General features: G+C 48.0%; 9 protein-coding genes across 73 annotated transcripts; 6 read left to right on the top strand and 3 right to left on the bottom strand.

Moving 5' to 3' along the window:
- Window positions 1–43,946: 43,946 nt before the first annotated feature.
- Window positions 43,947–477,600, bottom strand: XKR6 (XK related 6). 7 transcript variants are annotated; one of them, XR_008208848.1, is made up of 4 exons: window positions 218,524–218,919; window positions 176,247–177,143; window positions 148,861–149,161; window positions 145,462–147,386 (listed from the first exon to the last, which is right to left on the bottom strand). XR_008208848.1 is itself a non-coding variant. In XM_052692311.1 (3 exons), the coding sequence occupies exons 1-3, from the start codon at window positions 195,456–195,458 to the stop codon at window positions 46,229–46,231; spliced, it is 1,878 nt and encodes a 625-aa protein (XP_052548271.1). In that variant the 5' UTR covers window positions 195,459–195,499; the 3' UTR covers window positions 43,947–46,228. The 7 variants fall into 7 exon arrangements, 1 of the variants encoding a protein (XP_052548271.1); XM_052692311.1 differs by lacking the exons at window positions 145,462–147,386; window positions 148,861–149,161; window positions 176,247–177,143; window positions 218,524–218,919 and adding exons at window positions 43,947–47,193; window positions 64,170–64,366; window positions 194,743–195,499; XR_008208846.1 differs by lacking the exons at window positions 176,247–177,143; window positions 218,524–218,919 and adding an exon at window positions 314,708–314,751 and having other exon boundaries at window positions 148,861–149,320.
- MTMR9 (myotubularin related protein 9) lies at window positions 245,426–272,742 on the top strand. Of its 50 annotated transcripts, XM_052692042.1 has the most exons (14): window positions 245,429–245,730; window positions 248,860–248,968; window positions 249,337–249,462; window positions 258,019–258,192; window positions 260,157–260,374; window positions 261,923–262,084; window positions 263,946–264,087; window positions 266,384–266,604; window positions 268,002–268,153; window positions 268,745–268,962; window positions 269,116–269,133; window positions 269,242–269,277; window positions 269,314–269,331; window positions 269,377–272,742. In XM_052692042.1, the coding sequence occupies exons 1-14, from the start codon at window positions 245,546–245,548 to the stop codon at window positions 269,392–269,394; spliced, it is 1,797 nt and encodes a 598-aa protein (XP_052548002.1). In that variant the 5' UTR covers window positions 245,429–245,545; the 3' UTR covers window positions 269,395–272,742. The 50 variants fall into 50 exon arrangements, with proteins under 50 accessions (XP_052547584.1, XP_052547579.1, XP_052547572.1 ...); XM_052691825.1 differs by lacking the exon at window positions 269,116–269,133 and adding exons at window positions 268,990–269,007; window positions 269,071–269,097 and having other exon boundaries at window positions 245,427–245,730; window positions 268,745–268,944; window positions 269,143–272,742; XM_052692005.1 differs by lacking the exon at window positions 269,116–269,133 and adding exons at window positions 268,981–269,007; window positions 269,071–269,097 and having other exon boundaries at window positions 245,428–245,730; window positions 268,745–268,908; window positions 269,224–272,742.
- On the top strand, window positions 290,583–301,825 carry LOC128085594 (L-threonine 3-dehydrogenase, mitochondrial). The gene is made up of 10 exons (XM_052693241.1): window positions 290,583–290,599; window positions 290,965–291,076; window positions 292,422–292,623; window positions 293,416–293,458; window positions 294,787–294,857; window positions 295,588–295,737; window positions 295,837–296,009; window positions 296,928–297,018; window positions 297,882–298,151; window positions 299,064–301,825. Exons 3-10 carry the CDS (start codon window positions 292,440–292,442, stop codon window positions 299,201–299,203), a joined length of 1,122 nt encoding a protein of 373 aa, XP_052549201.1. The 5' UTR covers window positions 290,583–290,599; window positions 290,965–291,076; window positions 292,422–292,439; the 3' UTR covers window positions 299,204–301,825.
- FAM167A (family with sequence similarity 167 member A) lies at window positions 322,636–342,149 on the bottom strand. Its single transcript, XM_052693679.1, has 3 exons — window positions 341,574–342,149; window positions 334,230–334,725; window positions 322,636–325,245 (listed from the first exon to the last, which is right to left on the bottom strand). Exons 2-3 carry the CDS (start codon window positions 334,599–334,601, stop codon window positions 324,982–324,984), a joined length of 636 nt encoding a protein of 211 aa, XP_052549639.1. The 5' UTR covers window positions 334,602–334,725; window positions 341,574–342,149; the 3' UTR covers window positions 322,636–324,981.
- On the top strand, window positions 347,730–383,865 carry BLK (BLK proto-oncogene, Src family tyrosine kinase). 3 transcript variants are annotated; one of them, XM_052692506.1, is made up of 14 exons: window positions 347,730–348,194; window positions 362,351–362,453; window positions 363,911–363,959; window positions 370,052–370,145; window positions 371,063–371,161; window positions 371,866–371,969; window positions 375,486–375,635; window positions 376,104–376,256; window positions 376,673–376,852; window positions 377,395–377,471; window positions 380,746–380,896; window positions 381,677–381,808; window positions 382,233–382,485; window positions 383,602–383,865. In XM_052692506.1, exons 2-13 carry the CDS (start codon window positions 362,352–362,354, stop codon window positions 382,439–382,441), a joined length of 1,500 nt encoding a protein of 499 aa, XP_052548466.1. In that variant the 5' UTR covers window positions 347,730–348,194; window position 362,351; the 3' UTR covers window positions 382,442–382,485; window positions 383,602–383,865. The 3 variants fall into 3 exon arrangements, with proteins under 3 accessions (XP_052548466.1, XP_052548465.1, XP_052548475.1); XM_052692505.1 differs by lacking the exon at window positions 383,602–383,865 and having other exon boundaries at window positions 347,731–348,194; window positions 382,233–382,781; XM_052692515.1 differs by lacking the exons at window positions 347,730–348,194; window positions 383,602–383,865 and adding an exon at window positions 355,877–356,007 and having other exon boundaries at window positions 382,233–382,781.
- Window positions 437,510–464,712, top strand: GATA4 (GATA binding protein 4). 5 transcript variants are annotated; one of them, XM_052693043.1, is made up of 7 exons: window positions 437,510–437,703; window positions 439,610–439,851; window positions 456,757–456,926; window positions 457,868–457,993; window positions 458,802–458,889; window positions 459,146–459,288; window positions 460,349–464,712. In XM_052693043.1, the coding sequence occupies exons 2-7, from the start codon at window positions 439,755–439,757 to the stop codon at window positions 460,529–460,531; spliced, it is 807 nt and encodes a 268-aa protein (XP_052549003.1). In that variant the 5' UTR covers window positions 437,510–437,703; window positions 439,610–439,754; the 3' UTR covers window positions 460,532–464,712. The 5 variants fall into 5 exon arrangements, with proteins under 5 accessions (XP_052549003.1, XP_052549009.1, XP_052548995.1 ...); XM_052693049.1 differs by lacking the exon at window positions 437,510–437,703 and adding an exon at window positions 438,244–438,363; XM_052693035.1 differs by lacking the exon at window positions 437,510–437,703 and adding an exon at window positions 438,993–439,116.
- NEIL2 (nei like DNA glycosylase 2) lies at window positions 465,058–469,017 on the top strand. 4 transcript variants are annotated; one of them, XM_052693290.1, is made up of 5 exons: window positions 465,058–465,117; window positions 466,175–466,352; window positions 466,839–467,170; window positions 467,930–468,126; window positions 468,567–469,017. In XM_052693290.1, exons 1-5 carry the CDS (start codon window positions 465,113–465,115, stop codon window positions 468,881–468,883), a joined length of 1,029 nt encoding a protein of 342 aa, XP_052549250.1. In that variant the 5' UTR covers window positions 465,058–465,112; the 3' UTR covers window positions 468,884–469,017. The 4 variants fall into 4 exon arrangements, with proteins under 4 accessions (XP_052549250.1, XP_052549270.1, XP_052549259.1 ...); XM_052693310.1 differs by having other exon boundaries at window positions 465,066–465,194; XM_052693299.1 differs by having other exon boundaries at window positions 465,066–465,234.
- Window positions 469,754–480,936, top strand: FDFT1 (farnesyl-diphosphate farnesyltransferase 1). Its single transcript, XM_052692973.1, has 8 exons — window positions 469,754–469,933; window positions 470,920–471,017; window positions 474,773–474,956; window positions 475,750–475,878; window positions 476,483–476,674; window positions 477,607–477,783; window positions 478,210–478,362; window positions 479,438–480,936. Exons 1-8 carry the CDS (start codon window positions 469,832–469,834, stop codon window positions 479,657–479,659), a joined length of 1,257 nt encoding a protein of 418 aa, XP_052548933.1. The 5' UTR covers window positions 469,754–469,831; the 3' UTR covers window positions 479,660–480,936.
- A 365-nt stretch (window positions 480,937–481,301) lies between these two features.
- Window positions 481,302–491,592, bottom strand: CTSB (cathepsin B). Its single transcript, XM_052693001.1, has 10 exons — window positions 491,475–491,592; window positions 487,339–487,490; window positions 487,140–487,225; window positions 485,949–486,063; window positions 485,587–485,705; window positions 484,742–484,827; window positions 484,065–484,211; window positions 483,336–483,452; window positions 482,798–482,926; window positions 481,302–482,709 (listed from the first exon to the last, which is right to left on the bottom strand). The coding sequence occupies exons 2-10, from the start codon at window positions 487,462–487,464 to the stop codon at window positions 482,612–482,614; spliced, it is 1,023 nt and encodes a 340-aa protein (XP_052548961.1). The 5' UTR covers window positions 487,465–487,490; window positions 491,475–491,592; the 3' UTR covers window positions 481,302–482,611.
- Between the last annotated feature and the right edge of the window lie 23,233 nt (window positions 491,593–514,825).

Below are 514,825 nucleotides of genomic sequence, written 5' to 3'. Positions count from 1 at the left end.
GGCTGCTCACTGGAGATGCCTAAATCCAGACCCCTGCCAACCTACTGGCTTTTCTGTTTGCACTTCTGTCCCTGGAGCCTCCTGTGTGGCACCAGTTCCTCGTATCACAGCTGCTGTGTGGTGGTACTCAGCGCTGTGGAAGGATGCAGGCACTGAAGGGTACGTTGTAGAAGAGCAGGTCCACCATATGCCAGTACACATAAGTGCTGCTTTCATATCAGGAAGCCTTTAAAGTTACAATTATAGCAGAGAGATATGCAAAGTGGAAAGATCATTCTAGAGTTACTCTGTGTCTCATGCTTTTTCCTGCACTTCAACTGTTGGCCGCTGTCTCAGGTAATGTGCTGTGCTAGGGGGACCTTTGATTTGATTTAAAGCAGACCTCCTTTTCACTTGTTACCAAGTGCAGCTCCATGGTACTTCTAGTGGAGCCCAAAGACAACAAACCAGCTAGTTTTTGAATACCACTAACTTTTTACTTTCCACATGCACCTTGCAAAATAGGAGCTGCGCTGGCACTTTCATTTGTTTGGTCATCGTAGAGTTGATAAGCCTGGAAGAGTATCATGGCATGCATATATCACAGACAAATTCAAATCCACAACTAATGCGAATGGCAGCATGAACAGTGCTTGTAAATATCATTGCTTACTTAGCATTCGTGGAAGCACTCGGGCAAGTGCTGCGCTTGAAAAGAAAACCTCCGCTTTAACGCAGCGCTCAGGCCTGAGTTAGGTCAGGGCAGTCCCAGGTATGTGTACAGACTGGGAGAACTCCTTGAGAGTAGACCTGTGGAGAAGGACTTGAGAGTCCTGATGGATGAATAGCTGGGCATGAGCCAGTAGTGTGTAATTGCAGCCTGGAAGGCCAACAGCATCCTGGGCTGCATCAACAGAGGGGTGGCAGCAGGGCAGGGAGGGGTTGTCCCACTCTGCTTTGCTCTTGTGAGGCCCTATCTGGAGTACTGCATTCAGGTTTGGGGCCACAGTACAGGAAGGTTGAGGGAGGGCCATGAGGGTGAGCGAAGGGCTGAAGAAAGGTTCATGGAGCTGGGCTTGTTTAGCTTGGAAAAGAGGAGGCTGTGGGGAGACCTCATTGTGGTCTTCTGGTGCTTGAAGGGAGCTTACAAGCAGGAGGGGACTGACTTCTTAACAAATCTGGCAGTGACAGGACAAGAGGGAATGGCTTTAAGCTAAAATGGGGTAGATTTAGGTAAGATGATAGGAAGAAATTCTTTACTCAAGAGTATGCTGAGGCCTTTGGACAAACTGCTGGAGAGATTGTGGGTGCCTCATCTCTGGAGGTGCTCATGGCCAGGTTGGATGGGGCTCTGGGCAGCTTGATCTGGTGGGAGACAACCATCTCATGGCACGGGGTCCCGTCCAAAATTAGCCATTCTATGGATCTGTGACATCTAAACCCTTCTCTGCCTTTGGTTATGAATGCTCAGCTCCCATCCAGCTCACCTACCCAGCGCTGACAGATCCTACCGAGAGAATTTCCCCTGTAGCCTCACCTTATTCTACTTTGCAGCCTGAATCTCAATTGTTCCTTTTTCTTTGTTTTTCCTTACATGTTTTTTTTCCTGGACTCTTTATCTTCCCACAGCAATATCTCTACACCATTGTTATGCCGGGTACCTTATAAACATGATGATCTTCAATTCAACATTGTTATGATGGCCTGGCAGTCTTTGCTATGAAGATGTAGATGCTGGCATCTGATTTCATGGTTTCAAACAAGATCAACTTGGTTTCCAGACATGATTTCAGCCCAAACAATGTTCTCAATTCCTCTGAAAGAAGCTATTTCAGTCTGATTAGGTCTCTAGAAACCATTAAAACTTGGTATAGGCAGGGACAGCTGCTACCTACCTTGTGCTATATGTGTTGGGAGAAGTTCTGCAGGCAGATGTGGCACAGCACAAACATACTCATGTGAGAGACTGAGATGAAGTTCTCCTCTCCAGAAGTTGTTGGTCAGTAGCAAGCCAGAGAAAAATACTGAGGAAAGTTAAAATTTGGCATATTGATGAAAGGTAACAGGGAGACTATTTTGTTAGAAGGATGTCCTGGGGTGGGTATTAGGAAGAAAGACAGACAGGTAAAGCACTTTCTTTATTGTACCTCCACTCTGTTAGGCAAACACATTTATTTCTCCTTCCTTTCCCTCTCCCTTCCCACCCACAGTGGTGTCCTGGCTGTTTCATTTCAGCTCCTCTGATTGCTGTTTGTTGGCTCTCAACCCACACTGTGGCCCATGTCGTAGCACGTGGGCCACTGTCTCTCTGGTCCTAAGGTCAGCAGTGTTAATTTGGTTATAGCAGGAGGTAAGAAGAGAACCAGCGATCTCCCTCCTGCTAGAAGTGTTCTCAACAGGTGAGGCCACAGCGAGTGAGATTCTGTGCAGGGAAATAAGATCCCCATTCCCAAAATCTTATAGTCAAAATAGATTAGAATAGGGACAAGAAAGATATCTCCATCTTAGAAAAGCAGGGAGGCTGTGATTTTCTTGTTCCTGTTAGGGACATTTGCAGAGCTGGAGCCAAGTTTCCTGAGTGACACCTTGACTCTCATTACAAAGAAATCATTTCAGTGAGATTGACATTAGGTAGGACCAGCACCAGGGCATGGTGCATCAGAAAGGCATGGTGTGGGCATTTGGCACAGGGTGCTGGAGCAGGAGCTGCAAGCACGGTACGCGGCTGTTCTCATCCGGGGCCATAAGGGCACAGCTCTCTATGAATACCAACACGATGGTCACCCAGCATGGCAGATAGGCTGAAGCAGAAGCACACATGGGAAGCCACAATCTTTCTGGGCTGATGCGTGCACCCAGATGGACCTCCTGAGGATTGAGAGAGCTGCCCAGACCTTCAGGCGGCTCTGGAATGTGAAGGGACCGAGGTAGGGAGGGGAGTCATGGATGCAGGTGTGTCCAACTTGATCTTTTTCAGCAGATGACCAAGGCTGCAAGGCCAGGTCGCCATACAGAGATGTATCCAGCAGTCGGAGAGAGAAATTGATGCCTGGTATCATGTGGTGGCACAGGCAGACAGACATCCTTGACTTGGGTCCCAGCCAGGGGAGGAAGTTTTTCCCACGTGGAAGAAAGTAAACACATGCAGGGTGAAGGTGACTGAACCTTTGTCTGTGCTTGGAGCAAAAAGAGATGACTCCCCCTTGTTCCTGAAATCTCACTAGCCAATATATTTCAAGTTCTGGTGTGGAAGAGAGAATTGTAGAATCATAGAATCCTTAAGGTTGGAGAAGACCTCTAAGATCATCTAGTCCAAACGTCCATTTACCATCAATATTTCCGCACTAAGCCACATCCTTTAGTACAACATCTAAACATTTACTGAACACCTCCAGTGACGGTAACTTCACCACTTGCCTAGGCAGCCCATTCCAGCATCCAAGCACTCTTTCAGAGAAGAAATATTTCCTAATATCCAACCTGAACCTCCCCTGACTTAGCTTGAGGACATTCCCTCTCTTCCTATCACTAGTTACGCAGGAGTCCAGGCTGACCCCTACCTCACCCCAACCTTCTCTCAGGGAATTGTAGAGAGCTGTAATGTCTCCCCTGAAGGTATGGATGACTGGCTCTGTGGGTGGTGTCATGCTGAAGGCTTTGACTTGCACGATCTAGGACACATCTTCGACAGACCAGGAAGGCTGATGTTGAATGGGACACAACTGACCAGGATGGGCAAGAATATACTGGGCAGCATGCTGGTGGGGCTCATCAACAGGGCTTTAAAACTAGAGCTGCTGGGGGATGGGGGTGTACTGCTGAGTGACAGAGAGCTCTACGTCCAGGAGGAGCTTGGAGACGAGTGATGTCCCTCAGGGGTTGGTCTTGGGACTGGTACTCTTTAACATCTTTATCAGTGACATCGATGATGGGATCAAGTGCACCCTCGGCAAGTTTGCTGACCACAGAATCGTAGAATCACTCAGGTTGGAAAAACCTTAAAGATCATCGAGCCCAATGACACCAAGCTGAGCAATGCCACTGATACAGAAGGAAGGGATGCCATGCAGAGGGATCTTGATAAACTTGAAAGGAGGGCCCATGTAAACATAATGAGGTTCAACAAAGTGCAAGATTTTGTACTTGGGTTGGGGCAGTCCCATTTATGTATACAGACTGGGACAAGAACTCTTGAATAGCCCTGCTGAGATGGACTTAGGGATACTGGTTAGATTTAGGATTAACATGAGCCAGAAGTGTGTGCTTGCAGCCCTGAAGGCCAATGCTATCATGGGCTCCATCACAAGAGGGCTGGCTGGCTGAGCAAGGGAAGGGATTGTCCCTCTCTGCTCTGCCCTTTTGAAGCCCCATCTGGAGTACATCCAGGTCTGGGGGACCCAAGGCAGGAAAGACTTTGAGCTTTTGAAGAGGTTCCAGAGGAGGGCCGTGAAGATTATCAGAGGGCTGGAGAACTTGCCTTATGAAGACAGGCTGAAAAGCTGGGCTTCTTCAGTCTGGAGAAGAGAAGGCTGTGGGGAGACCTCATTACAGCCTTCCAGTATTTAAAGGGACATTATAAACAGGAGGGAAATTAAATTTTTACACAGCTAGACAGTGATAGTACAAGAGGGAATGGTTTTAAACTAAAGGAGGGAAGATTTAGATTTAGATGTCAGAGAGAAGTTTTTCAGTGAGAGGGTGGTGAGGTACTGAAACAGTTTGCCCGGAGAGGTTGTGGATGCTCCATCCCTGGGCCAGGTTCAAGTCCAGGCCGGATGTGACCCTGGGCAGCTTGATCTAGTGCTTCATCTAGCAGTTGGCAAACCTGGCTGCAGCAGGGAGGTTAGAACTTGTTGATCTTTGAGGTTCCTTCCAACCTAAGCCATTCCATAATTCAGTGATTCTATGATTTTCTCAGATGGCAATTGCCTGTACTTTGAGGAGGAGCAGAAGCAGTGCATAAATAGCCTGTCCTCAGCTAGTTTTCAGAGAAGCATGAATTGCTTAGTTCAGAGAGGGTCAATTGGGTAAGAATAAAGGAAGCTCTTTGCAGAGAGTGCCCATGCTCTCCCAATTTTCTTCCAGCTGCCTTTCAATAACCCATGGGCTCTCTTCTCTCACATCCATTATATTTAATATGGAGGTTACCCAAGTCCCCACTCTCTTCTACTTCATCCTCCATTCAGCATCTCACAGATCTTCCCTCCAAGCAAAGTCCTATCTATCCCACTATGACAGATGTAGCAGAATGAGTTATTTTTTGTATCATAAGGAGTTTCTTAAAAGGAAGGTGGTACCTTCTGGAGAAGGTCACTGAGATTTTCGGATATCCCTGGGCGAGAAATTTACTTTCCCTGTCACCTTGTGCTTGGCAGCAGGCCTTGCAGCACAGAGCGTTTTTATTTTTAATGTTTGACGAGGAACCTTCTACAATCTGTCTGTACAGAGCAGTCATTCTGCTTTGAAATACAGGGTGGAGAAATTGCAGGTTCATACCGTTCCTTTACAAACCATTGAGTCAAGGGATCAGATATCCTGAGGTGCGCTAAATGAATGCTTGGGCTCACAAAGGGGTTGGGAGAGGGACTCAACAAAAGGCACAGAGTAAAGCCAAAAAGTGGGAAAGGAGAAGGCACATCCTACTAGCAGCAATACAGAGATGTCCTACCACTGTGCAGTGGGTCTGTGTGCCTTTCAGGCCAGGCAGGAGGAGCATGAGGTGAGGAGAAGAGGAGATGAATGAAGAAAATCAGGAACTGGAGATAGTCAGTCCTCATTTAGGGATTGAGTGAGTGGGGGTGAGCAAGGAGAGGGGCCAGCCCCTCAGCTCCTGAGTCAACAGGTTCACATGGAACGGTCAACGTGGAGACATACCAGTGCCAGAGGATGCAACCTGCTTCCCCAGTGGCTTTGCATACAGGGGACACGGTGTGGTTGGGCCTTCCCCTGTCTGGAGGCCACATGGAGATATCACAGAACCTACAGTCAGTAGCAAATAATCAGATTTGCTCCTGCATTGTAGTTTGGTTTAAGCCCGGACCCCCTTACCCACCAGATATCCTCTCAGACTGTCTCCTCTCAACATCTGACCCTGTCCCATTCAATTTTTTCCTGTGCGCTCTGCTGACGACAAATTCTTGCTCTGGTTTAAAAGAGCAAGGATTCCCAGGACCCGAGATGTTGCAGATCTGCTTTTGGTTTAAATAGGCTCTGTGTCCAGAAGGTTTTCCAGGGTGGAGTAGAAAGGAAAGAATAAAAAGACACAGCACAATGCAAACGTTATTAAAATGAACTGTTTATATTATCTCAGTTGAGTCAATACATTATAATGTATTAAAATGGAAAGGTACAAAATTGAAATAAATACTTTCTGATTCATGTATAAATCTTCTGTCAAGATGACATTTTGTTTTTTGTTTTTTTTTGTTTTTTGTTTTTTCATCAGTACATGTTTCAATAAAACATTTAAAATGACATTTAAAGTATCATTTAAAATATGGTTCATGGAAGAAAAGGTTGAAATCAAACAACTTTTGGCTTGTTTTGGCATGAGATCTTGACACAATCTGGGTTCCCCAAAACCACGTAAATGGTGGTAAAATATAAATGCTCAAACTTATTTAAAAAAATAAACAGGCTTTACAAAACCCTCTGATCCTTGACTTAGCCACTTTTCTGTATAGTCTGCACTTACGATATATACATTCATTATTGTCCAAGGGAAGACAGCCACTGACTTTCATTTAAAGAGCTTGGTGGAGAGGCCTAACAAACATTATGCAGCTGACTACAATTAACACGGTTTAAAAAATTCCTGACAGTGCAAAAAACAGCTCGAAAACCAAAGTGTACAAATGGGACGGGGAAGAGGCAAGTGCACGAGTCCAGATCTGAAGCAAAGCATTTTGGGTGTGTTGGCCAGCTCTACCAAAGGGCATTTGTGGGCATAATCCACCTCGTCAGCTACCCCAGCAAAGGTCTGCACCTAACACAGAACTCCTGGACCTGTTTGCTGGCATAAATTATTATTTCAGGCTCCCCTTTTGTATCCTAGGGATTTTTGTAGGAAAGTCGCGTCTTGAAACTCGGGGGCCTTCTGCAGAGATGTCGTCATTTGCGGTGAATGCAAGAGCTGCACAGAGCGAAACTCCGTGGCGAGAGCCTGGCCTGGGAGTAGGGGATGATGTCTCAATGTGAAACTGCAGAGCAGAAAGGGAGGAGGGATGTGAATGTGGGCTTGGGACCTCTGAGAAGAGGCCACGGGGAATTTACTCCCGGGCAGCGGATTTTATCAGGATCATGGAGCAGGCATGTTCGTGTGCTTTAGATTCAACAGTGTGCTTATTTCTTCTTTGTTGCCATAGCCGTGGGCTGTTATGGTCCCTCTAACCTCTCCTGTGTGCTTATTATCCTGGGGCAATGGACAGGCTGCTGTGTGGGGCAGGACGTGGGAGCATGGATGATAGCTTTTCCCAAAACTCAGTATTCCAGGAACGATTCAAGTTTCATCAAAAAGGGCAAAAAAAAAAAAAAGAAAAAAAATGCAGTTACATGAACAACAAAATGAACAAGAGACTTCCTGCCAATCTCTAGATAAAACTCAATGCTTGGAGCAGCTCCTGTGGGTGTACTGCTGCCAACAAGTTGAACTGCACAATCAGAAGAGTGGCTCCTCTTTGTTTGATGGTTTGAAAGGCTGTAGAAGACTCTGTCACCTCAGAAAGGAAGAACAGCTCAATGGAATGGCAGGTGGGATCCAAGACAGGACAGCTTTCCTTGATGCACTGTAGGCTCACTGGGATCAAGTTGTGTTGCATTCCTGGTCATTCCCATCTAAGTGGAATGACTTGTGATGCTCCATACAGAGCTGCAGGAACAGGGCTCCTACACTGAAGTCAATCCCACTTCCAAGAGGGAAAAAGTTGTAAAGTTTGTGCCATGTAGGATAAAGGGTCAGGGAGATGTGATTTGTTTTGAAAGCTTGTTTTCATCCTCCTCAAGACGTCAGCATGTCACAGTTAAAACATTGTGGAAAGTGCAAGTTTCAAGATGTTTCTTCTTGAAAAATACCACAGCCATGGAGAAATGAAGGGTATGACTTGAAGCTCTTTGATGTCTTCAACACCTTCATTCAAGCTTTTTCACCTATCACTTCAAAATGCGGGGTAATCCATTAAAAAAAAAAAAAAAAAGTAGGATAAAAACTGTTCTAATTGGCATATGCACTGTTTTACCTTTTTTTTTGTTTTCTGTTTGCTGATAGCCTTTATGTTTCCATGTTAAATTCATCAAAATTCTTAAGGGATGGACTCACTCTTTCCTATTCAGCTCCATCAGTGCTGAAAACACGATTCATCTCAGCTAAATCTTTCCTTGTCCATATTACAGGGTTTACAGCATGGTTTTCAAAGGCAAAGGCTGCAGAAATCCTCTGAGTGCTGCTTTCTAGTGAGGGAGACCCCTTCCAACTTGCTCCAACAAGGTCCCTGTACCTGTGTGGTTGAAAGGAGGCAATTCATCCTGCTGCTGCACATGGTACACAAGAAGGGTTCCTGTGAGCTCCTTTTCCTTCTCTGGGAGGATTATGCATCCATTTATCTTTTTTGTTTTGTTTTTTCTTTACCTTTTTGTAACTCAATCCAATCTTCTGTCAGCGTCCAAAAGGTCGTCTCAATGATTCCTTTCTTGAAGGAAGCATCAGAAATTCCTGTACTTGGGAAGAATGGTTTTCATTCTGTTTGTCATTCACTGTTGTTAAGACAAAGCTGGGGATGGAACAGCATCTGCTGACTGTGGGGTAGGGTAGGAAGGTGACATTTGTCTCTCTTCCTCTGCCAGTTGCTGGGATTAATGCCATGAATCATTCATGCTAGAACCTGAATTATTTGACTGAAATATGTATGGTCAAGCAGAACTGTCTCTGTGCATCAAGGTGCTAAACTCCTAGCAGAGCAAAGAAATTATTTACAAAGTTTCCTATGCTCACCCTTACAAATATCAACCACCTGGGCACTGCCATTGAGCTGTAGGACAGCCTGAACTGTGTCACAAAAAGTACTGGCAATGTCACATACAGCCCAAATGTGCACTTGCATGACTTTCAGTGTCTCTAGTGAGATTCTACAGTCCAGAAAACATTTGTAGCAGCAAAGAGATTAATTACAGTGTTGGAAGGTTAGGACAGCAGGGCAATAAACCTTCCATGCGTGTGACTTTCAGACAATGGAGGAACAAGAAGAACAAGAGCAGAACTTCTATCATGCTGATCTCCTCCGTGTGCCTTTGTGGAACTTTTGCAAATGGTCCAAACCTCGACAACAGATAAAAGCAAGGAATAAAACTTGTGTCATGGTTTTGGCAACACTGATGGTTTAGGAAAATATCTGATCATGGAATGCCAATGAGATACTGAATGAACGGGATAATTTCCCCTCCACCTTCCAGACAAGGATCTCAAGAACAGAGCCTCACAACACCCCTGTGAGGTAGATATTATTATACCTGGGTGGGTAAACTGAGGCACACATAGAAGAAGTAGAGAGCAAGCAAAAGGAAAAGCTAAGAGGAGGATCCTGGGATCCTCAACGCCAGTCTCTTGCTCTGAGTAGCATTTCCTCTGTGAAAAAGAAGACACATGACTGTCTGCTGGAAGGTGAGAAAGAACGACTGCTGAGTTCATGAGACAGCAGAAAGAATGAACACCCATTTTCCTAGTTTAAGTTTGGCTTGTTAAAGGTCAAAGGAAGACACTGAGCACGACAGCAAGGAAAGAGATTACCCAGAAGATGTCAGAAATGTCAGAAACCAAGTCAAAGAACATGAACAAAAGCACAACAGAAAGAGCTCCAAATGGGTATCCTTGGGGCGTCCCTCAAATCAGCGTGGAAATACTGATGGAGAGACCAGTTGGATTTGCCTTTGCAGATCTAAGGCTACTCCTTAGCTCACAAGAAAGAAGGAAAGGAGAGTAAAAGAGAAAAAAAGAGAGATGGGAGAGAGAGAGAGGAAGGGGAAGGGGCAGAGAAAAAGAGGAAAGAGGTGGGGAGAAGGAATGGAGGAAGGAAGGAAGGGCAGAAAGAAAAAAAAAGAAAAAAGAGAGAGAGAAACAAAAAGGAAAAAAGACACGTAAAGCCATACACTTTTCCCTGTTTGTAACATGCGCCTTTGCTTGTAAAGAGGCAAAAAGGGGATTTTCCCTTCCAAAATTCTGCAAAGTGTCCCCAGGCAGAGAGAATACAGGGCAGACTGTCTGATGCAGAAGGTTGTGGGAGATAGCACCTGGCACAAGGTTTGCTACAATAAGTTGGTTGTTCTTTATTGCGTTGGATATAAAACAGTCTTGTAAAGTCCTGCATAAAACCATAGCTCTGGCCTGCAAAGTCTCAGCCTCACCTGGGCTTTGCGGAATAATTTCGGGGCATAAGATTTGGGTTTTGCTTTGTTGTTTTGTTTCTTTTTATTTTTTTAACTTCACTTGGTTTCAAGGATGGAAATTAAAGCTGTTTATGGACCTTCTCAGAGAAGGAGAAAGTCTGTCTACAGAGAGAGGTGTATCCAATGGATTGCTGATGAGGCCAGAGGATGAGCAAAGCATGTTACTCAGGTTGTAAACCACTGCAATGTTTCTGAAGAGAGTTTTTGCCTGACCCCAGCACATGCTCCCGTTGAGCAGAGCAAGGCTTGGTGGCGATGAGGAGATGCAGATCTCTCTGACAGCTGGTGGAGAGCCGTGCCATGCCTTTGGCTGGTGTGTGTCAAAATGGCTCCAGTTATTTCAGTAGCACTCTGATAATCTACACCAGCTGTATGGTTAATTGCTCAAATTAAAACATTTGCATGCTTTGAGACAGGGAAGAGAAATTGACCATTGGAGGCAGTCTGTGGAAGGCTGCTCAAAAAGCTAGCCTTCCCCAGTGCAAGTAGAGTCAAGAAGAGGCAAACAGATGTGAGGTGAGGTGACACCGTATGAGCATTCTTCCAAAAGACATAAGCAGACTTGCAACAACTAAAGTCTTTCCTACAGGGAACAGAGCCTTTTTCCAGTGATGTTGAAGACAGAGAAGGTCAGCTTTACAGAAGCAAAATCTTAATGACTAGAAAAGACCCTTTCAAGGAACTGACTACTGATGTCCTCTATCAGAGGATGCTCCACATACATCCTCAAGGGATCTGAAGTAAGAGAGCTTGCAGCCTTAGAAAGCAAAACTTGATTTCAGCAGGAACTTTTCTATGTAAAGACATAGGACTCCAGATTGATTGGATCCCTGATGAGAAAAAAATCCATTAAGCACCATGACATGAAACATTCACAAGATGATTTCCTCCTTGCCAGAGAACTGCGTTTGGGCACTGGTTTTTCTGCAGAAACCCTGGGTATGCAGCAAAGTAAGAAGAGAAGCAGACCACTTCTGCTTGCTGAGCTGGGGAGATGCCCACCACAGGCAGCTTTGCATGGATGGAGCTGATCCTGCAACAAATCTCAGGACCTGTCATCAGTGTTGAGGTCACATCCATCATGCTGTATGCTGCGGCTGCAGGACAGGGCATGTAACTGCATGCCAGGCAAGGATTCCTGACAGTGCCGAAGTCGGGATGGTTGCTTATTTCCAGATGAAAAGCAGTTAAACCATCAAGCAACAAAATCAGAGTGCAACCATGGTTTAAAGGAGGTGGTGGAGATTAGAGAAGATCGAGAGAAAATAATTCGACCCATAGCTTTGCATAAAGGAGGAAAGAGAAGGCTGGAGTTGTCCCATTTCTGGAGCAGAGAAGTGGATTCTCATTCCCTATTCTCCTGTGAAAAAGGACTATTTTATAAGCTTTTAGGAAAGAAAAGGCTGGTGAAAGCAAATTGCAGCTGTTTAAGTTACCTGGACATCTCACTGCCCAGCCCTGTGAGGATGGACAAAATGAAAGGAACTGCTCAGAAAGGGAAATAGCAATGAGTCAGACTGCTCTTGATGTGCATTTGGCTGGGATTTGGACATGTTATACCTTGCTAGGTTCCCCCAAGGCGCAACCCACACTTCTTGCACCCGACGGTCGCATTCTGATGATGCCACAAGCAGACAGATACGGAGCAAGGTGACCCCAGAGGGGGCTGTGATAACAGTGCTCTGCCATGGACAGGCTGCGTGAGTCACATCGTGTCCTGCTGGAAAAGCCCTTTGAGATTCTCTGTGTTGAAAAGCACTAAGAAAACTGGTAGTATCTACATCAAGCTCTGCGTTACCTTGGGGGAAGGCCACTGGAGGTTTGTCAGGTATTGGAAACACAAACGTCTCCTCATCAACCTGTGCAGGGAGTTCAGTGCCAGGAGCTGTTCATGGGCACTGCAGCTTTGATGGTGTCAGTGGTGTCACTTGGAAATGTTCCCGTTCTGGCAGTTTGGCAGAAGCAAAGCCTGGAGCAAACCAACGAGGAGTCTGATGAAAGGGAACCGCGTCCTTTGCCTGTATGCTTCCCACACCTGCAGGGCTGGGCTCCGAATGAGCTCCTCTGGAACACGGTGGGTTTGTGCTTCTGGAAGTAGGGAGCTTATTGCTGAACAGCTTCATTATGTTCCTCATGGGCTGATCGTCCCCACTTCACTGCTGTTGTTTCAGCGATGCTGCTAAAAGCCATAATCATCCAATGGAGAGCTGGGAGAAACCCCGGGGAGCCTGCTGTGATCCTGATAAAACGTGTGCTGCCGAGAGGAAAAACCCAACTTTCTCTTGCTACGGAGGGACCAAATCCTGCCCTTTGTACCCCACCATAATTCGAGACTACCAGGCCTGATGTTGATGTCCTGATGTAGGACAGGAGCCGGCCCCTCGCCTCAGCCTTGTCCCAGGGTCCTCAGCCCGGCTGTGAGCATCTCCCCACTGGCAAGAAAGATCCCAATGGAAAGTCAAACCTGGACTTCAGAGCAAAGTAAATGGAATGCAACTGAATCACAACCGTGATGCAAAACATCATTTTGCCTGACGAAACGCAGTTTCCACAACCTGGTTTTAAGGAACAGTATTACATATAGATAGATACACTATGCTAGATTTTGAGAAAAAAATAAATAAATATGCTAAATAAACTAAGACATACAGTATAGGGGATATTCTGATCAACAAACCAATCACCATTAGAATCAAAAAGTAAACCAGCCTTTCACTTAGGACCCTAACAACATTTCTCAATGCACTAAGTACATTTTAAACCATGCAAGTTTACACAAACATCTTAACTAGGTTTTTTTTTTTTTTTTTTTACTTTTTAAAACACCAACATTATGCATTTCTTTGTTAATTATATTGGTTAAAGTTGCAGCCGTTCGCTGCCAAATATCAGATACATCATATACATATTTTTATACAGAATCTGGACAACACAACATTACACAGCCTAAAGAGAGAAAAAAAGATTATTTGTTCCTTTGTTTGTTTGTTTTCTTTTTTCTTTTGTAAAAAATATGAAGTGATGATAGGAAGGAGGGAGAAGGCGTGGGAAATCTACCAAATTAAAGGATTATATCAAAATAATTCCCAAATCACAGTACAACAAGGAAAAAAAATGGTTCAAACTCAGCTCCACATGTAAGGTTCTCTTAGCTAGGAAACAAGACTTTTACACACAGAATGCATCAGTATTTAAAAATAGAAAGGATTGCAACACCATGCTGTCTGATTCCAAATACATCTCATTTGAAAAAATTAAAACCAAAACCCAATCAATCAACGAACGCAGCGATTGCAAAGTTATCTCGTTGGTTGGGATTTCCTACCTACTGGCAACGCATTGCTGTGTGATGGAGCTGGACAGCCAAGGCAGCCAGAGCAACGCCGGCATAAAGGAGCGGCTCGGACGTGGCTCCCTGGTTCTGTTGGTCGGACACTCGGAGCAGCTGGGACTGCTGAGGGGATCTGACATCATCAGAAGGGCTTGGGGTCTTGGCTTTTCCTCCCACTCGGCTTGTTTGGGTGCATCTTTCTGACAAGAGCTCGGGGTGACCTACGCAGCTCCCACGGCCGTCCCCTGCCCGTCCACATCCTGTAGCAATGCGTGTGTTTTGTGAGACAGAAAGGAAACAGAACCTGGGAACTAACTGTGGAGGATGCTGTTGTGGACATGGTAAGTATACAAAAATGCTAAAATTTCAGATATAATCAAAGATACAAAATCATTCTGACAAGTTTTTTTTTTGTTTTTTTTTAGCTTTTTTTTTTTTTTTTTTTTTTTTGATCGTTTGTTTTTAATAGCAACCATTACAGTGCAAGGTTTTAAAAGTTATTATTACAGTAAAAGGTGTGTATCTGGTTTTACAGTAACTGAATCACTGATTTTTGTTATGTATAGTAGGTCCCTGATGTAAAGTGTATGCACCAGTTTGAGAGAAAACCCCGCACAATAACGGCTCTTTAGCTTTAAATACATTTTTTTTTTTAAACAGATACAAAAGAACACATCAATTTCACAATTTCACAAGCACGTACTTTTGCCTTAATAAAAGCATGAAACGTTTGTTGAAATCCCGACGATTCAAACATAAAAACCATTGGATGAGGGACATGACTGTGTGTTTGAGTCACGGCATTCTGCGACCCCACTGAGCTCCGGGGGCTCACAGGGCTTGGGCTCTCACCCTGCTGCCTCTGCCTAGGCAGACCGCTGTTCCACCTCCCACAGCTGGGATCTGAGGTTGTGCACTTAAAGGTGACGTTAGAATTGATCTACGTTTTGTTTGGACAGGTTTCCTGCAGCAGGATCATCCGTGCTGGCCCCGTGATTCCAAGCCACAGATATATTTGGAAGGGGCTTTTTCCTTCGAGTAATTTTAAGGTGAGATGCAAATGACTGCAGCCCTGGCGATATTCCACTATGAGGGACTAGCTCAAGGAAGATGCTCCACTCACACCCCTTCTACCACTAAGGACTCAGGACATCACAGGGGCAAAACCAAGCTCAACACGTTAATTCAGTGGTGATAACTCAGAGTTACACCAGACTGCCCTGTCTTCATGGGTTGGATGCACGCAACTGAGGTCCCACAGATGCCACTCTGAAAAGAGAACAAAATGTTCCAGCACTCGGAGAGGAGCCATCGCTGTAGTGCACAGTCTGTGTAAATCTTCCCTGTCCACGCACATTCGTTTCTGTACACATGCCCTAGACACACACACATGACTTAATGGATATGGCAGAAGACCCCAAAGCTCCTATTAAAAGGATAGATAATTCTCTTGGCTTCCTCTGGAAATAAGTCCCTAACAAGTTTTCTTTCTCTTCAGTATTTAAGCAGCGTTCTCTACTTTGTTTGCACAAAAGCTGAAGGATAAGCCCTCGGGGAAGCATTTGGTGGATGCACCACCTGGCATGGACCACTGGCAGAGGCCACGAAGCCCCACCAGACATGGTAGGGCAGGGTGAAACAACATAATGCAAGATATCTGATGATTAGAGACAGCCATCCTGCCACCTCGCTGCTGGGCAGATATTTACCATCACCAACCTGATGTTGGAGTCTGCCTGTTTCGTAATCAACAGACAGAAACGGCCTCTTCTAAAATGTGATTCCTCTTCCTATCACGAAGGTGACCAAATGTGATGCCTCACAGTCTGACAGTGCTGCAGCAGGAGTATAGACAACAAGTTCAGGTGAAGAAACCACTTCCATTGATTTAAGATTAGGTGAGATAAGTCCCTCCATCCCTGGCTGTCAGAAGGGTAAGACAAAGTGTGTTGCCTATTAAACCAAACCAAACCAGCAAAAAAACAAAGCTCAGGGTGAAATCTGGACTAGATCAAAGTGCCAAGATGTTCACTCCAGCCAGTAGTCACTTACATGTATCAGGTATGGTTAAAGTTGGAAGAATCATTTAAAGGGTGAGCAGGTAGCACAGCTGAAAAATTCCACACCATAGATAATAAAGTCTTACTATTTTCACTGCACAGATATTTAGCCAGCCAGAAGTTAAATGTGTACGGGGTTGCCACGGATCCCTCCTTCCATCCTAGGACAGATAGAAGATGGATCACTTCCCAGGAGGACCAGCCATTTCTTGTGGACTGCAATGTGGATCTTGACAGCTGCACTGCACTACAGCATCCAGCTGCTTACGTTGCTTATGACAAAGAGAACCAGGTTCGATCTTCAACTGACATCTACTGAAACCAAAATTCACGAGAGGTTACACACAGCTTCCTGAGAGATTTTTCTCCCATTCTAAACCATTGTCCCTGCACCGCTTGCTGAACGAAGATGTCCAGTGTTGCACACTGTTGGTTTGTGCACACACTCCTGGGGCTGGAATTATCTGTAGTTGGCACTGAAAGGAGAACAAGTGATTTACAAGAAAAAGAAATGGAACTGGAGCATGTTCTAGCCGTATCTTTATAGTTGTTTTCTATTACAACTCAATATTTTTTATTCTGCCTGTGTTTAGCAGCGTTCAGCAGCTTCGGCATTTCTGAGCTAAATAAGCTTCAAAATAGTAGAAACGTACTAGTAGCATAACAGAAACAGTAAAGACTTCCTGCTTTAATCAAGCATGTTGATCTTAATTTAAAACCAGCTAGATTTATCTAAATAAGAAAACATAGAAATCAGAAGATGGTCAGAAAGTTCTAAGGCTGCGGGTGAAATCACAGCTCCAAGAAAAGGTGTCCGGTGATTCTGTAACCAATTAAAATGCTAGCTTGGAGCAGAAACATCCCTGTCCCTTGAACTGCATCTGAAGAATTGATTTAGTGCTTGATTCTGTGATTTCCATTTCACATTGGCCTTGCTCACAAATACAATGAATTCCATCTCACGTCAAGTTAGATGTGAGAAAGTTCAACCCAAAGAAGTGGTGTGAGATATGTGGGTTGAATTCCTTTTCAAGCGTGCCTGTCTGCTTCTGTTGATGGAAGAAGAAGATCTAAAGAGGCTAGGCAAGGCACTTTTAGGGAGTGAAAGTTGAGTACAATTAATCCTTCTTTCAAGTTTTCTCCCTGCTCCTAATGGTGAGGTTAGTTACAGTATTGTCAGGTGGGAAAGGCTGCAGAATTACTGAGAAGGTACATTTTATATTAAAAGGAAAAAAAAACACCACTCATATTTTGAAAATTACATCTGCACTCCTCAGCTAAATGAAGTCCCAGCCGGAGGCTAAAGAACATCATGAGCTCAGCTGGAGATAAAGACAAATAATTTCTCAAAGGTCTTCCATCCCTTTCTCTCTCTCCTGGCACTTCAGACTATTCCTAACCCTTCTGAGGAGGTCATGCACATGTTGGTTACCTTCTTTTTGGAAAGCTACTTTCTTCTTGAGAAGAGTTTGCCACTGTTGATGAAATCTACCAAGCGCTGGGAGAGCTTGTATCGATCCGGCTCTTAGAAAAATAAGAAACTTGACAAAATCCCTAGTCAGGAACAATGCCTATAAAGAAGGAAGGTTCAAGGATGAGACACATCCCCATCACAGAGCTCTTTAATTAAATGAGGCATTCCTCTCGATGCGTGATCAACCACTAGAAAAACTGCCGGTACGAAGGCATGTGCTGGGCGTGCTGCTCAGTCTTCACTGCAAGAGGCATTTATTCAGCCTTGATCATTACTCTAAAGGAGAAATAAATTTAAAACAGGAAGTACCCAGGTACTTAAAAGCATGGGTTCCCAAAAGAAGTGGCCAAAATCTGATCAGGCTAATCACTTAAAATGGGGCTACGTAAAGCCTTGGGACGCGAGACTGTGATGATGGTTGAGTAGGAGAGGCTTCGTCATTCCAGGCAATGCTGAAGACCTCTGCCCCGTATGGTGATTTTGCCCCTTGGATGTTAATGTGTGAACTTCTCTGATGAATGATGAAGATGGATAGCAGGAACGTTGCCCCATTCCTACAGAGAAGAATTTTCTTCATGATTAGTGAAAATGGCCTCTAATATCCACATCGCATTGGAAAAATTGCCCTTGGCTCCTTTTGTAGTCAGTGGAAAGAAAAGTGTATTTCCAGAGAGCAGTACATCTCTTGTTAGGTATCATTGCTAAGAGTATTCTCCAAAAAATGATAAGAAAGTTGAGCTTAAATTTGTAGAGTTAACTTTTTAGTTATCTTAGTCAGATAAAGGGAATCTTACCAGCTCTTAAAAAGTTGTTACGTTTTGGATTTTCCAAAGTACAGACACAGTTCAGTGCCATCCTATCCCACCTTGAGGTTATCAGTCCATCTTGCAGTAAAAGCTCTCTTCTTTGTTCCTTCATTTCATGCCAAAAAACTCATAGTTTCTTTTCCAAGGCAGCTCTCAGAACAGTTTCTCACATAAAAATACCTGTAGACTGTTTTCCAAGGTTGGTCACCTGTGTGCAACCTTTGATTTTCATCTTAGGCAATGGATCTGTGAAATGAATATATCTTGTCCACCGGGTCGTGCAAGGACACTGCCTGCTGAAGCAGCTCACAGCATCCTGGCTCCAGCAAGACATCCGCAAAGACATCTGCAAGATCTGTGCTTTATGGAACACAGGGAACGTCTCAGCACTGGGTATTTGATGTTATTCCACTAAAACCTCTTTTGAAGATGAGGACAAATGATCGCAAAAGGATGTCTGTTTCATGTAAAAGAGGTGGAAGATTTCCTCTTGAATTGTAAGGTAGCAGACATCACAGTCCAAACCTTTGAATTGTTTTTATGCGTTGCAGTAAGTGCTGAAGAACCTTACACAGCCCCATAGACAAGTTGGTCTTGGTTCTTTAAAGCTGTTCTACCACCTATGGAAAGTTATTTAGATTCACAAGTATAATCAAGTCCAGATAGAGGATCAGGACTGAAAGTGATTCCTTGAGATTCACTAAATGACACTTCTCCACTGAAACTGGACTGACATCTGGACTGGGGCAGAAGATGAAAACTAGATTGTCTGAAAGCTCTAATGTGCAAATAAGAGTGCAAACTGATCCATTTTTTGCATCTTTTTCCTCCCAAAGCAGAAAGGCCACTATGGAACAGAAGGAAAGTTAAAGGACCAAGAATCACTTCCACGGAGGAGCTGCTGTTTCTAATGGAGACTCAGTGAAAACCTGTAAACTCCATAGATTCCCATTGAAGCTTTCTGGGAGATATCTCAGTCCTTGCTAAAGAGAAAGGGGAAAAAAATTAAATTACTGTGGGAGAACGACTGAATACCAACATCTTGCCTCACATATTCAAGGTACAGAGAGCTGAATAACTGTTGTGGAGATCGAGACCAGATGTACCTTAATAAAGAACAGCCAATATGTTATGTGCTAACAGTTTGCATTATTGCTGCTAAGACAAATTATCAAAGAACTAAAATGGCCAGGAATTCTCACAGTGTCTTCCACAGTGCCTACAAAACCTGCCTGAGATCCTGCCATGATAACACAGCCAGAACACAGCTGGGAAGAGAACTTCTGGCTGCACTTTTGGCTGCCAAAGTTCCTAGATTTGACATGTCTTCTCCTGCCACTCCTCAAGCAGCTAAATACATTACAGGAGTAGCCATTCAACACAGAAATCATCAGACATTAAATCCTGCTTTTCAGATGACATCAAATGAGAAGTAAGCAGTGCCTCTTCGAAGACACGGTCATATTTTAAAGGGAATCAAGTGTATCTCAGAGGAAGCAGGATGAAAAAGGCAGTGCAACCAGATGGAAGGAACAGCAGAGCAGAAGAACAAAAGATATGCCTTGGCCACAGTCTTCTTCTTGCTTTTCTGATGCAAGTGTACCAAGAAAACCATCTTCTCCACAACTCAGGAGCTGTGAGAAAAGACTATTTTATTTTTCTCATCTGTACTAGGAAAAAAAAAAGGATTTTGGTGAGAACTTGGTAAGACATGAGAGGGTCTATGAAATAACCTACAAAGAGCTTCATCATATGTCAAAAAGAATCTCCCACCAGGAAGGCTGAAAGCACAGTGGGCTCTAAGCAACACGTCCATTGGTGATTTCAGCTGAACAGTCTGATGAAGGGTATGTCATAACTGACTGGATTAATTTCAGCTGACTTTATCTTCATGCAAATCAGGCAATTCTTGTCCTGAGTAAGAACTGTACTGCTCCAATGTAGTGCTAGGGATGTCTGCTGCTGGAACTACCTAGAACTGACTGGCAGTCCCTATTTGAAATGAGTCTGGTTTATACCAAAGCTGATTTTGCCATGGAATAAGAAGAGACAGATGCACCTTTTTTTCCTCCAGTAAAAAGAAAGTTTTCAATTTACAGAAAACAGTAATTCAAAAGCACCCAGTGCACCAAATGCAGGGTGGGATGGAGCGAACAAATACAAGTGATCCAAAGATCTGGGCAGCCATTTGTTTCACCGAATCTGAGAACTCCTAACCCAAGCTGATGTGACAAAGCTTGCCCAGGGCTCACAGTGCAGAACAACTCCAACTTCACCTCTTCCCTGGGAGGATTAAGGGGAGAAGAGTCTCTGATCCACTACTAGTCCTCAATCTGTGAAAGTCTCTCTAGAAACTGCAGAGGAAGGTGTCATGAAGAGATGAAGTTCACAGGACCTTTGTAGATCTGAGGTTTCTCTGCCCTGGATTCCACCTTGCAGCGTTAGTTTGAGCACATTTCTACATTTACCCACTCTGCCTGCACAGCTGTAACTCTTGACATTGCTCTGAAAACCAAGCCCAGCAAAATGGTCCTAAAAAAGTCCGTCCTGAAACTTCCAACTGCTTCAGAACATTAGAAAGGGGATCTTCAAGATGCTGATGTTCCACCTCCCCATCCGAAAAGGGCAAGTTTTTAAGTCAAGACATACTACAGGCTAACAGAGATGAGAACTCCACTGCTTACATAAATTCTGCCACAGGCAAAATCTCTTCCTGGTATCTTACATGATCCAACATTGAGGGAAAGGGGCCAGTCGATGCAAATTCTTTCAGCACTCTGGCACTGAGTTTTGAGCAAGCCCAGGGCTGAGTTGCCAGTAAGCGTCAGAGCAGAGGGAATTATTTTAGGAGGGAATGATATTTTGAATCAGCCTGGAAATGGGGAAAAGTGAAATTGGGGAAGGTTTCCTCAAGCCTGGAAAATAAGGAATTATTGCAGGAACATGCAGCCAGCCATGAAACTGATGAGTTCTGCATTCTGAATTTTTGTCTGAGGGAAATAAGACTTAAACACGGCTCATTTTACACTATTAAAACTCATGTGGTACACTGGTGTCTTATTTTTTTATATATATTTTTTTTATTCTTTTAGGAAAAAGCAAGTATAGCAAGGCCATATGCTGCCCTTGAGGCTCTGTTGGCAGGACAACAAAAGAAAGGCATGGAGCAAAAAAATTCCAGACTCTTCCTGGAACATACTGATCCCCTCAGCTCACAGAAAGCAGGGATGGTATTTTTGGACATAATAAGCAACCTTTGGCACCTTGCAAAGTTGAAGTCTCTTGCTTTGGTATGTACTCAGGGATATGAAAAGGGTGCACGACTTAAAGGGCCACAGAAGTTTGTTACCACTGGAATGACAGTATTGAGACAAAATCAATTGGAAAACATTTCTAAAGATGTCCTAGATGTGTTATGGCAGCTGGCACAGCTTAAGGTAATACAAGAGGCATGGTTTAAAGGGGGAGGTGTTTTAATAATAAAAATATATATTTCTAGTAAAAGATAGGATCTCTCCCTCAAACCTTGTCTCTCTCATTAAGCACAGACTTGGCTGTAGGTCTAGTCTGCTCTAGTCTGCTCTATTACCTCCACTTGACTATGCTTCACCATTTAACCAGCATCTGGCAAAGGCTATGCTGACTGTATCTACAAAAACAAAATGGTACCAGGCCCCAATCCTTTTCCCAATCCCTTAAGCTCCAAAACCAGCTGCCCAGAACCATAATGCCTGTTCTTTCCAGCTCCCCCTGCTAACTCCTCAGGTAGAGGACAGCTTTGGACAAAGCTGGCTGTCCCCAACTAAAGCTATGCCAGTCGTGCAGCACTGTGGGCTGGATGCTATAACTTTGTGTTTCCAGACCCAAACAGAATTAGTCTAAGATGATTTTTCTAAAAAATCACCATTCTGACAAGCAGTAAGCGAAGCTTCACTATCCCCTAATTCACATCCCTGCCTTCCTTTGTGTACCTCAGAGAAGGATTTCAGTGGGCATTTTTTTTCTGCGTATTTAAGCTCCTGCATCTTTTGTGGGATAATTCTGATGGCACACTGCTCTTTCCTTCGCCTCATGAATCTGGCCATGGCCTAATGCCCAGCCACAGAGCCACTGAGAAACCCAGTGCCACTCAGAACACAGTTTCACCATTTGACATCACACCGGGACACAAATCTGCTTCTAAATAGCATGGGGGCATCCCTTCCCTGCTGCCATCCATCCTGACTTGACCTGAGCCTCCAATGGCTCTGTGCCTCCAAGTCCCAGCAGATCACAGAGAGAAAACAATGGAATCCAAGCCACTGCCATCGCTCTGTTGCCTAAAGGGTCTCAACCCTTGATCTCAGGTCAGTTTAAATCCTGGCTACCTTCAGAGCAGCCTGGACCTCTTATTCTTCAAAGAAGCCGCTCTTATTTCTTCGCCATATTGGGAACTAAAAACCTTCTGCAGCTCTCAGCACGGAAACAAGGCTCAAATCTTCCTGGCTCTGTGCTCTTAGACCCCACTGAAGGTCTGAACCTCTTCCTCCGGTGGGTGAGGACTTATACCAGGCTTCTGGTGCTTTCACACGCACACAGCCTTCTGTGCACTTCTGTGTGAGACACAGCCTCTTTCAGGGGCACCAATTGACTCAGTGCTATCTGACTTCTCAAACCCATGGTATGAAAGCTGCTTTAAAAGAATTAAGTCCATTGAGTCCATTGCTGGGTAGCACTCATGATCAGGCCTTTTTTGCTTAGGCCTCATAACTGCCTTTTCTGCCAATTTCAGGGTGAGGGTTCAATGCTAACTATCCCACAGAGAACAGCATGCTTCAAAAACACTACCGGCGCTCTCAGAAATCCCCCAGTGGCCCAGGAATAAAAGTGAAGTCACTTGGCTTCATTTGCAGCCTCAAAAGACAACAGATGCGTCTTCTGTTGGAGACAGAAACAACCGGTCACCCAGAGATGCCTCCACAAGAGCAGGGTCACCACGCAGTAATGTGACCTGCCGAACCTCCCCTATCCTCTGGTGATACACTGCTGCCTGCCATGAGTCTGCTGCACAACATGAGATTACCCTCTGTCGCCTCTATTCCAGACGCGACCCGTGCAAGCATCAATTTGTCCAATCTCACCTGCCTTCTGGAATATGCTGATGGTTCCAGATGAAAACCCAAATCCAGTGAGACGTGGCGTAAGGGCTCCATCCCCAGAACCTACTCAGCCTTTGCTCAGATCCAATTTTTTGCAGAAGACATTCCCAATGCTCTTACATCTACACATTATAAGTCATCTGTCATGCAACAGTCAACAGAGAAGAGACTCCTGTTCAAAGCACACCCTTCCCACCAACGCATGCTGCTCCTCTATCCCAGGATAAATGTTGAGTCAGCTTCACCAAAGCTGGACATTGCTCACCATACAGCCACCAAAATAAACAGTAACGAAAGATCTTACAACCTGGAAAAGAGGAGAGCTATTGTATATGATGGAAGGGACACAGAGCTTCTCAGTAAAGCACAGTCAACGCCACAGGTGAACATAAAAGCTCAAATTCAACGTTAGCAAATCATGTTGATATAACCACACTAACAACACAACAAGTAGACTTAACAAGGAAATGCTTCTATGACCAAAAACAAAGCCATCCCATGAGCATCAGTGGAAATCTCGGTGAGAATAAGGGAAGCAAATGTCGGCTCTATTCAGACAAAGCAATGAATGACTTCTCCAGCCAACCAACTCTGAACATCTGAGGACCAAATCACCACTTCTCAGCCATACCTGCATTAATTCAGCACCTCCCCCTACAGCTGAAGAGTGCACCACAGATAAGCTTGCCCTCTCCGTTCTATTTATCAGAGTGACCAAATCAGATCTACAAACGCTTTGCATGACCCAGTCCTTTGCAGTTCACTGCAGCTGTTGAAAAATCAAGGCTGTCTCTTGCGTATACCGCATAGATTCTTTGCCCCTCAGTTAAAGGAAGACCTTGTTGTCTTTACGGTAAGCATCAAAGAGAATAACCACAACCTAAAAATTCAACCCTATTCTTAAAGCAAATAAAAAACAAATGAGGCCAGGAATTCTACGTGGTTTCAGAGCAGAAATGAAACAGCTGCATCTCTCCCTTTTGCCTAATGGAAAATGACTAATGAGCAGGTACAAAGGATTAGATATTTCATGACAAAATTTGGGGATTATAGAGTCCAGATAGGCAAAGAGTGAAATAACATAATAAAAATGATAATGTTTTAACTATAATTGTGCTTTTTTTTTGGTATTCAAAACACCACAACCGTCATAAAGTCTCATTATTTCAAAATAAGCCTTTCAAAAAGCTCAGTAAAATGACAAAATGCTCAAATTCAAACACACACTTTGGAAGCATACTTTTCATACAGATATTTCTCTTCACATTGTTAGTTTGTTTTTCTTTTCCAAATCAATTCCAACCTGTAATTCCATCTGCTATACAATTTCATGAACACATCTGTATTTCATTCCATACAGACAAAATACTACACCGCAAAAATAGAAATAGCTGGGAACAGGCAACAACAATAAGAAAAACAAACCAAAAACCCAAGCCAGATTTGTACAGACACCAGATCAGAATGAGGAAAAAAAATTGCTGTTAGTACTGAACAATTGTGCAAATTTTAGAGATAAGACAACACAGAAGAGGGCTTGTGAAACCCACCCTAAGTGATGCATTTTGCAGTCCTGTCACGTGCTTTAGGTGAAACCCAATAACATTTCCTCCTTTTTGATTTGCTCACATTTGGGTTTCATTTCTTGCATCTTTCTTTTCTTTTCTTTTTATTTTTATTCTTTTTCCCCCTATGGAATAACTAGATTTAGGTTCAGTAGTGTTTTTGCTCCTTACTTTTAAAGCTCGTGTCATATTCCATTTGCATCTGATTCTTTCTGGTCATTACTTTTTTTTTTTGTCTTTTTTTTTCTTTTTGACAAAGCAGTGAAGGAAAATGTTCATTTCCTTACAGTCTGGTGGAAGGGAAATGGAGAGGATTCACCTCATTCTGCTCCCAGTGAAGGCAATGCGTGAGATCCATGGAAATATTCTCTACTCAAGTGAAGAGCGCCAGCATTTGGGCCCAATGTATTTTTTCCCCTAATTCCAGTCTATGGGAGCAGTGTCCTTCTCAGCAGTCCCCCCGACACTCACCACCCTTCTGTAGGACTCGGCATTTCTGTGCCACATGTTGATCACTTTTGGTACTTCAGGATAGTCCCTGTGTCTAAGGATGTCATCCACCACACGAGCATAGCACCAATAGGTAAAGTACTATTTTCCCACTTTGCCAAGAGGGCAGGAGCTCCCACCTTCCTCACCCCTTCCACTGACAGAGCACAAGGCATCATCTGGTTCAGAACAATGCACATGACCAAAACACTGAGACGGTTTTCAATAGCCAGGATGACCTTTGTGCACTTGCAATGGGAGTCCTTGAACTTCATTTTAGCCCAGAGGTCTGAGGTATCTAATGTGAACTCATCTTCTCTGCTCTATCCACAGAGAAAGGGAGATCCTGCCATCTTGAAGGAGCTGTATCCCACATATCTTAGACAAATGTCTCAGGTGTGAAGAGCCCTAGGGAACTTTTTAACTCTCTCCATTCCATTAGAAAAGATCTGGATGTGTGCCTCTGGTCCAGGGACCATGAGGCAGCAGCTAACTTTTCACTGCCTGGAATTAAGCTCAATGACTGTGGTCTCCATCATCAGAGATGTGCCACAATTATTTCAAAGAACGAATCCTCTCTTCAGCCAAATTGTGATTAATATCTTTACTTCATTCCTTCCTATGATCACTCTAATAGTGCCTCTGTTTTTACTTCCACTCCCTGCCAAATCCAGTGATATGATCAGACTAGCCAAAATTGAAAGATCAGGACTGCAAATCATTTTCTTTCAATGTCACTGTTTGACTCCAGTTACAAGCAGGTTATATACGGGGAAAAAGCACACAAACCAATTCATGTTTTGACAATTCTGGTGTCTATCTCACATCTCAAAAATATCGCCTAAGTGTAAAAGTAACAGAAATAATAATCATTCACCCGTGAACACAATATTGATCCTAGTGTACAGGAAAATAGGATCCAGACAGGATTTTACAACTAAAATGGGAACATCACAATAAAGATTATGACATTTTATGAATATTCAGTGTTATAGCTTTGAGCTTTATTGCAAAGCAAAAAATATATATTTTTATATATATATATATATTTTTATCTACATATCACCTCTGACATTGTATACAACACTAAATCACAAGAAATCAAAGAAATCATAGTGAGGTAGATACAAAACAAAGGGATGTTGAAGAATCCAGCTGCTAAATTTGGCTTAACGCAACTGTCGCTAACATATGTATATCCAACACAGCAGTGAGCTTTGATTACTTGATCAATGGTCCTACTAACATTGATACCAGCATTACAGTCCACTTAGAAACAATGCCATTGGAAAGCCAGGGGAAAGGCAGAAGTAAATCAGAAGCATTTTCTACAAACTAGTCATCTTCAAGGGAAAATTTTCATGATGTTCAGCATTGGTAAAGAGGCTCTGAGAAATAGCCTGTGTTCTAGGGGTACTCATAGTGCATGAACACAACGAGGGAGAGCACTACGGGAATCTACTGGCACTAAGTGAAAGAAAGATAAGCCATTTCCCCTCTCTTTTGGTGGCTGAGGGGAAGCAGCACACCCTGGGAATGCTTGAGGCTACATTCACCAACACATGCTTGTGAATATTAGCTCAGACTTGTTGACAGTGGCCAACAAAAGAAGGCTTCAGCAGAAGGGCAGCCCCTTAATGGATTCTGTTCAGGCAATAGCAGCTATGTGGCAAGAAGGACAGAACTACTGAAGTGACGAGGCTATGGGGTGACCAGTGTGGGTAGCTGGTGGGATCTGGCTGCATGGTCAGCACTCCTACAAGGAGACCTGCTAAGGCACCTGGATGACTGGGGCTCTTAACTCTGATCACAAAGCTCAGGGGAGGCATTTGGAATAGGGTTAGGCTTACTGGCTTCTATATTTAATCTATCAATCCAGAATGGTGCGTAGGTGGCACTTCTGTAGCAGAAAGGATACAAAGATGAGAAGCAGCTGGTTTAATTCCAGCCGTGGGAAGCGGATCAGATACTGGTAAACATTCCCAACAAGAGTGGTTGAGCATGGGACAGTTGGTGAAGGCTCTTCTTCAGGCCACTGGACCAGTCTCCTCCAAGTGGTTTTTCCTTTTTGCTTTTCATCTAGACAAAGAATGACCTTATCCTGTAGGAAAACAGATGGAAGGTTATTCCTTGTGTATTAATTTTCAAGGTCTTTTGTGAACCCTTACAGTGATCAGTGGACTGTCACAGAAAGTGACACTTTCTCCCAGTTCTTCGGTGGGTCCAACTCTGAACTGCAGCCTGCTTTTCTTCAGTCTGACTGCCTGGTGTGGATTCATCCCTTTGGTACGGGACGTTGAGGAAGCATGGAGCTCTGCAGAAGAAGATAACTTTGAATGCTTGTTGGCTGAGCAAACAGAGAAGCAGTCTGATGGTAAGACGTGGTTGGAAACGGTTTGGAAGTGTGGAGAATCCTGTCTACTTCAGGTGGGATTCAATTGACCAGCTAAAGGGCACACAACTGATCTAAATTGGAAACCAAGTGGGAGAAATCCCTATCTGGAGATGATCTCTCTCCTGAATATGGAAGGCATCATGATAACTCAATGAATACCCAGCTTTTCTTGCTAAATTAGAGAAGATCCGCCCCATGCTCACAGAGCCAGAAGGCAAAGAACCTTGAACAAGCATCTCCAATCAAGGGGACAAGAGATATGCTCCCTCATAGGGTATGAAAGCTGCAAGTAGCTTTATACTTGTCCACAAGGCAAACCTCTCCTGCTCTTTGCCAGCACTTTTTTTTTTTCCTTCTCATTTCATAAAAAGCCATTTTGAGTGGAAAGACAGGTTGCTTTTATTTTAGCTCCAATGGGTTCATTGCATTGTTTGGAAGGCTCCAAATAACCTGGAAAGGAAGAATATATCACCACATATCTTCCAGGTATTTATTTCTCTTGCAGAGATTTTCTGGATGAGCCATGGAAGGGAGAAGCCTTTTCAACTTACTGCCTTAGGAAACTGGAATGTGTGAACATGAAAGACTTTGTCTGCACGGTTATGGATTGAGTCAAACTTGACCTCTAGGCTCCTCCATTTGTTGAATCTAGCAATTAGAAAGCTATCTTTTTTTTTTTTCCCTTTTCTTAAGGCTTTAGTACAAACCGTTAACTGGGGCAGAAAATGATTCCTCTTGGCCTCGTTTTTAGATGGACACCTCTCAGCATTGTATTTTCAGAGAAGGAAATTAAGTGTTCTGCCTTCAAGTCACTCAGGGGGAACAAGACTGTCTTCGATTTGTGAGAGGGATTAATGACTCACACAGATCCCAGCACCCTAATGGCAAGTCCAAGGGACAGCTATATCTCCGTGCAAACATTAGCCATAACCTAAAACTTGCCATTAGGTAGAAGAGGCTGAAAAAGTGGAGAAGTAGACACTTGAGACAGTACAGCTGTACTACATACTGCACTGTTATGTAGACGATGTGTAACATCGAAGGCTGGGTGTCCTATGGTAAATTATTCTAAGTATGAATGCTGTTTTCTGTTACAAGAAGCAATCACAGTAGGTTTCCAAACCCACCTGGCTCTACAGCTTAACTGAGAAGGGCTGCTAGCCATGACCTTGTGCAAGACAGGAAGACTGTCCCCAGCTTTTGCGTGGCAACAACTGTGAGTTTAACTACAAAGGATGACAGGATGTTCTTGTTTAGGACTCGAACATGAAAGATGACCTGAAAGGACATCCATGCTGCTACAGACTGGTGTGGACACTTGTATTCTCACTGACAAATGGAAGAGATGCCACAAACCCATTCCCTTGTACTTCCCACTTTTGCTGGTTTCCAATAAGGGCCCTTATATATCTAGAGCCGAATATAATACCAGCCTAGCTGTCTCTTGGTCACGTGGAAGAGCTTTACTAAATCAGGGGTCCAATGGGCAGTGAAATCAGAAATGGGGCTTTATGTGCCCTACCCCAAGAAAGAGGAAGCCCATGTGTAAGATGAGGGGCAAAAGTGGGCTTGGAATTAGTTCAGCACGATGGGACATGGCCGTCAAGGGCGGGGAAACCTTAAGTGGAAAGAAGGAGAAACACACAGGTGCTCATTTAAAACCTAGTGCTAAGATGATGAAGGTCAACGCGTGCACCAGCAAGGCAGGGGTGGGCTTCATGAACAGAAGAGAGCTAGAGGACAAGGGTAAGACGTGAAGATCTCACTGTAAACTGGCCCAAATCACCTCCCACCGGTGTTGAGGGGAACCCTGTGGTATTGGCAGAGAAGGACCATGAGTGCAAAGTGCTTAAAGGCTTGGAAAGAATCAGCAACCCCAATCTGACAGGCACAGAGAAGTGGGAGAGATGTTGCTCTAGGCGGCATGGTGAATTGGTGGCAGGGGACATGGCAGCCCCATCTGGTGGTCATGGTTTCCTGAGCTCATTACTGGCTGGATGACCTGTTTTCTCTTCCTCTACACCCACTGGTAAACCAAGGTGGGAAAAGAAAGGCTGTAAAGGCAAACTCCCCCTATATCTATGCACACATTTTCCCATGACAAGGGGACAGTGTACTGGGGACAGCAAAGGAGGATAATTTTCTACCTTTCATCAAAGGATAAGGAAGAAGTTGACCGAATAGAGCCAGGCTATTTATCGTAGCTTGAAAACCTCAGGGGAATGCAAAACCTCTACTTTTATGGTATAGGTGGGCATGATCACGTGTTTGGATGTGCGTATCTATCACACACACCCTAACATGGACATACGCTATTATATATTTCTGTCATATATAATATAGTATATAATACACACACACATGAGATACTCAAATATCCGAACTCCTCTTAATCAAAACTCTCTTCTTGGAAGGTCAGATAACTCACTACTTTTCCTATATAGACAACTTTGTACATACATGTCGTAAAGTGCGTCAAAAAGCGTGTAAAATTTTCTATGTAGAAAACTATATACATATAGCACACACATGTACTAAAACACTTGAAGTTAAGCCAAATTTCACCTTCATCTTCACATCCCCAATACCTACAATACAAAACCAGATGCAAAAAAAAAAAAAAAAAAAAAAAAGAGAGAGAAAATAAATACAGAAGGAAATAAATCAGTAAATAAATCCTAAAACCCAAGAGAAAGAACATCATGAATCAAGAAACGAAACCAAACCCAAAAAAACAGAAGCCTGGCACATGTAGAAAACATCAATTCATTTAGAAAACATTAAAAGGGTCATGTCTGAACCTCCTTTTTTCTTAAAAACCAAACCAAACCCCTTGTGTTTGTCTGTTTGTTAGCTCTTATCGCTTGAGAAAAGTCACAGTAGCACTCTCACCTTGAACCAGAGTTTGGAACTTTTTGTGTTTCTTTGTACGAAAGAAAAAACGGTTTAGGTTATGGAAAATAGTTGGGAAATTTGAGGTTGGAGAGAAGAGATAGAGAGAGAAACTGGAAGATTGCATAGTTGTGAACAGTGGCTTCTCATCAAGGTGAAAAAGTGCATCATCTGATAAAATAGCATTTGATTATTATTTTTTGTTCGGTTCCATATGTTTTTTTTTTCCTCAGTCAACTGTACATGTCACACATGAAAAGGTATATACAGCACACACACATGCTAACATTAAACGTCTGACATCGAAACAGCCATTCTTTAAATGCTCCATCAGAGTTTTTTTCCATGCAAATTTATATTTTTAGATACTTTTTTTTTTTTTTTTTTTTTTTTTTTTTTGCTACAGCCTAAGACCACGAACCTGTCCTAGCCCATCTCGTGTAATTGTGATCATTAGCAACATAAAAAGGGGAAAAGCACCAGAATGGCTCGGTTTGATCACCAAACCTCTGCTTTGACTTCTTCCTTTTTTATTTCTCATTACTTCGTTCGCTGCTGGTCGTTCATGATTTCATTTGCACTGTTGTCATTGATGTCAATATTTTTTGTTTGAATTTTCCAGACACGGGAAAAGAAGAAACAATTGACTTTCTTTTTGTTTTGTAAGCATTCTTGAGGTAAGAGTTACACTGAGCACCTGGGGCAGGCAGCAAAGCTCTAAAAAGCGTTTGAGAAATGGAGTCCAAACACAGTCATAAACTGACCAGGAAAAAAGGGAAAAAAAGTGATGAATATTCCAGGCTTGCCTGCTAGCTAAACCTCCCGCCTCCTTCCCATTCCTCTTTCCTTCTCCCAAAAAAATCATCTACAGGATTAAAAGGAAACACAAGTGCCTCTGCACATTCCCTCTTGCACCAGCCAAATGAAAGAAGACAGCTGTTGTGCATAAAAAAGGGGGCCACAAAAGCTTTCCATGCTTGCCACTTGCCTCAAGTGCATTTTAATATATGTCTGATCATTTACATTTATATAGGAAACTCTTATGTGTTGCACTTCATACAGGATCGCTTCATTTTTGTCCTTTTCTAACCTTTTCACTTTTTTGTTTGTTTGTTTGTTTTTGGATTAGAGAGTTGGTTATAACAATCTACAGTAAGGCTGCACAGGAAGAATTCCGTGTATATTATTTTTCTCTAAGAACCAAAGTATATAAAATGAGGTTTGATTCTAGCACCTTTTACAGTATTATTGGTGTTGTTCCCTTTAGTAGAAAATACCTTCACTCAACATCTGTCCTATCTGAAATGGGCCCATAGGTTCAGCAATATGATAACGACTGACCAAACCCAGCAGTCCATTGACAGAAAAACTGCCCCCTGAAGTCAGGCAGAACTACTGGCACGAGCAAAGCAAACCACGTTTGCCAGCTTCCCTCCTCCCCAGCATGGGAAACCGAGCATCCCAATGGGAAAAAAAATGAAGCGAGCGCATTGGAAAGATGCTTGGGAAGATGAGATAGGAACGCTTGCTGGGGGGCAGGGTGGTTGGCTAGCAGGGAAAAACACTTGCAAGCTGTTGGGTTGCATCCCCTTGGTGCAGAGGAAAAGGTAAAGCCACATGCTGGGGATGCCATCCCATTGGTCCCATCGTGCTCCCTCCATGGCAAGGCAACATCCACCCGTCCACGGCAGGAGGACGACGCTGCCGCATGGCATCATCTGCCCCAGAATTTGCAGAAGTGATTTGGAAATTGTTCTTGTTGTGTGGAGGGGAAATGAGAGACGTGAGAACGAACGCATGGGAGAGAAGCTCCTTGCCAAGGCTGCAAGCCTTCATGAGATATTGAGCTGTTGGTTTCACCCAGTGTAATCCTGCGGAGGAACGGTTCGCTCCCCGCACAGCGGCATCAGAACCTCAATTATATATATATAATTATAACTATAGTAATATTTCTATCTATCTATCTATATTTATATATGTATACATTATACTGTTACTGCAGTGGCACATAATCCGGAGGAGAAGTACTGGCATTGCTGTTTGATGTGAGTGGTTGCCTTGACTGGAGTCCTGCAAAGGGTAAGCACCACAAGAAAAGGCACCACAAGGTCTGGAGAATTGAAACGTTGCTGCCCTAACAACACTGGCATCAACAAATAAAGGGCTTTTGGAGTTAATGAGGGAAGGTGGGGCCGGGCCAACATCCGGTCTTGCTGATGGCAAAAAAAAAAAAAAGAGGCTGTTTCATTAAAAAATTCATACAGGCTTCATACAGTGAAATGGGGACCAGAATTTGGTCTTTTTAAGGAGCACGTTGGTTTTGCGAGCTCTTTTCTTGCACTTTGAACACTTCTAAAACAGCCTTCCTAAATTAAAAAGACCACATCTTGCCAAGTTCAAGATGCTTGTGCCGGCGTAAGGGAAGCAGGATTTAGTGCTCAAAGCTTAATCAAAGATGATCAGGGCACAGCCTGACGTGGGCTGCCTCCTGGGACGTGCTGGATGTGCTCAGAGAGTCTGATCTCATCCCTCCACACAACCCTGCCCTGAATATCTCAATCTGTCACTCCCCAGGAGCCCGGAGACAAAACTGTCCCGGACATAAGCAATAGTCTCAACAGATTTGCAGAAGTGCTGTCAGATGGAGACGGAGATCAAAATGTGCGTGTCTGGTTTTCTCAGGCTTTACCCCGCACTTCTCATTCACTCAGTCCAATCCTCTCCCGCAGTGCACTTGCTGGTTGGCCCTCACCTTGTTACTTTTGACACTCAAGCACCCGCACGTGCACACCTTGCCCTCTAAAATGCAGAAATTGGAGGAGGAGTTGAGGAATAAGATAGAATACCTCAGAACCCTCCCGTGAAATGAGAAGTCACAGCAGACGGTACATAAACCTTGTGCATAAACTAATTACTTGGTGATCAAGAAAAGAAGACACTCACAGGCACTCTATGCCAAGTTAATAGCACCAGGTTTGCATCACGATGACGCCTGCCTGACTCTGCTCTCAGTGGCACAACACCAAACCAAGGGGACAGCCATGGAGCTCGGTGGCAATGCAAGACCTGCCCTCGTCTGCTTGTTTTAGCCAGCTCAGAACAGGGTCTTCATGGGGGTCTTCATGCCTCCCAAATGCATCCTGCTGGCAGAAGATAGGGATGGTGCTAAGATGACACCATGGCAGGACTTGAAGTAATTTTCCTTGGTCTTTCAGATCTTTTCGTGGGGTCTGCTTTGGAGCCCAGTCTGTCTAGACCCCAATAAGGACAAGAGGGTGGCTCACGTGCAGAAGTGACCGCGGAAGGAGCCAACCTTTCCTGATCTCAGCAGTAGATCCTCGATCCTAACATGATGACAGACTGCAAGCCCCACAGGATCAGAGTGGCGGTGGAAGGATGACTTCAGATGATCTGGGTCCAGAATACGTTGAGTTTGGTTAATAAGGCAAGATTCAAGGCATGGGCATGACTGAGTTTCAAGCTTAGTTTGCAAAAATATATACTTCTTACTAGGAAATCTTAGGCCATAATTTCTGTTTAACGTGCCTGATCACGGGGGTCTGGGGTAAGCAAGGCCCTATTCCCATGGAATATTTCCATGCAGACCGGATTCAGGGGGGGAGCATAAGATACAGGATGCCAGCAGCACAGGCATTCTTGGCAATGCACCTGACGACCCATGTGCTCTTTCCACCTCTGCTTTCTCTAACTCCATACACAAAGATGACTGCAGGAAATCCCTGGCTCCTCAACTGACTTCCATGATTGTTTTCCTACGGCAGAACAAAGCATTCTGAAGGATGAAGGAAAGTGTTGACTCTAAGCTTAGCATGGCATCTTGTCTGGCTTTTGCTAGTCCTTCTTGAAACAGCCAAATCAGAGCAGTGTCTATCAGGCTGCATGAAGACACGGAGCAGGAGACATGCTACACTGCTTTCACCTGCTTCGCCCACGAATGCTGCAGTTCTATGGTACTTCTGATGTTAAAGCACTTTGCTGTCATTGACAAACTCCTCACAGCATCCTTGCGAGGTAAGCTTCATAACACCCATTGACTTGTCCAAGGTCACAAAAACAACTACAGTCAAACTAAAAGCTCTTCTGGGGCAAGTCCCTCTGTGTTTTGGTAAAGTGCTCAGCACAAAGGGGTACTGAGCTTGGCTGGGGTCCCAGTGCATGTACTGCAAGGTGGATGGGCAGTATTCAGCGGATAAAGTTCAGCACGTTGCAGATACATTAAAAGAACCATTCTGGAGCAGTCTGGGAATTCGTGCTCACTGAATGAGGTTTATCTGAGGAACCCAGTGCAAGAATGTTTTCTGGGTTTTCAATGTTAACAAAGAGTTCCAGCAATGATTAGTCAAATTTCAATGTTTATGGGAAAAGTGGCACTTCTGAAATATTAGTGTTTAATTGTGCTATTCTCTATGGCTGTGCCAACCTTCCAGTGCTATCAAAATTCACTAATCAAAAGTGCTTCTAGGATGAAAGCTGATTTCAGAAGATGCCATCAACTTACAGAATTCCATTCAGTCAGAAGGTGATCAAGAGCTTTGCAGGAAGTATTTCACTAGCCTGTCTTCCCAACACTTCTGAAGGGCATGAAGGAATCCTTAAAGTCACGCTACAGTGCCTTGGGGAAGAATGGCAGAGATGTAGGGCTGGAGATGGGGTTGGTGATGGGTGTCAGACAACAGCCTGACCATTCCCTCATTACCTTCTCGGGAGCACAAGCCAGTGGTACCAGGGAGTTTGGGCAGGGAAGGTTGCATTTGCTAGCAGAGACATTCCTAACATCTTGGTTTGCCTATCAGCCCACAGCAGAGATGGAAAGAGAACATACATCTTCAGGAACTGCGATTTTACCTTCTGTATAGAACAGTCCACCCAAAAATAATACATGCTAAAGAGATGATATTTCCTTGCAATCCAAAACAAAACCAAAAACATTTATCTAGCCTTTCTGTGAAACTTTTGTTGTTAGAGAAACAGCTCCTGGGGTTGGGACATGGTGGAGATCCTTCTGCACGATGGACATGGTATGCCAGGTCTCCAAGTGCATCACCAGTGGGAATACATTGCACGTATTGGGTCACCACTGGGATACCACACAGGGGCCCCACCTCAACTGTTGTCTCACTCTGGTTTCACACCATGGGAAATCACGTTACTGGAATGGTTTGAACTTGGCCCAGTGACACAAATGGAAGCCACCAGACCTAGATTTGAAATAGTCCTTCCCTGAGTATTTAAACGCTTTTGAAACTACTTCCCATTCCCACTGAAACAAAAGGCTGGAATGGTAAAAGAGTTTGCAGAGTGGAACCACCTGACAAAACCATTGCTGTTTTTTTTTCTGATAGAGGGCACATTTTGTAGCTAATGGCAAACTTTGACATTTGATGTAAAATCTCTTTCTCCTCACTCTCCCTATGGAGAGAAGACCGAGGGATTTGGCTGTGATACCTTTTTAGATAAGAAAACACACATCACAGCTCTCCTCCAAATGGCAGCAATTACATCCAATTTAAGGCTTGTTTAATTGCTGGAGTAGTGCTAAGAGGTCTGTGGGTAAGTGAGAACCAGCACACTTCTCCTACTACTTATCTATCATAAATTTACTGTCTGCTAACCAGTTTTCAGTATTTGTTGAAAAAACAAACACGAAAACAAAAACAAATTACAGGGGAACAGCATGAAACTGCAGTAATTTGGGGGGAATCTGGGGAACTCTTGGTGCGTGGTTTCTCTTTTAGCAGTGTCAGCTCAGAGCCCATTGAATTCAAGTGGCTTCAACTTCAGGTTGCTGCAGTTTCTGTAGGCATGTGTCTCTGTGTGTACTCATATGCCCTCTGAAACTAAAATAAAATCCTAAGGCAAACAGATTGCAGGTGTAATCATCTGGCATTTGTCCTGGACCTTTGCTACTTGGGAAAGAATAGCATTTGTTTTTAAGGTGGAAGAAAGGGGAGGCATGCAGGTGGTGGTAGCTGGGTTTGAGGGAAGGGACTCTGGCCCCAGCAGCAGGTTTTGTTGGCAAAAACAGGAAAATATGAGCTCCTTGTTCTTGTGATTGATGGATGGGAATGAGAGAGAAAACAATTCTCATTCCCTTTGGGTACCAGTCGGCATTTAGATCCAAAGGGCCTGAAATCAGATTTGGGGTCCAGTCCCCACAAAGAAGGACGCACTGTGCTGTCCCTATGAGCAGGGCTGTTCCCACTGGTATGGATGGCACAGAAAGCCCTTGTGTGGGTCAGGGCTTTGCAAATTCACCTGGCTCTGCTTGGTTTTGTCCAAGATTTTGTTTGAGTTTAGTCAACAACAGAAGGTCTCATGTCACCCAGTGGGGCCGTAATGCCCAGTTTAGATTCCCCTGGCACCAGATTGTTTTTGAGATGCCGAATGTGAGGACATCCGTGGAGCTGTACTGATTTATGCTGACACTGCGTGTGGCCCCAGTTTTCGGTCTGATTTTGGCTTCCATCTTTCTTAAAGAAAGGAAAACCAGGTGGTACAGCATTTCTCCAAAAGGACCTTAAGCTTCTGATGATTGTTTATCCCTGTTTTGACTTTAAAAAATAACATACTAGGAATACTTATTACAGCCCTACCTTCAATCCCCAAATTCTTTGCAGCTCGCACCAGAAACTACCTTCCTCATCTTGAAAAGCCCTTAGGAATTCACAATGTATTCATATATATATTAAAACATATATACTGTTGCAGTAACATGGCATGTATGCTCGTCTATATCTCCACTGTGTATATAGATGCAGGCATACACGTTGACTAGTCCCTTTAATCCCCAAAACTCTGAGCCATTCACTTCATATCAGACCTAACACCTGCTTGTTGACCTCTGCAGTTGGAACAGCCATTGCTGCCGGAGTGGCTCAAAGCAAAACAGCTGTCTGCAAACACAGGCAGATGTGTTTACTGTTGAATAGTGCACTTTCAGGAAAATTAAAGGGTGATTTATTGATAAAGGCGAATTTTTCATCATTTCTTATATATGTATATATATATATATATATATAATGCCCTCAATACCTTATAGGCTATATCCTACTTAGTTCCACAAGTTGTTTGACAATTAGCTATGAAAGCAGTCTGCATTTATATCTTTTTTTTTCCTTTTTTCTTTTTTTTTTCTTTCTACTAGATACGCATAAGACTTCCATCGCTTTCCAAACAGCACTCGCCCTCTCTCATCCCCCTCAGTTCATGCCTGTTCAAGACACAGATGTGTGGTGCTTCTTAGGACAAAGAGGGATGATCTGTACGTTGGCCAGCACTTGGTTGGGTAGAACAAAGCAGTCAGCATAGCACCGAAGGAGTTACATTGCTGTGTTGGTTTTTTTTCCAGCTTCAATCTTTTTTTTTCCTTTTCTTTTCTTTTTTTCTTTTTTTTTTTTTTGGAAGGAAAGCAGTAAAAAGAAAAACCAGAAGCACTGAGCTGAGTGCTTCAAACAGGGAAAATAAATGGTGGAGGAGACGAAGGGGGAAGGAGCAGCCCCAGAGCTGATGCTCATGGGGAGAGGCTTGTCTGCAAGAAGAGAGCTTCTGAACGTGCTCTACCCAAAGGGGAAGATCTGCAGCTACATGGCTGGTGATGTGGAAGAGACTAGGCCATGCAGCCAGAAGATCTGACCGACCTCTCTACAGTGGCACACAGGGGCAGGGATGGGACGCGAGGGACGCGGCAGACTAAGGCGGAGGTGGAAGAGGGTTTCCCAGCTTTGTTCTGGCTTCATGCAAGGCAAATCTTGGGTTAGTGAAGATGACGGCTTGCTGAAACGCTGCCCAGATTGCAGTCCTAACTCAGGAAGAAAGCGAGACCCCACGGAGAAACCCAGGAGCTCTGCTTGGGTAAGGACTGCGTGAGCAGGCTTCACAAAGCGCTGCTGGAAGGGAGCAGGCAGTTTTGCCTCACATTACATTTCCAAAGGAAAAAAAAAAAAAAAGACATTACAGGATGGTCAGGACACTCAAACAATTAAAAAATAGTAAAACAACAGAAAAGGCTTCGATAACATGCTTTTTCCCCTTCTGAATTATCAGATAGTTGGAGCAATGAACTAGACCCCTCCCCTAGTCTAGAGCGGGTTTCAGTGAGCATTCAGGGGTTAAACCAGGGATGAATCCACCTTGAAGGACACATCATCTGCAGCCAAAACTCCCACTGGTGGTGACGGGGGCTTTGGTTGAATATGGGCGTGAAGGCAGCCCCGGTCTGGTCTCTCTGGATGTGTTTTTGGCAGGGAAGCAGGTACTTGGAGAGGAGCTGCACGTGAGCAGCACTGCCTCTTGTTTCCCTTTGCACAACCTGCCTTCACCCTTTGCAGAAGGAAACAGTTTGAAAAAAGCTACTGTACAACCAAATGAACTGCAGTTATCGTGTTGTCCCTGGGCAGCCAAGAAACCCAAAGGCAAAACCAAAAAGAATAACAGATTGTTCACGTTTTTCAGTTGAGACTCCAGTTTCCCATGCCTACAAGACTCAAACAGAATACCAGCCTCCCAACCAAGGTCCAGGCTATTCCAAAACAGCGTGAGCAAATTTTTCACTGTATTCAGATGGATGCTGATGACTGAAAGATTAGTGCACATTAACCGTGGCTGATGAGAGCATCTTTTAAAGAAATTCAAGTATTCATCAGTAATCTGTTCGGTTCAGAAATACTTTCGTGATCTTTAGTTTCAAGTTTCCAGAAACAGAAAGGAAAAGGGAAAGGTCACCTGCTGCGTTCAGAAAACAATATTGCAAACAGCGCTGTTATCTTTGTCTGGGAAAGCAAGGCTACTGAGTTGGCACACAACCGTTTTTTTCCATTTCTTGCTTTTGGGGAGAGAAAAGACTTAAGATCAATTTCTTGACACGCACATGGACCGGCAGGATCTCCTTCCACGTGGTGTAACCAACCCCTTCACTGCTCCTTCCTGATAACAGCACAGACCCAGGAGAACGACAACGTTACGGCGCGATTCCAGCACCTCCCGCACGCATTTGCTTAAGCCTCACAACACCCCTGTGAGGTAGGTAAATATTATTATACCCATGTATACAGATGGGTAAACTGTAGGCACAGAAAGGTTAAATCACTTGCCCAAGGTTACACAGCGACGTCGTGGCAGACCTGGGGCTGAAACCCAGGAGTCCCATCACCCTGAAACCTGCAGTGAGCTTTCCACCATGGCCCCTTGCTACACTTGCTGGAAAAACCATCTGACCAACACAGCTGTTCACAAATCCAAATACGAGCAACTCCGCACGTAACAGATTTCCCAAGAGTTCCCTTGCTGCACATGTCCCAAAGAGGGAGAGAGGGAAGTCCGTGCACTCGAATTATTTCTGTCTGCTTGCAATGCTTTCTTGTTGTCGTGGCTTGGGGATTTTTGTTTGTTTCTTTTAAAATATACAACAGGAAAGAACAGACCGCATTATTTTATCAACATCGCTCATTCCAATTGGGTAGCGTGTGCATCCAAATTTATACTGAAGTCCAGATTGTTTTCACGGGACCACAGAACAGCTTGGGTTGGAGGGGACCATAAGAAGATCACCGAGTTCCAACCCCACGGCCGTGGGCAGGGCCGCCAACAACTACACTGGCAAGTTCAGATTTTGCAGATTCAGTTGTCACTGACTGCCTCCCTCCTTGGTAGTGAAGAGCCAGTGGGACATATGCAGCTATCTTTCACCACACTTCTTCATCTTTCTCATTATCCTACAGCCTGAGCTTCAAGTAAGGAACAAGGGTTGAACACAGGCAATCTCCAGCTCAGAAAGAAGGGTCCTCCCTTTTCCCACATCACACCACAGCAGAAAAGAGCCACCACACTGCTATTTCCAGGTTCAAACACAATGAAGCGATTCTGAACACGCTCATGGAGAAATAAGCGGTACCCAAAGGTCTGGAAATGCACTCTGCACACAGTGAAAGGTTTGCCCACGTCTATTTGGGATAGCCTCCAATCTTCCCATTCAAACCAGGCTGAGATTCTCTGCACCAGAATACACCTGAGCTCCAAGGAAAAATGAAAACAGCAATCACAGCCCTGGGCATCGACCATCCCCAAAGCCCAGGGCTGCAGAGAACTGCCAAAATAACAGCACGCAAGCTGCAGCAAGCAAAGGGTGAGCAACTGAGTTCACGTCGTTCCTACCAGCTAGCCTTGGCTTCTGTGGGGATTGGCATAGACCTTATTTTGTGTGGGTTTTGTTGTTTGTTTTACTTTGCACGACCACATTGGAGCTGAACAGAATCCAGAGGAAAGCTAACCCAGTAACAGAAGATCCTAGAAAAGCCTGTCCCTACAATTTTTTACTGACTCCGGCAGCTTCCAAATGGTCTCATGCCCAAGCTGCCCAGCAAGCAGGCACTAAAAGGTTTTGCAAAAGCACAGTAGTAAGTTTTCCTTTTCAAAGCACCTCTGAGCTTCAATGAAATCATGCTGGGTGGACCTCAGACCACATTTTCTTCAGGCGGTTTGGTGATGTTGGGGTGGTGTGGGTGACTCAGTTCATGCAATTCTGTGCAGGGATGAGGAGCAGGGATACATTGTGAAGTGAATCTTGCGTATGGGAAAATACATCTGAAGAGCAAGGGACTGCTGCTCTCTGAAAGTCAACAGCAACACTTTCCTATCAGCACCACCAGATGGGTTTTAGCAGAACACGTACTAAAGCTTGAGATTCATTCTGTCCCATTGAATCTAGTCAGCTCTAAATGAAAATACAGGCAAATGGCTACTGAGTTTTTGGCAGGTGCAGAGATGGACAGGATGAAGTGGACAATCAGCTCCTATCCAACACTCTGCAAAATACACATTTACTCTTGAAATCTGTGGCTCGCTTGCACTTTCCACTTGGCAATTACAGAACACCGGTTCCTCTTCTGCAGTCCAGATCAGATGCAGTTTGGGCAAGAAACACCTTGTGTAGGTGGCACAGCATCACGAGGGCATGGTCTCTTCATCTTGTAACTCCTGTATGCCCATTGCTGACTTGGTCTGGTCTGAATCACTCAAGTCTCCAAATCAACTGCCTGCAGATGTGTGACACTGCCACACCGAGCATGCCAGACATCTGACATGGATGAGGAGGTGGATGCACTGACATCAGCTCAATGTAAGTGACACTGCTTGCAAAGTAAGCTCAGCAAAAAGAAGCAACCAAGAAATATTTTGTCCGTCGAACTGGGCAGACAACAGAAGTACGCCAGGCCGGAGCTGATGCACTCCACAAAATCCCAAGTCCTGCTGTGCAGCATACAGATACAACTTTATTAGCAGAATAAGCACTGCCAGGATCCGTTCTGGTCTCAAAGCCAACCGTGCTGGCCACATCCATACTACTAAACTCTTTCATCTCAGTACAGCATAGCCACATCCACACTGCCAACTGGGGATGGTCTTTGGCCAGTATCAATGCCTGTGCAAGCTGCGCCCAAGTCTAGGCTTGCTGGAGTGAATGAAAACCATGCCAAAGAGGGGCTGAACAATTCAACAGTGGGGATGGTGAAGCCCTGGCTTTGTCCTGGCATGGTGTGGAAGGCTCATTTCTATGGTCCCAGGATGAATTCAGCAGCACAGACGTGGCAGAGAAGTTGTCCGTGCATCTTGTGGTGTGAATAATTACAGGCTCAGACTTCTCCAGTTCAAAAAACTCCTCAAGCAGTATCTTCTGGCAAGAAGCTGGGACATGGCATAACTGACCTACCGGGGAGTTAAAAAACAAATGAAACCAAAGCATCCTGTCAGGGTGCACTCCAAAAACCAAAGGGATCTGGGGGGGAAAAAAAAAAGAAAAGAAAAAAGGTGAGGACAAGATTCTCAGTTTTGGGATTACGATGAACAAAAAGATGGGGGCAGTTTTGCTCTCCATGCTTGGCAAAAGGTGCTGTTTGGCAACATGATTACAGACAGCCCCTAGAGGAGATGGTCACCACCCCAAACTGTCCATTGGGTGCAGTGGGAGAGCACTTTAAGGCTGCAATGAAGTCTTTCAAAGAGAAATAGTTCTTCAGGTTGGGGATGGGCTCTCACTGGAAATCTTTTGCTAAATCAAAATGCCAGTGGATATCACTCAAAGCAAGGACTCAAAGCAGAGGCAGAAAGTTTATGTGTCTAAGGATAATGTAACAGTCTTAACACGCAGCGGAAGCACCTGCTTTTGTTGTTATCCATACGACGAGACCCGAAGAAGGAGGACTTTGGAGCAGGAATGAGTCAAGCCCTTAAGTCAAGCTGGTTTGGTTGTGAGAAGTTAGCACTGTATTGAGAAGTAAGGTCACTTCTGGAGTGGTTTGCCCCTCCGCTCTTGCAGTGAGACAGAGAGGACGGCTGTCGGTGTGGTGGTCTGGAGTGAGGGTCTCGTTCCTGAGGGAAGGCAGGCTGCAGGTGCTCCCGAGGTCAGGCAGCACCAAAGGGTCTCCTCTTTGACTCCCAGTGAGCGTACCGTGGCACACTGGCTCATCTCACTGTCTTGGTGCGAGGTGGCAGGGTCCAGCTGTTCCGTCAGATGTGTTCACCTCTCCAAATCAGACCTGAAGTTTGACATGCTTGAAGGGCGACCTTCTCTTGGTGCTTTTGGAAACGAGGGTGCTGTCTCCTGGAGGACGTGTCCATGAGGAAGAGTGGAGGTGTTTGCCCATCCATTCCTTTCTCATGCTTGTGCCGATGAAAAGTTGGATGTGTAGATGAGAGCTCTTTGTGGAAGGACTAAAGAGAGTCTTTAAGCAGGGTGTGAGGCTTGGAGAAGCAGATTAGAGAGTATCTACACTGGTATTAAGGGCGAGTCCTTGCAGGAAAAGAAGTGAAGTCTCGGGAGGGGAAACTCAAGGTCATTGTCAGGGGTTTAGCACTTGTGTCTTTTAATGACAGCAGTGCAAAATTGCTCAGAGGACGGCAGGTTCACTTCACAAATTACCTCTTTTGATGGAGACAACAAACAGATTAGGGAAGGAACAGGGTGATGCGTTAGTAGGGTGCTCGAGCGGGGACTGACTATAGGATATGGGCAATGGAGAAAGCAAATGGAAGCTTTCCACAAATGTATGTAAGGGTAGATAGACATGTGCATGAGCACGATAAACAAGGGATCAGGAATTTGGGCAGTGGATGACAAGACAAAACACCTCCCTCTGCATGAAAATGTGGCCATCGCGTCAGTTCTAATCAGAGCCCAGAAACGTTTGCCTGAAATGGGAGTTTGACTGGGAGTTACAGTACCAGTGACAATTTGGCTTTGTACAAACTTTGCCGTGTGTCTCTAGTTTGGCGCAAATGAGTCCTGCCCTCCTTAAGAGGGGCGGACACGAGTTAAAAGTTTCTTTACAAAAGAAAATGGCACAACTGAAAAAAAAGAAAAACGTGTCCTTTTTTTTTCTTCTCAGAATACTGCAAAGGATCACTGATTGAAAAAAATGTTTCTCGTCAGGTATATTCAGGCGAAGAAAGCATTCAGCTTCTTTAAACTGTTATATAAAATTTGTACTAGTTTCTTCAAATGCTATCATAATTAAAAAAAACAAAACAAAACAAAACAAAACTGATTCTTCAAATAAAAGAAAATAATAATAATCATAATTGTAATTAAAAAATATCCCCCCGTGCTGATTTTCTCTACAGAAGAGGCCAGCATGGGAGTTTTGCACCCTAGACAGTTACAGTATTTCTGGAATAAAAAACTGCAAACGCACACAGAGAAAACACTACAGTGTTCACGTAAAAATACCGTTTTTGTCGTTGTTGCTTCTCCCCTCCCAAGCAGAGGGGTGGTGGGATTGAAAAGATGCCCTGAAACGGGAATACTCCTTTAAAAGAGTAACACCCCCCAAAAGGAAAAGGGCGGCGGGTGGACGCGACCCTGTGATTGAACTCGAAACAGAGATTCCAGCACGGAAACAGAAGGCGAGAGATGCGAATGGTCTGAGAGCGGGCGGGTTAGCGGGAAATGTCAGGACAACCACGCGACCCTTGGCCGTGATCGGAGGCGGCAGAATCTCCTTGCGGTGGGAAGGCTAAGCTACACCACGATGCTCCCTCTACGCTTCCTGCGGTGTTGTTTCTTGCCACGTACTTACAGTCGAGGGTGACACGAGACAGTTTTATCAGCAGTTCCCCACATGTACCGAGTCGAAGAAATCTCAGCTAAATCACAACAACATCAACAAAAATACAAAGCACCAAAATCATCTCAAGAGACGTTGAGTCAGTTTACAGGTTATTACCGTTTGAAGAAGTTTGTTGTCTTTTTTGTTTGTTTTGTTTTCCTGTCGTTGTTTGTTTGTGTTGTTGTTGTTTGTTCGTTCCTTTGCTTATCCCGATTTTCAGATTTTTGTTTTCCTTAAAAATAAAACAAAAACACACACACACACAAAAACAAAAAGCAGAAGGAAAAAAAAAATCAAAACCCCCAAAAGCCCCAAATGAAACAAAGGATGCTTTACAATCACTTTAAGGCTCGCACTGAATGAGACGTGACAGGTCTTAACACGAGATTACAAATAATACACGTATGCCTTTCACAGCCTTAAAATGATACAGTAGGTCAAATTATTTTGCCAGTCACTGATCAAGTATTGTGCCTTTAAATTGACTCGCTTTTTGCTACTATGCTGAGTTTTATTATTACTGAAATTATTAGAGATGCGTAGGTATACTTTAGTAGAGCGTTTTTTGGTATAAAATTTCACAATTGGAGATCTCTTGTTTTATTTTCCAGAGATCAACATGGCCGGCCTCATTCTGGGCTCAGGTGGTGGTTATTGATTCCACTGAAGCCAGTGGGCATCAGCACGTGCAGCTGCTCAAGACAAGATCAGCTGTGCGTTGCCACGTTCCCCCTGCAAACTGACCACGGTGCATTGGGCCACCTGCAGGAGGAACGTGGCTCCCCAGCAGGGCCACATTTACAACACGGCTCGGGCAAGGTGAGCGGGCTTGGCCAAACAGCGTCACAAATGTGCCGCCAACCGGAGCTGCAGACCTGATGTTGTCTTTCAGCCTTTAGGAAAAAAACAGTCTCCATCGGGGTGTCTTGGCCTTGCTTTCTTTCTTTTGTTTTGTTTTCTTAAGTTAAATCCAATGAGAGCAATGAGATATTTTCGGACATTTCTCTCAGTCTCTTTGTTAATTTTTTTCTTTTTCTTTCCTCTTTTTTTTTTCCTTATTAATTTTAAGGTTTGTATTTCAATCATGTATTCTTTTATCATTATTATTATTATTTTCCTGGCATATAATCATCAAAGAGTTTTGCATGAGAAAGGTGACAGTACTTAATGAAACTCAGCACCTAAGGGCATAAGGCAGTTGTAGGTTTGTTTGTTTGTTTTTTTATTTTTCAATCAGCACCAATCCCATAAGTAATGTTCTACACTTGGTGTACGGTATAAAACTGATGTGGAGATGCCTCCTTCTCCACCTGTGAATCCTAGGTGTGGAAGTTGAAATACTGTTTCTTGTGTGTAAAAAACAAAAGAAAAGTTTTTCTTTTTGTTTTTACTTACAAAACATAGAGAATATCTTTTTCTTTTTTTTTTTTTTATACATACAGCAACCAGAAAGAAAGCTTATCTGAAGGTTTGTGTTTGTTTCATGATCTGTGTTTACCGTAAACAAAAATAAGGTCCCCTCTTTTACTTTTGCTTTAAGGAGCTTTAAAGTGAAGATTCATATTGTAGCAACTCATATAAGAGAGGTCCATCTCTATACCTAATACCTACAGCTGTGGGGGTGACATACTGGAGGATGTTGATAGTTCTTCTTAACCTCCTGTCTACAAAATGAGCATCCCATGCAGGATATCTCTTTCTTGGGATGTCAATCTTAATGAGAGGCCCCTCGGGGGGGTAGGGTCGCCCAGATGGAGTAGATGGTACCATTGCTCTCACCTGGAAAACGGGCAAGCAAGTGTCAGCTGTGAGTTCCTCCTGTTGCTCCGTGACCGCTCTGGTGGGCGTAGCCTGGGCCCCCCGGTACCCAGGGGTTTGGGGTGCCATGGGCTCAACATCGGGGGGCAAAGGAATGCCCCAGAGCAGCTCGGCGCAACAGGAGCTGGCAAAGATCTTAGCTCTTGGCCCCATGGGATGCAGCACACCATAATATAACAGCATCAAAGCTATCCCAGCAGCAAAGCTAAGAAAGACACAACACAGTGCTGGCACGGCATATGAGTCAGTGGTGTCAGGATCTCTGTAAAAATACCAAAGGAGCGTCAAGGCAGCGTTCTCCGTCAGGACTACCGTGTAATACGCAAACATTCTGTATCGAGTCCGCCCTTCCTTGACATTAAACCAGCAGAAAATGTACACAATCCCTACCACCATGTTGAAGAGGATCTCCTCCCACTTAGACATGCAGAAATCTGTCCCACCATGGATGATCCAGAAAGCCATGGCACACCAATGGACCACTACAAAGATCCCAAAGTAGAGCTGGAAGATGGAAGCAAAGAGAGCAAAAGAAATAACTCGGGATGAGATGGTGAAGAGGCGCCAGAAGAGATGGATGAGGGCCCCTCTGTAGCTCATACTCTTCTTGTCGTCCCTAGAGTCCCGAAGAAGCTTGTGATAGGAGGCTAGCACCCAAGCCAGGGACATCAGGGAGGCCACAGAGGACACACCTGCCGGAAGACACACAGATCCACTGAGTTAGACAGGAGGATTGGTTGAAAACATCATCTGCTCACTAAATTATTGCATCTGGGGCAGGCTCAGTAGCCCAAAGGTTCAACTCACGCCAGGGTGTCCTTACAGTCTGGAGGAGAGAAATACAGAAATATCAGTGTGGGAATTGCAATCGATGCTACATTCATGTGTTTTCCGATGCCTGTATTCACAAGCAGTGGGCTCTGCCACCCCACCCCAGCTCTGCCCTTCCTACCAAAAACAGCCTCTGTCCTCATCACGATTACATCCACATCTGAGAATCTGAAACTCAGATCCCATCCCTTGGGTTGCAGCCCAAGGATGAAGTTTACTTTCTGCAAAAAGAGATCCATCTTGGAGCACATCCTTGGAAGAGCAGAACAACTATGATTCTTTCACATCCTTTTTAATCTAAAATACTTTCCTACAAGCTGCATTCACGTTAACTTGTAAGTGATCCTGCCCTGATCGGGAACCTCTGTTTGCATCCACCAATGGGAGAAATAGGCAGGTGATCAGTTTTATCACTGGTGGTCACATGCAGATGATTATACAGATGCCATCAGTACCCATCAGATGGTCCTAAAACACAGAACCTGACTGCTCCAGCAATCCTGGAGTCCTGGAAATCCTATTTCCAGGACAGACTGAAGACCTGCACTGAAGGTAGCACGCCTCCATCACCGACTCCAGAACAGACGCGGGACCAACCCTACAGTCATGCCTCCAGCCCTGTTTCCTTTTTTGTCTTGGTGAGGCCCACTTGAAGCACCTTGGATCTCTTTCATCTCCTTGCTCTATCTGGGACATCTAGTGAACCATTCAGCTCTGTCTAGTGCTCTTGGACCCTACTGGACCACTCCCACCAGTGAGGTCATTGCCTGCACTGGGGTCAACCTCAGCTACCAGCTTGTGCCCCTTGCACTTTGGCATGGGGCAGGCATCCCACAGTATTCCAAAGAGTCTCGGTCTTCTTCCTCATTACAGCCAACACTTAAACATATTCATTTGCTTCAATGGATAAGATAGCACTCCATCACACTCCGGGACTGTGATAATCTTTTGAGAATACAATATCATTGATCATCACAACAGTAAATTGAACAAATCACTGAGCAAGTCAGCGTCATAAAAATTAAGAGACAGATTCCTGAAAACAAATAAAGGCCACTGGCATATCACTCCTTTGCCTCTGTTGCAGATCTCTGGACTTCAACAGCCCTGCAGGTGAGGCAACTGGTGATAGACTAAGATACATGATCGAGAAGCCAAATAACTGGGTAGCAATTGTTTGACCGAGGCTCTGCCAAAAATTCCTCTGGAAGCATCATCTATACCTTCAAATCCTCCTTCTGTCTCCCTTCTCTCTCTGCCTGCAAGTCTCCCATAGGGACAGTAGAAAGACCTGTGCTTTTTCAGACATCATTCCAGAGTGACCTCAACAAGGTTTGTATACAGGACTTGGGAAAGTATGGAAACTTCTGAAAGTGAACAGCCTAAGCCCCAAATAGTTGTACATCAGATTTATTTTCAGCCTGCATGATTTTTCTAAGGTGCATTATATTTTTGATGGACATGATAAACAGTTTTGGAAGCCTGGGAAATGTCACAGAATTTTTAGGTGATTGCCACGCTGTGTATAAGTATCACTTGCTGCAATCTCTTCTAGCCATTCAGTTTAAAAACTTTCCATGATTAATAGAAATAAAAGTCAGGCGTTGGCTTATGTGAGTGCTGCAATACTAGAAACATGTACAGCATTAGGTGTACCTGAACAATGAAACTCAAGCAGTGCCAGCCCACAAGAGGCAGATGTGTCACGCTGGCTTAAAAACGTTTCAGTTGAGATCATTTATTCTAGTAGGGAGAGAGGAATAAAATGCATCAGAAACAAAAACCCAGCATACACATAAAAGCTTTTCCCACTGTAAAGTTTTCTGTGCATAAACCTACACTAATCACAGCCTTTCCTGTAAATTGCATAGAGCTGGCTGTGAGTATGGGTGTTGAGTCACTCGCATTGCATGGTACCAGGCCTGCTGACAGTCATCTGAACGTCTCCTTAAGAGGCAGACACCCCCAGAAAGTGATTCACCCTGTCCTAAGATCCACGTGTGGGACAGGGGGGGTTGACTCATGCTCCCAAAGTGTCTGTCTCCATCCTTGACAGGGGAGTGAGTGGACTTGTAAACACTGGCGGACAGGCAAGATGAGTCCTACCCTTACCAAAATACGTGCTGCATCCTCATTTGTGCTCTGATCCGAGGAGGGGAGTGAAGTTTCTCTAGACAGTTTGACAGACTCTTGCCACTGTTTAAAAAATTCACAGCTCTGTGCTGAATGCAGCTTTGAGCTGGGTGTCATTGGGATGCAATCAGTAGGCAGACATCAAACAGAACCATGGAGCAATATGAAGGTTTCTCCAGCACTGGGGTGCCACAGAAATCATTCCCTGGCTATTTTATCCAAGCCTAAATGACAAAGCATGCTTTGATTTTTGCCATCTTGGCCATGAGTTTCTCATTCCCATATTTCCCTGTTAATTCCAGCCTGTGACCTCTTCATACGATAGGATATTCTGGGATGCAAACTCTGGGATGACCTTTTCTTTTCTATTTCACTTCTCCCAGGCCTTATTTCTGAACAGACTTCTGGAGAAGTCTCCACTTAACAAAAAGTTCTGGCAAGATGGATCACATGGGAAGTATTTTCTTATTTTTACTTCAATTTTTGCACATGGTGACTGACGCACCTTCATGAGGTGCATGAGTGGGTTTCAACTCCCTTCCAAGGTTTGTCTATCAAATCCAGGCTGGGGTTGGTTTGTAACTGAAGTCACTTCAAAAAACCCACTCCCACTCCTCCCTCTCTATGCTTAGTCTTGGGAGTAGAAAATACCTGCCCTGCTTTGCTGAGCCTATGTGGGCCCTCTTAAGCCAGCAGGACATCACCTATCATGGGACTGGAAGCCTCACAGACCTATGAGGTCTGTGCCACCTGCCTATAACAGACCAGGGTGACATAGGCTGGTGTCATCTCAAACCTCTCTGTACCAGGCTATACAACAGCCCTTGAACTCCTGCTATCACCCACTAGGCAGCAGTGGGTGACTCACAGGCTACAGTCTGCTGAGGAGTCAAGCCCATGTGCCTTGAATGACACATCACAAGAATTAGTCCCCCAGATGCCTTTAGTAATGTGCCCCAAAGTCCCTACAGTGAGACATCTACCTTATGATCAGCACAGTGAGGTAAAGCTTACAGTGTCCTCATTTGACAGATGAAATACCAAGATCTTGGTAGAGGTACCACCTTGGTAGAGACCACCTTGAGGCATCTGTGGCTGAGGAATGCCTCTTACTGTACTCAATGGAGAATGAGGGCTAAGTGCAAACATTTGAGATATGATTCATATACCATTTGAGATACTCTAGGCTATTCAAGACCTCCCAATGGAGCTAGAAGGTAGGAGAAGCTTGCATACAGAAGATAACATTTTAGAGCTGGAAGCTGGACTGATGCAGGGTACTCAGGGCTTCTCAAATAATCACAGGCTTACCTTAAGTACTGCATCTCACCTTGAGTACTGCATACAGTTTTGGGTGCCAGAACAGAATAAAGGTGTAAAACTATTAAAGAGCATCCAAAAGAAGGCTCCAAAGATGTGGAAGGGTCTAAAGGGCAAGATGTAGGAAGACAGGAGAAAAAGACCCCTCTAAAAGAAGGGTCCTGGAGCCTGATGGAAGCTCATGGGAGCAGGCTGAATTTTAGGCTGTTTCTCTGTTTCCTGCTGATTGCCCAGAGAAAGAAAAGGTCACCTCAGAAATGTAATGAAGTTCTCTGAAAAATGCCCATTGACAAGTGAGACTCAAACAAAAGGCTCCTCTTTAAATGGCCATTGCTGTTCTTAAAGCCCTCCAATATTTAGGAACAAAAGCAGGGCGTGGAAAGACATCTCAGGCTATCTGGTTTGTTAGTGCTATACAATTGCACATGGCCTTACAGCTTGTCTAATAACAGCTGCAGACAAATCACACACAAAAAATGATATTTAAAATGAACGTGTTACACTTGCTCATACTGCTACTATTAGATGTTGCACTGGGGGATATGGTGGAGTGGGAAATCTTGGCGGTAGGTGGATGGTTGGAGTGGATGAACTTGGAGATCTTCTCCAGCCTTGGTGATTCTATGACTCTATGATTCTGTTATACAGAAGAGAGAGTTTTTTCACAAAAAGCATCCTCTGCTGCGGGTTATCTGCTGTGGGAGATCTGAATGCAGTTTGTACAGCATACTGCCTACTTGCTTACTGTGGCGCCTGTCCCTTTAAAGCTGAAAATGATGCCTAAATGGTTCTCTATTTCCTCTTTGACATTAATTCTCCTGCAGATTCTCTTACAAAACCAGGAAGATACCAACGTTTCTCTCTGGTGGGCTGGACAGCAAGTGCTCAGCATGACACAAACCCTTCCATCAAGCTCTGCATGGAGGCAGCACCTGCTTAACACAGCGTGCTACATCTCGGGTCCTCCCCATCACTCCCTGGCTGCTCATGCTCTGTGCAGTGAACCCTCTTATTGTGTTTTCCCCTTTGGGTGGCACGTTCCTAACTGAAGCTCAGCATGAATCTAGGAACAGCCTTCATTCTGATGCACACAGAGGGCGAACGCATTCCTATACAAAAGAGATGGAGCCAGATCCTGCTTGTGTAACAACACTGCCTGAGAGTTCTTCTCCCCTTCTTTTTAACCCATTATTGTTATTTATTTGCATCAGGGCAAAAGGGATCAGAATCAGACTCCGGATCTAATTTCCATCTGTTCCTGTAGAGTCTGATGCTTGATCTTTCTTCTTTTAATTTCCTTTTAGAGGAAGGAATAACTTTAATCTTCTTTCTTTCATTCTTCCCCTTTGTTTTTCACTTTCAAAATGGAAAAATATGAATCTTTACCACTAAAGAAATTAATCAGGGGCTGCATAGACTGTTTTGCCATTCATTTTCTCCATAGAATTTCATTTCACCTCCTTTCCCCATTGTGTCCCCAGTCCATTCCAGTAGATGAACACTAGCATCATTCATGAGTCTGACCCAGGAATGAAATACTCACTCTGTGTGCCACCTATTTCTATAGCCCTTGAATACTCTGAAAATAACTCTGCAGTTGAAACCAAGTCCAAAAGTTGAGCTGCACGTAACTTCAGTGGCAGAAACTTCTCCATTCCTCTGTCTGCTTTAAATGGAAAGGATGATTTTGGCTCAAAACCAGACCTCCCATCAGGTTGACTCACTTCACCCATCTCAGACATGGGAAAATATGTGAGCCCACCAATCTGGGGGGTCTTCCTCTATCCGGTAACTAAAAAGGGTGTCAACTGCATTTGGACAGTTTAAAATGAAGGTTAAGCTGTCTAAGACGAATTCTTGCATAGCAAGGGGGAATGGATCCCATTCCAAAAGAGCTGAGGGATCCGTTCAGAGGACGTTTGGGTAAAAGGGATTTACTGAAACATTTCCTAGGATGGAGACTGGTGCCTATCTGTCATGGCAATCTGACTCTGACTCTATACTGGGTTCTGCCTTTGCACACTGGATTGCCAGCTTACGTCTGTACTCCACTCAGAGCTGGAGTGACCAGCGATGCAAAACCAGAGCCTGACATTAAGAAGATATGTGACTTGATCACTGAGTTTTTCACTGGCTGCTCTATTATCCTGTCCTTTGCCAGGTTCTCACGACACACATTTTGGTTTCATTGCAGTTTGGGCAAGAGTTGAGTTTCAAATCCTCAGCATCTGCTCTCTTGCTAGAGACCTCTTATGAGACCTTCCCCCAAGGAATGCTCACAGACCTGTTCTAACTCCCACGGGAGAGATGTACCAATCCATAAGAAAAATGCTGGAGACTGCGAAAGGTAGGGAGTAAAGACAAGTAACTCAGTTCCAGAACCAAGCTTCAAGTAGATCTGGACAACATCTGGTCTTCTACCACTGAATCCCACTGGGACTTTCTGATACAATGAAGCTTTGAACTTCTACTCAGGACCATCCGTGACCAAGATAGCACAAGGAAGCTCTTCCATATTAGACCAAATAAACATCCACATTCCTCAGCCTTGTATTGAGATAGGGAGAGGGGGAGCAGGTTGCCATACTAAGGCAACCTCAGAATAGCTTGCACACACAGAGAGCTGCCCTCCAACCCCAAGCAGTTAAAAGCTGGCTCATGGCCTGAAATGTGAACGCTTCCTAAAGCCTGCTCCTTCCACATAATTAGGATGTCTGTAGATGTCCTCACTGACCCCAGAAATGTTGGATCCTTTTTAGCTTCCCCCCAAGTCTTTGGCTTTACACTGCCTTGAGTAACAGAGCTCCCCAGGTTCACTGTGGATTGTGTTTCGGAAAGGTTTGCTTTTCTCCCCTTTCATCCTGCTGCCTTTCAGCTCTCCCAAATGCCCCTTTTTTTCTGTACTGCCAGAAGAGGTGACCAGCCACATTCGTCTGATCTGCGCTCTCGTTATCTCGGCTGCCTCTGTCACGTCTCCTCCTATTCATATCCTCTGTGAACACAGGAACTGCCAAACTGGCTCAGGCCCTGAGGCCATCCAGTCTTGTATCTTCTCATGGATGCAAGCCAGACACTGATCCTTCTGCAGGAGGCACAAGCACCCTAGGCCAAGCAGAAATGGGATAATCTGCTCTCTGCTTCGGAATATCCTTGAATACCCTCAGCCAAGTGACAAATCTCCTGTTGGAAATGTTGGCTATCAATCACCTTTCATGTAAGGACTGGCAAGCCTTCCGCCACTTTTACAACATTCTTAATGAAGATCTTCCTTGCATCATGTGCCTCAGTGCTTATCTCACCCTAGGAGAGCTGTCAAAGGCAAGGGATGAGATGCCCTCTGGAAATGCCTCTCTGACGTTCCAATGACTGTGCCTGGAGTGTGGATGATCAAACTGAAATGACAAAGCAAGTAGAAGGGAGAGAGACAAAAAGCACCCTGATAGCAGTGGTTTGGCATCTACCAAATCCCCACCAGAGCTCAGAGGAGAGCCCTGAGCTCCAGAAGGGTGAGGAGAGTAGAAAGGAGGATTGGGGAAACCTGTTCCTCGCTCCAGGTTGGGCAGCACAGCTGCTGGCTTCCACAGAGCAGAAGTTGTCAGAACCAACAGAATGTGGGGAAATGCAGGTGATGCAACATTAAGATTCTCTACCACTGAAGGACAAGCAGGGAAACAATGCTCCAACACACTGCTGATGAGCAAAGATACCTCCAGAGATGTAGGGAATCATGGAGCGAAGGAGAGAGGAGGACATACAACAAGACCAATCTGTCCTTTGAGGTCTCTTTTGATGAGTTTTTATTTAGTATAACACTATTTATAGCAAGAAGCTACTTAATTGGAAATGCATCTTCCATTTAAGTGTTAAGTGGAACGTTCCATCCAAATGTTAAACAAATATAAAGAAAAAAATTCACTGTGCCTCTCAAACGAAAAGCAAACAGTCCCTCTTTAGTGAATGCAATTTTCAGGCTGTTAACACAACACAAGCCTTTCCTTTGTGATGTTTGGCCAATAAACCAGGAACTTCAATAAGCTCATTTTGATGTTGCTGTTAGGATCTCACTAGCTTTGAGTTGTTTCCAACAGGGATGGCTGCTGTTATCCCTCAAGCTGGGGCTCACATAGCCTGGAAATCCATCCCTTAGCACTGGAGACTCAGGCTCTCCTACCCAAATGCCAGTACCTCTCCAGTATCTCACTGTAAGGGCATTCTCCCTTTGAAGGGCATGCTGAATCTCACATGGGCAGGTCTGCTTCAAGGTTCACAGAAACTCTCAGAACCATTAGCTACATGCATCTCTTGCTTCCAGTGTCACCCATATAGGAATAAATAAATACCCAGTCTAAGCCTGGTCTACGTTTATGCAGGTATGAATTACTTGGGCTAATTCTGCAGTGGTAATGAGCTTAGTGAGCAGGAGACAGGATTTCCTAGGCACAGTTAAGGCAGTTTGTAAAAAGAGCACAGGAACTCCAACATACTTCTGTTTTTCTCAAAGACTGTATGAAATGCCACTTTTCTCTTACCCTCCATCCAGTCATCCCTGTCATTATGAAGACTCCAGTTAAATTCCTGTTAATTTGAATGTCTTAACTGCTATCTTAGGATAACACTAAAACAAACCACACACACACACAGAGTAATCACCAAATCAACAAATACCTGAATCCCCAAACTGAACAACTGCAGACAAGAGGATTCAGGGCATCTTAAGAGACCCCAAGGGATTTCAGTTGAAATGTTCCATCACAATGCCTTGGAAACACCTCAGCAAGGACCGTATCTACATCTATGCATGCATATTAAAATCCATCTCTGTAGGGTCTATAATGGGTCTATAACATAAACCCGGCTCAACCTGAAAGGAGCAAGGCCAGCAGAGAAGTGCAGAAGTCATCTCTACAGACTATCATTGCTTTTTCTCAGTATGGCCACCAGCCAAGCAATGCTGAGGCCCCGAGGCCTCCAGATCTTAATGGGCACCTGAAATGGGAGAAAAGCCACCTAATTTTCATTTATAGTAAATGTAAAGAGCCAAGCAGGTGCTTGGTAGATTAACATAGATCTACATCAGCCTCTGATGCTGATTGCCTGAAGATGCCCCGGTATGACAGAGCTGCTCCTGTAGCCTCTTGGTTATATGCTCAGTGTTGAGTGACCATTGCTTGATGAGATCTAGATTTTTTCTCTCTGATGTTGAGACTAGTCTTTCCTAGAGCAACAGGAGGAAAAAAGAACCACCTTTTTGGTGATTATTTTAACTGAGAGAATAAGATTTGCTGACATTCTTGAGTGTTCAAATATCTTCACAGATTCCAGCAGTCACTTCTGATTTACGCCCTGCACAGATCCAAACAAACTTCCTTTACTGAGATGTTTTTTAAGACACAACAACATTTGAACCCTGCTAATAGGAACATCTGGTATAGAAAACACTTTACAACACTACTAGAACGCGCTGAGATGGGAAAAACTTCACTAGAGAAAAAAACATATGGTCTGATTTAAAACAAAATATTTCCCACCCATTTCTGTGTTCTGAATAGGGATAGCTGGCATGAAACAACACAGCTCTTACCACAAATACATACAGCATTCTAGGATTTTCACACTGTGCATTTGGTATTTACTACAGCATTTTTTTCCTGATATTCTTTTTCAATTTGGATGAGAACCACCGTCAAGGAGAAGAATTTAAATCTGCCTTGGGACAAACTGAAAGGACACTGAAATCTTGCAGGTGGGACTGGAATACTATGAAAAACAGGGGAGCACATCAGCCCTGTGAAGGAAAGCTTCTGTCCACTGCCAAATGTAAATTCAAGAATCTCTTTTCCTAGCACAGATCTCAAACCTGGGGCTCTGTGCCTGGAGATCAGTGACTGAGCAAAGCCTCCTTCTGTTAACTGCTACATCCAGATCATGGTTCTGTCTCAGCCTCTGAAACAGGGTGGCCCAATCCAGGCTGCTCACTGCGAATGGTCCTTGACCCATGCTAATGTCTGCTACAAGCAGGGAATTGTTGGGGTTGGTGCTAAAAATGTGCCAGGGACTGTGCTGCTCATTGAACCATGTGGACGACCAACATCTAGTGGCTGTGCTCATGTTCTGATGTGTTTGGGGCTAGGAACATGATGAAACCCAACAGATTCATCACCAGACTGGGGAAGCAAGATCATCCGATCTTCTGTTCCTCTAGAAAATGAACTTCCTGCTATAAATACAGCCCCCACAGCCAGCTCCTTGGGGGTGAGGCAATGGCAAGGCAAGCCTTCCAAGCAGTGCGACAGTATAAAACATGGATCCTGCACAGCAGCTCTGGTTCATGGTTAGACCTAAGCACAGGTGATTGGCAGGCCACTGAAGGAACAGATTCATCTCAGTCCTGGAAATGCTTCTGACTCATGTGAGGGGCAAGAAGGGAATCCAGTCTGGTTCACGTTTACTAGCCAAAGGAAGAGACTTTCAGTCATTGAGAAGAGTCAGTAGTGCACACCTTGCTCACCTTATGGTTTATGGACATTTGCTATTGTGTAGGATGGAATTATCTCGCTGTCACTGCAGGGAAAGGACTGGTTTCCTGAAAAGAGGGAGGATCTCAGCCCTGGGGCTGAATAGCAGGGCTGGCATAGGGAAAGTGAGTCTGGCAGAGTGTTTCTGTGAGGGGGAGTGACAAAGTGACAAAAACGGATGTGGTGCAGCTGCTATCATCTTGCAGTGAGGTAGTTGCAGGCACCAGGGAAATGGATTCCAAAGAATGACAGCAGGAATCTGTTTCTTCCTGTGCTTCCCAAGCTCTGCACACTCTGAAAATGTCATGGCATGCCAGTGTCAACCAGTTCAGTCATCCTCAGGTTGGTTTGTCTCTCCTGGGACTTTCTGTCTTCTCAGAAGTTCATGTATTTACAGGATGGAGTTTGAGACTGCCTCTCAAAGAGGATAAAGAACATCACCGTCCCCAAAGACAGGCTGAGGTCAAACCATGCACCTGCCCCCTCACTGAAAATGTCTGTTTGCACCTTTGGGTGTTTTAGGAGTGGCTCTGCCTGCTGGACTCCCTCTGTTAGCAAGCAATGAGGTCACTCAAATGCCACTTAGGACAAAAGTCATTTCAGGAGGAGATTTCCACTGATTCAGTAAATCTGTTGCACTCCCAGATTCAGGACTGTCACCCTGAGCTGGTCGTATAAAAACAGTGATAGCTTCTGAAGCAAAGACATTCTTTCCTTTAGTGCTCAGCAATTTTGAGCCAACTGTCAACTAAGCCAACCTGAACTGCTCCATCTATGTCAGGGACAGAAACACGGACAAGTCCCTGCCTACTGCTTGCCTTGCATCTTCCCTAGGTTTCCTTTGCACATCTCAGTGGATATCTGCTCCCTGCTCATCCAGAGTTATCATGGTTTCCTGGATGCCTGAGATGAACCCCAGAGCACAGTAGAGCAACCTGAAGACAAAGGGTTGCATTTCTGTATAATTTACCAGCCAATTGCACTGCAGTGCGCAGTCTCCTACGCTCTAACCAGGACTTTGCAGCTATGTGTCCAAGAAAGTCTGCAACACAAAATTACCTGAAAAGGCCTTAATTTCCAGCCCGGGACCTGTTTGGCATGACCTTGCTCTCCAGGACCCTGTAGCATAAAGATCCCCAAAAGACTTCAGGCTAATCAAACCTTTCACTCTGTGCCTCGGTTTCCCAGCTTGCAGCTGCTAGGAGAAGCATGAGCTCATGCTTGTGTAGTGCTCTGAGGATGCCATACCTCCCTGGTGACTGCCACCATCTACAAAACCTAAAACCGGCAGCGCTGGCTGCCTGCCAGTGCTGTCCTGTGAATGGTGACTCATCTCTACTGGCTGTGCCATGTCCTGTGCGTGATGGTGGCACGTGATGTGGAACAGAAGGGTTTTTTTTTATCAGCGCTCCAAAATAACAGAGCAAGAGCTATGGCAAGGCAGCGGACGGAGAAGCTGAAGATGGGGGTAGGAGAAGGGAGAAGGATGACGTCTCTTGCTGGGCTTCCTCCAAAATCCCATTGGAAAAAATAAGCTGCTCCTGTCTTCAAAGACTCCTGGACCCAATCCTTCCCTGTGCCGGTACAATACGGCTGATGACAGGGCAAGCTTTCCCCACAGCCTTGGGCCTTGGGTTGGCCTGCTTTCAGCACGCCAGAGCAAGACGTTTCTGTGCCCACTGCCAACTGTGGAGATGGCTTTTTTGATGCTGCTGGGAACTGGCTGAGGACCAGTGACTCGTTTCAAGCAGGGCACCAAATTGCTATCTGTCATCCGGCATTGGTGAGAGGGAGGAGAAGGCAGGAACAGAGCCATATGCCCCTGTCTGGCAAAGCACATGGATCATATGAGCGGCCTCCTGAGTGAGCTGCTCGTGTGTTTGGAGCCTCCGTGGTTTGTCAACAAACATTTAAAGGGAAACTGTGGTTCAACCAGGGCAAGCTTTCAGTGAAAATAACCCAACTCCTCTTTGCCAAGCTCTTTCAGTGAGCAGACACCCAGTGAAGTCCTTTCCTCCTTGCCCACATGGCTTCAAGCAATTGCTTTTTTGCTCACCTCTCACTGACGCAGGGAACTGGGGCTGTAGGACAGATATCTCCCATTTCCAGCAGTCCAACTCTCCAACATCTCCAACTCCACAGGGAAAAGTTTAACTGTTGTGGTTTTTTGCCCTATGAACTGTCACACAGCACAAGTCCAAGCCTAGAGCCTGACCCTGCTGGAGGACTCAACGAGGCAAAGATTTTCTTAGACAAACATTTCTATTATCACAGAATCACAGAATGGCCTGGGTTGCAAAGGCCCACAATGCTCATCCAGTGCCAACCCCCTCCTGTGTGCAGGTCGCCAACCAGCAGCCCAGGCTGCCCAGAGCCACATCCAGCCTGGCCTTGAATGCCTGCAGGGATGGGGCATCCACAGCCTCCTTGGGCAGGAGAAGTTGAAGCTCCCTTCCTAACTCGCCCCAGCTAAGGAGGTTACATTGATTTTTGGAGCATGAGTTGTAAGTAAGTGGCTATGAAGTAATCCATTAACTTGTTGTCCTTTACATATCACCTTGTTTTTACATCTCAAACCATTCCGTAAGACGCATTTCTTATCTAGCAGGATATTCCAGACAGTATATAGTTCCCAGCAAAGCCATTATTCACAGCATATTATTGGTTAACTATCAGCCTGTCATCAGGGAAAATTAATTGGGAAGTCTATCTTCACATTCGACCTCACTCATTATCGCTCACACAGGAAGCCTCTCACTCAGGTGCAGGGGTGTTGAGTCAACTGGAGGTTGACTCATCCCAAACCCACTCAGCATGGCTGGAAATGCCTTTTCCAGGCAGCAAGGACAACTGATAGCTCACTGAATTTCCTCCAGTACCCTTCCCTCCAATTCCCCACAAGAACTGCTCCAGTTTTCTGAACAGAGCTGCAGGGAAAAAAGTATCCTGAAATGTCTCTGCAAAAAAGGACGAGCCCTAATCCTAAACAGTCAACACTTTGCTTTGGTAGGAGCAAAGAGATTTGGGTATGACTTTTGCAAACTCTACCACAGCCCTGCAACCAACACACATCCGTAGTTATGATGTCACATAGCCTAAACAAGTGACACCTCAGGCAGGCTGAAGCTAATGTTGCTGTTCCTTAAATATACAAGCAGATTCAGACTGCAGGCTGCAGAGAGTGCAGACACCTTACAGAATCCTGGAGGTTACAACAGAGCTGTGAATAGTGGAGGCTTATGTTGAAAATCTCCTTCAGATCAGCAGCAGGGCTACACAGCAGACGGCACAGCGTCAGTGGATGGACAATATTTATGGTGGGGAAAAGCCCTGCACTGAACACTGCAGCCTCACACAGGCAAGCTCCCATCAAAAGCATTGAAAAAAACTCTTGTATCATGACAGGGAGGAACACTTGACATTCTGCTAAATCTCATTAAATTTTTAAGTAGCCACATGAAAAAAAATTAAGTGAAAGGAAACCTCTTTAAGAGATTTATGCTGAAAAAACTGACGTCTCTCTTCCCTCACCAACTGCCTAGAAGCTGGTTGTACATGCCCCATGCCATTCAGCACAGGGGAACAGGCATCTCTGAAGGATGATGTGGGCTTACAGCAGCTTACTCTGCAAGAAGGGAGGTGGATTATCCATAAGGAGCAGTTATGGAATGAAAATCTGTGTTTCTGGGCAATTTTTTTTGGTTGCTGTTAATATTATGTTTCCTTCCTTAAATACACCGTGTAATTGATATTCAAGGCAATTGGTGAATTCCTCTGTGCACTGCTGCCCAGGAATCTGAGGGTATGGGCCACCCTTCCATCCTGTCCTCTCCAAAAGCCTGGGGACAATTGCAGTGAGTGAGGGACAGGGCTGCCCCTTCTTCTGAGTCCCATCATCTTTTACCTAACGATAAAGGGTTGATCTCAACTCAGCTCCCTCTACATTCCCTGGAAAAGCACCATCGCAGAATCATAGAATGGTTTGGATTGGAAAGGACTTTTAAGATCACCTATTTCCAGTCCCCTGCTATAGGCAGGGACACCTCCCTCTACACCAGGTTGCTCACAGCCCCATCCTTTGGCCCTTTTGGATAGGGGCTGAACACATTTTGGAGGTATCCTCCCTACTTCACCCTCCGCTGGCGCCACGACAAGGCTTAGTGATGACACCCTGTAGGTGAGGTTGACGGTTGGACTTGATGATCTTGAAGGTCTTTTCCAACCTAAATGGAAATGATGCTATGACTGTTCTGAACTGACTGCCAGTTTTGCAGACAGCTGTGCTTGTAGCAGATGAATTGCTCGCAATGGGCCTGCATACCAATACCAGCTCCTTCCACATACATATTCAGGAACTGATGTAGACCCACTTGTCCCAGCAGCCACAGCACGAGGTTCTCCTGCTCAGGCTCTCAGCATGCATCTTCCAGGTCAGATCTGCTGACCTGATGGAGTACACTGCGTTCTCGCTTCTTTTCTCTCCGTGCTATTTTCTGCTCTTCCCAAGTCATCAGGCAACAGCAGCTAAGCTGAGATCTGGTCTGCCTTGTGCCAAGGATATGATGAAGGAACGGGTCTGACCTTCATGAAATCTCAGCAGATGATGTCCTGAGCTGTACAGAGTCTGGGACTTTACCTCAAGTTCCAACTCCAGCACTTATGTGGCTGGTGGTGTCAGAGCATGCAGGAGATGCTAATTCTTGGGCGATCTGGGTTAGTGAAACAGGTAAATACATTTCCCCCAGCCCTTTCAAAGAGATGCTTCTCAGACTAAAATGATTCTTGCAAAGCATGGTAAGGATTTTCATTCTTCTGCCCATCCACAGAATAGAAACACAGAATCATGGGATCCTTTGAGTTGGAAGGGACATGTAAAGGCCTCCTGGTCCAACTGCCCTGCAATGAACAGGGAGACCTATAGTTCCTTCAGGTGCTCAAACCCCCATCCATCCAGTACGAATGGAACCCAGGAAATAAAGTATAAATCTGATCTCATCCCCATCTGCTCCCTGCTAACTGCAACCACAGCTGTTAAGATCAGCCCTTGCTGTCCCTGTGTTCCTAAACATTTCTGAAGGAGATGCTGTGGGTCTAAGTAAGTACTCCCAATGGATCCAATCCTCTCATCTCAACAGCTATCTTAACATGGGAACCAAAAGGAAAAGGCAAAAAGTCCCAATAGTCATCGCACTGACGCCATATCTACTGCATAGGAGATGGAAATGTGAGCTGACATTTGCTCCTCAAGACTGCCTTGGCTTCCAGCACTGGGTTTGGCATTGTAGTCTTAAGATTAGGGAACACGGAAGCTTCAAAGTGGGATGTATGCTGTGGGAAATGGTAAACAGACCATCTTCTAGCACTGACCGAATCCATGAGAGACTGTGGGAGTCATATAGGAACAACTGGAGTGTGGATATATAAGCATGGGCCATTCCTGGGTTTACAAGTCCTGATGTGGGTTGCTTTGCCCGCGTGCATCCCCCAGTGATGCAGCTGATGTTCTCCTTGTTTAGAAGCAGAACTGGCCTCTCCTGTCCCATGACACACGACACCATGAGTCAGAAGAAGCTGGATTTTTAAACACATTGACTTCCTAACAATACTCCATTTCCTTTCATTTCTGCCTGCTTTTAGGGAAATCTCTGATGCTCCTGTTCCTAACTGATCCTCTCAGTAATTTCTCTATGCAGAATTATGTGCTGACTAGGAGGAGCTCCAGGAAACCTTGCATCTGGGCCAGGAGTGCTGAGCAAGTTGTGCTGCCTGCATCCCTGGGCATCATCTGCTGTGCTGTGCTCTCAGAGAGAGGATGTGTGCTGCCTCAGAAGAGAGAGCAGGCTGCTCACTTTGATGGAGGAATGGAAGAACTGCATGGCTGGAGGAAGGGAGAAGGAAAAAAATGATGCAGCCTGTCCAGTGGATTAGGCAGCCACACCTGCAAGTGGCAAACTGAAACAGCCACAGGTCTTCTTACTGATACCACTGATGGTTCTCAGAAGGGACAATTCTCTCTCAAGCTTGAGACCAGTTGGTGACCAGCTTGCCCACAGGCAAGGAATGGGGAGATGCTCATCCAAGGGCTGAGACAGGAGCTGATGCTTCTTGGCTGGGATGGAATCCCCATGCTACAAAACCTTGCTGCAGCAAAAGATAGTAGAATTGGCCAACTCTGCTCTGTGTCTGCTTCTAAGATTCTGTTCATCTGTCTATATGTCTCCAGAGATACCTACTCTACAACATCTTTGTGTCCACACACTCCTTTCCACTGACTTCACCCCTCTATTTTCTTGGGTTTGCTGAGAATAATGGTACCATGGTCACCCCTTCATCCTCTTATGGGCAGGATATGACAATTAATTACTGGCTTCCCTTCACAAAAGATCCTCCAACCCAAAACAGAAGCTCTTATCCGACATCTTATATACTGACTATCCTTAACACCATCAGAGCATTGCATAGACATTGAGCTGTTTGTCCTCACAACATAATGCCAAATCTGGCCAGCTTTATCATCTCACAGATGTTAGAAGGAAAACCAAGGCACAGAAGGATTGTGTTCACCCAGTGCCAGGTGACAAATGAGTGGTGGCACTTTCAACTGCAACAGAGATTGCCTGCCTCCTCCTGATAACGCAACGGACTGTACAGGGTTTGGAAGAGCTGAACCTCATCTTTTGACCAATACTGGTTTTTTTCTCAGTGGAACAAGCACAGATTTTACCCAGCAAACGCAGAGTGGAGCTGGAATGAGATTTGTCCAAAGTGGCAGCCCCGTAACACCATTAGGTTGCGTCCATCGGCAGCTGAGCAAGGGATGATGGGGAAGGCTGGGAGGATGGGGAGGGGAGGACGAGGGGCCCACTTACATGGTAATGTTTCTGCACGGTTCTTTTGGATCATTATGCAGAGCTGTAGCACCAGTTGAGGAGCGCTCTCCAGGAAAGTTTCCAGGAGGCGCAACATATTTACGTCTGCATATTCGTACATCATAGCCCAGTAGAAACGCCGCTGGTGTTCCTTCCGCCTCTGGCTCTGGATCCCCAGGTACATAGTTCGGATATACCTGCAGGAAACGAGAGGAAAAGCAAAGCGTGAGACTTTGGCATCCAACAGAATCCAATGGGAACGGGGCTGCGGGTCAGTAGTTGGGGGAAGGGAAGTTGTTGGGGGAAGAGGGAGACTGGGATGGACACAGGTGTCTCTGCAGCTCTAACAGCAACAGCAACTCCTGTAGGATTGGAGGGTCTGAGAAACCTACAGCATCCTCACTGTGCAATGCAGAAGTGGGACATCTTTGACACCACCCAAATATGACGTGTGAGGGGTAGGAAATGCTCACGGGACATTTGCACAAGGAAATAACTCCTCTACTTTGTTTTCTTGAGGAAAGGAGAAGCTACATAGCAAAGGCTGTTACTGACTCTTGGTGGTGGTCCGACCGATGGCCTGAGACCCTTCAACACTCCACAGAGGCCCCTCCCTCATGAACCCCAGAGATATGACTGCATATCATCACTGGCGGAGCAACAGGATGGCATTTTCACCTTCAGCACACATGAATGCAAAAGGCCACACAGCTTGCCACTGGTCAACAATTGAGGTTTTTGGCCCTACTGGACTGTCTGGAGGTGTCCTACTGACTGGAGGTGCTGTCTCTGTTACCATAGCAGGTGTGCAAGGAGACCTGCAAACCTCACCCTACGAATACAACCTCCCTTGAGAGAACCTTCAGCCAGCCTTTGTCAACAGAGTTGATTAAATCAGGGTGGCACAAGCTGCCCAGATCTAACGAGACTCATAGCATTTTAAGAAAATAAGTATCTCCTAACAGGTTCCCTGCTAATTCTTGCTGATATTAATGACCTAGTAGAAGTTCTCTTTAACTCTGAGCAGTAGCTGTAACCTTATGCTCTGAGATGTAGTATAGGAATTGCTGTACTTAATGCTGACCCCAAAGCTGGTCATTTGAGAGAATAAATGGAAAGCAACAACCTCTCTGCCCCATCTCAGATGCCTGCATGGGGGTGGGATGTGGCGTTGGGATGGGCTCCCAGCTTCACAAACCAAGGCTCCAGCAAACTGCTGAAATCATTCCTAGCCACCCAGGACTGCATGGCAAGGAAGGGGGTTGAAACAAGATGATCTTTGAGGTCTTTTTCAACCCAGGCCATTCTGTGAAGAGTGTGAGGAAAGGATGCAAATCTTGGTTGCTCTACACAACGACAGGGAGAGGGGAGAGAAGCTCTACAAGCCCTGCCCTTGCCCAAGCACCTCGTCTTTCCCGTTTGCTCTTCACAACCACAGAAAATTAAAGACCCCGAAGGAAGACTCAGAGGAAACCAAATGACTGACGCAGGAAAGCCACCAGGTGGGGCTCGACACTAGAGAAAAATGCTACACAGATGACAGGTGACACTGGTGGGACAGCCCCAGCGGAACCCCAGTGCGGTGGAAGCACCCGTGGACTCGCTGAGTCACTCAAGAAGAGCAAGAAGCAGCTCCCCTTCTGCATCTGCACAAAATGCACTGGATAATGCATGGCCTGATCCTGACTCCATCAGGAGCTGGAACAATGGCAATGACAGCATCACACCTAACTGTTGAACTTTTTGCACAGGTTGGCTGCACCACGCTCCTTCCGTAGTTGGGGAAACTGAGTCATGATGTCCAAATGGCTCTCCTGAGTCCTCCAGACAGGCGGTGAGCAAGAGCCCAGATGTCTCATCAGCAGTAAACTGGTGGGAGATGTTGACTCCTTCAGAAGCACAGAAGCCTTGCAGAGAGATTTGGACCAACTGGAAGGCTGAGCCATCACCAACTGCACGCTGTTAAACAAGTGCAAATGCTGGATTCTGCACCTGGGATGGAGCAAGCAAGGCTATACATACAGACTGGAAGACTGCTGGGCACCAGTCCTGTGGAATGGGATCTGAGGGTTCTGGCACGTTGAACATGAACCAACAGTGTTGCCCTGGCAGCCAAAAGGGCCAACTGTACCCAGGTGGTGCTGTGTGGAGCCAGGAGCTGGACTCGGTGGTCCTTCCTACTGGGGATGTTCTATGCTTCTACGACTCTCCCCACCTTCCAACCTCAACCCTCTGCACATCACCCCTTGTGGTTCCACTGAGAAAAAAGACCCCTTCAGACTTTTGAGCTTCCCAAGGCGGCGAATCCTGCCTCACCACCAGAAGATGACACACCGCTCTGTTTCTTGGTCCAGGCAAAAATACTTTGCCAGTAGCAAACAGGGTTCTATAATTAGACTTTCAAATCCATATTGAGGCCTGATCCTCAAGCTTCAGCAACACGATGCTTCCCCTTATGTCAGTGAAAGCCATTCACCGCTCTGTGCTTTTGAAAATCAGGCTAATTTATTTATTTAAGAGCTTAATTTTGGATACAGGAGCCTAACTTCAGGCTTTCTATTTTCTTAAATGCTGGCTATTTTTATCTGCTGTTGTGTGTATTTGCGTGCACGTGTGTATTTTTAGTTCTGAGTTCTACCCCGGCTTCAAGAGACAGAACTAATTTGGGGCTGGGGTGTTTTTCTTTACATGCACAGAGGGTTGGCTGTCCCCTCTGCTCTGGCAGGGCTCCCAGAATTCCTGTTGGTATAATTACTCTCATGCTTATTTACTACGGATGCTGCAGCAGCACACAAACCACGCAGGGCAAAGGCGATGCCGTCCTGCAACAAAGCACATTTCGGAGGAGCGAAAGCCATCAGCTACAAAAATGTGGTCAAATAACTTTTGGACGGGACCCCGTGGATGATAAAAACTGCTTAGCAGAAATGCCTGGAGATGGGATTGTGGAATCAGAGGCTGTGTCTGTACCATTAAACAAAAGAGACCAAAGCATTTGGCCAGCTGGCATGACTCGACTCCACGTGTCTACATCTGTGTTGGCTGGCCTTGGCCAAAGTTGTCGGAGCCTGCATGGATGATATAACAGCATGGACTGTTCCAGGACACTGTCTGTTCCTTGGCTCTGTTCTCTTGACAGAGGTGTCTGAGTACCACCAGCAGAAAGTGTAGGAGCATGCCCCAGGCACTGAGGGAAAAGACAAGGACAATGGTATGTGCAAGGGCCACAGGTAAGGAATAGCAGCCTAGCCCCTGGGCTGTGTTTTCAGGGAAGAAGTGCCCTAATGGCCTGTCCCACACAGTCACAGGCTGACCAAGGTCAAGAATCTCACACTGCATCTACAACAGTCAACAAAGCATGTGAGCCTGACTGCCATACCGCAGGTCAATTGGCCCAAGATGACCCTAGAAATGAGCTCTGTCATGACCCCAAGCCAGCTGGCTGCCTTCAGATCAGTACTAGGAGTGATTTCTGGCCCCTGCTCGGTCCTGAACCCTGTTGAGGTTATTATTTGCAAGAGCACTACTATGCCTTGATCAATCTAGTAGTGATGCTAACAGTTTAGCAGCCTGATGAAGTTACAGTGACCATTAGCAGGTCTTGAAATTGCCCATTTTACCATGGGTATATGGAAAGATGGAAGGTAATAGGATTTGGGCTACTCAGTCCACTCCCAACAACTCCAGGTTAGGAAACTCATCTTCACCAAGCACAACCAAGCCTACTACTGCTTTCTGAGAAGCAAATCCTGAATGGAAAAAAATGAGAGTATTCTGACTTCAAGGATCACTTTTGACAGTTTTAACCCCTCTAGGCTCATTTTTGACCCTAGAAGATCACAGATAGCAGAGGCACACGAACGGACTCCTGACTGCTCCCTACAGACCAGAAGCAGAGCATAAGAAATAAGAAGGAGCTCAAAAAATTAACTCTGCTTGCAGGACTTTACAATGCCCTTTTGGCTTCATTGGGGTTCATCGGGACCACGAAGGCAGCAGGTACAACTTCCTTCGTTTCTCTCCTCTCCCACAGTACTACAGATGCATGGTGATGACCTGAACAACATGGTAGCAATGCACACGGTGTGAACAGGCACCATCTCCCTTGCCAGCCTGTGGCATCAACCATTTCCCTGGTGCTCAGCCCTGGGAGAAGAAGGAGGGTTTGGGGTGAGTTACCCAGCTGCTGTCTCACCCTCCTACCACCTCCTCCTCCACAGGCACTCCTGCTAGCTCTTGCAGAGGGCCATTATCTTTATGCACCAGAGGGTGTTTGCAGATTAAAAGCCCACTCCTTGGAAGGAAGGAAATCAGGACATGTGGAACCGCTCAGCTGGAAGGCTTGAAAGGGAGGCTGGCTAAATGCAGCCTTAAAATGAGGTTATGTAAGGCCAGATCTCAGCTGGAGCAAGTTGGCATCCATAGGGCTCTAGCAATTTACACCAGCTGAGGCTTTGGCCCGCTTTTTTAATTTTAATGAATTATTTTCATTCTAACAAACATAAGAAGGAATATAAGATGCAACGCTCAAGCAACAGGAGAATATGAAAGTAAAATGCAATCTATTAAAAAAAAAAAAAATCAAACATAGAGTTACCAGTGCAATTGACATGCTCAGTATCAACATTTGTTGGGGGTTTTTGCTTTGTGATAGTGTTGCAAGTTAGCAATAAGGATTCACAGACAATTAGTGTTCCTAGATGGAGTACCAAGGTTGTAACTCTGGGCCCCATCCAAGTGCTGACGCAGCACTGCTTCCTCTGGCTGCATCCAAACCATGTTGGGGAGCAGTTCCTGGTCCTGGGATGATTCCCAAAGGGTATTTCAGGGCTTTTCTACACCACTGCTGGCTGTCCCACCATGCTGGGGACCATTGCTAAATTGGGAAATATCACTTGCCACTTCAGAAGCAAGCAAGGATGCCTGAAATCTTCCTCATATACCATGCAACCACACACGACTGTATCTTTCTGGATTTGGGGGGCATTCGTCAGGCCTTCGTTTTTCAGAGCTCTCTGATATCTCAGAATCACAGAACCATAGAATCACCAAGGTTGGAAAAGACTTCCAAGATCATCCAGTCCAGCCATCCACCTATCACCAATATTTCCCACATCTTGCTGCTGTTGGCATTTTTTTTTATGGGGTTTGTACCCCAGAGTGAATAAAATGCAGCAAAAGGTGTGTTCATCAAGTATTTCAGCCCTTCTGCCTTGCAGTTTCTGCCCTCTCTTTCCCAGTAAACATGCCATAGTGTACAACTAACCTTTATTTAGGTGACTGCTTCAAACCATGCCTAATAATAATCTCCAAGCCTTGCCTTGCTCGTCTGAGGAGAATGTTGCTAAACACAAAACAAGCTCGTTCTAAACTTCAGAGATGCTTACATGAAGGGCATGACAGCATTTGTGACTTCTGTAAACCAGCAGAGGAGGACAGCATCTTTGCTGGGGCACAGAGTTTACACCGTTATCTTAGCACCGAACCTGGAATGCCAAAATTATTTCATTATCTTAGCTTGAAAGCTTCTCTGTGAGCTAGATTCTCAAGAGCATTAGTCAGGACCTGTTTTCTTTAAAGACAGTCAAGTCAAGTCAACCCAGGCTGGATGGGGCTGTGAGCAACCCTTGTCTACAGGTAAATGTCCCTGCCTCTAGCAGGGGGTTGGAAATGGATGATCTTAGAGGTCCCTTCCAACACAAACCATTCTGTGATCCTGTGATTCTAAGTCCAACTTTCACAATAACCGCCTCTTCAGAGAAAACACTTGCCTTCATGTGATTCAAAACCTCACTCTATAAATGCATGTATTTGAGAGGGGATGATATTTGAATGGCCATTTATATTATAAGGTCATTTTGAGACAATCTGTTTGCAACTGTAGCATCTGCTAGAAAAAAATGATAGTGCCACTCTTCTGCTGTGTAGGAGAAACTGCAATCATTTCGTATTTTAAGCTGGTTTAAAGCTGTTTTAAAACACAGATGGCTTTACTGTACACCAACCACAGAAGAGGCATATGATTTATTTCACAAAATGTACATTAGGGAGGATCATATCACAGAGTGATAGTGTAATTTGGTTTGGAAGGGAGTCCTAGATGTCTGTGGACCAAGTCTCATCTCAAAAAGGGGATAACTTCTGACTGGTCATGGCTTTGTGCAGCCATTAATCCCCAAGGACAGGGACCCCACATATCCTTCCCATATTTACCAGGGGATGATAAACAGTGGAGGAATCAACCTTTTACTCAGGTAGACAGTGACAGGACAAGTGGAAATGGTTTTAAGCTCAAGGAGGGAAGATTTAGGTTGGATGTCAGGGGGAAGTTCTTTGCTATGAGAGTGGTGAGGTGCTGGAACAGCTGCCCAGAGAGGCTGTGGATGCCCCGTCCATCCCTGGAGGTGTTCAAGGCCAGGTTGGATGGGGCCCTGGGCAGCCTGGGCTGCTGTGAAATGTGGAGGTTGGTGGCCCTGCGTGTGGCAGGGGTTGGAGCTTCGTGATCCTTGAGGTCCCTTCCAACCCAACCATTCTATGATTCTGTAATTTCAGAGCAATGTTCCCAGCTCCTGAGCAATGGAGCTGCTTCGGTTGCACTGCCAGTAGAGCACAGCACGTACTATATTGCCTCCTCCAGGATGCTGCCCACGGCCTGTGTTCAATGCCCTTTTTACTGGCAGTTTAAGCAGAGATTTAGGACCATTTCTCTGTGACCTCATAGCAGAGCTGCAGGTGTGCTTTTATCCTGCTGACAGTGCTGGGGTCATAACCTCCAGCAGACACACGGGGCAGAGAACTGGGGCAGAGACATCACTGCAGCTAAACATGTCAGAGGCTGAAGACACGTGTGCTGTCTGTCCCCATGCTGCTCAGTCTGGGGCTGTTCCTGGCACTCATCTGTGTGACTTTCTCCTTCCGTAGCTGCAGATATTTGTCTCTGACTCACAGACTGAGATCACAACCAGGAGAAGAGAAACAAACCATAATTACTAGCTCCACTTTCCACTACTACTTCATCAAACTTCTCCAAATCTGGGCTGTTACTGCAAGAAAGCCTGGCATGCAGCCCTTTGTTTGCACGGATAGTCATGGCTGCGTCATAGAATCATATAATAGAGTCACAGAATGGCCTGGGTTGCAAAGGACCACAACGCTCATCCAGTGCCAACCCCCTGCTGTGTGCAGGTCACCAACCAGCAGCCCAGGCTGCCCAGAGCCACATCCAGCCTGGCCTTGAATGCCTGCAGGGATGGGGCATCCACAGCCTCCTTGGGCAACCTGTTCCAATGTGTCCACCCTGTGTCATTGGCATCATCAGCAGTTCTGCAAGCTGCTTCCCAGCCCCTCACTCCTCACCCGCATTCCCATGGCCCATGGGGCTCCTGGGGACAGACAGAATCCCCACCTGCAGATCTTCACTCAATACAGCAGTATTGAGTATTGATATAGTACTGATACAGTAAATCAATACAGCATCAGAGATCAGCTTTGTAGCGGGAGTTACTACAGTGCTGAGATGGTCTTGTAGAAAAACCATGTTTATGTTTTGACTTGTCAGTTATTTTGCAAAGCATACAGCCCGAAACAGGAAAAGAAAACAAGGACCTCTTCATCACCATGGCACGAAAATCCTTTTTTTCTTAATTTTAATGTGGGATGCATCTTGTGTGCAGTGCAAAAGAGCAGGCGGGGTAGCAGGGGCTGCTGGAGAGGACATCGCAGTGCTGGGTGCTGCAGAGATGTCACAGCATCTGTCACACGTGGGATGGTCTCGGATCCCAGCACTGAGCCAAATGCCCTCTTCTGTCACAGGTTCCCCCCAAATCCTTTACGATTCTGCAGTCCCAATGCCTTTCCTATGTTACACACCCTTATTTACTTAAAGTATATTCCGATACCTACTGCTATCGCCCCTGGCAAAGCCTTCTGTTTTAAATCAAAGCTGTTAAATAGCTTTATGTCAGAAAGAAAGAAGTTTGAACTCAGACTGAATTTTCATTTCAAGACTGTGTGAGTGAATGGAGTTTAATGTCAGGGCTCTTCTTTTGGAAATAGAAGTGGTCCCAGTCCACTAAGCATTACAAAACGGATGCGGTCTTGAAAGTAAATGGAAGTCTTTTGAATGACCTGTCTGGTCTTGGTAAGTTTCAGGGCAAACCCAAAGAAACGCCTGAGGGCTCCAAAAATGTAAGTATTCAAGGGCACGATACTACAGGGACACATGGAAACAGTCACCTTGCCCTTTCTATAGGACGAGCAGCTTTATAGTACTTAACCCAGAAGGTCTCCAGAGATAACTTGGCAGCATGTGGACTCCCCAGAGCCACCAGATATCTCAGGGGAGGATGAGTTTGCATTGGCTTGGGAGCTGAAGACAGGACATGTCCTCACAGCTCTCTGCAAGCTCCTAGGATCCCTTGGTGGAGGATGAGAGCAGAAGAGAGGAAAGTATTGGCTGCAGTGTGGGTCCCTGGAGATGTAGGCATACGGTGGAGGTTTCTTCTTCTCAGGGTCTCCCACTTCCCAGATGATTTAACAGACCATTTTTGGCAGAGCAGGTCCAAAGATCTGTACAGAGACAGCAGGCAGCCTGGGGTTTAAACCCTCCAAAACCGATGCGGGCCCCAGAAGCAAAAAGAACCACGATGGGGGGCTGATCCATTTGGTCAGGTGGAATCATTTCCTGTTACCAGGCTCTAGATGCTGGAGAAGGGGAGTCACATCTCTAGCTATGACATCAGACACCTGATAGAATTGGTAGTAGAATTTACTGAACTTACAGTATTTACTCTCTCTCCCCTTGGCCATCAAGGTCACTGATGCCAAAGTAGGACCCGAAGTCATTGGGCAGCACTCCCATGCAGAACTGCGGCTCTGTGGAGCTGAGGAGGAGGTGAAGGCCCCCTCAGGGCCACCAAAACCCTCCTGTGGGGACACTGGGGTACAGCCCAACCTCGTAAGGGACCACCACATCCCTGGAATACAGCATTCAGCAGCACATCCCCAGCTGGTCTGTGCTGCTGGGTCACAGCATCCCCAGAGCAGGGCTTCTGACACGGAGACGCTGCACAAGAGCCGAGCCTGTCGCCTTCGCTTTGCTGTCTGCTGGAGAAAAAAGGAGCTAAGAATTGGGTGAGCGCCTGTGAAATCCTGGAAGAGCGGCCTCAGATCTCGGCTATTTTTAGTTTCACAGAAGCTGTGCATACATTACCAGGGGCCTGCCTTCGTCTCTGGGCTCTCAGAAATCACACGGCGTCCTCCCAGCCTGCCAGGAAAGAGTTTAACCCTTGTTTGTCTGATAGCTGTCGGCCCATCTGTGTCAGTCACAGCTTCGTACGGATCCCGATGGGGACCAGAGAAGGGTCTGGAAAAGTCATCACGCCCATTTTGGCTGTAGTCAAGTGGAGGAGGATTTGGGGTGTTTGCTTTTTAGTCTCTTACATCATTCAAGACCTTCGGGCAGACTGTTCTAGCGGAAGACATCCCCACCCACAGCAGGGCATTGGACCTGCATGGCCCTTAGGGTCTCCTTCAACCCAAACCATTCTGTGATGGTATGATTACATAGAACTTCAACATTATCCAGCTCTTCAATATTTATTACCTCTGCTGCTTTGTATTACTCATCAGCTATTCCTGGCCAGAGGAAATGCACTGGCACGTTGCATAGCATGTTTGTAATCTGTTCTTTAAGGGGGCTGTGAGTACAACTGCAGGCTTGCAAACATGCACACACACACAGACACTGCACTGCATTTGGGTGTCATGGTATCCTGGGGCTTTTGAGGCATTGGTATCAGAGAATCAAACAAAACTTCATCCCCACAGAGTGGCTTTTCCAAGGTTGCAAGATGTGGATAGCCACCAGGAGAGGAGACATGGTGCTTTCAGAAGGCACGGGAGCCTTTAACTCCCTGTGCTGATTTATTTGTGCTGATCCCTGCAGAAACACCCCTTTCCCCTTGGTATGGTTTGGAAGTTCAGAGCAGCATCGCTCCTTAGGCCACATCTGCAGTACTGCATCCAGGCTTGGGGCCCCCAGTACAAGAAAAACTCAGAGCTCTTGGAATGAGTCCAGAGGAGGGCCACTAAGATGATCTGAGGGCTGGAGCATCTCTCCTGTGAGGAAAGGCTGAGGGAACTGGGCTTGTTTAGCTTGGAGAAGAGAAGGATCCACGGAGACCTCATTGTGGCCTTCCAGTACTTGAAGGGAGTGTATAAACAGGAGGGGGAACGGCTGTTTGTGAGGGTGGATGGTGATGGGACAAGGGGGAATGGTTCAAACTGAGATGGGAGGTTTAAGTTGGATCTTAGGAGGAAGTTTTTCCCCCAGAGGATGGTGAGGCACTGGAACAGGTTGCCCAAGGAGGCTGTGGATGCCCCATCCCTGCAGGCATTCAAGGCCAGGCTGGATGTGGCTCTGGGCAGCCTGGGCTGCTGGTTGGTGACCTGCACACAGCAGGGGGTTGGCACTGGATGAGCGTTGTGGGCCTTTGCAACCCAGGCCATTGTGTGATTCTACGATTCTATGATTCCTTGCATTACCTGCAGTGATGTTACGGGTCTCCTCCCATCCTGATGATTAACAACAAGCAACCCAGCAGCCTGCCTACTCGCAGCACTTATTCCAGCTGCTGGGGGCTCAGGGTATGGATGTACCACTACAGATAAGCAAGCTGCACACATGAGCCTATGGGTACCTGCAATTGCAGCTGTTTCATTAAATAGGCTCCTCATTAAGACTGACTGGAAATAATGAAGCAAAGAGAGATGCTTTCTAGCGGTCACCATCAGGAAAAAAGCAGCCCAGGTGTGGTATTGCACGGCATTATAGTAATCATTCTTTTTCCTTTCCTCCTATCAGTTCAAAAGGAGCTTTCTGCTCAGAGCTTAATGGCAGCGGAGCCACCTGAGCACATCTCCTTCCCCCCCCCCTGCTTGCTGCAGAGCACACGTGCTGGTGGGCAGTTTGTCCAAGTGACACCAATGCAGCTGCAGGAGCTTTGTACCAGCAAACAGCATCTGCAAGGCACAGCATCCAGCAACGAGGGGGCTGATGTTCATGCAGTTCAGCATAGAAATGGAGGCACAGAGGTCAAGTGACGTCCCTCACTCCAGTGGGGAAATGGTGTGCTAGGGGGAGGTTTGCAATTCAGAAGACCCTTGTCTCCCTGCCCCTCCTGGATTCAGCTTCTTGTCTCCTTTCAAATGTGCAAGGTGAGTGCCTGACACAAATGGAAATAAAGCCCTTCCTTCTCACACGCGTCCTTTCGACCTCCCGCTGCTCACAATGCTTCCCCAGCCCAAACGAATGCTTCCTGCATGCCTGATGCAGCCAAGGCAGCTGCCCTGCGCTGCGCGGGTGGTGTTTGCATTAACATTGACTATCGTAACTGCTCAGACGAGATACATCCCAGAAGCATCAATAAATTGCTGAACTCATTGATCTAGACATGACTCAGGAGTCACCACTGAATAATCTCTCATAGGCACCTTCCTCTGGCTGAGCCCGAGCACAGTTTCTGCTCTCATCAGCAAAGCAGGAGAGGTCTTTTCCATCTTGCACTTCTCTAGGGGAAGGCCAGCTTAAATGACACGTGGGGGTTATTGATTCCAGTAATGTATGAATGGATTTTCCTCCCCCTCTGCTCCCCCTGCCCTGCGAAATCATTCAGCCCCTCTGTCATTCACTGCCCAAGTGCCTCTCCAAAGTGCAAAGACGCAATCCTTCCCTGCTGGCATTGCATGCTGTCTCCAAAGCCCCGATCTTGGCTGCCCTGTTTTCTCCTGCCTCCTCTGATCCTGCAGAGTACTGTCTCCTGGAGGCAGGATTTAACCTTGTGCAGTGATACAAGGATCCAGCAATGGAGAACATGAAAGGTCTCTACATAAGAAGGAAGGCGTGTGGCCAAAGCAGCTGGGGAAGCTCAGGCTGCAGAATGGATGGGAAAGGTGGTACAGTTGCCTGCTGGGATGGGCCTGGAAGACTTTGCAGCACCCCATGAATCCATTCCATCTACTCCTAGAATCACAGAATCACAGAACTGTTTGAGTAGGAAGGGATCCCTACAGGCCATCTGTCCCACTCCCTGCACTGAACACAGATACCCACAGCTCATCAGAGCTCAGAGCCCATCCAGCCTGATCTTGGCTGTCTGAAAGGATGGGGCACCACCTCATCTCTGGGTAACCTGTGCCAGTGCCTCACCATCATTACTGTAAAGAACTTTTTCCTTCTGCAGCCAGGTTCTGGTATCCGGCCTCCTGCTTCTGGGACTCTGCTCTTCTTCATCACCCCACATTCAAGTGTCCCCACCATCCCATAACTCTCTGCCCAGCTGCCACTGATCACAGCTTACAGTTATGGCTCTGCAGTTGAAAGATGTCACTCTGTGCACATGTTCAAATGAGACCATTTGGGGGCACAATCCCCACACGCAGCATCACTGATATTGCTCCCATACCTACGTACCTTAGAATCATAGAATAACCTGGGATAGAACGGACCTTAAACTTCATCTAGTTCCAACCCCTTGCCTTGGGCAGGCACAGTTTCCACTAGAACAGGAGTGAGGACCTCAGACATGATGGGACTTAGCATCCATCACCTACATGTGTAGACATCTGAGACACCTGCCATTAGCAAGCAGCTTGAACAGGCTCTGAGAAATGCCCTGTCTATAAAATGGAGCTGGGATTTGTTATAACCCCTCCACTACAGACTCAGTTTGTCCCCTCCCTCCAAAGCTGAGCCTCGACTGGTTAAAAAGATGCAGATTCTTTACCTTTGAGGATTCCTAACTTCCTCTTCCACTGTCCCATGTCTTCAACGCACCAACCCATATATTGGCCTAGAGCTCAGCACCCAACTAGGAACGGTCCCCACACTCCTATCAGCCCAGAGAGTATCCTGGTGGGTACAAACCCCTTCATGTGGGTCCATATCCCATTTCTGCTAGGCGTGAAGGACAGCTTTGACCTTGGCCATAAAACATCACAGGTGAACCCATTAACCACCCTGAGCCAAGCAAGGAGAAGAGGCTCTCAGATTCCCGTGTTGGGGCTGCGGTGCAGGATATCCAACACTTAGGCATCTCCTGAGACATGGCAGCATGTCAGAAAGGCTCTCATCAGCCAGCTCAAAGGATGGCCCAGAGAGGATAGCATGGAGGTTCGATTCCCCACAGCCGGAAATGCTTCCTCAGTAGCACAGAGTGGCCAGGTGCCAGCAAGGAGGAGAATCAATATGGTCTTCTGTGGATGCTCTGTTGGAAAGAGGGGGCAAATCAATTCCCTTTCCCCTTCCTTTCAACACATCATCTTTTTCCTTCAGCTGTGTGGAACATCTGGATCTCCACAAGTCTATCAGATAGTCCTAGATGTGATAGGAGTTTTATATCAAAAGCTATGTAAGTAAAAATCTTTTCTGGAGCCACAGGAATAGGACCCAAATCTCCTTGAATGGGATTTGCTTTCTCACTTCAGCTGTCTAAAAGTGGGAAAACTAATTTAAGCCCATTCTCTTAAAGTCCCATCTTTCATCAGTTATTTCCAGAAGGCCATTCATCCCATCCTAAGATAAATGTCTGTAACACCTCCTACAGATTTCCCATCTCCTTACTCTGACTACAGGCAGGGTCCCCAAACCCAGCTCAGATTGATGGCTGATACCAGATGCCTCCCATGTCCTTGGCATGGTGTTGTTATCAGATGTCTCTCACCTCACTGCCATGAATTTGATGTGCCATTTTGAGGACTCACTTGCACTGGATACACATACTTCATTCCCCAAGGAAAAGACGTGGGGAATATGGGAACTGGGCCACTGTCAGGAACCATGCTAACACATTGGAAAGGATATTTCCCTGGGAAGCAAAGTTGACTCTAATATGGAGTGCATTTCCCTCTGATAGCTATGCTGGAGCTCTGAGGACTGCCTGGGAGGTTTACTGGTCCATCAAACACTTAACGTAGCTTTCTTTTCCTCTGTGGAGCAAACACACAGCATTGAGAAGGTGACACTTTGACACACTCCATGGATATCTCTTGTCCAGAACATCTCCTGTACCATGGCTTCTGGGTCCCTCATGCCTATCCCCACCAGAGGTGCATTCTTGACCTTCAATGAAGGCTCCCATGGAGAACCTGATCTCCCACTGGCTTCTCCAAGGCACCTCTGAAGAAGTGGAAGATGAAAGGCAAAACTAATAGGCACTGAAGGCTGTTTCAGACAGTAGTAAAAAAACATGCCAGCTGCTGAGCCCTACTGGCCCTGCAGTACGGGATGCGCTGCCATTCTCACAGCCTTGAATGGTGTTGGATGCCAAGGTGTGGGCAAGTGAACAGAGCTCCCAGAATTCATCCCAAAGAAGGAATCTCTACCACAACAGGCTACTCAGCCAAGAAGATCAATCCTGCTCTGCCACAGAGAAGGAAGCAGGCACTCCTGCTCCCTGTGCTACTTGTTTCCCTGTCCATCCCTTCCCACTGGGGACTCAGCTTTTTCACCTCAAGCCTGGAGGTCCTGTCCCCCTCAGCTCCTGCTGTCCACTGCAATCACCAGCTGGAAGAAAGCCTTGCCATGAGACTGACAGCAGAGCCTGCACGTCCCTGCAAGCCACAGCTAGCCATCCCCTCTGTCCTGGCATCCTCCAGGGCTGCTAGTTCTCCTGTCACCAGCAGTGCCCTTTGACAACGATGTCAGTGCTCAGAGCTCAGCAAAGAGAAGCAACACATAAAGCTGGAGATCGTGGCTCTGACCTGGGTAGGTTTGTAGGCAGCACAGAGCAGGACACGGGCAGAATACACCCCTCTGAACAGCTTTGTTTCTTAAGGCAGCAGGCGGAGAAGGATGGGAAATGTGGAGGAGCAGGACAGCAGCCACACAGTGAAGCTGTTTCTCAGTACTGGATCATTTCTAAGGGTAAACAAAACCCCTCTTGTTCATTTTCTTAGGGCTAGTAATCAACTCTGTAGGAAACTCAAGCACATTCAGATTAATTACTCACGACTAGTTATCCAACTCCTACCCCATCAATCTACAAGAAAGTTACTTGTGATCAGATCCTCTGTTCCTCTCCCATTCAGCCAGTCCTTCCAACCACTGTTCTATAGGTGTTTCACTTTAGAGAAGGTTGAAGCAGCTGGTCTCTGGTGCACTGCAGTGCTGAGAGACCTGGGCACAGAACCTAGCAGTCCTGGCTCCTAGGTATCACTGTTATTTATATTACAGCAATGCTAAAAGGCTTCTGCTGAGATCAGAGTTTGATTGTAGGGAGTCCGGTTCATACAAATAGTAAGAGACAGTTCTTGCCCTTAAGGATTTACAATCTAAACTGACAAGGACAGAGACACAGCAAAGGAAGAGATGTGTTATTAACAGCAGGGGACCAAGGCACAGAGAGATGCAATAAATTGCCTGCGGTCACACAGGGAGCTTGTGGAAGAGCCGAAGCCTGACCCTTGGTTTCCCACTGATGCTGCCCTGTCTCAGCCTGTGGTGCTTGCTTCTTGAGGGCTGCACTACTGGTCCAGGACCCCTGCCAAAATCCCATCGTGTTCAGGAAGGAGAAAAGCCTCACTCTGCTGCCTGTCCCCATGTTACCATCCCATGTCAGATGGCTTTGTTTCGTACAGCCAGGTCCTCCAGGCCCCATTAGAGGTGAAGGCTGAGACTGGGGTGACATCAATGCTGCTGCTCATGGAGCATCCTATACAGAGCTCAAAGGCTTTGATGGGGCTCATCGTCATTTGTTCCCATTGCTGTGGGTTGTCTTCTCCACCAGGAGGAAAAAAAAAGCTCTGCAGTGGCTGGAAGCTGCTTATGCCATTTAGCACAGTAGATGCTATAGGAAAACAAAGTATTGCTAGAGCATCTGGCTGCAGTAAAGCTGATAAATGAATCCACACACTCCAAATTTTCATTCCTTTTCCAAGGCAGTTTTCTAGGCTCAAGAAAGGAAGACTGTGAGGTTCAGTCAGGCCTTGACGTGACCTAAGCTCTGGATGGGTCTGGCAGCCCACCCAGCCCAGTCATTCTGCATCCTCACCATGGCAGGCTGCACATACTGCAGATCCTGCACAGGCACCTGACTGAGAAACTGCCATCAAGAACTGGATGCTCAGACTCAAGACAGCTAGTCCTTCCCCAGAGATCTCCTGGATGAAGCTTGGGAAATGGACCAGGGAATCAAGCAATGCATCTTTAGCCACCCTGCTCCAAGGGGTGAGAGATGATAGGGGTGGATGTATCCAGCCTATGCCAAGGGGCTCCAGGGACAGAGAATGGGTGCTGGTACCCTTTTGTTTATGAGTAGGGAACGCAGCCTTTTGGCTTCAAGAAAACCTGAAAGCTCAGTTTTTCAGCCTCCTGCTATTCCAATTGCACTGGACTCTGCTACTTTGTTTTCCCCTCCCCATTTTTCATCAAAATGATGGAACATGGTTGATTGCTCACGGTGGGAGACCACCTGCTCTTCCATGGAAACTGTGCTGTGATCAGTGAATTGACTCAAGACTAAATACAGCTGTGGTTGGAAAGACCACCTCAGTCGCTCCTTCCCCCCTAAATCCATTCACTACAAGGTGAACTACCCTTCCATTTCACACACCTACCACTACAAAGACATTTCTCCCAAGTCCTATTCCTCTGTTAAGACCCACAGTCACAACTCACTCTTGTAAATGGAGAAAAGCAAATGCAGCCCTTAGAAGGCAGTCCAAGAACTTCTATGTGCTGATAAGGAAGATGAAGCTGAAATCACTTTTACTTAGGGGAAACCTACCTGAAAAAGCAGGTTTTAAGGAACATCTCTTTGAAAGAGTAGCCCTCATCAAGTTTGCTAAGTTGGGCACAACACCAAGCCAAGGCTGATAAGACTTCTTGGCCACTTCTGAGTCGTGCCAGGACATCTCAAAGCACAGAGATGATCCCAGCTTCCCTCTGCACCTGTCTGTGCACACATACTCTACAGCACTCCGTGTGTGTGTGGGAGGATAAGCACACATAGACAAATAAATTATCTCTATTTACTTAATAGAGTCTGGTATTAGTTTTGAGATTTGGCTTCCAACGTCAATTTCTTCTGCATTAGCTTACCAAAGCTTACTTTAACTGTCAGGGATGGATTCAAACCTTAGCAGAGATGCAAAGGAGATTTATAATAGAATCATAGAATGGGAATGGTTGGAAAAGACTTCTAAGATCATCCAGTCCAACCGTCCACCTACCACCACCATTTCCCACTAAAACAAGTCCCTTGGTACAACATCTAAACGTTTCTTGAACAGGGACACTTCATGGTCCTTCTCTGGCCCCAAGGCCAACAGGCAGAGTCTGGCCATGTCCCTGCTATTGGAGTTTCCTGGTGGAATGCCCAGTGCCTATAGGAGTGGGAGCAGCTCAGGGCTGCAGAGATCAGGGGGGCGCGATGTGGCTGCAGCCATGCAGTGTACTCTCATCAACAGGGACAGACAGGATTTAATAATGCCTTATGTCAATTTATTGTAAATGTTTAACATTGTCAGTCTTCTCCCCCAGGAAAGCATCTGTAACTCTGGGAACCAAAAGCAGCCTGATACAGCTGCTGCCTCTGCAAAGCCTTAATCTCACAAGGGTCCTGTCCCAGGACACTGATTGCCTCATTCCTGTAGAAGGTTAAAGCCTTTGGGATGAGAACCCATAATTGATTATCACGACCTTCGGTGGGTCCTCAGGTCCAATTTTCTCCACAACACAGACTTATTTGCTGAAAGAAAGTTGTGCATCATACTCCTCATGCATCCCAGCATCAAAAAAAATACCCCCTGGCTCAAGTAGACTTGGTGTCTGAGCAAGAGCTCTTGGGCTCTGCAGTCTGCACCTTCCCTCTATGAATCACAGAACAATTAATTGGAACAGACCACTAAGATCATCTAGTCCAACCATCAACTCATCACCATCATGCCAACTAAACACTTTCCTGGCTTCAGCCACCCATGGTGAAAGTTGACTTGGGATGCCAATCTTCAAGTGAAAAATGATGTTAGTTTGGGGAGCACCAGATGGAGGGCACCTGTCCACGCACAGAGGTGGTCAAAAGGAAGGGGTAAGCCTTGCTTTTAGAGATGTCAATATATCTGCAAAACTAAGCATTAAAAGTCCTGAAGTTCCACTGACCACAGGTCTTCTTGGTGATCGCCATCGCAAAAGAGTCTATGATTCTAACAGTATTTTCCTCCAACAGCTGTAAAAACTGCAGTGCCTTCACCCATTCTGCTGAATAATGGGAGTGTTTCTGCAAGCTTACCATGATAATTTAAAATCAATTTTGCTTTTGTATCCCATTATAAGTTTTGCTATAGGAAATTAGCGCTTTAGTAAATCATATCATGTTTGGAAAAACACCACCACACATTACATTGTAGTACTGGAAAGTTTGGTTGATTTTCAATTAAAAAAAAGAGCAAGGCCAAATGTCATTTACAACAAAACACAAAGTGTTGCCATGTTGTTTTGGAGGCCAAGAGACTTGAGTGTTGTGAATGTGGTCAGACCATGAAAGCTGGTCTCAAGGTCAGCGATAGCGACTCCTTCTTTAGTTCAAATGCAGCCATGACTTCTGGACTTTGAGTCCCATGGCTCACCTGTCTTTCACACCAAAAACAGCAAAGAGAGCTGCTTTTTAAAAGGTGTGATGTTTATTATATGGAAACTTCATGGCTGGCTCCAATAAAGCTTTCTCCAACAAACTGAAGAAACCAACTGGGAGATGGAAGCACAGAAGGAGCTGCAAGAGAAGAGATGCTGGAGGCAACCAGTGGGAGCAGATCTCTGTGGGGAAGCCTGTGTTGTGTGAGGGCTGCAGTTCATGTCCCTGCTCAGAAATCAGACTGACATGGTTCCAATGGGAGCACAGGTGGGATCCAAAGTTGTCCATAAATGAGAGGCTGCCCAGCTCGCACATGTGGATTCATCAATGGGGGTGGAGGATGACAACATCACTGTACTCTTTGGAGGAGCCAAAATTGCCAAAGCACAGAGGGAGAGCTAATGGATGGAGGTGATAAATAAAACTCCTTTAAGACAGTCCCTCTGCATATTGTTTTGGAAGGGATCTGAACTGGATCCTCTGCTGGCCATCAATAGGCCTCATCAATAGTGTACAGTAGAAGAACGTTTTCATCCTCATGCATTCTGGGAATGGTGATCAAACCTGCTGGCAATGCTGGTGTGAAAACCAAAGTTATCTCTTCCATAGCAAGTGAACTGGTCTCACCAGGATGATTTTCTGTCCATTTTCCCACTGGTGAACAGAAATTGCAAAATATATTGGTTACCTCCGGCCCCTTCCACAACCATTGCTTCAATAAGAAGGCTTGCTAAAAAAAATACACACTGAGAAGAAAAAAAATTGCCTGTTTCTGAGTTCCTCCATTTAAATTGCTGCAGCCGTTCAAAAACGAGCTGTTTCACGCTGTCCAGACCTCCGGATTACCCAACCCATCTCTTTAAATGCACAGCACCAAAAAAAAAGGCATTAGGCTGGGCCTTCATCTCCTCTCTCAACGATGCCTGCTTTCAGCCCTGGCTGTCAGCAGTCCCCTCCTATCATCAGAGGAATCAAAGGCGAAACCAGCTCCGACATGACAAATAATAAAAGCACTGGCTCCTCGCTCCTGAGCCGCCAGTCATTAGGAAGTTCCTGCCTCTCTTCCAGTTGCACGTTAATGAGCAGAGGGGGTGGTTTAGCTCTGTGTTTGAGAGGCAGCTCAGGGGAGAGATGAAACCTGCCGCTCAGTGGCTTTTACAGGAAAGCTGCTCTGCTCCCAGGCTCTGAAAACCTGCATGAAATCCAGCCTGGGTGGCCTGAGCCAAAGGATGGAGAGCGATGATGATGGCTGGCTCCTGTAGGGATGCAGGAAGCCCTTCTGATCAGATCCCATTGCCCCCTTGCTTCCCTCCATGGTGCTTCCCATCCTGCTGGGGTGTTAATTTAGAGTGCAAGATGAATTAGGGATTAACTCAAGGACACACAGTGCAACCTGCTAATGGACAAGGCAGAGTAGACCTAGGTCAGAATTTGGGATTAATCTAAGGATGCACAGCAGAAACTGCTAATGGACAAGGTAGGGTGGACGACCTACACAAGAGTTTGAGATGATTAACCCAATGATGCACAGCACAAACTGCTAATGGGCAAAGTATTGTGGACCTAGACCAGATACTCAACCTCCTCAACTGAATGGAGATATCAGATTCTCCAGGGGTGGGAGATCTGATTTGCCTTCCTCACAGTGCTGTTGCTTGTAAAACAGAGGCATGAAGGTGAAATTGTGACAGATGGGACAAAAGGCCATGCCTACGCTGCAAAACTGCATTCTATTTGTTGCCCCTTCTTCCCCATGCGTGCCAAGATACAGGAGATGTACTTCATCCTGTATGAACAAACTCCTCTTACCAGCTGCTTCTGGAGACGGAACCAGAAGACCACCTTGGACACAAACACAGCCCTTCCCACTAAAGCTTTTCCAAAATAAGGGCTGCCACCTAAAACATTGGCTTTTGGCAAACGGACAAATTCCCTCAAGGAAAGGTAAGCAGCTTCTCTCTCAAATGTCTTCTGCCCATATGAGTATTCTGCCACACAGGGACCCCCACAACCCTGCCACATCAGCTGGTGACAATTCAAACATATGCTAGGAGATCGGAGCTCTGAGATGCCTTCAGGGGGCTGATAGGGTGCCTTGTAGGCTTCCCAGTGTACAGTAAGCCCTGAGGCATTACTTGTGCCACGTCGCACCACCTCAAAGTTGCATGGAGAAGGAAACACAGTAAAAAAATAAAAATGTGCTTGCCCCATCCTCTATCATCCCCAGTCAGCGAGACGCTGCCTGCGCCTGGGGCACAACGTCCAAGCCAATCATGGTTGACAGCGCCTTCAAGGGACGCTGTCAAAGAGGTTCAGGCTCACCATTCAGTGGGGAAAAGACTTCATGACCGACTTTGTGGGAAGCAGCACCTCTGCAGACATGCCAGGAGTGCTACCTGCAGCCGGTGCAGCTTAACCCCTGGTTCCCTCTGCTCAGTATTGCTGCAGGATGATATTACCAGCCTGGAAACCAGAGTTGGGTCCAAAGGGCTGTAAGAGAGGTTGGCTGAGAGGCTGGAATGAGGGAAGCTCTAATTCAGGTCACGGTGGAGATGCCGTGGCATAGCCAGCCCTATGGGACAGGCAGATGTCCTTCACTTGTCCTTTTGGTCCACGTTTCCAGTGGTTTGGATGCTGCATCTTGACACGCGATGTTGAAACTTAGGGGTGTGGTGAGCAGAGATTCTCAGAGCGTCAGGTGATGCTGTGTCCCCAAATCACACATCCGATGGCAGCAAGGGGCAAGGCAGAGCATGACTCACCTCAGGAACCCGGCTCTGCACTGAGTCATCCTCCAGAAGAACCTCTCCCAGATGGGCAGCAGGAGGACGAGGTGGGCACAGCAGTGGCTGTCAGGGCTTCGTACAGCTGCAAGGGCTGAGGCTCCTTCCAGGAGCACCCGTCACCCACACGGTAATGTGCAGTGCCCTTTATATTCATCAGGAAGCAAAGTTGTGTTTTTTTCTGTCGTGATGCATTTCAGAGATCTGCTTTAGGCTGAGATGAATTATGAGTTTAATTATAAATTATATAGCTCATTTCAAAGCATCTCCATTGCCAAGATACCAAGTCAGGTGCGGTAAATCTCTTCCTTCTGGTCCAACCATTCTCCTATTTAGAAATTCTCTACATATTCACTGGTTTCCATTTTCTGACACTAGACTGCTGCCCCATTTTTGTCTTTCCTGGGATTTTGCTTACAAGCCTCTTTATGCAATGGCTCTGGAATTAATTTTTAAGCAGTTTTGCTGTTGTTTTTTTTTTTTAATTTATAAGCACCACGGAGGACTGTGTATCCCAAGGAAATTACTGCAAGGAACAGCATACACAGAATAAGTAAGTCACATTACATCTACATGCCCTTACACATAGGTACAGGTTCATCTATAGGTACAAACCTATACATTTACAAGGCTTATTTATTAATTACCCATATATAGACATGTATATGTCTGTATTTATGCATACAGTGTATATTTATAAATATGTGCACATTTAAACACCAGTTTATACATCTTCTTACATATTCTTTTATAAGAAGATGTCATCTATTTGATGGCATGATATATTTGGGACATGGTCACTGGGCATGTAGGTTGATGGTTGGACCAAATGATCCCAGTGGTCTTTTCTAACTGAAATGATTCTGTAACTCTATGATTCTATTATTTAGTCTTTCATGAATCTACAAAAACAATCTCCTGCTGGCGGAGCAGGTAAAAATGGAAATTACTGCTTGATGTAAATATGGCAAACCAACATAGAGGTCAAGTTGGACCAAATAAATGACCATTTTGAAAATTTTGTATAAAATATCCTTGGAACCACCTGGGACAAGGTCTTTTCAGAATCCTACGAAATGTTATGGTCTAGCACAATTGTTCTTCCTGCTTGTATTTCACTTTTTAAACTTCACAGTAAGTGTACACCAGTGCTGGGTGAATTATCATGACAGAATGCTATTACAGAATCTTAGAAACATGACATCATTAAGGTTGGAAAGACCAATAAGGTCATTAAGTCCAATTATCAAGCCATGCCGGTGACGCTCTAGACCATATCCCTCAGTGCCACATCCATCCTTTTCTTGAACCTTCCAGGCACGGTGACCCCACCACCTCCCTGGGCAGCTGTGCCACTGCATCACCACTCTTTCTGAGAAGATTTTTCTTAATATCCATCCTGACCCTCTCCTGGCACAACGTAAGGCCGTCAGCTCTCATCCTACTGCTGTCACTTGAGAGAAGAGGCTGACCCTCACCTCCCCACAACCTCCTTCAGGTAACCGTAGGGAGTGATGAGGTCTCTATGCCATCCTTGCAGCATCTCCTTAGCGGCAAAGCCCAGCTCCCAGTTTTTGTTCTGGGGCATCTGGCTTCATGTTTGATCTACAAATGAGCATGGAAATGACTCATCTCATTCTATGTATACACACACACACCCTAGCCCGATGTATAGAAGGGAATCTCTTTCCTGCTGATTCGTGGATTAAATCTAAATTCATGCACCTGGCAGCACAGATGCAAACTTAGAGGTCTTAGAGATGTCCCCATCCAGCTGCCCCTCCCTTGTTCAGCTATCCATAATCTGCAGGGAAGTTCCTCAGAGGGGAATTATTAATGATTCATTGAGGTAACCTTCATGACTGGAGAGGGAGAAAAGCACAGTGCTGGACAATGCACCAACCAAGGCAAAGAGGAATACCCTCCACCTGGTGTAGGATGGGTATTCCACCTGGATGCTGCAGTGAGGATTGAACAGGAACAGCATTTGGCTTTCCTGGAATATCACCAAGGCAAGCAATAGTAATTGGTGAGCTACTTGTAAGCTGGGCATCTTCTCCCCTGCTAAAAGCTTTGCCTGTAGTGCTGGAGGAGTGGCTTGTGATAAAAATATATATATATAAAATCGGCTCTGACAAGCGTGAAGCTGGAGAGTGGAGAGGGAGAGGGGGAGGTAAGGCGGGTAGGAATCACACATCAAAATGTTTTGCTGCTCCTAATTAAATCCACCAACCTGTTTGTAACACAACCGTGCTAGGTCAACAGGAAGAGATGTTGATGGGAAGCTGCCACCGCCTGTTGGCCATGATAGCCAACTGCTTCCACTGTGAGTATGGTGGCGGTGCCTTCAGACTTTGCTTTCTGCTTCAGCAAATCTCCAATCATCTGTGCCAGCACAAGTGGGAGAAGGGAGAGAACTGCAGCTAGGAAAGTGTTGTAGGCTGCAGGGAGCGCTGGAAACCTTCTCATGCATCACAACTTCTTCCAGACGTCGGCAATGTGCTGCTGCCTGCACAGCAGCCACCAGCCCAGGAGTAGGTCAGATTGGTAAAATCAGATCATAGAATCATAGAATCATTAAGGCTGAAAAAGATCTCTAAGATCATCCAGTCCAACCGTCCACCAACATCAACCACCAAACCATGTCCCATAGTACAACATCTAAATGTTTCCTGAACACCTCTGGGGACGGTGACTCCATCAGCTCCCTGAGCAGCCCATTCCAGTGTATTACCACTCTTTCAGAGAAGAAATGTTTCCTAATGTCCAATCTGAATCTCCCTGGTGCAACTTGAGGCCATTCCCATTCGTACTATCGCTCGTTACCAAGATACAAAGGAGGAGTCAAGGAAGAAGAAAGCAAACCAGAAATTATGCTTCTGCTCCCTTGTCCAGGTTGCTGGATGCAACCCAAGTCATCTCTAGAAGGACACAGCAGAACTAGAAAAGGCTCGGAGAAGAATGATGCAGGACATTGCAGGGATGGAGCAGCTTCTATACAAAAAGACACCACAAAGGCCAAGACTCTTCAATACAGAAAGAAACAACTGGTGTGATGTAAGATAAACAGCTTTAAATCATGAGTGGCCCACAATGAACAATTCTCCTAGCAAGAGCTGGGAGCATAATATGAAATGATTTGGTGACAGTTCAAAGCTAGCAAAGGGAAGAACTTTCTTTTTTTTTTTTCCAGCTGGACATCACCTTCTGATGGCCTATTCTGACTGCCAAGCATCTAAAATAACAACAGATATATTAAAACACGGAGGAAAATACTTAAATGATTACTAAACTGATAGCACTGCACCCAGGAAGGGCCCTCAACAGCACCAAAGCAGCAAAGTGTGCTTGTTCCCATGGCATCCTGGGTCTTTTTGTTGCTTCTTTCTTCACAGAAAGACAAATGAGGAGGTGGTGTTAACAGGGCAGTAATGAGCTTCTGGAGTGACTTAATGTGTGGGGTTGAGTTCCTTGCTCCAGAACTTCAACGGAGCCCTGTCTCGTGTTATGGCTTCCAGAATGCAACCCAGCCTTGGTGTATCCATGCAAATAACGGAAAAAAATCATAGTCCCTGCTGATGTTTGTTCCCATTTCCAGCAACCCACACTGCCGAAAGATGCAAACTTTATTTCAAGTGGGAATTTGCGTGACGGTGCTCGCCAAACTCAGGATCTCAGTGGGCGATTTTATCTCATACAGCAGTTCCTGCCTTCCTGTGAGTGAGCAACCAGTGGTGCCCATTCAAGAACTGGCTGTGCCTTTAGAAATCAGAAGTTCACCCACTGGGGCTGTTCCGACTTGGGAGACAGGAGCCATGGGAACCATTGTTAGCGTTTCGCAGTAGAGTGCGTTCGTATTTTTTTAATCAACATTTGCACACTTTACATTCATTTCTGTTTTATTTTTATCCATCTCCTTTCTTCTCTTTCTTTCTTGAGGACAAAATGAAGGCAAAAGAGAAATTTTAAATTAAACTTGAGAAGAAAGATGCAGTGCTAAAGCTGTTCTTTATATTGCAGGAAATAAATCACTGCGAACTTTTTGGAGAGCCCTCCCCATTCTGGTGCTTTGGGTGCACTGTGTCATTGCAGACCCATCTCAGAAGTGACCTCAGGTCCCAGCCTGCCTCCAGTTTGAACTTAACTCTCAGTCTCTGCTTCACAGACAGAGGAACCAGCCAAGGCAATGCAATGCCAGACCCATTTGAGCCATCCCTGGCAAGAGATGAGCATGCCACAACCATCCAGGTTGGTGTGCAAAATACCCTGCACTTGGGCAAAGATCTTCTGGACAGAGAGATTACACCAGTGTTAATAAATCACAGAATCAAGACTGATGCTTTCCCATCTGAACTTGGTAAACTCCTCAGCTACTAAAACTACTGAAGATTTTATGACTGATCCACATAAAACTCCACCAGATTTGATATAGAAATGTCATGGCTATTTTCCTAGGAGCAATGATTCAGATGCTCCGTATTTTCAGTCTTAATAGGATAAGATTTCTTGGAAAACTTCAATTTCCAGGATGTGCCAGCCTTCCACCCTTGGTATGTGACATCTCAGAGATAAAATCTAGAGTGCTTCCATTAAAAATCCATGGATGCATCCACCATGCACTTCTGCTCCTGGGCCATCCAGGCATTGTTTCTGTTCTTGTGGCTCTGGAAGAACTGCCAGGTTGGCCATTTTGTAGCCTACTTAAACCACTGTAAGTAAAATACCGGTCTTGACATGGCTTTGGGTGCAAGTCAGAAACCCTACCCAACATACAGTCACACTACAAGTTCATTACTGCCCTGTTATCACCACTTCCTCATCCGTGAATCTGCGAAGAATGCAATCTGTCCCTAAGCACAATGCTCCTACAGGTTCTCTATCCAGGATGCCATCCATTCATAAGTAAAGCTGAGGTTTGAGACCATCTAAAGAATCTGAAGTTGCACGAATCCCTGGGCCCTGACGAGATCCATCCATAGGTTCTGAGGAAACTGGCAGATGAAGCTGCCAAGCTGCTACCCATCGCATTTGAAAGGTCATGGCAGTCTGGTGAAGTTCCTGCTGATTGGAAAAGAGGAAAAAACAACCCCCATTCTCAAGCAGGGGAAAAAAAAAGAAGATCCAGGAAACTACAGGCCAGTCTCACCTCTGCACCTGGCAAAATTGTGGAGCAGATCTTTCTGAAGGCCCTATTAAGGCACATGGAAAATAAAGATGAGGCGATTGCTGGTAACCAACGTGGGTTCACCAAAGGAAGTCAAGTCTGACAAACTAGTTGACCCTTTATGATGGAGTTACAGTGGGTAATGGAAGAGCAACTGGATCATCTACCTGGACTTGTACAAAGAGTCTGACATTGTCCTTCATGACATCCTGGTTGCCAAAATGGAGAAAACAGATCTGATGGATGGACCACTTGCTGCATAAGGGAATGGCTGGGTGGTTGCACTCCTGGAGTTGAGATCAGCGGCTCAATGTCCAAGTGTAGATTGGTGATGAGTGGCATTCCTCAAGCACTGGTGCTGGGAATGGTGCTGTTTAACATATTTGCAGGAGACATGGACTGTGGGATCAAGTGCACCCTCAGCAAGTCTGCAGATGACAGTAAGCTGAATGGTGCAGTTGACACATTAGAGGGAAGGGATGCCATCCAGAGGGACCTGGGCAGGCCACCTGAGAGGTGGCCCCATGCAAAACTCATGGTGTTCCACAAGGTCCAAGTGCAAGGACCTGTGCCTGGGTTAGAGCAATCCCAAGCACAGATACAGGTTGGGTGGAGAACTGATTGAGAGCAGCCCTGGGCAGAAGGATTTAGAGGTGCCAGTTGATGAAAGACTCAATATGAGCCAGCAATGTGTGCTTGCAGACCAGAAGGCCAACCGTATCCTGGGTTGCATCAAAAGAAATGTGACCAGAAGGTTGAGGGAGGTGATTCTGTCCAGAGGAAGGCCACAAAGATGATCAAAGGGTTGAAGCACTTCTGTAAGGACAGACTGAGAGAGCTGGAAAAGTCTCCAGGAGGACTTTATAGGGGTTTTCCAGTAACTCAAGGAGGACTAAAGGAAAGCTGGGGAGGGACTTCTTATAAGGGCATGTAGAGACAGGATGAGGAGCAATGGTTTTAAACTGAAAGAAGGCAGATTTAGACTAGATATTAGGAAGAAATTATTTACTGTGAGGGTGGTGAGACAGCAGAACAGGTTGCCCAGTGAGGCTGTGGATGCCCGTTCCATGGAAGCATTCCAGGCCAGGCTGGATGGGACTGTGAGCAAGCTGGTCTAGAAGGAGGCGTCCCTGCCTACAGCAGGGGGCTGGAACTGGATGATCTTAAAGGTCCCTTCCAACCCAAACCACTCTGTGATTTCATGATCCCCAAGTTGTTGTCTCTGGGTACCTCAAAAGATGCTAGTCAAAGGTCTTTAGACAAAATACTGAAGCTGAATAAGCAGTAAGCAATGAATTATGCATAAGTTGAACTGAATCTTAGGTGTCTAAAATGCAAGTGTCTACTCTTGAGTTTGTTGCCCCAGGTTCTCTCTGTAATCAACTGCGAAAAATGCATTTGTGCTATTTTAGCTACATGTTTCTCTCCATTAACTAAAAGAGGTCTAGGTAACAGTTCAGAAATAAGTGTCTACATGGCAGAGGTTTTCTTCTGGCCAGATGACTCTCACTGTTTATATCTTCTTGTTTTTCCCAAAGGTAGATGATCTTCTGCTCTGTTCGTGATGTTTATCCGAGCATTCCAGCTACTGTATGTTGCAGCCATCACTGCCTATTTATCAAAAATATGAATGTCCTCAGTTGTTCTTGTTTTTAAGAAAGGCCCCAGAAAAACAAAGCCTTACTCGTGTCCGTAGTGGAAGGGATGGGTTAGCACACAAGACAACAAAGCATCAGCTATTATTAATACCTCATCTGTATCACACCTCTCACTGTAGACGGCCGTTATCACTCCTCCTCCTACCAACTGTCCAACTCTGTAGAGGTTAAAATAACACTTCTCTGCAACAGGGATGCAGAGCTAGCAGACATCAGACAGGGATTATATTTCAGGGGTTTTCAGGAGAAAACAAACCAAAAAAGCCCTCTGCTATAGTCCAGTGGTAGACTAGAGATAAAGGCTTCCTCAAGCCCTCCTCAGCTGGCTCGTTAAACATCACTAAGTTAAACATCACTATGATCTGACAACACACTCACCAGTACCAATGAGGGTCTCGTCATGCTTCCATGGGCCTTGGAGCAGCAGTTTGGTCACCAGACCCAAAGCTCCCAAGCAGTTTGGCAGCCATCATACAGACAGCGTTCAGTCTGCTAATGGGCAAGACATGTTTCCCTCCGCACCTTGGCAAGGAAGTTCCTTGGATGCAATGGTTCATATCCTGGCTTGCTCCCCTTTACGCAGGAGCATTTGCCTGTCAGATTAATAATGCAGTCGATGCAGCCTGTCACCATGCATAAGGTGAGCTGTGATAAGCCCAGCATCCGATAAAGCTGTCTTCAATACTGACAGCTAGTGCAATTTCCCAGACTGTCGTCAGGGAAAGAATAAAAAGAAATGTAATGGGACTTTTCCAAAGTATTTCTTGGGCTTGCTGATCAGTGCCATCAGCAGGGAAAGCCTGCAGGTGAAGACCAAGATCAGTAACTGGATGCAGTGTGCAATGGCAGCCTGAAATCCCCACAACAAAGTCTTCCCATCCTCTCTGCTCTGATACTGGGTTTAGTTGATAAGGGTAACTGCAAAGGACTTCTGTCAAGTGCTTGGCTTTGTGTCCCGCAACAATGATATGTAAAATCAACACAACTCTGTGCCAATGAAGCTCATGCTAACTGGCTGGTTAACCGATCTCCTGTCTGGTTGAGGCTGCAGAAAATCCCACAAATACTGGTTGGAAGAGAAATACGGAGGTCTCTGACCTTCTGCTTGGAGCAGGACTACGTGCAGCCATGGAGAAAGCTCACCGGGTCCTGACAGCCTCCAACAGCAGCGATTCTCCATTCCCTGAGTACCTCTTCCACTGCTGCATGACTCAGGGTAGATATCAGAAAACACTTCTTCTCTGGAAGTGTGGTGATGAGCGGCACAGATGCCCAGGGAGGTGGTGGGGTCACCGTCCTTGGAGATGTGGCATTGAGGGACGTGATCAGTGGGCATGGTGGGGTGAGCTGGAGCTGGAGTTTAAGATCTTAGAGGTCTTTTCAAACTGGAATGATTCTGTTAGTCTGTGATTCCATGGCCTCTTATGGAAAAAAGCTTTCCTGATGTCCTGCCTGAGCCTCACAATGTCTTGGAGAGACACTGCTTCAACTAAACAACGGCTGGAGTGAAGGGAAGTGATGTATGGATTTGAGTAACAGCTTTGTATTAAAAGTAGAAAAGCATCGAAGAAAGAAGAGAAAAGTGTAAGAATTCTAGACTGGGATTTTAAAAAACAAATGCTTCAATATCCCCTGTCAGTGGTTAGCTTAAAACTAAAAGGAAAATCACCCTGAAACAATGGTACTTCCTTTTTTTTTAATACCCAAAAGCAGTGCAAGCTGCATTGGGGAGGATCTGTCCTTTAAACGTGCAGATGTGCTCAGAATCAGGCAGTAAAATCAGGGCTGGACCCCCCTGCACCCAGTTTTCCTCCTGGATTCCCACCCCGCCCTGCAGCCTGCCAGGCTCCCTATCTGGGATGCTGCATCCGCAGCCCCCTCCTCTGCAACCCATGAGTTAGAGACCACACCACGCATGATGTCATCCTGCAAGGAGGAGCTGGGCAATTCCAGAACCACTTCTTTCCTAACCCTTTCATTCAATCCCTTCTTCTAACAGCACCGCAGCGGAGAACAACTGGACAAAAGGAGCCTACCCACAGGGAGATGGGGAGCCCACACCGGCATCTCCAGATCAGCATCCCTTCTGCTGATGGGGACCAGCTGACTGCCTCCCTGCCGCCCATCACCTGCTGTGTGTCACAGCCAGCTCGCTTGCAAGAAAACCCGTGTGCTGCAAAAGGTGATGTCATCCTTTCCCCACTCCTGAAATCCAGCTCCTCGCTGAACGGGGCTGCTGTTATTCACAGTCCCTTCTGGTCCCTTCTGACACATCCCGTGCTCCCATGATTTCTTTCTTTTTTTTTTTCTCCTTTTTTTTTTTTTCCCTTTTCACTCCTCTTTTTTTTTCTTTTTTCTTTTTCTTTGCTCTTGCTGCACACTGACCAGGCTCCTGAGAATCAGGTTGATTAAATTTCTACGCCTAGCAGCTTCCCCTGGAGTCCACGTAATTTATGTAAATACGAGAGATAAGAAACGAGGGGGAATCACAAGAAAAATGGAGCATTAAGCCGCCAAGATCCATTAAATTCTCCATCACCCTTCTCAGAATCTCAATGTTCAGCCGCACCGCCCCCATGTTTTCCCCCTGCCAGAGCACCATGGATCAAATTAACACTCATTGGGCTGAGGAAATCCACAGGATCAGCCCTGCCTCCTGCCTAACATTTGGATTTAGCCCTGCCTGCAATGAATCAGCACACAAAATGAGCCCTGTCTGAAAAAAAAACCCAAAGCAACCTAAACAGGTGGTGCAGCTTGTTGCAGCCTTCTTGCCTCACTGCGTGGCAATGCAACACAGAGCTGCCTGAGGTCCCTCTAGGCAGGAATGATGCAGTGCACATCCCAGTGTCTGGAGGTGTTTGTGGGTAAAGACAAGCAGGGTTTCTCCCTTTGGGGTTATGGGGGAGACCACCAGAGTGTACCCAAGGTGCTCTTGGAGGACACAAAGACCAAAATGATGCCTGAGGTTGGTTTGGGAGGTGACCTCAGTCAGGGCAGGACTCAGTCCGTAGGTTGGGCTGAAACTACGAGTTCTTTCCTATGAGAGTGGTGAGGAGCTGGAACAGCTGCCCAGAGAGGCTGTGATGCCCCGTCCATCCCTGGGAGGAGTTCAAGGCCAGGTTGGATGGGGCCCTGGGCAGCCTGGGCTGCTGTGAAATGTGGAGGTTGGTGGCCCTGCATTGGCAGGGCGTTGGAGCTTCATGATCCTTGAGGTCCCTTCCAACCCAACCACTCTGTGATTCTGTGATTCTGTGAAATGAGCTGCTGGAGATCAAGGAGCACACGGGCAATGCTCTCAGACACAGGATTTAGATTTCAGGTGGTCCCACTGGCAGCCACAAGTTGGACCCAATGGTCCCTGTGGGTCCTTTCCCTTTCATATTCCACGACTTACTTACTCTGTGACCAAAGGACAACAGGGACATCCCATAGGTAGGCCAGGACGTGCCACGTGGCCTCCGGACCATAAAACACACCTGGAAATCTGCTTCTAAGCTGCAGGAGCACTGGGCACACAGCACCCTGAGCTCCATCTGCAGGTCAGAGTCACCATGGCCATGACTTCCCCAGGCAGCAGTGGGCCTCAAAGCATTCTGGTGTGCACCCACAGCAGCTGAGAGCACTTCTGACAGCATGGGCAGCCTCAGGGCAGGCTGCACTGCTTGAATATCACTCCAACCCAGAAACCTCCTCCAACACACGGCCGCCTGCCTCCCTCCAATTTCCCTCCTGCACAGAAAATAAAGTTAACCTCAGCTCTTCAGGAATAGCTTTTCCTCACCAGAAGCATTGCTCATAATACCACTGAGTTTTTATTTAAGTTCTGAGCTCACGGGCAGCACTTGAACTGCTCTTCTTAACAAGTGCTACGGATAGAAGCATCTCCTTAGTGGAAGCAAAGACTCTCCAACAAAATTGTGATTTTAGGAGAGGAGAACACTGCAATTCCTGAGTGGTATAGAAGTTCCAAGAGCAGAAGTCACAGAATGACAGAACGGCTTAGTCTAGAAGGGACCTCAAAGCCCACTCAGCCCCAACCCCTGCCATGGGCTGAGTGCCCACACCAGTTCAGGCTTCCCAGTGCCCATCGATGGCCTTGGGCACCTCCAGAGATGGGGCACCTACAGTTCTCACTGAGCCCTGTCCCAAACCTGCAGCATTACCCTGGGTGCTGCTGCTAACACTGCCTAACGCTGTGCTCAGGGCACAATAAATCGGTCCAATAATCAAATGTCAGCTTATAGATCTTTCAGTAGCCATCACAGATCGTGATCTAATGAAGACTACAAGGGAGCTAATCACATCTGATGAAGTCTTTAAGAAAACTACACCCCAGACTTCCATTCTTCCCCCCGAGATGCAGATACTTTTGATAAACCCCCAAAGAAGAGACTGAAATAACAGAGCCCAGATGGAGAGATGGGCACGAGCAACAATACTACACAGGTTTCATAAAGAACTCAACCCATAATCTCCAGCTTGGAGTACTGAATTATTTGAGACAAATTTGATTTGACAGGCTCCTTTGAAATATCTAATAATTCCACAAATCACTTTTCCCAGCACACACTGGCCAGCAATTGAAAGAGACCTATTGAGTCTCTCCCCTGGCCTCAACAAAAAGTGTAGGCTTCAGCTGTGGGTAAATGAAACATGCTACCAGAGCCGCCCTTGATCACAGCCAAAAAAGGCCAAGGAGAACTGGCAAACTGTTTGCACTTCCAAATCAACAACGGCAACAGCACAGCCCAGAGTGCCCTGTGAATAGTAAGCGTGTCTGACATTTAACTGGGCTCAAAAGATCTGTTCCCTGGTTTTGTCCTGTCCCACCAATGCATCATTTGCTGTCCCATCATGCTAAAAATGACTGAGGTCATTAGGAGCAATTTATACTTAGGAAAATAATGATGGTCATTAAAGGGGCTGCAAGGAGACAGCATTAGGAAGCAGGAGCGGAGTTGTGACAGTCATCCACGCGTGCAATGTGATTGACATGCATGGCCATTACCGTGTTCACATGATCAGGCATCCCACCCAAGTCATGTTAAGGCTCAGAATGGAGCCTGTAAGTGATATGTCCAAGGGATGCTGGAGGAAGGCCGGGGGGTTGCACCAGGAAAAGCCACAGCAGTGCTTTGGAGAGCATGGGTGGGAGTCACCAAGAGTCACCACTGACCATGACAATCTACAAAGTCTGTCTGCATCTTAAATCTATTGCTAACACTGGCTGTCAGGGCCTTATAATAAGGTCATGCCCAGCTGTTAGAGCATAGCTTCACAAAAATACCATGCTTAGGCCAGTGGGTGAATTTTGGGCCAGCTGTTGGCATTTTGGGACCACTCGGTGTAACGCAGGACTGAGCATGGGTAGCTGCATGGAGGGCTTATCCTCTGGTGTAGCTCTCCCAGAGGAAACCAACAGTGAAAGGAAATCTTTAAGCATCCAATCGCACCATGTTTCACGCTGGAACATGTGAAACAGGTGGGCCAAGAAATTTGATGAGAATTGAAAGTCTTGTCTGGGTTTCCTTAGGCTCCCTCTTCCCATGAAAAGCCTGGGATTATTGGCAGTTAGTTAATAAAGCTCGTTTGGGCTGTCTGGACGGTCTCCTGGAGATTTAATATATTACTTAACAAAAGAGTGAATTTGGAAAGGATAACACTTAGTAAAATTGGCCAATGACTGATTGATATCTACACCAGTGATACAAATACATGCTGTTTTCATTGAGACCAATTAGGAAGGGAAGTTCGTCTCAGCTGTTCACATCTAAGGCAAATCTCTCCCCTCCCAAATGCAGGAGCACGAAGTCATCCTCACTGCACAATGCACACAACACATACATGTAGGTAGGAGCATGGCATCCTGGCCATGTGGATGAGATTCAGAAGATGGATGACCATATATTTTGCATCGTAGAGGACAACAGTGATGACCCACAGGTAATCACAGAATCATAGAATGGCCTGGGTTGCAAAGGCCCACAGTGCTCATCCAGTCTCAACCCCCTGCTGTGTGCAGGGCATCAACCAGCAGCCCAGGCTGCCCAGAGCCACATCCAGCCTGGCCTTGAATGCCTGCAGGGATGGGGCATCCACAGCCTCCTTGGGCAACCTGTTCCAGTGCCTCACCACCCTCTGGGGGAAAAACTTCCTCATAAAATCAGACAGATAGAAACTGATCACGCAGACCATGATGTGTAGCCCCAGAGCCATCTTCTGCAGTAGAGGATATTGTGTCCATGGACCGCAGCCAAACCCACGTTATCCAAAACTGAAGGGGAACACGGACTCTAAGGGTCACTTGGGAAGGCAGCCTTGTTCAGATAGACAGCCAAAAGTCTGACAAGAAAGGCAAAATGCAGAGAAGGGAACTTCTACCTGCCTTCCCCAAAACTGATTTCCCTAATGAATGAGCCAGCAGCTCAGCATGAAAGCAGATCAAGAAGTAAGACTCTCCTCCCCATCACGGGTGGTTCCTTGCGGTGGATCCACAGGGAGGAGAAAGCAGCAGCAGGATTGCTCCCAAGCCCTGGATTTGCCTTGGGAGTAGGAGATGTGGTGAGGAAGTGTCCCTCAGTGCAGTCCTCCCCATTAGCTGCCTGTGGACAGAGGGCTGGATGCCCCGTGTGCTCACAGGCATAAATTAATCCACGGGTACGATGAGCACTCCTCCGCATTCAGGGCAGGATTACTGAAATCATCCTCTGCCCTTTCCCTGCAAAGAATGGGGGGAGCTGAGCTTTTGAGTGCGGGGCTCTTTTCCTGGTGGGGGCATTTGCCTGCTTAACCCCCTACAGAAAGGATGAGCTTTACAAAAGCACTTGAATCAGCCCCAATCTGTTCCATCATTGATTTCGGAGGCATAACCCCTGTTGACTTCAACGTGAGCTGAGATAGCCCAGCGCTGAGCTGCTCTGGAAAATCCAGCCCTCAAAGCATAAATTCTATTAATCTTTTTTTTTTTTTAAAGGTTTTTTTTTTAATATAAACTCTTGCCGTGCACATTATCACAGGCTTTTGGTGCAGCTCCCACAAAGCCAAAGGCATTTTCACTGCGTCTTGTGAGGCAGTCATAAAGAACCCACTGTCCGTGTTATTGAGCTCTTGTAGATATTTCTTTGTCCTTTACTCGTGGCTGTAGCCTAACAGTTGTGACAGATTTCATTTAAAGTCCTTTATTTACAGCTGTGATGTGCTCTCACTTAATCAGCCCTGTCCACCCCGCTCCGCCCGTTATATGTGGCCTGTGGGTTTGCTGCTATGAAGAGAAACCTAGCAGTTATTTAGACACTTCCAATGATAATGCCCCTCTGCCATAGGTGAACCGTGGGTGCCATGTTGTCTTCTCCACTGTTGAGGTTTCCTGAGATATGTGGGTAGAAATTTCTGAGCAAGCTGCAAGGGTGGGTGGACCACGCTGGGGAATAAGACGGAGTCTGAGTCGTAGAATCACCATAGAATTACAGGACGGTTTGGGTTGGAAGGGATCTTAAAGTCCATCCAGACCCAGACCCATGGGCAGGGACACCTCCCACAACCCCATCCATGGCCTTGACCACTGCAGGAATGGGGCACCCACAGCTCCCTGGGCAGAACTGCCACTGCCTTACTTCTTCCGAGTCCTATAGCTGAGCATGTTTCTTCTGTCCTTGGCCCTCTTCTGTCCTTGGCCCTCTTCTGTCCTTGGCCCCAAGAGCCTTGGCCCTGGCTCTTCTCCTGTCTTTCTTCACCCCATCCAGGTGGTCAGAGGTGTTGGGAAGCTGCAAAATTACCTGCACTGGGCATCTCCCTCAATAGGCAAGCAATCCTCTCTCCATCATCCAGAATGTGAGCTGTGATCATCATTTTCTGAAGATGAAATACCAGGCCCTGAAGCTAGACCAGGTCCTGGAACATGGGACTATTCCTTATGGAAGCCATGAGGTTCTGGATGGTGAGAAGCACAAGCACCTAATCCCCTGGTGCTCTCCTGAATCTGGTGGCCAAATAGAGCAGGATGACACCATTGACTGCAGCTTAGAAAAAAAACCCAGACACATACTGAACCAAAGGGGTTCAAGTAGCAGGACAAGGGGAAATGAAGGGAAGATTGAGGTTGGATGTCAGGGGGAAGTTCTTTCCTATGAGAGTGGTAAGATGCTTGAACAGCTGCCCAGAGAGGCTGTGATGCCCCGTCCATCCCTGGAGGTGTTCAAGGCCAGGTTGGATGGGGCCATGGCAGCCTGGGCTGCTGTGAAATGTGGAGGTTGGTGGCCCTGCATGACACAGGGGCGTTGGAGATTTGTGATCGTTGAATTTCCTTCCAACCCAATCCATTCTATAATTCTATGGTTCTATGATTCTGTGAAGTGTTTGATCCTGAGCCTTTGGTTAAACTGTTCTTGCAGTGTGGCAGACTCAAGCGATTGCTGCTTGATGTTCAACATGACTGCCAGCTCTGGAGGCTGCCCTGATGAAGGTGGGATCGAGAGGCCATTTCAGGTTTTATCTGCTTTTTGTCCACTAAGACAAAGTCTTGGCAAGCCATTTGTGTTCACCCTTTGGGACAAATGGTAACAGATAAGCGATAGCACTGGACTTTCATCGGTTCCAACACACCTTCCCCACTTCAACGTTTCGCCAGCCCCAAGACCTGGGATAGCAGATAAGATATGATCTGGGCTGTACAGGTGTGAGGAACAGGACCTCAGTGCCAAGGGACTACCAGGAGAGGGACCACCGCATGCACATCACCCTGGGACAGCTCACATAGAATCATAGAATCACCAAGGTTGGAAAAGACCTAAAAGCTCATCCAGTCCAACTGTTCACCTATTCCCAATGGCTCCCACTAAACCATGTCCCTCAACACAACATCCAGCCTTTCCTTGAACACCCCCAGGGTCGGTGGCTCCAAACCTCCCTGGGCACATGAAGAGGTACTAAAATGAACAGTCCTCTCTGAGGCTTGATTCAAAGCCACAAGGCCAGTTCATCACCTCCATGGCTTAACTTCCCTCTTTCCAATGCACAGCTCAAAATTCCAAATCATCAGAGCAAGCAAATGAAGCTACAGTGGGAAACACAAGAAAAATCCTTGTGTGGCATCACATAGCTTGAACATCCTTTCTTTCCACAAGTACTGTGAAATGCCCAGAGATCTCCAAGGAAGAGCATATATGAGAGATGGGTTCCCATTGCAGCATGGCTCCTGGGAGAAGAGCTGTGTCCTCCCCACCGCCTTTACACCCTCTGTTCTCAAACCACAACTCATCTCCTTGCTGCAGATCTGGCTGGGAAAGCCGTGCCAGCATCTTTGCATTAACATCCCCATAATTGTTCCCCCAGGGAGCACATCAAAAGGAAGCTAATGTGAAAGGATGGACCTCGCCATCATCTGTTCCTGAAGTGACAAAGATCTCTGATCATCTTAATCTCCGGAGGATTGAATCCTGTAGCTGAAGGGCAGCTCTGCAGAAAGCCCAACCTCCATGCAATGGAGAAGTTTCCCTGAAGGTTTGGTAGCGTGACGTCCCTGCGGAGCCCAGCTGTCTCACATGGTCATATCATGGGGACAGAAGACATGATTCTTACAGAGTTCCCCTGCCCTGACTTCCTTTATTTTGTATCTCACCCATCCTGGTGCCTTTGTGCTTCCCTTCTGCACCACAACTCCTGCTGTTTGGCCACAGCAAGACCTGGATGAGGTTTCAAGCCATGAATAAGAACCTTCCTCTTCACGATGAAGGGCCATCCAAGGGCTATCCCTGCCCTAATCTAACTCCAAAAGAGCACCCAGGAGCCACCTGGGCTCTTAGCCCCAGATCACGTCTTGGCACTGCTTAGGTTGTCTTCTCCAAGCCTGGCTGCCATCATGACAACTTAAAATATTACCTAACATCAGCTGAGACTCAGCCATTGCTGAGACGTGTGGTTGTCACTCAGAGGCAGGTATTGCCAGGTGAGTTTATCCTCCTCTCTGAGATGGGGTATTAAGCTGAATTGCTTTGCATTTTCTACGGGATCGCCTGCCTGTTCGGTTGGTTAGCAAAGCTCAGCTGATTTGTGCTAATTTCTTAACCTGGTTTTGTGGTGGGGCCCCAGGTGTATTGATCTAATTTGGAACAAGGCGTGTCTGAGTCTAGAATAAGAGCATCAACACAGGGAATTAATTATGAACTGCTAATGTCAAGTGCACAGTCCAGAATAAGTCCTTGGATAGATGAGGCTTAAGGCTGGCTCTGGCTTCTCTCAAAAGCAGGTATTTTTTTTCCTGGGTCCATCTCTCAATCTATTAATCAGGAAATATGACATCATTTTGCCTTTGTCTCATTTCAGCCCCCACCTTTCAAAATCAGCTTTGTGAATGGGATGATCAAAGCCCTCTTCGCAGTTAGGCCTTGATCTCACCGTTGAAGCCATGATGCTTATTTTGTCTAGAAGAAATTACTGAGATCAGGATCCTACGTCACCAGAGTTCCACCCAGTCCAACCAGTTCAAATACAGATTTCCTAAAGGCTGTATGGGAGCACCCTGAAAAACAAATCAAACCCATAGAAAGTATCATTTTCCAAGCACGTGAATCTCTCTGCATTCAACTCCCATGCACACAACCTCTCTATCATTTTTGAGTATGAAATGGGACATTTATTCAGACTATGTACACAAGGAGTTTTAAGCCAAGTTTTAGAAGATAATCAGACTTTCAGCAGCGTTGCCACTTAAATACAACCTTTTAAGCCCCCACTATAGTCAAGCTGGCTTTAATTACCCCGGTGTAATTTAGATGATACAGTTCCCTATGATTACTCTTTGAACCGGATAATGCCAATGTAGGAAGCCTTCTGCTTCAGCCCCACTGGCCCCATAGAACCCACCTGGAGAGATGGGGCTGCCACCTCCCTGCCCCACCTGGGAGGCCCCAGGTGACCAGAACATCGGGAGAACATCTGGAGAACACCAGTGACCTGACTTTTAACCACAGCTTATCTCTGAGATTGCTCTGCTCCTCACCCACCCTCCAAACCTGGCTGATGCTCCCTTTGTTATCTATGAACCCATTAGGTTGTGGGTGCGAATGCTGCCACCTCTTGTGCAGGCTCCAGAGAAGAATTTTAGCCTTGTAGAAGTGTAAGCTGGTGCCTTTTAGACCTGAGAAGCTTTCTTGGCCTGAGGACACTGCATTACAGGAATGCTGGCATACAGATACTGCTCTCATCCAGGGAAGTTTCATCAGCACTGTTAGATAACACGATACAGACATGGCAATTCTGTTCACTTTGTCACTTATTTGCTCAAATTGTTTTCAGTTAGAGATGAAGTGCACGGGTAGTTCCTAACAGCAATATAACCATGACAAAGTGAGGATAAACGCTAAAATTAGTTTAACTGGAGTGATCTGTAGAGCCATCAAGAATGACGCCGGAACGTATGAATATCGTAAAGACATCCTCAGAGCTCTGCCAGCAAGGAAAGCACTCCTGGTCCTCATGCAGGTCTAGAAAGAGGATTTTCCCTGTTGTTTTTTTTTTTCCAGTGCAAACACCACTCATTACCCTGCGTTCATCAGAAATCAAGCCATTTTCACACATGCAGCCATGATTCTTCTGTTTTCTATCTGCTCCTATACACACACCCCCTGGGTGCAAACCTTGCATGCTGTAGATGTTCGTGGGAATTGCCCACTCGGCTTCTGACCCCACCAGCTCTGCCAGATGGAGAGTCCCAAGGGAGAGCCTATGGCCCTCCACATATCAAATGTAACTACATACATTACACAGGTGCCCACGTGCGTGGGTACAGACACAGGGTAAGGAGGTGGGAAGGGACCTCCAGGTTCCCCCTGAACCCTCACTATCATCCAAGCTAGGGATAGCTTGAAAGCTAGATGAAGTTAGATGAGAATTTCTAGTGGCAAGTTTGTGCCCCCTGCTTTCCATCCTTGCTTTGGGCATCTTGGAGAAAGGGTCCTCTCCATCTCCTCTGCTCATGACAAAAAGACAGCAAGTGAATCTTTCTCCATGAGCCTTCCTCAGATCCTCATAGGGCAGACATGAGATGACAGAGGGCACTTCTCTGCAGCACAGAGGGCACATCTCTGCAGCACACCTCTTGCTCACTTCACTCTGACTCAATTTCCCAATGTTTTCTCTTGCAATCTCCTCAACATCCACACAGAGCAGATGTGGTCACCCATGAATGCAGCCTACAGTCCCCACGACAAACCTCACCCTCTGAGATCACTGCCTTGCATCCAAGGACTCGCTTTTCTCCAGCATGTCATGGAACCTTCAACACAACCCAGTGGCCCTCAATGGCCAGAGGACAACGACTGCAACCCCAACCAACATCATCAGGCTCCACTTCAATACAAAACCAAAGGCACAAGTAATGAGGAATAAGCATCCAATCAAGTCTCAGATGAAAATTCCTGCAAGCAGAGAAATCTGGCTGCAAATTCTTCCACCGTAAGAACTCTGCAACCTTTGTTTCCAGCCTCCTTCCCATTAACTCTCCCCCATCTTTTTTATGAACAGAATCAATGATGGAGCTTAAAAAGATGAATTACCTGATCTGCATACTCAATGAAATTCAAATACTTCATAAACGCGACATGAGTTTTAACAGTATTTAATGGTATGCATTAATTAATAATTCTTTAAAGACGTCAAACATTTGTAGATTTAAAAACTTTATAACTTTCAATAAATTCAGCGGGGCTTAATGAATTCATTCAGATTTATACAGCTTCTGAAACATGCACCATCTCAAACAAATTCAATCATGTGTGCATGTTAAAAGGCAGGAAGAAAGAGAAGGACGGAGGAAGAAAGAAAAAGGGTGAGAAAAAGAAGACAGTGTATTAAGTCTTGATTTAATGGGAAAGAGATGTATTAAATCTCTTTGGCATTCTGTTGATTGATTTTTCAAGCAGTTCTGCCGAAGAGCTCTTGATGCGATGAGGGGCTGAGCGAGGCATGGGCTGGGTGAACACCACCCACAACAAATGGGAGGTCATGCTTTTTAATGTGGGTTGGGTGAAATCATCCCCAAGAGACGGACAGAGACCTGAAATGGTCAGACTGCACCATGGATAGGGATTAACACTGAGCTGGGATGTTTTCCTTCAGGAATAGTCCTGAATGGACAGACTAGAAAGAATAGAAAGTCCTGGAATGGACTGCCAAGGGAGGTGGTGGAGTCATCGACCCTGGGGATGTTCAAGGAAAGGCTGGATGTTGTGTTGAGGGACATGGTTTAGTGGGAGCTATCGGGAATAGGTGAACGGTTGGACTGGATGATCTTTAGGTCTTTTCCAACCTTGGTGATTCTATGATTCTATGATTCTATGAATACCCTCATACCCAATAATATCAGCAAAATGAAGATTCCCCATTAATATCTGTGTGTATCTACTGATATAGATATATGTCTCTCTACATATCTGTATCTGCACTTGTATTTATACTCATATTCACTCACAGAGTTGTGCAGCTATAGATACGTAGCATATATAGAATCCTATAGATGCATTTTATTAATATTATTTCTGAAATAAAGTATTCCAGACATTGAATCCCACAAACACACCCTAAAGCTTCTTGTTTCCACCTGGTGAGAACCCAAATTCGGGATACACCATCTTCCCTCCTCCTCTGGTAACTGCAAGATTTGGGGAAACTCTGCAGAGAGAAAAGCTCGGGTGAGACACTGGAAACAGAACACAACTCATCCTCACGGGCGGCCGTGTGTACAAACAGGCTGGGTTTTATCTTAAAACAACTTCTCAACGCTGGATGAAAGAAAAGAAGGCCCATAAAACCAATGAGTTTACAAAAAGAGCCTTTGCTCCAGCTTGTTCAGGGAGCTATCGATCCCCTGATGCACCTCACAAGCCTTCTAGCAGAGATCAATCACCCCACTCCTACAACGTACTGGGTACATAAATCTCTGGGGACAACGGCTGAAGGGCTGCCCCTGCCCTCAGGAAGGATCAGTGGGTCACAGCAGAGGACTCGGAGCATGGGGATGGAGAAGGAAATGCCCACACTCTCCAGAGGCTTGTAAGCATTTTCTTAGCCTTAATCACATTGTGGCCACACGAAAACGGCACAGAGATCATAGAACCATTCAGATTGGAAAAGACCTCTCACCCAGTCCAACCCCAACCCAACCCCACCGTGCCCACTGACTCTTAGTGCCAATCTCTATGGTTCTGGAACACCTCCAGGGATGGCGACCCCACCACCTCCCTGGGCAGCTGTGCCACTGCATCCCTGATCTCTTGAAGAAGGAATTATTCCTCACATTCAATCTGAACTTCCCCTGGAGCAACTTGAGGCCACCACCTCTCATCCTATCGCTGTTACTTGGGAGAAGAAACCCACATCACCACAACCTCCTCTCAGGAGTTGTGCAGAGCAATGAGGTTTCCCCTGAGCTCCTCTTCCCCAGACTGACCCATCCCAGCTCCCTCAGCCACTCAAAAAATCAGATATCCTACAAACAAAGACAATGCTGCTGATATCAGTGAGGACTTCCCCACCAACACAACAATGGGGACATGGCCATGGTCCCTCAAGGTCTTCCCAGCGAGTCCACATGCCCAGGAAGGCATGAAGGAGAATAAGCAGGATGTTACCCAGAAAACAGAAGCTCACATGAAGGCTGGGTATTCATGTCGTTTATGTGCACCTTCTTGCTCCCACTGTTTGACACCTCTCTCTTCTTTGAGCCTCTCCTGCAGTGATCCCAAAACCAGAGGTGAGTCCTATTCCCAAATTAGCCACTGACCTGTGAAGGGGATCACAGTGTGTGTTTCTGCCTCTAAAAACAGCCAAGCAAGGCTGCAGCCTCTGCAAGCTCCTGTCACGCAAACCAGATCCTCGCAGGCGCCTCTCAATTCTACCAGAATAATTTTTCTTATCCTACAGGATGATGTTTTGATTTTTGGCAGTCAGAAGGCTGCAATAATATCAGCAACATGAGGGCTCTCAATTAATTCACGTGTGATAATATGTGCCCACACTTTACTACAGGGGCTGTCCGATGGAATGGGATCATAGAATCATAGAATGGCCTGGGTTGAAAAGGACTACAATGATCATCTAGTTTCAACTCCCTGCTATGTGCAGTGTCACCTACCACCAGACCAAGCTGCCCAGAGCCACATCCAGCCTGGGATGCCACTATTCCCCATGGCTTTGGCACCTCTCCTTGTCCCTGCAGTGGGGGCACAACCCCACAAAGGGACTTGCTGGGATCCATCCATGTGGATTTCCTACTGATGTCAGTTAGGTCCAGGAAACCCATCCGTGTGCTTGGCTCACTCCTGCAGCTCTTCTGCAGCATCCTGGAAATGTCCTGGGCATCAGCTCTGCTGGGCAGGCTGGGTTTAGGAGACAGAGGAAGTAAGGCTGAATTGCAACAGAGGGGAAAGCTGCAGGGAGGTTGTGTCTGGATGGCACGCAGGAGCTAGAAAAGCAAGCAACAGCTTGGGTAAAAGGTTTGAAGAGTGGCAAGCAGGGCTTGAGCTGCTTCACCAGATTAGTTGCAGCCATGGGCACTGGAGGAGGAGGAGGAGGATGTTCTTTCCAGATAGGGCTTGTGAGATGCAGCTCTGCTGTGCTGCACAGGACCAGCTCCAGCCCACCTGAAGGGGCTGAAGGTGCAGCCACCACCAGCACCAGCCCTCCTGCAAGGTGTGTATGGCATGTTTAGAGAACAGGTTGCCCAAGGAGGTTGTGAATGCCCCTGGCATTCAAGGCCAGGCTGGATGTGGCTCTGGGCAGCCTGGTCTGCTGGTTGGCGACCCTGCATATAGCAGGGGGTTGGAATTAGATGATCATTGTGATCATTCAACCCAGGCCATTCTATGATTCTACGATTCCCCCTGCTAATAAATGAGAATCTTTCCTCACTCACTGTCCAACATCAACCCAACCATGTCCATGCAGTTCCAGACTTCCTGCTCCCAACATGGGACATGCCAACCCATGCAGTCACATCAGCTGGGAACTGGCAGTGGTCGAATGGCCAGAGCTGGAGGAGGAGCCCTGAAAGATATATTTATTTAAACTGATGCAAACAGCTGCATGGATGTGCTCGTGTTGGTTTCAGCTGGCCTTTGTTCTGCTTAATTAATGACGACGACTCAAGGCAGCGTGCTTGGCATTCACTTTTAGAAGTGTCATAAAGGATCTGGGTTTTTTTCTTCTTCTTTCTTCTTAATAGGACTAGTAAACCAATTTTGAGCAAGCCTAAGTCAAACACAGAGGAAGCATTTGGGCAATACGTCAGTAATGATCTAACAGCAGTATTTAATCTGATGTTTTGGTAGGGACAGGCATTGGGGAAGGGAAAGGTAAGGGAAGGAGCAAAGGGCAGAGGAGGAGTCTTGGGGATGGGACAGTTTGGTGGTTGAGGCCACCTCAACCTGCTCTCCCTAAGAGAAATTCTGCAGTCATTCTGGTCATCTGGGGATTATTACTGTTATTTTTGTAAGGACTGTCTGTTGAGGGATTAGCTCTCAGGAGAGCGAGGACTGGAAATACTTCTCAAGCTATTTATGAGTCAGCAGCTGGGAAGCGCTAATTACTGGCAGCAGCTGACATCCGAAAAGTGTCTAGGTCTTTATTCTGGTATCCCAAAAGGCCGCGGACTTTTTCATCACTCCTGCTTCAGAATGAGTGCCCAAGCCTTCAGGCAGGGCTGAGAATACAGGCAGAAGAAGACACTGTACCACAGAATCACAGAATGGCCTGGGTTGCAAAGGCCCACAGTGCTCATCCAGTCCCAACCTCCTGCTGTGTGCAGGTCACCAACCAGCAGCCCAGGCTGCCCAGAGCCACATCCAGCCTGGCCTTGAATGCCTGCAGGGATGGGGCATCCACAGCCTCCTTGGGCAACCTGTGCCAGTGCCTCACCACCCTCTGGGGGAAAAACTTCCTCCTCAGATCCAACCTAAACCTGCCCTGTCTCAGTTTAAAATCATTCCCCCTTGTCCTGTCACTGTCATACCCAAGGGAAGGTATTGGCATTCTCATACCTGGCATTCTCAGTCATAAAACCAAAATGCTGGGGCACAGCAAGGCTGTGAGCATCCAGGGCAGCACCAATGGATAAGGGGGAGCAGTCTTGACCTCAGCTTTTTTCTCTCGGCACCTTCCCAGTTCCACAAGTCCTATTCCACATGCAAGGACCCCACACTTTAAGCAAACCCAGGACAAGGATAGCCAAGAGACATCCACACCGAGCCAGCCTTAGTGAGAGCAGAAACCACCACAACTCAGCAGAGCATATTTTTAATGTGAATGAGAACAAGAGGATGACGGCCTGCCCTACAAAACCCTGCTGCAGGGCATCCAGCCCAGCGTGGCAACACTCCCGAGTGGCTGCTGGGGCTCTCAGCACTAAGTTTAGCCCTACGATGAGCTCAGACCCCTCGCTGAGGTCTCTGAGTCACCACCTCCCCCTCCAACCTCCGGCACTGTCCGTGCTGATGGATCCTTTGCCACCAGTGCTGGAGCAGGAGATGTGAATGCATCCATGGGACGGGATGGCATGAAGCTGTGCTTGTCCCGAAAGCTTTGGCTCTGAGGGATGGGCGACTGCCCTGCATTGCTCCCTGTGCTGGTTTTGGCTTTTTTCTTTCTTCTATTCTTTTTCTTTTTCTTTTTTTTTTTTCTCCTGGCTGCCTGTTGCATGGAGAACAAAAAACAAAAAGCAGCACCAGCTCCTGCTCACCCTTCCCCTTCTGATTGTCAGAGCTGAGCTCTGCCCTCTGCGTGAGCTAAGATCTGAGCAGGAGGCCTTCAAGGACATCTTGACAAAGCACGAGACATAATAAGGGAATAAATATGAGATAAATCAGGGGGGGACCCCAGGAATATCACCGCCATCCCCAGGACTGCACAGAGACGAAAGGAAAGGAGGGGCAGCCAGCAGGCGGCTCGCTATTTTAAGGACAAGCTCCAATAGTAAAGCAATCATCTCCCCAGCAATGCTATTTTCTGGATCCCTGCCCTCGAGGCAGCACGAAGCCACCGCGTTTTCTATTCCAGTCACACCCAGGGCTTCTCACCGATCCATCCATCTTAAACCCGGCCCTGCCAGGGTTGGGGGGCTGCCTGGGGACAGGGAAGGGGGGGCGAGAAGGGATGCCACCAACGTGGGGATGGGGACATGAGACTCAGCCCTGGGTTGGGATCGGCTGCAGGCACAGTGGGTGCATGGATAAAGGCATTGATGCTGCACCAGCACTAAGGGCTCTTCTGCTCCTTTCATCTGCATTCTCACTGCTGCTGGACAAAATGCCTCCCACGTAAGCGGTTCCCAGCCTCCCTCCTCCCCGCATCCCCTCCTGCATCGCATCACGGCTGTGGATAACAGCACCGGTCCTGCGGCTACGGGGTCATTTCGGGACCCTGCTTTGTGCTCGCAGGCATAAGATGCTCATCTCCGTGGCAATCCCAAGGGATGGGATCAGCCGGAGCCACGGAGATGCTGGGATGCTCTGCATAAGCTATGCCTGCACCTGCAGCACATCCCAGTGCCACCTGCTGTTTGCACCCCTTGCCCCATGGGGACAAGCAGCCTATACACAACCCCACAGCACCTTCACCCTTCCCACAAGCACTAGGACCCCCCTCGCTCAGTGCACACAGCCCAAACCCCACCAGAGCTCTGCTTAAATCTCTTCTTGCTCATCCATGGATCGTCAGCCAGGAGCTGCATTTCGTGCTGCAAGGATTTCCCTGCAAACCTCACCTTCAAAAGCCCCAGTCCCCAAAGCCCCGAGGCACAGTGCTTCCTTCTGCTCAGTGCAAGTAAGTGGTCTGGAGCTTTGGTATTTTATTTGTTTCCTAAATATGCTTTTTGTTGTGGGCTATTGTTGTGTTTCTTTAATTTATTTTTTTTCTCCAGGAGCCTAAGAGATGAAAAGCCCAATTGTGAAAAAGATGTTCACAGGGAGCACAAAAGGATCTGGATGTTAAACAAGAACAAGCACACACACCAATGCAACATGCTGCACTGTGGGACCCTCCTGGGCACAAATTAACTTCCAGTGATGCTCTGGGAGGAAACCTTCCAGGGGCTGTGTGCTGTAGCAAGACCCGAATGCCAGTCATTGCATAAACCTGAGCCATTCAAGGCAATTATGGTCATCTGAACACTTGAGTTTGAATGTTATTTTTCCATCAAACTGACTCAGAAACCCTGAGCTGAGATGTGCCTCCCTCTTCACCTCAGTTTCCCCAATTGCACCAGCAGCTGAGGCAGAGCAGAGCCACAAGTTTGCTCCAATACTTCTTCCTGCTGAAAGAAACCCTCTGCAAATGGAGAATCCCACAAAAAAGAGACAGGATGGCTCGAATAGGAGCAGGGTTTAACCCTCCCTTGTCCAAACCCCAGGATAGCTAAAGCTTTATTGATACACTCAGCTCAAGCAGGGGCTCTTCCCATGCTCCTCTGCCCCTATCAGGCTATGCCCCTATCCTGACTTCTCATCACCCATCTCCTGTCAAATTGCCCTGGCCACGTCCTCACTCATCAATAAGCATTCAGAAGCCCTAATGGAAAATAAATAAATCCTCATAAATACTCCCTGACCTGGAAATTCTTAGGGTTTTTTCCCCTCTAAAAAAGAGGAGGGGGGAAAAAAAAAAGCAAGGCAGGATGATCCCAAAACTCCTAACAGGCAAAATCAGATCGTGCTACGGAGTCATTCCAGGTCCCCAGGACTAAACTGGAGCAGGTCCCTAGGAGTCACTCGAGCAGCAGAGAAGAGTCAGAGTGCTGCAGGAGGCAGCTCTACACCCTGCAGCCAGCAAAATAATAATAACAGTAATAATAATAATAAGCCATGTCCAATCAGTCCTAATATCCATCACTGCCATCAGGTTCGGCGCAGGATTAAGAACGGGAAGCGAAGAAATACGACTGTAATTTCCACTGCATTCAGAGAGTGATTGGGAATCCCAGCAGAGATGCATTTCCAGCCACGGACTGGAAGAGCTTTGCAGAAGCACTGCAGAGCTTTGGTGGGCTCTCAAGCCACATTTCATCCCACTCCTCTTCCTCACCTCTCACTTATGGCTTCAGCCATAGCTGGGATCATGCAGGGCTGTGAATCAAGCTAAAGAAGCCAAACCAACTCTGTTTCTGCCATAGGTATAGGAAACATATTTGGAGAGCGAGTTGCAGCACTGGATGAAGTCTATCACCTTCCAGAAGCAGTTCCTCCCACTACAGAGGCAGCTCTGGGCTCAGGCTACTATCTAATATTTATCAGGATAAATCATGGCTTGCCATTGCCACTGCTGCTGGTGAAATATTCATCCCAAGCACAGATGGGGATTTACGCTTAAATTTGGCCAAAATTTCATGCTGAGCCCACAGGCAAACCTGCTATGCTGATCTTTGTCCCTCTGCAAACACCTCCTGCAGGCTGGGGACACATGCAAGTCCCACTCAGCTCCGTTTTGGCCACCAACACTTCCCTTTTAGCAACGTGGCATTCACAGGTGGAACCATTCACTTGGGATGCTCGTTGCAATGTTGAAGGCACCAAAAAACTATTTACTGTCCAATCAGAGAAATGCTTGATCACAGAATCATAGAATCATAGAATGGCTTGGATTGAAAAGGCCCACAGTGCTCATCCAGTCTCAACCCCCTGCTGTGTGCAGGGCATCAACCAGCAGCCCAGGCTGCCCACAGCCACATCCAGCCTGGCCTTGAATGCCTGCAGGGATGGGGCATCCACAGCCTCCTTGGGCAACCTGTGCCAGTGCCTCACCACCCTCTGGGGGAAAAACTTCCTCCTCAGATCCAACTTAAACCTCCCCTGTCTCAGTTTAAAATCATTCCCCCTTGTCCTATCAGGAGAGCTGGTGCTGGGACTCCTCTACATGCTTCAGGGTTTGCTTAATGCTACATGTAGCCTGGTGCAAACAACTGTGCACCTGCAGAAGACAGGAAAGCAATTTGCACACATCAGTGCCACTCTGCAATGCTCACCTGTGCATGGTGAGCGGGGAAACCTGGGGACAAGCTTCAGTCATCAGCACGATCCCTTAGCAAGGAGCAGACATTAGTGTGGGCCAGGGACAAAACCCAAAATGGATGGGGCCACCCAATGCTGGAAATGTAAAACAATCTATTTTTGAGCATGTGCTATTGAGATACACCAGACCATACCAATGGGATAAGAAAGGTGCTTTATTCAAGATTTACTCATGGGCATGTAGCTAAAAGCAACAGATCTGCATCCAACATTGTGGTGAGGCACTGGAACAGGTTGCCCAAGGAGGCTGTGGATGCCCCATCCCTGCAGGCATTCAAGGCCAGGCTGGATGTGGCTCTGGGCAGCCTGGGCTGCTGGTTGGTGACCTGCACACAGCAGGGGGTTGGAACTGGATGAGCACTGTGGGCCTTTGCAACCCAGGCCATTCTGTGATTCTATGATGCTATGATTTTAATGTTTTATCAAGATATTGGAGACAGTGGTAGAGGAAACTGGGAGGTGTGAGGGTGCAGCAGGGGCTACAAACTCTCTCACTGCACCATACCCAGCATCACACACCTCGTCTATATGGCTGCAGTGCAGGAACCACGGGGACAACAGCACTCAGTATTATTTCTCCACACATCTCCGGATCCTCATCACGAACCGGCTCATTTTCTTCCTTCTTTCTCTCTTTCCCTTCAGTGCCACGGGGAGGAACGGGTTGACTTGGAGAGGGAGCAGCGCAGACAGATCCATCAACTTCAGCCCTGCCGGTCGGGAGGAGCCGACCCAGTGAGCTGCTGAGCTGCAGCATGCAAAGCAGCAGTGAGATGCCTCCACCTGGGGGGGAGCTCTGCATTGAGGGATGACGGAGAGCCCCCCAGCCTCCCTGCCTCCCCGAATCCTCCGCCTCTGCACCGAATCCCTCGTTTCCGTGACGACGGCCAGCTCGCATCAGTCTCTCTATGATACTGCACTCACTCGGTGCAAGGGACAGCTCTCGTGGCTCATCCATCCTGCGTGGGGCTCTGTGGGGCCGCCAGCCAGAACCCTGCTGGTTGGGGATCACCCCTTCGATCCCACTGCTGGGAAAAGCTACTAGAGGTGATGCTGAGAGCACCTGGGGTGGAGGAATGGCAAAGCGACAAATCCCAGCAGAGCTTCGTGCTGAGGATGCACCTCTGCCAAGGAATAAACTCAGAATGGAACCTGGTCTCCAAGAATAGCCATGTCCACACTATCAGTCACAGAATCACAGAATAGCCAGCATTGGAAGGGACCTCAAGGATCATGAAGCTCCAACCCCCCTGCCACAGGCAGGGCCACCAACCTCCACATTTCATACTAGAAGGGTTATCAGTCTCTCTCATCCTAAGCCGCCTAAACCATCCCCATCTCACCTGGGGATGGTCCCCAGCCTATGCCAACACCAGAACTGTGCTAGAGATGGTTTGAGTAACCCTGGTTTGGCCAGGTCTGAAATGGCTCTAAGGAAGGTACTGGCAACGCAAGGGTAGAGACGGTTCAACCCTGAACTTCTGTTTCATCAACAGATCAGATCATCAGATCATCACTCAGTCACACAGCCACAGTAAGGCCAAGGCCTTGGGAGCTGTTGGAGAGGGCCCAGAGGAGCCACAAAGATGATCAGGGGGCTGGAGCATCTTCCCTATGAAGACAGGCTGAAGGAGCTGGGCTTGTTCAGCCTGGAGAAAAGAAGGCTGTGGGGTGACCTCATTGCAGCCTTCAGTACCTAAAGGGAGCCTACAAACAGGAGGGGAATCAACTCTCTGAAAGGGTTGATATGTGTAGGACGAGGGGAAATGGTTTTAAGATGAGGGAGGGAAGATTTAGGTTGGACATCAGGGGGAAATTCTTTACCCAGAGAGTGGAGAGGTGCTGGAACAGCTGCCCAGAGAGGCTGTGATGCCCCGTCCATCCCTGGAGGTGTTCAGGACCAGGTTGGATGGGGCCTTGGGCAGCCTGGGCTGCTATGAAATGTGGAGGTTGGTGGCCCTGAATGTGGCAGAGGAGTTGGAGCTTCATGATCCTTGAAGTCTCTTCCAACCCAACCATTCTGTGATTCTGTGACTCAGGGCAAACCTGAGCCCATCTCATGGCTGCTGTCATTGCTAATTTTAATTTAGGATATGAAGACATCTCTATGGACACTGGTAGGGGTGACAGCAAAGAGCTGTGCCTAGAAAATGGCCAGATGATTGGAAAAAATAGCAGGAAGGATATGGGTTAGTGCAGGTGTAAAAGTGACCCTTCCCCAGGAAAGGAATGTCCCGTGATCTTGCTATTGCTGAAGACATCAGCATGTCCCAGTGGGGTGCACAGCCCTCACCAAGGCTCAGTCAAAACTTGCACCTGCTGACTAAAGCATTGCAGCCAGTCAGGGAAACCAGGTTGTGTTTGCTTTGCTCAGCCCAAAATCTCTACGACAACTCTGCATTCAGCTCTAGCACACACAGGAGTGGGAAAGGGATAAGAGCAGAGCGTGCTGGAAGGGAGGTGAGAACTGCAATCAGCATGAGGCTGTGGGTAAGGGAGAGGTAAGAGGACTCACATCTCACTCCCATTGCTCTGGGAAAACCCAATCTAGAGGGAAAAGCCCTCTGGTTTCCAGTGAGGGCTCAGGGTTGGAGGCCAGCAGCATGGGATTTACATACACTGCTCCTGCCCTAGCCCATGAAAATAAATCAATGGAGGGGAAAACACAGCTCAGTGTGAACCCTGGACCACTGGAGAGGGAGTTAATTAGCCCCCCTGCAGCTTATTACTGCCACGAGATCAAGTGTTTCGTGCTCTTTGGAGAACGCCAACCATTCAAGGAAAAGACAAAGGAGGAAAAATCACAGAAGGAAAAAAAACAACAACAAAAAGGCATCTCACTGTCGCTGTTGGAATTTGTTTGCAAGACTGCTTTCTCAGCATCAGGAGAACGGCCGGCTGTTTGCAACTGCAGGGGTCCACAACTCAATATGAGGAGCTTGGTGGGAGCTCAGAGCCCACTGCTGCCTGCTGTGTACCCTCAGGTGATGGAGATGCTCTTATGGGCAGCCAAATCCCTGTGGTGTGCAGGAAAGGATTGGTGTGGGCAGATCTGCCGTGTTATGTGAAATCACCCCTTACTGTGAGTGAGAAGCAATGTCTTCTTCAATATCCAGAGCCTTGGCTTCAGTGGGAACACAGACACTTGAAAATATGGGGTCGACCTCATTGGTGTTGGGCAAACAACTTGGATTCATCAGGTCCCCAGAACACCCAGAGGGTGGTGAGGCACTGGCACAGGTTGCCAAGGAGGCTGTGGATGCCCCATCCCTGCAGGCATTCAAGGCCAGGCTGGATGTGGCTCTGGGCAGCCTGGGCTGCTGGTTGGTGACCTGCACACAGCAGGGGGTTGGAAGTGGATGAGCACTGTGGGCCTTTGCAACCCAGGCCATTCTATGACTCTACAATTCTATGAACACTGAGCACTTGTACTTAGCAGCATGAAGATAGAGCTATATGTTATGTACACACACACACACACACACACACACACACACAGAGCTGTTCCTGGCATTAAAATTTCATTACAAGGAGTGCACCAGGAATAACTATTATCTATTATATATTACACGCTGCTTTAGTTTAAAAGAAATCTAATGGCTAAGGGGCTCTGCTGCAAGAAGGAGCCTCTCTGGACTGCAGCTGGTTGTGCTGAGCAACCTTCTGCTTCATGACATCTCCCCACCATCATATCCCTGCCCCATACTGGCACTGTGGGGAAATCCAGCCCAGGAGATGCCTTGCAGATTGTTTCCCTGGCTTGGTGCAGGCATTGCTGGATTCGGGGTCCTTTTGTGGGATGCCCAGGGCAGGGAAGGGACAGAGGGGAGGATCTTGTGGCTTTCATAGGAGTTGTTCTGCAAAGCCCTCTCTTCTCTACCTGGATAAGGCCATGGTGTCACAGTGCTCCAACCCAAATGCTCCCTCTTCTTGGCTGTTTCACACCCTGCCCTTTCCAGACAGCCTTGCTCCCAGTTCATCAACGCACTGGTACCAGATTTACAAAGTCCAGGAATTGCTTGTAAGTCCTCACCAGGATCCTGTAATGCTTCTTTCCTGCCATGCATCCTCCTTTCTACTCACTCAGACAAGACTTGGTCATTTCTCACGATCCCAGCATGATCCTCCTGGCAGCTCAGGGCCAGGAAAAGATGCTCATCAAGAGACCTTTGAATGCTCTCCAAGCTCCTGCCTCCACCAGCTCTCAGGCAGCATGGAAGATCACAGTCCCCAATCAGTCTCCAACTTCCCTGGTAAGGAGCAGCTGCTCATCAGCTCTACAGAACCCAATTGCCTGTAGGTTGAACACCTACAACATCCATGCAGGCAGAGGACCAAGGTTTAAATGCTGAACATGCATATTTGACATGTCTGACCCCAGACTCTCCTGCCCACCTTGAACACACTGCTGCATGGCCATCATAACAAGAAATAAACATCTGCAATGTACAAAGGCTTTCCAGTTATGTGATGTGCAGATCCTGCTTGCTGGATGGCAGACAGCAAACAATCCCAGCATCCTGATAGATGCCACCTAATAGAAGATATTAACAGGGACACTGAAGCTGTAATGGGGTGGAGAGAGGGGCTGCCGGGCTAAAATCTTAATGCTGCCATGCTGAGCTTTTAGTTCAATCAGTGCTTTGGTGTATATAGAGGTGGTGGGTCCCTTGGAAACCTTCAAGCAAAGGCAGTCAGGTGGGGAGTGGCCACGACTCTGCAGGACTTTGACCATCCCTCTGCTGTGCTTCAGGGATGCTGGGGAGGAAAAAGAAGGGAATGAAACTATAAAGCCAGCTTGACCTTGTCCAGTGGATCACACGGAAAAAAAGTTTGCTGGTTTCTTGTTAAAAAAGTTTGGGGGTCGGTTGTAGGGTCACTGGGATGGCAGAGCAGGGTGGGTGAGCAAACCCAAGCCCAGCTCAGGCAACAGTGGAGAGTGCTGCCAAGAAGCAGAGTGGATGTGACACCCTTAATGGCTGAGAGACAGCAGCAACAGGAAAGGGGCATTAGTTGTGCAGGCATTGGTTGTTCTAATGCTGAAGCAGGTGCCACCTTTATTTGCTGCCAACGAGCCCATCTCTGCATTTTGAAAGCCCTTTTTCCCTTTCCCATTCAGTACACAATGCCTGAGAAAGTGATTTCTCAGGATGCAGATGAAAGCAGAAGAGCAGAGAGCCCTCAGCGCAATTATGAAAAGGAAGTCATAAAAAACAGTAATTAAAAGTCGTATTTCTGCTGGGTAAATGCCTGGACAGGGCCAGGAGTTGTTAAGAGAGAAAGATGTCTGAAAGATGGGATGTGGAGGAGGGAGGGAGGAGACAGGAAAGCTGTGTGTGCACCAGGGAATGAAGCAGGGACAAGGGCAGGGATGGGTGCAGATGCCCGCTGCCATTGGGGCATGCAATGCTGGGTCTTCCCAAGCCCTTTACATACCTGGCATGGAGATCTCCCAGCAGAGGGGTTTGTAGGTGATTGCAGCTTGAAGGTGCTGCTCTTGGAAACTTGAACCAAGCTTTTGCTGTGGGCATAAAGGCAGAGGAAGCTGCCAGGGGAATGATTACAGTACCCTCCCAGGAGAGGGTTCACACATCATCCATCATTGCAGCTGCAGTGACACTGCGCCAGCCCCAAAGGTAACAGATGTGGCCCTGACTGCGATGAACCTTTTGGGACATCTTTTGGGGGGAAAAAAAACCACACACACACATACAATAAAAAACCAACCAGGAGCCAACAGCCTCCAATTCCAGCGGGACCCCACGCCTTCCTGCCACAGGCCGGAATCACCGGCGATGCGGGCAGCGTGTCTCAAAGAGAAGAAGGAAGAGTGGAGCAACAGTAAATGGAAATTGTAAACACAAGACAGATTAAAAACTTAATGGGTCTAAGTAGGCACCAGGGGAGAGCAGGAGTGGGAAGGGGTGGGGTTGGTCTCGTATGATGGCAGAAAGGGCTGCGGGAAGATCAAGTAGATCCCACTGCACTCAGGGGAGGGAAGAGAGAGCGAGAGCTGGGATGCACTGAAGATGATGCTGATTTCAGCACAGGTTGCACAGAGAGGCGGTGGTGCCCCATCCCTGCAGACAGCCAAGGTCAGGCTGGATGGGCTCTGAGCACTGATGGAGCTGTGGGTGTCCCTATTCAGTGCAGGGAGTGGGATGGATGGCCTTCAAGGGTCCCTTCCAACTCAAGCCATTCTATGATTCCATGCGCTCCTGAGCATTTCCCTTCAGAGAGGACACTAACTGCTTCCTCCTTTCTATCCAAGGGCCTGGACATGTGAAACTTGTTTTTATCCTCTGCCAAATTAGTATTAAAAGTTAGGATGAGTTCTTCTGCCACTGACAGCCCCCCTGTGCTGCCACGTAGGTCTGGTTTCCTTAGAGAAGCAAAGTCAATCTGTGACAGTCACTCTGCTGAAAGGCACTGCACAAAATCAAACATGAAACCTCTGGAAACAGTTTTTAGCACCTCTCACACAAAATCAGGCATTTTAAACGTCTCCAAGGTGAGAATATTTGACTTGAAAGTTTTCCTTGGGCCTCTGACACCTAAAGGAGAATAATTAAAGAAATGGATGCTTATTTTTTTCCCTACTTGGTTTTATTTCATTTCTGAGGAGCTGAAATACATCCCAAAGGCCTGAGACTGGCAAAGACACAGGAGAAGCCACTGAATTCCAAAATCTAGGGGCTGGTTGACCACACCAGCAGAGTGGCAGGGACTCTGGAGGTGTTCAAGACCTGCCTGGATGCCCACCTGTGCAACCTGCTGTAGGGAACCTGCTTTGGCAGGGGGGTTGGACACGATGATCTCTGGAGGTCCCTTCCAACCCCTACAATTCTGTGATTCTGTGATTCTACCTGGCTCTCATCTCCAGTAGTAGTGACCTTGTCCTGCTCTGCTGTGCTTGTGACCCCAAGAACAATATGGAAAAGCCAACAAAGGCTACAGCGTTGTGAATGTCTACTTTTTGGACCATCTCCTTCAAAAAGAGACTAAAGTCCTGCATGGCTCCCCTTGGGAAGAGGAGACACACAGGGTATCACCTTATCCATGTGTGTTCAAGCATGCACCTGTGTTGGTGTGTGTGCTCACATGCTTGTGCTCACGGTAAGCTTGAGCATGCAAGTGTATGTATGCATGTACCTTAGTGTGCATGACTACACGTCTGGGTACATGCAAGCTTTTTTTTTGCAAGTGTGTGCACCGTGTGCTCATGCAGTGGTGTGAGCACACACATGGCCAGGTTGGTGCTCAAGTGTGAACAGTCTGTTTGCACGCCTGAGTGCAAGAGGCTGGAAGGCTGTGTGTACACACATGCATACAACCAAAGGGGCAGTGCATGGGGCTCCATGCAAACCCAAAAGCCCTTCCATGCCAGGAAAATCACAGCCAGGTGGGCTGACCTGCACCACGAGGTATTAAACAGCAACGGGATCTCGCTATGACTCATCAACAAGGCGCTGAAAAAACTGTTGATCCCATTGATAAAAGCCCAGAGGGTTCGGGCACACAGCCAAATCCCTTCACTTCATTCATGGAAAGGAGGGCCGGGGAGGGAAATCGGCTGGGCTCGGGGCCAGGGAACAGAAGCACAAGCTCTGGCTATTGCACAGGGCCCTCTGATAGCCGTGGATGGAGGCCAGAGGCACAGGCAGGCAGCATGAGCCACGGCCACCCTTACGCAACAAGGCTTTGGCCAGCAAACAAGAGTTACATGGCATGTAAAAGGAACCACAATTAACGCTGCAATCATCCTTCGTATCTCCAGATTTTACATCGATTCCTGGACGTAGAACACTTGGCACCGATGGTATCACACCTCATGAGTATCAACAAAACCGTGTCCTACGCTCACTCCCAAAAACTGTGAGTGAAACAAGGCCAAGTGATGGACAGGAGCCACGCGCTGTGTTCAGGGGGCTCCAACACCTCACCATGCTCAGCCTTGGATCTCTGTGTTATGGGATATGTAGATATCAGCGTGTGACCCGTGCTCTTCTTACCCCACTGGCAGCCACAGAATCATAGAATCACCAAGGTTGGAAAAGACCTCTAAGATCACCTGGACCGACCATTCATGTACAGCCAATACTGCCAACTAAACCACATCCCTCAGTGCCACATCTACAGGTTTTTTTGTCCCCCACCAGGGACAGTGACTCCACCTCTTCCCTGCTCATCCTTTCCAGACAGCCCTAATCCAATAGCTCCATTTCGGTCACCTTCTGCTTTCTAGCACAAGACAGACAGACAACAGCAAAAGAGAAACACCCACCAAAAGCCCGGCTCCATTGGACCAACCCCTCTGGAGGGTGATCCACATCATTCCCTCACCTCATTTCCATGCCTGGATGCAGAAATCAGGGAAGCACCTGCCTAAATACCGGTGACTAACGACATCAAGCAGAGAGGAAAATGAATGCTTTCGATGCGTATTGTAGCATTAGTCACGAACTGCTGTGCGTGAGAAGCGCCGGTCCCTGCGTTGTGCTCTACCCACACAAGCAGCCCCATTGAGATCCAGAGGTTACTCAAGCGGGGAAAGTCAAGCAAAGAAGCGAGGCTGTGTGGGTTGCTCTCACGGTGCTTTTAAGGTAACGTTTGAGGTTGCCATCCAATAATTTTTTTTCCCTCTTGAAATTCACTGAGCAATTTTCCCCTCTCTTGTATTTGCTTTTTTCCTTTTTTTTTTCTTGCTTTTTTTTTTTTTTTCCCCAAATAAACGCACGTTACGGAGAAAACCGGTAAGAAACTGTAATTGTAGAGGAGGGGAGTTGAATGCAGAGGAGGGAGACAAGGCAGATGTATTGACCATCTGCTATACTGCTAAAAACACCCACTTAAGTGTCTGTTTACAAATCAAGTTGCCTGTGTTAGTAGAAACAGAGGCGCTTGCTTCTGGAGTATCAGAGGATTGGCAGCAGCGTGCTGAGTTTATTAGGTAGTGGGCTGGCACTTTGTGCAAGGCGTGGTAGGAGGAATAAACCCAAATGCTGTTCTAACAAGGAGATACTGGGATAGAAAAAGCAGTGGCCACGAGGAGCTGCCAAGAGTGCCCAGCCCGGAGCCAGCTGCTATGGCTGGAGGAATAATGATGAATAAACACTCAGCTCCAGCTCTACCAAAGACCATGCGTAGGAATGCTCTGCTGTCACAGAGACGCTTGTGGCTGGGTTATGAGATTGCATTATTTCTTCAAAAATACAAAGTTCTTGCTTGCTTACATATTACTTTACAACTCTGAGAACTCAGAATCCCTCAGGAGCGGGATCTGTATCGTCCAAGTGTTTTATCTTGGAGACAGAAACCCAAGCAGCTCATATGAACTATTATTAAATTAATATCTTCGTGATGTTTTGTGATCGCTGCCACAAGATACGGGCTGATGCCTGATGCTATCAGCCTGGCAGCCTTGATTGAATTCCAAGCAAGTGCAAGAAAGACTTCTGAAGCCCAGAGCCTGAGAGTGCTCAGCATTGCTCTCTATAACTTCCTGAAGGGAGGCTGTAGTGAGCTGGGGGTCGGCCTCTTCTCTCGTGTCATTAGTGATAGGACCAGGGGGAATGGCTTCAAGCTACGGCAGGGGAGATTCAGGCTGGACATGAGGAAGTATTACTTCTCAGAAAGGGTGGTCAGGCACTGGAATGGATGCCCAGGGAGGTGGTGGAGTCACCGACCCTGGGGGTGTTCAAGGAAAGGCTGGATGTTGTATTGAGAGACATGGTTTAGTAGGAGCTATTGGGAATAGGTGAACGGTTGGACTGGATGATCTTTTAGGTCTTTTCCAACCTTGGTGATTCTATGATTCTATGATTCTATGATTAGGAGCCCAACAAATCAGGTCCTGTTCTCCTCTGCTTATATGCCTGGAGAAGATCTGATGGTTCTGTATAACACTGTATAACTGCTGGTGGCTTCAGGGCTGGGCTGTCTGATGGCTGCTCAGCCCCATGCTGGGTCTCACATGGTTGCAGGCAGGGGCACATCATGCAGAAAATCCAGCCTCGTTGCAGGATCCCTTCCCAAGCATTGCCAAAGAAATGCACATTGCTTACTCTGCAGAGTTCCCATTAGAAGTTTGCTTTCTTGTCAGCAGCTGTCTCTGGATGCAGGAGATGTTCTGGAGGATTCCTGATGCTCACATGTGCTATAACCTTCTGAAGCAACACCTTGAGGCCAGGTGAGAACCCCGGGCCATCTCAAACTGCACTGCATCCTTTCCGGTGAACTGAATCAGTCCCCAGAGTCAGGGGTTGGGTGTGGATCCAGAAATCTACATTCATGTTGCAGTTATCTCTATGTTATTTGTGTGCCCAAGCCCTCACCATAGTGAAGGAAGAGGGTTGGTAACCCAGGTTGCCCTGCCTGGCCTCTAGCTGCTGCTCCAGCCTGCACAGCAGCCCCTGCCAGGATGTTCAGGTACTATGAATGACACTAGCAGCCTACATGTGGACAAATACTGCAACACTGTGCACAAGCACTGGCACAGGTTGCACAGAGATCAGGTGGATGTCCCATCCCTGCAGACAGCCAAGGTCAGGCTGGATGGGGCTGTGAGCACTGATGGAGCTGTGGGTGTCCCTCTTCAGTGCAGGGAGTGGGACGGATGGCCTCGAAGGGTCCATTCCCAATCAAACCATTCTATGATTCCATAATTCATGTTTTGCTTCGTTGCCCCAGAGGTGCAGCAGAGCCAAATGCAGCCCTCAGTGGAAGGGCCAGAGGAGCCTGAATGTCAGATGGCATTGTCTGGAATCTCATATCCATTTTTACATCAAAACATGAAACAGAAAGTCCCCAACAACCTTCCCGAGGTGTTTTTGATCACAGCAGGGATAACGAAGCATCCTGACCCCTAAACAGTCAGGTCATCACTCATAAATGCCCAATGGTGCCAACAGACTTTTAAAGACTGATCCTTACTTCCATCTGCATCACCACGTGGCAAACAGGTGCAGGAGGATGTAGCTGCACCTGGGGAAACCACGGTTTGCACACACAGCTGAGGGCTGCCTCTGCTTTGAAAAGAAGGGGCTGTGCACCTCTGGCAAAGCCGTGTCTCAGATTGTGCCCGTCAGCAATCAAAGTTAGGTCTCCAGCAACCGCCTCATGAAGCAAGAAGCCATGTGTTTGCTGTGTTGGAAATGCTTCTGACACAGGGAAAAGATGTTTTTGGTGTCAGCTATCAGTGAATGGGCCTTTAAAAGGGAGTGAGAAGAGCAGACGCTGCCGATCAGCTGCTGATGCTCACTCCAAAGAGAAAACATGAAATCAGATCTTAGGGGATAGGACTTTTTTTTTTTTTTTCTCTTTTTCTCTCTCTTTTATTCCTTTCCCTTTTAATTCGCTCCTTTATCTCTCAGGCCTTGATGGTGTCAAGCACTGACTGATGAATGCAGTGGTAACTTGCCTCTGGTTAAATCAAACACAGCTTCGAGCAATGAGTGTCTGGCTAGGAGCAGTTTAGAATTGATGGGGAGATAGGGAATAGGCAATGCTCCTTCGATGAGTGGACAGAGGAAGAAAATGTCCCCTGCATCAGTGATCCCCATAATCTGGCACATGGAGCTGCCCACAGGGGGTGGGCAAGAGGTGAGGCCCGTGAGGCTGATGCTAATGGGCCTGAAGCTTGGAGAATCAGCAGCATCTTCCACTCCATCACAGTGCCCAAACTGAACGCACTGCCAACACCGATACCAAACACCAGTGCAGTCATTGCGAGTTGCTCACAGATACACGTATTTGAGCTGAGTTTTCTTCAAGGTCAGTTCCTGCCTCTGCTCCCACCAGGTGAAGCTTCTCTGCAAAGACGGTGCTCTCTTCCCACTCCACTTTATGCCATTTTGCATTAGCATCAATGCCACTTGGAGCTGCAAAGCTCTGCTCTTTATTAATTCAGCAGGGCTGTTCATCTACCTTATGCAAATGAACACCAAGCACGTTCAGAAGGGCCCCCTGTGACCAGCACTGGGGAACAGTCCCCCATTTAAATGAGCAATTTTGGTTGACAAATAAAGCTGGAAAGGCTGGAAGATGGGGTCATTTAGGAGCTGTGGGGTCTGCAACACACCAGGTGTGAGCCTGGCTACCTGCAGCATTCGTATGGCCATGTCACCTTGGTGGGAATGTGGAATTCCCACTCTGACTCTGAAGTCATGCAGCAATCACAATGCTGAATATTGGGGGAATGGTTTTAAACTGAGACAGGGGAGGTTTAGGTTGGATCTTAGGAGGAAGTTTTTCACTCAGAGGATGGTGAGGCACTGGAACAGGTTGCCCAAGGAGGCTGTGGATGCCCCATCCCTGCAGGCATTCAAGGCAAAGTTGGAAACGTGGCAAAGAGCAGCTTAGCTTTCACAGCCTGATGATGCAATGCACCTGCAGGACATGCAGCCCACGTCCATGCTGGGAAATCAAATGGGTCACTGCCAGTTCTCTGAGGGCAAGCAGCACGGCACAGCTCACATCCGTATGGCAAACCTTGCCCATCCTCCCAAGCAGGGTGGCTCTGTGCCCACCTCAAGGCATCCACGCTAAACCCTGAAGCATGCCCACATACTGTCTGAGAGAAATGGAGTTGGCCTGGGCCAAAACCGTGCGTTGGGCTGTGATGATGGAATAGTGGTGTGCTGTGGGCCAGCATGGAGCATCGTGCTCCTGCCCTGTTTGGTTTGTTAGCGAGAAGACACAGGCATAGGGCTCTCAACCACAGGGTTTGGCTCTGTGCAGTGCATGAGCACCATGGCTCTTGCCAACCCCCAGGGTGTGACTGGAACAGTCAGGGTTAGTGCCCATTGCCCTAGGCCAGTGTTATCTGCCTAGAGCTCACTGCCCTCCCTTCTTCTGAATAACTGCACACACGTGTGCGCAGGCATGCGCAAGGCCAGAAGCAGAACAGCTCCTGGAAATAAAGGAAATAAAGGAAATAAAGCATTATTCGGCACGCTTCATCATGCAACTCGTTATTCACATCCTCTGGTTCTGCAGTGAGAGCTTTAGCTGTGTGCACGCTACAGCTTTAGTTCTGTGGTCTTCTGCCTTGGCTCTGCAACACATCTGAAAGGCTTCGAATCAATCCTGAGGGGACATTTATTATTACAGCTTTCACGTTTGTATTTTTAACCTCCTTGAAGAGTTCCCAAGGATAGCCAGAGGAGGCAAACTATTTTAAGTGCACGGAGCAGAGGAAAAAAAAATAAAATACAAAATTAGCACTTAGTGCATTTAGCAGAATGGAAAGCAGAGTGTTTGATCTGATCCTCAGGTTGGAAAGGGTTGGATTTCCTTGCACAGCATCCTCCTCCCAAATCAAATTGCAGCCACCAGTACCAGCACCTCGCTGGCTGTGGTTTCAAAGGATGCTTAACAGAGCTGGGAACACATGTATTGCAATATTACCATTGCAGCATTGCTTTAGCTTAATTACGAGCAGCAACGCTGAAAATCTCCAGTGCATGCAGGCATAGCCAAATCAAGTGCTGGACCTCTCTCAATGCAGACCTGGTGCACACGTTGAGAGCAGAACATCTCAGGACAGCCTATCTCCACTTTCACACACCGACCCTGCATGAGCTTTGTTCTGCCAAACCCCACAGTTTGAGGCTGTTCCCATGTTCTTCTTGCAAGCAATAAGCTAGAAAAGATGCAAAATGATTCCTCTGTTGGGCTGCAGTATTCCTTCAGAGCAGCAACTGCCTTGTAAGGATGGGCAGCACCTTCAATACCAGGATAAAGGTATTTGGGACTATTGTAACCCCACTCCATGTGAAGGGGAGCATCAAGATGACGTGTGGGACAGCTCTTTCCTTCTGTTTACTCTTTGGTCATTGTCACTCCAAGTGTGATTAATTCTGCAAACCTTTGGGGATGCTAGCAGATTTATTAGCGTGCTGCTAATAAGGCAGGTTAATTAGTCCCTCCCCTCTCAGCTGCTTGGAGGTGGTAGCTGTGCCAGTGTGGTTTCAGCCAGGTTGGTGTCTGTGCAGTGTAGGATCTCAGCCACTCCCAGGTCTCCTTACAGTGTCCAAGAAAAGGGAGAGACCCCAGCCACCAGGCTTAGAGCACTCCTTACTGGTGCTCCAAACCCATAGGGAGATGGGGTGCTTCCAGCTGGTTCCTTACAACCCTCCCACTATTTCTCTCCCTGACAAATTTAGGGTGATACAGACAACCCCCCTCACCCTGTCCTGTCTTCTGCTATCACAGGATCAGCGTTCAAGGCCAGGCTGGATGTGGCTCTGGGCAGCCTGGTCTGCTGGTTGGCGACCTGCACAAAGCAGGGGGTTGGAACCAGATGATCTTTGTGGTCCTTTTCAACCCAGGCCATTCTCTGAGCCTATGATTCACTTCCACATCGTGGCAGTGCTGAAGCCAGATCTGGAGGCCAATATTCTGTTTGCAGGGCTAACAGAAATCACTTTGTCCATCTGAATGTGTGACAGATCAAACCTTTGTGCTTGGATCCCCCTCTCTAGCCAGCACATCCTTTTCAGCTTGTAAGACGAGTGCATTTTGCAGCACGTCATGGTGGCAGTGCCAACACATGCAAGAGGATGCCAAAGAGCATCAGCAGGCTCTGTGGGCAGTGCCTGGCCTCAAGAGGTCTCCTGGGATGGGGAACATTCAGGTACCACAGAGGAGTAGAGTTGGAGCTCTTTGTTTTGGGGGGCACTGAACTTGTGCAAAGCCTCTATGTTTCCACTTCTCTCCATTCTCCTGATGAAGCAGTTGCGTTCACTCTTAGCTCCTCAAGATCATGAAATTTCTCAGAAAAATATATATATTTTTGAGCAAGGATCTTTAGGAAAATGAGATATTTGATGAAAAGCTATCCCCTTACCTTCCCTCCCAATTATTTTTGTAAGCACTATAGGCATGAAATAAAATATTTTCATTAAAATGTCAGCAAGCAAACAAAAAAATGTGAGCAGATCTTCCACAGCAAAGCCAAAATCAACTCTGAAAAATGACTGAGGCAGGAGAGCTAACCCCTAGACTGTAATTTCCTTCCTAAGGAGGGAGCAAAGCCTACAGAGCTCTCTGTGCAGAAGGGACTACGGCAAAGCCTGGCATTATTTGATTTTATTGTTTTCACTTCAGAGTAATAACAGTCCTCCTCTAAGACTGGAGACTGGATTTGTCCTTACAATATGACCTTTTTGTAACCTATGAGTGCTGGGAAAAGGACAAACTCTGGCAGTAAACGGACAAGATCTCCGGCTTTCTGCTGGTGGAAAGCCGGCTTTTATCCAATCTCAGTTCCAGCTGCACTGCAAAAACAAAAGCAAAACAATAACAGATGTAAAACAGCCTCTCACCACTCGGGTGGCTTCACATCTGAGTCCTGCGAGTAGGGAAGGATCTCACCTCAAGCCTTCTGAGATCCCTGCCATGATCTCAACCATCGCCCATAACCACCTCTCAATCCTGCATGCTGACAGAGCTTGAATTCACACTGCACCCCATCCCAGAAGGACCCCAGCCTGGCACTTCTCCTCACCAGCACGGCGCCATGAAGGAGCACGGAGATGGCAGGGAATCACATGGCCAACGAGCGGTGCTGGATGGCCGATCACTGCCCTAGTTTTACTGCCTCCCCTCCCAGATGTTTGCTGACAGAGGTGATGATCCCACTCATGCCTTAGGCAGGATTCAGTGGCCAGGTTCCCGCTGAGTTCTGGTTTTTCTCGTGGTGGTTGAGCAAACCCTCCTCACTCTCCAGGAGCAGAAGGAGCCCTTTCCACCTTGCTAGGTTTTCTGCACTTAGAATCATAGAATCATAGAATCACCAAGGTTGGGAAAGACCTAAAAGCTCATCCAGTCCAACCGTTCACCTATTCCCAATAGCTCCCACTAAACCATGTCCCTCAACACAACATCCAGCCTTTCCTTGAACACCCCCAGGGTCAGTGACTCCACCACCTCCCTGGCCAGTCCATTCCAATCCCCACTTCTGAGGGTCTCTTCCTTTCCCTCACAGGGGAGACCCCAAGGCTGCAGTCCATTTATATCCCTCTCCTGGACTCACTCACACAGCTCAGAAACACGATGTTTTCTCACCCAAAGAACCACAATATGCTAGAATACATAACTGTTCCTGCACAGGTTGATCCACCTAAAGTCTCTCATCTTCTGTAAAACTCCAAGAATGGCAGGGGGCCTTCTTGCCTCTCTTGTGGTCAACTGTCCCATTCTGTCCACAAAGAAAAACCCAAGGAACTGCTCTCAGTCCATTTCAAAAGTCCAAGAATCACAGGAAAATGGCCACGTACTGAAAATGGATGGATAAATTGCTTTCTTGGGTGAATCAGAGAGGATCAGTGCAGCTTGTCCAACTCCAAACCCATCCTTTCCTACAGTGCTAAAGTAAGGAACTGAAGTGGGGTGCTGCTGGAGGTGGCACTGCCTTGTGCCTTAATGTCACATAGTGAGAGAAAGCTCACATTTGGTTTTCAAGAACAACCAATAGCAGGAATAAGATGCCTTTCAACCAGAGGAGAGGGAACGGCACAGAAATACAATCTCATTTTTGTGCATGGGAAGCATGAAGACCTTCCCAACCAACTCAGTTGGGTCTGAAATGTCAGGCAAATCCTTCCTCAAGGAGCGCATCAGTAGGTACATCAATCAGACAAGCCTTTCTTCCAGCATGCACATGAATGAACGAATACCTCAATTATGGCTGCGTGTTTCATTGCGCTTGACCTTAACAGCCCAATGCTTTCTACGGAGAGGTTTGATTCAATTAGCACACCCATGGGGTTTTCAGCCAGGCTACTGACTGACCAGATGATGCAGGGCATTTAAAGGCAGCACACGGACACAGCAGTTCAAATGTACCATCTCATCTTCCCCTTTGCCACCATGCAACCCCAAAAAGGACACCAACATTCTGGCTGTCGTTGCAAAAACAGCATGTTCGGTTTTGTGGGCTTAAAGCAGAGTGATATTGGCCACTATTCTTCAGTCTTTCAAGGTATTCAAACACAGATGCGTAGCAAAGCACTCATGAAACCAGGATGAAGTTAAACCTATCAACTACTCAATGGAAGGGTCTTATGCTGGGAACAAAAGGCATCAAGAGGTGAGATGGTGCTTCTTTGGAACAATCTGCTTTGCAGGTTGTAGCAGACTTGTTGTCCCATGGGTCAAACAAGGGTTTTCGTTTTGCTATGAAGAAGGAGGGTTTTGTGCTGGACAAATATCAAGTGATGAAGAAGGCAGTGTTCAGAGGAAGGCTCATCACCTCTTCCATATCAAATGACCAGTTTGTTTTGAGTTTTTTTCTGGAGCTACAACAGGATGCCTCAAATCAATGCTACAAGAACACCCTGACTTGAGCCACTAAAGAGCACAGGTTGACACATCTACTCCCTGATCACAAATGACCTAGAGGTGTCCAAGGCCAGGCTAGATGGGGCTCTGGGAAACCTGGTCTAATGGTTGGCAACCCTGTTTGTGGAACTAGATGATCTTACAGGTCCCTTTCAACCCAAGCCATTCTATGATTCTTTGATTCTATGATCCTATGATAGATGCAGCAGGGACACATTGGGCAAATCATGGCCAGCATGCCAACGTGCCACTCAGCCACCATCTATCCCAAGTTCCTCTTGACCACATAAGCACCCCTACTGCAAACTAAACATGAGCCAAGGTACAAGCTTCACTTTTGGGAAACCAGTGATCCACATCACCAAGAGTTACTGAAGTTTGTGGCATGGTTTTGTTTGAAACTCCCATTGAATTCTCCCAGAGAATTCCTAGGCAGTGACCATCCCCAGTACACAGCACAGAGAAACTGTAGCAGGTTGCCTCCACCCATCCAGCAAAGCCTTGCTCAACCATCCTGCCTGCTTTTAAGTACCCTTGGAGATGCAGCATTTCATAGAATCATGAAGTTATAGAATATCTTGAGCTACGAGACATGGTTTAGTAGCTTGGTGGGTAGTAACGGTGATAGGAGGTTGGCTGGACTAAATGACCTTGTTGGTCCTTTCCAACCTTGTGATTCTATGATTCTATGAGCTGGAAGGAGCCTCTAAGAGTCGCTGAGTTCAACTCCTTCAGAGCCCAACAACAGCAGAAGAGAAAGCATCTCTCTCCCTACCACCCTTCAGAGTATGACTTGAGGGGGCAATTCAGGAACATCCAATTCCACCTAATTTAAAACACAGCTTTTTAGAAGTCTGCATGCAGGCTGTTGTTCACTCAAGATGCGCAAGGAAGGTCAAACTGAATGGTCAAAAACTTGTGAAACACCAGTGCTGCTATAAAGCCCATGAAACCAGAGTGCACCTCACTTCTGCCCAATGCATGATGTGTGCTGTGCTGCATGCCTTGGCCAGAATTTGCCAGGCTGGGTGTATAGGGGGGTTCTTTATGGTGTGAGCAGCCGGCAGAGCCTGTTGCACCTTTGCACAGCATCCCACTGGCAGCAGCGAGAGGCGGCATGGAACGGACAGGAGACTTCAGGAAGCACCGAGGAGATGCAGGGAGTGGTGGGAATTGCTGAGCGGACGTGAGCCGAATACCGAGCAGAACGGGCAGATGGGGAAAAGCAGCGAGGCTGCAAAAACTGGAGGTCAGTTCCCAGTGCGTTTGCTCCGAGGATGGCAGGGAAGCAGCGAGGGAGCGTGGCTGGCGAGGCAGGGGGAGGCAGGGGCACCCGCGGCACTCATGGCTCTCCTGGGTATCTGGGAGCTGCAGGGAAAAAAAAAAGGAGAAAAGCCATCCAGCGACCTCGCTGAAATTAGAAACTTAACAATGAACACGCTCCACATACAAGGAGCCCGGCTTTGTCACCATGGAGACGACTACAAATCTGTGTCAGCTGCAATCCACTCTCCAGTTCCTAAAATTTTAAACGAAAAAGGAGGAAGGGAGGGCGGGGAGGAGGGAGAGGGAAGGGGGAATTCCTCCACGCTGTTTGGCTTTGATGTGCATCACGTTTAAAGGCACAGGGGATTAGCCCAGCCTGATGTCGGATCAAGCATGGCTGCGGAACAGCTGATGCGTGCCGGCCACGCTCCCCTCCAGCACTGCATCTCTCAGGACTCTTTGAGGCCATGTCAATGCAATCTCAGTGCTGGGGATGGACCCAGTGCCACAGTGCTCCCAGGAGGCTGGGAAGCCTTCAGCATCTCTGCTGGGCAGCCTGGTCTGGTGGTTGGCGATCCTGCACGTAGCAGGGGGTTGAAACTAGATGATCATTGTGGTCCTTTTCAACCCGGGCCATTCTACCATTCTGTGATCTCCTCCTGGAGGCTAATGGCATCTTGGAGGGGGACAGCAGGGACCAGGAAAGGAGTATCGCGAGGCTCAGCGCAGGAAACACTCAGCAAAGGGCTGTGGTCCCTACACAGCAAAATGGGCAGAGCTGGAGAGGAATTCCTGCTGCCAGGATGAAAGGGAAAGAAGGCGGTTGGTCTAAATGATCTTAATGGTCTTTCCAACCTTAATGGTTCTATGATTGATTCCAAGATGAAGCAGGAGGAAGAATGGGTCCAGGGATTTGTTTCTGCTTGGCTCAGAGGTCACAGCTGGGACGTGGGGCATGAACAGCACACCCAGGTTAGGCAGCCTGGTGGCTCCTCTCTTGGCAAAGCAGCAGATGTAGACATGCCCACCTACATCTTTGTGGAAGGCACGTGGATGCATAAGCAGGTTCATGAGTGAGTAGGACCAGCAGTTTATTGAACCTACGGCTATGCAGAAACATCAGGGAAAGTGAGTATGTCGAGTGTGAAATGCTTGCAGGGGAAACTGGTAGAGCCTTTCAGCTAGGCAAAAGCAAAGCCATGGGATATGAGATAACCAACAGTCTGCATGGAGAAATGCTTCCCTATCTTGGCAAAATACACCCAACCATGAGCAAATATCCCTTCAAAACACTTAATCCTCACCCCTGATAGTTACTGGGATTTAGGTCATCCTTTTTTCTCCTCTCACTGGGACTACTCTTGTTTTGGATCATTTCTTCTACTGTGCATCTCCCCCTACTCCTGCTGTTACATACGATTTTAAGGCAGCAGAGAAACCACATCACAAAAACACAGAATTACAGAATATCCTGAGATGGAAGGGACTTACAAGGATCACTGAGTGCAATGCTAAAGAAGTGAAGGAAATACAAGGGGAGACTGAGGACTTTGAAACTCTTCCTGCAATTAAGTAATATTGAAGGTGACACTGTCAATGCTAATTTGTACATTGCTGACTTCAACCCATCCTGGAGTGATTATGGACAACATATGGAGATACAAAGCTAGGAGGAGCTCTGGGCAAAGCTAGGGAGAGCTCAGCCCTACATCTCCAAGGAGTCCGTGAGGAGATGCTGTAAAGCTCCCCACCAAAGCCACTAGGGAAAGCAAGAAATGTCCATTCAGAGAGGCAAAATTACGGCCTGGTAATCTCTATTTGTCTTCGCAAAATCATCCTCTGGTGACCAGTGCAGAAACAGGTTGCAAACTGAAGCCCACTATGGCAATAAAAGGAAGCACAGCTCCCATTATTTCTTGTATGATGGAAGAATGTTCCTAGCCATAAGTTCAGCCTAACCCAATGGAAGCAAAATAATTATCCCATGCATTCATTCCCTGCTCTACCATGGTCTCACCAATATTGGAGGAAGACTTTGGATGGGTACGGTAGGCAAGAACAAGTTACCCAACAAAGGAAGACACTCAGAAGACTGGAGCTCATAGAATCAATCACTGAATCAATCATAGAATGGGACCTTAACGCCCATCCAGACCCAACTCCTGCTATGGGCTGGGTGCCCCCACCAGCTCAGGCTGCCCAGGGCCCATCCATGGCCTTGGGCACTTCAGAGATGGGGCACCCACAGCTCTGGCAGCAGTGCCAGGGCATCACCACTCTTTCCAGTGCCTCACACCCTGTGCTTCTGCCTTCCAGCAAGACACATCTGCAAAAGAGAAACACACCTCATAGCAACCGTGATAACTGAACAATCTGCAACTCCTAATTCAATAACCAGTGCTATGGAATAAGTCACTTCCAACAGAGTGAAATTACCTAGCTCACTGCAATGCACTGTCAAACAGGTTACCACTTGATTAAGGTCTAAAATGTGCACGGAGGATTTTTCGGAATGGTCTCATTTGCTGCAATGCAATTAATTAGAGATACATTCCCAGTCAGGTATATTCTTAATGCTGTCTCATCACTCTTCAAAAAAGAGAAAGAGAAAGAAAAAAGGACAAGTTAACTCATTTTAAATCAGGAAATTCCATGCATCAGCGTATCTGCACTTTCTAGAGCACAGAGGTTCTGCTTTTCCTCTCTAAGAAAAATGCTTCACAACAGAGTTTTGCTGAATCCTGGGTTTCCCCCAGCAGCGAAGTGCATCTGAAAGCAGCAATCAGGCTTGAAGGAAGAAAGCAAACACAAACACTGGGACAGACCTCTCAACAGTCACACGAACACCCAACCCTGACTTATCAGCAGGGCTCTACTCGTTCCGTGCACTGCAGTAACTTTGCAATTAATTCATTCACATTTGCAAAGCCATTGAAAGAGATAAAGCATTAAATATAGATGCTAACTAAAGAGGAATAAACAGCAACCAACACTTAGCTCTCCAGGTTTTCGGGCCCCGTCAGCAGGGACGTTCAGTCACTGCCCACAGCAGACTCCTTAACTAAAACCTGTAAGTGCAGTATTAATTTCTCAGCAGCATCTCCCAGACCTAATGAAGACTCAGTTATGATGAGGAGTCAGCCCAGAAGAGCCTTAAAATCTCCTGTCTGATGGCTGGTCATGGCCAATGCTGAACTTCTACAGGATAATCTGGGCACAGATCAATTCGCTGCCCATTTTCACGTTCCCAAACTGTGGCTGCCCCTGCCAGGACATGGTAGGGGCATGATATAACACAAGACAAATTAGGCAGCCACCACCAATCCTGCCTCTCCCAATCTGGATTCTTCTCTGCATGTACTTTGTTTTTCTACTTTTTGATGCTTCCTGCTGTCCATGAGTAAAGATGGTTGCAGCACCAGGAGCAAACTACAGGCAAAGACCTTGCTACAGCCTCTGATGCATGTCTGTGCAATTCAACGACCTTGGCATCCACAATAGAGAAAGTAACATGCACACGAGGCTGGGGGTCCATGTCCCATATGAAACACGGTGCTGTGCCAAGGATAACAGTGCTAGTATAGATGTAGCCAGTAAGGAGATAATATACTGTCTGCTGGATCCTGCAATGGATTCCAACACATCCTGGATGGTGTCCAAAGACCTCGGTGGAAGCCAGGCTCTGCTGAGCAGCAGGATCCTGCAGCACTCCTCTTCCTTGATGAAGGCTCTTTGCAGGCACCTGTTTCTATATCACAAAGCCCTTGCTCTCCTTTCTCATCCCACTGACATTTACGAAGAAGAAAACTACTCCTGCCATCACGGTGAAAGGCTCAAACACAGGATTTGGGGCTGTCCCAGTAGCTTTTAGCAGCCCACTGTGCTGCCAGGATGCTGCTGATGTCCTCCTTCAGACCAGGGTGGAGGAGCACCTCTGAGTTGTACACCTTTCTGCAGAAACTGTGCTGCCTTCCTCTGTGAAACAAAGAGGGAATTCCAGATCCCACACAAGGGACTGCATGTCTGCATATATAGTGAGAAGGCACCAGCAGAGAGTTTAAGATGCCTTACGTTAGGCAGAAAGCTGACCTCCTTCCTTTGAGAACTGTTGTCTAAAAGGTTGCTGACCCTCAGAGTGCTTCTTAGAACCATTAGGACTTCCTCAGAGTGCCTCTCATGAAAGGCAACAAGTTTCTGCCCCTTCCAGCCCTTGCTCACATCACCTTCTGTTATTTCATCGTGCATGATGATTAGGGGGGTCAGCATTCGAAAAACACCCTCTTTGCGTGTCACCCCGTGAGCAATATGGTTTGACAAGACAGGTTTATCATCTGCATATGCTCCCTTGCTTTGGGATTACGCTAATTATCCCTATTTTTAAGCTTGTGGGTAAAGCCCCCTAGCCCACAGCAGAGGCAAACAACTCCCAAAGAAAAGGTATTAACGTATCTTGGTATTCCAGCCTTTGTTAAGCTGCATCAGGGTTCCATCCAGAACCAGAAGCCTACTGATTTCCAAAGCCTGAAGCATTTCCAGGATTCAGTTCTGCCCCAATCCCACTGCCTTTTCTCCCCCTTCACCCTCTTCTTTCTCTTTCCTTGCTCTCTGCTATGAGATGCTCTCTGCTTCTGGAGATGTTCAAGATCTGCCTGGATGCCGACCTGTGCGACCTGCTGTAGGGAACCTGCTTTGGTAGGGGGTTGGACTCGATGATCTCTGGAGGTCCCTTCCAACCCCTACAATTCTGTGACTCTGTGATTGATTCTATCCATGGGAGTTGCCTCACCGTATCTCCTTGCATTTCGTTCTGCTTGTGCCACTATTATCCTCATAGCCAAAACTCTTCTTCAGGAGGTTTAAAATGTGTGATGCATCTCTTCACTTGAGGCTGCATCCCCATTGCTATCAGCAGCCACAAAATGCAACGTCTTCTTAAATTTTTCTCTCTGGTTAAGCTAATGAGATAATCCATTCCTCAATGACCTGTCCTCAGGATTTGCCCTAAAACTTCTAGTGTCAATCTCCTTATTTTTCAAGTCACTGCAATTCATCCGGACAGCAAGTAGAACCATAGAACAGAATCACCAAGGTTGGAGAAGACCTCCAAGATCATCCAGTCCAACCATCCCCCTGTCAGCAACATTTCCCACTAAACCACGTCCCTCAGTACAACATCTAAATGTTTCCTGAACATCTCCTGCAGTACACCAACAGAAAACACCGTGACAGCTAGAAAATTTCTGAACAATGCTCTGGAATGGCAGGTCCTTGCTAGGATACAGCGATACAGGAGGTAGGATTTGGGAGCATGGCAAGGTGAGTTATGCAATTAATTTCTTAAATTCATGTGCCAATGCCACAAGGAGCTTTCTCACGCCTTCACTTCTCCTTCCAAGGGCAAAAGAAACAAACAAAAGAGGCTTTTGAGCCACTCTACCATCTGGCTGTCCTTGCTTTTCTTCCCAAGCCTGTGTGATGCGAAGGCTCACCGAAGAAACACAGCAGTCTGAACAAAATTAGCACTTCAAGAGCTTTTGGAAATCTACTTTCAAATGCCATGTAGGTCAGGGGACAACCACAGGCCATTGGAGCCTGGGGACATTGCCATTTGCAGTTTGAGACAAACGTGAAGGAGGACAGGAGAGCAGGAGAGATGGTGGCTTGAAATGCCCTCGAGATGGGCTGAGCAGCTCTCTGGAAGCTGCCCTCCCTCTGATAAACATGTGCACAGGCGTGCTCACCAGCAGAGGCAACACCTTCCAAAACTGCACTTGATGGAATTCAAGATTGCAGGTTTTTTAAGTATTGCAGGATTACAAGTTCCCTTAGGCTGCAAGGAACCTTCCAGAGAAGCTGTGGGTGTCCCATCTCTGGAGGTATTCAAGGCCATAGATGGGCCCAGGGCAGCCTGATCTTGTGGGGGGCACCCAGCCCACAGCAGGGGGCTGGAATTAGATGATCTTTGAGGTCCTTTCCAACCCAAGACATTCTGTGATTCTACAGTTCTGTGAAGCTGTTGCCCGATCTCTGTCCCACGCTTGGTGACTACACAGCCTCTGTGAATGGAAATGGAGAATGGCTGCAGGGAACCAGAGGCCCAAAACACAGCCAGGATCAGCAAATGGGAGGTTTTCACAAACACTTGTGAGAACACAAGGAAGTAACAGTGAGGAGTACAAGCTCCAGAGAGTGCATCTATTCCAAATACAGTACCAAAGAAAAGGATAATGCATCCTACAATGGGAAGTGGCTTATTTTAAGTGAGGATGAAGGTTTAAGACCAACGCAATGAGTACTGAGCAAGGATGGAATATGGAAGCAAAAGACTTCAATGAGTAGGGGTAGGGAAAAGTACATGGAGGTAGCTCTGCTGATGTTGGGGATGCCATCAACGTACAGGCCAACAGCCAAAACACATTGTACAAGGTGCTCTCTGTGCTTTATCCATCACCTACTTGATGTGAATTTCAGCTCGGGTCCTCAAAGCTATTCAGACATCCACGTTTGAAGACAGCTGGCTGCCTAAATGGTGACATTCATGCTCAGGTGCCCAGATCACAGCAGTGTGCTCCCACATCTTCCAAGAGGACCTTCTTCTAGGAGATGCTGGAACCAGTCAGCCTTACCAAGAAGCTCATGAGGTAAAGCTTTACACCACTATATGTCCCATAAGGAAGGCTTGTCCTTGCTTTTCCTGCTCTTAAGTAGGATGCATCTAGCTAGACACGAATACTTCCAGCACTGAAAAGGTCTGTGGACACCTGCCCCAAACCCAGGCCAGAAAGAGGCAGCACTGAAGGGGGATGAAGCTGCTTGGGAAGCATATGACATCCCATCTTATGTGACCCTGCATCTACAAACTGGAAATGGGACTTAGTAATCCAGTCCACCACACTATGCCAGAGCACAAATATCTACAGCAACAGACCTTGCTCCCAAAACCACAGCAATTCACTGGGCATATCAACTTAAAATCATGGAATATCTCAAGTTGGAAGGGACTCATAAGGATCACTGAGGCCTATTCCAGTTAGATCTCAGGCTCCAGTGAAGTATTTATCCAAATTGCAGTATTTATCCTCCAGCGTAGGAAAGCACAGTGCCTGGCCTGGCTTTCTGCACGCAGATGTCAATAATCATACACCGTACCCAGGCTTCATAACACTGTTAAAGAGAGAATTAATATTAAAAAAAAATCGTTTAAAAAGATGCAAACCAGCCCATTTTTAGTGGAAACAATTCCTGGTGCAGAATGAAAGCGGAGGCCGTGCTGTCACTCAGCGTTCTATGTGCTCACAGTGCTTTCTGAATGCAGAATTGGTAGAAAAACAAACTCCCACTCAGGGCTTGCTTGCTTCCCATCTCACCCTCACTGTGAGTGTGCTCCATGCATGGATAAATGTTGTGTGTAGCTCTTATGGGGTAACCCTTATTTTGTATCAAATCCCATGAAGGAGCGTGCCGGACCTTGGCAGTGGGAGCAGCTGCCAGATCATTTGTTTTATGGGGGTTTTGCCTCAAGGAAGGAGGGAAATGGGTGAAATCCCTTCTGGTCAGAGCTGCTTCGAGGGTGAAATCATTGCAAGAGAGGGGATGTGAGAGGTGCTGGCACTGAGTACCACCTCACAGCACAAACACCCGCATCAGATTCATCCTCTCTGCACACTGCCCCAAAAGAAAAGACAGAGGAGCTGCTTAAATTCTATATGGGAGATGCTTTGTGGACAAGGCTTCCCCACTGCAAGTGGATGCAATGCCCACGAAGGGGCTGATGCTCATCTAATCCCAGATGCCCACTTCTGAGTCTCCTCTGCAGGCTGATAGAGACACCTGAATGCAGCCAGGGAGTCCCTTCCCTGGAGCAGAATCCTATGTGTAGGTGTTGGTGCAAAGGAACATAGCCCCAGCGTGGCTGGAGGAGATCTTCAATCCCCCTTCTATCTTTATTTGACCCCTAAATTTACTTACAGCCCCCTCTGTCCAATCTACAGCGTGATGAAGCACTGGCACAGGTTGCCCAAGGAGGCTGTGGATGCCCCATCCCTGCAGGCATTCAAGGCCAGGCTGGATGTGGCTCTGGGCAGCCTGGGCTGCTGGTTGGTGACCTGCACACAGCAGGGGGTTGGAACTGGATGAGCACTGTGGGCCTTTGCAACCCAGGCCATTCTGTGATTCTATACAGGTTTCCCCAGTTGATCCATCCATCTGCCCACCCTCTGCCACAGAAGCACCTCACTTGGGATTGCGGCAGGGCACACACGATGCCCTGCTCACAAAGGTGCTGCTGATGGTGTTTTCTTGATGAAAACTGACATTTTGACCTAAGAAGAAAATGGGAACAAACAATCGAGCACAGCTGTTGTTCGTGCAACCAAAGCAAACAGGCTCAGCAAAGGTGGGAACGAAAACACACTATGGAGTGTGTGTTCTCTTGGGCAATGCTGACGAAAATCTCTCAGCCAATATGCACCAGGCTGCTGAAGTCTGAAGTCACCTCATTCCCATTCCACTGCAAGCTCTCATAGGGGCGCAGTCTTGTAAATTCAGCTGGAGACTGCCAGGACTTGACATAACCCAACATCCAATGAAGGAATCTGAGTTTCCCCAAGCAAGCCATGCTTAAAGGGAAGCCAAGCAGCTCCCAAACTGCCTTACACCCTTTGTGGCTCTTGGGCACACCCAACACTATGAACGTGGCACGTTTGGGATCCCTGGACACCAAGACCCCAGCCACCACCACAACTAAGGAAGCAACATGAAGCAAGTAGATACTTCACTGTCAAACAGGGTCACAGCACTGCTGACTTCACAGCACCTCCCCAGCTCTGGAGGCATCTCAGTTCTGAAATCTCTCCAGGTTTCTCAGTTCTGAAGGCACCCCAGGTGGGAAGGTTCCCCAAGTCTGAAGTCTACCTTGAAGCCCAGAGGGACTCTACAGAGAAGGGCTTGCTTGTTTTTGAGGGGAAAGAAATCTTCCTGCCCACACACCAAGAAAAAGTGCTGCAGAAACACTTTGAAGCTGTTAAACTTCCCTCCTGGGAATTTCTCCCCAGGTTTGAGTTTTTCCTCTTAAAAAGAAAACGCGTATTTTTGTGGCCGTGGTATCACACGGTGGGACTGCTCACACATCAAAAGGATTCACAACTCACTTTGAAAGAGGTTCACAGAATAACCATAATGCTTCCTTGCTGTTCCAGCCACGAAACCTACTTGTCTCTGGAAAGCAATTGCTCCACACCACTAAGGATTAGGCAGGAGTAGACTCGTCTGGCTGCAAAAGGCACACCGCCATCCTTCTGAAGTGTAAGTTTGTGTTGTAAACTTACCTCGAGCTCTTGGTGCTGTTAACTCAAGTGCTTATTCATACAAAGAATCTCTTTAGTCCAATGCAAAGGTGTTTTCAACCTGCTTTTGCTGGCAGGGCTGATGTATGCAGAGGATGTTGGGGAAAGCAGCCCATCAGTGCCACTTTGGGGTTTCAACAAGGGAAAATTCACCTCCATAAAACCATGAGGAAGTATTACTTTTCAGAAAGGGTGGTCAGGCACTGGAATGGATGCCCAGGGAGGTGGTGGAGTCACCGAGCCTGGGGGTGTTCAAGGAAAGGCTGGATGTTGTGTTGAGGGACATGGTTTAGTGGGAGCTATTGGGAATAGGTGAACGGTTGGACTGGGTGAGCTTTAAGGTCTTTTCCAACCTTGGTGATTCTATGATTCTATGATTCTATGATTCTATGATTCTATGATTTTGCAATGCCTCCCAAAAGCATCTGCACTCTGCCTCAGCTGCCAGCAGTGTTCAAGCCCACAGGATCTGCCTCCAGGTTCCACAACACACAAACCCTCAGGTTACCCTGGTTAACCCAAGAGGACTGGGATCGTGGGCTCATCCTGACCTGTCACAGCCAGCAATAGGGACAGGCACAGATCCAGCAGCAGGGACCTGCACACCGTCCTGATGAGTGCTCTAAGGCAGCTGTGCAGTGACCATCACCTCCCGAGCTCAGTCAGATGGAGACAGCACCACAGGAGTGTTTGGTCAGTAAAGGAAGGAGCTGCTTTATTGCAGTTTGGATTTTCATTCCCCTTGAGCCCAGCTCAAGAGAATAGAAGGAAAATAAATGTCTTACAGCAGAATCAATGGGGGAGCAGCCTCAACCTCAGCATCCTTGTCCTGCTCTTTGTTTCCCCATTTTACACAGAGTGAATCCCAAAACCCACGTGAGCTGCTATAAAGGCAGTGTTTCTCTAACAGTGCCCGCCCCATAGACTGCTGGAGAAATCAGGCTAGGCAGTCCGAAATGACACTGGAGATTGTGAACAACTGCACCTTAAAAGCATGCAGCTCACCCTGAGAGCCATTCAGTTCAGAGCAGAGATCAGCAGATTCTCTAAATACTGCAGAAGAGGCCGGTATTTCAGTTGCGGATGGAGAAAAATTATGTCAAGAGCATGGTTCAAATCTCTGCTGTTTAAACAACCTCCTCCAAGCAGCTTTGGTAAATACAGTGCCATGAAAGAGCCCTTCTACGACAGCAATCTGCCATCCGGATTCCCCCACGTGTGCTCCTTAACCACCCTGCTTCTCCTGGAGAGGAGGTGCTCACAAGGAACAAAGCCTCTGCAGCCTGGAAACAATGCTGGAAAGCACAGATAGGATTCCCTGCTGGCTTAGCAACATCATAAATCACGGGTTGGGCCTGACACAAAACACACAAGAACCTTTAAGTGATGCTTAGCCCCTTCGCTCCGACCGCTCCATTCCTCTTCCCAGTCCTGTCCTATTGGATGTCAGCAGAAGGAGGCACATCCTTGACCAGAAGCTCTGCAAGCAGACCTGGATGCATGCCCTGATCCCCACAAAGCCCAACCTTGGTCATGTTTGCTCCAGCATATTGTTCCTGTTTTAACTGGCCATACTTGCATGCCTGGAGTACCATGATGTGATTACACTTGCTCCCCTGGTGCCAGCCTGGTTTAACAGGTACAGTGCTGATTTACAAGCCACCCTCAGCACCACACAGCCTTTTTCATTAAGTCTCACCCATATGAAGATATTTCCTGCTGCTACAAAACTTCCCATGCTCTGTCTCAGCCCTGAAGTGATGCTGGAGGAGGGAGAAGAGGGAAATCTTCAGTCTTTAAGCCTTAAACACAAGAAGGTTGAAACATCCCTGCAGGCATTCAAGGCCAGACTGGATGTGGCTCTGGGCAGCCTGGGCTGCTGGTTGTGACCCTGCACATAGCAGGGGGTTGGAACTGGATGATTATTGTGGTCCTTTTCGACCCAGCCCATTCTGATTCTATGATTCTATGATTCTAATTCAACTTCCAGTGCATGAGAATAATCCCAAGTTTCCAAACCCATACTCAGGGATGGAGATAACAGCATCCCAACTTTCCAAAGCACTGCAGCCTCTCTGGCATCCATAGCTGAAGAAAACAACATGGATGGTGTCTATTTTAGAACCTGTAATTTAGTTTTAATACTTTCCAAGACTGTTTGTTGTTTTTTTTTCCTTTTCATTTGCAACTCCACCTTTGGGATTAGTGATTTTATTTTATGGAGGGATATTAATAGTAGGCAGCCAGCCTTGTTTATTGTTGCTTTTTTTTTCTTCCAAACCAGCATTCAGAAGGAATAGATTAAATCATTAAATACACACAAGCACAGGAAACACTGGAAACTCTTAGCCATTATCCTATGAAGGGAATGCCAATGCAAACACTGTAATAAAATATTCTTCACTGAAATCAACACTAATTTTCTGAGGCAATCAAATTCATCCCCTTGATCCCTCCTCCTAGGGAAACCAGCCAGCACAGCTAAATTCAGATCTATGTGGTTCCATGCTTAAATTTGGTTTGGGCATGCTGCAAATCAATGGTTTCAGAGAGAAGAGAGTACCCAGAGAGCTTAGCCATGAGGATGATGATGCTCTGAGCTGACATTCCACCAGCAGCTCAGAACCAGCACCCAGCCTTTCACAATGCCTGCCCTTGTGCAATGACCAGCATTTATTCTCTCATCATAGAATGGTTTGAGTTGGGAGGGAGCCTTGAAGGCCATCTGTCCCACTGCCTGCACTGGACAGGGACACCCACAGCTCCATCAGTGCTCAGATCCCCATCCAGCCTGACCTTGGCTGTCTGCAAGAACGGGGCATCACTGCCCATCTGTGCAGCCTGTGCTGAAGTGCCTCTGACATCACACAATCATACACAGTTGAGGTTGAGCACAGACCTCACATCCTTGGCACAGGAGGACTAATAGTTAAACTGCTCACAGGGAGTGCTGGTGCACCCTGCTCTGTATATGATGAGAGACTCTGTCATAGAAAACGAGGAAAGAAATCGAGCACGTTCATGAAATCATGGAATGGCCTGGGTTGAAAAGGGCCACATCTAGTTTCAAGCCCCTGCTATGTGCAGGGTTGCCAAGCACCAGACCAGGCTGCCCACATCCAGCCTGGATGTTCAGCATGTTATGGATGAATCCTGGGCCTCGAATCAGGATAACTACGGCCAGGAGGAATAAAAGTAACACAGATAGCCCAGCCACTTACCGGGCTGTGCTCACAGTGTCCTGCTAAACAGCATCTGCCACTGTCCTCCAGAAACCTCATTTCCAAGGGGGAAGAGAGAATTCATTGACAGCCCCACAACTTCCCAGCACTGATTTCCTTGAGAACATCTTAGCTTGTTTTCTAGAACGTGTCCCCATGGTGGCAGGAGCCGTGTGGCGAGATGGGGACAGAAGAGGAGACTTTCAACCCCACTTCTTTTGTACGGGTGATGCAAATTCTCTAAATCATAGAATCCTAGAAAGTATGCTGGTTCTCATGATTAACAGAATCAATCAGGTCAGAAAAGACCTCTAAGATCACTCAGTCCAACCCCAGCCACCCCACCATGTGCCTCAGTGCCACATCCCCACGGTTCTGGAACACCTCCGGGTGACCCCATCACCTCCCCGGGCAGCTGTGCCACTGCAGCACTGTTCTTTCACCAAATCAATATTACTTAACGTCCAGCCTGAACCTCCCCTCTGCAAGGAACAACTCAGGAGAGGATGGCTCATAAAATGCCATCGCTGTGGATTTGGGTTCTTCCCCACAACTATTGCCCATGAAGAAAACGGCAGGAGCATGGGGTGCCCAAGCAGCTCTGCTGGAAAAGCAGAAATATCCTCTGCTGCCCAGGTTGCAGCAATACACCCTTAACACTGCTAAAAATTGCTCAGATTGCACATAGTTTTCAAGTGCACACTGGAAGATGAAAAAAGCCATCTCCATGCACAGCATTATGATCAGCCACTGTGTTCATCTTTTGCCATCTTCTGCTTGCTCTTCCTTCTAGAAATGCTGCAGGTCTTGTTTTTTTCACATTTCTGTTTGTTTGGTTTTATCTTTCATTGCCATCTGCACTGAGAAGAATGAAATAATACTGCAGGGTGTGAATCGAGACTGAAGGCACAGGGCAGGATCAGGCCCAATTCTGGGATCTCTCCAGCTCACCACTGCGCTATGGATACTTGCAGAAACTTGGAATTTAAACTTTCAAGCTATAAAATGCACTTTGGGGTGTTAGGCTTGCATTCCTGTCTTACCCAACACTTTCTAGTCCTAGAAACAGCTCCTGAAATGTGCTTGGGATGGAGCTGGGTGCTGATCTAGCATGGCTCTAAACAAGTTTTGGCCAGTCAAGTAAAACATGCTGTCTTCTTTTAAATGCACTGCCTGCATACTTGAGATAGACCACGTGCTTCAATGCTCTGCTGCTCTGCTACTGCCCCGTGTGTGCAAGGAACAATGCTTGCAGAAAGGCACTTCAAAGATCACAGACAAGTTGTTTTTCAGCCTGGAAATACACATTTATTAGAAAAGAACAATTATGGTTTTACAAACTCATACCACGCTGCATGGAAAACTCCCAGACTGACCATTTAAGCCTTGCACCTTGCTGGAAAGCAGCAGCATTTGCTCCTTTTTGCCTTGACTAGCAATACTGCTGCACACTTGGCTCATCTCACCTTGTTTCATGCCACTTGTGTCGATGCACTACGATCCACACTGACTGCCCCAGCCCCTCTTGTACACAAATATGCTCAACAGCCCTAAACACAAGTTATGTGTAAGAATGGGGTTCAGATCACCCAGCTATGTGTGCAGTAAGCACATAAAGCAGCACAAGCACAGTAACGATCCATATGTCTTCAAAAGCCATACCCTACAAAGCAGAGACATTAAGTATACGGCACAGGATGAAATGGGATGCAGTAATGGAAATGCAAATTGAATCTCAAGTACCTCTAAAGCAGAGGCTCCACCACGCAACTGCTCTGCAGAAGCCGTAAGGAGCACAGTCCCCTGGGATGTGTAAAACTGGATTAGACATAAACTTCAAAACCGGTGTGCTGCAGGATAATCCTATGCTGGCAGAAAGGGATCAGGGCTAATTTCTCTCTCTAACTTGCTTAATCTTCTGCGGAGATTTCTGAACTCCAGATATCCTGCTGGAAGCTCACACACTCTCTTTTTCAAGGTTCAGCACGGCTAGCTGAAAACACAGCAAGTTCAGCATCCCAGAGAGCAAAGTGATTTTTAATGGGCCTTTATGAGGGCAATCTGTGTCTGGGGACAGCAGGTCAAAGCAAAAACATCATGATGCAGGTACGCCTACTTGGTCACTGTCAGGATGTCATCATCCAAATCACAGTGCACCTCAATCCACGAGTCCCAGGATGGTTTCATGCAGACATGACGTGCACATGTGTAATTTAAAACCATCCAATAACAGAATGGTTTGGGTTGGAAGGGATCTCAAAGATCTTCTGGTCCCAACCCTTGCTGTGGGCTGGCTGACCTCCCCAGCTCTGATAACAAGAGACAGATTTCCCTCTGTTTTACTCACACCAGAGCACAAACCTTGCTAAACCTCACACCAGTGTGAGCATAAGCTGGCACAGCTCTGCACATGAAGCCTATCTCCTGCATTCCTGTTTCTGCCCGTGCAGAAAGAAGAGGCATTTGGACCACGTGGGCATCACCGTTCTGGTATCAGTGATGGCTGAACAGCTTGGCATCTCCTCGGGGACCTCCTCTGCCCTGGGATGGTTCCATTTGCTCCATGCACACGCAGTGCTGTACCTGTTTGTGTATATAAGTCCACTTCCCCTGGGGCTGCCACGCTGGCTTACAATTAAGTTGACATAACACAAGCAAAGAAACAAAAAAAACCCAACAGACTCCTTCCCGACAGGAAACAAAAAGCATTGATCCAGGCACTGGAACATCTCACAACCCATAAAAACCTTTCAGACCTAAAAAAAAAACACAAAAAAGAAAGAAAGGAAAAAATAAATAACAACGCTCAAGTGTGAACTAATCCACCATCAAAAGATTCAATCTTACACAGTGAAATTAGAATTAAAATAATGTTTTAAACCCACACCAGGAATTTTCCCCACTGGGTGTATTCCCATGTTCCCAGCTATTAAGAGGGAAGAGTTTTATTTATTATATTATATATAATAATATATTATATTTATATTTTATTTATGTTCTGATGAAGTAAACCAGGGGAATTCTCAGCATCCTAACAGTGGTTGCTAAAGGTTTGAATTCATGTGCAGATGCACTGTTTTTGAATGGACCAGGACCAAGAAGAGATGAGTTTGTGTGGAAACAAGTTGCCCATGATGTCTGCTTAGTGGCACTTTGGGTATACACACCCACATGAGCAGGATCCCAAGATACAAGGCATGCATCAAAGGGGAATGGTTTTAAACTGAGACAGGGGAGGTTCAGGTTGGATATGAGGAGGAAGTTTTTCAGCCAGAGGGTGGTGAGGCACTGGAACAGGTTGCCCAAGGAGGCTGTGGATGCCCCATTCCTGCAGGCATTCAAGGCCAGGCTGGATGTGGCTCTGGGCAGCCTGGGCTGCTGGTTGGTGACCTGCACACAGCAGGGGGTTGGAACTGGATGAGCACTGTGGGCCTTTGCAACCCAGGCCATTCTGTGATTCTGTCATTCTATAATGTGTGCCTATGGATATGTATGGCTATATGGGGTCCTTCCACAGTTTAAATGCACTGTGCTGTGCAGGTAAAATGCTATTGCTAACTACTAAAAGGAGAAGTATTCAGAAGAAATTGTCTACTTTCAAGTGTAAATCAACTCTTACCCACTCATCTACAAACATCCTGTTGGACAAAAGGAACAAAAACTTGTGCACACAGGCTAGATCGCATCAAATAACGGTTAGATATAAGCGGATGCATATCACAGGCATCTGCTCTGTTAATTATTAATTTAAATGGACACATCTAAAGATATATATACTCATTATATGGGTAAGCATTTGTTGTTAGAAGAGGGCAACTGCCGTTAGTGAGACTGGAAGGAAGAGCTACGGAGAGCAGAGCAAGGCATTTCATGCAAGAGAAAGGCTAAGAATGAGAACACCTGCTATCAGAATCTGACACACACGGACAAGGCCAATACAATCCTCACATGCATGTCTTCATATGCATTCAGTGCAGCTCCTAGAAGTCAATTCCTTTGTACAGGATCTTATTAAAACCCGAGTTAGTTCTGGGAGGAGCGCGGGGTTTCGCTCCAGCTCAAACCAGACATTTTTTCCAGGGGAATTCCTGCATGCTCCACGTTTGGAATACAGCAGATTAAAGCCAACAGAGAAGGAAAGAGGAGATCTGTCAAGAAGCAGGGGTGGTATCTGAAGACAAAGAAACAAAAGAGCAGCAGCACAGCAGCAGCCTTTCTTTTTCTCATTACCATTTTGTTGAAGTCTTTCAGGGCGATGATCTACAGCACCTTCTGTGATGAAATCAGCTGATGTCAAATAAAGCCCAACTCAGCCTTACTGCTGCTTAAGCTAAAAACAAAGATACACACGGATGGTTATGAAACGGCAATGAGGAATGGAAGATAATGCTTTGTTTCACCATTCTGGATTAATGAGAACTGTGAAATAAACAAAGACGCTGTATTCTAAAGAACAGATGTGATATACGTACATTATAATAAATATAGAGGGATGACCACAGAATCACAGAACGGTTGGGTTGGAAGGGACCTCAAGGATCACGAAGCTCCAACCCCCCACCACACGCAGGGCCACCAACCTCCACATTTCATAGCAGCCCAGGCTGCCCAGGGCCCCATCCAACCTGGCCTTGAACACCTCCAGGGATGGACGGGGCATCACAGCCTCTCTGGGCAGCTGTTCCAGCACCTCACTGCTCTCATGGTAAAGAGCTTCCCCCTGACATCCAACCTCAATCTTCCCTCCTTAAAGCCTTTCTCCTCGTCTTGCTATTATTTACCCTTTCAAACAGCTGAATAATAAATGGGTCATCAAAAAGAAGCAACAAAAATAATGGGTAAAAATGTCTATTATGCTTCTCATCGATGACAGCAATGATTGGAAATCCGCTTAGGATGGGGATGGAGAACAGGTCTGACCAGCACACTCACAATTTGTGATAAAGGCATTTCACCAGTTACACAGCTGCAATTAAGATCATCTCAGTGGCAAACAACAGCATTGGGAGAATTATTAGTGGCTTATTTGTCATACTGAATTACCTGCCGCATGTGTGTGCAGAACTACGGGCTTAACCATTCAAACGAATTGCCTCCAAGAAAAGTCATCTTTGTTTTCATTGTCCTCAATTTCACACCCAGGCCAGCAACACAGAACGTATGCATGTCAGCACCAAGCCTGCAGTTTGAGGAATCCACACTGACACGACAAGAACTAATCCTATTATTTCCTTAACAGCATCTGAATAGGCATTTTCCAAGTACTGCTTCTTATTGTAAATTTAACCCGTGTGTTAATTCTCTTACTGAGATCTCAAGCTGCTTTCTCCAGAATCGGGGATTTAGGGGAATAAAATCTCTTCTATTCAGTTTTGTACTTAAGAGAGACGAACCTTTCAAAATTAAGTGGGGGTTTGCTGACTGCATGCCTTAAAAACATTTCTTCTCTTTCCAGGGCATTTGGAAATGCCTCTAAAGGCAATTTTAGCACACAGAAAACAACTTTTTAGCATATTTCAAGTACACACCTCCGTAAGATAGACAGCAGTTTGGATAGCTGTCTTTAAACAAGAATCAGGAGAGCAGAAATACGTGATGGGAAAGACTTTCAGCATGACTTTCACGACAACTTGAGTGAACAAACAAGCGGAGCTCCATTAGACTGAGTTACTTCCCACAGATTCAATACCTCTCCAATAAACCCCAACATCCAACAGTGCTCAGGTGGGGGAAGACTTGGGGGAAACAGGTTCCTCGCCCTGACCTCCTGCAGATGGAGAAACTTTCATCACCTCGTGCTCAGGGCAGGTTTCCTTTCTGTAATGAAACACTGAAGTAAGCAGCTGGTGTAGTGATTGGCGACCCTTGGCAACCCTGCCTATGGCAAGGGGGTTGAAACTAGATGATCTTTGAGGTCCTTTTCACCCCAGGCCATTCTAGGACTCTATGAAAGCTAACACTCGACACACACACGCTTCCCATGCCCTCCTGCAAAGCCTCACTGCTTGCTTTGCTGTGTGTACACAGGAACTTCTAGGTGGCGTATCAAATATTGATTAAAAATAAATCCAAATAATTAGGCTTAAATTTTAATATCCACGTACATTTCTCTGTAATGCATCACGAAGGGAATTTCACAAGGTTCCATGCGAGGCTCCGGGTTTAATTTTAATTATGCATTTCTTACATAATTCACCAAATTCAGTAATGGGCGATGAGTCTCCCAGCCATTCAAGTGAGTAACGAGATTTATCAGCCCAGTTTGTCACACGACAAATAGGATTCAGAGCTGCTATAAAGGCGCGTGATGAGAGATACATGGAGGGAGGGAAGAACCAGCAGCACTTTTATTTCCATGTAATAACGCTAATAATATGCAAATGAGTCCCCATCTTAATGAATCCTTCAGATGACTGCCACTTTCCAAACGCTGAAAGAATGAACGCAGCAGCTCAGCTGCTGGGTTTTCAGTGCTCTTCTGAAGCCACGAGGTTACGAGTGCCTGTACCCATCCACTTCCATCTGCCCAAGACGACACTCTTGCATCATGAAAGTTATCCCCACCTCCTGCTTTTAAGAAATAGTGATCACATCAAAGGCAGCTTCAAACTGTGCATGACTGTTGAATGCGCGGAGCCCCGCAGGGCGTAAATGTGGAGCACGACTCTCAGGGTGCCTCAGAGACGATGCCAAATGCTCAACCCACCTTTGGACTGAGACTTGCTCTCCTACAACTCCTCAAACTTGATTTTAAGTTTCTTCAAAATCTCTACAAGGATTGGAAAAGCAACCTTTGCTGTCCTTCAACCAGTTGCCCTCAGGCTTCTGACATCAGCTCCCCTGCAGCAGCTCCCCCAGCAGAACAGATTCATGCTCACAAGCAGGAGACGTCAGCTATTACAATGGCCTCGAAGGGTGCTCTCCTCACCAGTTATTTTATCTTCAAACACATTACAGGAACTCAAACATTTCAGATTTCTGCATCTCTTGCAACTTGCAAAGCAACTCCACCTTGATTGTAGCATCCTTTCCCACATGAAAGGGAGCTCATAAGCAGGAGGGAGACCAACTTCTTACACAGTCTGATAGCAAAAGGAGAAGGGGTTTAGTTTTAAACTGAAAGAGGGGAGATTTAGTTGAGATGTCAGGAAGAAATCCTTTGCTCAGAGGGCGGTGATGCCCTGGCACTGCTGCCCAGAGCTGTGGGTGCCCCATCCCTGGAGGTGCCCAAGGCCATGGATGGGCCCTGGGCAGCCTGAGCTGGAGGCACCCAGCCCACGGCAGGGGTTGGGACTTGTTGGGCTTTTAAGTTCTCCTCCCAACCAACTATTCTGTGATTCTACAATTCTCAATTGAAAACCATCTTTTTCATTCCTGCTCTGACACCCATTTTACTCAATCTTCTCACACCTACACGTATCCACTCTGAGTTCCAGTTTGTCTTCCATTTCCACAGACCTTTAGGACAAGTGTCAACCAACAGGGTGTCTCGCCCCTCTGCTCTCCAACCAACTCTCCAACCTGACTTCTAAGGCTGTGATGCAGTATTCCTTTTTGAAAAAATCATTTACATATATATTTACCTATACAGCCATTTGTAATTTATCCACAAATCAATCTCATTCAATATCTATTCGCATTAAGTTCAACCCAAAATCGCAGCTCTAGTTTTAATGGCATTACGTCAGCTATCCTTTTTCCCCTAATAACTCCATTTGGCACAGTTTTGCTTGGAGCAGCTGTTCAGCAAAAGAACAAGCCAGTGTGTGTCAGCTTAGGTCATAACACATGTAGTTTTAAACTTTTAGGTTGCTTATCTGACCATATGGTACGTATGCCCATACCAAGGATATCCCGATTTGGAAAGGACCCATAAAGATCATTATGCTCCACACAGGACCTCCCCAAAACCATACTGTCTTAAAGACAAGTTATGTTCTAGAGGTTTTATAAAGATATCAAGAGAAAAGAGACCCTGAGTTCCCATAGAAAACAGAATCACAGAGTCACAGAATCACAGAATTGTAGGGGTTGGAAGGGATCTCCAGGGATCATCATGTCCAACCCCCTGCCAAAGCAGGTTCCCTACAGCAGGTCACACAGGTCGGCATCCAGGCAGGTCTTGAACATCTGCAGAGAAGGAGACTCCACCACCTCCCTGGGCAGCCTGTTCCAGTGCTCCGTCACCTCACTGTACAGAGGAACTTCCTATGCTGCAGCTTGTCTCCGTTTCCCCTTGTCCTGTCTCTACACACTGCTGACAAGAGTCCGGCCTCGCCATTCTGCCCCCCACACCTTAGATATTTATAGACCTGGATCAGGTCCCCTCTCAGTCTTCTCTTCTCAAGGCTGAACAGACCCAGTTCACTCAGCCTTTCTCCATAGCAGAGATGCTCCAGGCCCTTCACCATCTTTGTTACTCTCTGCTGGACTCTTTCCAAGAGATCCCTGTCTGTTTTGTACTGGGGAGCCCAGAACTGGACGCAGTGCTCCAGATGAGGCCTTACCAGAGCAGAGCAGAGGGGGAGGATCACTTCCCTCGACCTGCTGGCCACGCTCTTCTTAATGCACCCCAGGATGCCATTGGCCCTCTTGGCCACAAGGGCACACTGCTGGCTCATGGCCGACCTGTCGTCCACCAGGACACCCAGGTCCCTCTCGGCAGAGCTCCCCTCCAGCAGCTCATCCCCCAGCCTGCACTGGTGCATGCAATTATTCCTCCCCAGATGCAAGACTCTACACTTGCTTCTGTTAAACCTGTAAAACCAGTTTGAGCACACAAAAGATGACTGGTGAGGCACTGGCACAGGTTGCCCAAGGAGGCTGTGGATGCCCCATCCCTGCAGGCATTCAAGGCCAGGCTGGATGTGGCTCTGGGCAGCCTGGGCTGCTGGTTGGTGACCCTGCACACAGCAGAGGGTTGGGATGGATGAGCATTGTGGGCCTTTTCAATCCAGGCCATTTATGATTCTATGATTCTAATGCCAAAGAAGGTTCTGAGCCCCGCTTTGCTCACATCCTCAGGGAAAACCACAGCATGAACCTTTCCCTTCTCAGTCATCAAAGAACCTGCACAGAAGAAAACCGTATAAATGACAGAAAAACCTTGCACCAGCCTGCAGTACCCTCCTGGGGGCCAGAGCAGCCAGCCATAAGACAGCAGCCCCCGGGACGCCAGGCTTCGTTAGGCCTGGCACTCACAGCATGGCCTGTGAGACGTGTCAGCTGGAAGACAACAAAGCAGGCCCTTGCCAATGTTTCCCTTCCCAAAGCAACATACTGTATGACTTCACTGGGAAACTGCTGCCTCTTCACTAACTTTGCTCATTTTGACCTCAAATTGAGCTGTTTCTGCTGTGAGGTGGGACCTGCAGAGATGGGATTTCAACACCTGATCCAGCAGCAGAAAAGCTCTCAGCTCACTGAATGCAAAACACACCTCACCATTCCTCTTCCTGGTGTGTTATGGGTGGCCCAGAGGTGATGAAGTGGTAGGAGCTTCAGTTGGAAGCCAAAAACAATCAGCTGCATCTGAAACAGCCTGAGAAAACACAGCACTGCCAGTTAGGGCATCACGACACCCTTCAAAGGAAGCGACCCACAGGTTTCTGATAAGCCATGAAGTCCTTTCTTCCTCTCTAAATTACAGCTAAGTAGGCAGATGAAAAGAAGCAGCAAGTCTTGCAGCAAGTCCCACAGCACCCAAATAAAAGAGAGGAATGATGATGGACAAATAAGCTACCAGGCTGGGGAACATCACTTAATAGAGCAGTTTTGTGGGCAGCACCAAGCTGGAAATCTTTATTCCGGCCTTTACAATCACCACTTGAAACGCCCTGTTGACACAACAGAACATGGCTCAATTTCAAGCACCGTTGAGGTTGAGTAATTTCAAACATCTTTTAATGTTTGTAGATGGTCCAGAGGGAAGCTGGCTGAAAAGATCTCCAGGGCAGCCACGTGGAAATCCATACAAACCCTTCAGATCATTACAGCGCCGGGCAGGTGGGAGGAGTGGATAATGAAGGGAGAAAGGTGAAGGCTCAGACTTCCAGATAAGTTGCTTGAAGCATTTATTTATGCCCAGTGCCTCCGTTACAAGGTCAGAGTGTGCCTTGGGGACCTGTAACAGAGGGATTCCTTTAACGCAGATTGCTACTTCAAAAGTGAGATTTTAAGCATAATCCATACTCCGCTTTCTTCTCATGGTGTGAGTGGAGGGAGGTTACACGCTCCTGCTTTCTACTGGGTAGCACAAACCGTCGCATGAGCAATCAGATAAGATGTTAATGCAGCTGGACTTAACCAGAATATCACAAGTCCAGGCACTGCCGCTCTTAATGAAAGTCTGGAAAAGACTGCTGATAAATCTGGGTTAGAAACAAAGCATGTCAGAGAAAATGGGCAAAGTGATTCATCTGCAGAGCATCCCCTAAACTGGCGAGGTCAAGGGAGAGCCCTCTGAAAGTCTTGATTAAATTTACAAAGCATAAAATTAGCTGTTTGATGCTATTGCTAATATTGCAGTGATTCAGCAGCAGGATGAGCTGGTGTTAGACTATTAAACCAAGGTATGAGATGGAAAGGGCTCCAATGTCCCAGCACCTTCACAGGACGACAGAAGGGCTGGGGTAGGAAGGGAGGTCAAGCTGGTGCAACCCCCTACCAGCTGGATCTTCTAAATCCAGTCCATCCCTCAGGTCTGGTTCTTCAGATACACAAAAATAACCTGAAAGGAGCAACAACACAATTTTGGATATTGCTGGTTGCTGAACCAGGGCTAAAAGCTGCTCAAATCCTGCTGACACTTCTCATTTCTCCTTTTCCTTGTGACTCAGTGCATGAGCTGGGTTACCTACTGCTTCCTGAAGCTTTCTATTAGTACTTAGCAGTGGTAACGGTCTTAGAAATTAAAACAAAGGTAAACGTTAATGAGCCAATGCTCACACCACTTCTGTATGGAGCTGGCTCTGCTCTTATGGAAGAAAATAAAAAGCAGCAGGGCTGCACAGGTTGCTCTAAAGCCAGCATTGGGGACGTCTGACAGCTCCAGCCTGCAGGACTGCCTCCTCTGGGCATCCCTCACTGCATCGACCCTTTTGGAGCTCCACTGGCAGCATCACTTGTACAGCTTCAAAGAAAAACAAAGTTAAATCCTTCCTACCTGTCTGCAGCAATATCACCACCACGCTTGCATCTGGAGATGATCCATCCCATTGTATGGATCCACACTGAACAGGATCAGGATGGATTCTCTTCTTCTTTAAGTTAAAGCTGCACTCAGCACTCTATGGCAATAAGTCTATTGGCATCCTAAGAATCACAGAACTATGAGTTGGAAAGGACCTTCAAAGGTCATCTAATTGAACTCTCCAGTAATGATCAGGGATGCCTACAGCTAGATCCAGTTGTTGATCCAGTGGGTGAAGAATGAGAAAGGGTGTGCATGAATACCCAGATCCCAATCCACATCACCTAACAGAGCACAGCCTGAAGCTGTCTCTGCTGCCAGCTGAACATCCAACCACAAAAGCCTTTCCTAAAGGAAGGTTTTGGTGGACAGACAGACAAAGCAATGCCCTGCTGGGACACAGCCCTTCAGGGCACCAGCACACAGAGAGCCATGCAACCCAGCATTTCTGTATGACCCCTGCCAGTAATCAGCTGCTTCACAGGTGGGGCTCCTTCATCTCCTCTCATCTCCCATGTCAATTTGGATGCTTATCATAAGCAAACTCATCGGTGCCCATCTAACTTCATCCATCTGGCCCAGACACCACATTTGTTCACACCAGACTGTGACATATGGATTTTTCCTTCAAAAAAAACCAGGAGTGTTGGCACTGTGTGCAGACAACTGCTATGACAGCCGAGACGGCGTCTTTTAAGCATCTAACATTTCCTCCTGCGTTCCGGTTGGTGCCTTTCCTTGAAAGAAGCTCTTTGTCTTTCACTTGAGACGGCAGAACTCCTCTCCCTTGCCCTGCAGAGAACAGCAAAACCTTTCAGTGTGTGCCTGAGCTGCTTGTTGTTGGCCTGCTCAGGACTGAGATGCCTGTGGTGATTTGATGAGTGCACACCAGGCCACACAGAGCTGAAATCCCTGGAGGTGTTCAAGGCCAGGTTGGATGGGGTCTGGGCAGCCTGGGCTGCTATGAAATGTGCAGGTTGGTGGCCCTGCCTGTGGCAGGGAGGTTGGAGCTTCATGATCCTTGAGGTCCCTTCCAACCCAACCATTCTGTGATTCTACAGTGATTCTATGAAGTCCCATCACAGAATCACTCAGGTTGGAAAAGACCTCCAAGATCACCCAGTCCAACCCCAGCCCACCCCACCATGCCCACATCCCTCAGTGCCACATCCCCACGATTCTGGAACACCCCCAGGGACGGTGATCCCACCACCTCCCTGGGCAGCTGTGCCACTGCATCACTGCTCTTGATGAGAAGAAATGCTTCCTAATATCCACCTTTCTCCTGCAGCACGGTGTTGTGGATACACGTGATAATGATTAACTCTCCCCTTCCAGAAGCCAAGGCAAATGTCATGAGAACTTTGCCAAGTGAAGACACTGCTGAAATGGCCTTACAAGTTCAGGTAGCACTGGGTCCTTCAGCAGCTCTGATTTCCTGAACGTGAAGCGGCCTCAGCTGAATTTCACTAATTCCTTCAAAGGCTCTCTTACACTCGTCTCCACAGATTATACAGTAAATACGCTTTAATGAAGCACTTTCTAACCTCAACACAGCTTTTAAAAAAAATCAGCTTTAACCAATGGACCTCCGGTCATTTTCAGCATTTCACTGCTGCTCCTTTTCACCCACTCATCCTCAACAGGAAATTACAAAGTTATTCAGTGCTTTAAATGAGTTGCTTACATGAATGCATCCAGCTAGAAAGTTCAGCAAGGGCCAGGAACACCCAATTCCTCCTGAAAGTCACCACATCCAAGGTCAGTGACATTTAAGCACTATTTCTGTAATCAATCAGCACCAACCCATCAGGATCCAGCCTGCTGCATGCATGTCTAACACAAGCCCAGATGGGATAAACCCAAATTTATCAGCTCCCATGTGATGACTTTACAAGAAACCTTTCAAATAACACTGCATTTTGGAGTGACAATGTTTACAACGCTTGGGAGCTGTGAATAAAACTGGAATAGCTCAGTGACAGCTTTCTCTAAACACAGCAGCCTGCGAAATACGTGAAATGATGCACATGCTGATTAGTGAGTGACTTGCTAGCTCCATAAGGTAACAGTGCTGGTGTTGTCCTACAGATCCTTTGTGCTTGACACCTTCGTACATCATGAACATTGCAGGAAAATTGGTATTGTAAACTCAAAGGGCAGCTCAAACCCTGGGTCATGGCAGCTCCCCCTCAATGCAAGCTGGTGGATGAAAGGACGGAGCTCTGCCAAAAAAGACATGGGGCTGTAAAAAAGGGACAGACTCTTTAGCAGGGTCTGTTGTGACAGGACAAGGGGAAAGGGTTTCAAACAAAAACAGTGGAGATTCACATTGGAAGGTTTTTAACAATAAGAGTGGTGAGGGACTGGTACAGGTTGACAGAGAGGAGGTGGTGCCCCGTCCCTGCAGACAGCCAAGGTCAGGCTGGATGAGCACTGATGGAGCTGTGGGTGTCCCTGCTCAGTGCAGGGAGTGGGACAGATGGCCTTGAAGGGTCCCTAACAACTCAAACCATTCTATTATACTGGGGTAACACAAATTTCTCCCTTTTGCCTCATTCAGTCACAGTCAGGAGCTCATCCTGTCACCAAACAAATAAGAGGAGCTGATGGTAACAATTTCCAGGGGTCCCTGGGGGGATGACAAGCTTATTTGCAAGCTTTTTGTTCGCTGGGTGCACACAGCCAATGCACTGCAGGCATTCTCACATTCCCACCACCACCCCCCAACAGTAGCTTTTCCAGCTCACCTCAGTCTCACCCTTCCTGGCCTCAGATGCATGCCAGATAACATCTAATCATATCATAGAATGATAGAATGGCCTGGGTTGCAAAGGCCCACAGTGCTCATCCAGTTCCAACCCCCTGCTGTGTGCAGGTCACCAACCAGCAGCCCAGGCTGCCCAGAGCCACATCCAGCCTGGCCTTGAATGCCTGCAGGGATGGGGCATCCACAGCCTCCTTGGGCAACCTGTGCCAGTGCCTCACCACCCTCTGGGGGAAAAACTTCCTCCTCATATCCAACCTAACCCTCCCCTGTCTCAGTTTAAAACCATTCCTCCTTTCCTATCACTATCCACCCTTGTAAACAGCCGTTCCCGGAATATGACAAGTGTAAGCAGCTTTTGCATCTGAAGGCCCTCAACTGAGCACAGAATTACACATTTGGTCTCTTTAGGACAAAAACTTTCTCACTGTGCTTTTGAACAGCACCCAGAGAGATTCTCAGCCTAGTGCATTGAAAGCAGTTTCAATTACAAAAGGAGGGAAAAACTCAGGTACACATTCTAAAGAAAAGAGAACGGGAAGCAAGGCCCTTCACATGGATGGCTGCAGCTCTGCTAGAACCAGAAACCACAGAACACAGCTTTGGGAAGCGTAAGATGTGCAAGAGGCTGATAATGGCTTCAATTAGCATCAGCCTGCAAAGCCAGCCCTGCAAAGAGTTGGAGCAGAGTGGTGCTGCGATAGTTTGCTGCTTTCCAGGAGAGGTGAGCTGCAGGGACTCCTCACACATCCATTATCCGTGAGGAGCAAGCTCTTGCCTGTGGAAATGAATCTTGGCTCAGGAGCGAGACAGCGCTGTTAGAGTGAAAGAAGCGCCTACATCCAATTACACTGCCTTAATGAGTCTAAGAATAGATGAATATTTTATCAATTTTCACCCTGAATACTTGGAGGGTTTTTCATTTCAGGAGAAAGAGAAGATGCAGATTCGTGGCACAGACAGTTTAAAATGAAGCAGACTTGGTCTTGCTCTGGTGAAGCCTGGTGACACGGCTGGACCGCAGACCCAACAAACCGTTTGGTGTCACTCCTCAGCCATCCTCTGCCACCAGTGTAAGGCCAGATATCTCCTTCTGCAGGGTTGGGAATAGAGGGGGGTTGGGTGATGCTACAGCTAACTGCTGGATTTATGCATCAAAACACTCTGCTATGATTTGTCCTCCTGCAAAGAACATACATGGTTGGATACTAGGCAGAATTTCTTCTCAGGGAGTGGTGATGCAGTGGCACAGCTGCACAGGGAGAAAGCCTTCATCTCTGGAACTGTGGGGATGTGGCACTGAGGGACACGGGCACTGGGCATGGTGGGGTGGGCTGGCGTTAAGCTTGGGGATCCTAGGGGTCTTTCCCAACTGTAATGATTTTGTGATTCTATATAGAAGAGCAGCCACTATTTTCTGCAGGAGGCTGCAACAGCAACAGCTCAAAACACTCCTTGGTGACGCATCTACAGGCAGTTCTCTGTTCAGGGTGGCAGGGCATATCCTGATCTAAGGCCAGTGCGATGCAACTGATTTAGAGACAGGCGTGTCTGATCTCCTGGGCAGGATATTCTCCCTCCATCTTGAATTAAAACTCAGCATGAAGCAAAACTGGGTACTGTTGAGTTGTGATACATGAAAGAGTTGGTAAAACATTTTAGGATCCTTCAGGAAAAATGCTAAATATCTCTTCTATAATTCAATGTATGTTAAATACACTCACAGCACATCTTGACTCTTCAGTCACAGAGGAAAATACAAGAAAATCGGTGCTTGCTTTGTGATGCTAAGGTATGGAAATGGTCCACAATCTTGGAATATTCAGTGCTGAATGGGATAAAGTTTTGTGCAAGGAGGCTGTGGATGCCCCATCCCTGCAGGCATTCAAGACCAGGCTGGATGTGGCTCTGGGCAGCCTGGGCTGCTGGTTGGTGACCTGCACACAGCAGGGGTTGGAACTGGATGAGCACTGTGGGCCTTTTCAACCCAGGCCATTCCATGATTCTATCATTCTATGATAAGTTAAGAGACACTGCTACAATGGATTACGGTGGTGATGGGCTGACAGCTGGACTGGGTGATCTTAGAGGTCTCTTACAATCTTGATGATTTTATGGCTGTAAGAAGGAGTCCTCCTCTCAAAAGCTGTTCCTGTAGTGGGGCTCCATCCCTAGGCTGCTTTTGCCTGAGATGACCTCACAGAGACAGAGCTGAGACCACAAGGCAAAGGCACTTGTCCTCTTTTTCCACACCTGCACACCATTAATTGCTGCTGGCAAATTAATTGCAATGGAAAAATATTTTTGCACACTGCTTGGAGCAGCTTCGAGCATTTAACTGTGCTCCACTGTTGATGTGAACACGGGGGACCTACTGACCATAAGCATCACCATACACTTCACCAACTTGGAACACATTCCTTCTTAGGTGCTAAATAAGGAGATTGTTTGACACCTAGATTGAGCAACAAGGAAAAAACAACAGTGCTGCAGCACACCGCACGTGGCAATGCTCTCATCTAGGATTCAATTAATCTTCCCAAGTCCCTCCCAAAAGCTCTGCCAACTGTTTTCTCCCCTAGGATCTCTGCTTTCTGGACCCCAGCCCATGTCTCAAACCGCCCTGTCTTACTCGCATCCAGGCTGGGAGCTCTGAGTGCCTCGGCAGTAGGGGAGGGAGAGGCACTTTACAAGCAGAAGTATTATTCTCTTGCAGTGAAGCACCCTCTTCTCCTGCCTGGAGCAACAGCAAACCTTCCTTTTCTTTGGTTTCTAACAATATCTTCTTCCTGCTGCAGAGTTACAAAAGGCCCGACCTGAAAATCAGCTCTTAAAACAACTGTCAGCAGTTTTTAAAGCCTGTTAAGTACTAGCCTGGAAGGAGAAGGGGAACCAACATGCCTGGGAGGCAAACTACTGTTCAGCTTCACTTCACCGGAGAAACCAAAGAAAAAATAAATACAGGCGTATGTTGGTAAACCTGAGCACTACCATGTTATGGGAGAGCCCCAAAACACCAAGCTGTGCTCACAGCTCAGCCGTGCCCAGAGAGAAACCCTACAGACCCTCACCTGCAGGTGTCAGGGATCCGGATGCAGCTGTTAGATGCCTTTGAAGACAACTGGAGCAATGCGAGGTGGCAACAGTGCGACGGGTCTGCAAAAGCACTGCCAAGGGTCTGCAAAAGCACTGCCTTCCTTCAGCTCTGAAGCAGGGAGAGTTCTGTGCTCTGTGCTGCCCACCCTGCATCAAGGATTTGTTTAAATCTCAGTACGTTCCCTGGCGGGGAGCCAGCCATATTTGCGTGACCTTCATCTTCTCATTGCCCAAGTGTGTATTTCATAGACCAACATATTATATACCTCCAGGTAATGAAAGCGCATTCATAATCTGATAAACCACTCTCCTCAGCCAGGCTCAGACGAACCATTTAACTCTACTGTTACATTTTTTTTTTTCTTTTTTAATGGAAGATTAAACCAAGAAATCATTGTCTATTCCTTTTTCTTAAGCACTGGTGCATGCTGTGCAGCATCTGACAAGTAAAGAGCCAAGAGTTCAAAAACCCAAATTCCTAACAAAGCTGAGAAACCTGTTTAAGAAATAAGACAGGGTCACAACATTTTAGCACCTGGTAACTTCTTGATGCTGCTTTCAGCAAAATAGTTTGTAAAGCGGTCATACAGGATTCCATCTTTATTACCTCAGCGCTACCAAGATTTTGACTCTTGATATATGCAGAGTAATCATAAAATGGCTGAGTTGAAAGGGACCTTAAAGCTTACAGAATCACAGAACGGCCTGGTTTGGAAGGGACCTCAAGGATCACGGATCTCCAACCCCCCCCCCACATCCAGGGCCACCAACCTCCCCATTTCATAGCAGCCCAGGCTGCCCAGAGCCCCATCCAACCTGGCCTTGAACACCTCCAGGGATGGACAGGGCATCCACAGCCTCTCTGGGCAGCCTGTCATGGGCTGGGAGACCCCAGCAGCTCAGCCTCGCCTTGGGCACATCCAGGGATGGGACACCCACAGCCTCTCAGGGCAGCAATGCCAGGGACTCACCGCCTTCTGAGTAGAGGATTTCCTCCTAAATTCTAAACTAAATCTGCCCTCTTTTAGTTTAAAGCCATTGCCCCTCATCCTATCACTATCAGACCATGTGAAAAGTCAGTTCCCCTCTTTCTTACCACTTCCTTCAAGAACTAGAGGGTCACTCTCAGGTTTGCCCAGAGCTCCATCTTCTCCAACCTAAACAAGCCCAACTGTCTCAACTTTTCTTTGTGTCAGAAGTGCTCCAGCCCTCTGATCATCTTCGTGGCCCTCCTCTAAACCCACTCCAACTGTTCTACTGTTCTGTTGTGCTGACGTCCACATGCCATCCCTGCCTACCTTGTGAAAGTCACCAAGGCCAAGAGCCAAGCTGGGGCAATCCCAAGCACAGATACAGGCTGGGCAGGGAATGACTTGAGAGCAGCCTAAAGGAGAAGGGTTTGGGGGTGCTGGCTGATGAAAGACTCAACATGAGCCAGCAATGTGCACTGCAGCCTTCAAGGCCAACCGTACCCTGGATTGCATCAAGAGAAATGTGACCAGCAGGGCGAGGGAGGTGATTCTGCCCCTCTGCTTTGCTCTGTGAGACCCCACCTGGAGCACTGCGTCCAGTTGTGGGGCCCACAACACCAGAAGGACATGGAGCTGTTGGAGCAGGTTCAGAGGAGGGCCACAGAGATGATCAGAGGGCTGGAGCACCTCTCCTAAGGAACAGGATGAGAGAGCTGGGATCTTCAGCCTGGAGAAGAGAAGGCTCTGGGGTGACCTTACAGCAACCTCCCAGGACCTGAAAGTGGCCTACAGAAAAGCTGGGGAGGGACTTCTTATAAGGGCATGTAGATAAAGAATGAGGAGAAATGGCTTTAAACTGGAAGAGGGTAGATTTAGACCGCTCAAATTACTGAGTAGAATCACTCGTATCGTCACAGGAAAGTAATTCCGTGTGCAAGACACGAGCAGCAGCACTTTGGTGCTAAGGCCAGAGAGGTGTCGGAAGGAGCAAGGAGACGTCAGCTCCATTTGCACACAGCCGGTGCAGCCGTAGCTCTGGAGCTGTTAGCGATGTCTCTGCAGTGTTCTCTAGGGACCAACTCAGTATCACTATCACATACTTCTCCGCAGCGATGCAAGCACATTACAGGCTGATAAAAGGCAATCTGTGGTGTTTCTTACAGGCCTCCGAAGGCGAACAATTTATTAAAAAGAGCTTTTCAGGAAAGCGGCGAAAACAAAACGTTCTTCATCAACACCTCGCTCCAAATCCATCTTCCCTTCACCGATTACAGGAGTCGGTGCTACAAAGCCGCCCTGCCCTAATTGCCACTCTTTTGCTTTTGCAGATTACAAGCGGTGATGCCTCCTCACTCGTCAGCAAAGGTCTGTGCTGAAAGGTCACAACGACATCCAAGAGCTCAGTTGTCATGCTCCCAATGAGAGCTCCGGTAGGGACAGGAATCCCTCCTCTCGGACCAGGAGGTCCCACTGATAACTACAGAGAAAGCCAAGCTGACAATGCATAGCAAAACAGCATACACTATTAATATCTAAACTGTAATTATCAAAGTAAAGAACAAAGCGGCTCAGAGATGGTAATGAGCCTTGCTTTTCTCATCCTCTGTTCAGTCACTTGCAACAGGTCTCCCAGGCACTACAGTGAATGAGTGTAACGAAGGGATGCTCCAGGGCTTGGTTAGAGGCTACTGCATCCAGCTGCGCATCCTTCATTAGAACAAAAGGAAACTGGGAGGAAACAGAGGGCCTGATTCTCATTTACCACTTTAAGCCACTCTGGAAGTGTATATGCGAGCATAAACTACACCCACACCTCCTCTAACAGCAGTGCAAATGAGCTGTAATGGGAATGACGATCCAGCTGAAGATTTCAAGTTAAGAACTAAAGGAAACACTCAGGAAAGCTGTTTTGCTGTCTCGTGCTCTGTGCAAACAGTGTTTCTGTGTCAGGTGGCATTGCTTACCTCTCCCTGAACAGCACACGGGGATTGCAGTGCCGAGTGAAAACACAAGGCATGGGAATGCCCAACAAATGAAGCAGCCAAAACCTCCTTCCGCTGTGACTGCACCTCCACTGATACAAAAATCTCCCCTCGGCCCGTCTGTGTGCAATCAGCTCAATCAGCCAAGTCAAGTGAAATAAGTAGGGCTCTAACAGCACCAGGAGCCCCGCTCCTTCCCAGCACACCTTTATCCATCACAGGTCACACCGCTGGATTTCTGGCATATTGTTCCTCTGTTTCTGTGCAGCTCCAACCTGACAGCAGCGCAGCACGTTCACGTCACCCTGTGATTTATTCACTCCAGGACGTCTCCCTTCTGTCTGGGTCAGGACATCCTATCTCTGCTCCGGAAACGATACTCAACACTGCTTTATAACTCAGTCCCACGGGATGGAAAGCTTTTTTCTGCTCTTCCTCCAAAAATTTTAAGGGATTCCAGTTCATCGCTAAGATTAGAATACATCATCTCTATAACACGTTATAGAGACAGAACAGAAAAATGTCAAAAAACATGTTCCAGAATGACATTATCAAATTGGATTGGGGAGGGGAGAGATGTCAAAATATTTTGGTAGAGGAAGAATTTGGAAGCTCATCTTTGAAATCACACTGCGGTGCGCAAAGCGGGTGGCGCTCAGCAATCAGCCAAAGCCCAATTCATTTTTGCTCTGACTCAGAGTAAGCCGACAACACGTAAACCCCAAATCCCGTCAGCACAGACCCCCTAAACACTCTCCATCACTCTCCTTATCCATGCCACGGAGGGCTGGCCCATGCTTCCAAAGCCCATGTGGAAGCAGATGGCAGTCACCTCATTGGGATTCAATGCAATCTGCTGCTGGTGGGAGAAGAGCCTTGACTGTCTCTCCCACAAATGAAAAACCTGGGAAGTTCAGCCCACTTCTCAATGTTTTCTAACAGTTTTGCCAACAAAGCCAGCTATGCTCAGGAGGAACACATGTTTCTTGTTCACGGGTTTGACTCCACAGTGAAAAAGCTTGCAGATAATTCTGGAAGTGGTTTGTTGTCTTCTTAGCACGGCTTTGAAATCCACACACACACCACTCATGACAACATAATACAGACTATAGGTTTCCTAGCCCATTTTCTACCAAAGCACTCAGGATCTTAAAGAAAATATATAGATGCAAGTTTGCATCTACCCTTGCCAACTCCTCCAGCCCCGTCTAGGACACTCTCAGCAAAACCCTGCCCTCCCAGGTATGAAACCTGTGTCATTTCCAACCACGATGAGCATTTTCCATTGGGTTGGCAGAGATGCTGGCAGGACAGATCCTCAGGCACAGACCTTGTGGTGCCAGATCACACAATCAAGTTTCTACCCATTTACTTGTCCATTAACATCCCAGCTTGGAAACCAGGATGTTCTGGGCATCAGTGCTGAAAGCTAACTTTGAGGTCAATGGCACTCATTGCTCTTCCCTCACCCACAAATCTGATCTTTTTAACTTAGAAAGCAAGCAAGTTGTCCAGGCATGATTTAGCCCCGATAAATCCATGCTGAATGTTCCCCAGCACCTCCTTTTCCTGCAAGTGCCCACAGATGTGTTCCAAGAGGATTCACTCTACGATTTCCCCAGGGATCGAAGTGGGGCTGACCAGCCTGCAGCTCTTTGCATCATCCTTGTGACCTTTGAGGAAGATGGGTGAGATATTTGCCTTTCATTCATCACTGAGGACTTCCCTTGATCCCCGTGATTTTTCAGAGCGGCCTTGCTTTCAGCACCCATCGACAGAGCCCATTTTAGGATTGTCAAGTAATACCTGATTCTACTCTTATTCTGCTCTGTTTCTCTGCATCCCGAGCCCCTTTGCTAATTGCAGAGGCCTGGGAAACCTCACTGAAGACCAAAGCAAAGAAAGCACTGAGGACCTCAGACCTCAGCTTTATCTGGGTCTTGTGTCCCTAAACCACCTCACCTGCCCCATCCAGCAAGAGGCCACGTTGCTAAAGCAGCATCTCATCATGCTGCCTCTAAACATCCCCTTGCAAGTATCAACTTGATAGGAGTTTTGACTTTCTTACCACCATCACTGTATGCCTGGATGATATTCCCAACCTCCATCCTTGAAGCCAGACTCTGCTTCTGCCTCCTGCGTGCTGCTTTTCTGCATAGTGAAGGCACCAAGAACCTCAAACAGAGCTCACAACGCGATGCCTCCAAAGAAAAACATATTTGACCCCATTCAAATCTCAAGGTCTAATCACAGAATCACGAAGGTTGGAAAAGGCCCCTAAGACACCCAACCCCAGCCCACCCCACCATGCCCACTGCCCATGTCCCTCAGTGCCACATCACCACGGTTATGAAACCCCTCCAGGGATGGTGACCCCACCACCTCCCTGGGCAGCTGTGCCACTGCATCACCACTTTTCCTGAGAGTATTTTTTTTCTCTAAAATCCAACCTGAGAGTTCCCCAGGAGATGAAAAACTGCCTGGAGCTGTCAGTGATTAGTTAACTCCCTTCACAGCAGCCTGTAAATAACCCTGGCTTGACATAAATGCCAGTGGTCACAAAGCTTCAAAGTTCTTCACAACACGGCAATGTTATTTGACTGAGTATCTCCATGCAGGAATGAATTCTGGAAGTTGATTCTATGTGATGCAATCAGGATATTTTAGTTCCTGGAGATAAGACAGCACTTTTTCTCCCACCCACAGCTATAAACTTCAGAAACGTGACAGATTTCTTACAAACCTACAAATGTTTGCTTCACTGTTTCAACAGTTTGAAAGTGCATTAACTGTATTAAAAGGCTATAACCTGTAGTTACAACATTTCTGTCATGCCCAGTGTTTTATACACATTAAATGCAGCTTTCAACGAGCACATTTGATTCTCCCTAGCATAGAACTGCTTTGTTGTGATTTCTCTCTTGGGGAGAAATGCACCACCGAAACCCATCTTGCTGACCCCAAGAGTACAGGTAGAAAGCGGACGATCAACTTCTGAATTGGGTTGAGCTGGAAACTCAAATGCGCTACGATGAGACCAAAAAGCTCCACTATCTACACCTTTTCTTCACAAAACTTATTTATATTCCTGTAACACTATTCCTGGGGCCCATTCCAAACAAACCACGTTACTCAACGCTTTGGCTTATGACCTCCTCCTGTTATGGACACCTTCACCATGCCCTCATCTAAATGAGATGGAAGACGAAGCAATGCGGGAAGACTTAGGTCATAAGCCATCAATATTCACATTGAAGGTTTTAAAAGAACTAAAGAAGGAAAATTACAGTTTAGAGAGCCTGCATTTGTTCTTGGAGAGCTCTCTGCATGTCAAACGTTTCCAATCCTAACAATAATTTGGATCTTGCATCAAAGCCTTTTTACACCTCCCTAGCAAGAGCCACAGTACACTCACAGCATGCAATTTGCTCAAATTCAAGCAAACCAGACCAGTGCCACCCTTGGGTGATGCCCTCCTTTCATGATGGACCAAAATTCTTCAGGACATGGGAAAGCCCACATTATCCCCTCTTCTCTGCCAAGAAACAATCCCTTGAAACTACCTGCTGCCTGGAAGAGGAGCTTGAGGAATTTGTTATTGATTGGCTCCCCAGCCAAAAGCAAAGCATAAAGCTTTTTTAACCTACTTTAACCCCATCAGCTCATGTAAAAAAGTCATTAAAATTGCTTCATAATATAGAGCAACAATCACCTTTCACAAACAATGCAAGGCTTTGCAGTTTCTCCCTGTTGTGCCATGGAGAACCTTCTGTGGCTGAACATCACCTGCACGTGCTGCTGCTGACAAAGCAGCAGTGCTGTTCCACAGCCCCATCCCCTGCACTACGTCCTCAGTTATGAGCCTTGGGGGCAGGATCCACGGCAGCACTCAGTGCAGATGGGTCATGCCAACTTTTAATTGAGGAAAGGTGCCATCAGGTGATGCTGCACCGGTGCCAAACCTTGCTCTGCCAGAACTGTTCTGGAGACCATCTGCAACATTAACAGCAGGGAAAGAGCTGAAGAAGGGTCTGTTTGCTTCTCTGGAGAAGGTCTAGCTGTTTCCCTTGGTTCACACATCATATGTCTTCGCTTTGAGGACTGCCTCTGAACACAGGGCTGATACCAACCCTCAGGCTCCATCCAAGCACACTGGTTCAGTCCTTGGCACGCTGTATTCAACCTAGCGCAGTGCAGACACTGCACACACTGCGGGCTTCAAATGATGTGCCAGCTCTTGACCCACCAGGTCAGCTCTTAGACACTATCAAGATCACAGGCTGAGTTTTAATGCCCTGGAGCCAAGAGAGAGACTTACCCTAACAGTAATTTTACAGAATACACCTCTCCAGAAGCACTCGTGCTCACTTTAAAGGTTAGGCACTGTTTCAGAAGATTTATTTTCATTAAATGAGATTTTATCTTCCTTTCTATAAATCATTTGATGTCACATTATACTTGGGCTATAATACCAGCTGGACAACTTCACACCTTCCCAGGCAGAAATGTTAAACAGGGAATGAATGCTCAGGAAGTGGAGAACAACATACTGGTTAGTATGTGGGATGCAAAGCAATGCTAGACTTAAGAGCATCAAACCAACTTGTTTAGGGCAAGAGAAAGACATGAAGTGTTGGGTAAGACAAATACACCAATTAAGAAGAGACTGGTTTTGGAAAGTGACTGATAAAGTATATAAAACCTTCTAACCAAGAAGAAGAATCTCCTCCTACCCTAAAGTTCAGTCCAGATGGACACTACTTGGGCATGGTTCCTTCTTGAGGGCAGCCTGAGTTTTCAAGCATTACAAAGCAAAGTGGAGATCTCCAGGTTTACCCCATTTCCAGTACTTCAAGTACACGAAACTCTAGGGCCATCATTATTACGTGTTTTGGAGGCAGACATTTTGTTGTAAGTTGGATGGAAATCACTTATCAGAGAGCAATAGGTGGGATATTATTGTACTCCTGACTAGTTGGCCTGAATAGCAATAAGTCTGTGCAGCTATAGCAAAAGGGGAAAAACCACAGTCATCTAATAAGAATGCAATTCACTGCCTCAGAACACAGTTTTGGTCAGATCTTAATGCTGCGTAAATTACATTTGCTTCAGCAATCAAATCTCCCTCTCATTACCTTACTGCTACCAGGACCTCTGAAATAATTGACATGATCACTTGTAATGGTTAGGAAAGTTTTGATTTTAGGGCAGCCAATCTTGCCCTCTTTTTCTGTAGTACTTAGACTCATCCGTTCATATAATCAATTTTTCCATTTAAATGCTCCTTTTGACAGGAAAATGAATTCAAAATTGTTCAGCATTCCCAGTGATTAAGAAGAGAAATGGAATGAAAGTTGTAAAAAGAGTTTCTAAAAGACGACACTGTGCTTTCTCATCCTGTGAGGGGTTCAGGTGCCACAGCTGTGGTGGTGGGGGGCTGCAGGGGCCTTATCATTCTCTGCCAGAGACCAAGACCCACTTTTCTACATGCCCAATAGCAAATCCTCAGCTCCGTTGTCTGCCAGGTCCTCTCTGCACAGAAATAGTCCTTCACTTGAGCAGGGAGTCTTCTGCTCCTAAAGGCATCCTTGCACTCACCTGTGCTTACAAGCTTACACCTACCCTGCTCAAAACCAGGCTGGCTGAAGAGACAGTAAAAGAATTAGAAACCAAAAAGCCCTAAAACTTACACATCTGGTATTTCCTCTTAACACCTCTTCAGCATTCACTGTTCACCGAGCCTTTCATTTCCTTCTCAAATAACCTCCTACTGAGTTAAACCAACGCAATCGAAGAAAATCTCAGTAACCAGGCCAACAAACAGAGCTTGCATCTGTCTACAAAGCACGTCTGGATGTGTCACACACCCTGCAAGGCCTTGGGTGCCGTATGGCTGAGCTGGGAATGACATCAGGAGGACAGCCAGAATCCCAACCTTGGGTGACAGCATCACTCCTGCCAAACACATACTTGTGGAAGAGGAATGTTTCTCTAAGATGAATGGGTCTATGAGCAAAGGAAGTGATGAAGCTCCTGCAGGACTCACCCACAGACCCTTTGACACAGAGCATGGCAGCTTTTCCTCGTAGGGACTGCAACAGGTTCTTTTTCTCCTCTGCTTCTGTGGACTCTGACAAAACTGGACATCTTCAAAATGTACACTGAAAAATTTAGTTGAAATTAATCAAATTCCAAAGTGAGCAGCCGGGTGGATGAGGGAAAGGCTGCTGATGGGATCCACCTAGACATTAGCAAAGCCTTTGACACTGTCTCCCACAGTATTTTCCTGCAGCCCGTGGCTTGGACAGGTACACTGTTCACTGAATAAAAACTGGCTGGAGGGCCAGGCCCAGAGAGCGATGGTGAATGGAGTCGCATCCAGCTGGCGGCCGGTCCGAGTGGTGTTCCCCAGTTCTCCGAGTGGTGCTCCCCAGGGGTTGGTACTGGGACTTACCCTGTTCAGTATCTTTACAGATGACCTGGACGAGGGCACTGAGTTCCCATCAGCTTTTGCCAGCTCCCAGCTCCAGTTTTGGCATCAAACTGGGTATCCTTACGATCTGAAAATGCAGCACAAAAGATCTCACCTGTCCTGGCCACAATCCTTCTCCTGCACACTAGCTTTCTTAAAAGCTCACATGGTCAAAGAAGACACTTACCAAGCAGAAAATGCAAAATCTGGAGAAACCTGGCTGTGCCCAAGGAGCAGAGAAACCTTGCTTGGGAAGGGATGTGCTATCAGTCTGATTCCTGCTCCAAGGGGAAACATGCAAAGTTCATATGGCATGGGCAAATACTTCCCAAATAAGCCTAAGTCAATCGACACCATCCTCCAGCATACAACAAGCAGAGTGTTCTCTGCTGGCATATCAAAACCACATCCAAGACCAGGTACAACCCCAAAACACCACTGCAGCTTTTCTGCTTTCCTCTTGCCCCACATAGAATCATAGAATCACAAGTTTGGAAACGACCTATAAGCTCATCCAGTCCAACTGTCTCCTCATCACCATTGCCACCACCAGCACTAAACCATATCACGCAGCATGTCATCCACACGCCTCTCGAACGCTACCAGGGACGGCAACTAATAATATCCTAATATCCTCTCCAGAAGATTGTAAGTAAACAAATGTTAATTCCAAGCTCAACCAATTCCAACGAGACACGCTATGCCGGCTCCCGTTCTACTGAGAGAACAATTTCATACTCTGGCTGCGAGATAGAGAAGTTTGCGGACTCAGAACTCTGCCAAGGCAACACATGGATATCACAGGGACCCTAACAAAAGCTGACAGCAGACGCTCTCCTTATATTCTCTGCCAGGTCTCCTCTGTGCCAGAACATTCAACTGTCTCCAGCCCCCTTCCCGACAAAATGCCCCAAAGCTCTGCCTTACCCTAATTGACGGGCGAAGCCAATTTGCACAACACCGATGGACAGAAAGCAGCAGCCCAGGTTACGCCAGCCGGCGCAGGTGCTGATTATTTTCAGCATTTAGGAGCTCTGAAGTCATATCTAATGGCTGCTGAACAAAACCTGCAGAGTCTGGCATTACGAGCTGCGTTCCTGCTTTCTCAGAAAGCCAGCAGTTAATGGCATTCAGGCTGAATCTAGAATCATGAGAATATCTTTATTAAGCATGTCAGAAAACGTAGCAAAATGCTGTGTCGAACAATTGGCCGTAGCAATGCTACTCAGTTCTGCAAAGTGAGTCTGTATCACATCTGATGTGTTACATAAAATATATGTCAGCATTTTCCTGGCAATAACAGTACAGCAGTTTCTGAAAACCTCAACACGCAGCAAATAAAATATTTGCAATGCACTTGGAATTGTGGTCACTGCGCAGCTTAACACACTCAGCTCCATACTCAGTGCCTCAACGGCCTTAGAAGAGCACTGAACAAACGTAGCCTGTAAAGGCATAGAAGTACTGGGTGTTAGGTCTCCAGGTATATATTTCAGGTTGAAAAGAAGCTATCTGCTTTTATTTAGCTCCGTTTATGCATTCCTGCATACAGGTAAGTTCCCCTCGAAAAAACAAGAGATGAAAGCAGGGAAGGAGGACTGGCAAAAGAAAGGAGGCCAAGCTTGGGGCTTGAAAATTGCTGTGATTACTCAAGCTAAGAAAGGAATCAGAAAGATGAAGAAAAAGATGGATGGTTCATATAAGGACAGGAGGGAAAACACTACAGCAAGCGGATGGAGAAAGGAAAAAAAAAAACAACCAACAAGCAAAGGAGTGACTTTTAAATGAGCTGGAGTATTGCCTAGGGTCAGAGACGAGCACCAGGAGCCAGGAACGAACCCTCCGAGTTCACTGAGCATGTGATTTCTGCCTGAAAACCTGCTCAGCTGCAGCCCTCGCTGCTGCACGTGATGAGGCTTTGCAGCCATTGCTGCTGGCTGCTGGGTGCCAGCATCCATCGGCAGCCCTGCACCGCACTTCCACCAACTCACACACTGCATGCAGAGCTTAAATGGGAGGAGGGAACCTTGAAGCAAACCCAAGCATGGACCAACAGAGGTGGCTTCCAGCGACTTCACACCATCCAACCCCTCCAAATTCTCTTCCCAAATTCCCCACCCAGAGGCTCCAGATGAGCCCAGATTTCTACTCAAGGGTCTGAGGAGCACCAGCTCCTCCCAAATCCCATTTGTGAGCTCCTCCCCCAACCACACAGCTAACCTCAGCTGGGAGAAGAGAAGGCTCCAGGGACAGATGAGAACAGCCTACCTAAAGGGGGGGTTGGAAGGAAGAAGGGGACAGACTCTTTAGAAGGTGAAGAAAAAGGGGTTCATCATCACGTTTATGAGCCAGCCTGGGTGTAAGGAAGAAGTTATTCTCAGTAAGGGCAAGTGAAGCACTGGCACAGGTTGCCCAGAGAGAGGTGGGTGCCCCATCCCTGCAGACAGCCAAGGTCAGGCTGGATGGGCTGTGAGCACTGATGGAGCTGTGGGTATCCCTGCTCAGTGCAGGGAGTGGGACAGATGGCCTTCAAGGGTCCCTCCCAACTCAAATGGATTCTGTGATTCTATGATTCATCCCCCTCACGTCCCAAAACGTGCTGCCCATCAGCCATGCTGCTGCACTGTCCATAAAAATCCCTCTGAAAAAGGAAAAACAAAAAATCAACCTCAAAAGGAACACAGAGGAACACTGCAGTGATCCAGTGCCACTACAGACTGAAGTCAGTCTGATTCAAGTGAGGTACTGCAAAACTTGCAGCTTTTCACACAATATACAAAGGAGTATGCAGGGCTGGGCTGGAGCAAGTGGAAAAGGAATAGCAGCTGTGTTGTGGGTCCATTCAGCCCTGACATGCTCAGCAAGAACAGGACCAAGTCTGTTTCAGCTATCTTTGTTTCTGCTGGTGTCCTTCTCTTCAAAGTGCTTCCATTTCTGTGAATGCAGTTATCCCAGGAGAGCAATCCTGAAAGGTTTAGGAAGTCTTTTGTTTAGAGAAGAAATCGGAAATCCTAGCTGCAGATCCTAGCACATAATAGGCAAAAAACACCAAACCTACTCAGTTTTTTCATTTCTCCCAGAAAACGAGCTCCAGAGCAAACCAGATTAAGCAGAAGGAAGACGACGAAGTGCTGCCAATGGGGCTCACTGTGACCTCCACAGCCATTCCCTGCTTTAGGTAATTCTACCTTTGTCTCAGCCAGCCATAGAGAAAGCACTGGTGCTGATTTTGATGCTTCTTGACACCTATCAAAACTCCAGATCTTTCAAGTACGGTGAGGTGTCTCTCCTACCCTTTCCAGCTCTCCTTCTTCCTTGAAGAAAGACATTAGGTGAGGACACAGCCCTAAGCTTGACAGCATAAATTCAGGCTGTTCTCCCAAAGAAGGAAGGTATCCACACACATTTGGCAGAGGAGGGGCTGAGCATCTGTGATGCTCCTTTACCATTGCTATGAAAAGTAAAACAATTAACCAGCTAGCAGAGCTCCAGTTTAGATCAGTCCTTCTTCCCCAGGTCTGCAGTACCACAAGGCCCCTGCAGCACGGAGATGCTGTCATGTTAACACCGCATCTCCTGCAAAGCAAAGAGCAGCTTCCAGGCCTGGCTGCAGCATCCTGGTGACCCAGCTCACCCTGGGGCCCAGTGATGGGCTGTGAACAGCAACAGGCTCCGCAGGCAGAGGACAAATGCTAGAGGAGAGGTTTATGGGAGCAAGAGAGTGACGAAGGCTGGCAGGCACATAGGATGCCAGATTTCCTTAGAAATTTTTAGGGTCTCCCCTAAATCTTCCTTGGTCCTGCCTTGACTAAGGCTGGCCCTGCCAGAGACACTAATTTTCCCTACCCCATCTGTTTGGATTTGCTTACTTACTAATTTATAAAACGTCTATCTCCATGGTGGCTAAGCATTTTAATCACAGTGATTAACACACTGAGCAAGAACAAAACAAAAATGGTTAATCAAAGGCTATTAGCAGTGTTTGAATGTCTAGACGCCACTTTTTGCACATGAAGGCTGGTAAACGATCATCTCCCCATAACCCTCACATGGCCCCTGATTTATTCCTTCTCCTTCCAGCTCCGCTGTTTGCCACACCACATTGGGAGTTTGACCCATTGGGCACCAAGAGGACATAACAGGCTCCTGCAGGAAGCACTTGGGCTTCTCAGCCCAGCTGAAGTTCTCAATACCATGGCCAAAAGCAAGAGGAAAACCTCACAAGAACAAGCAGATGTGACTTGTGCTCCCCAGGCCTTTAATTTAAGAGGATCCTTCTGAAATAGCAGAGGGGCAGATCAGACCGACAACAAGAAACACAAAGCACGGTTGTTATTAGATATACAATGTCCTAACTAGGATTTGCTACAAGGGAGTATTACATACTTTGCATTATACACAGGTAAGAGTTTACTCTCACAATCACGTAGCACCAGCTGACAGCTCACCTCCTGGGTACAGTGCTCACCACCCCAGAACTGCAGTCAGCATCCAAGCACTGGAGGAAGTTTTTCCCCCAGAGGGTGGTGAGGCACTGGCACAGGTTGCCCAAGGAGGCTGTGGATGCCCCATCCCTGCAGGCATTCAAGGCCAGGCTGGATGTGGCTCTGGGCAGCCTGGGCTGCTGGCTGGTGACCTGCACACAGCAGGGGGTTGGAACTGGATGAGTACTTTGGGCCTTTGCAACCCAGGCCATTCTATGATTCTATGATTCACAGAACAGGCTCTGATACAAGAACCACCCACAGATGCAGAGCACAGGTACACAAGGAAGCCCAGGGGTGCCCTAACACCTGGACAAAGCACTCATGTGGAAAGCCTGAGGCCCTAAGAATGAGTTCCCTGGACACAGAAAGCAAGTCTTATCGGTGTTTGTAAAGCCCTGTGTAAATTAACAGCCTTACACAGACAAGATTTAAAACAAAAATACAAGTGCAGCTACGTGGCTTATTGCTCTAAATACATCTCCATGGGTTTCCACCGCCAACAGAGCTGAATGGCTTCATTTACAAGTCATGGCTGCTTAAGGTAAAGCGTGAACACTACAGAGTTCGGCCACTTTCTCAGGATTTCAGTTCAGCTGCTGTCAGCTAGTCATAGAATCATAGATTCATAGAACGGTTGGGTTGGAATGGACCTCAAGGATCACGAAGCTCCAACCCCCCGCCACATGCAGGGCCACCAACCTCCACATTTCACAGCAGCCCAGGCTGCCCAGGGCCCCATCCAACCTGGCCTTGAACACCTCCAGGGATGGACGGGGCATCACAGCCTCTCCAGGCAGCCTGTTCTCTGTCTCTCACCTCCTCCTGAGGTTATTTTGACCAAATGGTGAGATTTTGTTATGCAACAGGGCACCACCACTGCAGCACTGGGCCTTGGGTTGGGTCTAGTTTCACATACCTCCATCTCTGGAGCTTTTGTAGGGAAAAACTAGATGTGGCACTGAGGGACACAGCCAGTGGGCCCAGTGAGGGCAGGCTGGGGTTGGACTTAGGTGATCTTAGTGGTCCTTTCCAATCTCAGGGTTCTATGATAACTTTAGGTTGGGTAAATGTCCATGAGAGCCAGAAAACCCAGAAAAGGAAGCAGCCTTGTGACTGCTCACAGTCATCCAACTCTTGCAATAAAGAAAGGTTTATTTGGAGGCAAACTAGAAGGAAATTAAATAAGGAGCTAAAGGAAATACCCATCATAAAACCTGTTCTGCTTTGTATGTCCTCCTCTGTTTCCAACAGATCACCACTCCAAAGACATTAATCATTTCAACCGTAGATTTATTTTATTCAAAGTTCATGTTCACAGCAAAATAGCATCTTTATCTCTGGGTGAAATCCTGAGATTTCTATCCACAGTCATGGGACTGTAGACAGAGCTAGGTAGACAGATATCTAGCTCAGCTCAATCATAAAATCATAGCATCACAGAATGGTTGGCTGGGAGGAGAACTTAAAAGCCCATCCAGCCCCAACCCTGCCATGGGCTGGGTGCCTCCAGCTCAGGCTGCCCAGGGCCCATCCATGGCCTTGGGCACCTCCAGGGATGAGGCACCCACAGCTCTGGGCAGCAGTGCCAGGGCATCACTGCCCTCTGAGCAAAGGATTTCTTCCTAACATCTCACCTAAATCTCTCCTCTTTCAGTTTAAATCTATCCCCCCCTTCTCCTATTACTAATAGTAATAGCAGTGTAAATTGTCAGTCCTCCTCCTGCTTATAAGCTCCCTTCTTTCTTCTTGCAGAGAAGCAAAGAAATAGCAGCCACAGCACTTCCACCCCAAGACGCAACTGAACCCGAGCAGTGGCTGTAAGCTGTGCTCCCTGGCAGGGACTGAACCTTTCAAACCGAACAATGCTGGCACTGCCTTGTACCATTCCCTCCAGCACTGCCTGGGAGCAGGTTGGGTTTATCTGCCCTGGGGAGCAGGACTTACAGGAGCATTTGCTCCAAGTCTATTCATTCTGAGGGCATCACTGCCCTCTGAGTAAAAAATTGCTTCCTGACACCTAACCTAAGTCTCTCCTCTTTTAGTTTAAAACCATTCCCCCTTGTCCTATCACTGTCTGCCCACATAGAGAGTCAGACTCTCTCCTCTTTATAAGACTCCTTTAACAACTGGAGGGCCACACTGAGGTCTCCCCAGAGCCCCCTCCTCAAGGAGAGAAGCCCAGTTCCCTCCACCTTTCTTTGCAGGAGTGGTGCTCCATCCTCTGACTAATTCACATACATCTCCAGCCATTTTGGACCCTTATAACAGTATTACCAGCTACCGAAAGCAATAACCACACTGAATGTGCACATTATTAATTTAAAAAGGCTGTCTGCGTGATTCTTACATTGACTGTCCCAGCTTTCTACCAGTCCCACTCGATCTTCAATCGTTTATTTATTATTTACTATCTAGGTGTCTCTGGGACAACTTAATACATTAAGCTGGTCTCTCATCTCATCCCTGCTAATGAATGTAATAAATAACTACAGTAAGCATTATAATCAATACTACACTCTGCTCATATCCCGGAGAACACGAGGTCTGTGGCCTGAGGCCCCGCTGGGGATACAGAGCCTCTGTGGGCTTAAATCCTGCTCAGTGCTCAGCCAGAGGTGAATTAGCAGCAATGTGCTGGGTACCAGGGCCAGGCGTGCTCCTCAAAGCTGGAAGGTTGTGCTCACTCCAAACGTGTATCCAAAGCAGCAATAGTACAGCAAGTGCTGGAGAAAGATGCTTAGACGTGTAAAATATAATGCAAAAAAAAACAAAACAAAAAAAACAAGAAGAGTGAACATGAGAAGAAACATCAGAAGTTTACATACTGTGTAAATCTCAGCAAAAAGCCCTACAGATCAGTCTCTGTTCAGAGATAAGATAGCATTGCTGAAGGAAAGCAATACTGCCTGCAGAGCATGAACAGGACGGTGCTACGTGGAGCTTTCCTTTCTGCAATGCAGGATCACGGAAAGCTCACCAGAAGCTCAGTTCAACTGCTTTTTCCCTTTGGTTGCTCTCTCATGAATTAAGAACCCTGCCCAGGATTTAATTCTGCCACTGGTTGATGCAATACTATTCCTCAGTTCATTCACATACCTTTCAGCTTCATCTGGCCCCAACCTGCACTAACAGCTCCAAGGCACGAGCCAAACCACAGCATCCAGAAGCTGAAATCAGAAATGTGCTTTTCTTCTTAACACTGCTATCACCTCCAAGATTAGCTGTTACATGACTTGGTAGGCTCCCAGAATGTCTATAGCCAACATCTATCTTCTTGCAACACCCACACTCTCCTCTCACTGCTTGCCCTCTTCCTGAATTCTTCTTCAAATTAAGCTGTACCTCTTGCAGCCAGGATCACAGCCTGCTGCAGCAAAACCAGTGGGGACCCAATTCTCACTAGACTCCATGGCAAATACTGTGAAAAAAAATAAAAGAAAAGCAGAAAAGCTAGAGAAACCACAGCTGAATGACTTGGCTGAGAATGCCTCTGCAGCTGAAGGCATTCCTTTTATGCCAATAAATTTGTGCATCAAATCACCCCAGATCCCATTCATCAGCATAGGTGTCCCAGGTGGGAGATGATTCCTGGTCCTGAGGGGTGCTGCAGGCTTCCAACTCCTGCAAGAGTCTGCAAGTCCTTTCAGTGCACAGCAAATTCTCAGCTGACATTATTCTGTAGATTTACTGGAGTTGCCGTCAAGCTGGAACTTGATCATCCATGTGTACACTGCAGAGAAGCTGCAAAACTCAGCTTCTGATATTCGGTATCTTGCTCCACTGAAAATTAGAAGTCTCCACAACTAGTCTGGGAAACAGCATTTCTTGTATAGCTATCTATAGTTACCCCCATTCTCAGTTTCTGCAGAAAAACAGCTTTGAGCCCATAAAAATGATGCTGTTACGTAGGAATGTCCCTTGTCAAAATCTCCAAGTGAAGCAAAATTTCCTGAACACTGCTGAAGAAATTTCTGCCAAACTCCAAAAACCCTCAGAGAACTGAAGAATTCATCACTGAGGTCCTTTTCAACCCAGGCCATTTTATGATTCTGTGATCATGGGCTGCCCAGTGAATTGCACCTCCTGCCTAGCAGCTATCTAAGCCAGAAATGCCAGAGGACAGCGTGGTATTCTGGTGGAAAACCCTGCATGTGTGCCCGCATGCATTGCATTTTCCTAAGCACCCTGTGCTCCTGAACAATCAGACACTCAATGAAGAGGTGCAGGGTGATTTGGCCTGATAACTCTTAAGACATAAATCACAGAATCACAGAATGGCCTGGGTTGCAAAGGCCCACAGTGCTCATCCAGTTCCAACCCCCTGCTGTGTGCAGGTCACCAACCAGCAGCCCAGGCTGCCCAGAGCCACATCCAGCCTGGCCTTGAATGCCTGCAGGGATGGGGCATCCACAGCCTCCTTGGGCAACCTGTGCCAGTGCCTCACCGCCCTCTGGGGGAAAAACTTCCTCCTCAGATCCAACCTAAACCTCCTATCTCAGTTTAAAACCATTCCCCTTGTCCTATCACTATCCACTTTCATAAACAGTCCTTCCTGCTTATGTGCTCCCTTCAAGTACTGGAAACCACAAATGCTGTGGTTACCCTTTCTACACTCCCAGCAAGGCTCTTTCAAGCACTGTGAACTGTTTGCAACAACCAGTAGGGCTTAAGAAAATTAAAAAGGTGTTTTATGCTCAAATGAGAACTCCACTAAAAGCACCAGACATTGGTGCTTCTTTGCTGTTCTGCCTTTAACTCGGGCACTCACTATAGATCAGAGGCAGCTCCGCACAATAGCTAGTTATGCCTGTCACCCACAGCTCTGACCCATTCAGGACACAGAATTATTTCTCCAATTCACAAAAGCAAATTGAACAGATGCAGGACACCCCAGGAACAGCCCCCATCAAAGTCACCGTGGTGCAAGAAAACCCCACTCCAAGTCAGGAAGGCTCGGTCAGCAAACGGCTTCATTGAGGCCACCTGACCCAAAGCAATGCAATCTCACCAGATAACAGAACTCCTGTGGGAACAAAAGCACAAGATCATAAACTGACACAGGCTGACATTACTGACTGCATGCAGAGGTTTGGGATCTCATTTAATGTGCTCCACGTGGCTGCTGGGTGGTAAACTGCGTACCAAGGAAAATAACAGTTACTCTACAGAGCTGGGTAAGCAGCCTAATTTAGAGCAGAGATGTCTGTTTCTAATTCTACTCGTATGATTAGGAAGAGCAATGCATATCTTTTAAACGGGCAAATAAAGTAATTTCTGCATTATCATTAAAATCCTTGAGCGAAAGATGCATGAGGAAATTTTATGATTGGGATGGCAAATTCTCGTGGTCATTCCCAGCTCCTAAAATGTACTTCCTTGAGGTCTAATATACCGTATAACAGTGCTTCCAGTAAAACCAGTCTTAATTTGTCAGGCTTTTAAGTTGCATTTCTACTATGAACCTTTTCTTTTGTTGCTCTGTTCTCAGTTGTTTTTTACCATTGGAAGGAAAACGACCCCAACCAACCTCTCTTGCAGCGAATGCCTTTCTTTAAATCACCAAGTTGGCTTCTCCACCTCTTTTATTTTTCAAAATCTAGCAGCTGTAGAATCACCCTTACAGTAATGATGGTGAGGCACTGGCACAGGTTGCACAGAGAGGCAGTGGTGCCCCATCCCTGCAGACAGCCAAGGTCAGGCTGGATGGGCTCTGAGCACTGATGGAGCTCAGATGGCAACCTGTTCCAGAGCCTCACCACTCTCTGGGGGAAAAACTTCCTCCTCATATCCAACCTAAACTTCCCTGTCTCCGTTTAAACCATTCCACCTTGTCCTATTGCTATCCACCCTCATAAACAGAAAATGTCTAACCTGAACACATGCATCTTAATTCTTTACTAAAGACCAGCAAGTATGCAAGTAGAGGGCTCTGGTCCCTTATGAGCAGTAAATTTAAGGCAGAACCCAAGAGTTTAGCACCAGATTCCAATTAGAAGCACTGACCCTGGATACCTTGAGGAGACTTGCACTGCCTTCCAAATAGACCCAACCTCTGGTGTGGAACAAGGCACCTCCAATTGGTACACTGCTATTCAGCAGTTTCTAGGCAAAACAATCCAGCAGCTCCCCTACAAAACAGAAGTCTGATTTCCCCATATTTCAGAGAATCATTAAGGTTGAAAGAGACCACTGAGATCACCTAGTCCAACTGCCAGCCCACTAACCCATATCCCTCAGTGCCTGTGTAAAGGACCCCTTCCATTTGCCCAAAACCTCACCCACAGTGCCTTGACAACTAGAAAAGCTTCAGAAACCAAACACAACAGCTTCTGCAGATCCACTTTAGCACATTCTTTACCTTCAGCACCTTGCAATCCTTTCATAGAGTGATGTGACCTTCCCAGCTTTTTAGGTACCTGTGTTAGGAGCGCCGGTTACAAATCCTCTAATCCCCTGTAAGAGCAGGGGAAATAATCCAGCTGCAGGCAGAGAACTCAGCAAAGTAGCAGAAATCAAACTTACACCCCAGATCCAAGCTCCCTGCGCTCTGGTTACACGGCTCCTAGCAGTTCTAGCAGGGCTTTTCTCTCCGAGCACACAACGCCAACAAGAGAAACAGAAGGGTCAGAAATAATTCGCCATTACTGCTAAAAAAACTCAGTGATTTTCGAGTTCCCAGTGAGAGGAGCAGGAGGGAATTACAGGAGATCTGCATGTTTAAACAGTAAATTCAGTGGCTCGTTGCAGGCAGAGCTTGATCACAATGAGGAAAAATAATGAGAGCTTATAACGAAGCTCCAGTTGTGCAACAAGCCATGCCACAAAACCTGCTTTTATAAATGGAATTATTAAATTTCTGAGTGGTAAAACAAAAACACTCCTTGCATAAACAGTAATAAAGCAACAATTTAGGTGATGTTTAGAAGCGCACCGATTGAGGTATTACCCAGGTAAACACTGGGTTACCCAGGCATGGTCTCTATCTATTAAAAAAGCAATGCTTAACGTGATCCTGAACACCTCTGTGGGCTCTCCTGCCCGTTCTGGGATATGGGGCATCAGCAGAAAGGGCTGAGCAGTAAGACATGACTGATAGGCTTCATTTGTGCTGACAGCAAAGAAGATTTCTGGTGCTTGCATCCCAACCAGAAAAGCCACAATGATTTCAAAGCAGCTGAAGGAACTCTCCAGGACATCTGAACTCACGGACTCCAAGGTTTTTACACCATAAAACTCCAAATAGCTCGTCCATAACTTCTGCAAAACTGCAAATAACATCTGAAGTCCTGGCTGTATTCAGCTACCAAAAGATGATTAAGTTGAGTATCTACAATTACTTTTAATCCTAAATAACAGATAAATGTTAAACTCTCACCATGCAGCATCTAAGGTGTGATATTAGCGGGAGCCTGTAGAAACCAATCAATAACCATTAAAGCTGGATCCTATCAGCTACCACCAGGTATTAGCCACTTTCTCAATATTTCAAGCATTCTATTATTCTTAGATGCAGTTAAAGTAGTAAAATGAAGTGGTCTCATACTGACACTGTGATAAATACCAGATTAAATATAGAACAAATTTATTACTTCCCGAAGTCCTACTGAGCGTCCTGATTTTTTTTCTGTACCCACAACAATATAGTTTGCTTTGATGCTTTATTATTCCAGTTCTAAAGCACACAGCCAAAAAGCAAAGAGCACGCTGGTTCACAAATTCAGCCACATCTGGGTGAAGGTAGATGACCCCGTAAGCATGGATTTCTGGCTTTCCTGGACATCTGGCAGGGACAGGACACTGGCACTATGCTGACCGGGTGGCTCAGCTGTCAGAGCAGCCCTCATCCCCAAAACTCACAGAATCATACGAATTACAGAGTTGTTGCAGTTGGAAGAGACCCTTGAAGTCATCACAGAATCACAGAATGGCCTGGGCTGCAAAGGACCACAATGCTCATCCAGTTCCAACCCCCTGCTGTGTGCAGGTCGCCAACCAGCAGCCCAGGCTGCCCAGAGCCACATCCAGCCTGGCCTTGAATGCCTGCAGGGATGGGGCAAAATCACCCAGCTCAACTCCTCGGCACTGCTCAGGATTTGATCCATCTTTCACAAAAGAAAGGTGTGAAAGCCTACCACGCCAACTTTTGAGACAGGCACATGCCAGTGCTTAGCCTCAACCTGCAGCTCCTGCTCCAATGCCTGCACTGGTATGCACCACATTCTCTACTGCACCTCAGTGAACCCATTTTCTCCCCAGCCCAAGCCTGACAAGGAATGGGAAACCAGCACTAAAGCAGTCTCACGCTCAAAAGCTGAGACAACACATCAGTGTGACACACTGTACGTGGTGACCTCACACCCCAGAGCAGCCTGCATCTTCCCCAAAAGAGGGCTCATGCCCACAAGGGAGGAACAGAGGCATTTCTACAGTCAGCGCCTCAAGACTTGGCGGTGCACGCTGTTCCAAATTGCTTCCATTCCCAATTAACATTCATAAACGAAGCACAACACCACCCTTTCCATCAGCCATCACACACCACCCACGCTAGATGAAAGGACAACTACACGAGATAAGCAGTTTATTGGATCAAAAGTCCCCTTTAGATGAGGAGACAGCTATTGCAAAGGCATAAACCTGATAGCATCCCATCCTGGGTGTACGTATGGAGGGAGTATCCGTACATCTCTCTTTAAACCAGAGATTCAGCACTGAGAACACACAATGTAATTATTATGTTAATTTAGCTGAATTTTTCTGCCCGCTTGAGGTTTGAGCTGGAGGTAGGAACTTAGGTTTGAAAAGCTGATGTTGAAAACCCGCTTTGAAAACAGAAGTGACACCTAATTGTTTCATCAGCAATAGTTGAGTTTAAATCCCTGTTTCTCTTGTCCCCACCCCTGCCACACCAGTCTCAAAGGGATTTTAGGGGTAGACCTTGCCCCAAAGTTTTTAATTTCTATAGCCATCACAACAGCTTTCAACCTGGGTGCTCAACAAGCACGGTCAGAAATATGTTCCTAATTCCTACCCCACCTCACCTTCCCCCAGCAATGCTCAAGCAACATCCAGAAAGTGCTTTTCCTCCTCCTCCTCCCCAAACTCATCTTCAGCGGCAGAAATCAATGTTCTCATCCTCCCAAAGACCAGCAGCAGCTGTTGGGTGTAAGCCCTGTGCAGACAATAAATGCATCAAAAAGATACCTGAGAAAACTCACCTCGAGCCCAGTACAGTGACTGACAGCATGCAAGCCACACCACCACACTGCTCTCTGCACCAGCCAACAAACTAGGGCTTCCTAGAAGTAACATCAAGATGCTACGAGGTTGATGTCTCCAGCCCACCTCTCTCTAAAGCCATTCAGCTCTGTAGCCACGAGGGACAGAAATGGGAGGCCCAAGAGGTGTATTTACAGCCCTCGCCAGAAAGGGAAAGTATAAATATTGTCAAAGCTTCCTGAAGGCTAGTACTTACAGTCATGCTTTGAAAGGGAAAGAATAAAGCAAAATATTCAATTAGAAAAAATTACTGTAATTGCAGGTTCTATTTTATCACTCCATTAATGCAATAAAGTGCCTTGAAATATTGCTGAGCTGGGATACAGAGCTTAGTGCTACTTAACATTTTAATGTCCATCCAGGGGGCTAATTTAATTTAGATGTGCATGAGGGTCTCCTCTCCATCCTCGTCCCTACTGTCTTCCCCAACACTCCTCAAAATATGGCAAGGAATAAATGCTTCCCCACCACAAAGAGGGATGGATAAGCAGAGCTGAGGCCAGACATAATCCCTGACACATGCAGCCGAAGAAAGAGCATCAAGAACACGAACGTATGGATCCACAAAGATGCATAGTTAAAAGTGTGCTTGCAAGCACCTGAAATCCCTGACATCTTGAATTGTTGTTTCTAGCAGTAGAAAGTGTCCAGCTGTTGCTGCTGCCCAAACACCAAATGCAATCCCAACAGAAGACACAGAATCACAGAATGGCCTGGATTGCAAAGGCCCACAGTGCTCACCCAGTTCCAACCCCCTGCTGTGTGCAGGTCACCAACCAGCAGCCCAGGCTGCCCAGAGCCACATCCAGCCTGGCCTTGAATGCCTGCAGGGATGGGGCATCCACAGCCTCCTTGGGCAACCTGTGCCAGTGCCTCACCACCCTCTGGGGGAAAAACTTCCTCCTCATATCCAACCTAAACCTCTCCTGTCTTAGTTTCAAACCATTCCCCCTTGCAATGTAACACCGTACCATTTTGTTCCTACGATGCTGCACACTGCAGTTTGCTGAATCCAATCCCGGTCCTCCCTATGACAGAAGATAACTGAATCCTATTTTCAGGAGCCCTTCATCCCTTTAATTAAACAAATTAATATCACTTCTTCGTATCGCATAGCCTCTATTATCTTTTGTGAACTCCTCCAATTCCGTTGTAAAGATACATTGAAGAAGTACTAATTGAGATTATCTTTGGAATTCGAGAGTTGGTGTATTTTTAGGCATGTTTTAAAAACTATTTTCCCTTTGTTTCTGGAATGCCTCCCATCCTTCCTCCTATGCCAGACTGTTTACATTATCTAAATGCCTTCTGCTTATACCACTCTTTGCAATTTTCACTTCAACAACGTCGGCCTCCGTTGCTCTTTTTTCCTTCGCTTAGACATAACTGGGATGAATTCCAATCCCATACTCAAAACCACTCCCTGTGCTGCACTGCTGCTTTCTGTGTTAGCTACATCCGGCAGTGCGTTTCTATGGCAAAGGTTCAGCAGAGGGAACCAAGTACAAAGGGTTAAACCACTGAGTTGGAAGGGACCTTTAAAGGTCAGGGTCCAACTCCAATGATTCTATGAAACCGCTCTTCTTTTGCAATAGAAACTGTGGCAATGGCCATTTTCACAGACAGCGGAGCTTGGTGCAAACTCACCCGTAACTCCTCACCCCCTGCTTTGGGAAATAAGCCCTCCCTGTGATGGTGACCTTGTAAGGGATACAGTCGAAAGAACAAAGTCAGCAGCATGAAGTTCAGCACAGAAACACAAACCCAAAACCTTCCTCCATCCCCAAATCTAAGGGGTCACCTCCTTTCCATCCCAAGCAACAAGTGCATCTCACAGGCTCGGGGCTCACAGACAGGGCTCAACAGTTCACCTCCAGCCCTTCCAGCTGCGAGGAGAGAAACTTCCATGTCCTGACTCAATGAAGATAGGAAAATCCAGCACTCCTTTACTCTGCAGAGGAAACGAGGTCCTGGTGACAAAGGTGCTGGGCTTCAATACAGTTCTGGATGCAGCATCAACTCTGCAAGAGACCTTCCGTGCCACTGAAGTCACATAAGGACACACTGTGAATATTTCATAGGCGAACCTGAGCCCTCACTGATTTAGCAGGAAGGAGATGTGAGGAGAAGCACGCACTCCAGATCCCAGGATGCTTTTGGGGACAGATTTAAGATCGTTTCTTCCTTCTTTTTCCTCTTGGGCGAGATTCGGTTTTGCCGCAGTGGGACTGCCCGTTCAGCTGAGGCTCCTAGGAGGCTTCAAGGAATTACACAGCCACTTACACCAAGATAGGGAAAGCACAGACACAGCTCTGCCAGCCCACGAAACGCAGACATCAGATGGAGCACTCAGCACATGGGCTAAACCTACCCAAGGGCAGACAGAGAGCAATTCCTGAGACCCCTCAACAGTCTCCTGAAGGTTCCCCTCCCCAGGAAAGCCCTTCCCCGTTTCCTTGGGATCTGCAATGGAAAAGCATCTCCGTGCCCTAAAGCAGAGCACTGTGAATGCCAGCATATCAGAAGGAGGTGCATCAATGAAATTACAGCATTTGTCACATCTTCTCTTAACATGTTCAATTACAATTTAATTTCACCTCTAGCTGTAAGAAAGCATTACTCTGATTCATAGTCCCCTCTGTATAAAAGCTTTCAGGTGTGAGGGCATGGCCTTACACTACCACTGGTTTTCAAGACAGTGAGGTGCTAAAAATCAAGTCAGAATTCAAGGGAAATAAAGCAGAATGGAAAAGTTCTGTGGAACCTTCTCCACAGGCTCACCTTCATTCCCCATGGAAAATTATACATTTGCCATCCAATTTCTTTTCCTTGCAGTCTCAAGGCAGTGAAACAGCTCTCCTCCACAGAGATGCTTTATCACCATCAGTTCTTCCTACATCCTTTTCATTAAAGGAAATGCTCCCTGAATAACCTACATTTGTACTGAGAGGAGAACCACTGCAAGGAATAAAACCAGCTCAATTCAGCTAAAAGCAAAATGGAAGTCTCTAGAAGGGTAGAAAATACAGAGCTTATCATTTTAACATACCAAAAAAGGGCAAGCTGGCTTTCCCTATCCCTTTGCACCCTGCTTCCTCTCCATCAGGAAGAGTGTTTTCAGATTGCCATTGGTGTTAGAAACAAAACCAGAGAGCACCAGGAAAAAAATGGCACTCTCAGCCCTAGAGCTCAGCACAAAGCCTGAGCAAGTGGAAAAGGGACGTCCTGGTCCAAGTCTTTGGGAAACCAGGCTGTCACCCAACTCCTGCTTCCTCTCTTCCTGGACTGTTTTCTGACTCCTGAAGATGGTCTCTGCCAAACACCCAACGCTGGTATCCTCACCCTGAAAGCCAAGGAGGCTCCATCCCTGGAGGTGCTGCCTCATTGCTGGAGGTGCTCAAGGCCAGGTTGGAGGGGGCTGTAGGCAGCCTGATCTGGCGCCTCTTTTAGTGGTTGGCAGTCCTACCCATGGCAGGGGGTTGGAACTTGATGTTCTCTGAGGCGCCTTCCAACCCAAGCCATCCCATGACTATGAAACGTTATGCTGGTTGTGGGAGGAGGAGAGACAGGGCACTAAAACATCTTTGTGTCCCCATATAACCCCGCAGAGAAGTGCCAAGTGCTCATCACTGCACGACCTCCTTATCTGCAGAGCACCTTGTTTCCCCTTGGCTCTTCCTCAGCAGCATCCCTATGCCCAACAGGGAGCTTCCTCCTCCCAACCATGCCCATCCACTGCCCCAAATCACACTCTCAGCACTGAGCTGCCTGGAATGAGAGCTCCCAGGAGGTCAGGGAAGCACATTTTCCTCCATAGGAGAGGGGGAGGTCTTGAGGAATCTGCCCTCCCAGGGCTGGGAAGCAGATCTGCTTCAACATCTGTGGTTTGACCCCCTCTAGTGGGTAGCACTCAACAAGACATGGAGCCCTGCCAACCAATGGAGACCCCACTCAAGTGAGAAAGCCTCTTCTTAGTGATGATGATGGTTATTACCCACTCCCACAGCTTACCTGCCCTGTACTTCAGATTCAGTACCTTTGGCACGTTCTAACAAACTGGACCTCCACACCCAGTATTTATGGAGATCCTGTAGAAAACTCTTAGAACTGGGGACAGAACAAGTAAAGGTTTTGGAAGGGAGAACCGCTTCACTGGGGAAAAAAAAGTTATACCCCAGACTGGTTCTGTAAGAGAACACATTTATCATCTGTTCCAGAACGTCTTCCCTCTGCCAACTTGTCAAAAGCTGACAAAACTCCATACTATAAAGGCAAGCTGTTAAAACTTGGCTAAAGGGAAAAACTTAGCTGCCAGACAAGCTAACCAGAAAAAAGCTGAAAAAAACATTTGAGTGTGCCAGGGCAGACAGTAAATTTACAGAAAGGCTCCATGGAATTAAACACCCCAAACCAAGACAAGGAGATGGTGTTCGGACAGCAGCTGCTTCACCAGTCATCTGACAAGGCGATGCCTCCCACTTCAAGAGACTTGGGCAGACATCTTTAGATATCTTAGCTGCTTGCATTTCCAAACTACCTAAAGTAGCTTACATCCAACTCACAGTTCACCCCAGAGCAAAGTATTTTAGTAAAGCCGAAACCTACTCATCGCACACTCATTAAATATCACATATTCCTTTTAAACCCATTGATTCATCCTTCCACCTCCGGGCACACCAAGTGATGAACAACTCATAGATTTGGTCTTTCCACTAATAAACAAGATGTCAGGTCTTTGCCTAAACTTTAGGAGTTTTTCCCTTAAACACGCACACACACATGGTGTTTTAATGTCAAAATACAGCGTGGGTTTTTTTTCTTCTTCTTAGCAAAATGTTTCTCTTCTAAATATGTATTCCAATCAATTTTTAAAAACAAAACCCAAATATACTGCACCGCAGTCACGCATCTTACCATTGCTGACAGTCACCAGACAGTGAGATTTTCAGCTGATCAGTGTTCATTTTAGCATCAACTCCACGTTCTGACAATCCAATGGAATTCAATACTGTTTTCTTTAATAGCACTTTGCACTGCAAAAGGTCAGACTTTAAGCCTTGTACTCCAGGACAGCAACCATGACCCACTGACCCATTTATTACAGGGGTACAGAAAAGTACAACATGCATACAAGATGCAGCTTACACTCCCAGTCGTCACAAATACACCTTCTACAACTACTCAAGACATGAAAACTCCAAGTCAAAATTATTTTTCCTGAATTTACAGAGATGAATGGTTTCAGTGAAAGCAAGAGCCCTGGTAAGCTGAAAGGACTCACCAACCTTCAGCCTACCAGCAAAAAACCACAGCACTGCACTGCTGCTCCTCAAGAAGCCTCCCTTCTGCAGCTCACAGGGCTGGAGTGCAACAGCCAGTGTTGTGTGCCCAGCTGGCATCCTTCACTTCTGTAGCAGTCTGCTGAACTGTTCTAGTCTATGAGATAGTCTAAGGGATTGAGATGAAAGGTGAAAATTGCGGATGTATGAAGGTAAAACCCTCCAGTACCCAAGCTTTATCGGTGGAATGCAATTTAAGATCACAGCGCTTCAAGCATCCATTCAAAATCTCCATATGAAGATGTTTGTATGTACACTTTCACTATGCACTTTCTTTCCAGCAGTCAGCGTAGGAAGGCAGTATGAATACAGCCCCAATTCTCAGCTGAGCAAAAGACAAACGCAACAAACTCCAAACATCACTCAATCCCCCTCAGTAACCCCCTGGTTACCTTTCACACTTGTAATAGGGGACCCAGGACACAAGCAGAAGACAAAGCCCCCGCCCTCCCTTATTACACAGACGCAATTAACTACATTACATCCACCACCACGAAAGACTGACAAACAACCTTGCTAAAAAAAGAGCCTGACGTACGCTTGAGTCCCTGCCATAAGAATGTGCTTTATCCATCTCACTGGTGAGCGTTTCCAACATCCAGGAAAACTCCCTGCAGGAACCGTGTTATCCCCGCAAGTAAAACCCAGATTACCTAATGTCTACCAAGAAGCAAGCCCTCGGCAATTCAGGAACAGGATTGCTGTACAACTCCAACCTGCCCCCTCTGTTCTCTGCGATTTCACTTCCAGCTGCTGAGCAACAGCCACGACAGCCTCTCCATAACGTACAGCCCTGATTACGCTCCATGCAGTCGCAGCGCATATCCATTATCATGCAGGAAACCAGGCTGGATGCATTATGCACTGAACTTACATTGTTCTAGGTCTTCCTCCTCCGTCCCCACGTATCAACTTCTTACCAGCACGGAGCGATTTAGCTGCAGGCAAACACTGCTAAAACAGCGCCTTCCACTATTAGTCCCATCACCACATTCAAGATTAATTTTAACGGCGTTTGCAATCGCTACAGTGGGAATGGAAAAAGATGCCTTGGTGGAGGCTAGCCTACAGACAGCATGAAGTTATTCTTGCTCTGGTCAGATACTGGGAGGCAGCTTTACGCCGCCGGTGTGCCCTACAAAGCAGGAGTCGCGTGCTGGCGAGATGGGTGATCAACAGGAGAGCACGCTCCCTCATTGTGCCTAATGCCATTTGGGCTGCAGAGCTCCTTCCCAGTCCCTCTCAGCAGCCCCAGCTCTGCACTGTCTCACAAGCCAAGATTTTTTTCTCTGCAGTAACAAAGCGGAGGAAATTCTGGGTTACTTGAGCCTCAGTTCTTCACGTGACAAAATAAATCACCCCTCCATACATATCACCCTCCACAGGCATCACCTCCACAAGGCTCCAGCATCCCCCTCCCCACTGCTCACCAGAGTGTGCCGGGGCTGTCTGTGCCCATGCAGGCTTGCACCACGCTAACAGCCATTTATTTCTCCTGGCTCTGAGAGAGGAGAAACCCAACTTGCAAGAGAAGCATCTGCATCAAGAAACGCTTTTGCTGATGGGATCAGCATCAGGAAAAGCAGAGAAAGGGTCGCATCCCGATTTATTTCCCTCGTAGGCATCACAGCTCACCCACCCCTTCAGCATCCCCAGGTCCACATGTCGGCCACAAGGAAACAAAATCCACCCCCAACAGGAGCTGAGCACCAGAGCGCTCAGAACATTACACAAATGACATTGAAGGTGCAGAGGAAATATATGTACGTGCTGTTGCGCTGCGCGGTGCCACGGGCTCCTTTCCCAGGTATACATTTCAAGCAACCTTCCCACGCAGCTCCCTGCCCCTCCACCCCCCCCCCCGGAAAGAAATAATACAAAATCTTTGATGTGTATATTCATTTTTATCTCCAGAGCGGTGTCCTCAGAAGAGGTGTCAAGGCCCTCCCCTGCCTCCACCCACACAGCCCTCCCCCAGGCTCCCGTACGCTGTCTCCATCTTAACTCCAGCCACTTCTCCATCGATTTCATTAGGCAGCAGGGTTAACCCCTTCTGCTATCCAGATGGCCAAAAAAAAAAAAAAAAAAGCACCAATTAAAATAAATAAAAAAAGAATTGCTTCCTCATCAGTCATCACCTTCTTCCTTTCCTTCTCATCCGTACCCCAGTGAAAAAAAACCTTCCATCCATCCATCCATCAGGTTATTTTGGCCCCATGGATTCACATCGGAAATGCCGATGCAGGGATGTGCACCCTCCCAGCTTCACCATTTGGTGCTGTTTTCCCCTCCCTCAAAAATCCAGCACCTTCTGCCTACCGATAATTTTAAGAGCGCTCAAGCCCAACCAGCCCCGTTGAGACCCTCTTCCCATATATATAGAGGGGGGGCGTGCATGCAGGACCCAATGCCACTACTCGGAGCCTTCACTCCAGCCTCCATCACCCACACCTCCTTCTCCTTCCATCTTGTTAACCCATACCCCCTCCAGAGCGATCTTAGAGGACGCAGGGCCACGCCGGGTCTTTACAGTTGTCCTTACAACACCTCTTTCCGTAAAAATGCTGTCTCTCTGGAAGCGTTTGTATCTTACAGGCTTTCATCCTAGAGAATCCCTCCCTGCCTCCCTCTTCCATCTCATTTGGGGGATGACAGCTCCTCGCTCACTCTTTTATTCCCATTGAATCCAGGGACATTCCCCATCCCCTGATCGCTCCAGGGCCTGTCCTCAAGAGCTGCTCCACGGCATCGGTTCCCGACTCTGACCTTCAGTCTCACACTAACAACCCGAAATACATCCCTGTTTCCCCACTGCTTCCTTCCCCACCACCACGGGGACAGATGCAACCCTCTCTCCCTCCCTCATCTACAGCAGGTTGACGCCAATCCCTTTGGAAACAGCAGACCCCACAGCCGGAGGCCTGCCCCCCATCTCCTCCCTGCCTCTCTGGAACAGCTCCCTCTTTCCATGGGGCTGCTTCCTTGCTGTCCCCCATCTCTTGGGGCCAGCCTTCCCCATGGCTGCAGGGCCTCACTCTGTAGTGATGCCAGCACGGGGGTCACCCCCAGCCCTGGGCCTACATCCACACTGTCACCTCTGGGGGGTGGTTAGCATCACCTCTCAGAGCACCTGCAGGGATGAGCAGCCCCAAACCCACACCCTGGTCCTGCCCCAACCCTGTGGGGCAGGAAGAGCCCATTCTTAAGGCATCCCTTCAACCCCCTATGCTTGTGGGGGGCAGCACAAAGTCACGTTCCCCCAGGCAGCAGCCCCTCCACATCCTCCCTCCCCATAGCTCCCCACACACTGACTTTTGGGGAAATTTCTCTCCCCTCGGTACCGTGGGCCCCTCATCTCCCCCTGCTTTTACATGGGGAGAGTGCTGGCCCTGCCCAGTGAGGACCAAGAGGTGACAATGACCCCCATGGCCTCCTCAGTCCCACACACTTACCTGGGGGAACCCCTTCTCAGCCTAGCAGGGATGACCCCAAATCTCTCCTGCTTCTATACGTGGAGGGCAATGACTCAGACGATGAATGGACAACAAACTTCAGTCCCCCACCTCAGCCCCATGGGCATATTTTGTGGGAATTTCTCTCCTTTTGGGCAGCACGAGGAGAGCCTCCACATCTCCTCCAACTTAGGGAGCACTGACTCACATCCACCAACCTGCGTGCCCACGGGCCAAAAAGTGGCAGTGACCTCCATTTCCCTCACCTCAGCCTCACAGACCACTCTAGGGGCATCTCTCCTCCCTTTGAGGCTCTCTTCAAGCTAAGGGGAACGAACCCCAAATTTCCTCTCTTTTTCTACGTGGGGTGCCACTGACCACTTCCACCTCAGACCATGAGGTGACAGTGACCCACGTCAACCTCGGACCATCAGGAGACCCCTTCAACCCGACCTCAACCAGAGGACCTTGACCCATCTCAAACCACGAGGTGACAGCAACCCTCATGCACCCTATTACAGCCAATGGACATTGGGTGTCCCCATGCTGAGAGGACCCATCATGGGCAACGTGTGGGCAGCGACCCTCATTCCAGCCGAGGGACAGCAACCCACTTCCAAGCTGGACCACGAGGTGACAGCCATCCTCATTCTTTCACCTCGGCAAAGTGACAGTGACCAACGTTCATGCTGGAGTAAACTCATTACTCCTCCGGACACGAGGTGACACCAAACCTCATTCCCCCACGTCCATGCGGGACCACGAGGAGGCAGTCAACTCACTACCCCACATTCCCAATGGACGTAAGGCGATGCCGAACCCCACACCTCGGACCACGAGGCGGTGGCGACCCCAGCTCCGCCACCAGCCACTGCTCCACGTCCCCACCGCACCGCGAGGCGGCAGCGACTCCCAGCAAAGACACACCGACCCGCGTCCGCTCCGGCCCACGAGCTGACAGCCAAGCCGTCAGCTCACGTCCTCGCTGAACGCCGAGCCCCGTTCCTCCACATCCAAGCCGGGCCACGAGGTGACAGCGATCCCCCCGTTCCCACCGCACCCCGGACCCCCGCCCTTACCTCCACACCTGTCCCATCTGCAGCAGGTGGATGACGGACTGCCAGACCCAGACGGAGATCCTGCAGAGGCGCTGCGCCCCGGGGGTGGCGGTGCCGGCGGCTCCTCCTACCCCGCCGGGTCCCCCCCGGCGCCCGGCGGCCCCCATCATGGGCGGCCCGCGGCTGCTGAGGCCCTGCACGGCGCCCAGCCCTCCGCCCGTGTAGTCCTGCACGAACCAGCGGAAGCTGAGGATCTGCACCAGCACCGAGGGCAGCAGCACGAAGGCCAGCGTCAGGCCGCACCAGACGTAGTCCCGCCGCCCGTAGTGGTGCAGCGCCAGCCACAGGTCCGTGCCCACGTCCCCCAGCAGCACCAGCAGCGCCAGCACGATCCACAGGCAGTCCAGCCACGGCCGCTCGCCCGCCCCTCCGACCTCCGGCGCCCGCGGCGCTCCCTCGTCGGCGGGGCGCGGGGCCAGCGGCTCGGCGGCGGCGGCGGCGGCCGCCCGCCCGAAGAGGTTCCGCAGGCAGGCGCTCCGGCAGCCCCAGTAGCACGACGACGTGTTGCAGCAGTGGCAGATGTGCAAGGAGCTGCTGCCGCCCGGCTCCTCCGCGCCTTCCGCCGCCGCTGCCCCGACGCCGCCGCAGACGCCCGCCGCCGCCGCCGCCGCCTCGTCCAGGTTGTGCAGCTGGGCGAAGCCCACGCCGCCGCCGCCGCCATCCGACTTGGCCGCCATCTTGCCGCCGCCGCCGCCGCGTCTCCGGCCCCTTCGCCGGGCGCGCTCGCTCGCTCTGCCCCCCCCGTCCCCGCTCCCGGCGTCCCCCCACCCGCCGCCCGCCCGCCTGCTGCCTGCCCGCCCGCCGCCCGCCCGCCGCTTCCGGGGGCGGCGCTTCCCAGGCCGCGCAGCGCGGGCCGGGCCGCCTAGCGACCGAGCGGGGCAGCGCCGGGCCGGGCCGGCGGGAGGTGGAGGGGGAACGGTGTGGGGCCTGCGGCCGGGCCCTGCGCCGGGTTCGGCTGTGCCTTGGTCGGGCTGACGTCGCCCGGCCCCGGTGTTCGCCCGGAGCTCCCGGTGCATTGTCACAGAGTCGCAGAATCGCGGAGTGGTTGGGTTGGAAGGGACCTTAAAGTCCATCCAGCTCCAACCCCTGCCGTCGGCTGGGTGCCTCCGCTGGCTCCGGTTGCTCAATGCCCATCCATGGCCTTGGGCACCTCCAGGGATGGGGCACCCACAGCTCTGGGCCTCACTGCCCTCTGGGTACAGATTTTCATCCTAACATCTAACCCAGATCTCTGCTCTTTTAGTTTAAAGTCATTCTTCCTTCTCCTATCACCGGTCTGTGCAAAAATCCCCTCCAGCTCATAAGCTCCCTTCAAATACTGGAAGCCGCAGTCAGGTCTCCCTGGAGCCTGGCTCCCTCAGTCTTTCTTCATCCTCTGAGCATCCCTGGGCAGTCCCAGGCCTGGTCACAGTACTGCAGATGGGGCTCACGAGGGCAGAGCAGAGTGGGACGATCCCCTCCCTGCCCCTCTGCCACCCCTCTGCTGATGCTGCCTAGGATGCTGTTGGCTGCCTGGGATGCAAGCACACACTTACAGTCCAATTTCTTGTCCACCAGGACCCCCAAGTCCTTCTCTGCATCATCCTCCTGATTCTCCTCAATAAACACATGGGCCCTTCCATCTTCTTTTCTCCCATTTGCTAGCTCCCTCTTTGGGGACGCTTAACTAGCCCACCCCATTCTTACAGGGCCAGGTAGACTGGCCAGATCTTCTTGGTGGCCCCACAAAGGATTTGGTGTTTGTCTGGACCTGAGCTGCTCCCCAGGCCCAAGCTTTGGACAGGGACCTGCTGAGGAGGCCAACTCCCTGTCCTTCCTCCAATGGTTTCCTTTCTACCCATTTACATTTGCTCACTGATCTCATCCACATTCTTTGCTGTCTTGTGCTGTCCTCTGTAGGTTATCATCTCTTCTGTTTTATTTTTCCCATTCAATAAGCATTCTCCTGCTCCAGCCCTGCTGCTCTCCTGTGGGCTCTCGCTTCCCCCTCTCTTTGTTTGATTTCTTTTTTATTATTGTGGCAAAATATCAGGGCAGCTGGATTCAGGGCTCGAGAACTGGCAAAATAAAACAGTGAGAAGGTGGAAAGCTGCACTAGTGTGAATAAAAATACTTTTTCCAGCAATGAAAAAAGTAATAATTGGAGGAAGAGTGTTTGCATGTACTAAATAAGCTGTGTGAAAAGGGTGCATTTGGCCTTTCCAAGTGATTTTCCAGGGGATGGTAAGTATATATTACCTAAAATCACTCTTCTATTTGACGCTGCACTGAGAAATAAGGAGACTCTGCCCTGTGTTCCTGAGTGATGAACGCATGTGTTTTGCTTAAACTTTTGGTTTGCAGTGCAGTGAGATATAAATGGGAGCATTCCTCATCTCTGCGAACTTTTCCATCCAGCAAATTTGCTACACACGATTTCAAAACAAAACAAAGACAGCACAAAAGTAATTAAACTATTTAGCCTTATTTAAGTACAAGTGTAGGTGCACGTTGCACTTTGTGAACCAATAAGGCGACGGAAGACTCATCTGTTTTGATACAAAAGCAGCCCAAAATTGTGCGATGAGACATACGGGTGGGAGAAGGCAGCAGTTGGGGATTATAGCATTGGCATGCTAAATGAGAAAAGCAATTGCTTGGGTGATATGTGACATGAGATAATATTCTGTTGAGACTGCCTCTGCATTTCTCAGTGCATTTTGTGGCCAGCTGTGTCCAAGAAGGGTGAAGTCAGGCTGGATACGGGTAGGGAGGAGCCAGGTGCTGATCAGAGATCTGTGCTTTCTTTCTCCTGCTGGCTGAAAGAATTTGGTTTGTTTGCTTCAGCAAAAGTGAGAATGGAGGGGGAGTGTGTTTTCTGTATGTATGATGTATGTAAGTACATCCCGGAAAGCAGATGGGAAGGGTCTGACACTGAGGGGCAGCAGTAGAAGAGCAAAGGAGTAGGAACCGGTCATGAGTATATCTAGTCTAGAAAGCATAAGATCCTTCCAGTCAGAGAGAAAAAATAAGTAGTTGACATTAACACATTGCTTTGCAGTTTTACAGAGGAAATGACATACCAGTGTGAGAAAATAAACAGTTGGGATGAGAGACCTTGAAAGGTTTTCCTGCCCGGATCATCTGTCCTTGGAAAGATCTTGTCCATTCTGATGCGTGGTACGCTGCGCTCCTTCCTGCATCAGGCGATGAGTCATGGCTACATGACTCTGTGGGTGGCCAGAAGTGATATCTCCACCGCTTACATCTTAATTCCTGATCATCCCATGATGTTCTCCAGCTCCAGCTCACCCACTTATCCCACAGCAGAAGCACGGCTGTGCTCAGAGCACCCCAAGCACCCCCCTCGCAGCCTCTGCTGGATCACAGCTTCAGCTGAGGTTATGGAGAGGGTGCCCTGCCCCTTCCATCAGGCTGCAGCACTGTGTGATTACAGCACTGGCCCTTACAGAGAGCCAAAGAATCATTTGAGTTGGAAGGGACCAACTAAGCAGTGACCCTCCATCACACTGGAGGCGCCTGTGGCCAGAGGTCTGAGTAAACTCTGGATGGCCCTTAGATCTGCAAGTATTTATAAAACATGTTTAGCAAGGAGTTTTCTCTTGCAGCAGTCAAAGCTGATCTGTCTGATCCTTGCATTTCATGTTGAATTCTGCTTTTCAGAAGCAGCAGTGAGCCACCAGAAAGAAGAGGCACGCTTGGTGCTCCGGCAGCGCCCAGCAAAGCACGGCGTGGAATGGTGCCCTTCTCTTGCTGGTTGGTTAAAGGCTTTTTTTGTCTCAATCAATACACTAATTGAGTTGTGTGGTCTTCCATCTTCCAGGCATTTATTCAGATCAGGGGAACAAACACTATATATAGAGAGGTATGTAAGCCAGAATCAGAGTTGTGTAAATCTGGAACTACTTCATTTAAATAACTGGGGGATCCAGCTGAGTATCTGGTGGATGTGGAGTACTCTGCTACCAGCCCAGATAATCACAATTAACAGGGATTTACTTTAAGCAAAGTAGGTCAGAAAAATGACATTTTATTGTGTCATTAGCTTCCATCAATTACTTCCAAGTTGTTTGCTCAGTTCCCAGCTCAAACGAGTGTGGGCTAACTGACAGCCTTGCAAGCTCAACTTGGTATTGTCTCTAAAAATCAAACTGCATTATTTCTGCCTCATGCATCATCACTAACAATAAAGCATCCACTGTTGGAATATAGCAGGTGGCTTTGTTATTCATGCATGAGGCAAAGAAGACTGGCTTCTTTTGTCACGATGCTAAGGTCTCTGCAGTACTGAAAGTTGGTAAACTTAATAGCTAATGTGTGAGCCTGACAAGAGGACGCACTTGGGTCAATCCTTCTGCCTGTACTTTCTGTTAGACTTAATGAATGCTTCATGGATATGCTGGGGGAGGATTAACACGGTGCTGTTTTAACTGGTGTCTCCCTGTAGTGGCACTTTGTGATATTAGCTTCTCTAGGAAAGGTACAGAAGTTGCCAAAAGTTATATATTAAAAAGCTAGCTCACAGTTATCCAAAGAACTGCCTGTTTGGTGAAGCTTTCGGGTTCCAACACTTTGGTTTGATTTGGGGGCTTAGGTTTAGAGCTTTCAGTTAAAAAATCCAATCAGCTGATCCAATCCAATCAAATGTTATTAGTGGCTATCTATAATGATGTGTTAATGATCATCCGAATGTGGTGTGTCCTCATATCGAGTGCTTGATTTCTGTAATTCCGTATGCAAAAGAGTAGTTTTGAATCACGCAATCATAGAGTCATTCATGTTGGAAAAGACCTCTGAGATCTTCCAGTCCAACCCCAGCCCACCCCCACCATGCCCACTGACCACATCCCTCAGTGCCTCTTCTCCAGATTGAACATCTCCAGAGACAGTGACTCCCCTACCTCCCTGGACAGCTGGGTCACTGCATCACCACTCTTTAGGAGAAGAAATTGTTCCTAATATCCAACCTGAACCTCTCCTGGCACAATGTTTTACCTCTCCCTGGAAGAATATGTTTGTGCTCCAGTGGTCCAGCCAGGGGTGGGTCCTTCTGCAAAGTAAATATCCTCATGAGCAGAGGTTTTAGCAGGATGGAGGCAATCACAGAGGAACAGCAACTTAAGCAAGAGGTTGTTCCTTAAAAATGCAACCCTCTTTATGGCTGTGTTTTTGTCAAGATGGAATGCTGTACCCTAAATACACTGCTGTACCCTAGAGATGTTGTGAAGTTCGAATTATGTCCCTAAAATGTGTTCAGGTTCTCAGCTATTACATGATAAAAGACAGATAATATTTCTCTACTAAATATGTAATTACAGGAATCCCATGTTTTCTTCTATTGGACAGTAATATTTTATTCAAACCTCTTTACACCTCCTGACAAATTTAATAATTGGTATGGTCCTGGGAAAGTTAGAAAACTTCACAGCTCCCATTATCTAGATCTTACCTGCGGTGACATGGTTTATTCAGCTCTTCTCAGGCTTCCTTTAATCTCCTGAGAGCTGCAACTGTGTTCATTTATTACAGCGCATCAAAAGGATCCTGTCTCTCCGCTCTCAGAAAAGTGCCTTTACTGGGACACCTTTTAGATGCAATCAGCTAACCTGGTGACATCGGATGTGTGATCGTAGGGCCTCCTGGGGACTGGTCTGTGCAGAAGAAGGTGACTGCAAGAAGCCTTCTGACCTGCCTGCCTTTTCTTTCCATAGTCTTGTTAAACCAAGCACAGGCTAATCCCTCAGCTGTGCTCTTAGAGGTACTGGCTACCCGGCAGAAGAGGTGATGAGTGATGCAGGGAAGTGTGTTTCTTCCCTCAGAAGAGCATTAACAGCTAAGACCTCCAGTCTGATGGACTTGCTTGGTACTCTTCCAAGCTGAGATTTAGGAAAAAGCTACTACACAGCATTTCCTACTTCCCCCCATGGGACCCAGTGATTTAATTGGCTATGAAGGGCAGGGATGTATCTCATACAGTAGCTGGCTGCTGTTGTCAGCGTGCCACACTGCTACTCGAAGCTCAGTGAAAAGAGAAGTTATCAAGCAGTTCTTCCCCTTCTGAACTGAGCACATGGGAAGACAGGTCACTCTGCCCACAGGAATTGCACGTAGCAGGTAGCTTTTTTGTTCTTCTTGGTTATTGGGAAAGCTATTGCATCGCCTTTGGTCATGAGAGCAAGTGGAGCTGGAATTCACACCTTAACTAAGGTGAAGTATATTCCTTGTGACACAGATCCCTTTCCACATAAACACACTGGTGTTACAATACGTGAAAGCTCTGTAACCTCATCCAAACCCATGCATGTAAAAGGGTAACATATTTTCTATAATTAATGCTTGCCACCACAGATTGCTTAATTCAATTCATGACCTCTTCTATCAAGCCAAATAAAGACAGAATATTGCATTAATCCCAACCTGCCTGGGTTTCCTTTGGAAAATAAGAAAATGGTTGCTGGCTGTAGCAGCTCTGGTAACTTCAATCTCCCATCTCCTTTTTCCTGAAATGTCATCCCACTCATTGCTCCTCGGTGGCGTGGGCTTCTCAGTCCTTCCTTCAGTCAAGGCATTGCTGAGAAATCATCTTCCCCACTCATTTCCCACTGATCTTATAAGATGTCGCAGCAGTTAAGGCTGGTTGTATCTTTGCAGCCCTTGTCTTTCGTGATGAACCTTGCAGGATATCTCAGTTACATGTCCTGAGGTCCTACATGACCTCAGTTACAAGTCCTTGCCCTGCAACCACCATTTCTACCACTTTGGTCCTGAACAAAATGCCTCCATCTGGTAGTGCTCGTGTTCTGTGTCAGTGGGTGCTGGATTTAGCTCTAAACCAAGACATCTAATTGTACATGTCCATGGCTGAGTTATATATCTGAGTTCTGTAGTCAAGAAGGAGCTTACCAATGGCTCTGGGCAGTTGACCACGTGTGGACATCTGGTGCCATTTGTAAGGTTCTAGGACATCTCACCAGGCCTCCAGCTGATGCTCCAAACGGGCTTCGATCTTTCGTACCTCCAGTATCATACCTGTCAGTTGGATCAACATGTCCAAGCCACCTTTGGGCACCTTAAATAGCATTAAAGATTGGTAAATTGCATCAGAGTATTTTGCATTAGGAGCAGGTTTTTTCCTATTCTTTATGTTGGTTCTAGGGATGGGTAAGATCAGCTTCTTCTCAACAGCAGCAGAAGTAACAAGATGGCATCACCATTTCCCTTTCTATGATTTTAGTGCTTTAAATTAATTTGACTGTGTGCAGGTCATTTAATATCTCAGGGGACAGATGAGATTTGCCCAGGTTTCAAATGGATGCTTAAGGTCTCACTTTTATAACAAAAATGATCATGTGGCTATTCCACACAGTGTCTAACAATTAAGTAGTGCTATTCTGAAGTCTCAGTTCAGGCACACACTGTGCTTTCTAACATGGGCACATCACCAACGTCTCTAACTTTGGCAAATGCTCCTATCATTTCTTCCATCTGCCAGCAGAAACAATATTTCCGAATCTGTTAATTAAGGAACTGAAGTTTTGCCCTAAGATACTGGAGTAACTTGGTCTGTTTTCTACAGCAAAACTAATGCTTGCCTTGTCCATAATTATCTAAATTGCTGAGACAAAAAATTATTCAGCTTTCATGTTGATTCACTTTTGTAATTTCATTGCCAAGTGTGGCACCATATAAATTATCCCCTACTCTCATTTTACTCAAGACATGCTATTTGCTAACAAAGATTCGATAAGGAAAAATGGGAAGGTGACAACTACCTCCTTCATCAATGCAGATGACAATAATCTCCTCTCCTTCGCCATGTGAAAATAAACATTGAATCATCCCAGATGGAAATGCCCTTCTGCATTTCGAGGTATGGATATGGGAAGGGAACACCTGCTCTCATCTGTGCAGTCGTAACATTCAAGTTTAGCTAGCGATTCCATGGAAAATACTTCAGTGGTATGAGCCCAGTCAAAATTGTCACCACCGTTTTTCTCAAGAGCCTGCACATTCTTCATTATTTTGTGCCATTTGCTTTTGTAAGTGGAAGATTAATTTCTGTTCTTGTTAAATAATCGACATGGTGTTCAGTGATCAACTCTGTGGTTTGGGATGGAAGAACCATGCGCAACTGCATGGGATCTTCATACAGAACATAGAATGGCCTGGGTTGAAAAGCAGCACAGTGCTCATCCAGTTCCAGTCCCTGCTGTGTGCAGGTCACCAACCAGCAGCCCAGGCTGCCCAGAGCCACATCCAGCCTGGCCTTGAATGCCTGCAGGGATGGGGCATCCACAGCCTCCTTGGGCAACCTGTGCCAGTGCCTCACCACCCTCTGGGGGAAAATCTTCCTCCTAAGATCCAACATAAACCTCTCCTGTCTTAGTTTCAAACCATTCCCCCTTATCCTATCGTTATCCACCCTTGTAAACAGCCGTTCCCCCTCCTATTTCTACGCTCCTGAACTCTTTACACCAGTACAAGACTGCAGCCTTACCTGGGATAGCAACAGAGCGCGTGTCAGGGAGCAGGATGCATCAGCAGAGGTTCATATGTGATGGTGTGGTCATGAAGTTTGTGAAGAACTCAGAACTCTACATGACAAAACACTGTGAGGTTAGTAGGTTTATCGTAAGGTATGTAGCTCCAGTTATTAAATGAACATTTCTTTCATAGTCTGGCTCACAGTTTTTCTCAGCCCCTCCAGGCTTTTACAAGTGTCGGCATGAGTGGGCGCCTTTGTGGGACCCAGATCTGAAAGGTATTTGGGGAAGTGTGAGAGTCCAGCTGCAGTGCTCAACTTCAGTGGAGAGCTGAGTGTTTTTGCAAACTTGATCAGAATCTGCATTAGAGAACCATTCAGGTTGGGAAAGACCTCTGCGGTGCCCCAGCCCAACCCCAGCCCACCCCACCATGCCCACTGCCCGCGTCCCTCAGTGCCACATCTGAACACCTCTATGGATGGTGACCCTACCACCTCCCTGGGCAGCTGTGCCACTGCATCACCACTTTTTCTGGGGAGAAATGTTTCCTAATATCCAACCTGACTTTTTACAAGAGTGTTTTCAGACTGCAGAGTATCTGATTTTGTGGACTGGTTCATAAAAGCCAATGAGGCCAGAGGAAGGTCCTGGTACTGTTGGGTGTGCAGAAGAGCTGTTCTGTGGTCCTGTTCTCAACAGGGACAGAACTAGCACCTCCTTCTGCACTTTTCCCATTCCTACTGGTTTCCACCAATTGCAACTTGCTAGGTGGATAAGCACAAGTAAAGCATGCCCACACCTGAATGGACCTTGCATGGAAAGCGAGAGCAAACCACCCCAAAGGTGACTTTTCTCACTCTTCTGACTTCTCCTCCATTCACTTCTTTCCGTTCCTCTCGTGGTTTGAGCCGTTCTTCTCCAAGTGAGGATGTTTAGATGCTCTCTTTCTAATCAGCTGCAATTACAGTCTTTCCCGGTGTCTTCTGCTGCCAAATTGAAGGGAGGAAAAGAGAAAGGATTTTAAAAAGGAGAGGGAGGCTAATGCTTGAAAAGACATATGTGTTTAGTGTTGTTGGCAGATTCGTAAACTTATTAGTGCCTCCACACACCATGTAATTAAGATCTACTGGTAATTAGTCAACAGTTAAAAACGGGGGTTGGTATTGTGCTGCTGAAAACGCCTACAAAATAATAAGTTCTTTGCACTCAAAATGCAGTCAGTGTCTTTAAAAAATGCTAATTTAAAAAGTATACATTTGTTTCAGAGCCAGATTTTTAGCAAAGTCGAGTTCAGCGTGTTTGTGTGTCTGCATGCGTGTGTTGGACCTATTTATCTTTGTGCATTTATGCGTGTTTTTGTGATGTCCAAAGAGACTGACTGCATATTTTGTCTTTTATACAAATGTTGAGCCGTAAAACTGCAGACTCGACACAACCGTGGAGGCAACGGGAGCTTTTCTCATTTGTAGATTTCCATCAAAATAAACCTGCTCATTAAAGGAAATTGTTCAGAAATCCATGGGAATGGCAGATGTGCAGCACATGGGGCAGATGTCTGATGTTTGGAGAGTCGTGCATGTATTTTCTAAATATTCAGGGATTACCCCAGTCTATAGATATAATCCCTTAGTAACCTGAAATGTTAAAGGCAATGGAAAAGCTCTAATGCCTTGTAGCAAATGTTTGGCCAAGCTGCCCCATAGGAGCAGGCGTTGCCATGCATGTTTGAAGCCATTTGTCCTCACTCTATGAAACAAGACCCCAAATAGTTGGTGTGGTTTTCAGCTTTCCCAACTCCAGCTTTATCTCGTGGTCCAGAGCTGTGCGAATGGCTGGGTGATGCTCTGAAAGGACGTCTCATTTGACTGTCATGAGCAATCTGTGGTGATTTGTTGTGCAGACAGACATTTGTCTCAAGTAATCCACGGGGTTTATTTTGATTGCTTGAGAGATCCAAGGAACACACAGTCGACTCAAGGGGGGATTCATTTATTATGCTCCCAAACCATTCCTGAATCTTATGTCACGTCAGTGGGTTTGGCAGGCCACCCTCACCCAGCACTGATGCACTGATGGAGGGAATTTACCCTTGCCAAGCAGAGTTAGTTGCTCTGTTTATAGACCTGTTCCTGAAGTACCAGCGGTGAGTGAGATCCTGTGGCAGGAAATAAACAGGACTTTGTTTCGTAGCCATGAGAGAAGCATATTCTCTTGATCTTGGGAAAGAAACCAACCTTGCTCCTATTTCATAATGAAGCAGAAAAGACCAAGCCTGGAGATTCCTACCAAGGGCCAGCAAACTCATCTCACAGGTTGTTTGTGATACAAGCACCCATTAGTGACTGTGAAGCCCTCTGAGGATGTATGGTGCATACATGTGCTGTTGTATGTTTTTAAACAAAAAATTCACTTTAAGAGAGAATTAGGTAATGTTATACTATTATGTATTACATTCTGGTATGGATTATTTTTTGGTTTGCTTTGTTTATTAATTGAAGAGCATGTAACCAATGACTCTTTATGTGGCAGATTCTTTTTTCTGTGATCACCCCTCCATTGGAAAACACTGCCTAGTAGTAAAAGAGCAGCATGGCAGAGGGGCAGTGCAGCAGGCAAGCTCATACACAGAATTGGCCGTATTGTGTAGTGGCCACACAGAGCAACCAGCAGGGACCCTTCAGATTGCCTCTCATCTGCAGCCTTTACAAGGAGAAGACATTAATAGGACATCTAGGTCAAGCAGAAATTGGCCCAGAGATGAAGGATTCACTGGGAGTGAGAGAGAAGATAAGGACACAGAAAACCAGCAGTGCAGCACAGACTGCAAAGTCCTGGAGGACCTGAGAAGGGTGAGTAGAAGCCAATTTCACCACCTCTTTCAGAATGAGATCTAGCAAGAAGAGCCTATTACAAGCAAAGGGCAACAGATTCAAGGAATTCACTGGCTTGAACAAGGCCAGAAAGTGAGAAATTAGCAGGGATAAGGATCATATGAGAAAATATTATGTGAATTCTTGGTTTGAACAAGTTCACCTGCTCTCAGTGTGCAATTATCCCAGTAGGATGCATGCTACAGGTTCTTCACTTTGACTTGCTGTGAGATGAGGTTGGAGCAGACCCCACGTCTCTGCAATATACAGTCCACTGGTGTTTGCTTCACACTGACATCTTTTCTTCTTAGTTAGAAGTTCTGTTTTGAAAGGCAGTTCTGATGACTGTGATTTACAATGACAGCAGCTTCAGTGGCATTTAAAGAGACTGGAAGGAAGAAATAAATAAGCGTGAAGATTCCTTAATAAAGCAATGGGAAAAGCATGAAGGCTCTCGTATCATTCATTCTTCCCACATAGCTCCTAAATACTAAGCTGGGCATGGGATTCTGCTTCACCTTGTTTTAGCTATCTGAGAGCTAGATGATGCGTTTAAGCTGGTCCTTCAGAATCCTTCCATAGGACTTATGGAGGATGCCAGCACATCTAGAAAGCAGTTCTTCTCCCAGGTGTAGACATACACCTTGCGAGGAGAAAAACTGATTCTGGAGGTGTCTGTCCTCTTTCTGCTGACTGTGGTGAGTGCAGAGCAATGCACAAGAAGTCTGCTCTATGGCTGAAGCTAGGCAAGAAGAATGCAGACTAGCAAAGCTGTGCTCAGAGGTAGAACTGGCCCCCAGCATCACTGAATGCTTTGGTTGGGTGACACTTTGGGTCTTGTTTCTTGGGTTGCCTGAGTGTGAGAGCCACAAAGGTTGTGCTTGGTCTTTGGACAATGTGAGCGACTCCCATGAAGTGCTTCTTGCTTCATCCTCTTTGGAAAACCAGCCTCCTGCTCTGCTCAGTGCAATACAGAAGGAAAGCTGAGGATGTCAAGCAAAGCAGGAGGAGAGAAAGGACCCATCAAAGAGAAGAGTGAGGAATTCAGTTGTCTGCTTGCTAGGCGGATAGAAAGGGGCACGGGGGATTCTGCAGCACAAATGCTCAGGTTGAATCTCTAAGAGGATAACAAGCTCTGGCATTTTTAGGGCAGAATGAAAAAAAAAAAAAAAAAAAAAAAAAGAAGCTGAAACAGCAGCAAACAATAACTCTTGATCTAAATCTTACAGATCACTGTGCTTGCAATAAATCCAATGGCGCAACCATCCAGGAATGGACAGCCAAACAGGGCCTGTTGAGTGAGACCTACCTTGACCCAAAAAGTTCTTTATTTCCTTGTTAGTCCAGCAGCACAGCCTTGCCTAGACACTTCTCAGCCCCTTGGGTATTTCCCTTAAAGAGAAGCAAGAATTCCTATTCCTCTTAGATATAAAGAGAGACTTAAATCATAGATCCGAACAGTAAGAGTTGTGCTGCTTGAGATGGGTCAGAACATCCCAACAAGAAAGCTCTGTTAGAGTAAGTGCTTCCTTTGTGATGAAGGGCATCACAATATAAATAATCACCCCCCACTGCTTTGCAAGGTACTGGAAAGATCGGCGTGCCTTTTATGCTAGCTACTCATTAATTAATATTCCAAAGAGAAGCCACAGGTTCTACTCGCACGAGCAAACTCCTGTGCTGCCAGGTCTTGGTGCAATACGGCAGCTGGGCTGTGGCAAAGCAAAATCTTGCTGCTTGGGAACTGTGGTGGTGTCATGGCACATCTGGGACTCGCACACACAGCAGATTCCATCCATTGCCCCGTGTTTCTCTTGGGGAATGTGAGTAACACTTCAGGAGAGATCTCAGTGCATTCAATCCCAGGGTGCCCACAATCCATCCTTGTTCAGGCTGTGCGTTGGCCTCTGGGCTTCCACCCTCTGGATTTGTATTGATGGAGGATAGAGGCTGCATTGCCTCTGGTTTTTCCATTCAGAACATGTGAACTAGAGCTTGGATCTCAGAAGCAGAGTGTGAAAACTCTGTCACACGCTCCCCTTGGGGCATCAACACTGGGAAATGGAGGTCGCATGCTCTCCTACCCAGCTCATTCCTGGTGTCTGCCGTGGACCAACCTCTCAAATCGTAGAAGGGACCTCAGAGGTCATCCAGTTCCAACCCCATGATGTGGACGCAGTTGCCAGCCACTAAATCACCAGATCAGGCTGCCCAGAGAAGAGTGCAAGGTCTTGAGACTTGATGTTCTCAAGATCTTCCCTTCTCTCCCACTGGAATAAGATGGATCTTTCTAAAGCCTCCTTTATCAAGTTCACTCTCATAATCATCATTCAGAAGTCATTATTGAATAATCTGTGGTTTCCCAACCATTTTCCAGGACCCATCCCTTTTTCTTTCAGTGGGGCTTTGATATGTCAGCAAATAAACCAGCACTAAGGGTAGGTTATTGGGCTGAATAGGCTGTATGGGCCCTAGGACCACAAAACATTGGTGAATATCAAAGTTGCCTGCCAGCACTGCATGCTTAAAACTTATTTTCTCTACAGCCATGTATACATTAACCCAGTGCTTTGCAAAATGTGAATCTGAGAGCATTCAGCAGTGTGAAGGCAATGTAACAGTCTGGCAGTTGGTCTCCCAATGGAAATCCCATGCTTGGATCCTGTTGACCCCGCTACATCAGGGAGCTGCAATCATGACCGGAGGTGATACCTCCATTTTCAGGTGCAACTGCTCTTTCAGCTATTTGCCTTCCAAAATCACTCGTTACTGCTATGTGTGAAAACCTTCGCCACTGTGCAAAATTACTGTGTATCAGATGGGAGCAGTTTCCTGGCCGTGGTTTTCAGTAGAATATTTCACAGCTGTCGGTTTGCTGGGAAACATCCATTTCTGCTCCAGTGTCTCCTGACCCACAGGAGTTATAGGCTTCAGCAGCCTCCTGATACTGAGCTTTGATCCTGCAATCTCCGACTTTTAGGTTCGAAGAGCACTAATTGAGCATCCCCTGAACCTGACACAGTGGGTGTTTTGGTCTGGATGTCCTTCACATGGCTGAATAATGTCATTTTCTCCGAGATGCTCCTTGCCTATGCCGTCTTCTTATCTCCAAACTTCCCAGCTCTGCAGTGCCTTGTTGACACTGAGATGCCAAGGAGTTTTCCTATTGCTGCGTCACTTTATTTTCCTTTTCCCTCACATACAGTGGAAATGTTAGAGGATTTTAGTTGCGATAGGTCTTCAAAGCTATAAGAGTGAGCTCCAGAAATACACTTTTTGGCTCCCTGGTTTTTGACTCCCAGCATGACTCCCACCATGGTGTTGTGCTTCTTCATTCACGTGAATCCCAATGGCTTGTCCTAGGAGGGAGTTTCAGTGATACAGCTTTTCACTGAGGAGCTCATCCAACCACCATCCTCATTCTTGAACTGGGCCAAGTGCCACCTGCAGTCTCTAAGGATATTTCAGACTCCATTGCATATGTGCCCTCTGGTCCTTTCTTGATGCTTCAGACTACCTTTTGATGTTCAGGCTATCTCCTGAACTGCGTGTATCTCCAAATGTGGCAGCAAAATGGCTCACTGTAGCACACTAATCGCACACTTCGCCTTTCGTGATCTCCCCGGGTCTTGCACAGGAATTGCCATAGCCAGTTAGATCACTGGCTCATCAAATCCTGCTTCCTGCCTCCGGCGATGGCCAAAACCTGAGGCTTCAGAGGTTACCTCCACAGCACTCCAAGCTAATGGCTCAGTTCTGGGTGCATGGCTGGAAAACTTCTTTCCTAGCTGCTGCAGAAGATCCACTTATGCTCTGAAGCATGAGATTTGATTACCTTTATTACAAGATCTTTCTATGCAGAGCTAGAAATGTTCATGGTCATGCAATTATCCAGGTGACTCAGTAACCTTTTTGTCAGTGAAGTCCATAAATTGGCCATAGACAGCCGTGGGACTTCTAATTTCCTATACCTCTGCTGAACTTTGTCTTCACCGATTGCCAAGTGATACTCAGGGCTTACATCTCACATAGCATGCTAGAATTGAAATATTAGTTATTTTTCCATTAGTAAGTAGAATCATAGAATCATTTGAGTTGCAAGAGACCCTTAAAGGCCATCTATCCCACTCCCTGCACTGAACAGGGAAACCCACAGCTCCATCAGTGCTCAGAGCTCGTCTGAGACCTTGCCTGCCTGCAGGGATGGAGCCCCACCACCTCTCTCAGTGCCTCACTACCATTATTAAGTCCTCAAAATCTAGATCTGTCTTCATTAAAAGTGTATTTGTGCTGTTCTTCAGGCTTTTCCAGTGCCCTGGATTGGAGGTGGATGTCCTCTATGATATACTCAATACATGCTGGATGAAGATCTCAGGTATGTCTGGGAAAAGAGCACAACTATTACTCATATACAAGAAGAAAGTTCTTCGCAAGAGCCAACAACACCTGAGACCTGAATATGGAAGATGAGGAGTGCACCCAGCTAATCTTTCAAGGAAAATGTATGGACAAGAAGAAATTCAATGATCCAGAGCATCATTTGGCCTGCAATTTCATTTCACAGTGAAAGTAGCAGAAGCAACAGGAGGAACCATTATTCAAGGGGAAGTTAAAAATGTTGGTTATAAGCACAATGTCTCACAAAGAAAAGCATTTAGCTTCTCTTCACACCCATGCTGCAGCGGCCTTGAGTGCAAGGAGCCGTAAAAGTGAGTAAAGCAAGAGCCCCTAGAGTGTATTGCTCAAGTGTAAGGAAGCTGGAATGAAATGCCAGCCATCTCCATCAGCCCCTCACTCAGCGCTGCTCAGAAGTGCCTGATGCTTTCTGACTGGGTAGTCAGGGCTGGAGTAATTACTCCATTGCAGATTTTTCACTTTTACAGCAGGAAGGAGGTTTCTTTTCTTTGCTGGAGTTACAGTTTTACCTCGTGTTTTATGAGCTGACGTGGACAACACAAGCCTTTGCTATACGGTCCTTCTGACCATATATTTGGCCCTTCAGGACCTCCTGTCCTGGTCATAACGCCTCATAGCCGCTGTTCTGCTTGACTGTACTTGAAGCTAAATTCCCTCGAGCTGCCATCAATAGCTAGAAATTAAACAGTTCTGGACACAGACAGTCATTCACAGTGCTAAAAAGCCAGTTTCAGCCACGGCCAGAAAGCAGTGACCCAGACCACTCTGGGAAGCTGAGAAGCTAGCATAAATCAGGAACCATTCCCCATAGAGCATCTGCAAGGACCGCCCTGTTTTGCAGGCTGAGAATTTAAAAGCATGCATGGGACCAGGAACGTGCTCCAAATGATCTCAGGGTTAGCAGCATGGCCGTGTTTTTTGGGTTTGCTTTGTTTTTAGCAGGCTGGATGTAGCCCTCCAAAAGGAGATCTGTCTCCAGTATACGGCCAGGAGGCCTGAAAGCCCCCTCCAAGCAGGACATGGAGGCTGAGCTGTGAACCCAATGGCAGCCAGTCCGAGTCATGCTCATCCGTCCTCCCATTTTTCTCCATCTCAAGCATCTACCTGAACCTTCTGTGTGCAAAGTCCTAAGACGTTTATGAAGACATCACATATCCTTGATTACCCAGACCTCCCCTTTTCTGGTCTTTGGTCTCATTTTTCACCTCCAATGCATCTGTAAATGCACCTCCAATGCATTAGTAAAGAGTTATGTTTCCCTTGCTCTCTTCTGCCTTGCTCTTATTTCCCACATCAGGTCTAAGTCTTAAGTCTAAAGTTCCAGATCCAGCTTAGCTTGTATTAATGTTCTAACTTTCTCTCCTTATTCTTGTATTTCACCACCCAGTGCTATTGCCTCCAGCCTTTCCCTTACTCTTGTTTCCCTACCTGCTGCCAAGTGATGGCCCCTGGAATCCCTTCCACTGTATCCTCCTGTGTTTGCTGGCCATCCTTGCCTTCTTAACCTCTTCTTTAGGTGACTGTGCTTTGTCCTCCAGCCTTACCTGCTCTTGCCCAGCCCTTGCAGTGCGATGAGTGATGGAAGCCGAGGGGCTGAGCCCCACCACTACTATTTGGTAGAGTGCAACCCCCTGGAACTCCCTGCAGAAGAGGGGGGAGCCTCACATCCTAGCTGAAAAGCAGAATACATTTCCTGCCAATAGCATCACCTTGCTATAACCCTCATTTTCACCTTTCTGTGCCGCTCATGGTTGCTTCCTTCCTACCAGGCCTCGCTCTCCCAAAGGCGATCACAGCCACCAGCCCCCATGATACTCTAAAACCCAACAATCCTAAGCTATTCCCTGTTCCTCCATTCCAACCCCTTCCCCCCTAGCACACACTCTCCTTTTCTAATCCTCAAGGAGCCACGGCTTAGGAGCCATAGCTTAGCATCACATGATGTGCACGTCCCGTTGTTCTGCACTAATAGCATAAGCCCTGCATGAATCTCCTTGATTTTAGAGCATGGATTGTTACTTGAATTCCTTGCTTTGTTTTCAGCGCTCTCGGTTCTGCACTGGATCTTTTCCATTATTAATTTGCTGGATAGTCAGAGCATGGTGAGATGTATCATTGTTTAGATCTTAGGGGCAGCATTTGGCTTCACTGTAGCTAAAAAAGCAGGGATGCACAAGAGGGGGAGTGGTCTATGTCATGCAAATGGGGACAATGTTTGGGAAACAGGTTAAAGTCATCAAGCTAACAAGTTTAGTAAAAAATCCCAACACTTACTGGCTTGGCCAGACATTCCTAGCATCTGTCAGCTTGATTCTGCCAAACTAACTGCTTTAAGGATTTGGGATGGGGGCACTCTCATTTTATTTGCATTTGATGCTGTTGAGAGGCTGGGCTGAAGATCTTGGCATGGTCTGAGATGGCAGGAGAGGTCAAGCAATGGAGATGTAGAGCTGCCAAACTTGTGGAGGTGTAAAATCTTGGAAGGAATGGATATTTTGTCAGATACGTTGTGTGATTTGTCAGATATTTCTTTGCCCAAGAATCTAAGCAAAAAAATTATGAAGTATACTCATGCACTGACAGGGCAAAACATTTGGGTGTTAGTTTACTAGATGAAGGCAATGTGGGATCCGAAAAAGATGCTTACATTGAGATATACTCTTCAACTCTTTGAAATAATAGATAACAGCAGGACAAGGGGAAATGGCTTTAAGTTGAAGGAAGAATATTTAGGTTGGTTATCACGGGGAAGTTCTTTGCTATGAGAGCGGTGAGGTGCTGGAACAGCTGCCCAGAGAGGCTGTGATGCCCCGTCCATCCCTGGAGGTGTTCAAGGCCAGCTTGGATGGGGCCCTGGGCAGCCTGGGCTGCTGTGAAATGTGCAGGTTGGTGGCCCTGCATGTGGTGGGGGGTTGGAGCTTCATGATCCTTGAGGTCCCTTCCAACCCAAACCATTCTATGATTCTATGACTCTATGATTCTATAATTCTATGATACTGTGATTCTATGATATGATATATAGAAGAGACAGGGAAAGATGGGAAAGGGATGTCTGGCCATATGGGCATGACACCTTGCAGGTCATCTCCCTTGTCCACGATGCAGCAAATCCTTCCCTCCTTCCTGCCCATGGAAAACAGATAAGCAGACTGGATGTACAAAATGGAGAGAAAACATGACACAATCCCTAAGAAACACATCAGCGTGGGGGCATGGCAGTGGTCCCAGCAGGGATCCATTCGTTCTGGGAGAGTTCATAAGGGGCTTTGCCCAAGACATATTTAAGCAGCTTATGGCCATTAGACAAATGTTTAATCTGCAGGAAAGTGGGCCGCCAGGAGGGCAGGTGCTCTGACGCATTTGAGGCCATGGAGCAGCTGGGACTTTGTAAGGCTTTTTGATGAGAGAGAGTGATGGAAAGGACCCAGGGGGCAACTTATCAGAGGAGTGTAGAACCAAGGTGACTGGTGTCACAGCTTCCATACCAGGGGCTGAGAGACCGTGCAGCAATTGCAGCCTGCTGGAAGATTTTGGTGGAAGAGTGAAGGGAGGCAGTGAGACCACCTAGCTGCAAGCATAGGGAGCCCCGTATCTTTTTCTAGTCGTATCCTATTTGCCCTAAAATAAAGCTCTGGATCAGTCTGTGGGAGGCAAGAGAAGAGCAAGAGCATCTTCAATCGCCCACATCAGTACTTCCAAAAAGAAGGCTGGGGCATCAACTCGGGATCGTGAGCTGCGTTTCCTGAGCAGGCTCCGTTATTTTGCAGTCATCCAAAAGATGGCAGCCTTCCCCAAATCTTCCTCCTCGCCAGCTGGCTGGACTCCGAGCTTTAGGTACGTGTCCTACCTTGACTCTGACACTGCAGCTGCCACAGCCCATGGGACACAGAGCCCAAAAGCTGCAGAGGGCTGTTAAATCCACGTCTCTGGCCCTGCTCTTGGTGTTTTGCTAGTCTTGGAATCTGCTTGTGAGGAATTATCACTCCTGCCTCCTCCTGGGAGAAGAGTTGGGGTTTGGCTCCTGGTTGTGTGTGATCCAAGTTCCTCTTAGCTTGCAGACCCAGCATCTAAGGTTGCTGCTGCAACATTTCATAGAATCATAGGACATCCACAGTTGGAAGGGACCCACATGGATCATGGAGGCAACCCCTGTCCCCATACAGCACCACCCAAACCCAAACCCTATGGCTCAGAGCAGCATCCCAATGCTCCCTGAGCTCTGGCACCTGAGGCCCTGGGAGCCCTGGGAGCCCTGTGCCATGCCCACCACCCTCTGATGATGAAGATAACATTTGCAGCCTATGGAAATCTACTGAATGACCCAAATAGAAAGTAAATACAAAATCTTCCGCCGAATTTCCCCAACTCCATTTCTGTGAGTTTACCAGTCTTAGAGAAACAAGGCAGCTCAGCTCTTGTGGCCTCTTTCCCATTCTACATCCCAAATCCTAGAATAGTTAGGTTGGAAAGGATCTCTGAAATCACCAAGTCCAACCATCCACCTACCACCCATATTTCCCACTGATGTCCCTCAGTGCCACATCCCCAAGGTTTTTTTAACACCTCCAGGAACATGAGTCCACCACCTCCCTGATCAGCCTGTGTCAGTGCTTTCAGACAAGAAGTTGTTCCTAATATCCAACCTGAACCAAATAACTTCTTGCAAGAGATTGTTCCTAAGTTCTCCCAGGCAAATAGATGCTATAGCCTCAGCAATGATCAACATGAAAGCCTGAGGAGCAAGCAGTGGCTGTGGTTGGCCTCACACATGGCCTGCTGGTGGTCAGGACGTGATGAAGGCTGCTGGGATGCTTTGCACCAACACTGGCCAAGCTGGAAATTGCTTGCAAATTGCCTTTGTAAGCATCTTTGGGTATTTCTGACTTCATGCATCTCAGACAAGGAGGAAGAGCATTGCTAACACCTGCACCCAAGTTAGATCTACAATAGGCTTTGTTGATCCAGGATGTCTCCATGGTTGCTAAAAGATTATCATTGTCTGCTGTACATTTTGGCATGCTGGAAGCAAGCACCAGCAAGCTGGGTGCATGCAGCAGGCCTGATTCCCACTCCCAGCATCCTGAGCGATGTTCCTCCCTTCCTCAAAGTGATCACCACTGCCACAGGAATGCAGACTAAGAAGAAATGAAGGCAAAAAAGAAATGATGATATGCTAGCATTGTTACTGCCTTGGCCAAGGATGAGCAGCTGGCAAGAAAGTTCCCCACACTGTCTTCTTGGGAAGAGTTTCCTTCTGATTCAGCAGGAATGCCATGAGCTGTTTCCTCCTTCATGCAAAGAGGGACACCCTAATCTGGAGAACGCAGGGGCTAATGACACAAGACTGCTGATGAGAGAAAGTGAAGTCCATTCAGGGACAACACTTCATTGAGGTGGCAGTGTGTAGATACAGGAGGTGAAGCACCGTTTTCACACTTCCCCATCCCTGACTGGGTTCAGTCTGCTGTCTGAGATGTGGCAGATTGTATCTCTCTTCTCTTGCTCAATTCCCCAGCACAGCACAGGGCATTTCACAATGTGGTAGCAGCTATTCCATACCCTCATTCCAGTCCTGTTCTTGTACCATTTAATGGGTGAGAGCTTTGCTCATCTGTACAGAGAGTACAGGATCAAGGCTCTACTGCAGTCCAGAACAAAGGCTTTAACAGGAATTTGCTGCTGTACTGGAACAGCAGTTTGTTCAGTAGTTAATAGCCCTTCATAAGACTCTTGTTATCTCTATCGACAAACAGTGGAGGAAGAATGGGAGGAAGCATCATGGGATACAGATCTTTTGCAGAGTTGGTTTCCAATGTATTGGCCATGCAAAGGTGTGAGAGTTGGAGCTACAAAATCTCAGAAGCCCATAAACTTTCTTATATATTGAAGACATTTTCTGAAGAAATTGGAAAGGTCTTTGGGAACAGAAACTGTCACCTTCATAGGATCGTGTCTCAGCTGTTGATTCAGATTGTCTAGGCCAGAAGAAGAGAAACTTATGTAGCAGTCTTTGGTCCTACAAGCCAAAGATGGCTTATGGGCCACCTACAAGCCTGGACACCAGAGCTTTCAGCACAACCTCACATGAACAGACTGCTGAGGAGCTCAAGTATGACTCCTGTCGTGATGGGGCTGATATGGGAAAATGCAGTTCCTGTGTTTGACCATATCTCCACTTACAAACATGGATTTATCTGATAGGACTTACCCCATCTATCCTGATGCCCTGCACACGAGTTTTTGGAAGACAATAAACAGCATAACATGCTTCAGAGTAAGAGCTGCTCTTTTTAATGAGAGGACCAATCTTCATTGCCACGAAACGGGAAGGAATTACTGCAAACATCACCGTTTCCCTCTTTGTCCCATCACCAAAAGTCTCTGCTCTACTTCTTTTTCCTGTGTGTCAGGCAGCAATAAGGGCTCCTACAGTCTTCAGTATGCTCCTCCTTCTCTCTTTTAGTGCACATCCTGGAACAACACCTACCGCAGCACTTTTTTGACTGGCTTTTTCCTGTAGAAAAGAAAGGAAGAGGGTTAAGTCTGCATCTGTTGTCTTATCGTGGTCTCTTGGAACAGAAACTCCACCTCCGCACAGAAAACAATCTCCATAAACATCCACCTCCAAATTGATATTTAGGAATGGACCCTGGTCAAGAAAATCTCTACAGAATATCCCTACCCACGCCTGCTTTCCTGGAAAAGTCTGGGGGTTTGGGGTGTTTTTTTTTGCCTTTATTCCTCTGTGGTTTATTCATTTATATTTATATTGTCGCCTTACCTGGGGTGGCCATCAGGGCCATTAGAAAAACAACAAACACAACGTAGATGATCTTCATGACTGGACAGCCACCAGGACCACAGCAGGACTGGGATGCAGCCTTGCAGGGAGAGCCTGAATCCGTTTCTAGAAATAAGGCTGGAAATGCTGATATTTATACACATTCCTTGACAGAAAGGATAGTGTTAAGGAGGAGCGTGACTCTGCTGTTGTCCAAGGACATATTGTTTGCTACACAGTGGGATATTATGTCACTCCAACCCAGTGGCCATCTGACAATGAGGCACCCACTCTGCACCCATTTGTCAGTGGTTCTGTGAGGTGGGGCTGTGCAGACTCCTTCAGAGCAGTGCTGGCACAGTCAGCCCCTGGCTGTGGGGCCGTGGCTTGGCTGTGATGGAGAGTGTCAGAATGACAAGGATGAGTGCCCTTCTGGAGGAGGACTGGTAGTCCATGGGCCAGTGCCACCATATGCATTCTCAACAGTATGTCAGGACATAAATCCTCTACTTGGATGCAGAGTAGCGTGGCAGTGGATAAGAAAGGTGTTATAAAGCTGAAATAACTTTCCTGCAGAAGATCTTTGTGTATCTCTAATTTAGCTAACACTCCAACCACTCCCACTTCTTTACTGTCAGTGCTTGGCTCTCATATACTGAGTCCCTGCCCACGGCACAGAGTTGCAACTGCATGATCTGTACGTTTCCTTCCAACCCAAGCCACTCTATGATTCTATCTGAAAGCAAGATCACTAGTTGAAGCTAATCAGCTGTGGCTTAATTCACTTGCCTGAATGCAGATAGCCAGCACCATTCCCCAGGTGTCTCCTACTCATCAATATGTCCAAGGGATATGGAAGCCACACTCTGCAGATAAATTAATCAGCAAGTCAGTCCTAGTTTCTTATTCTCCTAAACCCTCTGAATGTTGGGTTTTAAACATAAGTGAGTAGAATATAGCAAAGAAATAAGTGCAGAGATGATCAAAAGCATTGCTTCTATTGCTTACTTAGAATCTCTATCACTATAAAGTGAAAAGAAATCCTAGCATTTACATCTACATCAGCTTGTGATTTACATGTCACTTCATAGGATGGCTTGGGTTGGAAGGGACCTTAAAGCCCATCCAGCCCCAACCCCTGCCGTGGGCTGGGTGCCTCCAGCTCAGGCTGCCCAGGGCCCATCCATGGCACCTCCAGGGATGGGGCACCCACAGCTCTGGGCAGCAGTGCCAGGGCATCACCGCCCTCTGAGCAAAGGATTTCTTCCTAACATCTCACCTAAATCTCTCCTCTTTCAGTTTAAATCTATCCCCCCCTTCTCCTATTACTAATAGTAATAGCAGTGTAAATTGTCAGTCCTCCTCCTGCTTATAAGCTCCCTTCTTTCTTCTTGCAGAGAAGCAAAGAAATAGCAGCCACAGCACCTCCACCCTGAGGAGCAACTGAACCCGAGCAGTGGCTGTAAGCTGTGCTCCCTGGCAGGGACTGAACCTTTCAAACCGAACAATGCTGGCACTGCCTTGTACCATTCCCTCCAGCACTGCCTGGGAGCAGGTTGGGTTTATCTGCCCTGGGGAGCAGGACTTACAGGAGCATTTGCTATTCATTCAGAGTAGGATTGATTTTGAAATGAGTACACTTGAATCTTGATGCTCTGGGTGTCTACAGTCCTTTGACAGATGACAGACATCTGTTCAACGCAGTCTGTGGAACTGGGAGAGTCATTCATCTCATAGACCAGAAGATTTTCATTTAGGGAGAGTTAAACCACACACACTGAGGTCTCTCCAAACCATTGGCTGACCATTCCCAGTGGCTGTGGCTGTCATCATTTGGGTTGAGTTTGGAATACCCTTCTAACGCTCTGCGTGGAATCACAGGGACACAAGCAACCACAGCACACACACAGGAATCTTTTTGTTCTCTTTATTGAGCAGAGGGGATGACACGCGGCTCAGAGCATGGAGAAGCTGCTCCCAAAGCCACCGCAGCGCCTCCTCTCCCCCAGGGGCTCCTCCTCAGCCCCTATTTCCACTTCTGGCTGGCAGGCAGGCAGCAGTGCACCTTGCAGTCGGAGGAGCGGGCCCAGACCTCTGCCTTGGAGCACTTGCTGGAGCAGTAGCCGATCTTCGGGCAGTACTTCAGGACCTGCCCATAGCCTGCGAGGGGAAGCACAGGGTGTTTGGGGCTCAAGGTGCTGCCTCCAGTCCCACCTCCAGGCACAGGCGCTGCTCAGAGGGATGACTGCCCAAGCAGAGAAGTTGGAAGGAAACTTGAAGAACACAGGCTTAAGAAACGAACTGCAGCTCCCTCTCCCTGCCGCTGGTGACTACAGGGCCAGCTGATGGTGCAGATGTGGATGAGGAGTGAAATCTGAATGGGGCTCCTAAGGCCTCGGGGAATCTTAGCCCAAAGTCACCTTTTGCCTTCTGTAGAAGGACCAAAGTCACAGAAAGAATCATTAACAACTACAGCTGTGCCACATCAGTAAATCAGATACGCCCAGGACTGCTCCTTGATACAGAAATCAATTTGAATGAGTATTCTCTGGTACCATGAACCTCTCGTAGCTCCCAACAGGTTTATCCACATTTGTACACTTACTGAGAAATGGTCTGTCCTGGGCTCACTCCCAGACTGAATACAGAAGTTATTCTCACTCAAATCTGCCTGAGCTAGTCCTTATTTCACAGCCCTATTGCTGATGTACCTGACCCGGTGATAGCAATCACCTCCCATGGTGATATGTATATTTTTGAGAGTTTAAATCACTTCAAATGAACAAATCTCAGTTTGTATCAGCTCATCTTGCCCCATTTGCCCTCTTACCTGGGGTGGCCAGGGAGATCAGCAGGAAGACGGAGAAGATGAGGTAGAGGAACCTCATGGCTGGAGGTGAGCTGGGGTCTGAGCGAGGCTGAAGAGAGAGGAGCTGCAGAGGTCTCAACAGGAAGAGGTGGTATGGAGTGAAGCTGTGGCTGCCAGTATTTATAGAGCGTTCCCCTGCCGAGCGGAGGATGCTAGGGAGGCATGGGAATCCATCCAAGATTGTGCTGTTTGTGGCCGGGCGCACAGCTGTGGAACGAGCACCAGAACTTCCCGCATGCATCCAGGTGTGCTGGCAGCCTCCTCCTTCCCCGGGTCCAGTTGCTCAATATCAGGGCACCATTTCAACACGCTGCCTCCGAAGAGAGCATGAGGAAATAGGGACTGTCAGCAGCAGGACTGGGGGGATCGACGCGTCACAGAATCGTAGAATCACAGAATGGCCTGGGTTGAAAAGGACCATGATCCTAGGTTTCAACCCCCTGCTATTGCAGGGTCGCCCAGGCTGCCCAGAGCCACATCCAGCCTGGCCTTGAATGCCTCCAGGGATGGGTCAGAGGGACCTGATGGACATCTGTGGGAAGAATGAGATTGATATCACAGGGCTTGGGCCTTTCTCAGCCTCTGGCAGAGATGCAGCAGAGCTGAGCCACGGCCACGATGTGCTGATAACTCTCCCTATTGTTTGGACGCATCTCCATGAGAGGCTGGCTGCAGTGAGAGAGGACTTGCTGTGAGCAACCTTGGCTTGGGAAGGACCTGGGGCCTGTGTGTCCATCCCCAGTGTCACAGGAACCAACACAGCTCTACTTTAGCAAACCTCCTATTCCATGTGACCCCTTCTGCTGCTCCTCACCCCACTGATGAGCATTGGGGCTAACTCCTTTACCCAGCGCATGGGTGAGCTTGCTATTTGCAGACATTTTATTCATTATCCCTGCCCCACAAACCAACCAGTTCTCCAGTATTTTATGACTCAAAAGCTGGGTAGGATGTAATGGTAAAGCATGCATTTATTAGGAAATTACCTCAAAAAAGCCCTCTTTCACACCGAGCATATGAAACAATTAAAGAACTCACAAAGTTAAATGCATACTCAAAAGTTAGATACCAATCCTTCTTGAAGAAGTCCCCAGATTTCATGTTACTGCAGGCTGGAGAGTTTTATTGATTGAAAACAAACGTCCCTGCCCTCTTTCCCATGCACTTGTCATAGAACTGTAGAGTTGAGGAATTGTGTGAGTTGGAAGAGACCCTTTAAGGCCATCTCTCCCACTCCCTGCACTGAACAGGGATACCCACAGCTCCATGAGTGCTCAGAGCCCTGTCCAGCCTGGCCTTCACCTTTCTATTGGCTTCAGTCTTCTCTTACAGGCCCTATCTACTCAACCTCCTGCCATTTTCTCAACAACCTTCAGCTCTTATCCTGCTGAAATGAACTATGGCACGTGGACTGGCTGGATGCCTTTTACAAACCCAGCTCCTGTTGTTTATCCATGTGGGACAGTTGGTTCTGTCCTCCCAGCACGATGACATTGCTCCTTTGTTTTGTTTCTGCCTATGACCCATTGGAATCTGATATATATATATTTTTTGTAGGTTCCTTGTTTTGCATTCTCCAGCTAATTGCTCTTGTTTGAACAGAGAAGGTAGCTTTCCCTGTATTTGTTTTATTATTTCTTAGGCACAAAAAGATCCATGGGATTGCTAATTCTGTCCTTCAATGCTTTGAAGTCCCTTTCAACTTCTTATCTATGAATATATTCAATAGATTCTACAGATGACCACAACAATCCTTAGGCAGTATAGTGCTGGACTCACAACAGATTTCTGACCAGATACAGTGTGTGATTCCATTTTCTTAGCTTCATTTAGATACCTGCTTATCTCATTTAATCAGCCTTTTGGGAGACATTCAGACAAAACCATCTAAACATCTCTCAGGCTATTGCTGTGGAGCACTAGGTTGGGAAAGACCCCCGAGGAACCTCCTTGCCAGAGCAGGGATGAATGCAACCTGAAAACAATTCTCCGTGATGGATGTGATCATAGCATCACAGAATCATTACAGCTGGAAAAGGTGCAACCCCAGCCCACCCCCACCGTGCCCACTGACCACATCCCTCAGTGCCACAGCCCCACATCGAACCCCACCAGGGACGGTGACCCCACCACCTCCCCGGGCAGCTGTGCCAATGCATCACCGCTCTGTAGGAGAAGAAATGTTTCCTAATATCCACAGATCAGATGCCCCAGCCTTACAGAGCAGGGCGCTGGGTGCCCACGGGTGCATCTGGAGGAGGGGCATCACACCCACATGTCCAGGCTGGGGCTGGGAGGTGAAGCCCACTGGAGCATGGCCCCAGGCGCCAGGCACCTTTGGCAGTGGGTGCAGCAGGTCGGGGTGACATTGCACACACCAGAAAGCAAACACTGCCTCTTTGGAGATGGCTTTGGTGGCGTTCCTCCTCCTGCCATGCCGCTCATATCAGGAATCCCTCTATAAAACCCAGGGTCTCCAGAGCTGCCCACTGTAGCCGTGCCAGACCTGCTTTGCTCTGAGTGTGCTGAGATCTCCGCTCTCCTCCAGACATGAAGCTGCTCTGCGTGCTCTTTGCTGTGCTCCTTCTCTTTTCCTTGGCCACCCCAGGTAAGCCAGCAACACCGTCCCCAGGCTCTGAGGGTGCGGGTGGGTGCACAGCCTCTAGCAGAACCACCCCCAAATGCTTCCCTTGGGTCCCTGAGTTTTAGTGGCACGTAGTCACGAGGGATGTAGTGGAAGCACCTCCTGATCTTCTCCTTTCCGTGCTATAGCCTCAGCCCTTCCTTTCCTTTCCTTTCCCTTCCATCCTCTGACCACAGCACCCTGTGCCTCCTCTCTTTCCCCTCCAGCAGTTGGGCAGAAGGTGATGGTGCTGGCACTGCAGCTCACCTCCTTTCTACCCTCTGCTCCCTTCTGCTTCAGACCAGCGTAGAGCTGAGTGCCCAGTGTCCAGGAGGGTCAACGGGGAAAGAAAGCACTCATCCTACCCTACATGAGCACAGTGTTATGAGCCAGCAAGGAGATGATAACTCCTGACTTTTGGGCTCTGCTCTCCTGCATGTTATCTCCTGTCTCCATCTCTCCCACCACAGGCTATGGGCAGCACAAGGGCACCTGCAAAGGGTACTGCGCCTCCGCATGCAACAAAAAGGATGAGTGGACGTTCCACCAGTCCTGCAAGAAGATGTACTGCTGCCTTCCCCCTCCCAAAAAGGGAAAATGATGGCCAGCAGATCCAGCAGTGGAGCAGGAGAGGCTCTGGCAGAGGAGCTCCCAGCGCTGTGTTCGTTGAGTGACAGATGGTGTTTTTTTGCTTTGAAATAAATACGAGTTGATGTGATTTCTGTGTGCTGTGTGGTTCATGCACCTCTGGGTAGGTGCACCAGGAGGGGCTCTGCAGCATCCCTGCATAACACACCTCAGGTAGCTAAGGTGGGACTGCAAAATGACACACTGGGTGGGAAGAAGTTTTGGGAGCCCTGCTTTGAAGCAGAGCGTGGAGTAGTTGAATGGATTGCCTGCTATTACATTTTCCTCCATCACAATTTAGTTAGAGAAGACACAACAGCTCCCAGGGCCCCTTCAGTCCCACTCAGCCCTTGGCCCAAGGATCTTGGTCCCACCAAAGAGGCAGAGGCTGGGGTGAACAGCCGTCTCTGCACCCCCAAAATCCCACTGCTGGGCTGCCTCTAGAGCATCCTCACCCAGTGCAGGCACCAAGGTTTCACATCCTGCAGCTGCCTCTGGCACAGGACAAAGCAGGGGACTCATCAATGCAATCCATGACCAAGTGCCCACGGGCCACAGCTGCATGTCCATATCCATCACCAGAGGCCAAGTATCCTGTGGCCCCTCGGGGATCACCAATAACAGGAGAAAAGCTGCACAGCTCTTCAGTGCCCCCATCCCCACCCCTCTATCTCACAATAAACCTGCTGCATGTTCTGCATCCAGAGGGGCCTAAGGAGCAGTATCAGAGGGTGAGATGCTTTGTGCCAAAAAGGATCAACTCCTGATTGCCCCGTGGGACAGACAACAGTGCTGTCCAATCCTCCAGAAAGTAGAACAAGTTATCAGCAATGGGGCCCCTCATACACAGCAAAAGGCTCCAGCACTGGTGCACGGTGTGCCGTTGTGAGCTGCTCCCATCCTGCTCACCTGGCAGCCAGTAAGGAGCAGTGGTTTGCCGAGCTTCCCTTGGCCCCAGACAACAGGTTCTGAAAACAAAGGGAAAAGCCCGAAAGAACCGTGTGCTGACATTGAGGTGACACAGCCATACAGGGCTGAAATGACCAAACACGCAAGAGGAAACCCCAAACCACAACAGCAATGAACCCTTCTCTGTTTCTTTGCCATTATTCCCCGAGAAAAATATAATAACATGAAGAAAGCAAAAAGCCCTGTGAAAGTGAATGAGCTGCAAAATGGGTTTTTGAAGAAGTGTCTCTAGCTCTGCTGCATCTCCAGCCTTCAAAATGCACTCTGCAGCCAAAGAAAGTTTCTGATACCAATAGCTGATTCCAAATTTCCACTGTTAGGAGAAGGAGAGCTCTCCACATTATTACTGCCCTGCAGATGTTACTGATGTGTCCTCAGGAGAAAAAAGCAAGGAGCAGAGACCAAGGGACACTGGATGGTAATTGCAACATTTTGGCCACCAAAGTGCTGTCTCTGTGGTCTTCCCAAAAGGGCAACAAAATGCCCCTCTGCAAATAGCTTCCAGGAGGCTCTCAATGGATCCCTCTGAGGGCAAGCCAAGAGCTGATGGGAACAAAAGATCAACCAGTCTCTTGAAAGGAAGGCCATTAATAAACATCTGAAATAGTAACCCACGTTAGCATCACACATTGTACAGCGTCGTCTTGATGGTGCATTACCTGTTGTGTGCTTTGGGTGTGATGGTGTGCAGTGGGAGACCTGACTCGTTCTTGCTGGGGTTGGGATCTGACACAGAGATTTCAGAAACTGTGCTCAGACCATGACTGGGAGTCCATTACGCCCAGAGGTGAATTAGTGTTGGCATGGATGAAAGGCATGGCAGCCCAAATCGACACTGTGACTGCAATGCAATTGTGGGACCACGGATGTTGAAGTAGGAAAACCCCATTAAAATATCATAGAATAGAACCACAGAATTACCAAGTTTGGGACAGACCTCCAAGATCATCCATTCCAACCATCCACCTACCACCAGTATTTCCCCACCAAACCACGTCCCTCAATACAACATCTGCACAATTCTTGAGCACCTCCAGGGATGACGATCCATCACTGCCCTGTGCAGCCATTCCAACACCTGTCCATTCCTTCAGAGGGGGTTGCAAAGGCCCACAATGCTCATCCAGTTCCAACCCCCTGCTGTGTGCAGGTCACCAACCAGCAGCTCAGGCTGCCCAGAGCCACATCCAGCCTGGCCTTGAATGCCTGCAGGGATGGGGCATCCACAGCCTCCTTGGGCATCACACATAGGTCAGAGAAAGTTTCAACAGATGGTGTAGTGCACAGATCATCCACCTATTGGCCAGGATAAAGGAGGAAAAGGTCTTGCTCATGCAGAATAAAGAATGTCTGGGGCTTAGAGAATTTACCATAGATAAGGCTGCATCACTGCAAAGATACTGTGCTAACAAGTTAAATGGTACTCAGAAAGTCCAGTGTGACCCCTGCCAAAAACTAGCATGTTGCTAAACCTCATGAGGCAGCATTTTTACCAGACACAACCTGATATTTAAGGGGTTCAGAGCAAGCAATCTCACCAACCTTTCGTTTTCGTTGTTTCCCAGGAAAGTCCCAAATTGTGAAGCATAGGCGTGCTCAAAGAGTGTAATAAGGAAGTGTTCATTGAATTCAAAAGAGCAAGGAAATTGATGAAGGATTTGCCATACACAGTCCAAAAAGAGAAGAAATACTGGGGCCTCCAATTTCTGCTTGCTATTTGAGTAGGCTGATTGGGCGCAGCGCTGCTGAAAAGGGTGACCAGCCTATAAAGAAAAATCAGAGCATCACAAAGAGCAACAGAATGCGAGTACCACAGAATCATAGAATGGCTTGGGCTGAATAGGCTCATAATGCTCATCCAGTTCCAACCCCCTGAGTGTGCAGGTCACCAACCAGCAGCCCAGGCTGCCCACAGCCACATCCAGCCTGGCCTTGAATGCCTGCAGGGATGGGGCATCCACAGCCTCCTTGGGCAACCTGTTCCAGTGATATGTCCTCTTTGTTTAAAATTTCAGCCATTATTAGATGAATATTTATGCCTTAGAAAGTCAGCACTGATAAATTACTGCTGCACAGTCTTTCTGTGTTTGCAGGGAGGAAAGAGCAGTTATGGGCTCAAGCCACACGGAAAGGCCACTATTTCTGTGCTTAATTGTGATAAGAGAGCTAGATAAAAAAGGGGGGGAGGTTGAAAAGAGGACAAAAGGGACAGCTAAAGGAGTTAAACCTTTGCAAATAGATTATTTGCAAGCACTGCGGGAACAATTTAAGGCCACTGTGTTGGAGATTCAGAGAGAATGTATGACACCTATTAAAATAAAAACCCTGAGAAAGAGCAGAAAGAAAAGGTCACAGTAAAACAGTGGGATGAGGAAGGTTGTTAAAAGGAAGAAGTTGAAACTGTGTCCAAATGCAGAAAACAGAAAAGGTAATAAATTGTGCCTGACAAAAGCAAAGAAGGCTCCCCAAATAAGCATTTTATTTCAAACATGTCAGAGCAGGAAGCTTAGTGAAGAGACGAAGGGCAGGATATGGCCAGAAAAAGAAAAGCCACTCCATGGATATTAAATGAGAAATTATAGAGGCATAGGATGGTCTGAGTTAGAAGGGACCCTTGAAGGCCATCTGTCCCATTCCCTGCACTGAGCAGGGACACCCACAGCTCCATCAGCGCTCACAGCCCATCCAGCCTGACCTTGGCTGTCTGCAGGGATGGGGCACCACCGCCTCTCTGTCAACCTGTGCCGGTGCCTCATCGCCCTTATGGAAAATAACTTCTTCCTTATACCCAGGCTGGCTCATAAACCTGCTGATGAACCCCAGCAGAGATGGATGAGAAGTGATGCACATCAAACTCATTTTTAATGGCAGCTGATCTCCACGTGCAAGAAGAAGGAAGTGTCTGAGGCACTGAGACTTCTATGTGCCACTAAAGAGAGAAACGGGAGATCTGGGAGCCTTCAATCTCCTCCTTGTTGGGAGGTGAGAACTGGAAGAAGCCCTGAGGGGTCATTGCTTTGCTATGAGTACAGACTGCACTCAGCCTGACAGCTCCATGTCCCCGTGCTTTGGACTGAGATGCAATCCGTTCTTCTCCTGCTGCTCCCAGGGAGGAAAACTCCATGCATTCAGCCCTTTTGTTATCAATTGTGTGCAAAACCACCGCTGAGAAAGGATGCTAACAAGAAAGGATGCTAACGGGTCTTTGGGGTGTGCTCAGGGAACCACACTAATACTCTGCCTGGGGTCAACAACAAGCAACCACAGCACACACACAGGAATCTTTTTGTTCTCTTTCTCTTTATTGAGCAGAGGGGATGACACGCGGCTCAGGGCATGGAGAAGCTGCTCCCAAAGCCACCGCAGCGCCTCCTCTCCCCCAGGGGCTCCTCCTCAGCCCCTATTTCCACTTCTGGCTGGCAGGCAGGCAGCAGTGCACCTTGCAGTCGGAGGAGCGGGCCCAGACCTCTGCCTTGGAGCACTTGCTGGAGCAGTAGCCGATCTTCGGGCAGTACTTCAGGACCTGCCCATAGCCTGCGAGGGGAAGCACAGGGTGTTTGGGGCTCAAGGTGCTGCCTGCGTGTCCCACTGTCCTGTGCCCTAAGGAAAATGGAGCCCCAGCAGCCCCAACCCTCATCCCTCCGCTCTCCCGTTGCCCTCTGGATTCTCTCCTAATGCAGTGCCCTCTTACCTGGGGCGGCCAGGGAGACCAGCAGGAGGACAGCGAAGACGAGGCAGAGGAACCTCATGGCTGGAGGCGAGCTGGGGTGTGAGCGAGGCTGGAGAGAGCTGGAGGAGAGGAGCTGGGTGCTGCTGAGGGCAGCGCTGGCATCCTGCTACTTATAGGGAGTGTGAGCAGAGAGGAGGGCTGTGGGGAGGGCCTGCTGCTCACCACACCTCTCTTGGCTCCCCAATGGCAATGCAATGGCACTGAGCCTGCCTGAGCTGAGGGAGCATTTGGACAGTGCTCTCAAACAAAGGGTTTGCACTGTGAGAGGCCCTGCGTGGAGCTGGGAGTTGGATCTGATGATCCTGCCGAGTCCCTTCCCACCTGCGATAATCTGTAGTTCTTCCTTCCTTCTCTCCTCTCCTCTGCTGCCTTTTCTCCAGCTCTTGTTTCTCCATGGGATGGAGCACCTCAACATCCCCCAGCACTGCTTCCCTTTATCTCTTTGCAGACTCATCTGGACTCAACCTTTCTAATCCTTGTACCTTAACTCAGGGAAGGAAATTATAGCTGCTCCTTTTGCATCCAGAAGAGGTGGATCCACACAAACACTGTGGCTCTGCATGCTGAGCCAACGTTAGCCATGAGCAGTGGTGTTCATTGCCATTCAAATATGAATAAGGGGTTCTCCTAATTCAAGAATTTATAGGAACTTATACATTCCATATCTGTAAGGTAAACAATTGCTTCACAAGAAAAAATAAAGAGGATGCTCTCAGTTTAATTCAAAGAAATAGCATTATTCATTTAAGAAACTTACAAATGTCCAATTGCAGAAATGAGCAGTTATTTCCCTACAGTGCTTGTGGGAAACTGGAATAGGACAGAGAGAGGCAAAGGGGAGAAGCAAAAGGATGAACAAGAGAGCTGGGATGGCATGGGCATGTGGTGACAGACAGTTGGGATTAAAACAGAAGAAAAGTGGGCAAAGGAGAAAGAGAGGAGAGAATGAGGTTTTTCTCCAGTTTATTCTTCAGAAAAGTTCACATACATGATTTATGGCTTTTGGAGTCCTTACTGCACTCCAGTACAGCTTGCCTAGACCAGAGCACTGTGAGGGTGGTAGTCTGGAATCGTCAGCTTCCAGCTCTCCCTGCTCCATCTCGCTTCCCAGCTGCAGTGTTACCCAGCTGTGCGTGGAGAAACACCAGAGAAAAGCAAAGCAGTGAAGAAAATGTTCGTGCCAGGGGACCAGATGAGATCTCGGCACGCCAGGAACACACAGAACAATCCTCACCAGAAACAGAGACAGAGACGTTAACTGGAGGTGTATTCCTGACATGAGTGGCATGGCAGGAGGAGGAACGCCACCAAAGCCATCTCCAAAGAGGCAGTGTTTGCTTTCTGGTGTGTGCAATGTCACCCCGACCTGCTGCACCCACTGCCAAAGGTGCCTGGCGCCTGGGGCCATGCTCCAGTGGGCTTCACCTCCCAGCCCCAGCCTGGACATGTGGGTGTGATGCCCCTCCTCCAGATGCACCCGTGGGCACCCAGCGCCCTGCTCCCTGCAGTGGGCTCTCTCCATACATTTGACCTGAGGACTATTTGGGTATTTTTTCTCAATTTTTGCCCTCAGTATCAATCGTGACTTTGTCTTAAAGGAAATGAAAACAAAACGGACCGTGACCATCAGTTACTACATGTCTAGTTACCATGGCAATGGTAGAAGGACATCTCAGAAGGCTGTTCTGAGTCCCGATCTAACCAGGGTCTTCATTATCAAATTGCATAATGGAATAAAGACAGTGCTTACTGAATTTGCAGACAGCAGGATGAAGAACGCTGGCAATCAGCACCGTTTGCAGAAGATTGATGGAGAAGTTGGAACAGGCAGTAACTGACAGTGCAGCAGTTCTGCAGGAGAGGTGTGGAGCTGCAGTGGGCAGCAAGGACACAACTAACAGTACACCATCCAGTCACGGAGATGGAAAAGCAGGATTATAGCTGGGCAAGCACTTATGGAATCACAGAATCATGGAATGGTTTGTGTTGCTTTCTGAACACCCAAATTCTTCTCCCACAACGAGCCATGGCAATGAGTTGCACCACCCTGGTGTGTTCAGTGTGAGAAAAGACTTTCTTTGTTCAGTGCATCATCCTTTCGTATGTTGTCTTCTGCTTCTTTTGTTATGAGAAATGAAAAATCAACACTCTTTTTCTGTTGCAACACTCAGAGTTTTGCAACGTTGTCACCGTGTCCAGGATCCTGGGAGAAGACTCGGTGTTCCTCCCCAGTAGTGAGAGAGCACCACAAAACAGCATTGAACACGATGACAGTTAAATTTACAACAGAATCACAGAATCAAAGAATGGTTGGGTTGGAAGGGACCTCAAGGATCATGAAGCTCCAACCCCCCACCACATGCAGGGCCACCAACCTCCACATTTCACAGCAGCCCAGGCTGCCCAGGGCCCCATCCAACCTGGCCTTGAACACCTCCAGGGATGGACGGGGCATCACAGCCTCTCTGGGCAGCTGTTCCAGCACCTCACCACTCTCTCTGTAAACAACTTCCCCCTGACATCCAACCTCAATCTTCCCTCACTCAACTTATAACCATTTCCCCTTGTCCTGCTGTTATCTACCCTTGCAAAGAGTTGATTCCCCTCTTGTTTGTAGGCTCCCTTTAGGTACTGAAGGCTGCCATGAGGTCACCCTGCAGCCTTCTTTTCTCCAGGCTGAACAAGCCCAGCTCCCTCAGCCTGTCTTCACTGGGGAGGTGCTGCAGCCCCCTGATCATCTTTGTGGCTCCTCTGCACCCTCTCCAACAGCTCCCTGCCTTTCTTGTACTGGGGGCTCCAGACCTGGACACAGCACTCGAGATGGGGCCTCACAAGAGCAGAGTAGAGGGGGACAATCACCTCCCTGTCCCTGCTGGCCACCCCTCTGCTGATGGAGCCCAGGACACCATTGGCTTTCCAGCTGCAATGCACACTGCTGGCTCATGTTAAGCTTTTCATCCATCAGGACCCCCAGGTCCTTCTCCACAGGGCTGCTCTCAAGGACCGCTCCTTCCAGTCTGTACGGATGCCTGGGATTCCTCCAGCCCAAGTGCCAAACTCTGCACTTTGCTGTGTTGGACCTCATCAGGTTCACCCAGGCCCACCTTTCAAGTCTGTTGAATTCCCTCTGCATGGCATCCCTTCCTTCCACCACGTCAACTGCACCACTCAGCCTGGTGCTGTCAGCAAACTTTCTGAGGATGCACTTGTTTCTGCCATCGCTGTCATTGATAAAGATGTTACAGAGCACTGGTTCCAAGACAGACCCAAGGACTTTGTTCTTGTGCTTCCTGAGATGGTGAGGAAGGGGACACAGATCCCAGGTTTGCCCCAAACCAAGGCTGCTCACACCAGGTTCCCTCTCATGTCCGGATCCATGGGTCTAGACCGCAATGACAGAGTTATTGCTGCATCATAGCCACTGCTCAGTCCTATTGCATGGATTTACATCTCTGCCAAATATTGAGAAACACCTGAATCCCTGTGATAGTGATCTTGATTTCCATCAGGTTCCTCTGCCCCAGCAGATCCATTCTACCCATTCTCTGGCCTTTTATCAAAGTCAATGGTTTTCTTTTGAATTTGGTATTGATAGCAGGGCTGTGGGGGCAGTGCTACCAGCAGACCCAAACGTTGGGTGGAGGAACCAGCAGACGTGCAGTGCAGTGAGCCAAGAGAGGTGTGGTGAGCAGCAGGCCCTCCCCACAGCCCTCCTCTCTGCTCACACTCCCTATAAGTAGCAGGATGCCAGCGCTGCCCTCAGCAGCACCCAGCTCCTCTCCTCCAGCTCTCTCCAGCCTCGCTCACACCCCAGCTCGCCTCCAGCCATGAGGTTCCTCTGCCTCGTCTTCGCTGTCCTCCTGCTGGTCTCCCTGGCCGCCCCAGGTAAGAGGGCACTGCATTAGGAGAGAATCCAGAGGGCAACGGGAGAGCGGAGGGATGAGGGTTGGGGCTGCTGGGGCTCCATTTTCCTTATGGCACAGGACAGTGGGACTGGAGGCAGCATCTTGAGCCCAAAACACCCTGTGCTTCCCCTCGCAGGCTATGGGCAGGTCCTGAAGTACTGCCCGAAGATCGGCTACTGCTCCAGCAAGTGCTCCAAGGCAGAGGTCTGGGCCCGCTCCTCCGACTGCAAGGTGCACTGCTGCCTGCCTGCCAGCCAGAAGTGGAAATAGGGGCTGAGGAGGAGCCCCTGGGGGAGAGGAGGCGCTGCGGTGGCTTTGGGAGCAGCTTCTCCATGCTCTGAGCCACGTGTCATCCCCTCTGCTCAATAAAGAGAAAGAGAACAAAAAGATTCCTGTGTGTGTGCTGTGGTTGCTTGCGTCCCCGTGATTCCATACAGAGCATTAGGGGGGTTCCAGGTAGAAAACTGATACATTGCCTTGGAAGGGATGCCATGCAGAGGGACCTCAGCAGGCTGGAAAGGTGGGCCTGGGTGAACCTGATGAGGTTCAACACAGCAAAGTGCAGAGTTTGGCACTTGGGCTGGAGGAATCCCAGGCATCCGTACAGACTGGAAGGAGCGGGGCTTGAGAGCAGCCCTGTGGGGAAGGACCTGGGGGTCCTGATGGATGAAAAGCTGAACATGAGCCAGCAGTGTGCTCTTGCTGCTCGGAAAGCCAATGGTGTCCTGGGCTCCATCAGCAGAGGGGTGGCCAGCAGGGACAGGGAGGTGATTGTCCCTCTCTACTCTGCTCTTGTGAGGCTCCATCTGGAGCACTGTGTCCAGGTCTGGAGCCCCCAGTACAAGAAAGACAGGGAGCTGTTGGAGAGGGTGCAGAGGAGCCACAAAGATGATCAGGGGGCTGGAGCACCTCCCCAGTGAAGACAGGCTGAGGGAGCTGGGCTTGTTCAGCCTGGAGAAAAGAAGGCTGCGGGGTGACCTCATGGCAGCCTTCAGTACCTAAAGGGAGCCTACAAACAGGAGGGGAATCAACTCTTTATAAGGGTAGATAACAGCAGGACAAGGGGAAATGGCTTTAAGTTGAGTGAGGGAAGATTGAGGTTGGATGTCAGGGGGAAGTTCTTTGCTATGAGAGTGGTGAGGTGCTGGAACAGCTGCCCAGAGAGGCTGTGATGCCCCGTCCATCCCTGGAGGTGTTCAAGGCCAGGTTGGATGGGGCCCTGGGCAGCCTGGGCTGCTATGAAATGTGGAGGTTGATGGCCCTGCATGTGGTGGGGGGTTGGAGCTTCACGATCCTTGAGGTCCCTTCCAACCCAACCATTCTGTGATTCTGTGATTCTGTGATTCATTGCCCAGTGTCCTTCCTATGCTTATATGAATGCAGGTATTTCACAGTTTTACTGGAATCTTATACTCCTGGATTGTGTGGGGCATCTGCAATCACTGTGAGGCCGCCTGCAGCAGCCAGCCGTTCCAGCTGTTACTTACATGCACAGTGCACCAATTGGCCTGTGGCAAACTTTTCTTTCCTTTTCTTTCAGTAAATGGAGGGGACAGCTTGAGTAAAGCAAACACCATTTCCCATGACCTCTTTAGATGCCATATTGGGAATGGATAAATAGAGTGCTGAAGAGAAAACCATAACCAGAGCCTGTGCAGCAGATTTCAGACTTGGAAAGGAGTTGCAAACCGCCTCTTGTCCCATGTTGCATGCTCACAGAATCCCAGAGTGTCCCAAGTTGGAAAGGAGCCACAGAGAGCACTGAGCCCAACCCCATCTCCATCCAGCACTGCCTAAACACTATGGCTGAGAGCACCCACTGCTCCCTCATGTCCAGCAGCTCAGGGCTGTGCCCGCTGCACTGGGAGCTGTGCAATGCCCACTGGCCTCCAAGGCAGATGTGTTTCCTCACCCCCACCATAGGTCTAACTATAGCCTGCTTCAAAGCAGTTGGTTTTGAGGTCTTCTGCCATGCAGCAGTGACAATAATCAGATTAATTAGAGTCATATGTAGCTGTTAATTATTTGCTTCAGGAAAGGCAGATGCAATGGTTGCAGTTTCAGAAAATAATAGCCTTTTAAATTATTCAGGAAGTGAAATTATGTTGGTCTTCGTTGTTTTTGAGCACTTGTTTTTCACCTGCAATAAACAACGTTGGTCTCATTTCTGAGGAGGAAGGAGGACAGTAAGAAAAATATCCTCTCCTCTCCTCTCCTCTCCTCTCCTCTCCTCTCCTCTCCTCTCCTCTCCTCTCCTCTCCTCTCCTCTCCTCTCCTCTCCTCTCCTCTCCTCTCCTCTCCTCTCCTCTCCTCTCCTCTCCTCTCCTCTCCTCTCTCACCCCACTCTACCCTATCCCATCCCTTCCCGTCCTACCAAGGGTGTTGGAGACCTCCAAGATACCAAGCCTTTTAGTCATAACTGTTCACACAAGCAGATACAAATACTCATAGCTAGTTCTTCCAATAGCCTGTGATTTATGTTTTTTTAAGCTGGTGGTACCCAGAGGACCTCCCTTTTCCACTGCTTTTGGCTTACTTAATCTAGCAAATGAAGACACATCCACTTCTGTTACTGATTACTCTGACTCTTAAGAACTAAGCTTTCTGTCTATGCACAGCCTATCTAAGAAGAAGCATCAGGAGGTTCTGTCTTTAATTAAGGAGCTCCCTTTGATTTTTGGCATTTTCTCCCTGTGAAGACACTTACACCCTGCGCTGGACGACTCCTGCACACAGATCTTTGATAAACCTCACTGATTTCAGCTCCTTATCTTTCCTCAGGGTAACCTTTCCTCCATCTTACTGCATAAATCCACACCCTTTTTCCAAAGCATATCCTTTCCTGTAGCATCATTAGCCACAAGCATTCAAATATCTTTGCATCTGTGAAGGCAAACTGGACTGTATCAGTAAAAGCATGGCCAGCACGACAAGGGAAGGGATTATTTCTATCTGCTCGGCACTTGTGGGACTGCATCTGGAGTCCTGTGTCAGTTTGGTCTCCTCATGCAAGGAAGATCTCAATAAAGGCACAAGTGCTGCTCTGTTTCTCTCTGGAGTTTGAACTCTCTGCTGCATTTGCCTTCCTAAGATCTGGTGCCTTCTTTCTGTTAAAAAGCTATTTCATCAGGTTGGTCTGCTGAAATCTATTCAACTGAGAACCCTTGATGCGTTTTATTTTGTATTCTTGCTTGTCTGTTTGTTCCCAAAGCCTTGCACAACATTGAGATCAGATCATATTCACCTGGATGGTTTTATTCTTCTCAATCAGAACTGTAATAGTGTTTGCTGTTCTTAAACTTGTTTAATCACACTCTTATCAGATCCCTGACAAATTCATAGGCTCATGCGACCATAGAATACTTGGAGTCAAAAGGGACCTTTAAAGGTCATCTACTCCAACTCCTCTGCAATGAACAAGGATTCCTGTTGTTTCACTGTGGTATTACAAGCCCCTCTTCTGAATTTGGGGAAGGATAATATTAAATGATCTTGACGGGACCCTTCTATCCTATCCTATCCTATCCTATCCTATCCTATCCTATCCTATCCTATCCTATCCTATCCTATCCTATCCTATCCTATCCTATCCTATCCTATCCTATCCTACCCTATCCTATCCTATCCTATCCTAACCTATCCTAACCTATCCTATCCTATCCTATCCTATCCTATCCTAACCTACCCTATCCTATCCTATCCTATCCTATCCTATCCTATCCTATCCTATCCTATCCTACCCTACCCTACCCTACCCTACCCTACCCTACCCTACCCTACCCTACCCTATCCTATCCTATCCTATCCTATCCTATCCTATCCTATCCTATCCTATCCTATCCTACCCTACCCTACCCTACCCTACCCTACCCTACCCTACCCTACCCTACCCTATCCTATCCTATCCTATCCTATCCTATCCTATCCTATCCTATCCCATCCCATCCCATCCCACCCTACCCTACCCTACCCTACCCTACCCTATCCTATCCTATCCTATCCTATCCTATCCTATCCTATCCTATCCTATCCTATCCTATCCTATCCTATCCTACCCTATCCTACCCTATCCTATCCTATCCTATCCTATCCTATCCTATCCTATCCTATCCTATCCTACCCTATCCTATCCTATCCTATCCTAACCTATCCTAACCTATCCTATCCTATCCTATCCTATCCTATCCTATCCTATCCTACCCTATCCTATCCTATCCTATCCTATCCTATCCTATCCTAACCTATCCTAACCTATCCTATCCTATCCTATCCTATCCTATCCTATCCTATCCTATCCTACCCTATCCTATCCTATCCTATCCTATCCTATCCTAACCTACCCTATCCTATCCTATCCTATCCTATCCTATCCTATCCTACCCTACCCTACCCTACCCTACCCTACCCTACCCTACCCTACCCTATCCTATCCTATCCTATCCTATCCTATCCTATCCTATCCTATCCTATCCTATCCTACCCTACCCTACCCTACCCTACCCTACCCTACCCTACCCTACCCTACCCTATCCTATCCTATCCTATCCTATCCTATCCTATCCCATCCCATCCCACCCTACCCTACCCTACCCTACCCTACCCTACCCTATCCTATCCTATCCTATCCTATCCTATCCTATCCTATCCTACCCTATCCTATCCCATCCCATCCCATCCCACCCTACCCTACCCTACCCTACCCTACCCTATCCTATCCTATCCTATCCTATCCTATCCTATCCTATCCTATCCTATCCTATCCTATCCCATCCCATCCCATCCCACCCTACCCTACCCTACCCTACCCTACCCTATCCTATCCTATCCTATCCTATCCTATCCTATCCTATCCTATCCTATCCTATCCTACCCTATCCTATCCCATCCCATCCCATCCCACCCTACCCTACCCTACCCTACCCTACCCTACCCTACCCCTACCCTACCCCTACCCTACCCTACCCTACCCTACCCTATCCCATCCCATCCCATCCCATCCCATCCCATCCCATCCCATCCCATCCCATCTTCTAAATAAGACTGTCCCATTCTCTGAGACTGACTTCCAGCAAGGCCACTTCCAATTTTCTTCAGTTTTCTGAACTTACTTCTTCCTGGACACTAAGACAAAACCAGTCAGCTGTGCTTGCACAGTTTGCAAAGCCGTCCCACTACAATAGCAGCTCTGCTTTGTCTCTGATCTTACAGCTCCAGAGACTTGCTGGTGAGCTATAGCACAGCTTGACTTTTGCTAGTGCTCACTTTATGTCCTTTTTGATTTTCACAATGACAACTCATTGCTCTGAATTTATCCCACTCACTATGACAGGGAGTGGAACAAAAGGCATTTCAGCACATAGGAGCATGGTTGACCCTGCTGGGCTACCCTATTGCTTATCTTTTTGTCACATACAAGCGTGGGCACTCTGTCCATTTGTTCTTTATTAACTGGAACTGTTAATTGGGTTCCGAATGAAAAGATTTTCAGTTCAGAACATGCAACAGAGAGAACATTTACTCCCAAGCTGAGCACCTTTTCTTCTTGTCAGACATAACCTCAAGCTGCTGTACTCAGCCTAGCAAACCCTAATGCAGTCTATTCAGATTCAATCTGAAGTATTCACCACAATCCAAAATCACTGCTGAATGAATGGCCACACGCAGCTCTACTCCCTGACTTCTAATGCTACATGCCAATTCCCATGGTTCTGTAGTTCCTAGGACCTGTAGACACAGAGTGAAATGTGCAGCTGCATGCTTCCCATTACCCAATGTGCACAAACCCAGGGCATTTATTGGAAAATGCAACTGTGGGAAGCATGGCTGCTGTGTAGAGATGCTGACCTGGTGGCCAAGGAGGGCTTGTAGAGGAAGACGGTCAGCTGCAGCTGTTTCTTCTCTCCTCTTCTACAACATATGGGTGTCTCATCACTGGAGGTGCTCAAGGCCATGTTGGATGGGGCCGTGGGCAGCCTTATCTGGTGCCTGACTCAGTGGTTGGCAATCTTGCCCGTGTCAGGGGGTTGGAAATAGGTTTTCTTTGAGGTCCCTTCCAACCCAAGCCGTTCTATAGTTCTATGAATCTATGGAAATGCGTTGTTCTCTGCTCATTCTAAATTAAATGTGAGCTGGTTTCACTGTTTCTATCTCCTCTTGGGGAATTCAAGCTCACCAACTCACTCGAGCAAAGCTTACTAGAAACAGACTAAACACAGCTTCAGACGTTGGTGTGTCTGAAGATCAGAAAGACACCCTGGAGGTGACTAAATGGTTCCTGGGGTCCTACTGGAGTATCTGTTCAGCTCACCATAAACGGTGACATTCAGAAGATAGAATCATAGAATAGAATCATAGAATCACCAAGGTTGGAAAAAAAAGCTCATCCAGTCCAACCGTTCACCCATTCCCAACAGCTCCCACTAAACCATGTCCCTCAACACAACGTCCAGCCTTTCCTTGAACACCCCCAGGCTCGGTGACTCCACCACCTCCCTGGGCATCCATTCCAGTGCCTGACCACCCTTTCTGAACAGCAATACTTCCTCATGTCCAGCCTGAATCTCCCCTGCCGTAGCTTGAAGCCATTCCCCCTGGTCCTATCACTGATGACATGAGAGAAGAGGCCGACCCCCAGCTCACTACAGCCTCCCTTCAGGAAGTTATAGAGAGCAATGAGGTCTCCCCTGAGCCTCCTCTTCTCCAGGCTGAACATTCCCAGCTCCTTCAGCCTCTCCTCATCAGCCCTGTGTTCCAGACCCCTCACCAGCTTTGTTGCCCTCCTTTGAACACGTTCCAGGGCCTCAATGTCTTTCTTGTAGTGAGGGGCCCATACTCTCCTCCAGTTAGTCAGGGCCCCAAAGAAAACCACAGCTATAACCTGAAAGCATATAAGATGTGTAGAGAATATAAAGGGGAACATGGGGGTGTGTAGAGAAGAAATGAACTCTTTAGCCCCTTACCAGAACCACGGCGATCCTTTTCACTTTGTAGTGATGAAACAGTAGTTAAACAGGCTGCAATCTGCTGTGAGGCAGCTTGCCAGGTTTCACTAGTTCTTATCTTCCAGCATAAAATCCCTTTATTCCTTTTCCTTTTTTTTTTTTTTTCTTCTTTTTAAGCAGAAGACCTCACTAAATCTCCATCAAGCCCAGGAGGGTTTGGTTTTGAAGATAGATTAATTTATACTTTTCTAGAGGCAATTCATGATGCAGCTTCCTCGGGAATGATTTGGTAATTTCCTAAATTGGGTCAGACTCCAAGAGCCCTGCTTTGAAGACAGGAGGAATTACCCTGGTGTATGCACCTCCTGGGACTCAGAGCTCCATATCCTATGGAAAAGCATGCAGAATTATGCTTTGAAAGCACCACAGCTTTTATATACTAACAATTTAAAAAAAAAAAAATCAGAAGTAGATTGCTTTATCAGCTTATATTATCCTCATTTGCTCTTTCAAGAGCAGGTGGAAGAAGAGCCCTGCTCACTTCAATGATGTAATGCTTTCTCCTGTACTCCAGAGAAATCACTCGTCTCTGTTACAGACTGCAGTCACTGCATAAGTATCTGTTTAATTACCTTTCCACTTAAAGCCATGTGCAGGCTGAGATCATTTCATTAATTTCTCTCCTCTCCTCTCCTCTCCTCTCCTCTCCTCTCCTCTCCTCTCCTCTTCTCTCCTCTCCTCTCCTCTCCTCTCCTCTCCACTCTCACACTTCTGTCTGATGTAAAACCTTTATAACCTCAGGGATTTTTTCCTCTGTGCCATTTTCTTCCTTCTGTGTCTCTCCCTCCACCCTGAGCTCCTTGTCCTTCTCAGAAGGCAAACACAGAGCTTGAGAAGGAACCATAAGACCCCACTGTGTTGCCTCTTCTTGCTTGAATGAACTCCAAGTTAAATCATGGGCACACCTAAGCCCTCAGAACATTCATGCTTCTGCCTAATAAATCAGCTCAGACCCCTGTTAGGTGGCCTAAACTGATGTTATAAACAACTCCATTCTCTATAGAGTTTGAGTTTTCTTTTTCTCCTTCACAGCATGCAGAAAAGCCAACTGCAGGTATCAGAAAAGCTTTCCACATGGGTGGTAGGGAGTGCTGGGGAAAGTTCTGGGGACAGTTTGTATCAGAGCAATTGTTCTCACTCAGTCAGAATAATTGCATACAATTTTGGCATCAGGCTGTCCGTGCGTTTTGGATGGCCTGCCCTGAGGATACCCTGAGAGCACAGAACTGCAGGTTTTTCTTTGAATCATAGAGTCATAGAATGGCCTGGGTTGCAAAGGCCCACAGTGCTCATCCAGTTCCAACCCCCTGCTGTGTGCAGGTCACCAGCCAGCAGCCCAGACTGCCCAGAGCCACATCCAGCCTGGCCTTGAATGCCTGCAGGGATGGGGCATCCACAGCCTCCTTGGGCAACCTGTTCCAGCGTATTAGTCCAGCCAGTTCCACTACAAGAGCACAGAGACTGATACTCCAAAAGCCAATCCCTCTTTGGGAAGCCAGGACACCTTCATGCCCAGTATGTGGTAGGAGCATGCAGGCTTCGTGGCTGCCTTGGCACTCTGGGTTTCCCACCACAGGTGTATTCTCTGCAGTCTCTGGTGGGTTTCAGCCACAAACATCCTTTGTTTCATGCTCCTCCACTCTTCGTTAGGAAGATGTCAGAGAGGGAATGGTTTGGTGTTGGGATAGTCAAATCACAATCTGTTTCAGGAATGAAAACATAGAAACAGCAGAGCCCTACAAAAGTACTAGTGCTTCTCCAAGAGCCAACTGGTCGTGAAACTGTGGCAGATGGAGGGTGATCCTCTGGTATTCTGCAGCCAGTTATGCTTTGGATATGACAAGCAAAACCAAGCTGATAGGAGCAGAAGAGGGGAGAAGAACTCATTCACTGAGAAGCCCAATATCATGCTAATTGCCTCCCATGTGGGAGATGTGTTGCCTTTGGTAGGGGGGAGAGGAACCTCCACCAGTCCAACCTGAGAAGCGTGGCCAGAGACCCAGACAGTTCACCAGCCAGGAAATGGGAACGTGGGAAGTGCCCTCCTACCCTCATGGCCAGATGAGTCTCCTTGCAAGCCCCTGCAGGATGTGTGAGAGATGGCCAGGAAGCAGATGGCTGGGCATTTAGGGACCTGGAAGGAGGACTGTTGGGCATATAGCACAGAGTGCTGCCTCAGCTGCGTCTCCTCCTGCCTGGACATCTTCTCAATGTATAGGCTACCGCTGCTTGAGAGGATTGCTGTTTCTTAGGAGGTTCTACAGGAGCAATTAACAACTGCGTGGAGTTTTAACAAGTGGTGGATTCTGAAATGGGGATGGGGCAGCACTGGCTATGTGAACAGACCGAGAGGAAAGAGGCTGGGGAGCAGCCCCACAGAAAGAGATCTGGGGGTCCTGTGTGGAGCCAGGAGTTGGGCTCAGTGGTCCTTGTGAGTCCTTTCCTACTGGGGATATTCTACGATTCTTTGGAGCTGCCAGCCTTCATGAACTGGAGAACTCTGATTAACCCATTACCTGCTTTTTTGCACCAGAGATATGTTGTACTCTTCATCATGTCCTGCATATTCTCTGCTCTTTAGAAGATCGTAGTGACACTTAACGACTGCAATACCAGGCATGGTTGCAGTACTCCAGGAGGAGTCTGCTCCAAACTTTCCTGCTCTTTATTTCACAGGAGGGACAACAAGCCTTGGAGAATGGTCAGGCTCAGAGTGGGGAGAGAACTGAGCCAATTTATTTTTTGACCTGGCCTTGAGCATCTCTAAGGATGGGGCATAAGGAAGAAGGGGCTGTATGGAGATGACTCTCCTGTAGCTGAAGGTATCACCACAGCACTAGCCCTCCTGAAATGGCTTTTTTTTACCTTGTTTTTACCTTGGTGGCTTCAGATCTACAAGATGGGTGGAAGTCAGACAGGAGCTGAGCAGCACAGCGAATGTGTAGGGCTGTCACCCTCTCTGCTCCCTGTGGTCTGGTCTTGGAAACGATGGCAGATGGAACTAGAAATGAGGGCAGGTAAAATGAATACTGGTTCCCAAGAGCATATGCTTTTCATTTTCTTTTCCAGGTTTGTTTAGTCAGTTAAGCCAAGGATTTCTGTTGGACAGCTGTACCCACACCATGCACTTGCATGGAAACCTCCACTGTGAATCATAGAATCATAGAATCACATAATGCCTTGAGTTGGAAGGGACCTCAAGAATCATCAAACTCCAACCCCCCACCACAGGCAGGGCCACCAACTTCCACATCCTCCACATTTAATACCAGACCAGGCTGCCCAGGGCCCCATCCAACCTGGCCTTGAACACCTCCAGAGATGCGCCTGTCATTGAAGCAGCTCTTTGTTGTGAGCCAGGACAAGCTGTGTAGGCAAGCAGCACTTTAATGCTACCCCTCATGACCTAAAGGTGAGAGAATTTGTTTTAGGTCTGGATTCCCACCAAGGCTTCCCAAGCTATCATGCAAAATGCAGAAAGAAATGGTACAGTGCTGCTTTGAGGCCATCCCAGTACTGCTCTAAAAAAGAGCAGACACATTTTTAAGTTACACACTGGACTGCCATGCTCTAGTAGCTCCAGAACTGGGACAGAACTCTCTTTTCTCTTAGAGTAGCTGATGATGTGGGGCAGTGCCAACACTAGAAGAAGAGTATTAAACTCTCTTATTGTGACCCTTTGCCTGTATCTGTGAGAAGAAAATGCCATTAATTAGACTTTCAAATTATGCTCAGATATAGAAATCATCTAAATTGCCAGCATTAATAAGACACGCAAAGAAGAGCTTGGGCAAACTGAGAGTGAACTCACCAACAGAGGGGATTATACAAATTCAGGTCACTGTACCTAAATAGCCCTGCAATCTCTCTCCTGTGCCATTGTCTAGAACTGGCTGTTATCAAAAGCTGTCTGTTTGCATCTGCACTGATAGTTCCACGCTGTTTCCATCATGTGGGGACTAAACAGCCTTGAACTTGCCCCACCAAGGTAATCGTAGATAGGATGGTATGAAGCAACTATTCTTCTTTGACAAAGAGAGCTGTGTCTGACAACACGATCTTCATGCTTTATTATTCTCCAGAGATAAGCAGATTGAGGAACTGGAGCTTCTTGTGCTGAGCAAGACCTGTAGTTCTACACCAGTGCCCACACCTTGTGTGGCCAGTGTGCTGCAAAGCAGGCAGAGCTCCTCTTCTGCGGTCAGCTGGTAGCTGCCTTTGTCCTGTGCCACTGCTGAGAAGCTCCCTTCTGTCTGGGAGCCCTTCTCAGCATATATGCCAAATTTCAGTACTATCCAACTCAAAACTCTAACTTTACTGAAATAACCCAGCAGAGGGGTGGCCAGCAGGAACAGGGAGGTGATTGTCCCCCTCTACTCTGCTCTTGTGAGGCCCCATCTGGAGCACTGTGTCCAGGTCTGGAGCCCCCAGAACAAAAAAGACAGGGAGCTGTTGGAGAGGGTCCAAAGGAGCACAAAGATGATCAGGGGGCTGCAACACCTCCCCAGTGAAGACAAGCTGAAGGAGCTGGGCTTGTTCAGCCTGGAGAAAAGAAGGCTGCAGTGTGACCTGATTGCAGCCTTCAGTACCTAAAGGGAGCCTACAAACAGGAGGGGAATCAACTCTTTGAAAGGGTAGATAACAGCAGGACAAGGCAAAATTATTTTAAGTTGATGGAGGGAAGATTGAGGTTGGATGTCAGGGGGAAATTCTTTGCTATGAGAGTGGTGAGGTGCTGGAATGAGATCAGGAATTGTGGGGATGTGGCACAAAGGAGTGTGGGCAATGGGTATGGTGGGGGTGGGCTAGGGTTAGGCTTGGGGATCTCAGAGGTCTTTTCCAATCTTAATGGTTCTCTAACCATTAAGGCATCTCATGCCATGGAGTATCAGCTACAGTCAGTTCTTCTGACACTGAGAAAGTTTCAGGATGACGCACAGGATGATGCTACCACATTGCTGCCCCATGGAAGGAGCACAGGGAAAAGCATACAGTCACACACACTGAAAGCCCACACAGTTCTAAACCTTGCCCTGGGCTGGGTGCCCCCCAGCAGCTCAGACTGCCTAAGGCCCATCCATGGCCTTGAGCAGGGATGGGTCAGCCACTGCTCTGGCCAGCAGTGCTGGGGCATCACTGTCCCCTGAAAACTCAGATTATGGCACAAGCTGGGACTTAGGTTTGAAAGATAAAGTGGATTTATACCAGAATTTTCAAAGAGCTTTTTGGAGATGAAAGGCTGAGTAACCTGGGTCTGTTCAGCCTGAGGAAAAGAAGATTGAGGGGGGATCTGATCAGTGTTTATAAATATCTGAAGGACGGTGGAAGGCAAATGGATGAGATCAGGATCTTCTTGGTGGCATGTAGAAATAGGACATGGAGCAATGGCCTAAAACTTGAACACTGGAAGTTTTGTACAGACATGCAGAACTTTGCAGTAAGGGTGACAGAGCACTGGCACAGGCTGCCGAGAGAGGTGGTGGAGTCTCCTTCTGTGGAGATATTCAAGACCTGTCTAGATACCAACATATGTGACCTACTGTAGGGAACTGCTTTAGCAGGGGGTTGGATTCTATGATCCCTTGAGGTCCCTTCCAACCCCAGCAGTGCTGGGATTCTGATGATAGAGAAGAAAGCCAGAAGCAGGCTGTGTTTTCCCCAGGCAAAGAGCGGCAGGCAGTGCTTGGCACGCACCTCGAGGGCTGTGTTCAGATTTGGGCACCTCACTATAGAAAGACATCGAGGCCTGTAGCGTGTGCAGAGCAGGGCAATGGAGCTGTGAGGGGTCTGGAGCACAAGTGTTACGAGGAGTGCTTGAGGGAGCTGGGATGCGTCAGTCTGGAGCTGAAAAGCTCAGGGAGACCTCAGTGCTCCTGAAAGGAGGTGTGGTGAGGTGGGGTGGCGACAGGACGAGAAACATTCATCCTCATAAAGAGCGGTGATGCAGGGGCACAGCTGCAGGGAGGTGGTGGGCTCACCGTCCAAGGAGGTGCTCAGAACCGTGGGGATGTGGCACTGCGGGACACAGTGGGCATGGTGGGGTGGGCTGGGGTTGGACTCGGGGATCTTAGCGGTCTTTCTCAACGTGAATGATTCCGTTCTTCTACAAGCACGGGGCGGGCGATGGGCGACCTGCGCACAGCCCATGCATTCCCCCAGCGCACTCCTCCACGCCCTCCTCAGCCCCGCCCACCGCGCCTCCATGCCCACCCTGTGCCGCGGAACGCGCGGCCGCAGGGCGCGTTGTGCGCCGGACCGATGAGGAGAGGCACTTCCGGTAGAGGCGGGGTTCCTCCCCCCCCAACACGCCCACTCGGACCGCTATTGGTTAGCGGTGCGTCACATGATCGCCGCCTCGTCCCGTTAGCGGCGGACGATCCGCCCGTTCCACTTCCGCTCCGCTCGGCGCCTCCCGCCGGCCCGGGGGTGCTGGCGGCGGCCTGGCCCCCCTCGGCCCCGGGACTCTCGGTTTCCTTCATTCCCTGCCAGCATGGAGTTCGCCGAGCTGATCAAGACTCCCCGGGCGGACAACGCCGTCCTGCACCGGCCCTTCCACCCTACCGTGGAGGGAACGCTGTGCCTCACCGGGCACCACCTCATCTTCTCCTCTCGGCGCCAGGATAACGAGGAGGAGCTGTGGCTGCTGCACTCCAATATCGACTGCATTGAGAAAAGGTGCGGGCCTTCCCGCCTGCCTCCCTGCCCTCCTGCGCGGTTGTCTCGGGGTTCGGCGGGCTCCGTTCTGGTTTCTCCAGGCTTGTTCAGCCTGAAGAAAAGAAGGCTGCGGGGTGACCTCATGGCAGCCTTCAGTACCTAAAGGGAGCCTACAAACAGGAGGGGAATCAACTCTTTACAAGGGTAGATAACAGCAGGACAAGGGGAAATGGCTTTAAGTTGAGTGAGGGAAGATTGAGGTTGGATGTCAGGGGGAAGTTCTTTACAGAGAGAGTGGTGAGGTGCTGGAACAGCTGCCCAGAGAGGCTGTGATGCCCCGTCCATCCCTGGAGGTGTTCAAGGCCAGGTTGGATGGGGCCCTGGGCAGCCTGGGCTGCTATGAAATGTGGAGGTTGGCAGGCCTGCCTGTGGCAGGGGGTTGGAGCTTCATGATCCTTGAGGTCCATTCCAACCCAAGCTATTCTGTGATTCTCCCCCCTGCTGTTGCAGGAATTATTAGCACTTAGCATTGTGATGCTTCTTGCTGGGATGGTATGGTGAAGCTGTGTTGTAGCTCTGCAGTGGCACTTTACCCTCACCCATCTCCTTTTGTCACGGGAACTTTGGAGATGAATCTTCTCCACATTGTTTCTGTTCTGTGATGTTTCTTCACTGTGCTTCCCTTGTTCTGTTGAGTGACAGACCACTTTCTGGCCATAACCCTGTGCTGCTTCACTGCTGTCCTTTTCTCAGTTTGGTAATACAATATAGATCTCCCCTATTTTCCTCTTCTAAAGCAATCTGGAGAAATAGGTTTCCCCTCTGACAAAAGCAGGAAAGATCCAGTAGCAGTGGCTATAAAAATCAGGCTTTCTCACAGTGGCTAAAGGACTTGGCACTGGTTAACTTTGTTCCTTTGGCTCTGATTTCTCTCAGTGTTTCTGAGAAATGCTGTTTCCTGGCCTGAGGGTGGAGAGGAACAGAGTGAAACCTAAGGAAATCTGCTCCTATCTGGCACTGCTCAGTCATCAGGGAGGTTTGGCCTTGTCCTCATGGCTGCTGCTACTAAGCCAGCTATAGCTCTGTCTCATAAAATGATTATGAAGAAGCTTCTGTTTCTTTTTCATAGAATCATAGAATGACCTGGGTTGCAAAGGCCCACAGTGCTCATCCAGCTCCAACCCCCTGCTGCGTGCAGGTCACCAACCAGCAGCCCAGGCTGCCCAGAGCCACATCCAGCCTGGCCTTGAATGCCTGCAGGGATGGGGCATCCACAGCCTCCTTGGGCAACCTGTGCCAGTGCCTCACCACCCTCTGGGGAGAAACTTCCTCCTAAAATCCAACCTAAACCTCCTCTGTTTCACTTTAAAACCATTCCCCCTTATCCCATCCCTTGTAAACAGCTGGTCCCCTCCTGTTTATACTCCCTTCAACTACTGGAAGGCCACAGTGAGATCTTTATGGAGCCTTCTCTTCTCTAAAGGGTTTCTGAGCTTCACCCAAAAAGTGCATTGTTAATACCAAAGCAACAAGGAGTTTCAAAAGGTCTCTGGAGTGGATATTTTCCTCCCTGAGAATGGCTTTGTGTGAGTAATTGTCCATGTACAAAAGGATGGGAGAGCATGTTCTTCTCAGTGCTTGAGGGAATGCAATAAGAAGGCTCTTCAAGCCAATAAGGATTGTAGGAATCTCCTCTTTGGCACAGCCTCAGGTTATTAGTGACTACAGCCGTGATACCGTGTCAGGTTTGTTGTCTCCTCCCACTTTCATGGTTTGTATTGTGTCTGAAAGTGTTTTCATTACTTACCAGCCCTCAGGATGCTCTTCAACTTCTGGTGGTTTTTCCTGCAACTTAATATGACCTTACAGGTCCTTTTTATGGAGTTACTGAGAAGAGAAGCAGTCTCAAGTGATCTCACATGGAGCTTTTCCTTAAAGTAACAGGGAAAGGGAGTGGTGCTGTGCTGGTTCTGCACATTGGGAGTCTGAAATTGCATGTGCTTTTTGCAGTGCTGTGCACAGAGCAGCTATGTTGGAGATGCAGAAGTACCTCAAAATGCCTCTAGTTCTTCCTTCAGCAGTACTAAAATCATAATAGGTTCTGCATGCTGACCTTGGCACTGAAGAAATAGATTATCTCCTTTCAGCTGCAGTAATTTCTAAATTACAGGCATTTCTCACAACCCTGGTGAGGCAACCACAGCTTAGCAACAGTCTCCCTTTAGGGCAGTACAGCTCTGACCCTGTATGTGTGCTCTGACTGAAACCTGGCCCTTCAGTTTTCATCTGCTTCTGTTTCTTGCATCACCCCTGGCTGCTGGAAGTGCTCTTGTGGTGAATGAGGAAACTTTGCTGCTCTTCCTTAGCCTTCTGTTTTGCAAACTGATATCTATGCTGTTTCTGTGAATGCTGCTGACAACTTTAAGTGGGGGAAAAACCATTCCTTTTCTGCTCAGGCATCACCCAGCTTTCAGATACACAAGGAAGACTGGAGAGGGCGTCTGTGTGCTGTATTTACTTTGCAGCATAGAGCTTTTCTGGTTTGCTTTGTAAATGCTTGTGATAAGAGCTTAGCTTCTGAGGTTTGCAGAACAGATACCTGCAGTGCTGTGGAGCTCTCTGAAACCAAACCTGTTTGTTAAAGGGTTGTAATATAGCCAGCCTGAAATGTTTTAAATATGAAATTCTGCTCACTTGTTTCCAGCTGTCCTTAAAGTTTCAGCATATCACTTTAAGGAGGCTGAGAACTTCATGGAATCATAGAAATGGTTTGGGTTGGAAGGAACCTTTAAGATCACCCAGTTCCAACCCCCTGCTATAGGCAGGGATACCTCCCTCTAGACTAGGGTTGCTCACAGCCCCATCCAACCTGGCCCTGAATGCTTCCAGTCTTATCAGACCAGAAGGTGCCCCTTCTTTTGTATTTTAAAGCAAAGTTGGGATGAAAGTCTTCTCCATCCTGTAATGCCACACCACACAGATGAAATAAAGCAGAGTCCATCTTGAAAACTACCAAATGTATATACATTTTGGAAAGATGATGGTGCATGTGTTGTACAGGAATTACTGCTAATGGCATTTTGTCTTGTGGGAGAAGCTGTAATACTTCCTCACGTTCTGAAAAGGCTCTTTCTTCATGTCTTGCTCTAGGTTTCTGGGCTCATTGGGGACCATCATTATCAAATGCAAAGATCTGCGAATTATTCAGCTGGATATTCCTGGAATGGAGGAGTGTCTGAACATTGCTAGCTCTATTGAGGTAAGAATTTATAATGGTAAGCATGGATTCTCAGACCTCTGCTTTAGCTCTTCTCAAGTAAGGGGGTAAATGTCACGTAGGACATGTCCTGTTCTTTATTGTGCTGTTAAATATCATGGCTTGCACAAGGTTACTATGCAGGCAAATCCTCTATTATGGTTAGATGATTATCAGCTTTCTTGTGATACGTGGCTATATGACTGCTAAACTACCCTTCAGGTGACTGTATTTCAAGCATGGCAGCTTTTGGACCACTTAAGTTTATTAAGCTTTCATCACCAGTATTAGAGAAAAAACATACAGAAAGTGGTGTTTTAGAGGAAAATGTTTGAATCTCAGCCACGTGTTTATTCCTCTCACCCACACAGGCACTTTCTACGTTGGATTCTGTCACTCTTATGTACCCGTTCTTCTACCGGCCCATGTTTGAAATTGTTGAAGATGGATGGAGTGCTTTTCTGCCTGAGAAAGAGTTTGAAGTCCTCATGTCAGTGGTAAGTTGAATTTAAAGGCTTGCACAGGCACTCAGGTATACTTGTACAAGTAGTTCTTGAATACAACTTGGAGAAGAGAAGGCTCTGGGGGGACCTCATTGTGACCTTCCAGTACTTGAAGGGAGCTTATAAACAGGAGGGGGAACGACTGTTTGTGAGGGTGGATGGTGATGGGACAAGGGGGAATGGTTTTAAAGTGAGACAGGGGAGGTTTAGGTTGGATATGAGGAGGAAGGTTTCCCCCAGAGGGTGGTGAGGCACTGGCACAGGTTGCCCAAGGAGGCTGTGGATGCCCCATCCCTGCAGGCATTCAAGGCCAGGCTGGATGTGGCTCTGGGCAGCCTGGGCTGCTGGTTGGTGACCTGCACACAGCAGGGGTTGGAACTGGGTGAGCACTGTGGGCCTTTGCAACCCAGGCCATTCTGTGATTCTATGAAGAGTTTTCCTCCTATAGTGTCTGGTCTGAAAATCTGATTCTAATAGCTGTCCAGTGCCTGGATAGGAAAGGAGTGTTGTTCCAGTATTCTCTCTGAATATCAGGCATTTCTGTTTCTGCTAAATGTTACTATCTGCTGTACAGATTTCATTGTACAAATGGAGTTCTGAGGCTCATGTAAATGGTGACTGGGAAGACAGACATCTTCTGTCCTTTGGAGATGGCTGCTTCGTTGTAAGAATTAATTCAGGATCTCTGGCATGGTTTTGCTTGAGTTAATTTTTCATCTGGAGAAGGATGAATCTTTGTCAACCTCTTACCTGAAACAAGACATCTTTAAACAAATCTACAAAAAAATCTTTATTTCTACAAATTTCTTAGCTTTGAGGTTGATATATCGATGCTCAATTCCAAATACTCTTTGCTCTAGCTTATGCTGGGGAAATACTGGGAGGGTTCAGAGGAGAGGATTTCTAGTTGCGTTCCTCCAGGTGCTATGAACACATGTTGATGTTATTTTGGTACCTGAGGGGTAGCAACAGTTCACAGATTCTCTGAATATCCCAGATTGGAAGGGGCCTCAAGGATCATGAAGCTCCAACCCCCTGCCACATGCAGGGCCACCAACCTCCACATTTCACAGCAGCCCAGGCTGCCCAGGGCCCCATCCAACCTGGCCTTGAACACCTCCAGGGATGGACGGGGCATCACAGCCTCTCTGGGCAGCTGTTCCAGCACCTCACCACTCTCGTGGTGAAGAACTTCCCCCTGACATCCAACCTAAATCTTCCCTCCCTCAACTTATAACCATTTCCCCTTGTCCTGCTGTTATCTACCCTTGCAGAGTTGATTCCCCTCCTGTTTGTAGGCTCCCTTTAGGTACTGCAGGCTGCCATGAGGTCACCCACAGCCTTCTCTTCTCCAGGCTGAACAAGCCCAGCTTCCTCAGCCTGTCTTCACTGGGGAGGTGCTGCAGCCCTCAATTCTTGTGGAATTTCATGTTGAATCTCTTCATTTTAGGATGCTGAGTTTGAAGCAGTGGGAGATGGCTGCACCCTGTCTGTTTTAACAGTGCCTTGGGTTAGCCTCTCTGCTCCAAGTCTGTTTCACATTAAGTGTGTGCTTGCTGCATCATCTTGGCTTTCTGAGCCTACATCCATTAATACAACATCAAAGAATATTGATTTATTTATTTATTTTTCTATCTGCAGTCCAGCCTATCTGCAGGATTTGTTGCTTCCTGTTTGAGTAATAACTGGATCTGATTAGCTTGGCTGGATTCCTGTGGTGAGATCACTAGGAAATTAAGGGAGTTCAGGGATCTTTCTTTTTTTGGTCTCATAATTAGAGTACTGTCACTTGTCCTAGCTTTACCAGCTGTCAGAAGTCGTACAAGCTGATCTGTTACAATAACCAGCACCACAGCTTTTGTTTTAATTGCAGTTGGGTGAGTCAAGCAAATAATCAGAGCACTCTCCTGTTGGGAGGCTAAGAAGCAGATGTCCAGCCCAGCAGAGGAAACATGCAAGCATTTCAGTGGGAATCAAAAGGAAGGGAACAGAAGCAGGTCCTGTGTGATGGGAAGATGTGTGAGAGCAGGAAGGCAGCAGCAGGAGACCTTGGAGCTCAGTGAGAGGATGCTTTCCTTTTTATGAGTATTTGAAAACCTTTTTAGATTTCAGGCATTGGCTCACTGCTGACTTCTGAATGATCCAGCACAGAGATGCAGCTGCTAACACACACCTATTGGTATACTGTTTTTTCTTATAGAGAGGTAAAAGTGCTCGGATAACTTCTTTGTGGATCTCTCAGCTTTCTGAACATATGCTTTTTGGAAGGCTTATATTTAAAAACCTCATTACTTTGTAGAGCTGTGTCTCAATGGCAATGATTCATTCCTTTTAAAGAAGTATTTTTAAGAGTTGTTGATTAATTCTTGGCTTTTAACCCCAAACTTTGTCATTTCTTTCCATTTTTTAAAGAAATGCAGACAAAAGCCATGTTCAGTTGACTTACTTTCCCTAAACAACAGGCAAATGCTGTTGAGCAAACACTTTTTGTTCTGTAAGTAAGCTTCTGTGAGAGATTACAACAAGTGACCAATTGTTCTTTTTTTGTTAAGTCAAAAGAATGGAATTAAGGAGGTTGTTTCCTCTCTTTTATGTTATCTATCTGTATGTGTGGTGCCTTCCCTTCCTCTGTATGGCAGCACCTCATCAGCCTTGCTAGTTCTAATAGTGCATTCAACAACTGTCTGTTACAGGGCAGTTTTAAAGCTCTGAGACACTTGAAATGACAAAGTATACAAGTTAGAATTTAAAAAAGATAACATAATATGTTGCTTTGTTTTTTTTTACTGTGATATTTTGCTGTGTAATAACAGTCTATTTATCTTGACTGATGTTGTTCTCCCAACACTGAGACTTGCCTGTGTGGTTCCTGATGCTTTGGTCTGATGGAATCTCATAGAATCATATGATTCACCTAGCATTGCTTCCAGACCTTGACAGACAGCACTCCCCATTCTAGCTCAGGTTTGGGATTTGGGAGGCTGTTCCTCTGCCATGCATTCTCGCCTTCAATCCACAAAGGATTTCATTTGATCTGAAGAAAACAGAGCGATTTACTAATTTGAGTGTGTTGTCATTTGTTGGGGAATGTTGCAGAATGTGGTATTTATTTTCTAAGGAATGATCTCTAGCACAGGGCAGCAGGATTCTCATCAAGCACTGACCCCATGAGCAGTTATTCTGCTATACCCAACAAATGGACAGAGTAGTTCAGCTGAGAATTAGTCAGAGAAGTACTGGGCTGATGCTTTGTATAAATGTGACAGGAGCAGAGCAGAAAGTCCAGAGTGCTTGCAGGCTCCAAACTGCTGTGCTGTCAGATCACAGAATCACAGAATGGCCAGGGTTGGAAGGGACCTCAAGGATCATGAAGCTCCAACCCCCCTGCCACATGCAGGGCCACCAACCTCCACATTTAATGCTAAACCAGGCTGCCCAGGGCCCCATCCAACCTGGCCTTGAACACCTCCAGGGATGGGGCATCCACAGCCTCTCTGGGCAGCTGTTCCAGCACCTCACCACTCTCTGGGTAAAGAATTTCCCCCTGATGTCCAACCTAAATCTTCACTCCATCAACTTAAAACCATTTCCCCTCATCCTACACGTATCAACCCTTTCAAAGAGTTGATTCCCCTCCTGTTTGTAGGCTCCCTTTAGGTACTGAAGGCTGCCATGAGGTCACCCCGCAGCCTTCTTTTCTCCAGGCTGAACAAGCCCAGCTCCCTCAGCCTGTCCTCATAGGGGAGGTGCTCCAGCCCCCTGATCATCTTTGTGGCTCCTCTGCACCCTCTCCAACAGCTCCCTGTCTTTTTTGTACTGCGGGCTCCACACTTGGACACATTATTCCAGATGGGGCCTCACAGATGAGACTGTAGAGAGAAATGTGTGTGAGGAGTTGAGGACAGTGAGTGGCTGAATGGGATTAGAATACCCGACTGGATTTTCCAGTTGTCTGAGCGATCAGAGGAGAGCTAATAGATGGAGATGGACAGGCTTCCCTTCTGCTCACTTGTAGGTCTGCAGCATATTGTGAACTGTATCTCTGAAAATGCAGCTTCCTCTTAAAGTTAAATGAAAAGGCCCTGAAAAGTTGGTACATGGACAATGTAATCAACACAAGAGTATGTCATTGTCACCAAATTGGGTTCTTTTGTTCCTTAGTGATTGTAGAAAAGAGCTTAGAATCATAGAATCACAAGGTTGGAAACGACCTATAGGATCATCCAGTCCAACCATCTCCTCATCACCATTGCCACCACCAGCACTAAATCACATCTCGCAGCACGTTGTCCAGATGCCTCTTGAACACTGGCAGGGATGGTGACTCCACCACCTCTGTGGGCAGCCATTGCAGTGCCTGACCACCCTCTGAGAGAAGTTCTTCCTTATGTCCACTCTAAACCTCCTCTGATACAGCTTGCAGCCATTGCCCCGTGTCCTGCTCGTTGCCTGGGAGAAGAGGCCAAATCCCTCTTTGCCACAACCTCCCTTCAGGAGGTTGCAGAGTGCAGTGAGGTCTCCCCTGAGCCTCCTCTTCTCCAGACTGAACAATCCCAGCTCCCTCAGACACTCCTCATAAGACTTGTGCTCCAGACCCCTCACCAGTTTTGTTGCCCTTCTCTGAACACGCTCCAGGACCTCAACGTCTTTCCTGCAGTGAGGAGCCCAAAACTGAACACAGCACTCGAGGTGCAACCTCACCAGTTCTGAGTACAGGGGATGCTCACCTCCCTGCTCCTCCTGGCCACACTATTTCTAATGCAGGCCAGGATGCCGTTGGCCCTCTTGGCCACCTGGGCACACTGTCGGCTCATGTTCAGCCGAGCATCAACCAACACCCCCAGGTCCTTCTCTTCTTCACACCCATCCCCAAGCCTGTAACGCTGCATGGGGTTGTTGTGCCCAAAGTGCAGGACCCAGCATGTGGCCTTGTTGAACCTCATCCCATTCACCTCAGCCCAGCAGTCCAGCCTGTCTAAATCCCTCTGCAGGGCCTCCCTGCCCTCAGGCAGATCAACACCACCTCCCAGCTTGGTGTCATCTGCAAATTTACTGAGGGTGCACTCAATGCCCTCATCTAGGTCATCAGTAAAGATATTAAACAAGATGGGCCCCAGTACTGAGCCATGGGGGACACCACTTGAAACAGGTCTCCAGCTGGACTTCATTCACCACGACCCGCTGGGCACAGCCCTCAGCCAGTTCCTTACCCAAAGAAGGTCCAGACCACAGGCAGCCAGTTTCCCCAGAAGAAGCCTGTGAGAGACCGTGTCAAAGGCTTTGCTGAAGTCCAGGTAGACTACATCAACAGCCCTTCCCTCATCTACCAGACTGGTCACCCAGTCATAGAAGGAGATGAGGTTGGTCAAGCACGACATGCCTTTCACACACCCATGCTGGCTGGGCCCGATCCCCTGGACACCATGCACATGCCATGCAATCTCATCCAAGATGATTTGCTCCATAACTTTCCCTGGTACCAAGATCAGGCTAACAGGCCTGTAGTTCCTCAGATCCTCCTTATGGCCCTTCTTGAAGATGGGAGTCACATCAGCAAGCCTCCAATCCTCTGGGACCTCATCAGTTAACCAGGAGCGCTGATAGATGGCTGAGAGGGGCTCAGCAATCACCCCCATCAGCTCCCTCAGCACCCGAGGGTGCAGCCCATCCAGTCCCATGGACTTGTGACAGTCCAGTTGGAGGAGAAGCTCTAAAGCTCTTAGGATCCTGGACAGCTTTTATTTACCGTCCTGGAGTTTATTATGGGTAACTGAATTTTCTGGCTCACTTTGCATCAGTGTACTTCTGTCAGACAAGGATCAATCTTGGCATCTGTTGTTACCCTTCCCATCTCTGCACAAACTGTTGCAGGGCTTGCAGCCATCTGCCTGTTCCTGGTAGGGACTCCTATTGCTGCTTTGCAGGGTTCTTCTAGCTCCATGTAGGCTTCTAGTGCTCTTCTAAGTCTTACTAGCAGAGCCCACATTACTTCATACTCTGTTTTGTTGGCAGTGACCTCTTCTAGCAATGATAAGCTTTTGGGAGGAAGGATAACTATTGCTCTAGCCTTCCAGTAACATTTGAAAGTTGCTATTTCTAAAAAGTACTGAGACAAACAAAGTAGAAATGTGAGAATCTCATACTAACACGACTACCTTTCTTCCTTTGGAGTCTTCTCTTCCCTTTTTGTGCTCATTCCATAATCCTTTGCACTTCCAGCCTTAACTGGAATTTGGTTTTGAGGCTTCTTCAAGCACAGATCCCTTGCTGGGATAAGTTCATGCTGGAGTAAGCTTTGACAGCTCTGCAGGGGGTAACTGGATCTCTGCAGAAGTGGCCATGCTGCAGAAGGCAAATAGTGCTAATTGCTGCCATTCTCCTCTTCCTTGCCATATAGATTACAACTGGATAACATAACAGTATCTGTCTCATGTTATAAATGGTGAGGAGAGGCAGTTGTGGACAGAGTGAAGTTGCCAGTGGAGATAAATCAGGTTGCTGCTTTCGTTCCCTGTCATGCTGGGGATATCAGTGACAGCCAGTCTCTCCAAAAGTGTACTGCAGAGTTTTGATTCTGCCTTCCCTGCATCCTATGTGACAGTAAAATATTTGTCAGTTCCTTTCTATGTCCATGCATATTATTTTCCATTGTAAATAAGTTGTGGGTGGTCATCTCAAATGTGCTGTAATTTGACACAGGCACCCCAGTGAGCTCTAAAAACATCCTTTTTGATGCACCAAAAGCAGAGCTGTCACTAGTCAGCCTCTCATATGCAATCAAGGCATTTTTCATCTCTTCCTGTGATGCGTTTGCCAGAGGCAGTTTAACTTTGGCATCTGGGAAAGACTTTACTCCTTAGTGTAGATATTCAAAGAAGCTGTCTTGAGCTAAATGAACTGAACCCAGTTAGCAGTTGCTCTCCTTGATAATACACACAGTTGCATTTTCCAGCATCTTTCTTAGTCTGCCTCCAAAAGACAGTTTTGCTGCCCCTTGGGTCCTGCATCCCTCGCGCTGCATCTGTTGATGACGAAGCCATGTCATGGATTGGATCAGCTTGTTCATCTGGTGGGAAAGCCTCCTTGCAAGGAAACACTTCTAAATTGATCCAGTGAGCTGGGCAAGAAGTTTTGTATGATTGGGTATCAGTCAGGAGGTGTAAGGCAAGAGGTAGCGTGCCTGTGGAGAGAAGCTAAGAGGACGAGAGACCTCCTGCTCAGAGCTGACCTTCCTGAAGGTATTCAAGGCCAGGCTGGATGTGGCTCTGGGCAGCCTGATCTAATGGCTGGGGGCCCTGCACGTAGCAGGGGGGGGTTGCAACGAGATGATCTTTGAGGCCTTTTTCAACCCAGGCCATTCTATGATTCTATGAATCAGTTTTCTTCATATGATCACAGACAGAAAGTCTGCCTCTAGTCAAAGCCTGCAACGCTTTGCTGTCCTAGGATGGTGTCAGTGCTGGGCTGAGCATGCAGGCTGGGTTTGTCCAAGGCTTCAGGTAGGGCAGCATCCAGCCTGGACTTCAGTGAGAGCCTCTCATCAGTGAGACCACTTGTTGACCTTTGATTTTACCTGAAATGGAGCCAACTGTCGTGTGTGACCCGAGGTATCTGATAGCCCATGTGTTCTGCCAGCTGCTTGTTGGAAATAGCACCGGCTGAATGCTGGCAGCATGCAGGTTCTTGCACAAGCATTGGGCTGCTGGAAGCTGGACAATTATGTAATAGGAGTTCACTTTGTGCTCAGATGCTGGGGTGGCTCTAGGAAGTGCTTTTGGAGAAGGAGCTGTAGGGCTTTACATAAAGCAGAGCCCAGACTAAAGGTGTGAAATTGCAATTTTAACCTCAAAGCAGCTTCATCACCTGAAATGGGTGAACGTTTTTACCTTTCTTGGCCTTCTTTGCCCTGTGGGCAGCAGAGAACTGAAGTGTTAGCAGCTCCAGTCTCAGTGTAGTTATAGGTTTGAGTATATGTTACTTGTACCTTTTTTTTTTTAATTGAAATCCATGGTTACAGCAGTGTTTATACATTCCTGTTCTGAGGTCACTCTGGCAGTGAGATGCTGTACTCTAAGACTGAAGTTGCCTGCTTAGTAACTTAGACCATAGTGTGTACTGCAGATATGTTTCTTGCTGTGCCTGTGAAATAATTCAAAGCCACAACCACGTATTTCTGACCACATGGATGAATTTTGTGCTGTTGGAGGGTATGGAAAAACTAAATCAGGAGCTGTTGTTGAACAAATTGCACCCCTCAAGAAGCACAGTCATCTCAGTGCTTTGCAGGCAACAGAAGAGATGACCAGCATGCTGGGGTAATGAGCTTCTGGGGGCTGCTGCAGCATGGTTGCAAACAGCATCAGGAGGTTGGGGTTTTTTGGGGGAGGAAAGGATCAGTCAGCAATTTTATAAGTGGATGCTAGAAGGGCTGTAGGCAGGGATATACCTTCTGTATCCGATGTGGAAGCTCCTTTTCCTTAGTAAGCCTTACTGTAGGAATAACAGCCTGTGTGTTCTGACCCAATGCCTGTATGTGCTCATCTCTTTCAGACAGATCAATGGCGTCTAAGCTACATCAATAAGGACTTCTCCATCTGCCCTTCCTACCCTCCAGTGGTTATTGTCCCCAGATCCATCAATGATGAAACACTTCAGAAGGTTGCAGCGTATCGCCACGGCGGTCGCTTCCCAGTCCTCAGCTATTACCATAAGAAGAACGGCATGGTAAGCTGCATTTGTTAGTTGCTCGTACCTGAAAGAGGTATATAAACCTGCTCAGATCTCGTCAGCCTTCTTTAATGACAAACAACTTGTGCTCTAGACTTAATGCAGTTCATGAGACGTTCTCTCATATTATTTTCCAACTTATTTTTAAGCTTCGAAACTGCTTCTGGGTGATGGAATGAGTAATCTCCAGCTTAGAAGTAGCTATTAATATGCTTGTTTGGGCACATACATGGCATGAGCTTGTCTCATCTTGCCCTTAGCGCTGTGAGCTTGTAAAGCCATAATTGGCACCCTAACTTGCTTTATCTGCCAAGAGGCTTCGTACTGAAAGGATGGCAGAAACCACATTGTCCTGTCTCTGGGTGATGGCTGCCTTCTTCACAGTGGAATTGTGGTGACAGCAAGTGTGCACGGAGCCAGCACTGCTTCTGCTGTGTAACTGTTGGTTGAGTGATCAGAACAATCTGTTCTCCAAGCCTTTCAGTATAATGTGTTTCAGGAGCAGCAAAATCCTGCTGTTGCACAGACTCCAGGAAGTGATACGTTATAATTAAATGTACTTTATGAAATCATTGAGTAATTCTCTGTATTTTGCTGATGTAGTCAGTTCTGAGGATGTTGGGGTACCCAGCTTGCATCCTTGATCCAGGTTCCTGGGTCAGATGCTGTGTTCTTACCTCCCATGGACAAGGTTTGTATGGACACCTAATCTAATCCTGCACTACTCTACTTCTGTGATTGGGTTTTTTTTGCCTCCAATTTCCTAAGTCATACACTCAGCTCTTTCTCTGCTTGGATGAAACCTGTTGAAGGAAGACTTGTGCAGTCACCCGTCTGAATTGTTCATGTTTCGGGTGTGAGGAATGTAACAGCATTTGTCTCAGTGCGTGAACTTGTGACAGTAAAGCTGTCTGTCGTGTTGCTCTCTTGGCTTTGGGCTCTCAGTGCAGCTGGGGGTGCTGACTGGCTGCCCTCACCTCTTAAATGCTTCAGCTGTTGGCATGCAGCAGAACTCTAGTTTGAAAGGCAATTACGAAAGAAAAATCTGAGCTAATAGATCTGTAGAACCAGGGCTTACTCGTGTAGCTGCTGAGTAGAACTATTCCTAACTTACCTGCATCTTTAGCAGCTGGATGACTCGAGTGACACACAGATTTGGAAAGAGACTTTAAAAACGATGATCCTAAAAACATTGGTTTGTGAAGGAATCGTCAGCAGGAGTTTGTGAAAGTGGCCCTGCAATAATAATTAAAGGGATTAGGTCTCTGAGGAGTCTAATGTAAGAGGTGCTCTGCCAAATGATTGCATGACTTTTGAATAAGCTCGGTCTCTGCACTTGGAAGAATGGAAGATTCAGGACAGGGGGAAACAGGAGAAACAGAGAAACGTGTGGTAGTGTTTTTGTGCATCAAACAGTGCAGACAAGCACATTTTTCTGATTGCCCTGATGTTGTGGATCAAACTTGAAGTAGATATAAGAAGTGCAGTGGGATGAGGGGTCTGTTTGAATCATGGAATGGCCTGGGTTGCAAAGGCCCACAGTGCTCATCCAGTGCCAACCTGTGTGCAGGTCACCAACCAGCAGCCCAGGCTGCCCAGAGCCACATCCAGCCTGGCCTTGAATGCCTGCAGGGATGGGGCATCCACAGCCTCCTTGGGAACCTGTGCCAGTGCCTCACCACCCTCTGGGGGAAAAACTTCCTCCTCATATCCAACCTAAACCTGCCCTGTCTCAGTTTAAAACCATTCCCCCTTATCCTATCACTATCCACCCTCACACACAGCTGCTCCCCCTCCTGTTCATAGGCTCATCTCAAATATTGGAAGGACACCACAGAAAAACTGCAGATCCAGGAGTGCTCCATTTGCATTTTCCTCTCTGAGCAGATACGTAAGAAGCTCCTAAAGGTTGAGAGCCTTAAGACTCTTGTTTCCTAATTTGGGATTACTTGTCTCCACAGGTCATGATGCGAAGCAGCCAGCCTCTGACAGGTACAAATGGGAGACGCTGTAAAGAAGATGAGAAACTTGTTAATGCCACTCTTCGTCCTGGGAAGCGTGGGTACATCATTGACACGAGGTCCCTGAATGCTGCCCAGCAGGCCAGGGCCAAAGGAGGAGGCTTTGAACAAGAAGTGTATTATCCCCAGTGGAGGAGGATTCACAGGTGCATTGAGAGGTGGGTGAGATCACACAGGCCTTCCTCTGCACTGGGCTTTGTAGGGTTGTGTTGGCAGAGCCATGCCAGCTCCATGGAATAATTGTCTTCTGTAAGACATGGCTGTGCATCTTGATTGTTGTCAGTAGGGTTGCATTCTAGCAAAATGAAGGTTTTTGGCTTTGGAAAGCTGTGCTGAGTTCCTTGTTTTGAATGGCTTGCTGCTGCTGCAGGTTTCAGATATTTTGCAGTCTCCCTGTGCCATCTATGTTTCTGATCATCCATAGTTGCAATCCAGCTTTCCTCTTTGCAGTACACAGGAATGAAGAAGTCCTTTGCTAGAGAACTGCTACAGGTGAGGACTTGAGTGGCTGTCACAACTTTGTATCCCGTACTTTTCTCTGGAACTGTAATACTTCATTGGCTATGTGGAGACAAGTTACTGGAGTAAACAGACCTTTGATCTGACTTTGTTCAACTGCTCCTAAGCCTTGGTTTTGGGGAGTCTTTCTATATGGGCATGCAGTAATGTTGCTGGATCTGTTGGAAGTCAGTTACTCTTCTTACTTGCTGTGTAGGCTAGCTTCTGAGGAGCTAATAGAAGGATTTTCCTATCCTCTACTTTGAACTATTAAGTTTTGCTTCTCAAAACTGTGTGGAATTGAGCTTGACGTTGGTTACTTTGCAGGTAGATGGTAGGCATCAGGTTTATTCATTCCTCTCTGCATTTCTTGTAAGGTTTTTTAATCTTTTTGAGGTCTAGTCTACTGGCTGCATCCTTTGTTACCCTGAGCACGTGCTGGAGTCAGTGTGAAGTGACATCTGATCCATTTGCAGTTTGAGGCTTCTGGATGGCATGTTGTGACGTAGGGCCAGAGAAGCAGCTCACTTTACCACTGCGTGCAGAATGCCAGCTTTCCAGATCTTGAGGATGCACTACAACAACTGCAAAAGTGAAACAAAATGCATTCCCTCTCCCTGTCCTTTTCACCTTCTGCCTTATTAACTTAGCCAAACTCATCTTCGTGTGGTCCCACATTGCGAAGCTGAGTCTGGCTTAGAGTTGTGAGTTGCAGTGGGAGTTATGTGATGAATGGCTTTTGGGTTACTTATTGCAGCTCTGCAGGTTAAAGCAGCTAGGATAATAGGAAACAAAACACTTGAAGCTTGGCTCACACTTGCTAATGTCCATGCCAGACTGCAGCAACACGTGTATTTGGTAACAAGGCTGCTGAAGCACTTTGCATATAAAGTGTAGGTATGGCTGAATGCGGGCAGAGCTCAGATCTGAGCTCTGTTGTAATACCCCACGAAGCAATTTGCTTTGAAATGGAAGAAACAACTTCTGTCCAGACTGTGGTGTTCTGCTGACAACTAGCCATGGCTTGGGATTCCTGGTGAAAGCAGGCTCTGAATAACAACATGACATCTCTGGGGTCATCCTTCCTCATGTAACTGTGTATAACTCTCAGTGCTTCATTTTGGTATCAGTAATTCTGAGATCAATGTGTGTCTTGTCTGTTTCTCTGCATTACTGCTAATATTTTCAATATTTTGCTCTTCCCAAAGGTTTAATATTCTGCAGGAAAGCCTCATCAAACTCGTAGAAGCTTGCAATGACCAGTCACACAACATGGACCGCTGGCTCAGTAAACTGGAAGCTTCCAACTGGATGACTTACATCAAGGAGATACTCACTGCAGCTTGCCTAGCTGCTCAGTGTATTGATAGGTAAAGCTTTTTATTTCTTATTCAGAGAGCCTAAGGTTTCTCATTCACTGGTTAGAAGAATTGTTAAATACATTTATTTCCTGTTTAGGTGTTAAGCATTTTTTCAACTGGAAGCTTCCAGTACCCCAGGTCACTTTCAGGCTGCTTCTAGGAGAAATGGATTTCTTTATTATTCCCCTGGGAATTGGTCCATTGCAAAGAGCTCTCAACCTTTATCCCCATAGTCTATCTGAGCAATCTTGCTCATTCATTATAAGTGTTTGTGACCTCTTCTAACCTAATGTTTCTTTAATAAATGCTCCTAACTTGACTAACTTGTCCTCAAGCTTGAGAGAGAAGCTTAATGTCAGGTGTCAGGATTTAAGACTAAATGTAGGGGTGTAAATGCAGTCTTTTTGTGGCCCTGGAAGAAGAAGGCCTTTCTCAAGGCTCAAGAACCCCTCGCGTTTCGTAGCAGCTTGGGAACATTACACAGTTACACAAGCAAAGCTGAAATGCAGCCTCATTGGTAGAATAGCATGACTGCATTGAAATATGAGCTGCTGTGCCTTCTAAAAGCGCTGATGGTATCTGTTTAGTTATAGGCTGTGCCAGGAAAGGATGGCTCTCCAATCAATGGCTTTATCTGTAATTCTTTCCCCTTGTGTACATTCAGAAAAATCAGTGATGAAACTCCTCTGGCTTCTTGGGAGAGCAGAAGGTTTTGTCATTTTTAACCTCTCCTTTTTTCTGTTTGCCTGGAGTTCTGACGTGCCAGCACCAATCTGATGCCTTGCCTGCCTCACTTGGAGGCTGGTGATGGCAGCTGAGCTGATAAAAGTGGCTCAGTTATGTTGGCTCCAGGGAGGGAATGGCTGGAACATCTTTCTGGGGCAAAAAAGATGAAATGTAAAACTGTTATCCCCATGTGCTCCACTTTGATGAGAGCATAGGCTTGGTGATTGACTTCTGCAGTTGTGCTTGGCAGTGAAGGGGCCTCTGCCTCTGTCTGGGGGAGGAGCAGAGAAAGTATCTGAAGATCATCTGAACTGTTGAAGCACTGGGTTTATTTTAGGTTTAGGACTGTAAACAAAGATGTTGCAATGTTTAAGGTATGCATTTATTACTGCTTTTCAATTCAGAAACATCTATCTGCAGGGTTACTTGCTTCTCAGATGGAGCTGTTTTACCCAAGCTTTGCTGCTATACTTGGGTATCTGCAGAGAAACAAGTACAGTGAATCTCCTTTCTATGTAATGATGCTAGCAGAATTGAGACATCAGTTCAAGGTCTGGGAGGAGTTAAGGGGTATAAGTGCCATTTAATACCATCCAGTCTTTCCTTCATGAGTACTTAAATTCAGTTCTGGAAGTATATCCAAATATGGCCTGGGATGGAGGAAGAGGGGAGGGAATCAGATGTCCTGGGGTGTGGGTCATGTGAACCCCTAGCAGTGTGCAAGACCTTCCTGTCCCAGACTGCCACATGTTTTGCTCCTCATGTTCTGCTGCTTCACTTGTGCTGGCTGGTGAGCAGGAAGCCTTTCTTCTTGGCTCTTAGACAAGCTTTCTTGCTCAGGACAAACAATTTGTCTCCCTTTCTGGAGACCAAGCTCTGCCTTTCTTCCTTCTTTCTCCTGAACTGGCTTGCTTCTCTTTCAGGAAACACCAGTTAAGGTGCAGGTGTGAGCAAGAATCTCACAGTACTGTTTTACAGAGCACTTGGGAAGATGATCCATCTTCAGAGGGTATGGGAGCATTTCAGAGTACTTAGCAAAACCATAAATGATGAGCAAAGTCTAATGTGTTGGCATCCACTGGGGTGTGTTTATGGGATGTGTTCTGCTCATTCATACTGTTATTCCCTTCCATCTTTCTCACAGGGAAGGTGCATCAGTGTTGGTTCATGGGACTGAAGGAACTGATTCAACACTCCAGGTAACTTCTCTGGCACAGATTATCTTGGATCCAGACTGCAGGACCATACAAGGCTTTGAATCTCTTCTTGTCAGGGAGTGGCTACAGGTAAGTCCTGGTGGATAAAATGTCAATCTGTTCTCTTGGCATTTGCATTGGGAAATGGCCTGAGAGGCAGTAAGCAGGTTACACCTTGGTGTACATGTGTGAACAAACAGTCCTTGTCTGAAGAAGCAGAATCACAGAATTGCCAGGATTGGAAGGGACCTCAAGGATCATGAAGCTCCAACCCCCTGCCACATGCAGGGCCACCAACCTCCACGTTTCAGAGCAGCCCAGGCTGCCCAGGGCCCCATCCAACCTGGCCCTGAACACCTCCAGGGATGGACGGGGCATCACAGCCTCTCTGGGCAGCTGTTCCAGCTCCTCACCACTCTCATAATAAAGTACTTCCCCCTGACATCCAACCTCAATCTTCCCTCCTTCAACTTAAAACCATTTCCCCTTGTCCTGCTGTTATCTCCCCTTTCAAAGAGTTGATTCCCCTCCTGTTTGTAGGCTCCCTGTAGGTACTGAAGGCTGCCATGAGGTCACCCCGCAGCCTTCTTTTCTCCAGGCTGAACAAGCCCAGCTCCCTCAGCCTGTCTTCACTGGGGAGGTGCTCCAGCCCCCTGATCATCTTTGTGGCTCCTCTGGACCCTCTCCAACAGCTCCCTGTCTTTCTTGTACTGGGGGCTCCAGATCTGGACACAGTGCTCCAGATGGAGCCTCACAAGAGCCGAGTAGAGGGGGACAATCACCTCCCTGTCCCTGCTGGCCACCCCTCTGCTGATGGAGCCCAGGACACCATTTGCTTTCCGAGCAGCAAGAGCACACTGCTGGCTCATGTTAAGCTTTTCATCCATCAGGACCCCCAGGTCCTTCCCCACAGGGCTGCTCTCAAGGACTGCTCCTTCCAGTCTGTATGGATGCCTGGGATTCCTCCAGCCCAAGTGCCAAACTCTGCACTTTGCTGTGTTGAACCTCATCAGGTTCACCCAGGCCCACCTTTCAAGTCTGTTGAATTCCCTCTGCATGGCATCCCTTCCTGCCACGATATCAACTGCACCACTCAGCCTGGTGCTGTCAGCAAACTTTCTGAGGATGCACTCGATCCATAGTTGATATTGATGAAGATGTTACAGAGCACCGGTCCCAAGACAGAGCCCTGGGGGACGCCGCTCGTTACCGGCCTCCACCCGGACACAGAGCCATTGATGACCACCCTCTGTCTGCAGCCCTTTCTACCAGTTTCTTATCCCTCAAGTGGTCCACCCATCAAATCCACATCCCTCCGATTTGGAGATAAGGATGTGGTGGGGGACCGTGTCAAAGGCCTTGCTCAAGTCCAGGTAAATGACATCAGTCACCTTTCCCTTGTCCACTGATGCCGTCACTCCATCATAGAAGGCCACCAGATTGGTCAAGCATGACCTTCCCCTGGTGAAGCCATGCCGGCTGTCTCTGATCACACGCTCATTCCTCATATGATCAAGCATGTCATCCAGGAGGATCTGTTCCATCATCTTCCCAGGCACAGAGATGAGACTCACTGGCCTGTAGTTCCCCAGGTCCTCCTTGCTCCCCTTCTTGTAAATGGGAGCGACGTCACCCTTCCTCCAGTCACCCAGGACCTCACCTGACAGCCACGACTTTTCAAATATGATGGAGAGCAGCTCAGCAACCACCTCAGCCAGCTCCTTCAGGACCCTGGGATGCAGCCATCCGGCCCATAGACCTGTACACATTCAGTCTCATGAAGTGATCTCGGACTTGTTCTGCCCTTACAGTGGGGGGGATTTACTGCCCTGGTCCCCACCCAGAGGTTTAGGGATGCAGGGCTCAGGGACGTGAGATATACTGGAATCCTGGCCACCAGTGAAGACCGAGGCAAAGAACTCATTCAGTACTTCAGCCATTTCTTCATCCATTGAAGACGGTTCTCCCTTTACATTTACCAAAGGAGGCACACGAGCTTTGACCTGTCGCTTCTGGCCAATGTACCTGTAGAGTCTTCCTATTTACAAGGGGTTTACAAGGGTGGATAGTGATAGGACAAGGGGGAATGGTCTTAAGCTGAGACAGGGGAGGTTTAGGTTGGATACGAGGAGGAAGTTCTTCCCCCAGAGGGTGGTGAGGCACTGGAACAGGTTGCCCAAGGAGGCTGTGGATGCCCCATCCCTGCAGGCATTCAAGGCCAGGCTGGATGTGGCTCTGGGCAGCCTGGGCTGCTGGTTGGTGACCTGCACACAGCAGGGAGTTGGAACTGGATGAGCATTATGAGCCTATTCAGCCCAAGCCATTCTATGATTCTGTGGTACTCGCATTCTGTTGCTCTTTGTGATGCTCTGATTTTTCTTTATAGGCTGGTCACCCTTTTCAGCAGCGCTGCGCCCAATCAGCCTACTCAAATAGCAAGCAGAAATTGGAGGCCCCAGTGTTTCTTCTCTTTTTGGACTGTGTATGGCAAATCCTTCATCAATTTCCTTGCTCTTTTGAATTCAATGAACACTTCCTTATTACACTCTTTGAGCACGCCTATGCTTCACAATTTGGGACTTTCCTGGGAAACAACGAAAACGAAAGGTTGGTGAGATTGCTTGCTCTGAACCCCTTAAATATCAGGTTGTGTCTGGTAAAAATGTTGCTTGATTTGAAAAAAAGTGAGGGTGATGGTTTGTTCTTTCTGGACACAGGTGAGTTTCTCTTGTTGCAGTTGCAGGGTGTGCTGCAGTGCTAGGGGGATTCTCCTTCTCTCAGGCACTTGAGCAGGCCAACATTCAGCACCTGAATCCTGCTCAGCTTCTGATGCTGTGCTGTACCAGTGGGGCAGCTCTGGGCATGCACTGAGCAGCACTACTGGAGTTCAGGAGGGTAGGAGCCCCAAAGGACAGTTGGCAGCTGCCAGTGGTTTCATTTCCTGTTTTTATCTTAAAACTGTCTGTTTTCAGGCCTCCTGAGTCCAGTAAGACCATGTCTGAAGACCTCTGAAGGAACAGAGGGAAGAAATAGTGCTGATCATACAAATAAATACAAATACAAATAAAGGCGGGGTGAAACCTCTCAGCCCTGAAAGTAACCTTTGCTTAGAAGAGATTCCTGTCTTCTGCAGGGCTGCTGAACTGGTCAGACTGCACAACTAAGTCAGGTTTAAAACCAGTCAAATGAAATTTGAAAGAATATGAATGTTAGGTGTAATAACCTCTGTCGTGTCTGAGTACATCCACCTGTGATCACAAGCATGTTTGAAGTCCAGTGTTAAGGTTGTGCTGCCTGAAGTATTCGTGGGGATGGCAAATATCCCACCTGGGTGACAGCTCGACAGGATGAGATCTGCTAGAATCCCACGACTAGAAACCCTTGTTTAACTCCAGGTGGTGGGTTTGACCCAGGAAAAGACGTTTCTTTCTGTGCTCTGATGCTTCCTGCCACCAGAGGGATCTAATGGGCCATATCCATAGCACTAATTCTGCCTTAGGCCCAACACCAGGAATTGCACTTGATGTTGACCTACCATCGTTCCTCATGACTCAATCTTAACAAGACTGAGTCCTTTTCAAAATTGGCAGGCAAACTGTTTTTGGGGTAGGTGACTGACATCTGGAAAGAAGAACGCAGCTAACTTCAACCCAAATAGGAAATGACAAAGAAGAGCTGGGGAAACAGCATTTGAGTAAACTGCTTTTAGATTTCTACCAAGCTGGTGCCGTGCTGATGAGTGGTACTGAAGGGATGAGCTTGAATTGTTGATCCATTACTTTGTCTGGGCTGGTAGCACATGGGAAAGCCTGTGGCAGTCTAATCTGACAAAGCAAAATGAGTTGTCTTCTTCTGGATCAAGCCCTGGGCAACCTGATCTATGTGTGTCCCTATTCACTGCAGGAGAGTCAACTAGATGACCTTTAAAGATCCCTTCTAACTCTAAGGATTCTGTGATTCTTAGTTTAAAACTAAAAGCTAATTTGGTCCTTCTGGTTTGCTAGGTCTAAACTGAAGCTGCAGCAGAAGACTATGTCCCTGTGGTCCTGGGTGAACCAGCCTGAAGAGCTGAAAAATTTCCAGAATCCTCTTTTTGAGGCCAACAGCCTTGTCATCTGGCCCTCTGTGGCCCCACAGAGCCTGCAGCTCTGGGAAGGTAAACCAAGCTCATATGTATTTTGTGGCTACTAGTGAAGCATCTGCTTCTGTTGTCTCTGCTCCATGCTTAGTCTGTCTCAGCTGTTAATGTTCTCACTCCCTTTGAAATCTGTTCCAAAATATGTTTGGAACATAGTTTACCCAGAAGCATAATGCTGCCTCATGAGGTTTAGCAACATGCTAGTTTTTGGCAGGGGTCACACTGGACTTTCTGAGTACCATTTAACTTGTTAGCACAGTATCTTTGCAGTGATGCAGCCTTATCTATGGTAAGTTCTGTAAGCCCCAGGCTTTCTTTATTCTGCATGAGCAAGACCTTTTCCTCCTTTATCCTGGCCAATAGGTGGATAATCTGTGCACTACACCATCTGTTGAAGAAACTTTCTCTGACCTATGTGTGATGCCCAAGGAGGCTGTGGATGCCCCATCCCTGCAGGCATTCAAGGCCAGGCTGGATGTGGCTCTGGGCAGCCTGGGCTGCTGGTTGGTGACCTGCACACAGCAGGGGGTTGGAACAGGATGAGCATTGTTGTCCTTTTGACCACAAACCAAAAAGTCCTTCTGACTTTTTCTGTCTCTGGGCTTTCAGGTATATTCCTGCGATGGAACAGGCCTTCCAGATACCTAGATGAAGCTGAGGAAGAAATGAAGAGGATTATAGACTACAACAGGTTTCTTCAGGATAAGGTTAACTCAATGAGGAAGCAGATGATGCAGACAGAAACAGAGGACAGGATGGACAAGGTGGACGAGGTGGACGAGGTGGACAAGGTGGACGAGATGGACAAGGTGGACAAGGTGGAGGAGGTGGACAAGGTGGAGGAGGTGGACAAGGTGGATGAGATGGACAAGGTGGATGAGATGGACAAGGTGGACAAGGTGGAGGAGGTGGACAAGGTGGAGGAGGTAGACAAGGTGGATGAAGTAGACAAGGTGGACAAGGTGGATGAGGTGAACAAGGTGGATGAGGTGGACAAGGTGGAGGAGGTGGACAAGGTGGAGGAGGTAGACAAGGTGGATGAAGTAGACAAGGTGGACAAGGTGGAGGAGGTGAACAAGGTGGATGAGGTGGACAAGGTGGATGAGATGGACAAGGTGGATGAGGTGGACAAGGTGGATGAGGTGGACAAGGTGGATGAAGTAGACAAGGTGGATGAGGTGGATGAGGTGGATGAGGTGGACAAAGTGGATGAGGTAGACAAGGTGGATGAGGTAGACAAGGTGCAGGAGAACCCGTGAGCTGCCAGGGCTTTGCCTCAGGTCTTTCTTTTCCAGTTCCTTTTAGGTTAAAGATTAAACGTGGAAAGTGCATGTATTGCAGAGTCCTCTGGTACAGCTGACCCTCAGTCCTCCACCTCTGAAACCTTCACTTCACACAATGTACCTCCCTGCTTTTGGGGAGGGAATTTTCTTTTGTTTACAGAAGGTACAACTGGGCATAGTTTCCTCTCCTGGCAGCTTTCTTGTCTCTTACTTGTGCAGTGTCAGCAAAAGCTGGAACTCTTTCCTCCACCCAGCTGTATGGATGACCATGATGGGCCAAGAGATGAAATGTTACAGATTTATTTTGGACTTTGATCTTTTTTATTTTATTTTTGCTGAACTTTCTAAACATTCTTTGCGGGATTAAAAGACAAAGTTATGTATAGATGGGTTAAAGGCATTCTATCTGAGAGCACCTTTTCTCCTCAAGTAGTTAGGGCAGCTTAGTTCCTTAGTTTCCTAGAAAGGTTATAATCTAACTACAAGACCAACCAGTCCAAACAGTGCTTTCAGTAGCCTTCACATCTCAGACTTGGGGGTTTTCTGGTTTGGGAGCAGTAGGTTACATACCAGGTAAGAAATTTCAGTGCAATACAGAACTGAATAGGGGTTCTGCTGCTAATGTTTAAGCTATGACCTTCAGGTGGAGTTGTTCCTCATGGACAAGTAACTCCTAAGGAATAAAAAATATTTTTTATTCTACCTGGAAAACAAAAAGGTGGTGATTGCTGGAGGTGTGTTCACTTGCTGAGCAAAGCAAGGGACTTGGAGCTGTCCTCTTCAGAGCCACACTACCCTCTTGAACTTCTGTTTCTATACATTTGAATAGGTGCACAAGCAGCACTTAATTTACTGCTCAGCAAAACATTAGTGCTCCATTTTGTTTCTTCTCTCATGCTCTTCCTGTGTGCTTTGTCAAACATCCAAAGCTAAAGCTGAGAGTTGGCGTGATCCAGCATACCAGGTATGTTGCAGATGGGAAGGCTGTCACATTACAGAAGTGTTAACAGCAGCTGCAAATGACTTACACTAAAACTGTTCAAAGATGCTAGAGAAGATTTTCTTCCAAATCAGTTCATTTTGTAGTTATTTGTCTCTGTGGCTGTAATCTGCTATTTTGTAAGGCTATTCTCTTTTTTCTAAGTCTCTTTCTCCTTCAGATAACAATGGTGTGGTGCATTAACTCATGTTGGTGTTTGTCCAGCTAGGTTTCACTGATAGCTACCCATAACTGAGGAGACTTGAAATCAAGCAGTGCATGTGGCTGGGATTACTGTAAGCTGCTCACTGTAGCCTGTTGCTGCTGAAACCAGTGCAGCTGCATGAGGTCAATCTTGACCTCTTCGAAAAGTGTTGAATTCAAGTGTCATTTTTTTGATGCTTTGGATTGAAGCTGCCTTTGCTTAAAAGCCACTTAGCATGAGGATATGAAAATAGAGGCTCCTTAGTTGTCTTGGGAGTATCTGGAGAGCAGCCTTCTGTGTAACACCTAAAGATGCCTTTTTAAAAGGTGTTCCATAATGAAGGAGACTGATATTAAGCACTACCTTAATGCCTTTTGCTTCAGTCCATATCTCCTTAATTTTCTTCTTGAGTAGCCTAAACTTCTAAGTCCTGTGGCTCAAACACTTCATGGTAATATCTGTTTCTTCCTACTCTCGTAGAGCAAACTTGTTCCCAAGATTACAGCTGACATAGGGAACACTTGTATTTATCAGAGTGGCTGATGACCTGTAGCACACAACAAGGGAGATGCAAGCTGGCCATGCCTTTCTTCCATTTCCAGGCTCTGGATTTTTGGAGCTGCCTGCTTATATTGCAAACCAAAGCCCTGAATATTACTGCTCACCCTTCAGAGCTATGGCTGTGCTGTCTGCAGCTGCCTGGATGTTGTACTCCCATCCCATTCAGAACTTCTGCTGTTGCTGTATGTCCAAAACACATCATGAGTCAGACGAGAAGGATTTGAAAGGGACTGTTTTCCCCATAATAGGCTGTACATAAAACACACTTAAAGGTTATGCAATTTCCTAACATAGTAATTATATATTGAGCTAAATAATAGAGAAGCAAAGAAGGCTGTTCTCTTTTCTTTTTTGATGTAATTGCTTGGCTGCTGTAGTCTCTTATCTCTTACAGAAACTGCAGGCATCTGGGGAGATGGCATGGATTTGCAGTCTTCATGTGAAAATGACACAGTCATTGTGAGCAGTGGCAGCAGGTGGTTCTTTTATTCCTCCCCCCCCCCAGTTCTTCTGCAAATAGTCCCCTTTGTGCAGTGTTACAGTACTGCTGGGTGCTGTGTGGTAGAGCTCACCCAACGTGTGGACCCCACGCATCCTCCAGGGAAAACAAACAGTTCTCAGATGTCTCATGGCACCTGCAGTTCTTTTCACCTTTCCATTCCAGTGCTTCCCAGACTGTGGAGCACTCCAGCTGTTTGCTAGCTTATGTCTATCACACTTCTTCCCTTGCTTTGATCAGCTTGCTTCCTCTGAGCCTGCAGGGCTCACCCCGTGGAGTTAACCACACTCTGCTGTATCTTCCCAGGCTGTGAGTGTGATGCTGCTTTGCACAGCTGCTGGGATGCCCTTCTGTTCCTTAGCATATAGTCTTTGTGGGCCCTTCCCCCGGGCTCACTCAGTGCAGACACGCTGCCATTAACCAAAAGAAAAAGGGAAAAGGAATCAAACTTGCACAAGTTTTCACAAAGACAAAGGGAAATATGTACCTTCAATATTTTGATTGTATTGATTCTAACTCTTGAATGTGGAGACCTGTTGAAGTGCACTGTTGTCCACGTTGCGTGCAACGGAACTGAAATTGCACTGTACAGCATGCTGGCTTCTCACTGTGCTTTGCTAAAGCCTTGGAAGGTGCTGTCATGTACAGGTTCCTGTACAAGGGAAAATGTTTGTAATAGCACTCATTTCATGTAACTGTGACACTGAATAGCACTGCTTGATGTGTGCTGTCTATCTGTCAGGCCGTGCAGACTGAAGTGATGAGTGCACTTCTGTCTCAACATCTGGAATTTGCTAATTGGACTCAGCTGCTGCATCAATCTTCATTTGAAAACTAAATATCAGGGCTGGGAGCTGTGTGCTGTTGTTAGATGTATGCTGAACGTGTACAGAATCCTGGCTGCTGTGGCGTTGAATATACTGAATATAACAAATCCGAGGGAAGAAAAATTGACTGTGGTTGAAATGGCTCAGCCATTAGAGGGGGGAGAAACAGACACAAAATGGCTGTAAGCTTCACTGTAGATATGTTGAGAAGATAATAGAATTGTCTGTTCAAATTAAAATGTTCCAATTAAAACCTTGAAGACTGGGATTCTTTAATTACAGTGCTGGAGAACCTTGTAGCACTGCCTTCACTTCTCATTGTCTGTGTGAGTTGGATGCAAACACTTGTCTAAAGCTTATTTTTCCTGGCTGATGTGTATTTTCTCCTACAGAGGTGATAAAGAGGGGAGTTGTGCTGCAGGGCTACATGAAAAGGTTGAGACTTTGATTCTGTGTGTGGATTGCAGAGCTCTGCTTCCATGGTTTTGGTCCTTTGTCACCAGCTCTGCACGTGGTGTGGGAAAGAAATTAATTACAGTTCTATGCTTGTATTAGATTCCTTAAGGGAACAGGTTGCCCAAGGAGGCTGTGGATGCCCCATCCCTGCAGGCATTCAAGGCCAGGCTGGATGTGGCTCTGGGCAGCCTGGGCTGCTGGTTGGTGACCTGCACACAGCAGGGGGTTGGAACTGGATGAGCACTGTGGGCCTTTGCAACCCAGGCCATTCTATGATGCAGGCAGATGTTAAAGGGAGAGTGGGCAGGACTGAAGCAGAACCTTGCAAGCTCATTAGTAGTACTAGGGCTCTCCCCACCTCACTTAGAAACAGTAGGTAGCATCATTTCTACATGGCAGGAAAGGAGGTGGGTCAGCATGCTGTGTCCCTGGGCCATCACTGAGAGGTAGAAGAATGCTCTATGAATTCTGTTTTTTCGGCAGATCAGCTCTCTGTTGCCCTGCAGCTTGTACAGTCCCAAAGCTTCACAGGATGACTTGTAACTCATTTGGTTTGGAAGGGACCTTAGAGCCCACCCAGCCCTGCAGTGGGCAAGGATGCCTCCCACAGCCCCATCCATGGCCTTGGGTGCTGCAGGGATGGGGCACCCACAGCTCTCTGGGCAGCAGTGCCACTACCTCACTGTGAAACATTTCCTAATATCTGTTAACCTCTGTGAATGGACTGTGTGTGAGTTCACCTCGTTAAATCCTGGGCACCTATGGTTAGTGGTGTTTGTGCAACATCCAAATCCCCGTGTCTTGTGCGTGCTGTGGCATGAATGGATCTTGAGGGTGTTATAAGTCAGCAGACTGTGGCCATAAGCATCCATGAAAAGCCAAATGCTTTTGTTTAGAGCCATTGCAGGGCTGTCTTCCAAGCTGCCAGTTGTCCCCCAAGCAGTGGAAGCAAACAATGAGAAAGAACCACCGTCATCCCCTGACATGACTCTGAGATGCTTCTCCCTTTCTGCTGCTGTGTGAACGTCAGGACACAACTATGGCATTCACCTTTCAGAGGTGGAGATGATGATGATTTGGTTATCTGTTGTAAGAGCATTGCTGGTACCTCTGAGACAACCTTAAGCATCGTAGGTCATACTGGGATGGTGAGGCACTGCTGTAACTGCTGAAGGTTTGACTGTTGCAGTGCAACAGGAGAGCTGTTGTTTTGTGAATGATGGGTTGTCATAGGGATGAAGTGTCCACAAAATGACTGATGTGCTGTATTAAAATGCATGTCGTGTCAGTCTTAAAGATGCTCTGTAGGTATGAAAATAGGATGAACGATACAAGGCACTCAGCCTATTCATGGGTCTGATTGCTGTACTCCAATGCTACGTATTTTAGAGAAAAAGATTTTCTTCTGTAGGTCTAGAAAAGACCCTTTTATTTATACAGCTCATGTTGTGTTGCCCACAGCTGGAAGATGTTTGGTAATGTTACATTAACATGTTGTTCTCTACATTTTTTTCCCCTCCTCACTCGTGTTAACCCAGCTGCTTGTGATGCCACACAGCACACTTACTGGGAGAAACTGCTGTGGATGATAAGTAAGCCAGCCAGAAGGAGAAAGCTTTGCAGCCTCGATTGCCAGCTGTGGTGGTAAACTTTCTGATGATGCTTTTAGCAATTAAGTCACAAAGATCTGTAAGATGAAAACTCCTTGTGGGTAGGTAAGATGTCATCTAAGCCTCTGTCAATGGGATCCCTATGCAGGTTGGAAGGATGACTGCTTTTTAAGGCATAGGGTTGGAAGATCAAAGCCCTGGTCCTGCCACTGCCACAGGTGGAATCTTGTGTGGGTTGATGTTGCCAGTGTCCAGGCAGGTGTGCTCTATGGGGGTAGTCCAGAGAAAATGTTTTATTCTCATCTGCCTCTCATTCACTGCTGGGGAGTGGAATGCTCAGCTGTTGTACAGCTTTGAGCAGAAGCAGCCTCTGGGCTCTAATTGGAGGCTGGAGCAAGAAGTGGAGCCCAGGTGGAGCTGCCAGAGCAGCAAAGCAAGAGGACAGCATGTCTACAGCTAGCTCTCTTGTGGCTCCAGGAGGCACCTAGGCACAGAGATCCAGCTTGAGGCTCCTGCAAGGAGCTGTGAACAAGATGAGCAGCTGAGCAGGATGCAAGAGGAAGTCACCAAGGCTGAGATGTACCCAGCAGTCAGAGTGATGCTTGGCATTACGCAGTGGCACAGGCAGGCCAACAGCACTAAGTCCTGGCAAGGGGAAATAGATAAGGCTTCCAACTTGACAGCAAATGTACAGGATGAGGGGGACTGGAAGCTTGTCTCTGCTTGGAGCCTCTCCCATTTGTCCCTACAGTCCTCCTAGCCAGCAAATACAAAGCTGTGGGGCTGGAAGGAGGAGGTATGGGTAGTGATTTCAAAAACAAAAAGGGGCAACAATGTTAAGAAGGTGCAACTGAGAACCAGTCACAAGCAGTGCTGCTAAAAAATAAAAAAGGTGAAGGGTCTTGGTTTTTGGACTGGAGAAATGAAGGGCAGCTCCTCTGATCAAGGGAAACCTGCTAATGAGGTCTTCTTGCTTCAGCTGCAAGAGGTTTCATGCTTGCAGGCTTTCATCCTGTTGGGAGAGTTCAACCACATGGACATCTGCTGGAAAAACAACATAGCAGCCTGCAAGCAATGAAGGAGACTCCACTGACAATAACTTTCTGGTTCAGGTACTGGACAGACCCACCAGAGGTGAAGAACTGCTGGACCTGGTGCTCCACTAATGTGGAGAAGATTATTGAAGACCTTAAAATCAGAGGCAGCCTGGGCTGCAGCAAACATGCCCTGGTTGAATCTGTGATCTTGAGGGGGAATAGCTTTAAGCTAAAAGAGGGGAGATTTAGGTTAGGTGTTAGGAAGAAATTCTTTACTCGGAGGGAAGTGAGGCCCTGGCAGCACTGCCCAGAGAGGATGAGGTGCCCCATCCCTGGAGGTGCTGAAAGCCAGGCTGACTGGGATACTGGGCAGCCTGAGCTGGTGGGGAGCAGCCCTGTCTGTAACAGGGAGGTTGGAACAAGATGATCTTTAAGGACCCCTCCAATGTAAACCACTCTGTGAGCACTTGTGGAAGCTGCATGGAAAAGGAAAGGAAGAAGAAGGTAGTATGAAATAAATTAGGGAGAATTGCCATCCTCCATCCTGCCATCCTCCTTCCTGAGTTACCATCAGCTTTCACTGACTTTCACAAAGCCCTCTCATCCTTTCTTCAGCTCCCTGCCCTTTTTTCCAACAAGAATGTTGCCTCCAGCCCAGATATGATTCTCCCTTCCCTGTCATCGGGGCTCAGGGAGGCAGAGCTTGTGGGAACGTGTCCCACTCTCTTAGCTTGTATTTCCAATATTCCTTTGTTGGTAAGTTTCTCGACTTAAGACTGGTTTTTCCTGTTTGCAGGCTCTTACACTTGTATTTTTTCATCCTATCTGGGTTTTAAAAACACACATAAGCTTCTTAATAGTTTGTAACCTGCTGCCTCTCATAGAATCAGAATCCTAGAATGGTTTGGGTTAGCAGGGAGCTATAAGCCCACCCAGCCCCAACCCTGCCATGGGTAGGGATACCTCCCACAGCCCCTGCTGTCCCCAAGCCCCATCCATGCCTTTGGGCACTGCAAGAATGGGGCACCCACAGCCTCTCCTGGAGCATTTCTTGTACATAAAAGATAGCAAGGACTAGTGTGGCACAAGATGATGCAGACCACTGAAAAAGACACCCAACGTTGTATTTATTGCCCACAGGCAACAGTTGGGTGGATCATCATGCTACTAAGCTGCCTTCTTGAGCTCATGGGGCCCAGCTTTTACCCTTTTAGGATCTTTTGCCACTCTGTTGTTGAGTTTTCTCCTTTCAGACCTTTGAGCTGCTACCTATCACACTCTGTCCTCAGTTTTTCTTTCTTATCTTGCAGGGCTCTGTGTTCTTTCTCACAATTTGGCAACCTCCATAGCCAAAGGCATTGTTACCCAGCTGGGCCTTATCAGGGAGGCCTTGGAATTCAGCTGAACCTTTAGGACAGGGTGGTGTAGAGGCCAGCTTGCTGCAAGTTCTCTCTAGCTTGTGTTCATGCCAGTTCAACCCTCCGGATGGTTCTTTTGGTGCTGGAGGAGGTCAAATGGTTACTAATGTTATAATCATAGAATCACCACGATTAGAAAAGGCTTCTAAGATCATCCAGTCCAACCATCCACCTGTCACCAACATTTCCCACTAATCCATGTCCCTCGGGACAACATGTAAACCTCTTGTTTCTTTCTCAGTCTACCATCCTGGCACAGTTGCTCATCAAGAAGAGATCTGAACTTTAAGACATGCATGTTAAAACCACTGGTGAGCAATTCAGATGCTCTGTGCATCATCTTTCTTGAGCAGTAAAAGCCCTTCTGCTCAACTGAACCCAATGGAGGTGTTCTTTTGCAGGGTGTGTGAGTTTGACTTGGTTTGCTGAAGATGCTGCACAGTTCGCAGCAGATGGAGCAATTCTGCTGATGCACCTGTAGCACTGCATCCCCAAGGGCTTTAAATGCACTTCTGAGGCTCTGCAGAGTTTATTTTCCTGCTACAGCATTTAAGAGAGACAGCTCTTTTTGTGAATGGTGCTTAACAGTTCTTTCAAACTCATTTAGGCACTCGGGAGCCCGTAGTTGCAAGCACTCAGCTTCTGCAGCTAGCAAAATATTTTCTGCCTGCAACTTCTGTTGCACTGTGGTTTTCTGAGATATCTATGCATTGCAAGCTCAGCTTCCAAAAAGTGGATATTTATTAGTGCCCAAAGGCTGCAACCCCTGGAAAGGCCAGGCTGGATGTGGCTCTGGGCAGTCTGGTGGTTGGCAACACTGCACATAACCACCAAAAAAAGTAGATGATCATTGTGGGCCTTTTCAACCCAGGCCATTCTATGATTCCATGATTCTATGATTCTACAAAATAGTGGTCAGCCTTGCTTTGGTTAGAATCTTAGCATGGTTTGAGTTGGAAGGGACCTTTAAAGGTCATCTACTCCACCTGCAGTGCGATGGATGAACAAGGACAGACAGCTCAGAGCCCTGTGCAGCCTGACCTTGGGTGTCTGCAGGGATGGAGCACTCACTCTCAGGGCAATCCATTTACTTTTAACTTTATAATTATCTGAAAGCCATTTCATTCATTGCTTCCTTTCTATTTGTTAAAAACGAACAAAAAATCCCAATCCTGAACCAACTTGAATCTCCTATCTCCAAGAAATGCCAGGGATTTTTTTGGCAGATTCGACAACAAAGCATTCATCCATTTGAAAAGGCTGAACAGTGAATCTGAAATGCTTTTTCCTACTGCAATCAGCACAAACCAGTGTTTTGTGTAGGGTTTCCTTCTCGTCCTCTAAGCCATGCCCACGTCCTGCCCAGCCGGCGTTAAGGGATGCGATTAATAGCTGTCACAGGTGGTTGGCTCCATCTCTGATCTCTGGTGAGGGAGATGTGTGTGCAGTGGAGGGTTTTATTTTTGCTAGCAGAGCTCTGTGAAAGGTTTCCCTCCTGGGAAATTGCTTCTGCTAGTTTAAGGTTGGCCTTTATCCTGACTGGAATATAAGAACTCAAAAAATATACATACATAGATGATTTATGTACCATGTATGTCTTTTTTCTTGAAGTAGTTAGGCTTGCCAGAGTATTTACTTCTGGTACTTTTAACAAAAGCAGTTCACTTTTTCAGGTTTCCTTTCTGGTTGCTGAGCTGAAGGTTTCAGGTCACTGAACCGCACCGTGCTTTGAGACTCTTTGTGCTGGGTTTTCATGGTCTGGATGCTGCCCAGGCAGCTCCCCAGAGCAGGACACAGGGCTGAGCTGGCTTCATGAAAGCAATAAATGCAGCCGTGCTGGTCAGGATGAAGGCTCACGCAGCTCTGTGCTCGTTTCCAGCAACCATCAACAGTGGATGAGTAAGAAGAGAACACAGAATCACAGAATGGTTTGGGGTGGAAGGGATCTCAAGGATCGTCAAGCTCCAACCTCCATGCCACAGGCAGGGCCACCAACCTCCACATTCAATACCAGCCCAGGCTGCCCAGGGCCCCATCCAACCTGGCCTTGAACACCTCCAGGGATGGAGCAAAAGAAGATGTGGGATCTTCCTGACTCAGCTGCAAACACTGCAGTGACTTCTTGGGGCAAAATCCATATCTGGATTGTCATACTCATTGATCACTATGGAGCTGTCTTCTCCTAATACTCTCAAACTCATGTTTCCTTTGGGATTTCAGTGACCAAATGCTTGAGCCATACTTTGTGAGGAGTATGAAGTGAAGTTGTCCCATTTGCTTTGGAAAGGCTCTGAATGTACGACACCCCAAAGTGTGATGCAGGCAGGCAATGGCCTGAAGTCGTGCAGCTTAACACTGACAGGGCTTGAAACACTTTGGGTTAGTTCAAGAAAATGCTGATGTTTGACTTAATGGGGAATGAGAAGAAAATTGAAAAATGTACGTGAAATCCCTTTTTATCCCCAAGGGCAACTCTGTTTTTTTTTTCCTCCTGAAATTGCTCTTTTTGTGTATGAAAAATTCCCAAGTTGCTTGAGCTGACAAGCTCTTCTTTTTAGAATCAGAGTCATAGAATGGCCTGGGTTGAAAAGGCCCACAGTGCTCATCCAGTTCCAACCCCTGCTGTGTGCAGGTCACCAACCAGCAGCCCAGGCTGCCCAGAGCCACATCCAGCCTGGCCTTGAATGCCTGCAGGGATGGAGCATTGTGCCAAATCATAAAGATTATCTAGTGATACCATATGGGAGATGGAATTCCTCAATCTTTTGCCTCTCCCCCACTCCCACTGCAGTGCCTTATTACCCTCAAGCAAAAGCAAGAACTACTTTTAAATCCTTATGCTGATCTTCACTGATACTCCACGCGTTGCTGGAGGCTGCTCTGCTCCATGTTAGCAGCTGGGGAGGCTGTGGGAAAGGCTTCTGCCTCTTCTTGGTGCATCAAGCACACACTTGACAAATGATTTTGCAGCTGTGCTAATGGCTCTGTTTTGCAAAGATAGCCATTTTAGATTTCATTTTTAAATGCATTTTATCTTTTCTCTCCCTAAGTTCCCCCCCCCCCCCCAGGGTTTTCTGCCAGAATTCAGCTTTGCTTTCAAGTCGAAGTTTTGAGGTTAATTGAACAGAGAGCTTCAGAGATGCGGGATTTACATCCAGGAGACTCTTGCAGATTTCATAAAATACACTGATATGCATTTAGCAGGCTTTTCTCAAGTCTGTTCATGAGGGTTACGTATTTTAAGATGTGAAACGTGGTGGTTCCCTGGGCCACAATATAACCTCCACTGGCTGCACTCAGCAGTTGTGCACCTAATCCCAGATCTGGCAGACTGCAACCATAGCTTTTACCAGGTGTTGAGACCCTAACAGAGAGACTTTCGTTATGTTAGCAGATGAAACCGAAGTCTGTTTCCTTTTCTGCTTTGTTCCACTGCAGAAGTGTGACCCTTTAAGGGAGCTGATGCTCCTGTCACTTCTGTTCAGCTGTCTGTGATGGTGAGGAAGGGACTGGAGTGATGCAGAGCCTTCCCTACTCAATACGTGTAGGTTATGATTACAAAGAGGTGTATTCATTGCCCTGTTCATATGATAACTGCATGTGTACTGGGAAAAAATAGTGCATGTGCTGACACACTCATTAAGAAACTCTGCAATCCATCAGCACTCTAAGGCTGATCCAGGCTGTGGATGCCCCATCCCTGCAGGCATTCAAGGCCAGGCTGGATGTGGCTCTGGGCAGCCTGGCCTGCTGGTTGGTGACCTGCACACAGCAGGGGGTTGGAACTGGATGAGCACTGTGGGCCTTTGCAATCCAGGCCATTCTATCATTCTGTGATTCACTCTAAGGAGAGAAAAGCACCATGTATTCCACCCCTTTCAGATCAGATGGTCACTTCCCATTTTCAGGAAGATATCTCATTGCACTGGCAGCACACTTAAGTTACAAAAATGGTAGCACAAAGATGTCTTTCAAAGCTGTCTGTTTTGCCTTTTGTGGCTTCCAAACCTCCCTAGCACCAAGGGATCTCTCCATACACAAAGCTTAGCAACGCATCCCAGCTGCAATGGTTGTCTCAAAGTGCAGGGCAGCAGATGAATGCCAGCCTGAGATGGATGCTGTTTGGATTGGCAACTTATCAGAATTAGAGCTGTTGGAATGGACAAAGGAAGAGGTGTATCTGTGACTGTGGAGTGTCTTCTCTAGTGGAAGGCTTGTGGTGGAAAGCTCGAGGCTTTTCTTCCTTACTGTAAATAAGGAAAGGATTGTCTGGATTTTTTCCATTGGAGTCTCCTATTTCTCATGGAATTTTAAATCTCACTGTGTGTTCTGCTGGCAGCAGCTCATGACCCACTGAACAGCCCGGCTATTCCCTGGAAGGCCAGATCCAGGAGAACTTCAATCATAGAATCACAGAATGGTTGGGTTGGAAGAGACCTCAAGGATGAGGAAGCTCCAACCCCCCGCCACAGGCAGGGCCACCAACCTCCACGTTTCACAGCAGCCCAGGCTGCCCAGGGCCCCATCCAACCTGGCCTTGAACACCTCCAGGGATGGACGGGGCATCACAGCCTCTCTGGGCAGCTGTTCCAGCACCTCACCACTCTCATGGTAAAGAACTTCCCCCTGACATCCAACCTAGACTTTCCCTCCTTGAGCTCAAAACCATCCCTCCTTGTCCTATCACTGTCTACCCGAGTAACAAGTTGATTCCCCTCCTGTTTATTGTCCCCCTTTGAATACTGGAAGCTGCAATCAGTCCTCGTTGAGGAGGGCAATTAAATTGTCCAGTGGCCTTTATGTCCGTGGTTCTTTGTTGTGTGTGATAAACTTAGTTTGAGTCTTTGTTTGAATTTTTGCTTAAAATAGCCTGGTTTTAACCTTTCCCAGCATGCATTCCTTAACCCTTAGTGCATTGCAACATCTGCTCAGCACAGACCTGTAGAAGCTTGTTTTAATAACCAGGTTGGGCGTTGCTTAGTAGGAGAAAGACTTGCAGGAAAGCAGACCGTGATTTATCATAGAACTGCATTAGAAGAGATTTCAAAGGCCATCTAGTCCAACTCCCTGCAGTGAACAAGGCCTCCTACATCTAGGTCAAGGTGCTCAGAATCCCATCCAGCCTGAAACTGGAGAAGACTTCCTACAAACAAGCCTAAGAGCTGCCTGGGATGCTGCTCCTGCTTACAACAGACACTTATCTGTGCACTAATTGTGCCTTTCGTTTCCAGAACTTGCTTCAAATTCATCCCTGTGTAGATAACTATGCTATCAAGGCCAGTAAAGAGGAAACTGGGAAAATCAGCAAAAGGGAACTGAAAGTCAGCTTGAACTAAAGCCTTGCCCATTCACTGTGAGCTCTGTGTATCTACAGGGGTGTGAAAAACCTGGTTAAGGGCAAACATCAGCTTGTGGTGGATTTCTTAGAAACATTACAGCTCTGTACAGGCAAACATGCATGAAGGGTGTCTTAGGGCACAATTCTTCCTGTGCGTGCATATCTCAGAGTACCTTTCTTATGTGTTAGATGCATCCTCCACCCGTTTTGTTTGCTTAGACAGAAAGAAGGAAGGCAGTGCAGAAATGGGTCTGTGTAAGAAAGTGTGCAGGAAACAAATGGAGCTGTTTCCATCCCTGAAATAACAAATCCATTTGCTGGAATTCCTACAAGCTGGTCTCAAGGACTGTGTAACCTTCAAAGCCAGAAGCAATGTCCTTTTAGGAATATTCTCAGGATAAAAATTATTCCCTGTCTTCTCTGCACTGCTTGATTATGAAATAAATCACAAGCCTGTGTTGCAAAGGCCACAGTGCTCATCCAGTCCCAACCCCTGCTGTGTGCAGGTCACCAACCAGCAGCCCAGGCTGCCCAGAGCCACATCCAGCCTGGCCTTGAATGCCTGCAGGGATGGGGCATCCACAGCCTCCTTGGGCAACCTGTGCCAGTGCCTCACCACCCTCTGGGGGAAAAACTTCCTCCTCATATCCAACCTAAACCTGCCCTGTCTGTTTAAAACCATTCCCCCCTTGTTCTATCACCATCTACCCTTGTAAACAGCCATATCTCCTCCTGTTTATACGCTCCCTTCAAGTACTGGAAGGCCTCAGTGAGGTCTCCCTGGAGCCTTCTCCAAGCTAAACAAGTCCAGTTCCCTCAACCTTTCTCCATAGGAGAGATGCTCCAGCCCTCAGATCATCTTTTAGTGCTAGTGGTGGCAATGGTGATGAGGAGACGGTTGGACTAGATGATCTTATGGGTCATTTCCAACCTTGTGATTCTATGATTCTATGATCTTAGAACTGTAAGGGCAGTTTATATGCAGGCAGAGCTACAATGCAAAGGCTTCAGAGCAGCAGAAGTGGCAAGCATGGCGAGATTCAGGCTCTAAGCCTCCTCAGCTGTGTCAAAATGAGATCCACTGAATGTGCGTTGTCACTGATGGAGGTCTACCAAACCTGCTCTTAAATCTCTTGGCGACAGAAACTCTGCTTCCTTCCCAAGTTATCTTTTCCAGGACTTCTTATATCTAAAAGTTTGTCCTAATATATAACCTTGCTATTAATGCATGGCTTCCTGGTCTCTGTAGTGATTAACTGTCTCACCTCTCTTGCAAAACCCCTTTACTGTAATGGTGGAAATGAGCATCATGGGTGTAAAAGATCAGAGCATTCACACATCCCACATCTTGTTGCTGTCTTTACAGGGTCCTTGCAGGGTTATTACTCTGTGTTCACAACAAAATGTTGACTGGTAGAAGGTAACAAGACAAAAGCATCCAGGGAGTGCTGGAGGCTTTATCCTGCAGCATTCCTGTGCAGGGTGCTGCACGTTCCCCTTACACAGAGAAATGTGACTGCAGCCACTGCAGTCTGTAAGATTTATGCCTGCAGTGCTGGAGGAGAACCTGCTGCACAACCCTCTCCTCTCTCCAACCAGCTGAAAATGCTGCTTTGCAGGCAGTGGCCTTACACTGTGCTGAACAGCCAGGTAGGGGGATGCCACCAGCAGAAGCGTGTCTCCTGCTCACCCACCTGAGGGGCTGACACCTGTGTTTCCACACTGCATGAGCTCACAAGAACTGGAGTGATGCCAGGTGAATGATGTTCAAGTCACTGCAGCAATGGCTCGCACAGCTCTCTGCCTCTTGTTTTGGGGGGAAAAAGAAAGGCAAAGCAAATCTAATGAAATCCACAAGAATGAGGTCATTCTTTTAACAACAACAAAAAGGATTCTCGAGAAAATCTTTTCCATCTCCTCTCCTCCAAGGAAATAGCAATCCATTGTGACATGTTTGGGTGCCACAGCAATGCCAGTCATCCACAGAGGGAATGGCTTTGACTGGGAGATTTTCTCTCGCCTGCCAACACAGTTTGACACCTTCCTGTGCACAAGCACAGCCCACGTCAGATCTGCTGGGGATGATGAACATCAAGGTTAGAACAGTTCAGTGCCACAGGGGGAAGATGTTTGTTCTATTCATGGTCTTTGTGGCTGAGCTGTCACCAAACTGAAGTTCACCCTCCTTTCTTAGTGACTCTTTATGGCTTCTGTGGCACGTTAGGTGACAACAAGAGCTTGTGGTATCCGGAATTGACAATTTACTCATTGGTGTTGGCTGTTATGGTCTGAAGGTCATAAACCATATGAAGTCAAGGCTGTTCTCACTAAGTGTAAGTCAGGATGGCTCTTGGCTTACCCAAGTGAGTGAGCTGGTCATACAGGTCTCTGGTAACATGAACTGAGTGACCTGGTTCCAGTTTTTGCAGAAAAGCTATAGCATGCTCTCTCTGCTTTCCATTAGCATTGCCTGGTTCAGCCCGTGTTCTCAAGAGCTGTTTGTCAGAGAACATAAGGACCCCAAGTGTGTAATCATTACAGTACAATTTAAGATAGGTCAGACAAAAGCTTTAACAACAATCATGGTGAGAGAACATTTGGACAGCCTCTACCCCTTTGCTCCCCAGTTCTCTCTCACCTGATTGCAGAGACCCAACCTATGTACAGCTTCAGGAAAGAAAAAAATGAAGGGGAACAAATCATTCCAATGTTAACAGAGCCACGTATCCATCCCTGGAGGGATGGACTCCAAAGAATAATTATAGTCTTAACAAAGCCTGGTATCATCCCTGCGAGGGAAGGACGCCTGAAGTACTTTGTTAATTGCAACAGCTGTTAAGAAGGAATCAGGCAGTGAATTAAGTGACAATATGGAGAGATGGCTCTTGGTGGAGCCTGTAGGAGTGTTAGCTTACAAGTGGGCAACTGGAAACAATCGCAGGCTTAGCTTTTATTTGAAAGGAATGGTTTTTTAGTTACTTTGCCTTGAAGATTATTAATTGTACCACCACAGCAATTCCCCTTGACTGCCCAGACATTGAACGGCTGTAGAATCTAATTGATCTTTCTCTTGCTAATCCTTACCTTCAAACTTCTGCTGCCTTTTCTAGTGTTGCATCCTTTCAGTGTCTCTTGTGCACGAACAGCTGTGAAGAGTTCTTTTCCCTTTGTTAGGATGTGGTTTCCAGTGCTTGCAGTCTTACTGATGTCAGATCAGTCTTACTGGTGGCAGACTGGGACCTGTTGAGTTCTACAGTGCTTCTGGGCCAGGTTTTGCTGTATAGGAAAATATCACAAGTAAATGGTTTCCCCTTCTCCATCAAGCTCAGCAGCTCATGGATGTGTAAAGTCCAAAGTGCCTCTGCCCAGCAGAATGATTCACTTGGCTGATCTCAGGTGCAGAAACCAGTGTCCAAACTTGTTCAATCAAGAGGATCCTCATGGAACAGAACCTGTAAGAGTCATTACTTCGTGTTTTAGCTGCCTGCAGAGCAGTTATACACCGTGCTTCCAAATTGGACACGTGCCCTATCAGTGGCTCACATTTACATCCCCAGCTGATAGAGCAGTTCAGGAAACCCCTCTGTAGCTTCAAGCATATCACAAACAAGAGTCTGCTGGCTGATTTTGTGCAGGAGATGGGCGTTGCTGTTCCAAGAAGAAAACTCACCCTATTGATGTACTTGCTGTTTAAGCTGAAGGCCATACAGTGCAGTTAGGGAGCTCTCTGTCCACCAAAGTCCCACTCAGCATCAGCACTCAGATAATGCTAGACTCTGTAAGTGAAAACTAAAGCGATCTGAGAAAGGGAATGCATGTGATACCAGGTATATTGAGCTGGGATAGGTGGGAGTATCCACTGCAGATTATTTTTTAATTGAAACATGTGAATGGTAGGTTTCTGCGCAAGATGGGAATGCAAGACTGTAAATATTCAGTAGGTTTTAGGATCTCAGCCCTAGGACTGTGTCATCTGAGCCCTACTGTCTCCCCTGTGCAAATCCTCCAGAGCTCCTGGTGTGCTTCTTGCTTAGAAAATCTGCCTCTTCTTTTTCCTTCTGGAGAAAGAAACTGTTTGATACGCGTTCCTATGCATTTTATATCAACATCAGGGAATGCAACTTCCACAAATCCTTTCTCTCACCCCCAAACACATCTTTGTGAAATGGGCTCCTAGGGGTTGGATGCATTTCGTGTCAGCCCCACAAAGACAGCCTCCATTGAGAAATGACTGCATGCAGCACACAGCTCCCACAGTCATTTGGTACCTCAGTATGCTAGTTCTGCCTGTTTTCTCCAGCACTGTCTCTTCATTCCTTCTCTTTTGCCCACTGCTGAGCTGCAATCTCCTGTTCTGTTCCTCAGTCACGTGCTGTTGCTGCTGTACTCCTCCCTGCCCTTGTCTGCTTGGGTTACTTAAAGGAAATGTCCTGAACAGTCTGTTCTTGTTTGCAAACACCTACTGAAAGGCAGTCCCATCTGGCGGGGCTCATGCAGAGACACTCCCCAAATCAATATGATTAACATTGATGCAACATAGTATGGAGGCAGCACGGATAACATTGTGTATTTCTTGGAGGCCACAGCAGAGCATCCTTATAGAAAGGGGTCTTGTTTGGGCAAAACTGCAGAAACCCACGAACATGACATGGTTTGCTGCAGTCCAGGCACTCCTGACACTCCTGTGCAAAGCCGTATGTCGCAACAAGTTCTTACTGAGCATCCAGAAGGATTAGAGGGCATGGAGCAGCCTGTGCAAAGTATTTGGACTTAAAGCTGATCTCATATCACACTTTCTCAGAGTCTTAGCAGCATCCTGCTGTGCCAGGCTTTTCTATCCTAAGAAGCAGGGCTCAGTGTGGTTATCCTGTTCCTAAATCAAAGTTCTCATGCTGTTCCTGGCTGAGGGAGCTGGTGACTTCTGACAGCATAAGGTGTCAGGGGACACATATGTTCCCTCCTTTCACAGAGGACATTGTGACCATGTGAATTAGTAGGATAAAGGAAAGAAGCTTCTGGCAAACAGGACACCATGCTTGTTCGAGCACTGATTTGATGGGCCACAGAAGTCCCGAATGCAGTCAGTGATGCCCATCTTTAGGCAGATCTTCATAGAATCTCTTTTTTCACAGTCCATCCCTGGAGGTGTTCAGTGCCAGGTTGGATGGGGCCCTGGGCAGCCTGGGCTGCTATGAAATGTGGAGGTTGATGGCCCTGTCTGTGGCAGGGGGTTGGAGCTTCATCATCCTTGAGGTCCCTTTCAGATTGGGCCATTCTGTTATTCTGTGATTTTCCTAAGCCAATCCTCACAAGTCTTATTTGCAGCTGCAACTATACAAACAGCTTCCAGTACTCCAGACCCTTTCTTACTTCTGTTGAGCTGTACTTCTAACAATGCACATTTTTTCCCTCCTTACTTCAAGCATTTCTATCTTGCACAAACATGAACAATATTAATTCCCCGAGTAAACTTGAAGAACAAAGACTCAGAGATAAGATTAGCTTACCACAGAGATGTTTATAAGGCTTTTTTCCCTTCCCTCCTTCTTATGAATTTCACCCCTTGGCAGGCAGGTTGGGGATTGCATAACAGTTTAGCTACACATAATTAGAGGGCACAAAATTATATGTGAAGCAGGCATATTATCCACTATGGATAACAAAGGCTTACCTGAGTTTGAAAGCGTATGGAGGAGTTTATAGAGGAGAACGACTGCAAAGACTTAATGTGAAGTTGCTGTGTCTGGTTCAGAAATTCCTTCAGCTGTAGAGTGCAGAGATCTCAGAGAGAACTGCAGGGAAACAACTGCTGCTAAGAGACAGAAATGGAGCAGGGTGAACTTGGTTTGCTTGGTTGTCCGAGTGCTGAGCAGCACCTGCCCACCCACAGCAAGTGGATGAGGACAGAGCTTTGCAAATGAACTTTCTGATAATGCTGGTTTCCAAAGCCACTAACTAAGCAGAGCACTGAGGCATAAAGAACCTGACTGCATTAATGACTCTTATTTAGTTGTAACACTTCAATAATTTGCCCAGCATGGGCCCTTCCTGTTGGCTGGACCCACCTGCCTGTCATTCCTACAATGGAGTCATGTTCATGGTGGTGAGCTTATCATTTTTCTTTTATAGATGATTACTGCTTGAGTCATGTTTACCCTCAAACGCTCTCCTTTCAGCAGTGCTATGGGTGTTTGAAGGTGTTCCTGAAGGCAAACAAGCCTCCTCCTTTGGCCAGGATTTCACATTTAAACATGTCTTTTTGAAATGTCACCTATGTTTTTGTAAGATGGTGGTTCCTAGATTACGGCATTTCCATCTCAACTCATTTCTGCCCATAAATTGGTTTTAAACTTTGCAGCGGGGAAAATGGGAGATAAAATACCTTCCAGCTTTTACTTTTTCATCTTCTATGTAGACAAGCAAATGGAACAAGATGATCTTAAAGGTCCCTTCCAACCCCAACCATTCCATGATTCTATGATTTATATGTTAAATCATGACATCAGTAGTCAGAAGATAACTACTAGGGTCTTGAAGAACCTTGCCCTGCTGTTGTTTCCATTATAGAGCTTCTGATTCCCTTCTTCCCTTCTTCTACTTGAAAACCATTCTGTCACTTTACTTGATAAATAAACGTGCCCTTGAACATCTGTGCAAAGTCCTTCTTGGAGGCAGGAGGATTTTCCATCTGTATACTGATTATTGAATAGTCTTACTTCAAAGTATGTAAACCTTGCAGAACTCACTGACTGAGGCTGTGGATGCCCCATCCCTGCAGGCATTCAAGGCCAGGCTGGATGTGGCTCTGGGCAGCCTGGGCTGCTGGTTGGTGACCTGCACACAGCAGGGGTTGGAACTGGATGAGCCTTTTCAACCCAGGCCATTCTGTGATTCTATGATTTGCCATGCCTTCCTCAGCAGTTGTTTAACCAAAAGCTTTTCTGCTGGGTGCACAGGTAGCTGCTCCTTCCTTCTACCCAGAGGGTCAACAGCAGCACTTATCCTCAGCAGCAGTTGAGACAGAGGTAATGCAATCCCAATGAGAAGTTTCTTCACCGTTCCTTGAATTAGCCCCATCCTTTTCACAGTTGGACAGGCTTTGTGGCATTCTTACCTCGCAGCCATATCAGAAAATGTTCTGTGGTTAGAAATATTATTTTAAGTCATGCTTTCAAGGGGGCGATCCTAGGGCAAGGAGAAGCCTTAGGGCTGCCTGGCGTTACAGGGTGCTTGGTGTTCTGGCCTTGCACCTTCCAGACTGATACAAATCCTTAATTTCTTTTCACAAGCAAGGCGTCTGCCAGCACCACTGGGATGCAGGATGGACGGCTGGTGAGCACTGTGCTCGGCTTTGGGCCCTTCATTACAGAACAGCCATTGGGCTGTGAGGGACATGGAGCACGAGTGTGATGGGCTGAGGGGGCTGGGATGGGTCAGCCTGGAGAAGAGGAGCTCGGGGTGACCTGCAGCTCTTGAAAGGAGGCTGTGGTGAGGTGAGATCGGCCTCTGCTCCCAAATCATGGTGATAGGACGAGAGGTGATGGCCTCCCATTGTGCCAGGGGAGGGTCAGCTTGGATGTTAGGAAACATTTCTTCTCCTACAGAGCGGTGATGCAGTGGCACAGCTGCCCGGGGAGGTGGTGGGGTCACCGTCCCTGGTGGGGTTCGATGTGGGGCTGTGGCACTGAGGGATGTGGTCAGTGGGCACGGTGGGGGTGGGCTGGGTGACCTTGGGGGTCTTTCCCAACCTGAATGATTCTGCGGTTCTGCACCCGTTTGCCTCCTCACAGAACCAGAGAGCGGTTGGAGCCGGAGGCTCCCCAGGGTCCGCCTCACCTGACTGTGCTTCACCTCTTTACGGTGTCGTCGTCCCCCCCCCCCCCCCAGCCGCCCATCTCAGAGCTCCTCGGAGGGGGAGGGGGGGACAACATTACGTCACACCCAGTTTGCGTCACTCTGACGTCACCCCCCCCCCCCCCCCCCAAGCTCTCCTCCCCGCTGGATCGCGTTCAGCTCCACCTCCTCTTCCACTCCCCCCCCAACCCCGGGAGGCCGCGGGGCCGGGGCTGGTTGGAAGCGCTGGCTGAGGCGGGGAGGGACGGCCGCGTTCAGACCCTCCTCCCTTTCTTCTGCCCCTTATGGGATTTTCCAGAACGGCCTGGCGAGTTTCTTATCTTTCTTATCGCTGTAACGTTCTATCGGTAACTAATGCGGGAGAAAGCTGCTTGCATAAACATGTTTTTGTGGTAAGGTGAGTGACAGGTGCCTGCCTGTTATGTAACGAACAGCTCAGCGGGGGTCGCTCCGATTTGCTCCGTGTCAGCCCGTAAGCTTCTCCTTTCCCCCTCTTTTCCCCCTCCCTTTGCTTTCAGTTAACAAAATCCAGAAAATTCTGCTATCCAGGGGCTGTTTGTGCTTCACCTTTCAGCACAGCTTTGCTCCGTGCGCTGCCACCATTGGCTCGAAACCCATCCTTCAGTTACGACCCCGGGTGGGATGCATCTGTCAGCTCCAGCCCCTCTATCATAACGTTGCAGACATCTCCGAACCAAGCAGATGTGAACCAAGCGATATCCCCGCCTGCTGCTCTCACCCTCATGCTCTTTTTTTTTTTAGCTGTGGGACAACTCCTACTTTCTGTCTCCTTTTGATTGGCTTCCTAAAGAGGCAGTGTCCTATAAATTGCAGTCTGCAGTGTGCTTCTGCCCTATTGCCGGCTGAGGGACAGGTGAGTACAGGGGGGAATGCATTCTGCAATGTCGTGTGTAATGCTTGAACGTAGTGTTGGTTGTTGGTTTAAATCAGGGGGGTGGGGGGAAATCACTGCAGTGTTTCAGCCTGGTCTGGTGGTTGGCGACCCCGCATGTAGGATGGGGGTTGAAAGTAGATGAACGTTGTGGCCCTTTTCAACCCAGGCTGTTCTATGATTTCAGCAGCTAATCACTTGATTTTTCCCTCTTATATTTAAAATAGGAAGGAATGCATGACATAAATGGCATTTTTTGCATTCAGTTTTGCTGCTTGGCTAACTGAAGGGTTTTCTGTGTCTGGTGTAGGATGTTTACAGCTCTTTTGGATCAGTCTGGACTTGTACATAAATTCCCCTGTTAAGCCTGTGCGTTTAGTGCATTTGGAGAAACTAATTCAGTGAGTGGGAAACTGACCTGATCCCACTGTGGCATTCTCAATAGCAACAAATTTTATTTACTGTACTCTGCATCTAGAGCTCAAAGTGTAAAATACTGCTTGAGGTGCTGTCAGGGAAAATGTTATGGATCAGGTATCCTGTGAGGCCTTCTTTGTGCAATGCTGATGTTCAGCTTTGTGTCCTCCAGGACTTTTCCCTGCAGGGCTGCCTTCCAGTGCAGCATTGCAAGCTGAGCTGTGCTCATCAATACTAGAGAATGGAGGTAGGAGAGAGGTCTCACAGCTTCTTGGATAGCAATGAGTCACATCTGAGATGAAGTCCAGGAACAGTGTTCAAATAGCTTCAGTAGGACCCCTACAAGTAACAGAAAATTCCCCATCTTTGTATTGCTGTAAGTGAAAAGAACACTGTAATTAATAGGTTGCTTGCTTTTCTGTGCTTACTCTGAATTGGTGCTGGAAGACACCTGCAGCAATTAGCTACTGTCATTTCTTGTTACGGCCTTCCATCCTCCTGTATTTCTTGCTTGTGTGTACAACAGGAAGAGAACTTAATTGACAATGTGATCACAAGCAAGCTACATTTTGGATAAGACAGTTAAAAGTCTGAAGGATTTTAAGGAAGAATTCTGCATTTGCTGTCTGTTGTACTTGAAGTTATGGTTTCTAGCGTTACAAGGCTTAAATTTGAACTGAATTGTATGTTCATTCCACTGGAACCTGTGCTGGGGCTGTGGATGTTTTCTTGTGCTCTCTCTGGTAAATACATTACCTCTATTCATCTTCCTTCCCAGGCTGCTTCCAGCAGACGTGGCTCTCGGTTGGCACATCAGCTGGGGTTTGGATTGCATCAGGCCTCTTTAAAGAGTATTCTGAAGGAGCATGGTTGAGTCACTTGTGACTAATATTTTCTCCTGTTCTCACAGCGTGCTTGAAGAAGGAAGATGCCAATCCTTAGAAACGTGAGCAGAGCTGTCAGCCAGCTGCTCCAAAGCTCTGCTTGTGGATGTGGAGTTTCCATCGTGCCTGTTCGATGCATTGGCATCTCACCCCGCCAGGTGGCCTCTGATGCCAGCTTTCACTCGGTTTCTTTTTCCGAGTCTGATCATCCTCGGGTGCTAATTACAGGTCAGCATTCCTGTCATAACTGTGTGCCTGCTCCAGGAGTTCCACACTCCTCTCCTCTCTCCCCAGTGAGCTGAATAACGGAAGCAAAGATGTTTAGACCAAAAAATAAGCAAAACTTTCTGGAATTTTTATGGTCTTTCCTGTATGGTAATAGGATCTGAATCCCATGTGAATCCCCCATGTGTGCAGGGGGTTGGGCTCGAAGATTTCTATATGTCCCTTCCAACACCTACAATTCTGCGAACTTGTTTCCAGTTTTTATTCCAGAAATCCACTAAAAACAATTGAGTTCTAAACTGTTCTCAAAGAAAACGTTGATTCTGAGAAGAAAATGAGGTCAGGGTGACCTCATTGCAGCCTTTCAGTACCTAAAGGGAGCCTACAAACAGGAGGGGAATCAACTCTTTTTGCAAGGGTAGATAATGGCAGGACAAGGGGAAATGGCTTTAAGTTGAAGGAGAGGAGATTGAGGTTGGATGTCAGGGGAAGTTCTTTGCTACGAGAGTGGTGAGGTGCTGGAACAGCTGCCCAGAGAGGCTGTGGTGCCCCGTCCATCCTTGGAGGTGTTCAAGGCCAGGTTGGATGGGGCCCTGGGCAGCCTGGGCTGCTATGAAATGTGGAGGTTGGTGGCCCTGCCTGTGGCAGAGGGTTGGAGCTTCATGATCCTTGAGGTCCCTTCCAACCCAACCATTCTATGATTGTCAGAAGATTGTTTCTGATGTGATGCATGTAATACTGGGATGCTGTGTTTCAATGCCACTTCTGTTTTGTCTCCTGTGTGCTGTCTTTTAGGTGGGCTCGGCCAGCTTGGTGTGGGACTTGCTAAGCTCCTCAGGTACATTATGATTTTTTTACTCCATTGTACTGAAGAATTCAAACTTGAGTTTCAACTTTGAGAAGCAATAATTCTCAGGGAAGTTCCTTTTCAAAGAATCCTGCTGAGAAATTGGAGTTTTTTGGTGCTTGGTTTTGTACATAACCTTAAACTTTTGCCTTTCTTGACATTTCTGTACTTGGTTTATGCTCACTGACGTACTTTCTGTGTGTACATTGGTTGTGGTTCCCAAAATAATTTTGTCTGAGAGTTTGACCACTGAGTTCAGCTTGTTCCTAGTTCAATGGGAGTATTCAGAACCAATATCCTCAGAGTGTGGGCAGCCAAATAAGGCTGTGTTTCACTGCCTGAGAGAAAAAGGTTGGGATTTTATATAGGTGCTATGGGAGAGGAAAGGAGTACAAACACCCACGTGAAGAAAGCTGGATCTTCGCTAACTGCCCAGCAACTGCACTTAACAACTGCTGACCTTTTTCTCTATGAGAGTTTTAGTGAATCTGCTGCAGGAAGAAGATGCCCTGCTTAGTGCAGTGCAAACAGAAATAAAACTTCCTTCAAGACTGTGTACCCTAACGTTTCATAATTGGCAGAAGATGGGCTGATGCATCAAAAGTAGTAAATACGAAGTGTATCCCTTCTGCTGCTGCTTGTTCCTCCACCTCACACACACACAAACTTATTTTTTCCAAACTTCTATGAGCTCTCATCACTGTCCATATACTCACTCAGCTCCAGAGTGTAATTTGCATGCAGGCAGTGTTTGGACTGTGGTAAAAGTGAGCCGCGTTTGATGCCGTGCTGCAGTTTGAATGTTTTCAACCATTTCTGTGATAGATTTGAAGTCATACAAATCATGGAAGGCTGCACTGCACTCCGATTCCATCAGGCTTGCTTTCCCAGACTGTGCTGATTAGAACAGTACAAGGCTGAGATTACTTTATCAGTTCTGTTTACCTTGCTGATAGGAAAACAGCTGGTGTTACAGCACGCCCAGTGGCTTTTTGGTGTCGGGGGGGGGGAATAGATTTTTCTGCATACAATTTTCAGCAAGAGGAGGGCAGGAAGAACTTCTGAACTTATTTTCTGAAAGATTTGTCTTTTTTCAATAGAAAGACTACTAGAACTAATGTACAGATTTCCTAAGGCACTATACTGGTACTAAAGACAAAGTGGTGGTGGTCTGTTTTGTTTTAGTAGAGCAACTGAATTCACTGAAGAATTTGCTTTCCTTTTGCTATTGCTCCTGCTAATCGAAGTAGCAGAAGAGCAACTGATGAGTTACTGTGAAGGCTGTGGACTCACTGTACCATGTGGGTGTTTTTCTACAGGAAACGATTTGGAAAGAACAATGTGATCTTGTCTGACATTCGAAAGCCAGCAGATCATGTTTTCTATAGTGGTAAGTGCCTGGGGGAGCAGATGGAAAAATACACTGACTTTACCAAAGTCTGAATATGCGTGGCTTACTGAGCAAATTGCTGCTTGAAACTACTGGATAGTACCTTCCTGTTCTGAAATCCTGCCCAGACATGGATTTCATCTATTAGTTATTCCCTCTTTCTAAGTAATTTTTCTCTGCATTTATTTTACTGTTTCTTTGCCACTTTGTTGACCAGGGTGAGTGTTCAGATCGAGTTGGAGTTGGCTTTTGGGCTCCTGCTGTAAAAAAAAAAGAGATGTTTATTCTTTTGGAGGGAAGATGCTGTAAATGAAATGCCTGCTTTGTGCCTCCATTCTGAGGCAATTTAGATGTTAAGCTGAGTGTAGAACATGTTTTTTGGACTCTTGTGTTTCTATTAAACTTGAATAGATTCTTCTTTCTCATCACAGCTTAATAATGTACGTAGATACTTGAATAGGAAATACTGAGTGTTTCCTTCTCTCATGCCACTGACTGGGTAAAAGAGGAGTTCTTCAATCAATCTACTGAAGAGAAGGTGGCAGTTCACCTTAATTTCTCCTTTCTGTTTCCTAACGTATTGGCTGCTGTTGGTACCGGAGTCTGTTTTGCTGTGCAGTCAAATCCCAAGTGGAGGGATGGGAAAGAAGCAATTTTGAGTTTCATCTTGAGCTCGTCTTGACTTCCATGCTTCTTGGTGCTCACTTTCCTTCTGGCTCCGTTCTTTTAGGGCCTTTCATCTACTCAGACATCTTGGACTACAAGAATCTACGTGAGATAGTGGTGAATAACCGCATAACGTGGCTCTTCCACTACAGCGCTTTGCTCAGTGCTGTTGGAGAGGCAAACGTCCCCTTGGCCAGAGCTGTAAATATTACTGGTATGTGACAAGGGTTTCAAATTCTTGATTCCTCTAGGCTTCCTATAGAGGCTTGAGGAAGTGCAGTGGGTGTTCTGATAAATCCTGATATTGTTCCAGGTTTACACAATGTTCTGGATATTGCAGCCGAGCATAATCTGCGACTCTTTGTTCCAAGCACGATTGGAGCCTTTGGGCCCACCTCTCCTCGAGATCCAACTCCTGATCTCTGCATTCAGAGACCAAGGACCATCTATGGTGTCTCCAAGGTTCATGCTGAACTGATGGGAGAGGTGAGAACTTTTCTTCCATTAAAGTTCTGGGAGAATTCCATCGATTTGTAGTGGGTTTTCCACCTCCGTTTCCTTCCTTTATGTTTCAGTACTCTATAGCAGCCCGAGGCAGCAACAAAAAGTATTTTTGAGTTTTGTAGGAATAAGCACTAAGAATTAGAAACTGGCCAATTTGAGTTTCAATACCATTTCTTTCTCTCATTCTTTTGACTTTGACCTCCCTTCCTTATCTGCCAATGTGAATGACATTGCATAAATGAAAGCACACAAAGCATTGGGAAAGCGCAGTAGGCAATGGTGACTTTTGCCAAAAAGTAAAACAAACAAACAAACAAAAACCCTCAGTTCTGCACAGTCAGAGCCACGAGAGTGTACAGGCTTGCACTGGCACAGGCTGCTCAGAGGGGTGGTGGTGCCCCATCCCTGCAGACAGCCAAGGTCAGGCTGGATGGGCTCTGAGCACTGATGGAGCTGTGTGTCCCTGTTCAGTGCAGGGAGTGGGGCAGATGGCCTTCAAAGGTCCCTTGCAACCTAAACCATTCTATGAATTTCTCTGTTGGCTTTGTACCAGAAACTTTTGAATGCTGAATCTAGTCCCAGTGTTAAAAGTCAATCCATATTGATCCATATATCCATATGATCCATATGAATCCATATCAAACTAGGTGATCTTAAAGATCTCTTCCAACCCAAACCATTCTATGATCTAATGATGTGGATGAAGAGTAGAAGAGAACAAGCAGACAGCTCAGTTGCCTGATAGGGAGTATAGACTGTTCAGTAATTCCTCCTCTTCTTTCCCTGTAAAGGGAAGGTCACAGAATAAAGGTTAGAGATGTGAGAGATTGTTCCTGTGGAAACAGTGAGCTGTAAGGCCTAGCTTTGTTGTGTAAAACTGCTTCTCTCCTCCCTTGGTAGTACTACCATTACCGATATGGCCTCGACTTTCGCTGCCTGAGGTACCCAGGAATCATATCTGCCGACTCTCAGCCTGGTGGGGGAACAACTGGTAAGTTGTTTGTGTGCATTTCTCAATGTTTCAGACAAGAACAGCAAATCCATAAGCCAATGGAGTCAGTCTGTTTATAGAATTTAATAAAGATTCAGTGTAGAGATTCTGTTTCAGCTGGAAGTTGTGACAGTTCTGTCCATCGCTACCTTAGGGTGTACTTTGGTAGTCTTTAAGCACTGTCTGAGAGAGTTTGGTTTAGTCATGCTCATTGTGAGACCATTTTCTTTAAAATAAACAAATTCAAGTCTGCTGTCTTGCTGCAATGTGCAAATGCTAGAATGACTTCAAGACAGTTTGAGATGGCTTCTCACATTCTGCTGTATCTTGTAAATCAAACACTTCTGCTGGGTTTTAGATGGGACACCAGAGGTAATCTAGTTAGGCTGAGGGAGCTGGGTTTGTTCAACTTGGAGAATGGAAGGCTGCAGGGTGACCTCATGGCAGCCTTTCAGTACCTAAAGGGAGCCTACAAACAGGAGGGGAATCAACTCTTTGAAAGGGTAGATAACAGCAGGACAAGGGGAAATGGTTTTAAGTTGAAGGAGGGAAGATTGAGGTTGGATGTCAGGGGGAAGCTCTTTCCTATGAGAGTGGTGAGGTGCTGGAACAGCTGCCCAGAGAGGCTGTGATGCCCCGTCCATCCCTGGAGGTGTTCAAGGCCAGGTTGGATGGGGCCCTGGGCAGCCTGGGCTGCTGTGAAATGTGGAGGTTGGTGGCCCTGCATGTGGTGGGGGGTTGGAGCTTCGTGATCCATGAGATCCCTTCACCCAACCATTCGGTGATAATCTGAAGATTGTTGACTGTTATGATGGGAAGAACAGACTAAGGTAGATACACACATCCATTCTACTTTGCTACAGATTATGCTGTCCAGATTTTCCACGATGCCATTAAGACTGGCAAATTCGAGTGCAACTTAAAGCCGGACACCCGCCTCCCTATGATGTACATTGATGACTGTCTGAAAGCAACTCTAGAGGTCATGGAGGCCCCTGCAGAGGCACTGAGCATGAGGACGTACAACATCAGTGCCATGAGTTTCACTCCTGAAGAGCTGGCTCAAGAGGTGCAGAAGCACGTTCCTGAGCTTCAGGTGACCTACAATGTGGATGCGGTCAGGCAGGCCATAGGTGGGTATTGCATATTGGGTAATGGGAAATACTGGGTGGCTGTACGTCAGGAACGGAAGTGTTTTTCCTTTGAGGCACTGGGAAATTGTCTACTGTAAAGTTCAAGTCTTATGGTCAAAAAATAAGCTTCAGTAGTTCAAATGACCAGAGATGATACACCTTGGAGTTTAAAGGTACTACTTTTAAAGGACTTGGGGGTCCTGGTAGATGAGAAGCTGGACATGAGCCAGCAATGTGTGCTTGCAGCCCAGAAGGCCAACTGTGTTCTGGGCTGCATTGAAAGAGGGGTGGCCAGCAGGGAGAGGGAGGTGATTGTCTGCTTGGCTCTTGTGAGACCCCATCTGCAGCACTGCTTCCAGGTCTGGGGCCACCAGTACAGGAAGGACGTGGAGCTCATGGAGTGGGTCCATAGGAGGCACTGAGATGAGCAGAGGGCTGGAGCAGCTCTGCTGTGAGAAAAGGTTGAGGGAACTGGGCTTGTTTAGCTTGGAGAAGAGGAGGCTCCAAGGAGACCTCATGGTGGCCTTCCAGTACTTGAAGGGAGCGTAGAAACAGGAGGGGGAACGGCTGTTTGTGAGGATGGATGGTGATGGGACAAGGGGGAATGGTTTTAAACAAAGACAGGGGAGTTTTAGGTTGGATATGAGGAGGAAGTTTTTCCCCCAGAGGGTGGTGAGGCACTGGCACAGGTTGCCCAAGGAGGCTGTGGATGCCCCATCCCTGCAGGCATTCAAGGCCAGGCTGGATGTGGCTCTGGGCAGCCTGGGCTGCTGGTTGGTGACCTGCACACAGCAGGGGGTTGGAACTGGATGAGCACTGTGGGCCTTTGCAACCCAGGCCATTCTATGACTCTGTGATATTTATTTTTTTCCTAAGCCTTATGCTCCTTGTTTCTTGTTCTTTTCACTGCAGCTGACAGCTGGCCAATGAACTTTGATGACAGCAATGCCCGGAGAGACTGGGGATGGAAACATGATTATGACCTCCCTGAATTGGTGTCTACGATGTTTAGCTTCCTTGGGTCTGATTCCAGGATTGCTCAAGCTAACTGAAATATTTTATCAGATGTTTCCAGATTTCCACAGAGGACCAGGAAGAAATGGCTAAATGAGCTGTATAGTTTTGAGTCTTAAAAGCATGTCAATTATTAGCTTTCCCAAATAGCAATGGAGTTGGGCAGAAATATAGTGTAGCTGGAATGCTCTGTTTGATCAACAACATCATCAGGTGCTGTCTCCAAGCACCCATAGTACAGAATTCTAGAACTTTCACATTCAAGGAACTAGGAACAAAAAGCATGAATCTCCAGTCATTCTTTCTGCCTCATATCCAGCAAACAACAAGGGGCAGTACTGAAAACCTGATGTTTCAGGAAGATCCCACTGTGTTAAAACTGTTTTTCATTTCCCTAGTGGAGGTTATCAGATCATAGTAATCTATGATCCTTTCCTCTCTGCTTACAGAAGAGAGAAATGAGCTACTTGACGTTTCCAAATTGCAGGCAGGGTTTTTGCAACTCTAGTTTGAAGTCAAATTTTGGTTAGTGTTTCATATTTATATATATTACTGTATAAACATACCGTGTGTAGGGCATACAAAGTAACTTCTTTCTTATAATGCCTATGAATGTGAAGAGGAATATAACTTGAATTCTCTTTGTGCTTTAAAAATGACAGGGTTTACAAGCTGAGCTTTTCCTACTACTTCAAAATGCTGCTGCCATCAGTTTAACATCAGTAAATCCAAAATGCAGAAAGCTGTTACATTTATGAGAATTCAGGGTTTATCTCAAGAAGACAATGCCCAGGATTGGGGTTATTGTTAATTAGTGCTACTTCTGGTTATCCCTGTTGTTTGCTATGCTAGCATTGTGACGTGCTGCCTGGAGCAAGTTCTAAAGTTGGGCTGATGATGGAGATTTATTTACGTTAGAGTCAGGCCAGCCTTTGAAATCTGTTCATGTTGGCTGCTTCTGTATGTGCTGCAGATGTGTTTGTAGATGCTATTTATGTGTAACTGTGGTACACTTCTGTTCTTCAGAGAGGATTCCAGAGGCTGAAACCATCTCCTAGCTACAGTTAAGCCTGTTCTGCTCATTGACTTTAATGCGCAGGAGATTCTGGGATTAACAAGGGAATCTTAGTAGAAGGATGCAGAGAAGATATGTGTATCCAAAAGCTACTCATGAGACTTTGAAAGTGAGAAATGGCAGACTGGAGAGACAGGAAAGCCTTTTAAGGTAAAACAGCAGTCTTGAATCTGAGCCACGGGCTGCTGTAGGAATATAGTATGCCTTGAGAAGCAACATCTGGAAACTTGGATTGTGTTCTGCTTTTTCCAAAGAAAAAATAACTTCCATTTTCAAAATGACTGGAAATCCCCTAGATGAAGCTCTCCATCTTTTTTTGTCTTGTATACTCCAGCTGCCCTTGTAGGTATTACATTCAGTGTTTTCTTGTCTGTGTTGTTCACCAAGTTTTCTGTGGCAAGGCCTTGGTGACTGTGAGCCTGCTTCACTCTGTAACCCTGCAGTGTTTCTTCAGTTAGTGGCTAACTGATGTGACCTGGTTTCTGTCACTTTGTGAGGGAATCCACATGCTACAGGGAAAATGGTTTTCTCATGAAGTAACCTTCCAAAATGATATGGTGAAAACCAGAAATCATTTTAAACATGCATTAAACTTGTGTCTCTTGGTTTTGTATGCATCTTACTGCTTCATCTGTTGGCAAAGCGTGCGTTTCCCAAGTACTTAAGCTCAAAACCCCTGTAGGGTTGTGGCCTGTTCTTAAAACTTTCTTTATGATGTTTACATTTCTGAAAAAGGCAAGTTTTTAAATGTTCACCACTGTTGTAGCTCTCATGTTGTTCCAGTGTGATATTTGGGCCAATGGGCCAGCAAGGTTGGACTTGTTCATACCATCCAAGAATAGTTGGACTCTGGTTTTGTCCTCTGCCCTGCCAGAACAGGATTGTCTGCCATTAAACTGTTACACCAATCCTTCAGATAAAGGGCTTAAAAGGATTTAAGAAGTTTTGGCCATTCTAGTCCTCGTTAAATCAGTGCCAAGGGGCTCCTTGTCCTCCATTCCATGAAACCAGCCAAAGAGTTGTTGATGGGTCTGATTCCATTTCTTTGATTCACGGGGTCCCACTCCGTTTGCCCTTGTTCAAAGCTCTAGTTGATGCTAAAAGGAGTGAAGAACGAAAAATCCCCTTTCTTCTGAAGCAAGCTGTCCTTCACTGTGGCATTGCACAAAAGCTTTAAGTTGTTAAAGTGCAGGTGGAAAAAAATCAGGTGAAAAATGCAGGTGAAAATCAGACCTTTGGCATTTTAAACAGTGTGTTGTTTACCAAAAGTTGCTGACTAATTTAAGAGCATTCTGTTTTTTAACCTGTGACCAATGATGCCTGTTTTCTTTTTGCATATCTTCCCTGTAACTTCTGTTGTGACTTTGCTGCAGTACTTTCTGTACTAAACCAGTTTGACGTGATACAGAGTGCACAACTTTTTCTACCAGTGTGAAGGCTGACTCCTGGGCTTAGATTTTCCCATGACATTGGAGTGTTGCAGCTGTTACCTATTCAGGGAAAAAAAAAAAAGTTGGAAATATTGTTTTTCAAATCCTGCAAATTGTGGGTGATGCCTACTTTAATAAAGTTCTACACAGATGTCTTTGCTTTGTCATCCTTGGTTAGATCACGTAGGTACTCTGGTCCATGTTGCAGAAGGATGCTCGTGAGTGCTGAAGGCTTTCCTTTTGCTGCAGGAGTGATGGATCATTTGAAGCAGATCCATCCCTTGGCATTCTGTGCAGTGACTCTCAGACACTTGTATCTACACTTTCTGCTGATTACTCCAATTGCTCTGTACAGTAGGCAGCTGGTCACAAGCAGATACAGCACACTTAAACATTAGCAAGGCATAGGCAAGTGTCTGGGCTGTGCTTTGTAGGTGGGTGGTTGTAGCCCGGTTTGGGTTTCAGATTTGCTTCTGTCACTTCTAGATCGCCTACCCCTGTTGTAGGGTATGGAAAGCCAGTTGGTCTATGCTCAGTCATGTTTATTCTTATCTCTGCATCTTCAAAATAACAAAAAAAATAGTAATGTTCTGATGGAGATAGCTTTAGATTGCTGTTCTAAAGGGAGGTGGGAGGCAAATGGATGAAGCTAAGCTCTTCTCATCAGTGCACAAAGACAGGGCAAGGAGCAATGACCTGAAACTTGTACATAGGAGGTTCTGCACTAACATGCAGAAGAACTTCTTTGTAGTAAGGGTGACAGAGCACTGGCACAGGCTGCCCAGAGAGGTGATGGAGTCTCCTTCTATGAAGGTATTCAAGACCCATCTGGATGCCAACTTATGTGATCTGTTGTAGGGAACTGCTTTAGCAGGGGTTGGACTTGATTTCTTGAGATCCCTTTCAACCCCAGCAGTGCTGTGACTCTGTGATCACCCTTCAGATCCCAAATCAGGCTCTGCAGAAAACTGTGTTTTTGGTTTGCTCTGTCATTCAGAGATTTGAGAGCACTTGGCCTTGAAACCACATTCATGCAGCAAAAACAAAAGCCTCGTAACCTTTTTACTTTTAATTCTCAGATTTACTTCTGCCTGGATTGCCTTGGAGTCAGCCATTGTCTTTGCTGACCTCTCTTCTCTGTTCCCATTTAAGAAGGAACACAGAGCAATGCTGACACCATGGTGCTTGGTGAATGATGCTAAAAAGAGTTAACAAAGGAACTCTGCTCTTTCTCAAGGTGAGAATGCTGCAGGAGTCCATTGTTGGGCATCACGTAGGCTTCAAAGTTGGTGCTCAACTACGTGCTTCTATGGCAACGTGCTGTTAATGCCCATGCTGCTCAGCTTGGAACTGAGCTTGCTTCCAGTGCTCAGGATAGGATCTTCCAGTCCTGTGTGAAGGGCTTGGATCCCATCTGAGTCTGGGATGTAGTTTCAAATCCTGCCTGGTTCAGGATTGTGTTGGATGCTTGATTCCTAATGTGGCACTGATTTACCGTTTCACCCAGGCTCTGTGCCTCCGGGGCGGAGGAGGGAGAGGCAAGAAGAGAAGGAGCTAAAGTTGAGGTTAGCCAGAGGGCACTGTGTGGGCCTGCAGGGCTGGGATGCCGATGTTTCAGCTCCCATTCATGCTTCAGGCAGTGAGGGGGCTTTGCTGGCATACCCAGGGCAGGTTGTTTCTATTTCAGTCAGATGTTGGCTTGAGATATGAAACCTTTGCCCTTATCCTGGAAGGTTGAGCCAGACGAGTGCTCTTCAGACTATTTTTGGCTGGATACCATAACTGTATGTGAGCTTAAATTCTCCACAGGTCTGAGCACTTGGAGGGGGTGTGCAGGAGGTGTGTGCTTGCGCATGCCCTGCGAGTGATGCCTGCTGCTTCATTTATAGTGCAATGGGGTTGCTGTGTACAGAATTACTGTGCAGATCTTCAAGCCTTAGAGGGCTCAGTGCCCTCTCCTCTTGGGTCCTACAGCAGAAAATTCTGACACTAATATGAAAAATATCTAGATCTCCTGTAAGTGATGGGTTTGGACTGAAACTTCCCATGTGGATTTTACTACCGCAGGATATTCAGCTTTACTTTTTTCTAGGGCAACCTTCTGTCTTGAAATGCGTTCCGTATCAAAGGATTTCAGCCAGTGGCAAATCCCATAACTTTTCTGATCCGGAAGGCATTTTTTCAGCACAGAAATGCTGATTTCTCTTGTGGACCTCATCTTGGCACTGGGAAAAGCAGAAAACACTTACAGGTGTCAGTGCTTGAAGGCTTTCTTATTTCGTTGTGTTACTGTAGTCACTTTTGCCTTTACATAGGGAACAACCCCACACTAATCTGCAGGCAAATGGAGAGAGGCTGTCAAGTCTCCTCATTGGAGAACTCCCAAAGCCACACCTGGACGTGGTCTTGGGCACACTGCTTTGGGTCCAGAAGGACCCAAGGTCCCTTCCAACCACAACCAAGCTGTGAATCTGTGGAAAAATCATTGTGGCCCCAGAGTTTAGAAGTGTTCCTGGGTGATAAGAGCTGGTGTAAGGAGAGATGGAAAGGAAAAGGGGCTTAGAGACATGGTTGGAGGCAGATAGACCTGGATGGTTCCAAGACAGCTCTACACCCTCAGCACCCTAGTTTTTCCCCCACCTTGCTGCAAGTCACTCAACTTATCCCTGCATTTGGTCCTAATCCCTTGGACCTCCACAACCCCCTGCTCATCGTGGGGCAGGGCAAAAGCCCTGTTCCCAGCAGGATGAATGAATCCCCAGGCATTTTGCTCTGCAGTGGGGTCATGGCATGTTGACGACTGGGTTGGACAACCTTCAGGCCAATCTTCAGTAGAGGAGTTCTTGGCAGGGGGCAGCAGTCCTGCCCCAAGGACACCAGCAAGCTCATCATTTTTTGGCAAGAAATGGTCATTGTTGCAAAGATGATCTCTCCTTACCCGCCTGGTGCAATAGGTCTTTAATCCAGGACTTTCAGTAATGGCAGGGTGAAAACCTGTCAACAGCTGAACTGTTGCAAAACCAACATCACGGGAGGCAAAACAAAGTCCAGAGTCTGTCCACCAGCTGTCTGCTTCCCTGTCAACTGACAATGACAGTTCTCTGGACCTGCAGCTCAAGATTCATGAGATTCTGGTATGTTTTTAAAGCTCTGCCTCCAAGAATCCAATGGTTCCATGGGGGTGCATTGCACACAGCACGGCCAGCAGGGAGAGGGAGGTGATCCTCCCCTCTGCTCTGCCCTGGGGAGGCCACATCTGGAGCACTGTGTCCAGTTCTGGGCTCATCCAGCTGATCTCCAAAGGTCCTTTCCACTCAGGTCTGCTTTTTCATGGCTTTTTTTCTCATGAAGCTAACTTTTCATGAATTTTAAACTAATCAAAACCCAATCCTTTTTATTAGTAGTCCCTTCCCCTTGCCTTAGCCCAGCATCCTCATGCCCACACTCACGCCTCCCTCCATGCCCTTCCCCATTGCATTTGCCTCTGGGGGTGATAAATAAACAATTGGAGGGGCTTGTATCAAGCATGTGGGAAGAAAATGGGTATAATCTGGGATCTTGCAATTGGACCCCAGTGCTCGCTGGACACACTCTGTGTCCCCCATCACTCATGAAATACTGCAAAAACTACAGAGATGTCTGAGCTGCTGATGACGCGTGGCTGCCCAGGGTGTTTGCTCTGTTGGCAGCAGGTCTTGGAAACAGTGCCAAGAGTAGATTTTCTACCTCTAACCCCCTCTGCCTGGCAACAGCAGCTGTGCCAGTTGTCCAAGATAAGCTGAACTTCGGGAAGAGAGAGCAGGGACATTTCCCTTCCATCCTCAGGACCTTGTGGGTCCTTGGCCAGAAAGAACCATCCTGGGTGGTTGTATCATTTTTCTTGGGATCACATCACGATGGGGTCCGGACAAGACATCTGTGCAAGTGTCCAGGGCAGTTTGGAGAGGTTAGAATATCCCACGTTGGAAGAGACCCACAGCAACATCACAACTTGATCTACTAGATGGCAACGCTGCCCATGGCAGGGAGTTGGAACAGGATGATCCTCAAGGTTCCTTCCAACCTAAACCAATCTTAATTCCAGGTATGATCACTGAATCCAACTTCTGGCTCCACAAAGGACCGCCCTAAAATCATCCCCTATTTCTCAGCTATGAAGTTTTGGTGTGAGGCTCGTGTGCATCCATCTGCCACCTCTTCAGGCAGAAATGCGGAAGCCAAAGTCTTCTTGACTTTTGGACCAATAGGGATCATCTCCTATTCTTCCTGTGTGCCTCTCCCTAAAACATTCAGTAGTCTGTTGGCCTTGAAAAGAGGCCAAGAAGAGATGTGAAAGTCTTGTGTAGTGTGGACACTGAGGAGTTCTGGATTTGGCCACAAAGGAAAATGTATGTAGTAGGGAACCCAGAGGAGAAGGAGAAGAATTAGGAGGAGGACATGAAATCTGACTGTTGGTCTCTGCCTTGGTGCTTTTGTTTTCCCTAGGAATGCTCTTTATACAGACCGTGAGGATTTGAGACTGAAGGATTGCTGGACCTTCAGTGATCAGTGCACTGAGGTGGTCTGAGCTCTCCATCAGAGGTCCTTCCCCTCCAAAAGAGACACATGCAGCATCCCAGCCCTGCCTCGTCTGCAAGGAGTGCAAGCACAGCTGGACTCACCTTTATAGCTTGGAGGATTTTCCCAAATTTCTTCCCATTCCCAACTCTTTCCATCACCAAAGGAAGATGTCTGGGATTTTTTTTTTTTTTTTTTTTTTTTTTGTATTTTTATTTTTTTATATGTGTGGTGGTGACTTCAGTTTGGGAATGTGAAGCCCAGGTGCTCTCCCAGCACTTTGCAGATAGTGCCAAGTTGTTTCTGCTCATTGCTCTGGCTGATGTTTCTCCACAGTGTTTTTTTTCCACATGGATAGTGATTAGTTATTTGCTGAGCTTGGGGCATTAGCTTCTGGTGCTCTGCTTTCCAAAGCCCTTTCTGTGCTGCTAGAAGCCACATCTCCATCTCCAGGACATTCCCCATGTCACAGCTTTGTTTGTCACCAGACCAGGGCAGGGGTCCCCATTCTTGCCTGTTGAAGTGGAAAGCTTAATTTAAGACTTGGCCTCTCTCAGGAAGCTGTTAATTAATCAGTGCTGACACCGGCTGGGAGATAGAGATGCTGGAGTTTGCAGCAATTGGCCCAGTTTGGGTGAGATGCAAGCAATGCTGCTGGAGCAGAAGGGTTTGGAAAGAGCTGTTCCATGAGCAAGGTTGGTGCCAGAGGCACATCAGGCTCAGCTTCCTTTGTCAGCTTGAGAAGAGTGGCTCAAGGACCAGTTTCAGAGAAGTGGGAAAGGAGAAGGGGATTCTCCATCTCCAGACAGTGAGCCCAGAGCAAATTTGTGTTGCTACATCTCTCCTTGTCCAGACAGCGCTGGCATCTCAGGGTGGATTTGGCATTTCTCTACAATATGAGCAAGTACAGTTACTCAGCAACATGATGCATTTTGCTTTAAACTGTTCCCCCTCCTCTCCCTCCCCTTCACCACCCCTCAACCCCATTTTATTCCATCCCATCTCAGCCACTCTCTAACACATGTTGTCAAGTCTGATAACTTGATATCTGATAACACCCCTATGCCCAGGGATAATTGGAAGAGCCTCAGTCACACAGTGGCTTTTGCAACTCCCAAAGTGCCCATAGTCACCCTAGGCACTCTTAGGGGACAGCAATGGGAACCAAATATCTCCTCAAAAAGCCAGATTCAGGCAGGGAATGCAACCAGGTGGCCTGCAAGGGGGTTTGCATGGAACCAGCAATGCTTTTGCAATTATTTTTTTAAAGAGCACAACATTTGGCCATTCCCTCTTGCTCCTCCTCCTTCCCAAGCTGCTATGCATGGGCATCTTTTTAATCTGCTTCTAAGGGAATGAAACAGTATCTGTCTGACTGTCTGTCCTCGTGCCTGTTAGCCCTCCCCTGGCAACAGCAGCATCCCACCATCGATTTCAGCCAAGCTGCACCAAAGGCTATAAGGCAAAAAATGCCCAGCCTGTAGAGATCTGAGGACAGAGACAGGTGGAAGGAGCAAGAAGGAGGTGCTGCGGGGTAGGCTGAAGCCCATATCAGACACCATAGAAATCCCTCCTTGGCTCAGCCCTCTTTCCCTGGGGCTCAGGGCTGTTCTCAACCCAAAACGTGGGCTTGTCTTGCCATCTACTGGTGGGAGCCCAGCAGAGGAGCTGGAGCAGGGCAGGTGGTTTTCTAACATCTGTTTGAACACACACACCCTTGTGATAGCATTACCCCTCTTTTGGGGGTACCAAGACCATCTCCCATCTTCGTCCCTGGGTTTGGCTCAACCTGTCCCTACTGTGGGTGTCCTGGTTTCACCTCGCTCAATGTGCCGGTCCCAGTGATGAGCCACGGATGGTATGAGTGTATGTGGGGGCAAAGGGCTTTAAAATCAGCCTCAGAAGAGACCCCTAAAGCTTGGGGGAGCAAGAGGAGCTCTGATGTGTGCAGATCCCATTGCGATGCAGGGGGATGGGCATGGAGGACAGCTCACCACAGGTCTGGAAAGACATATATCCTGTACGCAACCATCAGTGACCATGCTTTGCTACCAAGCTAGATTCTGAGGGATGCTCAGCTGCATCAGTTTGGTTCACACCTGTGACCCACACCTGCTGTCTGATGAGCAACTCCAGTGCCTTCCCAACCAGCTTTTGGGACCAGAAAAAGGTGTCAGGAGAGGGAGCCAGAGCCCCAGTTGAGAGCAGCAGAACAGCAGTGACAGCTTGGGGACAACCACACAGCCACCACTGTCCCCTAGGAGCTGCTCCCAGGTGCATTTGTGGTGCAGACCCAACAAATCAAGCCCCTCAGGGCTCTGATTTTTGGAGGCATCCTAGCACAGTCAGCACAAAGGACCGTTTCCCTCTGGGATGGCAGTTTTAAACCGCAGGAAAAATTCACCCTGAATTTTAATCATGTTGAGTGCTGCGAAGGCTTTAGGTGGGATTTCTCTTTGCTTCCTCCTCTGTGTGCTGGGAACCTGAATTCAGCTGCCCCTAAATCCTTCTTGTGTATTTGAACACTGTGGTGTGTGTGTGCACAGCTTCATCCCAGCATCTCAAAGATGATGAGTGGGAAATTTCTAGTGCCAGAAAGTGTTCAGTGCTGTACAAATACTGTAACTTTACAGAGAAAATCCTGTCCCAGTAAGATGAAAACCTTACTGAGGGAGAAGGAAAATGCAGGTCTGTGTGTGGGTACAGATGATAAATGAGAATGGGAATCCTAGCAGCAAGCTGAAGCCTGGTGTCTTGAAACCTGGGTAGGAGCAGGACCCTACCAGCTTTGTTGGTGAAGCAGGAGAAAGGATGGGGAGCCTGATCTCTGCCCCTTGAAATGTGTGGGCTACAGCACTGTGTCCTGTGTGTCCTCCACTCAGACACCTTCACCCTGGCGACAGAGCAGAGCTGGGTGCTTCAGCATCCAAGCAAAATCCATCCTCTGCCTCATCTCCAGCTCAATTTGAGAGCTTCCTGAATTATTAACAGCACCAATGCATTGGGCTATAATTAACTCCCCAGGCCTTTTCCCCATGGGTTGGAGCTGGGAATGCATTTTCTTTTTCTTTCTGTGGCTTTTCTCTGGCTTGAGCTGAGGGAAGAGAGGGAAGGATGGATGGCCCTGGGGAGGGGGGACATCAGGGGAGGGTTGAGATGGCTTTGAGCACATGGTGTGGTTTGGCACTGGCTGCCCTTGTTATAGGCTGGTGAGGAAAGGATTCTGAGGCTGTCCAAGGGGTCCTCAACCCAGATTGTACAGAGTGGAGGCTGTGAAAGGAAATGGGAGAAGGCAAAGGGTCTTTGTTAGGTTGTCCTTTGATGTTGCCCAAAGAGCAGTGGGTGCCCCATCCCTGCAGTGCCCAAGGCTATGGATGGGGCTTGGGGCAGCCTGGGCTGTGGGAGGTGTCCCTGCCTATGGTAGGGTTGGGGATGGTTGGGCCCTAAGCTCTCTGCCAACCCAAATATCCTGTGATTCTGTGATATCATGGCTTTTGAGCCATGCACAGAGCTTTCTGTATGAATGCCACAGACCTGAGTGGGCTGGGGATGGCAACCTCTCACTGGAGAGCAAAGAAATCCCCACTGTGGGATGCCACAAGAAGCAGGGATGGTGTTGAAGAAGATATTTTGCATGTGCAGCTCCTGGCTGGGTTTCTGGGAAGGGTTTGCAGCAATAGCTTGGCCAGGGTCTGCCTGAGGGACTCGTTTCCTTGAACCAGTGGGAAGAGCCATCAGGGAGATGGGAGAAAAGTGTTACTTGTCAGCTGTGAGACTGAACACAAGGGCTCCAAACTCTCCTTCCAGCCCAGCCAAGCATGGCACAGCCTTCCTGCAAACCTTTCCTACACCTCATACCTGAATGCCAAAGAGTTGTGAGTTTTCAACCCCAAAGACACTTGGATACAAGGCCACAGCACAGTGGAACACACTGTGCCTTGGAGAAAGGCTGGTGTTGGGGTCAGCTTGGCCATTGCAAGGTGGGAACGATGTGCTGAGGCTCACTCTTGCCTGCAGCCCATCAGCTCCACATCAACTTCTAGCAACAGCAACCTATCACAGCAAGGCATCCCACAGTTCAGTGAAGCACTTTCCAGACGGAATTGGGCTTGGGTAGAAAATCGTCCCTTTGTTTGAGAAATCCATCAGTTCTCTTAGTCGGAGTTGTGTGGGAAATGCAGCACCAGAGCCTACGTAAAGCTGCGTGTGGGCTCAGAGCTGTGTATTAGCTCTGCACCCTGTTACTTACTCAGCTGTGGGTATAAAGTTGGGCAGGATGAGTAGCACTGATTCCAAAACACCCTGTTACACATCTTTGTGGATTATGAAAATGGATCTGTTTGGGAAAGAATGATTTTCCAGGGGATACCACCAGGAGAGAGACGAAGACCTGCTACCAACCTCTCTATGCCATGGACATCATCCCAGGCTGAAATGGCAAAGATAACGAACTGAGCAGGGTCACACAGAGCTGTGGGATGGAGAGGGGACAAAGGGAATCATGGCAGAGAAAGCCCAGAGCAGAGGTGATGTGAGGTGACACGCATGGTGAAGGTGAGATACTGAATGAGACCATCAGCACTGATTTTGGGTACTGTTTCTCCTCTCATGGGACAGGAAAATGGACTGAATATCCTCTCAGGGTCCCTTCCAGCTTCATTAAATCTGCATTTCCTAAGGGCTATAGAGGCTTGCTAACCAGCAGCCTGGCCTTCCCTTACTCCCAGCAATGCAAAAACTCAGAGATGAGTGGATAAGAAAGCAAAGAGAGGAAGTTTGAGTTCAGGGTACAGGTCATGGGAGCCTGTTATAAATAAACAGGACTCGTTTAAAAGATGATATATGCTGCAGTAATATTGCTCCCAGTCTTCCACTCATCACTGGAAGCTAATTACACCTCCTGGAGCCATCAGACTTTCCTTTGCATCTCAAAAGTGCTGCACAACGACAGGGATATGATGTAGCAGCTTGTGGCTGAGGCTGGCCCTTCTGTTTAGGTTTATTTCTGTTTTTCTGCTGTAATTGCTCATGTAATTACACACTAATGAACTGTATCCTGGCCTCTGAGGAACTCTGGGTCCCTTCCATGTCTTCTGGAAAGAACATGGGGTTAATATGAGGTGAAGTTCCATATCAATCTCATGTAAGGCTTCATGCAAGGCAGACTGAAGTGGGTTTTGTTGGCTACTTTTGTTCAGACAAAACAAGGACAAGGGATGGACCTATTAGCTGGACCACGGCCATCTCCACTGGGTCATCACGTTCCCTTGCACAGTTTTGTCCCACTGCTTGCATGACTGGGGATTTCTCCCTCAAATCTGGAAGAAAAAGGGATTGGTAGAGAGACTGAGGAAGGTGGCTTCCTCCCCGCTGTTTGACTGTATGGACTCTGAAGGAAGGAATTCCTTCTGCCAGGTCCAAATGCTGGCTAACCCAGGACTTAGCCAAGGACACATGTCATGATGGAGAACAGCAGGCCTTGCTCTTTGCTTTCTGTCTGATTTCATTTGGTCAAAGTTTGGGTTTTTTGGGATAGTGCTGACATGGCGGTGGATGAGGTGCATTCCTGATCAGGTCCCTGTAGACACCCAAGGTCAGGCTGGACAGGGCTCTGAGCACCTGTTTGAGTTGTAGACTCAAACTCCCTTGTTCTTGCAGGGAGTTCCACCAGGTGGCCTGCAAAGGTCCCTTCCAACACCAACGATTCTGTGATTCATGCCAGTCCCTTACTTATGTCAGACTGGGATCAGTGAGCCAGTGGGCTCAGATCAGTTCATTTGGAAGTAGAGCCCTCTTCTGACCTTAGCACCACTCCATGACTCTTGAGAAGGCCTTCCCAGCCTGTCCCTGAGGACTGCAGGTCCTTACAGTGAGTTTTGAGATCCCTTTGTTTTCTATGGTGGATGCTGTGAGGTGCAGTCGGCTCTCGCAGCTGGTGGGAATGCTTAGGTGGCAAAGCACTGCGCAGGGATCAGAGAGGCTATGAGGTCACCTCCTTGGAGATCTTCAGAAGTCACCTGGACGTGGTCCTGGGCACCTGCTTGAGAAAAGTGAGATCAGAAGGACTGAGAAGTTCCTTCCAGCCCCTGTGATTTTTAGAGTGAGAGATAATGACCTTAAGCTGTGCCAGGGGAGGTTCAGGTTGGATGTTAGGAAGCATTTCTTCTCCAAAAGAGCAGTGATGCGGTGGCACAGCTGCCCAGGGAGGTGTTGTGGTCACCATCCATGGAGATGCTCCAGAAGTGTGGGGATGTGGCACTGTGGGCATGGTGGGGTGGGCTGGGGTTGGGCTTGGAGATCTGAGAGGTCTTTTTCAACCTGGATGGTTCTGTTACTCCAAGTACTCTTATAAACTCATCTGTGCCTCTAGGTCTTCCTGGCTGTGGTTTCTGTGCTCTCATTTACCAACATGGAGTGTCACTTTGGTGAAGTTATCTGGTCTCCCATCAGCTCCATGTAGACTTTTGGCAGCAGCATCATACCACAGCAAAGTGCCCTACAGTTGCACTTTCCAAATTGAATTGGGCTTGGGTAGAAAATGGTAGAAATAAGTCTTTGAGAAACACAGACACCTTCCTGCAGCATCTGATCACAGGCATTGACTCTGTCTCTGGGAGCTGCTGCTGCTGCTTTGGGTGCAGTGAGAATAAAAGGACACTTTCATACCTCAGAAAAGAAAGGAACAGGGCCACAAAGTGAAGCACCCATATTTTCCACATTTCTGGGGCCAAACAGGACTGCCAGCAGAGGAAAGAGGGAAACTTAACCACCACAGATGAAGTGTTTGATGGTGCTTTGGCCAAATTCAAAATAAATTGCCTTAAAAGTTTTAAAATAGCTCTTCTTGAAGCCTGAAGATGGATGGATTCATTCCTTCCTTTCACAAATAGCTTTTTTCTTATTTTGACCTTATTCTAATAGCTCCAAGTATTTAATGTCTGGGATATTTTCCAGGTTGTTTAAACAGCAGCTTCAGGATCTGACTTGATGGTTTCCTGCTGTAGCCTATGCTATGGTTGGATGTCACAGAATCCATAGAATCACCAAGGCTGGAAAAGACCTTCAAGATCATCCAGTCCAACCGTCCACCTACCACCAATATTGGCTCCACTGAGCCCCGTCCCTTAGTACCACATCTAAACATTTCTTGAACACGTAGGCACAGTCATGATCATGGTCATAGCTACAATGGATGCAGGTGATTTCTGGCTGATTTTCACTGTAGACCAGCAGCTTTCCATGGGACAGTGTTGATGTGACTCTGTGCAGAGCCTGGCTTGCTCTTTCTGCACATAACACCTGCTTTGCTTTTTGAAAATGGCTCCAGTGTGCTGAAGCAGAACAGCCTCCAGGACATCCCCATTTGGTTTGTTTATTAGTACAAATCCCAACACCCATCTTAAATCATGGAATAATGTATGTTGGAAGCTCATCTAGTCCTACATCCCACTCAGCACTGACTAAACCCACTTGGGACTGTGTCCAACTGTGCCATGAGCACCTCCAAGGTGATCTTGCACCATGTGCAAACAAGGCAGCAGAGGTGGACAAAGCCCTTCCATTCTCTGGGACATCTCAGGATTGAGCAGAACCCCAAGGTGCTTATAGTCTCCATAGAAGGGGGAAATTCCCCTTGTATTCAGACAGCCAAAAATCTTGGGGCTGGACAGCCTGGCCCAATGCTCCCTCCCAAGAAGAGGCATTTCCAAGGGCTATGGGAGAGCAAGAGGTGAGAGTTGCATGTGTTGGATGGGAGCCACCAACCTTCAGCCAAAGGACACTTTCTGCTCTACCAATCTGTTCCTTTTTCATCCTCATTAATGCTACTTCCACACTCGACAGTTGTGATTTGAATAATTTGGCCTGATTAGTGTTTACATAGCAACATTTGGAAGAAATGAAACCACACTGCAGCCAACAGCCAACTCCAGGCTCTGAAATGCTGGTTTGCTGTGTTTCCTAAAGGAGGAAGCTTGTGCAGCCATGTGAAACCCATACCACTTGCTGGCAAATCACAACCCTGTCTGATTTAGGTACAGGTCTTAGAGATACTTGGTTCTTGCAGTTGTTTAGCAAGCCTGGTTGCTGGATGGGGCTGCTTTTCTACTGGCACTGAAGGAAGGATGAGGGTGGCAGCGCCCAAAGTGATTGATACGCTCTGCACAAGGGACACAGCAGCCAGGCTCTGCCTCTGCACAGCTCACAGAGAGGCCAAGAGTTGGCATATCCACAGCTCCAAGTGCAATGACACTGATGAGACAAAGAATTCCCAGCACAGTGGGATCACAGAATAACAGAATGGCCTGGGTTGGAAGGGACCTCAAGGATCATGAAGCTCCAACCCCCCCCACTGCAGGCAGGGCCACCAACCTCCCCATTTCACAGCAGCCCAGGCTGCCCAGGGCCCCATCCAACCTGGCCTTGAACACCTCCAGGGATGGACGGGGCATCACAGCCTCTCTGGGCAGCTGTTCCAGCACCTCACCGCTCTCACAGCAAAGAACTTCCCCTGACATCCAACCTACGTCTTCCTTCAATGTTCCACAGAGGGAAACCATTTCCCCTTGTCCTGCTGTTGTCTACCCTTGTAAAGAGTTGATGGGAATGGGATTTGGGTTAAGCTTTGGGGATCCTTCTGTGGTATTTGCACCCTCTGTGCTCTTCCCAGGGGATGAACAGCCACCCATACCCTCCCATAAGCCCTCATCCAAAGGGATTCAAGAGAAATGGAAATAATGAAATCCCCAAACCTTCCTCCAAAAGCTGACATTTTATCTGAGGGCTCAGAGAAATGGCAGCCAGGAGTGGGTTTGCTTGGGGATGCTCTGATATCCAGTGACAAGCTGAAGGTAAAACCCTAGGAGAGCTAAAACAAATACTGAAACACAAGCAAAATTCCCCTCTCTCCATATTTATGTGTTTATTTGACACTCCATGCTTAGAGTAGTGGTATGGACGGGCCTCAAGCACATCCACTGCTGGATAAGTAGCTGATGGAGGAACACTTGAGGAACGGTTGTGGGAATGTGACATCTTTGAGAGCCACAGATCTGTCAAACTGGACAGGAATCAGGGTCCAAAAGCTACTGGGAAGGAAGAAGGGGTGGATGACAGAGGAACAGACACTCATAGTCATTCCTGAGTATCATAGAATAAATTAAATAAAGGATCCCCCAAACTGCAACAATAAGAACTGCTGCCAGGAGGGCAGGACAACAGGAATATTTTATATGGCATGATTAATTAAATCCAGCAAAAATAATCCCAGCTCTGCCCCTGAGAAAGCTGGGGATGCAGAGAGGCAGCAAATGAGGCTGAGGGTTCCCCTTCCCACACCCAATATGCAATTTGCAGAGCAGCAGAAGGTCGGGGATTGATTTGGAGACCTGCATTTCTGATTACATCACCATCCAGACGTGCTTCCTGGCTGCAAGGCTCCCACTGCAGCAAACGAGCTCAGAATACGAATGGAGAAGGCTGGCACTGAGCAGGGATGGGGAAGGAGCACGCTGTTCCCTTGAGAAGTGAGCAGTGGGGAGACAAAGACCTTTCCATGCTGAATTAGCCCAGTTTTGCCTTGGATTGCAATCCCCCCCTTACTGCTTGAGCGAGGGGAGGCTGGGGCAGGAGGAGGGTCAGCACTGGTTGGTTTTGAGCTGGAAGTTGGGCTGCTGCATCCTCCCCTGTAACGAGAGAGCTGCAGAGCCCAAGAGGTATGGAGACTCCAGGGGGAGATTAGAGAAATCAAATGGGAGAAATCTTTTGGTGTGGTTTGAAGAAATATGGAGATCCCTTCAACTCAGGATCTAAGCCCAGCATCCATGCTTACAAGCTCTGCATTTTGCAGCATCCTCTTGAATGCAGCCAGTGCTGAACAAGCAGTGACAACCAAGCAACGAAAACATCTGAAAATATCATTAAACAGCAAGACAGGACCAGCACAGTTGTATTTATTTCTTCTCTAATTATGTCCTCTCTTCTTAATGAGAACTGCAGTGATATGGAGGAACAGATGGGCTGTCCTACCCTCTCTCTTATTTCTACAAAGAGATGTTGCAAAGAAAGACAAATAGCTGAATGTTTGGGATGCAGAGGAAAGGTAGGGCTGCTCCAGCAGAGCTCTCTGTGGCAGTGGTACCATCATCTGTCCATCGAAGGGGATGGGAAGGAGGAATCATAGAATGGCCTGGGTTGAAAAGGACCACAATGATCATCTAGTTTCAACCCCCCTGCCACATGCAGGGTCACCAACCAGTAGACCAGGCTGCCCAGAGCCACATCCAGCCTGGCCTTGAAGGAAGGTCTGCATCCATTTCATCCTTATCTTGTCTTTGCATCTTCATCTCACTCCTGCGGCTGAGGGCATTTTGGAGAAGAGTGGTGTTGGAGGAAGCTGTGGGAGAGGAGGAGAACGATGCAAGGAGGGGGTTGGGAGACTGATGCATAGGGCAGGGGATTGGGGAAGGAAACGTGCCCCAAGGAGCCAACCTCTGACAGTGGCTCTCATTTGGGGAGGTGCTATGGATGCAGGACCTCCAGGATGTGTGCACAGCCACAGCATGCAGATGTGTGCACACAGCACGTGGCACATGCAGACACCACAGTTCACATCCCAGATGCTGATCCCAAGCCTGAGATCTCTTCACGTGTCTGAGGCTAATTAATGAGTTTTGACAGTCACATTAATAAATTATAATCCCTTCATTTAAGCCCTCAAAACCCCAACTTTCTGACGTGCAGCTGCCTTCCTGAATGCTTGATGATGGCTCCGATTCCTTGTGCACTGCAGTGAGCATTCTTCCAGTACTTGAGGAGTCTATTTACATGGGCAGATACAGACAGGACTAGGGGTAATAGCTTTAAACTAAAAGAGAGGAGATTTAGGTTAGGTGTCAGGAAGAAATCCCTTACTCAGAGGGCAGTGATGCCCTGGCACTGCTGCTCAGAGCTGTGGGTGCCCCATCCCTGAAGGTGCCCAAGGCCATGGATGGCCCCTGGGCAGCCTGAGCTGGAGGCACCCAGCCCATGGCAGGGGCTGGGACTGGATGGGTTTTAAGGTCCCTTTCAACTCAACCCTTCAATGTTTCTAAGCCCTCACGTTGATTGCCCAAGGCAGCTGCATTTTGGGGAAGCTAGCATTACACTTGACTTTACAGAGGTGGCTTTGCTAATGCTTCATCCTTGCTGTCTTCAAACCCTGCCCTATTTCTGGCTTAGCAAGATCTGACTGTTAGCTGAGAGCTTTGGCACAGCCATACAGACACAAGCACAGCTCCTCCAAGCTCCAAACCCTCCCTCCTTCTTCTTGCAGGCAGTGAAGGGGGTCGATGAACACGAATTCCATGGCAACCCTCTCAGCTTCGCAGCCATCCATCCTGCTCCCTCCCCTCCCCTGCCTTTGTCTGCCACATCTCTCCACTCCCCATGTTTGTTGTTTCCATCCCAGATTTTGCTCGCAGGGAGCAACCCAGCACCCACGTGAGCTGGCACGAGCTGCCACAAGCAGCCAGAGAAACTGCTCATGCTTACAAATCAGGGTGTTCCCCATAGAAAAAAACCCTACCATAACAAAATGAGAGGTGAAGGACACTCTGGAATCCCTCTATCTCCCTCTCTACTCAGACAGGAGGATAACAGCCTCCTCTGTGAATACCCTTCCCTGTACCCGGACATGATGAAATGAGTGTTATCCCAGCAGTGATGCTGGCGTCGTGCTGCTGCCTCCCCCTGCACCTTCCCTATTGCTCTGGGAGACCAGGATGAGCCCCCAAGAATCCCACACTGGGAATGCATGGAAAAGGGGCGACGCTTTGCATGGGCTCTGCATTAAACACAAAGGCTGCAAGCAAACCCGAGTCCCCCAAATTTCAGCTTACTGCATGCTGGGATTACCTCTCACCCCACAGCATGATCTTCCCCCATCCTTGGCTCTGATTTTTGCAAGGAGGAATGCAGCCAAGCACACCCATGGGTGCAGCGTGTGTTTGGGGAAGGGCATTTCATGAGCACCCCGTGGAGCATCTGGGGCTGATGCGATGATGCCTTGTTTCCAACTCCTGCTGAAGCCGGTGTTGCTGCTTCTGCTTGAAGATAAGCATGTGCTTGCAGCCTGGGCTGGCTCCATCCCAGCGTGAGCACAAAGAGGGCTTTGTTCAAAGGGGATGCACAAGGCGATGGGGCAGAGCTGCTCTGCGAGGAAACCGGAGGCCCAGTACACACACACAAAAAAAGGGTCCCTGGGGGGAAGCTAAAAGAGGACCTCTCTTCCTTTGCATTCCATGGGGAGAGTGGCACATGGTAATTAACGGGCTGCAGGTGATCAAAGCCCTGTGGCCGCTGAGCAGTGAAAGGAAAGCAAAGAGGCAGAGGAGGAGCCCCTCTGAAAGCAAACAAACTGAACTTAGAAGGCTGGGATCACGCAGATCTGCCGGCCTTGAACTCACTCAGAAGCTTTGTTTCCTACGGGCTGTGATCCTCATGGCCAGGCTTGATTCTCCCACCAGCAATAAAAGAACAAAAACACTCCCCTGTGCTGTTCACAGGACAGACGCCCTCGGCCAGGCTTGCTGCTTAGACACAACATGGCAGAGAGGAGGATTTCTGTCCCTGTCCCTCATTCCTACCCCTGAACATCCCCCTCGTGTGCATTAGAGTTGGTGCTGCTCCATGGGGAGCATCAAGGGGAGCCCATTTGGGACTTAACTCATGTGGTCAGACCAGGCAAAAAAAACCAAACACAAAAACAAAAATAAAGCCAAGTATTCATCTGGGATATCGTCATACATGGGTCATCGTATGGGAGAAAAGGTAGAGAAGGTGGAGAGCAGTTAGCAAAGGAGATTGGCATGTGGAAGGGATCCAGGCCAGTTCCAGAGAGAGCAGAACTGGCCTTATTTCTAACCCAGTTTTCTAGAAAGGAAAACTGTCACTGTCAGGGTGTCTGAGCATCGAGCCTGCAGGGATCTTCTCCTCCCTGGTAACCATAAAGCCCATCTGATGCTCCCAGGTAACTCCAATCCATGTCCCCACCAATCTGCTTGACCTGGAGGGGATAGCTGTGGTCAGAGATGGCAGCTTGGTGTGAGATGGCTGTGAGATGACTGGGATTGTGTCTGGAGAGAGGTTTGGGAAGAAAAGACCTAGATTTAGCACTCTGAACCTTAGGAGAGGTGATTTCAGCAGGGAGGTTGCTATGAGGGAGGAGGTGTCCAAGACAGCCAGTTGAATTTTTTTTTATTTTTTTTTTAGAGAAAACTTATTCAGAATTTGGAAACAAACGCTGCCTTTGCACATGAAAATGAGGAATTTCAGCACAAAGCCTGCTTGGCTAATTAACACACTTCTTGGTGAACTGAGCTGCTAAAAGGGAGCATACAAGAAATGGAAATAAGGAGGAAAAATGAAAGAAGAGTGCAAAGGCGTTGCTTGGGTACTTAAGGAAAGAAAGCAGGAGAGAAAAAGACCAGCTGGAGCAAAGCCTGGATAGGGATGCTAAGCATAACAAGAAGTGGGCTTACGATTTTAATAGTGTACTTCAGGGAAAATGTGAGTTTGCTTCTAAATAGGGGGATGGCTGAGTTGAGCTGGCTGAGCTGAGAGCCTTTTTTTTTTTTTGTTTGCCTCAGTTTTCATAGGCTGGACTTGTCCCAAACCTCTGTGCATAACATTTGGGAAGGAGAAGAGCAGCCAGCAGTGGGGGAAGAAGGTGGTTTGGGACTCCTCTGTCCGGTGAAATTCAGTGCCTTTACATCCGTGAGACTGCCTGTTGTGCATGAAAAATAATGGTGATTGACAAGGGGTTGGAACTAGATGATCTTTAAGGTCCCTTCCAAACTACACCTGCTTGGGTGAGGATGTGGTGTCTCTTCCTAAAACGGAATGAAGCCCAACATCAGCCTGAGAAGCAGCACTTGGAGCACATCTCTAGGAAACAGGAGATGTGGATCAGTCCCATGTTTGCCTGGAGGGAATCAAAGCCACAGCTCAGTGGCAGCTGTACATGTCATGAATCAAGCAGAATTTGTCTCCACAACCTTGGCTTGAAAGGAATTACTTTCCTTGCATTAGCAAATTCCTTTTGCAAGACTTATGAGTCATTAGTGATTGCTGCATTATGAGAAAGGTTGCTTGCACCCCATTTTGGTTGTGTTTCTTCATGAAGATGTTGCAACTGAACTGTAGCAGGGTCCCTCCTCTGTCCAAACAGGTTCGTACAGTTCAACTTTCCTACTCCCCCAAAAGGTGTCTGCACCCAAATCACTTCCCAGTGTTGGTCCCTGGCTCATGTCACCTCCTAAGCCATATCTGCCCCCTGAAGGACAAAACCATGCCAGGAACCATGCTGAGAATCGCGAGCTCACCATTGGCAAGCCAAATGCCAGAGCCACCAAAGCTTTGGCTGGAATTACCAGTGTGGGGAGAGGGGACAGGACAGCTGAACCAGCTGCTGATCTCATGGGATGGGTATGGGCTTACTGGGATTAAGAGCTCCATCCACCTCATTTGGTTAGAAAGCTTGGTTAGGAGCTTTGCATCGGCCTTCCAATTTTAATTTGCCTGCATGACAGGCTTTCTTAAGTGCAGTGGTAAGGGACTTGCAGAGTGTGCCAGGGCTGAAACCCAAGGCCAGAAGATCCTTCAGCATATCTCAGACTGAGCAGCTGCAGCCTGGGGCACAGCGCTCTGCCTTCCCGCATCTCATTTTCCACCCTATAATTGGTGGATAATTGTTCTGCCTTTCTGGGGGAGTTGGAAGAAGCTGACCTTCGCAGTTCTCTGCAGAGCACTGAGAACAGCATTCCTGTTTCCCACTGAGTTGCCTTCGTAAGCTATCCGGGCTGCAGTCTAAAGCAGTTGGGGGAAATTCCCTTTGTCTCCCCCAGCAATCCCTATCCCATAGAAATCTCCTCGTAGCATTTCTGGAGCAGCTCGTTCCTGCCCTCATTGTTCCCAGGGAGGAGAGACAATGATCTAAGAATGCAACACTCTTGAAACCCCTCCAGAAGGCAGCATTTATGAGCAGTCTGTTCCAGCTGGCACAGGGAATTCATCAATGCAACATATTGTGTAATGCCTCCTTCCTCCTCTTTTTCCCCTGGGAGGCAGCAAGCAGGATCCTGAAAGGGAGAAGGAGTGCTGGGGAAGTGACAGCAGTGTAGCACTGAGCATCTTCCACCAACATCTCGGGACCAGAGCATTGCAGATCTCTTCCAGTGGCTGACCTACACATCAAGGTGCTGAAGGTGACAGTGAGAACGATGGCTTGGCTGCCCCAGGGCTGGCATTGCAGGGGCTCCATATTGTCCTCCTGTTGCTGATGGATGCCAAAATGATGCCAAATGATGCAGAATCTCAGCTGGCCTGAATGAAGTGTGTGTGGAGCTAAGGTCTTTCAGATGCCTTGCGCTCTCGTGCGTGTCTCCAGACATGGCACTTGGGTATGAAACACACAGAGAAGGCAACAAGCCTGATTCTGGTCTTCTAACATGTCATTCTCCAGCTTTCCCAGTAGAAATGGGACTTACTGGGGCATTTCTGTGATGGTCTCTCTGTTCAGTTTCCTTAAGAGGTTGTATGGAAGCAACTGTGGGAGACACCAAAACAGAAATTGCTCACTGATTGCACTTCACAGTGCCAAAAGAGAAAGGAATGGGGCGCTTCCCTCAGGAAAAATAACCCTTTTTATCTTTGCTGGAAGAGCTGTGGCGGAGCAGTGAGGTCTCTTGTCCACTGATAGGTTGTGATGGACCATGCTGGGGAGCATGGCCAATGGACTGTAAGCTGAAAAGTGTAGAATTGATTTGTGCTGCTTCTTGACTGACTCAAAGTCAGAAATCAAGGCAGGCCACTTTTTTTTTTTTATGATTCTGTTTTTTTCTTCACACTGTAAAGTAACACGGATCTTTGGATTGGTTGCATCTAGGTGCTGCGCCTAGCTGTTACCACTGGAAGAGAAGTTCCATTAAGGTTGTTTCAGGGAAAATATTTTGACTATTCATTACAAAACGATGTCTGAGAGCAAATGAGCTGCTCTCAATGGTTACACATTAATATGCTCAGAACTGTAAGTAAAGTAAACACGAAACCCACTGGTGTAGGCACAGAGCTGTCCTGATGATGTGCATGGATAGAGAAACCTTGCACAAGCATACATCTTGAAAACACCAGGTAGTACTTTGCTGTTCAGAGCTGCTGGGACCACCTGATGCTTCTCACCATGTCCCCAGCCTTCCACTGCTGTCTGCATTTGCAAAGAGACTTGTAGTGGAGTTGGGCATTGCAGGAGATCGCATTGCTGATGGTGGCTACTAGAGGTTTGGAATCAGACAGAAACTCCCCATGCATCCCCTGGCTGTTCTGCAAGCAGAACTGGAGCCATTGAGCCCAGTGAAAGACCAGAGGCAAGGAATCGATACAGACATCATTTTATAATTAAAAAAATTTGTGCATTTCGATGAACAGCTGGCAGTCATAACCATCCCCATCCCCGCTGCAGAAAATAACGTCTGCAAACCAGACGTCTGGTATTTCTCATTCCACATATAATGACCTCCAAAGGCTGTGCTTATACTAACCTTCTGCATTCAGATACCACACAAGAGCCCAGAGGCAGCAATTCTCTGTATTTGATTCTAGGCGACCCTAGAGAGAGACAGTCCCCCTCTTCTAAGGCATTATTTTCACTGAAATTTGTCACTGCTATTTTTGATCGAAAATGCCTCTGAAAATCCACATGAGACATTAATAGGTTTTTTTTTAATTAAAAAAGTAAACAAAGAAGAATTTCAATGAGATTTTTCTTTTTCTTCTTCTCTTCTCTTCTCTTCTCTTCTCTTCTCTTCTCTTCTCTTCTCTTCTCTTCTCTTCTCTTCTCTTCTCTTCTCTTCTCTTCTCTTCTCTTCTCTTCTCTTCTCTTCTGTTCTTCTCTCTTTTTTTTTATTTTTTCCCCTCAAAATGTCCATGGGGAAATAAGGCTATTTTTCTACCAGTAAACTAAACAGTATCACGGCTGGTTGTCTTGTCCAGAGGCCAACTGGCAGTCTGGCCACAACCCTATCAGTACCTGGGCAGTACAAGTTTCAACATTCAGGCACAGCACTGCTTAACTTACTAGTATAGACAGAGCTCTGGTGCCCTCCAAATATCTTCTTCCATAGCAGAAAGAAATGTCACCCTGTGAGTTATGAACTGGAAGGGAGGAATCGCTGTGGGGTTACATCCAATGGAGCCCCAGGAGACAGGGCATTGAAAACAGCCCCTGTTCCCAGGTGGCCACGAACCCTTTCATGATGTGAGCCTCTGGGCTCACAAACACACACACACACACACAACTACTGATGCACACACACGGCTCACGGACACGGCCAGGTACAGGAAGAGGCACATCCAAATGGCCACACAGCTTCCAGCTCAGCACTGGCTCACACGTCCAGCTCATTTCCAGAGCTTGGGCTGGTGCTGCGTGGAAACAGTCACTTTCAGCTGCTCTGGCAGAGAGCAGGGCTGATGGGTTGAGAGGTGTTGAAGCCTAAAGACAGCCAAACACCCTCTGGACAGACTATCTTGGTGCCAGTTGTCCCAGGGCTGCTGTGGCTAGACCACTCATGTCCCTAGCCTTGCAGCATAGTGTGCAGCAGTGTGCACAGAAAGGCAAGAAAGTACAGCATCCATCTCACACACTGCCTGTAGGGAGAGAATCCCATGTGTCTGCTACAGGTCTAAAGCCTGCTGACGGCAGCTCATCACAGCAATACTTCTCCCTTTAATTTCATGGTTGCACTTTGATGCTCATCATGCAGAAGTCCCTTTTCTCCTCTTGAATGTCCTTTCTTTGATGGATGTGTGTTGCTACAGACAATCCAGGATTTGCTGGTGCTACTTCTGGGGGAATGTCAGCCTAAGATGACTTCTTTGATACAGGATTTCATCGGTGTAAACTGCATCCATTATCTTACCACTTTTGGAGCTAGCCGCAGGTTGCCTTGTGGCCATGGCTGGCAATGAGATCAGGAACATGTATTGCTCTGGGTATAAATTCTAGGGCACACAAGTGACTCCTGTCCATCTAAAGGCTACATAAATGTGTCCACAATCCATCCATAATAGATACCACAGGCAAAATTAAGGTAGAATACACTGGACTCAACAGAACAAGCCAGAAAGCACATTCTCACCGCATCTGGGGATACATTTAACCCGCTGTCCCTCACTTGATGAATTCTTTCCACTGGGAACCATCTTTCCACCTGAAGCAGCCCCAGAGACCTCCTGCCCGGAGCAGCAGAGGCAGAAGATGGAGATCTGAGGAAACATCTAGGGAAGAGAGAGGTATTTTCTGAAGCCACAGCTCTAGCCTGGGAGAAGATGAAAGAAAAGGGAAGGGGGGTTTTTCCCTTGCTTTTTGGCTGATCTTTAAACCTCCCCTTGGACTTCTGAGTACAACCAACCGCACTGGAGATGCATCCACCCTTTTTACTGCAGGGAGAGGATAAAGGGGAGAAGGGGCTTTGCAAAAGAACAGGCTAAGAGCAACCGCTGGGCTCAGATGCTCTCCGTGCTTCCTGCAGGTCCTCTCTTCCCAAAGGGCATCTCTGAGCCATCCTGGTGCCATATTCTGCTGCCTTGCCCTGCCACCAAGACCAGCGGTGGGTTCCCCGTTTGCTCCTGATCCCTCTGCCCCTCCGAGGCCTCTTTGTGCCCAGCCATTAGGCAGAGAGAGCCCAAACCTCCCTCTTTCTCCCTCATCCTTCCCTCTTCAGCACAGCGAGAACCGGCGCGAGTTGATGTTCATCTTGGTGACCCCGATGAGCTTGAGAGGCGTGGAGAGGCTGAAGGAGTTGACAAGGGGGAAATCACAGAAGAGATCCGCCAGCTCGTCCCTCTCCTCCAGCTCATACGTGGCGTCGTTGAGCATGCGCTGGTGGAGGTGGCAGGTCTGCTCGATCTTCAGCTTGTTGATGTCGCTGCGGAGGCGCATCAGCTGCCTGGCCAGCTGCTGGTCCTGCAGGCGCATTTCTGCCTGGAACACACGACAGAGAGGGGGGAGGGAAGGGAGGGGGTCAGGATGATGAATCTTTAGCATTAGCAGTCTGTGCTTGGTCAGATTTCCAGGAGCACTGGGAGTTAAATCCAGCCATGCCAAGGCTGTTGAATGGGATATCAGTCAGTGCAAGCTTCAGAGCCTCCATCTCAACCTTAAACAAAGCCCAAATTAATTTTGCTCACAAGGGAGCAGCCACAGGGTGAGAAGTAGCAATTAGAGGTGGAAAGAACCAATTAAAAGACCCCAGAGAACAGATTCCCAACTACTTGGCACAGATTTCCAGCCTGTGTAAATCCAGGCTGGTTCATGGCAGAAGGGAACATGGCTGTCAGCATCCCCTGTGGCTCATCTCTCTGATTGCACACAGATCTTGGGATGGGGCCTCTGTGTTTCCCATGGGAAGGAGAATATCTATCCCATGGGCTCAGTGTTTCAGAAGGTTTATTCTCCCTTGGCGTCTAACTCTGAAAGGTGGAAGGCTTAAGTGATGAAAAGAAATGGATGTATTATTATTATTACTATTTTAAATTCCAGCTTATAACTGAGCAGAAAATTGTCACAGGATACTGGGAGAGGCAAAGGGAGGAGGTGAACACCTGGCAAGATTCATGGTGAGCATCAGCCCTCATCTGGAAAGCAGAAGCAGCAGTCAAAGAGCTGATGCCAACAAGTCAAAACCCACTTCTCACCCCACATCCCTCCTCGCAGAACAGCAACAAACCACAAAAGCCACAGAGAAAACGGAGTGCTGGGAAAGAAGCCAAACAGATCAGGGTGAACCCTGTGGCTTGAATCAATCTTTAACTCTTGGAAACATGGAGGGAGCATTACAGGCTGAAAAAAAAAACACTCATGTACCACTCATGCTCCTGGTTTTGTCTTTATTTTCTCCTCCCAATAGATATGTGCAGTCCTCAGCAACATCCCTGTGCATGAGATGCTCTGCAGCCTTTCAATATCTCGAGGAGGGCTGTGAGAAAGAAGGGACAGATTCTTTAGCAGGGTCTGTTGTGATAAGGGGAAATGGTTTCAAACTAAAAGAGGAGAAATTTAGATTGGATATAAGGAAAATTTTACAATAAGGTTGCTGAGGCACTGGGACAGCTTTGGATCACTGGTTTCTTGGCTCCCTGAGGTCTGAATGAGAAGTTCAGAAATAGGAGTGAGAGGTAATTTTATTCCTGGTTGGTGGCTGGAACATGAAACTGCAGAGAGGAAAGGAGGAGGTAAAATTCACATCAGGATGCTCCACAAGTGGCCCTGGTGTTTCTACACAAGGTCTTTGTGATACATGAAGTGGGGGATGCTGCAACCAGGCTATCAACCAGGGTAGCACTGCCATTGCTTTGGTTTGTGGCACAATCCCTCCTGCTCCAGGCAATGCCTTCAAAGAGATCAGGATTGGCCTTTGCAGCATCGCCAGTCTCACAGCAAGGTGAAGCTTTAGGAGGTTGAAAGGCTCATAGGAAAGAGCTTGGCTCTGCTTCACGTGTTTTCTGCAGCTGTTGGGAAGCCCTTTGCAATCCTCAGAGCTCAAGCCAAGAGCTGACGTTAATAATGGAAGTCAATCTGAGCCAAGCAAGGCTCTTCTCTCTCCTGCACCATGGAGACACCATGGAGGACCTCGCCTGGTGCTCTCAGCCAGCAATTGGACTCCAGCTCTGTTGCCTGCAGAAGTTTCAGTTAGTTTTGTATAAATTTCACTCTGAACTTCCCTTTGAATGGTTGTCATGGCTGGGGCAATTTACTGTGCTCTGAAAACCACTATTTCCTTGCACTGAGCAGAGCAACGCCACTCAGGGAGCTTTTCTTCCCCCACGTGAGTTGCAATGAAAAAATGTTCATACTCATGATATTTTCCCCTGTTCCACAATGAGCTCTGCAACTTGACATTTTATCAGGAATGTTATTGAGCTAACCTTTGGTCAGTGTTTCTTGTCAATTGATCAAGCTATGTAAGAAACATCAACAAATGCTTTCGTGAAAGGTTTTGATGAACATGGGATAAAAAAAATATGAAAAGGGTTTAAAAATTAATTAAGAGGCCATTATGGAAAGGCATAAATGAAGATCGCTATTTCCCCCCTACAAGCCATGTTTCTGAACCAGTTCTTTCTTTCTCTGCTTTTCTAAGAAAACATTTTGCTTTTATGCAAGTTCGCAGACAAAGCTGCTTGGGCTGTTGGTGTTAGATCCCAGTTTTGTCCTCCAGTGCTCCATCTGCAGTCTTCATTCACTTCCTTCACCATACCCTGTTGTTTGTGGAAATGGTATCTCCCACTGCCATGCCAACCACAAGTCCTCCTGTATAGGAGGGGGAGAGCTGTGTGGGGCAAAATCTGCACCCACCTACATTGATCATTTCTTGTCCTAGACAAGCCCTTGCTATGCTCTGGGGATCAGTGGGGGAGCAGGGCAAAAGATGTGAGATATGTTGATTTCCCAGGGAGAAAAAGTCCCTTTTTGCCCTCCAGGAAAGCAAGGAGGATGGATGAGGAGCAACGTATTGTAATGACTTACTAAAAGATTACCACCAGGAGATACAGGATTTGCCTTGTCTGAGGAGGTGATGATGGACAGGACTGGGCAGTCCACAGGAAAGTGATGTGCTTTGTTCATAAACTCCCAAAATCTTAGCAGGATCTGGATCAGAACCCAGAAATACCAATTCTCCTTCTTTTTCCTACAAGCTTCTCGTCAGTATTAGAGACACGTAAGATGTCCCACACCGAGGACCAAGCCATCACTAGAAATCCTCTTTCAAAGAGGAGAACTGCTAGATCAGCAAGCTCCAAAAGCTTCCTGGAAAGACTTAATGGGATTACAGGGGCTGCATCACAGCTAGCTGTGGGTTTTTGGTTTATGCAGCTCACCCACAGGGACAGCTACTATAATGCAACTCAATGGGACGACAACAGATCCCACACACTCTGCAGTGTCCCCTAGGAATCCACAGGGCAGACCAGCAGCAGCCATGCATCGTTTCCAAGTTTTGCATGCCAAGTGCAGAAGCAATCTCACGTATTTCTTGCTTGCACAAACCACTTTTTAACAATGTTCCCTGCCTCTTTCCGGCCCAGCTCCAGCAGGCGAAGAGCTGCGTGGGTCTGGGAAAGGGAACCAAACCCAAGCCCTTCCTGGCAGAGGACCGGCTACAACCAGCAAATTGAATCACAAAACCACAGATATCTGAATGAGAGAGTCTTAGGAAGGATTTTCTGTTTGGGTTGGGCCTCTGAGTCTTCCAGGAATGTTTAAAATGAGGGAGGGAGGGAAGATTTTGGATGCTTCCTTGCCTTTTGTCCAGTCTAGGTGGCTTACCCCAAATATTCAGCTGCAGCTCAGGATGCAGCCTAGGTTTATCTCCAAGTTTGTCTCTAACCATGGGCTGTCTGTATGGTTGCAGACACTATCAGTGTTCCCACTGCCATTAGTCCACCTCCTGCTGTGCTGCTATGGAGGGAAATAGCAACAGAGACCATTCCAGGGTATGGAGGTGTCATGGAGCTCCTTGGCACCTCTTCCCAAGACAGAAGTGTCCCGTGGACAGGTTCCCAACCTGAAGCTCAGGGTAGTGATCAGCGGAGAAAGGGTTGCTTCCATGGATCCAAAAGATCAAAAGAAAATGAAAGGTGAAGTGGTGCCTTCCCAATTGGGTGCAACCACTTGGATTTGAGCAGAGGCCGGTCATTAAACCCTTGCCAAAACACTTCAGAGAAATTGGTTAGGTCTGTGTTTAGATTTGAGGCTTCATCTTCAAAGGTGCTCAGATGACACCCTGCTGTGGCTAATTTTGGATGCTCACGCCCTTGTGGTGCAACCCACAGTCTGAAACAAGGCACCTAATCATTGCTTCAGCAACGAAGCTCATGATGACACTGTGGGTGTCACCCTGTTGTTTAAAATCTCTCTTAAAAGCTCTTGTTCAACTAATATTGATGTCAAAACTCAGAATAATATCTGGACCATGCTGACAAGTCATGTTGCTCCTGATGGGGAAAGCAAATTGGTCTGAAATGGAGACAGTGATAGTCATTAGAGTCTATGCCATCCTTGTTGGCTGTTTTATTAGGATCAAATAGCATTTGCTCAATCCATTGGAAGAAATCCGTTGGGAATTCAGCCACTCTCAGGTTTAGTCCTCCACCAGTCCAGTCACCTCTGCACTTCAATGTGGCTTTTCTGTCTGTCTGACCAGCAAAATATTGTTCATAGGATGATTTGAGTTGGGAGGGATCCTTCAAGGCCATGTGTCCCACTCCCTGCACTGAACAGGGACACCCACAGCTCCATCAGTGCTCACAGCCCATCCAGCCTGACCTTGGCTGTCTGCAGGGATGGGGCACCACCGCCTCTCTGTGCAACCTGTGCCAGTGCCTCACTGCCCGTATTGTAAATAACTTCTTCCTTATATCCAATATAAATCTCCCCTCCTTTAGTTTGAAACTATTTCAGCACTGATGAAAAGCAGCCACATTTGACATGAGAAAGGCAAAGAGGGCAAAGAAGAGACAGGAGGCAGGAAGGGAACTGTTCCAGCCTTCAGGCAGTTCAATACATGCTGAGTACTGCAATTTGCTCATACACCTACACAGAGCCTCTCAGCACAAAAACAAGAGCAGGAATTTGCATGTCCGAATAAATCAGCTTCTCAGAGCCAGATTCCCAGCAGGTGCCAGCTGATGGGGCTGGCTGGAGCTCAGTGGGCATATTCAGTCTTATATACCAGGGCCAGATCTTCATGTGCAAATGGCAGCATGGGGTACTGAGATGGGTCACCTGGGGAGAAGGACCAAGAGCAGCAGATGCTCAGTAAGACCTTGGGTTTGTCCCTCACTTTGCTTCTGAATGGGAGGAGCCTGAACCTGGCTGAACCTGAACCTGAGCAGATTCTGGACACATGGATGCAAATTCCCTGCAGCATGGGATGACACTCATTTTGTGAACTGAGAGTAATGCTTCAGATTTAGCAGGTAGCTTTAATTCGTATGGCCAATTCTTATGGCCTATTCTGCTAAGTGGAAATATGGGTATACACATTAAATTCACTTTGCTTCCAGAATTGTGTGATCTAATACAAACTGCTTATTGGGAGCATGTGCAAACTCCTGAAGCTCTAGCTGTTTGGCAGGGTGCTAACTGGTACAAGCCAGAACCATGCTGGGGCCGTGCTAGTGAACCAACCCTGCCTAAATGTGCTTGTAGCTGAGACAGGATTGCACAGTGTGAGTGATGGAGATGTACATCCTGCACTGCTGCATTCCAAGAGCACAGGCTGCTGGTCCACTTTTTTTCTGGACATACAGCAGCTTTTGCCCTTCCGTTAGGTAGATGAATCCTACATACACTAATTTGCCTTCTCTTGGAGGACTGCATAAAATGGGAAGAATTCATCCTGTGATGGAAAGCGGCACGGCAGAAGCAGATTTCACCCCAGCTATGACTACTGGATCATTTTTGGATGCTCTTCAAAAAGCTGCCCAGTTATTCACATGGGCTGTGTCTGTAATAGTAGAGCAAGGAAAGCCAAAGCACAGCACAGCCACCAAGCCCTGGCCTCCTTCATCTTTCCTCTCTTACATTAAGGAAAACTGGAAGGATTTATTTCCCAATTAGGGTGACCATAGCAAATGGATGGGTACTGGAGCCCTTCCTGGCCTTTCTGGTCTTGGATCCTTGTCCCTGATCTAGTGGTTGGCAACTCTGTCCACAGCAGGGGCTTGAAAGTAGTTGATTTTTGAGGTCCCTTCCAAGCCAAGCCATTCTAGGATTCTATGATTCTAGGATTCTATGATTCTAGCATTCTATGATTCTATGATTCTATGATTCTATGATTCTAGCATTCTAGCATTCCAGGATTCCATGATCCTGCCTTAAGTATATGTAGAAACTCAAACAACCATATCCTGCTCTGAACCTTCCTGTTTGCTTGACTATCATGAAATGGTGGTAAACAAGGAAAAATCCTGGTTGTGATGAATGGAAGCTTGTTAATATACAAAAAAGAAAATTCTTTTCACTCTTGAGATGTAATGTGAAATGTGTCTTTTTGTTCCAGCACTCTGTGAAACGATGGCCTCGCTGGCAGCTCTGACCAACAGCACTGCCTCCAACATAGCTGTTCAACTATGTGGTCAGTCAAATACATGCTCCCTCTTTTGGGGAAATTGTTCTAAATTACATGAGTCACATCCAAATCCAGTAAAGACTGGTATAATTAAGACAGAGGAAAATGGAAAGTGAGGAAAAAATAGGGTTTACTTTGCCCTTTTTCTTCCTTAATTTAAACTTTAGATTCTCATCAGATGATGTTTGATGTACCACACCCCAGTCTAAAGGGTAGAATTGGACTCTAAGACAATTTATACTTTTGGCAGAAGACCAAAGAACAAAGCAAATGCTTTAAACACTGCGACTCTAAGAAGGAAAAATCTGTCCCTTCCTGTCTCCAGGCACTTTGAGACTTGGGTTTTACATCTAGTCCTCTGTGAATGTGAGAATTCATCACAGATGCAAGCATGGACCTGGGTTCAGGGCTGAGATTAGGAGCTGATTTCTCTCCAGAGCCCTGAGTGGGAATCATAGAACCATAGAATCATCCAGGTTGGAAAAGACCTCTAAGATCATCCAGTCCAATCTCAATCCATACCCACCATGTCCACTGATCATGTCACTCAGTGCCACATCTCTTGATGATACGTATATACTTGTTGAACACTTCCAAGGATGGTGATCCCTCCACCTCTCTGGGCAGCCTGTGCTAATGAAGCACCACTCTTCTGAAGAAGAAATTGTTCCCAATATCCAGCCTGGGCCTCCTCTGGTGCAATTTAAGGCCATCACCTCTCATCCTAAAACAGTGAGATCGACTCAGAACGCTTTGTTATATTCCAGGATTCCTGAAGTTCTGCTTTTGTCTTCCAAAAGCCACGGTCCTGAGAAACATCTCGATCACCAAAATTGACATCCAGGACCATTTCTGTCAGTAAGTACTTTAGAGATCTTGGCAAAAACAGCGAGAGCAACAAAAATTTGTCAAATAAACATTCTTTGGAGCAGAACTCACAGATGTGTTTAAAAAACGTTTTGCATGGGAAGTTTTCTTCAGAGACTTTCAGTGTTTATCAAAACCAAAGCCCTTGCACAGGAACATGTCCCCAGGTGTATCTGGCCTCACGTTTCACCAGGGGAAATTCAGGCTGGACGTTAGGAAATGCTACTTCTCTGAAAGAGTGGTCAGGGGCTGGAATAGGCTGCCCAGAGAGGTGGTGGAGTCACTGACCCTGAAGGTGCCCAAGGAACGTCTGGATTTTGTGTTGAGGGACATGGTTGAGTGAGAGCTACTGGTGGTAGGTGGATGGTTGGGCTAGATGTTCTTGTAGGTCTTTTCCAACCTTGGTGATTCTGTGATCTGAAACCCACATGCTTTCCCAGTCCTTGGGGACTATGCTGCAAAGATTGCTTCTCTCCAAACAACTGCAACCGCTATTGGCAATCACAGGCAAACATCTAATTAGGCAACAGAGTCACATGATATCCATTATAGCCAGTTTCCAGTTACATGAGCCAAATAATTTCATTCTATTTTCATTTTCATTCTAGAAGGGAAGGATCGTGGGAAGTGAAGTCTCAGTCTCTTGTTCCTATACATGTGAAGTGCCCACGTGTCTATTCTCCAGCCTGAAAATGGCTGCTCCAGTTGGGCTGTCTATCCTACTGACCTCCTCTGGACTCCATGAAGGATGCATCTATGCTTCTTCCTGGGAAATGTCCCCAGATTCCCAAACTGGGCTGAGAACAGCTTGGGGCAGTGCTATGAAGATCCTGACAGCAATGCAAAACGTCAAAGTTGAGCTTCTTCTAGTGTCTGTGCCCTAGCTCTGTTTATTTTCCCAGGGTATATGTAGTGTTTATGTCTTGTTTTCTTCTCCTTGAATCACAGTTAACAGCATTTTTGATTGCCCTTGAACTGCATGGAGCCAGGGCAGTGAAGGCTGTATGGCTCTGGCCCCCGTGTTGGCCATGTCCCCTCAGAAAGCCACCGGCCACCTCCTTGCTTTGGAGAGATAGAAGGTCTCCAGTCCTTCAATCTATCAGTTTTTAACTACCATAATAGGGATTTATGTAAGATGGTGTGCCTGTCTGATATGAAGGGCTGACAGAAATATGAACCAGAGCCTAATGAAGGAGACAAACTTGTAAGAGTTGGCTGAGGAGGGTTCTGAGATCAGGCTCTGGCATTGTACATGCAGCAGGGGAAGGAAAATACGCTTTCTTAGATGTTACTGAGTAATGTGAAACAAAAAGAAGCACTGAGGGCAGGGCAGAAATAACCTGGGAGAAGCAGGTTGCCCCAAAATCTTATAGGAGGTTATGAGTTGAAAAAAAAAAAAAAAGGAAAAGAGCCAAAAAGAGGGAAATAGGCAATCATTTGGAGATTATATTAGCAGATGCTTGTCAAATGCAGCACTCTGCAGACAGTAATCCCACTGAGGATACTGACAGCCTCAAGAAGCAAGGGTAAATCTAGGGGACAGGTCTTGCTAGGCACATTCCTTTTCTACAGCCTTGGTGTAACATCCCTTCCTGAACCCCATCAGAGAAGGGCTATTGCAGCAGCTACATCCATGTGTCACTCCTTCTGTATTCACATGAGTGTTGACGTGTGATTAGAGAAGCAGAAGAAGCAAACTGCTGAAAATCTCAGCTAATAAAAGCTACGGTATTCCCTGAGCATTTGGGATCCCAGCAAGGACAGTGAGGTTGGCCCAGCTTCTTCTCTGAGGCAATAGATGCTGTCATTCACCTTTCCCTTCCCCACAGCCCCCCACAGCAGCTGCAGCGACTAATGGTTGCCTTTCCACCAGGTACAGAAGGCAGGTGGGAACAAGGAGCTACTCATTTCCTTCATTTTTCTCTTGAAAAAGAGTGCTATCTATCTGGGACAGGAAACCACTTACCAGTTCCTTCCTGAGCCACGTCAAAGCTTCATCGATGCTCTCAAAGTCGCCTATTTTCCCTGAGGTAAGTGTCACCTTGTCCTGGGCAGGGCTCCCGTTGAGATGCAGCTGCACATTTCTTAGAGGGACAGTGTCCTCTGTGCCCTTTTTGGCCTCGTTCCCCTCCTCATCCCCAACGGGTTGGGGGCTCTTCCATGCCTGCTCCTCCAGCTTTGCCTTCCACTCCAGGTAGGACGGGCGTCTTGTTTCCAGCCTCAGCTTCTCAGTCAGGGCCTTGAGGCTCCTTAGGTGATCATCAGGAGGAACAGCACTTCCAGTGCCAGCATCTGTTCTGTCCAGGGCCTCTTCTATCTGGATTTTAGGTAGGGACATTCTCCCTGGGGGTCAAACGGCATGGGGTGGGATCCCAAGGGTCGGAGGTGGGGTAGGATGCCCTAATGGCCAGGTCTTGGATGAGAGCTCCTGCTCAAGCCCCACACCAAACCTGGGTGAATACCTAGAAGAAAAACAGAGGATTGTTTTCCACTTTTAAAAGGAAAAGGGAGCAAGAAGGGGGAGACAGCTCTTGCAGAGCACTGGCTTTGGGAAAGGCACAGTGCCAAGGTGTGTTACCTCATCTCAGCTATCTGCTTCATGGGCAGGAACAGACAGGCTCCAGCTCTTAGTGGAGCTCTGGTTACCTACATCTCCAATACTTAAGGGGCTGTGAAAAGGTTGCCAATGAGACCAGGACAAATGCACACACCCTTCTGAGGACAAATCATACTGCCCAACGTCCTCTGGAGCCAACAGTGGCTATTGCTGAGTGATGGGGTGGTCCTGCTTGGCAGTCCTATTTCTTTTCACTTATGCAAGATAGGGACAGTTAAAGTAAGGCAACGTAAACTTCTCCCAGGAGTTTGAGCCAAGGGGAGAGCTGGAAAAATGCCTTCACTTGTTTATGTGTTTACTTATTTATTTATTTTCTTGCTCAATTTCGCAGATTTGGGTTTAGATTTAGGCTTGCTAAGGACACCAGCCTCCAGCCATGGGAATCAGATTCCACCCATCCAGTGAGCCTGGGGCAGGAGCATGGCCCCTGGCCAGTTCTGGCAGTAACTGGGACACTGGTGTGGATGGGCTCAGATGCTTACTCTCAGGGAAATCTGGACTTGTGGTTTCCATCTCTGACTATCCCCAGTATACCAATTGGAAATGGTCCATCACCCGTGCTAACTCCCAAATTGCAACTCTGTAGTGTTTGGGAGAGGGTCAGCTAGCTTGGGCCAAAGCCAGGACTTGAATACCTCTGTGGGAGTTAAACTCAGGCAGCTGCTGCATACATTTCAGGTGGGATCAGATAAGAGACATTCTCAAGGTCATATATTCATCTGCAGCTGAGCTAGGAATAGATCCAGAGCTCTCGTCTACATGTCAAACACAAAACAAAATACTTTCTGCCTGCCTGGTAATATGCCCAGAAAGACCAGCCAGGATACGCAGTTTCTAGCTGGATGCACTGAAACACAGCGATACGAGTTAACTCAGCCATTCTCCTCCCTGCTATGTGTGCCCACAAAGACGTGTGCAGCTCTGAAACCCAGACCATAATTATGCCTCTCGAACCTTTTCAGAAAGAAGATTCAATTTAAAATAAACACCAACAGTGAGCAAGATTTATCCCACAATTGTGTGGAGGCACATGGGCTGAATGAGTAGTTGATAATATACACACAGACAGTCTGGGGGTGGAGAATTACTCATGTTGTGGTCTTGTTCCTGCTCCTATTTATGTTAATGAGGGTTTTACGGTGAGTGGGAGCAAGCCCAGATACTACGCCAGTTTGAAGCCAAGAGCTCTCATGCCTGGAGCAGCACAATTTTGTTTCTTCTGCTGAAAAATAAATTGCAAGGAGGGACAAGAAAAGGGCTGCCCATTCAGAGAGTCAGGATGTGCACTAGCTTGTGCACTGAGCTGAGAGCACACTGACAGATTTTGCTCCAGCACTGCATTCTAGCCCATCAAAGTCAATAAAGGGTAGCACCTAATGAGTTCGGAGACCTTAACCAGGTTGGATGGGGCCCTGGGCAGCCTGGCCTACTATTAAATGTGGAGCTTTGTGGCCCTGCATGTGGGGTTGGAGCTTCATGATCTTTGGGGATCCCTTCCAGCCCAAGCCATTCTGTGATTCTATGATTCCATTAAGTAACCAAGCGTTTTTCCCTCTGGTGGGTTGATGATTGCTAGCTGTGGCTGAATCCAGCTTTCCAAAAGCTGAACACGCCAGGCTGCTGGATTTGGTTCTCCTTAACACGGATAATACTCTTACTGTAAGGCTGACATTGTCAAACATCACAACATCAAAGTAGAGGGTCCACAAACTCTTTCATCTTGCGTCTCCAGTACAAACCAGCAGCTTGTGTTGCCTGCTGAGGGATTGGATACTTATGCACCATTACAGCCCACCTTACACCTCCCATGTGCAATATGAAACTTCTCATAATTCAGTGGACAGACCCCAGACAGGCACATCTGTCCTCCAGCTTCTCCAAACTGAAAACAGGCACAAAGGAGCTGCCTCAAATTTCATATTGATATCTCGGACTTGATTGAAAGACCTGCTGCAGAAAGAGAGCTCTGAAATTTGTACATGTGAAAAATGTCTGTGTGTAATCCAAACCTGCCTGCTGCCCCAGTGCTAGCTGATTCCCAGGAACAAACCTGACCTCCAGGCTCACTTTCCTCACAAGAAAAAGACCTGGAGTGGTTAACCCTTGATTTGTCTTCTTTATCACAACTGCACTCTGTTGGTTCGTGCTGTACCAAATTAGGGGTAACAAGAAGTTGGCACCAAAATGGTGACCAAAACCCAACAGGTTTCCCCCTTTCCTTTCATGAAAGCTGTCAAACCTGAACGTACAGGACACATCAGTTCACCAGGTCAACAGAATGCCTTTCATCTCCTTCTTGGGTCAGGCTTCCATGGAAAAGTCAGCTTCACTGAGCCACTTGGTAAGCTGCTGTGCAAAGGGATTAGCAGTAGTGTGCAAACGGGATGGAGAAATAACAGGACTGTCATCTGGATGGGGTGTGAAGTCCCATCATGCCAAATCTCACTGAGCAAACACGCCTTCAGGCCTGGCTTTTACACCTTTGCAAGTCAGCAGAGCAAACCCTTCCCTCTCCCACACCTGACACATCTCACAATGTCCTTGGGCAGTCCTGTACTCTAAGAAACCAAGTCATAGAATCATAGAATGATAGATGGCATGGGTTGAAATGGACCACAATGCTCATCCAGTTCCAACCCCCTGCTGTGTGCAGGGTCACCAACCAGCAGCCCAGGCTGCCCAGAGCCACATCCAGCCTGGCCTTGAATGCCTGCAGGGATGGGGCATCCACAGCCTCCATGGGCAACCTGTTCCATTGCCTCACCACCCTCACAAAATGATGCTACAGCCTGTGGGAGTTTTATGTGCCTGAAAAATTTTATACACCTCTGCCTTCCCATCAACTCTCTGTGCTCTGCTCTGCTCTGAATGAGGCTTTCAGGAAGCAGCATTGCTTGCACATTTACAGCCTGCTCAATTTAGGGCCATAAATAAGGGCATGCAGTGCTTTGGAAGGCCACATGTCAGGGAGCAAGGGGCCTAGGGGAAGAAAGAAGAAAAAGGAGAAATACTCAGGATAAAAATTGGAGGAAAAAAAGCAGGATAAATAAAGCCATCAGTTACAATAGGTATGAGGAAAAAAATATTCTGCTCCTTTCACTACTCCTGATGGACATCAACTTGCAGTAATGCCATTTTTTATTGCAGAGGAGCAGCAGTGATTTTAAGAGTCTACATTACTCTACTTATCTCCTTTGAGAATAAAAACACAGCTCAGTGAGTGACAAAGCTCATGCTGAGAGAAGTCCTTTAGCTGGATGAAGAAGTGCCATCAAGGACCATGGATAACACTTCTGGCATGTGGCAAACAGGGCTTGGACTATTAATGACCATCAAAAATCACTTTAGCCCCTTTTATCCCTCTGGCTGGTTAGGCAGCTCACACAACTGGCCTTCAGGAGCCGAACTCTGAGGATCTTCAGGGATACACAGAGCATCTTCAGGTGTCTTGTTCCCATCTGGATGTCCATACTCTGACTGTTATCAGAGCAGGGATGCTCTGTATGACCCATGGTGTTTAGGATGAGGTTCCCCAGATCGCTGGCAGCCATTTACTCTTGGAGTTTGTATGGGTTTCACTTTATGAGCCACACACTCAGCCCTTCACCCTATGAAAGAAAAACTTATGTAGAAATTGCACCAACCAACACCATCCTTGGTGGGTGATGAAACCTCATGAAGAATAGAGCAGGAGGAGGGGGGCAGAGCCAGCTGTTGGGGTACAGCAAAAAGATGGGGATGGGGATGGCTGACCTCCCTGTGGTCTGCAGCAGATTGGCAGTGGGATGGTGAAGAGGATGCCTTCCTTTCCTGTCCTGAAGCGACCTTCAGCCACCCTCTTCCCAGCAGAAGATGCCTGCAGCCCAAAGATCATCCTGATCCTGAAGCCGGCAAATGGCCAAGCTGGGCATCAGGAGCATGAGCACAGTTCCAGGTCTGGTGAATCCCCCACACTTGCAGGGATAGCAATGTTACCTGTGTCCCTTCTCATACATGGACCCACCTCTAACCTAATGCAGGACACAAGCTCAGGGAGCTGAGCAGCTTTCTGTGCCCTGGCTGACTGAAGGTTGAGAGGTGCAATCTCAGAGTTACATCATGCTGTGTCTGGGATACTGACTTAATAGGGTTCTGAGTGCACTGGATGTTCCTATGCATTTATGTCTGTGAACAATGCCCCCAAACCCTCTCAAGTAGCTAATATGCTCAGGACAGCAGCCCATCCTGTTATTTCAGCCTTAGGGTGCAGTCATGGCATTTGCAAATACATGGGGACAAGAGGGAAGGACTGGGCTTCTCCAGTCATGTGTGACCTGAAGCACGGTGAGGGTTCACCTCCTTCTGCCCAAACAGCCCCCGGGTACAATAGAGGAGAGAAAGCAGTGGGGGACTGCAGCCAAATAAGAAGAGGGGACCACTTATCCCTCTGGCATTTCTCTCCAGCCTCAGTGGCAGTGTCAGAACCTGCTTTCAAGAAGTACATCTGTTCCTTCATACCCGTCTACCTCTAAGCCCGTTCCTTGCACAAGTCACAGCCAGCTGCTTTTGAGGCAGCAGGATGGAGACTGCCTCTGTTGGGTCCTGGCAGCCCCATCTTCTGAGCAGCCCAGTTCCCCTCCATCAGCAGATTTCCAGTGGTTGGGTGGAAACCCAGCATGAAAACGGTCCAGGCTTTGCCAGATGTTTGGCATTCCTGCAAATCAGGAATTCTTCTGGTGATGAGTGGGAGACCAGGAAGGCTCCATAGAAAGTGGATGGAGGGCAGTATTTCCTCTCAGCCCACCGCATAAAGCAAGGTATAATTGTTATTAGAAGGGGTTGGGCTGTAGAAGAAAAGGCAACTTTGCACGCCCTTGATGAAAATACTCCATCCACAACAGCCATGTTCTTGCAAGCGTTGGGCAAGCCTCGCTCCTCCAGGCACTGCCCCAAGGTCCCAGCAGGATGTGGGACCTCACCCTGGCTCCTCAGCGGGACCCCAAAGGACCAGTGATTTGGCAGAGCCCCTTTCTTCCTTCACTTTCCCCACCACCCCCCTACCCTGCTGGGTTTCACCCGTGAAAAGAGCAGGGCAGGGACCTCTGTGCCAGCACAGCCAGGACTCCTTGGGAACGAGCTGGATCAGGCTGAGAAATGCTCCCTTCCCAGGGGGCTGCCACAGGGAGTTATTTTTCCCTTCATGCAGCACGAAGGCAGCAGCAGAAGGGTACATTCCTGGTAAGAAACAACAAACCTTTCTCCTGCCTTCATTCTGCCCAGCACTGAGCTTCCCCTGCAGAAGCAAGTGCCAGTTCCAGCTCCAAATTAAAGCAATCAGGGGCAGGATCAGCCCCCACGACCCCTTAATCCCCTCTACACACCGCCTGTCCCATCCAATTACCGCCTCAGCAGCCAACAAGCACTGCTCTCAGACCTGCTCCTCCCCAGCATTACCAGCGCTGATCCCCACATTACTGTTCAATATCTCATTTAAGGCAAGTTGCTCACAAACAGATCCCTGCTCCCTCCCCTCCAAAAAGATGAATTACTCTCAGGTTGATTTTTATAAACATATACTTCTTTTTTTTTTTTTTTTTCCTGCAGTATTTCTGCTACATTTTTCAAACCTGAATGGCTGCGGGGCTGTTGTGAGCTCCTTCCCTTTCTGTTTTATTTATGCACCATTCAGATCCCCCGGAATGGGCACAGGGATGCAGAGGGGACACGGCACGCAAATAACAGCCATGGAACCTAAATGATGGCTGGGGGAGGGAAACCCACGTCTCGTTCCCACTGAGAAGTGGGGAATCCATCAGATTCGGGCAGACAAAGCCGGACGCAGCCCCTCACTGCCAACAAGGCGCTCGGTTTTTATTCATTTTCCCCCTCTTTCCACCAAGGTTCCCAATGTGGGAAAGCTTGGAGGGGCAAAGCGGCGGTGAATAATGCAGGGAGCATGGTGGGGAAATAGGGAGGGGTCCTCCAGCTCTGCACTTGGGCTGGGAGCAGGGTGCTTTTGTGCCGGCGCTGGTAGGGGTGCAGGCTGATCATTCATTTTAGCAATTAGCCCCGAGATAATTAGAGGGCTCTGTAGAAGTTCTGGGTGATTTTTTTGGGTTGTTTTCTTTTTTTTTTTTTTCTCAGTCTGATTTGGTCAGTCCTCAGCAGGTGGAAACCCACCCTGCTCAGCGCCGTGCCTGCCTCAAAACCTGCAGGTAGTGACGCCCTGCGAGGCCAGCAGGCTCCATCCCATGATGTCTGCGCTGCACAAACCCCTCCAGGGCTCTTGCAGATGTCGGGGAGGGGACAGAGGGAGCAACAGGTGATTGTCCCGAGCCGGGGACAGACTCTTCTCTGTTACACCACAGCCCGTGGAGAAAAATCCCTCCCCCTCCCCGGAAGGTTGCCCCTCACCTCTCCCCAGCTGCGAGCAACATCCCCATTTCAAAGAGGGGTGCAAGCACTGCAGTGATTGCTACCCATCCCAACCATCGGGGTGCCACCAGTCTGGATGTTTCCAAGGGATTTTGGCCAAGCTGGAATGAGTGGAATGAGTCCCCAGCCCCACAACAGGGGAGCAGGCATGGACACCATCACCGTGCTGGAGTCCCCATTGCCCCCCCCACGATACACTCTCCCTTAGGACCTGCTCCTTGCCGAGCCCCATTCCCACAAGGCTCCCACGCCAGGTATCCCCTTCCAACCCCAACTCACCGGGGAGGCTCTCAGCAGCAGCGCTGCACGGACATCTTGCCTCCCTCCTTCCTCCGTGGGGCTCCAACTTGGTATTTGCAGAGCGATGTCACCAGCGCCTTCAGGAGACTGTCTCATCCTCCTCCCTGTCGCGCTTCAGAAATCTCTCTCTCTCTGTGTTGTTTTTTTTTTCTTTTTCTTTTTTTTTAATTTAAGGGACTTTTTTTTTTTTTTTTTTTTTTTTTTTTCCAGTGGTTGCGTCAGGCCTGTTGCCTGGAGACAGGCGAGCTATTCCAGTTTGAGCTTTTCAGTCCAGATTTCCTGTCTCTCTTTCATTCATACCACCAAGCCCCGAACCTACCTCCCACCAAGCAATAACCCTGGAGAGACCTGAAAGGGAGGAGCCACACCGCCTGGGTCCTAGACATCCTCCTTCCAGACAGGAGGGGTAACGATGCTACTGGCAATGGAGGGCTGCTGCAAGGGCAGGGACCCCAAAAAACCCACAGGAGACACACGGATGGCATCCCCGTGGCTGTTCCCATCATGTTCCGAGGAGAGCTGGGGACCTCTGGCACTAGGGAGAGCTCACAGATAATGTTTCCCAAATGTTTGCCTAGAGGTGAGCATGTATACTGAAGGCAAAAAGGGATGGGGATAACCTGGCAAGGCTGTGTGGGTGTCTCTGGGAAGCCCTGGGGTGGGTAACTTGGGGCACTGCTTGCTGGCACCACCCAGAAACCAGTTGTTGCCCATCTGCTGTGCTGGGAAAGCCCCTGTTGCTCCCACATTTCACCCAGCAGGGCTGGAAATCATTTTAACTGCTTCCAAGAATGGAACCATAGAGGCACGAGCCCAGTTGCTGAGTGACTCCGAGACCATGGTCTTCCTTCCTTCCCCGGGGGTTAAGAATTAAACCTGCAACACGTGGGGGTGCCTCTGGAAAGGAACCCCACATCTGTCTCCACATGCAGCTGTTGCACATCTGGCATCTCAGGACAGCGCCTGCAGACACGGTGGTGTGAAGGGTTAAGTGCTGGCCATAGACACCTCATTACCCCGGCCCCTTCCCACAGCCAGCCTCCTTCCTTTCTTTTTTTTTTCTTTTTCCCCACCCTCCTCTCCCCCAGGGCAGTGGGGAATGATTTACAGCCCCTCCCTGAGCCCAGCGTCCCTACAATCCCATCACCAGGCTTCAATCCCCACCACCCCCATCCCCACACCCTGCAGCCCCTCCAGCATAGGGTACAGCCCTGCAAGACCATGCAGACTTCAAAGAGTGAAGAACAGCATTTTCACATTTCTGATGCAAGTGCAATTATTATTATTATTATTTTTTGCTTGGACAGCACCCTCGTTTTGTCAATTTTCAGATATGCAAATGCAAACAGCCTGGCAATCAGTTCTCCCAGCCACCTGGCAGCTTGCACCCACCCTTCCTGGGATTGCTTATGCTGAATGGGGACTGGGGAGACACGAGAGCTGTTCCCTTGCTGCTTAAACCCTCTGATATGGGGCTGTAGCTGCATTTCTAGACTTAGCACCTAATTTCATGCAGCATCTCATTGAAACAATCCTGGGTCTGTGCTGATCACAGAATGGCTTGGGTTGGAAAGGACCCTAAAGCCCATCTAGCTCCAATCTCCTGCCATGAACTGGTTGCCAACCACTGGGTCAGGTTGCTCTGGATGAACCAAACATTATCAAGGCATGGACAAGGCCCAGGGACATGTAGTTTTGACGAGGGATCAGCATTGTTCAGAAATGAGCAAGACTTAGGCCCCTTCCTTGGAGGAAGACAATTTGGATGCGGCCACCCAGCTTTGACAGGAGCATTTCATTGCACGGTGAGGCCAGAGGGGGTAAGTTGGCCTCAAGGCTAGAGAGAGTCATAGAATCACAGAATGGCCTGGGTTGCAAAGGCCCACAATGCTCATCCAGTTCCAACCCCCTGCTGTGTGCAGGTCACCAACCAGCAGCCCAGGCTGCCCAGAGCCACATCCAGCCTGGCCTTGAATGCCTGCAGGGATGGGGCATCCACAGCCTCCTTGGGCAACCTGTGCCAGTGCCTCACCACCCTCTGGGGGAAAAACTTCCTCCTCATATCCAACCTAATCCTCCCCTGTCTCAGTTTAAAACCATTCCCCCTTGTCCTAAAAGGAGAAGAGAAGCTGTGGTGTGGGTTAGTTTAGGAGCAGAGGTGTTGCTGCCAAGGCTGGACATCTCTGTCATCGCTGTAACAGACCACACATGGCCACCCGCTCCCTCTTCTGTAAATGTTTATTTTTAATTTAGTTGTGTAATGGATTTCAAATTAGCTGCCATAAGACGCCAGTGAAAGGCTGGAGCCTCATCCCTCTGAAGTCTTCTCATGGGTTTTTAATATTTTTGGCTTGCATTTATTTCATCGTCTTCGCTCAAAGGACCTGTGGCAGGGAGTCGTTCCTCTCCTTCCACCAAAACCCTTTCTGTGATGAAGCTCTAACCCCAACCACCTGTGGTGAGCACCTGAAGATTAGCATCTGAGATCCAGTGGTTGGGAACCCTGCCCACACAGGGCACAGGGATTGGAACCTGATCTTTGAGGTCCCTTTCAACCTAAGTGATTCCATGATTCTATGATCAGCAGAGGCATTGTATGATTCTTTTGTATGACTGAGTGCAAGAAGTCAAAATAAACCTCTACAGAGCCTATGCCATCCATATGTGTGGCTCAATTCTTTTTCCTTATGCTCAGTGAGGCCTTTCTGTTGCACTCAGAGCTGCAAAAGCTGCTCGTGCCCAGAGCTGCACCCTTCAGTATCCCTGAGCAGAACACCTGAATCCTTTGAAACACCATGATAAAAGCCTGGGTCAATGCTGAGATGTTGTTTTGCAAAGCCGAAGCTGGCAGTTGCTTGCTACAGAGGTAATTCTGTTCTCATTGCCCAATCCTCCACGCTGCCCTTGTGTCACTAGAAACAGGCAGAAGCAGCCATTCCTCTTTCATAAGGGCAGCTAGGATTTGAATCACCTGCTCCTTTCCCTGGCTTTGGGGTAGTTTTACTTGTAGGCATCCTGAAAATGGAGCACAGAGGAGCTGGACCTCCCAGCATGGAAGTTGGCCATTTTGTAGTACCACATCTTGGGAGTGTCTTGGAAGAGCATCAGTGGTGGCTTCTTAACTGGTCACCAACTAAATGCCTTTTCCACAATACAAAGTCCCTGAAACCCAGCTTGCCAGAACTAGAATGAGGAGAGGATTCCACTATTCCACTACTGATCTACCCTAGCTGCCAGCAGCTTCTAACCACTGCATAGATACTTGGAGGAGAGGAATGTCCTCTGAAATGGTCAGAGAGCCATTCGTGTGCTTGTCAACCTTGAAATGGGATGGAGGCACCTACAGAGGGCAGCAGGTCTCCAGCTAATGCTTTGCTCTGGTCACTGCAAGGGAACCACTGTGTACATAGAATGTGTGCAGGGGGTTGTGGACACATGGCTGCTCATGGCCAGGGGTCACTGGGGGATCTGGAGGGACCAGGAGATATCCAGGACGATGGAAATGACCTCGTGATGCAACGTGGTTTAGTTGTCATGGTGGTGATGGGTTGCTGGGTGGACTTGATGATCTTAGTGGTCTTTTCCAACCTTCATGATTTTATGATTCCATGATTCTAAGCTCATCCTCGTGGAAAAGCAACATGGCTTAACTGGGGACCTCTATATGGAAGACCCAATCCAGCTTGGGTGTCACCTATGGGTAATTGCTGTTTGCCCCTTCATACTGTCTCACTGCAGTTCACCACCCCAATGGAAGGGTTGGAGCCCACCAACTCTTTTTTTTTTTTTTTAATAGCTTAAAAAGAATCAATATGGGGACTGCAGAACTTTGTAAATGTATGTGTTAAGGTAGCAAATTATTCTTCCCTTCAACTCCAAAAACTTCTCTAAGGTGTGAAGAACTGAGAATCATTTCCAAAGAAAATCATAACCTTTTCCAAGGATTCGAAGTAGCTCATTTGTAACTGCTTCCTTTGAGAATCTGCTAACCCCAGTTCATTGCAGCAGCCCAAAGAAGAAAAAGCATTTAGAATCTCAGGAACAAGATGTAGTTTTTTTCCACTCCTCTCTATCTTGCTGAAAAAAAGAAAAAAAAAACAGTATGTGTGATACTCTTTCATCCAAAATCATTGTAAATTATTTTCCAGAAGTGCTAGTGAACCAAGAATTACCCTTCCAGTCTTACCTGGTTTTCCAGTAAGGCTACTTAGTAAAATGCCAGATGGACATCTTCCTAGAAAAACGTGACAGTGGAGGGATTGGGCTGGATACCACCTACCCAGACTTCAGCTCAAATATTCTGTCAGGCCTAAATTTGTTACCATGGCTTCCTGATCTAAAGAAGAGAAAGGTAAGGAAAGCTTATCTCAGATAGTGTTTCAAGATGGGATGAATTCCCTTCTGGAATTATGAGTCCATCTTGGGTTAAGTACTGAGATTCAGGTAGAATTCTAGAATCATTGATTTGAGCAGGACCATAAAGATCATCCAGTCCCAACCCCTGCCATGGGCTGGGTGCTCCCACCAGACCAGGCAGCCCAGTGCCCCATCCATCCCAGCCTTGAGCACCTCCAGAAGAACTCACTGAGGGAATCCCTATGCTTACTACCCTTGATCTGGAGATGTGAGATATCCCAGATGTCCACATCTTCCTATGTTTGTCGTGCTGTTTCTGATCAGTATCACCAGTTCAGAGCTGTGTGCCCCATATGTCTGGGACCTCTTCTGCTAGGCAACATCCAAAGGACCTGCTGGCTCCTTCTGCAAAGGTCACGGAGGCCCCACATGTACAAATAGGGGCCACATGATGATGGTGGATGAGCTCTCTAGGATTCAGCCATTTCTCAGTTCACGCTCAGTGACACACTATGATATTTTTGAGTGAAACCACTGTCACAGCATGGGGTGAATTGCACAGCATGGGCAGCTCAATTCCCCAGTGATTTCATCAGCATCTGCAGAGACCAACAGGAGCTGTAAGAAAGCTGTCCTGCGGCACAGCAGTGTCCTCCAAAGATGCAGGCTGCAGCATCCCTGTCCTTAGCACCCCTCTTGGTCTCTGCATCAGCATCTGCTCGCTCCTATGGCAGGAACTGGGTGAGATTTCCTGGATTTGCATCTGATTGACAGACAAAAAAACAGTTTCACTTCATCCTTTGGTGGCATGACAAACTGAATCTGACCAATAGCTTCTGCTCAGAGAACAAGTGAAAGACAGAGCTATTTTTGACTTTTTTTTTTTCTGCCCAATAGTTTGATTTTCCTTTTTTTTTTTTTTTTGTTGCTGTTTCTGAACAAAACTGACCCATTTTGGAAGCAGTCACTAAAATGAAAATAGTGTGTGAAATACGATTGCTTTTTAGATTCGTCTGCTTTGTGGTTTCTTTTTTTTTTCCAGGATAGGGAATGAACCATAAAAAGAAAAGTTCTCAACTTCCAAAGACCACTCTTTGGAGGTAGTCCACCATTCCCACATTGCCTTTGGCAATGTTGTCTCAGCCAGTGGTGCTGCCTGAACTGCAGGACCTGAGATTCAGTCTTCTGTTAGATGAAACTGTAAGTCCCCATCTCAAAACTTAGTTGGTGAACACCCACCAATGAGCCAGCTTCAGGTAGGATCCCTGTGTTTGGCAATAAGCTTGGGCTGGCTGGTGTTGTCTCAGCAAAGGCTCCATCCAAAACCCAGCAGAACCAATAGGAGATGCACATCAGCTGCCTGGCCTTTAGCTGGGTCTGGAGATCTGAAACCCACTGAGTGGTTGGAAGCAATCTATGCCCAAAGACCTATAAGATCTTAGGAGACTTCACATACATGGAATAAAGAGATATGATTATGTGCTGTCATTTGTCTCCTGCATCTCTCTCCTCCCCGTGCCCTAATGACAACGTAGCTCTGAGGAGGAACCTGACTGTTCTCTTTAGATGAGATTTGAAGCAGAAGCAGAACCTCAAATGGAAAGTGAATGAGATTACAGCACTGTAGCCCTGATAATCACAAAATGGGAAACTGCTCAGGCTAGAACCTGATAAGCTCTCACAAAAATTAAGCATGCACAGTAAATATCTCCACTCTTACCATTGGCCCAGAGTGCTCTGAGCTGTGAGTGGGCCAATCTAGAAAACTGAAGGGCCCATATTTCTCCTCCCCTTTACAGACAAGCTTTAACGCCCTGTGGATTCACAGGTGCCTTTCAACTCACATCAGCCTGAATGAGAGCAGTTTGGGGCATCTGTTGAGGAGGAACAGTCTTTTTTAGATGCTTTTTTACAGCCTTTGCGGATAACGGTTCTGCTGGGCTGGCCACATTTCTAACATTAGCACTAAATGAGCAGTGTGGTTATACTACCAGTCCTACAATATCTACAAGTGTAAAAACCTGTGTGATTTGTCATTCAGCTGTTGTCGACAGGAAGCCACTAACAGCAGCCAACTGACAACACCAAGAAGAATTAGGGTTTCTCTTTCTACGTGCTGTAAGGATTAAAGCTTATCAAGGAGAGCTTAAGCTCTGAAGTTCACACCCTACAAGAGCTTATTACACTCTGGTAGACAACTTGGACCAAGTGGGCTATGATTTAATCTGACAAAGGAGCAGCCAGGTAAGTGCAAACAGTTTTACAAAACCTTTGCTTCATTCTGCTGCCTGTTTTTTGCCCACCTCTCCATTGGCTGCATCCTCTTAGAGTACCCAAGATGCGATCCATCTGTGGTTATCGTCCACGCATTAGTGGTGACTGAGCCCTTAAAGATGTGTGGTGGGATGGTCAAAGGGAATTGGCTGTGGGTTGAGACAGCGTGCATTTCTCCCTTCTCTTCTGGCTACGTGTATCATCTGGAATCTGGGCACCCTCTGAGGTGGGAGTGATGCTCTAAGCCAGAAGCTGACCCAGGCACTGATCAATCTCTTTCTCCTAAAAAGAAACCAAAAACTTATAAGTAGATGAAAGCCCTTAAAATGGCAAAAGGAAGTAAAAATTTTGATGCTTGTGTTCTTGGTGGCGGTTGCTGAACTGAGTGCTTGGATGCTGCATACTGTGCAGAGAAGGGCTGAGGCTTTAATTCCCCTTCTGCCAAGATGGTCACTGGGGGCTGGGGATCTTTCCTTTGTGCCCTACAAATAGGTTGGATTGTGCTGAAGCTGTTTGGGTTTTTTTTGGAGGTAATAACTGTACTTTCACCACCTCCTCCAGTCAGTCTTGTACTTAATAATGCTGGTTGTGGACAAAGCTTCTGGCAATCTGGAGTGCCCCAGTGGAGTTATAGGAACTATAGGCCTCATGCTTCTCTCTTTGGTCACTTCCCATGCATGCAATCCTCCACAAACCTCCATGCCTTTCACGCTTGGTTGGATACCTCAGACACCACTGTGTTTCTGTGAGACATCCATGAGGGACGAGCAGCTGCACTGACATAGGCTGTTTGCATCTCAGAGCTCTTCAAACGTTTGCTTAAGGCTTCATGGCTAGTTTGGCAAGTTAAAACTTTCTTATGGCACTTTACCTTTACTTTACCCTCCCTGTGAAATGGGGACACTTGTTGCCTATCTTGTAAGCATGCTGCAAGATTGTATTGATGATGAATCTTCATAAACATAGAGCCAGGAGAAGGTGCTACACATAGCACTGACATGTGGTTCCAGGTCTGGTGTGTGCTAGAGGAGAGGAGACAGCAAGAAATTAAGGGGAGAATAAGTCAGCTGCAGACCAGCAAAGGCATCCTCATTAATATGCTCCACCAGTCATTACATGAAGGTTTAATTAAATCTTTGTCAGAAGGTCTGAGGGCTGCAGAACGCATGGTTTCTTGCACACATCTTGTATTTTCTCCTAGCCCTTCTGCAGCTCTATCATTATGCTGATGCACAAAAATCTGTAAAGTAAATTTGTTCGGCCTATTCTTGATTTGCCTTGCCAAGACAGGGCTGCCGCTGCACCTTGGTTGCAGCTAAAAGGCAGAAGGATGAGTTTTCTGATGGAGGAGAAAGAACCTAAGACATATTTAAGTGAAAATTTCGCCAAGGTGCCCCAAAATTTCTTTTTTTTTTTTTTTCCTGCTTATGTAACAACTTCCTATATTCTACTTAAGAGAACTTGGGGTGTTCTTTCTTGCATTTCTGCCCTGGAGTGTTGTGTTCCTCAGCCCCTGTTAAATAAGACCATGGTATCTCAAACTGAGCGTTACAAGAAATTGAAGTATTTGTGTGCTTTGGAAGAATCTGAGCATCTGTTCCAGACAAGAATATCAGCTCTTTTATTTCTGCTTTGTGACTCTCCTGCTAACCATGCATTCAACCTTTAACTCTCCATGAAACCTCTGTGGACACTTCAAAGTCCCGTGGGTTAATTAGGCTGTCTCCTAGTGCAGACATGGCTTTTGGAAAGGGGCTGTCGTTCACTAGCAATACCATCTGGAAACAGGTCCTGTGAGTTAGATGGGAGTCACGGCACAACACTGGGCAGAGTAGGAGCATTGAGGAACACTGTTAATTCATCATTACCTGTCTTCCTTTCTTCCTATCGTCTTTTCCATTTTCTCCATGTTAAAAAGGCAGTTTTCTTGCTGCTCTTCCTGCAAGATGCAGGAGGCAACCAGGCGTTGACTCCGTGTGGATGAGCTCCCTTACGGTCAATAGTTTCCTGCAGATGCAGAGAGTTCAATCACGGGCAAATGTTTTGCAAGATCTCTGGGGCTAAATCCTGCTGGAGCCATCAGCAACCCCAAATTTTCCATTCACTTATTCATCTTCTGTGGTGCAAGTCAGCTTTTGTGTTAGGGTTACAGCAGATGGCAAACAGCAGAGATTAGAAGTAGCGGAGGGGATAAAGATGGATGGAATTCTCCCTTTCCAGAGGTCTTGGCAAGAGATTACAGCCTCAGGGTCCTGCTACTTGTGGAAGAATTAGCTACACCGTCAAATGTCACCATGGAACTCAAAAGAAAGTACATCCCTGCGTGAAACAGGATATTCAGGGTCATGGTTATTGCTTAAAAATAAATGTTAAAGCGCAGCTTACCCGGCGGGAACATAAAGCAGACCTCCAGTGCTTTATATTGGACAAGCCCTGTGCTTCTCAGAGATCCGTCTGTCTTCCGTATCAGGGCTAAACCCACTTGAATTCCTTCCACCGGCCAGCCAAAAAAAATTCCCCCCCAAAAAACAAAGCCCAAAAGACAGCAATTCCTCGTGTCGAAATAAAAAATGGACTCGTAATTATAATCACTTCCAAGAAAATGTTGCAACCGGGCTGGAGAACAATGTTTCTGGGGTTTTGCAGAGTAATTTTGCTTTTGTTAATGTTGGTCAGTTTTAACTTGGAAAACATTGTGGTTTCGCCTATTCAAGATTCCAAACCCAATTATAAAATGCCCAAAGCGAAGGCACACAGCTGAACAAAGGTGCAGACAGGGTGAACAATGTAGGATTTTTGCAAGAAGTGCTGCTGTTTGATGTATGTCACTGGCACGCAGAGAAAGAGGGAATAAACTTCACGTCTGTGATGGACAGGATAAGCAGATGGAGCTTTCAATGAGGGTAATTAGTGCTGATGATTAAGAAGTCATCTTAAGGATGTAAGAATTGGAGGGCTGGGACAAACTGCCTGGGGAGCAGTGGGAATTTGCATCGCTGAGATTCTGTAAGCACAAGTTAGGCAGTCTCTCAGAAATGATATAGGCCCACTGGACAGATTAGATGACCATTTAGGCATCAGTCCTATATTTCACAGAATCATAGGGGTTGGAAGGGCCCTCTGGAAATCATCTCCAGCCCCAAGCTGAACGGGTTCCCTAGAACCTACAACCCTGTAACATATATATCGTTTCTGACAGGAAACGAGCAGAAAACTCTCTGCTCTTTACCCCCTGCAAACTTGTATTTACTTACGAAATTGTTTGTTTGATTTGACAGAATCTGATAGAACGCATTCTGCTCCTCTGGGAACAGAGAAATCTGTTACTGATCAAAAAGCAGCGCGCAGGATCCTTCGTGTCTGGCATGTCAGGCACGTAGGAGATAGAGCAGAAATACAGATGAGTCCTCTGCTTCTCTGATGAGAGAAGAAGAGTGAAAAATTACTTGTTTGTCTGGGGCATCTGGGCCGCTTCACCAATGGTTGGATGTGCAACTCTTGGAGGTTAAAGGCTGGGTGCACAGACTCCTGGTGTCATTTACATAAAAGTCTTTATGGCCAAGAGGAAAATGAGGCAATTAACTGTCCAAGTCACCAGGGTCCATGTTTCCTGCACTGTGATGTATCCTAGTGCACAGAAGGTCATAGCTTGCTCTTTTCTCAGACCCCTGCACTTCCCCAGGTAATGGTGACGAGTGGTGAAGGACCATCAGATTGCACAAGTTGCCTCCATAGGAGGGTACCTCCCTTCTCAGTGAAGGAGTGGGAAAAAGGGAAACCCTTCTGTGGGCAGAGGAGCTAAGATGTTGCAGGACCTACCTCAGTTCAGGTTGGTGCCTAGCCAAAACCTGAGCCGCAATGGCTTCTGTATTTATGCGAATAACTGCTCACAGTGAATGGCTTGAAACCAAGAATATTAGGGGCAGCACAGCTCAAAATGGGGTTGGAGCTAGATGATCTTTGAGATCCCTTCCAACCCAAGCCATTCTATGGCAATAAATGGGCTTTGAATACAGGTTAAATGAGATCTATGGAAACATTAAGGCATCGTGATGGAAGGAGAGAGATCCAAGGCCGTGTTAAACAAAAGGACAAATTGATACAAAAGCTTTTACTTGACATTTATCTCAGAGTTTTTTCCCATATCTCTTACGTATTTGGCCTTCAGCACTCGAGAGGCAGAGGAAGAAGTCTGCAGCTCTTTGAGACATGACTGCAGCCAACACGCATCAGAAATTCTCATTTGTTTCCAGAGGGAGAATACTAGTCAGTCAGGGTCTCAGCTGACGCAAATAACCAGAATAGGCATGATGTGAGCTGCCTGGCAGGGAGGGCTGGGGAGGAGAGCTTGTCCCACATGGGCAGGCTCCTGGGTGCAAGGAGAACAGATTCTGCCAAAGCTACTGGTGTGTTTTCATCCCTGTCCCTTGGGGTAGCCATGCAGTGCCTACATGATTCAACAGGTTAAACGAAGGAGAGCCCTGAAAAGTCCTAGCAAGGAATTTGCCAGCAACCACCGTATTTTGAAAGGTGAGAGATTTTACTATTTTATCACTGGAGATGCTGCCTTCAGAGGTCAGAAAGTGTAGGTGGTCGCAGCCGTGATCTGCTGGAGCTCAAGGAACGTTTGGGCGTAGCTCTCTTTGGATTTTGGGTGGTGCTGTATGAAACCAAGAGTTTCAACTCAGTGATCCTCATTAGTCCCTTCCAACTTGGTTCCTATCCTACAGTTCCTATGAAAATGGAGGCTGCAGGGCTGTTTATCACACATACAAAGCTGATGTGTTATCACAGAATCACAAAATCACAGAATTGTAGGGGTTGGAAGGGACCTCCAGAGATCATCGTGTCCAACCATGAGCATGCTCATCAAGAAGCATGATGTTGCCATAAATTAGCTTTTAATCTACCAGGGGAATGGAAACTGGAAGGTTCAGATGGTAAATTAGGCTAAATTAGTCTTGTGGAGTGGTAAGTCCTTGAGGTAAGTCCTACATGTCCTTAGGTGCCTACAGGCACCTAAAAGCCATGGAGGTGGCAGTCACTGCCCCTGGAGCTGTTCAAGAACCATGGGGGTGAGGGATATGGTCAGTGGGCATGGTGGGGGTAGGTTGAGCTTGGACTTGGAGATCTTAGTGGTCTTTTCCAACCTTCATGATTCTATGACCCTATGATTTAGCTCACAGGCTGGATCCATGCATGGCTTTTGGGGGACTATAAAAGGCAGCAGAGACCAAGCAGCTGTGGAACTGCACACTGCTCCTGGAGAACATCTAGGGACTGATGCACTGCCATCTCCCTACTTGGGAGGGTGAGGTAACAGCCTGCATTTTCAGGATAAAGAAATTTGGGGCAGGTGGAATCCATCTGGAGTGACCTGGGAACTGCATACAAGACATTTTGGTTTTTTTAGTGCCGTTTTGTATGCTTTCTGAGTGATTTCCTACCAGTTATTCTCAAAAGACACCTTTAGGCTGATGCTTCATCACTTCTGAGTAAGCAAACTGCAGAAGGGATTCACTTGTGTGAACGCCCATACTCTGGATCTCATCTCAGGGCAATGAGATTTGCACGTGGAAGCAGTAGTTGAAGGGCTGACCTGCAGGTAACAACCAGTGTCACAGTCCGGATACCTTCAGGAGCAAAAAATCTCCTTGGAATGAAATGGATTTACCTATTCTGCTTATTTAAATTTCTTTCTTTGAGTTGCTTTAAATGTGTCCATGACTGGAAGGGTCTGCACAGCAGCCTGGCTGTGGCTGCTGGGTTTCCCCACTGCCAGAATTGGAAATGTGTCTCAAATCAGAAGCAGGTCGCCCTGTTTCCCAAGATGACTTGGCAGCCTTATTTCTAAGCCTTTGCTGCACCTCATGGCAGCTTCTCCTTCCTACCTCTGCGGTGGATGGCAAGCCGCCTTCTGAAAAAGCAACTTCCTTTTTTGTAGGAGTAGGAAGTGAAGCTCACTTAGCAAAGAGCAGTCAGGTACCTCAGATGAGCTCTCTGCCAAAGAGTAAAGCCCTTCCCAAAAGCTCAAAGTGCTCCAGCTAGCCCTAACACTGCCATCCCCTTCCCCAGCCCCAACCCGGCCCTCTCTGGCTCTCTGTCTTCTCCTCTGTCCTTAGCTGGAGAAGAGTGGGGACAGCAGAATGCAAGCTGGTGAGGGAGAGGTCTGACAAATCTGCAAGGGCTTCCTCATTTCTGTATCTCTTTGGTATGCAAACAGCCAGCCTGGTTCTGCACACGCCTGGCTGGGGGCAACTGAGTGGGTGTCTGCCCTGGTTGTCTGCAGGGAGAACCTGTGTTGACCTTGGCCTCTGCCAGCTATCGGTCAAGGGGCATGGAATGGCCCCAGAGAAGATAAAGTACCCACAGATTCCTATTTAAGGCCCAGCCTAAGGTCCCGTGGTCTTGCAGCCCTCCATGGGATTTTGTCCTTTTGCCAGGAGCACAGAGCACTTGCAGAGGTGATGCCCATGAGCAGCAATGGGGCAGTGGGCAACTGCATCCCAGAGCAACTTCTCCACATGCACAGCATCGTGCCCTCAGCCAACCCTGTCCCGTCCTTGGGTCTTATGGCCATTCAGGGTCCTTTGCTTTGACAGCGCTGCCCCACGAAGCCTTTCCCCTGCCAACATCATCAGCAGAACGTGGCTGACTTTGGGGCTGTGTGCTGCACTGAACGGATGTCGGCTTACGTCTGTCTTCCCTGTGAGAGCGGCTGAACTACAAAGCATGAGGTCTCTCCAACCTCAAGAGCACTGAGACCCAGCATCCCTTCCCTCCTGCTGACCCATATGTTACAAAACCACAGCATGCAACAACCCACAGAGGTCACTCAGTGTGGTGTTTTTTTTTTTGGGGGGGGGACTCTGTCCTTGCAACAGCTTAAAAGACAACAAACAGCAGCCCAGCAGGTCTGTTCCACAAACACATTGAAAATACCCTGGTGAAAAAATCCCTTTAGGCACCCTATGGGAAGCCTTAGGAGTCGGTGGGAAGAAATTCTGCTCCTTATACAACAGTCGTCTCCTGAGACAGACAAATTGCAGCCTTCCTACTGAGCGTGCTGAGGCAGAATGAGAAAGTCACTTCTTCAGAGTCACCCGCAAGTCTCTGTCCAGGTCTTCATCATTAGACCGTGTTGCCCCCTCAGTTCTATGGTTGAGTAGGTTCATAGAGGGTTGGGGCTCCCTGGAACAAAATGCATTTCATCTGAAAAAGTCTTTTTTTATTGTTTTTCGTTTTGTATTTAATCACTGCAAGGTTTGTTCAGCTGTTTCCTAAAGTTTGGTGGTTTGCGTAGTGGAAACACGGCCCATTCACAGTCGTCACAGCTTATTTTAATGACGGCTGTTAGTAGCCTGTGGGTTTTGATGGGTTTTGTGCCTGGGTTCTCTCTGAGTTTCTCGCCTTCCTCAGTGCTGTTTTGGCCAGATTGTCTGGGAAGTGCGACTTGCCCCCCCTCCCGGATGGATCATGCCAATATTTAAAATAGAGCAAGGAATCCTCTGAGGGAAGAAAGGAGTCAGTTCTGACACGGAGACGTGATTAAAAAAAGAAAGTCCATTAAACGCAATCACAAAATCAGGCTGCTTCTGCAACCTGGGGGTGCAACATTCTAAGCCTTCAGTCCTATGGATGGTGGGGACGTGCTGTGAGCCAGGGATCTCTAACGGGGAAGTTTTCTGAGGGCTCTCAGCCCCATGGAGCATCGGTCATGGGTCGAACCAGTGCTTCGCCCATCCTCAGGTCGTGTCTCCAGGAGCAGCTTCATAGGAAACAGGCAAGTAGGGCTCATCCCACCCCTCTGAACGTTTCCCTGAGGGTGGGGGAGGCTTTCTTCTACCTTCTTCCTCTTTCATTCCCTCTTCATTTGATATCTCCCTGCCCTGTGTCCTTCCCCCTCTATCCATAAGACAGAAAGAAAGATGGGAGCAGCACCAGTGGTTGCTATAACCTGGTCCCAAGGGATGGTTTTCAAGGAGGCTTTTCCCTTGGTTTGCAGCTGAAAGAGAGAAATGTGTGCCAGGTGTGTGTACCTTGATCCTCCCATCCTCCCTGTTCCCCAGGGCCTGCAGTGGAAGAGATCAAAGCGTATGTGTGGGGGAGGCTGGTTGGAGCTGGACACTGCTGTGATCAGCAGGGGAAGGGCACTGAGCTCAGGAGCTGTTTCTGACCCGGCTTTCCAAGCAATTGGAAGCGTTCGGAAGTGGGGCTGGAGATGTACATCTCTCCCTATAGAGATTCCTTCCTTCCCTGTGGAGATCCCATCTTTCCCCATGGAGATGTACATCTTTCCTTGTGGTCCGAGGCCCCATCTGAGCGTGTTGGGAAGGGGGATCGTTCCTGCTGAGGCCTGATGCAAGGGGCTGATGGATCCTGCAAAATCCCATCAATTTCACATGGAAAAGGCTTCCCTTGCTGATGAGAGCTCATCTGAATTACTCCTGTTGTCTCCAGAAGGAGGGCTTGCAGGAAGGGCATATCTCAGGGCAGAAATATGGCTGACCAAATGTAGTGGTGTGGAGGGACACCGCATCCATCTCCTCATGCCCCCATCACTGAGGGCACAGCCCTTCCTCATGTCCCCATGGCTGAAGGCTAGGTTGGTTTAGGCCAGGCTCACTCCACATCCCTGCAGATCACCAGAATGTGCCCACAAAGTATTTCAAAACAGAGCTTTGCAGTTTTTGGTTAAGGAGCACAGGCTGTGCCCATTTCCACAGGATTTAGACCTCTGTCAGAGCTGGCCTGTGGAGTGGATCTCCCTTTGCCATGCTCAATTGCCTATAACCCATGAACAAGCTTTGGACTGAAATGCCAACAGAAATTGTTATGCAGCAATGCAGCTTTATGATAACATTGCTCATACATGGTAAGCACCAGAGATACTCCTGCCACTCAGAGTTGTGTGTTCTTCTCCTGGCTCTGCCCTCCTATTTCCTCTCTCCAGTGCATCCCCATCCCCATGCTGCAGGATCTCAGCTCCTGTAGATCCATCCCCACCTGGCCATCACAACATTGGAGCTGAGATCATGATGAAAGTATTTCAAAAGGCATTCACAGAATCACGAAGGTTGGAAAAGACCACTGAGATCATGAAGTGTGAAGTTGACCTATCACCACCATACCCACTGACCACTTCTCTCAGTGCCACATCCCCATGGTTATGGAGCACCTCCAGGGACAGAGACCCCACCACCTCCCTGAGCAGCTGTGCCAGCACATAGCCATTGTTTTAGAAAAGAAATATTTCCTAATATCCAACCTGAACTGGATGACATTTGAGCATTACCAACAGGAACCTTCCAGGTCTTCAGTGATTTTGTGTAGATGCAACATGTAACATAGGCATCTGCTTCACTCTCCAGCGGAGGCCGTGATGCTCAGTGCTCTGTGCTTTCCAGCTCTACTTTCTACATTGCTTTTCTAACTCCTCTATGCGCACTCTGGTCCCTCCAAGTGAGAAGTAGCTTTTGGCCATAGGAGTGATCATGACTTTAGCTGCGGATGCAGCACTGCGTGCATTGCCTTCTTTCTGAGACAGACCTTCTGTGGGATTGGTGCTGTTTATAGCACAGCACGTTTCTTGTTGCTCAATTCTGACTTCTAACCACCTCCTAGCAACAGACCCGCTAATCATGCAGACTTAAACATAGCGTTAAAAACATCTTTACCAAACCCCAGCAGAACTGGAAAGCAGTCACAACAGCGATGGCTTCTTTGTTCCCATTTGAGTAGCTGATCGAATCAAGCTCTTCTGTAATTCTTTGGTGCTGTGTCTTGCAAAGCAATCTGAGGTTGCCTAGTTTGGAAATGTAATGAACTATTTTGTTAAGACAGAAGAAAGCTTCCAGAGTATGTAATGCATCTGGGACATGCCTAGATCTGGGGGGAAATTTCAACGGATCTTTTTTTCTCCTCACTTATTCAACTGCAAATCTGGCATATCTAAATCATTGTATCTGAAGTGAGCTGATTTCATTCATCCTTTCTGGTAGGAGAAAGAGAGCTTCAGCAATCAAGACCTTTCATTTTTAGAATATGTTTTTATAGTTTTGCATTTTTTTAATGCCATTTCCTTTAAAATCCATTTTCTTATGAAAGACTTTCTGAAGTTTTAAAATGAAGTGAAATATCTAATCTGGGTCAACTATGAAAACACTTTGCTGGACCCCCTCTAAAGTCTGAATGTAAAGGAGGCCATTTTGAGATTTATTGGGGGTTTTTGGAGCTGCCCTCACAGCGAAACACTTTTGGCTTGCTCAGGCCTTAAGTTCTTTTTCCATGGCACAATTTCATGGGGGTGAAGCAAATAACGAGCCGAGACTTCTGCTTTTCTGCAAGATTCGGTCTTCTTGTTTCCCCATGCACGCCCATGCAATCCCAAGGCTGCTCATCTGTGTCATCCACATCCCCATTGCAGAAAACATCAGAAGAAACATTTGTTTGGGTAACAGAAAGAAGCCAACTGCAGGAGATGGCATGCCTGTGATATAGGATTGCTTACCCAAAGAGGATGGGAAAATTAGGTCTTGCCACACCTGGCTTAGCACAGGTACTTCCATCCTGTTCTCCCATCTGCTGCAACAAATACAAATACCTGTGTGTATCCAGCAGGTCCATTTTGTCACCATCTTGTGTTTTTTGTTTTGTTTTGTTTTGTTTTTTGACACCCTAAAGAACTGAGAAGGCCCAGCATTGAGAAAAGGCAGATCCTCAAACCCTATGATCAGCAAAGACTTGTGTTCACCTCTACTGGACTCCTTAATGGGACATCAGGCACAGCTTGATGGTTTGTTTCAGTAAGGAATGTTCTGCAAACCCTTTCAAAGATGGGCGTTGATAGAACCTTCAGTCACATCCTTGATTCTCCATCACAATTCTGTCACCCAGTTGTCAGTGGAAGCTTTGCTTGAGATGAGCTCTGATGGGGTCTTCAGAAACCTCCTTTGGACCATTGTTGCAGGAACATATGTACCTGCATCCTGCTCTCCTGAGCCAAAGTGTCCCTTCTAAAGACCATCTTCTTTCCTATCCAAGCATCCAGTGTGTGTGTGATGTGCATGTGTGTCGTGCATTTGTTCAGAGATGGATGCTGCACAGGGCTCACCATTCTTGTATCTTTCAGGTTGCTCAGCAAGGGCTCGCTTGACTCTCTCAAGGAGACTTCTGCGTGAAATATTCTTACTCAAAATTTGCCAGCAACCGAGCTGGACATCTGGAAAATTTTGCATTGCATCAAATACTTTAATTCAGTTTTGAACTCTGGTTGCTTTAAAAAGATGTTCTTAAAATAAATTGTGTTGGTTTTGAACTTGAGTAGGCTTGAGGAAATGAGTGAAAAGAAGAATGAACACAGGAGAGCATTTTAGTTAAGTATTATCAATGCGATGAATAGTTTTCTTATCTATACTCAAGGACTATCAGAAGGAGAGGTTTCCTCACTTTCAGTCATTAAAAATCATGGAATCACAGAATGGTTTGGTTTGGGAGAGACCTTTAAGATCATCCCGTTCCAACCTCCTGCTATAGCCAGGGACACCTCCTTGTTTTTCTGACTTGCTATTTTCTCTTCAGTGCTCTTTTCCTCTAGGGAGAAACAAGCCAACAAAACAACCAAACAAAACAACAGCAACAAAAAAGAGCAAATAAGATGCCAGGAGAATTATCAGCTACTTTCAGCTGTTTTTCTCAATCTTTCTTTTTTGTGTGCGACATAGATTTAGAAAGAAATTAACCATAAGCAGAAATGCTTTGAATAGTGTGCGTTCCTCTCGTCCACCTTTTTTTTGGGGGAAAAAAGAAATTAAGAAAATGAAAACTTCACCAGCAATGTGCTGGGAGATGACAAGCAGCGTTCTGTTTTGGTCACTGTTGGACTGCGGCATTACCTGTCCATTTATCTAGGACCTTCTGGCACGAAGGGTGGGCTCATCGGATACCGAAGGCCTTGAGAGTGTGAACGTTGGGTTCTGTAGGGGTTATGATTACCCAGAGCTGTGCAAATCTCTGTGTACAGTGCAGGAAAAGATGTGGGTGGGAGCGGATGACCTTTACCGGAGATTTCTCACCAGTTCTATTTCCCGCCTGAGATGGGACGAGTTGTTTGCTTCTCGGTGTGGCTTTGCACAGCTGTGTCCTTGACACTTGTATGTTTGTGGGGAGAAAGCTCCGTGGTGAGACAAGGCCCTACCTGCAGCAGGAGGGTTGGAACTTGATGATCCTCCAGGTCCCTTCCAACCCGAGCCATTCTATGACACCCAGCTGTCACAAGGGTGATCCCCTGGACGCAGCAACACTGTGTGGACATGTAGAGCTCAGAGCATGGTCCCTGCTCTTCTCAAACCTTGTCAGTAGAGATGGGATGGCCACAAAGCCCTTCGTCATCTGATGGCACTTGCTGTAGCTGACACCTCTTCGTGCCCTCCATGACACTGCTCCACCAGTGCCATCCCTGAGAGTGACTCAAGATCCCAAAACGTGCATTCCTCATCCTGCATATTGTTCATTGGTCCTTTCATAGAACAATCCTGGTGGTGTGATTGATGGTTGAAATGTAGCAGACTTCTGCTATTTCTCTTATACCCTAACTCCATAGAAAAGGTAGCAATTGACATGCCAGCAACTCCCATTTAGGGGAAAAGTATATCAAAGATCCTGTGATGGGTATTTAGACAACATGTACAAAGACCATAGATGTATCTAAGGCAAAGGCAACCTGCACTGAGTCTCTGCCCAGAGAGATGCTGAGGTCTATCTGCAGGTGGATGGACCACCTGAAGGCTCAGGTCTGAGAAAAGCCCAGAGATGTATGGATGCTGTAAAGCTTTTGTTTGGGGAGAATAACACATGTGAGTCTACCCATTTTCTTCATTTTAGCAGAAGGGAGAAGGTAGTTCAAAAAAGAAATTGGGGTCTTCCAACTTCTCTGCTCTTGAGGCTCCTCATCTTCTGCTCATCTTGAGTTCATCATCTCAGAGCTTGTGAAGACCCTACTTGGAGTCTTTTTTCTTCTTGGGGCCATCATCTCCTTCTCTCTCAAGGACTGAAGACTTTTCTTGGTCACCTTAGAATACTGAGATGGCTGTGTTGGAAACTTTCTCATTCCAAAGGTCCCAGATTTTGATACATAAGAACCATACTAGAAAACAAAAATTTCACTTTTACTTGGATAATTTTTTTCCCACAAGTCTGATTTGCTGGAAATTTTTTAGAATCCTCTGTTGGATTCTAATCATGACACAGCAATGGATCGACATCTGGGGGAGATGACTATTAATGTTGTTCCCTGGATTTTCAGTCCTTTGTATTTGTTGCAGACCTTGAGGCAAAATCAGAAGAAGTCAATGTGTCTTTGACCAAATACAAAGATTTGAAGTTTGGATTTGATTTGTTGTTGTTGTTGCCTTTTCCTTGATGTTTCGACCATATATTTTGATGTCTTTTTTTTTTTTTTTTTTTTTTTTTTTTTTTTTTTCAAAACAGAGACCAGGGCAAAATTTGGTGCTGGATGATGTGGTGATGAAGATACTTTATATGCTTTTGCCAATAGCTTTACAATAATTGTGAGCTTCAAATGCTCCCTACATGTTTAAGGAGCTGAGAAGACTAAGATTGCAGCAGTTTGGCTATTTTTACCTAGACCTGGTATTATGTTGGGATTATTGATCAGAGCTGAAAGTACATTTCAGGGCTGCAAATTAAGCTAGGCCTCAAGCACAAGTATGGAAAGACTTAGAGTGGACCAGAAGATAGCTCATGGAAAGAGATTTATTAACTTGTGTCTAGTGCTTCTCCAGGTGGCTGGGATGTGTATTCTCTAGCCCACATCTATCTGGAAAACATAATTCATGATGTGCAGGAGACCCACACCTTGTGAGACCTGAGAGCATCTCAGACAGTACTGGGGCATTGCACATGGCCAACTGAATCAAGCTCTATGCCCACACTTTGTAGGTAGGATTGATGGGGTGGTTTTAGATTCATCCATCCACTGTCCCACTGCCCCTCATTCACATCTTCGCTTTCTTCTTCATGAGTGAGAAGGTTGCTTTGTCTCTCACTGCTTACATCCTTCCCCAAGAACAATTTAATTATAAAATACTTTCTGGTCTTTCTTCCAGGATGGGGTTGATCGGGAGCAAAAACCAGCTGATGTCCAATGAGAAATTTACATCAGGAAGCAATGCGAAAAACAGGAGTAGACCTCCTCCTGCCCCACCCAAAGTAAGTCTCCAGCTTTGTGTCCTTATCGAAGTCCTCAGCAGCCCAGATGGTGTCTGGAGTTATGCAGGCAATGCCTCTGTGTGCCAGTAGGAGCTGGAGTACTTCTGTTGTCTGAAATTTAGTCAACCAATTGGGAAAAGTTCAAAGCGAGGGAAAACAAATGTTTACACCTGGCTTATCCCCATCAGCTTCTTAATACGGGGTGAACAGTTCCATCATCACCTTCTTGCTCTGGATTTTTTCTCCTTAAAGTAGATTCCATTTTCTCTTTGTGTTATGGAGGTCAACTTTCTGAGTGTGCTTGCAATGATGGTGCTCTGAAGCACTGTGTTATGCCGAGCATCACTTGGGCTCTGCTGCCTTCAGCTCTCTGCAATCCAGGCTCATGTTGCTGACTTGCAAACAGCACAAAGATGGGTCAGATTCAAGCTAAGATTCAGTGCTGCCACATTCAAACCACAAAGGAAGCTTTACCATCAGGGAGGGCAAGGAGCTTAATTGATAGAGGGTCTGCAGCTGATCTGTGTTGGGCTGAGAATCAGAAATGCTGAGCTCCTGCTGCTCCCTGTGAACTCAAACAGCCCATGTTTGCATGAGCATAGATCAGTCAGCTACTGGGTTCAGATTTTGGTGCCCTAAAATAATCCACATATAAGCCTAGGAAATCACTTAATCTAGCCGCCTCTCACTGTATGGAAAACATGAAGATGTTTTCTTTCTTCCTGCCCTTGTCAGTAGTGCAGCCAGATGCCAGCACAGGAGAAACTCTGGGTGCAACTAGGATGTGAAAACCGTCTCAGGTCTCAAGCTCTCAGAGGAGGGAGGTATTACCTAGGGGGGTGAGCAGCCCTCCCTCTCTCCCCACACTGCTGCTAAGCAGGAAGTCAAAGAGTAACATGGATTGGAAGCAATGCATGTTTTTTAATTCTTTGTCTCTAGTTCACTCCTTTGGCAAATGTATAAATATCCCTGGCAGCAGTCAAAGGCTCCCTTCACTGGGTCTTAGGTTATTAGAGAGTCACTGCCTCTTTTTAAAATGTATCCCAGAGCAAAAAATATTCCACAAGCCTTGGGACAATCACAGCAAAGAGCATCCCAGGTTTTCTGCTTCAAATAATACTGCAACAGTTGTTTCTCCATGGGGGCCATTCACGTCTCATCCTCCATTGATCCAAGACTGGGCATCAGAGCTAGACAGAGCAGGGTATGAATGAGTGGCTAGGAAGTTACATTTTTATTTACAAGGCAGTCAAGGTTTATGCAAGCTGAAAGTCAAGCCATCTACAAATACCTCACAGCAATACATCATAAAACCATCACGACACGTTGGGATCCAAGTGTGTGGGCTGTTGGCTGGCTGCAGTGGGCTCCCTCTCATCTCTGAAGCTGAAAGCAGGTCCTTCTGTAAACATGGCAAAGTAATTATGTCTTCTTTTCTTGTTCTGTTTCAATCAAAGGGCAGACAATTTATCAGCCTCTCTCATCTAAACCAAGCCTCTGCACAAGGTAAGATGCTGAGTTCAATTGCTGTTTCCTTCGCCTTCCTGTGGGGCTTTGCAGAGTGGTGGTCCTCCATCAGCAGGTCTTGAGAATGAGTTGTCATGTTACAACCATGTGGTTTTTGTAATTTTAGTGTTGCCAGGAAAGGAGTTTATTGTTCATTTTGAAAGAGTTTAAATCACTACATGCTGATAGCGGCCAGTTTCTCCTACTCATCGAAGAAATTAAGAGAGAAATGCACTCCTTCCCTGGCTGAGCAAAGTGAGATCTGAGGCACCAACTGCATGAGATCCATCTGCCTGCAGCACAAGAACTTGTGGATGCGATATCCAGCCGGCTGAAGATTTCAGAGGAAACAGCAGAGAGAGACTACAAAGAGAATGAGAAGAAAGAAAAGTACAAAACAAGGATGCTCAGAGCCCCTGCTCGGAGCCTAGCTGTTGGCTTCAACCACCTCTGCAATTATCAGCAGATTGCAGATGGCATTTTGACGATGATTGCCTTTCAGCAGGAAGCCCTCTGCTACCTCTGCCCAGCCTCCAACAGCAGCTTGTAGTTCTTTGTGTCAAAGAGATTTTGCAGATTACAGACTGAGAGAGAGAATTAGAAGAAGGCGAAAATATAGAGGAAGCTTGGACAGAAGCGTTTGGCAAATCACAACATTTTCTCATGTGGATGGAAGAGTAGAAGGGGAGATAGGGCTAAGGAAAGGAAAAAGAAAGATAATGGATATGATCAGTGTAACAGCTGACCTGGCCATCATGGTCCTATGACAAAATGGCCTGGGTTGCAAAGGCCCACAATGCTCATCCAGTTCCAACCCCCTGCTGTGTGCAGGTCACCAACCAGCAGCCCAGGCTGCCCAGAGCCACATCCAGCCTGGCCTTGAATGCCTGCAGGGATGGGGCATCCACAGCCTCCTTGGGCAACCTGTTCCACTGCCTCACCACCCTCTGGGGGAAAAACTTCCTCCTCATATCCAACCTAAACCTCCCCTATCTCATTTTAAAACCATTCCCCCTTGTCCTATTGCTATCCACCCATGTAAACAGTCATTTACAAGTCTTCTACCTCCACAACTGAGCAGACATCACTGTTTTTTCATGCTTATTTTTTCAGCAAAGTTTTTGCTCTGTCTAGAAGCATGACAGAAGTTGTCTTCAGAGACGCCTTTTACTTCTGCTTCATGCCAGAAGGCAGAAGTGGAAAGATGCAAAAAAATGCATTAAGTACCATGATAGACATTTGCAGATGTCAAAATGCTGTTGCTTGTTGGGTATGGTTCCAGTTTTGGAGGAATACTCTCACTGACAATTCAGGAACTTCTTGTTTTTCTCTTTCGGTGCCTAAGTTTCCAGAAATGATGCTATGTCTGCCTTTGTCCTGTGTAGCAACATGAGATGATAGGAACCATGTGAGACATCTGAAATATTCTGGTGACAAAGAATTATTCAAGGGAGATGATAAACAAAACATAATTTCCAGACAATTCAATCATATAACAAAGACAGAAGATCTGAATTATATCCTGTGAGAGCATTTCAAGGTGAAAGTGTTGACTACGAATGCTTGATAAGTAATATTAATTGAGAAACAACCTCAACATCCCTTCCCTTCCCTTCCCTTCCCTTCCCTTCCCTTCCCTTCCCTTCCCTTCCCTTCCCTTCCAGTTCTTCCTTTCCCTTTTCCCCAATTTTCCCTATTTTCCCCTTCCCTTTCTCTTTCCCTTTCCTTCCATTACAACTTTTTTTCTCCTTCTGCTCTTGTTGTTGTGCATCTTCTCCACGACTTCAAGATTTCACACTGCCATCTTAGAAATTATTTATGTTTTGCTATAAAATCCTAATTCCTCCTGTCATTTTTTGTCTTAATGGAAGTAGCATGAAGACAGGCAAGAGGTACATAACTCTGAGTTCCGCTGTGGCAGCGTTGTGAACCCACTCTTCACTTACTGTGGGTTATTCCATCGTGTGAGTCTCTCATTCATTTTACCACAGACCCTTAATCACAGTGCCTCTAAGGTTAGTGTTGGGTCCTCCCTCCACTCTATGAAGTCAAAATGTACCTTTAATTCTGCACTTCCAAAACCTTCAGCACACCATAGACCAGGTCCAAGCACACAGCTCCATTGCTAGAGCTGCTGCTCTTGCATTAGATAGATAAGATGTAGAGATAGGAAGAATGACACCCACTCTTACCCTTTCAGCTGCTCACAGCTGAATGTAAGCACTACTGATGGAAACAACTGATTGTTTTGGATGCTTCTCATCATGCATCATTACAACCTAAGAGTGCACAGAGTCAGCTTCTCCACAAGGATGTTTCTTCCAGTTGAGGAACTGCAACTTCTTCAACCTCAGGGCTTGTTTTCGACTAATAGCATGAGCAGGTCTGATTTTCAGAAGCTGAGAGCTGAGTGTGCTGTGGAAATAGAAGTCCTTTGAAGTACTGCAAAATCAGCATCCAAGTTCTTGGTCATTTTATTGTTCCCTGAAGATGGATTTGAGTTTGACGAGGATGCTGCCAGGAATGTGGCTATTATTGGAAAAGGAAAGAGGAATTTCTTCTACTGAAAAGGCTTATTTCTCAGTGAGAAATGAGGAGTTCTTGTACAAAAATATCATTCTCAATCAAAAGTAAGAGAGGGAAGGAAGATGAGAGTGAGTGTTCCAGTTTCCTAATAAAAGAAGTTAGAAGTTACAGTCTGATATGATTTTATGAGGAAAGCAGAAATTGCCTGCAAAAACATTCACTGAGTCAAAATGGAGCATGGATGCAGAAGGCAGAAACGTATCTGGCAGAAAACATTCTTTCACTGCAAACTTATGCTCTGAAGGCACGCTTTCCAAGCAGACCTTGGTGAACCAGCCCATGTCTTGCTGAGCTGGGAAACAGGACCCAATTTTAACAGCATATCTCTTGGTTGAGCCAACGTAGTGTCACAGAATCATGGAATCATTTGAATTGGAAGGGACTCTTGAAGGCCATCTGATCCCACTCCCTGCACTGACTGGGGACGCCCACAGCTCCATCAGTGCTCACAGCCCCATACAGCCTGACCTTGGCTGTTTCCAACCCAATTTCACCCACCACCTCTCTGAGCAACCTGTTCCAGCACCTCACAACTGTCTTTAACCCTACTGCCAGCTCTAAACCAATTCACCATCCTCTTTAAGACACTGCCACAACCATAGCATGGCTCCACCACCATGGGATGCTTACAAACACCTTCCATTCATGACGGGGCAACGGTGGGAAGCCTGGTTGAAGCATTTCCATTTAACCATCAAACTGGCGCTCGGCCTACGCAAACTGAGCTGGTATCTCACTTTCCTGACAGCAGCTCTGAGCCAAGACGCGTTTGGCTCGCCATCAAAGCCCTTGTGCTGCTAGCACTATCTGCAAAGCAGTCGCTCCCAGCAGCCCCGACGGCTTCATGACCTAACTCAGTCAAATGGGCCAAGAAAGCATCATCAGCGCTGTTTCTCAGCAGGGTGACAGACTCAGAGAGGGAAGGAGCTGCTTTCATCATGAGATGGCAAGTCCTGCTGGCTTGGCCGGAGAGAGCACTTTTCTTCTGGCTCACTTTGGCGTGCAATGTTTCTCAACATGAATGTTGAAGAGGGGATAAGAGGGAGTCGCGTTATTTTTTCACCATGCAAACCCTTTTTCTTGTCCTTGCAAAATGTATTCCCTTTCTTTCTCGATTTCTCTCTTTTGGGTGGGTTGGTTTTTCTTTTTTGGTTGTTTACTTTTGGTTTTGTTTATCTGTACTTCCCTTAGTTGCTTAAACATCAAAACTACATTTTTTCTTTCTTTTCTTCCTTTTTTTTTTTAAATTATTCGAACATGCAGCCAGTCGATACTTGACATTTACTTCTACTTTTCAAAGGAAAAGCAGAACTAGAGCGTGATTTCACTCACAAGAGGAGTGGGATGGTGCACATAGAGGGCACATTGACCAGCCACCTTGTAGCAGGCAATGCCAGGCACCTCTCGTGTTGGAGAAGCTGAGATAACACCTGCTTTCTCACGGAGGCAGCAAGTGGATGGATGGATGCACTGCTGATGCCAAATGCTCTGAGATCCCTCAAAGGGAAGCTCCCAGCCTTGCAAGCTATTTTAAGACTTCAAAGCCTTGCGACCAGCCACGCTTTTCTCCTCATGTAGGAAAGAGCACAGCTCTGCTGAAACTTCTCCTGCACCTCCAAGTTCCTCCTCGCAACTGCTCACAGCTTGGGTTTGCAAAGCTGCATTTCCCTCCTCCCACCCCTCCCACGCTGACCCTCCACATCCCTCATTGCCCGCCAGTCCCAGCGGCTCCAGCGCCCGAGCTGCCCCACAGACGCCTTATCTGCTGATGACAAAAGGCCGGTCTGGCTCTCTTGCTGGTGGCATTATTTGAAAAGGTCACACGGAGACAGTGGCTTGACAGTCTGTTTTGAAAAACACTACATGTAGTCTATCCGTGGCTCTTGGTGCATTTGTTAGGCTGCCTGCGAGCTAAAAGCATTCCACGGCAAAGCATCTCTTCTTTGTTTGGCTCTTTTTCCTCTTCTTCTTTTTCTTTTTCCTCTTCATTTCTTTTTCTTTTTCCTCTTCTTTTTCCTTTTTTTCTTTTTCTTTTTCCATTTATTTTTCATCTCATTTTTCCTCTTCTTTTTCTTTTTCCTTTCTTCCTTTCCTTTCTTCTTTTTCTTTTTCCTTTCTTCTTTCTTCCTTTCTTCTTTTTCTTTTTCTTTTTCTTTTTCTTTTTCTTTTTCTTTTTCTTTTTCTTTTTCTTTTTCTTTTTCTTTTTCTTTTTCTTTTTCTTTTTCTTTTTCTTTTTCTTTTTCTTTTTCTTTTTCTTTTTCTTTTTTTCCTTTTCCTTTTCCTTTTCCTTTTCCTTTTCCTTTTCCTTTTTCTCTCTTCTTTTTCCTCTTCTTTATTTTTCCTCTTCTTTTTCTTTTCTTTTTCCTTTTCAGTGTTTTTTTAATCCCTCTTTTTTTGTTGTTGTTATTTTGCTTATTCCTTACCCTTTTCTCTTTCCCTTTTCTCTTCCCTTTTCCTTTCCCCCTTTTTTTTGTTTTTGTTGTTTTTCTACCACGTTTTGGTTCAGTGATTGTGTTTGTGCATGTATGCCGATCACCTTCATAGGTTTTGCTCTGTCCCAAAATAGCTGCTCGTTTCTGCTTCAGCAGCTGCAAGCACACATTAAAGGTCACACAACCTCTCCACAAGCAGCACCAGCAAGGGATGCACATGTAGCAGCTCCACTCCCATATAGAGACCCCAGGCCCACAGATCAGCCTCATGCACACACGCAGTGCCATGCACAGTACAGCATGTGTGCAACAGGGCGCAGAAATTCATTTGGCCAAAAGATGTGCCTGACCAGCACGGATGTAGTTAGGGTGTCAGGGTAAGAGATGGGGACTCAGTCCTGCTCACAGCCTTGGCCCAACTGGGTTGCAAGAGAAATGGGAGACACAGAGCATTGGTTTTGGGGTCTGGAGAGAGGAAATGCTGAAGCAACCACTGCCCTCACGGGAATTGTAGCTGAACCAAAGTGAGCAGCTGGGTGCTGGAGCTGAAGACTGCAGCATGACTTACATGTGGTGGTGACACATCTGCAAGAAATAGCACGTAAAAGGGATGGAGAGATATGGGCTGAGCTGAGAATGTTTGGAGGGAGAGTCAGACCCTTGCAACGGGCTCCACTGGCAGGAACTGAAATGTCTCCGTATCTTCTCTAGACAAGAAAGCCTCCTCTTTTGGAGAGTCAAAATCCCTGTTGCCACAGCAGATTTCATTTACTGTCACATAAAACCGAGGCCAAGCACTGGTGGATTATTTCTGACTTTTCTTATTCCACACAAACACTTCTTCCTTGTTGACACGCTGGGTTTTGTGTATGTGGGGATCTGGAGTGCTTTAAAAAGCGAAGCACGGGAAGCTTGGGTAAAATAGAGTTAGCTCTGAGCAGAGGTTGAGGCTGGCAGGATAGATGGGCTGGGGGAAATCTTGGCTTTGGGATCATGAGAAGTGCCCCATTGGAGCACTGAGTGTGTATCACCCCCAGTAAAGAGCTGAATTCAATATGCTGCTTTTTCTTGTAGATGACATCATTGTGATTGCACTGTATGACTTTGCTGCTTCAAGTGACCGTGATCTGGAGCTGGTCAAGGGGGAGAAACTTCAGATCCTCTCCAAGTAAGGGATGCTAAAGTCGAGCAAAACCAGGCTGGTAGAGTTGGGGACTTTGGGATCAGACATGAATTTGCTGCCCACCAGAGCTGTGGAGATATGGAAGGTGACACTATCCTGCTTTCCTGAGGTTACAGGCACTTTGGAGTCAGGTTGTGTCCATGCTTGGATGCTGCTGGGACCTTCTCCCCTGCCAGTTCACAGGGGTGCAGAAGTTGCATGAATAATACCACTAAAGCAGCCCATTGCATATTTTGTGCTGATCGTGCTTTTGCAAAGGATGTGGGTTGGGTGTAGTCAGAGGAAAGGACAGAGTTGAGCCAGGGAGAGGAATGATTTCATTTCATCTTCTAAAACTCACGAGAGAAGAGGCCAGCCATCTACCCAACCCATAAAAGGGCAGGAGTGAATTTTGGCCCTGTTTAGCCTCGGAGGGCTGCTCTGTCCTTGGCTATCCTGTGAGGTGGCCTCCAGAAGGGACAGAATGGACACATGGAGCATGGGAACAGTGGTCCCACTGGAGGGGCATGGCTTTTAGTCATGGCTCGTTCTTGAGTAGGACAGCAAAGCTGGTGGCCGGTAGATAAAGGTAGGAGCAGAATGGAGGAGTTCCCATGTCCCTGTGCAAGTGACAAAATTAAGTGATGGTGACCTTGATGTCCCACGTCTCCCTTTTGGTGCACAGCAGAGGTTTGGGTCTATGCTTCCTCTACATCAATGGAAAGAAGCTGTCACCTTGAGAAGCCACTGACAGGCCACACGCTGTTTTTCTCAGCAGCCTTCAAACAAGTGGTGACCCTAGGAGAACGAGCTCACAGAGTAACATCTCCCCTAAAGAGCACTCAGAACACCATAAACCGTGTTGTCCTCTAATCTGTACCCGTTTGTGAAGCCTCTGGGCACTGACACTTCTTGCTTTGCAGCGAGGGGGACTGGTGGCTGGCCAAATCCCTCCGAAGTGGGAAGAAAGGCTACATCCCCAGCAACTTCGTTGCACTAGTAGACAGCCTGGAACAGGAAAAGTAAGTGCATAAACTGGTGAGGGGTGAAGGTTGATGCAGGGCTTTCCTTCCCAAAACAGCATCCTAACACTAGCTGCTGCTTTAGCCCAGACGTAGGCTTCCCTGCAAAGAAAGATTTGATCCAATAGGGTTTCTGTATCAAAGCAGAAGGAAAGGTTTATTCCCCATCTTTTATCCTCCTCGATGGTATTCAGTTACAGAGGATTAGCCCCAATAATCCCCCTTGGGATCCACCTTGGCAATCGCCTCTTAGAGAGAACCAGCCGTTACTGAGTTCAGCATGCAGAAATGGGATCAAGGCACAGATGCTCTTTGTATCCAAGGGATATGTTTTAATGGCAATTGGCACCTCCAGCCCATGTATCTGCTTCACACTTGACCTTTCTGGGCTTACTGGTTTGCCAGGTGAGCTGTGGGTCCCTGCCCTGGCTGGGCTTGTCTGTAGCAACACTGGAACAAACTCAGCTCTCTGCTTTGCTTGAACAGGCAGTGAAGCAAGCCCAAAGTGACAGAAATCTGCTGTTTATATACCAAAACCATCTCATTACTGCCACTTTCCAGCAAATGAAAATCTATTAACTGATAAAAGTAACCCACCATTTCAGAGTGTAACAGTAAAAAACCAAACCAACTGGAAAGAATGTCCTTTTTCTTATTCTGAGCTTTTCCTTTTCCAAAACTGTTTTACCTTTTCCATCTCCCAGGTGGTTTTTTAAAACTCTGAGCAGAAAAGATGCTGAACGGCTGCTGTTGTCTTCTGGTAACAAAATTGGCTCCTTCCTTGTTCGAGAGAGTGAGACCAGCACAGGTGAGATCCACAGAGAGACTGCTGGGCATGGGCACAGCTTGGAGGACCTTCCAGACCTGAGCTGCGTGGTTCAGCAATGCCAGTGTTGGAGTTTGCTGTGGGACAGAACCACGCTTGGCAGGCTCAGCAGGGCTGCATTAGATGTCCTCATGATGCTCCTCATATAGATCAGGCTGTGGTGAGGGTGGTTCCTATTACCACAGCTCGTGGCAGAGATGCAGGAACAGAGATAAGCACCAAAGACTTTCCAAAACAATGCTTTAGAGGCTTTTTCTTTTTTCTTTCTTTCTTTCTTTTTTTTTTTTCTTTTTTTTCCCCCTGCCTTTTCTCCCTAAGGAAGTATTTCTCTCTTGTTTTGCTTTTTCCTTTTATGTATTTATTTTATTATTTTTTAAATGGGGATTCCTCTACACACCGCTGGGGAAACATCTCTGCATCTCTTAGGCAGTGGATATGATTGTTAACTAATACTTAACACAGGGAGGAGGTGGGTTCACCATCCCTGAAGGTGTTCCATAACTGTGGGGATGTGGCACTGAGGGTTGTGTTAGTAAGCATGGAGGGTCTGGGCTGGGGTTGTACTGGATAACCTTACAGATCTTTTCCAACCTGAATGGTTCTATGATTCTGTGATTCAATGGGGCTTCATCTGGTTGCCTAAACATGGACATCTCAGAGCCATCCAGACGCTCCATAAAATACAGTCTTGCATCATACCTGCCAGGCCCATGCAGATGTCCCATAACATCTCACAGGTATGTGATACCCATGTTTAGGGGACTAAACAGCCCTTGGTATGATCTGGAGCAGAATCCTTTGTACCTTCAGTGCTTTTCCCATACCAAACTTGCTACTCTTTAAACAGAAAGACGCTGAGAGTCCCTGAGAGATGATCCCAAACCCAGAACAGGAGGCTCTGAGACTTAGGACAAGATTTGGTGGTGCCCACACTGTTCTGAGCTGGCGTCCAGCACAGAATGTGGACCTATCTGTATGTAAACCCAGGTTTGTGCTGGGATGTGATGCAGGAGTGTAGGGGAAAGTCCTTGTGATTGAGAGGCAGTAACCCCTTTTGGCCATCCTAACTATCACTAGGAAAGGTGAGACTCTTGCCATCCTCATGGCTCCATGTAATGTTTTAAATGTTCTGCTGTCATTGAGAGAAGAGAGAACAGGTGCTTTCCAACTCTTATGCTTTGCATTTACACACCTCTCCCAGGGGAACAGGAACCAAACACAGTGAATGACAGGGAAAGCTCCACGGCACTCACTCCAGCAAACCAAACTCTGGCTTTGGGTGAAATGTGATCATAAGATCTAATGACAGGATAAGGATTAGCCAGGTAGTAGGTAGGGGATAGGTTGGCCCGGAGGATGCCTGGAGCCTCTGTCACTGCTGCATGCTGCACATCACTGCTCTGAAAGACACAGGAGGTTTGGAAGGTCTGTCAGGTCTGGAGAGCAGGTCCTGCAGGAGAGCAGACACTTGGGGTGCAACCATACTAACAAATAGATCTCTGCTGGCTTGCAGTCCCCAGGCACACATATGCACACGTTAGTCACTAATTCCTGCTCTGCCTTCTGCAGGGCTGTGTGTCATCACTGCAGATGGGTTCACACCATGTCTGGCTCCTTCCTTTCGCAGACCTTGCTCTGCAGAAACCACTACATGCCCTAAGCCATGTCCATGCATGCTACTCACTTTTGTACTCATGCCCTATAAGCCCAACTTTGCTGAGCTGTAGCCTGGCCTGTGCATTGTTTCAGTCACCGTGAAATTAAAATAACATCACCAGCAGCCACAGCAACAATAATAGAAGCAATAATAATAACAATGACAATAATAATATTGCATGAATGTGGTTAATCCATTCTAGCCAAGCTTATGCTAAGCACTGCGGGCACAATCTCTATGGCATCACCTCTCTGCCCTCAACAAGAACCATACTTGTCTCTCTGGGAAAGACACTCTTAGTTGTGTAGTTGTAGCCCTTAATCAACAAGACACGGGCTGTGGAAAATGAGCCATTCTTTGGCCCTTTGCTGGAATGTTTTGTTGCACTCTTGAGGATGGTGCAGGGCTCCATAATGCCCAAGTGATGCCCTTCCAGTCTTGGATTCCCTTGATCTGCATATAAACCAGGGGGTCTTCCATAAACATTACATGACTGTATTTCATAGTTTGGAACAGAATTCATCCCAAAGCAACTGCTTGCTTGTGGAAAACTCGTAGACTCTCCCAGATCCTGCTTTTCGAGGCTCATAATCAACAGCAATAGAGCAATGTCCACAGAAGTGACTTTCTATTGTTACTTTTTTTAAATTATCAGCACAAGGAATGTTTCCAGATGTAGTGCAGGAAACTGCAGTGAGAACTGATGCTGTGATGGAGAAACACCAGCCAGGCAGCATTACGTGCTGGCAAGTTTTCCCCTCATGTGGAGGATTAAGGTTTCACGGTCAGCATGGAATGCCCCATTTCTGCTTATGATCCTATATGACAGATACATGCTTTTTAACATATATGGCCTTGCCTCTTCAGATGTTAAAAGGCAGCCTATCAACCCAGTTGATGTATTGGACTCTTAACAGCCCAGCAGGCTTATAACAGCTTTCTCCAGAAATACGATACAGACAAAGGGGGAAAAAAAGTAATGTTGAGCTGTATTGAAATTTACCCTGACAAAAGTGTGAAGTTGCTGCAATGTCTTGTTCTGGTTGTTTTGGTTTCTTTCTGTTAGAAAAAAAATAATTTTATATATATATGTATATATATATATATATATATACTCATAAATCCATGGGTTGGATTATAACCCCATTATAAGGAGAAAACAGATCAGTGTGGAATTGGGTTTGGGCTATGGGCTGTAGGAAAAGACCTTGGAGACCTTGGATAACACTGAGAAGGGACACATTTCTTGACCTTATTTCTCCCATGAACCAATATTCTGGTTGTATTGATGGGTTGTTTCTACAAACTGGCAGTTCTGCAGTCACTTGCTTTGTCTGGATGAGGTGGTATGGTTGAGAGAGCTCAGATGAAAAAGGGAAGCTGTGGAAAGACTATGATGACCTAAAAAGATGTGTTTTTGATGACCATGTGGTTTCCACAGGGCCTTTGGTCACCGCATAGGCAAGTCTTACCCAATCAAGCTTCAACTGGCCCAGTCAAACTCTAGTGAAACTTCACCCTCTTCACACGCAGAATCAAAGAATCACAGAATCACCAAGGTTGGAAAAAACCTTTGAGATCATCCAGTGCAACCATCCACCTATCACCAATAGTACTCACTAAACTGTAGTAGGCAATGCAACTAAACCACGTCTCTCAACACAAAATCCAAACATAAAAAAAGATGGAAAGATGGAAATTAGCAGTTTTGGAGCCCGATGAGAAGGAATCAGCAAGGGCTGGGAGAAGTGCCTACAGCTGCAGACAGCTGAGATAAGAGAGGGTTGCTGGTCCCTGAGTTGCTGCTTGTCCTCACATTTTTTTCTCTTGCTCTCTTCCAGGTGCCTATTCCTTGTCTGTGAGAGACAGTGATTCTGCTCATGGGGACATCATCAAACACTACAGGATCCGCTCCTTAGACGGTGGAGGTTATTACATCTCCCCAAGGATGACTTTTGCCACCCTGCCAGAGCTAATCCATCATTACAGCCGTAAGTTGCTTTCCTTCCCTACTGATTTCCAGCAAGAGGTAGGCAGAGGGAGAGTGGGCTTGCTAGCCACCACCATTACTCCATCCACTCTCCTGAGCAAGATACTCTCCACCAAACTGGGCTCCCATGCCCTGTCTTTTGCCCTTGGGCAATGTGAGGGTGAGCTCTGCCTCCCACCTTGTAACTGGGAAGTCACCAAGAGAACAGAGCACTGAAGGGAAGGAGGAACACCTGGAAAGGTTTGGGACTTGCTAAACAGGCTGCTCTCCCTTATGACTCTTTTTGAGCCTCTTCCTTTCATTGGATCCATTTTGGCTGTGCTGATCCCTGTGGCTGAAACAGTGTGGGGTTATGGAGTTGTCCCATGAGCTGGCTTTTTCCTCTTCAAGGAGGAGCAGGTTAGTTCTGGGGCTGAAAGCTTGCTGTCAAACTGTCCATTGAACTGTCTTACGTTTTTTGCTCACACAGAGAGGGGAGATGGTCTGTGCCAGAGGCTCATAGCTCCCTGCACATCTCTGGCTCCCCAGAGGCCCTGGGCACAGGATGAGTGGGAGATCCCACGGGAGTCTCTGAAACTCGTGAAGAAGCTTGGCAGCGGGCAGTTTGGGGAAGTGTGGATGGGTAAGTACAGTGACCCCATTCCAGGGAAGAAATGTATAAACAGAGGAGATAGAAAACCCTCTTTCCTCAAGACAGGACTGGTCTGGGTATGGGTATGAACACCTGAAGTATGAACACCTACTTTTTGGGTACACCCGCAGCAGTAGATGCTGTTCTGGGAAGGACCAGACAGGTTGTACTTGCGTGGTTCAGCATGGGCTTCATAGGGCAGATGTGACTGATGTGCCTCTCCCATCTCCTCCTATACCTGCTGTTGCTCACAGCCTGCTGGTCTGAGATTTACCACTCTCTTTTGCTGGGAGGTTGAAAACTGTTTCTGTGGTTTTCTGCTTCCTGCTCCACCAGCTCTTCTTATGTGGCCCAACAGAGCCTGCAGAGAGGCCAGAATTCCTCAGTGCATCGTTATCTCCCTGCAGGCTACTACAAGAACAACTTCAAGGTGGCTGTGAAGACCATGAAGGAGGGCAGCATGGATCCCAATGCTTTCTTGGCAGAAGCAAACTTGATGAAGAAGCTCCAGCATAATAAGCTGGTCCGGCTCTATGCTGTAGTCACAAAGCAGCCAATTTACATCGTGACAGAGTACATGGCCAATGGTAAGAGCCTTACCAAATGCTTTTGTTGGAATTCTTGCAAAATCAAGTCAGTGAGATGACTGGTACTCCCATGTGTAATGGGTGGACATTGTACCAAACTGACAAGAAAAGCAATAAGTGATCTAGGAGGCTGTTTCTGGAAAAGGAAGGGATTCTTTGAGTGATTAAATGCGTGGTTACATATTTCATAAGCCACTTCATAAAATGCTGGCACTCCATTTGAAGATTATCTCAAGTTCTGATCTCCCCATTCCTATTGGAAGTGCAGAATTTTGTTCTCCTCGTGGTGAAATTATTTTTTTGCCCCTCTTGACCATGAGGCATTGAGTGAAGAATGTCCAGCACTTTACAGAGGTGTGTGCAGGGAAGAACCTGGCTGCTCTTCAGAACACTGTCAGAAGGTGCTGCGGGGGACACCCACTGCCTTCCCTTGGATTTTCTCCAGGATGTGGGCATATTTGTTGCTTGTTCAGAGAAGCACCAGAGAAAGCAAATGCACAGACATATTCAGAAGACTCACCGCAGTCTCTTCTCTTTTGCAGGGTGTTTGCTGGATTATTTGAAGACAGAGGAAGGAAGCCAACTGAATCTCCCCAAACTCATCGATATGTCTGCTCAGGTTAGTGATCAGCCATTGGTAATGAACTGGAGGCCATCATTTGTTTTTGTCCCTTGCAAGTTCAAAGTAAGTCTGTGCCAGCATCGAGTGTCACAGAGGAAAACAGCACCTCCTGGTATGCTGTCAGAAGGTCCTTCCTCTCTCAGCCCTCATCTTAATGTGCATGTCACATCAGCAACACTTTGCTGGCCTTTGGGCAGCCTCAGAGGAACTTAATGCAGTGCTAGAGGACATCTATTTTATTTTATTTTTTTTCTTATTTTTTATTGTTATAGTTTTGTCTGTTTGTTTTTGGTTTATTTTTATGGCTTACTGAGCAGGAAGACGGTTTTTTCTCTTAGGACAAAAAGGAAAAGAAAACTCAACAAAGAGAGTTTCACTGTAGAGATCTGCTGGCTTTTCTCAGTTCTTCCCTCCTGATGATGGGTCATTAAAGATGTTCTGCTCCTCAAAACTGCATATACCATTCCTTATGAGAACTGCTTTTTGCCTTTGTAGGATTTTGTTTTGCCTTTTTAATCCATCTGCAACCCCCTTATTTAGTATTTTTCCCTCAATTTCTTCCTTCCTTCTCTCATTCACTTTTCCCTTCCCTACTTGTCTCCTTGCCTTTTTTCATTGTTTGATCTCTTGAAATATATTGCCTGTGGTTTGTTTCAAACATCTGACAATAAGCATAATGATCCAAATCCATTGCTATCAGAAAACCATTGGATTTGGCAGGAGATTTACACCTCAGAACATGGCTCAATGCATTTCTGTGGAAGAAGAGAGCAATAATGAACATGTGGAATGATAGAGAATTTCCAGGCAGTAGTATGGAATAGTCTGAAAATTGCCTGTCCCCAGCACCAGGGTTGTATAGGTCTGACGACACAGACTTTGCAGGAGACCATGAGAGAGACCTTTTCCAATGCAAATTCCAGAGTTGAGAACCTAAACATCTCTCTGAGCTCAGGGTTTGAGCCCTGATTGTGACCTGGTTGTTCTGAGCTGCCGGAAACCCATTCACTGCAGTGGAGAAGGCTGAAGAGTCCCCATATAGTTGGCACTGACACTGGGGTTCAGCACAAGTGCATGTGGATGTCCCCTCTCCATGGGCACCTGGAAGCACCTTTCTGGGCATCCCTCCATACTCTTTGCAGGACCCTGAACTGCCCATGGCTTCCAGGACAAAAGCCCACACATCTGAGCAATGTGATGCCCCACGCGAGCCACCTAAAGTGCATGAGAAGGATTCTGCCCATCCTCCATGCTGTGGGCATCAATTCAAAGATTTCATCATTCCCTTCCCTCCTCGGCTGGCTTCAGACACTCAGTATCTCTGAGATGAGGAGGAGGAGGAGGAAGAAGGCAGTCTCTTGAGATATTATGCAGTCTATGACTGTCTGTGGTATTGGGATGACCCAGCAGGCATCCAGCCCCATCAAACATAATTTTGGATCCACTAGCATCCGTTGGGGCTAAAATTAGAAAGTACTGGGCTGATGCACTTGATCCTGTGGTCACTCTTCAGCATGAAAGCTCAAAAGATCTCTGGGCCGGAACGAGCCTATCACCGGGTCCTATCTCATCAGGTCAGGAGAGGAAATGACATCAATTCTTCCATTTTCCACTACAGAAGGCAGCACATGCACAGAAGGGGTTTTGATACAAGTTAGAAACGCAGCATTGGAAAGTATGTGTTAGTATCCTGTTTGAAACCACATGTAAGTTGAGAAGCTGATGTGAATCTGTACGGGATGGAAAATTGCTCTGCCATCACCCACAGGCGTTTAAAAGCTTTAATAGGTGCTAACCATTATTAGCAGTGCTGTGTGCATCCACTCATCCTGAAAAATGCCTGGCACAAATCTGGACTTGGCTGATACAGTAGTTTTGGAATCCCACATCACCCAGCACTCAGTGGTAAAAGATCACTGCCCTGGTTTATAGGGGTTCATCACACACCCCAGGGCTGCTCCAATGAGCTGAATGCTGAAGGATGATCTCAGGAGAAAGAGCCTCCCAAAATATGGAGGTGATTGAAGAAGGCAATTTGTTCTCAGGACAAGGGATCTGCATAGGGACATACCCTCTGTGTCAGTTATATTACTAACCCAATCTGGGTTTTCTTCTCTATTGCATCCCATAGAAATCTGAGGGCAGCTACATTCTGTCCTTGGTTCCTATTCTGGATCCAACCCAAGGGATGAAAACATGAGTCTCATCTGTATTGTAGAAGGCTCTCCAATGATCTGCAACCCACTCTAAAGCAGGTCTGCTTAGGAGAGCAGAGGAGGTTGCTGAAGAGACTTTGATTCTCCTGGATCTGGACTTTAGTACTGTGACTGAGAGACAGACAAGCTCTCTGAGTGGTTTTTGTTTTGTTTTTAATTCTTTTTTTAATTCACTTATTTTATCTGTAGTATTGATGATTAAAATCCCAACTAGAAGGGATAGTCCTGTGGCAGAAATAGGGAATCCACTGATGTGGCTTCAGATTAGCTTCAACTTGCTGCAGCTCACTACAGACACCACTCAAAGCCACAACTTCTGAACAAAACAGAGAGTGATGCTTCTGCTCCGCTTGTCTTGGCTGTTCAAAGCTTTCAGACACTGGGTGAATGCTGGTAGAGCTGCACATATGCATAGATATGTGGGTAACATCTGTGTACGTGCAGATGTTTCTGTCTACCTGTTTATCTACCTGTCTATGGATCTATCTGATCATCCATCCACCCCACCCACCCACCCATCCACGCATCCATCCATCCATCCATCCATCCATCCATCCATCCATCCATCCATCCATCCATCCACGCATCCATGCATCCATGCATCCATGCATCCATCCACGCATCCATCCATCCATCTATCCATCCACGCATCCATCCACGCATCCATCCACGCATCCATCCATCCATCCATCCATCCATCCATCCATCCATCCATCTACCCACCCATCCATCCATCCATCTATCCACCCACCCACCCATCCATCCACCCATCCATCCATCCATCCATCCATCCATCCATCCATCCATCCATCCATCCATCCATCCATCCATCCATCCATCCATCCACCCATCCATCCATCCATCCATCCATCCATCCATCCATCCATCCATCCATCCATCCATCCATCCAAGGATGTAATCCCGTGCACATGGAGGCATTTGGGCAACCCTACATACAAGTTGTGCATCCATAAGGGTGGGCGAGATGCAACCATGCTAAGAAGTGGTCCTTGGGAAGGTGACAGATGAAGATGGGCTCTGTTCTCCTTCCCTAGGTGGCAGAGGGAATGGCATACATTGAGAGAATGAACTCCATCCACCGTGACTTGAGAGCTGCTAACATCCTTGTCTCAGAGACACTCTGCTGCAAAATTGCTGATTTTGGCTTGGCCAGGATCATCGAGGATGAATACTTGGCACAAGAAGGTGGGTGTCATTCCTGCATTGCCTCACTCTCTGATTTCCCTTACCTCCAGTCCTCTTACCTTGTAGATGTGCCAAGACACAGGGCATCCAAAGGCTGGGCTGGGACCAGAGTCCCCATTTCTGCCCTTGTAGTACCCAGGCAGCAGGCTCAGAAAGCGCCAGGCTCCCAGGAGAGGCAGCAGCACTTGGGAACATAAATAAACAAATGAGGTTTGCAGGTGGAAATGGGGAAAAAGGCCTTTGGGTACTGTTTGGAGGAGTACTGCTGAATCTCAGGTTGCATCCCTAGAGAAATCTGACCTCCACTAATGAAGCCTGCTGCCTGTACCTACATGTGAACAGTGAGTCAGCCCAAAGGGGAGGAAAGGGCAGTGTAATTCGGTCACTGCACCGCAGGACTGCAGAGGGGAGCTGGAGCCATGAACCTGGACATAGAGAAGCTGGCAGATGTCCCAAGCAAGCAAAGCCCAGAGCAAATCAGGTCCCTGTGCATCAGGACGTGTGTGTATTTCTGAGCACATACAGGTCAGAAAATCATTAAAGCTGGAATAGCTTTGATTCTACTGGGGAAAGACCAAATTGGTGCAGACTGTTGTCAGGTAGAAATAACCTTTTAATGAAAGCAACTACTGCCTTCCTCTGGCCACATCTTCATAACCTTCAGTAAGTCACACTGCAGCTCCTCAGTGCAGCCAACAGCATGCAAAACCCAGGGCTCATGCCTTGCTATGCCCACAGGCACTTTCACATCCTATATTTCCCTTTGCTTCCACTGAGCAGGAGCCAAATTCCCGATCAAATGGACAGCACCAGAAGCCATTAACTTTGGAATTTTCACCATCAAGTCTGACGTGTGGTCTTTTGGGATCCTCTTAACTGAAATCATAACCTACGGCAGGATCCCTTATCCAGGTATGGTGAGTAGGGGATGAGCATACATCAGCTTCAAATGATTTAGTGATGGCTTCAGAGCATCTATTGACTGCTTCAGAGCATGTACCGATGGCTTCAGAGCATCTAGTGATGGCTTTAAAGTATCTACTGGTGCCTTTAAAGAACCTAGTGGTGTCTTCAAAGCCTGTACTGATGGCTTCGAGGAATCTAGGGATGGCTTCAAAGCATCTAATGAGGGCTTCAAGTGCTTTATGCCTGGGGACTGCAGATGGGTACTTCCAATCCAGCCACAGCCTGTAGAAGGGAGTTGGGGGTAGGGTGATTGGATGATGAGGGACTGCAGATGGGGATGATGCTCAAATGTAGCCCAGCATCTGGTCTTCCCTTGTCCCCACATCCCCACAGTGCTGAATAACCCATGACAGGCTATCTTCTTTTCTAGGGATGACCAACCCTGAGGTGATTCGCAACCTGGAGCAGGGTTACCGCATGCCCTGCCCAGATATGTGTCCAGCTGAGCTCTACAGCATCATCCTGAGATGCTGGCGAAACAAACCTGAGGAGCGCCCGACCTTTGAGTACCTGCAGTCCGTCCTTGAGGACTTTTACACGGCCACAGAGAAGCAGTATGAGGCAGAGCCTCAGCCGTAAGCCACCGGCACCTGGGGACAGAGGAAAGCCACCATCCTGCACAGGTTGGTGATGGCTCTTGCCACGATCTCCCTTTCTCCTGTGTGCTGCCACGATGGATTTGGGGATGGGGAGAAAGGAGGGATGTGGATGGTGTCACAGCTCCCCAGCTTCCCCCAGGAAGAGGGGATCACTGCCTGGAGGGTGGCATGGGGCTGCATGCAATGCCACTGTCCCCTCCACACCGCAGGGAGGTGTCCTCTCTGCACCTCCTGGGGCCTCATCAGGCCTCCGAGCTCTGGAGTCATTCCTGCCTGGGTTGTCAACCCTGAATCCTTAATAAAGAACCGGAGAGACCATTTTCCATTTTATTTTATTCCTCCGTCAGGATGGCAGCGTGCTCCTGCATTTTCCATTCCCATTTCCCAGCTCCCGGAGAGGAGGTTGTGCTCTGCTCCCAGCTAACAGCAATAGGACGAGAGGTGATGGCCTCACGCTGTGCCAGGGGACGGTCAGGTTGGACGTTAGGAAACATTTCTTCTCCAAAAAAGCAGTGATGCAGTGGCACAGCTGCCCAGGGAGGTGGTGGGGTCACCATCCCTGGGGGTGTTCCAGAAAAGGATGGATGTGGCACTGAGGGACACGGTCTAGAGTGGTCACAGGCATTGGTTGATGGTTGGTTTGGGTGATGTGGTTGATCTTTCCAACCCTGATGATTCCGAGTCATCCTCCCAGCCCAAGGAGGAGAAGAGAAGAGGTTCGTGGTGTGGCCACCAGATGTCTCCACTTCCCCGTGAATCTGAGGGCTCCGAGCAGAGCGGGGAGGGAGGGAAAACGATACAGAAATGTCCAAATTAAAACAAAATGGAACAAAATAAAATAAAAATAATAGGATAGAATAGCGTCCTCCCTCAGTCTCCCTGCTTTGCAAAGCTCACCGATGATTCGTGCTATAGGACATCTCCACATCCTGCCCCAGGACTGATGGGAAGGGGTCTATGGGAGACCTACACCCCTCTACCACTGCAACTGCAGCTGGACGAGAAAGCACAGAGTGCAGAAAAGAGCATTAGACACCAATGGTTGGGCTGTGGGATCCTCCAAACCTGGAGGTGAAACAACCCCTGGTGTCTCAGCTGTTTCTTTATCACACGTACGCTCTGCCACTGCCTTTCACACAGAACCACATGCAGCTTTGCCCCTCATGGTGGAAGATGCAGTTTTGCTAAGACATCAGAAGAAACCCTCCAAATCAGCATTACTGGGAGCAGACAACCATGGTTACAGTGACCAGTCCAGCAAATCACATCCCACCATCTCCATCTTCACAGCCTTGCTGCTGGGCCTCCTGAGTCCTTTGCGAGCAGATCCAAGAGCTAAATTGGGATTAAACAGGCTTGGTCCACTTGTTTTTATTAATGATAAGGCATGCTGCAAATAAATACAGCTGAAATAGAAACGGCTTCTGTGGATCTTTTATGCTGGAACAAACAGGGAAGGAGAGTTCCAGGGTATCTGCTAAACATTTGTGCATTTCATTATCACCCAAGGCCAAAGAGTCAAGTATTGTAGCTCAATTTAGAAAGGAACTGCGTATTTTTATGGCCAGTAACAACACGTGGCCAAGCCCAGGGCGAACATAACAAAGTAGAGGCAGAAAGTCGCACTTCCTCTGCACTGGATATCATGGCCTCTATTATTCACGTGTTGAATTTGTTCCCTGCCACACCTGTGACAAATGGAAGGGGCAGACACTCACCTGGCTTCGCAGTTCCAGGTGCTTCTGCCACAATGAGCCGGGGGAAGAAACAACTTGCAATGCTTCCTTCCTTAAAGCAAATGGGGCTTGGGTGTCTCCATAGCCCCGAGAGAGACCTTGAGCCCCATGGGCAGCAAAGGTGTGAGTGGCTGGGGATCTCACACTCTGTGATGCTTTGCTGATCTGCAGCACTGGTATTGCTACCCAAACAGCTCACTTATGAGGGGGCAGTGAAGCTTCCCAGCAAGAGCATGCTGTTTATTTTGTGCAGGTATTGGGTTCTGCAAGGTGTTTTACAAGATAAGAGGTAATCCTTGCCTCAGGCAGAGTATGAGCTCTCTGGATGGCCCAGACAAGGGCTTAAAGAGGTGCTTAATAATATATATTTCACAGGACAACCAGGAGGGTCCTTTCATTTCTTCCCCACGTGCCAACCAGTCTTTGTGAAGACCCTTGACATGGCCTTTCCATTCCTCACACAGAAAGACCCAGACCTCCATTATCTGTCTGTGCTATTTCTACCCTACACAGTCTTGGTCCTGTCACTTCATCCACATCCTTGACCTAAAAATTCCACCTGTGCAGCTAATGCTCTTATATTGGTGCAGAGGTGTTCATTAACTCCCTGCCTATAAGTGGTTGGAGGCTCTGGATGGAAAGTTTCTGGTGTTTTTCAGTTGTCCACCTTGAAAAGGTGGAAATATTCCCCTGGCCAAAGCGTAGCACCTTCTCCAGGTGACAGCTGTGTGCTGGGACAGGTTAGCAAAGTGGAAAGTGTGTCTGGAAACTTGGAGCCTGGGCCAGGGCTGAGAAAGACATGGAAAAATCAGCAGGTGCCCAAAGAGAGAGGTGGGAGAAAGAGAGAAGGCAAAGGAGAGCCAGTGGGAGGGCAGGGCTGCATAGGACATACGGAATCAGGTGGCTTCCCTGACGTCTAACAAGCTGCAAGCTCCGGATGAGGCCTTTCCCATAACCCAGGCATTCACAGCAAGGTGGATTTTCTGATGTCTGATGAAAGATTAAGTACAGCATACTCTGCAGTCTTTCCCAAAAGTCTTTGGGAAGTTGAGTTAGAATCATAAAATCATAGAATGGCACGGGTTGGAAAGGTCCTAAAGATCATCTAGTTTCAAACCCCCTGCCACGGAGGTTTGGCAGAGCAGGATAGAAAGGAGGTTAGCAGAAATGGACAAGCAGAGGAGGGAGAAGGAAGATGAGGGAAAGAAGGACCTCTCCCAGGGTGACAAAGGAGCAGTACCCCGAGGATCCAAGCTTTGCAGTTGATCAGAGACTGCCACATTGCTTCCAAACAGTGAGGCAGGGTTGCCAAGAAGGCAGTTGGTGGGGAACCCTCACCTCACTCTGTTTTACCTCCACCTACTCAGGATGGAGCAAATATCTCCCAGAAAGCAATGCAGAGCAAGCAAAGGCATCAATGCCTTGCTCAGCTGTACTTTGGTCTCTGTATTGCTCCACTAAGGGGAATATTTACCCTTTAAATTTCCAGGAGGGCCCACTCAGCTGTAAGCCCAGTGCTTACAGCCCAAGGACCCCATCTGGCTTGCTTCCCCACGAAGACTCGGTTCAGAGCATCCCCCAGGGCTGGTGATGCTCAGGACTGGGTCTGAAAGATGTGGGTGGCCTGCCTCTAACCAAAGGACAGGGGAAGCCATGTGGCATTGCCAGGCCATTTAGGTGAGAGTAGAGATGTGGTACCGATGCAAAGCAGAGGCCGAATCCCCTAAAAATCTGCCCAAGGAAAGGCTTTTCCAGCTCCACAAACACCCAGAAACAGCCTCAGTGAGGAAGGACATCAGGAAAAGGTCCTGAGGGAGAACTCTTCTTTACACTCAGGACCCTATGTCACCAATTTCCTTATTCTTTTCCCCCAGAACTCTTCCTGCACCCTTTCTCTGTTCTTCTCGTGGCATCCACACTCACCCAGCCCTGGAGATAGGCTTTGCTGAGACCCACCAAGGGTGCTGCCAGATGTCCCTTCTCCAAAGTTTCCTTCCCAACAATCAGCTCAAGGTGACTCCCAGTTAAAATTAGCAGCTTGTTCAGCATAGGCGAGAAGGGCCGGCCAACTTCCCACACCTTGCTCCAGCACGAGCCTGAGGGTGAGCTTGTGGTGCTGGGAGCTGGCACCAGCTTCCCATCCAGCCTGTGCTTTTGCTCATAAGGAGTCACAGCCAACCTCTCAGCAGTAAGACTGTGCTCCAGAGCAAAGCAGGAGGAAGGATGGTGTTCCTGGAGCATCCTCTGGTTCCCACCACTGTTTTCTGCATGCTAGTTGTCACCCCACTTGCACCCAAGCCAGGCATTTCACTCATCCTAATTGTCTCTGTGATAGCAAGAGAGTTCCCTCAGCCTTTCAAATCTATATTTAACTCGTCCTCACCTGATCCCTCTTCCTGGTCTCCTTATCTTTCTTTTCTCCTCATTTATTTATATATTTTCCAGGGCAGGCTGAAGCCACGGGGTGGAGATAGCAGAAAGGCAGCCATGGGCAGTGGGATGGTCAGACCTCTGCCCTGGGTTGGGGATGCTCAGGGGTGTGATGCTCTGTCTGCCAGCAAAGGGCTTGGCTGGTACATGGAGTCATGACCTTGATCCTACCTTGCTACTCAGCCCAAGGAAACATCTGCCCTTGCAGCAGGAACCATCAGGTTTCTTGTCCTTCTTGCAATAAAATCTGGTCCTGGGGAAGTAGAGCATCTTTGTTTCCCTAATGTACAAGCTAGGGCATCTCTTGCAAGCTAAACTCAGCCCTGAACTCAAATGTCAGTGCATGAGCCACTGGTAGTTGATGTGGGCAACGGAGCAATGGCACTTAGGGCAGTCAGGGACATGGGTTAGTGGGAAATACTGGCTGGTTGGACTGGATGGTATTCGAGGTCTTCTTCAACCTGAATGACTCTGTGATTCCAGGAAATCACGTGCCCTTAGCTAGGAGAAACGAATGAGCACAGTGGGTTCACTTTTGTATTGGGCAGTTGTAAAGGAAAATTTCTTTGACAGCAGTGTTTAAGAGGAGATTCTTCAAAAATAAGAGAAGTCTCTGTGATTAATAAAAGGCTGGGAAGAGCTGCTCTGAACGAGCAGAGCATCATCAACTGAGTCTGGACAGCAGGGCTCTGGGGGCACCATCCTTCCCAGCCCTTGTCCTCCTGGTAGCACAGCTGAACCCCACACACACTGCCTGGCTTCTGGCCATGCAGGTGTGGTGTGCCTTGCCAGGAAGGTGGAGATGTGCTGAGTTTCCTGTGACCTTCAAGGAAATTGTCAATGGAGAAGAGAGAGCCCATGGATGTCCTTTATGAGGGAAAGACTGTGGCATGGATACAGTCCCTGTCAGATGCCACGGAAGCTGAAGGTCAGCCTGCAGGAGATGACCTGCAGGAGGGTCTGAACCTTTACTGCTTCTGGATTTAGGCACTGTGATGCCACATCTCCACAAAGGTTCAGCAGGCAGTAACAAGGAGGTGGGCTGTGGTTCCCAGCTGGCAGTGAAGTCAGAGTGAGGCAAACAACAAATGCAATACGGAGGGTCATTCTTTGAGGAAGGTTTGGTGCACATAGATGTGGGTCAGCTCACAGGCAAATGGGAGTTGAGTGAACATAGCCACCCTGGTGTGCCCTTGCAAAGAAGAAAGGCAGAACATAGAGTAGCTCCAAGACATAGGGGTAAATTTGGGGGCATGTGCTCTTGCAAACTGAGGGATGTTCAGCTGCTCTGAAGAGGGAAGTGTGAGAGCCTTTGCCCCACATTTTCTTCTCCAGAGCTATCCTGCAGAGCAACTGGCCTGTGCTATCCAGGAGGTCAGATATGAGCACCACAACAAGCCTTTCTACATTGGAAATTGGAGCCTGCTGCACATCACGTATGATCCAACCTTCCACCTCCACCAGAAATTTGCCTTTGCAAATTTCATCTAATGACCTCTACCCTCGCCATCGTCAACCAAAGGCTCTGATGGCCTCCCCTCTGCAGGACAAACCCCATTAAGGTTGTTCTGAGTGGTGATGACTCTTCTGTACATTGAACTTTTGAGCACACTCATTATGGCCGTGCTGGTAAACAGAAAAAGTACTGGGCTCGTCCTCTGACCCTGAGGCCAGCTGGTCTGGTTTGGTCATGTCTATACTGTTAAAAGCTCTCAGCCTCAAGAACAGAGTGGACACATCCAAAATATGTTTTGGCAATGGTGCCTGGTGTGTGCTGTCTCCAGACTCATTCCCAAGGATTGTTCAGATCAGGGCTTGCTGACTTGGGCCAAGCTGATGATGGCAGTGTGCAAAGAATTTAACAGCGTGGATGATCCAGTTGCCAGCTGTACTGAGTTGACTGGTATAGGTAAACCAACTAAGCCCAGTTTTGCTGGAAGTCACCAATGTTGTCTTTCATCTGGTGAACTGAGTCACCACAATCTATGGGCCAGCACTGCAGAGGGGGTTACTCAGCCCACCAGACAGACTGGGACAAAGCACCTCTGTTCCCTATAGGCTGAGAACCATTTTTCCCAGGTGTTCAGGTGCTCATATAGGTCCCCATCCCTGGATCTCTGTGCTGACTGTATCTCCAGATCCTGTCTCCCTGAGCTGGACAAGATCGCTGCACAGCTCATGTCGCACCATAGGTGGTCCTCCAGCCCCACCGCATGGTCGCTTCCCTCTGATAACTCTGGGGTCTGAAAGGTCAACCCAAGGGCAGTGAGTGGACATGTATCAACCAGCTTCGACATGCTGCACTCCAGGAGTAGCTGTGTTTAGAGCCAGCAACTCTCTGATCTTCAATAACCTGGCAGCAGCTTGTAAACACTGAGCTTGATGTGATAGCATCCTCGGTGAGTAATTTACACCCTTCCCCCCAGTCTTGCATCCCTCTTTTCACTCACACAGCATTGGAAGCCTGAGAGAGATGCATGCTAGCTGAAATCACTAAGAGCAGCTCAGCTATGGTGGGTTGGGGAGTCAATGCAAGCTGAAGGGGTGGGATGTGTGCATGTCTGCCCTATATGCACAGCCTTGCATGTGTGGTAAAGAGCCCAGAAAAGGGGAGATCTCTCCATCCTTCAGGAAATGTGACGGTTTTGGGGTTGTCTGCAGGGGATATCAGTGGAAAGAAACCCTAATGAAGCAAAAATGAAGTCCCAGGTCTGCTGGGACATACTCCCAAAGAGAAGAGAAAGTCAGCAGGTTGGTTTATGCATTGACACAGTTTCTTTCTTAAGTATTTGATATAAAAAAGTGGGATACCTTAAATCCTTCACCTTGTACCTACACTACCCCCATCCCAAGGAGCGACCTGCAAACCTGGTGCTATCTGTTGAGGCAGAAGTAACTCAGGCTAATGGGCAAAACCATGCTGCCTGCATCCCAGTCTCAGTTCAGTGTACACAGATATGGAAGGTCTGATCACTGGAGATGGGTTGTGTTCCATTCAGGGGGTTTCTCACAGCCTTGTGCCCCTTGGGTGCGGAAGGACTGGGTGTCAGGATTGCTCAGCATAGGGACAGCCCAACCGCTGTTCCCTCTGAAGCAGGAAGAGCTGACAAAGATGGGCAGAGGGAAAGAGGATCACCACGTTGCAGCTCATTCCACTGTGCTGTCTCATGCTGAAACACACAGAAAATACTCCGAAGCATTATCTCCAAGTCGACCATTGTGCTGAGGCTGGCACAGGTCTGGCTCTACTAACACTGACCCAGGTGAGTCCCAGGCATGATTTGGGGGTCATCATCTCCACACAGTCAGTTCAAATGCAGCCACTCCTTTCTGAAGAGAGCTTAATAGGACGGATTCAACTCATTCTGACCCGTGTGTATTTGAGACCAGAGAATGCTTGATTTGCTGGAGTGAGTGCTGTGTTCCCATTCTCCTCCACCTGGGAAAGAACAAAGTCTGAAGGAGAAATCAAAGCGCTCCCCAGCCAAGTCCTCCCCTTCCCTTTTCCCCCAGCAAAGCGGCGAGGTGAAGGCCACAGGACAGAGCCCAGCTGTGCCTCCTCTTTCCAACGCAGTCTCCCATGCAATCCTTGTTGGCGTCCCCTCTCCTCCTCCTCCCCTGCCCGGAGGAGGACTGCAAAACAAGCCGAGCGTATCCCCCGCTCGCTCCGGAGCCGTTCCCCGGCGCTCAAGGTAACAGGAGGCACGCATCTGCACCCAGACCCCCCCACGGGAATGTTCTGTACCCAGGCATAAGGGGGGGATGCCTGCGTCAGGCCCTCCTGCCTCGGGGACCTTGGCTTCTGGCTGGCAGTGGGAAGGACAGCGCTGTGCGTTCAGACCGGAGGGCTGCTGGGGGGCTGGGGGGTGGATGCTATGGGCTGGAGCCCCCTGTCCCAGCTACCAGCTTCCATGGAGCAGTTGTGTCCAAGGAAAGTGCCAGCATCAAGATTAGCAGCTCTGTGGGTGTATTTTTTCTAGACGCCGTTTGTCTACTCCCTTCATACATAAGGAAATGTATGCCTTACAAAGCATGGTCTTACTGGTACAACAGTGGATTTTCTTGCTGTCCAAATAAGCACCCACTTTGTTGCTGTACACTATGAACCCGTTGTGATCCGAGCCCCTGTGACTTCTGGTGGAAAGGATTCCCCCTGGTTTGTGGCACTAATCACCTCTTACCCTACGCTGTAGCTCACTCAGACCTAATTTCCAATGGAGGCTGGAAAGTTAAAGCTACATTCTTCCCTTCTGTATCCATAGTAGAGAGATACGGAAAGAGGAAAGTAGTTGAAGACTCATCGTGGCAGAGTTGTCTTACTGTGAGTTGTCTACAGTTGTGGGGGTGAGGAAACTGAGACCTCAGAGAATCGTTACAGTTGGAAAAGGCCTCTAAGATCATCCATTCCAAATGGGAGGAGAAGAGCCCCCAGGCACACCACAAATAAACAGTCCATCCCCTAATAAGACCCTGAATATGGCGCACAGCCCACACTCAGCATGTTGATGAAATATATTCCAATCTGCCCAGCAACCATGAATCACAGAATCATGGAATCATTCAGGTCGGAAAAGACCTCTAAGATCCCCAAGCCCAACACCAGCCCACCCCCACCATGCCCACTGACCACATCTCTCAGTGCCACATCTCCACACTGAACTCCTCCAGGGATGGTGACCCCACCAGTGCAGTCTGTGCCACACTCCTTCTTTGAGAGAAGTTTTTCCTAATACCCAACCTGAACCTCCCCTGGCATCCCTCCTGTTGTTGCAGGGGACATCTACATATCTGGCTGGCTTTGGAGCTGCTTTTTCTCAGCACAAGTCAAGAACAAGAGTGACAGCAGCAGGGAGGTTGGCTGTGGCACGGTTGGACAGATATGGGTAGGCAAGGAATCGTTTGGCAGGGAGAGCTGACATTTGCTAGTCGAGCTATTTAAAAAGGGTGATTTAATGGGCCAAGGTATTTCTGCCCAACTCCGTGCGTTTGGCAGCTTGCTGGAATCAGACCAGGGATTTTTATCAAAGAGTGAGAAAGGGAAGGAAAGGGCAAAGCAGATGTGGGTGCAGATGGAAAAAAAAGAAGGCTTTCAAAGCTCTTCCACGAAGAAAAACGAGGAAGAGAAAATAGAGTTAAAAATAACACCTTGGCTTGTTCTGGGCAGAGATACCAGCATCCCAGGAAAAATATATGTGCTTCTGTTTTGCCAAGAGGGAAATAGAAGGGAGGATGAGGGAGGATGCTGGGGCTGTTCTTTGCTTTGAAAATGAAGCAAGGTCAAAGAGAAGAGCTGGTTGCTGGGATTTTTGAGCAGAATGTGCATTTTATAGCTAAAGCGAGCAGCCACGTGCAGAAATCTGCTCCTAGGGAGAAAGGCCAAACCGTGCGGGACAGATCTGCTAACATTGGCTGGTGCACCGTGAGGAAAGGTGTGCATGCCATTGGATGGCATGTGGTCACTGCTCCGGTCCCTTCTGCTGTCAGAAGCTGTCGTCACCATCCAGGCACGAAATGCCATCCAGGAATTAAGTGCTCACTCTCCACGATCTGAGAGGGAGTTGGGTACACGCATTCCTTTAAGGAGCTCGCCATAAAGCTTTGTCTGGGAAGACTTTTGCACCATTTTAACTTTATCTCTTCAAAACTGCTCTGGGCTTTGTCTGAGCTCGCTGAAAATTTTTCATGACAACCATTAATTCACTGAAAAATGCAGTTTCTTGGCAGATGCGGTCTCTGTGAGTTCAGGTCAGTTTTGGCAAGGCATTTTCAGCCAAAAAGAAAAAAAGAAAAGAAAAGAAAATTGGGAAAACTTGGAAGCAGTTTGCCCTGAGTTGCAAAGGGGATATTCTTGCCTTTGCTTGAGCAGTGGTTGTGCCTTGGAAAGGAGTTGTGCATCCTTTATTCAGCTCCTTGGAGATTAAGTAATAAAACAAGGGAAAATGAAATATTTGGCATTATTTCTTTTTCACCTGAAAAGAAGGATCTGTGTGTGTTGATTTTTTTTTTTTTTTGATGGGGGGAGGAGTAAGGAATTTGCTCCCCAAGCCAAATGCCCACCAACATTGTCAGCCTTTTGTGAAAATCTGCACAACCTTGGACCTTTGCTAGCTGCACGTAGTAGCAAAAAGGCAGCAGAGGGTCTCCCATGGGGACTTCTGGTTTGTTTTCAGCCTAGCATGTCAATAGTAGCTAGCCTTGCATTGCCTGTTCAATGCAGAAATGTTGAGTTTGGTGCCTCCTCCTGCAGTACAACTGGTGGAGCATGGAGAGCAGTTCAGGTGGACATAGATGTCTGCTTCAGCACGACCTGAATCCCTCCGTGCTCTTCCATCTCATCTCCACTGCCTGGAGTAATAAGGCACACTGTGAGCGAGGGAGAGTTGAAAAAGTGCTTTGCCACAATATTCTTCGATGCAAAGGCTATAAATGATTAGATACTGTCCTTAGATTGGATTCTGATCTTGAGGAAGTGTTGAAACACGTAGGAGGAGTCTCACTGCAATGAGACTAGGGAGGTTGCCTGTAGCAATGGGTTTAAGCCGGAGGAAGTGGAACATCTGTGGGGCTGATAGAAGCTGCTGTGTTCACTGCATAGTTGTGGCACAGAGCAGCTGAGCAGGTTGTGGCGAGATGGAGCTAAAAGCCAAGCTTCCCACAATGGGCATTAATTCCTCATCATGGGTCACACTGCTCCCTCTTCTTCTTGTGTTCGAATCAAAGGTAGAGATCACAGCACACATCTTCCATTCCATTCCTCACAACATATCTTGCTTCAACAGCTCCTAAACCCTGTGGTCCGAGCAAAAATTAAGGCTTCTGTCAAGTCATAGCGACCTTATTTTTGATAACCAAACCCCACACTTCCTAAGGTAATTTAAGGAAGCTCTTAGCAGATGCTGAGAGCCCAGTTTCTCCATGATGGTCTCCAGTTTGATACACCAGGTCCCCGTGCACATCTTTTTCTATCCAGAGAGGGATCTGTTCCACGTCTTACATAGGCCTAGGTGACATTCTCTGTGATTGGAAAGCTGGTTAGTTGGGTCAAGGAAAAATATATAGAAAACAGAGGGGAAGCGAAGGCTCTCATCCTATTGTTTTTAAATCAGATCATGCCCCTTTATTTTCCATTTTCTTTCATACTAACCCCAAAGATTACCTGGCACAGCAGTGGAAGTTTCATCATCAGTGTATCTGTGGGTTTGGAAGGCTAGCACGTGGAGCTGGGGTACACCACAAGGGTCAGATATCCTCAAACTGGCTTTCAGGTTGGATATTAGGAAAAACTTCTCCCAAAGAGTGGCAATGAATTGGCACAGGCTGCACAAAACCCATTAGCTTGTAAAAACCTCTAAGAGATTGGAAGGTCTTTTCCAACCGAAGCCATTCTGTCATTCTATGAAGAACAATGCTGACTTTCAGTTATCTTCCCCTCCCTGAAGGATTTCAATTGTTCTCCCAAAAAAGTGAGGACTAACAACTTTTGAAGTTGTAAATGGAGAGTCTGCATCTTGTGCTGCAACCTGGGGGTTCTTAGAAAGGCAAGCCAACAGGGAGTTTGCAGCAAATCTGCAACAGACAGCATCCCTTCAAGGCAGCTCTTGGAACTGCATGGAAGGACATGACACTACTTTTCACAGATTAATTTTGACTATTTCTTGGTTTGGATGGTTTTGTTTCCAGGAGGGTTAAAGGGACAATTGGCTCCTGTTCTGTTCTTGAGGAATAACTTTCATTGCAATCAACCATCGGTCACAAGACACAGGAAGAGCACTGAACGCTGGGGTAAATGAATGAAATGATGATGTTAAAAATGCAGAGGGATTGCCAGGAAACACTTGGAGGATATCTGAATCACAGCAGGGGAAACGAGATGAAAGCAGGACCTAATTTAGGAATGAATCATCCAATTTGCATTCATTATCCTCACACCCTTGCCTTCCCTTTGGCCATATTTAGATCCAGAATCTTTTATTAGGATCTGAGAATATTTTCAGGATTGTTTTCATATTTATTCCAGTCACCTGAATGATCCTGCATGATTTACAGCCTGGTTGGAAACAAGACATGAAGGAAATCCATACCACAGAGATGTGCATCCAGCATCCCTCACCAGGAGACCTCTTCTCCAAAAGAGTGGTGATGCATTGGTGCAGGGAGGTGGAGATGTGGCACTAAGGGACGTGGTCAGTGGGCATGGTGGGAGTGGGCTGGGGTTGGACTGGATGATCTCAGAGGTCTTTTCCAACTGCAGTGATTCTCTGGTCCTATGAAATTACAGAAGACCAGAGAGAGGAATTTGTGCCTTTAGATCAGGGATTGCCAGTGCCATAAAGATGAGATGCACAGCCAGCCTTCCCTTCCCTTGGCTATCCTTAGAGTCTGGAAGTCACTTTTCTTCTTTAATATATCCAGTTGTTCAACTCCAGCAAGAAGGTTGGAGGTGGGGGTCACAGCTCCTTCCTGAGAAACAAATGATTTTGGTTTCCGTTTCCTGAGGTTAAGAAGGGTGGTGAACTGCAATCTCTTCTCCCAGGCCATCCAGCCACAGAGCTCTACTGCCCCTTCGGTGGAGTGCCACAAACAGACTATCCACTGCGGGACAGTATTTGGGATCCTGCTGGGGATGGGAATCCAAACCACTCTCACTAGGAAATCAGGGAGAAATTTGTCCACTTGCAAGCCATTTACAACGCTTGCTCACTCCTTCTGGTCACAACAAAGCAATTTATGCTGCAAAACAGGGGCATTTCACCCCCCAGAAAGCACGGGGAAAATTGAATTTCAGTACTGCATCCCTGTCTGCTTTCCAAAAAACACCTCAAGCAAAAAAAAATCTCAATTATTTCTTCACTCTGAATTACCTGGTTCACGTGGCTGTGTGCATGGATGTAGCAGAGACCGAGAAACTCAATGCACATGGGGTCAGGACATCCCTGTCCCTTTGCTTATATATCCCTGGTCACTTCATAGGAATTGCAAGCCACTGCACAATGTCCCACCAACTTAGGGGCAGGGGATGGGGCAAAATCAGTGTTTTCTCATAAATCCGGACGATGTGTATATCACTGTAATTGATGTCCAACTTTCAGCCTGACATGCTTTATAAACCCTGGGCGGCTTTGATCTCCTTGTCTTTGCCTATAAATGCAAGGATTACAAAAACATTCAAAAAAAAAAAAAAAAAAAAAAAAAAGACCAGCCCCCAAAAATGTCTTTCACCGAGGTACTTTGCTCCAGTAGATAAGGCTAATAAGCAAAAAACCCTCAGGTATTAGGAAACAAGGCTTTTCAGGAACTTACTCCGGGCTGAGAGGGGGGGCTGAAGCAGCTGAAGGATATTGATGCTTATGCTCCCCCTGTCATTATTTCACAATATTGTTTATATCCCCGGGATGTGGATAAAGGTAGCTGTCACTTCTGGCACTGGGAGATTACGGCGAACTGTGGCTGACACTGGCCAACGTTGCAGTGAGTGACAGCCCCTGTGGCATGGTTACTGTCAGAACCCTCGGGGGGCTGGGGGTGCCCGGCCCTGCCAGATGTAGAAGGGGAAGGGGAGTCTGGGAGAGCCATGGGCTCTGCTCGGTGCACTGCTAATAACGATGAGGGGAGTTGTTTCCACAGCCCCAGTGCCCAGATGTGGAGTTTCTTCTGAGCTCTGAGGGTGGGAGGGGGGCTCAGTGACCTGCTCCCAAGGGATGATCAGGGACATAGGTGAGCTGGGGTCCTGCGGTGCCTCCACTGAGCAGGGCACGGGGAGTCTCTGCATGAGACGTGTTGGGTATTCAGAACAATTTCTTCTCAGAAAGTGCAGTGATGCAGTGGCACAGCTGCCCAGGGAGGTGGGGGGGAAGGTGGGGGGTCACCATCCCTGGAGATGATCCAGTACTGTGGGGATGTGGCACTGAGGGACAGAGTGGGCATGGTGGGGTGGGTGGGGGTTGGACTGAGTGATCTTAGGAGTCTTTTCCAACCTGAATGGTTCTATGATGGTTCAAGGAGAAGAGGTGGAAATAGAGAATGCAAGTGTGAAAACAGAGCAGGGGAGGCTGTGGAGCTGCGTAGGAGACTTGTCATGCTAAGTCAGTACTCAGGTTTGGATTAAGGCTGATATATGTCGTCTAAATTCTCTTCATAATAGCTTTAGAATCATAGAATTGTTGTGGTTGGAAATGACCTCCAAAATCATGCAGTCGAGCTGTGCACCTAACAGCAATACTGGCCACTGACCATGTCCCTCATTGCCACATCTCCACAGTTCTTGAACCCCTGCAGGGATGGTCACCCCATCACCTCTCAGGGCATCCTATGCCAGTGACTCCCTGTGCTGCATTCAGCTGGATGCACAAAGGCACAGGAGAAGTCCAAAAACATCACAGGTGCTGCTGTATCAACACAGGTCCAGCAGATATGGCTGGATCCCTAGCTGTGCCTAAATCTTCTTTAACCACCCCTATGACAACCAAATCCCACCCCAGTACTGACTGGATCTGGTACAGTTGCAGAGACCTAGGCTTCACAGTTGGAACTTGAGGACCCCAAAATGTGGATGTCCCACCTCTGCACACTGACAGCCATTCCCAGCTTACATTTTTAAAGGGAAATGCTCTTTCCAGTCACCAAGGAGGCTGGGAAGTGTCTGAGCCTTTGGGGAGCTCTGAGGGGTCCTGGCATTATCTCTGAGGTTAGCTCTGGAGTTATCTCCTTGGTGCTGAGATGACTGGGCCCCCTCCTGGGCCTTGGGCTGCAAGGGGAAAAGGGGTCAAACTGGGGACAACCCAAAAAAAACCCACAACCAAAAGGCAAAGAGGATGACGACTGAAGGAACATAAAGAACAGATTAAGGAGGAAGCGTTGGTTAGCCTGCAGAGACACTCGGGGAGAGATGTTCCTTCAGATACATGAAAGGTGGGAGAGGGGAGGGAAGGAAGGGGGTTTCTAATTACAGGGACAAAGACTGGAAGGAGAAATGCATTTGAGAGTCTCCATTGCAATGTCCCCTTCCACAGCACCCAACTCTACGGCAGCTGCGTAGACTCACCCCAGACATCTCAGGGCTTTTGGGGAGGAGCAAGGGACACCATCCAGCTCCACGGGCACCCACAGCACGTCTGGCTGCGGGGTCACCCTGTGTATCTGCCTGGATCTGTCAAACAAGCAGATTAGGAAATCTGAGAGGAGCAAAACCCAGGGGCTGGGACTGTCTTTTGGTAGCATTGCTTGGGTCACACTGGGTGAGCTCTCACAAGCTTTTGTCAGTGACAGCGTGGGGCAGTGATTTCCAGCTCTGACTGCCCTATTCCAGGCTTTTCCAAAATATTCTTTTATTTCTCACATTATAGGCTTTTACTTAAAAGAGTCAAAGAAACCACCCTGAAATCTACATTCTTCACCATCCTTTGTATAAGGCACCAGGACTAGATGATCTTTCAGACCCCTTCCAACTCAAACCATTCTATGGTTCTGTGATTCCATGGTTCTGAACACAACTGAATAGCACAAATGATGGCCTGTGGTAGGGACGTGGGTTTCAAAAAAAGGAATCAGACATCTACATGAATTTAATGACATTGTTAATTAACATGATTTAAGATGACATACCGTCTAGAAGGGATGTAATTTTTCCATTTCAGGGCTGAAAGAAAGCTCCAATTTTTACAAATTCAGATAAGTACTCCTTTCTTTTCTTTTATTTTTCTTTTTTTTTCTTTTTTCTTTTTTCTTTTTTTTTAATTTTTGAGAAATGGGAACTTGGCACCTAAATCAATTAGGCCTGCCAACTCTACATAGAGAAATTTATAACTGAGCACAGAATTAACCCTAGGCCTGCAAGCTGTACATCATGCTGCTGAACACTGCCTTGGTAGAGCTGCATGTCCTGAAGAGAGAAATTACTTTGCAGTAATGCTGTCAGAGACCAAAGCAAATCTGATGCCCAAGGCGTGTTGAGGGCATGGGCCTTGACCTGTGACTGTAACTAACTACAAAGAGTCCATGCATCTGAGCATGAGGGGAAACCAAAGCTAGTAGCATTGCTTGTTTTCTGCTCTCTCTACACCAGGCCTGAGCTCTGCATGTGCAGAACCCCACGGAAATCCCAGGGTTGTTCCAAAACCCACCAGCCCATGCACATGTAGTCCTGAACCCTGTATGCATCCTGTCCTCACAAAGGCAGACTTGGGACCTTCATGGAAGCATGCTGGACTATTTTGTCTGCCTGACATCACAACCACAAGGACTGATGGTGAGTGCATGCGGTGCAGTTCATATCTAAATGCTCTTGCAAATGTGCCTCTCAGTTTGATTTTTTGTGCATTTTGGTGACCTCTGTTCAGTGCCAATGGCTCACTCAGCAGCCACTTGGAGCACAGAAGCAGAACTTGCTTCTGTGCTCCAAGTCTGACTGGCCTCAAGTCTGTGCACAGTCTGACTGGCCTCAAGTCTGCCTTTGGACTTCTTCCCAGCTGTGCACACAAAACACCCGGAGCCCAAGCAATAAGCTTTGACTTGAGAAGTGTGATTCACCACAAGTGGGCATCAATTCACGTTTCAGGTTGGATATCAGGAAAAATTTCTTCTCAGAAAGAGCAGTGATGCAGTGGCACAGCTGCCCAGGGAGGTGGTGGGGTCAGCGTCCATGGAGGTGTTCAGTGTGGAGATGTGGCACTGAGGGACGTGGTCAGGGGGTAATATTGGTGGTAGGTAGATGGTTGGACTTGGTGATCTTAGAGGTCTCTTCCAACCTGAATGACTCTGTTATTCTATGACACTATGATTTTCACTGCCCTCAGCCTCCAGCTTCTCTCCAGGGCTGGCACCGGTCTCCCACAGACCTGGTGTCACATCCCTCCATCCTGCATGGACATCCCAGCAGCACAAGAACTTCTCAGAGGACACCAGGTGCCCACTGATGAGCAGCTAAATGGATGTCTCTGATCAAGCTAATGACTCCAGGCTCCCTCTCCAGTCACTGCAGCCCCTTGCAGACATGAACCATTTGACCTCTCCAAGATGCCTGCCCCAGGCTGAGACGAGCCATGCCTTAGAAGTGCCTGCCTCTCTGTGCTGACTACAAAGGGAGCCCCGGGTGATTAGCTCAGCTCTGGATGTTTACAATGTGCACGGCAGAATTTGACCAGAAGAATCTCACCCTTGGGTCTTTGCTATTCTGCATGTCCCTGTGTCCCTTCCAAGGCTGGGTTCCTCATAGGAACAGGGGAAAAAAAAAAGAGAGAAGAGGAGGCCCTCCCACTCTGTCTCTGCTTACATTGTCCTTACATTAAATGGAGAGGATCCTAATAGGATATTTAGAAGAGGTTAACTCTTCAGAAGCCTCCGTCTCTGCCCTACATCCTGGACGCCTGCCAGAGCAAAGCCAAGGATAACAAACCAGCTTTCGTTCAAGTATTCTGAGCCAATTAAAAAAGACAAATTAGTTTGGCCTTATCTCTCCCTCCTCCTCCCCCTTCCCACCCGAGAGACAAGAGGGGATTCACGGAGGAATGTTTCTTCTCTCTGATGGCTCTGCCTCGCTGAACTCTTCAAGGTCTATGATGGATGAAAGCTCTCTCTTCCATTACGCTTCCGACAGCCCACTGGGCCCTAATGGAGATGGGGGCAGAGGCAGCATTGGAGGACTGGGGCAGCAATGTGGGGAGAAAGACTTCACGTGGGCAGTGAAGGCAACGGAGCTCGTGGAGATCTCTTCGTCAGCCAAGTGTGAGATAAACAAGAACTACCCTGTGCTATCTGCTCGTTTCTTTTGTTGGTCACCCCTCCTCAACATTTTTGATGTGCACTCACTACGTTTTCCATGTACTCCAAACAGAAACACTGGCACATGGTTAGGCCAAGAGGAAGAAAGCACTTTGCAGGAAGGGCTTTGGGGAAGAACTCTCTGGTTTATTTCTGGGCTTTTTAAAGATAGCATATGCTAGTTTGACCTCTGCCATGGTCTGAGCTCATCTGCATGAAAAGAAGGGCAAAAACATCTGAGCAGCCGCAGTGAGTGAGACCAGAGCTCTATCTGCTTGCATGCTCTTTCCCAACCCTGACCACTAGCAGATGTTTATATAAAGGGCTTAAGAAGCAGTGCAAGAGAAGAGATGCATCCACAGGCCCAGCCACGCTGTGGCCACATGTTCCCTGCATCCAGAGGAGTTCAGATGGGATATCCCAAAAACGGGGTCCACCTGAACCTCATGGGGTGAAGCAGCACTGCTGTGCTGGGGACACAAGGGCTCTGCCTCATGCAGATTTAGGATGGTTAAGGGTGGCACGAGTTGGTTTGGGCCAAAACTGTGCCAAGCACCTCACCAGTGATACATACAGTCAGTTCCCAGGTGGCTCTGTTTAATTAGTAGATTTGTGTCTTCTAATGGAAAGTTCATCTCATTGTGAGGATTAGAAAGTCTTGCTCAGTAATTCTTGTTATTCATGGCAACGATGAGCTCTTTTCATCCCATCCATTTGCTGTCTGTGTTTCACAGCTGGGAAGACATATGCTTGTCCATTGAGACGCTTAAGCCCCATTTCATTTTCCAAACCAGATCTCCATCCTTTGGGTAACTAACTGCCATTTTTGGCTATTTCAGTTACTGGAAGTCCCAGGGACACTGCAGTAATCCTAAAATGTTCTGTCTCTACTTTATGGACCCAGTGATGAAGAAAGCCAAAGCATCCAAGCAATTCAGGAGGACAAGGCTGCTTGGTTTCCACCCAGTCATAATTATTTGCAATATCCAGATTCTGGGACTCTAAAAGGAAAGTTCAAAGGATGTTTTCACTGTAAGACTATCCTTAATGGCAGGGCAAGAAAGAGTTTACAGAAAGAACCTAGAGAATTCCCTCATCTCTTTTGTGAAACCTCTACTGGGAAGAAGTTGTATGCCTCGATGAGGGAAAATGGTTTCAGAATAATGGAGGGAAAATTCAGATTGGATTTAAACTGAATGGATCTCAGGGCAGCTTTGAGACATGAACAGGTGCAGGGCACAGCTTGTGCTGTCCATCGAGCAGAGGTCCCAATTTTCTCAAGGCCAACAGATGAGGAGAAGGGGACAGACTCTGTAGCACGATTTGTTGGGATAGGAAAAGGGGAAATGGTTTCAAGCCAAAAGAGGGGAAATTCAAACTAGATATAACGAAGAAGTTATTTACAATAAGGGCAGTGAGGCACTGGCACAGGTTGCATAGAGAGATGGTAGTGCCCCAACCCTGCAGACAGCCAAGGTCAGGCTGTGTGGGCTCTGAGCACTGATGGAGCTTTGGGTGTCCCTGTTCAGTATAGGGACATATGGCCTTGAAGGTTTCCTTCCAACTCAAACCATTCTTTGACTTTCTACTAATGCTGATCAATAGCTGGATGTGTTGAAAATAAGCAGCACACAGAAGGTAAGGGGACAGCAGGAGATAAGAGTGCTTAGAAAGAGACAATGTGAAAAGGCACAAGTGAGAGCTCCATGGAGAGAAGATGCTCATTTACACCCTGTTAGTTCCATATGATTTGGGATGAGAGCTAAGTTTGAAGGGTTGGCTTTAGCAGGGTCTAAGGATCTCCTTTCTTCTTATTTAATCAGCATGACCATAGGGACACCACTGCAGATACCTATGAGATGTCAGAGAGGGCCAGAGTTCATACAGTCAGAATCGTTTGAGTTGGAAGGGACCCTTAAAAGCCATCCGTCCCACTCCCTGCATTCCTGTGAGATGGTGTGGAGACAAGAAAGGAAAAAGGCTCACAAATTATCCTAGAAGTAGTGGCCATGCTGAGCTTCTGGAGATGTGCACAACTAGGGGGGTCATGCTGGAGCCTCTGTAACGTCAGCTTGTTGAGGACCTGGTCTCTGTGCAGTGTCTGCAGTGCTGAGGGCTTTGACAAAGCCTGGGCTGAGCTGTGAGCACACCTCAGTGGGCAACATACCAAGTGGGGTTTCTAGGAACCACTCAAAGGCCCTTGAGGTCAGTGCTGCAGCACTGTCAGAGGCACAGGATTGCTCCCTCAGAGGGGCTCCAGCCAGGCTATAAAAGGAGCTGGTCTCTGCTAAATTCCAGAGGGAGGGAACACGCTGTGATTACTCCACTGCTGTCTCGATCGACAGTGGCACAAACCAGAGCCTCCCAGTCCTGCGGTGGAGAACAACAACGTTTTGTGCCCTTGAAGGATGGAGCGTGCAAATTGAAAGTTTAGTCTGAAGCTCCACTCCTCTGCAGGCTCAGCCCTGGCTGAGCACAGGGGGTGTGCACGTGGGCTGCTGGGAGGGAGAAACAGTGGGAGAAATGGCAGGAAGGGAAGAGGTGGAGGGGGAGACGCAGAAACGAGAAAAGAAAGATTTAGGATAAACATATCCCGTGATAAGCAATCAGGGTCAAGATGGGAGGGGCTGGAAAACCTGCTCTGAGGGACTGAATGAAGGGGTTTTCTTTTCTTTGGCCATGTAACGAAAGGTGTTGAGGCCCCTCTATATGCAAGAGCCTGCAGTCCCTCCCTGACATGCCAAAGGCTGTGTATCATAGAAGACAGATTCATTGAACAGCCTGGGTTGCAAAGGCCCACAGTGCTCATCCACTTCCAACCCCCTGCTGTGTGCAGGTCACCAACCAGCAGCCCAGGCTGCCCAGAGCCACATCCAGCCTGGCCTTGAATGCCTGCAGGGATGGGGCATCCACAGCCTCCTTGGGCAACCTGTGCCAGTGCCTCACCATCCTTTGGGGGAAAAACTTCCTCTTAATATCCAACCTAAACCTCCCCTGTCTCAGTTTAAAACCATTCCCCCTTGTCCAACCACTATCCTATCACTATCCAATCTGTGTGTACACGGATTGTAAAGCACTTCATGCTTCCCAGGGCTGGGAGCCCATCTCCACTGCTTATGGGAATGGACAGCCCAATTTCCAAAGGATCTGGAGCATTGCTGGTCCTGCTGGCGTTAGTATAAAGAAACAACAGTATTTCCACTGGCATCATGGTATAGAAAATATGTGCTGAGAGACAAGAATCTGTAAGAATAGGGGACAACATCCACTGATAGAAGGGTCGTGGGAAAAGGAGATTAAAAAAGAAATCCTGCACACAGCAAGTTGGGATTGGTGGAGGCCAACCAGAAGGCAGTCGATCATCAGGAGATGAAAGGGGCTGGTTGCAGGACAGAAGCTGAGGACAGGTGCAAAGGAAGTGCAGACTGGTTGAGTCTTCACACCGATGTAGAATGTGGGATATAGGCTGCTTGGTTCTGGAGCACAGGGACCAGCTTGGGGCATCACATGGGAGTATGGGAGTGACTGGAGAGAATGCAGATATGCAGCAAGGAGGAGCAAGGGAGGTGGTAGAGTCACACTGTTCATGGAGGTGTTCAGGAACCATGGGGATGTGGCACTGGGGGATGTGGTCAGTGGGCATGGTGGGATGGGTTGGGGTTGGACTGGGTGATCGTCGAGGTCTTTTCCAACCTGAATGGTTCTGAGGGACTGGAAAACACAGCCAGTGAGGAACAGTTGAAGGACATGGAGTGTTTAGCTGGAAGATAAGGCATGGGGTAAACGTGATATGTCCCTCATTTCCCTCACTGTCTAGGGAGAGAGCAGAGTGAGAAAACAGCGTCTCCATCACCTGTGGTTTACAAGGACAGGCTGCACAGGGAGGAAAGGTTATGAGGGCTAATCCAGCCAAGGGAGGAGTGTTTGGACTAGCTCAGTTCTCAAGGGCCCCTACCTGCTGCAGCATCCTTCAGGACTGTTCTCTTTTTATTCCCTTATTGTTGCAGATTTGTTCAAGATCAGCTCAAGTCTCCCTCCTGGTTGTCAGACCTTTCAGCCCGTGGCCTTAATGAGCTTTTGGACTTCATATAGCTGCTGGCAGCTCTCGCTGTGAAGATGGGGATCTCTCAGAATGGCAGGAAGAGCTCAAGAAATGTGTTTTCCAAGAAACACATTCAGAGAAAGCCACTCCTGCAGTTCTTGTGCAGTGGGAAAACTGCACACTGAGAGTGAAATATGTGGGGAGGTTGGTGGCCCTGCATGTGGCAGGGGGGTTGGAGATTCATGATCCTTGAGGTCCCTTCCAACCCTGGCCATTCTGTGATTCTGTGATATGGGACTGAGTGAAAGCTGCCTTTAAAGAAAAACAACAACAGCAACAAAAAGGAAGAAAACGTGCAATAAAGAGAGGATGAGTCTGTTCTGAGGAGTGTGGTATTATATCACACAGCCTTCCTGTTTGCTTATGAGCTGCCAGCCCAGCAGGACCAGCACTGCAGGAACACCAGTACAAAAGCTGAAGAAAACATTTCCTGGATTACTCTGAAGTTCTCCTGTGGAAATTCTCACTCTGGTTTCTCCATCGCCTCAATTTGCCGAGCACCAAACCCTCCCTCGAGCAGAAGCACCGTGACCATGGATAAGGGCTGTGCCCTCACAGTGGGGGGAAATGTCACTGCTCCTACATGCATTTACCTGACTGGACCGTGAGTAGGCGACAGGTCTCCTTTAGCAGCACTCCCAGGTGTGCTGAAGTGCATTCATCTGGAATCTCCATCCATCAGCATGGATAAGAAAAAAGACTTGCCCACATCCTTTTCCCCTTCACTTTTCATGAATCGTGGCATTCAAGGCCCCCGTGGTCTCACTTCCCATATAGTGCAGCCATTATATTTCACCCCTGTAAGAATGATATTCAGATACAGCTCCCTATCATGGCTCAACAGCTTACACTTGGCTAAAACATCACTTCCAGAAAGGCATCTGCTCTTAATTTAAAATAAAAGGTATCCAGGGATGAAGAACCTGGGTAGCCTATTGACTAATTACCCTCAGCAGTAACCACAAGCCTGGGTGGTTTGGCTCTACTTTGCAGCCCCAGGAAGACCAGTTTTTACTGGATTAAAGAGACCTTTAGCATCAGGCACTTTTCTCCCAAAGCAATTCTTCTCCGGTCACCTCTCCATCTCCTTTCCTGATAAGCTGACCAGAACAAGCTTTCTGAACCTGTCTTGCTGAGGCTTTCTCCTCACTTTTCAGATAATTTCTGTCGCCTTTTTTTCCATGCCCTTTCTCATTTTTCAGTGTCTTCTTTCAAGCAGCAATGTGTCTCTTTCATTGTCTAACAGCCTATCTCTGTATTTGCAGGGAGAATGCTTCTCTGGTTTAAGTTATATGGCCTTGCCTGACATGACAGAAAAAGAGCCAATAAGTTTTATAAAGGCAGAGAAATAGGGATGCTTTCCTCTTTCCTTTTTCCTTTCTTTTTCTTCATATTTTCTTTCATTCCTTCATGTTTTCAATTAAAAATCATAATAAAAATTTGACTATAGGGCCTACTTTTTATTTATATTTTATTTATTATTATATTCATATCTCTGTGTGTGTGGGGGGTACTCATTTTCACTTCCATTTTCTGGAAAAAAAAAAGTGGGAAATTTTCAGAAATTTGAACACTTCCTGTGTTTTTATTTCTTCTCTCCTAGCTCTACATACCAAGGAAATAGGGCTGGAAGCACCCAATGGCACCAACCCACAGTCACCAACACTTTGCTGTCGCCTTTGCCCTTCACTTACCAGCTGCAAGGTGTCTCAAGAAATGGCTGAGCATCCAAAGTCTGAAGTCCTACCTGGAGGACACGATCTGCAGGGATTTCCTGGCCCTGTTGTTACTGACCCTGAGCTGCTAATTGCTGGCTAATTAACAGAAGAGCAAAACGGCAGCACTGATGGGAAGGAAAATGATAGAATCATAGAACAGCCTGGGTTGCAAAGGCCCACAGTGCTCATCCAGTCCCAACCCCCTGCTGTGTGCAGGTCACCAACCAGCAGCCCAGGCTGCCCAGAGCCACATCCAGCCTGGCCTTGAATGCCTGCAGGGATGGGGCATCCACAGCCTCCTTGGGCAACCTGTGCCAGTGCCTCACCACCCTCTGGGGGAAAAACTTCCTCCTAAGATCCAACTTAAACCTCCCCTGTCTCACTTTAAAACCATTCCCCCTTGTTACGAGAAAGAGCATCCCACCTCACATGGGCACAGTGGCTCAGCGGTTGAACAAGATGATCTTAGTGGTCTTTTCCAACCTTAATGAGTCTATGAATCTGTGATTCTACGATTCCATGCCCAGCAATGCCAATGAAAGAACGTAAAAGCAGAGCAATGCTTTTTCAGTACTCTTTGCCAAGCAACTAACAAGTTGCACTCACGTAACATCTTGAGCTGGATGAGCTGATTTCATGCTAATGGCCCTGAATAGACTGTTTGTCTTCTACTTCACTGTCCGCTTGCTTTCCTGAACCCGTATGAACCTCTAGCTGGGCTGGAGTTCAGCTCCCCGGGTTTGATCCCATGCCCTGGTGTCACAAGGCCAACCCTCTCGCAGGCGTGAGGTGGAAGAGGCGGTGGGGGCAGCGCGGCCCTATCAGCTCTACCCGCCGCTGAACTCCTGCTGACACCGCCAGGAGCCAGCCAGACTCCCCGGGATGCTGAGTGCAGGGGAACTGAGCGGGCTGGACTCCCAATAAACAGGAGGGGAAAGGCAGAAATGGGTCCGGGTAAAAAATGACAGGGGGAAGTAAGGGGCAAAGCGAGAAGGGAAACGTCTGATTCATTATGCGCTTGTTTTGCTTTTGTCTTCTCCGAGGAGGAAGAGGATGGAGCGCTGCTGAAGACGGAGCCTGGAGGATGTTTCCTGGCCCAGTCTGGGAGAGGATCAGATAGTGGGCAGATAACAATAGAAATGATGACTGAGACGAAACCACGGCCGCTCGCCGGGCAGAGAGAGAGGCTGGCTCCACTGCGGGCAGACGGAGACTGGAGAGGAAGATGCAAAGCACAAGCAGCTCTGGTACACGAGCTGCACCCTGCAGTGAGCTCATATGAGACCTCTGAGAGCTGAGAACTTCCAGGATTGCTGCATGAGTGCTTGCACGTTTTCAGATGGGGTCTGAAGACTCGGCAGCAAATTCAGAGCATAAATATGTCTGGAGAGGGTAAATAACTGTTAGCATGACTCTTTTTGCCCTCCATGGTTCTTGCTTTCCTTTCACCAGTACTTTAGGGACTACTTCATGAGCACTGGGTCTCCTGAGCCCAATCACGGTGGGTTTCCCTCTAATCTAATAGATGCTGTCCTGTACAAAGGAGCAATAAATCATGCTAACTAGGAGGGTCTGCTCCAAAAGACCTATTTTTGGCTTCTCTGTTGCAATTAGAACATGCTGTGGTCTTCACACATCCTCAGGAGCCAACATGCAAATGTAGGCATCCAGGATATGCAAACACAGATGCAAAAGTACTAGTAGGTAAATGCCGAAGTCCCATGCTGAAGCCTGTTTGGTATGCATGAGAATAGTCCTTGTTCAAGTCTAAGTTAGGACTCACTACTGTGCATGAGGTAACCTCCAATGGAAGACCTGGAAAAAAAGTGCAAAATGGATATAGAATCACAGAATCTCAGGGGTTGGAAGGGACCTCAAGGGAATATCGAGTCCAAACCCCCTGCTAACCCAGTTCTTACAATAGGTCACACATGTCAGTGTCCAGATGAGTCTTGAATATCTCCATAGAAGGAGACTCCACCACCTCTCTGGGCAGCCTGTGCCAGTGCTCAGTGTCACCCTTACCGTAAGAAAGTTCTTCTGCATATTAGTATGAACTTCCTATGTTCAAGTTTTAGGCCATTGCTCCTTTTCCTACCAAGAAGAGCCTGGCTTCATCCATTTGCTTCCCACCTCCCTTTGGATATTTACAAACACTGATCAAATCCTCTCTCAGTCTTCTTTTCTCCTGGTTGAACAGACCCAGGTTACTCAGCCTTTCCTCATACAGGAGATGCCCCAGGCCCTTCATCACCTTTACAGCCCTCTGCTGGGCTCTTTCTAGGAAATCCCTGTCTTACCACTTGATTCATAGCACTTGCTCTCTTCCCCGAGGAAATCATGGGGTAGAAGCACTCTTAGCTCCATTCCACTCAGACAGCGTCCCAAAGGACAGTGCTCACATGTGTGCAGTTTGCCTGGGGTTGGCATTTCCTTTGAGTTCCTCTCCCCTCTAGGATAAACTTGGACACTCGTTCCACAGCCTCTTCCTAAGCATCACGGAACAGCCTTGACTCGAGCTATTAAACAGGAGAGGAGAGCCAGCAGCACGACACGTGACTGCTTATCCTTCCACATCAAACCAGCCAGCTGAGCCAGAAGCGGGGCTGCAGAGCTGCGGCGTGATGGATGAGCAGCAGACACCTCTCTAGAGCCAAGAACACATTCCCTCACCCAGGGTGAAGCACTTAGGAGCTGAACCCAAGGTCCAAAATCGATGCTGCCCTCTCCTTGGTGGCACTGCAGACCAGGCACCTGTGAAATAGCTGCAGTGTGATTCATAGCAGCTTATTAATAACACATTAATTATTTCACAGCTTCTGCAAGTGACTACTGGATATACAAAATTTATGGGGACATATCCCGGCTGCAGTTTCTCTACCAGACTACTGGGTAAAATAGGAAATGAGCAGGTTCATTGTAGGCAGCAGACATCCAAGCTGGCACATCTGCCTGATCTGAACGCCCCACATAGAGTTAATAGGAAAGGATAAGCACAAAATCCCATCAGGGAGGAAGCAGAGAATGTCTCACACCATCTCCCACCAGAGACCACTCCAAGAGAGCTTCAATATAGCAGTGCTTCTGAGTTTGGCCAAAGCGTGTTGGCCAAGGGTGATGGGACAGCCAAGGGAAAGCAGACCGCAGCACTCCAAGGCTGTGCCCTGGGATGATATCCTCCTAGCAGCTCTTACCATTGCTGGACAGGCTAAACTGAGCAAGCTTACTTCTACCTGCCCATATATCCCACGTTGCTGTGTTAGCACGTATTCTATGAGCCACTTTTCCCAGAAGTGACTCTTGCTGCTCGTTGTTGCACCAGAAGCAGGTTCTGAAGTTTATTAACTGCAGGAAACAAAGCCTGCGAGGTCACCCTGTCATTTTATTACTTCACGTTTGTAGCTTCTGTTTGTCCCAACAATTTTTTAAACTGTTGGCCACTTCAGCACACTGAGCTGCTGGATGTTTTGTGAAAATAGATGTCTAGACGAATGGAAGAGATGGAGGGAGAAGCCACAGTGGGAGTTGTGCAGGACAAATCTGGGCTCACCCTGCAGGACCAGCCCAGTGGTCTGCATCGTCTGGGGCTTGCAGAAGGAATCAGACAGCACATTAATCCTGACAAGCAAACACATCACTTACAAATACTGTCTGGAGAGACAGAAATCATGTTCAATAAAGTGCTGGCTGCAAACAGTTTGCTCAGCTCGGGCTGGCAGCCCCCCTCTGTCACCCAGCCACCCTCCTCCCTGCTGTGTGCTGGAGAAGGGCTCCTATCTCCTGAGAATCCCGATAAACCCTCCTCTCGTGCCCTCCCCTTCCCCCCCGAAATAAAAGTGAGCTGTCTTAGTGCTAGGATGCAGAAACCACTTCCAAGCCAGCATTACATCAACATTGCAGCTGATAAAGGGATGCACAATGGAGTGTTAGACTAATAGAAAAACACAGCTCAGATAAGGCAGGCTCCTGATAGCCTGGGCTGATGTAAAATGCCATTGTCTCCCTTTCTGTCAGCTGAGTCACGGAGCGATAGGGAATTCCAGTGGCAACGGGCAAGTCAGGGGTCAGAAACCACAGGACCTGGGCAATGCAAATGCCCCAGAGCTGGCACCAGTGGGCAGCTGGAGCTGGGAGGGGGGGAGGAGGAAGCGATGGGAGGCGCAGGTAGGGTGCAAATCCCTCTTGGCTACAGTGGTGGGGAGCGAGGCAGAAGGATGACAAGGCTCCAGGTTGCTCTGGACTCTGTGTGCAAGGACATACCCTGTGCAGGTCCCTCAGCACCACCAGTCTGGCATGGACCTATTTATTATAGCACTTTTTTCTTGCTGTTCCACCTCCATCCCTCTACCCCACCCATCTCCATCTGGTTTCTCTGGGCACTCTGGAGTTACAGAGGGTGGCAAGACATCTAGAGATACGCAGGGGATGGGATGCTGACTGCCCTGCCCTGGATAATTACAGTCTCCTAACTCTTCTGGATCAAGATCACTTCTTCCACGGGCTTTGAATAGCACAAGAGGGGATGGATCTCAGTTCAAGCCACTAGCTCACACAAATCCAAATGATAAGGTGGGAGAGGCATGGAGAAAGACACCATGCCCACACCCTCCCGGGTGCCCGGAGCCAGAGGAGGATGTCTGTCTCCATCCCTCCAGCGAAAGGGAACTCCCAACCGATGGCCATGATTAGTCCCTCAGCCATCGGGTGAGGGTGTTTTTCCCTCTCTGGGCTCCACTCTCGTTTTCCTGTCCTGTCCTTTGATCTTTTCTCACACAGCCCAGCCACAGAGGCTGCCCCGAAGGAGGAACTCCAGATTACGTGACAGGGTTATGTCATTTTTCCAGCGGACGTGCTGGCCTGGCTTTCAGTTGTGAGGCTTTTTTTAGTGTCGGCGCTGCACTCGTTGGCCAGCCTGATCTCCGAGAAAACTTTGCAGTGGGGACTTTGTGTCCCAGTGACAAACTGAGCCAGACAGCTGGAGCCCAGGACATGCTCAGGAACCAGCCCTGGTTCCCCTTGCTCACAGCTCAGCCCTTGGAGGCAGAGCGGAGCAACAGGGTCACGGTCTGCTACAGGGATAAAAGAACGATCATATTTGGATGGAAATCTTCACAGATTTCCCTTCTTCTTCACCAAAAGTGGAGACTTTTGCTGAAAATCAAACAAACTGGAGGTTTATTGTCATAGTGACTGGCCTCAGTTCCTTGGCCCAGAAAGAAGGACAGAAAGTCCTCTCTATCTGTAAAAGAGAGGGATGGAGACTCAAGCATCCCCTTACTCTTTAGGACTGCTGGTGTTACAGGTTGTGCCCTGGTTGCATTGGCTTGTAGAGATGCTTTTGTGAAGAACAAAGGCAAATTTCATAGAATCACAGAATCACAGAATGGCCTGAGTTGAAAAGGCCCACAGTGCTCATCAGTTCCAACCTCCTGCTGTGTGCAGGTCACCAACCAGCAGCCCAGGCTGCCCAGAGCCACATCCAGCCTGGCCTTGAATGCCTCCAGGGATGGGGCATCCACAACTTCCTGGGGCAAATTTCCGGGAAGAGTTTCCAAAATGCCAAAGGCTTCTTCTGAATCCACCAAGATGAAGTGGTATCTTGGAGGTAGATGCACACTTCCTTAGAACTTCATATCCTCCTTGATGTACTTAATTATGTGGAATGATGCACACAACGAAGACCATCACTGCTCCTGACTAGCATGATCCTTGGGAGAACCTCGTTCTCTCTTTTCCAGGTGAGGCCATGCCACGTTTGCCATGAAGCCACACAGAGAAGTGGGAAAACGCAGCGCCAAGCAGCCCAAAAGAAGAGGAAAGCATTCTCTGCATCACATCTCTTTTTTTGAAGTGATCAAAGCTGCCTGAGGTCTCAAAATACAGTTGGATTGAGCCCAGTGCTGAGCTGTTTCCCTCCTCTGACCTCAGTGATCTTTAGATCACTGGCTCTGGAAGGTAAAAGCTGCACTGTGTTACTGCAAATGTGGTTGAAGGCTGAGGAACAGGGATGGGGGATGTGGTACATTCTGGGTTTCAGGAAACAAAATGGCTTGGGTCTGGGCTCAGCTTCTTGCAGATGCTCAGTGTTGTGTTTTGGAAATGCCTCGGTAAGGAAAGTTGTGAAACACAAAAGCTTCCAGACCAGAAACTCAAAGATATTTTGAATCAATGGGATTTCCTTATCGTTGTGACTGTGAGGGTACTGTGCTCGTGTAGAAAATCCTTTAGCTCATATGTAACAAAACCTATGGGGAGATCTTCTTTATCTTCAGAGAAATGCGTTATGCTTATCCTCTCACAAAAATTTTGAATGGGATTCAGTTGAAAGAGTCAGGAACCTAAATGTAGGGCTTAAAATAGTTGTCCTCACTGAAGACTGCAGCCAAGATGCAGGTTAGAAGGCAAAAGAAATACTGGTAATTAATGCCATTCTGGTCCAGCAACTGGGGATTAAGAGGGGATCTGCTAGAGCTGACTGAAATTTGGATCCCACCCATCAACTGAACCTTTTTCAAGAGAGAGAGGCTGCTGAATTTCAGCTGGGAGAGAAAAATACGGTCTGGCACTCAATCCTCGAAAGATTTCCAGCTCCTGGATTAGATGACCTCAATATGCCTTGTTCATATCTTCTACCACAGATACAGGCCTAACTTGAGCTCACTGGGAATTTTTGGACAACACTCCTATAACTACTATTTTTATTATTACTTTTTTTTTTTCAGTTGAGAAAATCATTGTTGGAGCTAACACTTTTATATGGAAATGTGCTTATTTCAGTGAATCCTGTAAGAATTTTCAGTTGTAGGTAGAATTTCTGGTCAAAATGGTCACACTGACCACCTCAGAAACTTCAAGACCTTTATAGCCCAAGGCAAGGATTTAATTCTCAGTTTCTTAGCACGGGGATCTCCTTTTACTCTTTGGACATTGCATTTTAACCTTTCTCCATAGTTACCTACAGCTAGGCACAAGATTTCTACTGCTTCGTGATGAAATGGCTGAAGAGTAGCTTTCTCATCTGAAAACTGTCAGGCTTTTAGCCTTGCAGCCACTGATCCAAGCAACCTGGTGCCCCACAACTTTCATAGCTCAGGAATCCTGGTATTCTATGCAATGCCACGTCCTCCACAGGAGCCATGGAAAGGCAGGACAGGTTTTACTTGGAGCACACAATGTGGTGTGATCCCAACTTCTGTCCTCGAGACATTAAATAGAGATCAGAAGTGAACATTTAGGGCACCCTTCAGCTCTGCAGTGCTTGACATACTTTCAAGGCATCTGACTTCCATGCAGCACCACACTCTTTCTCCAGCACTGAGTTGAAATTCAACTCCTGCAGAGTGGCTGGAGCCAAATCTTCCCCCAACCATTAGTGAAAGCCTTGGTCAATCTCAGAGAACAGATCTTCCTGAGGGAGTCTGGAGAGCTGTGGCTGCCCCATCCCTGGAGGTGCCCAAGGCCATGGATGTGCCCTGGGCAGCCTGAGCTGGTGGGGACAGCCAGCCCATGGCAGGGGTTGGGGCTGGATGGACTTTAAGATCCCTTCCCACCCAACCATTCTGTGATTCCACAGCTCTGTGTCTCTATGATTCCATAACTTTATGATTCTATGAGTCAAATCCCACTCTGAGCACCAACACTGCTGGTCTCCTGAGAGCAGAAGTGGAATTAGGAGATACACAACTGGAAGCCAAATACCACGTTATGTCCTGACACAGCTGCCTTCATACTTCCTGCTCAAACCAACCCAAGGAGAGCAGAAATCTTCCACATAGCAATCATTGCCACTAAATACACACCCTTGTGAAAACTGGCTTGTGAGTAAGCATGGCAATGTCCTATCTGAAGACAAACAAGTTGAAAGGTCCAGGTTGCTTGGGTTTGTTTTGCTTTTCAAGGAGGGAAAGGAGTTTCATTTTCAACCAATGTCTTTATGTCAAATCTGGGGGTCAAAAAGAGAACCCGTGGCCTGATTCAATCTGAAACCACCTGGAGGGACAAGGAAAATGTGCAGCTGAAGAAATTCAAAGTGAAGTGTGCTTTGTATTATTATTTTCATTTCCTTTGAAGAAAAGCTCGGCATGGTGGGCACGGTCAGATGGCAGAGCTACAGCAGCAGTTTGGGCACTGGGGGATGTTCCCACCACCCCAATGGCAACATCATCCTCTCCTTTCCACGCTGCCAGTGGGAAAGGATCCTGGAGCTTGAGGCCCTGGCACAGCAATAGGATGGGGTGAGCATCCTGAAGAGCAGAATTGGGATGGAGAGAGCAGGGGAGAGGCGAGCTGTATCGATTGGTGTGTGAAAGGCCTCTCGGGAGCCCCGTTGCTGAGAGACAGCCCTGAGAGACGCAGGGCTGGAATTAATAACTGCTCCATTGGGGCCCTGTTTGCTCTCCTTGCCCAGAGCTGGAGGACTTTGGTCGCAGCTTATCGCCCAGCCGAAAGCCCCAGGAATGCAGTCATAGGCAAATGTGCATGTTCACACGACATCTATTAATCAAACGGCTCTCCCACCCTTTAACCCTTTGTGGGACAGAGAGGAGGGGGAGGTGAGCACAGCAGTGCTTTGTCTAAAATCAGGGCATTGGGAGTCTCTAGAAGTAGCTGTAGTCTCCTGTGAACTCTGGGGAAGCTATCATCTTCCTGCTCTGCATCCAGAGCTTTTCAGAAGTCTCCCAAGCTCTTCAACTGAGTTTGGCACCTGCTTCTGAAGGCATCCCTTCCCAGTGGGAGCTAAGCATCTAACTGCCCAAAAACCCTTGAAAACACCTATTATTGGCCCTTGAAAGTTGTCATAGTTTACTTCCTCTTCACTCCATTCAAGCATCATGCGCAGTTTGCATGCATTCAACAATGGTTGTTGATGAGTTTCACCAGGCAGCCCATGGCATCACCTCCTCTGTGCTCACTGCTCTGGGACCATGTCCTCTCTGAACTAATTGGACACACTCCTTCTCCTCATCTTTCACATGGCAGCACAAAATGTCATGCACGAATGGCTCCACTACATGTTGTAGCCTAACCTGTTTTCTCCTCGCTAAGACCAGCCAGCTTCTCATACAGCTGCTGAGAGTTTTAGCCTCATCACTGCATGTTCCTGCCTCAAGCATGAGCTTGAGGAAGGTTCTCAGGCTTTTGATTTGTTAGCATTTACTTAGCCAGCAAAATAAACCAGAAAATCTCTTTAGACCCCCTGTTGCAAAGGAAGTGATGGTGGCTCCTTCTGAGGACAATGTAGCCCATCAAATTTAGGCTTCTGTTTTGTATCATCCCCAGAAGACCCCCAGTAACAGAAACCACAGGACAACATCACATGCCAAATTAAATCTTGCAGGCTGACCAGCATACACATCCCTTCAGTGGTTACCCTGAGGTATCACCTCATCTCTGCCACCACCCTGAAATCCAGAAGAAGGTTGCTCTGAGGCTGTATCAACAGGTCCATCAAACATGGACACCAAAAGCACACCTCAGAAAGGCACCAGGGATGTCAACCAGGCATTAGGGGATTGCTTTTAACCTACACAAGAGTGAGGCAGTCTCAGAGGAGGAACATATGGGATGAGAAACTGACCCAACCTAGAGATGGACTCTGAGCAGTTTATAACATGGTGACCTGGAGCAGAGGCTAATGTTGCTCCTCCCTGTCCTCTGCCCCGTGTTCCTGGATAAACAGTGGGCAGTGATAAGGTGCCCATTTGGAAAAGGGGTGGGGATTCAATGGCACAAAGTGTTGTCAGCTGCCCATCACCCAAAGTTTTCCATCCAGGTCAGCACCTCCTCTCCAAATGCCACCAATAGCCCTGGGTTCACGTTGGGTGATAGGGTGAGGCTGTGGCCTTTGCCACAAGACCAGGTCAGGCAAGATGACAAGGTAGGTGACTTCTAGCCTTCACATACCAGGAAGAAAAAGGAAAGATTTTTCTGTGTGTTACGCCTTGAGAAGTTTTATCCCTGGATCCTGTCCAGTTTGCTTTGTATCAGAGAAGAACTGAAGAAGGCACTTTGAATGAAGAAAGAAGGCAGCACCTTGGAGGTGGAATTTGGGGGATTTCCACCTGCATTTTTATTCCCAACCTAATTCACAAAAAATCCCTGGTGTGACTGCCATGGTCTCAGAAGCCAAAGGTGCCAAGATATCAGCATCCTTCTCAGCCAAGGCTGGATGGGCTCTGAGCACTGATGGAGATGTGGGTGTCCCTGTTCAGTGCACAGAGTGGAACAGACGGCCTTTAACAGTCCCTTCCAACTCGAATGACTCTGCGATTCTCTGATTCTGTTATTAGGACAGTTTTCACCTGTTAAGGACAATGAAGGAGATGCAGAAGATGCTGTTCTGAGCAGGCATTTCAGTTGTGCAAACGCTCGTGTAATTTTTTCTAGCTGTCAAAGAACAGAACACGTTTTCTGGAGTTGACTCCGTTATCGCTCCCCAGTCTGTGTCGAGCCTTGAAAAATTCCTCCTAAGATCCAGCAGTGTCTAAAACACTGGATTCCTTTTGAATGAAACCAACCCCAAAGATGCACTACAGCTGATAGCGGCTCTTGTTTTCTGTGGGACCAGAGCAGAGCTAGGCCAAAATATCCCCTAACGAAATGTGAGCAGTGTGGACACCATGTGCTCAAGACCAGCTGTCTGTTTACCGCTGCCATCCCTATGGATGATGTCGAAATGAATCATTTCTTGTTGTTCTTCCACAACCTTTCATAGAGGACTCGCTGCATGTCTGGAGAGCATGCAGGGAAAAGGGCCTGAATGTGGTCTGAGCATGAAAGGCAAGAACTAGTTAGGACTCGCTGTGTTACAGGATCCTGGTCTTTATTCCTCACGAATCAATCTTGCAAAGAGAGAGAGATGCCAACAGGAGAAGAAAAGCGCTATTAATGCAGCAGTCCAACCAATATCCAGCAAGGCAGGTATTAAGAAGGGAGGGGGGGAAAAAAAAACCAACACCCAAGCAATCTGACACTTCCACCTGTAAATAATTACTCATCCAAACCCCAGCGATAAGCCCATGACACTCCGTGCCGATTAGGACCCCAATGGAGAAGAAAGCCCTCCTTGGTTTCCCTCTTCTTGTCAAAGGCAGCATTGTTCCCAAAGAGTTAACGCCAAAGCAGGTCTGCAATTACCTGGGAATAATGGGGTGTGATTGGGGCACTAAAGAGCTGGAATTGATTTTCAGGCTTTCAGCCCTAGAAGCTCAGGCTGGGCCCCTCCCTGACTTCCTGGTAACTCATGACCAGCAGGGTCAATAGAGCAGAAATCCTTCTAAAGGGCCAATCTGTATTTGAATTATTTAAACAATGTAATACAGCCAAGTTAAATGGGGCTTATCAAATGCTACACCTCTTAAAGCACAATTGGAGGCAGAAGGATATTAACTGCTGAACTCCACGCTGGCCGGGGAGGGAGGGAAGAGAGAAGGCGTGAAAAAAGAGGGAGAGAAAATAAAGGGGGGACCCGAGGCTGCTTCGTACCGAGGGGAGGAGATGGGGTCTGCTGTGTCCTTGGGTCTGGAGAGCCTCCATGCCTACCCAGGCTGAGGTTGGCTTTGCCATCCCAACCTAGGGAGCACGCAGGGAACTAAATTCCAAATTCCAGCCTTGGGGCTGCGTGCTCAGTCTGAGTCATGACCCCAGGATGGGAGCACCTTGAGGTTACGGCACTTGATGGCGCAGATCCTTTTTTATCCGTAACACTAATGAGCATTATTAATCCCAGAGCAAATCTGGGAGCTGTGAATTTTTCTGGGAAAACAGCCTCTGAACTTGTTACAAATCTGAAAGCCAACAGGGCACACCTGAATGCTTTCCTGTCAGAAAACCCAATTTTTGGTGTTTGGGGTAGCTGGGCTACGCAGGTGACCACCAGAAAGCTCAGAGTTTCCCAGCGAGGGGTAAATAGTTCACAGGTAATTCACACCCTGACATATCCACACCGCTTATTTGACCCAGAGAGAAAACAGCCATGTTTGCAGAAAGAAAGCGAGCAAAGTGCAAACAGACCCCCTCCAGTGATGGATTTGGGGGGTCGTTGCCTGTCCCAGCGGCGGCACTGGGTCGGGGACGTGCTGCTGGCCAGGAAAACTCAGAGGGAAACGTTTCCTGTGGCACAAAGCTCTTCCATGCACACTGGAATGTTTCAGGACACGTTGCTGATTTCACTGGGGTTGTCTATTCTTTCTTTTTTTTTTTTTTTTTTCTTCCTTTCTTTAAGAAAAAATAACAAGGGGAAGGAGAGGAAAGTTTTCCCGACTGTGTTCCATCCTTTTTATCAGAAGTTAGGAATATAAGAAGGTGCCTCGCGGCTCAAATCCAGCCCGGTGCTATCTCACTATTTGACATTATTTGTCATTTGGGGAAGAATTTCAAAATGTTTAGATTTCGTTTCAGTTCAACACGAAGCCCAAACTCAACCCTTCCTCCCTTCCTCCCCCTCCCTGTGAAGCAACGTGGCCGTCCTTCCCCAACTGTGCTTTCAAGACTGGTGTTGCCACAAACCCAAAGCAATTTGGGGCCAACATCCATAACCTGCAGGCACCAAAACCAAGGGGCCAACATCCATAACCTGCAGGCATCAAAACCAAGCACAGGGTTCGTTCACTCGGCTGCAACAGACCCGTTCCCAATGTGCCCCCATGGACAGGAGCCTTCTCCCCACTGTCTCCGGACTTTGCATCTCCTCCACGTTGACCTCCAGATGTCTCCACGAAGGTCTCCAAGGCCACTGATGCTTTCACACCGTGTTTTCCCACCCAGGGGCACCAGGTGACGACGGAAGGGAATGGGATGATCAAAATATCGAGAGAGCTTAACCCAAGCAAGCAGAGGATTTAATAAACTCCTGGCCTAGCCCGCTGCCTGCAAGGTCACTGCTTATCTGGGTCTGCAGAGGGCTTGCAAGGCGCTGGCAGCCCTCCAACTATGTTTGGGAGTTTTTAGTCTAACCTAAGGCTGCCGGACTCCCACATTTGACATTTTCCAAGTGCTGCAAATGGCTAGGCAGCAACTGGGAGCAATGATCCTGACAGCCAGAAGGGAGAGGGGGAACAGCTAGCTGAGGTTTTCCAAGAGCCCCAGCAAGCGTGAGCGCTCCACAGCTTGAGCTGCTCCATAGGGGATGCTGCAAATATAGTGCTCACTATATTTGAGAGCATTTTAACTGCAGCCCAAATGGGGAACAATCAAGTTTTGGGAAATAGGGAAATGCTTGGGGTTATCAGAGCTCTGTCTCTGCATGGTTGACTCCTTCTCCATGTGCATGGAGAATCTCCATTCTGCAGCACCATGGTGGAGGACCTTGCAGTGGATCCTCTGCATTTGTTTTCTGCAAATGTTCCTCTGCTGTTCCTATTTTGCAAAGAAATGGGACAAAAAGGAGATATATCAGTGATGGAGATTCAGCAGAAGAGGTTGTGGGCATGAATCCAGGTTTCTCAGTTTAAGAACAAACCTCTCTTTGTGCCCTAGCCACAGCAGTAACTCAGGGTTGAGCGCATGGAGTCACTGTAATTAAAGAGCTGCATTCATTAAGAGATGCGCTGCTAGAGGCACAATAATTTCAATGAGCTCAGGTGCTCTGTTTCTCAGCTGGGAATATTTCTGTTGTTCAGTGGAAAGTGCAGAGAAGAAATCTACAGTGAAGAGAGATGAAAAATATAAACTCACTTGTTGTTTTCTTTCCCTTCTTTCCATCCTTTTATCTGGCTGTAAAACAGGCTGTGCAGGACAGGGAGTAAAAGAAAACAGAAGAGGAAGGAAAAGTGAAAACAAAAGTGCTGTGTTTTACTCCTTCTTTCTCAAGGAAAGCAGTCCAGACGACTTCTTCCAAAACATAGTTTTTCACTTGAGAGATGCCCCATTGAAAAATATATGTTTTTCAGAGGGAGAATGATGGAAGGAAAAGAATGGCAGAGGAGAAGTGGGAAGTGCTCGAGTACAAATGGGACTGGAAGTGCAAAGGGGGTTATTTGTCAGATAGGGAGGATTATTTTACATCTCGACCACCTATACGACCACGTGCAACTGCCTAAATGAAATGTTGGTTTAATCATCCTGGTCAAAGTCCTTTGGCTGCAGCCATGGTTTGTTGTACTGTGGATTAACAGGGGAAAAATAATTAAGGGATTCTATATATACAGTTTTTCTGGCTTTGGCAAGAAACTCCAGGGTCAGAGAAAAGCTCTGATTTCAAACAACTGTATTTTGAGTGATCCTGTTTATTTCAAGTGTCTGCTGAGGCTTTGACTCTGAGCTATTAATACAAAATAAATAATTTTCACACGAGCCTTCTTTTTTTTCCTTTGCCTCTATTGCCAGAAAATTAAAGCAAGCCGGCTGCAGAGGAGATCCACGTGAATGGCATGGGGACAGGAGCAGACCGTGGGCTGATGGCACACAGTGCCAGCACGACGATGGGGGATGCAGCTGTAAGAAATGCAGGGCAATGGGAGGTTCCCAGGCCGTGTTAATACAGGGGTTTTATGGCATCTAAATCCATTGCTGTTGGAGAGGGTGTGTGACCTGCCATAAAGGCAGCTTAGCCCCTGTGAGCGGTAGCTTCAAGCTGCCCGTTGTTGGGCAGATGTGAGGCTGAGCGACGCGGCTGTGCTGCCACAAGACCCTGAGGTGGGTTCAGACAGATGCACAGCGTAGGGTTTTCAGAAGCAGCACCCCATGCTAGGCATCCCAAGTGGGAATGCGGCGTTCCTCCCTGCAAATGCTCGGGCTATGGGGTGGGACCAGGTGCTGGGATGCACTTGGAGCCGTAGCATTGGGATCTGTGGGGCAGGGGAGTGAGAGGTCAAGAGATAAAGGCTTCGGCTCCCTGCGTTCCCAGCAGATGCCAGGGACAAGCTGTATTTGCACACCTGCAGACGTGCCCCTTTCATGGCCGTGCGCTCACAGCCCGTTTACCATCTCCATGAGCCTCTTTCCTGGCCTCCTTTCTGAAGATGGATGGCCTCGAGCTCTCTCTGCATGTGGGTACCAGATTTTGGACCTTGTAATGAAGTGAAAGAGGAGAGAGTGATGGGAAACAAATCTGCAAAACTTGCTGGCCTCCTTCTCTGGTGTATTTGTCTCCAAGAGTGACTGCAAAGTCTCTTCTTGCTTGTTGCATGCCCCGTGATATCAGGGCATCACAAGGGTTCAGACACTGCAGCTTTGACGAGGCAAGGAGAAGGCACCTATCAACAACACAGTGTGATTGCCTCTCAAAATCACTGCCCTTACCGTCAGACACTGGCAGTTGCTTGGAGAAATGGAGAACTCTGCTCTCTGTCCCTCTGTGGTGAACGCCAGGAGGATCAGGAAAGCCTTTCTCACCTGGTGCCTCTGGTGGACAGGAATCAAGGAGGGGTGCAGCTGAACCCTGGGGCTCTTTGCATGCTTGCCTTCACACAGGCTCTGCAAAGGGTCTTTTAAGCTGCTGGACATTGGGGGTGGGAGGTTCCCTATGAGCAGATGATGGAATGTTGTCTGCAGGGATGTGGGAGAAGTTTGCTGCAAGCTGCAGCTGGCAAACTTTACCTGACGCCTGCATTTGGGTCTTGCAGCTTTGGTGTTGGTTTGTAAGGCTCTCTGTATTGATCGATCCAAGTAGATAGCTTAAATTAGCCAGAAATTAAAAAGCTTGTTAAGCTGTGAGGTTGCTGGGACAGAGTTGGGCCCTGCAGAAGGTGAGTGTTGCAGTATGAAGCCACTGGGTAGGGATGCATGAAGCAGGCAAGGTTTTGGGTACACTGACATTTGTAGGGGAAAAATTGTTGAAGATGAGGATTTAAACACAATGATATCAATTTTCGTTCTGGATACCTTTTGTGTGCTGTTTTCTAGAGGTGGATGGATTGTAACAGGGAAAATCACTACAAGTTCACCTTGTTCTCATCTTTTTTCACAGCTTCTATTTTCAGTTTGGAGGAAGGAAGTATGAATGCAATCCATCACCATTGTAAATTACACACTGCTGTTTTCCATGCTTGGGAAATCCAAGGTTCAGCATGCCCCTAGCGCAAAGCTCCGGCTTGATTTTATTGCTGCCCTTGGGAGTCAGCGGGGCGGCTGGACTGCTGCTATGTCAGTAAGGTCTTGACCTCAACCAGGACACCTGTACACCCCATAACCTGGGTGAGTACCAATCAGATGGGATGTGTCCTGTGCATCCTTCCTGGCACGTCTTGGGATCGGCAGTGTCCCAAGGGATATAACCCAAATGTGGGACCAAGGCAGGAGCAGAGGGGCCACCTGGCCATCCCCAGCTCTGTGCTGCAGGCATCTATTAACAATTAGCTTTTGGGCTCTGCTAAGTGCACTCAGCCTGACTTGGTTTTATGGGCATCACCCATCTCCCAGTAAATGTGATAAGAGGCTCTGATTAGTCGCGGCGTTCCGACCAGCTCAGTGCTGGGCTCCAGCATGGCTGTCTGAAGGCTTCTTGCCACATCTGCTTTCCATGCCACACTTCCAGGCCCAGAAGGATCTAATGAAGATTGCCCCAGGAGCTCACTGTTTACTTTCAGGCAAGTATCAGAATTAAGACCAGTTCAGCTGCCCCTTCTTTTCCTTTCCTTTTTTTTTTTTTCCCTTCCACCAAGCTCAGTCTAAACATGCATCTCAAGAAAGAGACTTTTTTATTGCCAAGACAATGTGTGATAAGGAAAGATCATCTGTCTGCAAGAAAATTACTTGAGTGGGGTTTGGAAAGTGGTCCCAAGGGTCTGATTCCAGCACAGACACAGCCTCTGGGGAACATTAAAGAATTATAACCCTTGTGATAAGGCACTTTCTTTTATAGTTTTTTTTTTTATTTATTTCATAGCAATAGTCACAGCTTAAAGATAAGAAGAACATACATTTTGTTTAACTAGGCTCTTGTTCCTTGGTTTGGGGCTCACTGCGAACTGGCATCCATCAAACTCTTTTGTGATTTACATGAATACCTGATTCTTCTGATAAGGGAAAGTGTAAGTCAACACAGTGCTGTTGTAATTGGGTGTTACCTGTTTAGATACCGAGCTGCTATCTCAGCATCAGCTCACAGGCCTTGCTTGTCTTTACCTTTCCTTGCTAGGCGCAGAGAGAATGTCTCTTGGCTTTGCCTTGGCCCCAGGTGCTGCAACAAGCTGCCTGAAAGCATCTTTTCCATGTAATAGCAGTGGCCGCAAGACGCTGCGGATGCTAAGAGTCGATGTGCTTTCAAACTGTGATGGGAAAGCAATAGAGAATAATCCTCAGTTACACCCCAGCCCCTTGGCCACTGACTGCTGGGGTCCTCAGGGCCTCACAGAGAGGTGCAGCCGCTTCCTTCTATTGCTGATCATAGAATCACAGAACCATAAAGGCTGGAAAAGAACACAAAGATCACTGAGTCCAACCCCAGCCCACTGCACCATGCCCAATGACCACGTACCTCACTGCCACATCCCCACAGCTCTTGAATACCTCCAGGGACGGTGACCCCACCACCTCCCTGGGCTTTGTTCATCTCAGTGAGCAGCACTTCATGCTTTTAGTAAAGCAACAATATGACTGTGCAAAGCCTGGTCAGTTTGCGACATAAAAGCTGACCCCAAAAGGAGCCCAGTGGAGGAGTGGATGAAGGCCACGAGGTAGGACATCTCAGAACATAAACCATAGCTCTTGCCTTGGCTCACACCATTACCCACATGCAGATTTCCCAGGAGAAACAGCTTTCTTCTAACAAAATAAAAGCACCTGGTCCTCCGTAAACAAGCATGGCTGGAAACAAATAAAGAAGGGAAGACTGGGAACAGCCTGAATCTCCCACCTCCAGGTTCTGAGGGCCACAGAATTGCAGAAATGAGATGCAAATCATCAACCAAAATGCTCACTTGGGGTACGAAATTCCCTAGAGGCTGCCTAGTGTTTGCTGTCTCTCTGTATCTTTCAGAGACACCTTTAGGAGAGCTGAACTTGGGAATGTGAAGAAGCAGTGCAGAAGTAGACCAATAGCAGCAAGACGATCTCTTCTGCTTCTATCCTGAGTTTGGCATCAGCCCATAATTGTTCATTTCATTCTGCAACGTGCTCCTGTAGTGGCAAAGGTGTGCACACTATTCATCCAGGCGCTGGGGTTCAGGATGCAGAAGAATCATAGAATTGTTCAGATTGGAAAAGACCACTGAGATCATCTAGTCCAACCATCAACCCATCAACCCATCAACCAGAGGTCATGGACCACTTGATACATCCATTTGGACACGCTTAGTTTAGCTTAGCTGCTGGTTGGGTGGGCACCTCCTGGATCGTGGAGGTCGTGGCTCTTTTAGCTCAGGGGTCCTGAGAAGTTGGGAATATTTGATGTTGGGAAAGGCCTTAAAATAGCCCAACATACTGAAAAGGCAGTACCGTGTTGACTTGCTTTGATGAGTTTAGAAGAATTCCTTGGCCAACGTGCGGTTGGAAGACATTCTGTAGTGGTGTAGAGAAAGACAGGTCTATAGATGTGCATATTAAAAGAAAAAATAAATAAAATAAAATGCTAAGTACACTTTTAGCACAGGAGAGCTGAAATTTAAGAGGATATTTCCTGGCTTAGTCTAATGCGCTCAGTAGACTTTTTCCTCCACACTAAGTGAATTCTGGCTGAATTAAAGAGCCACTTTTCCTCTTATCTGTTGTTCCTGTTATCTAACTCCAATGGAAAGGCTGGGAGCTGAGAGACAGCCAGGGCACACCATTTTATAGCTCGCCTTCCCACTGCTCCCCTGGGCTTCCATCAGATGCCAGGAAGAGCTGTTAAAAAACAGCCTGTCACTCTCAATCTGACTACAGAAGGGGAAGAGCAAAGGGAAAGTCACAAAATAGGTTGCTTTGCTGGAAATCTTGATTCAGGGGAGATGGGACACCCAAAATCTCTTGCAGACCCTAGGGAAGGGGTTGCACTCTGACCTCCAGGGAGGAGAGTCCACCTTTTCCATTAAAGAACCTGGCCAATTCAAGTGTGCTAGTTCCCCAAAGGTGTCTGTTAAAAGAGAAGCAATAAAAACAAAACCACCTATACAACTCATTATTCAGTCTCTCCTCGTTTCTGGCTCCTGGGACAAACTGGTGCAACCAGAAGGAGCCCAGAAACCCCATCTGTCACTGTTACTCCCCCACTGACACAGTGCTTATATCTGGGCATCTGGTTTGTTCCCCGTTCCTCTTCTCCAGCAAATCCTCTATTTCTCCTCTAGAAGTTTCCATCTGGGTTGGAGCAGGTATATTTGTCCAGCATCAAACACAACCAAGGCTCCTACCTCAAACTGATGCTCTTCATACCACAGAGGGAGCAATAGGAACAACGCATATGCCTAATTAAGGTAACCCTTAACTAACACACTTTACTCCTTCTACTTTATTTTTTTATTTTAATCAGCATTCCAGCCCAGTTCTTAACATGCCTTTGTCCAATTTCCCTCCCTCCTTGATTATCCCAGCCATTCTTCCAAGAAGGGCCCTGCTCCATGAACAGCTGGGAACTGCAGCAGCCTCTTTTCAAAAGCATTGTGGAAGCTCAACACCAGATATCAGGAATCACTGTTATTTCCATGGTTTTCCCAGAAATGATCAGGACAACATACCTGTGGGCCTTGGCTGACTTTGGAAGGCGCAGTTAAGTTGCCATGGAGTTCTGTCTACAGAGAAGTGAGCAATGAAGAGGCATGCAGTCCTCTCTGTCTTCCCAACCTTCTCCCTTGCTTGGAAAGGTCACTCCCTTTGGTTTTCTCACCTGTAAAACAGGGGTGAAATTTGCTTCCTTTGAGATCCAGACAAAAAAAGTTGTGTACAATCTCATAAAATGATGGCGATTGAATGGCGTGCCTCTTCCCATTTGAAGCTGATACATGTAAAATCTCAGTATGAAACCTCTTGCACACTGATCTGATTTAAAAAGAAACAGAAGCCTGGAGTTGAAAAGCAGGTGGGTTTTATCACCCCTTTTATTATTTAATTTGGCTGGAATGTCCATCTCCTCTTTTAAGATGAATGAACATTCTACTGGCAGCAACTCCCTTGCTTTTTGCTTTCAAAACAGAGTTTAGGAGATTTTCAGTATTAAAAAAGAAGGCACACCTTTCCTCAATAAACCACAGTATCCTGCTGATGAAACGACAGTGGCACAACTCCACTCCTGACACTGCTGGTCTCTCTTGGTCCAACAGGTTGAGATGCCCAGTCTTTCTAACATCCACGTAAACCTGGGCTACAGCAAGGACAGCTTTAGGGCACTTGGGACAGGCTCAAGGTCCCTGCATCTACCTGCCACAGTGCATGAATCAGGAAACAAATAAAATAAAATCAAAGTTACGTTGGATCACATCATACCTGTGCCCTGAACAATGGCACAAGAGAAATGATTGGTGGCAAGAATTGACCTCAGCTTCAGCCAGGCACGGCTGTGGATGCCTGGTACTGGCTAGTAAAATCCTTTTCATGAAGGAAGTGTGTGTCTTTATTGGTAGACAAAATAGGTTTTGGAACATGTTGCACAGGGAGGCGGTGGTGCCCCATCCCTGCAGACAGCCAAGGTCAGGCTGGATGGGCTGTGAGCACTGATGGAGCTGTGAGTGTCCCTGCTCAGTGCAGGGAGTGGGACGGATGGCCTTGAAGGGTCCCTAACAACTCAAACCATTCTATGGTTCTGTGAGAAAACTCCCAATCATTAAGCTGAAAGCCTTCCAGCCAGCAGAACACAAGCTGGAGACCTCTCAAACATTTCTGAGCAACCTCAGATCAGCCGGTGAAAAGATAATCCGACCACATCTCCACCTAGCTCCTCACATGGGCTGTCCATGTGGGCATCATTAAGACCACCATCTCTTTCTCACCTTCTCTGGGCTTCTCGCCTTGGGGTGGCACTGCTTGATCCAGCAGTGGGGAACCCTCAGCTGACCCAGGAGCCCTGGAAAGTGGAGCAGCAACCTGCCAACCCAACCAGAAAATGCAGCACGTAGCCAAGTATTTTCTTTAGACAAGGCATATCGGAGAAAATTGGAGCACAAACTTTGCTTCTTCACTTGGGGTGGATTATGGAGTATTTTCATACTGCAGCAGCAGCCCGTGCTCACTAGAAGTAATTCATTGCACCTTTAAGTGTGCAATTTGTGGGCTCAGCCACGCGGACAGGAAATTAACAAAGTTTAAATGAAGAACTGCTCCCTTTCCTAGCTGTCTGATTATTTCTTTTGATTTACTGCCATCCTGACAGAATACTCCTGATCTAATCACAGGAGCTTGCACTCCGTGATCCAATTACTGCCAAGTCTCTGGATGTTCGTTTTGCTCTGACAGAAACACTTAAAAGTGCGAACTTCACAGAGGCTGAGGCTCTGAGCCCTGAGATCTCATTTTGTTACAGATCCAGTGGAAATGGGTGTGAATTGGTTGTCTCATCCCCGTCCAAGAGCAGATTTCTCTTCTTAGAAAAGCTAGAATACTTTTCTTTGTAGGGAAAATAAAGTATTATTTTGCACAGACCAGAATATCTGCTTCACCTTTGGCCTCTCCTACAGTCTCTCCATTCCTTGGAAATAAGCAGCAATCAAAAAAGTGCAGGGCATAAATAGTGCAGGATGAGATGTGTGTGCATGCAACAAATAATTCTGCAGTAAAATGTACCTTGTTGATAATTTCTGGCTTTAACTAATTCCTTCTCCATCAGATCTTAGGCCAGGTTAGATGAGGCTGTGAGCAGCCTGGTCTAGAGGAGGCATCCCTGCCTATAGCAGGGGGTTGGAACTGGATGATCTTAAAGGCCTTTTCTAACCAGACCATTCTATGATTTTATGATTTCCTCTGCAAGAGCTGATGACATGACCTGTCAGGGAGATAAATAGCAATATTTTTCATCATCGTCATCATTGTTGGACTTCATGATCTTTAAGGTCTTTTCCAACTTGAGCAATTCTATGATTGTCACCATCATCATCATCATCCATCTTGCTTTCAATAGAAAGGTTTCCTGGGTGACAGCAAAATAAGTTACTTCCAGGCAAGTTTGTGCTAAGCCAGGTGAAGGCTGGGCTGCTGGTCCCAGTTTTGGATGGCACGTTTGTTGCCCATGGAAATGTTGGCCCATGGACATTGTTGGCCATGGAGAACAGCTCCTGAGTGCCCTCCCATTTTGCAAGCAAGGGGAGTTGGGTTTCTCTCAGGTGCAGGAGCTGGCACTTCACAAGCACAAAATACCCACTCTTACCTCTACCCCACAGATCTCCACCCCTCTGCCAAGCCTGGCTCAAACTCCACAGTGAATAAAATGCTATTTGGATGAAGTATATCCAGCACGCTCACGGAGTTTTGTTTTCATAAATGAAGTTGCAGGCACAGAGGTGACACTGAGCGTGTTTCCCCAGCAACTTTCCTCAGCCCAAATTAGCCCAAAGTTAGGTTGAGAACTGGTGATGTAATGGCTGCAGCACGCTTGGTGACAGCTAAGACATCTCCAGCTCTGCACCCGAACACCATCACGTTGTTCCCTCTGTCTGTCATTACCTGTGGCTGCTGCAGCCAACAATCCTCTCCTGACATCACTGAGTATGGAAAAAAGCTCCTGGGGTCTGATAGCATCATGCTGGTGGCTTCCAAGCCTTCCTTGTGATGCCGCTGCCCAGCATTTGCTCATGTCCTCGCATTGTTCCCAAGCCTGGTAACGCCCTTGGTCAATATTAGCATCTTATCACCACTGTGATCCACCTTTAGCAGGGAGAGCAGCAAGCTCCAGCTACTGATAGACCTATCTGTATGTCCATTTAGGATACCTGGGCATGTCTTGATGAATGGTTTAATCTCTGTTTGCAGGAACAAATCTCTCCTTGACATGCCTGCAAGCTGGGATGAGCATCCCAGAGCCCAGCTACGTGGAGAGCTCAGCACAGCCATTAAAGAGTCACCATGAGCACCCCTGGGGGGTTTTATTACCTTTATTTCAGTTGCTGGGCTGAAATAAAGGTCCCCAGAGAGGTGTGGTGGCCTTTCCAAGGTCTCAGAGCTATTGAGAACTGAGCAAGGATTTCCCAAGACTTAGGACATCCTTCCCCTTCAACAGCAATGGAAAAGCTTTGCCAAGTCAGGGTATCATTAGAATCATAGAATGGTTTGGGTTGCAAGGGACCTTTGAAGGCCATCTGTCCCACTGCCTGCACTGAGCAGGGACACACAGCTCCATCAGTGCTCATCCAGCCTGACCTTGGCTGTCTGCAGGGATGGGGCAACCACTGCAACTCCCTGTGCAACCTGTGCCAGTGCCTCAACACCCTTATTGCAAACAGCTTCTTCCTTATATCCAGTCTAAATCTTCTCTCCTTTAGTTTGAAGCCATTCCCTGCTGTTCCATTGCAACAGACTCTGCTGAGGAGTCTGTCTCCTTCTTTCTTATAGTGCCCCTTTGGCTGAAGAAACCTTCCCCTCCAGAGCCCTGAGTTCTTTTGAAGATGTGATCATTCACTTTGCTTTATTTGCAACCCTCTTCCAGTCAACAGAGTGGAGATAAGCATGGGCAGAGATCTAAAGGGGATCAGGATTCATCAGACAGAATGAGAATAGAGTGCAGAAGAAAGAAAGAAAGTAAAAGTTAAAGCTCGTTGATGCTCCAGGTTCCAAACCAGGCCAGATCTAAAGAACAGAGCTCTCCTGCAAATACACTTCTCTTTTCTTTCTATCAAAATGCAATAGAATGCCACAAGCCTTTAATCATCCCTCCCTTTGTCTTCCCAGATAATGGGATCTACCACAGTGTTGTGGTGAGGTTTAATGCAGTAAATACATTTTTAAATGCTGCCAGCACTCAGTGCTGAGGCACAACATTCCCCTCACTGTGAAGGAGGAGGCCAATGTCATGGGGACATCTCGGCCTCTCTGCTCACCCTAAAAATGAGGAAGGGCAGATGTGGCTTTTCCCAAAGACATCAGCTGCTCTGAAAAAAGCTGCACCCTCTCCCTGCACACCTGCTCTTCCTGCACTGCTATTTTTACACTCCTAGCAAGAAAACTAAGCCAAATGGATCTCAGGATGGCTATGAGACACAAGCAGGTGCAGGACACAGCTCATAACGTCCATCAGGCAGAGGCCCCACTTTCCTCAAGGCCAACAGATGAGGAGGATAGGCTCCTCAGCAGGGTCTGTTGTGGCAGGACAAGGAGAAATGGTTTCAAACTGTAAGAGAGGAGATTTAGATTTAGATTGGATATAAGGAAGAAGTTGTTTGCAATAAGGGTGGTGATGCACTGGCACAGGTTGCACAGAGAGAGGTGAGTGCCCCATCCCTGCAGACAGCCAAGGTCAGGCTGGATGAGCACTGATGGAGCTGTGGGTGTCCCTGCTCAGTGCAGGCAGTGGGACAGATGGCCTTGAAGGGTTCCTTCCTACTCAACTCTGTTAATCTATGTTGGACCCCAGCACCTTCACAGCACCCACCCAGACATCGGTACCCCAGTACCAAGCTGCAGCAGGACAACACAATCCCAGGATCCCCCTTTCCTCTTTCCATTATTTTTTCACTTCTATTGCAAAATGAGAAAATTTGGGCAATGGCCAGGATTGCCTCCCATCCCTCAACCAACTTTCCTTTGGCTTTGTGTGATGGTAGAAGGGATGCACAAAGAATCAGAGCTGCAAATGTCCTCAAGCACAGAATCATTCAGGTTGGAAAAGACCACTAAGACCATCCAGTCCAACCCCAGCCCACCCCACCGTGCCCACGGTGTCCTTCAATGGCACATCTCCACAGTTGTGGAACACCTCCAGGGACGGTGACCCCACCACCTCCCAGGGCAGCTGTGCCACTGCATCACTATTCTTCCAGAGAAGAAATGTTTCCTAACACCCAACCTCAACCTCCCCTGGTGCACTGTGAGGCCGTCACCTCTTGTTCTCTCTCTTTTTTTGTTGGGGAGCAGAGGCCAACCCCCACCTCACCACTGCCTCCTTTCAGGAGCCGTAGGATCAATGAGGTCTCCCCTGAGATCCTTTGCTCTGGACTGACCCATTCCAGCCCTCTCAGCTGCTCATCATAACATTTGTGCTCCAGACACTTCACAGATTCACTGCCCTTCTCTGTACATGTTCCAGGGCCTCAATGTCTTCTCGCAGTGAGGGGCAAAATGAGAGCTGAACAAAATGAGGGCTGAATTGCACAAATTTTCCAGCATACCTGAGTATTGCCTCCATGTTGTGCTGCACTGGAGTCTTGCCTAATGATAACAATATCATTTGATGATAAAGTGACCTCTCAGGCTACGCTACCTTTTCCAATTACACTATTTTCTCATTCTTTTTCCCCATGATGTGGACCCAGCTGATGGAACACCACCTTCACCCACGGTTTCTCAACCTGTTCAGTGTTCCCAGCATGGCATAAGGCCATTTGTTGGCTCTGCAAGCTGTGTGCTTGTATGCACCAACAGTATTAACCTCAGTGATGCCCAAGGGGGCTGTGGATGCCCCATCCCTGCAGGCATTCGAGGCCAGGCTGGATGTGGCTCTGGGCAGCCTGGGCTGCTGGTTGGTGACCTGCACACAGCAGGGGGTTGGAACTGGATGAGCACTGTGGGCCTTTGCAACCCAGGCCATTCTGTGGTTCTATCAATCTATAATTTGCTGTGCAGTGTAAATCCCATAGTGGGGAAGCAGAAAGCAAGCAGGCTCTTCTCCAATGGAAGTTGGGAGCTTTCTTTGTACAGGCATAGGAATCTCGGCAGCATAGTCTGAATTCCTGCTGAGATGAGCTAATCTGGGGAAGTCTGCAAGGTTTGCTTGGCTGGGGAGCAGCAGCTCTGGGGGCTGCTCTGGGCAGGTTTCTGTGGCATGTTTCTGGAGAGCTGGGGATGTGTTTTTAAAGGGATGAAACGCTCGTGATGTCACCTCAGCTCAGAAACAGAGGTGCAGGTGGCATGGAGGTTTGACCTAATCCAAAGGCTTGGAGACGAAGGAGTGATTTTTTTAGGGCACACCGGTTCTGCTTATGCAGGCTGTGATCCCAAACAGCCCAACACCAAAGGATCCCCATGTGTGGAGCTGTGGGTGCCTCTTAGTGCAGGAACAGAGGCTTTTGGATCCCCCAGGGCTGTGTGAATTGGGGTCCCCCTTCTCCTTGCAAACCCAAGGCTGAGCCTCACCTCCGTGCTCTGCACTTGGGGAACGGATTTGGGTCAAGAGGAGAAGATGCCCAAAAATAGATACTGTCACCCTCAGATTGCACAGGAATCCCAAGCCTTATTAAAAAATATATATAGAATTGTAGAACCACAGAATCATTAAGGTTGGAAAAGATGCCTGAAATCAGCCAGTCCAACCGTCAGCCCTCCCCACTATGCTAAAGCACATCCCTCCGTGCCACAACAGATGGTTTAACGGCTTTTTAATAACTCTTTTTTCTAAGTTTTCCAGCTTTAAACTGGTCAACCTTTGGGGTACAGTGTTTTTTTTTTTTGTGGGTTTGTTTTTTTTTTTGTCTTCCTATCCATCCCAACAACAAAGAAACCTTCTGCACTACCACTATCCACCAGACCTTGCGTCCCCACACCACCTCCTTTCTCCATCACTCACATGAGAGCACTCCACGTAGCTCTGGCCTTTGGCAATGCCCTGAACATCAGCACAGCTCCCAGCCCGTGCCCGGAGCTGTGGAGACGTCGGGGGCAGTCGGGGCTCTGACCCCAGCGCCGGGGAGTCTGGAGCAGAGCCGACCCCCTCCTGCCCCCCCCCCGGCCACTCCCCGCCATCAGCCCACACCTCATCAATAGGAGCTGACAGCCCCAGCATCACCGCAGCCCCCCCAGCACTGCACAGCGCAGCGTGGGTCAGGGTAAAGGCAGCCCCATAAGAGTGGGGTGCAGGCAGCCCTATAGGTCTGCGATGGGGAAAGAGAGCCACAGTTGGGTGTGAAGAGGGAGGGGGAGCACAAAGGCGGATGTACAGAGATGGGTAGGGGTGTGTTGGGAGGGGTGCACTGGGAGACAGGTCAAGTGGAGAGGGACAGACACATGGGTAGGTATATAGAGATAATAAACGGGAGTTTAGGGCAGTAGGCATCAAGAGGCAAATAGACATAGGGATAACTGCAGTGTTACAGAGACCTGGTTAGATGGCCATGCAGTGCATGGGTAGAGGGATGGCAGATAAATGGATAGAGGGATAAAAGGACAGAGCAATAGAGGGGTGGAAGGAGAGAGGGATAAAAGAGCAAATGTGTAAACGGGTAGAAGTCTAGATGACTGTGCAACGTATAATGTATGGATAGATGAGAGTGAAAGAATAGGTGGCTGTACAATACGTAGCTGTAAGGCTGAATGGCTTAGGGAGCAACTGGGAAGGTGAGTGGTGTGCAGTATATAGCTGTATGGCTGTAGAACTCCGTGGCTAAATGGGCAAATAAATAGGCAGATGGCTAGATGGCTGTACAATTTACATCCATAGGGCTACGTGGCTACATGGGTAGGTGAGTAGATGGTTAGATGGCTGCAAATTGCATATATATGGCTATAGGACTGTAGGTCTGCCTGAATAAATGGGTGTAGCTGTATAGCACACGTCTATAGGGCTACATGGGCAAGCAGATGAGTGTTGTCCAATATATGGCCACAGGACTATATGGCCATATGACCAGATTGGTAGAGGAGTAGGTGGCTGTTCAATGTACATCTATATGGCTCCGTGGATAAATGGGTAAATAGGCAGAGAAGTAGGTGGCTGTGTAATATATGGCTGTATGGAAATACAGATAGCTCAGATGGCAGGCACTGATGCAGGCACATGTTGGAGCATCCCGTGTACCCCATTTCTCCATTAGCCTGGGTCCTGGTGTTCCTCAAAGCACTGCTCAGCATCTCTCCCCTCTTCTGTCCTCCTTAATCTCAGCTCCATCTCGTTTGCGTTTTATTTCCCATAGAGGAAAAAAAAAAAAGAAAAAAAGAAAAAAAAAAAAAAAAGAAAACAAAAAAAAAGGAAAAAAAAGAATAATGTAATATTTAGGGGCTGACGAAAAGGGTAAAAACAACATTAGAAACGCCCGCCGAGCCATGGCACTCTTTGGACATCCCTAGCGGCAGTACCTGGCCTGTAAGGGGGGGTAGCGCGGGGTGGGGAGGGGATGGGGGGGGGACGGGACATTTTAAGACCGTAAACAGATGTGAGGTTTGTTTAGGAAAGCGACTCCAGAGGTGCGACGGGAGGTGCGATAAAGCGGGGGGCCGAACGGGGCTCCCTCCAGCTCTGACGCTGCGCTGCACACGCACTGCTGGGGGGCGCGGGGGGAGCGCGGTGCTTTTCCTTCTTCCAAACCCCCGCAGCTTTTGGAGAGGCGGATTCAGCCCTAAATTTGACGGCGGGGTTTGGTGCTCGCTGGGTTCTCCTTTTGCTCCAGTGGACGGGCGGGGGGGGAGGGAGGCTGGGGAGGGGGCACACAAAGAGCTGCCGGGCAGAGGATCGGCAGCTCCCAACCTCCGGTCCCAAATACCCAACAAGACGGAGGGAGGCGGCTCCTGGAGCCGCGGTGCCGCCCCGAGACGTCTCCGTGCTCGCAGGGCTCCTCCCGCCCGGCCCGATCGTGCCCTAAACCCGGTGGCAGCCAGGCCAGCCCTCCCCCCCTGCCCCCCCACTCCCTTTTTCCTCGATACCCCCCGTCCCGCACCCCACATCGCAGTTGCTGCTCCGCACCAGCGCCGTGCGAAGCCCCAAGCTGCCGCTCCCCGGCCCTATAAACGAGAAACCTACAGCTCTACGAACATACAGACCCGTAACCCTACAGCTCTACAGACCTACAGACCCGTAACCCTGTAGCTCTATAACCCTACAGCTCCATAAACCTATAGATCCACAGACCTATCCACAAACCCATCGATCCGTAGATTTATAGATCGATACCAGAGGGTGCATATATATAATATGCCACGATCCGGGACTCGTCCCTACAGCCGGGCTCAGGTTGTGCCGGCTCTATGCAGACCCCTCCGACGGCCATCGCAGGGCACACAGATCCCTCCCGGCTCGAAATAACAACCAGAATCCTTTAAAAATACCCCTGCGCGTTTGGGACATTTACCCATCCATCCATTGAGCCGCTCATCCGCCGGCTGCGTTCACCCAATTATCCCCTGCCCCACGCTGAAACATTTCCCTCCTGCTTCGTTTGCCTCCCTAAACATTTTATTTGTGTGTTTGCGTGCGCGATTTTGAAACAGTTCTCAGCTCGGACCCGCGGAGCAACTCGGAAATGATTTCTCCCTCCGTCCCCAGCCCCGATCTCTTTCGCTGTTCGTTATCCACCGTTCCCATGCGGGAGAAAACGGCCCCGCAGCGGCCGCTGACCGCCCCCCGGGTGAGGAGCAGCGTGGGAAGGACGCGGTTCGTTGCCCGGAGCGCCGTCCGACCCCGTTTCGTTTGCAGAGCCGTGATTTCTTTTCGGGAGGTCGCTCCCCGAAATCACATCGATTCACTTCGAGATTTTACTTCTTCGTTTATCGTTCATCGATAGATGGATTTTCCCCGCGCTCCGCCGCATCCCCGACTCCTGCTTTCGTTTTTAATTACAACGATTAAGATATATAAATGTTTGCGGGGTGCGACAAGAGCTCAGCTTCCCCCAACTCCCCTCCCGTCCGCTCCTTTGCCCCCGCAGCGTTTTCGATGCTCGGCGCTGCGGGGCTTTGCCCGCACAGGGACGTGGGGCCGGGTTCTGCTTTTTGTGCCTCTGTTTTGTCGTCATTTGGAAAGGCAAAGCAAAGGCGCTCCTTGAGATCTCTGCTCCTGGCGGTGCTGCTAGCAGAGCTGGAACCGTTTTCCATCGAAATTCTTCCCTCTTTTTTTTTTTTTAAATAAAAGAAAAGAAAGAGGTGATGTGCGCTAGAAATTCAACACGGGGCTTCTCTGGTAGGGGAAATCCGGGAGATCTTGCATGGAGGAGAGAGGTAGACGGGAATCCAAACCAGGCGCAGTTGGGCAGGAGGCTGCTTTGGGGAGAAAAAAAAACGAAAAGGACACATCGATGCATTCAATTCTGTCTCCTTTCTCGGCACACCGACAGCTCCCCCCCACACACGCGTTTACCCACAGGCACACAGAAATCACGCTGTATATTTAGGCAGGAGTGCATCGACGTGTTTACACACCACACGCGTTCCTGCAAGTGTCCAACAGGTTTTAAGCCCCATCTGCACGCATCGTTTGTATTTAGGCATATATAACCTCAATGGAAACGTTCCAATTAATTCCCCCACGTGCAAAATAAAAACAAAAAATAAAAATAAAAATAAAAAACCGACCCCAAAGTGTACATATTTCACTGCACAGAGCGCTGCTGTTGCTTCAATTTGCCCGCGCTGCCCTTCTGCCTGTGGCTGTTAGGTCTATTATTTCATAGGTGCTTATAACTTTGCTCCTGGTCTGCCTGCCCCAATCTCTCCCAGCCACATTTCCAGCTGCTCTGGAGTCCCCATTTTGGGTTCAATGGGACTGGGGGAGCCCTTGGGAGCTGTTCTAAAGCTGGGATACAATTCCCATAAATCGCTTCCCCCCCCTCCCCTCTTTCCTCCCTGAACCTAAAGAGAAGAAATCTCTTTCGGATGGAGATTTCTAATTCCCTCTTTCTGAGCCCCCAGATCCTTTGCCATCACCCAGCTCTCGCTTCTCCCTGCTCAGAGCCCAACATTTAGGGGTACCTCGGAGCCCCCCCTCCCCCCAAAATGCATCACAAACCCAGGGTTCTGGGCTCTATAAACCCAGGGTGTGGGTGTTAGGGAACATTCAGGGTATGAGCACCGTTCTCAGGGAGCGGAGATCCCCAGACCCCAGTAGGACCCCCTCCATTGAGCTGCCCCACATTCTCCCACTAAACCTTTAGATCCAGTGGCCTCTGCCAGACGTTGGGGCAGCAGCTTGGAGAAATTCCTTTGACTGTCCCAAAGGAACAGCATCATTCCAAAACAGATTGGGGTGCTGGTTGCCCTGTACCCCCGCCTCGTCCCCTCTGCGAGGTGGGCACCATTTGGGTGCGTGGAAAGGTTGGGTTTTGCCTGGCTGTGCAATCATCCCATGCTTCGATTTCATTATTTTATTCTTCCCTCCCCCCCCCTTTTTTTCCCCCCTTTTTTTTCATGGCAATGAATCCTGGTGCCCGGTTGATGGTGCAAGAGGCACCAACCCCCCCCCACTCCCCCCCCTCACACACATATACACACACACACCCTTCCAACACCACCACCTCTTTCCTCTCATCGCCGCCCACTTCCACGTGACGTGGGCAAACCATTCAGCGAGTGGGACTGGGGAGCTGGGCCACATTGGGGAGAGGGGAAAAGTTTGGGTTTTTTTGGGGTAGGGGGAACGCGGACAAAACCCCATAACCCCTCTGCACCCCATCGGCGCAGCAGGAGCCCGGCATCCCTTTGCCCTCTGCCTCCCCGAGAATGAGGGGTGCCCCACGCAACAGGGGCTGCCCCACACAGCGAGGGGACCCCCCCGGACCCCCCACCACCTCCTGCCCCCAGCATTAAGGTGGGTCTCATTCCCCATCCCCTCTCCTCCCGCTCGCTGCAGCCTCGTTGAGCCCCTTCCTCTCGGCCTCCCCCAATAACTTCCTCCTATTGTTTCTTCGGACTCAATTTTGGTTTGGGTCCTATTATTATTAATTATTATTATTATTGCTGACAAGACAGGAATTTACTCCTTTTCCCACCCCTCTGTGGGATCCTGCTCCTCTTTGGAGACCCCAATGGGAACCGGGCTCATGCTAAGCCTGCAACACAGCATCCTATCCGCCCTCTGCACTTTGGGATGAAGCAGAGCCCCCCTAAACCCCCTTTTTTTCCCCACCCCGCTGCCATCCTTACCCGCTCCTGAAGCACTGCAGGACTCGGCCTCCAGCTTCTCCCCCTTCCCTCGGCCGGTCTCCTGCTGTCCTGCCGGGTATCAGCCCTTATCTCCTGGTTATCTCTCCCGCTGCTAAATTCAGCCCGGCAGAAGGGGTTCAACCTGGGGGATCTGCTGGTTCAACCCAAATCCGTCCCAGGAGTTGGTTCTCTGGCCGTAGTTCTCCACTCCAGACGGCCCTGGGTTTTCTAGGATCCATCCACTGCACAGAAAACAGCAGCTCATTTTGCTTTGCTCCCCTTCCGGCGGCGTTTGGTGGGGTTTCACCTTCGCGAGCAATGAGTGGTGAGTCCCGAAACTGAGCTTTCTGCCCCCAAAACCAAAGGACCAGAACGCAGTGCCTGCTCCATCCTACAGCCCAACCTCGGCGTCCCCAGTGGGTCTCCCTCGTGTGAAAAGAGCACTGCAACCCTGTGGGAGGAGGAATTGGGCAGGGGGCTGCTCCCCACTGAAGCAGAGGCACCGTTCAGCCCCCACTCGTGGCTGTGGGGTGACACGGCCACACGTGGGGCAGGGCAGCTGGAAGCCAAGCAAAAGCTTAATTTAATTCCCACCTGCTCCCCCCCCAGAGCCCTCCCTGCAGTTCTCGGCCTCCCCACATCAAACACCAGTCCCGGGGGAGGGGGGGGGGGGGGGGAGTTGGCCATTAGCAGCTTAAAGCACCGGCCCTACCTGCGGGACAAAGGTTTTGCTCCAGGGCTTCTCTGTCTCTCACCTTTCCCGGCTGCTCCCCCCTTCCCTGACTTCTCCATCTCACCTCCCCCCCAGCCCTAGGCCCTGCTCTAACCTCCTTACCACCCCCCCACCTCGCCCCGAGGTGGGCTCCTGCATCCCCTTCCCATCGCCCGGTGCTGGTGTAGGACGGGCCGGGGTGGGGGGGTGGGGGGAGGTTGGACGGGGAGGAGACTGCCCGAGGGTTTTAAGCAGCCCGGCCCCACTGTTGAGGGGGGGGAGCCGATGGATGGATCCCGGTGGGAGAAGCTAAGGCCAAGCAGAAGCTAAAGGGGACCGGGACTGCTGGCTGGGGACCTGCTGAAGGTGGGGAAGGTGGGTGGTGGGGAGGGGTGGGCGAAGGACAAAATCCCATCACCGGCCACAGTTCGGTCAGGGCTGCGAGGTTGGACCCACGCAACACCGCTCCATCCGCCTCCAGCGCTGGAGAAGGGAATCGGGGTGGTTCTCCGGCTCCCCATCGCTCTGGATTGCACTCGGAGACCCATCTGGGGTTTGGGGGGCCCCGCTGCGAGATGTACCAGAGCTTAGCCATGGCGGCGAACCCTGGCCCCCCGTCCTACGAAGGGGCAGGTGGCTTCATGCACGGCGCTGCCGCCGCGTCCCCCGTCTACGTGCCCACCACCAGGGTCCCCTCCATGCTCCCCAGCCTGCCCTACCTGCCCAGCAGCGGCTCTTCCCAGCAAGCCAGCCCCGTCTCCAGCCACTCCATCTGGACTCAACCTGGAGCTGAAAGCGCCGCATACAACCCCGGATCTTCCCACCCGCCCGTGTCACCTCGCTTCTCCTTCTCCACCAGCACTCCCATCCCCTCCACCTCATCACGGGATGCAGCGGCGGCTTACAGCAGCTCCTTGAGCCTTTCTGCTAACGGGAGGGAGCAATACGGCCGGGGCTTCGGCAGCTCCTACTCCAGCCCTTACCCAGCGTATGTGAGCCCCGAAATGGCCACCACTTGGACTTCTTCGCCCTTCGACAGCCCCATGCTGCACAACCTGCAGAGCAGAGGGACGCCCGCGGCCGCCCGGCACGCCAACATCGGTGAGCAAACCACCCTGAGGCAGGGATGGGGTGGGAGAAGGGAGAAGGGAGAAGGGAGAAGGGAGAAGGGAGAAGGGAGAAGGAAGAAAGGAGAAAGAAGGGAGGCTTTCACTCCGTGTGCTCCCCAAATCTTTATCCGTGCATCCTTTTCTCTGGCGGGTTTCGAATGCATCTCTGCTGGAGATGCAAAATTTTGGGCTTCCCCATAGGTTGTGCCGGGATGGACGCAGCCCAACCGTTGCAAAAAGTCCTGAAGGGATGCGATTCCAAAAGAAAAAAATGTGAAAGTTAAATGGAGGTAGGCCTGGAGAGGCCAGAAATCACGTGCCGAGCTCCCATGGAAGGGTTTGCTCTGCAAATAGCTCCGTGAACATTCTGGGACCATCCCACTGCAGTTTGCAGGAGCACACAGGCAGCCCCTTCCCGGGCTTGGTTTTGGTGCAGAAGGGGGAAATTTAGGGACTGAATGTATGAGAGAAGTTCAGTATGTGAATCTCAGCTCTCTGCTTTGTGCTGTGTCCTCTTTGTAGTTTTTGGGAAAACTGGGCTGGGAAAAAATGACAGAGGTGAAGCAATGTATCCACTTTCATTCTTACAGCCGCTGGCACCTGGTTTTGCTATTCTGGGGTCCCCCCAGGTGGCTCAGCACAGCTGAGTGCCCCAGAATTGAATTTCAGAGTCCCCATTGCCAAAAACCCATCCGGGATCCCTTGAGCCGATCCCCGCCTGCGGCCGACAAGCGAATCTCCATAAGCAGCCCCGTCCTAACACCAAAGAAATCGCCCCACAAGGCTTAACATATTGCTGCTGTATTTCGGATAGAATAAAAGGAGAAATGGAGAGAAGAGTGGGGCCGAGGGACTGCCCTTATAAATCTCCTTCTGTTGCCCATGGTCTTGTTGTGGAGCTATTGCTGTTAGCTTTGGGTTTAACAAAACGAAAGGCGAACGGCTCGCATTCGTCGGCTGATAAATTTCAGTATTGCACTTTTTTAACCTGCGTTTTAGAGAGCACTTTTCCCATCTTGTCCCATGAGATTTTCTCAGTCTTTTGCATTATTTTTAGGTGTTATCAAAGTGAAAGTCGGGTGTCGGCGAAGGCTTTGCCTTGCCGATGCCTTTTGCGTTTCTTCGAGCATTAAGAGATTGCTCAAAATGGGGAGCAGAGCAGGGATAGAGGCCATTGAGGAAGGGATGTGGGGAAGCTGCGCGATGGTGGATGTGCAGGAAACCCAGGAGCTGCTGAATTGGATCATTTATGCATTTGTATTTGACTGCCGTGGCATCTCTTCTCATGGGAAAAAAATATACCGCCTTTATGCAGCGGTCACGAATGACTTCTGAGCCATAAAAAGCGCTTAAGAAAATGAAATGATCAACAGGAAGGCGTGTAGTTGCAGAAATACCGGGCAACTTTCAGGTGATTTGGGGGTTCCAAGCCCTGTGCTGAGCAGAGCTCCGTGCTGTTGCCCCGCGGCTGCGGCCTCCCCGTGCTTTGTGCCGAGCTCTCACAGCACCGCGCCGATGGCACGACGCTGCCCAAAATTCAGGGTGCAGATAGAAACAGGGATGGCGTGGAAGGCAGCTCCGTGGTGGGCAGCTTGGGGTCCAAGCTCCTTCCTTGGCCTTTCCTTAGGATACTTCTTTCTTTGCACAATCTCTGGGTGGAAACATAACCCTTGGCGCAAGGCTCTGTGAAACCGAGCGGTCCTTGCAGCACTTTCATTTTCCTCCCGTGATTTTGCTGAGTGGAAAATGCCTCCCTAGGACTGCTTTAATTGCAGAGCAGTCTGTCAATACCATAATATTAGTTATTATTATTTCTAACGAAGCTCAAGCGCGCGCATAGTTGGGGTTGCAGACTCAGACATGTAGTCTACGCAATTGGGAACGGCATTTATTTCCCACTGATAAGCAGAGCTGCAGGAAAAGCTCAGTGAAACCGTACTCGAAGGTGACAGAAAACAATACTGAAAGAAATGCTTTCTTGCTTTTCCCTAATAGGAAGGATCTGGGGGGCCATAGCAGCTCTGTGGTATCAAACAGCAGTCTGGGAAGCGTAAATAAATATAGGGAAAAATAAAAATGGTGCGTGTTCACCATGCCCCAGTTGGGCTTCTGGAAGTATGTTTGGGGAGCACTTCATTACCCCGCAGGGAGGATCAGAGCTGGCAGCCCAAGGCCGTGAACTTGTTGCAGGTGTGGGATGGGACATGGGCAGTACCCCTCCAGGAGCCCCTCCTGCTGCTCCCAACTGCCCCAAAATACCTGAAATACACCCTAAAGCCAATGCAGGAGGGTAGTTTGCCCCTTCCCCCTGGCCAGGCAGAGACGAGTGTGGATTGAGGCAATTTGCAGCAAGGGGACGGCGGACAGATGCTGCTTCCCCATCCCACTGCAATTTCACCGCAGTGTCATTATGTTTCTTTCACTGCAGCCGGTGCAAGCTTCTGCAAAACAGAAGAAAAATGGAAGCAAAATAGAAGGGATTTTTGTTTCTTTGCTGCTCCATTTCTTCTTCTTGCTGTTTTTTTTTTTATTTTTCTTCACTTTCTGCTCCAGCGTCCAGAGGAGGCTGAATTTTGCTGCCGTGCTTGGGAGGACTTCAGGGCATGGGACATTTTGTAGAATTATCATGGGATCATAGAATTGCAGAATTGCAGAACCACCGAATCACCAAATTACAGAATTGTAGAATCGAAGAATTGTAGAACTGTGGAGCGGCGTAATCATTGAATTGAACTGCAGAGTTGTAGAATCATAGGAATGTAGAACTGCAGTCAAAGGATCACAGAATCACTGAATTGTAGAACTGTAGAGTCACAGAAACACAGAACTGTAGAATCGTAGGATCATAGAATCATTGACTCATGGAGTCACAGAATCATAGAATTGTTGAATCATGGCATCAGAACCATACGCAGGGCAGCTGCTGGCCCTTTGCATTTCATTCCATCTTTTGCCAAGTCCCCGACCAGGCACTGCAAAGATCAAAGCCCCGAGCAGACGCTGTGCTCAGTTGGAAAATGTTTTTTTCGGTGCTGTTGGGAGATTGGGAACCAGATCTTAACACTTTCCCATAGGGATGCAAAGAGCTTTTCCTGGTAGCATCCCCAGGCCAGCATTTCCAGTGACTCATTGCTTTCAGGACACCCCCTGCCCTACCCGCAGATGCCCCGGGGCAACATTGAGAAGGATGAGGTTTGGCTTTTGCTCAAAGGCACGGCTCTGAACACTTTGGCTTTGGGCTGAGGAAGGCATTCCGGGATGCTTTCTCCCTCAACTTCTTTCCCCTTTGCAAAAAAATCACCGCTAAGAGCAAACTGATCAATCACAGCCCTCCACAATTGTCACCGCGGCCATAGAGCACGGTGTGGGACTTGAGGGCAAAACCAAACAGCTAAGGGATAGGGATGCAGGATTTGAGCGTGCTATTAATTTCTTTACCCCCCAGGCATCCCCAAACAACATATTTAAAACTGCAAAGAAAGTGGCAACAATAGATTAATGATGTAGATCCGTCCTCGATACAAACAGGCATGTTGCACAGAGCAGCTGTGGCGCAGGACGTGCTACATATAAGATCATGTACTACACATTTTGTATATATATTTATGTGTATATATTTGCAAAGCAGAGGAATCGAAGGCAATGGGAGGTGGCTCCAAGTCTAACACTTTAACAAACCAGGATTCGTTATTTTTTTTCTCCTCTGAACACAAATTTCAAGGCGTGTTTTTACCCCTGTAACAAAAGCAGTGATTTATTTCCTCAGAGCACAGCCCAGCATTCCCTCTTTCCGCATTTATCTCCATCAGTTTTGGGGTGAAAAGTATGAAATCCTTGGAAATAGAGGAGGGTTTATCTGGGGGTGTTTAGCAGAGGGAATTGGACCCGATCCTGTTGCTCCTGTGCTCTTCTCATGATGGAGGAGCCTTGGCTCGGCCGGCAGAGGTGCTCTTTGCTTCTCTCAAATGGAGAAATATCCCTTCCTTTTTTGGTTTTTTGAATGGGAAAACCCAATGGTTGCGATGTTTAGGGAGCTTGGTACCATTGGCTTGGAAAAATCTTTCCTTTGCAGCAACGCACGGACCAGCAATAAATCCCAAGCCAGGTGAAAAAGCAGCAGGAGCACAGAGAGGTGAGCAGGGATCCGTGCCTGGAGGTCGGCAGTGTTGGTGCTGTGAGAATAGGGATGTGAAAAAATGCAATTTTCAGCATAAACGCACACAAAACCAAGAGTTGAGAGCTTTGTTCAAGTAGAAAACTCCAAATTTTCAATGCTTTTTCATTAGCGAAGGGCTCTGCACTGAAATTTTTGCTCCTTGAGACCCGCCGAGCTTTGGGCGGAACGGGAAAAGAGCTGCAAGCAGACCTCTTTTTTTTGGACATTTTGTCCCCAAATTCCTTTCCACATCTATAAGCCTGGCGTGCCCTTTGGTATCGTTTGCTTACCAAAAAGAGGTGCAGAGATGGGGCTCGTGGGGCTGCTGGGGGCAGAGGCAGACGCGCCGATGTTTGCAATGCGGCCGCGCTGCCGAAACCCGAAGGCCGAGTTGTGTCAGGACGGCTGGCTGGGTGTGAGGGACGTGTGTAGTTATGCAGAGGATGGGAAATATTCAGCTCTTCCCCCTGCAGATGGGTCCCGAGCTCCCGCTGCTTTCGGGCTGTCTGGCAGGAAGGTGTAAATCCGCCTTTTGCACGCGGCTGCGAAACGCCGCTTAAATAAGCAGGGAAATAGGAGAGAACGTGCTTCTGCATCCCAAATGATGCCAAATAACGCAATCGAATTTCAACATATTGTTAGAGGGGGCTTTGCTCATTTGGGGGGGTGAGGGAAAAAGCAAACCCTTGGGCCAACATTGCCCAGAGCTGCCTATTACCGTCCTGAAGCACGGCGAAATACTCAAGCCCTCCAACCTTCCACGAGCTGTCCTCACATGATCGGTCACGGCGACCGGTCCGAGCCGTAAATACATCCATAATGACAAATTAAAGCCAATTATCTGCCATTCCTGAGCAGTGAGGTCCTCAGACGCGGGTGCTCACATGTGCGTGACAGCGGCCGAAAATAATTCCATCGTCATTGCCTCCTGCAATGGGGGACGAGTGAACGGAGGGCTCTTCTGGAAATCCCTGAGCTGTGCACACTTTGCATGATCTCCTGTGAGGTGACTGCAGGGAAGGGTTTTTTTTCCTGGGGGTGTTCAGGTTTTTGGGGTTTTGCTTTGGGAAAGCAGAGCGCGGAGGAAAGGTCCCGGCGGCTGGGCTGTGTTTGCAGCATTTCCCTTGTGCCCGAGCAAAGCCAACCCATGCACTCAGCTGGGATTTCTCTCTCTGTGCACAAGCAGGAGTTGGGATCTCTCCCCCAGACAGAGATTCCTGAGCCTAGCAGGGATCTGACCCCGTCATCGGCGCTGAAACGGCTCAGCCTTCCTTCTGCTATTGGCAGCGCCTGGGTTTTAAAGCCAAGTTTGGGGCAGCACCAACTGGAAGGGAAAAGTGATTTTTTTTTTTTAATTTTTTGTGTGTGTGTGTGTGTGTGCTAAGATGTGCTTAGTGATATTTCTTTTTCCTGGCTGTTTTCCTGCACGGTGATGGTTTTTGGATAATTCTCTTTGGTGGCTCTGGTCACCCATAGTCCCTGTAGGACTCAGGAGGGGCAAAACTGTGTCTTTCTGCTGCTGAAATAAGGAAAGTGTCGTGAGCTGAGCACCCTGCCCCAGTGCTCAGCCCCTGTGCGCTGCCCCGTGCCTCAGTTTCCCCACTGGCTCCATCCAGGTATTCCCAGCCCGCTCTCAGGAGGTGCGCTGTGTTCATCACGGGCACCAAATTTCCTTTTGGATTTGCATCTGGAATGCAAACATTTTAAAAACTGAAAACAAAACAAAACACCACCACCACAACACCTTGCCTGCTCTGAGTTGAAAGCATTCCCATCTGAAAGCAGGAGGCTGGGAGCTGGGGCAGAGGTGCAGACCATTGCAAACAACTCAGGGACCTGAAGCTTTTCTCCCCATAAAACAGCAGCACTTTCTTTTTCCTTTTTGGAAAGTGGCCGCAGGGTTTGCATGGTGCAGCACGAAGGGGTTTTCTGGTTTATTTTTATTTTTCACGACCCGTAAAGCTGGTGAGCCCCTTATCAGAGCCAGCTGGGCTCCACAGCTTTGGGAAGGAATCGGAAATTCAGCTTGTTTGTGAAGGAGGGGAAAAAAAAATTCATAGAAAGCCAGGGAAAGTGAGTTTTCCATTGGTGGGGAAGGGGCAGCTGGAGCAGGGCTGCGTGGGGCTGAGCTCTTCCCTCCTGGTACCGGCTGCTTCTGAATCTGGGATCACAAAAGCCCTGTCTGGAAATGGCTCCTAATCCCTGAGGATGAGGTGTGTGTCTGCTGGGAGCATCTCAGGAGGAATCCTGCCTCCATCTTCTAGAGCCGTGTTATTATTATCTGGCTGTAGGTGTCCCTGTTCATTGCAGGGAGTTGGACCAGATGGCCTTTAAAGGTCCCTTCCAGCTCAAACGATTCTGTGATTATGCACGAGGCTCTGCTTTTGCAAGAAGGGGAAGAGGCAGATTTGGGGGCAACAGGAAAGCTGGGAAACCTTAATTCCTGTGCGCTCACACTCCAGAAGAAACAAAAAATGCATACATTTGTTTGCAAGCCAAGCTGTTGGGTTTGTAAGCCAAGGAGCCTCCGTCATTTAACATTCAGGACTCAAAGTGCTGGGGCTGTAAATAAGAGCAGCAAGGAAGTGAGACCCAGCCATCAGGGCTCCTCTGAGCCACCCATTCGGCTCCAGGTGTCTGCAATGGGTTTGGGAAGGGCTTGCTGGCTGGGAAGGCTGCTGAGCTGGGACATGCTGGGTGCTGCAGCTGCTGGGGGGTTTCTTCTCCTTGTGATCTCCTGGGCTGGGAGGATCATAGAATCATAGATAGAATAGCTTGGGTTGGAAGGATCGTCCAGTTCCAACCCCCTGCCACAGGCAGGGCTGCCAACCCCTGAATCAGGCACTAGATCTGGCTGCCCAGGGTGCCCTCGTGCCCTGAATTCTGGGCACAACTGAGGTTTTTCTGCACGGCTTTCTCTGTTCAGTCCTTCCTTTTGTCCCCTCCCAGAGGACGGGCAGGCTGCGTGCCCCTCGCCCCCTCTGCAGCCATTTCTATTTCCAACATCCCGTCAGACTGTGTCACCTCCCTTCACACGCGATCAATAACAACGAGTGAGCAGGTTAATTATAATCACAGAATAAACGCCGCGGTCTCAAAGTTCGCTCCACTCGAGCAGCATTTCAAAACGAGTGGACGACGCCAAGAAACTTTCATTGATTCCTCCGGGACAGGTGTGGGAGTTTGAACCTGTCCCCAAGCTGAAATGATTCAAGACTACTCCATGTCGGTCCTTATCTCGACTTTCGCCTATCTTATAATGCCTGTTATTTTAGATAAAAAGTCCAATCAATTGGGTTAGAAAAAACTGCAAGTTGCGTGATGCCCTGATAAGTCGGGTACCTGCCTGGGCTGCACTTTCTGAGCGCTGAGCTGACCTCTGCAGATACTTTATCACAGAATCGCTCCGTCCACGGCCCCGCTTGGCTCTGAGCTGCCTTCCTATCCAGAAGGGCATCAAACAGGAGAAGGGAAGGGACAGGGATTAGACAGATCCACCGTCCCGTGTAACACCAGGAACTGTAGACAAAGGCTCTGCTTGTGCCTGGCTGTCTTCCTATGGGGGTCCTATGTCCCTAGTGGGACTATGAGCTTGGGCTCTGAGCCCTGAAGTCCAAATGATTGAGCTAAAAATATGGGGCAGGCACACATATGCCTCAGTGTGCACACAAACATCACATTTAACACTGCCATGGGCTCTGACATATCAAGCAATATATAGCCTCTGCAGTTCATCTATTACTACACATGGTATATACGTATTTTATAGCATGTAAGATAGGCATTTATATATGTGTGTATGCATTATATTTGTGTATATGTAGTATATATATCTAATACTACATATAGTTATGTTCTGTGTAGCCATAGAATAATAATTCTAATAACAAAAGCAAGGAGAACTGATTAGCAATGCTCCCTGCTTGGCTAAAGCAGCATTCTGTAGGATATAGTATATCTGCATGAATGGATATGTCTATACATGCTTGTATGTGCATACATACAAACATGCACATACAATACACATACAATAATAATAATACAGCTAGTTTTATTTCTACAAGCAAGATTGACTCAGATAAATATCCTACATAGAACTGTAGAATCATTAAGGTTGGAAAAGACCTTTAGGATCATCTAGTCCAAGTGCTGACTGATCTGCACCGCTCTGTACAAACAAAATCTACAACAATGAGTATCTGGAATGGCAGCGTGGCAGAACTGCAGGTTGCAAGGGATGCCTGGAGATGTCCAAACCCAACCTGCCCAAAGGAGGGCCACCACCTTCATTGGCTGTGATCTGCATTAGCTCTGGCTTTGTCTTGATGGAAATGCCCAGGAGTAAAAATGCTCTCACCTCTCTGGGTACCCAACTCACCTCCTAATGAAACTCTTATCCTAATGCCCAGCTTGTCTCATGTGTCTTCTCCCACTACTGAGTTTGCCTGTTGTCAGCATATATCCAGATAATTTCTCCCTAATTCTTCTTTGTCATGGCCCTAAATAGCATCAGTTTCCTGGCCCCAGAACTGGCTCTGGCTTTAGTCCACTTAGGTCACTTCTATAGACAGATAAATGGCTACCACCAAACAGATGCTGCAGTAGATGCATGACCACAGAACATTGGGTTCCAGTGGTTTAAGGACCTTCAGCTCGACCTGTTGGGCTCCAGCCCCTAAAGCACATGAAGACTGTGTCATGCTGGAAGATGAACCAGAGGCATTAGAAATCCAAAGTTTTCCTTGGCTCTGATGCTCTACATTTTTCCACCATCATCCTTTCCCCTGCAGTCAGCAAAGTAAAGCCTCTGCTAAGGCTCTTATTTGGAGATGGGATGTATTTCAAGGAGGAAAGCACTGGCTGATTTTCCTTTGTCTACTGAGAGAAAGACCATTTCCAGGTCCCTGCTGCCAAACAGAACCCCATCCATGAGCTCTCCATGCTAATCTGAGATTTGTTAAAAAATATTTGGACAGTCGATAAGCAGAGGAATCTCCTGTTTATCAAAGAGCCCCAGATATTTACAAGTGTAAGAACTGTAAGTAGGATGAAGAAAGGGGAGGTCACCTTGGTGGGTGGGATCAGGTCTGCATCCCAGCAAAAGAAAGCAGACCTTGGAGCTCACTTGTGAATGCCTTTGCCATCAGCACAAGTTGTCATTGAAGGGGCAGCCAGCGAGTTCTCTGAACAACAAGAGCTTTTGCTGTGCTCTTTTGGGATAAGCTTTTTGCAGGACGTGATGGATGGGTTTGTGCCTGGTGGTGCCAGCAGCTGCTGATGGGGCAGGAGTAAGCAGGTAGGAACGGGTGGGGGGAACAAATGGGTCTGCTTATTGCCTCTGTTGTGCTCAAGTAGGGTGCTGATGTGGCTGTGATCTAACATGTGTCCTGTCTGTCTATCATCAAAATAGCCTTCGTCTTGCATGTGTATGTGCACTAGTATCTATATGTGACATATAGTCAGTGGACACGGGAAAAGGATGGCCTTACTCTAATGTAGCACAAGGAGTGTTTGCTGGACCCCCCGCCCATGTGCAGACACAGGACCTTACATCGTCAGGAGTGTTTGCATATCTTTCTCCTGGACAGCAGGCTGTGTGTCTTTCGGGTTTGAGCCATGGTGCTTCAGCGTGTGTGTGTCCCATGCAGCTCTGGTACGATATTTAGGCTTAAGGGTTTGGGACCTGGTGATGCTGGAGAGCTTTTCCAAGAAACCAGCTTGTCTCCAGTACCACCTCTTACTCCTTTCTGAAACCATATGCTGAGACATTCCTGGAGCAGTGCTTCAGTTTTCTCCACTCTCCCTTGCAGTGGACACACAGTGGGGCATGGAAGAGCCTTTGTTCCTTCACAGTAGGTAAGATCAGTGTCACAAGGAGATGACTTGATCAAGGGAAGCTTATTGCAAAGCCAAGGCTGAACCTAACTCCAGGCATAGGATTTGACCAACCTTCCCCTCATGTCCCTCTAGCACATGATTTCAGCTGGTCCTTTGGCTGCCTCTACCTCTACTGTCCTTCAAACTGGGGAAAACATATCCACGAAGGAAAGGAATATGCTTGGCTATTGGCAAAGCTCTGTGCCATAGACCTTGGCTCACCACAGGCAGGGCAGGGAGCTTTGCAGAGGAGGGACACGATGTTCCCTTTGCCTTGACATGAAACATTTGGCCTGGGAACAGTTGTGCAGGAAAAGTCTCGCTGTGGTGTTTCACAAGGCAGAGGGGAAATGCATTTTGCCTTCTCAGAAGTGGCATGTGGCTCAGCCAGATTGTAGGTAGAAAGCTTCCTATGCAATGGAGTGGGGCCCTTGGGCTTGCAGGGGTAACGCTGCTTAGTCTAAGCACAGTTCATGGTGGGGAGTTCTCCCCTTCCACCGTTCTCTGCAGATCAGCAACCACACAGATGACGTCAGCTGTTCACACAGATCACAAGTGAGTGGGGAACTGCACTCCCAGCAGCAACTGGCTCACTGATGGGGACTCTCAGGCAGGCAGTGTCCTGCTGTCTCCCTGCCAACCACATATCTGGGTCCCATTTGTCTCTAAAACAGTGGGTAAGTGGGCAAATCTTGCCCCAGACCTGCCAGAGGGGAATCAGACAGAGAATAGAAAGGGGGAGAAAAAGCCAATGGGCAGAATCTGTTTTTACAGAACCATGCTCAGCTCCACTAGCTGATAAAGCACAAAGGCTTTCTGTTCTCCTCCATCTGCATGCCAAGCTGATGATGCCCCCATAGAAAAGGGAAAGACTCACTGACAGCTCTCTCTTGGCTGCAGATCTCTTTCAGGCATAAATGTGGTCTCTTTTATTTACAGTCATTCCCTATTTCTTCTGCTTTTGTCTCTCCTTGTTTTTCTGCTGCTTTGTTTTCCTTCCCAGTCCAGAGCTGCTCAGACACAATACTGGAACAAGAAGCAGTTTGAACAGCTGTGATCTGAGCAGGATGTTTCTGGTGGTTTTCTTTAGCACATAAAGCTTAAACTCCTGGAGTCCTGTGCAATTCATGGGAGACTCAACCCATGTAAGAGATGTGGCTTTCAGCTCCAACAGCTGCAGCAAAACACTGATTAAAAGGACCCCAAAAGGGTAAATCTGCAGGAAGGACTTCCACAATGTCACTTTTTTGATGGAAACTGTTTTGGGATTTAGGACAAATTACCCTGAACAGACAGGAATGGTAAATCCCATTTCTCTCTCTACCATGCTGTTGCGGCTGTCCCTTGAACCAGAAGGTTCTGGTGACTCGGGACCCAGTGTGTCCACTCAGAGCCCAGTGTGTCCACGTGCCTGAGTGCCCAATGTCCTGTGCCTCAGCTGCCAGTGCCCCCAGGAGTCCATTTGAGATTCTGTATACACAGAAATGCGGCTCTCACCTCTTATCATAACAAATTGTTTTAGGAAACCGCTTCTCTGCAGGGAAAACTGCTCTCAGGCTCTGTTTAGAGCCTCTAAGTGCCTGGCTGTGTTTGAAGGACAGCTTCTCTTTTTCTGAGTTGCTTCACTGGCTTGAGAAGACACTTCTGCAGGGAGAAATGTTGATATTAAATATCCCTCCAGCTGTAAACAAAACTCCAGTGCTATATTAATGGAAGTCTCTTTCTCCCTAGCAAACAGAGAGGGGTTGAGGGCAGGAAGGGGCTGGAGGGCAGAAGAAAGGAGATGACCTTGTTGCTGTTTCTCATGCAGGTCTGACCTAAATGTGTGCAAGGAGGGCTCTTTGTCTCCTTCTAGAGGCTGGTTTGGGAGCAAAAACTTACAAACTGGCTGTTGGTTCTGGAGGAGTCAAAATCTCTCCACCAGAGGTGCTTCTACTGTTTTATTCCTTTGGGTTCACCCGCTGAAGGTGATTTCTCCAAGGATGTGAAATTTAAGGTTGTTAAAGAAAAGCTCTTCCTCACAGTCAGAAGGTCTGGGCCTAGGGATGGGTACACTGGCAGAGTTGGGGTTGGGAGAGATGGTCAAAGGACCCAGTGAGGGATGTGCAAGCTCTCTTCAGACTCAAGCCTTGGGCAGCCTCCCCTTGATCTCCTTGGTTGTGTGAGAGCATCTCATTCTCTTGCCTGGGAAGGCAGAACTACTCAGATTTCGAGCAGGCTGTGTCCTCTGTGGAAGGAGATGCTGTCATGCCCCAGCCATGCTGGCTGTAGATGCGGGCTGCCTAGCATCTCTGATCTGCTTTCTCCTCTAGCCCTGCATTATCCTCACTGCTTGCTCTCTGTGGACCTGGCGGTGGATGTAAAGAACCACTCCCAGTGACTAAGGGCCATATGCATGAATGCTTTTTCCCCAATAGCCCTCACTGCCCCACTTAAAGAGTTGCTCCCAGCTCGTTCGGGACAAAATGTCCCATTGTGGAAAGTATTTCTGCCATTAGCGTGCTCAAGACGTCACCCAAGATTAGGAGACTGTTGTGCAATACGCAATTGACATTTCCTGCCCTGGGGACCTTGCAGCCTTCATAAGCAGTAGGTGTAAGGGGAAGAAGATCTGTTGTAAGCTGGTGACTGGGACCCGGCCAGGACCAAACCCACCAACTCAAGCTGGCTCATTTAGCATGGTTCTGTGATCTGCTCTCATGCGAGCAGCTCCTTCATGGACTAGGGGCAGGGTTTGACAAAGCATTAAAATAGAAAGCCTTTAGCATTAGCCAACACCAAGCTTAGGGATCCAACCCATAAAAAAAAGGCCCAAATGATCACAAGACCGATATAACCTAAGATAAGGGTTGGGCAAAGTCACTCTGGGAGCTGAGCCTTCGAAGAGGAACACGAGACTTTCGAGCACACGTGGCAAGGGAGGCTGTTCCAACACAGGACTGTTTCTCTCCTAGCCCAACTGGCAAATGTTATCCTTTCCTTAACCCTGCTCCATACTTGGCTTTGGGAGGGGGACTCAATCTTTCGAGGAGGACCTCCTAGCAGAAAGGCTATTATAGAAGTCACCGGACGGGCCCATAAATCTCCATTATCAGGCAGTGGCTCCTGCACCACGAAACGGAAATCGTTGCCCTGAGTGCAACTGGGGGAGCCTTTCCTTCCATTCCATTGTTCAGGTCCCTCTGGGAGCCGTTCAGGCAATTTGCTGCCTGAATAAACGTTTCCTTTCTCGGCTGCTAGTACAAGGTGAGGGAACGAATAAGTGTCAGGGGATCTCATAATGCCAGGATTTAGAGCTCCAGCCCCAACACAGCAGCCAAGAAAACACATTGCTTCTTCTCATGAGGAGCCTCCAGTCTGCTGTGCCTTAAGCCCTGTGATTTACAACAAAGGGCAAACAAAGCAATCAGCAAGCATGCCCCAAACTGGGTGCAGATTTGGACACCACGATATAAGAAGGACATAAAACTATTAAAGGGTCCAAAAGAAACATTTGAAGATGGCTCCAGAGCACTAGGAATGGCCTAGTCTCAGTGATGCTGTTCTCACAAGAACCCATGCATGGGAAGGGGTTCTTCATCCCAGTTATGCCCCCTGAGGGAGGGAGGCAGGCAAAGACCATTGCCCAAACCTTCAAAAATGAGCAGCTGTTTTGAGTGCTTGGGTTTCCTGTGTCTTGGATGTCTGGCCCCGTCAAACTGCGTGGGTTACTGCCGGTAAGGCCATCTTATTATTTTACAGACCCACACATAGGGCCGGTTCAGAAGACTCCCCTTCACAACTTCAGCCCTGAATTTAGTGATGCTGTGAAATTAGAGCACCTCTTTTAGGGAGCAATCTAGTCTCTTGCCTTTTCTCCATTGGTGCCAAAACGTGTTACCCTTTTATTCACCAAAAGGTGCTCACTAAGACTGCATTGTCTTCTCTGAGCCAATCTTGAGTAGTTTCCAAGACACATCCTTCTAGAGAACACCCCTGCTGAGAGGAACTTGCCATCACCAAGCAGGCCTTGAAGAAAGAGGGGCTATTTCTCTTCCAGGTGAGACCTGTTGAAGTCAAGGAGGCCTGACACGACTCTAAGAATGGCTTTAATGCACTCCACAGATGTCATGTTGTGACTCAGCGCTGGGTGGTGCATGCAGGGGACGCACCCTTCTGCTATCTCCCCATGAGGCTGTCATTAAGGAGAGCCACCCATTGCATGGAACCTCAGCGTGACCTGGGAACAAAGTCTGCTCCTTCTCCATCTCTGGTTATTCCTATTTATTAGTGTTTCACAAGGCTCGCCTTTGTCTGCAGCTGAGAGTGGAAAGCCATATTTGTGCTATCCTAACCAAGGGCTAGTCCAGTTCTTGACATTTCCAAAGTTTTTGCCTTTTTCTTGCTTTGATTAAAAACTCAGATTTTGGTTTTCTAGCATAAAATTCTCCAAGAAAGATGACATTTTGTAATTACTATTCAAGGGCACAACTGAAATCAGCCAAGGGTTTTAACTGTTGTCTTTGGACTACCCCTGCGATGCCCAGTTCTCCCTGGATTGTGTCAATGACTCTCGCTGACCTAGTTTTAAAGAGGAAAGGATTTTCTCACAAGATGAAAATCACTCTGAAAATAAAGTCGCTTTTTTTGGGACGAGAGGGAAATGATTAATGCAAAACCTCAGAAATTTTGTAAGATGAAAAAAAAAAACGGTGAAATGTTTTCCTTTCTTGAGATTTTTCAAGGAAATGAGTTCCTTCCTGACCAACTCTTCCAATTCCTCCTCTTTTCAAAGGAAGTTTATTTGATCTGGATTTTGGCTGTGAGTCAGTGACGATTTTAAAGGGCAAAGTGAGGCATTATGGTTGTAGCACCACTGAGTCCACATGTACAAAAAACACCTGGAGGGATTCCCATCTTTCCTAAAACACCAGCATTGCTCAAAGGTAATGAGGTTTCCAGAAGAGGCTGAGAAGATACTGGATTCCTTCACTTCTGGTTCCTCAGCTCTTTAGGTATACCCATTTCCTGTCTTCTAGCATTTCCCCATTGCCACATAGTGTAATCTCTTGCCATTTTTAGCCTGGTTCTCTAGAGAAAACTAAGCTCCTATGAATCCTTTTCCATGCCTGGTTATCACTCCCACCTCAGCCATTTTTTAATCCTTTGGTTGCCCAAGGAGGCTGTGGATGCCCCATCCCTGCAGGCATTCAAGGCCAGGCTGGATGTGGCTCTGGGCAGCCTGGGCTGCTGGTTGGCGACCTGCACACAGCAGGGGGTTGGAAGTGGATGAGCATTGTGGGCCTTTGCAACCCAGGCCATTCTATGATTCCATATAGACATATAGTTTTCTCCTGATTTTCCAAAAAAAGCTCATAGAGCAGGAGAAAACATGGCTGGTGTTTGAATGTAACCCTCACTAGATGGCAGAGAATCCACATGCGACCAAGACATAGATCTGCAAGAAATCCAATTCTGTTGGTTTGCTATTTGGGGAACTGACTTCCAGCAGAAAGCTGAGATTCTTGTACAGGCAGCAGGGGGGCAAGCATACTGTATAGCAGTGTTGGTACCAGCATGCCGTGAGTTAATGCTGTTCTGGTATGTGGTGCTTACAGGTCTCAGCGCAAAGCTTTTGCCATCCTCCAAAAGTCTCCTGTGTGATGCAGTATATTGGGAACCATGCTTTTTCAGAAGCCTGGTTTACTCCCAGTCTACACCAAATGATGGAGCCTTTTGTTGCTATTTGTTCTTTTCTTCTTCTCTCCAATTAATTTCTTATCTAGCCTTCCCTTCTGCTGCTGATAGCAGAACATGTGCATGCCTTGGTTACTGTGTCTGGGTGGATGGGAAATCCAGAGGCAGGAATGGGTTTGTAACTCCATTTTCCAGAATAAATACCCTCCCCAGCCTGATCTCAACAGCTGATATTCTTCAAGTGGGATCAGCAGCAGCAATACGCATTTTCAAGGGCCTTGCCAACTGGATGTAGCTACATTCTGTGCTTGTATTTCATTAGGTGAAGTGTGTTGGGCTGATTGAGTTCTTGGCTTCTAGAGGGCTTTGTACATGAGGATGAGCTGTCTCCCCAAGTGGTAACATTGTCGAGGTGCCCTGAGCTCTGCAGCAGCCTGCAGATGACAAGGATGGAATGCAGCCAGAAGGATGGGGCTGCCCCAGCCTTGGGCAATCACCTTACCATCATGTCACAGCCACAGCTGAGCCACGGTGGAGGGTGAACCTGGACTGTGGTGAGTGAATGCACCAGGATAGAGATTTGCATCCAAATCTGTGACACCTCTGTTTAGGAGCTGCTTCTCGCACCGATAGGGCAAAGGCATGAGAACATCTCTTTTCCTTGGCTCTCTACAGCAATTCTGCAAAGGGGCTGAGTAAGGAGCAGAGCTGTCGGGAGCACAGACAAGATTCTCTCTGCCCAGTGAGGGATGCCTGGGCAATTCTGCTCTGTGAGTCCAGGCTTGTGTTTTTCCATAGTCACAGGCAATTTGTCTGGACTGTAAACACAGCCGTTTGCCTGCCCCAATCTGTTTGCCCTGGCTATGTCCAGTTTTGAAAATTGGATAACGTCAGAGCAGAAGGGAACGTTTCTATTTCTGTCTCCTTGTATCCGTGTCCCAGCACATCCCTGCTGCCACAGAAGCCTTCCAGCCAACACTGTGACAGGGAAAGGGGTTTCTCTTCCCAATAATTTTGTTGGCTTCCCTGTGGAAGGAAAGCTGTTTCTTGCACTTTATAAACTCTGATTGCTGGTGATTTCTTTGAACATCACTGCTGGGTTCAAATATTGAGAACCAGAGCAAAAAAAAAAATCACGTGCAGTTGCTTAACTAACCAAACATTTTCCTTTCTCTCCCATCATGGCAGCAGAATTTTTTGATGACTATTCAGAGGGGCGAGAATGTGTCAACTGTGGGGCCATGTCCACCCCGCTCTGGAGGAGAGATGGCACAGGGCACTACCTCTGCAACGCCTGTGGGCTCTACCACAAGATGAACGGCATCAACCGGCCCTTGTTCAAACCTCAGAGGAGGCTGGTAAGTCAGCAGCACACGGCGTATGCGGGGTAAGGCTGTGTGCGAGGATGGAGACAGCCAAGGTCAGGCTGGATGGGCTGTGAGCACTGTGAGCTGTGGGTGTCCCTGTTCAGTGCAGGGAGTGGGACGGATGGCCTTGAAGGGTCCCTTCCAACTCAAATGATTCTGTGATAAACAGGTGACAGCGAGGTGGTGATGTCAGGCGTATTTCCATTCCATGGTCTCTATGTGCCTAACGTAGGTGGGTTTGGTCCAGATTTCCAAACTCAGCAAAATTACATTCTGTTTGATGAGATATTGATCTAAGATATTGTACTGTTCAAACTAATTCTGCTCTCACTTCATGGTGGTCAGACATCTTTTCTGGACACCCTGTTTGCTGCTGTAATTGGACAAGCTAAAGCAGAGCTTCTGGGGCAGGTGATCATCCCAAAGGCTATGAGGTCGGGATGGGACATTCATGGGGAATGGGAATATCTTGGTGTTGATATTCTGCCCATCCCAGCCTGCTTTGGAGGGGAGTTTTGGGAAGGGCTCTGCATCTGTGCCCCAGAGACATGGGGTTGTCACGGCCCCCAGGCAGCAAGGAGCCAGCAAGCCTTCCCTCACAGACTCATCTTCCATGTGGCTTCATCCTAAGCCTGCTCTGTACTTCACGTAGCACGAAGCTGACTCTGCTCAAACCCAGCCATTCCCTGCAAGTGCCTAAAATGACACTTGTGGTTTGAGCACAGCCACGGCCACCCAGCGCCCTCTGGTGAAAAGCCCTTCCAGCCATGGGCTGAGCCAAGCTGGTGGCGAGTTGGACTGGATGTTCCTTGTAGGTGCTGCCCTTCCAGCACTGGGTATTCTATGATTCTGTGACTTGGAGCAAACTCGCTGGGATCTGAGATGCTGCCGGAGGGCTGACGTGTTTCTTTTCCCTCTATTTTCTCTCACAGTCGGCTTCCCGTCGCGTTGGCCTCTCTTGTGCCAACTGCCACACGACCACAACCACACTGTGGCGCAGAAACGCCGAGGGAGAGCCCGTCTGTAACGCCTGTGGGCTCTACATGAAGCTCCACGGGGTAAAACCTTTATTCCTTTTTACTCTTACGGGGAGGGTGCCCAGAGCATAAAGGTGACCCACAAATTAGGCCCAGATTCTTCCCTACCTAAATGCACTTTAGTGAAATGCCTGCCAGTGGGGACTTTGTGCATACAGGGGGTGTCTGATGTATCTAGAATAGTCCTGTTGGAGTCAGAGGCAAGCAGAACTTCAGGATGCAAACCTCCAGCTCTTCTCCCACCAGTCAGTGGAATGGACCCCAAGTGGCAGAGATAGAGTCCCATTCTGATTCCCATTGCTACTGCTAGGGGTTTTTTATTCAATTCCATGCTTTCAAGGTTTTCCTGCTTCAGATGAAAGTGCGTTCATGAGAGAGAGGCCAAAGCTGGAAGACAAGATAGATGAGAGGAAGCCACTTAACCCAACAAATTCTTTCTATAAATCCCAGTATGTTTCTGACTGTGTGGTTGGCGAGCTCAGTGGGATCAGTTCCTAAGGGAGATTTCCCCATACAGATTGGGTAGCTTTCCATAAATAGGTATTGGCCAGAAAGACATCTTCATCTCCAAGCTCAACAGGAAAGTAAAAAATCACTCAATATCTGTGCTGTAAAAAAGCCCATCTATTCCCATTCGGAAGCACGCTTTGTAGCTTTGACATATCTGTCCATACAGCAATGCTGACCAGTGGCTTTGGGCTCCATTTTGTTGTTGCTTTCAATTAAATCAGCCGGGTTTTGTGGAGCTGATGAGGTAGAGCTGGAGTCGTGTCATAGGTGACTGTATGGATGTACAGAAACCAACGCACTTGTATATCTGGGTTGACAGGTTCCAAGGCCATTAGCAATGAGAAAAGAGGGCATTCAGACAAGGAAGCGTAAGCCGAAGAACCTCAACAAAACAAAGACGCCAGCAGGTAAGCATTGAAAAGGAGAGCCAACTGTGTGTACACATGTGCAATCGTGTTTCTGGCCCCTTGGGTTTATGCTGTGTGATTCAGACACCCAACGACAAAATGGGCTGATTCTTCAAAAAATGGGGAACGTTGGCATGTCTTTCAGCAGTAACAAAGGCCTTTCTGCTACTTTTTTGTTTTAACCTACAGTAACTTTGAGTGCTTTGAAGTGAAAGGCCATTGGGAAAAGCCCAGTTTACCATCTGCTTTCCCACAGGTCCATCCAGCAGTGAGAGTCTTACCCCGACCACGAGCTCCACGAGTAGCAGCAGCAGTGCCACGACCACTGAGGAAATGCGCCCCATAAAAACAGAACCAGGGCTCTCATCTCATTATGGGCACCCCAGCCCAATTTCTCAGGTACAGAGGGCGGTGGGACAGAGATGGAACTGAGAATGGTAGATAAGGGGAGAAGAACATCTTAAAAACCTCTACAGCAAGAGGTTGCCTCTTTTCAATGAAGTTCATGGTAGGAAATCTGGGATGGGGCAAAAAATACACATTCTCGTCACCATGTTTACAGCACAGTGTGGATGCTCAGTGATATGCAGAAGTTCTGAATGGCCAAAATTTGTAGCAGCCCTGTTGAAAACGTGAGATTTCTTCTAGCTGGGCAGCTGCATAAGTCACATCACAATAAAATACCCATTCTCTTTGTATGACTTGAGTTGTCCTGAGCAAGAAAAGCTTGGCAGCAGGACTCTTGTTTATCTGCACTGGTTGGATGTGCATTGAGAAATGTAGTCACACAGCCCTAATCTAACCCAGTCCCTGCAAAGGTAAATCCAGGCAGCAGGATGGCACAGCTGTAGGGTACAGTGGGTGCTCTGCACCTTTTCCACCACTAGATGTCTTAGGAACAGCACTGCATCCATGCATGGTGTGTGTCCTGCTGAGCAACACCCAGGTCTGGAAGCTGATCTCTGTGAGCCTCTGTGGGTTTAATAATTATGCCTTGGCTAAGGATGCCCTGCAGTGTAGCACAACTGAAAGAACAGAAGTGATAAATGATAGTTGCTCTCCTCTTGGGTTCGTATGAGGAACAGCAGTGTTTAAAAAGAAACAACCATGGAGAAAATGGTGTGTCATTGGGCTGGACTGACCCTGTACCTGCAGCCCTTTGCAGCAAGGTTGTTTCTCCTGCAGTCCACAGGGAGGGCATTTGTGAACTAGGAACACCCAGGGCCAATGAATCCTCAAACCTTGGGTGGTAAAATGATCGCTTGTGGCACCCAGAACAATTTGTCCCCTATACAATACTGGTAAAAGGCAGGGTCTAGAAAAAGAAGGAGAGTCTGCCCAAAGCATCACGCATAAGCTACAATCTATGGCAAATCCTCAGACATGTTACTGATCCACATGAAAGGCTCCTCTATTATTTGAAGCTTGTTTTTTTTACAAGGTTTTTCTTCTTCTGCAGGCATTCTCGGTCTCTGCCATGTCTGGACATGGATCTTCAATTCATCCTGCAATTTCAGCCCTGAAGCTTTCCCCGCAGGCTTACCAGTCAGCCATCAGCCAGTCTCCACAAACCAGCTCCAAACAGGACTCCTGGAACAGCCTGGTCTTAGCTGAAAACCATGGGGACATCATAACTGCATAAACTGGTCTTCCACCCATAGACTTGAGGCTGATCCACTGGAGAGGTGAAGAAGATGCCACGTAATAATCATGTCCATGTTGTTTCCCTCCTCCCCTGCTCTCCTGCCTTGGTGAGAAGTTCCAACAAAGAGGTAAAGAGGACTTACGTGAAGTGTAGGAGAGCTCTTACAAAACAAGCCAAGAAGACTCAAATCTCAAAGTACCTAATGGATTTGAAACCCTTTTCCTCCCTTCAAACAAGTTGCCTTTTATTTGATTGCCACCACCTTCTAAGAAATAGCCAGAAACACAAAGATGAACATATTTTTTTTTGTGGGGGGTTGTCTATTTAAAAGCATTTGCCATTTGAGACTTAGACAATGGTGGCACAGACACATCTTTTTCTCCTGTCATCATCCATGTGTTTCCTGACCAGAGGGAATGCCGTCGTCGTTACCCCATTTCAGTGATCTTCCACCAAATGGAGCCAGTTTCAGAACAGTTTGTTGAACAGGCACGCTGCGGTGGCTTTAGTGGATTTGATATGATCTAGGGCAGAGAAAAAAAAAGAGACCCACATCCTCATGCTCAGCTCATGCATCTAGAGCATTGCCTTCATTTCCTTAGATGGTCTGAAAACCTAACGAATGTCTGTATTTAATAGTAACTCCTTTCCTATTTATCAATACAAAATCAAGGGACTGTGTTTCTAAAAGATGGTTGGCTGAGCCTGGAGAAAGTCTGTCTGAAGTCAAAGGGGGATATTGGAAGGAGAAACTTTCTGGAAGCGGGTAGAGGAAACCCACCTTGGTCATCAAACCCTGGAGGAAACTGTTGGGCTTTTCCCTTACAAATAGCTACAAGCCAGGCTTAGAGATTATTGTAGAGCACAGCAAGTGAAAGTTTGCTCTTTAACACTGCTGTGCTGTTGCTTTTGAGACAGTTAATTTTTTCGCATACTTTTCTGTTGTCTTCATTGTCACTGATGAAATCTGATTGTCATTTATTTCTCATTGCACTCTGAGTGCCCACTGTTCCCCTAGCAGCTGGCTTATGATCATTTTCCATGTCCTAAGGATTTCACCTTTCACAACAAGAAAAGTCCTCAGCCTCTAATGAATGCAGGCAGGGGCCATCCTCTTTACTAAGCATGTGCATAGACTTGCTTGCCTGCAAGAGAAGCTTAACTCCATTCATACACAAGTATTAAACAAAACTCATGTGTTTACCTAACCATAAGCCTCTTAGCAACCAGAAAATTCTGGAAAATTGAGTTGGAAGTGATGCTAAGAGGCCACAGACTCATTCCCTTGTCCAAAAGGGATCAGTTCAACCTAACCTACCTTTAGCTGCTCTTTGTCTAACGTGTGCTTAACAAAATCCAGCAATGCATACGCTACAGCTCCTCTGTGCAGTCTGAATGCTTCCACAGATGCTTGCCAGCATGCTTCCATCAGCGTTTCCAAGGAGGGACAGCTTTGCCTGTACAGGTAGAGAATTTCTGGGAGACCTCATCCTACAAGATTCTCCAGTCTTGTTTCTGTCTGCTCCCAAACTCCATTACCCTTCTTCTTGCCTTCCCAGCTCCTTCTTTTCCTCCTTGCATCCAGAACTTGACTATGGAACCAGGTGATACCAGAAGAGGGATGGTGTATCCCCACAAAATATGCTGAAGGATGTAAGGCGCCACCCTCCATCTTACACTCACACTTCACCATTCCCACAAAGAGTGTTTCTGACAAAATACCAAGATACGTGGCTTGGTGAAGAGGAAAGCCACAGACATAGTTGAAGCAAAACCACGACCTTGTATTATCTGTGTTTAACTCTCTATTTTCCTCCTCATGGTTGAAAAGTTTCTTTAAGGAGAAGGATTCAACTGGACTGGTTGTGACAGAGAGTTGAAATGGAGCACAGTAGAGAGCTGGACCCCTCCACAACCCCTGCGCTCTGCTCAGAACTCAGATTTGCAGGGGTTTGTAGAGGTGACAGAGACTCTGCAGTACCTGGAGAAAGACACCATGGCAGTGATGCCATGTCTGGATGGTGTTTGCACCTTGAGGCTCCTCACTGAGCTTCCCCATAAGAAGTGTGGTCCTCCCATTGACAAGGAGTGCCTTTCAGCTGGCTTATGGGAATGAAACTCCTGATCTGGAAAGTTTTTCCATCTGCCACTTGCAAGATAACCATAGAATTTGCACTCTGTCCTTCAGAGCTAATGCAAGGTCTAACCTCATTAGTTTATTAACTACAGACAAGGAAGAGGCGTTCAACGAAACATGAATAAAACATTACCTTGAAATCCTGTGATTCTGTTGAAGCCCAGCAGCCTGCAGAGAAGAGGCCAGAAATAGCACCTAAGAACATGAATTTGGGGTGAAAGAAAAAACAAAGGTGTTTCTCCAAGAGCACACAGGTCATTAGTCAGCCTCCTCCTTGTACTGCATTGCTTTGCACTCAGCAGCCAAGATCTCTTGGGATGCAGCTGTGATCTTGTCTGTGGCAGAGAAGAACACACCCCAGAGATGCCTCTTGGCTTCTGCACACATTTCAGATGCTTAAAACTACCCTGAACAGCCTGAGGAAGAGAGAAGCAGGCAGCCTCCTGGAGAGGAACAAAGGTCCAGACCAAAAGCACAGCATTTCTCTCTCTGTGCTTATGCTCCCAAAGGCTTTTTCTGCCTTGCCCTTTTACTGTGTTCCTTGTATTGCCCTCAAAGCCAAAATTCCCGGCTGAAGTTCTCTCCTGCCCTGAAAACACACTCTTAAGTGCCATAAAGGAATCTGTTTGCCATGCCAAGCAGAAAAACTCTGCTGAGACGTAAGTCTGGTGGTTCCCTGGCTCACATTCTCTTAGGTTACCTAAACGATAGAATTTGGCTAACTGGTTTTCTGCTTCCCACACAGCCTTAAAAATTGAACACTGAAACTCAGTGAGGAGCATTTACAGGGATCCTGATAACAAGACGTCTGCTTTCATGAGCCTCTCGGCCCTTTCATAGTAGAAATGAGCTCTTCTGCCACTGCTTTTACAAGTAGTTGAAGCTCAGATGTGCCTCACATTGCCAACAAAGCATGCCAACACCAGAAGGGATGCATGAAGGGATGCTTACAGGACATGAGAATGACAGTCCTACCAAGAGGTTCAGCTCAACCTAGCTGTGGGGCAACCCCTTAAATTTGGGGTTACATTTGAGCTTTGCTTTCCTTCAAACGATAGGAGAAGCACGGAGAACTTGCTTTGTTAATGAAATAAAACACAATCATCAGAGATTTAATATAGCAAAACAATTGTTGCTATTATTATTGCTATAATTTGTTCCATTGCAGCATGTCTGGAAGTCCAGCTGAGGACCACCAGCCAGATGACTTCCAGAGGTCCCTTCTACCATCAGCCACACACAGTGATAGGCCTGAATTTGTGTATTTGTACACACAGAAAAAGGACAGAGCTGAGAACCATCTCTTCCCTGAAGAGTAAGAGCAAAGTGCCTGGTCCTGCAAAACACTTGAGCACATCTACCAACGTATTTGCAGAAGTTGTTCCCTTAAAGCTGACCATTAATCACACACATAAACTGGGATGCCTGAGGGTTTGCAGCACATATCTGGGTTGTGCCAAACCAGACCATTGCTATGGCTCCATGGCAAGATGAGAACTGGGATGGAGAGAGAGAAAGGGGTGGAAAGGTCATTTATCATTTTAAATGTCTTTCCTCCTTGTGAAAGTGCAATATCTTGAATTGCATCCGTTTTTGTTTCACAAGTTAATCCAAAGAGATCCATATTTCACTTGCAATTACATGGGCTGATTAAACCTCCTCCGATCAGGAGGAGCTCAGGAGCATCGTAAGGGAGCTTTGAAACCAATCAACAACTCTTAATATAACTGAATATGACAACAGTTAACATGACTGAAGCTGTGACTGTGCCAGGGGTGGTGTTTGGTTTTGTTTGTCGGTTTTGGTTGGTTGTTTGTTCTTTTCTCATGCATTAAGTTTGAAGATTCCCGTGTCAGCTGAGGAAATCCCACAGAAACAGACACTGATTCGTAAGGGGGAGAGGGAAACCAACCAACTGAACAAGCTGTAATTATTTAAAGATGTAAAAAAATATATATTATGAAGTAGTATGGCTACCAATCCACATAACGTCTACACCTTTAGAACGAATGGAAATAAAACAATAATAATAAAACCAAAAGCTTGGGTCTTGACTTTCCTGCTGGGCATCCTGGGGAGAGCTGGGGGTAACTGCTCTCATATTCAGTGCACCTGGAAAAGCAATGCTTTTTTTAATGCACAGGGAGAAAAACAGCCTAGATGTTTTCCATCTTGTAATACCATTAGCACAAAGGAAAAAAGATGAGCTCCTGCACTAGGATAGCACCTGAATGCCATCACAATTTATCTTTTTGCTCTTTTCACAGACGTGAGTTTGTGGAGCACATTGCTAATTCAGTCTAATTGCCTTCAGCTGAGCTCACAGATGCCACCCGTTAGCTGAAAGCACACACAGCTCTCATACAATCACCTCCTCTTTCTGATGGGGGGAAATTCAGACCCCTTCCCAGTTCAACCAGCCCCTGGGTCTGGTGTAATCGATGGGGTGGGTGGGGCCAGCACTTGAAACCTCATCCACTTCTCCTTTACCAGCCAGCAGAGGAGCTCTCTTGCTGCTTCTATGTTAGTGGTTGGAAGGGCCTTCTTTCTCTGGAGAAGGGTGGTAAGGAGATTTTGGGGTGTAAGGGATAGGAAAAGGGCAGTGCTGGTTTGGGCTGTGAGAGTGTTGAGAAGTGACTGAAGGCAGGGGAATGGTTCAGGAGCATGAGGTAGAAGAAGCTGTCAAAGAGGAAGGGAGGTGGCTGCTCAGTCTGTTGTGTACAGGGTAATGGCTTGGGGGCTGGGTGCAGTGTTTAGGGCAGGGGGGTGTGCAATGTGTGTGTGAAGGTGTTGGGTGAATTGCTTGTACTGTGCTGCTTGACACAAATCCAGTGCCTGGATAATCAGGGTGAAGACCTGGAGGGCAATGGTCAGAGCCTTTGGTGTCAAGAGCTGATCCCAGGGTTTTGGATTGCTGCTGGCACCTTCAGCAGCAGGAATGTCTTCTAGGTGGCTCTTGACCTGTTACTGGCTTTTGCCTGTAGTCTGAATGTGGTATGTAGCTAAATGGAGCTAGGGTGTGATTTAATTACCTCCCGCCCTAGGAAGCGTGGGGATTGAGCTCAGTCTTCTGTTGCTGCTAAAGCAGTCGTGTTTGTATAAGCAGTTAATACCTTTTTATCTCATGTCTTAGATCCAGATAATGTTCTCTGACATACATCATCTCTTGGAGCTTTTCCTGAAAGGCTTTGGCCCACTGCAGCACATGAAGGCTTTACAGCTGTGTTGCATTGCCCAGCCCTATTGAGGGTACATTCACGCAGCACTGCAGCTCACCACCCTGTGTAGGTGGCTGCTACGCAGGCTGCTTCTGCCTCTTATGGGCTGGGAGCTGCAGTGGGTGAGCACGTGTCCTTGCTCAAGCAGAAGATGGGTTGGAGGGCTGGGGCTGAAGCAGGCCCTACTGAAGGCTCTGGTTTCAGTTGCTGTGAGCTGATGCGAATGTGGGCTGTTGCTTCCTTGTGTTTTCTTGCTCTTTTTCTGAGCTGTAAGCTTTCCCTCAGCTCTAAGGCACCAAGGGTGAGAAGGACCTGCCTTTTAGAGATGCCAGAGGGCCCATCAGTGAGGAAGTTCCAGCTGCTGACCTCACGTTTTGTGGGACAAGTGGTGGCCAAGGTGGGGGGAAGCAGCAAGAAGATTAATGTGAATGACCTGAATGCCCTGAGGCTCCAGGATTCCCAGGTGAGCTGTGCTGAAGGTGACCCATATCAATCTGTGGCAGGTCTGAGAGGGAAGCCACAGCTACCCTGCATCTGTGTCACAGAAGGTGCGTGGCCTGAGAGTGGCACCAGGGTTGTGTGTGAGGCTGTCGTGGAAGGTTTATAGAAGATGAGTTGGTTTGTTCAGTATGTGAACGTCAAGAGGAGCAGCAGGCTTGTTCCTTTCAGCTGTGAGCTGGCACAGAGGCATCCCTTAGACCAGAAAGCCAGGTTTTACTTGGCTAGGTGGATGTCAGTGCTGTAGGTACCCATAACTATCTAAGCCACACTAGCCTCACCTCAGACTGCATTGTGGTTCCAGCTGTGGGTGCAGCTGTGTGTTGTTCAAGCCACTTGTGGTTGGTCTGAGTGTGTCTGTGTGTCTGCCGACATCTCTGTCCTGCCAGGAGCCTCCAGAGTAGCATCTGAACAGAGATCCTCAGGACATCCCACTTTTTTTCCCCCTCAGGTCCATGGGAAGAACTTATTCCTAGCGTTTGTGGCAGCCAGCTCTCCCTTAGAACCAAGTGTGGAAGAGACAGAGCTGCAAAAAGAGGCTGCCACAGGGTCTAGGTCCCTTGTTCAGGGAAAGCAAGGGCAGGTTTGTGCTCCATTGACTCCGACCCAGGAAGAAGAGCTGCAGGAACTGCAGAACTCCAGACCTGGTGCTCCAAGTGCAGCAGGGGGCCCAGGCAGTTGGCTGCGCTTCCACTTCGGTTTGTTTGGCAGCGTTCGGGCAAACGAGTTCTCAAGAGCAAGCAGAGCCAATAAGAGGGGGGACTGGAAGGATCCTATACCCAGGTATTTGGCAGAGGCCTCTTACAAATGTTCCTCTGTCATTCTGGAGAGGCCCCGTTCAGGGTAAATTGCTGTGGAAACGCTTTCAGTCCTCTCCTTCTTTCCCCTCAGTGTTAAAAGCAAGCCTAAGTGGTGATATTGTGTCTTCAGTAGATGTGAGGTGTATTCAACCAGGGAGTCAGCATTGGGTGGTTTGCTGTGGACGTGCTTCATTGTCTTGGTGTTGTATCCTTAGTGAGAGGTTTTCTGCCCTTTGCCTTCTGCCTCCTCCCAGCTTCAGCATCTGACTATTAGACTCATTAGTATTATATTGATAATCATGGGATTAATAGCATGCATCTAGGGTATTTGAAACAGCAGTGAAAATACCATTGTAGGAGCCCAGGCCACTGGTGGCGTATTAAGAGCCACTGGAAATGTATTAAGGGGTAAATACTGAAGGATAGTGCAGACCCAGCTCTTATGAACTGTTTAATTTGAGATTGTGGAGTCTCCTCCTCTGCAGATGTTTAGAATCTACTTGTATGTCTTCCCATGCAACTGGCTGTAGGGAACTTCTCTCTGCCTGCTGTTGTCTTTAGAACCTGCAGGGCAGCAGGAGGGATAACTGTCCATGAGTTGTGCGTATTTAGAACCTAAAAGCTAAACTGCTTTCTCTGCGCTTCCCATTCTTTGCAAGTCTCTTCAGCTAAACCAGAATACAACGAGTGGGTCAGGGTGTTTGTGGCTAGTGATCTCACTCATCTCTTCTGCGTCTCTCAGGCTGGTGCTGTATTTTGAGAGTGGAGGCTTCCTTGTTTTCTACAACTGCCGAATGCACTGGTGCTCATCTCCGGTGGCTGATCCCACTTCTGACATCCTGTCTGCAGAATTCCACCGTGGCCGGGCACTGGATGCCCTCTGCACATCTCATCCCATCTGCTACACCCTCTTGGACCAGAGATACTTTTCAGGGCTGGGTGAGCTCCAGAGCACAGTGGCAGAGCAAGAAAGAAGAGGGGTGGGATGCCTGCACCCAGATCTGCATGTTGGAGCTTCTGTTCCTTAAGGTTGGGTTGATCCAGCTGAGAGGACACGTGGTGGTTTTGGGGAGGAGAAGGCTTGCAATCTCTAGCTGCAGGCTTCAGATGCTTGAGTGCAGCCTTTGTGTGCAGTGAGCTGTTGTAGCATGGGTGGTTGGTACTTGTGAGAGAAGGATCCACTTGAAGCCTGGTGGGAAGAGACTATCCTCCAGTTTATTCCCAGCTGAAGGTTTACTTCTTGTAAGCCACCTCGGATACAGGAAATGGCATTGCAAGGTGTGATCAATCAGGCTGAAATCAGAGTGGCTGGATATATGGGTCTGTGTCTTCTTGCACAGAAATAGCCTTATGATCTCTTTATTTCTGACCCTTTGCAGGGAACATCATTAAAAATGAAGTCCTGTACCTGGTGAAGATCCACCCATTAACACAAGGATCTCTCTTGGCTCAGTCGGATCTGGAGCATCTGCTTGATTGTGCCATTCAGTTCACCTCCGACTGGCTGCAGAGCAAGCTGCAAGGCAAAGGGCTGCACCTGCAGATCTACCAGAAGGAGCAGTGTCCTCTTGGGCACGTAGTGATGAAAGGAGCCCTAGGACCCCCAGGTGGCTGGAAAAGGCTTACATGGTGGTGTCCTCAGTGCCAACCTGCAGTGCTGCCAGGGGATGGGGATCTGGCCCTGGGCACTGAGTGACGTGGCTCTGTGTTCCTATTTTTTTTTTTTCCTTGTGTAGTTCAGCATTAGATAATCCTGTGCCTGCTTAGAGCTGAGTACGCGTTGAGTAGTGATTAGGTGTGGTTAAAATTAAATGGTTGTTCCCTCCATCAGCTCTTAGCAGCTTCCTTCCAAAGGATGAAAACAACCCTCCGCAGTGCTCGGTGCTGCTCATCACTGCCCGCCTCTGAGCTGTCTGCCCCATTGGCAGGGGTGGCAATGCTCATTAAAACCCACCATTAAGCCATGGATCAGAAGTATGGTGGCTCTGGGGGTGTCAGTGCGTGACATGGAGCGCGTAAAACTCATCTTCTCAGACACAGGGTTTGGATTTTGGCTGGCCTGAGGGTTGGGCTCCTTGGGGGTCCCCCTCTGCCGTGGGCTGCTCTGTGGGGCTGCTGGCTGCGAGGGAGCACGGAGGAGAAACACCTTGGAGGGAATGCACGGTGGGTGACTGAGGCAAGCAGAAGCACTTCAGCTCTAGTTGGGAGTGAAGAAGAAGGAGCTTGGGGGCACGCCATGTCCCCAGGATGGCCGTGAGGATGCTCCAAGAGGGGGTGAGGAAGGGTGAGAGGCGGGGCAGCCATGGTGAAGCTCAGCCCCTCGCCCCCTCAGGGCGGCCACGCGAGTGCCGGTGGGCGCCGTCACCCAATCAGCGCCGCCCGCCGGCCGTCACACCAGCTCCGCCGCACTCCTATTGGCTGGCGCAAGGCTGGTGCGAGGACACGTCTCCCAATGGGCTCGCCTCGCGCTAACCGAGCCATGGGACGAGCGAGCTGATTGGAAGGGGGGGCGGAGCGGCCCCGCCCACCGGCTGTTAAGCGGCGGTTTGAGGTGGCGGGAGGAGGAACAGGCGAGGGGGGGGGGGGGGAGCAGCGCGTCGGGAGCGCGCGGGGCGAGAGCGCGTGTGGCGGCGGTGCGGCCGTCATGGAGCTGCTAAGGAAATGGCTGGGGCACCCCGAGGACATCTACCACCTGCTGCGCTTCAAGATGGGCGGCTACCGCGTCGTCATGCCGCGGATGGACCCGGTGAGCGGCGGGGAGGGGGGTGGCTCAGGCGGATGTCACCTCGCGGGGAGGGTCGGCTGCTGTGAGCATCGCCTGACAGTAGTGCTGTGCAGCAGCTCCCTGCTGCCGTGCGTTGCACCGGGCCGGGCTTTGCTCGAGTTCTGAGCACTGCGTTGCTTCGGAGCATCGCCCGGCTTCAGCGTTGCGTTGTGCATCGCGTCTCTTTGGGACGTCACACGGCCGCGGTGCTTTACAGCAGCTTCCTGCTTCTAGCTGTGCTTGCATTGCACAGCCGGGATGCTCTGCATGCATCCCAGCTGCTGGAAGCATCGCACAGCCGGGATGCTTTGCATGTATCACAGCTGCTGGGAGCATCGCACAACCAGGGTGGTTTGCATGCATCGCAGCTGCTGGGAGCATTGCACAACCAGGGTGGTTTGCATGCATCCCAGCTGCTTGGAGCATTGCACAGCCGGGATGCTTCGCATGTATCACGGCTGCTGGGAGCATCGCACAGCCAGGGTGGTTTGCATGCATCGCAGCTTCTGGGAGCATCGCACAGCCGGGGTGCCTCTCAGCAGCATCCTGTGTGCTGGATCAGCCGTGACACGCAGGTACCCCACACCGCTCTGCAGCACCGTGCAGCTTCCCGTGCGTTCACACGGGCTCTGCTCTCTCCGTGCATCTCACGGCCGCGGTGCTCTGCACGCATGGCGGTGCTGGCAGGGGGCGCGCCGTTCTTAGGGGCCGGTCTCGGGGCGGAGCCCCCTTCCCTCGGCCTGCCCTCCCCGACACCCCCCGCCGTGCCCATGGCGGCCAGCAGCAAGGCCACGGCTCTGCTGAAGCGCACGTTGGCTCTGTCCCCCCCTCGGGGCGCTCCCCGGACGGCTTTAGGGCGGCTGCGGGGCGGAGGGCGGCGGGGACAGCGCAGCGCTGCCGCTTCCTCCGGGCTCCCTCCGGCCGCTCGCCTTCAGCCCCCCCCGTTGTGCCCCCCTTTGTGCCCTCAGGACTCGCTGGGACTCGGGCTCCGCACCTGTTACCGCTACCTCAACCAGACCAGCCGTAGCTTCGCCGCCGTCATCCAGGCGCTGGATGGAGAGCTGCGGTGAGTGGCTTTGGGGGTGGTTTGTGCGATGCCCACGTTAGTGGCTAAGGGGGGGTGTGCAGTGCTCCCGTGCGCTGGGGTTGTGATAGTAGCAGGGGTCCATGCTGCGTCCCCGAGTGCTGCAGCGGCGTGGCTGAGCAGATCTGGGTGTCTGTGCACTGCCTGCATGTGCTGGGGGTGTTTGGTTGGGATAGCAGCAAGCGTGGATTGTTAATAGTACTGGGGATGTTGAATTGGGATAGCTGTGGAGTTTGTACAGTGCCCCCCGAGTGCTGTAGCTGCTTGGTTGGGATGGCAGGAGGTGGCTATGCTGTGTCCCCAGGCCTTGGGACTGCTTGGTTGGATGCTGCGTCCCCAGGCTTTGGGATGGGATGGCAGGAGGTGTCTATGCAATATCCCCAGGCACCAGAGCTCCCTGTCTGAGCTGGTTGAGGGTCTGTGCAATGTCCCTGAGTACTGGGGATGCTTGATTGAGCTGAGCTGAGCAGGGGGTGTTGAGCCCATGCGGTGCCCCCAGGTGCTAAGGCTGCTGATTTGGGATGGCCGGGGGTGTCCATGCAAGTGTCTTGACTAATTGACTGGATTGGGTGGGAGGTGTCCATGCTACACTCCTTGATTGAGCCACTGGGAAGTGCTTTACCACGCTGAGCAAAGCTTTCCAGGGGGTGCTCAGTGCAGCCCTACTACGTGCAGCAAGACATGTGCGTTATCCCAGCAGAGTTGCTCAAGCATGATGCCTCCATTCTGCTCCCTGCCAGCAACAGAACTCCTGTGTTCTTCAGCCTGGGCATTGCAAGCTCTCAGCCAGCAGATGGTTAAATGCAGCACTGGGCAGCGTGCTGTTTGTGACACCCTGGGAATGTGTGTCCTGGCAGCTTCGGGAGCTGCCTTTGGGTGCCTTGCTGGCTGCGAGGGGTGGAGAGGCATGGTGGGAAGCAGCAAACAAAACAAGGGGTCTGAAACCTGCAGGAAGGGTGCGTGTGGGATCAGCTGCCTCTAAACTTCACCTGAGAGTTCCTCAGAGGCTTGCTCTGTGCTCATTTTTGCTTTACAAGTTTTGATAACCTGTGCAGGAAAGCTGCACGTGGTAATAATAGCAGATGATGCAAGACTCAGCTTGCCTTGAGATTTTGTACATTCCAATGCACATTTTCCCTACTTCCTTATATTCTTACAGAAATGGCTGTTTTCAGTACTGATCTTTTTCCATTTAATCCCAAGCCAGGTCAGTAGTTAAAGCCAGAGGTTGCTGTAGGTTTCACTCTGTGCTTGCAGCCGAACAGCTTTGCACAGTGTTGGCCCTAACACTGTGCTGTCTGTGGATTTCCCAGCCCTGGGCTGGTATTTTGGACGCTGACCCATAGTTATATCCAGCATTTGTGAGTGTCTGCAGGCTGTTTTGCAGGAAGGCAAAGAAACCCAGTGGTTTGGCTCAGATTGCATAGGAAGGCATGAGCAGAGCCAGGGACTGAACTTCTTTTTCTCCTTGCTTGCTGTATCTGCTAATGCAGTTATTAAGATACAGAGCAATAACACACCTTGCAACCTGTTCCCTGTGTCTGTATGCAGTGCTTGCCTCGGTCATCCCACTTTTATCTCCCTTGTCTGTCTTTCTGCTCTTTATCCTTGCATTGTAGCTTACTGGGATCATGAAGGCTCCTTATCCTGAGGGCTCAGAAACTCCATGCCTGGCATCCTAAAAACGTTGTTCCTGGATATTTGCAACCTATGTGAAGGGATTGTTGCTGAATTCCAGGCTGGATGTGGCTCTGAGCAGCCTGGTCTGGTGGTTGGCGACCCTGCACATAGCAGGAGGTTGAAACTGGGTGATCATTGTGGTCCTTTTCAACCCAGGCCATTCTGTGATTCTGAATTGCAGCTGGCTCTATAGAGAAACACATTATCAAGGCACAGTAGTTTCACTTCAAGAGTTTTTGAGGCAAAAGAGGGAGAATAGGAAGGTTGTGATTTACAGGGCTTGAACCTGATTGGAACAGCAGGGCTTCCCAAGGAATTGATTTTGCTAGCTCAGGTCAGAGGAGCGCTGAGTCGTAACAAGGGTAAAACTGGCTCGTAGCAGAGTTACAGTGCTTCCTCTGAGTACTTCATAAAGCAGAGCTTCTGGGAAAGTGCTTGGAGTGATGCTCCCGAGGCTCAGGTACTGCCAGCTGGGCTAGAAGTCATTGGTGTCCTCTTAGTTTCTTTTTGGTTGGATAAATCTTGTGAATTATGTCATAGAACCACAGAATGGCCTGGGTTGAAAAGGACCACAATGCCCATCTAGTTTCAACCCCCCTGCTATGTGCAGGGTCGCCATCCACCAGACCAGGCTGCCCAGAGCCACATCCAGCCTGGAATTCAGCAACAATCCCTTCACGTAGGTTGCAAATGACCTTATGCAGCCCATTTCTTTCTTGGGAAGTGGGAGGCTCAAGACTTGGATTTCATCACCAGCTGAGCCAGCATCGTAGCTTCTGGTGGTGGGAAGAGGAGAGAGAGGCTGCCTGGTTCCTCTGCTCCCAGTCCAGTCCTCCTTTGGGATGGATGCTGCAGGTTCCTGTGGTCTGCAGAGAAAGGAGACCTTGTCTGGGGATGGGAGAGCTGCAGCAAGGACAGAAATGGAGAAACAGAATCATAGGATATCCCAAGTTTGAAGGGACACACACGGATCATCGAGTCCAACTCCTGGCTGCACGCAGGACCCATCCCAGGCACAGAACTCAAGCTCCAGCCCCAGGCTGAAGTCAGCCTTGCTCTACAGAAGCCATCACTTCTCATTTGTGAAGAGGAGGAGGTGCTGCTCCTCTGCCCAGCACTGCTGTGTGCTTTTTGGCAAGGACGACACTGCGTTGTTGGCTTTGGCCCCTCACATCAGCCTTGGTCTGGAGCTGCTTTCACCTAGTAATGAGTGCTTAAGCAATCCCAGCTCATTTCCATTTGTCAACCATTTAATAAGTACATCACCCCTTTGGAAATTCTCTGTGCTCATTAAGAGCTAGGGGATTATTTTACATACATCCAGTGTTTCTCATTGTCAGGAAAGTTTTCTGTGCTGCTTTTTACAGCAGTACCCTTTCTGGTGCGCTGGAGCACCTCTCCTATGAGGAAAGGCTGAGGGAATTGGGATTGTTTAGCTTAGAGAAGAGAAAGCTCTGGGGAGACCCCATTGTGGCCTTCCTGTACTTGAAGGGAGCCTATAAACAGGAGGGGGAACGGCTGTTTGTGAGGGTGGATGGTGATGGGACAAGGGGGAATGGTTTTAAAATGAAACATTAAATGAGGTTTAGGTTGGATATGAGGAGGAAGTTTTTCAGCCAGAGGGTGGTGAGGCACTGGCACAGGTTGCCCAAGGAGGCTGTGGATGCCCCATCCCTGCAGGCATTCAAGGCCAGGCTGGATGTGGCTCTGGGCAGCCTGGGCTGCTGGTTGGTGACCTGCACACAGCAGGGGGTTGGAACTGGATGAGCACAGTGCTCCTTTGCAACCCAGGCCATTCTAGGATTCTATGAAGCCATGCTTTTCACCTTTAACCTGTTCTTATTGCCCCAGGATTTGAGCATCCCATCCTAAGGCATTTTATTCTTACCTTCTTTCATGGCCCAAGATAAGCAGTGTTCTCACAGCAGTGCTGGAGGGGGATTGGATGCGAGTGTCTCCATGCTTGTATTGAACTGGAAATGCCACACTGAACACTGTGTGATGAATCTTAGCTGTGTTTCCTGTGTGACAGGTGATTGTTTCTTCTCTCCCCACAGGCATGCTGTCTGTATATTTTACCTAGTTCTCCGTGCCCTGGACACCATAGAGGATGACATGACCATCAGCTTAGACGTAAAGGTCCCGATGCTGATTGAGTTTCACTCTTATCTCTATCAACCGGAGTGGAAATACATGGAGAGCAAGGAGAAGCACCGGCAGGTGCTGGAGGACTTCCCAACAGTAAGACAGCCACCTCCTCTCCTTCAGCTGCATGGGTTGCCTTGCGTGCAGCCGTCTCCATGTTGCACGTAGTTCTGTAGCTCTGCGTGTGGGGTTGGAGGGCAGAACCCTCTCATTTTCTGTGCTGCTTTATGCTTTTTCTGCTGTGCAAAGGGCACCTGTGTGCTTTGCAGAATCAAAACTAGTGAGGGCTTAGGAGAACAGAACACCAGGAAGTTTTTCCCCCAGAGGGTGGTGAAGCACTGGCACAGGTTGCCCAAGGAGGCTGTGGATGCCCCATCCCTGCAGGCATTCAAGGCCAGGCTGGATGTGGCTCTGGGCAGCCTGGTGGTGCTGGTTGGCGACCTGCACACAGCAGGGGGTTGGAATTGGATGAGCATTGTGGTCCATTTCAACCCAGGCTGTTCTATGATTCTATGAACTTCTTACCTTCCCTATGGTCTGCACAACATGGTGCTCTCATAAATTAGAAGAAATTTTGTGTGCCAATTGTAGCTAGTTTTGTCCTGTAACTCTCAGATTATACCAATCCAAGGCCACAGAGCCTTCCCAAAGATATTGTTGTGTCTGATCTGCTGCCAGAGATTGTAGCATTTAGATTGAGAACAGACTGAGCCTGTGCTTTGAGGGCCTTGAAACAACTCTCCTTGTGGGAGTTGTCCTGGATCTCTAGCCAGGGATGTGAGCCTGGTAAACAAGTCCTACTCTTGTCTTCTAATAAAAGGTAAACTCTGATGTTGTTTTTTTTGTTCTTGACACTGTCTTTATTTCCTCTTGTTTGTACGTGATACAGATCTCCATGGAGTTTAGGAACCTGGCAAAGGTGTACCAGGATGTGATTTCTGATATTTGTCACAAGATGGGTGTTGGGATGGCGGAGTTCTTGGAAAAGAAGGTGGATTCTCAGAGTGAATGGGATCGGGTGAGTCTGTCCATACACAGTCAATGACAGAAGTGCAGTGAGTCAGTGGGAGACCCCGAGAAGACAGGGTTTCAGTTACCTCTGAGGAGCAGGGCTGGCCATTTTGTCTCTTCCTACATGATATTCATATCCAGGAGCCTTCTCCTGAAATCCAGCATCTTTCATGTCCATGTCTGTAGGGAAAGGGCATTCCTGTGTGAAGTGGGTTCAGCAGGGTGAGGGAGGCAGGCTGTATGGGCTTGGAGAGAGTGGAACTGCTGGTCCTGTGGTAACAGGAGGGTGTGGATGACTGGTGTAGCCCACCAGCACGTTTTGGGTGACCCAACATGTCAGCTGTTCCCTTGTGGGCAGCCCATTTGGTGCTGAGAGCAGAGTAGCACCAGCAGTCACTGAAGTGGCAGAGGACTTCCTTGGCAAAGCATTTGCTGAGCACGGAAAGGCTGAGATGGAGCAAGGAGAGCCATGCAAACTTGCAGAAAATGTAGTGTGAATTACTTCCTGAGCTGTGAAACATGCTGTGCTAACTAGGCAGCTCCTAGTAACTGATCCTTTTATCTTGTTGTTTTTTTTTTTCCCTGCCCTTTCCCCTCCTGGTGCCTCACAGTATTGCCACTATGTGGCTGGGCTGGTGGGGATAGGCCTTTCCCGACTCTTCTCTGCATCAGAGCTGGAAGATCCTATTGTAGGACAGGACACAGAGCTGGCAAACTCCATGGGCCTCTTCCTGCAAAAAACCAACATCATACGTGACTATCTAGAAGACCAGCTGGAAGGAAGGGAGTTCTGGCCAAGGGAGGTAAGGGAAAACATTGCCTTTGGGTGAGCATGTCTGCTGTGCTTCTCAAAATGCTTGTACTGTGCTAAAAAAGACTGAAAGTGCTGTTGTTGCTGCTCTGGCAGTGAATTGCAGCTTCTCCATGTAACAGTTCCTTCAAGAATTGTCTTGAAAATCCCCGTGGCTGGGGTTTTTCCATCACTGATGATTTTGTTCCTGTCCCTTTATAATCTTTTGTACTCCCATTCAAGATCTGTTGTGGGTGTAGCCAACGAGCTATGCTTTCCAGGACAGGTGTCTCACAAATGCTCTGCAGGGTGCATAGTTTAAGGTGCACTGCTAAAATTATAGCATCCATTGTGTCTCTTTAAATCCAAGTTAATGGGAAAGGTTCGACAGTCTACAGGTCTGTCTGGTAGAGCTTTTTGTGATACCAGCCTGGCACATGAGCTGTATTTCTTTGCCCTGCCTAGAAAAGACATGAAAGTGCACCCTTTTTCCTCATAGAATCACAGAATGGCCTGGGTTGCAAAGGACCACAGTGCTCATCCAGTTCCAACCCCCTGCTGTGTGCAGGTCACCAACCAGCAGCCCAGGCTGCCCAGAGCCACATCCAGCCTGGCCTTGAATGCCTGCAGGGATGGGGCATCCACAGCCTCCTTGGGCAACCTGTGCCAGTGCCTCACCACCCTCTGGGGGAAAAACTTCCTCCTCATATCCAACCTCAACCTCGTTTAATGTCTCAGTTTAAAACCATTCCCCATCTATACAAAGGTCCCATCTGTATGAAGGTCACTGTCACATTTCCAGAGCCCTTCCTTTAGCCTACTAAGCCCCAGTCCTCCTAGGCTCTTCTGATCATTCTTGGTTCCCCCGACCTCTCACTGTAACTGGTGTCGCCTTTATGATATGAATGTACCCTCCAACTTCTGAGTCCTTATCTTGCTGTTTAGGTTTGGAGCAGATACACAAAGAAGCTCTCTGACCTTACCAAGCCAGAGAACATAGATATGGCTGTGCAGTGTCTGAATGAGCTCATCACCAATGCTCTCCGCCACGTACCTGATGTCCTCACTTACTTGTCTCGCCTGAAAAACCAAAGTGTCTTCAACTTCTGTGCTATCCCCCAGGTAGGTTATTACATACAGGTGGTTATTCATTCATCTGCAGCCCAGATGATCTGAAGTTGGAGGTGGGAGGGTTACGTAGCGTGTGATAGCCTGCATTATGCTGGTACCTGCCACTTCTGCTGTAGGTGATTGAGACTGCAGCTTCACTCCAGTGTGTTTTGCCAGTGTTGTCACTAGGACCAAGGTTATTTCTGGAACAGCACTGGCACAGGTTGCCCAAGGAGGCTGTGGATGCCCATCCCTGGAGGCGTTCAAGGCCAGGCTGGATGTGGCTCTGGGCAGCCTGGGCTGCTGGTGGGAGATCCTGCACACAGCAGGGGGGTTGAAACTAAATGATCATTATGGTCATTTTCAACCCAGGCCAGTCTATGATTCTATTTCCTTTGCAGTCAGCTTGTAACGAGGGCTCTTTGTGTTTCTCCTTAGGTGATGGCTATTGCCACTCTTGCTGCCTGCTACAATAACAAGCAGGTGTTCAGAGGGGTAGTGAAGATTCGGAAGGGACAAGCTGTCACTCTGATGATGGATGCCACAAACATGCAATCTGTCAAAGCCATCATGTACCAGTATGTGGAAGAGGTAGGTTGAATAGCTTGCTTGGAATCATTTCTGGCTGTTGTGTTCTCATTCCTGGCATGGAATTGGCTGTCCCTTGCAGACCCATGAATCTGTTAATCTTTTCATTACATTTCTATTAGTGCCAGGACACCTGACGTGGTGTTGGCATCAGCCAAACGGGCTGCTTGGACCTTTAAGCATACCCTTGGTCTGTGCCTGTGCAAAGAGGCAGACCAATGTCTTGTCTTGATTCTGATTGAGAGTAAGATGAATCAGCTTTCAGAGCACCAGAGCTTTCCATCTGACCAGGCAAGATGACTGTTCCAGCAGTGCTTTTCTTCTAAACAGGTTGCATCATCTCCCCAAAGACAGCTCTGCAGCTAATGCTCTTGTTTTCACCGTGTCCATAGTTGCAGCTAATGTGTTGCAGTTTGTGTTTGCACTTCCAGGCCAGCATTAATTAAAGCTGGCTCTTTGCAGGTATTTAAAGCAGCGGAACTCATGGCTTCAAGGTACTGTGGGTGTTAAAAGTTTACAGAGAAGAACAGCTAGTGAATGGATTCATGGGATTCAGTGGGGAGTGTTTAATAAAAACATGTCATGTCGTGCATCAGGGAGACCCCAAACCATGGGCTGTTAGAGCTCCCTTTGGAGGCAGGCCAAACCCATGGCAACGGGATTTTCCAGCCCCAATACCATGGTGTTTTCCAGTCGAGGTAACTGTCTGCAGTCACACCAGCTGCTCATCACCCTGGGGTGTCCTTGCTGATTTGGGTGAGCTGCAGCCCAGCAGCAGTGAGTGAGGCTTGCTGGGCCAGAGCTACTTGCCCCAGAGCACTGCTTTGTGGCTGATGTTTGTATCAGAGGCGTGGTAGTAAATCTCCCGTCATGGGGTGCCCTCAAGAGGCTGCCTGGCTTAATGCACTTCTCAAGGGAAGCGGGCTTTGGCCCCATGCAGCAGCTGAGCCATCCACCATGAGGTTACTCTTGAGGATGCGGTGCCTGTGAGCCATGAAGCTCCCTCTTCCACGCAGAAATCCCATTTATCTCCTCAACCACGTGTGTAAACCACGCTCCCCCTTCTCCCCTCCCCCAGATCTACCAGAAGATCCCCAGCACGGACCCTTCATCCAACAAGACGCAGCAGATCATCGCCTCCATCCGTGCCATGAGCCTGCCCAGCGGCCCCATGGCCTCACGCCATCACTATTCCCCCATCTACCTGTCCTGTGCCATGCTCCTGGCTGCCCTCAGCTGGCAGTACCTCAGCACCATCTCCAAGGCCACCGAAGAGTACGTCCAGGCGGGTGAGAACTGAAGAGCAGGCGGCTGGCAGGAGTGAGATGGTCAGTAGATGGGCAGCAGAGGCTCCTTGTCCCCTGGTGGTGGGGATGGCCGGGTGCCACCGGGTCCACGGGCAGCGATGAGGATGGGATGCTGGTGGGTTGGAGCATCGGGGCGATGGTGTGGCATTGTCAGACCCCGCTCCTCCCCAATCCTTCTGTCTGCACAGATGGTTACAAATGCCAGTTGGAGTCTTAACTGTTTGGGGTTGCATTTTTTTTCCTCCTTTCCTGTTGGACAGTTTACCTGATTATCATTATTACTATTCTTATTTTGGTTAGGATGGTTTAAATAGAAACTTCAATTGCCTCTTTTCTTGCTTGAGATTTGAGACCCCTTTCCAGCTCAGAACTGGGATGGGAGCCTTTGGGTTTTGCCTCCCTTACATAACCCCTTCCCCATCACTTCAACACTGGAAGCACATGGAGGGCTCTGGCTTCAGCAAGGAGGGACAATTCTTAAAAGGTCTGGCCATCTTCTGGCCACCAACCCAGGCTGGGTGACATCCTGCAGCCTGGAAATGGGCAGGGGCAATCTTCACTTTTGTGTTGTACTGGAAGAGGCTGCTAGGCTTGAAACAAGCCCTTTTGTTGTTAAGCATGTTGGAGATGTTAACATGCATCCTGCTAAAAGCCATCTGCAGCATCTCCTTCAAGCACTGCGCTGTGGAGTTGTAGAGCTTTGTATTTTAGCAGCTGAGGGGTGGTGAAAGGGAGGGGGAAGCAGGTGCCACCTACCCTCTGCTGTCTGGGCTCTGCACTTCTTCAGCCCAGGGGGATGAGTGGCCTGGGCAAGCTTCCCTGGCCCAGGGATGCAGCTGGGGATGCTTAGGGTTCTGCTGGCACATGAACTGGAAGAGTTCTCCGCTGCTCCTTTGAAAACACAGCAGCCTGGACTTTTGAGTGGGCCATGTTTCTAATGTGAACAACCAGGGCTGAAAAGAGGAGACAACTGTTTCAAGTCTCGTTTTCCTGGGGTGTAATTGTTTTCAGCTTCCCTAATTCTCCACTGCTGCTTTGTGTGATGGGGGGGGAACAGCCTGGTACAGGACAGAGAAAAATCTACCAGGTAGTAAGGCCAAGCCTGTGTGGCCAGACTGTTACTTGGAGGGAGGATCCCTACTCTACAATGACTGCTGTAGATAGTTTTAAGCTGTTGTTCAAAAGAACTTGTGGTAGCTCCCTTTGTGCAGCTTCCTGTCTTGTTGAAATTAAAGTTTTCTTTGGAAAGAAAAAAAAAATAAAAGAAAAATGTGTTTTGTGCGTTTTTTTCAGCTCTTCTTTCTTTTATTGTGGTATTTCCTTGCCTTGCCACAAGTTCTAGCCCTCAGCTCAGCTGAGTGTGGATGCTTCCTAACTCACACTGCATTTCTGTGTTGGGACTGCAGGTGTCCCATTGGCTGCAGCCACCCCCTGCACAGCCAGAGCAAGCACAGGCTGCACTCACATGAAGACATGCATGAAAGGGTCACACCTGGCTTCCACGACAGCAAAGTAACGAGAAGAATCATAGAATGGCCTGGGTTGAAAAGGGCCACAATGATCGTCTGGTTTCACCCCCCCTCCTATGTGCAGCTTGATGTTGTTTCAGCTCACGAAGCACAAGTGACCACCAGGTGTTGGAGAAATCATTTATTGGCACAGTCGTTTCATTCAGATACACCAAAGTTCTGTTTCAATGAGTAAGCAGAGGTGTGGGGCTATTTTACAGTACAAGGGGAGAGCCTGCTTCACTCATGTCAGCTGTGTGGCCTTAGCTTACCAACAGACTCTGTGCTTTCAGAGAAAATAAAAGGTTCTTCCATTACATTAGCACGGGCAGATCATACGATTCCTCCTCCAGTTATTACACCTCCCACCCCCCCCTCAGTTAAAAAAAAAATAAGGATATTTCTTCCTTGATACTTGTGGCTCCAAGAAAGCTTTAGAGGTGTGCAAATAAGCAAGATACCTGCAAGCATCTGTATGAGCTCCCTGCAGCAGAGCTGGGGAACACCCCTCACTTTGCAGCCGACATTCAGTGTCTGCAGTCCCAAAGCACCACGCCAACATGCTAAAAGCAGCACCCTCACCAAGGCACGACCCAAAGCACAACCAAGCTGCCTTTGACAGACGCAGCTTCCCCTTTCTAGCAGTGCTGCAGGACATTTGATCAAAGGCTCATGGAGCTCAGGCCAGGCCCTTCCCTAGGATCAATAACCCCAGACTACAGCAGGAAGGAGAAAACAAAACAAAAAAAAAAAGAGTTAAAAAAGAAAATGAGTGGTTTAAAAAGCAGCCAAAATAATGGAGCAGAGCGAGCAGTGCACAGATGACTTGTTACAGGCAGGAGGGGCTCTATGCAGCTCCAGCCAGAGCCAGCCCCACATCAGGTTCTTCAGTTTCCTGTCATTACAAAGTCCTAACCCATCCAGCAAGGCACAGGCTCTCTTGCACACCCTGCTCCTTTTGGGTGCCAACAGCAGCTGGACCAGCCCAGCCACAAGTGCACAAGCCATGCATGGACACAACCTGCATTTCCCATCTCTGCTGCCCCACCAAGTCCCTGTTTCCAGCGCAATGATTCCCATCCTCCCAGTAATACATCGGGCTGGAAGGGTTTCAGGCTACCCAAAGACCACAGCACGTGGGGTCACAGAGCCCTCCAGCAGTCCCCTGAGCAGGGAATGCCCTCCAGCTGCGAGCCACCAGGAGCAGAGGGCTTGCAGACAGCAGCTCACACGAATACACAACCTGCCACCTCCAGCTCCACCGTACAACTAAAACCAGAACGAAATAAAAAGATAAAAAGCTTTAATTAAAGGAACCTCAACTATAGTCTCTTAAGAGTGGGGGCTCTGCGCCCAACCCGCTATCAGTTAAAAGCGTCAGGGACTTGGGATTATTTGTGGTGTGATCAACTCATCAGCAGTGATGCAGGAGGGTGGTTACACCCTCGTCCAGTATTGCTCCGTCCTGGGGACGCCAGCCACGATCTCAGACTCAATGCCACAGTGGTCCTCTCCTCGGAGGATTTTGAAGAAGCCTGGAAGGACACCATGGAAAGAAGTCACCTCCCTCTGCACCAAATGCCCAAGGAGACCCTCCAGCACCAACAGCTCTGTGCTCCTCACCGTTATCTCCCCAGTCGGTGTTCCAGGAGTTGGCAGCCAACCAGTATGGGGTCCCATTCTCGACGCCCCAGCCCAGGATCCGGATGGCGTGGCCTCCAACCTGCTCCCCTGACACATGTTGGTACACCCCTGCAAAGGCAACACGTCAATGGCCTTCTGCTGTACAGCACCAATGGCTGCCAAGGGATTCTATATAGAACCCCAGAGACCTGATGAGAAAGTGGGGTCTTTTTGTTAAATGCACTCAAAGAAAAAGCTTAAAAATGGAATAAAGGAGAGTCTGGAAACACTGGCACAGGTTGCACAGAGAGGCGGTGGTGCCCCATCCCTGCAGACAGCCAAGGTCAGGATGGATGGGGCAGTGAGCACTGATGGAGCTGTGGGTGTCCCTGTTCAGTGCAGGGAGTGGGACAGATGGCCTTGAAGGGGCCCTACAACTCCAGCAGCTCTACTGTGAACTTGAGAACTCCTTTCAGACTTGCAAACAGGGAAAGAGCCACACAGAAGAAGCAGGTGAAGCCCTGAAGCTGATGCTCACCAGATTTGTACATCAAGAAATCCTCGTAGACAATAAAGGCTCCTTCCACTGGGCCATTCTTGTAGATCTCAGCCATGATTTCCTTCTCGCTGCGAGGGACACCATAGGATGTGATGCCTGGCAAGGTAAAAGAAGTCCTACTATCAGCACAGCACCACTGAGCCCATCAGACCTTGGGATGGCTGTACCATGACTCAGAGAACTCATGCCAAGATGGTTTTTCCTACTCTGGAGATCATGACACAGCCAAGCAGGGAAAATGGGCCCCAGCCCACTTGCAGAACCCCAAGCCCTACTCAGTACCTCTTGTCCAACTTCATTTCCAAAACAAAACAAATTACTTGGTGCTAAGACAAATCTCCAAGCAGCAGCCAGACTACCCCACATACAGAAGAATATCACTACCAGCAGTGGGTAGGAAGGGAGCAGCTTCAAGGCCATCCTCCTGAGGGGCTCAGGACCTTGCCATTTAACCCAGACACGAGTTGAATCACAGCAGTGCAGGGTCTCACCTTCCAGCAGCTGCAGTGAGGCCACAAGGACCCACATCAGCTCCCCCATTAATACAAACAAGCACATCTGACAGGCTTATGCGTGCCCCAAGAACCACCCATTCTGAAGATGCCCAGGAACCCAAACCAGCTACCATAGAATTGCTTCAGAAGAGGTTCAACCCCTCAGGGAGCAGCTCTGGAGCTCTCGAGCAGCATTGGAGGCCACGTCCCTTACCGTAGTGCTTGTCCTCCTTGTAGGAAGGTGAGTAACCAGGTTCACAGTGCCGGCTGCACCTGGGGGTTTCTCCTCCCTCCCCAGTGCAGGGTGGCCGGGAGCCATTGACGTGGTGCTCACAGGGTGGGATGGTGTAGGGTCTGCAGCCTGGCAAGGGCAGAGGTGCCATGAACTGACAGTCCCCCAGTGCCCCCATCCCCAACAGCCACGCTAGAGAAGACATCTGAAGCCATGAGCAAGGGCATGACCCTTCTGACCCAGAAACCCTATGGATCAGTGGGTGCAAGCAGGAGTAGGTCATCACCAGATGAGCAATCAGGGCAATTTTCCAGCCTGGAAATTGCTTTTGAAAGAGGAAATATGTCAGAAGGATTCTCGCTCTCACCAAAAGCATATTAAAATGGTTTAAAGCCACCCAAACAGTTCATAGCCTAATTCAGGCCTGCCCGGACTATGAAAGCAAAGACCTGTGGGGCTGTAGCTCTGACCACAGGTCAGACCTGCCTCCTGCAGGTGAGTACTGCTCAGGGGGGACTGTGGGGACAGTAAGAGCCAGATGGGCCCAAGACTCAGACCTGAAGGAGGGAGCAGCCACTAGGATGCAGACCAGCATGCCCTCAAGGAAACGATCCTATAACCAAGCTGAGATGCTCCTCTTTGCTTTCACCAGGACTTACCCACGTGAGAGTCATAGAGACCCCCGGACACGAGGCCCCTCTCTGTCCAGTACCTCCATGCACCAGAGGGGTAACCACCATTGCACCTGCAGAAAGAGGCAGCAGTATGAGCTCCAGCCTGCTCAGAGCCAAAACCATCTGCTTCTGAGAGAGGAGAGAGCAACTGAGCCCGTTTGGGACAAATAGAGGGAAGCATTCTGCATATCAACGCTTTGAAGCCTCACAGCAATAAGCTAAGAGAACCTTATGCCTCCAAATCCCAGAGCTGCAGTGCCTGGAGTTGGAGTCTCCTCACCATCTCCCTGATCACCTGCCACCAGCAACACTCAGCTTGAAAAACCCCACTCCCAGCCCTGCTGCCAAAGACCACAAAAAGCCACAGGTAAAAGGGCTAGTGCCTGACAACCAAGGCTCTGTGGTTAGCAGAAGATCCTTTGGCCAGCTACTGTTACGTGCTTGCCCTCTCCACATGAGCACCATCACCAGGCTGCTGCTGGAGGAGGGATGTGGCCCAGAGAGACCTTCAGACCCCATTATGTCCCCATGTAACTCTAGAACCTATAAATGCCTGGAGTGGCTTCTTGTTGATGGGGAGGATTTAACAGATCATAGAATCATAGAATGGCCTGGGTTGAAAAGGACCACATTGACCATCTGGTTCCAACCCCCTGCTGTGTGCAGGGTCACCAACCAGCAGACCAGGCTGCCCAGAGCCACATCCAGCCTGGGCTTAAATGCCTGCAGGGATGGGGCAAGATGAGATGAATCAGTATTAGGCACCTCTGGGTTGTGTCCCTGCTCCTCCCACCCACCCTCGAAGCAAACAAGTCCCAGGAACAGCTCACCCCATGCCACACTCGAAGCCACAGCATGACAGCAAGTCCTCCGCCGACACCTCCACGCTCACCTTGGCATTGGTGTGAACACAGATTCTGTCTGAAATCGCTTCCACAGCACCAAAAGCCTGTGGGCAGCCCCCAAAAAACAAGGGAAGGCCATTAGAGCCGCCCATGGGAAGAGAAACCAGGCAGATTTCTGTCCCTTCCCGGGGACGAGCTGAACGTGGCAAGCATGAGCCTGGCTGGGACAAACCCCATCGCAGGATCCCTCGTGCCCACATTTTTATGGCTCATTGAAAAAACTCAATGGGATGCTTTCTGTCCACCAAACTCTGCACCAACACGACTCAATGACAACATGTCCTTACCCAGCAAGAGCCACAGGAGCCCTGGTCTCTGATCTCGCTGATGGTGGGACAGTTGGGCCACTGCTTCCGCGAGTCAAAGGTATCTGGCAAATCCATGTCTGCAGCAAAATCTACCCTGCAAGGGAGAAAGAGAAGGCTTGTTATGGCTTCTGAAGGTGACCTGGAGGAGGAGTGCTCTTGTTACTTGACTACTGAAGGAGAACAAACACTTCTGAAGTCTTCAGGCCAGGTCGGCAGCTCCTCCAGTGCTTTGAGTTTCAAGGATTACAACTTACACAGTCACTCAAGCAGCTGGCAGGACGCATCACACAGCGTGGAGAAGCATGGAACAGGCTGCCCAAGGAGGCTGTGGATGCCCCATCCCTGCAGGCATTCAAGGCCAGGCTGGATGTGGCTCTGGGCAGCCTGGGCTGCTGGTTGGCGACCTGCACACAGCAGGGGGTTGGAACTGGATGAGCATTATGAGCCTTTGCAACCCAGGCTGTTCTGTCATTCTATGAAGGGCTGTAAGGAGGATCTGGAGAACTACAGCCTGACCTCAGTGCCAGGGAAGCTTATGGAGCAGATCAGCTTAAGTTAGATCACATGGCATGTGTGGAACAACCAGAGGATCAGGCCCAGCCAGCGTGGGTTCATGAAAGGCAGGACCTGCTTGACCAACCTGATCTCCTGTGTGATGGAGCGACCCACTGAGTGGACAAGGGCTGCCCAGGGAGGTGGTGGAGTCACCATCCCTGGAGGTGTTCAAGAAACATGCAGATGATGTACTGAGGGACACGATTTAGCGGGGAAATACTGGTGGTAGGCGGGTGGGTTGGACTGGATGATCTTGGAGGTCTCTTCCAACTTTGGTAACTCTATGATTCCATGTTCCTGTGCCTAACCCCATGCAAGATACCCACCAGTGAGCTACATCCAGAGGAACCCCACTCATCCTGCAGGGGAAGATCCACTGGAACAGGCTGCCCAGGGAGGTGGTGGAGTCTCCTTCTCTGGAGATGTTCAAGACCTGCCTGGATGCCGACCTGTGCAACCTGGTGTAGTGAACCTGCTTTGGCAGGGGGTTGGACTCGATGAGCTCTGCAGGTCCCTTCCAACCCCTACAATTCTGTGATTCCCCTCCCCTACAGACACTCCAGGATCACCCACAGCAGCTCTGGGAGGCTCTCCCCACTCTCTACCATAACTCACCTTTCAGGGAGCTTGGGCCCACCCAGGAAGGTGCCACACAGCTTCTTCACATAGCTCATGTCAGTGTTGTGGAAGTTGTGCCCTGCCTGGGAAGAGACACAGCCTTGATGCAGCCACCGCGGTGAGACTCCCAGTTCACATCTCCCGAGTCCCACTGAGGTTGCCCCTCAATGCACCCCAAGCACACGCCAGTACTCACCTTCCAGGTGGTGTTGAGCTTGTTTATGTGGTTGACCAGGTCGCTGGAGAGGGGTGGGTAGTAAGGAATGCTGCGGGCATTGGCGAAGGCCACCAGGACACACAGGATGGACACGGACGGCCACATCTTGGCTGCAGAATGGGACACTGCACCTGCACCCAGATTTGGATGTTGCTGGAGGATGTCCCCACGTGAGCTCCGGTTGACAGAGCACCATGTGGGAGGAAAGGTCAGGAAGGACACAGGAGCAAGACAGTAACTCCCTCCTGCTGCTCAGAAGCAATCAGACATGGCAACCCTGCAGGATTAGCAGCAGCAGGAAAGTCCCTTTTGAAGCAGATCCAAGGGATTGAACTTGGAGGGTATTACAAGCTGCCCTTTACTTCCACAAAACCAAAGGATAAGGGCTAGGAGACAGAAACACGTGATTGAACTGCAGGCCTGCAGAACTCACTGGAACATCCTCCAGTTGGATGGGACACACAGGGACCGACAAGCCCAACCTCTGCCCCCGCACAGCACCTCCAAACCCCATCCCTATGGCTCAGAGCAGTGTCCCAGTGCTCCCTGAGCTCCAGCAGCTCAGGGCCATGCCAACCACCCTGCTTCCCCTCTTGCAAGCCCAGGCTTAAGCCCTGCTTGCCCAACAGGCCAAAGCAGCCCCACAGCTGCAAGCAGAGACGGGGATACACACACAGCCCCATGCAGACTGCCTCCACCCACATGCAGCCAAGTTCAGCCCTTCCAGAGAAGCAAACCCAGCAGGAGTGCCCTACTTTCCACCAGCAACAAGCCCAGACGGCTGCGGCCCACTGTATAAAGGAGTTCTTTGCTTCATTTTATTGTATTTTCCTGCTATTTATTAACTCTTTACCCCAACCCGCAGCCTCTCGATGCTTTCAGCAGGACTGCACATAGCAGTGCACGGCTGGTCGAATCACAGAATGGCCTGGGTTGAAAAGGACCACAATGATCACCCAGTTTCAACCCCCCTGCCATGGGCAGGATTGCCAACCACCAGACCAGGCTCCCACCAGGGTCCTCTCACCCCAAATATCACTTCTACAAAGCAGTTCCCTACACATTTGCTCACATAGAGGTTTCTCCCAGAGCAGAAACCTGCTGCCAGAGGATGGGGTCCCTGAGGTCTCAAAAGCCTCTCTGGTATAGGATGGTTGCAAAATGGCAACTGGTGGGCAGGGTGTGGATATATCTGTCAGTGTCTGGACAACAACAGAGCATTTCTGCACCTGCAGGTGCCCCATACAGCAACAGAATTCAACCCCTCTGCCCCCCCCAAGATGTACCCAGTCCCTCCATACCGCCTCAGCTGAATGCAGCACCGGACCACAGCCCCCCTACCCCCAACTGGCACAAGGACAGCTCTGCTCCAGGGCTATAAATACCCCCCCTCCCAGCAGCCAAGCTTGAATTTCCTGGAGCAGAGCACAGAAGGGAGGCAGCCACCTGATCCCTGTCTGTTTGTGAGCAGGGTGCTCACAAATGTGACCACACAGCCAGCCCACACGGGCTGCACACCGGAGCTGCGGCCAAACCGAAAGCAGACACCGCTCCTTTCCTGGCGCTTTCCCCTTTGAGCAGCGCTTGCATTTCATGCAGCACAGTTTGCTTACACCCCAAAACGTGGCTCGAGGCCAGAAGCAGCCACAACTCCCCATGGAAACCTCCAGAGCCACTGCAGTAAGCAAGCAGCCCCTCCCCAGCCTGCAGCAAGCTGTGCTAGCAGGGACGTCAGGGGGTTTGGTGCTTCGAGCTGCATGACGCCGAGCACCCCGTGACTCGGTGTAGGGTTGGGGTAAAGATGGAAAGGGAAAGCCCTGCTCTCACGTGATTCCTCCCTCCCAGCCCCCATGGATTTAGCAAGAGGCCCAGTCTATCTATAGAAGAGCCCAGAATGCATTTCCGCCTGGGGGAAGTCACGTGCAGCTCTGCCACCATTTCTCTGTGCCCGCAGATAAGGCTGAGCCCAACAGTTTCCCCAGCAGCGTTATCATGCACCATTCTCTCCCCCCACAAACATCTCTCCTCCCCCAGCCCTAGAGCAGTGCAGCCATTTCGCATGCTGCACACCAGCCCTGAGAGCAGCGCTAACACCAAACTGGCATCAGCCACAGTGACTGCAGAAATCTGCTTTTCCTTCTCTCCCTCCTACCCCCATCTTTGCCTACAGGGTTGGTGTCCCACCCGACCTAGCACTGTCCCCAAGCACAGCAGCTCAGCACTGTCTCCAAGCACAGCAGCTCCAGGTGTGCCTGCATTCTGCTCCTGCTCAGCTCTTGCAGGCTAAATGAGCAGCAAAAGCCACACCTTGTGGCTTGTTTAGCAAGCAACACAGAAAGGTGAAGCTCTCCATTCAAGCAGCAGCTGCATTCGCTTTTGGAACAGGCCCCTATCACCAAACCTCCCTGTTCCTTTCCTATGTGGATGGAGGAATCCATTGCTGCCAGAACCCACAAAGGCTCAAAACCTGGCATGGCCGCTGAGGGCTGTGGCAAAGGTGGTCTTCAAGTCCTCTGCCCTTCACTTTGTGATGTGGGATCCTGGAATGACATTTCTCAAAGCAAGACCAAGCTAACCTCCCTCCTGACCCCATACAGAACTCAAAGAATTCAGCCCTTCAGATGCTTGAAAAGAGGAAATGCCTGAGCATGAAGCCTGACAGCACTCTGAGCAGCTGCAGCAGTGAGATCTGCCTGCAAGGAGGATGCATTGCCCCTCTCTATCCCTGCTAAAGTTCCCTGCCCTCCTTCCACAGACAGAGCTATGAACACACAGACCAGAGATGCTCAGCCTCCTCCCACTGCAGCTTTCTCTGCAGCAGCAGCAGATGCTGAGCAAACCTTTCCACTGCAAACCCCATCACAGAGGTCTTCCCCACGTCAGCCCAGCTGAGCACGCAACTCATTTCCCTGCTCTTCCTGCACAGGCGGAAAAGAAACCACACCAAAATGAGCAGAGCGCAGCTCACGTGATCTCAGGCTGGGCGATAAGTCAGAGCCCTGAAGCACCCTCAGCACAGGGCTCAGACCCCTCCAGACGTGCGGGGAAGCACCCACACACCCATCCCAAAGTGTCTGTGGCAGATAACATCTAACCCATCACCAACCCCTCCAGGGCACCCAAGTCATGTGTCCTCTTCCTGCAAGAGCCCTTGGCCCCAAACGAGCTTTGTCCTTTGTTCTGGCTGGGGTGTTTGTGTATGACTGAGCCACAAAGCAGCATGCAAGCAGTGAGCCAGTCCAGCTGGCCACCCTGCTTGGCTTGCTGGCTGGGGGCAAGCACCAAACCCACAGCCTGCTGACTGCATTACAGCTACCACTGCATGACGGGGATTTTTTTAAGCAGGCCTCTCTTCTCTACACCAATTCCTTCCCAGGAAAGCCAGCACATGGCTGGCAAAAGAAGAGAGTCACAGTAGTGCTCGTGTTTGGAGCAGGCTCTGGACACTGATGGAGCTGTAGTGATCACTGCAGGGGAAATGCACCAGACGGCCTTTAAAGGTCCCCCCCAACTCAGGCAACCCTATGATGCAATAGTCATGTGTGTTCCCATACAGAGAACTGCTCCCAAATGCAGCTACACTGATTTCTCTCTTCCCTTTCCCACAAACTGCACAGCCAAGCACTGCCCAGGCTCCTCACTCTTGCCCAAGCCCCCCTCCAAAAAAAACCCATCAACCCCAAGCTGGAGGGCGATGCTGCAATGCTGTGCTGCACCATGGTGAGCATCCTGGGGGGAGAACCATAGGGGGGATGAGTACCATGATGGGGGGGGGGGGGAGGAGATGAGCATCACGGGACGGCCCCAGCGGCTGCCAACACCATCCCCTCGATGCCAAGTGGTCTCCTTTCAGCCAACGCTCAGTAAACGAGGTTTCCTCTCCATCCATTAGGAAAACAAGGCTTCCTCCCCGCCTCCCCTCTCCCTTGCAGGGTTATGGTGCTTATTTCTTGCGGCGCTGTTACCTTTGAGACAAAGCTCACCCGCAGCCACAGCCCAAAGCAAAAGCACCAAACGCGGCTGGAAAAGGAAGGACAAGAGAGCTCTGCCCTCACGTTCCGAGCTACGGATGGGCTGAACCCATCCCCGGATCCCCACCGAACCCCATTCCCTACCTGCCCCGCCGCACCGCTCCGCACCGCGCACGGCCTCACTGCGGCTGCAGGAGGAGGAGGAGGAGAGGGGAGGGAAAGAGGAGGGGAAGGAAAGAGGAAGGGAAGGCTCGGGCAACAGCACGGCAGGGACCGCCCCGACGTGACAGCATCTCCTCGCTGCCCGCCTCCAGCCCTCCCCCGGTCTACCCATAGGGCTGTGCTTTGCTGAGTCCGTGCCCTTGCAGCTGTTCGCCTCCCAGCTTTAGTTTGCCTGCGTCCCACCCAGCCCCTGTGTCACACAATGACAGCACTGCAGGGGCCATTGCTCCTTGTCCGATCGCTGCACACCACCGAGAAGAGCCTGGTTTCCAGGGGGCTGGAGCACCTCCCCTATGAGGACAGGCTGAGGGAGCTGGGCTTGTTCAGCATGGAGAAAAGAAGGCTGCGGGGTGACCTCATGGCAGCCTTTCAGTACCTAAAAGGAGCCTACAAACAGGAGGGGAATCAACTTTTTGCAAGGGTAGATAACAGCAGGAAAAGGGGAAATGGTTTTAAGTTGAGGGAGGGAAGATTTAGGTCAGACATCAGAGGGAAATTCTTTACCCAGAGAGTGGTGAGGTGCTGGAACAGCTGCCCAGAGAGGCTGTGGATGCCCCGTCCTTGGAGGTGTTCAAGGCCAGGTTGGATGGGGCCCTGGGCAGCCTGGTTTAGCATTAAATGTGGAGGTTGGTGGCCCTGCATGTGGCAGGGGGGTTGGAGATTCATGATCCTTGAGGTCCCTTCCAACCCTGGCCATTCTGTGATTCTGTGATTCTGTTTCAACCATTTGCTTCCCACCTCCCTTTAGATATTTACAAACACTGATCAGATCATCTCTGTCTTTTTTTCCTCGGGCTGAACAGACCCAGGTTTCTCAGCTTTTCTTCACACAAGAGATGCTGCAGGTCCTTCATCATCTTTGTGGCCCTCCGCTGGACTCCTCCTAGGAAATCCCTGTCTATTTTTGTACTGGGATGCCCCATCCCTGCAGGCATTCAGGGCCAGGCTGGATGTGGCTCTGGGCAGCCTGGGCTGCTGGTTGGTGACCCTGCACATAACAGGGGGTTGGAACTAGATGATCATTGTGGTCCTTTTCAACCCAAGCCATTCTATGATTCTGTGTGGCCTCACCAGGGCAGAGTAGAGGTGGAGGATCGCCTCCCTCAACCCGCTGGCCACACTCCTTCTAATGCACCCCAGGATCCCATTGGCCTTCTTGGCCACCCTGCTTGCTCATGGCCAACTTGTTGTGCATCTCATACAATTACAGAACCATGGAACCACAGAACCATTAAGGTTGGAAAAGAGCTCTAAGCTCACCCAGTCCAACCCCAGCCCACCCCACTGTGCCCACTGCCCACATCCCTCAGTGCCACATCTCCACATTGAACCCCTCCAGGCATGGTGACCCCACCACCACCCTGGGCAGCTGTGCCACAGCATCACTGCTCTTTCTAAGAAATATTTCCTAATATCCCACACAACCCTTCCTTGTGCAACTTGAGGCACAACACAAGTGGGGTTTTAGAGGGGCTGATGCACAGCTTACAGAGAAGAGAGAAAAAATGGAATTGTTGGACATAATAAAAGCATGGGAGCATCTCAGCCCTGAGCTACGCCAAGCAAAGGTCAGGCTGCAAGTCAGTTGTCCTACAGGTGATTTTTGGTCAACAAGATCTCAGACAGCACAGATGGCTGCAAAAGCAAACAAGAAGGGGCATAACGAAGGGTTCCTGTGTGAGTCAGCATCTCAGCTGGGCTGGGCACATTGCTAGAGATGTGTTTGCTTTTGGATTATGGTTTTCATTCCCAAAGCATAGAGAAAAGCATAGCGAAGGGTTTTACTCTTTGCTGGTTAAAGATTATACTGAAAGGCAGTTACAAATCCAAAGGCCTTTGCCCACAGTGCATCCAAGCAAAAAACACAGCAGTAAAATCCTCACTTTCCTTGCATTGAGCTCTGTCTTGTAAAGCCTTCTAAACCAAAAGCAGCCATTGAAATGTGAATGTGCCAAAAACTCATGCTGAGGTATAAATGGCAGCAGGAAAACCTACAGATTTCTAGAGAAGTAGAAACCCTTCCAAACGAGTTGTATGTGAAACCCCTCCCATACTGCACATAATCAGTAGATGGGAAACTGGGGAGGAAACGTGCCTGGTCATTCTCTAAAGAGAAGTTTAGCAATTTCAGGCTGTGGAATGGGATGTGAAACCATCTTTTAGGATGATCTCTGGTGCTCACAGTTCTTGCAAAAACTGTCCCAAAATGTCAAAGAAAGCAAAAAAGATGCAGGGGTAAAAAAGAACCAGGGTATGGAATGCAGCTTCTTCTATGGTTTGGTTTGGGACAGGAGACTAACGTGCTTCTCCCTGAACCCAAAGCCTGTGCTGCAGGTTCCTTCTGGATATGTGCCTCCACATTTTGCCTAATTCATCTTAATTGGAAGCTTGTAAGCATTACGATTTGACTGCCAAAACAGCACTGTGGTACATTCTTTTGAAGATCTTTTAATGTTCTTTCCCTCACCTCGTTCCTCCATAGAATCATAGAATGGCCTGGGTTGAAAAGGACCACAATGATCATCTTGTTTCATCCCCCTGCTGTGTTCAGGGTCACCGACCAGCAGCCCAGGCTGCCCAGAGCTTTGTGGCAGTGCAGCCTCCTGGAGCATCTTCTGCTGATGGTTCATCTCCCCATCCTGCCCTGCATGTGTTTGCAACAGAACATCTCCCACAAGGCATGGGGTAAAGATGGGCATAATGTGGTTCTTATCAAACCCAGACGAATAACCAGGTCAAAGCAATTGGTGAGCAGGATTCTGTAAGGATTCTGCCTGAGAAATCACAGAATCACAGGACGGCCAGGATTGGAAGGGACCTCAAGGATTGTGAAGCTCCAACTCCCTGCCACATGCAGGGACACCAACCTCCCTGTTTAATACCAGCCCAGGCTGCCCAGGGCCCCATCCAACCTGGCCTTGAACACCTCCAGGGATGGACGGGGCATCACAGCCTCTCTGGGCAGCTGTTCCAGCACCTCACCACTCTCAGAGTAAAGAATATAGTAATGAAATACTGGGAGAGTACTGATAACATCCTCCCCTCCACATCTGAGATATCCTGAACTCAAATCCTCATTCTTGAAGCACGTGGCTTTAAAAAGCTCACCCAAATGTGCCAGCTGTTAGCTGATTCTGTTGGACTTCTGCTTGCCAGAAGCAGCTGGGGGCTGTTAACAGTCCTCCCCCTTCTAAGCTCCTTCTGCTTTCCAGCTCCCTGCGAGGCTGAAGGTCCCTTCTGGTGTTATTTATCACTCTGGACACATGCAACAGCGTCTTCCCCCTGGTTCCCAGCAGATCCTTGCATACAGGGAACTCCGGTTGTGCAAGCCCTGGTGACTCAGTGTGCTCACGAGGAAGCAGGTGACTCTGCTGGGACGTGACTCAGGAATGGGTGACATAAGCAAAAAGCTTCACTGTGGCTGGGAGGCACTGAGTCCAGATCTGAGTGAATCCACAACTGAGAGATGGTGAGAGCAGGATCATACATGGCACGGGAAGTTAAAAGCAGGAATATTGTTTGTTGCTTGGAAATGTATGTCCTGCCATGGACAGAGAGGAGGATGGAGGGAAAACCGCTCAGGGCCTCTATTCCCAGTGTGTCCCAACTTTGCTTTGGGAAAAGGGGGTACAGTTAATCTTTGGCTCTAAGGCAAGGCAAAATCTTTCTCAAAATTAAACATGAATAGCATTTTCACACTGGCACAGGTTGCCCAAGGAGGCTGTGGATGCCCCATCCCTGCAGGCATTCAAGGCCAGGCTGGATGTGGCTCTGGGCAGCCTGGGCTGCTGGTTGGTGACCTGCACACAGCAGGGGGTTGGAACTGGATGAGCATTGTGGGCCTTTGCAACCCAGGCCATTCTGTGACTCCATTTCTTTTCTATATCTTTTCCGTACTTTGTAACAAAAGGTTTCTCTTGTATCCCTTGCTTCGTCACCTCTCTGATGTCCATCTTCCTTTGACTTCAAGCAAACAATTGATCATACTGCATCTACAGTGCACTCAAGTGAGTGCCAAGCTTCTCTCATGCAAAGGTCTTTCTGCATGCCTGGCATATAAAGGAGGATGAGTAAAATTTGTCCTGCATCAGCTTTGGGAGATATCTTTGCAGCATCTGGATGGGAACTGCCCAGTTCCTTCAGTTACTGAATTTCACCAGGCATCTTGGCCAGCTCTCCCAGCAGTGTTTGGCTCTGGTGAAGCCACTGGTGAGCCTTGCAGTTAGCAGCCTGGGGTGGTTTTTACCTCTGTGACTTTGGGTGATTTTTTTAATCCGTGGGCCATGTTTCCATCTGTGCTGGAGGGGCTCCTGCCCCAGCTTTTCGGGTTGGGCCTTCCAACTCAAAACAGTTGTACGATGATTCAAAGCCAGGCTGGATAGGGCTGTGAGCAACCTGGTGTAGAGCGAGGTGTCCCTGCCTATAGCTGGGGGTTGGAACTGCATGATCTTAAAGCTTCCTTCCAATCCAAACCATTCTATGAACCTAGGATTCTGTCAGCCCCTTTCTGTGAGCACCTCCCTTTATCACTTGCTGAGCTTGCACTTGGGAGACACGTGGCTGCCATCTCTGCCCTGGCTTGTGATGGAAAGTGAGACCTGGCTGTCCCTCCTGCGGTCTCCCCCTGCTCAGATGATGTGTTTGCATAAGAGGAGCTGGAGTGGAACAGCTCTCATGCTTCAGATAGAAACCTCCAGCTGGCCCCAGAGGAGGAAATCCACTGAAAAGAAGAAGTGGCAGAGCAACCAGGGCACTGACACACTGTGAAAATCTGCATGCAGAGCATTTTTCTGTGGGTGCTTGAGACACCAACCTCTGGCCCACACAGCATCACCCAAACCCTATGGCTGAGAGCAGTGCCCGCAATCTTATTGCTGTCGTTGAAGTTCCTCTGTCTCGTTAGATGAAATACATTTTTGGGGAATACTTTTAGGTTAACATGCTTGTCCTGTGTTTGGCATGGGTAGAGATATAAGGGATAGAAGCTGTGTCATAGAATCACAGAATGGCCTGGGTTGAAAAGGCCCACAGTGCTCATCCAGTCCCAACCCCCTGCTGTGTGCAGGTCACCAACCAGCAGCCCAGGCTGCCCAGAGCCACATCCAGCCTGGCCTTGAATGCCTGCAGGGATGGGGCATCCACAGCCTCCTTGGGCAACCTGTGCCAGTGCATCATCAGAGAGACATCAGCCCTTTTGCAGAGCCATTGTCAACAGAAGAGCAATGGTTTTAAACTGAAAAAAAAGGTAGGTTTAGGTTGGTTATGAGGAAGAAATGTTGCACGGTGAGGGCAGCGAGGCAGTGGCACTGCTGCCTGGAGAGCTGTGGGTGCTCCATCCCTGCAGTGCCCAAGGCCATGGATGGGGCTGTGGGCAGCCTGGTCTATGGGAGGTGTCCCTGCCCATGGGGGCATTGGGGCTGGGTAGGATTTAAGGGCCCTTCCAACCCAAACCATCTTGTGATTCTATCAGCTTCCCCATTACAGAATGCACAATCTAACAGAGCCGAGGTGGAGAAAGCAGCCAGCCTTGGTCTTTGGGGCTGAGCTACAGCCACTTTGCTGGGCAGCCTCCTTCCTTCCACCTGCAAAGCTGGGAGAAGGCTTGCTGCCTCCTTGCAAGAAGGGAAACGTCCCAGTATTCTTCAGAAACGGGTGTTTGTGGTGCTCTGGTGAAAGGTTATCTCAGCAGGCACCGTGCCAGGTGCTCAATGACGTGTGTGCATCCTTAGTGCACTGCTGGCCTCCAGGGACCCGTTCTGTCCCTGTAACCCTATTCCTTGCTCTTTGCTTTATTTATACATGAGCCCCAAGGGGGGAAGTGGAAATAGGAAGAGGAATGGTGGGACTGGAAACTGGGGTCACTCCTAAGGAGGTGGGACAGGAAGGACGAAGCGCCGGGAGGGTTTGCTGAGGGACCACAGACTGTGAGAGATGGCTGCCTACCAGCCAGCCTGGGGCTGCTCGGATGCTTTAATTGGAATGCAGTTAGAAAGCAATGCAGGAGAGGGAGGCTGATGGGGAGGTTCTCACAGGTGGAGGAACGCAGCCCTGGGGGGCAAAACCCGGCTGGGGACCTCTGGGATTTACTGGCTGGGACCCGAGCAGTAGGGAAACCATTCTGCTTGGGGTTTCGGTGGTTCTTCATGCCATCTCGTGGTCAGGGAAGGCTTTGCAATGAGCTGAAAGCTGCCCGGCTCCTGCTGCACCTTCCCAAGGCACGGTGAAAGCTGCTCGTGGCAACAGATTGGACAAGTCCAGTTCCTCGGAGGCGATTTCCATCATCCCGTTCCGTAGCTCTTTGGGAATGGCTCCCCTAAGGAGCCGGGGCATTTTTCTATTTCTCATCCCATTTTTACCTCCTGAGGGGAAGGTCCATCCTCCAGCAGAGGGCAGAGATGGACGGGGGTGGGGGGTGGGGGGGTTCATCTCACCTTCACCCCAACCCTACATGTGTGGCCACTGCCTCCGTCCCTCCGAGGGCATTCAGGTGGTCCCTCTCCTCTTTCTGCCCCTCTCTGAATGAGGCAAAGGCAAATCCCCCTCAAAGGAATGGAAAACCAAGAGGAGGTGAATTGTTGGAGCTGCTGAATCCTTATCTCTGCCTACAAGAGAGATTGAATCAAGTCCAAGCCCTGTGATGCTGCTGTTGGTGTCACAGCTCTTATTGGCCCAATGCAGATATTGAAGGGAGCATTGCAGAGACCTGCTGGCAGCTAAACAAGGAGCTCTGCCATCACAGCACAAAATACCTCCAAGACCAAAATGCCAGAGATGTGTGTACATCAGGAATGAACAGGAAGCTGAGCACCTGAGGATCTCAGTGGCAAGAGGACCAAACCTCTGCTACTGCCTAACAGGAGCCCACATGTTTGTGAAGCTTGCTCAATCTTTGCAGCTGCAGAGGTCTGAGCAAATAGCTCCTGGCTGGGGCAGCAGGGCGTCCAGTTGGGATCAGGGCTTGCCAAGGGATGCAAAAAAAAACAAAAAGTAAGGAGCAAATGGGGTTTTGGAAAGGTTTTGTGTGTTACTCTTCTCTGGTCTCACTGTTAAATGATGCTGTGGAGCTGGCAAAACATTCTCAGGTACTTAAATGCACGAATCTTGCTTTCACCAGCAAGAGTTTTCATTCCCATCTTAGGCTGGGAGTCCCTTTGCCATGTCCAGGAGATGTTAAGAAGGGACAAGGGAAAGAAGATTTGCTCCAGATCATCTCCTGGCAATGGAAATGGGAAAGAATCCTGGAAAACTCCAGCTGGAGATGAAGATTGCAAAGGTTTGGGAAGCCTCGTGCACAGCAAGCCCAGAGGTGCTAAAGACCTAACAATGATACACAGAGCATGAGCTAATGAGAAACAGCTTCCCAGCTTCACAGTGGGATTATCTGGGGGAGAGATGGGAGCATCTCGTGACAGCCGTGCTGAGACAGAGCAGTCAGGTTTCTGCCAGGGCTCCTTTCCAAGTTCTCACCACCCCTGCTGCCTCGCAAAGAATTTTCCTACCAGCTAAATATATACAGCAGGAGGAAGGTAGTAAGTTTGACTTGATGGGAATTGTGATATTCTGGAGCTTTGGAGAAGTTTTGCTTTTTAGGAGGAAATCCAATAGTGGAGTTGATTCCTGGATGGTTAGGTAGCATGTTGGCTAAGCTGAAATGGGTCTTTTTTGTCATAGTATCATTAAGGCTGGAAAAGATCTCTAAGATTGTGAAGCCTAACTCCAGCTCACACCCACCATGCATATTGTCCACTTCCCTCAGTGCCACGTCTCTGTGGTTCTGGAACACCTCCAGGGATGCTGACCCCACCACCTCCATGGGCAGCTGTGCCACTGCATCACCACTCTTTAGGACAAGAAGTTTTCCCATGAGGTGGCCTTTTTCATGTGGAGAAAGGAAGAAGGTGTCCCAGCACATGGCTTGGACAGCCCTTGTTCATGGAGCTGTTGGTACCTCCAGATGTGTGCATGGTGGGGACCTCAACTCATCATCCATGTCTGACCCTGGGTCTTCATACCAGGACATCACAGTGGTGCAGGAAGTTCCTGTGATGAAGAGTTGTAATGATGGATGCTAGCCATCATCATCATCATCATCAACATAGAATCATATGTTCATAGAATGGTTTGGGTTGGAAGGGACCTTTAAATCATCCAGTTCCAACCCTTGCTATAGGCAGGGACACCTCCCTCTAGACCAGATTGCTCACAGCCCTATCCAGCCTGGCTTTGAATCATCATACGACTGTTTGAGTTGGAAGGGGCCTTTAAAGTTCACCTAGTCCATCTTCCTGCAGTGAACACCTACAGCTCAGAGCCCTATCCACCCAGACCTTGTGTGTCTCCAGGGATGGGGCACCCACTGCCTCTCTGGGCAAGCTATGCTGGTGCCTCACCACCCTCTCAGCAATTTTTTTTTCCTTCTATCCAATCTAAACCTAAATAAGGAGAGCTCACAGAATGGGCTGTGTCATCCTGGCCCCATGTGTCCACCAAGTGTCCACCAAGGTCTCAACTGTGTTGCAAGAAGTGGCCCCATCTCATGGTCCTGAATCATTCCAGCATCAAGCAGAGTGATGTCCTTGCCCTGAGCTGGCACACACCCAAGGGAACAAACACCACAGCAGTGGGGACCTCCTGCTGGGAACCCCTGTGTCAAGGGCTTGGGCCTCCTACCATCATCCCCACCTTCCTCTCTACAGCAGTGCTGAGCTGCACGTCCCAAGGTGAACAAACAACTGTCCCAAAAAAGGGATATAAGCACCCACTGAAAAAGCCAGGACCAGTGTTTACGCCAGAAGATGCACAAACATCTCAGCTGAACTACCTTGACCTCCAAAGGAGGCTTATTTCTGCTTACCTCTGCATCCCTGGGGTAGCCCATAGCACAGTTATTCTTGGATCCCGGTGCTGTCGTTTCCGCCTAATGCTATTTCCTTCAGTGCAGGGTCAGAGCCACCACTCTCCCACTGAAGATCCTGGGTTGCCCATGGTCTCTGGGATGGCCTCTGCAGGAGGACGTCGGCCAAAGGAGGAAGTGTTTTGACAGGAGCCAATGGTGCAGGAGCCGGGGAGGCTGGAGGGTGCTGGGTGAGGAAGAAAAACAGGAAGGTGGTGGTAGATAAGGAGAAGAACCTGGAAGAGGAACATAGAGGAATCATGGAGAAGGCATGGAAATTGAAATTCTAGCTTCTGCTACAGCAGACATCATGCTGCAGAAGGAAGCCACCAAGACAAAAGTGGTCCGGAGAAGTCTGTCATTGCATTAAGAAAATGCCCCCAAAGCTAGGTGTGGGATGATGGATGGGGATCTTACAGGTCTGCACGTGGAGTTGTTCCTGGCTGGCTGAATCCATGTGCAAAACTGTTCATTAGCCTGTTGTGAAATCCTGACAGTCAGGGACACGCTTCCATCAAGGCCTGACCGAGGCACTGCTCTTGGGATAGACAGCCCAAATGAAGGGGTTTTCTAGGGGACAGGGCTCAGTGGGAACCCACAGTTCTGGAGGAAACATCACATAATGTTACATAGCAGACATTTGTGCCAATGTCCCCGGTCTGCCCTTTAGAATCACGCAATCACACTACTGTTAGATTAAAAATGACTGACACTATCATCAAATCCAACCATCAACCAACAGTACCAAATCCACCACCAACCCATGTCAGTAACACCCTGGCTACACATCCCCCAAATACCTCCAGGGAATGGGACTCCAGCACCTCTCTGAGCAGCCCATTCCAATGCCTAGCAACCCTTTCTTCCTGATATCCGATCCAAACCTCCCCTAGCACAATGTTTCCTTGTGTTCTTGCCATCTTCCATCCTGATCACTGCTGTCCCCTTTGCTGCAGACCTCCCCAGAGCACACGTAGGTGTGATGAGGGACACGTAGCATAGTGGACCTTCAGAATTGTTTCTCAATCTTTGGGATGCTGGAAGAGTGTCAGGTCTAAGACCTGTTCACTCCAGGAAAGATTTTTGGGGGTGGTCCCTGGTATGTATTGATGGCCAGTCTGTGTTCAAGGCTTGTTCAGCTCAGTGCTCTATAGATGGGGTTGAAAGCAAGGTCTTAGTCCTTACAGATTACAGACTGTTGTTTCATTCCTTTTTTTGGTAAGAGAAATCATGAAGGTCCTTTCAACGTAGCTAGACCAACAGATCTGATGTATGATGACCCCAGAAGTGAAGAGGTTAATCCTACAAAGCAATGATATGGGCAGAGCATCCCTACCCACAGGATGCAGGCAGATGGGCCCACCAGAACTGCCCTGCTAACCTGTTCCAGGGGCTGTTCTGGCAGTGCTGTGTGATGGGGGGGCCATCACCATGTCACTGTCATTCCTCTCTTTGTGCTTCCCTTGGGATCCCCATCTCTCTGGCACAGGATGGGACACGACATGATGATAATATTTGGGTTACGGGAGCCAAAGTCTCCTAGCATTTCCAGGCATGTCTCGGGCAGCTGTAGGAATGTGGGACTCCAGGGTCTGTCCTTCAGCATCCCACTGCTGCTTTGGGTATCTCTGGGTGTGCACTGGAGCCCTGCATTCTTGTCTGGTGGGTCTGGATGTGGACATGTGGTCCCACGGTGGGCATGACATAGCTGGTGGGGTATGAGGTGGTGCTGCCTGGGATGGGCAAGGACGAGATCCATTTTGGCCTTTCAGGTGGAAAAATGCCTCTGAAAAGGAAGTCTAAAAACACAAGAACAGAAATCTCTACAGCTAAGGACTACACTCTGGGAATTGCTAGGTATGGGAATGGGTTGTTCATCTGAAGAGAGCAGAAGACAACCCTGAGACACGGTCTGCTCCTCGTACTCCTTTGCTTCCTCTGTACAAAGGGAGAAGATGGGGAGCAGGGGGTGGTGGTGGCCAGGTTGTCCTCTCCTTGGGGGGTGGGGAGGCTGCATTTGTGAATGGAAATTCGCCACCATGTCCCTGCTTGGGTTTGTTATCTCTGCTGCTATTTTGGTCAGCAAGAAGCAGGCAAACCCTTGCCAGACCCTGAGAGAGGAGCCGGGAGAAGCAACAGGAGAGGGCTGGGAGTCGGAGCAGCTCCTCTGTCGTCAGAAGACGCCAATCCCAGCCAAGGTCTCCGCCAGTCCGGAGATAGCGGGGTCCTCTGGAGACTGGGCTCAGCCCGGGATCATTGAGCTAAGTGGGATCGGTGACAGGCTGCACATGAGTGCTGATAAGAGCCGGATAACAGTAGCCAAACTCCCACGGCCTCGGCAGCCACGGCCGAGCACCCTGGGGACCGGGCGAGGTGCACCCCCAGCTTTTGTTTTCACTGGGATGGGGGGCAGAAATGGGTTTGCATCCCCCCCCCTCCCCCAGAACAAAATTTGCCTGGTAAGAGGTAGAAATCACTTTTTATAGACTTATTTTTTTTTAACAGAAGGGGTTTTCGTGCAGAACGCTTTTTGCTTTTCGGTTTGCTCAAGGGAAAAAAATAATACATCGGAACCACGGCATGTTTCTGTGGGAGGTTTAATTCTGTCAAAAAGCACTTTCTTCAGTATGAAAGAAGGTGGTTCTTCCGTAACAGTCTGTGTCCTGAGATAGCCTCTGTTACTGTAAAGACACAACAAGGACTCTATTCTAAGATATTTCTAATAAACGGTGTCTGACACCCTGGGCACCTCCTTCAGATCCCAGGTGATCCCAGGTTGCCCTGGCTGGAGCTAGGGTGGATCAGAGAGATGTGAGGTCCCCTCCAGCCTCAATGGCTCCATATCTTCATCTTTGGGACACTGCGTTACCTTTGCCTCCATCTCACAAGTGGGTAAACTGAGGCAGGAAGACTTGGAGAGCCATTCAGAAGCGGGAACAGAGACCAGCCCACCACGTGTCAGAGCAAATGCTGTAGCTGAACAAGTGCCAAACCTTAAATAAGGAACTTTCTCTTGTCGATCCTTTATTGGCCTCTTGTTTGCTGGGATATTGGCTCAGGCAGTCACAGCCAAGAAAAAAAAAACACTGTTTTTTTATTCAGTATTTATTTCACTGCCTGGAAGATGGATCAGCACCAGAGGTACTTCTGGGCTGGTGCAGAACCCTCTTGAAAGTTTTCCTGCATGTACTTACTGACAGTGTTTCTAAATGAGTCAGAAGTTTCGCTTTAAGATTTCTCAAGGAGGACAAACCACTGGGGGAACCTCTGCTCCTTTCTCCCCATGGCTCGTACAAGAGATTCCTAGAGCTAACCCATGCATGGCTGAATGCTAATTTGGGATCTGTCTGCCTCCAGAGCCACCATCATGCTCAGCAAATGCTACCCTACGTATTTTTGGCCAATATATTTCTGTCCTGTTTTTAATTCTCGTGCAGTTGTGCCTTGGTCCATCCAAGCTGGTTGAAGTTCCACTTGCATTATCTTTTCCATGACCCCAGAAATTGGAGTCTTACCCCTGTGCCATTAGCCCATCATACTTCCCTGGTGCAGATATCACCCCTCAGAGCAGGTCCTCCCACTTTGGTGACCTGCAAGAGAGAAAACAATAAAGGAAAGAATAAGAAGCATTTGGGCAAGGAAGCAACTGGAGGTGTCTCTGGACTCTGCCAAACTCCTGCAGTCCAGCTGTGCTGCTTATCTTCTGGATGGATGAGTATGGAGAAGCTTCTGGGGCCCTAAGGGAAGCTCTTCTACTCCTCACTTGCCTGGACAGTGAAAGAGCAAGCTGGCAAGAGTCTTCTGTCCTAAGAAGCTACACAACATGGATACAGATGTGTTGTACTTATGTATAGATATGAGAGAATTTCCAAAAAAATGAGGGACTTTTTTCTCCTCACAGTACCTGGCTGGCTTTATAACATCACTGCTTCATTTCATAGAATCGCAGATCATAGGATGGCTTGAGTTGGAAGGGTCCTTAAAGCCAGTTCCAACTCCTGCCATCCCCTTCAGGGATGGGACACCCACAGCTTCTCTGGGTAACCTGTTCCAGTGCCTCAGCACAGAATTTCCTCTCAATAGCTAATCTAAATCTCCTTTCCTTTAGTTTAAATTCACCCTTCCCTTTCTTCTATGTAAGAAGTTGTGCAAAAGACGACCACTGCTTTCATGAGAGTGTTACTGCTGCGAACTCATCTATTCCAGACTCATCATCCATCCAAACCCACTCTTCTCTCCTGTGCTTAAGATATAGAAGTGCTCTCCACATGTTCTGAGGTTCATTTTTATCTCATGAAGGCCCAGCCAGTGTCACAGGGGCTGGCAATGGCCAGTGAGAAGATTCTGCCTGGCCTCCAAAGTCATCACCAGCAATAATCATTTCACTGAACAAAAAAAAAACACACACTTTTTTTCTCCACCTCGTCTTCCCATGTGTTTTCCCATGTGTTCAGTGCCGACCCCTGAAATCCCACCTATAACCTCACTCAGCTTCTTGCCCTACAGACCAAGATGTGTTGCCATCACAAGTATTGCCAGCTTGAGACTTCTATGGCAAAGCTTGACGAACGTTGTAGTTTCCTAAAGCTGTGGCATCAAGTGTTAATTGGTGTGGATTGTGTTGTTTTGTTGGTTTTTTTTCCTTCTCCAAAGACTGAGGAAGCCAGGTTTCAGGCTCTGCTCTGCAAAACAAGACTGTGGGCCAAGACCCTTCCTTCCCAGAGCCTGAAAATCCGATCACTGCAAAAACATGATGAGATACAACGTGCAGTTGACAACTGGGATCATACCCCGTGAGGTCTTGCTAGCCCAGCCAACATCCCTCCAGAAAGTCTTTCCATTTGTACGTATACCCATATGAATTAAGAGATACGTTTTCAGGAAGAGAGTTTTAGAATCTTACCCAAGGAATTTGGTATAGTCCCTACTGGGCCAGCAGGCTGTAGGTCTGACATAACTCTGTTGCCAATGTGCTCCTCCAAAAACATGTTTTCCTCTCCTTTCATAGGTCTGGGGAGCACGGGGTGAACGAAGGATGGGGAGGGAGTGCATTCGTACCTATCCACCTCCCTTCCTTTCCCCCCTTCTCTCCATTGCCCTCCCCAATCCCTTCCCCTCTTCTCAGCAACGATAAGCTTGCCAACGGAAAAAATGTTGTCACACATATCTCACTTCCAGCGTGTGGGAGTTGCTGATAGCAGCCTGAAGATCTGGACAATAAAGCCTCCTGACAGCTTTCACGTCCCTCCCAGGCTTGGGGAAGGGTCCTGCTCTTCTGCGTGCAGCACTGAAAGTTTAGGGTTGGAAAGGGGCTGCTTGGTGGAGACCCTGGGGAAAGGAGAAAAGGAGGATGGAGTAGAGGAAGGGCTCACCTACCGTCCTACATCTGGGATGCAAAGCCTTCCCCCGGAACTTTCAGCTCTGCCTTTCATCCCAGGGTATATCCAGACCAAGAGCCACAAGTTTTGGCAGCATCCTGGAAAGCCAAATCCCAGATTTGCAGCCTGGATGCTGCCTGTGGTGTTTGCCTTGGAGCTGTCCCATCGGTTCCATCCTCAGGGAGCTGCAGTGCTCCTGCACTGTTTTTCCTCCACGTGGCCCAGAGCACCTTGCCAGGAGGATGAAGTCATTTATTTATGCCTGGAAAATGTACTTTATTACACTCTGAGACATCAGCTGTGACCAAGTGACATGCTTTTCTCTGACACAGTCAGAAATGTTTGGAGGTCAAGGCACTACAGATCCATCTCCCTCTTTGGGCTGCATCTCCCACCTCCCACCAGGCTTTTCCCTCCCTGAAGATGTGTTGTAGGAGAGAGGAGGCACAGTTTGGTTCTGGGCTTACCTAAAAATGCTTCATTGTTCTCTGATCTTTTCTGGAAGGGGCCCTGGGGAACATGATCCAGTGGGTGGCAACTGTGCCCGTGACAGAGGGGTTGGAACTGGATGGCCTTAAGGTTTCTTCCAACCCAAGCCATTCTGTGATTCGGTGACTTGATGATTTGATGATTCAGTGGTTCAATCATTCGTTTTTTTGATGATTCTAATATTCTAAGACTCTATGATCAAACCTTATTTCTTAGGGAGAGAAGAAAAGAGTGGGTGACGTTAGATATCATTGCTGTTCCATGGACAATAAAATTTTCTCTTCAGAATTGGGTAAAAAAAAGTCAAAATCCTTTGGAGGAGGACCTTTTGCTCCATCTCACAAGAGTTCCCATCTTCCCAGTACAGTCACAGCCAGCCTTGTATGCGTACCCCACACTTTGGGTAAGGAATAGAGGTTGTCACCTCCCTCCCTCTGCTCATAGGGCTCATCCTCCTCCTTGAATGGCACAGGGGATCTTTTAACCCTTCAGAGACTACCAAGTAGAATTTTCCAGCTTGCCTGCCCAGGATGGGAGAGGTTAACCTCAGCAGGAGCCTCATTGACTCCAGCACATAGCTGATAGCAGGCTCCATCCTGCTGCAAGCTATTTCCCCCCTTGGCTCCTGCCAGGAGCTGTTTCCAGCACACACACACACACACACACACACACACCCTTCTCACAAGGCTCCCATTCAGCTCTCCCACCTTCTTCCCCACTCGGGTCCCCGCAATGTCATCCTGCCCTGATAAGGAGTGGAGGCGGCTGCGGGAGGAAGGCTCCCAGTTGCTCCCGGCGCCAGGCTGGGTAGAGGCAGACGTGTCGACCCTCACCTCCTCCGACACTGTCTTCTCCTCTACAGAGCCAAAAACAGATGACATCAGCCCCTCACTCCCCCCCTAGAGTCCCTATCGGCCTCGTGGAGCAGCGTGTGCATGGAGGAGCGAGGAGGAAGAGCGGGGAAAGGAGGGAAGAAGAAGGCTGGAGCTGGAAGTTGGTTACTTTGGCAAGCGGACAAAGTTCTGCACAGCCTCACCAGGCAGACTTCAAAAAGGTGGAAAACTGGAGGCTTGCTGCTGGCAGGTCTTGTTATCAAGGGGAGCCTTATCTGCTCCATGGGGCCTGGGTGAGCCAGAGTGGCTGCTAACCTCTGGCTGAGCTATCCCAGCTCCCTGAGGAGTTGCATTGTCACTCAGAAGAGAGGAGCAGCATCCTGAGACCAGGAGGCATAAAGAATCATAGAATCCTTAGAGTTGGAAGAGACCTCTGAAGGCCATCTAGTTCAACTGCCCTGCAATGCACAGGGACGCCACAGCTGGATCAGGTTGCCCAAGGTCTGGTCCAGCCTTGCCTTCAAAGTCTCCATGGACGCCACATCTCTGGGCAACCTGTGCCAGTGCCTCACCACCCTCACTGTAAAGGCATGAAGGCATCCTATTTGCAGCCATGGATCAAGGGAAGCAAGTTTGGGGTATTCCCAGCCCCAAAGGTTATGGGTGCCCTGTCACGCATTGATTTAATTCCTCTCCTAAGTGATGCTCTGCTCCCATGAGTCCTGCTGCAGAGCACTTCATGATGAGCAGCTCTATTTCTTCTTGCATCAACAGCTGACCAGATTTTCTCCCTGATGTTAATGCATCTGGCCTATTCCCATTCACACTTCCACCCACCAGATGAGGCAGCAATACCCCTCATGTTATGTTAGAATATGAAATACAGGAACTTATTGTTTCTCACGCTAAAAAACTCCAAGGCCTACTGTCAGTGCCAGCTGTCCCTTCTCCAGCCACCATTCAGCTCTGTACATCAGGACCTTTCCCTTCCCTTCCCTTCCCTTCCCTTCCCTTCCCTTCCCTTCCCTTCCCTTCCCTTCCCTTCCCTTCCCTTCCCTTCCCTTCCCTTCCCTTCCCTTCCCTTCCCTTCCCTTCCCTTCCCTTCCCTTCCCTTCCCTTCCCTTCCCTTCCCTTCCCTTCCCTTCCCTTCCCTTCCCTTCCCTTCCCTTCCCTTCCCTTCCCTTCCCTTCCCTTCCCTTCCCTTCCCTTCCCTTCCCTTCCCTTCCCTTCCCTTCCCTTCCCTTCCCTTCCCTTCCCTTCCCTTCCCTTCCCTTCCCTTCCCTTCCCTTCCCTTCCCTCTTTCCTTTCCTTCTGCAGCAGAAGCAGAGAAGCAGGCTGGGACTGCCACCTGCTGTCACCAAGCCTGACATAACTGGAATTTTTTTTCTCCTATTCAAACAGCATTTTTTCATCTATTCATTCATCCCCCACATCAAGTGCTTTGCACGTGTCAGCACCCAGAGCCCATCCAAAGTCTGGTTGGTGGCTTCAGCCCCCTTCTTCTGCCCCGTACTCACAAACACACACATCCTGGGCAATCTCCTGCCAGCAAATGAGGCTGGAACTCCTTTTGTTTTTATCACCAGCTGCATGGGGAACTTGTCTTTTTATTTAACTCTCCCACTGTGTGAGCAAGATTTCACATGAGTTAAATCACAGAATCGCTGATCCACAGAATCATGGAAAGGTTGAGGTGGGAAGGGATCTCAGGTCCAAACCCTGGCCAAAAAGGGACACACACAGCAGGATGCTCAGATGGTTTGGGTGCATCCCAAGCATCCTTAAATGCCTCCGTGTGAACAAACAAAGCAAACCCCAAGCATTATGAAGGAAGGTCCAGATGCAGAAAGACATTGAAAACTCAGTGGTTTATTGGTGGCGGACAAAATCAGATGTGGATGTAGCCATGGTGTCCGAGAGCAGCTCCTGCATATGGTCCTGATTGCGTGGCCCCTGGAGTGCTGGTCCATCCCAGTGCAGTCTCTGTCACCTGCAGCAGCGCAGGCGGCCGTTCAGGCAGCTCCCAGCCCAGCTCTCCATGTGGAAGCAGAGCCTCCGGCAGTGGCCATGGTTGTTCCTGCACAGCTGGCTGTCTGAAAAACCTCTTGCTGCAGAGGCAAAGGGCATGGGTGAGCTGCTTAGGGGGCTGGGAACCCAAACAGAACCGTACTGGTGATACTGGGTGAGCAACCAACACCTGCAGTTGGAACAGGGAGCTTCGTGGTAAGTGCTTGGGACCTGAACATCAAACACAGCACACATCTTAACAGCTAAACCTAGGCAAGATGGGCAGCTGTGGGTTGGATGTGTCAGGTGAAGTGGATCCCTTGGGCAATGTCTTTACACAGAATAGGAACACCAGGCTTGGAGATTCTGGAGAGGAATGCACTGATGGGTATGCAACATCAGGGAGTGGACAAGTCCTTCTCCCTCCTTTTATCCTCAGGACTTAAGTTAACTAAAAGAGAGTGTAGACACACCACATCAATAAATCTTCTCTTCTTGATTATCAGAGTTGGTTTCTATAGGGGTTACATCATCACAGTCCTCGTAATACCGCGGTGACCCTATGGCTGGGTGAGACCTGAGCTCCTAACGTGTGCATTTGCCCAGAGAGATGGCAGTGCCCCATCCCTGCAGGCAGCCAAGGTCAGGCTGGATGGGCTCTGAGCACTGACGGAGCTGTGGGTGCCCCTGTTCAGGGCAGGGGAGTTGGACCAGATGGCCTTTAGAGGTCTCTTCCAACTCAAACAACTCTATGATTCCATATACAAGCAACCAGTCAAACAGCACAGCTAAGGAAGTCTTCCCTATTAAAACAGAATCCCAGAAGAACTGAGGCAAAGCAAAACAAAAAAATGACCTTTCAGTCTTTCTCCCTGCTTTCCTTCCTTTGCTTTTTGCAAAAGTTGCTTTTTGTTTGTCATGGTGTTCTCTCTGCTTTGTAGAGAACAAATTTGTTCCTCGGAAGCAAAAGTCGGGTCAGACTCGACTTGACTTGACTGCTCAATCTTGTCTGCCTCTACCTGGGGATCGAGTCCTGTCTCTTATCTCTCCACCGTCCTACTCAAACCTCTGCAAATATTTGGTCCTTACCAGGTGCATCCTGGAGGAGGAGAATGACAACGATGGCAAAGACCAGCTGGAGGATCCTCATGGCTGAATGTGGGTGGGTGTCCCACCACCAGAAGGGCTGTAGGGAGATAGAGAAGAGGGGAATCCTGGATTTATAAGGCTGGGAGTTGTGTAACGCTCCTGGAGTGGAGGGAACTTTGTCAATCTCAGATGCATTTCAACATGACAGCAAACAGTCGCTCTGGGAACTGCCTGCTCTCAGACACCTCACGTTCAGGGGGAGGGGAAACAAAAAAAGCAGCAGGCTTCTGTCAGCAAACTGCAGTGAGCACAGTGAGCACAGACAGTGAGTCTGCTCCTGGTTGCTGCTAGAGACAGGATGTTGGGGCTGACCCAGCTGGGCTGCTGGTGCGTTTGTAGACTCCAGCCTGCGACGTTGGAAACCTATCCAAGTGTTTGCAGGATCAAAGTGTTTTGTATTTTTCTCATTTCCAACTCCCAGTCTCTGTACATGTTTGACAAAGTCCAGTGTGACAAAACCCAGAGTCTCCTGCTCCTCGGTGCTCCCCAGCAGTGCTGGGTTGGCTTGGAAAGCATGGGATCGTTAAAAACCAAAGGTCTGCTCACGTTTTCCCAACTTCTGGGCTACAAAGAGATGGCTTGCCAAACTTTTGTTTGCAGCTGTCAAGAAAAACAGCAATTCAACGTATTTCTTTATGAGTTTATTACATAGGAAAGCTGGGATATGTCCCTGTAATTAGCAGAATCTTTAGGAGAAGCATGTGTATCGAGGCTTGCTGCTGGTTTGTTTTAGTTCTCCAGATCAGTTCCAGGAAATCAGCAAACGTGGGACCTGAATTTCAACTCTGGCAAACAACGCAAAGCAAACAGCAACGGGAAACCTCCTCCAAACAATAAAAATGGTTGGGCAAAAAAATGAAGAGGAAACGTAGAAACGTTATAAAGGCATCTTTTTACAGCAATGAAGCAGCAGAGGGCATCACTAAGTCTTTCGTTCACCATCTGTAAGTCACCTTGATGGCCCTTTATTCGCAGTCAGTGCTGGAAAATGTGCAAGTGCTGTAACGTGGTGGGACGTGATGCGGCCTTTGGGCTTCTTGAACAGAGCAGGGATCACCTTCATCAAACAGAGCTGATAAGGAGCCCTTCACCAGCTGGACTTTGGGTCATGGGACACCGTGTGTTTAAACTGGGTGTCCTATAAGCTGGCCACACGCAGCCTGGAGAAAGGCAGCGGGTCTGTGTGCAGGAGGGGTGGTTACAAGGGTGTTTGTAGACTCTGGAAGTCTTGGTGTTCTGCATACTGGTAGTAGGGCAGCTCTTCAGGCTTTAGACTAAAAGAGAGGAGGTTTAGGTTTTGTATGTTAGGAAGAAATCCTTTGCTCAGAGGGCAGTGATGCCCTGGCACTGCTGCCCAGAGCTGTGGGTGCCCCATCCCTGGAGGTGCCATGGATGGGCCCTGGGCAGCCTGAGCTGGAGGCACCCAGCCCACAGCAGGGGTTGGGGCTGGATGGGCTTTAAGGTCCCTTCCAACCCAACCATTCTGTGATTCTGTGATACAATTCTACAACCCAAGCAGAGAGGAACTCTTGGACACTCAAACAGTGTCTTGCTCTGATGATGGGAGTGGAAGATGTGCATGCTGGCAGTGGGAGATATTCTGTATGTGGGGTTTAGAGGGGTACCAGGTGGGCATAGTGTTCCCAATGATGTGCTGCACGATTTATTCCTAGTCTGACAGCTCAGAGAGTAAGCTCTATCTGGAACCATCAGAATGCTGCTGGCTGCACAGTTGTAGGATTTCTCATAATCCCAGACTACTATCTTCTCAGGAGGAGAGAAGTTTTACATGGCAATGTCCTTCAATAAAGATTTTCCTTGATCTGCAGCCGGTTACATAAAGGAAGTCTTTTTTCCCCCTAAATTCTGCTCCCACTCTTTTCCCTAAAGTTATTTTTCATGACAAGACCGTGAACAGTGAGGCCACATTCACCTTCAGCACATTTCTTTCCTGATCTTAGACATCTGGCATACACACTAAGCCAGCTGATACCCTCCTAGCACTGCAGGGGATGCTCTGGGAGCAATCTGTCCAGAAGGCTGTTGTGCCTCCTGCCCCATAAGACAGAAGAGATGTTTAGGGAATAATGCCCAAACCCTGCTCGTGGTCAGGTTTACAGACATCTGGTGGGTCATACCCACTATTCCTACCTCCTGGAACATGTAGGTCTTTGGGTCCATGAGATATCTGAGTGATGATTGAAGTCAGTGGGGTCTTAGAACCCGCTCCAGTTGCCTGAACACAACGTGTTACCATTTGGGATGCTCTGGAGTTCTTGAGGCAGCTGTGCTGGCTGGTAGGTGTGATCCTAGACCTACGTCCTCTTCTCTTTTGGCAGCTGGAAGTCACCATGCCCCTGGAGATGGGTTTTGTAGGGGTTGCTGATGGTGTATTATTAATGATGTGACAAGAGTTGGAGGAGGAGGAAGAGCCAAACACACAGGGTTAGAAAATACCTTATTTTGCATAGGGGTGTAGGGGACAGCAGGATGCAAGGGGTTTGCCCACGAGTACAAAGCTCACTTTCCCCAAATAATTCCAGTTCTGATTCCTCAGCTGCATTTACAGTGGCATTTTAAGAGCTGGATTTCACTTCAACCTTGGCTATCTTTGCCAAACCAACACTGGCCTGTTGCTTGGGAACAGCAAACAAATTCCAGTGAGGGGGACGTTCAGGCCAACGGTTGATGAACTCATATCTCCAGTCATTCAGGAACAGGGGTGAGGACTGGGCTGTCCATAGGGCTGCAGGTGCACAAGAGGCTGCAAAGACCCAAAATACATCTCCTTAGAGGGATGGACTGTTTCTGTGTCTCTTAGGAGATGGTATAGGACTGCTGGCACTGAGAAATGCCTATCTGAGAAACACCTGAGCTACGTGTTAGGTTCAAGTAGCTGAAATTAAAGGGTCTTGCACAAATATCATCATTTGGCTCTCTCCCATAAGATCAAAAAACCTGGAGATCATTACTCTGAGTAGCATCCCCTATAATACACTCACACAGAAGCATCTTATACTGTTGTTTTGCTCCAAGGGAGTGAATGGGTCAAGAAACCATAGAGAAGGGTTGCATAGGGTACTGGTCTGGAGAGTGCTGCTCTCCAACCTGCATGAGTATCCTTCATCCTTCCTCTGTCCTACTCTGTGTGTCTGTTCGTCTCACCTACTGGTCAGAAATGATAATAGGCTTTTGGATTTTGTGTCCATTTTTGTTTTGTTTTGGTTTGGGATGGATTGGGCTTTTTTTGAGGATGATTTCCAGCTAGATCGTTGAGCAACGGAACATACAAATGGGGGAGAATGGGAGCAAGCCCTGTTGCAGCAGCTGGTGTCTACCATCCCATTACAACGATGCCTGCAAAAGGACCAGTTCCAGGTGACCCTGATGGAAATTTGGCTGGCTGACTTCTTCAAAACATACAGGGGGGGCAGAAGTCCCAGCATCTGGCAGGCAGATTTACGGGATGAGCTGGTGAGCTCATACGCTGCACTTTCATAGGAAAACAGGCCATAAATATGGTGGCTAACGGTCCCTCAGATAAGAGGCGTGAATCACAAACTCTGTGGGCAAATCTGAGGAAGAAACTGTTTGCTTTGGAAAAGAGCCTTAATTTAAATGCCCGCTGTGTTGTGTGTGCTGGAGAGCCGGGCTGCAGCCCACAGGGTGGGGAGGAATTTGGTTCCAGGCTCTGTTTGCAGCAGCAGTTCCCAAGCACTCCTGTCTGTTTGTGGGGATCTCCAGGGGAGGCCTGGCATCTCCCTGTGTGCCTCAATGGCCTGGACCATGCTGTGATGACCCAGGGAGAAGATCCGGGCTGCTCGTGAATCAGGAATGGAGGCAGATGATTCAGTGCCGGACCTCTGGCTCTGGGCCCTGAGCGCGGTGAGGTCAGTGGGAATTTTCCTGTTTGGTTCATCAGAGCAAGAATTTCATCTCCCAGGGAGGACTTTTCCCTGGCTCTGGCCAACGCCTCAGCTAATTGGCATAACTCTGTCTTTACATCATTGTTTTCTTGCTTGAAGTGATTGACCGAGAGAGATATGGTTTTACCTGGAATCAGAGACCAAGAGCACACTGACAAGGCAGGGGGGGATCAACTTCCTGCTGAAGACGCACAGAAAGGCACAAGGTGGATCTGGAGAGCAAACAGAGTTTGGCTGATGCAGCTTAGAATCATGGAATCGTTTGAGTTGGAAGGGATCTTTAAAGGCCATCTGCTCCAACAGCCCTGCAGTAAAAAGGGACACCAGCAGCTCCATCTGGCACTCCATTCATCCTCACCTTGTATGCAGAAAGCTGCTAGATGCAAACTTGCCAGTCGCTTTGAGATTATTGCTGGGAGAAGAGGAGAAACACCAGAATGCAGCCTAAGGGCGACAATGGACAAGATTCAGATCCCTCCTTCCACTTAAAGCAAGCAAGCCTGGGGTCTCCCTTCCTTTGGCTGCTTTGTGGGAGAGGAGTGAACCCACAGCATTCCTGCATTGTCTGGTTGAGCTGGGGGAAGATTTAATAAAGGAT

The sequence above is a fragment of the Tympanuchus pallidicinctus genome, unplaced genomic scaffold (assembly GCF_026119805.1).
Source record: "Tympanuchus pallidicinctus isolate F22 unplaced genomic scaffold, pur_lepc_1.0 scaffold1, whole genome shotgun sequence".
NCBI lineage: Eukaryota > Metazoa > Chordata > Aves > Galliformes > Phasianidae > Tympanuchus > Tympanuchus pallidicinctus.
The sequence above is the reverse complement of the archived record's forward strand: the minus strand, read 5'-3'. Positions and strand labels throughout refer to the sequence as shown.

Bases quoted from the DNA above. Each gene is read 5' to 3' on its own strand.
- XKR6 (XM_052692311.1), bottom strand. From the start codon at position 195,458: ATGGCGGCCAAGTCGGATGGCGGCGGCGGCGGCGTGGGCTTCGCCCAG. The intron at 64,367-194,742 runs GTAAGGGCGGGG...CGTTTCCTGCAG, and splicing joins CAGATGGGACAGGTGTGGAG to GTATATCCGAACTATGTACC. The intron at 47,194-64,169 runs GTAAGTGGGCCC...GTCTTCCGGCAG, and splicing joins CCGTGCAGAAACATTACCAT to GTGTGTCCTCTGTGGCCTCC.
- MTMR9 (XM_052691612.1), top strand. From the start codon at position 245,546: ATGGAGTTCGCCGAGCTGATCAAGACTCCCCGGGCGGACAACGCCGTC. The intron at 262,085-263,945 runs GTAAAGCTTTTT...TCTTTCTCACAG, and splicing joins GCTGCTCAGTGTATTGATAG to GGAAGGTGCATCAGTGTTGG. The intron at 264,088-266,383 runs GTAAGTCCTGGT...TTTTCTTTATAG, and splicing joins TTGTCAGGGAGTGGCTACAG to GCTGGTCACCCTTTTCAGCA.
- LOC128085594 (XM_052693241.1), top strand. From the start codon at position 292,440: ATGCCAATCCTTAGAAACGTGAGCAGAGCTGTCAGCCAGCTGCTCCAA. The intron at 293,459-294,786 runs GTACATTATGAT...GTTTTTCTACAG, and splicing joins GGACTTGCTAAGCTCCTCAG to GAAACGATTTGGAAAGAACA. The intron at 294,858-295,587 runs GTAAGTGCCTGG...CCGTTCTTTTAG, and splicing joins AGATCATGTTTTCTATAGTG to GGCCTTTCATCTACTCAGAC.
- FAM167A (XM_052693679.1), bottom strand. From the start codon at position 334,601: ATGTCCCTACCTAAAATCCAGATAGAAGAGGCCCTGGACAGAACAGAT. The intron at 325,246-334,229 runs GTAAGTGGTTTC...CGTGTGTTCCAG, and splicing joins CGTGGCTCAGGAAGGAACTG to GCAGAAATGCGCCTGCAGGA.
- BLK (XM_052692515.1), top strand. From the start codon at position 355,928: ATGGAGCATCGGTCATGGGTCGAACCAGTGCTTCGCCCATCCTCAGGT. The intron at 356,008-362,350 runs GCAAGTAGGGCT...TCTTTCTTCCAG, and splicing joins AGCAGCTTCATAGGAAACAG to GATGGGGTTGATCGGGAGCA. The intron at 371,162-371,865 runs GTAAGTGCATAA...TCCATCTCCCAG, and splicing joins GACAGCCTGGAACAGGAAAA to GTGGTTTTTTAAAACTCTGA.
- GATA4 (XM_052693015.1), top strand. From the start codon at position 439,326: ATGTACCAGAGCTTAGCCATGGCGGCGAACCCTGGCCCCCCGTCCTAC. The intron at 457,994-458,801 runs GTAAAACCTTTA...CTGGGTTGACAG, and splicing joins TCTACATGAAGCTCCACGGG to GTTCCAAGGCCATTAGCAAT. The intron at 459,289-460,348 runs GTACAGAGGGCG...CTTCTTCTGCAG, and splicing joins ACCCCAGCCCAATTTCTCAG to GCATTCTCGGTCTCTGCCAT.
- NEIL2 (XM_052693290.1), top strand. The intron at 466,353-466,838 runs GTGAGCTGTGCT...TTTCCCCCTCAG, and splicing joins TGAGGCTCCAGGATTCCCAG to GTCCATGGGAAGAACTTATT. The intron at 468,127-468,566 runs GTGAGCTCCAGA...GACCCTTTGCAG, and splicing joins GAGATACTTTTCAGGGCTGG to GGAACATCATTAAAAATGAA.
- FDFT1 (XM_052692973.1), top strand. From the start codon at position 469,832: ATGGAGCTGCTAAGGAAATGGCTGGGGCACCCCGAGGACATCTACCAC. The intron at 469,934-470,919 runs GTGAGCGGCGGG...TTGTGCCCTCAG, and splicing joins TCATGCCGCGGATGGACCCG to GACTCGCTGGGACTCGGGCT. The intron at 474,957-475,749 runs GTAAGACAGCCA...TACGTGATACAG, and splicing joins TGCTGGAGGACTTCCCAACA to ATCTCCATGGAGTTTAGGAA.
- CTSB (XM_052693001.1), bottom strand. From the start codon at position 487,464: ATGTGGCCGTCCGTGTCCATCCTGTGTGTCCTGGTGGCCTTCGCCAAT. The intron at 487,226-487,338 runs GTGAGTACTGGC...GTCTCTTCCCAG, and splicing joins AGCTCAACACCACCTGGAAG to GCAGGGCACAACTTCCACAA. The intron at 484,828-485,586 runs GTGAGCTGTTCC...CTCTTTCTGCAG, and splicing joins GGCTTCGAGTGTGGCATGGG to GTGCAATGGTGGTTACCCCT.